Source organism: Lepisosteus oculatus, chromosome 12 (assembly GCF_040954835.1).
Source record: "Lepisosteus oculatus isolate fLepOcu1 chromosome 12, fLepOcu1.hap2, whole genome shotgun sequence".
Classification (NCBI taxonomy): Eukaryota; Metazoa; Chordata; class Actinopteri; order Semionotiformes; family Lepisosteidae; genus Lepisosteus; species Lepisosteus oculatus.
The window spans coordinates 23035474-23530617 of NC_090707.1; the positions used below are offsets into that span (position 1 = coordinate 23035474).

The following is a 495144-nucleotide window of genomic DNA, read 5'->3' on the forward strand; positions in this document are numbered from 1 at the left end:
GTGGCAAAAATAAATTCACACTCCTTAGAGATTTATCTTTACCTCACTGAAACTGCATATTTTTTCTGCAGAGAAATCTTCAAAAACAACTCCTTTTTTCTCCAAACTGTAACCTTCCTTCTTATTTATCTGTATAATTTTGGAACCACATAACCTTAACTCTAGGCCTTTTGCCCCCAAGTGGTTGATAGATTCAGCCTACAATGTTTACCCAACTTTCTCAGAAACTTGGCTAGCCAGATTTTAGAGAATGCCATTGGTTTCATGCCATCAGAGCCTTCTGACATTATGACAACTCTAATTTTGCATCTTCTACTCTTCTCATTTAATTTTAATCTTCAATGTTAAATCATTTGTGTCTGAAATACTTTACTAAGTGTGCTAGAGTCTAGTTTCAATCATTTGTAGACATTCAGAAACACCTGCAACAGATTCTTAAATTTGTTGTTGAAGTGCAGTAACATTGGAAAATAAATATACTGTATATACGTAAGCAGTAGACCTGAGGAGCACATGCATTGAACCCCCCTAAATATCTATTAAATATCTATTCAATTTTTAACACTTTTAATAGCTATAGCAATCCAATGGCTATTTAGAGAATTAAGCAGTTCTGAGCTAATTTGTTGTACATATTCATGAAGTTCAGAATTAGCTTTTATTACCTGGGAAAATTGTTTCTGTAGGAATACAAAGTAATTTTGCCTATTATTTCCTGTTTTGTGGTACACAATGTCAGAAAGGAAATGATTTTATGTGACCATACTGTGTCCCATACTCCACATACTGTTCCTTCGGGCAAACATTCAAAACTCAACTCAGTCACATGAATGCTCTGCAAGCAAACAAGCTGACTGAAGAATAAAGCAGCAAGAATATTCCATAAAGCTTCTACTGTATGTGCTGTCAATGTTTTACAAAAGGCAGTGCTTAAAAAAATCAAGCAAATGTTCCATCTCGAAATCAATCATTACAACCTTTGAGCTGAAACATATTTGTTTCAATGTTTTTATCACTGTTTTAATTGTGCGGTAAATAATTTAATTTAACTGATATGATGGTTTTGCTTCTCTCCTCTCTTCCTTGAATGCTTCTTGGATATCAATGCCCATAAACTTCAATGGGCTTCAATGCAGGCTAGATCTTTTGCCCAAGAGAAAAATTGTTTTGGCTGTAAATTTTTTCCAAGCCAAATACTGGCTATCGGCTATTATTGCCCTGTAGAACACAGCAGCAGTCATTTCCAACAATCTTTTGTACATTTTGCACAATACAGACAAGGAGTTTTTGATAGTCAAAATGAGAAATATTTTTTTTTACATTTTTTAATATTTGTATTCTGCTATTTGGTTTATCCTTTTTATGTGAAACTTTTTGGATAATGTTTCTGGCACTAACTACTTCATTGGCTACACTGGTGTACACTAACAATATGCATTTTTCGTTTCCCAGTACACTGCTCGAAAGAGTAAAACCTTAATACAGTCTGGCTTCAAGGGGAACCATTTAGACGGAGACATGGGAAAGGAAGTCGATGTTATGATGTAATGAGCTTGCTTTAGGTTTGATATTTGTATAAAGTATGTGAACTGCTTGTAGGGAGGCTGAGTACACAGATAACAGTTAAATCATAAGAGACAGACTACACCAACAGTACTGCTCTTCTGCTTTGTGTAGTACAGTGAACCTGATTGCAAGGAAGAAATATTCTACAAAAAATGCCAGTTCAAAAGGAATAACCACCCATTTTTTATTCTCAGGGTGAGTTTAATTTTTTTTCTAAAGCTATGGTTTAATGCAAATGTATGTAAAGTACTGAGAAGGGTCTAATGTTTAAAGAACGTATATTTTTCCCAATGAAGATAATTTTGGACACCTTTGTAGAAAGAGATGAATAGCTCTTTATCATTATGTTTTATTATTACTAGTACTCATGAAGGATGAGAAAAAACTATCTGTGTCATTACAGTGGTAAATATGAAGACTATAAACCAAACATTTTTCCTTAGTAATTAAAGAAATACACACATTTACATGATAAAGAAAAATACATGATCAAAGACTCATTTACAAGTTATTCTACTTTTTGTATATTTCCTGCAATGTGATCCAATCATAGTAGAAGCTTCATTTATATTTTAGCCACTTCTTTGACATCACTGTCTTAACATTTTATTTCATGCAGAAAGATAGCATTTCACATCTACACCAATATTTTTGCTATCCTGTACCATTTAACATGGTTTTTACATTTTCTCTTCATCATGGCAAGATAGTGTTTAATTTTCTGACTTGTTGTCAGAAGTTAGCAATTTTGAAAACACTGAAAAGTTGAGGACATTTCTTCCAGAAAAATAATGACAAAATTTAGGAGAGAGAGAAAAGCAACAACAAAATTGTGTAAGTATTTTATTCCATCTTAGACATTTCAAGTATACATGTAGTATACTGGTTTATTGTAGTTATACAATAAAAAGCAATGCACTGTACACAGAAGGACAAAAATATAGCATTTTTCAAGCACTCAAAATACATGTTGAGTCACAAATAATATGAATCTCAAAGGAAAAGTAATTAGGCTACTGGAAATATTATGATGTGAGACAGGAAATATAACTGTCAAGCAAGCATTATTGAAATATCAATGCGTATATTTTTTCACTGTTTCATTATGTTAAAATAATTCTATGAGTCCTGTTCATCTGATCATTCCTGCCTTATTATGTTACTCTTTCCAACATTTTAAATGCCTTTGAAAAGTACTAGAAAATGTCATATTTCCTCAGATAGAAAATGTCTTTAGTTTTCTTATTACACCTGGTCCTTAATGATCTTTTCAGAATCTCTAAAGATACATCAAACAATAAATAACTAGAAATAAAATGGAAACATTGCTATTTTCCATAATACTTTTATGAAACCGGTTACAGTATGTTAACATGACTTAATTCCCAATCCATTGCATCAGTTCTTCATAGCTTGTATGTATTTAACAGTTTTGGAACCTAGATGCCAAGACAGAAGAATGGAAAAGCAATGGACTTGGAACTTTCTACTCTATTTGATAGTGTGCCCAGGTAGGTACTAAAAGAAACTGATTCATGTGTTCTGCTTTTGCTGAATGATTGCATTTGCCATTAGAAAACAACAGAATGAAATGTATAAAAAAACTCAAGACAGAGTGCCATTTGTTATAGTCATTGCTAATCAGTTCAGCGCCTTTATTTCTTTTCACTTTAAAATATTTTTTTTTAAAAAAGTGCCAGAGGAAACGAATTGTAAATGAAAAAAAATGAAGGCACTCCAAAATACACAAGAGCAAATTTCACATTGAATGCAGTTGTTTTGATGCTATTTATAATCTGTTTATAATATATGTATATATCTCAGAGGAGTACCCATCTCAAGAGATTAATTTTGTGAAAATGCACATCTGGTCTCTCTCAGACATACTGTACTTTAAACTGTGGATGCCTATCTATATTTATCCTGATTTAATTTTTTACAAACTTCAGACTTGAATCAGATGTATGTCAAGTAAGAAATATTAAATTATATTTATTAAGGAGTTAACAAGATTTGTTTTTGTTCAGGAGAAGCCGACTCAAGTTTATTGTTAAGAGGAAGTGGAAAATGTATATCGACCAGCACTTACATGAGTAAGGGAATTATACCAAGAATCTGGCTGCCACCATCAATTCATTATTCTGCTTCTAACATACATTATTTCAAACACTAAAGGCAAACACAATGGTTTGTTATTTTTCCATACTTCACGGAAATCAAATCAAATCAAATCAAATAAAAACTCAAAAATAAAAAATAAAAAGTAATAATTTAAGTGGGCATCACAAAATCCTTTCCATGGATTCCAAATTGACTATTAATAGCCTATAATGATGGCTGTGCTACAATATCCACTCATCTTAAGTGCCTGTTGATATTCCTAGTGAATTAACTAACTTAATAGGCATGGTAAAGTACTTTTTTTTAATTCTAAAAGCGCTAAGACGTTCCATTAATGTACAATAAATATCACTGTCAAACTAGTGAATAACATTTGTTCTTTTCAGGTCTGGACATTTTAGCAAAAGATTTCCAAATATGCAACCAGGCTGCCTTTGACAGTGTTGTCAATAAGTTCTGTATTCCTCAATTTGTTAAAACTATGGAGTCCTTGAATTTCAAACAGGAATGTCCCTGGCCAGCCTCAAAAATGTAAGTGTGGATTTTATATTTAATCCAAATACCGAGAGTGAGGAGAAGGGTTTTTTTGTTTTTTAATGGCCTGAACACACAAACATTTATTTTGTATGGAATTAGTAATTACAGGAAACACAATAGTTAATTTGTATACGACTTAAATATACCTTTGATCTTAAAAAATCTGGAATATCAACATGATAAAAGATTATATTGCTATAATTTCATGAATCAAGACTCAGAAATAACTGAAAAGGAAGAAAAACAAATTATTTTTTGATAAATTATCATTTATGATCTCTATATTCTTATGCATCCACATTCTGGCAGTCTGTTCTCAATAGTTGTCACCTTTAACATCTTGTGACCATTTTCCAGTCTCACAAATATGGAAATTTACAATACAATATGTAAAATATGACCTTTGTTATGTTTTACCACTTACTTTTCTCTCTCATGTCTCACAGCTCTTACAATACTCTCATAAAATGTGTGGAAAAGACTGCAATCAACACAAAGTGCATCAACCCCAGTCTGAAAGATGAAATATTCCTGGAACTTCATCATCTGTTTTTCCCCCTCTGTCCTTCCTCCATGAAACCAAAAGACCCTGGCCTCCACATCATACTACTTCTGGTGTTGCCCTGTGTTCTCAGCCCTTTTCTCCTGTCATACTTTTGTACTTATATTACAATCAGAACTGCTAACCCACAGGTTCCTGTTTCCCCATAACTCAGTGGTTAAGACAAGACTTGGTATGAGGAGATTCAGCTGCAGATCCTGCAAAATCTTTAAAAAGTTCAGGCTCCTTGCGCCACGGTGCAGTCGAGCATGTTTGTCGGTCCGCATATACAGTATACAAAGAACACGTGTACCGATGATTGTGCTATTTCCACCATTTTGCTTTGGTGTGAGAAAGTAAACTCTTCCTCTCAGGACAAAATTCTTCTGTACACATTCTGCATATGGATGGAAGGATCCTGCTGCCCTTCTAGTAGATTATGGCATCAAGCCCAGCTCTACAATTAATTATTTGTGTAATACATTAAACATTCTTACAGGATGCCCTTGTTGTCCATCTTTTGTGTGAGTTGTATAACAAAGGGCATCATTAGAAGAGAGGTCTTATGTTTTAGAGTGCCACTCTATCAATGAGGTAAATGGGTGTTTTTCTAAAATAAAATCAGTTAATTTTAACAGCACTTCATATTGTAGTTCTGTATTATTCTTGCCCTTTTTAATAGATGTTTTAAGGGACGTACTTAGACATTGCTCCCTTTTTTGCAAAATGGACCTCCCCCTTTAGAATGACAAATTATTGTAACATCTCCTGCCACCCACCACCTTCATGCCACACAACAATGACTCTTCCAAATACCCCCCATAATCATGCAAAAACATTCAAATTTTCAACAACATCCTGAATTTGGTCCCTTTGCTTTTGTTATACAGTACATTTTGCGATCTCCACAAAACACATTTAAAAAGCAGTTGAATTGCACTTTTCTTGCTTGTTTGCTAACTAAAACTGATCCCAATTCATCACCTACAGTAATTGTGCAGCACAACGATACCCTTTCTTGCTAGAAATAAGTGTTATAAGCGTGGTTCCTCCTTTAAATAAGTGAGTAAAACTCAAAACAATATAAAATGCATACATTGAATTATATGGAAAAAGTCAAGATAAATTAGATTAGAATGTCATTGACTATTTAGCATCTTAACATACTTCTCCAGAGAAGCAAGGACACAGTGAAGCACATCACATTTGCACATCTTTTATGGTCTTTCTTGAGGAAAGTTTTTCAAGCACCATTTGTTTTAATGATACAAATGATGCCTTAGTATTCTTCAACTACAATTTTAACCTTTTCTTCTTTAAAATCCCAAAATGGAACAAAAACTGTTTAATTGATTTAAAAATACAGTGCCTTCACAGTGTACTAAGCGCCTCTCTTTCAGACTTTGTGTTCATACTGTGGTGAATTCTTCAGACATGGTAAATACACACTTTGCTAATGAGTTTTGCTAATGCATCAACATTTCAAAAATGAATATTGTAAATCCAATGAACAAACATATGTGTTTATGGAATAATTTGTTTATATTTAAGTTTTAATAGTATTTCTGAATTGATTCCACATTCAATATAGCGATTCATATCAGTCATTTATAAACATGCCTTTATAATTCAGATCATGTACAGTAATTAAGAACATAAGTATTACTGCATATACTGTACCCAAGGTTTAAATCTGTAATATGGTACAAACCGTATACAGTATTTGAAATGATCTCGCAACAGAAACAGATGAAACACAATAAATATTTATTTTCAGACAAAAAAATAACTTTTTTTTACAATAGCTTGTAAACTTTTAGTCTTTAGAGTAACAGCAAATTATAACTGCTATTAAAAATACCCATTGGATAATATCATACTATTGTATGTATTGCTAATTCTAAAATAATACATCATTTTTGACCCATACAAGACTGCTTATATTTTTTTTCTTATAAAGAAAGCACAAAAACAATTTATTTAATACAGCCTTGCGTAGGTTTCAGTTAATAACAACAACTCTATATGTGTCACTTAGGTTTTAAAATGCCTCATCTGACATAAATTAATCTAACATATTACATACTGTATATACACTATTAAATATATGTAAAATGCAAAACAATCAAGATTTAAATTTAAATTTTGTTTTAAAATCAGAAAAAAATAATGTGCTATCTCAGGGCTGTTCAGATCCAATGCATTAGCTGTTTAAAACCTTTAAAATGAATTTAATTGCAACAATTCAGAAATAAACAGTAAATTGAAGTAACTGTGACATCAGCTTAAACTAAAATAAGTAGATACTCTGGCTCCTGGAATTAACACAACCCTGGAATAACTGATGCTTTTCTAGAAAGATTAAAGATTGTCAGCACTTGGGCCATTAAAAGCCCACAGCAAAAATTCTAGATTGTATTGTCACAAAAATACAGCACATTAGAACAAAGAAAAACTGAACATCATATTTAAGTCTAAACCATATACTTCTGAATGGTTATCTTTTAAGTATCAGGCATTATAATGACTGTGATAAGGGTTTTGGGACTGTTAATTCTACTTTTACTATCAGCATTCATTTCTGTTTATTTTGCTATGGCATACCAAAGTCTGGAAGCATAGGGCGCAAGGGTGTACTGAATGTACACTGTTGCTCTCTGCCTAGATGGGTTGCTAGTCCATCACAGTGCTCCACAGAAAAAAAAAAACAATTTAGAATATTGAACCCAACCCAGCCAGCATGTCTTTGTAAGGTAGGAAGAAACTAGAACACCCTGAAAAAACCCACACAAACACAAGGGGCGCATGCAGACTCCACAGAGACTCCACATTACAGCAGGATTGCTGGAATTGAAACCAGGACCCATGAGCTATGAGACAGGAGTGCTAATCATTACAGCATTGTGCTGTCCCTTTAGATCTGCAAGAATTTTAATTATTTTGAAAGTATTCATAGACTTTATAAATGGGTATCTGAAGACAAAGAAAAATCCCGACATTTAAATGACAGCAATCTTGTCACAGTTATTTTTCATGTAAAGTTTGAGAAACCAAACAGCAGAAGTGGGTATCAGTTTTCTACCATTATTGCCAAGAGAAGCTTGAGAAAAACTCTCTAAGCTGATGCAAATTCAGATTTCCTGTTTAAGAAAATAGACTTGTTTGTCTATGCAGTATATTAGTTTCATTTGTATTTGGCTATTTGGCAGGACCATCACACATGGATCTGTTCTTGCTCACTACACAAGCACAAGTTTATTCTTAAAAAGAAAGATCTTTTGACTCCCACAGCAAGCAAGAACTTTGCCTTTGCAATTTCCAGTTTGGGGGTAGCAACATGTCTGCTGCCATGGCAACTACCAGCACTGTTCTAGACAGGGCCGGATGGTTCCATAGCCAGGAGCTGCTGTTCAGACAGGAGAAGCCCACTTGAACGTTTCCATTGTCAAGTCTCAAGTTCATTTTGACCTGAGTCCTTGTAAAGATGAAACAAAACATCACATATATGTGTGCACAGTCAAATTTAGTACTATTTCATTCATTCAGTAAAACATATAAGGTGCCATGCATAAGTATTCACCCCCTACCAATTATGTCACTTTTTTTTCAATAATAAACAATGTATTTTTATAACATTTTTTCAAATACAAATTTCAAATACAAAATGGAATGTTATATTTGAAGGAATGTGATTGTCAAAAGCTGCAATGAAAATATACAAATTAAAACTTATTGATTGCATGTATTCAGCCACTCAAATCGGTATTTCTCGGCTTGACTAGGACACTTCAGGACATTTACACTCTTCTTGCTGAACCATTTTAGAATGGCTTTCATCTTCTGTTTCATACCATTGCCCTGCTGCAAAGTGACATTTTGATCTACTTTTAGATTCATCAGTGACTTAGTCAAGTTTTCTTTTCTAGAAAGATTAAAGATTGTCAGCACTCTAAGGTTTGAAGAACAGATAAGGTTTATCTGTTCTTCAAACAATACATTTTCCCTGACAGACTTCCCAGTCTCTGCCAATGAAAAACATTCCTATACAATGATGCTACTAGCACCATGCTTGACAGTTGAAATGACGTTTAATTTGTGATATACTGTATGCTGTAAAAGACAGCGCCAGAAGTAACATTTTAGAAAGTAAAATTAAGTTTTAAAAATCTGCATTTCATCTGTTATGTTTGTGGTGCAATCTTTCAATATTGGCCTTTTTCTTGCTAATCTTCCATACAGGCCAGCTTTGCATAGTGACTGGGATGTCGACAATGTATGAACACTGTCTCTTATCTTGGACATAACCAGTTTTCTGCTTGCTTATGTTCTCTGTAAAAGAAGCCTGATGTGGTATTATGATTCACATTCCACTCATAATGATGATTAGCAACTTTAAAAGTTCTTGTAAGCTTCTACCTCTGACTTGTTTTGAAAGCTCCTTGATTTTCATTGGTTGATTTGTTGCATCACTATGTGAATTGTGCCTTGAAATTCAAGATCTAGCTCAAGACACTTAGACGATAAACAAGATACAGTAGATAATGATAATCATGTTAAGCCACATTGAGTACACACAGAATCCTTGATTTCTCTGATTTTTACACCTTTCAATTGTTTTTTGCTCTTTAATCTCTGAACTGATTTAATTTTGTCATAGCTATAGCAAATTACAATATTCTATTTTTTTTTCCAAAATAAAACTTGGAGTAAATTGCGTAGATTCTGAATATAACATTTTATTTGAAACTATAATCATAGTTACAAGCACATAATTCAACAAATGAGAAAACTTTGTAGGGTGGTGAATACTTTTGCAAAGTAAAGAAAGCAGCTCTAAATGTCATTAACCATAAAACAAATGTAACATTTTAAGATACGATTCACTGAAATCATACATCCAATATGCCACAAAATGTAATGTAAGTGAAGAGGCGCTGAATTGATTTTTACATTTAACATTCAATAATTTTTACAGCCTTATTTAGTCATATTGATTTAACTTTACTAAAGGTTGTGGATGAGCATTTTTTTCCAGTTTGCAATTTTCTCCCAGTTTGTGATTTTTCATACTAATATTTTTTTTAGTAAAGTATTTATTCATTGTGTATAACGGCTGCCACCTTTATTTTGCACAGAAAAGGTGAGGTAAATAAAAATGTGAAATCGAGCAAAGTATTTTTTAGTTTACAGTCATTTCTTGAGGAGTAGCATATTGTAATCCTGAACACAGGTTTATATTGCTTCAGCCATGGCTGAAAAAAATAATTAAAAATACACCAACATTTAATACCCATGGTGCACTCCTTACATTAGCAAATGTTAACCCATCTGGATTACTTGTGGTATTGTGGTATTTTTTATTATCAACTAACAATTCTTTATCTGAATTCAGATGTTTTAATTCAGTTTCAGTTTAGTGCCTTGGTGACATAATCTTTCAAATACTAAGGTACACCTTTTTCACACACACACAAAAATAAAACACTTAGGAATTTCCTGCCTCCAATAATTATCGATGAGGCATGATTGTAAATCCTCTTAGGACATTCCAACATTTATAAATACATTAATCTGTTGAAAATATTTTAATTGCTACTGGTGTGAATCATCAGCAGAGAGAATCACATTTTACACATGAGATAATGGTCCCTTATCACAAAGCAGTGCTCTGGTTAAAATAAACCAGAAATGTAAATTCATTGGTACTGTAAATGTAAAGTCACTGCTTAAGGACATTAGAATTACAAAAAAATTATATTCAACATGAATTCATATGAATCTGTATTAACGGTATATAAATCCACAATACAAACACTTGCAGCACAAAGTTAATGCAATGTAATAAAATGTAATGTTCATTATACAATATTTTATTAAATGGTGAGAGTGGTTTTCCTGTAAGCTGATGATAAAAAAAACTGATAATAAAATTACATTTCAGTACATGTACTCATTGTACATGAGGAAGATTGTATAAAGTATAGTTTGTACCAAAAAAAGCCTTGAAACCCTATTATACTGGATATTACCATATTTTCCACAAAATCATTAAAGGTACATAATGAAGCTAAAGTGAAGTTTTAATTCAGAGGTTCACAACATTAGTTGTTGTACGCTTTATCACAGTTGCATAATGACTTATTCCTTAAAGTTCATTCTTTTTTCAAAAAATGTTTGTTTGATTACAGCAATTTAAAAACCTAATTTTTTCAGTTAAATTTCCCAATGAAAGATTTTTTAAGAACACACATTCAGACAAGTTAAAAATATATGAAAGATAATGACACCATCACAATGCACTGAAACTAATTTCAGAATCTGTTTCTCAATTAAAAAGTTACCTGCAATGCTTTGACACTGAACAATGGCTTTTCCTTCAACAGCTGGCTTCCCTTACAACAGTGAAAAACAGACTGCAAGATTCAACTTTGATAACTTACAGATCATGCTGCCTTTTATGAAAATTACTTAACTCATTTATATATAAACCTATAGGTTCCAATTCTACAGGCATCACAGTTAAACTGTTTCAAAATGTAAAACATTGCTGATAATTAAATCTAATCTAAATATTTGTAAGAATTAAAATGCTGCTTGTAATTTTATCTCTGTTGTTCCACTAGTTGTCTTTTAGATATTGCGTGACTTTAGAACTGAACTGTTTACAGAGACAATAGCATTGTCTGTCACAACTAAAAATGAATAATGATAAATTACATTGAATGATTAATTAAATTGTAACAATTAAAACAGTGGTAATACTTCATTCAAGTGGTCACAAATTCAAAATTATAATAGCAAATCAATCCTTTTTATCAAATTCTTTGATGTCTATATCGATACCAAACAGGTTTAAGAGAAACGCAGATAGCAAAATCACTCAGAAAGATTTTACTAGAAAACTGCTTGTTTTGTAGATTTTGAATGTTTTATGTATGGAAAACGTAAATGTAACTGACTTTGAATGCAAAAATAAGCCTTCTGCTGAATGATAACCAATAACTGCAAGTGAACCACAGTCAAAGTGCTAAATTAAATCCTAAGAGTTACAGTTAGAGCACAACTAACTCAATCTCCTTATAATATATATTATAATATAATTGTACAAAAATACAGAACTGGCTGTGTCTTAGTGATTACATTTCTAATTGGTAACAACATTATTATGGCCACTGAAATGGAATATTACCAGAACATTCTTAATAAGCTGGCAACATATACAGTACAAAATGAACTGTATACAGATAATAGCTTTGTTTTTTAAATGGGTCCTCACTACCTCATCAGTCCTAAGACATTTTCTGAGGACATACCAGCATGCTTGTATTATCTTCATTGCACATGTTCCCAATACACGTATGGAGTTCCCCTGTATCTGACAATAGGAGATCAGACCAATTTTTTTTATCTTCTTAAAAAAATAAGAAGCAGTCTGAGTTGTGCAGCTAAGGAGTGTTCCGTGGTCAATCAGAGTTTCAGCAAAGTTTAAAGTGATTGTGACTTCCTTGGAAAAAAAATTAGAGCGAATAGAAGCATTCTCCTGTTTAGGTCCTATGCAAACAGGATTTCATGCTCTCTCTCACAGACATAAAAGCTACAGTATATAGACATACAACTGAAGGGTCCTTTGGAGAGTGTTCTTTTCTCTGTAATCTTCTTACACGCACATGATCTGCTTTGTTGGTTAACTACCCCATCCTCACCAGAACAATGCAAATATTCCTACCCAAATTCCAGCAAATCTTGTTTTCTGCTCTTGCTCCGGGTATCTTCTTAACTTGCCTGGTTTTACAGTGTTCAGGACACAAACTAAGCTTCTATGGTCCTCATCTGTCTATACAGGCATGTGCAGCTCATTGTACTCATCCTGCCCATCCTCATCAAAATTTGGAGATCCTTCATCAGAATCCAGCTGTAAAGGAAGTAGATTAAGTTACTTTAGGTTTGCCAGTTATCTATAACCTGCTGTAATTTAATTTCCATCGGGTTTTTTTTGTACAAATGATCAGTATGCTAAGAGAGGAATGCTTGCCTTTTTCTGTCATGTTGTGGATTATGGTAACCTACTTCTTTTTAGGTCTGCCACCTTTTTTGTTTTATACATAACTATGCCTTACTTTAATCCATGTTAAGTGGTTTCTAAACAGAAGGTCAACTTGATCAATTGTATGGGTTTATAGATGCACCGTATTAATCTCAATATTAATTTCAAGTGTGCCTGTCCTGTTTATAAAAGCAGTGACACCACCGTGATGTATAAGTACTTATCTGACAGGCAAAGAATAAGCCTGTCCAGAAAATATTCAAAGATGTACAGTATTAGTACTTGCCTGACAGGCAAAGAGTAAGTGATCAGATGATACAAATTGGGCACTGCAGACAATAGACTAATCGAAGCCAATGAAAGGAAGAGGGCTAAGTATGAAGACCTTGTGGAGAAGTACCATTCAAGGAGTTGGAGGACAAGGTGCATGCCCATTGAAGTGGGCTGCAGGTGCTTTGCAGGGTAATCCCTGAATAGTAGTTCAGGTGGGTAGCAGCGACAGCATGTGTAGGCTGCAAAGGAACAAGTAATAGGTTTATTCCATGCTGAAAAAAAGAAGAAAGAGAACACAAAATTTCGGCCGTGGAGCCTTCTGACACACCTGAAGAAGGCTCCACGGCCGAAATGCTGTGTTCTCTTTCTTCTTTTTTTTCAGCACGGAATAAACCTATTACTTGTTCCTTCGAATCCCTGAATAGGGCCTACAGAATGCTGGGTGTCACAGGTGGTAAAAGGACAGAGGCTTTCAGTGCTATAACTGAGGCTGTAGAAAAAGTATCAAGATGGCTGTGGATAAGGAGAAATTATCATTGGGTTCAGAGTAGTGTTATGTGAACAAGCTTTGTTAGGTCACCTGAGAGATGACGTTTAATGACCTGGTGTCGGATGTTGAAACCAAATGACCTCAGGATACAGTGCATCACTGATACATGAGCACAAAAGACATTTCTTAACAAAATCACTTACTGTTATGTGACAGTGTGATAAAATGCCATTTCATCTTTATCTTTGGTCGTTGTCAATATCTCATAATGGAAATGATTCATGTTGGTATCTTAAAACTAAGTTTTGTTCTCATTTTTCAACATCAAATTTTTCAACTACTGTATCTTATCATGACCCTTGTACAGGTCTGATAGTAGCTCAGATAGACTTTGTGGGATATACTGTACAAATCAAAATAGCTTTGAGCATTGCAATAAAAAAGATACAGTGGAGACAAAAATTGCAGTAGGATAATTTCTACAGGGAAAAGAGTAAAGTACAAAGAACCAAACCCACAGCCTTAAGCTCTCTGTCTTCAAAGATTCTGCTGAGGACAAAGCGTCGGAGAGGTACGGTCAGTATGAGAATGAAGGGAAAGGCCAGAGAAGCCACTGTGGATTTCACCACCCACAGTGCAATGATGCACACCAGCTGGATGCAGGTGAACATGTTCATCCGCCATGTCTTCACCTAAAGGTCACAAAACACCAAACACCATTGAGCCAGGTTGATGAGCTTCAACATTACAATAACAGTGTTAGTAAACGTTTCATTATGCTCCTTTTCTGTGTTCACCAGAAACATTCTGCTATTTGAGGTCTTTGAATGCCACCCCCTACACCCCCACAAAAAAGATGCAATTTGCACCACCTAGTGGATATTCCCAAGAATACAGTAGCTTCTAACATGTTTGAACAATAAGAATTGATCCCCCTGGCTTTTTAAAATGTGAACAAAGTAATTATTTTCAGTGGTATAGTATAACTAATTTTAAATAGTAATATAAAAATAAAAAGACGAAAAAATCCTAAAAAAAACCTTAAATAAAAGGCTTATTATAATGTACAACGTGCCTGCCTGAAATAAATAGTTACAGGGTACACCTGAGATTATTTGTACATTATAATATAATTGTAACATCAAATCCTTTTTTAATCATAACATTCAAAATTTTTTATCTTTCTCTTGCATTTCATTATAATTATCTGTGCTTAATTTTGGCTGGAGTCCATCTCCTGTCCGTACTCTGGAAGCACAGCTTCGACACCTCATGTACATTTTATGTACAGATAAAATCATTTTAAAGATTTACTGTTTCATCTCATTGACCTCTCAATTAGACTTCCACTGAAATATGCTTATTTGTTCACTGTGCATAAATACCTCATAATAAAGTTAACATGTAAAAACAAAATAAGAGGATAAACTACATTATACCTTACTGTGCATGCTGCTAGTGTAGTTTGTATTCCAAATCTGCATGTTCAAACATTGAACAAATCCTTTCTCCAGAAAATGAGAAAATTGTTTTAGAAGATAACACGGTACTCATCTACTGCTACAGTAGGTGCGACTTAATAGTTTCAACCAAAAAGTGCCCTGATTGGTTAACACGCCTATTTGTAGCTTTTTTCAACCAATTAAGTTTAAATTGTAATTTTATAAAAATAATGAAAAAAGACAACAACTTTATCCTTAAAATAAGGATAAGGATAAGGTTTTTTTTTTCTAATACAGTTACCCATGGGCTATACAGTAAATTATATATTAGTGGGAGATCATAAAGTCAGATTCTGAAATCCTACAGACCAGGAGATAGTTCCATCAGAATGGAGAATGTAGACTTAATAATTATGGTATTTAAAATTGCTAATTAAAAGTGTTTCAATAAGCTTGTTAGCATGTTAACGACAATGATGTATTAAAAATGCTTTAAAAGTGCATTACACTGTTAAGCATAACGAGGTTGTCCAAATTCAGCACCTCTGTTGTCTCTTGTGCATATGTGTCCCCTATTACATTGAACTCCTGCACCTCACAATTTACAAACTAGGCGCTGGTAAATATACTAGTTATCCCCTCAAACCCAGGCACTTGCCCAAGGTGAAAGCTATACCTTGGTGACGTAGATGTGGTCAGGGTGATGCTTGGATGGCGTGACCATGAGCATTATGCGTTCATACAACTGGATCCCAGTGAGAGAGGTGATTCCCATGTAGAGGAAAATTCCAAACAAGACAGCCAAAGGAATCAGCCGAAGGACATCTCTCATGACTATAGAAAGGCCTAGATGAAATTCAACACATTAATTTAGCACACGGGCTTGATATATACTTTAATCTCTCTTTCGGTGAAAAGATAGCTGAGTTTAAAGCATTAAGCATTTATACAGCCTTCATAATAAGCCATAGTTTTTAAAATCCTTTTTGGATATTGACATCCTGTTCACTTTAGTTCCAAATTTAAATATTATCATTCCTCAATCTCGTTGCCTTCTTTTAGAAATTTAACAATGTGCATTTACTGATCAGTCTGTTAAACTTTTAATATGAAGTCTGTTGCATTTATTTTGAGGAAAAGCAGATTCTTTTTCTTTAAATCTCAAGAGAAAAACTCCCATTGCTGTGGAAGTAGATAATTACCAATTTCACACTGGAGAAAATAAAACTCTGCCTGTTGGTAAAACCTGGAATCATTTACTGATGCAAAGATTTGATTAATGAGACCACAAATCAATTTGGAGTTGTAGACACAGAAACACCATTGACAAGGGTCTTACCTACAAGTACAGAAACTACCATGCCAGTCACTCGCTGCTCTTTGACCTCCCGAATTCTGGGCTTCTCCCCAGGAGCAGTTGCTTTGCTCATCACGGTCAGTGCATTGACATGAGTGACAGAGCGGACAGTGGCAGCTGTCAGCCAGGGCAACCCGAAGAGGGGGCAGAGTGCACCCAGTGTCACAATCAGCAGAAGATCCAGATGGAATCCAGATCCCTTTACCAGACGGCGCTCCTTCTTACTCACGATCAGCCTAAACGGAGAACACAAACACACCTCCAAAGATTAAAAACATACACAAAAACCTGTGTCAACCAGGATTCATCCAGCTCCAGTGAACTGAAAAGAAATCTCATACACAGATTAATTTGAAATGACAAAAATCAGCACACAATGCAGCTGTAAAATACCTTCAATTTCAATGTTAAGCAATAAAGCTCTGTGAAAGAAAAGAAGGTGGAAAGGAAAGTCCCATGATATTGCCTGACTAAGTATACATACTAACAGCAAGCACCCCAGTGTTCAATGCTTTACATAACCTCCTCCTCCCAATCAGACCTCCTCCAGCAGGTCATTGGCTCATTCTATATAATAATAATAATAATAATAATAATAATAGCTTATATTTATATTGCACTTTTCTGGACACTCCACTCAAAGCGCTTTACAGGTAATGGGGACTCCCCTCCACCACCACTAATGTGCAGCATCCACCTGGATGATGCGACGGCAGCCATAGTGCGCCAGAACGCTCACCACACATCAGCTATTAGTGGGGAGGAGATAATGTTGGGATAGAAGGGGGTTCATTCCCTTATCCAAAACAACATTAAATCTTTCTCTCAGATGCTTATTTACCAAATTACTTAATGCTATGGAGTATTATCAAATGTAAGTCTTTTTCATTTAAAGCAGGAAATTATTATTACTTTAGCTATAAACAAGATAGCTAAACAAATAAAAAGTATAGCGCATTTAAAAAAACAAAAACAAATGTGCTAAACTAGATCTGTGCTATTTTGTATTTATATGCCCCAGAGTGTCTTGATGTTTTCCTAAAGATATGGTGACCAGTCGTTTGGAGCTTTGGTTAAGACAAATACACTAATAAGACTATACAGTACAATTTTACTGTCAGTGAGGAGACACTCTTTGAAATTGGTTAGGTCTTACACACTCACGTTGTAATTTGTGTTTCCATGAAGATAAGAATGAACACTAATAGGGCTGGGATTGCAGCTGCAAACATCATCCAAATTGGAAAAGGTTGTTTGTCCCCAAAAGGATGAATGAACCACTGTCTTTTTTCTGGAGAGGTAACTGAGAAACCAGAGGGTACATTCAGCTTCTGTAACAAGAGAATTTAAAAAGCACATCAAACATATTCAATAAGTTTGAATTACATTTTGGCAAACTACAACAAGCTACTGTATTTAACCATGATGAATTTAATTCAAGAGATATTGTAGAATATGTCACTTATGTGATCTAACAGTGGCTTTGTATATTTACCTTGTATTTCATCTTTTATTTGCTGAACATCAAAAGAAACATCACTCTGTATATGAACAATTTTGGTTTGAGAAAAATAAAGTGGACAGGTTTTGTATATTGGTTAATTGTTTTTGGAATAATTTTGATTCATTGATCATTCATGACTGACTTTGATACACAGAAATGATTTTAACTCGCATAAACATTAAATTGCTTTCTTAGTATGCCTCAGTTCACTTTACAGGTGATTTAAAATGTGATTTTTAACATGGAGAAAAACAGAAAGGAAAACAGAGAAGAAACATATATATTTTCCTATTTATCAAAATAACACATTCACACTATCAGTATATTATTGACAAAGCTAAAACTGAATTGAGATTACTCCCGACACATGTCCATATGGCTTGGATAGTGTGTTTTATACAGCTAGTGATCTACAGTATACTGTGTTTCATCAGCAATGTTTGGACTGTTCTACTGCCTGTTCCAGAGTAACATGAGTTCCTCAACTTTTAATCGTTTTATTTGTATTTTGGTATCACTATAGCACAGACAATATTTATAATATTAAATATGTTCAATAACTATACAAAAGATGAAAGAATTTAATTGATACAATTAATATTAATCTATAAAATGAATATCTTAGTGCCATTATGTTTAAACACAATACTCATGCTGTGCACAAATGGAAGTTGAAACGCTATTTCAGACAATATCACTTTCTTTTTTGCAAGAAGGACGACAGTGGCCATAGAGCTCACTGCACTCCTCAACCTCAAGTTTTACCTCTTTACCTACAACAACTAAAATGGGCTTTACATACAACAACTAAAATGGGCACTTAACAGACGCAACAGACATACAATACATAAAGACTTTTGAACTGCTCCTAATGATTAGCTTTAAGTCAAGAAACTGTCAGTTCACTGTGTTTACAGCCAACAAGTTCTAACCAGGGAAGATATTACAACCAAATGCAGTCATGGATGACAGACCATGATCTGGGATATCTTTAGTCATGATAGCTCATCATGAGGTACAACAAAGATGCATCATCAAGCCCCATCACCATTACTATTTCTGCAATACCAGTTTATGGAAATTTGACTGCACAGCACTACATTGATCAAGTCATGGACCTCCCTTGCCGCCCTTTTCATAGATTCAACCTGATGGGACAAAATTACAGCGAGGCATTTCTTATTAAGTTTCTAATGTGAAAAGCTTTCTTCTGAGGCGAGAATGGAACAGTTGAGTTATGGTTATCCTACAGACCAGACTTGATCCCCATTGATGATTTGTATGATGTTGTAAGGCTTAGATACAAGTGAAGAAGCAGATGCTTGGTCATGAACTATGACAGAAGTTGGACAGAATCCCACAAGACAGCATCTGCAACCTGGTGCAAAGCATACATTGTAGATGTATAGCTTGTATCACTTCCAATAGCCGTCACATACAGTATGCTACAATCCTGGGATTTTCACAGTAGACCCTCTGTTGATTAACCCAGTTGATGATAAATATACCAATTATGTTAAGTCTGTTCAATAAAATATCAGTGAACCATCAACAAAGAGATATCTCATTTTATGTGAGTTTATTATAGGTTAAAATGATATGTTTCTTTGATGTTCAGTTTACATAACACGCTAAGTGCAGAAATTTTCCATACATTTCATCATTTAAAACCTGGCAACTTTTTAACCTTAAGTTCTAAAGAGATATTATATCTTCTCGTCCTTACTAGGTAAATAACTTCAAAAACATACCATTCCAGTAAGATTTTTTAATTTGTAATTTTGAGCAAAGATTAAGAGCAAATGAATAGTTCTGACATTAAAAAGGTAAAAAGTGTTTTTAAGAAACAATTTTGGGGTATAATGGTGTATGAAAATGTAAATGGAACCATATATAGTTTCAGATTCTTAAAGATAACACTCCCCAAGTTTGGGGATGCTTGGGGTGTGTTAAAATATTTTCATTCTATTTTGAATTGTCTCATTTATTCATTTTGTTCTTCTTCCAATATTACCTGTGTGTAAGTGTCTGTGATGGAGTAGTCCACACACACCGTCAGAAGAATTGAAATCGGTATTCCAAAGTCTCCAATTATTCTTCTAGCCTTAAAAATACATTAAGGTTTAGTTATGCCACAAAATAATATTATTGCAACAATAAAAGGCAAAATTCAGTTCCTGAAATAGTGAAAAAGATATGGGAAAAATGTATACACATTTCGTTGATAGATCGCAGTACAAAAAGTGAACTGTACTGATTTGAAAATGAATACCAAAACAGCACTGTAAACCCAGTACACATTCAATCCCATTGGAAAGCATTGGACACAGTATCTGACTAACACATTTCTCTTTTAGGCACTGCGAAAGAAAATATTTCATACCTTTCCTCCCAGGAACCTGCTGTTTCTGAACTTCCTGAGGAAAAAGGCAATGAAGAATGTACCCAGCATGAGTATCAAGGACAGCAGGGCTGTGTTTGGCTGCATGACTACTGGGGACTCTGTGGTCCCTGCCACTTGAGACAGGTCGATGGACCCTAGGGCAGGCTGAGAGTTTGGAGGGTAGGTCTTCAACAAGGGATGCTCGCTGAACACCTGAAATCAAAACCCTTTAACAGTACATTCAACATACTGGGTCGATTACAGTAGGTTCTCCTTACATTCAGACAAATAACACTCTAAAGACTTCACACAAAAAGTGTTAGCTTTAGTAATTAATAATTAGGACAGATGCAGCCTAATGTGTACAGTAAATAAAGTACTTCTGGAGTCACCAATAAGCTGGAATCTAATTAAACTGCCCTTGGGGTTAACTAAAGTAGTTTCAATTTCTAAATATTCCAAATAAATACGTATTCAATTTCTTAAGATCAAATTTAAAAATAATTTCTAAACATTTGCAATGGGAATGCACAGTGTTCAGCAAATTGATTAGGATTTACACAAATTTTACTAGAATGTTTAGAAATACATGAAAATTTCACCCCCCGGTAATTTTAAAATAATGTTCACCCAAAAACATTTACATAAAATCCTATAAACTACAATGACAAGGTTCCCACTGAAGAATGGATTAGACACTGTGGTTATTCTTCATCTCTCTAGCTTTATTATGAAAGGTACAATTTAATTTCTTAAATGTTCAGCTGACATGAAGTGAATACCAGATGGAATGACTGCAGAAACTAACAGTCTACTGAGGTTTACAGGAGAAAATTGTATAAACATCCATTGTTCCAGAAGATTTACCTTAAAAAGCTTGTAGAAAGTCTCATAAATGAAAATGAGGGAGATGAGGAAGGCAAAGATCTCCTGAGTGAAAGGGGAGATGTACCGCACCAGGAAACTGCCCTCTGCTGCCACAATGACAAACACAATGAAGACCAACCAGAAGCCGATCCACACCCGGCCCGTCAAGTACTCAAAATTCTGGGCCTGACAGAACTGAGACACAGAGGAGCAGGAGCCAGAGTAAGGGTAGAGAGTCATCACAGTGTATTTGTACATAAGGCTGTATTTTACCAGGTTTTTATAGCAGTACATGATATTGTATGTTGATTTTTAGTCTACATCCGCCGAGAGTTCACCGCCACTGCCTAAAGGATTTGGGCTACAAATGTAGCTATGGTTCCCCTTTTTCATTTTTTTCATTTTTTTCATTCTTAATTTCTGAATCAGATTGTATTAACTTTTAATTCTATGGGATGTCAATACAATAAGAAGAAAAACAAAAACTTGAAAAAAAGTAAAACCCAAATTATTTGCCAGCTGTACTTTATAACTTTACTCACAAAACAAATCTTCCACTTTGACACAGATCAGACCAGTAATTTAATTTCTAAACAAATTCCATTTTTATCAGTTGAGGTCTTTAATAATCTGGGCACTGATAGAGCACTTTACCAAGAAAAAGACATGGAGTATCCATATGCACAGAAAAGTATTTTAGCTCCAGTTTAATATAAAAAACAGAATACCAACTGCTGTAATTTTCACAGTTATATCCCTTAAGTCTTTTAGTTTGAGACAAATACAAGTTTTTTAACCTTCATTTTTTTTGCTAATTTAATCAATCATAGAGAACTGATTGTCTACATAATTGGTAAATACAGGAGATGATATTATAAGAATTAACTAAAAAGAAGAAACAGAAGTACTGAAGTAATTCATAACATCTTTCTTAAACGTTCACATTGAGCGTCACTGTAATACAGATAAAAATCTAGCTCTGCCTTACCTTATAGAAAGCCTCCTCAAATACCAAAAGTGGTCCTGAGAAGCCAATAATAAGAAGAGGCTGTCCAGCCAAAAGCGAGAACACGACACCAAGAGCAGAGGTGGAGATAATCAGTTCAGAAACTCCCATCAATCCATCAGTTTTCTCTCCTAGGCAACATAAAAAAACATGGGGTAAACCTACAACCAACAGTGTTGAAGATTATCATTGAAGCACTGCACTGAAACAGACACAGTCACTGCAAGAATTCAGAAAGTGCTAGCATCAGAGACCATACTTCCCAATATATTAATTTGATCAAAGACAGCCAATGTATTCAAGGTTTCATATAATAAAGCAAAATGGTTGTCTAATTTTTAATACTCTTATGTTTTAGGCATGATGACGGTGTTCACAGTTTTCTAACATTGCTGACCAATGTAACCTCAATGATCTTGGGAGTACTCTTGCATTTGACTACAATGTGAAGATCAACAGAGGGAACAAGCTGGGATTTCAAAGGCACGTCTTTGCATGAAAGCAATGGGAAAAAAATGGCCACCACAAGACCTGTGCATGTCCTTCAAACTTCTCCTCCAAATTCTGAATAAAAAGTTCAGCCATTGAGCCACCTTTGGGGTCACTGGAATTGTACCTAGTGGTACAAAGCTGTCTTGCAAAAGAAGTTATGTCTATTTCTTCATAGAGCTGATATAGTTGATGCGAAGCAGAGGTAGTAAGTAGCCATGCCCAGAAATGATGTCAGTTGGCACAGTGACTGAAGTGCAGGATAGGTCTGCATGGCATCAACGTGGGAGAGAATAGGGGCATAGAAATTATGCTGTAGTTTGGTTTGGTATGACCTTGTAATTTGAATAATTGGTCAGTGGAAAGAGATTTAAAAATAATATAGCCATTATTAACAAAATTTGAAAATCTATCCACTTCACAACAAATCTGCAATACTTGAGTTACATGTGTGAATGGTTTGAGAAGGTAAGATTTTCATGTGTCCATTTTGTGATTACAAATCCTGTTTTGACATAAAGTTGACCAGCCCAAAAAGTAAGTAATCAGTATCACCAGCACTTCAGCATTTTCGTATTAACACCAACTCAAGATTGCAATGGCAGTTTTTTTTAATGTCCAAGTCACAGTACAGGAGTTCTCGTTTTACAAGTAGGTTGAGGTCTAAAAAGGTCTCATATGACTAAAATATATAAATTAAAAACTAATTATCCAAATAGGAGAAACTGAGGGTTAGACTGTTGTTAGTGATAGAGGTTGCATAGTATGGGTGGCGACGTTTTATTTACAAATAAAACATTTCCATTGAATTATAGCCTGATTTTTCTTTTTTAAAGTCTGTAGTATGACAGCAATCTTTTCTAACGTTTGTTTGTACAAAATATTTTTGTTTAACTTCAAGATGATTTTGTTGCTTCATTTGGAAAATTATTTTTTTTACAATGTTTTTCTTGGTCTTTGATGTGGGTGTTGGGGGTTGTATTCAATCTATCCATTTTAGAACTGTTTCTTCCAATTCAGGGTTGGGGGGGAAGCCAGAGTCTATGTTGGGAAGCAACAGATGCAAGACAGGGTACACCCTGGACTGGATGCCGGTCCATCGCATTGCAGACACACAAACACAAAGGCTGACGTGCACACACTCTCACCTAGAAGCAATTTTCCCAGAAGCCAATTAACCTACTAATATGTTTTTGGACTGTGGGAGGAAACCAGGGCACTTTGGAAGCAAGGGGAGAACATACAGTACAAACTTCACACAGACAGCACCTTAGGTACTGATGTGAACTTTGGGCCCCAGCTTTGCAAGACAGCAATGCAAACCACTGCGCCACCATGCTGCTTGGGAGTTGTGTTAATCTGGCTCATTGTGACATTTGTATCTTGCTATTTTGTACATAAACTAGACGTAAACTGTGGTTTGTTTACATTCCTAATGCAAATTTGTTCCTCATTATACAATACTTTCATTGTGTAACACACAGGGTAAAATGTTGATTTAAGATTATTGAATTTTGCTCACTCCCTCCTATTCCTCTCATTAGACTACTTCTTTTTAATTACATTATGATACTTACAGTATTTATTTTTTTAGCTTCTAGTAATGTTCTCTTTTACTTTTGTAATGATGGGGAGTAATGTGAGATTTTGCCAGGCACATAGGTTCTTGAGTGAAATCTCAGCAAAAAGACTCAAACATGACTTTGCCTCCAGTTTACATGGTATGTTTTATGTGTGAGAAAGTGTTTGACCCTGTCGTTTAGCCACACAGTCTAAATGCAGCCCGAATCCTTTAGCAGGAGGAGAGTGAGTGCTATATGTAAGTCCATATTGTGGAGGAGATTTTCAAGTGCACTTAAACTTGAGGATGACTCACCAAGCAGCCCTCCAAAAGTTATGGTTGGAGACAGGGCAGCAAAGTAGATGAAAACAATAGCAGCCAAACACTGCGTGTGCATGGCATCTCGGATGTCACTCAGATAGCGGGGATATCGCCTGCGGATGTCATGGACCAGCCCCCCAAATGGGATGCCAGAGCGCTTCAGAGGGTCATCGTCAATCTCTTCCGGTCGCTCTTCCACACTCACCTCTGAAATACAAAAACACTCTTTCATACTTTAGACTCTCCCTAAAAGTCCTGACACACACACCAGTACATTCCCTTAAGTTAAGCCACTCAGCCTCAGAAAAACTATCATTTCCTGACTCCTCCAATTGCCAGTCATGTACTTTTTAAAATGAAGTTCACATTTAGAGAAAATATCCCCATTTCCCACACAACATTAATTCAGTCAATTTCAACAAATAACTTGCACACACCTGAATTTCTCCCCATATTATCCATATTAGATTGAAAAAAAACAAAGTAATGAAAGTGCTTTTGGAAGGGGAATTAATGAACGGAAATGTAAGGTGTAGCTAGATGATGCAGTTATGGGAAAGGAAAATGTGTAGAATTTATTTAAAAAATCATGAACCTGTACAGTGTCTTTAACCACATTGTACTAGTTGCTTTCAAAAATAGGAAAAACAAACATAAAATGTAAGTGTCCTCCTACCAAAATCCCCCTCCACACCTGTATTTCCCATCATTGTTCCTAGTTAAAATAAAATTAGACAGGTATGATAGAAGAATTGTGCAATTTGATGTGTCCAGTATTTGTGAGAATGGAAGTTAGCCTTGATTTGTGTCCAAACCTTTTTCATGCCCACAAAAGTCCCTTTTGGCTGCTTAGAGAAACCTTAAAAGATGCATAGAATCAGGAAAAAAAATGTTTCCAACATATCTGAAGCACATGGTGAGTTGCTAGCTTACCTTTCGTCTCAGGGACAATCCCAGCCCCCATGTTCATAGACTTCTTCCTTTCTCTCTCCTTCCTCTTTCTCAGCATTTCTTTCTGGAAGGATGCCACAGACTTGAGCAGGTCTTTCCCCTCCACCTCAGATGGAGGAATCACTATGCTACAATCCAAGAATTCATTGATGCCATTTAAAAGATCCTGGCGGTCATCTGCACAGTAAGCAGCCTCATGAAAATGCTGTGAAAGGAAATAGGCAAGCAGTCAAAGACTCAAGGCGACCATTTACAAAGACGAGGTTTTTCCCCCCAGTAGTGTATTTTAAAATTCAAAACAAATATTTCACAAAACCACAATTTGCAAAAATTGGTGAGAACAATGTACCAAGACAAAGGTTATTAACTAGATATTATTATTCAGATTTTTGAATATTCAATTAAATACACTTAAAGCTTTTATTACTAATATATATATATCAATTGTAATTACTGTGTCTACTTATTAGACATACATGTTCTAGATAATGTCATAAACTTATGGATTACAACAAAGGAAAACTAGTTTTCTGTTTTAGCTTTTTTGATGGTACATCTAAGATGAGGTAAGAATCTGGAATTTGGCAAAAATCTTTTTACTTTTATTTTATAAAGGAAGAAGGGAAAAGAAGAGTACCTTGTCTGACATAAGAGTAGAGATGGAGCGCCCAATTTCATGGTAGTCTATGTTAGATTGACTTGGTCCCAGCAGCACGAAGATAAAACGGACAGGAACAGGTACCTCCAGGACAGACTCAAGAAAAACTGCCTCATTCAGCCGCACAAATGCCATAGCTGGTTGCTCTAAAAACTCAACACAACCTGCAACAAAATTCAATACAAGCTTCAGTCTCACCTAAGGCTGCCTATCTCAAATCAATCTCTAAATGAGGGCTATACAGTGTTTCTTGCTGATGAACATACTGTAAGTATACGGTAACAACCATGACCCCCCTAGCAGCAGGAGATGGGACTATAGCCTGAGGCTCCTCCTAAACTGTGGAGTTAATTACCAGAAAAGCATGAGGGAGCCTAATATGTAATATGTCCTTGATTCATGTTCAGTTCTGCTCCTGCTGCATTTTCTGTGAAGGATGTTAATGCTCCTTCTGTGCAGTTTTTTTAGACACTGTGTGAAGTGTGTATTTGAAGATAAGCCCTCTCGCTAGGTCACTTTGGGTCCTATGAAGTGTGAAAGGACACAGTCTGAGAGAGGACTATAGGCAGCCTGGTAGCTTAATGTTCATGATATCATGATGTTATCATTAAATTCTTATTCAGTCTTTGCAGCCTGATCACATGAAAATGTCATGTGAGCTTCCACAATACAATTTAACATTTAGGAAGCTCAAGAGTATTCTAAGTTTCAGTGAGTTAATTTAAGGTATGAAAATGTGTTTTTTTTTGTCATGTTTAGGTTTCACTTGATTTTTCAGTGAATACCCTTAGGTATATATTCCTAAATGGTAAATGTAAAAATGATTTAAAAAGAATCAAGATACAAATGTAATTCTAAAATTAAATTCACAAAGTTCTTAATCAAAATTTTGTCACAGACTGTAAAGAATATGATTTGTACTTGGATATAAAAGGTTTTGTGTTATTAGTCTGTGTAAAAATGAATTACGTTTAATGGAGGAAGTAATTGCATTACACATACAGTATGTACACAATAATTTATGACTGTTTAGTATTTCAAGTGATGTAATTAAAACAAGCTACATTGTGGTGGAGCATACAAATAAACTACAATGAATATACATGGTATTCAGGCGGGTAAAGATTTTAGAAACAGATTTTTAATATTATTATAAAATCAACAAGGGTTATTAGGGAATGTGATTAGCTAGTTTAATGGTAGTTGGACACATTTTATATTTTAGTTTATGTAATTTAGTCTTAAGTATCTGAAATAACATTTTCTGAAATTAATGTTTTTCAAGTCAACTTTAAAAAAATAAAACAAGTATTATACAGTAGCTTGCAATATTACATATGCAATACTGTACATATTCTAGCTAATGCATTAGTGATCAACTGTCTTTCAGACACCTGGGTCAATGCCTATTTCCAACTGTAAGTAATATTGCTGCAGCTTTTAATCTTTATTTAATTTGCACCTGAATGCTTTAGAAAAGAGTTAATAGATTATGGACAAACTAATATTGTGTGTACATTACAGTAGGTTTAGATTAAAATGTACATTTAAGTATCTGGATCTAATATTGAATGAACTGTAAACAATTTTCAGCCTGGAAAAGGAAAAACAAAGAGAAATAGATACCAAAGAACCACTGTTTTGCCAGGATTACAAGACAAGACTGACAGAGGCAGAAAAGGAGAACTAACACAAAGAAAGAGGATAAGAAATCTGACCATTAACCATCTATAAGAAGGGACCATTGTCAATGCAGACAAAGGAATTGGGCCTAGACAACAATACAATAATCTTCAGCATTCATCTTATAAAATAAAGAAATAATGATAATTAACCATTCATCTTATAAAATAAAGAAATAATGATAATTAACAACTTGCTTGTGTTTTAACTTAAACCTACGGAATATTCCCATTGCGCAAACAGTGTAACTATTTAACTAAGTTTAAATAGTATTCAAATAAAAAGAACTCTACTTCTTGCACTGTTGTGACCTCTCTTTTTTGATTCAAGTACAGTACACATGGACAATTTTGATTAAACTAGATGTGGACAGTTAGAAATTATTTTAATATTTATTAATTGAATTCCTAAAGGAAAGCCTAAACCTTGCAAAGGAAATAGCATTCCGTTCCCATCCTGGAAAATGTATTGTTTTGGTATTTTATAATATTTTTTTAACACATTTATAATTGTAAACTTTGCAAAGACCAATAATATGATTATGGGTAAGGAAAACTTTACTGTCTCTAAAGATGTCATGAGACATTGTACATGCAAGAGTGAGACAAGAGTGCCACTGAGACATAAGACCCACCCTGCAGAAAGTTATTCGACATTTGTAGTATAGGTAACCACCAGGTGGAGCTGTAAAGCTGGGATTTGGTTTTTGCAAAAAAAAAGTGAGGTGAGCATAAATGTGTACCTCCTTTTCCTTCTGAACCCATATAAGCACTTTTACAGTAAGTGATACAATAAACAGTTATTGTATTCAAGCCCACAGAAAAGCAACCAGATGTATTCTAGGGGTTAAGGAAATGTCCTACAGTGACAGGCTGAAGAACTCAACAAATTTTAGTCATGAACAGAGATCATTTCAGTGGGACCTCATACAAGTACTGAAAATCCTCAAAGGGTTTATAGTCTATACACTATAAGGAATTCTTCAGACTGAACAGTGCAACATGAACCAGAAGGGACTAGTGGAAACTATGTGAAAGTGTATTTACAAATGTGAACAGAAGGTACTTCTATATCCAAAGGTTTGTGGGAGTATGGAACAAGTACCCAGCCACAAGGTTGAAGCTGGTACCTGGATTTCCTTCGTGAAATGGCTGGATGAGATCCTTGCGTCAATATGGGACTAACTGCCGCCAATGGCCCAGAAGGGTCAAATTACCTCCATTCATTTTTAACCTTATAAGATCACTTAATCAGCCATATACAATTTATTGTATTAGGAATTTGTGCTTTCACACACCCCAACTTGCTCTCCATGAGACACACAGACAAGGAGAGAAGCTTGGGATCAGAGCACAGGGACAGCCATTTATACGGTGCCCCTGGGGTCAAGAGCCTTGCTCAGGGGCCCAACGGAGTAGGATTATTCTGCTGTCCGCGGATACGAAACGGCAACCTTCCAGCCACAGCCACAGAGCCACCGCACCGCATACAGTTAAAATGTATTGTGTACATGTGTACTGCAGAAATTGGTTGAGTAAGAGCAGCAATGGGAACAGATTAAGAATTAATTTTGTTTAAAGAGACAGTCTTTTCTACAGTTAGGGATAACAGGATAGTCAGAGTACTGAAGATGTCTACTGTATGATACAACAGGTTTTTTTACTTTAAAACGTAAGTCCAGAGCAAGGGTGAGGTAGAGGGGCCCTCACTCTAGAAATACCATGTATGTGGTGATGGAAAGAGTCTATCTATCAAATTATACAAAAACATCTTTCATCATGCTCTCATATACTTAAGAAAAAAGAAAAATATACAAAGTACAGTCATTTAATATGACCAAGAGCCATTATTGAAATTTCATCCATTTTAATTTAGTTGCTTCTGTTATGGAAAGTTGCAGCTTACCTACTAAAACCACAGTAGCTTCAGCATCCTCTGGTATCTTTTCCAGAAGCTTTATGCATTTGTTCCGATGTAAATCAGAGCCATGATGATGAAGTGATTTCTTTGATGTAAAAAAAAACAACAAAAACAATCCAATAAAACATGAGTTTCCAATTCTGCAATGTCTGAGTGAAAGGAAAATGTGAATAATTATTTTACCAAAACAGCTTTTGTTTTTGAGGTCCTATTGAATTTAGCAGCTCAATCTTTAGCGAGCCGCATATCAAATGAAGCCATTGAAAGAGAGAGATGCTTCAGTTCAGCAAAATAGAGCACACAGTGAATTAAAAACTAAAAATGATTTAGAAAAGAGGGTGTTATAGACAACATTACACACCTCCGAAAACAATAAGAATTACAAAAAGTCTGATTTATTGTTAAATCTTATTTAACTTTTAAGAAATTAAGTTTCTCATGCCTGTTCCAGTTGTCTTTAATCTGAATTGGGAACAAAATGACTAAAATAACTAAAATTACGTTCATTATTCAAGTAAATATTAACTACATTAATGAACTACATGTTTTCTTATTCAAAGTATTGACAACATTTTTTAAGTTAATTATATGTAACCAAGCTATGAAGATACCATGTACCTCAACAAGATCAAAAGCATCCTAATTTTACAAAGACTTAGTTTTTTTAGCTATCTGAATTAGGAACCCACTGTAAATGCTAATTTAAAAAATAATTTAGTTCATGCAGCAAGACAGCAAGTGATTCAGTTCTTTCTCAAACATTTTACCTCTTTTAGATTTTCAGAAAGAAAATTCATTAAACTAGCGAACACATAAAGGGGTACCTCTTTTTCAGATTCTTGAGATTTGGCATCATGTAGTTCAATTCTGTCCTCCCCCACCAGGGGCTGACAGGTTTCAGGAGTGTGGTTGTGGTTGTGATGAAAGCTGGCTTGAGCAGAGGTCATGCTGGTGCTTGAGTGATTCCTTGGGAAGAACCCATCCTTATCATCATTGGGGTGACTGAAACATTTAAACATTGGTTGATGACAGAAGTAGTTTATCCACCCACCAAATCATTTACTACTAAATTAAGATGATAATAAAGATGTAAAGCTGCCCAAACAGTGAAATGCAAAAAAAAAAAATCATTGACCTCCAATATGTCATAAAGCAACAGAACACCAGTGTCTAAAATTACACTGATAAAAATAGGATCCCATTTATTTTGTTGCATTTGGGGTGCAGAGAGAGAGAGATTTAACTGCAGGTTGTATCACATTTATGTAGAAGGCAGCTTATCTATTTTTTGGTCTCTGTAGGCACTATTTAAGAGTTTCATACTTAGAAGACGTCTGGGGGGTTTTCTGGGTGATTAGATATATACTTTATTGATCCCGTGAGGGAAATTGCAGTGCAACAGCAGCTTAACACAGACAACACAGCCACAATGTAACAAATTATACAATAGATACAATATAATCAGTACAGTGAGGGGTGCACTAAAAGAGTTACTCACAGTCCAGAACACACAAAGAACAAACTAGAACTGAATTTCTACAAGCTTGTCATAGAGGGGATGGGAGACGTTGTCCATGATGGCCTCTAGTTTGGACACCAATCTCCTCTCAGCCACTACCTCCAAGGGGTCCAGGTCAGACCCAATGACAGAGCTTGCTCTCCTGAGGAGCTTGTTCAGCCTTTTTAGAATCCACTGCTCTAATCACAGAGCCCCAGCATACCACAACGTAGAAAATGGTGCTCGCCACCACCAACTGATAGAACATACTGTATGTAGCATCTTACTACATACATTGAAGGACCTGAGCCTCCTCAAGAAGTAGAGTCGGCTCTGTCCCTTCTTATAGATGGCCTCGATGTCCTTAGACCATTCCAGTCTATCATCGATGTGCACTCCCAGGTACTTGTGCGAGTCCACCATCTCCACGCCATTCCCATGGATGTAGACAGGAGTAGGTTTGACCTTTTTCCTCCTGAAATCTACCACCAGTTCCTTTGTCTTTGTTACATTCAGTTTCAAGTGGTTCTCCCCACTTTAGAATGTTAGGCCTCTGAAATGTGTTGTTTGTAAATACTGTATGTGTAACTTGTGTGTTGTATGCTTTGTTTGTATCTTGTCATTATAATAAATATTTGTTTAACCAAGTGTGCCTGCATTATTACTCTTTTCACCAAAGCTGTGCCAGAAAACCAAGAATTCACATGCTTCTAATTATACCAACTGCTCGGGTACAGTACATTCTGTAGGAATCATACACAAGTTGGAGGTTATGAATAATTATTTTACTTACTGATTTAACACTCGATCAATCCCTGATTTTCACCAGTTTCGTAACTCCCATTGTAAAACTATTGAATAAGTACATTTATTTCTATGAAAACCATGGTGAACTATATACTTACTTTAATGTAAGGAAGATTTTATGAAAAAAAGCAAATCATTCATATAATTTATCAATAATTTATGTAATTGTAAAAGCAACAACAGAATTATTCAGTTTTAGCAGCTTCTCTGTTTATTTGTATGGTAATCACTTTTCCCCAGGTTGAAAACAAAATATCTGTATTTTGTGCTACCCCTTTTCATTCCTGCTGACAGTTTTTCCACTCTCTTCTCTTTTTCTCATGCAATGTTATCTCTTTCCAGAAAACAGAAAAAAATTAGCTGATTTTTTTTTTAAAGACAGGCCTGAAATTTGGTATTATACTGGCAAAAACTGCATGATCACCTGAGTAAAAACACATCAGTTTGAAACAAGAAGCTGTTGATCATACAAACCTTGCCATCTGCTCTGTCATATTGATGTAAAAATATCACTGCCAATACATGACAGTCAATCTGCCTTTATCTGTCTGGATACTGCATTATAGTGACTCAATAACGGTATTTAACTGTTGAATAATTTAACAGTATAACAAATGAAGTACATATCATCTGTTTTTTCATCACTTTTTTAATTACAATATTTTCCAGGTGATTCGCCATTTCTGTAAGCCATTTTATTAATGAAAACAGCTTCAGAGTTGATTATTTTGGAGATACAAAGGAAAATCACATTTACAGTGCTTTTTGTGTTTCTTGAAAAAAACAGATATACTTGTCAATTTATCATCTTGAAAAGTTAGGTAATTAAGAAAAAATCTAAGAAACCTATTAAATGCGTATTAAAAATAAAATTACAAGTGAAAATCAGGAAGATGTACAGGTAGAAGGAAAAAAGTATTCCTTCGAATGCTTGACACTGTCACTCTCATGTCAAGATAAGTCAAGTGACCACTCTTATTTTCAGCAACAAGAATGCGATGAAAGACAAAGTCTTTAGACCAGAATTCTTTTGAACATAAAAAACATTGGCAAATTTATAATATAAAAATTAGCTGATCAGTGTACTGTACTATCAGTTTTAGTAAACATCAAACTGTAATCTTATCATAGCCGATAACTTACAAGCTTGGACATTTTAGTTATTATTAACTGGTTGTGTGGCTGTGGTGTAGTAAAGTTCTTAGGAGGTCAATGTAAATGCATGTGTCTGTACATAACAAATGTTTATTTATTGAGAATGGCATTAAATGACTTAATAGAACAAAGCTAAATGTTTTCTCAAAAAAGCAAAGCAGTACATATCAAAATTCACTATTCAAAAGACCCACAGAAGCAAGTATTATGATGAGGTCCCGAATTGAACCCAGGGCACTTGTCTTCCTCCTGAAAGTTTATCAACTGCAGTAAAAAAATAGCCTTCACAAAGAACTCCAGTACTGACAAATGTGTCCAATAATGTCCTGACTTTCTAAGAACAGGACTTATTTTCTTTTCATTTTTCTCATCGAACAAAAAAAACTGGTATCAAAAACAATTTTATGTTCTGCCATACTGTATTTAATATCCATTTTGAAAACTGCTTCAGCAATTAAGCATTATGTTTCTTTTATTACTGATTACTGGTTAGAGTGTGGAGAAATAGCTAACGTTATTCCTAAAGAAGAGTTTGTGCTTTCAAGTTCCAAATGGGGACACTACTACTGCAAGACTGAACAAGTTATAATCCAAAAAAGTGATCCAGCAAACCCAGTTTTTATAAATTAGTCTCTAAGTTCATACAGTATGTACAAAAAAAAGTTAATTGTAACAAATTGGCAGTTAGATATCTGCAATATCAGATTAGTGCAAATCACTACTTTTGGACTGACAAACCCAAACAGAAACATGGTAATGGTTCATGATTATTTCCATTCAAGTGATTTGTGGGCCAAAACAATCCAAGTACAAATAGAATAGAATCTATTTAATTTTGTTTCTAATATTGATCTACATAAATCAATAACAGACTACACTGTATAAAGTATAGTATACTTTGGATGTCACTTAAACAGCAACAGAGGAACTGCAAAAAGACACTGATTATTGCAAAGTGTCCATGTACTGTAGGTAGAAGGAATTTGTTCATAATGTATAAGTCATTGTGAACTACAAGAAGCTACACATGAAAGAGAATAGTTTGTTGATTCTTCAATGTCCACCATGATGCCGGGAAGCAATAAATAGCTTTTGTTCTTTAAAAAAGTGAACCAAATGATTGGGTATACGGAATAAAAGTGAGAAATGAGAAAAGGGTAGGCATGGTCAAGCTTTATAATATCAGAAAAGGGATACTGCAGCCTAGAAAGAGATCAAAGCAGAACAAAATGAATGTTTCAAGGTCTCAGAAGATTGTCATATACTGCACAGTACAGATGGGGCAAAGAATTTAACTATCTTCAATTTAGAACAAAGGAGATTGGGAGAAGATTTGATCAAAGTATAATGCCAAATGATCAAGATTGGTCTGTGTTCTTTACCTGTGTTTAAGAAGTAGAGCCCTCAGGACATTGGCTCTGTCCTCTGCTTTGATCTGATCGGAGATGATCATTGTTTCCACTACAAGATGAGCAATACCCGGCAATGTTGTCTGTTCAAGGTCAAGCAGGACAGCCCCTGGATAAATGAAACAAAAAAACAAACACATTTATAGGTCATGAAAGTAACTTTCATTCTTTTGTTATGGTTTTTGTAAGTGAATATTAAAATGTCTTTAAAAATATACAGTATATACAATGATTAATATCTGGCTAGGATAAATGTTTGAAATTCTAGAACCTTCAGAGCAACTATGATGTTTACTTAGTTGTGCTGGGTGCGAGACCCTGGATCAACGGAATCATCTGATTTACCTTGGTTAATTAAGTTGTGGGCACTGTAAATGATTAACTGTCAGTCCAGGAACATTACATAAAACAGGTAGCTTTAGGACAGCTCCAGGAGACAAGAGGAGAAGAGAAAAGGGGAGAGAGGAGAGGAAGACAGAAGTGGAGAGGTCCTTGTCAAGATCATCCTTAAACACCAGATTCGATTTAAGAGGCTTGCCATTCAGTTGTTTTTAGATACTCAGATTTTCTGCATTAAGAATCCCTTGGTTAAAAACAGCCTCTCCTGATTATTGGATGTATTTTATAATAGGGAGATATATTTCCTATTCATTTTGTAACATCCAGATTTACAGAGAGAGATTTAACTGTAGGCCGTACTCTGTTGGTTTAGAAGGCAGCTTTAATCTCTTTCTGGCCTTTGTAGGTGTTATACAAGAGTTCAATGTTGGGGTTTTCAAGGATGCCTTATTTGTAAGTTTGCATGTAGCATAACTTGTATGCTGTACAGTATGTTGTTAAGTGTGCATTATTAATAAATACTTTAACCCAGTATGTCTGAATTATTATTGAGATCCTGATGTGACATCCCACCCTGGGTATGCCACAACATATAATTTTATTTTGGACTTATCCAAAAACAAAGCTAATGCTACTATTTCCCCCCCACACCAATCTGTTCTCCTCTGTTACTGATACATCAGCACCGACCTGGGTTTTAAATCCTTGTTCTGACTGAGATGATTCCAAATAGGTACAGTATTTGGTTAATGAAAGATAATTCATCTAACACTAAAATATTTATCAAAAGGATTGTTCTAAGAAAAACAAAACTCCTAGTCAAATATGAAAACTCAAAAATCATTCTTGGGTCTCACGAGGAAACATTCTTTCTGGGAAAAAACACTTTTTAAAAATCACATGATAAGAACAGGATGTGCAGCATCCGAGGAAATGCAGTGTCTTACAAATAGATTGATTATTGCACATTTTTTAAGGTATGCAGTTATGACACTTATTACAGTATATGTACCACCTACTCCACACAATGCAAAATCTTAAAAGAAAGAAGTAAATGGATAATTAATATGAAAGAAATGTTTTCTTAAGTTAAAACACTTCAAACCCTGCACTGTGTTACTGTACATGCATCGTTTTGTAATTTCATAGCTTAGGAAGGGTCTGAATACTTTTGCAAGGCACTGTAAATATTTGAGATACACACTTGTGTATTTCACAGCACCTCAGCAGAAAAGCATAACCAGTGCAATAAAACTGGTCATGCTCAATCAAGGTTTACTCCTCACCATGGGCAATGGTTCTCCTGAGCTCCAGAAGGCTTCGGAAAGTGAGGGAAGCTACATGAGGTTTGCCCCAGCGTTCCGTCTCCTCTTCCACGTCTTCTTCAAATTTGATCCAACGGGCTGTCTCCTTCCAGCGCATGTCCTGGTTCTTATCCACTATCAGCTCATTCAGTTCAACAAACACCTGACAACACAACCAAAGAACAGACTTTGTTTATGGACATTAAAATACAAATGTTCTATGCACTTAAAATGGTCACCTATTTCCTTCTTAAATTATATAATTAATTAAGGATAATAAAAAATTCTGATTATGCTCTTCATGGGTAACACTTAAAATTAAACATAAATAATGGAAAGCAATACAAAGGGAACTACTAAGAAAGATATCTATTATAAGGGCTGTGCAGATCTAATCACTGTAATGAATAAAGACATCCATCCATTTTCTAACTGCATTATTCAAGACATGGCTGTGGAGAATCTGTAGCCTATCCTGACAAGCAATGGATGCAAGGCAGGATACATCCTGAATGGAACACCAGTCGTTTACAGGGCACACACAAACACAAACACTCACACATTCACAGCAGGGCCAGTTTTGCCAGAAGCCAACATAACCTACCAGTATATCTTTGGACAATGGAAGGAAACTGGAGAACATGGTGGAAACCCACACAAACACAGGGAGAACAAACTCAATGTAGATAGCACCCCAGGCATAGAATTTAACTCAGGGCCCCAATGCTGCAAGGAAGCAATACTAATCACTGCACCACTGTGCCATCATGATTAAAGACAATATTATGTAAAGCTAAACTGAATCAAAAAACTGTTTGATCAACAAGGGCCAGTTTAGATTAATAGGATGCTATTGTTCGCAAAATGTACTGAATTCTTATGCATTTATTAGCAAGACTTAAAAAAAATACATTATTTTTGGCAAGACAACCTGAGAAACCTGGATCTGTCTGAATTTAAAACTTTGTCCTACCTACTGCATGCAATCATATTTGTCATTTAAGACTTTGTGGCTTCACACATGTTTTGTATGTATGTAATTAAAGGCTGAAATCAAGCTTATGGTTTGAAATTTGCAAATGGCAGGTGTGTATTTGAACTTGATGCCAGCCACAGTCTTGATCACATTCACAGCATGAGTGTGTTAGAAATACTGTATATCTAGATTTGATTATTTTAGTTCTAGAAATTACTGTAAAACATTACTATAATAAAAACATTTTTAAGTTTTTCATTCAAACCATTTCTCTTTCCTATCAGATTTCTAAATCTCTTTTCTACTTTTGAACTGACAGAGATATATTATACAAAATGCAACTGTGGTATATTTAGAAAATGCAAGTTTAATAACATCTAATCATCTCTATTTTGCAGTAACAAACCACAGGAAATCAAAACGTTATGAATTTATATATGAAGATATATTGATAACCCCCCCTTTTAGTGCTTAATTTATCAGGCTTAAGCAATGACTTCTTTTAAATCAAACTTGTTAAGGCTTAAATCAAGGTGATATTATTTTATATTTATCGTAACTAATTGCCTATAGTACAGTAGATAATAGTACTGTACATTTACAACCAGATATTATAAAATGATATCATATAAAATGCATCCAAACTGAAAGCAACCAGAGAACAAATGTCTGAATACAGTCTCACTCCTGTTTCGATTTCACTCGAATACATTCACTCTAACATCCAATGGAAAAGCTGCTGAGCTCTAATTAGCCCAATAAGTAGAAAATGAATGACCAACAATAGCTCATCCCAGAGATGCCAACATGCTGTTTGAACCATTTGAGTAAACTGAATAAAGTAATGCTAAGAATGGAAAAAATAATAATTCTTCCAAAACAATACTTTCATAACTGAAACATCACATCAGGAGGAGTCTAGACTATGAACTGCCATACTTGAAGGTGACAGATATAAGGCTCGTCACGCACCAACACAAATTAAGCACTTGCCCTGCTTAATTAACCATTGTTACAGTAATTCCCATGCTTCTATGAAATTCATGTTGAAAAATTGCAAATCTAAATATTTGCTATTCAGTCATTAGGTATGATGAACCTGAAGTTATCACAAGCATTTTAACAACCAATGAAACACAGAGCCTCTCTCTCACCTCATGTGGTTTCCGGTCTGTTTTTTTCTTTTTCTTGAGGCTAGAGGTCGGAGGCGAGTTTTTGCTGGTGCGAGTGATTTGGTTGCGAGATGGTTTCTTCACCAGGTGACGCCTGACTCCAGGGTTATCTTCAAACCGGTGACCTTACATAGCACACATGAATTATAAAGAGGTAAATATGAATAATGAAGAGGCAAACAGAAATGCCGGTAAAAGAAAAGCAAGGAGGAAAAAAAAGATTTGACCATATTTATGGATCAAATGGATCACCATTTTGAATGTATTCAGAAGTATAAACTCAGCCCCTTAACATTCTAAGTTAATTTGAGAATTGAAAATTAAATAAAGCAAAACCAAGAATCAGAAAATTATGTTTGTGTTAACTAGCAAAATAAAAGTATCTAATGGACTCCAATGTTATAGATTCTGTTTTAGTTTCAAGGCTATTTCAGGACTATTGAGAGCACATTTCACCTAATCCGACTAGACTATTTTGAAATTAGACACAAATGGTGATTAAGACAATGTCTCCATTAATCTCACTATACAGTATTAAACAAGGAGCTGTATTGGCAAGTGTCCAGAAATAAAGCGGTTATAAAGCTCACAGGTGCCAGTTCTGTTGTCTCAGATTTTGCAATCAGCTGTTGTTTGCTTGATGGTGTGTGTTTATTATAAAGGCACACAAAACCATCTACTGTACATAGAAAGTGGGAAGTTACTCAGTACGATTTTAAGTTGAAACTTGAGATCTTGAAAGAAGTGGCTAAACTTTCTGCTTGCTCCAGGTAATATGGTCATCCAGATGTTGTCCCTAAACACTTTCCTTTGTCCTGCTTTATCTCTACAGTTTTAAGTGTATTAGAGGACTGTACTGTATTGTTACTATGCTTTTTTCTAAAAGTCAAAAATAAAATGTATGGCTTTACAACAGACATTTTTAAGTCTCAGATCACTGCTATTCTACTGTAGTAACAACTACCTTTGTAGTTTATATAGATATAAACTATATCTATATAATAAATAATATAAATAATCTATAAATATAGATTTATAACAGACATTGAGAGCTCTGATTATTATGATTAATATTGTGTTTTATTCAGTGTCAGACTTGGCACCATTATTTTTCAATTTCGTTCAATACTTTTAGTCAATTTAGTGTTATCACCTTGTTGTCTAATCTTGTCGGATCTCAGAAGCTAAGTAAATGTGGTCCTGGTCGGTACTGGGAGGGGAGACTTCCAAGAAAAATCACTAAATGGTGTTGGCTACCCAGCAAGAATAGGTCTTTTGGTCCAAACAAACTCTTAAAACCAATGCCTGTTTTGAGTGTGACAATATCCTAAAAGAGGTGCCATCCCTAAAATGAGATGTTCAGCTAAGGTACAGATTATGTGGTCATAAACTTCCCATGGCAAGCTGAACCCATGTGTAAATTCCACCCTGGACTTGTACACCGTAATTTGGTGCATAATGGCTGCCGCACCTCACAGACAAGGCCACTGCATTTCAGTGTACTTGCATTCCCAAATACTGTATATTTAAAAACACCTTCAGATGTTTTGGGATCAAGATGAAATACTATGTACATAAGCACTGGATAAAAGACTGATAATTAAAGAGTAAGGGAAGTCCAAAGGTATACAAAATTGAAAGTGCACAGAAAGAAATGATAAAAAAAGAGCAGGTAGTCCAGGAAACAGTCTAAAACTAGTATAGATTAATGACAATACAAGAACACACTGCATGTTTCTACTGTATTGTTGCAGAGACATTGCTGGGAAGAAGGGCCAGCTATGAATTAGGTCAATGAAAAGTCATAATTCAAAGAATCAAAGATGCTTTGCAGAAAATGGACTATTTTGTGAAACAACAAAACATAATTATTCAATATAATGAAAGCAAGACACTCTTGTAATGCATAATAGACATATGTTGTTAATTTTTAGTATTATGTAATTGTGGCCTACAAAGTACTCATTTCATTGAATTCCTTAAATTAAATCTTCTTTCTGAGTCTGCAGCTGCCACCTGTCTATAGCCATATGCTGTATTTCTCAGCAAAAAGCTGCACCATACTTGTTTCTGCTCCAGATGTTTTTCTGTTGTCACAGGAAATTATGCTTCACTAAAATGAGCAAACAAAGTCCAGAAATAATTTGCTTTTGCAATTCTTGCCAATTCTCTTGCCATTTTGACCTTGGGGCAAAATTAAGTGTATAATAAATGAAAGCATCAGTTCATATTTTTTATTGTTCCCACAAAGATTGAGAGTAAATTAATAATATACAAAGTTTGTTTTTTTTTCATTTGAAGTCATACTCAAACAGATTAAATTAATTATGAGGAACGCAGAAAAGTACTTTAATTTCTCTGACAAGTAAATATCAAATGATATAAAACAAAGTCCCACACAACCTAATTAACTGGAATTGTCTCCTCTGTTTTTATGGAATCATGGGGTAGGTTGGCAAAAAATCTTAAATGGTAAATATAATGCCCCACATTAGCAACATCTACTGGGATTGAACATAAGTGATTCAATTATACAGATTTTTATAAGACAGCACACTATAACAAAACAATTCTGTATCAGATGGAGCACCAGTGCTATAACACTGACACTTTGTTCTAAGCACAGAACAATAAGATTCCCTAATAAAATGTGCTCAAGGACACATGGCTGTCAGTTCATGAAAAATATTTACCTTTTGTTTTTAGCTACGGTAGTTCATGTATGTATTAAATTAATATTGCAAAATAATTTGCAGGAAGTTTAACTTTTGTCTTACTGGAGTACAGCTGTGTCATACACTGTTGTCTTTTGAAAAACTAGCAATATAGTTCAATATGCAAGTGAAATATTACACAGCATAATTCTTATTCTGTTTTTCATCATTTAGAAACACGTTTCTGATAAAATCTTGTTATGGGTCAGTATGTTATGGGTCACATTGCATTCAGGTACGAAAGGTTAAATAATCAATACCAGGTATTTTCACCAGTAAGGGAATATTGCATGGAAATAGTGTGGCATAGGCTGCATAGCAAGTCTAAGGTGCACCAGAGGGACATTCCTCCACTTTTTAAAATTACTAACACAGCAATGCTATCTAACCTTGATGGACAGTGGCATATGCATCTGAGCTACTAATCCCATAACTGTCCAAATGGGTTAAGATCCATTGAAACAGAATACCAGCATATAACCATTTTATATCAAAAAGTCTTCGGTAATCCTTGTCAGGTGGGGATAGGCAATATCATATTGAAATATTGATTTACAGTATTACCATGACTTGGGTGTTACCACATAAATGTCAGAAAATTACCAAGAAAACGAGTGCCTTATAATTTCCACCAACAACAGAAAAAAGTCCCTCAGACAACTACACTACCCATCCACCAAACATTGGACTCTTACAGACAAAATGGATATACTGTATTTGCCAGTATCTAAGGTATTATCTAGGTGTGCAAATGGGAGTCTTGCAAACCAGTGCTATTAATTAGGTAAGGGGTGTCTGCATTAGATATCAAAACTTCTGCACCATCTCTTGACTGTAATCAGGTACAAATGTGTCCAATGTATCTAATTGTGTTAGCAGCTGTAAATATCCATCTGCTTAAGTTCACTGCTCTGTAATATCAAGCTGATATTTTTTCCTGCTTACATCCCTTCACACACATTCGCTTTAACGTATTCTTTATGTGTGCCCACTGTTTTTTTCACACTCTATGGGCAAAAAGGCTTTTTGTACTTACATCCCAAAGCTCTGGAACAAAACCCAACTTCCAAAATAAATCGGGGACCAAGTCTTTCCTGAAACGTTACTAGTTAGAAAGGTTTTCTCTTCTAGGCTTGCTTTGTTTTGTTTTCATATGCAGTTTTGTACCTACAACTAAATTACAGTATAAACTACTAATAGTTCAATTCTACTTTTATCAAAATATGTCTCGTGCACGTGTAAAACATTGTAAAACACTTTGATATAATTGTTTTTAGAGGCAGAATGTAAAATAGATTTTATTATTACTGCTCCCTCCAGGATTGCCATTTCGAACAGACCAGGTCTTAGTCAATCATGGGTGTTTTCAATCAGATGAAAATACACACAAAAAATAAATATATTTCTGTTTATATAAAATATTGCATTTATATAAAATATAAATATAACAGTTGAACAGTTTTCGGTCAGTCATCGCTTGCCAAGTATGTCTTATCCAAACCTTATTTAAGCATGGTATCTGAAAATACCTACATTGTCTCTGAATAGTTTATATATGACATCAGTTGCCTTTTTGTTTATTATAGACATTGAAGTGCAATGCCTACAGATCAGTCTGCAATGAAACACCAGCAGTTGGTTTCCTTTTCAGTTAGTTATCATTAGTCTGCCTAGGTGAGTGCTTGCTTAAAATTAACACACTCTTACTCTTAATACTGCAGGCACACAATAAAAGGAAGAGCGGGAAGGTTAGGCATTAATCTTTATTTTGCCTCTTCATAGACAGAAATACCATTAAAGTTGAGAAAATGTGAAATTCTAGGTTGGTGAGGATTTTAGATGGTGTAGAACACAGGATAATTTTATTGCAAAACTGAAAAATATAATAGGCTGAATGTAATTCAAATGCCAGTTTTTTTACTGGATCAAAGGAAGAAACTACAGAAAATAGATAATAGTGTCCATTAGGACTTGCAATGTTATCTTTCTCAAGGCCAGTTTGTATAGAAACGTATCAGGCCACAGTTATGACAGAACCTTTTGAACCATGGTGATTATTCATAACGTTGTATAAACTTCAATGTTTAATTTAGCGATTAAACAGCCCTACGGTAGTAAACAGAAATATTACTAGAAATTATTATTTCCTATAATAAGTATTATATCTATAAAATGTTATATATATTAAATACATCTATATTTGCAAAAGCTTCACAATCAATGGAACCCATTATTCCATTTGGCAAAGTGACTACAGTAGGGAAAACCCAGGGCTAACCAGTGACGCCCAATCTTTAGGAATATATAGAGCAACGCCAACTTGCCCAGGGCTATGGAAGTATTCGATTACTATACCACCAATGGAGGGACTAGTTTTAATATTAATTAGTCTGTGAATTTTCACACAATCAATGGCACAGTGTGATTCACAAATCCCAAATCAATCCACAATGTCAAGCTTCCCTTTAGAGGGTAAACTATTTTAAGTACTGTATCACATTGTAAGTACAGTAGATTTATTTCCACCATACAGACTTTCAGTAAGACAAATGACATTGCTTTTAACATGGAATAATATAACATTTCTCGCCATTATGTATTGAAAAAATGTAAATGTAGCTTTACCCAAAGATAGCCATAAATATGTTACTTTCAAAAAATAAAAACACTACAACCAAAAAAAGTTGAATCAAATTTATCTGATTTATAAAGAAACCTCAAAACATTGATTATAATTCTACAACTTACAAGCATTCTTTGACAGAACAAAGTCAAACATTTTAAAGATAATATCAACAAACACTCAAAAGGATGACATTACTGATTTGTAAACATTTTTTGGTCAGTAGGTCTTTTATTTCTTATGGTTTTAAACTGCTGCTTTTTCCACTGTTTCCAGAGATCATCAGACCTTTTATTTTATTTTATTGATTTTTAAATCAACGAAATCCAAATGGAATTTCTCAAAAGGCAACGCTTTAAGACTGATGAAAAGTCCCAGGGGATTACTGTATAGGGCCTAAAAAGTTCTGAACATCATAAAAGCACTTTTATCATTGCAGGAGCATAAACATTGTCTTGTTTGTAAGGAATTTTAAAAATAATGTCTTTTAGACCAAGGTAAACAGTTGTTCAATATCCACCGTATAACTACCTTATGATATAGAATTTCATCTGTAATGATTCTATATCTCTGAACTCAATTGAGGAGGACTGAAATTGAATTCTGAAAAAATAAAATCAACTTTATTTTCTACTAAATCATTCTATTAAAATGTTCTGTACTTTTTAAAGGAAAAAGGTTCTGATAGCCATAATAAATTGTCTGTCACATGTGCACCACAAATGCCCAGACTCACTAAAAATATTTTTAAAAACTTACGAGTTGGTAAGCCAGTGCAACCCATGTGTGTCCGAATAGATTCCAAAAGGTCATAGTCTTCAAAATCAAGAACAAACTCTTCAAAGTCTTCAAAACTGTCTAGGCTGAAGCAGCCCAACTCTTTCTCTTCTTTTTCCTCATCTTCATCTCTATTCTCAGCTACAAGGTTCTCTTGTTCTTCATTAATCACCATCATCTTGTCATCCCGCACTTTCACAGAGGCACCTTCAGGCTGAGAGCAAGGACCATCCGGCATTTCTGCTCTGGACAGTCTCTCGATCCTAGCAATGCCCACCTCTGAAGCCGGTGTCAGCAAACAAAAAAGCCTTTAGATCCCATGTAGGATCCTTTGTTATTTAATTAATGGAAAAAAAAGAAATGGAAGATGATACCATATCCCAAAAGGCTGCTCTTCTGTTGAATGTCCATGAAAATCAATCCTGTAACTCCAGTACCACAATTGTCCTTTCACTCAGCTTTTTGGATGCCTAATGTACTGTAAAATCTCTGTGCTCAGATCTGATGTTTTCTATTCCTGCCTAATTTCACTAACTTATTTGAGTGAAAGATGAGACTGTCTCAAAAGAAAGGTTCTTACATAAGTACAAGACAAAAAGAATCACTAAGGCTCTTTTTTGGTTTCAGCTTAGGTACTTCTGTTTAGGCAAATAATCCATAAAAAGTCTAGACAACTACAACAAACATTGGCTGAAAACAGATCCAGGTGGGAGAACTGTAGCAAGAGACATCACAATCTGAATGGCAGCTTTCTCTGTAGTTAAGACAGATCATAAATAAAAGTTGCGGCATGCAGTTATGTTTGTAGCACTGCACAAGAATATTTCTTTCTCTGCTGTCTGGACTAGGCTGTTGCTAAACCAACTGTGACAGTGAAGTCACTTGCTTGAGCTGAATAGGCTGTTGATAAAACCAATGTTTTTTTGTTCAGCAGATCTATTGGTTTACTGGACACATCTTTGTCCAGAGGGCTAACAATTATTTCCATGATGTTACTCATAGATCCATTTAACCAGCTAATGTATTGAGTTTATAAAGTAAAAGAAGGATTTTGTGTCGGCTACACTGATAGTTTTAAATGTTATTTTTATTTAGCTGGTGTTGTAGATGTGGTTTGAGATCTGTGGAGGAAAATCTAAAAAAAAGTTACTTCTAGCATTTCACTGGGTGACACTCTAACTGATTTATTGTGGTGCTAAGTGTATATTTAAAAACTATATGGAACATGCTTATACATTACCAGGAAATATGTGTATACCATTACTAGAATTCTCATATCAATCTCTATTTTTGTCAGAAATGCTGCAGATCAAAATCAAGCTGCAATTTGAGAAATATTAAAATATAAAAAACATATTCAAGAACAAAAGAAGATATTTGTAAACTAGAACTAATTCAGCTCTTTTAGCTCATTTGATGTTTAGTAGCTAAGAGATTCACATACTCTATCTCCCCCTATCCTTTCTTTCTTGACAGAAGCGATGGTATTGTTCCAACAACATGGATGGGTAGCTTATCTATGACCTCAAAGCGCTCTGAGTAAAGAAGTGCCTCCTGTTCTTAGTTTTAAATGCGATTCGCCTTAGTTTCCATTTCTGTCCTCTGACTTGTATATTATTGTATATTCTGAAAACATCCATAGTTAACTTTGTCAGTGACTTTGAGGATTCTGAATAGTTTAATTATGGAGGAGATGCAAGTCGATGGCTCCATGATCTCGTGGATCACTGACTACCTGACAGGCAGACCACAGTCTTTGAGACTTCTGAACTGTGCGTCTGGACAGGTATCAAGTAACACAGGGGTTCCTCAGGGGACGGTTCTTCCTCCGTTCCTGTTCACCCTCTATACCTTGGATTTTAAATACAACTCAAAGTCATGCCACCTCAGATGACTCTGCAATTGTGGGATGTATCAAGGGTGGGCAGGAGGAAGAGTACAGAGGACTGGTCAGCAGCTTTGTGGAGTGGTGTGAGGAGAACCACCTGCAATTGAATGTAGCAAAGACTAAGGAGTTGGTGATAGACTTCAGGAGAAAGAGGGTCCAACCTACTCCTGTCTACATCCATGGGAGTGGCGTGGAGATGATGGACTCGTACAAGTACCTGGGAGTGCACATCGACGATAGACTGGAATGGTCTAAGAACATCGAGGCCATTTACAAGAAGGGTCAGAGCTGACTAATTCTTGAGGAGGCTCAGGTCCTTCAATGTGTGTAGTAAAATGCTACATCTGTTCTATCAGTCGGTGGTGGTGAGCGCCATTTTCTACGCGGTGGTATGCTGGAGCTCTGGGATTAGAGCAGTGGATTCTAACAGGCTGAACAAGCTCATCAGAAGAGCAAGCTCTGTCATTGGGTCTGGCCTGGACCCCCTGGCGGTAGTAGCAGAGAGGAAAATGGTGTCCAAACTAGAAGCCATCATGGACAACGTCTCCCATCCCCTCTATGACATGCTTGCAGAAATGAAGAGCACGTTCAGCAATAGAATGATTCATCCACAGTGCGACAGGGAGCGCTACAGGAGGTCATTCTTGCCTTCTGCCATAAGACTGTACAACGCATCCACCTTGCGTCTGGGCAGAGGCAACATTGACCTGTTTCTGAACCGAACAGTAAACTGATACATCTGTTCTTTTTCTTTTCCCAGTTTTAAAACCCTTTTTGTGCAAAATATGTCAGAGACCTGTGCAATACATTTATATTTATTTATAGTCATATTGTGCAATACGACTTTTTTGTGTATTGTTCTGTTCTGGTTTGTTCTGTTCTTTGTGTGTTCTGGACTGGACCCTTCTACTGATTGTATTGTATGTATTGTATTATTATTATTGTATCATTCGTTACACTGTGTCTGTGTTGTCTGTGTTAAGCTGCTGTTGCACTGCAATTTCCCTCATGGGATCAATAAAGTATTTATCTATCTATGCCTGCTTAAAATCTTCTTTGTTTGCGACTTAAACGATTAAGCTCATTGACTCTGGGAATATAGCTAACCACATTTCTCTGAAATGATTCCAAAGCAGCAATATCTTTTTTGTAATATGGTGACCAAATTTGTGCTCTATTAACACTTACCACTTTTGTCATTCACCTATAAGTTTTTGATCCATTACAAAATTTTTAATAATAATACATACATTTCTTTGTGACTGTAACTTCAGATATCATCTTTTATTAGAAACATTAAGAAAAGCCTTCTGAAAATCTAAACATATCATATCAATGTAGAAAATGTTTGTATCCATTTGTTCTGTTGCTTGTCCAAATAACTCCATCAAATTAATTAAGCAAGACCCACATTTTCTAAACCTTTGCAGGCAATCTCTGTGAATCCTATTTAAATACAGTTAGTTTACGATTTTGTTTTTTACTATAGTGACTTTGTAAGCAGTGCAGAAATCCCAACTCTCAGGATTGCTGGCTTTTGGGAAGTTGAAATAGACGATTTCATAACAAAATCTTTTAATGTGCCGGTTTTTATGTGCCGGTTTATGAATGAGGAAAAATATTACAAAAGTTGGTGCACGCCATTTGGAAGGCAAAAAAGACTTCAAATAGAATATGATCAGTATAAAATTAGCTATCTCTGTGACTAACAAAAATCCAATTTCTCGATCCAGCTAGAGACCGGTTTCTAATTCAGTGAAGCCCAGTGGTCAATGATTTCCATTTTTTAAAAGCAGAAAAGGCCACAGGCAGAGCTGCTGGGAAAGAAAATCAATCCGTGGACATGTTAATTACATCAGGAAAGAAACCAATTGGGTTACTATCACCTCAGCTAAACCTTTCTCTCCTAGCTTTCATAAAATAACAATTCAATAGTTTACTTACAATCCTAACACAAATCTAGCTAATTTCTTTCAGTAAAGGTGGCTTTAAGAAGAAATGTGTGCCTTTGTTGCTGACGTGTGTGTTAAATACAGTATATTATTGCTGTGCATTGCAAAGAAAAACCTTCTAAATCTCAACTGCATATGCTCTATTTTAGCTAAGAGCTTTGAAAATTGTCAACATGTTTTGTGATAAATATTCTGGGACATTACATTACAGATATATTTTCTTGTACTGTACATAGCAATTATAGGATGAGCATGAAAAGAAATGTAGCACTATTTAGGCATGTGTGTTTTTAGAAAAAAAATATGTTTGTATATTGCTTAAATGTTTTTGGTATAACTCTGATTAATGATTAATAAGCAATCATGATACATTCAAGTCATTTTTACTGTTGCTTAAATACAGTACTAAAAACCACTGTGGTGAGAAGGTAAGGCATAGATCATGACATGAAAATATCAAGAAAAATCAACACATTTTTGTTTGAATGAATTCAAGAAAGTAGGTATGAGTTTGCCAACTTATGGTTAAGTGCTTAGCATTTTGAGTGGCTGTACATGTTTGTACTTCAATTACATGGACCCTGTCCCCATTGCAAACCACCTCGTTTAAGGATATGTGGTAATATAGGAAACTGTCAAAGAGCAGCCAACAAATTGCATACCTCAAGTTAAAAATAGGATCTCACAATATACAGTATATAAACAGGTAAGACTTCATTGACCCCTGGGCTTCACTAATAAAAAAAAACAGACTTTTGTTGGAATTCATAAATTTTTGGTAGTCATAGAGATTAAAACATTTCTGCAGGTAATTTTTTATTTAATGTCTTTTTTCCATCCAAATGGGTGGCATCTACATTAGCATTATTTTTCTTCATTAATAAACTGACACACTAAATTGTAATTTAATTGTCATTCAAATTCTTATTAAGAACTGACAGCTATTTTCAGCTTTTCAAGAGGTCAGCAATTCTAGGGGTTGGTTTTCTGTAGTAGCTACCAGGTCACTATAGATGAGCACTAAATAAGTTTTAAACTGCCACAAAAAATCTTCAATCAAAATAGTAAACTACATTCACTGCTTTCACTGCAATGTCAACTTAGCTGGATATTACTTTCCTGGTTCTTAGAATGTTAATATAGGAAACTGCACTTTATCTACAGTAATGTGGAGCCAACTTAAAAAAAGTAAATATAGTAAATCAGTCCAAAAAATAGAATCTCAATATTCTGTATATAGGTCAGACTTATAAATATCATACTGAAAAAAAAACATTCAGTTGTTATTATTAGGAGTATTCTGCAGATTACCAAATGCAGATACCATAATGCAGTATACTGTCATTGACTGATCTGAATTATATTTTCCTTACAATAAAATGTAATTGACCTCATCACATTTTGGATTTTCTATCACATACAGCCAATTTACTAAGTAAATGGTTAGTTAAGTCATATACAAATAGCGGCTTTCACAATATAACTAGTGGACACTAACTTATTTTAAATTTAAAAAGTAATGACACCACAAAAATGCTTCTGATTTAAAAAATCAGTGGTGCAGCGGCTCTGTGGCTAAGGATCTGCGCCTGTGGCTGGAAGGTTGCCGGTTCGTATCCCACAGCCAGCAGAGGAATCCTACTCTGTTGGGCACCTGAACAAGGCCCTTAACCCCAACTGCTCCAGGGGCGCCATATAAATGGCTGATCCTGCACTCTGACCCCAAGCTTCTCTCCCTGTCTGTGAGTCTCATGGAATGCAAGTTGGGGTATGCAAAAAGACAAATTCCTAATACAAGAAATTGTATATGGCTAATAAGGTGATCTTAAAAAAATATTACATGGTGTTTGGTTTAATGACTCAAGTTTACACAAACTAATGCATTGAACACAGAATAGTTCTTCAAATGGTAGCTTCCACAAAGGAAATGTTCTCTTGCATATTATACATATGAACCTCATCCTCTTTTCCCTCGGTCTTAGTTTCTGAAACCCTAATTAAATTGACATGCAAATATACAAATTAAGAGAACAAATTCAAATAAAACTCAAACATGTCATGTAAATCATTCAAATCATTTCCAGAAAGGTTGAAAGAACAAGTAAGTACACATTACCAAGTGTGGCTACAAATGTTTGAGTAATAGCTCAGCAAATTTCACATAATTCATATATGAATGTATATTTAAACTTATAAGATGTTGTTTGGACTCACTTTCAAAATGTAAGCTTGCTTTTAAGTGGGGCATAAGAAAGTTTTATAAGCATTATATGATAAGGGATAACACTATTTTGTGAAACCCTGATGCTTGTTCCTTAAAAGTATCAAAAACTGGAAAAGAAATGGGCTTACGGTTTATAACAAATATCCTTATAAATACGTAGCAATTGACTATTGTCTATATTTATATATTAACGAGGTAGAACCATGTGTCTTCTTGGAAATATTTATTACCAATAATACTAAAAAAGGAAAATTAACAGTTAATGTCATGGGTAAAAGAATAAATAAATAAACAGCTTAAACAATAAACAATATAAAAAAGAAACTGTTACAATGTTCTCTAGATTTCTGACCCTACAGAACAGCTGGGAGATGAACTGGAGCATGCCATCACATTTAAAAGCTCTCCCTATGTACGTCAAGCGGAAAGGATGCCGGGTGAATCATTCTGGTGTGAGACCTCTGAAAAGCCGGGGCATTCTAGGGACATCCTGACAAAGATGATTGGAAATACAATAACTGCACTCCACAAAGAAAATGCTGCAAGAAATACATATATACAACATACATTTTTTCTTTCATGCCAATTTAATTTTTTTTGGCTTTCTCTTATAGAACTTACTTTTGTCTTTATACTGTAAGTCTAAGAGATAAAGTATATGCTGTACATGTTGATAAGAGATCAACATGTACAGTATATACTTTAAGTATCATGCTATTCATGCTAATCTATGCTATTTATTTCACAAAAGCACTGCTATGGCATGTGATGCACACTGTATATTGAGATGCATCACATGTTATATCTACGGAGATACATTTTGTAGTATTTATAGAAAACGATTTCCATGACCAACCTTTCATTAAATTCCAGTGGCTTCACAGATGCAATTTATCTTGACAAGTACACCATGTATTCCCATTACAGACACAGGACTACCCATAAAATGTATTTTTAAGACTCCAAAAATAGTGAGACCTTTTCTGTAAAGGTTCTTATCCAATAATCTATTTTAGGTTGATAAAATATAAACACTCCAAACATTTTTATATACCTAGGCTTCAGTGTAAATTACATCTCACTCCTTTTATGGTTTATTTGTGAAGAGAGCACAGGATAACAGTTCTAAGATGAAAAATATGTACAGTGTCTTAAGGCAAAAGTATTCTGTTAAACAAGTTACCTTCTTGAAAAAAAGTTCTACCTCATCTGAGAAAGCACATGTGAAAGACATCCTGCAGTCTCTGCCAAATGTAATATTTGGATATGATATCACATCTTTGATGATATGTGACCTGCTTCTCTAAAACCAGGCTCCAAAACCAGGTTAATTCTCCATTAAGCTTTGCAAAAACAAAATATTGAAAATCATGAAAATGTGATAATCACTTTTAAAATACAAGGATTTGAAGAAATTAATGCAAAAGCTGTAATTCAGCATTGTTGATACCCATGCCACCTTTTATGAGAATTGTTCTCCACTTTGGAGGAATTTAATTAGCTGTGAAAAATGTTTGGTTTTAAGATTTTTAAACCTCATATTAATTTAGCAAAAAATGGGCATACTGGACATAAGATAATGAAAACAATTGTCGTGCTTATTGATAAATGTTGTTCATGCAAAATTAATCTTCACTGAAACTTCACTGCAAGAAATTATTTTTGTTCCATTAATAGAGTGCATAAGTCATCACCACTGTAAAGAGGGGAGGAGAGCAGAGTAATTAAGCCAATTCATAGATTATAGGGATTAATAAGAGGCCATGATAGGTAAGGGCCAATGGGAAATTTGGCCAGGACGCCGGGGTTACACCCCTACTCTTTTTGAGAAACCACCTGGTATTTTTTGTAGTGTAAAACTGTGATGTATATAAATTAAACTATAGTTTCGATTTTCTTAATAATAGTAATGACATTTTCATTACTAAATGAAAAAAATGTAAATGAAAAAAATCTCAAAACATAGGACAAACATTAAACTAAAAAACACTAGAGTTATTAAATTTTACCTAAATCTCTAAGATTCTTTAAAAGCCCTAAAGAAGCCTTTAGTAACGCTGTTCACATGGAACTCACATCTAGAATGACTCAGGGCTATATCATTAGCTGACTGCGGACGGATTCAGTAGAAAACTGGTTAAGTGCCCCATTGTGACCTGATGAGCTTGTCGGTACATTGTTGCAGTGTCATCGGTAAAAGCTGAATCACTCATGTAAGTAATGCAAATACTGCTCTGCACACAATGAAGCTTGAAGCGTGAAAAAAAATGAAAGATTAATCCAACAATATACTTTTTAGAGGATATTGTCCCTTTCACTCTAATTCTGGTACAAGAATCATAGCAATAGCCAATTTGATTAATTGGAAGTAGAGACGCAAAACAAAAAATAACTGCACATTTTAAAAAGTACAGTAACTGTTTATTTCAAAACATACCATGTATCAGCAGCCATATCACCCTGCAACTCACAACTGGCAACCCACTGAAGCTAAGCAGGTGTGAGCCTGGTCAGTACCTGGATGGGAGACCTCCTGGGAAAAACTAAGGTTGCTGCTGGAAGAGGTGTTAGTGGGGCCAGCAGGGGGCGCTCACCCTGTGGTCCATGTGGGTCCTAATGCCCCAGTATAGTGATGGGGACACTATACTGTAAACAGGCGCCGTCCTTCGGATGAGACGTAAAACCGAGGTCCTGACTCTCTGTGGTCATTAAAAATCCCAGGGCTCTTCTCGAAAAGAGTAGGGGTGTACCCCGGTGTCCTGGCCAAATTTCCAATTGGCCCTTACTAATCATGGCCTCCTAATAATCCCCCTCTATGAATTGGCTACATTACTCTGCTCTCCTCCCCACTGATAGCTGATGTGTGGTGAGCGTTCTGGCGCACTATGGCTGCCGTCGCATCATCCAGGTGGATGCTGCATATTGGTGGTGGTGGAGGGGAGTCCCCATTACCTGTAAAGCGCTTTGAGTGGAGTGTCCAGAAAAGCGCTATATAAGTGTAAGCAATTATAATTATTATTATCACATTAAACTTCACTATGCGGGTATGTTTTCAGGAAATTAAAGTTTACAGAAGTGGATATTGAATAAATGGTTTTGTGTCATTTTGATGAATTCCTGACACATGCATGGCTGTGATATATATATAAAATGACTCATAAGCACAAAATCACCTTATTAGTCAGATAATTGTTTGTGCACAGTTGATGAGGTGATTTAAAGTGTTGATTGCCTTTCTGTGTTTTCATTTCTTGATTTTCTTGGCAACCAACACTAAAATGATGGGGAAGTCCAAGTGTGATGGTCTCCTGTAGTGTGTTTAGTCACTATAGAACTCTGGCAGAACACTGTAATGATTGATAACCTCACTGCATATCCCTTGTGTATACAGATCATGTCCTGGGACCTCACCCGTTAGCTTTCCCGTTGTCTCATTCTGACATACCAACATTCCAGTGATACATGCTGTTTGTGTAATGACAGCCTTCTTGTGAGATGAAAAGTCACCACACTTGAGCCCTGTTGAACATTTTAGGGATGAGCTAAGGTTGGTGCATGGAATCTAGGGCTCAGAGACCACTAAACAGGTAAATGTTTGTCCAGGCTCTTTGAGAAAGTGTATTTGCAGATGCTGTGTTGAGACAAAATTACATATATTGTTTAAACAGTTGCCACAGGTTACTAACCCGTGACTTTCTCAGTTGACTCGCACTGATCCAATCTGTTGGTGGCAAATGTCAATTACCATAATAACCTACAGGGGGTGAATAATATAATGGAAACACCAACCAAAAATGGAAACATATTTACAACAATACAACTAAATCACAATTAAAAAGAATTCTACACTTTCCATATTAATTTCAATACTAATTACCCACATGTTTTCACTATAAATACGTCTTAAAATCAACACTTTAACATGCAAGTTTCTAAAGCAATGTGAGTGATCTAACAGATTTTGAAAAAGGTCAAATAGTTGGTGCCCGTATTGCAAATGCATCAGTCACATAAAGAGAGAAATTGTTTCATTTTGAGGCTAAAATAATTCTAGCATAGCCAAACAAGGGAAAACATAATCAGGAAAGAGGAACAGGGGTAGCAAGTACTCACCGACAGAGAAAGAAGGACACTAAACAGAACAGATGCTGAAAACCACAAAACAACAGCATCAAGATTTACCACAGAACTTTATCTACAACTCTATGACCAAATAGATCTCTCAAAGAAATTGAGGTTTTCCTTTTTCAGATTGATCCCACTAGAAACTGTTCAAATTTTAATATAATACTATTCCAAGAAGCACTGAAGCTGTTCTAAAGCCAAAGGATGTTCCAACCCCTTATTAGTTACTAAATATTCATATATTGTTTGGTGTTCAATGTTCAAAACAATTTAAATGCCCCTACTACAAAAAACATATAATTTTCTAAATAGTAACCTTTTGATTTTTTTGTAGTGATAAGGAGCAAGTTTTTTATGTCTAGAATGTTGTCAACAGTTGAACCAGATGAGCATTGTTTTAGAAAAGCAATATTTTGTTTATGGTCTACTGTAAATTACCTTTTAAATTAGAAAAGGTTCTTACTTTTCATGTCATCCAGGTCAGCACTAGCAAGCATCTGGGCCTCAGCCTCATCTGTGGGGACTTTCTGGTACACAGCAGTCTCCATTGCTGTCATACTCCCAATACAGATTCTCTCCCGAAGGTCGTAGTTCGCTCTTTGGCCCCCTGTGAGTCGGTGAAAAGGCTTCCTCCTAAACCAACCTCTTGTGGTCACTTCAGTGGTATCTGGGGGTCTTGAGAACCTAGAGAAAATGCCAAAGTCCCTGAATCAGTTATTACAGTTTAAAACAAGACATCACTAGTATTGCATGGATTGCTCACTGTATTCTGTGTGGTACAAACATGTTAAACTATTATAAAGAGAAACAGAAACTCTCAGGATATTGTTTGTGGACATGTAAGAGAGAAAAACCTAGTCTTGAGGTGCAGGAAATGACACAAAAACTAGACAAAACCAGAGAATTATAGAAATAACAAGAAGAGGCTAATAAATAGATTTGAGTACTAACAATAGTTTGTACTGTAAAAAATTCTGGATATGACAAGAAGAATGGATCATTTGTGGAGCAAAAAAATACTGAACCAATGTTCAAGGGACAAATAGAGAAAGACAAGGAATCTTGTATGATTAGATTAGATAACCTTAAAAACTTTGTAAATTGGTTGAGGATAGCTGAAAACAGATACTGGTGGAAAATCTTAGCATTTCACCTTGTAGTAGATTGATGAAGACTGAAGATGGTGATTATGATGAAACATGCTGCTTGGTTAATGATGATATATTTAAGAGCAGATCACATGACTTAATATACTGTTAGTGCTCTTATTATAATGTATATAATATATATTTATAAGTAAACATACCTTCTTAATTACATACAAAATCGTTTTCAGCCATTTTTAAATATGAAATATGCATGACATTGTCATGTGTGCATTTTTACATCAGGGAATAAATCAATTTCATGTATAGTTTTAGACTTGTTCTTTCATGTTTACTCCCCAAGATTATTTAATATGCAATACTGTATTACAGATTTGGAATAAATAGTAAGGATTGTGAATCCTTGCTTGTTCCAAATCATCTTGTCGTCTGAAAGGCCAAATTCGTATGTTTCATTCTTGTGCTGATTAAAGATGTAAATACATATACATTACATTAAATTAATTTTAAGAATATTCTTCTTAAAATTTTAATGAGTTCACATATACTGTAGTTGCAAAACTCTGAACATTTTTACAACACTGTAGATCTTTTCTATACCACACATGCCCTATTAATGTTCTGGTTCCCTTCTCCCCAACTTCTCTCTTCTTGACTCAGCATCCCTCAATAAACTAGTTACACACATCACATGAAACCCACCATATCCATTTTAGATCCCATTCCCACCACTTTATTTCAGTCCTGTTTCAATTCTTTCTGTCCCATTGTCCTCAATATTATAAATGAATCCTTGAGCACTGGCGCTGTACCAACGGTCCTCAAAACTGCTGCCATTACCCCCATGCCAAAAAAGCCTAACATGGCTCTCAACAATCTAAACAATTTTTGCCCCATCTCCAACTTACCCTTTCTTGCAAAAATTCTAGAACGTGCTGTCACATTTCAGGTACATAACCACCTCATGGAAAATAACCTTCTCAAACCCCTCCAATTTGGCTTTCGTCAGCTTCACAGCACAAAAACTGCCCTGGTCAAAGTCACTAACGATCTTCTAATAGCTTGTGATTCTGGTTCTCTTTCTTTACTCATCCTTCTTGATCTCAGTGCTGTGTTTGGAGTTTCTGACACTGCTCTCAAATGGTTCAAATCTTACCTCATTGATCGCTGTCATTTTGTCTCTCTTAATGGGTATACTGTAGGTCTGAAATTGGTCTTGTTAAGTCTGGTGTTCCTCAGGGCTCAATACTGGGCCCCTTGCTCTTCAGTGTTTACATGTTTCCATTTGGTCAGCTTTTAAGATCACATGGCTTCAGCTATCATTTCTATGCTGATGATTCTGAAATATACATCCATACCAAACCTGACACTGATTTGGCTGTCTCTATTCTATCTAATTGCATCTCTGACATAAAAACTTGGATGACTCAAAATTTCCTTCATCTTAACTGTGACAAGACTGAAGTCATGCTTATTGGCACCCCCCATTAACTTTGTAAAGCCAGTCCTGTAACTCAATCTGTAGATGGTTCTGTACTTGACCTTCAGGCTAAATTGAAAAACCTTGGGGTGATATTCGATTCTGGTTTAACATTCAACCCACATGTGCAGCATATTATCAAAATGTCTTCTTTTCACCTCAGAAATATCGCTAGACTACGCCCTATGCTATCACTAACTGTGGTCGAAAAGCTGATCAACACATTTGTGTTCTCTCGAATTGACTACTGTATTGCTCTACTTGCTGGGGTATCTAAATCTACATTGAACAAACTGCAGTATGTCCAAAATTTGGCAGCAAGAATCCTGACCAGATCCAGTGCAAGTGTATACATTACTATCCTGGAGTACTTGTACTGGCTTCCTGTCAAATAACTTTAAAATCCTCATGCTCACCTATAAGGCTCTGCATGGCTTGGGACCTCAGTACCTGTCTGAACTATTATCACCCTACTCCCCACCTCACAACCTTCGCTCTTCTAATTCTGGTCTCATTTTATGGGTGACAGGGCCTTCTCCTGTTATGCCCCCAAGCTCTGGAACTCTCTCCCCAAGGATATCAGAGTCACCTTCTCTAAACTCCTTCAAATCCAGACTCAAAACCTTCTTCTTTACTTAACCGTTGCATTCTTTACCCCTATGTTCCTACTATAATTAGTATCAACATCCACAATCTCCTCTGTGTATTGTAATTTTGTTTTATATTGAGTATTCTTTTTATTTATTGTTGTTGTCATTCTATAAAGTGCTTTGAGAAGCCACATTTAAAGGTGCTATATAAAATAAAGTTTATTAGTATTATTATTATTGAAGCAGGCAATGCAAACATTGGATAATGGCACACGATGTAATGGCCAGCAGGTGGAGCTATGTTCAACAGAAATACAGCTTGCTTCATCTAAGCATCTGAAGGCTTACAACCAGCTCAATGTTTTAATAAAGAGGCATTATAAAGAAAATATATCAATATAATTTCAGATCACTTGTCCAAAGTTGGCTATATAAATATCTAAATTGATACTGGGTATTTAGAATTTAATTATCATGTGTGTGTGAAGAACAAACTTTAGTTGAACCAAAATGACACGAATGATCATTAGTCATTATTATTTAAATCTGGATTTCAGAGCAGAGAATAATGCAAATGAAGCATTTTCATGCCAGAACAAATCTATACTGTTAACAGGATTCTTTAAAATAGTTATTTCACCATTTCTTGATTGGATTTGTTTGAACAGAAATATGATACAATGGACTTCAGGATTAATCCCACCTAGAAAAGACATTAAGTTTAAAGGTTATAAACCATTACTGTTACAGAACAAAAGAGCTATAATAAAAAAGGAAATCAGAAGGGGAATATGAGGTCATATGCTCATTATTTAATTTTATGAATAGCTTTATAATGAAAATGTAGTGATTCTGTTACCAGTACAGCATACAATTTGGCTGTAAGTTTGTAAAACAATGTACATTTTGGCCATGACACATACAGCATTCATATAAATACCCAAGTACATATATTCTTGGAAATGAATCACCTAAATTAGCATATAGTTTTTCTGTTTGTCAAATGTTCATATCTAATTTGCAATATACCAACCTGTTCAAAACCTCCTCCCTTCTTCCTGTGTCTTTGGCCTCAGACTCTGCACTGGCACAGGTCTCTTCCACATAGGTAGGGGGACACTCCCTTTCTATGTGAAAACTTGTGAAGGCCAGAGGTGGTGCAAGATCTCCTTCATTTCCAAGACTGAACTAGAAGGATTATACACATACATTGTTTTACTGTTTGTTTTGGGTTCCTCTCAAAATGGACACACACAAACAGTCTGTCAAAGTACAATTCTAATCCAAATTACTATACACGATTGCCTGAACATTAAACAGAGGAATATATTGTGACACCAAAAGGTGTAAAATGCAAAAGATCACTGTTCATCAATCAAATCATTTAGCAAGGTTCAGTCCATCTTCCATGAGAATGGCGTATCACACCATAGGTTTAAGAAGAAAAGTTTCAGCAAATGTTGTTTTCAGTTTAGGCAAAGAGAGTTAAGGTTACTTCCCAAAACTCATTTCCTTATGCTGCAATTTTCTCAGGCACAGCAGATTCATAGAGGACTTGTCAATATTCCATACAGGGTCTTGGAAAATCAGCTTTACTGTGCTCTTTAAGATGTGGGAGTTTCTTTCTGGATTTTACAGAGATCTTGAAAAAATGTGGATGACCCATTTTTTGAATGGAGAACACATTTCTGACACGTAAATCTCAGGTTAATGCACTAACATTGTATGGATGATGTAAGGCAAACTTTTTGTGGTACATAAAAGCAACACGTGAAAATAAAAAAAATACACGATTTATGTTAACAAGAGACAAATGTTTTGATTTGCAACAAAATAGAATCTAATAATACAGGTAACTGTTAAAAAAAATGTAAATTATTTCACTTCCACACTAAACATTTCATCTTATTTTATTGAGGAATTAATAAATTATTCCATGCTGAAAAGTAAAAACAAAATAAAAATCAGCTGTGGAGCATTCTTAATGTGTATGTTGGGAATTAGTGAGGGATCAGGAATATGAGGCAAATGGGTGGAAGAAGAACAAAAGAAATGTAGAAGAATGGTTAGGAGGTAAAGCAAAAAGAGCCCAATGAGACAGAAATCTGGATTGTGAAATTCAGGGGAAGTGTCAAAGGCAGCAGCCTATAAATTGCTGAGGGAAAGTGCAAAGCTAGTTTACACATACTTTTGGCTTCTGGTGACTTTAAGGTTTTGTAATAACATACAGGTACTCAGTGTACTCATGGTCGGGGTACACTGAAATGGGAACGATTGACCTGAAAAGACCACTAGTCTGATGTGGTTTCTAAATTTTGGACATTAACTCCTATTCCACCTACAGTATATAAATTGTAGGGCACTTTCTGCAAGTGATTAAATAAATGAAATGCTGGACACCTATGATGGCTTCTGGGTGATCTTGAAATAACCAGAGTCGTCATGGATATGTGTGCTTGTGGATGTGTACTTGTAGGTGACACAGTGACTTCTATTGCAACAAAAAGTTCTTGTTACGTTGGCAACTGTGGATGCTTAAGGGTGCTGTGAACATGAAGGCTGTGTAGATTAGGTGGTTGGTGTGTTTACAAAAAAGGTTCCAGCTGAAGGACCATAAAATATAGAAGCTTTGCTCAATAAATGTAGGAATATAAAGGATATTAAGGTAGAAATAAATGAAATATGGTTCTGGGTAGGGACCTTTCTTGCGGACTGTTTTTTGCTCAGATAAAGTCTGTGAAACTGTAAGAATGGAAAAGAGAAAAGAGTGTGAATTTGTATATTTATAATATACAGAGGTTTTCAATCCTGGATACTTAAGAGACACATAGGTTTCCAAAATGAAGAGTGGAGAACAACATTAATAGTAGACGTGAGACATGAACTGAAGATGGTGAAGTGATATAAAAATTGGTATACTTAAAACTAGTCAGTCCAACACAGTTATCAATATTTGCACATCAACAATGTCACTTGCAGAGGTCGCTCTAAGAAGTAGAGTTCCATTTTCTTTTTTTACTCCTCTTTTCCAGAATGGAATTAACGTCTACTTGTCCCTTTGCTGCTCATATGGTGACGACAGAGCAATCTAAACTACTTGATTGAGAACATGCATCTGTTGCACATGTCTATTAACTCTCAATAAATACTGCTTCTTACCGTTATGTGTACAGTATATGTACAGTATTTCTGCTGATGTATGTCAAACATAGGATTAGATCCCCTGTGTAATATCACATAAAGCAAATTGCATATCCATGAAAGCCTGATAGATATCAAATATCAAATGTCAGCCCCTTTTGATCAGCAGTCATTCTGCCCCATTTACCGCATAACCCCATGAGGTTACCTTTGGTTTGCCTTCCGTCTGTTCAGTGGGTGTGACTACCTGGCCATGGCCTTCTGTCTCAGACTCCACTTCCTCTTCGTCTACTTCCTGGATGGTTGGCGTGACATCTGAGGGTGGGATGGAGGTTTTCTTTTTCTTGCGTTTCTTTTTCTTGCGTCGGTCAATGCAAAACACTCTCTTGCGGAACCGCAGTGGCGGGGGGAGGTGGGTGGAGAGGGGGTGGTGAGTGTGATGAAAGGTATGACGGTGATCTAAGCAAGAACATAACACAAACAGAATAACCCTCTGGTACTCTGATACTTTATTCACTGATTACATTTGTTTATATCACTTTATCTTAAAAGGCTTAAACTAAGCTCTAATATTATGTCAGTGGTATTTCCAATACTAGCTCATAAACCTACTAAATAAAGCGGTCTTGAAGCAAACACTCCTTCTGAAGTCTGTCAATATAATTGCACCATCATTACAGCTGTGAAACCAACACTTTCCATTGGCATTTTAACATCTGATTACTGGATAATGTTTATACGATTTGTCTTAAGCTGTCAACCATTCATCCGATTTAAAAAATGGTACAAATCGCTCAATTTCATCCACTGGATTAATTAGACCTAGAGTGAGGTTTCATCATTATAGGAGCAGTTTTTTTTTTCTGACATCACTGAAAAGCTGCAGTTTGAATTTCATTATATTTGAGAAGAATGTTTCTACCTTCCATTAGCATTGAAAAGGGGCCACATGTTGGCCTCTCCTCTTCTCAATTCTACATTGAACCTTGCCTGTAAATATCTCCAGTCACAGGAGGTTCATTAATTTGCAAGCAGACTGTTGTGTAGAAAATGTACGTTTTTCATTAGTACAACCGATCTATTACTAGTTACAGTTCCAGTGATTAAATTAAATTGTAAGAATTGGGTTAATGGAAACTAAATTATATGTTTCATGGTGCCATAGAAGAAGCATGGCAAAAAGTATATGGCAAAAAGACTGTTCAGTGAAGTTCAATGTGCACAATTTCAGTTTTCAAAACTTTAAATCTACAGCTAAATCTACAAATCTTGATGAGTACTGGTATTATTAAAATTATAATAACTCCTTTTTTCTTATAGAAATATAATCTAGATGCAAGGCACATTTCCATGTTTTTGTGAAATTCAAATATTATTTACACCAAAGAATGTGGTTATGTATTATTCATTGTTCATTGATGGATAAAGATAAAGCATTCCCATTAATATTTGTACCTTGAAAAGTTTACCTTAGTGTACCTAAGACATTTTGATGTGTAAATGTATTTGCCAGTATTTTAAGCATCACAAATCAGTGTCATGTAATGCAACAGTGGTACATACACTCAAAGTCCCTCTCATTGTAGCTGCGGCCCATTTTCTCGGCATTTCGGGAGGAGGATTCGGAAATTATATCTCCAAATCTCTCCACTGACAGGGCCTTCTCCCAGTTCTCTTCCTCCTGTCCATTTGAAGAGCTTTTCTCAACATCAGCCAGAACCTGAAGGACACCAATCAATCAAACTGAATGATTCTGCCAGTGTAAGAATAATAAATATGCTACAGTTGGACACTAATTGGACATTGGACATTTCTTCAACAGTATTATCCAGAAATATTATCACTAGCAGTTCATCTGCAAACCAGTCTCTGTTCAGAGTGTAGGATGGGACTATAGCCTAGATGCTGCTGCATCACATATAACTACAGTATAGTAATCAACTCCAAAGGAAGTACAAATACAAAAAACATATATATATATAAAATAACAAGATAATGTAAATACCTTAGGCTTTTTTAACTCTTAAAGATATATCTTGTTAAAAAATTCTAAAATGTTGGCAGGATGTTTAGTTTGCAAGCATTCACAATTATGCTTAAGTGTCACGAATATGCAGCACAAGCTACTGTATATAATCTCATCAAATACCTCTCATTCCTTTCTGCTTTAGTACCTAACCAATCTTACTCCTTTTCCTTCTCCCTTCCAGTTGTTTTTGAGGTAATGATTATTCAGTGCAGCTTTGTGTTCTTTATCCTGAAACCAGTAGGAGGGTCTGCCATATGGTTCAGTGCTCTCCATGGTGCCCTGATAACCCCTTGGTTTGCTACTTGTTTGGAGCTGTGGCCTCTTTTATGTTAGCTTTGAAGAGAGCAACATCCATGACCTGTGCAGTGCCAGCATTGGCCAGGCAGCTCAGTGACGGCAGAAAAACCAATGGAGGCTTGTGGATAAGACATTGAAAATGTCACTCTCTCAGCTGGAAAGCACAATCAGGTACGTTTTGAAAAGCCACGTAAAAACTATCCCCACAAGCATTTGCATCTAGTCAGCCATATTAACAGTACATTATACTAAGACACTCAGTAGAAAAGTTAAAAAATGACAGTATAATAAATTACCAAAGCATCATTTAGTTTTACCATCTACCCTCTTTGGAAGTGCCCTACATTTTTTTCTACATGTTGTAATGTAGGGATTGTTAGACTTTTATTCATATTAAAGGTAATGCAAAATAAGCAGTTTTCTGCATGTTTTTCATCTGCTTTGGATCCCCAATACAACTGCCTGGTAAAAATTCAAAAGCTAAATGGTTGGAAAGCTTACATTCAACAATGCAAAAACATCTTTCTTGAATAATATCATTTTCATTCCTGTACGATTAAGGGGATTAATAGATTCAGGTGTTTAAATAATTGGTTAACAAGTAAACAAGAACTGATCTTGGGTAGCCCTTTCCAATATATTGGTAAGAAACTGCAAGTCTGATCTTCACCATACAGGTTAATAGAAACACATCATTCTACAGTCACAAGATTTCAGGGGACCTCAGAAAACACTAGGTGATCCTCATGGAGAAGAATACAAAAAAGTTCTAAACATCTGAGGTCACATCCATTTACCATTGGACTGATACTGACAGAATGCTCTGTCCCTTGCTGACTGCAACACTCTTATATGCAATTTACAGCTAGGTCACCATTTAAATATTCAAATATCTAACTTTTTTTTTTATTTTGTTAACTCTTTTAGTGCTTTCTATTGATTTTATTTCATGTGTACATTCTGGTAAATTAGAAATAAACTGTAGTGAACTGCAAAAATAAAGGAAAAACCAATATAAAATTACTTAATAGGGTTACTACAAGCCACTGAAACAGCATCAGTGCACCTTTGCATAGATTTTACAAGTGTCTGGAGAGCTACTGGAACACCACCAAATGTCATCATTTGGTACTTTGTTGATGGTGGTGGAAGACGCTGTCTCAGGCACCACTCCAGAATCTCCCATAAGTGTTCAGTGTTCCAGTGACTGGGAAGGCCATGACATAAGGTTTACATTGTTTTTATCCTCATTAAACCATTCAGTGACCACTTGTGCCCTGTGGATGGAGGCATTGTCATCCTTGAAGATTCTACTCCCATCAGGACAGAAATGCTTCAGCATAGAAAGAACATGATCACTTAGAATGCCTTTTGTATTCATTGGCATTTACCTTGCCCTCTAGGAGGTTGAAAGGACTTAAAACGCACACCAGACAAATGCACCACACACCAAAACAAAGGTGCCAGAACCCTTCATCGTGGGAAACAAGCACTTGAGCCTGTAGACTTCTTTTTGCACGCGCCACACATGTACTAATTGGCTTGTTGAGAACAGGATGAAAGATTACCCATCTGACCAAATGACTTTTTTCCACTGCTCAATAGACCACCTGCATGTGTTCTTGGTTCCATTTTACTTGCAAAATTGCATTTTAGGTGTAATAAGAGGTTTATCCAATACAACCCAACCATAGTATTCCTCTGTGTGAAGTTCTAGACAGAATATACTTGATGAAAATGCCTACTAACGCCTTAGCAGTCAACTGATTCAGAGTTGCTCATCTGTTTTGCCGTGCATCTCGAACAAATGCACGGACACCGTGAACCCATGCATGGATACAAATATGCACTTTTGTCCACTATTGTCCCTAGTTTGTGATCTACTGTATTTCCCACAGACTCCCATGCCAACATCACCTAAGCCTCTGTTCTTCATGAAACAGCAGCATGTTGAGCACTCTTCATCACTGACCGTCCCGATTAACATGCCTGAACAATTGCTCTTCTCTCAAAGTCACTGAAATCTCTTCTAGCCATGGCAGCCAAAATAACAGTCAACTAGGCCAGCAAAGAATTTCTATACATGACTCTAAGCATGATGGAATGTTAATCTTTTACTGCCCAGATAATACATAGCACCTATACAAGGTGTGCTCTCTCATGAGTGAGGCTTAGTATAGAGATGCCACCACAGTGTCAGTAATTACAGTAGTGTTACAGTGAAGTTTATAGTCAGAGTTCAGCATGGTCACCCATGTCATTACCATGGAGGTTTATTAGTGACCATTCCACTTATGGCCCGGTGGCTATTCTCGAAAATTGTATCCACACCTTTTAACTATTTCCAAAATATCATGTACTGTACAACAGGAGGTATCTTTTTAAAATTTACTCAAGCCAGGTCAGGAGTAATGACCCCAGGCCAGAATCAGATTTCCACTCCACGGTCGGATGTGATATTTAGTTTTAGAAGTGGGATGGTAAGCAGCAGGGTTCTCTGTTCCTACAGAGGTCAACTAGGCTGTAGGGGCTAACTGTCAAGAAGAACGAGTGAAGCACAGATATGGGACACAGTGGACTCAGACATACCAACTGGTGATCTATCAGAGGAGCTGGGTGTATCTGCAAAGACTGTAAGTTATGGCCAAGGGCCCAGCCAGAGCAGCTTGAGTTGGTGGTGATGTTGCAAAACACATAAGTTCTCATAACCCAAGAGGGGAGAGAAAGGGGTCTCATGGGGGAAATCCAGGAACTGAAGGAGGATATGATGATGACGCATATATCAGGAGCATCTCTAAGCTTCTGGAAAGAAGAAAGTTCCAGATAGCCTCTCCCCACACCAGCTCCACGACAGGACCATTGCCAGTACCTGCAGCATTTGAGCCACCTCTCAGAAGGGAACCAAAGATCACTGAGGTCCAACCTGAGGATGTTACTGAAAACTACCTGCTGTATAGGTGCGTAGCCTGCATCCTGAGGTTGGCCAAAGTGGGCTGCACACAGGAAAAGCATTGGAGGCAGATGCTAGCATGCATTAAGAAATCTACAATTGTTTTTTGTTACTGTACATCAAAAAAGAGCTACTAGCTATTTCTGACATTTCGCCAGACACATACCAGTTACAAGTTCAGACAAATAACCACCTCACTAGCAAAGACATAAAACCTACTAAAGTGAATGTATTGCAGGTGCATCAATCCAGGACAGGGGAACTAAGGAACGGTGTGACATGCATGCATGAATGCAAGAAGGACAAACCCCAGGCATTACAAACCAACAGGCAGAGGTGTATTGAAGGGATAGTGGAGGTTACACTGGAGCTGGGCAATTAGGGAAGGGAGAAAATAAGGACAAAATAGACATTCACTCTGTAAAATTCATTGGCCATTGTTGTCATCAGACAGGACAAAAAACAGTTGTATGTGCATTATTAGATAAGATCACTTTATTGGCCACATAAAATTTCATGTATTAGGAATTTTTATTTTCCGCATACCCCAACTTGCTCTCCATGAGACACACAGACAGGGAGAGAAGCTTGGAGTCAGAGCGCAGGGTCAGCCATTTATATGGCACCCCTGGAGCAGTTGGGGTTAAGGGCCTTGCTCAGGGGCCCAACACAGTCAGATTCCTCTGCCGGCTGTGGGATACGAACCAGCAACCTTCCAGCCACAGGCGCAGACCCTTAGCCACAGACCAACCACACCACCCCCTAATTAAACCTAAGTTATCTAATTTCTGTTATGTACTGTACCTAAGAGAGAGTGATTAATCAAGGGCATTACAATGTGGGTATAATGGTGTATTAAGATCTTTTAATGGCAATGGTTTGCCAGTCACAGCCCTACTTGACACAGGGAGTGCAGTCTCATTATGAAACATTTTGTTCCAGAATATAATTACAGTATGACTGCTCCAAAGAAATTCAATGTATACTTGACAACAAGATATCATATCCAATGTCAGAAATAATACTGTCTGTTGATAATCATGCTTATGTGTTAAATGTTGGGTTGTGAAAAATCTGCCCTGTGACCATACACTGGGACAGGATTTATCAGTGCTGCATGATTGACTGCATGACCTACAGCTTGGTCACAATCTATGGTTGGACTGGAACCCTTGCCTAAATGTACCAATCTAAATGAGAGTGGAACAAATGGGCCAAGAAACTCCGGGTAACAGCATTGTCATGAAGAGAAAATGGGGACGATACCAGTTCCAGGTGTTTCAGGGAAAACTTCTGCAAATTAAGAAAACATTTGTAATTTGCAACAATTAGTTCCATTACTAAAGGCTTTATTCCAAAAAGCAAGAGATGATAACAGCAGTACTGATTTCATAAATTAAAAATACATTATCAAAGATGGTATTTTGTATTGTGTAGGCACCGGTGAAGATCAGGTAGCTGTTCCATCTTGTCACCGTCCACTTATTTTATACCTAGCACATACTGTACCATTCCTTTAGCAGGACACCTGGGCCGACAGAAAACATACATACAGGCATGCAGAAAGATGTACAAATGCACCCAAGTGCCAGAAAACAAGTGCTGCTTGGAAAGCAAACAGAGCTCCCTTTACTCTTTGCCAATTGTCACAACTCCCTTTCATTGTAGGTCTACTGGAAAGGACCTGGTTATCTGTGACTCTAGGTTTCCTCTCCGAAACATCACCCTACTGAAAATGTTTAAAGGCTCTGATCCAACTTTTCTCCTCTTCAGGAATCCAGGATTCACTAAGGTTCTGTATTGATTTCCACAAAGCCAAAGCCTTTTCCACATTTGACACATATCTCATGCGCTTAATTGATGACTTCCAGGCAAAGATTGTGCATGACAAGTTTATCACCACCTTGGATTTGTGCAAAGGCAAATGGCAAGTGCTCTTGGAGAAAATGTCAAGGCAGTATACAGTCTTTATAACCCCATGAGGTCTATTTCTTTTTACCATCATGTCATTTGGACTGCATTAAGCAGCTGGAGGGATTCACCTGAAGCATCTGCACGAAGTCATTGGTAAGAACAGCAGCACTGGACTAGTCTTGAATTTGCAAAAATCTTTTAGGAGATGGCAAGATAATTCCACAAGTGCACAAAATCATAGCCATTAAGAACAGCCCAAGACTGCTCACTTAATGCCAAATACATTCTTTTTTGGAACTTCTGGGAAGTACTGAAGTGGGTACAGAAGGTTCACACACAGCATAGTAAGAGAACCCTTGATGGGCAGCTTACTACTGGTTCAATCAGTAATTCTGTGAAGTGGACAGATGATTGTGAGAAAGCATTTGTGACACTCAAAGAGTGCCTGTCTTCTTATCCTGTCCTAAAGAGTCCTGACTTTTCAGAGAACTTCCTGGTCCTAGTAGATGCTTTGGAAGTTACTCCATAGTTGAGGAGGAGTACCTGGTTATTAAAAGGGCATTTAAGGTCTGTGATATTATCTGCTGGGGAGAGAAATTTGATCTGGAAATAGAGTACCAAACGCTTACCGGGTTACAATCTATGAAAGACCACAACTCCTTTATCACCTGTTGTCCCCTGCTGATGTATAGCAACTGTACATACTGTACTACTGACTATGTACTATATAGCGACAAGACCTATTATTCTGCTTAGAATTAAGTGCAATGAAAGATTTAAAAAAATCTTTGCCCTGACCAAGCAGAGGATGCCTCTCTCAAAACACAGAGGAATGTAGCTGAAGAGGTCCCTCTGATAAGATACATCGTAAAGCTGTATCAATGCGGTACATTTAACGATACTGTATAGTATAGCAAATGGACTCCAGTAAGTGTCCAGGCTGGATTCTTCAGGGTGGATCCAGAAATGAATCTGATGGCATCTCAGGCAATCACCAACTTGTGATTGCTGTCTTCTAATCCCTCTAAGTCAGTGGTTCTCAAACTTTTTGGACCAAGTACCACCCCTAATCCAACCAAAGCATCCAAGTACCACCTACAAGTCATCATCTCATAGGAACCCCAGAAATTCTCAATGACCAACATGAGCGCGTGTGCACAAACACTCACACATACATATAATAAATATTATAATAATAAACTTGATTTGATATAGGGCCTTTAAAGGTGGCTTCTCAAAGTGTTTTACAGAAAAAAAAAACATTCACAACAACTAATAAAAAAGCACCATTTCAGTGAGAGAGGTGAGCTTGTTTAGTTGAGCAAAGCAGATGTGAATTAATTTTTCGAGCCTTGATACAATTCACAACAGAGTCTAACAGATATTAAATCGTGAGGCATTTTCTTGACGGCAAAGGTCTCGCGGTGGATGTTGTTATGCGTACATTAATTTCTGGAGCAACCTCTCTAATTCGTGCAACTACACCGCTATGTCGGCTTGTCATTGCTCTAGCACCGTCTGTACAAACTCAGACGCATTTTATCCAGTCGAGGCCATTTTCTTCAATAAATTCATTCAGAAGCTGAAATATGTGTTCTCCTGTAGTTCCTGTAGGTAGCAGCTTACAGAACAGAAAGTCTTCATGGGACATGCCCTCAAAGTCGTATCTAACGTAAACGAGCAAATTGGCCAAATCGACTACAGACTAATCTAATTGCAGTGAAAAACATCTGCTCATCTTAACGCGCTCTATAAGTGTACTTTTGATATAATCCTTCATTTCAATAATTCTATGAATGACTGTGTCTTTCAGGGGGAGGGGGGCAGGAGGTCGAGCTGTTTAGCAGCTTTTTCTCTACACATAATACGTGTCAGGTCTTTTGCCAATGGTAAATAAGGTTCTTCAAAAATAGTGTAGCATACCTGCTTTAGCAATACGCAAGCTTGCATTTTTCTGCGTTTCCGTTTTTATTTCCGTATTTATTTAAAGTTTTTATTTCATGCGCATGGGAGCGAAACACAGAGACGCTCAGTGTATTTTTCTCAAATTAGAACAGTTCTTAAATATTTTTCTGTTATCAAGCTTTCGTGTGCTCACAAGATTACCTGCGTTCGTAGCACGTATTTCTATGCATTCCTGTGTTTACAACGTTGGCATAGTTCCAAAATCACGCACATTCTCCTTTCTCCCTATTTGCTGGAGATACAGTAGCTTTTTTTAAATACAATTGGTCACTTGCATCCATAGCACGCATTCCCTATAGAGTGGTATAGAATTACAGAGTATATCTTGTGTCCACTGAAGTATTAGCGTGCACTGTATCGTAGTACGTAGGCTGCGTATTCGACACGTATTAAAACACAAAATATGAAAACCCATCCCGATTTTTCAGCGCACACGACACAGTTCCAGGGTCATTACACGTACCACAGTTTGAGAACCGCTGCTCTAAGTGAACTGGCAATCTGAATTTTCCAACCAACCACATGACTGATGGCAGTCCAAGTCAATACTTAAACTTTTCTCTAAGAAGCCAAGCCAAAGGAGTAAGTCAGCAAAGTACAGAATTATTCCCAAGATATTGTTCCTGAAACAGAAGGAATCTTGTGTTCATGAACCCACTGTTATTTTCACAAGATCAACATAATTAGACAGTTGGACTGTTTCTTTTTGGCAACATCCAGAATATCTGAGCATATTCTGAGTGAAGCTATAGCTGGGACAAACTGAGTTCCCATTTTGTCTAACTTGCAGGAGGACCTCAAGAAGACAAACTGTGCACAGACTGTTTTTAAAGTCAGCAAGATGGTACTTTGGCAGAGCTGCCTGAACCCCAGCACAAGCAAAAGCTCTTTCTCTCCTCTGGTGGCACAGACAAACCTAGCCAATCTCTTTACCAGCACAAAGTTTAAACTCATTAAGGATGTTTGGCCAACAGATTGTTGAGTTTAAGTTCATTAATCAAAGAAGAACTATTTTAACTCTGAAGTTATTAACTCTGATCTTTGTTCCTTAAGTGAGCAATCAGTTTTTGTATCACAGCAGATCTTATTTGAGACTAAATTCTTATGTAGTTCAGGTGGTATCTGTGTCAGCATGCGTTGGTCACAAAGGAATAAGTAATAGGTTTATTCAATGCTGAAAAGAGAAGAAAAAAAAACACATTTTGGCTGTGGAGCCTTCTTTGGGTGTAAGCCGACACCTGGAACTTACACTACTCAGCTGAAATGCTGTGTTTTCTTTCTTCTCTTTTCAGCATGGAATAAACCTATTACTTGTTCCTATAACTTCTTATGTCCGATTGTTCCTAAATGTTGTCAAGTACTCTCACAATTTGCCGTTACAATTTCTGATTGTTACAGCGATTTCAAACCTCCAATCTCCTACAACTGTGACTATTGACTATTTAGCAACATGCACTTTATAGCAAGGCCATTATTCAAATATTGAAATATCTCATTTATTCCACTAATTCTTATTGTTTTATATCTAGAATTTTAGTTTGTGGTTGCACACAAGTAAATTAATTATACTCTAGATACATTGCTTTGTTAAATACAACCAGTACTGTATACTTTCATGGCCAACAAACAGCATTAACATTTTGCATTTCCTTGTTTTTGTCCTAGGGAAACAAAGCCTCTAGACTAGACTGTTCCTAGTTGCCAGCACAGATAAAGAAGCTCTCTCATGAGAGTGGCTTCGTGTAGAAAATGGCCTATTCTCTTGCTACGAGAGCAGGCCACAGAATATAATCGTTTGGTTTACCTTGCATTAAAGGTATTTCTCATTATTTGTATATTTGCATTCAGGACTATACATATTTTATCACCTGTTGTTCTCTGCATATTTGCTATTTTTTACTCTGCCAGTCTACAAATGAAAATACTCAAGACCACAGTGTCTCTTCCCTGACCCAATCATCTGACTTAAGGCGGTTCGGTAGGGAAGAAAAGGCCAAAATTCCAAAAAGCCAATTAAAGGTACTGATAATCATTTTAAGGTATTGTCCAGTAGAAGGTTCCTGCTACTCAAAGAGGTGCCACTAGTTAGTGATTCTAAAGGTTTACATACAAATTTACACAAGATATTTACAGCTGGATCATTTTATTAATTAGATCATTCTGATATACTGTATATATATATGTTATACTACAAATCAAATATATCTTTCTATCATACATGGAACCAGGTTAAAACGTTCATGAAGATATACACTTTAGGTCTTGTTTTATGTTTGAAATAAATGAGAATATAAACCAACACGACTGATTCACAACTTTTTTTTTTGCCACGGATATTACAATGTGCTCCTATAACTGTGCCTTAGTTTTTACTAAAATACTGGTATTCATAAAAACTCTTGTACAAAATAAAACTGTACAATAAGCTGTACCATGGGAATCTATGCAAAAAGCAGTGTTTCATTTGAAACTTAGTACCTGGTAGCCTGGTCATGAGATCTCAAACGTTATTGAAGCTCTGTTTACTACAGGGATAAGAGATCTCCAAGGAAAACTGAGGTGTTGTTGGAAGTGGTTTTGGTAGCCCAGTATTTGGTAGTTTCTGCTCTGGGCCACAATTTCTGAACCCCAGTATGATGTTTGGATTTGCTGTGCTAAAGGAGGTCCTTTAGATAGGACATTAAACCCAAGTCCCTGACTTATTTGCTTCATAAAAGTTTAAGAAAGATCCTGTAAAACTTTTTGAAAGAATAGTTCTATTAAACCAGGTATGATGGCTAATTTCCAATCCGGCATACCTGGATTAATTACATTTCAGTGGGGAATGAAATGTGTCCCTTCCAGTATGTGAAATGCTCTGAGATTCTTTGAAGAACATACTGTATATAGATACAAGGAATTATTAATAATCATGCTTGTAAATCTAGCTAAAATTGTTAGATGCAGCCAAGTCTTATTTTTCCATTCCATATACAGTATATTCATGAAGAATATAAAACATGACCCTCTTTAAAACCCTAAGAAACAAACTTTGTGTAACAGAGATTTGCAGTTGTTCTAGAGTCAAAGATGGCTGGTTTCATCAATAATAAGGATAACATACTGATCTTACAGAAAGTGATATAAAGATCTACAATACACCATGCATTGATCTGTTGATTCTATAGCCGCCTAAGAAATCAGATAATTAACTACAAAATATATTTACCTATATTTACCTATATAAATATATATGTAAAAAAGAATGCTTTTAGCCTTCAACCAGAACTGAGCGGCCACTTAAATGCTTAAATGAGTCTCAGATAATTTTGAGAAAGCAGGAAAGTGAAACAGTTGTTATTTATTCAATGTTAATTATTACATATATGGGTCACCTACAGTTTATATTATTGAGAGATAAAAAACGCACATACCAAATCACAGAGTAGCGCATACTTACTCATATTGTTGTTGTGACTGGGGGAACAGCTGAATTTCAGATTGGGTCAATAATGTTTTCATTTTCTAGCTTGTTTGCCTTACTCAGAAAGTTTGGAACAATGTATTCTTTGGCTGTATTTCCGTAGCTGTCCTTGGGCCAGGAGGCAAGTAAACATGGAAGATACTAAGTGAGTCCTAATAATTTGCTTTCCTCTGGTAAATTAAATTCACTGTAAATTATGAATAATTTTTAAAAATCCAACAGTGACCAGGTCACTCATAGTGAGATCGTTAACCTAGCCACAGTAGGAATGGATTTATAGAATAAATACAGGAACATAGTTACAGAGGTAAAAATAGAGAGAAAAAGTGAAGAAAAAAGAGATGAAGAGAGGAAGAGAAGAATTTCAGAGAAGAAAGAAGAGAGGGATCAATCATCATCCTCTAAGGTTTATGCCATGCCTGCTTAAAATTCGATTTGAAACCAGATTCTGACCAGGAAATCTTAACTCTTAGTACCAGACAGTAAGCTTTATTAGAGAAGTGACCTTGATGTTCTATCTGTTTGGAAATTATAATTTTAGTGATGTCTTATAGAAAAAAGGAAAATTTATTTTTGAGCAAGTATTTGTCTTAGGTGTAGGCCTGATAATTACTGTATTGTATTTTCAAGCTGTAGTGAGAATAAATGACACATGGTCTAATGTTCCTTAATCCCTGATTTTAAGGTGTGAAATTAAGTATTAATTGCCTGCATAGCAAGATGGTGTCAGAATCTTATGAAGACAAGATAACATGTACCAGTGTGCCTGGCTATGCAAAAATGGACATTTTCAGAAAGGTCAGAAAGGACAGCTTCTAGCCTTTTAAAAGAGATAGAACATTACTGAAACCCTATTAAAATAGGCAATTTTGATTTCATAATCATGTGTGGAAAGAACAAGAAATTAATAAAACAATATATGGCCTGTTTCTCTCCAGTTTCAATTAAGCAGCAAGGCAGGTGCTTGTTCGCAGTTGAAGCAGCACCTTGCATCTTTGTTTGGAAAAGTAGCTTGAAAAATAACCATCTATAAACTACAACACTAAAACTGATTTAGCAATAAATTAGTGTTATTGATGTATCCAAACAAATGGATCTAAACAAATTATAACATTGCTTCATGGCTGCAATCACCAGGGGCAGTAAGTAACTACAGACACCCCATGGTACTGTGATTAGAATGCTTATACTGCACAATAATATACCAAGTCTAGTTACGTATTAGTAGTTGATATGTTGATAAGACCATGAAAACTTCCTGCAAAACAAATGTGCATAATACATAAAAAAGATCTTTTCACGTGCAGCATTTCTTTATATGCTTATTGTTGTGTTCTCAAAAATGTTGATCTGCAATATTCAAACATGAAATAGGGTGAGTGCACAATGCAGTTTTCTTTTATTTTTGCAAACACACCGAGCAAACAAGAACTCAACTTAAATCTTTTTTCCTCAAAGTCCCTTTAGTAGAGTACAGCAAATCACCAAGGACATGCTGTATATAAAAGTTCTCAGACAGACTGTGTAAAAACTTTAATCTCATTGGCTCGCTACCCATTGAATAAATAGGTAGTAGAACAGATTAGCATCACATTTAAATGTAACATGTATACCTGACTATATATAAAAGCAGTTACTGTAGGTGACACCAGAAATATCCATTTAAAAACAAACACCTAAATGTCATCATAGACAAACTACTTTAAATTACATGATTTAAAGCCACTAAAAACACCAGTCGATTTGTGCTGCGGGAACCCAACAATTTACTTTAAACAAAAACAACAAAACCATGGAAAATCCCCAGAAATGAAGCAATGAGAATTTCCTGTCATAATATCAACCAGATATTAGCCTTTTCCACTTTAAAAGCTGGTCACGCAAGTGGGCTGCTCCCCATTAGTGAAAGCAGCAACTTGTGGATAGGGGTATAAAAAAGAGAAACTGTGCTGCACTGTTTGTTGAGTCATTAGCTGGTTAATGTAAGCTGATTCAGAGAGTACCATTAAGAGATGATACTTAGAGTAAACAGGACAGAAGGAATTAAGGATCCAAGCCTGAAAGATGCATTTTCTTTTTCATGAAGACATACAGTAAAAGATGGTGCTCCTGCACATGGATATTACTTTTCATGGAAAGGGCTTACATTAGTCATAATTAAACAGAATGTTATAAAGCATACATTGTTATCTCTTAAAAATTTGAGAAAGGCTTAATAAATATATAAATATACAGCCAAGCTCATGTATTACACTGTTCTAAATGTAAAAATTAAAATCTAACATTCTAAACAGAGAAAAAAATAATAAAATAATATTCTTACTGCAAAGAGTATTTTATGGCTCATGAGCACAAAAAAATGCAGAACACTTAAAAGTTTCTATAATCAGGAGAATTTCTTGTTCTGTAAAACATACGAAAAGTGCATAAATGGAAACACAAGTGGGGTTTATGTTCTAATAAACATTTCCACTGTACTTAATACCATTAAGAATAATTATTTCTATAAAAGCATCCCATAGCTCCAGAATTTGTGGTGTACTGTAGGGTTTATGAGTCCACTAGACTCCCTTTAAGGGTCTAATCCAGGTGTGTCCACAGCGACTGCCACACCTGTCACAGGTTTCCCTACAAGGCTTTTATACATTTTTCTCCTCTGAGAGTGGTCTTCATGCCTTAATCAGAGTGACTTTATTGTTTTCTCATGCTCACTCTTTCTGAGCTTGTTCATTTATTTATGAGGCTTTGGCTTATGAACTCTCAGGCTCAGAATCCCATAATCATTGCACATCACCCTCTGTGTCATCACATACCTCATTCATGCTTTTATAACCTCCTCTGAAATCTCCTGTTGGTTCTGTCACATGGTTGTGCCATTCGCTCATGGATACCCGAGCTCAGCAAACCTCACACCTCTGGTTAGTTCATACACTTAGTCCCTTGTGGGAATTAGGACTGGAATCTCCCTCTACTTGATTGCTCCCATTTGGCTGAGCTGGTTCTACCAGCTCCTTACTCTTGGGCTGACATGGAAATGACAGAACCTGCTACTTTCCGGGAGCCTTCCCCTATACCTCAATGTATCTTTGATTCTAGGAGTTTCCCTGCTCCTAGACATCACACATGGAACTTCCTGCTCCCGATGGCACACATGGACGGTCAGGCACCTGTCTCTCATGGACATCCTCTCCTGAAGCTTCCTGCTCCCTGCTCTCTTCTATTACTAACTCAAGTTGGTTGCTGGCTCACTATATACCAGTCAGCCCTCAAACCACGTCCTTCTCCAACGGCTCTACGCTACCTGGCTTGGTCTCACACTCTCAACACATTCAAGAGTCCCCAGCACTTCAATCTTACTGCCCAGTCTCACACAAGAAACAACAACCTACAACCTCCAGTGCTTCAACCTCCTGGGCCATGCACTTGCGGCTGCCGGTGCTCATCTTTCATGTACCCAGACACCACTGCCTTTATTCACATTACTTATAGCTTCTGGAGCAACTCCCTCATGCCCAGACCTTGCTGTGCTTACACACATATCAGTACCTCAGACCTCTGTTTTAGGCACATGCCTACAACCAGAGATCAGCAGCTAGATAAGCTGTTTCCATCACCACAAACATGGTATTTCTAGAGTGAGGGCCCTTCTACCACACCCTTGCTCTGGATCTAAGTTTTAAAATTAAAAACCTACTGTATCATACAGCAGACATCTTCACTACTCCGACTACCCTATTATCTCTAACTGTATGCTGTCTCTTTAAACAAAATTGATTCGTATTCTGTTGACATTGCTGCTCTCACTCTTTCTGTACTACTTTCTGCAGTACACATGTACACAATACATTTTAACTTCTTTTCCAATCTCCTCCAAGATTGCTATTCTCAGCACTTTACCCTTGCAGGTTACACTTCACACAGAAAGACGCAGCTTAACTATGTGCTTACACATACTGTAGCTGGCTTACTTGCACCACATAGATTGCAGCTTGGAATGTGGGCAATGCGGTGGCTCTGCGGCTAAGGATCTGCGCCTGTGGATGGAAGGTTGCCTGTTCATATCCCGCAGCCGGCACGGGAATCCTACTCCGTTGGGCCCCTGAGCAAGGCCCTTAACCCCAACTTTTCCAGGGGTGCCGTATAAATGGTGGATGACCCTGTGCTCTGACCCCAAGCTTCTCTCCCTGTTTGTGTCTCTCATGGAGAGTAATTTGGGGTATGCGAAAAGACAAATTCCTAATACAAGAAATTGTACAGTATATCGCCAATAAAGTTTTCTTATCTTATCTTAGCTTAAGCCTGGCCACTTTCACTGCTGTTTATCAGCCTGCTATGTGGGCACAAACACACACACACACTGACACCTCACTCGCTTTACTCAGCTAGATCTTTTACCTTGCCTGGATGTGCGAGGTGGATTAAGCATTAACACTATATCTAACATGGGAACTACAGCCTTGCACTTTCTCCAGTCTGAGTCAAGCTCACGTTGATACTTACAAAAGAGCAAACCTTCATTTTAAATGATTTAATCTAACAAATGATATTACATTAATTCATTTAAGCACAAAGACATTAAAAATTAAAAGTATACCTTTTATTAGACAACACAGGTCAGCCCAATGTTTATAGAACAACTATTTTCTTTTTATTATTTTAGCACTAAAGAAATGCAATATATCACAGCTATTACTATGTTATTTCTGGGAAATAAATTGAAGAAGAAAATGTACTTTCACTTGAGCCACAGGCCTTTTTTGCTTTATTATACCACATTGTATAGAATATTTACATGCTGTTAAATAGTCAAGAAAAGTCTGTGAAAGAAAAATGTCTTCCTTATTCAAAACTGCACAGGGGCAAGACTACAATAGCAAAAGGAGAAAAAAAACGGATACATTTTATCTAAAGAGAACAAAAGATAATTCAAAACAATATATGCATTTACAATCAAATACCATATGAAAAAGAAATCAACACAGCATCCACATAATATTCAGTATTTTTTTAAATATTCTGAGATGACCTATAAAATAGAAGAATCATACTCTGTACTGTCAACTTCAATTACTCTCTGAAACGCAATAACATTTGCCAGACAACAGGTCTGAGAACCACATCAATACATCTCTCATGTCATGATATTTCATTAAACAAACAGACCTTCTCTCTACCTTAGTCTTTTTTTCTTAAAATGTAAATCAGTTAGTTTCCAAAGGCATTAGTATGTACACAAGATGAAGTCTATTGCTTGTGATATCTGATATGTGGTATCTTTGCCATAACAAAAAGACTCAAAACTGTGGTATTAAACAATACTAAATACAAAGAAGAAATGTTGTACATGGGACAACCCCCTCTCATTTTAATTATTCCATTAAAGAATTAAACTTGAGTAGATTCTAGAGCACCCATTACTTTTCCTTTAATTCAATGCCATTTGATTGCTTCCTTCCTGCTTTCTTATCTTTGCTTTACTGTACATCTAAATAAAACATTTAACCTTGCTGTCACTTTAGCAGATTCATTTGAATGTTGTTTGAATATCATTTACCCATATATTTACACTGACATGGAAACCTTCCACTTCATTCTCCATTGCAGGGTGTAATGTGTAAATTTAGCTCTCAGGGAATAAACTAATCACTGCACACCTGTTTCTGTTCTACAAGTGACTAAAGCACATCTCACTCCCCAGTGTAACACATCCCTAACTGGCTACAGATGTAAGATTAGACGCTTGTACACTGAGATAAGACTTTGTTCATTGCTTGCAGTAAGTTCTACTATTTACCACATTTGTGACTATAGTCAAATTTAATGTAGTAAATAAGTAACTCAAAAGGAAACAGATGTAGAACATAATACCATGGAAAGTTAATATTGAAAATAAATTATCTATATTCAACGTACAATTTTATGATTATTATTATGTGATGTTTTATGATATTATAGTAATCTGGCAAATGTGTAAGGGTTTCTGTTTATTTTAAGTACTAAGGAATACAGAAGGATAATGTACTACCTGAAATTGATAATGAGATCAATGCTGTCATTATTAGTCAATAGAGGTTTTCTTAGTTGTAGAATATTAATATTTTCAGTACATTAAAAGCAGCACATCTTTGTATAAAAGTGATAAAACTGATCACTCCAAGCGTTAAAAGCATAAAAGAAAATGGTTTGCTTCACATAATGTTAAAAAAATAAATAGCAAATAATCAGGAATCACTTCTTTACATAAGGTGTAATGAAAGTCTGGAATAAACTACCCATCCATTGTTCTTGTAGATTGCCTGGAAACCTTGTTTTTGGATCAATAAGACAGTGTATCATTCCATTTAATCTCAATGAAAATCTGTTATTCTGTAAAAAAAACTAGTAGCTTCATCAATGTTTCTGTGCAGTAGATGATCTGTAGAATTAATGCAATATAAGTACTACAGCTTTTCTCTGTAGTGGCAGGCAGTAAAAAAAAAATTATTGAGTCAAATATTCTTGAGTGAATCTGAAATACCTGATCTTTTTAAAGATGAAGAGTTCACACAACATTGCAGAAAACCTGTATCTCAGTGATTGATCTTATTAAATGTAAAGAATACTATGTAATACTCTTGTTTAATTGATATTAATCTTTTTTAAAACAAAAATTAATAACCAATTCAATGTTTTTTTAGATGCAATGGTATATGAGATATTTATTTTTGAGTATGAATCAGTGTATGTGAAAGAGTAAATGAACCAATAATTTACTTAAGTAATTGGGTGACAAGTAAACAAGAACTAGCTTGAGATGCCCTGTCCTATAAAAATATCCAGAAACAGAAGCTTAATCTTCACTATACAGGTAAGTGGAAATTCATCATGCCTTGATCAAAAGAGATTTCAGGGAACCTCAGAAAAATGAGTTGATGCTCAGCTTAGAAAGTGCTAAAAAACACTTCTAAATGTTGGGGTTCGTTTGGGGTTCAATTCTTCAATTTGGGGTTCAATTACCCAGAGTATCATTTAAGCATATGCAGGCATTTTCTACTGCAGCTAATGTCAGTGCCCATTCCTCAACCATCAAGAAAATACTGCATTAGAATGGTTTTCATGCCAAAAAATATAAATAACATTGCTGCCCATCCAAGGTTCCCCAGACAGCACCCAGATGATCCACATGGTTATTAGAAGTTACTCTCTGGATTCAAAAGTCAACATTTAATCTTTTGGTTACAGTAAGACGCACTTTGTGAGATAAAAACCAAACACTGCCTTCCAACAGAACAATCTAATCCTGGTCATCAAATTTGAGACTGCTTTGCTACCTCAGGACTTGGAAGGCTTGTCATCATTAATGGAACAACGAATGTTAGGCCACCCATTCATCAGATAAAGCTGAACTGATAGTAGGTAATGCAGTAAGACAATAAACTAACATTAATCTTACTAAACATTCATGCAGATCTACAACAAAATGGCTAAAGAAGAAATTTTCCATTTTGGATTGGCCAAGACATGGTCTGGACCTACTGTATACCCCATTGAAATGTTACTACAGTATCTGAAGTAAGATGTTCATGCAAGGAAATCCTCAAATATCACTGACTAAAGAAGTTCCGAAAGGTGAAAGGCCCAACATTACTAAAAGGTAATGCAAGATATTGATAAGCAGTTACAGAAATTGTTTCACTTACATCATTCTTGCTCCTGAAGGTACCACCACTTACTGAATCTAATAGTTCTCATAGTTATTTACATAAGGATACTTACCATTCGATCATTTTGTTAATTAAATAATCCAAATATATATTTGCATTATTTAATTAAGCAGGTTATCTTAATTTTGTATTACAACTTTCATGAAGATCTAATTTTATTTTAGGTTTAAAACATACACAAATACACACCAACCTAAGTGGTACAGAAAGTTTTTCTCAACACTGGGAAATTAAATCTGATTTGTTCTTCTCAAATAAAAACACCACGTGGAAACACCACACAACTACAGCTGTGTTATCACACCTGATATTTTAAGTTGCTTAAAAATTATCTATCCTGAAACACATTTTCATAATGATTACAAGATCTAAAAGGTCCCTTTGGTCATATGCAAATTTTTCTTTCAGTACCTACAAATTTGTTTGGAATAGTGGGAGAATATTTAAAACTAATCATAGAGGAACTAGGCAAAATTTTGTTGTGTTTGTATAAGACTATTTTGTTGTATTTGAGACATTTTCTATACAGTATGTATAGTATATATTGCACAATTACGATAATTATGATTAAAGCTAATAACCTGCTTTGGATTATTTTTTTCTCCACAATATGCCACAGCAGGTATGAAAGCTATATCCTGCTAAATTTAGTTTTCATAGTCCTGGCTTGTACACTGAATTAATGCACTGAAATTAACTAAAAATAATATTTTATACCAATGAAATATGGATTGCCAAAGATCCTAACTCTTACTGTGGCATGGCTCTGGATCCCTTAAATTAATTTGAAGACATGAAATACCCATCCCCTGGAATATTATTGCGTGCCCAAGTTCCTCTGATATTTTAAAAAATATATTTCTTTCCCAATAGAGCCATTGGACAAGCACAATTTCTCTTTCCCTTTTTAAAAATTACACCCTTAACCACGATATCTGTTATTTTCTTTCTGCCTTAACTGTGAATAAACTGATGAAAAAAATTAAAAGGCTACTCTTAAAGCCTGGCCAAATAATATCCACAGCACTTAATTTGAACCCTGTGCTTGCCCTGGGATGGCTCTGGGTTGCCACCACCCTCACCAAGACAATTTTTATATTGTATTTTTCTTGCAATGATTTATAACTCCCATGCATGCTGGTCATGTTTACACATTTATTAAACAGTAATGTCAAGTAAATTTACCACAAGCCCTCCAAATCTTCATCCAGAAATAAAACAAAAGCTGGAATACAAACATGACCCATAGGGGTGCTGAGTTCTTAAAATGTTTTCCCATTTTCAGTATTTTCATCCCGAACCATTGTGGGGTCATTATACAAGACAGTATCGTACGCAAGAACGCAGGAATGCTCATAAATGAGAGGAGACTGATCTAGCATTTATTTCAGTTGCCAATTTATCCATGGATGCCACTAAATTAAGGTAGTTGAATAGTTGCATACAAAAAGCCATTTTGAATAGTTGCATACGGAAAGCCATTTAAAATATGAACATAACTATTTCAAAGTAACGTTCTATTTTAGAAAAAAAAATAGATTTATATTTAAATCTCTCTCAGTACTTTGACAAAAAGATAGCGTGTCAATTTTAATGTTCCTGGAAACAAGTGGTACAGAAGTATTCATAATTGTAATATTCTAAAGTATCTCTGTTAGGTCATCATAATTTCTCCAAAATTGAAAATTGAACATTTTAAATGTTAATCTCTCCTACAAAAAGTAGAGTATCTCAATGAATATTCAAAATTGGAAAAAAATAACTGATTTTATACATGACGTATTTTTCACTACACAAACAATAAGGAAATTAAAAACCTAGTTGCAGTGAGCGCTGATTCAGTTGACATGGAATGACCCTACTAATAGCAACAGAAGCAGTACAATGGGCAAAAATGGCCATTTGTTATTTGTAAGGTTTCATTTGTTCTTAACAATAGCAAGAAATCAGTGAAAAAATGCTATTGAAGTCTAGACATAAATATTCAGTATATGATTTTCTGTACAAATGTAAATGTCTCATTTAATACATTATATAATGTTCCACATATTATATTCAGAGGAGTTGGTTGTCAACTACTTGCAGTTTTAAATAGAAACAGATATTTTTTGACATCTGTCAACAGACAACAGGGTAAATCAAATGAAGTTCTGTCTTTAACTTTCCTGCCAGGCACGTAAAAGGAATTTAATGTGTAAATATCATCCATGAGCCCCTTCTCAGTTTGTGATTCTTTTTCTATTGACCATAGTCTAGATGCAATTTGATTTGTTTACAAACCAATATATTTTATTACACCATTTTTTAATCAACATTATTTAACACTTACAATTAGCTTTTTTCTGCCTTCCAAATATCCCTTATTTTTCCAGACTTGAGAACTTTAAATTTGTTTTATCCCAATATTTCACTGCCCAACATTACTTTTTTCTAGCAAACCACAATGAGGATTAAACTGTTACAACTTAGAAAAATTATGTTGAGGTTTAGTCGTAATTCTTAAAATCCTAATGAAAGGCCTACTGACAAAATTCTGTAATGAAATCTATGAATACAAGCCCAGTATTAACTTGTCCTGAGGGCCAAATTTTGGTGCTCATAGGCCCTAGGTACTTCCACTCTGAAATGTGAAAAAAGAAGGGTAAACGCCAATTGAATTGCGTCTATTGACATGATGCACTTTAAACTATTGTATTGACCAGGGGATTCACACAGAACGAAGCTCGCACACCCCTGATGTGCCGGCAACAACAATTTAGGGGGGCATAGCTAAGGGGAGGTATAGCCACTAAAGTGATCGGAGCGAGCACTACACTATTCCAATGCTAAACCACGGGACTGACGGAGCAAGTTGAGCAACCATCACTTCGATACTTTCTAGAATAGCCACCAGATAGCGTATGATTATTGATTTGGAGCACCTAAATCGCAAGCATGTTGTTTCAGTTTGTTTTTCGTTAGTCACTTGTGCTTCCCTCCTTCATAGGCCGTAAAACTTTTGTAGGCCCTAGGCCCTACAGTGCCTAATGGGAAATCTTGTCCTTGTCCTTCTCCTTCACAGGGGGAACAGGAGCTTACTTTTTGTTTTTATCTTAAATCACTGTTTCAAACTTAACTCTTAAATTGGCTTAATGTAGAACCCAACAGAGATGTTGATACACATTGCATATGCATGGGCAGAACAATTATCCACTTTCCATTATGACTTACACTCTTATTGCTTCAATTGCTCTCAATCTACAGTATAACTATATCATTCCTGCATGATAATTGAATGCTCTCTTTGATATGGATTAAGCACTGCTTGTTTAAGCAAGATAAAAGAAAATGAAAGCTTGAGCAAAAATCAGAATCTCTTTTTGTTGTACTGAAATATTTCTTCTGTAAAGGTCAACAGGAGCAACATCAGGAGCCTCTTGTAATCACATGATCTGCCTGAAGAGGGTTTTGAACTAAAGACAAGTCATAGAGTGTTCCCTGCTCATTTCTGTACCTCAATAGCCTTAAACTACGACTGTATTCATATAATGCAGAGGTGAGATTAGGAGCTATTTTATTGTTTTACACATTTTCTTTGCTTACAGTACTTGTTTCTTAACATGTTAACAAATACACGTGCTTTAGATCAAACCTTAGTAAAACACCTGACCTTACTTCTTAAACCTAGAATGCTAACTATAAAGACAGACAAAGAACATTAAACTCTTCACTGAACAATATCTTACAGGGTGATATGAACGCTTATAATTTAAAGGGATAACTAAAGCAGATTCCAATTGCCATTTCAACTCAGGTTCAGCATGAATAATACAAGGATACCAATGGTAACTGATAAAAGCGACTGACACTTCATTGACATAAAATGCTGTTTCTTTATTTTACAGAGATTTATGATGCCATGGAATGAATTGCCAAGTAAATAAGGCAAGCTATGTAGGATCTTTAGAATTCAGTTTGAGGCTTTCAAAAAAGCACCAAGTGTAAATGAAGATGGAAAACTGACGGACTGGACAGCTTATTCTTGTCAGAATTTCTTATGTTCTTAAGAGTGTAAGACTCTTACACTATGTGAAAATCATTTTGAGTGTGGTTTAAAATGAGTGCTGAGCTACAAGTTAAAATTTACCAGAAATAGATTAGGCTAGCCTAAGGATGCACTTCAAAATGAAAAGAAAAACTATTGGTGGCTGTCAGCAGAAAGGCTGCCAAGAAATTGGAAACAATATGAATTAATCAACAGCATCTGCAAGAGACAATTGAAGCCTATGCTGTTTATTCTAATGTTATGTGAAGTAAATTGCCCTAAAAAATGTTTAAAGTGGGTTTCTAATCCATACATCATAGTGCATTTTGCAGTTTAATATCATTGCCAGTTTCTCTGTGGTAAACCTTGTTTAGTGATGTTTTGAGGCAAAATAACATCTTCTAAAAAGCAAATTTCTATATTTCTGCTTTTCACAAAATACAATGCAATGTGCGATATACAGTATAAGAATGTCCTTTTTGCTTCAAAGCTCCAAAAACAGAAGCACATCATCCTGTATAGTCCAGTGATTTTTAAACGTGGTCCTGGAGTACAGCAGTGTCTACTGTTTTTTTTTTGTTCCAATAGGCTCCTTGATCACAAATACTAATTTCTTTCACTTTTTAAAATATTTTTAAATATTTGCTAAGCTGTTAAAAAGCTAAAAGATCGCAATTAATGAACCTGGTAATAATTAGTGAATTTTAGACACTCCCTCATTCAGGTGCTAACTGAACATAACAAAAATTGGACTTCAGAAGAAAGCAAAATCACAGACTCACTGTTTTCAAGTGTCATTCCCACCTGTGTCCATTCATCATCAATTGATCAGCTGTTAACTGTTGTTTTTCCAGGGAGAAGGGAGCAAATCCTGAAGTTGAGGAGAGACTGCATAATTTACTTTGTGATTAAGCTTTTTAAAGCAATGTACTTTTGTGTGTTTTTGAAACCACAGTCAGTGCAGAAAAAGTCCAAACCAGCAAGCACCAATCAGCATTGGTGATTAAGAGCTTAGATGGAAAAAAGAGCAGATACAAGGGTAGTCCAGGACCAGAATTAAGAACCACTGATTTACGAAGAAGTTGCTATGATAAACGTCAGCAGCCATATACAGTACATACACCTTTAAGTCACTCCTAATAATTTAGTCAGTGACTGGTACCCTATGGATTGTACTTTTGGTCAAATATGAAACACTGTTTGAAAAGCTAACACTATTCCACAAGTTAAAGAAGATGATCTAATGATTATTTCAACAAACTCAATCCACTACAGTTGGCAGAATGAATCTGAAAAGAACAAAATTCAGATCAGCCCATTAAATTTTAAGCTTAGATTGACAAATACAGCATGTGTTCACAAATATGTTTGTGTGCTTTGAAGCTGTCAAATACCTAAATATTTTTTTTTAATTCAAAGAGGGTTAATCCTTTTTAATTGCACAATTAGGTGTAAGAGTGTGTCATTTCCTGACCACTTTCAACTCTATGTTAAATCTTAACAGGAAACTTTCACTATAATCAGTTTTAAGCATAGCTTTGCAATCCTACAGTATAACCACCAGATTGATCATAGTAGCGTTCAGTGGAAATCTGTGGAGTGTATTGCTAATTAAACATTCATAATTCAATGCTACTCGAAATGACAGATATTTAGTGTTACTATGTGTGTTACTATGATAAAAGAATCAGTAAATAAAAACCCTTACTCATCAAAAACCACCACAGAAAATCCCCAAACAAACTCCTAATGATGCAAAAATGTAGACATGTTATACCATCTAAAGGGCTGGTGAAAAGGGCTCCAATTTGGGCCTCCAGGAAGAAAGATTTATGTGACACTTCATGTGACTTCATTGTATATTCCTAGAGAACAGCTTGGATGACAGTGTATGGCATGAGAACATGAGAAAATTTAAGATAAAAAAATACAAATCAAAGTATGCTTGAGTGACTAATCTGCCTCATTTCGCAATCACATGCTGCCTGCCATGTCCCATCAAATTTTTTTTAAAATTGTTGCAAGAAACACTAGGTAGGCAACCACAAGATATACAGTAAACAGTCACAGTGGTGTTTATTAGAGACGAATGCAGATGACCTTATTAACATTTTAGCTTAATTTTGTTCAAGTTCCTCCAGGCAGGAAATGCAGACGGTAACCAGACGGCCCAGGGGAAGGCCTCTTACCTGATGCAGGTTGATAAACACGTCAGTCCCAGGAGCAGCACCTCCAGCCGCCATGCTCACACAGAACACCACAGGAAGCACGGGGTTGGGGGATCAGCCCTTTTCTTTCACTGTTGGAATTCCAGTAAAGCTGTGCGGTGGCATAACCTGTAGACAGGGACAGAGGGAATGAAACCAAAGCACTTAATTTTTCTGCATCTCTGATGCAGCGCCAGTGCAGAGTGAAATAACATCAACATTCCCTCAGTCTTACCTGATGAGATTTCTTTTGAAACTGAGCAAGCATCAGTTTTTCCCCAATGGCGGTAAACAACTGATCTCAGTCTCTCAACCTTACCATAACTGCTCATGCTGATAAATTAAATGGAATTATAAGAAACTAAATAACTCAGTCAAACGTCCTATCCATTAGACCCTTGTTACTTTCCTTATTTTGTAATTTTGTCATTTTTATTTTATTCTTGGTTATTCTCGAGAGTAATCTCAAGCAACTTCTTAGTTGAGGCATAACTGGACAACATCAATATTTGAAAATCACTTCAGTCTCTGATTCTCTGTAATCTTTATTTTAACTTACATTCCAGATTGTGGCTTATGTTTACTGACATGCCTTAAATGAATCTTCTAAGCTTTCCCATTTACTTAACTTTCAACAGATGTCATAATGAGGCTAACTGTACAACATTGTTTTCAACAGCTGCTGTCACCATGCAACTGTAGCAAATGAGCCTAAATCAGACACTGACACTAAGGATTATACTGCCTCTCTAGATGTACAATAAATATCATGGATGTTAATGAAAAAACAAACACTAGTGGAGTAGTTGTTAGGGCTACGGACTTGTAAATGGAAGGAAATTCAAATCCTGGGTGGAGCACTGCTGTTGTACCATTAAGGTACACATAAAAGGTCCAATAAAATGACCCGCAGTAAAAATGAGTGCAAATCTAAGTCAGCCTGGAGCAAAGCGTTAGTCAACGAATAACTTACTGTACATCTTTAGTTTACCCATGCCCTTTCCAGATCTTTTCATATACAGCACATTTTAGAGACACTAATGAATAGAATTTACTGGATTTAAAGCAGTGACTGATACAGGTACAGTACATAATTGACCACATTAAACATTTTCTGTTTTGTATTGAAGATGCATTTTGGGATATTTGAATATGCAAAATATTATCCTGCACAAGAAATTGTAGGCATCTACACAGTAGAAACAAAATGTAACTTTTTTTTTTAACCAACATATCTTTTTTGTGAAAGTATAATGAAGGTTGCTCATTTCATTCAACAAACTTAATATTTCCTAAATCATTTTAAAGCCAGATTTTGATTTAAATTAGATTTATATTAAACCAAGTTAAGTTAGTATTTTAGTTAAGTTAATATGACAGAATTACTTATTTAGTCATCTGGCTATTGTAAATTTACTATTTGAATAAGTATGTTTGAACATATCTCTTTCCAGTGCATGAGTAAGAAAAGTAATTTTACTGTACAATCTAAGCATAAGTCTTTTTAAATTAGTGTATTTATTGCAAGTACAATGCTACACAAGACTAAACAACCTAAAACTTCTGAAATGTTGTCCTGAGGGTTCCGGGAAATTTCTTATCTGGTGTATTAACAAAGTGGCAATAATACAAACATTCAAAAGAGGTTCAAAAAGGTTCTGGCTTTACAAATTCAACATGTGTTATTCATTCTTTTAACCATAAATGCTATAAAGTACATAAATGAAGAAAGAAGGGAAAAATGCCACCTAAAAACACCTTCAGAAAGCAATTCTCTGCATTATGCTGGATATCTTCCAGATTGTAGGCAATAGCTTGGTTATTGTATTCTGTTTAGGCACCTTGAAGCTCACAGCACTTCCTTCAACTAATGAGGTACTGAATGCCATCCGAATGAAGACTTTGTTGTTTAACAATATAGTACCCACCAACTAAAAGAACAGATGACAGCTGTTTCTCCATTTGCTTACTCAAACTTGTTGCTGCCAGAGCCTGAAGTTACATGTCTCACTGAGCCATTATAGTGATATGTGCATGATTTACAACTGTTGCCAAAAAAGTTGTGGTAAAGAATTAGTTTTCAATATTTTTTCTAACTTACTGCTATTACTTGGGTCACAAAATGAAAATCAATAAAGCATATTGACTCAATGAAACTTTAAGCACAATAAAAACTTCATTAAGGTTTTGAAGACAAATGTTTTGTGAAAGCCAAGCTCAAACATTATTGAAGTGCTTGATATCTACTGAAGTGCTACACTGTTCTCCCTTTTCAAGGTTGGAATGTCTGTCAGTAATGTAATGATACACAGAATCTGCTGTTTTTATTCTCCTGGAAACATTTTGACTTGTACCATTAAATAAACAGAAGGCTAATAAGCCATTTGACTTTCTTTACTGTTAATGCAATACAAAATTCAGCCTGCCACAACATTTTCTTATTTGTAAAACCTATATTAGATTTTTTTCCAAAGAGGAAAAAAAAGATGTGTTATTATCATATATTATCTGTAGCCTTCCTTTGTTATTCCACAGATCTCTTTCCTTATCCAAAGTCACGGGCATACCAAAGAGTCTTTCCATATTCATAAATCTCATTGTTATTGAGAAATCAAATAAAACAATGTTATTGTAAAAACATATTTGACATACATATTATGGTAAATTAACCTATTAAACTTGACCTCTGGTTTTCAAATCCCACAGTCGATCCCTGTTAAAGGCTATTTCAGATTTACTTTCTACCATTTCATATTTTTAAACACTTATGTCCATTTACAATAAAGACTGTGTAATATTCTGTGAATCACACACAGTAAAGCACTTGACTCAAAGGCCTTCAGATGTTTTCTTTTATTTTGGAACTAGAACACTTTAAGGTCTCCACTAACACAAGGTCAAAACATTTGCTTCAGAAATACACTGCCACTTTATTTTAGTTCTCTATTTATTTTATTAAGTTAAAGTACTTCTTTTTAAAATATTTAATATAATCACAATTATTTTGATATAGAAGAATCCCTTTATCAACAATGGCAGCCACAGGTACTTGTCATTTCTACTTGATCTTAATCGATATTTGCATATTTCTGGCATATAGCAATATTATATTCATTGAGTGCATTTTCAAGTGTTCCTAAACACACTGATCAATTGTCCTACCTTTTTCAAGTACAGTACAAGCTGCTTCCCCGTTGTCTCGCTATTTCAATACTGAATCACATTCCTCACAATATATCCCCTCCCACCACAATGTGACAGATCCTGCCCTCAAAATCCTAGCCCAACCAGAAACTAGAGAATCTTTCGTCTCCAAAAAGAAGAGGCTAAAAGACTGTTGTCCCTCAAGCTCTCTGCACATGCTTAGTGGCAGCTGTGGAATGTGAACCTCCACACGAACAAGATAAAATGCACTTTGGCATAGTGTCACTCTAAAATGACTCGCATGTCAAGGATGCCAATCAGTGGTGGAGTTAAAAAGACTGAAGGGAGTTCCAGGACCATTTCATTCAGATAAATGTCATTAGTTGGATTAATCTGGCAGAGAAACCAATTGAAGGAATACAGTTTTACTGCTTGTCACGGGTTTCTTAATTAAATATCCTTGTTTAATTATCGTGAAACATCTTCTTAAAATGTATTTAAGTGTACCCTAATTCTAATAGGCAGTATTCAGTTTTAAAATGTTGAATTAATCGTTACCCTTATACCCTACTACAATCAAACCGTTGATTATTGATCTGTTTGGTATGACGTATTCTCCTGATCCTGTGACATGCCCACCTTTCAGGCAATAGTCATCCGACAACCTGCAAGCTTAACAATGCATGACAGGAGACATCACACTGATTGGAGGGTGATGTGTCTATCATGAACACCACCGCAAGCTCACAGGCATGAAAGCCTGAAAGTCAATATACAACAAGCTAAGAATATCCTCTTTGCCCCAAAGCCACACAGCCTTGATAAATCCTGGTTAATTGTACACCACCAACCCATAGTTGGTGTACAGACTGTAAGGCTTAACCTGTATATCCATCCTGGATTAATTTGCTCATATTCATTTTTTAATAAAGTTTTAATACAGTCTACAACTGAAAATAAGTCCAAAACTTCACTCTCTATCATCTATCTAGTTGTGGACTACATAATGACACACAATTGGATTTTCAGTAAATTGAGCACTGGTTCATCCATATGATAGCATCCATTGACCTCACTACTTCTGATTTTAATGAAAATGTCCATAAATGTTTTCCCTTGGGAGATATGGGAAAACTGAGATTTCTGGACCTAAATGATTGTAGGAAGTGGCATTTTTCTCAATTCTTTTTTTTCTTTCATTTTTTACATGTCTTAGTTCAGACTCTTTACATCTTCTGAAGTTCTTCTGCTGTGCCTGCTATTGATTTAGGTACAACATCCACACAAATACAGGTTGTCTCTTGGTAATACATTGATTTTTTTAATTTTCAGCAGTATACAGTAGAACACTCAGTTATTACTTCAGTTTCGACATCTCCTTAATTAGCATATCACAATACTGCAGAAAATACATTTTAAAATCGTACCCTAAGCATACTACCAAAGACAACCCTAGACAAAAGTGTGTAACTGCTCTCACTTCAAATTTAAGAGCTATAACAACTAAGCATACTACCAATTTGAAGGAGATTTGACTGACCTGTTTCTAAAAAACATATTTATTTTAGTACAATGAGACACTGAAGACGAGACCAATACAAGCATAAATTACATTCAAATAGCAACTTTATTAAGTGCTACAGATTTCAGGGCTGTGTGATGTGTGACCCATTTGGAGGACACGTCAGACAGCAGCACACATTAACAAGTAAGCTGATTGAGAAACACAAACCACTCGGCTCTGTGCTCAGGCAGATTTACTGTGCTTGTTGTATATCCCAGGGACTAGTGGCTTAGTTGTGTTTCTGGATCTGAGGCAACATGAGTAAGGTTAAATTTCTGAACTCAAAGGGACCTTTGAAATAATGTCCTTTCCCTAGTCATTCTGATCAAATCATTGCAGATCTGGGAGATGTGCTGACATCAGAGGAGCCAGATACAACAATGAATAGAACATACACGCCAAGTCCAGAACCGATGAGCAAAGCTTCCAAAGCTCAAGAACTGTGGCTACAAAGCAAATGGACAAGTTAAAAAGTAAGGCCAAATTGAAGTATGGCTTAATTCGACTTGACATCCTGCATTAAAAAACATGCTGTTCCACAGTCAATGGTGGGCAAAATGATTTCATAAGGAATAACCCCACAAGAAACAACCAATAATCTGTTCACATCAAGAGCAAGTATACCCTATAGCACTTGGCAAATAAACTATATGAACTGCTTTAAGCACTAATATAAAAGCATTACATTCTTTAAAGCATGTCCCTTCAGCCTCTGTACATAATTGGCTGTGGACAAGCTGTTTTGTTACTCTGACTATGGAAATGTGATTAGAATATTGTGACAGACAAAACTGTGAAGGGGTTAACAGATCTTATCAGGGGGTATAATGAAGGTAAAGTGGGAAAATGTCAGATGAACTAGCTGTGTCCCTTTGCACATATTCCATGACAGTATTTTGTATGGTTTGACTAACACTGAGTCACTTAAGATTAGATCTCTACTAGGAGCAACAGTCACCATTTTCCAAAAATACAATACTGAACGAATTTAAATTTAGGGACCATGAAGGACATACTAAAATTTGGAAAATACTCACTGAAACCCAAGACTTTTTACTCATAATCCCCTAAGAAAAACATTACTTCCTAAACTCAATCAGTTGTTCTTTGAGGGAGTGAAACCTTCTCAATGTTAATTGTTAAAAAATTATAGTTTGTAAGACCTTCCAAATGGCACCACAGCAAAGGACTGTCATTTTGCATAAATAAAAATAGCCATCTCTTGCAAACTCATAATTTTATAAATTTTTCACTTTTTGGTAAACCAACTTCATTCAACACTCTTGGAAAGGAAGGGAACCTATTCTGTATGCTCTAGGTTTATAAGAGCTAAAAATAAGTGCTTGACCAACTATATACAAATAATATCAAATATAAAATGTTTCATCTACATACCTCTTGGTTATTTTGATCTATATAATTCCTTTTAAAGAGCTGTGGATTTGTGTTAATTATATTAAATGGACTATAGGTCTGTTATGAACCAAGGATCAGAGGTATCAAGTAGAAAGAGTAGCTTCTTGTACCACTGAAAAGAAGAAACATTTTATAAACAGCCATGCCGCCTTGAACAAACAACCCAGTCTGTAATTGAAACTAATTGGGGCATCCCTTAAAAAATGGTTGGATAAAATTCTGAAATGGAACACAGTTGTTACATGAAAAATGTGCAACTCAGGCAAAATTAACAAAATCACTCGCATTAACTTGTAGATATTACCAAAATTAATAAAATTTGTAATTAGTTTAACTTTAAACATAATAAGGCATGATCTCCAATTGGCTTATGAAGAGAACAAGAGAACAGAGCCTGGAGATTACAGGTGCCAATTCAAGTCATAACACACTGCAGCTTACGTCTACACTGGGTTTAGGGCAGGTTTAGAGCAGTTTTACTTAAGCTATACTCTTCCCCAAACCCAGTCTTGCAGGTCTCATGCATAAAGTCATATTTTCCCCATTCCTTTTATGCTTCTGACAACTCCACCTCTCTGTTGAGGCTCAAGTAACTAAATACCGACTACTTAAATTATAGCTCACATCTACTTCATTAGGGATCATAAAGATTACTGCATTTAATCACTGCAAATAATTTCTAATCTAACCAACATGATTACATCAAAACTTTCCATGTATTGATCCTGAATTAAAAACAGAAGTCCCTCTAAAGAAGATTAAGCCAAACCACTGGAGCTCAAAAAGGCTAGCCTATACACAAAACTTGTTCTACACTCAATTTGCATGTGGTTCTTTTTAATCTGTGCACAGCTCTTGCATGTGTTGTTTTGAGTGATTCCATACTATATATCCATCTATCAATTTTCTAACCATTTTATCCAAAATAGGTTTGCATGGGAGCTGGAGTCTATCGCAGCAAGCAATGGATGCATGGCAGGATACACCCTGGATGGGACAACATTACATTTTGCCATTACATGCCCTGCCATTACACTGCCATGCCCTGTTTGCCATTACAGGCCAACCACAAATACAAACACACTCACACCAAGGAAAGTTCTTCCAGAAGCTAATTAACCTAACTATGAATTTGGGGTGTAGGAGAAAACCAGAGCACCCAGAGAAAACGCACACAAACACAGGGAGAACATACAAACTCTACACAGACAGCACTCCAGTTCTGGAATCAAACTCAGGGCCCCAGCACTGCAAGACAGCAATGCTAAGCAATGTGCTACCATGCTGTGCCTAATAATAATAATTGCTTACACTTATATAGCACTTTTCTGGACACTCCACTCAAAGCACTTTACAGGTAATGGGGACTCCCCTCCACCACCACCAATGTGCAGCATTCACCTGGATGATGCAACGGCAGCCATAGTGCACCAGAACGATCACCACAAATCAGCTATCAGTGGGGAGGAGAGCAGAGTAATGAAGCCAATTCATATAGGGGGATTGTTAGGAGGCCATGATTGATAAAGGCCAATGGGAAATTTGGCCAGTACACCCCTACTCTTTTCGAGAAACACCCTGGGATTTTAATGACCACAGAGAGTCAAGACCTCGGTTTTACGTCTCATCCGAAGGACGGCGCCTGTTGTCCCCGTCACTACACTGGGGCATTAGGACCCACATGGACCGTAGGGTGAGCGCCCCCTGCTGGCCCCACTAACACCTCTTCCAGCAGCAACCTTAGTTTTTCCCAGGAGGTCTCCATCCAGGTACTGACCAGGCTCACACCTGCTTAGCTTTAGTGGGTTGCCAGTTGTGAGTTGCAGGGTGATATGGCTGCTGGCCTATACAGTATACAGTGTATTGTTCAGTATGTGTGAGCAAAATGGCTCATCAGCAAAGTTTGCAGAGTTGGATACATACTGTACATTCATATTTTGGAAAATGCTGGAGACAAACACAAACATCCATATGCCAAATTGGTTTTTTTTATTTCACATCTACAGTCAGATCTTTGTAGATTTTTTCTGGAGAAAACAGAATTGTGTAAAATGTGCAGCTACTGTACATGAAACCCACATGCCCCACAGGATTGTTGGCAAGGATAGTGATACATTCGGTATCAGGAACAAGTAATAGGTTTATTCCATGCTGAAATAAAGAAGAAAGAGAACACAACGTTTCGGCCGTGGAGCCTTCTTCAGGTGAAGAAGGCTCCACGGCCGAAACGTTGTGTTCTCTTTCTTCTTTTTTTCAGCATGGAATAAACCTATTACTTGTTCCTTTGCAGCCTACGCATGCTGACGCAGCTACCCACCTGAACTACATTCGGTATCAGTACTTGATAAGAATCTTCTGAGGATTTGTGTGACACATCGAGGAGTACCAAAGTGCTCAAAAATTAACATATAAAATGTCTTGAAAGGAATTATTACTTTTTCATTACAGAAACCAGTTGAGCATAACCATCCTTGTAGTGTATTATTTCATGAAGAGTCCAAATAAAGTCCTATATTAGAAGCCCATGGGGTTAAATTTTGCTCAGTTTAGTAACAATATTATTATTTTTTTAATTTAAAATGTAAATATGTTGTTTCAAACTACAGGATTGTAAAAAAAAACTTATAATACGTAGGAGAGATTGAGCCAGCAAGGCCGTTCCTCCATTTGACTATTTTGCAAACATCTGTGAACGGAGGCAATACCTGGTCAGGTACACATTAAGTGCTTTCATCGAAATAATTACTTCGCTGGAGCACATCAAAACCTAATCAAAGAAAATGTGTAATTAAGGAAATTAGCATCGTGTGTATATGAACTGTTAAGAATAAGGCTTTGCATTCTTAAACTGCGTTAACGCAAGACCATGTATTTCGTATGACTGTTTCCAGTCATATTTTCTCGTAATAAACGGACACTGCGAAAATAAAAGTCTTTCCTTGTTATCTCTATGAAGTTACTCCGTATAGTTAAGAAATCTTAGGAATCAGTTCCAGTCTTTCTTTTCATTATACATTTAAACCCTTGTGCGCTTCTAACCTAGTTTCAATCCATTAACTCATTCAACTTAACCCTATCCGCGAAGGCAACGAGATGCGTTTTCATTGAACATTTTCTTCCCTTTGTTCAGCAGAACAAAAAATATCGTAATCTCTGTTGCACACTTTAATTGCTTTTTTGATATTTTGTATTTTCCCTCAATACGTGGAAGATAATATACAGGTTAAGATGTAATTGTCTACGCTTCCCGGTGTACAAAATAAAGCATCTAATGCAACGCCGCCCCCGCTGAAAATGCATCACCTGCTTACAATTCCACAGGCATCTTACACACGGTCCTCCAGTAATAGTGGTGAAAATCAGTTGCAGTTTAGTTTTCTTCTTGTTATCTGTCTTTCGTTCACTGAAATAAAACGCTAAAATACGTTTAATTTAATGCATCATTGATTTATTATTTTCATATTCATTTTTTTTTTAACAGAAGCAGTGCATCTCAAGAAATTATTCGGTTAGGATCAACATACCCCACTTTTAGCAAACGGGAGAGTATTCGCCTATTTTGGGGGCTCTTCTGACCTTTTGGTTCTGTACTTTTCAGCAGCTTCTGCGCGGTTCGCATCGATTCAGCCGTACTGACTCGCCTACCTGTGCGTTTGGAGAGTTGTCCCTATGGAATGTGTCTGAACACCGCTCAGTCAGAAAGCGCTGCAAACGCGATGCTCCATAGTGAAGGCTTGCCACCTCCCAGCTGCTTCTCAACTAGTGATGCTGGCCCTATCCACGTGATGCAAAGGATCAACCTCCACAGCCATGCAAGATTGAGTCACACAGTATGCAAGCCTGATGGTCATGCTGGTTGTTAATATAGAGGGAAATTATACTAAAGGAAAAGATTGCCCTCCATAGCACAGATATACTCTTTTCTCTCATGTTCCTTGGTTTAGAATGAAAGGGTTACTCATTATTTCATTCACAGTCAAGAAAAAATCAATGAACAGGAACACAGAAAGTATTTGAAAAACTGATATTCTTTTTAATATATATGTCTAAATATTTCAGGAAGAGCAAGGCAGACAGAATCAGAGAAGAATGAAAAGAGTGGCTTCCAAAACACGTGATAAGCTATACAAGAGCAGTGAGGTCAATTGTTGTATTTTTAACATTTGGTAAATGTTTTTAATTGCATGTGAATGACGCTGAACAGATTCCCATGGAAACTCAAGGCCCGTGTTTATCCACAGAGCAGGTGGCATAAGGACAGGGTGTATGTCCTGGTGTTTTCATGGAGGAGCCAAAATATAGGGCACGGCTGTTTTCAGTATGTTTAATAAGCAACAAAAATGCTTCCAAAAAAGCAAAAAGGACATTTGGGTGGTACAGTATCATAAAAAATGGGACCTAAAGAACAGAACAAAAAAATAATGAATGATGAAGCCAGAGATGAATAAACAAAAAAAAAGTTATTTTTTCTTGTAAATGAGATGTAAACTGTGCATACTGTGTATTTTAAAATACACAACTTAATTATAAGCATGACATACTGGTCAAATTACAGAAAGCACTTACTGTACTTAAAAATATTAACTAGACTAGACAATGTATAGTTTATAATACTGTATAGTCTGTGTTTGATTGCATAGATGTTTTTTTTCTCAGAAATGTATTTTCATTTCAGACTATAAAGGCATATTGTTTAATATTTCCACAGTAAAATAATTGTTGGGTAATTTTCCCCACAGCAAAAATCATACCTATTGTGTATAGCATGTGAATACACTCTCGGAATTAGTGCCCTCATGTCTATTGGCTATCAATAATCATAATAATAAACTGTATTTTATACAATAGATTTAAAAGCTATTATCGCGAAGAGCTTTAGAATACACCAAAAGTGTACTTCACAATAAAATTAAAATCTAGAAAAATGCAAAGCAGATACGAAAGATAAAATAATCACAAATAAGCTTACTTTAAAAAAAGTAAGCCTTTATGCTAGATGTGGATGTAAAAGCCCCTAGTGGGTTGAGTCTCTTGGGTTTTTTTTTTCAGGTGGTGTCTAGACCTTTCATGCACAACAACAAAAGGATTCTATCACCCAAAGAGTGAAGATGAACAGTAGGAACATGTAATAATCCAGAATCAGCTGAGCAAAGGTCACAGGAAGTGAAGTTAACAAATGTATTCGGTATTAGGCATCTATACCATATACCATACAGAGCCTTGAATATCAAGAGAAAGATTTCCAAATCAACTCAGAATCTGACTCCAAGACAGGAATAATGCAATCACTTGAACAAAACCTAGCCAGGATCATTGTAGTTAAATTTTAACCTGCTAAATGTAGTATTAGAGACACTTGCAAGAAAGACATTGAAATATTTATTGAAAATTATCCTTGTCAAAAAAGCATGAAGCATTGTTTTCTGCTATAGACAACACAGTATGGTGATATCTTTACAATCTCTTGCACATTTAGTTCAAAAGTCAATCTAGTATCAAAAAGCAGTTCAAATAATGACTATTGTATCCTGCTGGATACAGACATTTTGACCAGCTGTGGGAGGGGCTACGAACATGTGTTTTTTTTATCCAATGAATACATACGAAGGAGTCATGTGTTAAGGACTTAGGTCATGTGATTTCATCTGAGCATCTGTCATGATGGAAGATGGAGAAGGCTTCACTAACCATAAAACAGTCATTACTAGCACTATGGGTGCCTGTTCTTTAAAGGCCATAATTATTAGATATTAAATAACAACAACAAATGAAATGCTATTTTTTCATTATTAAATCACATAAAGGTGCATTATTGATTAACCTTAATATAATTTACTAACTATTTCAGGGAATTTCCACAAAGATATTTTATAGTAGGCCTAGGAGAGGGATTCAGCCAGTAGTCTTGCCACCTGATGGCTCTTCAGATTCAGAGCAAGGGATAAGTGAGGAAGATGATGAAGCCTATGTATATGCAGAAGGCCTAAGAGAAGATAGTAGCAGCAGTGAGGACAGCAGTAGTGACAGTAGCTGTAGTGATGAGGCAGCAGAAGGAGGACACCCGTCCAGACAAATTAACAAATTTAGGTGATGTAAACCAATAAATAGGATACTGTTGATAAAGTTACACTATATAGTGTGTGTGCACTTACATGAATGTATGCAAAACCATCAGAAACCTTCCTGACTGTGTGGTCTACTTTGACAACTTCTTCACATCTCTCAGCTTGCTAACCTATTTGAAGGATTCCGTGGTCCTCAGACGTTTGGGAACCATTCGAAAGAATCGCTTTATGGGCTGCAAACTGGAAGATGATCGAGAACTACTGAAGAGGTAGTTTTGACTACCGAGTTGACAATGATGCATAGCTTGCAATAGTCAAATGGGCTGACAACAAAACAGTCACCTTGATGAGCACATGTGCTTCTGTGATGCCTGTGGGTGAAGTGAAGCACTTCTCAAAGAAGAAGGGAAGACAGATATCTGTCCCATGTCCACAGATTGTGGCAGAATACATACATCACATGGGAGGTGTGGACTTGGCTGACATGATGATTGCATTATATTGCACTCCAGCCAAGACCCATTGGTGGTACCTTTGCATATTCTGGCAACTGATAGACATTGCTGTCAATAATGCATGGTTGCTCTATCGGCATGATGCAACAGCAATTGGTCCAGTAAAGCTGAAGAAACTAAAGGATTTCAGGCTAGATGTTGCCAAAGGTCTCATCTATCCAGAAAAGCAAAAAAGAGGCCAGCCATCCCTAGGAAATGAGAATGATGCACCAGTGAGGGTTGTCAAGCAGCAAAAAGGTCCCACGGCCTATAGATGAAATGTGCTATGATGGAAACAGCCACTACCCATCGTGTCTGTGAAAGGGAGATGGACAGACCTCCATCATGTGTGAGAAGTGTAATGTGAGGCTTTGCATTGTCACTGGACAAAATGCACGCAACTGCTTCCGGAGCTTCCATCTTCGATGAGATACTGTTGAACATAAGGACGGGTCCATAGTACCGATATTTAACAAACAATGAACTGTTGCAATTTTGGGCCCAAATGAATTGGGGTTTTTATATGATAAATATTTTAACACTTGAGTAACTTGTAAGTTTTAAGTTTTAACACCAGTTGTAATTTTTTAAACACCAAAGCAAGTCGGGACAAGGGTGTATTTCATGTTTGGTAAGATTTTATATTTTTTAATGAAATACAGAAAAATAAGTGAGTTTTAATGGTTTTATGGTTTTTTTGACTATGTGAGCAGTTGCCAAAAACAGTTCGGATGTATACCCCAAATGGGCACCATATCCTGTGGGATACAGTTTGTAAAATGGAAAATAAACACACAGTTTTGAAAAAAGTTATGTAATTGTGTTATTTGAGACAAAATACCCTAGAAAAAAAAACAATTAAAAAAATTTCAGTTACGTTTTTTAGTACTTGCCCATTAAAGGGCATTGGATTGGAATTCAAGCACAGTGCTGTCAACTGGCAAGATTACAACTTGGATTTGAAGTAACTAATGAGAGAAACCGTATCGGTGCTTTTAAGGTGGTGGGTGGAACAATATTTCGCAATTACACTCAGAAAGCCCTGTGTTTCCAAGGGTCCAGAAGTGGCTCTGAAATATCAAGCATCAATTCTGGTGTTGAGTGTTGCAGTCCAGAATTGTAGAGAGATTTGTTCAATGTTCAACTTTTTATATATTTCTGTTTAAAGAACCAGAATTTTCTGTTCTCTTAAGAAGGTACATGGGTACTTAGAGGAGCCTCTTTATGATTAGTTTGAATCTCATTCAAAAGGTACAGGAATTAAATTACTACTGTTGTTTTATTTTGTTATTTAGATTCTTCTTACAGTGGTTTCAAGAAGTCTTTCTGTTCTAGCTCTGTGAATACACACAGATCAATTTGAATGTCTGTTGCAGAAGTCTTCTGAGATATCTCTTTGTAGTGTTGTACCATGAAGAAACCTTTTTAGCCGATTAATGGAGAAACTAAGAGACAAAACAATCATCAAAATCAAACTCATAGTCTACCTATAATAAGACACCCTTCTTACAGTTCTTAAAGAGCAGAATGTTAAAACTATGTAATTCACTAGTTAGATGTCATTTATAATGTTTACACTTTTGGTCGCCATGTTGCAATAAAACATTGCTGCTCTGGAATCACTTGGGAGAAGAACAACCAGATGAATTCAAGGAAGCAAGGAACATTGTACACCGACAGGCTGAAAGAACTGAAACTTTTTATTCTTGAACAGAGAAGATTATAAAGGGGAACTGATACATATTCCTCAAAGGCATCGACAAAATCAATGCAGTGGGCTTCTTTAAAATGAACAGTGAAACACTGACCAGGGAACAAAAGTGGAGACTACTGCACACTGAAATGCATTTAAAACTGAGAATATGTGGTATGTTCTTAGGAACAAGATAAGATCACTTCACTGGCCATATACAATTTCTTGTATTAGGAATTTGTCTTTTCACATACCCCAACTTGCTCTCCATGAGACACACAGACAGGGAGAGAAGCTTGAGATCAGACTGCAGGGTCAGCCATTTATATGCCGCCCCTGGAGCAGTTGGGTTAAGGGCCTTGCTCAGGGGTCCCACGGAGTAGGATTCTTCTTCCAGCTGTGGGATACAAACCGGCAATCTTCCAGCCACAAGCGCAGATCCGTAGCCAAAGAGCCCCAAACTACCCAGTCAAGTGGTTGAAGTTAGTATTTTGGCATTCTTCATGTGTCTTCCTCTTGATTGTAATCTTTCTTATGGGCTTATGTTCTTAAGTGGTAGTTACCACCATCTCAAACCTCCTACACTGACTGTGACCAAATTTAACTTTTTGGGGAGGTATATTGTGTCTCTTGTGTCTTCACCTTAGTGATAATTACTAGCATACTTTCAAAGTTATGTTTCTGGATCCATTAGCTTTCTATGCATGCTCTTTATAAAAGCTTATATCAATGTATCTTGTACATTTTAAGGCATATTCTGTTGGTCAATAGAAACTGGGTGAATCCTGATCAAACTTAACCTGCATGTCTTTGGAAGGTGGGAGGAAACCACAGTGCCTGGAGAGAAGCCAAGCAGACAAAGGACAGACATGCAAATTCTACGCATAACATGTCTCAACCCAGGATTGAACCCAGAATCCAAGTACTGGGAGGCAGTTGTGTTAACCATCAGACCATTGTGCCATCCCAGGGTCATAAAATATAACATTTAATATTTCTGAGTCCTGAGAAATGATGCCTTGCAAAAAGTATGCTAAAAAAGTCCAGAGTTTCTCTCGAACCAGTACCATCCTTGTACTGCTGATGACATCCATTAATGAGAAATGTTGAGAATGATTCCATTTTAAAATCTCAAGTTCTGTTTTAATTTATATTGTCATTTCTAATAAAGAAGACAAATTCTTCCCACTGCTCCAGAATAATACACGTTTCTGGGATTGACTCCAGATCACAGTGACTCTTACCATAACTGTTTTTATTAATATGGATGCACATGTCATGATGGGATATCTCTTTCTGAAATGTATTTATGAACTGTAATCATTCATGGCAGCGCAAGAGCATAAGATAAATCTTTCGATCTTTTAGTTATTATACACACTTGAGATGATGGTACATAATTTGTAGTCCCTTAAATCCTGTTTTACGTTCTCTTACAAAATGTATTGAGGAAATCTCTGAATACACATACATTCAAGTTAAAGAAACCTCTTTGCACTGAAATCTCGAGAGCAAACTACCTGTTTATACTGAGTTATTGAATATTAAATTATAATATAATTAAATAGTTTGCCGGTTGTATTCATTCTATGGTAATTCAAACAATATTACCTGAAATCTAAACACTCTTTGTGTGTTTTAATATTTGTATCTACGTAATTGATCCGTACGGTACCCGAATTCATCACATCATCAAATTTGAAAGACAAAACTTTACCCACTTACCACATCTCAGTTTATAATTTCCCCTCCGTACCACGAGAGGGCGTCATTAATCTTTCGACTAAAAACAATACAATTTGTTGGTGTTTTAAAATAAAACAACATTATAATGCCAAATGCTACGGTGCTAAATACATGGTTAGTATATCAGAGAATTAATTAGTAAATCTAGTACAATTAATTTGTTTTTTATTACTGTTTTGCGTTTTATTTCTTCTACACATATTGTCCGAATACCTCTTGAAGGGTTAAGGAGGAAATGTTAGATGCTGATTCAGGAAGTGAAGACTCATGTGATTTTCAAGATGTCAACAATTCAGAGGTTACCGTGAGCAGTCTTGCTTAACGAGGAACGATTCATGCATAGAAGTTGAACTGTGTGTTTTAGCTAGAACGTAAGTAGCCTATCATCAAATTTTGTATTAGTAAATGTGACGACTATAAAGGGGCATTCATTTCACGAGAATTTTACTGGCGTAAATGAAGACGAATGCGATGCGGGACTGATGTGATAAAGACGTGTGATATGACGTGGTACTGTATCTTCATAGTCAGTGCAAGTAAATATCCGATTGGAATTTTGTGCATAAAACAAATAACATGATCAGCGATAGGTGATTAATCAATTTGAGTAGGTGACAATGCCTTGCATAGTATGTTGATTGTTTCATGGCAGTGCTTGTGAGCTTCCGTAAATACGGAATACTGAAGCATTTTGTCTCACAGATGATGGAAGAATGTAATTAAACGAAAACTCTCTGGTGAAACTTTTGCATTTTTTTGTCCAGTTCAATAACCTTTCTAGTCCCCAGTACAGTTTTACTATTCTTGCACACAACGCAATAGCCTGAGCACATGCGTGCATAAGTTTAGATGTACCTATACCGATTATATATTATGCAGTAGCCGGCATATGCTGATTTTATTTGGTACTTTAAATGTCTGCATGGTAGACTAACCCATATTAAGACTAATCAATAAAAGGATATATTGGGTTTAAAGGATCGCCATTCACAAATCTGGACAAAGCACGTGATTTTTTAAACTTTTTAAAATAAGAGGGATGCAACAAAATAAAGTAAAATAAATTCAGAAGGCCTGTAGCCCTTGTGCAACTACAGTATAGTTCAACTGTACTTCTATTGTTAATTTGTTGTGAAGTTAATATTGGAAGTTTATTTTACTTGTTTTTCTTGTGTCTGAAAGTCTGCTCTTGACGGAACAGGCATTCATCTCATTCAAGATTAGTGAACAGTGAAAGAATGACACCAGTAGGAGTACAACTGAAACCAGAACAATGAAGACTTTGAATTACAGGTAGTGGGTAAAAAGGAAACACCTGGGTAAACAAGGGACAAGTACTGTATATTGAAAGCAAGGGCTTCTGTCCATGTATGGCTGATGTACTCCATACATGATGTACTCCAATTAAGCCAGCATCCTCTCAGCATGCGTAGGGCCATGTAGAAAAGCCCTGGTGCAATTAAAGCTAGAATGATGGCAAGAGAGTCTAAGTGACTTGAAAAAGGTGTTGAAACACTTTTGGCAGGAACTTCAATGTCCAAGACAGCTCAACCTCTTTCATGAGCAATGTTGTCTGTGGTGTACTGTATGTCAGCATGAAACTCCAAGGGGGAGAGATTATCAATCAAAATGCATGGTAAAACAGGCAAACAGCAGCAGGTCATGTGACTGCAAATTGCTGTGCAGGCAGTTAGTTAAAACCAATCTGCTTCAAACTCCACAGTGCAGAATATAAATGTCAGGTTGCTGTGTGCAGACCACTTTAAAACACCTGGTAATAAAAGTGTCTAGTGGTGTAAAGAGCACAGGTGACTAGCAGCCAGTGCAGATGAATGTGACAGATGATTTTTCACTATATTCTTCACAAATCGACCAATATGAATATATGCCTGGCATTAACCTAAAAAACTCTACAGTCCTCAGTGCCTGATTCCAATAGTGGAGGTTTCTGGTGTTTCCATAATGTTGTGGGCTGCGTTTTCATGGTTTGAGTGCCCTGTGTACCTCAAAACATAAAGTCAGTGCTATTCACTACCTAATGGTACTGAGTGATAATCTTCACTCCATGTTTCAGCATTTCTTTTCTTCTTGAAACTGTCTTTGAAAATAAAGACATCACAGGTGTGGTCACTCATTGGTCTAATGAACATGACACCATTATCTATATGTTAATGCCATATCTTATGGGATATTCTGAAATTATGCCTAATGGAAAAATTCCATTCCTGCAGAATTCCAAACATTGGTAGACTCTATGCCATGAGACAGACAAGGATGTCCAGCACCCTTTTAAATGACTTTATACAGATATTTCCATTTTTTGTCCACTACGTGCAAGTAATGTCAGAGCTGGAAGAAATGCAGGCTGATTGTACATATCAATCTTGATGGTCCTGTGTTGTTCGTAATAAAATGCAAAATGTAGTGTTCCCACGGCATACATGGAAGCAAAATAAAAACATTACACTACTATTGAGAAATTACAAGAAATATTGATTTTGTTTTTAACTACTCAACTGACATTTGAACTGGTAGTAGGCACACCTGCTTGTTTCACTGTTTTGCCAATTTGTTGTTGTTGTGACAGTTTGAGGAAAGACAAAGCCCTTAATAAAAATGCCATTTTTAATGTCCTTACTATCTGTAAATAGAGTTTTTCTTTATTTGTGTCTTGTTATAAAGTCAACCTGAAAAATTGCATTTTTGATTAAGAAAGATTTCTCAATTGTATCCTTGCAGTTTTCTATAAGCGAGTCTATATGTCAGACAGATGTTCTAGCAATTAATTGCTTTTAAATCCAGCCTGATTTATTTATCTTCTATAAAGTAGTAACAGATTGAAGTCTCACCACAGGGTAAGTATACTTAAGCATTACAGTACAATGATGTGCACTGGGAAGCAGAGTCTGTACTGAAAGAGCTTGTTTTAGAAAAATGGTCCTGTGAGATTATTTTGTTGCCCACTGTTGCCATTAATAGAACAATAGAATCCTCTTAAATGAGATTATGAAGTAAAATGTGTTCATCTTTGATAAAAGGCATCCAGTTTCACTAATGTTGCCTTTGATGCAGAGCAGTTAATTAAATCAGCATTTTCAGGGGAAACAAGATTATTTAATTTTAGAGGATTGACTAGCTGTAGGTAATGCAGTCCAATGTTTGTCTGTTCTTGGATTTCAGGATAGCTCATCATATTTCAGTTTTTTATTTTTCTTAAGAATATTTTCTAACATAAAAAACAATGTCACCTTAAAATAATTTTGAGTTTCAGTGCTTAGGGGTAAAAATATCACAGAGAACTACATTTCAATGTAAGATTTGTAATTCAGTAAAATGAGAGAATTGGTCAAGGATCTAAATACTTTTGCAAGGCACTATATAAGAAAATATGAAATAAATAATAAATAAAAAAATTCCAGTTGAAGGTTTTTGGGAGTCTTTCTATCTGTTTAAAGGTTGCATAGATATGTTTGGAACTTGCATTTCTGAATTGGTTATTATGCTGCAGAAGTAGGTAACTGTGTCAGCATGCGTAGGCTGCAAAGTAACAAGTAAAGGTTTATTCCACGCTGAAAAGAAAAAGGGCACAACTTTTCCACTCTGGAGCCTTCTTCAAGAAGAAGAAAGTATTATACTGCAGGTATCCTGAAATAGCCCCTGGTACAAAATGGTTCTTTGTGTGCACCAGGTCAAATCAATTTGCCTTATTGCATTTACTTTAAAGTGAAACTGAATGGTTGGACAGTTTTAATTTTAAGTTAACTAAAGGGGTCAAAGGAGCTTCTCTTGAATTAACTTCTTTTTTTTTATCTGCTATATTTGTTGGATGGATGGATGTTTGCCCATTATGCATAACCGTAACATTAGTTTTTTAAAGGAAAGGGTTGTAAGCCTTGTGCCCAACCTCCAACATGGAGGATCTGGCACCCAGCATGGGACACAAACCCACTACCCTGAGATTATGAGTCTCATGCCCCACCAACAGAGCTAGCTGGGGCTAGCCATATTTGTTATGAAATGCAAATTTGCCTCACTGCTCAAACCGCATGCTGTAGGCTGTAAGCAGTGGAAGTCTCATTCTAATCAGTTGCCTGCATCTTCTCTCTTATTCCCAGTACTTTTATTTCAGGGCTACGTGAGCAGGTTTACTTTTTCTAATCTAATTAACATTGACAGAAAGAAATAGACCATATGAACGCGAAACCTTGTGACTGTTCTTACAGTTTGTATTGCTTAAAAAGTATTGTAACGTTGACAGCATTAACTTTATCGTGTACCATTTTGGTGTCTCTTCCACAGCATGGCGGCTCCCGAGTCTGGTGGATCAACATTAGTACATAGTCTGGCCAGCCTGTTGCGAAACAATGGTACTTTTAACTTCACTTCATATTTGTCATGGAATCGCTATTTTAGTCTGTTGAAATAGTGCTAATAAAGTACTGTGCTTTATTAAATATAGAGTAGAGTACTCCTCATTTGTAATAGGCTTTTTTTGAAAGTTCCAAGCTAAAAGGGTGAAGACTGAGCTAGTAGTTTTGGTGCTGTGTGACTTCTGTATGTTTCATATGAAGGGGATTCTGTCCTGGATGGCACCAGTACTCTATCTCTGATGGCCAGCAGCCTCCAGCACCTCACTTGCCTGTTTGAACAATACCTGCTCTCCCGGACCCATCAACATGGCTTCCTAGCTCTGCCCTCCCACCCAGCAGACACAGCATCCCTCCTGCAGGTCCAGTTCCTCTTTGACATGCTGCAGAAGACCATCTCCCTCAAGGTAATGTGCTGGCTTTCTGAACTCTTCACTCTTTTCAGTTGTGAGCTTGCATGATATCCTTGAGTTGGCTCTGTTTGAGTATTCTGCTAGCCTCATCTTTGTAGTTAAATTCAGTTTTCATCCTACTTGAACTGTGTGTATATTAATATTTATAAGTAAAGAATACAGAATACATTTTACAAGTGAATTGCCTGCTTATTCTAGCAGAATCCCAAGTTATACCTATGGGAGGTAAGAGATGTGCTGTCAAAATTCTGGTCTCCCTGATATCTAAACATTTATTGCATAACACAAACTATGAGAAAACCTGTTAGTGCTGTCAAAAGTCCCAAAATATCCAAAGATTAGATAGATAGATACTTTATTGATCCCGTGAGGGAAATTGCAGTGCAACAGCAGCTTAACACACACAACACAGCCACAGTGTAATGAATTATATAATAATAGTACAATACATACAATACAATACAAGAGTTACTCACAGTCCGAACACACAAAGAACAAACTAGAACAGAACAGTACACAGTACAGTAAATATAGATGTAAATATAGATATAAATATAAATGTATTGCACAGGTCCCTGGCATATATTGCACAAAAAATGGTTGTAAATGGGGAAAAAGAAAAAGAAAGAGAACAGATGTAGCAGTAGATGTGTAGATGCGTTTAGTCCAGAAACAGGTCACTGTCGATGTTGCCTCTGCCAAAACGCAAGGTGGATGCGTTGTACAGTCTTATGGCAGAAGGCAAGAATGACCTCCTGTAGCGCTCTCTGTCGCACCGTGGATGAATCAGTCTATTGCTGAACGTGCTCTTCATTCCTGCAAGCCTGTCATAGAGGGGATGGGAGAAGTTGTCCATGATGGCCTCATTCTCCTCTCAGCCACTACCTCCAAGGGGTCCAGGTCAGACCCAATGACAGAGCTTGCTCTCCTGATGAGCTTGTTCAGCCTTTTAGAATCCACTGCTCTAATCCCAGAGCCCCAGCACACCATTGCGTAGAAAATGGCACTTACTACCACCGACTGATAGAACATGTGTAGCATCTTACTACACACATTGAAGAGCCTGAGCCTCCTCAAGAAGTAAAGTCGGCTCTGTCCCTTCTTATAGATGGCCTCGATATTCTTAGACCATTCCAGTCTATCGTCGATGTGCACTACCAGGTACTTGTACGAGTCCACCATCTCCACGCCACTCCCATGGCGTGAGAAAGAACTGTCCCTTGAGGTGCACCTGTGTTACTCACTACCTGTTCAGACACACAGTTCTGGAGTCTCACAGACTGTGGTCTGCCTGTCAGGTAGTCAGTGATCCACGAGGTCGTGGAGGCATCAACTTGCATCTCCTCCAGCTTCCTCCTTAGAAGTAAGGGCTGGATGGTATTGAAGGCACTGGAGAAGTCGAAAAACATGATCCTTACAGTGTTGCCAGCCCTGTCCAGGTGTGAGTAGGCCCTTTGCAGCATGTAGATGATCGCATCCTCCACACCAACACTGGGCTGGTAGGCAAACTGTAGGGGGTCCAGTGATGAGCTGACCAGGAGTCTCAGGTGGGATAAGACCAGCCTCTCCAGTGTCTTCATGACGTGAGAAGTCAGTGCAACTGGTCTGTAGTCGTTAAGGACAGAGGGGCGCCCTTTCTTTGGTACCGGGACCAGGCATGATGTCTTCCAGAGCACCGGGACTCTCTCCAAGCGCAGGCTCAGGTTGAACAGTCGCTGGAGCACTCCGCTCAGCTGATCAGCACAGGCCCTCAGAACTCTGGGACAGATGTTATCTGGTCCTGTGGCCTTACCCTGGTGCAGCCTCTTCAGCTCCTTCTTCACCTGGTCAGCTGTGATGGTCAGCCTGGCCTGGGGGATGGTGCTCATAGTGCTTTCAGTGCTGCAGGTGTTAATGGTGGAGGTGTTGGAGAGTGGCAGCTGTGGGGGATGGGTGGGTGAGTAGCTGTCGGGGGTTGTAGCTGTTTGTGGGGGGAAGGAGGAGGTGTTGGGCAGTCGCAGCTGTGAAGGGTTAGGGAGCGTGTGGCTGTGGGGGGATGGGTGTTGAGCCACAGAGGACCCAGAATAAAACCTGTTAAAGAACTGGTTCAACTCGTTGGCCATCTCCAGGTTCCCTTCTGTTGCACCCCCAGCCTGTTTGAAGCCAGAGATCTCTCTCATGCAGCTCCATACATCCCTCACCCTATTCCTTTGCAGCTTGTCCTCTACCTTCCTCCTGTAGGCGTCCTGGCTCTCTCTTAACTTCTGCTTTAGCTCCCTCTGTATACGCTTGACCTCTTCCTTATCCCCCCTCCTAAAAGCTCTCTTCTTGTCATTCAGAAGAGATTATATAAAATTGTATATATATTTGATGTGTAAAATGTTTTATTAAATATTCCCAACCATTTTGTGTAAAATATTATAACCAGATATACTTGCAAACAGAGCACATTCTTTGATATACAGTAGATGCCTGATGTATGATGAGTCAATGTCACACTTCTTTAGTCTGTGAGAAGAAGTGGTTCTTGAGCTGCCTCTTTCTATCTGCCTCATTGACAACTTATATTCCTGACACAGTAATGACATAACTCTATACAGGAACAAGTAATAGGTTTATTCCATGCTGAAAAAAAGAAGAAAGAGAACACAACGTTTTGGCCGTGGAGCCTTCTTCAGGTGTGAGAAAGACAGGGCAGTAGGCAAAGGTAAAGTAGCGGGAGAACAAAGGTTGGGAGGGAGGAGGAGTCACACCTCTTGATTGGCCTCTCTTTCTGTCCCCTGCTCCCGCCTTTCACTCCTTCTCCCTCCCAACCTTTGTTCTCCTGCTACTTTACCTTTGCCTACTACCCTGTCTCTCTCACACCTGAAGAAGGCTCCATGGCCGAAACATTGTGTTCTCTTTCTTCTTTTTTTCAGCATGGAATAAACCTATTACTTGTTCCTTTGCAGCCTACGCATGCTGACGCAGCTACCCACCTGAACTAACTCTATACAGTACTGGGCAGTTACATTTACTAAAGGAATGCAACTTTTAAGTATAAAACGTTTATTTGCAAAGGAAGTCATGACCTTAGTGCAGAAGTGATAGCATGATCTGTTTTGAGGTATGGCTCAGAAAACTATCTGCCAATTCTGTGCATGACTGTAAAAGGAACTAATAGCAGGTGTGTGGGAAATTTCAAAGACACTGGCAAAGATAGATATAAAATTGGAATAATTTTAATAAGCTTTTGTTTCAAATCCGGGTTTATTCTTTAAATATAAAGTTTGGATAAGGTCAGAAGATTATTTGATGAAATAATATGCATTATGAGTTTTTTTTCCTTTGGGAACTTGAGACCATCTTTTTGACATACATTAAGCAGCTTAACACCTACTGTACTTTACATTTGGCAATGAATTTTGTAAATAATGCTGTAGCTTTTGCATTGTAAAATCATATATTGTCATGTGTTATGATAATATGTTTAAAAATTTGAATAGTAAATTTGAGACAATTTAAAGAAAATATCATTATCACCTCTTCCAAGACTTGTGCCTTTTATCCAAATAAAATGTCTTGGACTTCATCACATAGAAGATACATGTTCATCACTGGGCTACCTCAATTTTGTTTCACATTAACAAAACAAAAGATTCTTTTCACATTAGTAAATTTTATACTCTTTCACTTGACTTTCCACCCGAGAGAGTATGAAAATGTATTATGACAGATATGATGGATTCCCACGTGTCAGGAACACTAATTTCCAGTTGATTCACACAGCTGTGCAGAAGGGCTCATATGTGGCCAGCAGAGGGGGCAGTTGGTTTGGAAGACAAATCTATAAAGCTTAAAGTATTTTTTAAATACAACAAATATCTACTGTTATGATTTATCCTACATATATTTTTACAATGGGGTCTTGTAGAGAATCAAATCTTGTAAGTCCTACTTACAGAACACAAAAGGAAGGGGAGAAAGCTCAAAATTAAACATTAGATAAAGAAAAAATATATATCATTGTCTCTTATGATAATATAATTTAATGTTTTCAGGTATGTATTGTTAATTTGGAGATTTTCAGTGTTTGTACTGAAAGCAATACATGTAGGAGTGCATCCTATATAGGGCTTTTTTATTTAAAAAATATATTTGACTATAAGTTGTTGTATTAAGAAACCGTTTATTGACTTTGTGAGATAGATTGAACTGAGTGTCCGATTTTAATTTGCAAGTGCTTTGGAAGGTGTTTGCAGTTAGATGAAATAATGTAATTTTAAAGTTAAATGTTCTTTTAATTTGTCAGTTGAGTTTTAGATGGCTTCAAAATGTTACAATACTGACTCAAGACAGACTTCTAGGGGAAATTTGTAGGAATGATTTGATTATTAAACTTAATTAGAATCAGTTATTGAATTTTGGATTTGAGTGTTAGTGCTACAGTTTCTGCTTACTGGATTTACTTCATGTACCATGCACAGTTCAACAGTTTGTTGTTTGTTTGTGAATGGAGGTTGTGCCTGGCATCAATGTTTTTTATCTTTTAAATTTGAGAGTTTTCTGTTCTTATTATTTCTGTATAGTTATTAAATGTTTTCTACATCTTTTTTTTCCAATGCAGCTGTTTAACCCTCCTGGTTCAAGGCTGCAGTCAGCTGTGAAAATCTTCCCTTTCAAGTCTCTCAGATACCTAGAGGTAAAGTATCTAAACTTGGTTGAACTCCCAGATAATTCTAAAGTAGGACTTGTAATATAATACATCTAAATGAATGTGTATAATCCATATATAGACCAGATTTATATATTAATGCTTTCATTATACAATGTGGGTTATTCATAAAAACTACTGTGGTGATAAAGGCTCATGCTTTCTTATTGTGTTTTTTTTCTGATACATAAACGGGTTTACTGGAATGGTAGCGAACTTGCCTTGATGGAATTTAAGTATACTGAATATAATTAATAGGAAAATGAAAATGGTAAATGTCTTTTGCCAGCATGGAAAATACATACTCAAGTGCTTGAGGTAACAGTATAGGCTTGTCTGGGGGAAATTTGTATTATCTGTATATCCATCCGTGCGTTGTCCATTGAAACCACTTCTTTCACTTCAAGGTCACGGGGGGATCTGAGCCTGTCCCGGCAAGCAACAGGCTCAAAGCAGGTTATACCCTGCAATGTGTTTGTGTCTGTGTGTTTGCCCTGCCAGACACACAGGCACACACACATTAACACCTTTGGCTAATTTTTCCAGAGGCCACTTGACCTATCGGAATGTATTTGGACTTTGACTTTGTGAGAAAACTGGAACACCAGAAAGGAACTTACACAAACGCGGGAAGAACATACAAACTCCACATAGATAGCACCCCAGGTTAGGAACCCGAGACCTCAGAGTTGTGAGACAGCAGTTCTAACCACTGCTCCATCGTGCTACCATATTACATGTGTATGTAAACAAACAAATGTATGGTCGCTGAAATTTCTTCTTTCCAAACATTGACAAAGGATAAATATGGAGTCTTGATTATAATTAAATTTAACAAGTTAAATGGAGAGTAGTGACCACCTCAGCAATGATCATGCCAAATGTGTTTTCTCTTTTATTTTTCTATTAATATCTTGGCCACTTCCATTAATTATATTAATAATTATGAATACAGCCCATATTCAAGGCATTTCACAAAATATGCAATACTTTGTGAACAACATAAAAAAAGATACAAATGAAAAGCTAAATTAAAAAGAGAAGCAGGAATACATAAGAAGCACAGTGCCTGTTCAGAGTACAGTGAGAACGATACATTTAGTGATGTATAGTGTGTGTAGGTGAGGATTTGTTGATCCAGTAAAGAAATGATGTAATTGAGCAGAGCTGTAAATAGCAGTGTTGAAGAAATCAGAGGTGCGGTATCAGCCTATCTTGAAGAAACACGGTAAGGTGACGAGGGACTGAACTGTTCTGATCTCGGTGGATTGTTCATTTCACCACTGCAGAGACAGGGACAAGAATGAAGTGACCCTGGAGGCAGGGAAACAAAAAAGATCACTCTGGTAGAGAAGGATGAGCAAAAAAGTGAAGTAGGAGTATATGGAAAGACTAAAAATACAGTGTGACTGATCTTCCCAACCACCAGGCCAGTTTAAGGCAATTCAACAGTTTCTACTTCTATCATGAGCGGGCAGCGTGGAGATAATGTAATTAAAGCCATGCCAATTCCTGACTGTCACTATAGACGGACGATTGCTTTGGCAGCTGCTGGTATACTTCCATCACGTGCCCATAGATGCATACATCTGATCTGCATAGTTATGCATCTTTGCATTTTTACTGCATTTGTAGTTTAGGGTTTTTAGGTGATTATGAATTATAGATTGTTGTGTTTAATTGTTCTATTGGATGTAACGTTTTTTTAATTGCTTGAAAATAATGGTTTTATTTATATATTTATTCTTTATTTTATATATTTATATATATTTATAGATTTATATTTTTTATACTGTAGTCTACCTTTATAGTTTTACAATAAAAGACAATAAAGACATTTTATTGATTTAATTTCTAAGCATGAGACAAAGAGAGTTAAATTATGACTGGAAGAACACGTAGACAAAGTCTAGCTGTTTGTTACCCAAGCAATACTGTTTATTCTTGGGTGAAAATGGTATGCACAGCATATATTGTCTCAAACACTTCATCAAGTTGCATATTGCTGGCCACATTAGATGTGTTCAAGTTAGAACACATTTGTCCTAAATTGAATAGTAGTATATGTTCTTGAGGCATGTTAAACTAAACACATTTTAGAGTGTGGAAACAGAATTATCATCACTTTTATTTTAATGAAGAACCCTCATTATTTTCTGTTAAGGTGATCAAGAATTTAAAGTGTCTGTTCTCTTGGTAGATTGAAGTCACATGTTTTAGATGTACGCTATTAATTGCATATTATTTTACGCAACAAAGTATAGCCTTATCTTTCTGTGTTGGTACATATGCAGTGAAATGCATATACTGTAAGTAAAGTCAGCAAATAATAAGATAATAAATAACTGTTATTTATGTCCCAGTTGAAGCGTATCCCACCGCACTGCCTCGAGGGGCTGAGGGCTGTCTACTCTCAACTTGAGGTGTTCATCTGCTCTAAAAGTCTGCATTCTGTGGAGGTAAGAACCCTTTCTTCTAGCAATTCAAATTACACTAGCAAATGTTTTTCAAAGCATAACATTTTTTGAAAATTACACCTAGATATTAAAAACTGTGACGAATGTTAATGTACAAGAACATTGTTATTCTTAAGTAACTGTCAAAAGCTATTTCATACTCTTTGGTCACAGGTTAGTTTTCAATCAATATAAGTAACATGAAAAATATTATTTGGCAAGAAAAAAGTTCATGGAATTGAATTTTGCCAAAATATTTTTAAAGAAATTAACTATTTTAGTTACATTCTCAAACTGCAGTAAGTTGAAGATTTCATTAAAAAATGAAACCAAGGTCTGAAATAAAAATTCTAGAGGGCGTATATAGATAGTTTTGAGGAATTCTTTTCTTTGTACAGTGCTGTGAAAAAGTAAGTACATGAAAAGGTGTGTGTTTTTCAACATCTTTGCATTTATGGATATTTGATCTTCATTTCAACAATATTGATAGATAAATGTGATCTAATTTAACAAATAACAATAAAAATTATTCCTTGCAATCATTTATTCAACAAAAAAAGTCAGAAATGCAATTTCTGCTGTGGAAAAAAGTACACTCCCTTGCTTCAATAGCTGGTGTTGCCCCCTTTGGCAGAAATTACTTCTTGTAGGCATTTCTTGTAATTGTCTTGTAATGATCAGTCTCCTACATCGACTTGGAGAGCTTTTTGACCACTCCTCCTTACAGAACTCCTTCAACTGTGTGGTGTTTGAGGGCTTTCTTCAATGTACTGCCTACTTCAAGCCCCCCCAAGCATTTCTGTGGGGTTAAGATCTTGGCTTTGACTTGACCATTCCATAACCCTCCATTTCTTCTTTTTGAGACATTCTTCTTTTTGAGGCAAGACTTGCCTGTAAATCCCTTGATGTTATCCTGGGGTTCTTGGAGACTTCCTGCAGCATCTTTTGGTCAGCTCTTGGGCTGAATTTCGTGGGACTACCTGGTCTGCATAGATTGTCAGTGGTTTGAAATTTTCTCCATTTGTAGATGATCTTTCAGACAGTGGAGTGATTCACTACAAATTGCTTGGAAATGGCTTTAAAACCCTTCCAAACTCATAGACATCAACAGTCTTTCTTATGAGGGTTTATGTTGATTTACAAAGTAAAAATGAGTGCAAAATGTGATTCGATGCTATTTTAAAAAATTAGATCACCTTTATCTATCAGTTTTGTTGAAATGACAATCAAAACAGTAAAAAAGACAAACCTTTTCATAGGTTGTACTTACTTTTTCACACAACTGTATTAACTAATTCATAAGACATGAGTTTGGAAGAGCACTATAGAACATTTTCTATTTCTCTTGTAGAGTGCTTTAAAATATTCTGTAATAGTCTGAGAATCTGCCTTGCTGAGCATATCTGTGAGAGAAGTGAGGTTATAGGTTTGATGATGGCTACTCTGTTTGCTAAAAAAGTAGGAACAATATGCTTCTCATCTCTTAAACTGTCCTGTAATCTCTCTTAAATCTATCTTGATCCATTTAAATATTATAAATTATATTCAGCTCCTAGTGCCATCAGATGTAAAACTGAATTTCTGGACAGCCCTCAGTCAAACTAAAATTGTGAAAGTTGCTAATTTTTCTTTATCTTAACATATGCAGCCTACTTTCTAAATGCAGTCACCTTAAAGTATGGATTTTTAGCTCCTATCCAAGATTGCTAGTTATTTGTAGACGAGCAATGAAAGAATGGAATGAAATACAGAAAGGAATGTAAGTGCCAATTTTGTTGCATACCTCTAAGGATCTGCTTACTGTCAGGCAGATTAGAAATGAATGCCATTACACAAGCAATCAAAAAACCCCAAAATGAACTATTAAACCCATCAATTCTCTAACCTCAGTTATATTTATAGAGAACAAATCATTTCCTTCTCATTTGCCAGTTCCAATAACTTAGGAGAAAGAATGATGATACCAAAGTCCAATACTGAATAATAAATGCTAGTCAGGCATTATAAAACTAACAGTAATGAGTCTGCTGGTCAAGACAGTGTTGAACCATTATTTATAAGACTTTGCTCCACCTTTAATATTTGCTCCCCTGACCCACTTATTAAGTTCTTTAAAACAGCTGATTCTTCTACTTCCAAGGTCAGACACTTAATAATAATAATACACTTTATTTTATATAGCACCTTTAAAGGTGGCTTCTCAAAGCGCTTTACAGGATGACAACAACAATAAATAAGAAGAATACACAAGATAAAACAATTACAATATATAGAGGAGACTGTGGATGTGGTACTAAGAAAAGCAGAGGGGTGAAGAATGGAACCAGTTAAGTAAAGGCTTTTCTGAAGAAGAGGGTTTTGAGTCTGGATTTGAAGGAGTTTAGAAAAGGTGAGTCTCTGATATCCTTGGGGAGAGAGTTCCAGAGCTTGGGGGCATAACAGGAGAAGTCCCTGTCACCAATACAATGTAGATGGGGTTGGGGGACAGTAAGGAGAGCAGAATTAGAAGAGTGAAGGTTGATTTTTAAACTGCTTCTGTTATTTTTTCACCACAGTTTGAAAAGTACAGTGCAGCTTAGTTTGATGCTGAGTACCATGTAAAGAACTTAGCCCACCTTTCTTAACCTGTTCTTTTCCTTTTTTGACAGGAACTGATATCCTTGTGTGGAGGGGATCTTAGTACAGCATTATCTTGGCTTGAACTGCACACATTGAACTTCAGTTATAATTCCATAACATCTCTTGATGACTCCTTGGTAAGACCTTGAATTAAATATAGAATTTGTGTGGAACACAAATGTAGAATATAGTGTAAGTATATTCAGCACATTAGCACACAATAACATTCAGGTTTTGGTTTGGCAAGGATGAACCTAGTAATATACACTGGTCTGTAACTTTCTCTTGTCTCTCTTTCAGTTTTTCGCTTCTATCTTTTTAAATTTTGGATCTCCCCTTTTTAAGTACACCTCCTGGTGTACATGAGCCAGTGGCCATCTACTGAAAATTACAACCTAATAAATTGAGGTGCCAACATTTGTGGTCTCCTTAACAGACTAACCCTTGCAAACACGTCAGCATTCCCTTTATTTAATGTATTAAACTCTGCTGTTTTTTCTCAGAAAACAAATAAATTCTTGCGACTGAATGCACATGTGATGTATTTTTAGAGTGCAGAGTGTAGTCCTCCCTTGTGCCCAGTGCCATTTACAATGTAGTGTACCCCTAATAAATATTTGAATTATAACAGTTACAATAATATCAAACTGTTGAAACTTTCCTTTTTTTTTCAAAATACATTGAGTAGGGACGATTAGAATTTGAAATGAGGTTAGTTGGACATATGAAAACTGTACATTCTAATCTCAGAGTTTGTGAAAGTGCAGAACTTAATTCCATAAGCATAATTTTGACTTATTTGTGGTTTCTTAATTTACAGACTTTGTTGAATGTTCTGAAGTCGCTTGACCTGAGCCATAATAAAATCCAGGACTGTGCTAAATATCTAATGGTAAGTATGAATACAGGTAGTACTAAGCTGAATGTTACTAAAACACAAACTAACATTTAAATTCACCTGCTCAGACATTAAGGTACCGAACAGTACAGTGATCCATTCAGATGCTAACCTTTTCTACCACTTGGTTCACTGATTGAATTGCTTTGTATTGAAATTAGCTGCCATTGCAGAGTGTGCTGTGTGTGTTTGTTTTTCACTTTTTGACTGTGAACCTTCATTGATTCAAAAAAATGTTTTATTTGGCGAGTGTTGAACATCATTATTGGCTTTACTCCTGAAACATTTTCCTCTGTATTTTTTTAAGGAACAAAGTCAGTTATAAAACTTTCAACTTTTAACAATGTCTTCATTGTAAGACCTTACACACTTTAAGCATTCATAGTTATCTTTCTTCTTCAATACTGCCAATAACTTGTACAATAATTGTACAAGTAACTTGTACTTGTACAATAACTGCCTGGGTGTTTGGTCTCATAGTGTAATTATGTAGTACAGTATATACAGTAACTGTGGGTCAGTATAGCAAAGCTTACTCTATTATGGAAAATTATATGAAACCTTCTCACATGACATTTCTTCTTATGACCAAAATTGGAATTCTATTCTATTCTATTTTAGCAAAATCAGAATTGTATTAAATTTAGTTAAAAAGCAAATGCAAATACAAAATGTATTTTTGCCCCAGCTTCGTATTCCAGTCATTATTAATTGCAATAGTAATAATAATAATAATGGCAATAAGCAAATCTTATTCTGAGTTGGATAAGGAACCTATGAATGTAAGACTTTATTTTCCTTACTTTCTCTTCTTCTCGAGTTACTGGCAACAGCAAAATTCCTCCAGAGCATGCAGCTGCTTTACTGAAGAATTAGAGAAGTTGTCTCCAAAAGGCTTGAGTTTAAATTGGAGTACAAAGAACACCCTTCTTCTAGCATTCTCGCTGGTTTTTGTGTTACGAAGCCAGATCTATTTTCATTTGCTTACTTGTTTGAGTTTTGTTAAAAGTTGTGTTACCTTTTAGATAGTATTATAAACATTCTTACTGAAGCAAATTTGCTGTTGATTTTCCTTTTTCTTGTGCAGCCTCTTAGTGAGCTCGAACACTTGAATTTGGGCTATAACTTTCTCCAAAAAGTGCCAACACTTGGTCAGAGCTGGAGGGCCAAGCTTGTCACTCTCGTACTCAGGAACAATGAACTGGAGACCATCGATGGTAAGAGTGTATCAGAAAGTCTCTAAAAATGTGAAGGTGTCTTTTTTACCAGAGAACATTACTATTGTAATCCTTTGTCTTATGTGATTTAAGTTTGTGTTCTTGTGTACCGTTTCTGAAGCTGACCTTTTGATTTATTAATGTGCCAGTGTCATTCTAACTGGGTGCGCACATCACTGTGTACACTGAACCACTGACTCCTTACTTACAGCTGTATCTAGTTATTTGTTCCCTATACCAATGAAGTACATTATAGTATAGTAAATACATTTATAGTGGAATATAGTCATTAAATAAAGCAGGTGCATTTCTGAAATACTCATGATAAGAGAAAGGAACAAGTTAAAGGTTTATTCCATGCTGACAAGAGAAGAAGGGAAACACAACGTTTCGGCTTTGGAGCCTTCTTCAGGTGTCACAAGCTGAAACATTGTTTCCTTTCTTCTCTTTTCCAGAATGGAATAAACCTTTACGTTGTTCCTTTGCATGCTGACGCAGCTACCTATTTGAACTACATCATGATAATACTTGCACAATTATGAATCCTCCAAAGCTGAAGTTAGAGCACTTTCACGTGTAGTTCATTGGCATGTTATTTGAATGGTGGTTCATCTGCCTCTTTTTCACTTTAGGTTGAGTTCATTTCACACCAATTCAATTCCACAGAACATGAGTTTAAAGAGAATTCACAATTATGTATTTAGATCACTTGCATCTTTGTGCATACTATTCTACTGAGTTCACTCTGCACTTTTCCATCCTACTCTCTTCTTGTATACCACTAAAAATGTGTTGAATGTGAAAATACCAAGATATAAACCTGTTCACTGTTAGCAGAAAGTAAAAATGATTTAATAAAAAGTATCAAAGGCGGCACAATGGTGTCTCTTCGTGGAGTCAGTTCATGAGCAATATATTACATATAGAAGAAGCCTAGGTCCAAACCTAGGGAGGCATTGCAGTGCACTGTACTTTACTAATCACTAATCTTTTAACCATAGGGAGGCATCTCTTTGACAGCCACATTATCACACCAGGGTGAATATCAAACCCATCAAACCAAGATCACTTGCAGAGGTGCTCTACATTCATTTGAAAGGGGGATTAAAATGTTTGTAGCTTTGCTTCAAAACTTTACAACTTAAAACCAAAGTGCACTCTAGGTCACATGGAAACTATCTGCGCACACTGTGGAAATGATGTACTTGAGTTTCAAGGACATGGCTTTGCAGCTTACATTCAGCACAGATCTTGTGAAACAAGGTATAAAATTTAGACTTTTTAACTTTAACAAAGTTTTTAAGTGGTCAATATAACATTTACAACAACATTTATTTAACAATAGTTACAGCTTAATTAGTCTGTTAAATACATAAAATGTATATTGTTCTCACAACCACAGCAAGGTTTCATTTATTCTGGGCCAATCGAAAGTCTACACCCCCTTTACATCCCATTTTGTTGAATTACAAATGTATGCACACGTTTTAAGGTGTATTGTATATTCTAATCAAAACTTGAATGCTTAAACTTAACATTTTTATGAGTGGAACAATCAAATGTTTCAAAAAATAAAATGATTGTTTAAATATTCTCCCCCTTATCAGTACTTGATTGATACGGTAATTTCAGCTGAGTGTTTTTGGACAGGTGCAATTTTTATCTATTTCTTTGCAAACTTCCTTAAGCTCTTAAAAATTGTGTGAGGATCTTTGATGGACAGCAATTGTCAAGTCTTGCCACAGTTTTTTTGTCTGATTTTAATTAGGACTTTCACTGGACCACTCAAAGACATTCCCTTTCTTCTTGTTAAGATACTCCAGTATACTTGGGTGGTATACTTGTATACTTAGGATACTTTTACATTTTCAGCACCCATATCACTCTGCAACTCACAACTGGCAACCCACTGAAGCTAAGCAGGTGTGAGCCTGGTCAGTACCTGCATGGGAGACATCCTGGGAAAAACTAAGGTTGCCGCTGGAAGAGGTGTTAGTAGGGCCAGCAGGGGGTGCTCAGCCTGCGGTCCATGTGGGTCCTAATGCCCCAGTATAGTGACGGGGACACAATACTGTAAACAGGCACCGTCCTTCGGATGAGACATAAAACCGAGGTCCTGACTCTCTGTGGTCATTAAAAATCCCAGGGCATTTCACGAAAAGAGTAGGGGTGTAACCCCGGCTTCCTGGCCAAATTTCCTTTTGGCCCTTACCAATCATGGCTTCCTAATAATCCCCATCTATGAATAGGCTTCATTACTTTGCTCTTCTCCCCACTGATAGCCTCTGTGTGGTGAGCATTCTGGCGCACTATGGCTGCCGTCGCATCATCCAGGTGGATGCTGCACATTGGTGGAGGTAGAGGGGAGTCCTCATTACCTGTAAAGCGCTTTGAGTGGAGTGTCCAGAAAAGCACTATAATTGTAATTATATTTAATTATAAAGCAATGTAATGCCATAGGCCAAGTGTCACTTCTATTTACATCAAACAACCAAGCACAGTGTGAAAGTGTCGTTAAATTGTCTGATGAAGATTTCTTTATTAATAACTGTATAGTTATTATTGTATTAATATTTATCCATCCATCAATTTTCTAATTGCTGTATCCAGTACAGGGAAGTAGGGTAGTCAGAGCCTATCCTGGCATGAACAGGTGCAAGGCAGGAAACACCCTGGACAGGATGCCAGTCCACCTCTGGGCAGACACAGGCACATACACAAACGCACTTGCAGCAAGTTTTCCCAGAAGCCAGTTTACCTACCAGTATGTCTTTGGATTGCGGGAGGAAACCCATATGAATAGGGGGATAATATACAAACTTCACGCGGCTAGAACCCCAGGAACTGAACCCAGGGGCCCAGCACTGCAAAGCACCAGTGCTAACAATTGTGCCACCGTGCTGTCCTGTATTAATATTTAGAACATTTATAATATAGTAATTCAATTACCTTAGCTTGCACTCGGCCAGGAAGGTCTCATGCTTCCAGTCTCCTACTTTGCCTCTAATTCAAACAAATCTTTCAAATCTGTATCAAACCTCTGTTTCTTTTGGATAGACCTCAGGAAGGTATTTGTCAGTCACACTCCTTTTTTTGGGATCAGCCATCAGATAACAAAATGACTGACACAACTTGTTTATTTTGGACAACCAAGAAATTAACCCGGCTGCTGGCAGTACTTTATTTGAACTTAAGGATGAAACATTGTAAAATAGGTTAGAGTTACCTTTTTGGCACTGTAAATATAGTGTTTTAAATTATTAAATTAAATAGAGCTTTTTTATGTTTTTCTTTTAATATCTTAGTTCTCTGTGTGATGTACTTCTCTCCATGAAGCTTTCATCTTAACTTGCTCATGCATTTGTTTTAATTTAAACAGAAGTTAAAAAAACAACAACTTCTTTTTATATTTCTGAGGTAATTTTCATGTCTTCATCAAGGATAATTTAGACTGAGTGGCAAACTAAAATATGCATTATAGAATATTTTCCTAAATATTCAATGGGGGAAATCAAGAGATTTCATTCGTGTGAAAATGAAATATTTTCTGTGTTCTCTTCTGTTGAAAATGAACAGAACGTTCATTGAAGGTTGACCTGACACTCTGTATTCAAGTGAATGGTGTAACTTGACCAATGGCAGGAATAACACAAAAACGATAGAAGATTAAACTAAGGTCTACTATACAATTGTATATGTAAAAAAAAACATGAGTATACAAGTTTTGAGATGGGTGAGGTCAAAATGTTGGAGAATTGTTTTTTTTTACTTGCAGGTTATGTGTTACAGTGTGTAAATAAAGTTAAAAATGTTATTTAATGTGTCTTGATTTCAGACTGGCCATAGACCACCAAATGTGTTACTTTGGAAAGGGTGTGTAGACTTTCTATAGGCACTGTATGTATGGAGAATTATGGTAGGGTGGGGGTCCAAAACAGGTGTATTTTGAACACATCTTTGTCCAGAATAGTTGGTCATTTATCCCAGAAATCACAGACTAACCATTTGTCCCATAGGAAATTGTATACTGAAATTTTATAAGTTAACAGGAGATTGTTTTCATGTGGAATAACTCTATACTTATGGGTTATCTTGGGTGCTGGATTTCTGACTTTAATGTACTGTGACTAAGGTATTTGAGCCAAAAATGTGTTTTTTTTTTATTTGTACAGTAAAAATCTTCCATGTTTCCTATGAGAAGTGTATTGTTCGTTTTCCTGTTCTTAAAAATGACAGTGAAAGTTAAATACCTTATAGTCTGTATATATAAACATTGTCACATTGACATAAAATACATAATGTTTGTTTAGGAGTGGAGCATCTTTCCTCTCTTCAGCACCTTGACCTGGCTTACAACCTCCTTATGGAACATTCCCAACTTGCTCCTCTGTCCCAGCTCCACTGCCTCAGCACGGTGAGCAGAATTACTGTTTTCTAGGGACAATTAGGCCCATACCTGCTTGTTTTTGTGCTGTTTTTTTGTCTAAATGTGTGGAAGTAGAAGCAGAAATTAATTACACATCTTTGCATGCAATGTTATATAAAAATTTAAGATACATTTGTATTTCTTCCCCCTCATGCTTAAGATAAACAGCTCTGGAAATTTGTTGACAGCATCTTGGGGCTACCTTTGAGTTCCAGTAACAAAGCATGTTTTTTTTTTGTGCTATGCACTTCACTTTGCTTATTTAAGAAACAAAACCACATAATGCATGACAGATGTTCTGTCATCTCTCATATATCCAAGTTTGAAAAAATACTTACGTTATTCTAAAACAAAGACAAAAGCTTTCTGCTTCTAGTCAGATTCCTGAGTGGTGGAAACTGTGTAGAAGTGCATTTAACACTGAGAACAGAAGGTACTTCTTTACCCAAAGGGTGATGGGGATATGGAGCAAACTGCCCAGCCATGTTGTTGAAGCCAATAAATACCCTGGCTTCTTTCACAAAACAGCTGGATGAGATCCTTGGATCAATTATCTGCTAACTACCAAATAGATTAGTTGGACTAAATGGTCTACTCTCATTTGTAACTATTCTTATGTTTTAAATTAAAATTAACTCCTTTAAGTGGCCTTTGTATACTTAATGCTCTGACAAATGTCACAGTATAGTCTGCAAATGACTAAAAAATATCCACGTCTTTCGAAGACTAACGAATATAACAAAAGAAAAGATGTGTTAAAAAGTACATGCCTATTAAATATGCTAATATTTAGAGCTAAAGTTATGCTTACTTGACTGCAAACAATTTCCTATGTTTCTAAGCCAAAGGTATTTTTTATATTTTCTACTGTGGTGTTAATTAAACATTTCAGCGCTTTTACAGCAGAAGAAAGCCTTGCTGTTCTATTGTGCAAAATATACCAAATAATTGTGTTCTTTTGACACCTTAGCTCAAGCTGGAGGGTAACCCATTATACTTTCAGCGAGCTCACCGTTTTTCTGTAATCAAGCATATTTCTCCAAAAGCTGCCTGTCTTAAAGTGAGTATATGATACCTCTGCATTCCAAGTGATTTCAGTCAAGCTTTTTTTCCATTATATCTGTTTTCAGTTCTTCTACCATCTGGCTGGCATCCAGACTAATGTTCTGAAATTTAGTAAGAATAAAATGGCTCTGTAATAACTGGGCTGTATTCAGTAGTTGCTAAGGACTGTGATTTAAACAAATTGCATGTCGTATGGATTTATCATCTGACTTACACTAGCCTTTTAGTCTTAAAACATTTGTAATGTTGTAATGTTTCAGTGTTATCTTATGTTTATTTTAACAGTCAGTGATTCCCCTTCCCTCACCACTATCACGGCACTCACTTAAGCTAAAAGTGCCTTTCAGTAGCCAGATATTATAGTAGGTATTATTTCAGGGGGTTGGGTAACTAGGTAAGTGTACATCCATTGATCTGAATTACAATGAATTGCTTGTAATATTTTGAATTTCATTTTTCAGCTCAAGCTAGATGGTTTCCTTCTGTCAGCCAGTGAATTAGCAGTGAGTATTTTTTTTTTGACTAAACTGAATTAATTGTTGACTAGTGTATGTCATTATGCTACTGTAGTGAAATTGTAGATAAATAATATTTCTATTATTTCAGTTGCTTTACTATTTGCACTATTTACTGTATATTTCACTCTTTAACTGGTGGAATTGATCTTTTCAAAGGTCCTGCCAAAACCAGGCCAGTTGATTGGACAGATTGTGCAAAACACCCCTCAGGAAGTGATCTTATCAGAGCGTGGTACCCAGGATGTGTCCAGTGGAGGGGGAGAGTTGAGTGACAGTCTGTCCTTAAGTGAATCTGGAGCAGCACGACTTTGTCGAAAGAAATCAAAGGTAGGGGTGATGGTGATGTCGCTTCTTTGGTCATTCAGTTAATTTTAAAATGTTTTTTTTTAATAAACAAAAACAGTGTTTCCAATTTTTTATGTTGTTGTTGGTGTTATGTTTTTTCTTAAATCAGCTTTAAGTGACTGTTGGCTAAAATCTTCATTGTGATTACGTTTTCAGTATTTGTTCTGTAAAATACGTTTTACGTTCTACATTTCTTTCTACATTTTTTTTTGACCAAAAGCAATTTAGAAGAAAGTGTTCTCTGTCATTTTTCTTGCTTTTTAATACATGTCACAAAGGATTGACCTAATGTTTTGATAGAGCATTCAAGAAAGCAGTCTAATTCTATAACAGTTAAGTGTTCAGATGGCATTGGTGGTTTTTTTCATATTTCACATTTTCTTTCAGAGTAAGATCAAAGTGAGAAGAGCCAGCATTTCTGAGCCCAGTGACACAGACTATGAATCTAGGGCCCAGAATGCCTCACTTGGTAAGATTTATCGTTAGCTCTTCATAATACTCCAGCAATCAAATAGTTCATGTAACTTGGTGGTTAAAACGTTCATGAAAGATAACTATGAAAAAGGTGACTAGAATATTACTGATGCTAGTAAGAACATTTTACACTGTATTATCACAGTGAATGTCTTAGCAGTGAACCCACAAGGTGAATAACTAACCACTACATGGTGAAATATGAAGGATAGGTTCAACTTTGCTTTTTTATTTAGTTTGATTATAGATTTGAGGCAAGATTGCAGATTTTCTAATACATTTCTTTTGAACAAATGCAGTGTATGAATAAATTGGAAAACATAAGAAATTATGATGCTACAAAATAATTGCTCCTGTCTATGACATCTGGAATGGTGAAATGTAAATTTTTGTTCCACAGACATTGTGTTACCTCATCAGAAGGCGATAGAAAGAATGGACAGCTTCCGGCACCAGCTGGGTGAAGACTGGCTGCAGTACAAACACCACCTGGAAGGCACACAAGTGATACAAGCAAATACGGGATCAGTTCCCAAGCAAAGTTCACTAGCTAACATGACAGTGGATCAAAATCCAAGAGCTCCACACCAGATAGTGGTCAACCACAAAACAGGATCACAGGGCCCACAAGTGAAGAGTCTGATTGGCCCTCTCTTAACGTCTGAGCCTAAAGAAGAAATGTCTGAAGTAGAAGATACAGAATCTACCCTTCAGTATACTGGACACAGCCAGGAAGGCACTGAATCAGTTTTGGAATGGAGTGAGCCTACTCTTGAGGTATCTGCCCAAGAGTTGGAGAGTGAGGGCCCAGAGGAAGAAGGGAAAGAACAGCTGGAGGAAGAGGAAGATGATTTTGAAGGTAAGCAGAATCATATTTGTAATTGAATAAGCCACTATAATCTCCCAAGCAAAAAGTCTATTTTAAAAAGTAATATCCTATAAGATTATTTCTGAGATTAAAATAATTGGATAATCCAGCTGCAAGGTCTCTGAAATGTAATTGTTCTTTATAGTCCACAGCATTAAAACACTTCAATTTTACCATCTTGCAGTTTGTCTGCTAAACATTTAAACTTCCCAACTCACAGTGCCTGCCACTACCTTTGAGAAAGTGCAATTTTTATTATTCTGTAATGTATCTAAAATAAATATTCCCAGAGCAACAAAGCAACAGAAGGCGCCTGCACACCTCTTGTACATTTTGCTTGTTTGGATAGTTATTTTTTGTACTGCCTGATTCACAGGATTTTTTGTCCTTTCCAAGTTTTTGGAGTACAGCAGAATCATGCAGCTGTGTATATAGAGGGTGAAGCACTGTAAACTGATAGTCACTTTTTGTGTTTTTGTGTCTTCTGCCAAGTATAAAGCTGTTCTGTTTCAGATTTCATCTCTTCTCATCTCTTTCTCTCCTTCCCTGTTGTCTAGTGGATCTTTGTGTGCCCCTAGTGGTGGGTGTGTTACCAGTGGACATGTGTCCCAAGGAAACAGTCTCACGACTCTTCCTACGGGTGAAACCAGGCCATGTGTTGGAAGTGGACATGAAGAGTGGTAGAATTTTGGCCAAATTAGAGCTGGACAGCCTCAGAGAGGTCACTGCCTCCCAGGCCACCTGGACAGAAAAGGTCAGTCTTTGTTAGATGGAGAACAAATGCATTTTGGTTAACGTTTTCAGCACAAAGCTGTACCACTTAATGATTACTTATACTTAATGTATAAGTACATCTTTAAGATTTAATGGGTATGTTAATGTGGTGAACTTTTTGATAAACTCTAAAACCATCAAAGATCTTTTAATAGAGTAAAATCAGTTGATTTTAAAAGAATTCAGAGTGTCATTGACTGATTTTCTAAAGATTATCAATTCTAAAGTCCCCCTTATGCTTTAAAAAAACAACGATAAAATGTATCTAAACACAATCGCAGATGTGTTTATGGAATAAGAGAATTTGATGATGTTTGAGAGAGATGACATCTGCTGTATATTTTCCCTTTAAGGAGGAAAATATATCTACAGGGCTGAGAAAAAGTTTGTAAACTCCCAGTGTAATTATTGGAATTTCAGTTTCTTGCTATTATACCTTGTTTAGACAAAAATAGTCTTTTCTTAAATAGCCAAATGGGTTCAGATTTTCCAGTTTAATATTTTTTGAGATGCAGTTGTTTACAGAGTAAAACATAATAATAATTAAGATTCAGTGTGTGTGTGAAATAAATCACATAAATGAACCCGTGGTTACCTTATCACAATTAAGAGGGTAATTAAGATTAAATAATTGGGTAACAAGTAAGAAAAACATCATGCTACAGTCCAAAGAGATTTTGGGAGGAAATCAAAATAGAGTAGTTGATGCTTATCAGTCTGGAGAGAATTACAAAAAACTTAAAGCTTGATTATTTTTTTTACCCACCTGTCACAGGGAGAGGAAATATCCCTTCCAGTACTGGAACTGCACTTCAGTTACATTAGTCGAGCACGACAGAGGCGGCAGTATGTAATGTTGGATGAGGATCCACAGCAAGCCTTGCAGGTAAACATGAAGAGATTTTGGAAGAAGACCAACAAAACCTGATCACTGCAATTTGCCACTTATCTTTTATCACTGTTTGTAAGACGTGGTTTGATTTTAAAGATGTGGTTTACTCCTGTGATCAACATATGGAATTTTTTTTAAAAGACTGTAGCCTTGAGTCATGAAATTGTGGAATTGACATAATATATTGTGTTTGGGATTAGTTTGAACAACACACACAAAGGACTCTGGGAGATTGGTAATTACAACAGTGAAAAGGTTTATGATTTAAAGTGTGTTCAAGTGTAGAATAATCTTTGGTTTGTTCCATTAGTAGTGGAACATGTTTCATCTTGTTTCTGCCAAAAGCCTTAATTCAGTTCCATGCTCTCAAGCTTCAAAGCTAGGTGACTGTAGCTAGGAGGACTATAATTATTGTGGCTGACTCTGTATTTTGTGAACATATTGTACAGTGTGGTTTTAGCCCTAAACGATCAAGATATTTCCTAAAGACAAGTTTTACTTTGCGTAATACATTTTTTATGTAATCTACATCATCACTAGTAAACTAAATTGGCTAGATGCAAAGTTTTAAATATCACCTTCAGGAAGCATTTTGACCTCCCTTATAGTGGTCAATTGTATGTTTTCTCTTTAACGAGGATGAGTTATATCAATAGTACATATTGCTTATGCAACCGATTCCTGGAAGTTTTTTTTCATCCATGATAACCCCTTTCAAGTGTTTCCAATTTATTTTTATTGGGTGTTCCAGTCGTTAGCGGAAGTCCTTACTCGAATCGCCGAGGAGAATGTGCACAAGGTCTCCCAGGGACAGCCCGAGTGTGAGCGTCTACAGTGCCTGAAGTGTAAGCTGGAGTTCACACAGCGGGTGGAGGAGGAGCGGTGTGTGCTTCTTCCCCCTCATGTTGGGAGCATGAAACCGGCCGAGGCAGGACAGGACACAGCTGGTAAGAAATCTGCACTGTTGAGGGTTTAATATTTTTCCACTATGTAGAGGTTCTTGACTGACCCAGGCTGACATGTGTTACAAAACAAATGGAAGAATATGTGATAGACTGATCATATAAACTTAATATAGAAGAAGCAAACATAAACAATGATGCTTTCTAGCATTATGAAATCATGTTGGCTAAGTAGTATTTATATATCCCATCACAGACTGGTTTTCCAGTTTTAACTAAAGGACAGTGTATTTAGAACAGCACGTCACTATTATACAAAGGGCTGTGGGCATCTGGAAGAAGTTACCAAGTCATGCTGATACTCTAGCATCTTCTAAGAAATAGCTGGAGATTGTAAGATCAGTTAGATGCTACCTAACAAACAAGAAGAGGACATTTCGCCCAGCTAGCTTGTCACCTTGTTTTCATTTGTAAAAGTCAGAAAGTCAGGTTTTACATGACATTTTCCATTCCTCCAATATGATTCTGCTTTAAACTAGATTTTTAGGCACACATCTGTAAAAAAACAAAACTTCATAAGAATCCTCCTAGGACAGAATCTATTTAGGTTCTGGTTTTCATTTTGAGTTGCTTAATTGACACCTTAGTTGAAGTATTCACTTGCAAGAGAGCTGTTAAATTGTTTTCAACTTAAAGTTAATTATAAAAAGGCCTGCTAAAACCAATCATGGTGTCACATAATTTATTGAGAGTTGAGCTGGAACAAAAGCATGGTAAGAATAATGGAAACCCACACAGGAGGCTGGCCAAGTCTGGATTTGAACCCTGAACACAAGAGCTGTGAGGCAATACCACTAACTGCTGAATTCTGAAACCTCCAGTTTTGTATTAAAGTATCACAGTTTACAATACCAAAATCTATCTCTCTTGTCAATAAATCTAGTCTGATATAAGTGTGTGTGCTTTAGGAAATTATAAATAATGTGAAATGTAGTTAAGTACAAAACAAATTTTATATATACAAATAAATACTACAGTAGCTTGATTTTTCAGCAACAATCATAGCCAGCAGAGGGCTTTATGAGCTCTCAGTGGTTACTGACTAAATCAATCAGTCACTCTTTCCATGTGCAGTAGAATTGTCTCATTTCATTATTAATCATACAGTAATGTAGTCATATCACCTACCATTTATTTTCTTCACTTTTCAGCATGGAATATACCTTTAGTTGTTCCTTTGTAGCCTATGCATGCTGATGCAGCTACTGTACCTATTTGAACTGTGGTCAGTTAGTCTGAAGTCTTATGTTTTTTTGCAGTACCATATAATTCAGTACTACAGTAATGAGTTTGATATCATTTGGTCTTCTCCATATACCTTTTGTTTCTATACCTATTGTTTTATTTACATTGTTTAAGCATCAAAGAAGCCTATCACTTATAACTGTAGCAATTTCACTACGTTTCCAGGTAAATGACAATTGTTATGTAGCAGGTGCAGTAACATTTTATTGAACCAGTATGTCATAGGTTAATTCATTACACTGATTAGCATTTAGTTTCAATAGAGTTGATCAACAGTGAAATTCACAGGCTAGTAGTAGCCTGTTTGTTTTGGCCACTGTTTGAAGTTGTACAAGTAGTACATCTGCCATGCATACCTCACGCTAGGTTACAGATCTCTTGTGGGATTTTGTCCCGTTCCTCTTTTAAAGAGTGCCTGGATAAGCCTGACAAGTTGTGCCATGATGCCCAACTGTCACATTCTCATCTTGGAAGATAGCTGGCATGTGTTGTCCTTTAGGGCTCTTTCTTCTCACAGAAAGAGCCCACTGGAATGGCAGAAAGTGAGATCCTAGGACTTGATTCATGTTGTGCAATCAGATTGCTATTAATCCCTAGAAGTATACATAAACCAGTTAATGTATTGCTCGGTGCCACGCTCATTAACGTCCAATAGTGTGTTGTATCTACTAGTGATAATTGCTATACCAGTAACTTTAAAATCCATTGCTTTGAAGTCACTGTAGTATCGCAGACAGTCAAGACAAGAAAACACTTTCTGTTTTTTTACAGATTAAGTTCAAGAGCAGATGTCAGTCTTGTCCTATACTCATCAAAGAATCAGATCCATTAAACTTGAAAAAAACTATGGTGATGGTTAACAGCCAAAAGCATCTTTCTCTCTCCTCCTATATCTAGTGTATTGTTGAATTAATAGTGCTCTAGCTTATTCTGTAGCAACATTTTATTTGCTCAGGTGGCATACAGTCCCTTTTTTAAAGTTAACCGTAGCTTTTTTGATCATTTTAATTTTTGGCAAAGAATGTGTCATTTTTATTTTCTGTTATGCAGTCCAAAAACATTGGTTTCTTTTGTAATTTTTCCCCTTTTAGCAAGTGCACCCTTAAAATGTTAACAAATTACCTTCTCATTACTGTTCTGTATAAAAAAAAAATAATAATAATAATAATTAATAATAATTGCTTACACTTATATAGCGCTTTTCTGGACACTCCACTCAAAGCGCTTTACAGGTAATGGGGACTCCCCTCCACCACCACCAATGTGCAGCATCCACCTGGATGATGCGACGGCAGCCATAGTGCGCCAGAACGCTCACCACACACCAGCTATCAGTGGGGAGGAGAGCAGAGTAATGAAGCCAATTCATAGATGGGGATTATTAGGAGGCCATGATGGGGTAAAGGCCAGGGGGGAAATTTGGCCAGGACACCGGGGTTACACCCCTACTCTTTTCGAGAAGCGCCCTGGGATTTTTAATGACCACAGAGAGTCAGGACCTCGGTTTTACATCTCATCCGAAGGACGGCGCCTGTTTACAGTATAGTGTCCCCGTCACTATACTGGGGCATTAGGACCCACATGGACCGCAGGGTGAGCGCCCCCTGCTGGCCCCACTAACACCTCTTCCAGCAGCAACCTTAGTTTTTCCCAGGAGGTCTCCCATCCAGGTACTGACCAGGCTCACACCTGCTTAGCTTCAGTGGGTTGCCAGTTGTGAGTTGCAGGGTGATATGGCTGCTGGCTAAATAGTTTTCTAAATAGTTTTAATTATTGTGAGAATATGATTATTTAAGATGTAATCTTAAAGTATTAAATGTTTCTGCTTTCCTTGAGCTAAAAGTGTTCTTGAAGAACGATTTCTAATTTGACACCGCCATATGAGAATAAACATACAAAGCTCACAATAACACTTTCCTCTGATTTTGTTCTTATGCTCTTGGATATGGTCTGCTATTTTTGTTTGTGTATTTGGTTAGAATAGCTACATGCTACAAAGGATCATTACTGTTGTACTTAGCCTCCATTACTACCTTGGCCACTCGGAACATAAAACACTGTACAGTACATTAATGCACAGTATATCTCTTCAAGGAGTGTATGTAATCTGTTTTGTTCAGTAGGTGCTTCTGCATTTCCTCTTTGGCTTTGGGGTTTAAATAGATAATTAAATAATTTTCAAAAGTTTGTTTAACCATTAATACTGTTATAAGTGATTCATGACTAAGTGGATTTCAATATCAGTTTTGTGATTGTTTTAAATTAGTATGAAGATGCTTTGTACCAAAAATAGCAATTAAGATGGATTTTGCATGATGAAAATCCAGACAAGTGCATCTTAAAGATGTTCAGGTTCCTAGCTGCATTAGCATGTGGTGTCTGCAAAGGAAGAGGTAATGGTTTATTCCATGCTGAAAAGAGACGAGAGAAAACACAATATTTCAGCTGTGAAGCCTTCTTCAGATTGTTTTTATTGAGAAAGAAGTCAAACTGACTAGCATTTGACACTGCTACATGTTCTGTCAAAACTGAAATTAGTTTCCATTTTAAGTTTTTTCAAAATTAAAATAATTTGGTTATTGTTCTGAAACATCAAAATCATTGTGATGGTCTGAACATGCATTTAATTTCATTTCATGTAATTTCATCTTCAGTGACTCAATCTGGAATGTTTATGAGACAGTTCATTTTGTAAACACTTACTATTTATATCATTGAAATCATTAAACATTTCAGCATATTTAGCTGAGTCATATGTTTGTAAATGGAAAAGGTTACCAGTACGTTGGTGAATGAGCAGGGTTGATTACTTTTTTTCCATTAATTTCCTCTTCCTTCTCTCAGTATGTGATGCTACGGTACGTCTTATCTACAATTCAGCTTTATGCTTGTTTTTTATTCATCTGTCCTATCTGAATATTCACCATGGAAGTAAGTTTTATTCTCTTGTTTTCCATCACAGATGCTGTTGCAAATGCTCTTATCTGCCCAGAATGCAACAGTGACCATGTGGTGCAGCTTCCTGGCCAGTCAGATCAATATACAAGCACACCTGTCCAATCTCAATCTGAGCAGAATTTCAGCATTCTGCAGATCACCTTTGTTGATAGCAGTGCTCACATAGATATAGAGGTCAGTCCTTTCCATCGCTGGGTTTGGGGTATCAGTCTGATATTGTAATCTTTGTGAGTTTATAAAGTTCAAAACATATCAAATGACCACAAGATTATGTATGGGTCAGCAGTTTTTAGGGAGTCATATTCTCCATCCAGCATTCAAGAAGGAAAATGTTTCATGTTTAAAGAGGTTTTGCTAAATATATATATATATTCCCTGAATCATAAATTACTTTTATATTGTTTACATTACTAATTAAAAATTTCTGATTCCTATTTGTTCTAGGGTTATAATTCTTTTTTTTTGGTTGATTGCCAAACTTTTGTCTTTGATTAGCAGTCTGTTCCAGATATTTGTGTTCTGCTTTGTTGTGTGTAAATTTCACACAGTGCTTTTACAGTACTGTAATATGTAATAACTAGAAAACCTCTAAAAATAACAAATGGAAGCTTCTACACAACTTCGTTACCTTCTAACTATTTTCATGTTTGTTTCTCAGAATAGCTTGACCCCATGAGAAGCTAGATATACACCATAAAATTGTGTATTTTATTATTATAAATTATGTTATTAAAATGAGGTGCTTATTAATGAAATTACTTATGAATAACAAAGTACATCTTAGCAGTGGTATAATTTCTGTTATGACTGTGAAAACTAAACGTTATTCATATACCATAATGACCGTTTAATCTAGTAAGTACTGAGTATTAGAAAATATTAAATACATAAATATTTGAGTTTTATGAGTATATTTAATAAGTGTAAAAAAGAGTTGTGATCAATGTTGAATCAGACAATGAGGCTTGACATTGCATTCAGGCTGCACACCATATTGTAAATTAACCTGCTGCTCATCTCCCTTTTTAGGAGTCACAAATGCATACAAACTGTCCCATTGGCTATAGTAGTGTCTGCAGTACAGTAGCATCAGATAAAGCAAGGACTGAAAATGGAAAGTTACAAGTAAAGGAGCAATCTGCACAGTTAGATTCTGCAGTGGACAGCTTTTACAGTGCTAAAAGTGGAACATTTTATATTGGAGAGGAGACCGAAGGAGAAGGAGAGAGCTGGGGAGACATGAAATGCCAACAACCAGCCAGTTTCCACAGCACAGATGGGAACACCGTGACGTGCAAGGACAGCTCTTTTTCCAATGGGCTAGCAGGAAAAGTCATTGCTAATGTCGAGGATCTGACTGGGAGCTTTTGCTACAGCCCACCAAAGGAACTTCAGTCTCAGGCAGAACACACAGAGCAGTCAAGTCCTGGTAAGCTCTGGGGTGGTTGGCTTGAAGCAGCAGGGTGCAGTAGTGCTTAAGTCTTTAAACTAAGTAAAGGGTTGTGGGTGTAAGTCTCTGCTGTTATACTGTACCATTGAGCAAGGTACTTCACTCTGAATGGCCCATTAATCTTATATACTGTACACTGCTGTACACTATTATAAATATAAGTCACTTTGGTTAGAAGTGATAGACAAATAAATTAATAATACTATGAGAACTGGTGGATTGATTATTTAAAAATTTAACAAACAAAGGAATTAATTAATAATTTATAGATTTATTAAATAAACAAAAGGAGCTAGGCACCAGAAGAGTGTTATTTAAAATTAGCCTTAATTCCCGAAAGATTGATCGTAGAATCAAGATGATGATGTCAATAATTTTTTTCTGCTTCATCATAAACACAGGGAGAAAGAAATAACAAGTAGCCACAAGGACCTAGAAAACTTTCACCATCTTTTTTCAGTATGATGATGCTTGCAAGTTTAGTCGCTGAAAGCAGTATTTGGCAAACTTTAAAATGTATAAAAATATCAACAGAGATTAGATTTACAATTCTTTTGTTACAAATATGCCAGAATGTGCACAAGGATTGAAAACATTCTTGTAAGAAAGCCAGCCCATTAGGATCAAGAAATTAGTCTTAAAAAGTCCCACTACAAAAAGTCAAGATTATAGTTACAAGCAACAGAAAAAGCCAGAAAGCTGAGCCGAGCAGTTTGAAGATCCCAATCACTTTCAGTGTACAGACTTAGTATAATAATAGGTAATTTACAGACAGCTCAGCAAAGTGTTCTGAAGTTCTGAAGACTCTCTTTTTTCATTTTGTGTTCTTTCTTTATTCACTGCAAATGGTTAAGATATTGTATTTGCATGTGAATCATTAACATTATGTGCATTTTTCTGTCAGTTAAATAGTAAGTGCAATTTTGTGGTTGACTCTTACAGAAAGCCTGATCTGAGGTGTGGTTCTGGCTACTGAATGCCCTTTGTCTGATGACATATGACACTAGAATGGTTGTATTCAGTAGGGGATAAGTAAAGATTCGTCATTTGGCACTCCAGCAGCCTTCTTCTGTTCAGGGTTTCCTGCAAAAAAAACAAACAAGTTTAGGCCAGGTGGTAACCACCCCCTATTATAGCAATCTAACAGCTAGATTACTGTACTAGCTTTTGAACTAACTAGATATCTTATTATTATAACTGGACTAAACTACAGTATTTGCATGTGACCTGATGACTCAGCTGCAAGGAAATATTTTTTTTCTACTCGATTACTCGAAAACTCTTATGTGTGATTTTCTGTCAAAAATTGTACATTACTATTTGTAATGATGGTTTCTTTTTGTCACATACAGAAACACATTGGTTAATTAACAGAATTGTGGGTCTCTACAACAATTTCAAAATTTTACATTAGTTTTTTTTAGTCAACGTAGACTTGGTGGACATGCATGAAATTTTCTGACTATGGCATAAGACTGTGAGTAAGCCTTGCTTGCAATGTAATTATGTACCATTGCAGCTGCTGAGTTGCAAATGACATTGAGCTGTATTGCAACAAAACAGTATTTCAGTTTGGATTCTTGTGTACATTTTGTCACATTTGTTTGGCCAGGTAATGCTAATTTTTGGCTAGGCAGCTCACCTGGCCTGTTTACAACTGTGGGAAACAATACTATTAACCATGCTATTGACTTTTCTAAATTTTCACAAAACCAGTTTGCTATTAAAAATAATCATGGCAATGAGGTGGCATTATCGGTGAACGATAAAGTATTAACCCACAGCCGATAAAAATATTTGTATTTAAGATACAATACATCTAGAAATGCAGACAAATGTGAGTGTTGAATGCATCTGAAAATGAAAACGTATTTTCTCATTCTATATGTATTGCAATTTACAGACTATAAATCTATCCTTTTTTGGTGACATTATTTCTGACATTTTAAATATATAATTTAGAAATATGACTGTGTTTTGGGGGTGGCAGGCGTGCTCTGGTTTCTGAATGAGATTGATGATGGTTATGATGTCATCTTTGTGTTTCCAAGGGAGCATTGACTAATACATTGACTAATTTGTGAATACACCCAGGATCACATGATGTGCCAATAGAAAACACAGTTGTTTGGCATGGATTCTTACAGTTCTTGAGCTTTGATGCCCACTGGAACAGAATGTATACTGTGTATCCTAAATAGGGGTGCTTTTCAAAACAATAACAGATCTGAATTAGAATGCATTGGCATTATACTAAGGAGTCTGTAGTGTCTCTTTAAATCTGTTCAGGAATAAGCGATAACTGCCAATTTGTATTAAATATAAGCTGTAAAGTGATATGGGGCAGCTACAGTAACTTCACAGTGTTGTTCTTCAGCTTTTTAGAAATTTTGATTAATCACATTCATTCTGCCATTACTTAAATCACACTTTGCTAAGGTATTTATTCTGTTAAGATTCATTAAGTAATGGCCGTTGTGCTGCTAATCACAAGCAGTGTGTGTTTTTCAGCCCAGTACAACCTGCTCGTTGCAGACTTCCAGACTGTGGATCACCGACTCAAGCTTTTCTTTGATGTTGAGGTGTTTGAGGAGAACTCTGAGGAGCTCCAGTGTTTTCTCAAGGTTAGACAACATCTTCCGGCCACACACACTATAAATTCAATTGTCTGAGTTTTTAAAGAGTTTGACAAGAAGTTTGTTCCCCAGCTTTGATCAAGGCTTGACAGAAAAGCCTGTACTGCTGCTGGATAATACTCTTTTTCATTGACACAAAACTTTCCTCAAATCAGAATATAGTAATATTTTTGCAAATTACTTGTCACCAGATTTAATTTTTGTACTGTACCCTATGGACCAGGGTGTGATTGTATGCATAAAGAGGAGATCTGTTATTGATCTGTACTGTTACAGAAGTATGCTTATGACATACTTCTGTAACTTCTGTAATGACATACAGCTAAAGCTGACAGTTTTGGATGATTTATAAAGTGCCTAGAATTTGGATTGAAGTACAGTAAGTTACACTGACCAGATAATGGTTAAAAATCTATGAATGCACTAAGAATAACTTGGAAAAATAAGAAATTTCAGGATAGGATAGCAGACATTGTATAGCAAGTGGAAAGAGATATAAATACTGAAAATATTGAGTAGTGGTTAGATAGCAGTTAATTTGAACCTGTTTTCTGTGGAACACATTGTAAAACTTGCCCTTGGACAGACCACTGAGCCAAGAGAAAGTGAAATGGAGAAAGAGGGAGAAGATTTAATCGTACAGTACAACGTGATCACAGTACAACCTTTATGCCAGCAGCCATATCACCCTGCAATTCACAACTGGCAACCCACTGAAGCTAAGCAGGTGTGAGCCTGGTCAGTACCCCTGGATGAGAGACCTCCTGGGAATAACTAAGGCTGCTGCTGGAAGAGGTGTTAGTGGAGCCAGCAGGGGGTGCTCACCCTACGGCTCATGTGGGTCCTAATGCCCCAGTGTAGTGACGGGGACACTAAACTGTAAACAGGCGCCATCCTTTTGATGAGACGTAAAACCGAGGTCCTGAATCTCTGTGGTCATTAAAATTCCCAAGGCGTTTCTCGAAAAGACTAGGGGTGTAACCCTGGCGCCCTGGCCAAATTTCCCATTGGCCTTTATCAATCATGGCCTCCTTACAATCCCCCTCTATGAATTGGCTTCATTACTCTGCTCTCCTCCGCACTGATAGCTGATGTGTGGTGAGCGTTCTGGCACACTATGCCTGCCGTCGCATCATCCAGGTGGATGCTGCACATTGGTGGTGGTGGAGGGGAGTCCCCATTACCTGTAAAGCGCTTTGAGTGGAGTGTCCAGAAAAGCGCTATATAAGTGTAAGCAATTATTATTATTAATTATTTACCTGTGTTGAAAAATTGTTTATATAGAGCTGCAAGATAGAATCCCTTTAAATGCTAACCTATTTCTAAGACTGCTACAGACAAAAAATAGAAAAGGGAAAACTAGTTCATTAAACAAACCTGACTGGCTACTTCAAATTATATTTTAATTGTCCATTATAACAGATAATAGAGAGTTGACTATAGAGACAGTTTATTTTGGATTGAAATTTCTGCATTTCTAACTTTTCAAACATTTGTTATAAATTACAGTACCGTGGTTTTTGTAGTTGTAAAACTTTAATAAAAATCCAAAATGAATAAAAACATGCTAATTCAGTATGTGACTTCTTCAAATAATGCAATCTTACTTTTATGTACTGACATTGCCAATGGTTTTTGGACATGTTAGCCTAAGCTTATTTCTGTTTGTAATGTATTTCTCACAGTAACATCTGATCAAGTCTTGTCTGTGCTTTTAAGATGTCAACAGTGAAATATGGAGACCCAGGAGAGTTTTCTTCACTCTTAGTGGTGTCAGACCGTTGGATTTACATTTTGGAAATCGTATCAGAAACACTGTAAGTAAGCGACCTTCCTGTATTGAATATCACCTTGGGTTTTTAAAATATAGACCAATAAACCACTTTTTTCAGGATTCATGTATTTGTTATTGATTGGAAATAACACTTATGTTATATAGAAAAGCTTTTATTGCATTCACACTATATTTTGTAAAACTCTTTCCATCTAAAAAAAATCAAATATCAAGTATGATCATTTCTGTATGTGCTAATGTGATTTCATTACTTGAAAATGTAGGTTTGCAGATCTGTGTGATGTGTGGGAGTTCTAATATAAAATACATAACTAAAAATTATGTTTAATTACTTTTGTCTACTCTTTTGTCTTTGTCATAAACACTAGAGAATGTCTCATAATGAACATATGACGTTCTTCTTGTTTTTTCTTAGTTCTTTTTTTTTCAGAAAATATTTTTTCTTATGGCTTCTTAGAATAAAAATTCTGATGATTGAGGAAGTAGCTTAATGTCATGCTGTAATATTCAAAGGTGTCTTTATCAGTATAGTATTATCATTTTAACTTTTCCTCATAGAAAATTACACAAGGCACCTGTGTACTAAACCCTCTTTTCCTCTTTTAGATTTCTCCTTTTTCTTATAATATTAATTTTCTTAAAATTATTTTGATACCAGTCGGCAAGTCTGTGTAGGAGTTTAAAGTCCCACTTTATAAAAATATAAAGTTTTACAGTTAAAGGTAGAGGTTTACATTTTATGACATCAGTTAACCTCCATACTAACTACATGATACCTCAAATACATCATATTTTGTAATGGTTCAATTAATTTGTGCTGTAGTTATTTGGTTGCCCTAGCATTGAGACATTGTACTGGACTGTGATGTGTTAGGGTAATTATCATCAGAGAACCAATCAAAAATGAAGGTATTCTGTTTTCAATTATAATTATTAATATATAATTATTTTTTTAAGATTAACTGTTTCCCATTTAAGGATAACTAATTTGTAATTCAAATTATTCTTCGAAATATAACTCTAACTGAACAGTTTGACTGTGAAATAAAGCTCACAGCCTGTTATCCATTACAGTTGTGTGACTTGTTGATTTTAAAGAAATGTTGTATATAATATTCTCAGTTAATATAATACATGCATGCTCAATGTCAGAATTAATTTACAAATTAACATTGTACTAATACATTAAAGTGTTTTTTTTTTTATTAGGTTTACTATAAAAACACATCCGAGCAGTTGAAAAGTAATAGTACATAATTGCAGGTTATACTCCTGTTCCAGCATATGTTTTTGTTTTCTTGGCAGAGGTCAACCGTCTGAATGGCTTCGGAAGCGCGAGAGCCATAAGCTCTCAGAATTGTCCTACCTGGAAGTAGGCCTGGGCTCCCAGAGTATTCACATGGAGTTTGAGGACAGCGGGACAGCCTACACCATGCTCATTCGGGACAGCAATCGCTGCAAGCACTTCTTCAGCCTTCTCACTGGTGAGTTATTGCCATTTCCAAAACCACAAACCCAGTATTCAAACAGGTTTGTTTTACTTGGTGCAACAGTATCTTGGTGAAAGTCATCACTTGGGGTTTGAGGCTGTAGTTTTGAAATGTCATTAAAAGCATTTTGATATTAATCCATTCCCTTAGAAAAGTATGATCCATAATCAACATTCTGTATTGTCCTAACTGGTCACTCCGTTTTGAGAACTTTTAGAACTTTTTCTCACAGTGTTTGACAAACTGTAAATTAACAAGTAGAGGTTAATTCCAGGCTACCCCAGCTTGCTCTCCATGAGGCACACAGACACATAGAGGTCAGAGCGCAGGGTCTGCCATTGTACGGCGCCCCTGGAGCAGTTGGGGTTAAGGGCCATGCTCAGGAGCCCAACGGAGTAGGATTCCTCTGCCGGCTGCGGGATGTGGACCGGCAACCTTCTAGCCGCAGGCGCAGATCCTTAGCCACAGAGCCACCGCTCCGCCACAGGTTTGCCTGTGTTGCTAGAGCTAGAGGTGTTAGACTTCCTTTAAAAGGACATTCGTCTTTCTCAACCAGGAAAAAAATGTTCTTTTATTCACACAGATTGACATAACTGTACAATGTTGATGACAAGTGAGGTAAAGTAAATGATTGAAACACTTTCTCCTTTTGTAAATGAGCACTAAATGTACCAAGTTCATTTTTAAGAAAGATGCTTGTTTGCTGAAGACTTATGAGAAGGTATTCTTTAAAAGGTATTTTAACAATATAATTTGTCTTAAAACAAGGAGATTTAAAGGGATCTGTTTGGCATTAGTATATTTTCTGTATATTTCTCTAATGAATGTAAACAGTTTAGATAAATAGCAGAAAAATTCCATGGAGACCTGTAAGAGCAGTTTGCTGTAGAGAGTAAAATATGAATATTACATTCTGAATGGCATCTGAAGAACCTAAATAGTTAAGTGCTTTAACAGAGCTTTCCTGCTTCAGTGTGCAGCTTTGGCACTGTATAGTTAATTTTGCCCCCCCCAGGAAATGAAAGCTATGTATTACATGAAAAAAAATATTTACCAAGTTTTGTGTTGCAATAAAACAGCTGTTATAATATTTGTCTCTGGGAAGCACCAAAGGATAACTTTACCATAGCAAAACAATTTTTCAGACCATACTGGCTTTACGCGATATTTAACAGATGTTTCTCAACGCTTAAGTATTACTTGATAGTTGTGCAGGCAAGAAGGATTTACACAGGATGAGATTTAGGCTGTGGTTTTAAACCAGATAGGTTTTTAAAAGTCAACATTTAGTAATTTCAGCATCTCATTGCCAAGAGTTAACAACATAAAGGCAACAGTTGAGCCTAGTTGGTGTAACAGTTCATAAAAAGATTGCAAGGGCATGAGAGAAGTAAAACCACACAGGCCTTCTTTTGAATGATAGCTAATACTCTGCATCTATAGCATTGACTTGGCAGTATGTTCCCAACACCTACAAGAATTTCAATTTATTTTAAGAGTAGCTTGATTCTTAATAATGTCCATTATTAATTAACATTAATAATAATGTTAATAATGCGGCATAATTCCAGGTTATGCCGCATTTTACATAATTTTCCTAAAAATAGTACTAATTTATTTTGGCCGTGTTCTATTTCGGGGAAAAAAGGTAAATGCAGGTATGAAGTTTCCTGTAATTAGAGTTCTAGGGACACAAGACTTGAATAGGAAAGATTTTTATCCAAGCTCTAAATTCCTGAATGGTAATAGACTCCAGTACTGTGGTCACCTAATCCCTGTATATACACATCTCTTCAGGGTATGGAAACTACTTACTGTACAAAGAAAGGCTCATTTCTGTTTTCTGCCTGTAACATCTATTGTCATCCATTTTCATGAGGTGAATTTGCAGCAAATACAAACATGGCGCAGTGCTATTGATATATATCCAAGAAAGCCTTGCCATGTTTTTGCCTCAGATAAAATAGACAATGTGTGTTTAAATATGTGCTTTTGTAACACAGATACACTTTTTAGTCCAAAGTTCAGTAAGTGGATCTTTGTTTATGCTCAGAAATAACCTTGGTACAAAGAAATTGCATGGGTACATAGTTGTTTATTTTTACAATTAAATCAAATAAAAGTGCACTTTTCGAATATTTTATGATTATGATTATAACTGGAATAGTTCTAATACGAAATCCTTAGTCTACATCAGTGTAATATTGTTGTTTATGGAGTGTTTTTGGGACTACAACTATTAGTTGTCCTTCCTTGTTTCATCACAGCTTATTTGGCTATATTGCACCATGATTCCAGTTAAGGTAACATTGGTAGTTACTGTATCCATATTAATGCAGACAAAAGATTTACTGTAAATTGGTTTAATTTAAAAATATATTTGTACAGACTAATTCTATCCCATTCCAAGATTCTCATATATCCATGACATAAATGTTGTAGTTAAACAGTTTGCAGTGTGGTTTCAAGCCCTTTATCGGAAATATATGGGTTAGCAGAGGCTTAGTGATCTTATTTGTAACAGAAAGAGTGGAATGGTGTTGGTGAAAAGAACAAATCTTGAAGGATTAAGAAGGGACCCACAAAAGAAACCCACTGTTAGCATAAACCCACTTTTAAAGTTTGAAGCCTGACCATCTCTTTCATATGGAGGTTCTTTCACTGGAGAGGTGTCAGTTATAATTGATCATGAAAACAATGCTAGAAATGACAGAATGAGTTCATAGTGTTGCATGACTATGTTAGTGTTTGTTCTGTAACTAAGAACTTTGAATGTAAACTTAGAAGTATACTGACTGACAATGACATACAATGATTTCAATCTGATAAACTTTATTAAAAAGGGCGTCAGATTAAATTGTATAACATTCTATTCATTGTAAATATCACCTCAGGGTAACTAAAGATATCTTATCATCTCGTCTTTCTTCTGTCACATCTCTGAGGGAAAAACTACATTTCAGTGGTTTTGTAAGGTACCTACTGTAGCTCAGTTCACATTTATATGTCTCACTTTCTTCTGCATGTTGTGCTATAAGGTTGAAATCTAAAACCAGAATCTAAAGTTTCACATCATGTTAATATGTTTCTTAGAAAACAATGAAAAATTGAGAATGTTTTTTAAAGCATTCTAGGTGCCTTCTCTGCTTTCAATAAACTGTTTATTCTTGCATACTCCTATCAGATGAGGTTAGATGTATTGTTATTTTTGTCTCACTGACTGTTAATGCAACCACAGTATCATTAGCACTCCACTACTAGGGTTTTGAAGAATATTTCCAATGTTCCATTGTTAAAATAAAAGATGATTATTTGAATAGCTAAGTAAACCATTGTGTGAGTAATAAAAAGTCATGTAGCAGAACTGTTTTAAGAATGCTTTGGTATGCTAACATGGGACACAATACTATAGGTAGGAGGCTCTATCCTTTGGGTGAAACATTAAACCAAGTTCCTGTATAGTCATCTTTAGAGATCCCATGGCATTGTTTAGATGGGATAGCCTTACTGTCTTGGCTAAATTTCCCTGTATTTATGTTTAACATAAGATGTTTAATATATGATGGAAAGACATTAATACTATACTCCGTACCTGAGCTAATGTAAATAAGTCTTAAATTGAGAGGTTGATTTATAACACAATTTCTCATTTTTGTAGTATCAAAGTATCATCACTATCATTGTCCCTTGATTAGCAGAAAACCACATTTTATGCCCATATTGTTATAATTGTTAAATCCTATTTAAGATTAAAAGGTTGTGAACTTTAACTCTACTGTCTATTTATTTCATGAGTCATTCAGATGATAAAAGTTCAGAACATTAAAATCCTGAAGAAGATGAGCAAATTGCCTCCAAGCCAATTTTTTATTGGCATCTTAAAGTTCCTGGGTTATTTGTGAGTTTTTCTTAATGTTTAGCACAAACAGTTCCTTAAGAACAGAAAAGGTAAGATCAGGAAACTGAAAGGAATGTCTGGATAGAGAGGCGGCAGAGGAGGAGTCCTAACATCATACGGACCTCTGTCTATATCTGTTAAGCCTCCTGAGTTGTGGAACTTGGATATTTTATACTGCATTTATACAGTATAAGTAGTTCAGGTGGGTTGCTGTGTCAGCATGCGTAGGCTGCAAAGGAACAATAATAGATTTATTTTGTGCTGAAAAGAGAAGAAAGAAAACACGTTTCGGCCGTGGAGCCTTCTTCAGGTGTGAAGAAGGCTGAAGAAGGCTCCACGATGGGAATGTTGTGTTTTCTTTCTTCTCTTTTCAGCATGGAATAAACCTATTACTTGTTCCTTTACTGTATATGATTCTGTTGAGTTACTTATTAATTAGCTCTTACTGCCTCCTAACGTTTAAATTATTAAAACAGAACAAAAAATTAGTTAGAGGTTTCAGATGTCTTTGGAAAAGAGGAAGTTGGAGAGCACTATAAGTAGTAAATCTTTTCCAGATGAATTTCAAAGCATAAAATGATCAATTGGGTAAAAGAAGCGTATAGAGAAAATGGCATAAAAATAGCTAGCTGGGAAGCTGAAATGTCCAGCCTGTCACCATTACGACATGCATCCATCAATCCATCAGTCCATCCATCCATCAATCCATCCATCAGTGCATCCATCGATCCAAGTTTATTTATCAAATGCAAAACAATCACAAAATTAAAGTTACAAATTAAGGTTACATAATAATAGTGCAATATAAATTAAATAAGAATTCAGACAAAACTCAGTATAAATAGAGCTGCTAAGTGTCCAGGGTGTATGCAATACTTTATGTCCAAGTAGTGCAATATGTCAAATACAATGAAAACTGTAGTCCACGTAGCCATGTGATTTGCTAAAGGAACTGCAGCTTCGCTATTTAGCATGGAGGTAGAAGCTGTTCCGTAATCTTAGTTTATTTTCATTTATTTTCAATGGGAGTCCCATTATTCCTCACCCCTTCAGATTTTTTTAATATGGTTTTCTCTGCCCAGGAATCGTGCGTGATCTTGCCCCGAAGTCTGACAGCAAGCTTAAATCAATTTCAACTGCTAGACTTAATCCACAGCACCACCTCTGGTAAGTAGTCTTATTTTGTCATTGTGAACTGGTTGACTTCCAACTGCTTTATGTTCCATTTGTTATGTTAAAGACTTCTTTGTGCCTTATCTGACAGGAGACGTGTTTAATTTGGGCAGTAGACTTAAAGTAAATTGTTAAATGCATTTTTAGTTGTGGTATGGTTTGGTACCAGAGTATCTCTGCCTCTAGCACAAGGTTTGATTTCTGTTATTTTGTACTTGATTGATTAGGCTAGCCTGAACAGTCTCAAAACTTCCCATTACATTGGTGCTAACATCTCGTTTATTGCACACGTAAACAAAATGTTCTTGCGAGAATCATTTCTGTAATGTCTAATGTGGCCAGACTGTTTGTTCTGGAGTTACATCTGCATGTTACTCAATCAGGTTGTCATGCCAGTTGGTTTTAATTGCTTCCCAGTGACTCACTTTTTTGAGAGCAAAAAAGACAATATTGCTGAGAGTCATGTGATAATGTGTCACTTAGATCAAAAAGAACACATTTAGATTATTATGTTTTGTTACTCTTATCATTAAGAAAACTTCTGTTCAAAAAAGAAACGGGAAGGATACACCCTGGAAGGGATACCGATCCATCACAGCACATACAGATAGATGCAAACACACACATTTACACCATAGCCAGTTTTCCCAGAAGCTAAGACTTACCAGTATGTCTTTGGATTGTGGGAGGGAACCCAAAAGAACACGGGGAGAATATACAAATTCACACAGCTAGAACCCAGGGTCTGGAATTGAACACAAGGCCCCAGCACTACAATGCCACCTGTCATCAACATACATCAACAATGTTGAGCTTATTACCTTTATGCTGTATCTACTAGCATAAAATTGGTAATAGCCTAAAAAAAGATAATTACCAAAGACATATTTTTTGTATTCACCTCTCACCAACATAATTGTAACTCTTAACAGCTCCCAGTCCCTCAAAAAAAGCTTAATCTAATTGCTTAAAAGCATCACGACACCAGAACCTCATTATGTAAACATTTAGAGAGCTTTTAGGACTGTTTGCTTACATTTTCACAATAACTAGATTCTTTCAGTATCATACTTACCAAAAAAACATTTTTTGCAATATCTGTTTTTTATTTACTAAACATGACTGTTCAGAATAGTTTTTTTTATGTAGTGAAATGCCTGAAATTAAACACTACTTTAATGTGTGTTATGTAAACAGGAATAATAATATGTGTTAACAAAGGGTTTTGATGTGCTTGTAAAACATTTTTGAGTTGATGTCTCCTTTTTGCAAGCCTCATTATCTCCTGAAGATGAAATGGCAAAATATCTGACAACACTTGTAATAAGAAATGTGGATTTATTAATAGGAAAAGGATGTGTGCATGCACAAAAGGCACAAGAACACCCAAACGTTTAAACCAGTAAGTGTACATTAGCATTGCACTTTGATACGATTACATATACCTATACCAGTAATCCAAGTCTCACTTTACTTCTGATCAAGTCCAGTCTTTGATATTAGCTAAAGGTGACATTCAGCTGCCTAAGGACAGCCAGGGTTGGGTAAGCTTGCTTAAACCATGGTTGCCTCATTTTATTGCAGAACCAGTGTTACCAGTGAACAACAGATTAATCCTGTAGTCATCTTTTTATGCACGTGATAAAAGGCGGACAGAATGGCTCATTTTGCCAGAAAGTATTCAGGTAAATTCCAGTCAACTGGATTTACAGAAACCACTATCAAATAATGTTGATGATCTGGCAGTTGATTTACAGATTTAATGGAAGAACGTACCTTATAAGAACATAACAAAGGTTACAGACAAGAGCAGGCCCTTCTACCCCACTTGGTAGTGTGACACTTTTGTTGGGTATGCTGTAATGGGATCTATAAAAAGCCCAGGACATCAGAAACACAAATACAGCCATAAGGTACATACTAGTTCTCCCTTATTTACAGTGTGGGAAAACAAAATCCAATCAAAATACCAAAACAAAAGGCAACCTCCTTTTTTTAAGCTGCTAACTAATGTCTTAAAGTCCCTCTCGGTCAATATTGCCAGGCAGCTAAGCAGCTTACTGGCATCAAAAACAAACAACTTACAAATTAAAGTCTTTTCCTGAAGTCTTCACATTATCCCAGTTTCTTAAGGAAATTTCTGTACAGACTTTTCCAGAATCTCAAAACTCATCGATTCCTTCATCTTTCAGTTGGTTACTTTCCTTCTTTCTTCTCTCTGGTGATTTTGCATCACAGAGGATCTGCCTGTCGTCCTCCAGAGAGTAGATACTGTATAGGCTCTGGAAGCACTTGCTTCCTGCATTTTGTCTTCCGGCAACAAGTCAGGTAATTGTGGACAACAACTCAGTCTCTACAGGTTTCTGCAGAATGTGGTCCAGACAAGGGCTGCCATCTTATCAAAACCTGCTGCCCTTTTTCAGTAGTTAGTAATTGATTGATCAAAAGATCTTATCCAACTGCTTCCTAAAATAAATCAAGGTATCGGCTTCAAGAATATGACTTGTAACTTGTTCCACAATCCTCTGGGGCAAGAAATGCCTCCTGTTCTACATTTTAAATTCACTTCCACATAGTTTCCTTGTGCCTTCTTGTTCATGTTTTACTGTTTATTCTAAGGAAAGTCATTTAGTTTGTGTATGTCAAATCAGATTTGCTATTTGATCAGGGTTGTGACTCAAAATTGTATCTTCTAACTTTATGAAGATCTAGATTTAGTTTCACGAATACAGTCTGACATTTAATCAGAATTAATTGTTGCAGTCATGTTTTTTTAGAATAAAAAAGTGTTAACCAAGTTTACTCTGTTCAAAACTATCAGAGCCACTCAGATACTACTCAGAAGGCAAATTAAACGTGTTAAAAAATAATTTTGATGATTTGAATTTCAGTAGAAACACTGTCAACACACACGTTAAACTGAATCTGATTCTAAACAGAGGTACATTTCTTAAATGTTTCAGAATAAATAAATGCACAAAATCAATATAATTATTTTTAGAATTTATAGAAAGAAGCCCATCAGCCCATCCCATCCAGGGTTTATCCTGCCTTTTGCCCATTTATCTGCTTCGTCTGCTCTGGGTTAGGCTCTGGCTCACTGTGAACTTGTATCACTCTAAGCCATTATTGAAAATGGGAGGAATGTAAGAATTCAAAGTCATCATCCTTGTTTGTGTGTTGTTTAGGCCCCTGCTTTGTGAGAATGTCGAAGCAGATGCTCCCGAAGACTGTCAGCTTCAATTCTTTTATCTCCTGGCATTTTTACTGAAAGGTACAGTTGCCTTTTCTAAGGGGGATTGGGATGTGTGAGCAGATTTTCAAATAAAAAGCCGAGCTTAGGGTTGTGGAACATCACATTTGCTTTATGTTGTTATGATTTTACTGTGTGCTTTCTCAGCATTGACATTTTATTTTATGCTAAAACAATATTATAAAACTTTAAATTATCTTGTGAAACACAAATTTGTGCCATATTTTTCTTAGAGAATTCAACAAACTACTGTAAGAAGCAGAAAATTTAATTTATCAAGGCATCACAGTTATTCAAAAGACACCAAAAACATTCAGTTAGATCTCACACGCATTAGCCACAAATAAAACTTATAAATAAATAATTATCATCAATAATGTAGTTTTAGTTATCAGAAAAAAGCTATTACCACTAGCTTATGATATACCCTTGTGTATGGTACATTAAAATTACTGGTGTCAATCCTGCAAAGCCTAACACAAGGACAGAAAATTATATTAGTATGTCTGCAAAAATAAAAGGAATTCCAAGTAATTAAACTTTGGCATCTCCCAGAGCTAATGCATTGAAAACTTAGAGATACTCTTCACAATATATATAATGTATCAAGCATCATAATACAAAGTATTGTGCCTTTTCTAACAAAGGGAAAAATGTAGGTGTCACAGAAATACTGTATGTAGTCAAATACATAGTGATAGGTTTATTCCGTTATAAGGTTTCTTTCTCACAGCATCTTTGATCACTCCTAAACATTTTGCTTAAGTTAGTTAAGTATAGTAATATCACATTAAAAAGAATATTATTTAGTATGTCGCACAAGCTTCAAAACAAGAATTCAATTCCAGTGAATTCAGTGTTTTGTTATGATCTGTTCAATTGAAAATTATTTGACTTGTAACCCTCAAACTAGTAAGGTAATACACTCAGCCAGGAAATGCAAAGCAGGGCATTCTTTCTTTAATTACAAATAAACAATGGCTATAATTTCCATGTGCTTTTTGATGTTAATGATGATAGTTATTTGACAACAGGCATGTGGCTTAAAGCTGCAAGCTCAAGCTCTTCACAAAGGATATTATATTTACTGTAGCTAATTTAAGAAAACAAAAGCTGAAGACCCCCTACACTGTCTTCAGCAAAATACCTCTTACATGTGCTAAAACATTATATCAAGCCTCCTAGATCCACAGCTTCCTGGAGTTTTGGTAAACAAATCCTAAACTACAAAAAAAGCCTTTGGTCCCCAGGAGCATGACCTGAAAGATTGAAATAAAATAAATAAAACTCCCTGTGTTGGTTGTGAATCTTTGGCACATTTTCGACAAACAAGATGAGAGAAGCTATGAGAGAAGTATATATTCAAAAATCAGTTGTTTTGCTCAAATCTTGCATTCTTTGTTGTACAACCAGAATTTGTGATAATATAAGCAAAACTGTGTTGTTGGTTACTGGAAGAGGAAAACTTTAGAATGCAAATGTGTCTATTTTTAGTTGATGTTGTGGCTCCAGTAACTCTGCTAGTGACTCAAGACACCCTATACCTGCTCAATGAAGACCACCAATGGAGCAAGACCTTGCCCAGCCAGGCATCCAGTGGGAACACTGAGTCCCTTGGTGAGAAAATTCAAGTCCAAGAGACACAGCCGATAAGCTGTGTGAGCTCCATTCATCTGTTTTCATCAGACCAATGCAGAGTGAGCATAAAACTTTACGATGAGGTAAGAGAAATAATACAAATGCCACAGATGTTAAGGTGTTGCCTAGTTAAATTAAAGTGTGAATGAGCTCTTAGGTCATTTAAAATGAAGTTGGGCATTCCCCAGGACAAAGTTTTATTCTGGCATGCAGTAAACTTACAACATACACAGATTGGTGCATTTAAGTTTTCAGAAAATAAATCATTTAAAAAAACTTCAAGCAAAGTAGATGCTAAATCTATTTCTGAAATAAGTCATTTATGTTAAGGAAAATAATTATCATAATTTATAAACTAAACGTTCTCTTCAGTGATGCTTAACAAATCCCGGCAAAGTCCGCTATATCGGTGATGTAAACCATCATGAAAAAAAAATAAAACTAATCCTAAATCCTATATGCAAAATGCTTTTGGATCTCTTGAGGTGAAAAGTGCTATGAAATTGAGTCAATAAACAGTGGTAATATACCTGAAAGAAAACAATTTCATTATCACAGCCACTTGCACATATTTTTTTCATTTGTGATCTTCATTATAAATTATTTCTTTTTGTGCTAGATTGCAAAGGATGAGAAAACATGGCAGCTGCGGACAGAGAGCCCTGAGCTACAGAAAGGCCTGGTGGAATGGATCAGAATACAGTGGGAGGCTATGTTTGGAGTCAAACTGACAATATGCCTTCAAGAATAAAGCACCTGGCGGACTTCAGGATGAAATCTTACATTGGCTTTTTGATATGTTAAATCCTCTTTTCTTTCAAATGCATTACTGTAGGGGTGGTATTTTTTCAAGACCACCATCTTAAAAGCATTGAAATGTAAGTGTCACTGTAGCTCTCATAAAGCAGAGGGAAACAAAAATTAGAAAATGTTTCTGTTGCAGTAGATTTTTTTTTTCAATAAAGGGAATTTGTAGGCATCATCAGAGTGTAATCAGAGGAAGAGACAGGAAGCACTGAGCTTTTTCAGTTAAAAGAGAATTAGGATGTAAACACAATAATAGGATAATAGAATAATGTGCCAGGAACACAAAACTGCTCTGCCATCATTCTTTGAGTTGGTCTCTGTTATAGTGAAACATTTTGTCCATTTGTTTGCTTTTATTTATTGGTATGTTTTGGTATCTTCATGTTATAACTACCCAAATGAACAAAGATTCACAGTTATTGCTCACACATTTCTTCTAGGTTTCTAGGTTTATAAACACAAACAGGTGATTTTCTCCTTCGCTTGTAAAGATCAACCTTGTATTTAAGTCCCTCCAAATGTTCTTCTTGGTACACTGTTCTATTTAAAAAATTGAATTAGATTGGTGTATCTTTTGCATTAATATGTAACATAAAGATAGCATATTTAATTACGACTATGAGTGTCACTGTATGCTTTAAAAGTAATGTAAGAAAATTGTATTTTTTTATTTTCCTTAATAAAAATGAAGGTAATTCATTCATATTATTGATTTTGTTTTGGATGAGAATAGTTGGAAATTATAATTGACTGCATATTTCCTTTTCAGCTGTTTTCTCATTTTTAAATATATTAGCTTAAATATGTAGCTTACAAGTTACAATAGGATGGTTGTGTTTTAAAATAATTTATGTTGTTCATATCTTTAAGGTTTTTGCCTATAATTGTAAAAGTTATTTTTGCAATCGACCAATACTTGTGTACATTTATACTTTCTAGAATCTAGAGCATTTCATAACTGGATCGCAGGGCTCACATATCAGAACAGCCGAGAGTACTCTTCCCAGAAGATAGAATAAGAATCTGATGCAGCTGTTGTACTTTAAAAAATGCTAGCTTTATACTGTATGAGATATGAGATATGCTGACACTGTGGTCTCTTTGTACTAAATTGAAAAGGTTAAGAAAACGTCCCCCTAATTTAGGATAAATATTATATCTCCAGCCAGCCATATCACCCTGCAGCTCTCAACTGGCTATCCACTGAAGCCGAGCAGGGTTGAGCTTGGTCAGTACCTGGATAGGAGTCCTCTTGGGAAGCTCTCGTTGCTGCTGGAAGTGGTATTAGTGGGACCACTGGGTGGCGCACACCCTGCGGTCTGTGTGGGTCCTTATAATAATAATAATGTTTCTTTATTACCCCTATATAATTTCTTGCATTAGGAATTTGTCTTTTTGCATACCCCAGCTTTTCTCCATGGAGACACAGACAGGGAGAGAAGCTTGGGGTCAGAGCGCAGGGTCTGCCATTGTACAGCACCCCTGGAGCAGTTATGGTTAAGGGCCTTGCTCAGGGGCCCAACGGGGTAGGATTCCTCTGCCAGCTGCAGGATTTGAACCAGCAATCTTCCAGTCACAGGCACAGATCCTTAGCCACAGAGCCACCGCTCCTAATGCCCTGGTATAGTGGCGGGCACACTATACTGTAGTGGGCGCTGTCTTTAGGATGAGACGTTGAACCGAGGTCCGGACTCTCAGTGGTCATTAAAGATCCCCGGGCATTTCTTGACAAGAGTAGGGAGTTATCCCTTTGTCCAGGCCAAATTTCCCCCCTCGGTCTTTACCGTGGTCTCCAAATTGTCCCCTGGTATGACTGGCTTGCACTTGCCCTGTGATGGACTGGTGCCCTGTCCAGGGTGTACCCCGCATTGTGCTCGTTGCTTCCCGGGTAGGCTCCAGCTTCCCGCATCACTGTATGGTATAAAGCTGTTTGGCAAATGACATGACATGACATTATATCTCCACAAAGTAGAATAATTATATCAGTATACAAAAGTTTGATTTAAAAAAATGTTTTACATAATTCTGTTGGCACTTCATAAATTTTTCTTCTTCTTGTTCTTATAACTAAGAAGTTAGAATGAAATATGGGAAAGCAGCAATGTGATTACATTGCTATTTGGCGTGAAGACCCTTCTAGAAATGTTTTTGGAGCTTATTTGCATTTCATGGATAGCATTTAAATAATTTTTTTAACCCAGAGGGTTTTAAAATGTCTACGCATAGAACAGAACACATTCCTCACAGAGGTTCAGAACCCAACTGGGTTGGCCTCACTACATTGTAGATCATGCACTGTATAAAAATGAGAAATGGTTGAATTAAAGTGGATCTTCAGGAACTCTAGATTGTATAAACCCAGAGTGGACCAAGTAGTCAGAACCTTGTTTTAAAGTGTCATCTGAAGGACAGAACTATCTACCCCATAGTGCCACAGAGTCACCATACTCCGGCTTTGTTTTTTCACAAAAAAAATCTGCAGTGGTAATTCTGGTCCAGAAGGTGCCACATACTCATCCGCAAGCATCAATTGCATCAGCAGCCTGGTTTCATCTTAGGAGGACACACATCTAAATACTGACCAGACCCAACCTTGCTTTGATTCTGAGTTCTTAACATATAATGCCAAAGATGGAAAAAACTTTTGCTTACACTAGTTGCAACACTAGCTATGAGAGAACAAGATTTTTAATTACACAGTGCTTCTCAACATGCTTTTGTCTTCTTGCTTCTGAGTAATTTTTGTTATTGTTCACACAGCTAATATTTATGATGATTTCCCTTTACGTCTGTCATGGGTCATGCATGGATTGTGAAGTGTTTTGTATTTTTTTCAGTAGGAGTTACAGTACAAGATTGCTTCAATGAATAGACACTTCCATCCATCCATTTTCTAACCCCTACATTCAATTCAGGGTCGAAGGGAGCAAGCAAATGATGCAAGGCAGGATACAGCCTGGATGTAATGCCAGTCTATCGCGAGGCACACACACAATTAAGGCCATTTTTTCTCATTTTCATTTCTGATAGCAAATTAAACTATCAGAATCTGTTTAATCTGTGAGAGGAACCCAGGAAGAACACAGAGCAATACCAAACTAATCTACTAATTGACCCCTTGTTCAATTTTCCTCTCTCATGTATCTATAAAGTTAAAAGAATACTTTTGGTTTAACAAAATACAGATCCATCATGAACTTTTCTTAAATAAAATAGCTAAAATACTAATAGAAGGTTGCTATAAAATAATTTTTAAACAAGGAAGTACATTGAATTAAAAAGTAAATCAATGCAAAATGTTTAAAGTCTTGTCCCAATAATATGCATAAAACTCTACACTACTACCCTCAATAGGTAAAAGGAGGCATATTAAAACATGACTAAACTAAACCTGTGACTTATAGTATGTTCCATAAAATCATTCAGTTACCTAAAAACCACTGCATATAGCATGAATAGAAATTAGTCATTATCTTTGTAATATATCATTTTCTACCTTTGTTTTTTCTTAGACTTGTTGTAAAGCAGTAATGTGTTGATAATCCCACACTCAAAGTGGGCCACCGCCTTCAGGAATGAGGTATTTTCAGCATCCTGTTGTATGGAAACCAAACAAAGGAGTGGTCATCTAAGACTCTCCACAAATCAGTGACCTCTCACCCTGACATCGTGTTAAAGCAAAACCAGGATATTTATTTTAGAAACTAGTATTTGTGTTTTATACTTGGCCTCTGAGTGGCACATAGTGTGACATAGTATGGAAATTTGAAAGGATTCCTTGTATTGAGCCATTGGATAAACTCTGACATGACTTGAACTACTGACATTTTGAATGAAATTTTAATCTGATGTGCTCACCCTGATGGTATGAAATGTACTCCTTTAAGCCTGAAGCAGCTGCAGCACCGAGAAATAAATAAGATGAATAAAGTCTGACCTGATGTTTTGATATCTGATACTGTTTGCCTCTACTCATTTTGCTCATGCTGGCTCAGAAGGCCAGAATACCTGCCCCTGTTATTATTCAACTGAGATTCTGTCAACTGAGATTATTTCCCCAAGAAACAGTTGGTTTGAAGTGTGTCTATGCTATGTTGCTGACATATTTACGACATGCCGTTACAGAGGGGATGTTGAAATCCCCAACCCATTTATAATTTGTGTCTCTTATCGATGGGAATATGTTAAGTACCAAAGACTAAACCATTGCAACATATTTATTATGCCTAATGTTTTTATTCCACTTTGGACCTGAAGTTCAACTAGTAGTATGTATACTTCTATATGCCAATCTTCATTCAATTGAAGGGATCATATATATTCCCTGTATTTTAATGTACTCTTCTTTAACCCTTAGCATATATCCCCTCATTAACTGCTTCAGCATTGGTCTGCTGAAGTATTATGGAAAACAACGTGTTTGTACGCTATTAAGTTTGAATTAAATAAACTGAAACCTTAAACTTTTTAAGATGAATAGAGTTATTTTAACGCATCACTCTTTCTATTCATTCCTTTTCAAAATTGAATTGTGATGTGAGTACATGAAATAATGTCTGCATCCAGATATTGCTTTGGTGTATGAGCAAGTTCTAATTTAAAGAAAGTGGCTCTGGTAATGTGTAAAACATTATTAACATGTCTTGTCCTGTGCTTTGTTTGGCCTGAACCTGCAGCAGTGCTCAGTATCCCAGATGGAGGCATTAGGAATTTAGGATCTGGCACAAGAACAAAGTCTCTTCAAAAAGCATCTCACAGAGGGCAAGAGTCATGCAGCAGTGAAAATAATCAGATTCACAGCAGCCCTTTAAACAAGCTGGATAGAGGTAGGTGCCATATTCCTCAGCCACTTAAGAAAATGTCTCTTTGAAAGCATTTACAACATCACTCTTTCCTAATTTCTCAGAAAAGACCTCTATTTAAGTGTCTGCTTTCTGTACACCCTTGCTTATCTTTCAGTCACAGAAGGCGATTAAAGGCTCCCTTCTGTTTTCCCTAGACTTGTGCTATGTGCATGTCTATTCAACGAGAATGTGATTGCAGGAAAAAGACACTAAGAACTTTTATATTAGTAATGACACAAGTCTTCTGTCAGTACATCTTCTGACTGTACAGGTGAATTTCATAAAAATATCTCACACCCTTCTCTACTTCCCTAAATGAACCTTACATGTTATTTTGTTCTTGTGGGCTTGAGACAGACTTGACCCATGGTCAACTTGCAATTTTTTTTTTCACTTATCCAATGTACGAAGTCTTTTCTTTCCAATTTTTTTGTATATTAACCAGAATGATAACAGAGAAAATATTAATATATATTTTTTTTGTTTGTTAAACAGAATCTAAATGGTATTTAAATAAGGTTGCTGCTGGTGTTAGTGGGGCCAGTAGGGGGCGCTCACCCTGCAGTCTGTGTGGATCCTTATGCCCCAGTATAGTGACAGGAACACTTTACTGTCAAAAGGTGTCATCCTTTGCATATGATGTAAAGCTGAGGTCCTAACTCTCTGTAGTCATTAAAAATTGTGTTTTTCAAAAAGAGTAGGGGCCTTACCCTGGTGTTCTGGCCAAATTTTGCATTGGCCTTTACCAATCTTGGTCTCCTAAACATTCCTGTCTATGAACTGGCTTCATAACACTGTTCTGCTCCCCACTGGTAGCTGGTATGTGGCGAGTGTAATGATAAATGGCCCTCCAACACCGTCCCCAGCAGCAGCCTGTTTTTTTTTCAAGGTCAACAATCCCAGTACAGACTAGGCCCAGCCTTGCTTGCTAAAATCACGCTGCAGGGATCAGATTTGTTCATCCAGGTTTCTGTACAATACAGAACCTTTTTTTACATTCTTTTTAAATGGACAGGACTGTACCATTTATCTTGCAAATGCAAGATATCAGCCTCACTGTGTTGTTTTATTATGCAAAGGCTAGTCCCTAGGGAGTTAACAGAGAGGTACCAGGAACAATAGAAATGTCATGGAGAAACATCTACAGCAACTACAATAGCTTGTTCATGGAAATAAAAAATGATACAAAAGGATTTCCTTGTCTATGAAGGAACAAGTAATAGTTTTTTTCCATGCTGAAAAGAGAAGAAAGAAAACACAACCTTTCGGCCGTGGAGCCTTCTTAACGTTATGTTTTGTTTCTTCTCTTTTCAGCATGGAATAAACCTATTACTTGTTTCTTTGTAGCCTACGCACGCTGACGCATCTACCCACCTGAACTACTTTTCCCTGTCTATGACCTACAGTACGTAAGCCATTGTGGATCTCACAGTCTTTTAAAGTACATTTATTTATTAATTTAACTATGAAGAAGGAAAGTAATCCTCCCCTTTTCAGAATTGAACTGAAAGACCATCAAAGGTGTTTTATAATTCTTTGGAAACTGTTTTTTTTAACCAAGGACAAAATGTTTCTTGAAAGTAGCCTTTTTACCTCTCCTCACTCTCCAGTGTCCTCATGAGCTCCATACTTAGTGTCCACACACCATCTGTTTCCCTGCTGTTAACAAAACATGTCTAAGGCTGTCTGTTTCCATGGCAACACCCGGCAATTTGGGGGTTATTAGCCCTTGTGTCCCTCCATACCTCTTATTATGTATCCTGACCGTACATGCATAAAGGCAGTTGGGAGCAGGGGTTTCTTCCTGTGAAATTTGAGACCCACCCCTCACCCACAAGGTAGACTTGGTAAATAGCTTCCCTGGAAGGGTCCTCAGATCCCTTTAACCCTCCTGTAACACCAGAATGCCATTCTTAGCAGGAATCTTACCAGTGCTTTTGTGAACACATAGCAATGTCTTCAGTAATCTTTAGGTACTTGTGTGTAAGAGAATTGCCTCTACTTGGATAGTGTAAGTGATTTGACATGACACAAAAATGGAATGCACCTGATGACTTTGTGTAAATTTATAGTAAACCTACAAAACAATGGCAGATTTGTATTTCCATTAGAATTACTATTCAAAATTAACACTTGCTTGATTCATTCAAATATTTATGTAATTAATTATGTTAATGTTTCATTACGAATAATACTAAAATTTGTTTTATAAACCAACACACTACACGAAGAGCCACAATGCCTCTTTGTTTTATAAAGCGCCTTTAAAAGTAGCATCTCAAAGTGCTTTACAGTAGGTATAAAAACAGTTAAAGGAATAGCAAATTACAGCATAAGCATATAAGAAAGACAATCAGGAAAAGGTGCAGCAAAAGATACATTGTCATTAGAAAATGGATCAGACACTAAATAAAAGCCTTTCTGAAAAGAACAGTTTTGAGTCTAGATTGAAATTAACTCAGGATAGGTGACTCTCTTACAACCTTAGGGATAGAATTTCAGAGCGTTGGAGCAAAGCAAGAGAAAGCCCTGTCACTCATAATATACAGACGAGGTTAGGGGACATATAGAAGACTAGAGTCAAGACTAGTCTAGACTACAGATGAACAAATCTTGCGAGGTGGGGAATCAGCAGATAATAAATCAATAAGATAGGACAGATAAGAATCAAGGACTGGAGTAATGTGCTTACTTGCAAACAACCTGATCAGGATTCAGGCTGCTGAGTTCTGAACGTATTGGATTTTGTTCAGTGTGAATTACCCCAGCGTGTAGGGCATTGCAGTAATCAATTTTAGGAAATCCAAATGTGTTGACCAGCTTTTCTACAGCAGGACATAGTCTGGCAATATTTCTGAGATGGAAGAATTATGTTTTTACAATATTATTCACCTGAGGATCAAAACTCAAGCCAGAATCAGATATCATCCCTAAATTCTTCAATTTTTAATTGAAATTCAAGCACAGTGCCATCCACAGATAGGTGCATTTGCTTTACATTACATTAATGATGGAAGGGCGTGGAGTAGAAGGACTTCAATCTTGTTGGAATTTAAGTGAAGGACATTTTGAGTAATACAGGTTTTTAAATCAGAGATGCAGCTAGGGAGTGAATAAATAACTGGTTCTGTGTCAGCTTTAGCATGGACATTTGGAGACTGGATGGAGATTTGAGTATCATCAGCATAGAAATTATAACTCAGACAAATTCTACCTCTGACTCAAAGTGTGTCTTTGTTTCTTGATTGTTAATAACTTTAACAAGGGCAGTTTCTGTGCTGTGTAATTGTCTGAAACCAGAGCAGTAAGATAAGAGTTAAATCATTTAATGTCAGGAATGTCAAAAGATGGGAGAGTAAAGTGTCACAATTAACAGTGTCAAAAGCAGCACTTACTGTAAGTCTAGGAGAATTAGTATAGAGAACCAGAATCAGCTGCTATAGGAAGATTGTTAATGACTTTAACATGGGCAGTTTATGTGCTGTGTAATTGGAAGGGTTCAAATAAGTATAATGAATAAAGAAGAAATCTACCATCTCAAAAGACAATATGTACAAGATGTTTCTGAAAGAAAGAAAGACATACACAGTTTGTGAGAGACCTAGAATTCTATAGTATGTGAGTCATAATGAAGGTGACGTACAGTACATCAGTCTAGACTTTCACTTCCTCAGTGAAATGTACCACACAAAGCAGCAGCACTGAATAAATACTGAGTGAGGAAAAGCCAAGCACACGTGACTTAAAAAGAAGTTTCGCCTTGTGTTGCGTATTAATGAACGTATAGGAAAGGGTTTCTTCATTTGATGTTATGTGAATTGCAGGGTAACTTAAAAAGAAGTCAAGAACCTAGGTCAGTTAGGGAAAGGGTTGAGACAACTGGAAGACTATTTTGAAAGATAGTCTGTTGAAAGCTTGGTGGTGGTATTAACAAACATGAAGCAAAAGTAGCTTTAAGGGGCTCTACATGCAACACATTACCATCACATTATATGTAAATAATATTTATTTGTATTTAATTAATATTTATTTATTAATTCATTTTATTTCTGTTGAACTTTTTTAGTTAATGGCCTATGAACAAACTACCAGTAAGTGTGGCCCACACCAGCAGACCTTTTAAAAACAGTACTGAATCTATAGTAACTAGCTGCATCACTGTTTAACTAAACTGCCTTTTTTCCCATACAAAGGAGTGATCAGATGTATTGCTTAAAAATCAGGTACTATAAAAATACTTACTTGAAAGCCAGTTGGCAGGTTTAACAGATTAGTTAAGGACAAGAACTTAATTGAACCCCAAAACTTTCCCAAACTTTATGCACTTAGAAAATCCACAATAAAGAAATCTAAAATGATGCTATAACTAAGCACTATGTAGAAAATCTAAATTCTCACATTTTTGTAGACCCTGAATTCAATAATGTTGGCATGGGGATTACTTAAAGTATGTGACTGGAAAACAATATTCAATACATCTAGAAAAATTGGCAGACAGGACTTTATTTCAATAACAGCCCAGCATGAAGTATTTTGGAAGAAATGCCAAACGCAGAGCACTTTAATGTGTGTTTCAACTCAGTTGTCAGGACAGTTTATTTCATATTTTTCAATATATGCCTCTGTTGCTTAGATACATAGTTAGCTCCACGGCCCTTGTGTGAGATTTTTCCCAATGTTTTTGGTGTCTAAAAACAAGAACTGCAATATAAGCACTTTTTTCCCAGCTTTGGACTTGAAAATGTTAAAAAAGTTAAAATTATAAAACAATTTATGATGTTTGCTCTACTGTATTTTAATATATTTTTATTGCTTCATTTTGAAATAAAGTGACTAATGGGGAAATATCAACATACACGTCAAACTATAAATGATAATAAATGATAATGCTTATTATTTTAATTTCAAACATATCCCAAACACATAGAAAGCTTTAAGTGAACCATTTTTATAATTATTATTCACATTTTGTACATATACCTGTATCATGGACATTTTTCTTAAAAGTACAATTTTCAGATGATGGAAAAAGATAAAACAAGGAATACAGAAACAGAGACAGAAAAGTTCATTCTTCATCAGAAATATTGTTAGAATTTTATAAGTTCACAGATCTTATGATTTCAAAATAATACATAAAAACAAACAAGGTGATTCAGAAATACAGTATCCATTTTTGGGAAATGCAAGAGCAATAATTATAGGAATAAGAAGAACATTTTCTGTGATTTTCTGTGGACTCTATGGTTCTGTGGTCTATGTGGGTCCTAATGCCCCAGTATAATGGCAGGGACACCATACTGTCTTCAGATGAGATGTAAAACCGAGGTCCTTACTCTCTGTGCTCATTAGAAATCCCAGGGCATTTCATGAAAAGAGTAGGGGTGAAATTTGGCCAGTGTCCTGGCCAAAATTCCCATTGGCCCTTACCAATCATGGCCTCCTAATAATCCCCATATATTAATTGGCTTCATTACTCTGCTCTCCTCCCCACTGATCGCTGATGTGTAGTGAGCATACTGGTGCACTATGGCTGCAGTCGCATCATCCAGGTGGATGCTGCACATTGATGGAGGGTAGTCCCCATTACCTGTAAAGCGCTTTGAGTGGAGTGTCCAGAAAAGTGTAAGCAATTATTATTATGAAAAACCCTTTATTCCCATTTTTGAACACTTCAAAGACGAAATTGTTACTTTCAAAACAACTGGAAAAGAATATTTAATATTTTTCAGGTTTGTTAACCTAAAAGGTGCTGATGTCTGTTGTAATACCTCCCTACTGATAGCTGATGTGTGGTGAGCGTTCTGGCGCACTATGGCTGCCGTCGCATCATCCAGGTGGGGCTGCACATTGGTGGTGGTGGAGGGGAGTCCCTATTACCTGTAAAGCGCTTTGAGTGGAGTGTCCAGAAAAGCGCTATATAAGTGTAAGCAATTAATTAATTAATGTTAGAAAGCAGTCTAAAAAAATGCAAAGAATTGCAGAACAGTTTTAAGGAATCTGTAATACAATACACTGTCAACCACAAACAAAGCATACAATCATAACCAAAAACAAAGAACATTTTTTATTTGTATTGGTATGTGTTTTTGAATAGTTGTTTAATTAAGATGAGGTATTCAATTCTTTTTTGAAGTTATCTCATTTACATGGGGTTCAGTAAAGTTTTTGTTGCTCATCATCTTATTTACCAAACTGGAGTATTAACAAGAAAACTCTTTTATCACCATGACAAAGAAAATAAATCCTGTAAGGAAACATTCTTTTTACACAATACAAATGTTATCCATTGTTTGAAAACAGCTATAACCAGCTTTTGGAAAAGGAAAAGATGAAACACTAAATTTTAAATCACACTGAGGACTTACACAAACATTAATTAGTCTCATGAAATTAGTATATTGGCCAGTGGGGTAACAGTGTCTTTGTTATATTAGAGATTTACAGTTTCCCCTTGTGTACATCAAGACATGCTGCTTCATTGTCCTTAAATGCAGCTTCTTTTACTCCATATCTCTAATTAATCAAAATAGTTTTAAGTCCCATTTTTATGCTTGCTAGATTTCTATTTTCAGTAACATATATTCATAATGAACCTTGGGTAACACTTTATTATATACCCACAAATCGAAAGTATTTATGATAGAAGATCCTATTTCAAATGGATCTGAATGTAAGCATCTGTTCCATATTTCAAATGTCATTCGCACATTTCCATGGGGTACAAAATTCTAGCTGAATAGCAGGAGAATCTGAAATCTTCCAAGTTTTCTTCAGAATGACCTGAACCCTTAAACATGTGATCAAATTCAGAAAATAATTCATACAAAAGAATATAGTTTATGATATTTATGGCAAAAAGTCTGTTATATTGGGTCTCACCTTTTCATGTGAACTGAATGGTCATAGAATCAATGTCATGTTATAACATAGCTCTTTCAAGTGCATTGATACAACACTTCACAAACCTGATGAACACGGATGAACATTGACTTAATTGTAGAGTATAACCATAGTTACATGCCTTGTCTGACTCATTACACCCCCCATCACAGATTTATAACTTCTTTGATGACATACATTACTTATTAGTAATGTATAATCAGTGCTAATTCACCCCACTGCCATTGAACAGGCGTACATCAACTGTTTGATGACAAAAACAAAATAGGAAAATAACAGTGATGTAAAAGAAAGCCTTAAGGGACACTCTCCCCTGCAGTGAAAACACAGCAGAGGAAAAGTCTCTTAATAGTAATGACTTCCGAGTTGTCACGCAGACAGGAAAAGCATACATTTTGGGCCTCTTTATGAACTGAAATGCTGCAGTCAATTTCCCTTACACTTTAAAACCAACCAGTATGACGTTATATTTTGATGGATAACTCGTGTTTGATTCTATTTTTATTTGAGTCCTATTGCACAAAATAATAGTGCTAAATATCAATGGAGCCTACCAATTTAGAAAGGAAATTCCTAATCCCTTTTTTATAATGCAAAGCAGTGTATTGCATGGTCTGCTACTTTTCTTATTCACAAAGATAGTTCCACTCGATCAGTGATTGTGAAACTGTGAAAATAAATGTATGCACAAGTTAGAGACTGTTGTTTCCTTTAGTATCAAAGGTGTTATTTTTCAGGTTTTACTATTTGTGTTGCTCCTTTAAGTAAGATAAACAGAATAATTTTGAAAGACTTTTAAACACTTCTAAAAAATACTTTTTACATCACTTCATGTATTTGTAGACATCACTAGAAAGCATGCCTACAGATGCTGTATGGAAGAGTCTTTTGTTACTCTAATGGACATGTAAAATGCCAGTGATTTTGTGCCTGGAGTACGAACGTCACTATAGGGAAGAATAAGTGTGGTTTGAATCTCATCTTTCTGCCTTCCATTCTCCCACCCCCAACACACTCAGCACTTTCCCAGCTGGTTTGATATGCTGAAGCTGTTATTTGTCAGGCAGACTCTTCCAGGATAAGCAGTTCCCAAGGAATTTAGGTTCTAGGAACTCCAAGTTCCTGACACTGCCCCCATACTACATTGACACCATACTTCATTGGCATGGTAGCCGAAACATAAACAGTAAAAATCACCTAGGTAAAAACTTTGATAAAATATTTTCAATATCTGGCACTGGAGGAGAGTGTGAAAGATCAAATAGTATGCATTGACTAATCAACTGCACGATATTAATGTCCAGAAATAGGCATGATACTTTTTACTTCAGATGAAGCTAGATTTGTTCATCCAGGTTTCTGTAATCTAAACCCAATTCAATGAAGTTCCCACTACCACCTAAGCAGAGGAAATGGAAAATTGTTTACTTCTGATGTATAATGTATTTTATGTATTTTGTCTCTTATGGTGCAGAATGTTTGTTTTGCAATCTAAGAAAAAAGTTGCTTGTGTGGTTTTAACCCTATGTTAACATAGAATTACCTATGCAGATTTTAGTTATTGGTATTTCTATTGTGTAACACCTCACAAAAAGCCACATTTACAGCAAAAAAGGCATTGCTATCCTTAACCACTTGATAACTCTACACTAAATACTGATCCAAATAAAAACCAACCATTCAGCTATTCTTGATTTGACCTAATTTAAAAGGTATGATTTAAATTCCTTGATATTTACATTTAAACTATATAGAAATGGATAGTGTAGAGGGTTTTCTTAGAGTTCCAGATGTATGAATTGGAAAATGTTGTAATTCAGTAGAGTATACCAAGGCCTTGTGATGCAGCAGTTTGCTGGGGATACTGTATATACATTTTTTTTTCCTGTGTGCCTACAATGAATACATCCATCGACAAGCAAATTGAGTTTAGTGGACTGTGACACCTTGGGAATGCTGCTCGTCTAGCTGGGCTCTTTTTAAAAGCCCACGAGCAAGCGGAAAAGAGCACATGTCAGTTGTTAAAATGTAAATTGAGTTTTTTTAGCAAGTTGCCAGGGATCCCAGGCTTTAACACTTCTGACACAAAACAAACAAAAGAGAAAACATCTACCACAGTTCCATTTGCCCACCTTTTCAGAATTTAACTAGCGCAAAGTTCTAGAAGGTTAAGACTGTGCCATATCCTGCACCGATAATAAATACCCTTGTCCTATATTTTGTCAATGGAAAATACAGTATATGCCCTGACTGTCAGGCATTTAATACCACAATTGCACTATTCATATGATAAATGCAGACGGCCTTTGCTGGTCTGTGGACATAGTTTATAGTAACCTTTTCTAAGCAGATTTTAAACAAAGGAAGACTGAATTAAATGGAAATTTTTATCTTATGTCTCTTTTGCTCAAGTTTCAAATCTCCCATATTTACAATTCTACTTTTTTATGTAAATATTTACTAAAAGCTTATCCACAGCATCTGTTTCTTTCCAATAAAAAGCAACAATGTTCTATATCTTCGATTGTCTTGCACAAGGCTCTTCACAGTTGGGAGTGAGTGACTCTTCGCTTGGCTAGCACTGTCCCCTTTTTCTAAGTGCTTGATCTGCAAATGAAATTAGAAAGTATAACAGCATGCAGCACTACATTAAAAACTACATGAAAAGAGATCAATCATAATTGAACGATGTTAATATCACAATAAAATGAAAATAATGGTGTTCTATGATTTTCCTTCTTTAACAGCCATTAAAATTTGTGAACGGACTGTACATTAAGGAATGAAATACAGTCTTTCTTATGGAGGTACCATATATGTACTGTAGGTACATTGGGGTGTTGATAACAACATCCAGAGCTTTCTAACACAAATGAAAAACTCAGAAGCAAGTTCCATAAAATGCCATTTGAAACCACAGATATAATCGTGCAGTGGCAATAAAACAGTATTTAAGCACCTTTGCTTGACAAGTTTGAAAATATATATTACATAAAGTAACTTATTTATATTAGCAGTTCAAGAGGCTTTCAATATTTTAAAACCTAGCTGAGGTTTTAGCCCACATATCTGCCTGGAAAATGTGATGGATCATAGTCTCAGGACTCCCCCCCGAGACTCCAAACTTTACATGTCTAAAACTCATTCAATTCTGTGTGGTGAATTAAACACTCAGTCAGACACTTCCTTTACATTTTGTTGATTTTTATCCTTCTGATAAAAGTATAAGAAAGTTAATTGTATTTTTATGAACGTGTAGTAGGTTCAGAAAACAAAATGCTTCCAGTCAGTTTTGAAAACAATTATTGTATTAATTTAGGCTTGGTTTCAACAACTTTGTAAAAGATAAATTGTTCCCTATTAAAGGAACAAGTAAAACATAAATGATTACCAATTCTAAACAAAGTTTATTCAGAGACAGCCTTATTAATGAGAGTCTCTCAGGCATGAATTAATACTGAACTGAATAGGTATGAGGCAGCAGCACTAACATTGGCAACACTTTCTATAGTGAATGGTGCAAATTTCAATAAGTAAAAAGCTATGATAAAAAAGAATTGTGTGTGTGCCATGAGGACTTTGAGACATGAGATCTATATATTATCTATGGTCTCATTGGAAAGGAGGCATGTGGCCAGTGCTGAATCAAGTAGTAGAGTAAGTACACAACAGAAAAAGTGTAAAAACCTCACTCGCCTGCCGCTTTCAGTTCTGCAACATGCAGGACAGTGACCTAATAGGCAACCCACATTCCAGTGATTTTATTAGGATGAGTAATTCCAAGATTGATTTTCAGTGGAGCACATAACATATTAACTGTAGGATTCAGAGGAATGTGGTGTATTTTGGGAGGACAAGTAACAGTGTTCCAAGCTGTGATGATCTCAGTAGGAAGAACCATACAATAGCTAGAGTTGTGTAGGCTATTCGAAGTTTAGGACTGGATATTCTATAGAAACGTATATAATAACTACAGAAAACAACCCCACATAGAAGCTACAAGCTTGCTTGAATTATGGACACTTCCGTTCTTATGACTGAGAGAAAATCTGATCACAGGGGGTTATAATACTGTTTTAATACCAGTTCTGAATGCTGAGAAAATTGAATTTAATAAATTAACACAAATATTTGATGTGAAAGCTGGTCCCACAAAAGAAACACCAAGACAATAAAACAATCAGAGCATTTTCAAATAAAACAAAAGACTCAGCTTTACCAAAGCGATAATCAAATTGTGAAAAACAAAATACGAAAATATGCCAAGCCTTAATTGGAAATGTGTGTCTGTCAGTTTTAAAAATATTATGGACTCGGAAATTATAACTGTACCTAACTATTTAGCTCCTTACCTAAGTCAACAGACGATTCCAGACTCTTAATATTGAAAAAGCAGTCCAGTCTCCTTCCTGAAATAATTGTATTGAGTGGCCTAATGGCACACTGCCAACATTTTATGCAGCTGCAAGACAAACAGCAAGGAATCTACTGTTTTATTACTTTTTCTCTCCTACCTGTATCTCCAAAGTAATAATGAAGTAGCTGTATCAGGTTTTACCACACACAAATAACTCTTGAATGGTGTTTGGGTTAAGTATATCAATAGTTGAAGTATAATAGAACTACAGATCTGTCCGTTTTCTTCTTAACAGGTTTCTGAAGTTATATTCTAATCTTCAGAGCATTGCACAGAGCAAAGTCATATTTGACTTAATTAAGTCCGGAATACACAAGGCTCATGTTTAGTCACTCCACTCGAGTTAGTATTACGTAAATCTTCCTCTGGCATGGATTACTGTATATTGACCAGGTGCGACCTGTAGGGCTCTATAAAATGCCGAGGTGGGATTGTTGACTATTTCTATAGGAAAAACTGCTCTAGGTCTTTTGGACCCTTTTGTTTCAATTTGTGTACCGACTTCTTGAGTTTGAGTCACAAATGTTCAACTTGTTCAATTTGAGGGTTTAAGAGTTGACCAGTCAAGAACAGTTCAAGTAGGTAGCTGCATCAGCATGCAATATGCTGCAAAAGAACAAGTAAAGGGGTTTATTCAATGCTTGAAAGAGAATTTAGTTTTTTTGTTGATTATTTTATAGTCCTCTCCCAGTTTATGGAGGTAGAGTAAATGACAATCTGCCTGCAATCTTCAGAAAGCTTTTTGATCTTAACCATGATGATGCATGATACCACTGGATGTCTTCAGCGTGCTACCCCCTGTTATACCCTAGGGAAACGGGAAGACTTTTGAGACCTCATAATTTCGTAATCTTCCATTACACTTCCAAAGAGTAGAATGTTGTTGAATGTTTTCTTTTGCATTTTATTTAAAGGCATAATTAGAGTGGTGAATTCATGGGACCAAAACTGTATTACAGTATAACATTATTATTTTTAAAATTCAGACACATTCAAGTCCTTAACTCATTCTGTTATATGATGTTTTTTGTTCCTGTTTCATCAGCTGTATGAATAAATCTGGAGAACCCTGTATTTGCCATTATATTTATTGATGGAGGATTATTTGCATTTGGTTTGTTCTGCATTAAGACACAAAAGCATAGTATGATAAAAAAATATGATGACCAAAACCACAGGGGATGATTATGAAGTTTACAGTGCCTTGCGAAAGTATTCGGCCCCCTTGAACTTTTCAACCTTTTGCCACATTTCAGGCTTCAAACATAAAGATATAAATTTTTTATTTTATGTGAAGAATCACCAACAAGTGGGACACAATTGTGAAGTGGAACGAAATCTATTGGATTTTTGAAACTTTTTTAACTAATAAAAAAATGAAAAGTGGGGCGTGCAAAATTATTCGGCCCCTTTACTTTCAGTGCAGCAAACTCACTCCAGAAGTTCAGCGAGGATCTCTGAATGATCCAGTGTTGTCCTAAATGACTGATGGTGATAAATAGAATCCACCTGTGTGTAATCAAGTCTCTGTATAAATGCACCTGCTCTGTGATAGTCTCAAGGTTCTGTTGAAAGCGCAGAGAGCATCATGAAGACCAAGGAACACACCAGGCAGGTCCGTAATACTGTTGTGGAGAAGTTTAAAGCCGGATTTGGATACAAAAAGATTTCTCAAGCTTCAAACATCCCAAGGAGCACTGTGCAAGCGATCATCTTGAAATGGAAGGAGTATCAGACCACTGCAAATCTACCAAGACCTGGCCGTCCCTCTAAACTTTCAGCTCAGACAAGGAGAAGACTGATCAGAGATGCAGCCAAGAGGCCCATGATCACTCTGGATGAACTGCAGAGAACTACAGCTGAGGTGGGAGAGTCTGTCCATAGGACAACAATCAGTCTTACACTGCACAAATCTGGCCTTTATGGAAGAGTGGCAAGAAGAAAGCCATTTCTCAAAGATATCCATAAAAAGTCTCGTCTAAAGTTTGCCACAAGCCACCTGGGAGACACCCCAAACATGTGGAAGAAGGTGCTCTGGTCAGATGAAACCAAAATCGAACTTTTTGGCCACAATGCAAAACGATATGTTTGGTGTAAAAGCAACACAGCTCATCACCCTCAACACACCATCCCCACTGTCAAACATGGTGGTGGCAGCATCATGGTTTGGGCCTGCTTTTCTTCAGCAGGGACAGGGAAGATGGTTAAAATTGAGGGGAAGATGGATGCAGCTAAATACAGGACCATTCTGGATGAAAACCTGTTGGAGTCTGCAAAAGACCTGAAACTGGGACGGAGATTTATCTTCCAACAAGACAATGATCCCAAACATACAGCAAAATCTACAAAGGAATGGTTCACAAATAAACGTATCCAGGTGTTTGAATGGCCAAGTCAAAGTCCAGACCTGAATCCAATCAAGAATCTGTGGAAAGAGCTGAAAACTGCTGTTCACAAACGCTCTCCATCCAACCTCACTGAGCTCGAGCTGTTTTGCAAGGAAGAATGGGCAAGAATTTCAGTCTCTCGATGTGCAAAACTGATAGAGACATACCCCAAGCGACTTGCAGCTGTAATCGCAGCAAAAGGTGGCTCTACAAAGTATTAACGCAAGGGGGCCGAATAATTTTGCACGCCCCACTTTTCATTTTTTTATTAGTTAAAAAAGTTTCAAAAATCCAATAGATTTCGTTCCACTTCACAATTGTGTCCCACTTGTTGGTGATTCTTCACATAAAATAAAAAATTTATATCTTTATGTTTGAAGCCTGAAATGTGGCAAAAGGTTGAAAAGCTCAAGGGGGCCGAATACTTTCGCAAGGCACTGTATGTATACAATATATTTAGGTGTGTATTTGTCATTTTTATCCAGTCCTGATCTTCAAAGAAAATGCGTAGTTACTTTAGGATGTGCAATTCACGCTGTACTGTAGTTATCTTATCGTGAATGACGTACAGTATGTGTTCCCTTTACTGAAATCTACAAATCAACGGCAAGACTGCGTTTTGACTTTTCTAGTGATCAACAGATATAACATGTCTGTCTGAACTGGTTTTTGTTTTAGAATTTAAGTCACAATGCGTGCTTTACTGACAAATTAGAATATAATGCAATAATAAAATAATGTGTTTTAGGGGAATGTATTTTTTAGTTAACATAATCACATAAAATTCTATACAGCTATTTAAAATCAATAAAATATTGTATTGAATTGTTTTACATGTGGGACGTAACCTATTCCTTATCTTAAACTACTGGATTTAAAAACAAATGCGATAATGAATATACAGTCTCTCGTGCCATAGATGTATTTTCTTACTACATTCAGAAGTCTGCAATTTTTATTTACTGTATGTATAAAACCTGTATTTTGTGTTTCAAAAAAACTGACCCACGATCTGGAGTATGATTTTACAGTAGGTGACTTTGTGGATATCTCAAAAATGACAGCTATGCATAAAGCAAACCCGATTTGGGATCACATCAGGAAATCTTGTTGAGAACGGGAGCGCGGAAAAGAGATTACAATCTCAGGTTTCAATTTGTGGGCCCCTTTAACGGGGGGTGGGGTGCGTAGTGATAGGGGGAGGAGGAAAGGGGATTTTGGGAGATTTCTTTGTCTTTCTCTGGATTTAGAACCCCGACATGGACTGGAAGGTCACATGGCTTTATAGCAATCTAACGGGTTAAAGGGGAGACCCTTTGTTTTACGAAAAGAGCGAGGGAAAACAAATTTTTGTGCCATCGCCATCCAGTCCAAAGCACAGAACGCAAGTTTTTAATGGTAAGAGCGCATGCTTCTTTCTGCGTTGAGTAGGATGGTTCATTTTAACCCAGTTTATTTGGGAATTTTAAGACTGTTTCTTTCCGAGCTTTCATATAGGTTAGTTGAAAGGAAACGTTTGAAGAAAGCTTCGTTTGCAAGCCTTTATGAGATGTTTTTTTTACGTTGTCTTTACATCTGTGGTTTCATTACCGAAATTATTTTAACACGTTTTGTTAAGACAGGTTAGTTGTCTTGAAGGTGCTTGTATTTTGTATTTATAAAAGCAACCGGAACGATCACTTCCAGATATAATTTATAAAGAATTATTACTTTACCTCTGTTCTGGTAAGCGAAAAACTTATTGGAGTTTTTTAAGGAGTTCGGGGATAATTTATAAAAATGTGGTAACTTAAGAGAATCGAAGTTTTAACTAAGGTGAAGTTGTATTCGGGGGAAAAAAATGTAATCTCTGTGGTGTAGACGTTACTAGATGAGTTTTTTTTTTCGGGATAATTCAGGTGGGCAAGTTGCTTCCAACGCGGCAAATTGAGGGGGAGATGGTCTAGTTGGAAGTATAACGATTTTGCATAATATAAAAAAATAAGTAAATTGATCTCTTCAGTTGAATTTTTATGAAGTATCCGAAAATTGACCCTTTATATTTTTATTGACTATTAAGCATTACACATTCTTGGTTATCTGGATTTAAGTAGGTACCGAATTTGTAGGCGGTAGATGTATGTGTACTTTTGTTTTTGCCTTGTTACTTAGAGGTTAGGAAACTTTTGAATAATCAACAAACTGCCTCGTTTCCTTTCAAAATTAAACTAGGTTAACGATAATGTGTTTGGTATTTAATAGTGTAATCTAAGTGTAGGGACCTGTTAGACAACTGTCCAACTGCAGCTAATTGACTACCAAATTGGGTACAACTAATTATTTTTATTTCTAAAAGTAAACCGTAAAATCGGTCGCTGCGGTTTCCTGATATTTGCTGCGAACAGCAGGGTTCAAATTACTTTTTTTCTTTCCAGAATGACTCATTATATTCCCCCTGACGTTTTTCCCTTTTCAAGTAGTTTACTAAACCCTTTTCGGATACACGATTTTCTCATTTTTTTGTGGTTAGGTTGATACTGTTGGATAGCTGACGTATTGGTGTGTAATAGTTCATGGCATCGAGGTGCATCATGTGGACCATCGGATTTGTAGCTCAAAGCACCCCTTTCTTATTAGTCAAGGGTAAAATAAGGTGTTCTGACGGCAACATCAGGGTTGTAGCACGACATTCCATCTAACTCTGAAGGATTAAATACCCGAGCGTCTCTCGGGAAATCCTTCTCGAGTTGGTTAAAGTCTAATATGTGAATCAGACCAATTTCTTTGCATACCGAGTTGTTTTTAGAGCTCGCTTGGGCCTTAAGTAGCTGAACCGCACACTTTAGTTTTTGAAAAGATGTCCTTGGTTTTTAGGTGTCTAATAAGTTTTAAACTTGTTTGTGTCCACCACTCTTCAAAATACATCAACCGACGTATTCACTTGTCGCCTTGTCATCTCTCCAGTGATTTATACATCTTTAGCTAAAGTGTAGGGGAAAACGCAGACATCTAAGGACACGTATGAACTCTGAGAACCGACCCAACGGGCCTAATTTTTGTGTCTACAAAGGAAATGATTTTGCGTGTGATTAATTCCTTATTCGTTAGCACAACACAGTGCCTTTGTTGAATTAGCGCTGATCTGCATGTTTAACTTCCTTTTAAAAATATTCATAAATGCTTTACTTGCAAGTAGTTGTGACTCTTAATTTGATTATAAAATAATCAATAGTTAAGGCTTAATCTATTATTAAAAAATAATCATGGTTAACTATAAATTTGACTAGCACCTGTATTTTTTTGTACATTGCTCTGGATAAAGACTTATGATAAATTAAAGTAAATATAATGCTGGAGGTCATGAATAATTTTCTTGAATGTTTACTGCTTGCTCTCTTTTATGAAAATATTCTATGCGTCTGAGATTACTGTATCGCCTTGCTGCCAAAATTCCAAATGCAGCTATTTTCCTGAAGAAGGTTTGAGTTTAAGTTGCTGTACTGACCACATGATGTTTTGTTGAGTGTGGCACAGGGGTTAGAATTGTTGCCTCAGGACTTAGGTTCGGTTCCTCAGGTGCCATCTGCATGGGGTTTGTATGTTCTTCCTGTGTCCCTGGGGGTTTCCTCTGGGTGCTTCAGTTTGCTCCCGGAGGCCAAAGACATACTGGTAGGTTAATTGGCTTCTGGGAAAATTGGACCAACTATGAGAGTATATATGCTTGTCTGTGTGTGTGCCCTGCGGTAGGCTGGTGTCCCCCCCCAGGGTATATCCTGCCTTGAAAGAAGGATAGGCTCTTGCTCCGTTGCGACCCAGTGTTGGATAAAGTGGTTAGAAAATGGACATTTTATAGATGTGCTTTTGAACATTAGAGTTTGGTAACTAAGGTACAGTACAACTTGTAAAATACTTTTCTGTTCTTCGCGAATTAGGAGAAAGGTTTTGTCCCTTTTCACCCTTGATTATTTCCTTTATTTAGACTGTAATTCTCAATTGGTATGTACGAAGTGGTCACATTTAATGGCACACTTTTTCAACAAGTGAACCTGTCTTTTTGTGTCTGAACTTGTTTTCCACATAAATGTTGCCTGTCTGTAGAAGGAACAGAGCGGTATGTAGAGCTCTGACATTCTCATCCCATCTTCCTTAGTTCTTTCTTACATCATGATTATTTTATTTGATTTCTTCAGGAGGAGGTTCCTGCCTCTTTTACCCTAGACATTTTGTCCATCCAGAAGGTGCTAACCCTCCCCCACCACCTTTCTCCTTCACTATTTTGTGTTCACTGATCAAAACCATCTCCTGCTTCCTGTCTGATTTCAGTGACACTTAAAATGCTTGCCACTTTTTTCCCCTTCTCTTCTTTGGTCTTCCTCCTTTGTCCTCTGCCTGCCATCCTGTGATAAGCCTCTTTCATGAGTTAACTACATTTTTCACCCAATTTCCTCCCATTGGGGGGGAAAGTCATTTTGTAATCCATTACTATTACTGGATACATTATTTTAACTTTGAGTTCTAAATTGGTGGTGACAATAGTTGCTGTGCAAGTTTGTATTTCACAGTAACATGAGAAAAATATTAAGTGTCCGGAAGTTTTTGAACTTTGCAAACTGCATGAAGTCAATCACTGCCAGAAGCCTGGATCATTGCCCAGTTAGCATAAAGAATGTGGGGGATTAAACATTTTCATTACCATAAAAATGTTTCTTTAGCTACTCTTATCTGAAGAATAATTCAGGTAGGTGATAAATGCAGTTTGAGGAGGTGCCCTTTAAGGATAAAAAGGGTATACGTAACAGAAACAAACTGTTACAAACAGAATTATTTATCTCCCCCACCCACTTCTAATCCCTTATAGACATCTTGGGAGTTGACGCAGATTGTACATTGATTACAGTTAAATAATGTTGACTCAGACGTATATTGAATGAGCACAAATGGTTTTTCTCTGCAGCTACTAGAGCTTTGTTTTAGAAATGCAGTGAAATGGAATTTTCCTATTTTAACACTTAGGTTTATTGGAATTGGTGGTATGTCCTTTGGTTTTTGGTTTCCCGTAGTTTCTTGGTTGATGTTGGAGTGTTTCATTATCATAGCCTGAAGCGAGAGTGGAAGGAATGAACATGTTAAGCTCTTAAATTTATCTTAAACAAACTTTGATTCCATTTCATTTGCTGCCAGTTTCTTTGCTTGGAAGTTAATAAAGAATAACAGCTGTCTGATTTTTTGGGGGGCATTTATTCAAATAACTTTTTAGTCCTTCTGAGTAGATAAATTACTCTTATTAACACTTATTCAAGGACCTTTAATATAAAGTCAAACTTTAAAAACCTTTTCAGTTTTACATTGCGTTACTTCGACTAATGACTCTTTTGTCAAATACAATGGTGCTTAAATCAGCATTGCTTTTGTAAAAAGAAGGGAAAAGAGCATACATTTGAAGCTCTCTTTATAACACTATTTACTTCCTGAAGCTGTTGAGTGGGGTCAGCATCCTTTGATGTGCCATTCGTTTTCACTCTAGGTCAAATCCAATGGGGAAGATCAATGTGTGAATTGCAGTGTCTTTGCATCTGTTAAGGACTTGAAAGGTTTTTATAGGGAAGCTTTCACATCACCTGGTTAGTTCTGTTGAAACTCTGACATCTTTGCCACTTTACAATTTACTCATTTCACGTTCAGTATATGATGTGATGTGATCCTGTTCTATGATTGGAGTGACTTTCACTCCCTTAAACTTCTTCCCTTACTTCTGATAAGTAGTATTAGCATTTTTTATAGGTGAATGTAAAGTAAAACCCATACAAGCCTTGCTTCACAAGTAGGGGCTCTGCTTAATCTATGATGTCTTTGTTACAAGTCATGCAGTGTTCTGGCATCATCTTGTAGGTCATTATTGCTCTGAATTTTCCAGAAACATTTAAATGTTAGTGAGTCCTTGGGAGTTATGAGAGTTTTCACAAAGTGATTCAACTTGGAGTGTATACACCGTTTTCTTCAGCATGTAGCCGTATTGATTAAACAAGTAGGTAGCTGCGTCAGCACGCATAGGCTGTAAAGAAACAAGTAAAGGTTTATTCCATTATGAAAAGAGAAGAAAAAAAGTTTCTGCTGTGGAGCCTTCTTTTGGTGCGAGAGAGGAAAATTGCATGCATCATAAAGTAAAGAAAGTCTTTGGTTTTGTAGATTTTTTTTCCCCACAAAGTCCATTTGTGTCCAAGTTTCAGTGTTTTGTATAATGCATTAATTTGGTTTAAATATTGTAGTTTCAGAGTTCATGTAATGTCACAAAGTAGCCAAAAGAAAACTAAATTTACATGGTCCTTTTTTAGTTGAATGTCTAGGTTCTTAAACTTGGTGGGTTCTCGAGTGAAACAGCCCAAGCAAAATAGATTGCCTTTACACAGAAGTGTAAGCTTAGCGTTAAAGGAAAAATCCATATGAATGTGTGACCTTTTTGAGGCCTTGTTGGTGTTGGTGCTCACACCTGAAGAAGGCTCCACGGCTGAAACTTTGTTTTCTTTCTTCTTTTTTCAGCATAGAATAAACCTATAGCTTGATCATATACATATGTCAAGCAGAGAAACTACAAGACAGAGTGCGGGTTAAAGAGGCTCTAGGTTTAAGTCATAAATCAATTGTAAATTAAGAAATTGATGAGCTTTAGCACTCGGGAAGTCTGAAGCAGCTCACCTTGTTGGATCATAAATAAATGGAATCTGTCAAAGGAAGGTTTAAAGGGATGTTATGTGACAAATTAACACTTATCATGACTAGCCTTGATGCACTCGTGTGACTGTTGCATAAGCACTAAATAGCTTTGTTAGTGAGCTGATTGGACACGGATGATATTTGCCATGTTGAATGTCAAGCCTGTTGAAGGCTGAACTATTGTTTCCTTGTGGGGTTTTCACAGCCAGCATTTTTCGGGAAGGATATACCAGTTCTGTTAGCAAACAGGTAGCAAACCTCGATGCATCATCATCATACGTGATATTTGCCATTTGCAAGCAACAAAATGAGGTGGTGTAAGCGTGGTACCGACATACTGAACTGCACATTAATTGCAGTGGATAGCAGGCCAGTTCAATTATAATAGTCTGGACAGGAGTGTCTAGTTGTTATGGCACCTCAGTTGTCGTGATTGATGGCACTCCCATGGGAGTGTACCCCAGTGATCAGGTCATTGGACCTCCTTTGCTGCTCTTCCTGATGTGCAGTGAATGCTGTCCCATCCTCATGCAGTTCATCTAATAATAGCTTTCTTGTCAAATGCGAATGTGGCAGTTATACTGTGAATGGCCTGCTTGAAAGACTTTTAGCCCCATTGACCATTTGTGCGATGATGTGACATCTAAGGCTTAAAGACTAGTGGATAGGCAAGAGTTTGTGTCAAAAGTCTACAACTACAACCTGGAGCAAGGCATGTGTTGGAAGATGTATAGATTTTGCTTTCAGAGGTGCCATATGATTTTCACAGCCCCCTTATTGGTCAACCGCGCAGATGGCAGATGATAATCAGTGAAGTGTATAAACTCAAGTCATGTATATTTTTTCCATAAAAAGTTAAGAAATAACAGTCCCAGCCACACGGGTATCAAATTGAGATCAGTATTCCTTTTTTTTAAGTTTGCTAAGTTTGGTGAATTAAATCAATGACATTTTGTTGCTACAGCAAAAAATAAGGCATATAGTTCACTTACAGAATAGCTATTTTTTCTACTGCAAAACTGCAGTGATCGTAATTCAAAGAATAAAGAGACCTCTGTGTAACAGTTTGTAGATTCACAGCTGTAGAGTGACAGGAATGGTATGGTGCTGAAATACAAATTGAATTTTACAGCCTTCTGTAGAATTTGTTGGAATACTCTTATTTTTGGAAACATTTCCTTGATGAAAAGAAAAGGCCTAACATGTGGGTTGACATATTACTAATACATTTTATGGGAGCATTATTATTCATCTGTATATTTGAGAAATAGATTTATTTTCAGTGGCAGGCTTGAAGTCCTACATTTCTGAATGTAACAATTATTCTCTAATGACCTTCCTCTAAATCCCAGTTTGTTTTTAGAGGGAAGGTAAATTTAAAAACTGAAATTCACAGAACCTAAATTTATTTATAAATAAACAATGGCTTCTATGGTACAAATGCAAATTTCAAGCCAGATCTTTGCCTTTACTTGGTTTGAACGTTTTTATTAAAGAAAATAGTATTGTCTTTAAAGAGATCTTTTTGCTGTATGGCACTGTGACATGTTAACTTATTTGCAGCCAGAAGCAATACATTTTGTCTTGCTTATATTGGATGGAAATCCTTATCCCCCAACAAGGCAGTCATGTGGACATAGACCTCTTGCAGTTTGAAGTCAGTGCCAGTTTTGTTTTATTCTGTAGGACGGAATATAGCCAGCGTCTCTGTAACACTATCTTTTTGTGTGCTTCTCAGTGTGAGTGCATTCCTGGCATCCCTGCAAGAACAGGATCAGTACAGTGTGGTACAGTGTTTTCTAGCTCTCTTGACATGCTGAAGCAGGTTTTTTTGAAAGGAGGAATGTTTAAACACTGCGCATCAAGACTACTGGCAGATGTCCTGCATTCTCTCAAAGCTGAGCACTGAGGGTGAATGTTTGCTGTTTGTGTTCCTAACTGCTTCAGTTTCAGGATATGCAACACACAGAACATAATGCAAGAAGGCACAGGAATAAATAAGAGGTCATCTGAACCATCTAGCTTGTTTGCTTGCTAGTAGGTGATTAGCTGGCCCATCCACAAAGTGACTGGGAATCTTATTCCAGATTCCTACAGAGCTTTGTCTCCCGTTTTCGGTCTTAAAAGCAACTCCTGAGCTGCCACCTGTGTCCTGTGGCTGTTATGCTGTTTTTATTGTTCTACCTATTATTTTCATTTTTCAGACTAATCTATAGAACGTTTCTGTAAATTAGAGAGCAGTGAGTCTATAATGAATTATTGAGGTACTCGACTCACTAGCTGAGCACAGTGAGGCTTTTCTCCTTATTATAACTACTTATCCATCAGCTAGCTATACACATGCATCACCTGCAGTCTTTAGGTTGAGACTTCATATAGAACCGTATCAAAGGCCTTACTTTTACTTACATTTCTACTTAAGATGATTCAGAGTTATTTGCCAGTTTTATTAAAGACCTACTCTATCTAAATCTATGCTGAATATTCCTAGTTTGGGTTTTCACTCAGCTCATAATCTTTACGTTACATGAAATGGATGCAAGAATGATTGGCCTATAATTCCCCACTTTACTTTTGTACTAGCCTGTAAAAAAGGGGTAACTTTTGCAGTTTTCCACGTGGTAAGGAGACTTTTCTTGAGCCGTCGGAAATATCCTTCTAAAGGGAACACGTCACAGGGAAAATGGCTTTGGGCTCAGTTGACTAGTTAATTCTACAAGCTCCTAATTCCTACACCACTAAAGCCTTTGAGCTACAACTTGCTTGGTTTAAGTAGGTCTTTCCTCCAGTGGCAGGGTAAAAAGCATCCCAGTATGTCCCCAGATGAGCATCTCTAGTTCCTTTCCCCATTGCTCATACTGTGCAATGCTCTATGGCACATTAGGCCAAACCCCCCCCTGGAGGAAGGGAGTCTCTGTGGGTTGTTTTTATCCAGCTTAGCTATTAATGAGAAATCATTGGCTTAAATTGACCAGTTTCCCAACATCTTCTGGCTGTTCAGGTGTTGCAGAATTAGAGATGTAGCAATCCTGATGACACATTGGCTTTTAAGGACTGGAGTTGTACCAACCTGCTTGAAGGATGTGCTATATATTTGCTGTGAAAGTTAGGTCTTGGGATTTCAATGGCACAGCTATCTCTGGAAGACATGTTAAAATGAGACACGCTAGTGAAAGTATTAAGTTCATATATAGAATACAGAAGGACTTGAGCATGTTTTTATATAGGTTATATAGGTTATTTTATAAAGCTTTTTCCTGAGAACTGGTGCCTCAAATGCAAGTCTGTTTTTCAATTTGGTTTTTTTTTTCTTTGGAATTCGAACTTCAACTCCTCATACAGCTATTCCAGAATATGATCCAAGAGTTAAGTATTCTAAAACGAGTGAAGATTGAAACCTGTATATATTGTACACGGTATGTTAGATCACCAGGTACTTCTCATCTTTCCCATGTGTTTCCACATATGTCTGTAACCTGCTCAGTCTGATGTATTTCTCTCCGTCTGTGTTCAGGCTACACCAAGGTATTCCTTAAAAAAGGACTTTTCATGGGTCTGAATGACATTGCCTGACACTACTAAAGGGGCCATTAAATTTAAACTTTTTGTTTTCAAAGTTCCAGTGTTTGACTCATTGTTTCTTCAGTTAAAAGCCTCCAGCATCACTTAAGGTGCCGTCAGGCCTGTCTGAACATGTAGAAGGTCCACTGGTAGTAACAGTTTTGAAATGCTGAAGACGATTTGGTACAATAAGTCCTAACGTGTGTAAAATGGCTGGCATAGAATGTGCCTGTGGAGTATTAAGGAAGTTTTGCATTTTAAATTTCACCTAGTATTCGTATAGCTGGAAACGTGCAGTTTGTTTCGAGTTTGCCATTATGGTAGATGCATGTGCTCTGCTTCTCTGTAGAACTTTCATTTTTATTATCATACCTTTGTATGGAATAGAATAGCCCATGGGCTCAATTTGCTTACCCACTGTAGAAGAAAATCAGGTTTTAAAGGGGAGAAGCTGTGCTAAAGATTATTTTTATAATTATTCAGTCATCTGATTGCTTTTTGTTATAAGATATCGCACAACAATCGGCATATTTGTTTCTTTGTCATACAGTATATATAAAGTTAAACGCTGACATCTTAATGGGTGGGTGTGGAGATAGTTATGTATTTTATATTTCAATAAAGTTCACAAGTTTGCAATTTAACTGGGTATGAAAATAAGGTATTTTTTGTTCAGGAAAAAAGTTAAGTTTATGGGTGTTTCATAGAGTATTTCAGATTTAAGCCGGAATGTAGGTCCTATGTTGTTTATCCAACAATTGTGGTGTAAAATCACTTTTTGGTATCCAGAGTAATTTACATTTGATCATGTTAAGCATATTGTTAAATTAAAAAAACAAGGACTATTTCAAGACAATACTATTTTTTTACAATTGCCATGTGATTTGTATGAAGCGCAAAACTGATCATCTTGATTGAACGATGAGGAGAATTCAGTGTTTTCAAACTAAAATGGTAGGGCTGCCAAAAACATATGTTTGGATAAGGACTGATTTGTGATCCAAGAGGTATTATTTAAAAAATGTAGTCATGTTTAACTTTCTGGTGTGTAGTGGAGGTTATTAATGTTTTTGTTGTGTTAAGTTGCATGTATGGTTTGGTGTCTTTCAGAATATGCATTTATTATATTTTTGTGAATGCACTGCCATCTTGTGGCTCTGAGTTTTTAGTTAAGGTACTGCATTTGTACTCTTGAATTCTATCATCTTCTATACATTTCTATAATCTTCTCTTCTTTTAAATGTATATCACCTTTATTTGAGCTTAGCTGAGGTATACTAAAAGTAAGGTATTTGATTATGGATAGTTAAAAGGTAATTAAAATTTATAATATAGTAGTAATGTAATTTTTTGCCTCTATAGGTATGCTTAGCTTTCCATGGTGCTTCCGTTTACATATACTATACAGATAATGAACATATTTTTGAGGAGAGAAAATCAATGTGTATTTTATTGATGTATAATATCTTATAGGCTCTGTGCACTTGTGCTTTAAGAAAACCTTTATTAAAAGCTATTTTCTACCATATGAAGTTACAGGGGATGAAAACTGAGAATTAGGGCCTGTTTTGGGTTTAGTCTGGATGGTAAAAGCTAACTTGTTCCGTGTGGGTGGGGAAGAGAATTGTGGATAATGTCAGGGTAGGATTATATCAGCCTTTTTCTCTCCCCTGTTCTGCCTGTCTTGATACAATAGCAGTATTTGTGTGGAGGTCCTGGCCCATGGTTGTTCCAACTCAATACTCTGTTAAGGTCAAGAGTCAGGCGTGTGAATGAAAAGCCTTATTGAGGGCACAGGAACTCTTGCCTGAGGTCTGTTTTCCAGCTTTAAAGACTTTTTCTCTCACTTCCTGTTGAATAATAAAAACCCTTCAGTAGTGCAAAACTTTGAAAAATGGTTAAGTTACAGTCCTAAATGCCCGAATTTCTTAGGTATTAATCAAAACCAAAACAAATCAGGATAGTTTTTTATGATAATGCCAGTTTAAAGAAAAACATTAAAGCATGATGTGGGTGTTGAAGAATTATATATGTTAAAGATGTGAAATATCTTTTTGGTTGATTTATTAGAGGCTTGTAACTAAAGTTAAGCCCATGGCTTATAACCTTAAGATGTTTCAGAACCAATAAATTTCTGCAATGAAGTGTTTTATTCTGCTTTTCTTATACTAACAAATTTAAACTTACGGTTTCTCTAATAGCCTTCAATGGGCTGTAAAGCTGTTCTTTAGCCTAATAAATTTTTTTAATTTATTGTGCTGTTTTGTTCTTGTTTTAAATTTCTCAGAACCTGTATCTTCCTCTCTTCTAGAGCTAAGACCCCCACTGTGGCATCATGAGCTGGAGCTTCTTGACCCGTCTGTTGGAGGAGATCCATAATCACTCCACCTTTGTGGGAAAGGTGTGGCTTACCATTCTTGTCGTCTTCCGTATTGTACTGACAGCTGTGGGAGGGGAGTCCATCTATTATGATGAACAAAGCAAGTTTGTGTGTAACACGCAGCAACCTGGATGTGAGAATGTTTGCTATGATGCCTTTGCACCCCTCTCACATGTGAGATTCTGGGTCTTCCAGATTATTATGGTATCTACTCCTTCCATCATGTACCTTGGCTTTGCTGTACATAAGATCACCAGGATGAGTGATCAGGAGTACAGGCCCAAGAATAGGAAACGGGTGCCTGTGGTCCAACGTGGGGCCAGCAGAGACTACGAAGAAGCTGAAGACAATGGTGAAGAGGATCCAATGATCTTTGAGGAAATTGAACCGGAGAAAGACAAAAAGGACGAGAAGTCGACGGAGAAGAAACACGATGGGAGGCGGAGAATCAAGAAAGATGGCCTGATGAAAATCTATGTCCTACAGTTGTTGACGCGTTCCATCTTCGAAGTGGCCTTCCTCTTTGGCCAGTACATTCTGTATGGCTTTGAGGTTGTCCCCTCATATGTCTGCAGCCGGAGCCCATGCCCTCATACTGTGGACTGCTTTGTCTCCAGGCCTACTGAGAAAACCATCTTCCTTCTGATTATGTATGTGGTGAGTGGGCTTTGCTTGCTGATGGACATCTTTGAAATGTTTCACTTGGGTTTTGGTGGCATTAGAGATGCACTGAGAAATAGGTCCAGGCGGCCTCCTGTGGTTGTGAATCCCAGGGCTTCCATCTGTAGGCAGATGCCCTCTGCGCCTCCTGGTTACCACTCAGTCCTCAAGAAGGATCCAAAGGGAAAGATTGCCAATGGCCACAAGCTAGAATTCAGGGACAACCTCGGGGATTCAGGCCGGGAATCATTTGGGGATGAATCTACATCTAGGGAGCTGGACAAACTGCGCAGACACCTGAAGATGGCTCAAGAGCAACTGGATCTGGCATACCAGATTGAAACTGGCAGCCCCTCACGAAGCAGCAGCCCCGAGTCTAATGGGACAGCAGCTGAGCAGAACCGGCTGAACTTTGCACAGGAGAAGCAGGGGGAAACCTGTGAGAAAGAAGGTGAGTTGGATTTTGGAATTGCCTTCTTTTTTGCACATTGTTTTATGCTCAGTTGAATATTTTCAAATTGAGGGTGCCCAAAAGGCTCAAACATTAAGCACTCACTCAAGCACAGGTTGAGCTTCATGGTTCAGATGTCCCAAAATAGAGCCTGGGTTATGTTACTAACCGACTATGACTGGGATTCCTAAAATTACAAGGCACAAACAACTGATTGCCATGAAGAAATAATTCTTTCCAGGGCTTTCTTACCTCCAGCTTTCTTATCTCTTTACCCACCTGGGTGCTTGCAGTGTTGTCAGTCAGGGATGCACCCCATTAGTAGGCACCAAGTCCTGCTAAGAGCTCTGTAGCCTGTGTGGTGTTAAAAGCCAAGTGCCAAGAAGGTGGGCAGGTTGGAGGAATCTGCTTGCACTTTCCAATTTTTCCTTATGGAAGATTGCAGGTGCACCCAGACATGGTAAACATAACTAGCTATTCCATATTCAGTAGTTTAGCAAATGTAGTGTTTTTTTAACTAATTTTAAATTTCCGTTGAGCTGGAAGCTTTGTAATAACTGCTCACAATTCCTCTTTTTTATGTGCTTGATTTGCAGTGCGATGTAAATAATAAATTTATACTGTTAAAAGTATTTTAAAATTTGATGTGCACTAGAGTGCATTGAAACTAACTGCATGCATCAGTATTTCATTTCATTTTACCAGAAAACTTAAAAATGTTGCTTTTTAGTCTAAGAATAGGGATAATCCTGGAATAGGTTTAGTTACTGGGGTCTGGTGGCTGATTTGTATAAATGACACCTTAGAATGTTTTAGTAATGGGTCAGATGTATATTCAGCGTCTCTTGTACGTATGTTGGGATCTCTTAAAAATGCAAATATTTCAAAATGTCCTCCATATGTCCTTAAGTTATTTTTTCCACCTCTTTTAGGAATGCGAGCCTGAACCTTTTCAAGCTGAATTCTGCATATGTAAAAGCTTTTCCATCTCAAGATCAAAGTCTTCCAAAGGATGGTGAAAAATGTCAGAGAATCAAGGACGGAAAACATAGAGGACTAAGATACTTGTTCATGTATGTATTGGTGGAGGGGTATTATGAGCCTAACAGTATTAAGGCTGGAGGTTTTGAGGACAAGTGCACAAATTGGTGTTGACATTACCAGAGATCCATGGGAGCATACTCTGGAGTTTCATCTAGAGCACAGACACCCTTATCTGCCTGTACTTTAAACTGGAATACTGTCATTCATGACAGATTTGACACTTCTGCAAAACGTGCCACGTTTTTTTCTGAAGTTAGCTGTCGTATACTGGAACGATGAGTGGCACTTCAATACTATTTTCTTTTGTCAAATTTGTACTATGCCTTAAAATTTCTGGTGTTTACATTTCAAAGTCATTCCAAAAAAGAGGCACTCCTTTGATTTAATGTAGCTTTTTTTTTTTTTTTTTTCTTGTCTACAGCTTTGAATATATATGTATATGTGATTAAATGATCTGAAAGTGAACCACCGTGACCAACCATTTTAATAGCTGTGAATACTGGCACTTGTCCAAGGCTTCTCACAACCTAAACCACAATCTCCAGTTGTTCTTTGAAATAAAAGTTGCAGCTGAAGCAAATGAATTAAGATCATTTGAACCACAAACACCATGATGCAGCAGTTACTTGTGCATACTGCTACTGCATGAGAAAGCAGACTGTTCCGTCGAAAGAGCAGACTGTTTCTTCTGTGCCCAATGCCAGCCTGTTGCCTGTTAGCCATCAAGAGTTCTGGAGTGTTGAAGCCTTAACTGTGCCCTTTTCAAAATTATAAATGCAGAATAGAAAACCTGGGATATGCTTGAATTGTTGTCATCTCATGAATCATATTGCAGATGTTGCAGACTAACGGTTTGAAACGTCACAGTGGACTTCCTTGGTTATTTTCTTATGAAAACATTCTAGATTAAGCCTTAGGATACCAGTTTTATTGCCTTTTTGTTTTTCTTTTTGAAGTACTTTTGAAGAGTAGTAGTTTTGCAAGTGTTTTCTTCCATCTAGCTGCTTTTAGTATCCATAAAGTGGGAAAACCTACATTCAAGAGTATTTTCATGCATTTCAAATGCTGGAGTATGTCTTGAGGTTGAGCATGAGGTTTTTTTACATTTCAACCTTTCAACCGTCACCATTCTTTATAATCACTAATGTGTGAATGACTGTGGTGTTTGCTGCTAAGTGCTTTCATCAGGACCTCTCTGGCTGTGTGTGGAATGTGTAGATGAATATCTGTTATCAACACAAGTGGTGTTTAAGCTGAGGTGGTAATGGATTTCTCTCAAAGTGCTGGATATTAAAGAAATGTTATGAGTTTAAAATACAGATTTTGTTAGAAATAAAAGCCTGAGAATGTCACCTAGCAATCACTGCTGTGGTATTTTTTTATACTTGCAATTATGGCTTTTAAAGAGCCTGTGTAATTGGCTTAATGCAAATTGTAATTTCTTAAACCTTATTATTTCTATTGAAAATCTGTCCAATATAACTTCATTGATAGTGCATTAGATCTTCCCCATAAGTAACAGCTATAAATAGAAATGTTTGCTTGTTGAAGATTGCTGTTCTTATTTATGCCAGCTGTCATTTTGTTTACTGCAGGATATTTGAAAAGGGAATTTGTTCAAATTTCTGATCTAACTAAAATGTCCAGACCAAGAAATTGTGATAATTATAGAACTGTATCTTAACCATTTTTTAGTCATTGACATTATGTATTGGGGCATTTCTCTAGTTTGGAGGGTTTTTTTTTCCAACTTGTCATATAACAGGCCACGAGGCCTCTAGCTATATGTTATCTATTTGGATACTCTGGAGTTTTCTTTAGAAATAAAGAGAAAAGGGTGGACCTAATCTGGCACCTGCTTTTCTTGTAGTGATCACCAGCAATAAAACAGTTTTCACAACCATGGGTTTACAAACAAAGGGAAAAATACTGAAATAAAACCAAATGGATTGTGAATTTATACTTGGGACCAAGCTAAAACTGCAATGAATTGTTTACAGATTGGTGTTTACATCCGATAAGTGACTGAACGAATAAGGATTCTACAGCAAATAATTTCTGAAACCTAAATGTCTTATGTTATGGTCATTACTCCATTTAATCTTTTATAGTTATACATTGCAGTCATTTTTATGCCACTGAAAGTTTGTGGATAGAAGCATTATTCGGAGTGTCCAAAATGGTTTTCTCTCATGCAAAGTCTGAAATATGATCTTCCAAGCTGTTTTCTCTATTTTTAAAGGTACTATGTATACATTTGAATATTTTTATGTTTTCTGTACTTTTTTGTACCGATAGTATTTTTCCTATTCAAAGTTTCTTAGAAAAGAATAATAAAGTTTACATCTATGTGAACTGGATGATGTTTACTGTATTTCTTTGATTTGTGTTGATATTTAATGGGTACTACATAATGTATAATGGGACTGGGTTGAATTTGTATAAAGATTGACAATACTTGTTCATTGAATATGGAACTGGGGTTCAAAACTAGGAGACTACATTTTTGTATAGTACAATATTAGCATTTTTATTTTTGAAGCAATTTACCCTACCTCTAGGACTAATACCTAATAGTCAGAGGTAAAGTGCCTATGCTTGCACTGCTATATTTGAGAGAGATTCCTTCTTGAGGTCTCTATAGAACCCAAGCAAATAAAAGTCCAATTTGTTGTCTTTAGTGTTCTATTCTCTGGCTTCCGAGTCAACTGCTATAAAATATCTATTTAATGCAGCTCAAATGTGGACCCAGCTAAGTTTTCGAAAAAATGCTGCTGATTTCACCTTTCCCCTATTTGCGTCACCTAGTTCAGAGAGACTTTTGGTTTCTACGGTCTGTTGTGCTTCATTTATCTTGATGCGTATCTGGAACACACCAGTCAGATTTGGAGAAATGGGAGTAGAATATTAGTATGCAAATTTATAATAAACATCCTTTAGTGTTTAGTATACCTTTATACATTGTTTACTTTTAATATTTTACTACATTGGTAGTAAAATATACATACAATGTACATTACTACATTGTATACGGTTCCAGGAAAACGTATTCTCTCACTTTCAGGTTTTCTGATTTTTCCAAATCCTAATCTCCCATTTCCTTGTGCACAACTGCTCCCTGTCTGCACACAGTGCTATGTGCATTTTTTCTAGCACTGGGAGTTTTGCTTCACTTGCAGATGGACATGTTTTGCAATCAGAGGTGCTCAGAGGGACCATACCTGCATATTGCATTCATCTCCTACAAATGAGTACCAGATTCTTTCTTGCCTCTTATGTCTTTTCAGCATCAGCCCCTCACTGAATAAAAGCAGCTCTGCTTGCCATCTGCACTTTTCTTTCATTTCTCCCAATTTTGTGAAGCCTTCTAAAACCTCCAAACGGTGGCAATTTTTTTTTCCTTTCCTTTTTTATTTCTGGTTGAATGTCTAACCCATCACACCTATGGCCCCAGGCAATATATCTTTTGTCTGCTCTCTGCCCGGTCCTTCTCTTCTAGGTCTCTATGGGAGCTGCCGGTCGCTGACTCCCTCTCTGCCCCACGGGTGCAAGCGCATGGCATCAGTCTGCATCGCATCTGGACATCCTCGTACACCCCCACATTGTCCCTAGTGCTGGCGGCCTAGGATGCTAATCGATGGATCACCCCCCCCAAGACTTATACCTCCTTTGGTTGACCCTTCCTCCAACAGAAGCTTCCTGCCATATAAAAAGCTGATATTCCTTCTCTTTTAGGGGTCAGCTCAGCGTATGTTCTCCATCTCCAGCATATCCATTCCATCTAGTAAACTTCAGCAAGAGGCTCTCTTGTGGTTTCCATGTCTGGTCTGGCTATTCCAGGCCCATTGCAATGTTTTCCACATTTTCCACTCCCCCTCCACAGAGTTCTAATCTCTAGAACAACTAGAACAAATTTCTCATTTCAAGCTAGCCCTGCTAGGTTCTACTTGTGCCACTTTCTGCTCACCTCCTCACATTCTGTATCTTAACGAGCTTGTCATTCATTCCACGCTTCTTGCCCATTCTGCTGCATTCCAGCGAAACTGCAGCCGAACCAACACATTACTTCAGATAAGTAACGTGCTCTTACCTCAGTGTTCGATATCTGCATCAATGTTTTGGGGGTGGTGTGACAGCTACTATCCTCTCACCCAAGTGAGTTAAAGCCAAAGAATTAAGCAGTCTATCCCTTTAGATTCATCAACTTGTTTATTTGAATGTGACTGACCAACTGAAATCGTGCCTTGCAATCAGACAATCTTATGGTGACTAATCTTGTGAAATTACAAACTTGTACAGAATTGTTCAATTAAATATTTTATTCTAAACCTGAATTCTCAAAATAAAGACTTCTAATGGTAATGGATTATGGTAAAAGCCACCAAAAACGAAAATATGAATGCACTTAATATGTGGATTCAATATTTGGTGGAAGCAGCTTTTACAGCAGTTACACCGTCTTTTTCAGTATGTGTCTGCCAGCATTGCACATGATCTTGGTGTAATTTTTGCCGATTCTTCTATGTGGATTAGCTCAGGCTCTCTCAAGGCGCTTGGGGATCATTTAGATTGCAGTTTTTAAGTCCTCTAAAAGATCAGAATCAACAGATTCAAGGGATATGTTTGACCCAAGGACATTGTCTACCATCCCAGCCCCTGAACTCCTGTAACTCGCCTTTGGCCTCATGGTGGCATCCCTAACCAGTTTTCTCTTTGGCTACTCAGTGTGGAGGAGTAGCATGATCTAGGAAGTGTCTGGGTGCTTTCCACTTAATAATCCACTTCACCTTGCTCAATGAGATATACATTACCCTTGAAATGTTTTTATACCCTGCTCTTGATTTGAAAGCAAAAAATGAATCTCCTAGTTGTTTTGAAAGCTCCTTGGTCTTTATGGTCGAATCTTCTTTTCCTGAAATTCACTAAATTAAGGACCTAACATAGACTGCTGTATTTATTGTAACATTATGTGAACATCATGTGAAGCACTATTATCGCACATGAAGATAGGGCAGTCAAATAATTGTGTGGCTCATTAAGGTAGTTTTGTCCACCTAAATATTAATCACTGCTTTAAAGTGACATAATTGCAAGCTGTAAAGCAACAAAATGTGAAAATAATGCGAGGGTCTGGGTACTGTTGCAAGGCACTGTAGTTACTGTGGACTCTGAAGAAAAGAACTGTATCTAAACACTACACTTTGCATTCTTATTTAATAATTTATTTTTCTGCCAGAATGGTTTTTGCAACAAACGTATAGTTAAAATAGCAAAGTATTCTTGGCCTTTTTACCAATACATTCTCTACAGTTACTAAGTAAGTAAATATATGTGTATTTTGTCAAATCTCTTAATTATATGTATTTTATTGTATTTCGTATTTGTATTGTATTGTAAAAAAACTTTGGTTTAATTAAGGTAAGTGTAGCCATTGTCGTTTGCAATCTAGGATGATGAAATGAGACTACAGCTTTAAGTGTTAATATGCTGTTATACACTGGTGACTGGTAAGGGAGGACAGATTGTTCTCTGATTATTCTCTGAGTAAGTGAAATTGCTTAAAACCTTGGTTTAACCACAGAAACATTATAATAAGTATAGCAGACTTACAATACAAATGTTAATTCCAGAATTTGGTTCCTTGCCTTGTACTCATTTCAAGATGGGTTTTGCTCCAGGTCACTATGTGTAGTTTTGGACTAAGCAGTTAGTAAAAAATGAAAGCCTAATGCTTAATTTTAATCTAAATTAGAGAGATTTCAAATACAATAAAATAAAATGTAAAAGCTTCTAATCGATTTGGTATATTTAACCTATTTGATCAAGTTATGTGGTTGTTAGGCAAACTAAATCATAGTTAATTTGTGGTCCCATGTGAAGCAGCTGCTACTTGTTTATAGTTAAGTTCATTGGTGAAACTTGCTTCATCTTTGGACGTTAAGATATTGTTGCATGAAGCTAATCTCAATGTTTGTGATTTAATGGTAAGCACCCTTGCAGCATTCCTTTGAATAAACACATTTAACTAATAAGTAGGGATATGATCCTGTAAAATGTGTAAAGATATTTAACTATCTAAATTCTAAATTCAAAAAGAATATGTAGTTTAAAAGAGAAGGTAGACAAGGACAATCTGTTATGCAATTAACAGACTTTAAGCATGTTTTATCCTGTTTCAAATGTTATTTGACAGCTAAAAATATGTCAGGGGAAATATTTTTAAAAATCCTTTTAGCTTCCACCATTTGTCCTCCTTCACCTGCCTACAATGATATTATTGCAAAGCATGTGCAAGGTATTTTAAGATTTACTTTCAGAGTATATTTTCACAGACAGATAATTAGCGTTAACATTTCACAGAAGACCATGCTAAATACAAGTGCAATCCTCAGCAATGATATTGGGCAGAGTTTCATATTTGAAGGAATAGCCACTGTCTGAGGTGGTCCGGAATCGGAGAGATCTCATGGTTCCTGGCACAGGTGCACAGCATTGTTTCATCCCCAAAATGGTGGTCATGCGATCCCAGCTGGAACAGTTGCCATGGCAGTAGTAAAACGTGAATACTTTGGGGTGGACAATCCAGTTGTCCCAGCCCAGTTCCTCAAAGGATATATTCAATTCTGCCCGGTGACAGTCATTGTAGTTGGGTTTCTCTTGAGATGGCCTTTGTAGAAGGTGAATAGCCAAGGGTGACCAGGGCAGGGATGACCTTCGTGAGCGGTCAGGACCCCTGAAGTGTGTGTGGAGGTGTAGGAAGGGGATCTTGTCAGACTCGGAGTGACAGCCACAAGTTGGGCATCGGACCTGTAGAACAAAAGGCCCTTCAGCCAAAAGTGGGTGGAATTGCTTGGCAATATGATATGTGACCCACCCATCATCTGACGTCTTTAGAGGGTTCTCTGCAACTTGTGCCAGCTGCTGGTGGGTTGTCAGGATAAAGAGAGGGGCTGAAGAGTTGCCTGCTTCATCCACCTGTCCGCTGAAGAACCAGAAGTGGGCAGATGTGACAACAGACTCCAGGGTGTTTGTAGAAGGCTGGAAATAATAAGTGAAATGCCCGGTTCTCTTTGGTGAGGGCAGGTCTAGGCTGTGTGCACAGGTGGAATCTGGGGAAACAGGATAGAGATGTTGAAATTGTATTGAGTTAATAAGTCTGGTCATGATGTTAAAATGGAAATCTAATGTTAAAAATTCATTTACATTTTTAATACATAAGAGTATTCCTTTTAAATAGTGTCTTTAAATATTTATCCTAATATATTTCCAGATACCGTGCCAGAGAGAGCATTATGAAAAGGGAGTCCTCAAAAATGTTACCAACCATGCCAAATGTGTATTGGAAATATTTAATTGATTCATGCCAATGTTAAGTAATAGTATCTGTAGTAGTTTTGCGATTAATTACTGGAAGGCATTAAAATAACCTAAATGTTATCCTGAATTTGAATCTTGGAAAGCTGGTGTTTCTCAAGGATGTCAGGATGTGATCTGAAGAGATAACAATATTAATCTAGTCCCGGGAGTCTAGTGTGATGTTGATATTGCACCACTTGTTTCCTCTGACAATATTATGAAATGACTGTAACACTTCAGGGATTTCTACCTGAACAGCACTCATGCAAAAAAAACACTCATCTCTTCTTAAAATTGTATGTTTTTTTCAGTTGTTCAACTGTTACAGGGCTTGACAATTATATCAAAGGTGTTCTGCATAATCCACTTGAGTTTTATGAGCAGAGAGGCATGCTGTTATTATTCTTACAGTGCAACAAATGTGCACTTCAATGACAAGGCACCCTGTAAATCTCTGTATGGCAGGTTTACAATTGCTGAGTATTTCAACTGTCAAGCACTGTAACCTACTTTCTGAGTAAGCACTGAACACTCCATTTCAAGCTCTCCAGCTCATTTAGTATTACATCTAGAATCAAGACCTAAAACACTACAATCTCAGTCTTTCTAGTACTGTCTCTCATTTCACTGGCATAAGCCATCAAATGAACATGCAAGCTCAGAATTTTCTGACCACTAATATTGTCAAGCAGGAAGGTTAGACATGTTAGATTCTCATCAATAAGATGAGATGGTACATGTACCTTGAGACTTTATGTCAGCTTAAATAATTATATTCCCTATAGTCTAATGTTGCCTGACACAGCACTCCGATTCACCTCTGTTTATTTTGTATATCCTGTGGGGTACTCTGCATTGGTATAATGAATGATATATCACAGCAACAAGCTGTTTCATTAAATTAATTTAACCTTCAAGCCATTTGTTTTCAGTATGCATTCTTAAAAGACATTGTCCCATACTTATGATGAATTAAAGCACCTGTCCCAGTAACAGATACAACAAACAAAAGACTTAACAGCACTGTTATAATTTTAAAAGTACACATTATAATTTCTAAATTGTGTTTGTGAAGATAGTTGAACTTGGTTACTACTCAGTTTAGCATGAATCACTTAGGGTGTAGACACAGCAAGTTTGCATGATGAGGTTTACGGAAACTACTTTCCACGATCCACCACTGTCAAAAGAGACCTGAAAGTAAGGGTGAATGGTAATGCCGCCACATTGTAAAATTATTTGTTTATAGGAGAGCCATGGCAAAATATGGAGAATGTGTGTCAGGCTGAAATAAATGCAAAAAATTCATGAATGCTGTCATGGGGCTGACATTAGGACAGCAAGAGCAAGAGAATGAAGGAAGCTCACACCAGTGATGGAGCACTAAAGTGCACTCAGAAAAAAAAAGCAAAAAGAACATGAAAGAGTTTTATCAGTGAAAAACTGACTTATAGAAAGGGTTGGCATTTAAAGGGGACCTGCAATAATAAGTGCATTTTAAAGCACAATGAAACTACCAAGTACACAGTAATGTGTACAACCAGTCATTTACATCACAACGGAGATGAAGTTTCAATGTGTGCGTATGTATAGCACCATATTGCTGTCATTGTCTGCTATTCAGAAAGAGATAACAAAACTTTCGGTGATGAGAAAACAGTCCTATGACATTGTAAACATCTTTAGAACAAGTTAATTTTGCTACTATATTAATTTTAAATCTTTTCATTAAACACATACAAGGCAACATCTTTTACTTTATCTAAAAGTAAAAAAGGGCAACCTGCCAATCATCTAAAATACACTCCTATTCATCCTTCTACACAACCCATAAATCTTAAAAAAACAGTTGCTAACAGTGGAATTGTTTTCTCACTGTTGTTGTATAAATGACAGTTTTCTGTAGGAGCATGTGTCAGTCCCTTATAATGCATAACAGAAGAAAACTGGTAAAAACAGTTTAATTATTACAAATATCTTAATGAGCTAAGAATTAAAGTGGAAGTTTTAGAGACCTGTAAAAACTCTTTCAACCATACTTTCTTAAAGAACAAAAAGAAACATTCCAAAATGTTTTTTCAAGTATGATCAATACCAGTTGTAACTTTCAGCTGTAATGACTGAAAAGTTTCATTCTTAACTGGTTATTTAAAGTTCCTAGTTAAACTTTCTACACAGCCCAACTATCTTAAAAAAGCAATCGCTAACAGTGAAATTGTTGTGTTCCCACTATTCTTGTGGTATAAATAACATGACAGTTTTCTGTATGAACATCTGTGTCTTTCCCTGTATGATGCATAACAGAAGAAAACTTGTAAAAATAGTTTATGACAAGGATCTTATTAAAATGAACTAAGAATAAAAGTGGAAGTTTTAGAGACCGAGCATACTTTCTTAAAGAAGAAAAAAAACAAAAATATTTTTCAAAGTATGATCAATACCAGTTGATTCATTATTAACTGGTTATTTGAAGTTCCTAATTAAACTTTTTATGCAGCCCAACTATCTTAAAAAAAGAAATCACTAACAGTGAAATTGGTATTTTCCTACTGTTCTTGTGCCATTTTTCTGGTAGAAATGACGGTTTTCTGTATGAACATTTGCATAACAGAGGAAAACAGATAAAAAAACTGTTTAATTATTACAAGTTAACTTAATAAACTTAATAAAATGAACTAGGAATAAAAGCAAAAGTTTTAGAGATCTGTTAAATCTCTTTCAAGCATACTTTCTTAAAGTATTCAGAATTCAATAATGTTTTTTCCAAGTATGATCAGTACCAGTTGTAACTGTCAGATGTAATGATTTAAAAACTTTATTATTAACAGGTTATCTAAAGTTCCTATTGAAACGTTTTACACAGTGAAATTGTTGTTTTCCCACTGTTCTTATAGTATAAATAACAGTTTTTTGTTTTGTGTTTGTCCCCATATGATGTGTATAACCAGTCTGCCAGATACTGTTGTATTTGTGTCCCTGTTTTGGGATTGTGTTATTATTTTTGTGTCAAGGCTGTGCGTTATTGCTGTAATGTGCTGCATGGAAACTGAGACTAACCAGTGCTAGGGAAGAGAATGATTTGTGATGTCTCTTGGTGAATTCTTCTTCTCTCTGTCCATGCTGCCCTTCCCACTCTTGCAGAGACAGGGTGTTGGGCCAGATCTCCTCTTTCACTGGCTGAGTGACTCGCACTTGTGATTGGGGGTTCCTTCAATCCCAATGCATCCAGCACTCGCTGCTTGAACCAGTCCAGTATAATATTCTTAGGCAAGTCCTCCCTGGTGCATACTTCAGCGCAGACAGAAACAGAGAGAGCCAAGCAGATAAGAGGAATCAGAAACCACATTCGGCATCTGTTCAACATACTTCTCCCTCTTTTATAATTTCTTCTGATGAAAAAAGTAAATTTCAAACAGGGAAGACGATTTCTGTTTTTCTGAAAATAAATGTAGACCGTCCAGTATGTTCTGTATTTCCAACTCAAGCAGCAGTATTTGCTGGTTCTCCCCGTTGGTGCTTGTTTCGGCCTCTTCAGCTTCTGAATGGTTAGGAAACTGCTCTTGATCCAGCCTTTTCTTCAGCTCAAGATGTCCAGGTGAACACTTTAGTCCCTAGCATTTCTGATGAAATGGAAGGTTTCAGTCCTCAGTAGTGTCAAGGCTCTTTTACTGATATCTTCTGCAAAACACTCTTTGTCTTTGCAATATGTGACTGAGAGGCCCCCCTAATATGCAGATGCCACAACTGGGCTCTGCCCACACCACTTCTGTGACGCAGCCGCCTGTGTCCTATGAAAGGTATCTGTAGCAATGTAATAAAGAGGAACTGAAATTGAACCAGAATGTAGCCGTTTAGTTTGAGGGAATTTAGCCATCTTGGCTAATGATACCTGCTGTGGTCTGCCCTTGCTGTCTTTTCAAGTAACAATGCAGGGATCAAGATGTTCCCAAACTGCTACAGTGATTACAAAACAAAAATATTCATCCTTTTACAAAAACAATACAATATTACCTATATTTATAAAGTAGTACAGTATTCATAACCTTGAACTGTAACTAAAAGTTGACTTAACATGAAAGTGCATTTATACAATCATTATTTCTCAATACACATAAAACTAAAATCATGTAAGAAATTAAATATGTAAAAATTGAACATCTGACAGAAATAGTTACATAGTTCCCACTGTTACTGTGGTTTAAATGACAGTTTTTCTGATTATACATTTTATTGTATAATCAATATTTTAAGAACCCCCTTTGGCTTTATTAAACCCAAGGAGACTAGTTATATCATTTTAATAGCTTTTTTATTTTTCTGTGAGGGATATTCAACCGCTCTTGTACGTAATAACTCTTCAATGACAGGTTGTGCAGCCTGTAGTTGGGATTTTGCAGCTCATACCATCGATTTTCTAATAGAGAATGTGATGACCAATCAAGAATGCTGATTTTTACCCCATTCTTCTTGGGGTCAAAAATTAGCCTCATCACAGAAACAAACTGTGGTTTTGGCTAAAATACCCTGGAAACGTATAGGATCTGTCTGTCCCACAGTTGTTGCTGGAACACAAATACCAGGGGATGCAAAAGCATAACAGGTAATTTTCTATTCTTAACAGAAATGATTACATACTTTCTCTTCCTCTGATAACAATATGACTGGTGAGACCGTCCAAAAGCTTAATCTGTTTCAGCCAATTAGGTGCTAGTTGGCAAATTAATGTATTTTCATTTTATTTTACCTAATGATTAAAAACAACACGTTTAGATTATATTAATATATACAGTATGTGAACATACAGCATTACAAATATAAGTAATGATTTTGTAGGTACACTGTTGATATATTCAGCCTTTATCATATATAAATTATCAGAAACTGCTTAGTTTCATGAGTGTCATGGCAAGACAGTCCCAGAAGTGTAAAGCACACAGTGGGACTGGGAGCACATGATATCCCTAAATTAAGATGTTATTCATCATAGGGCCACTGTGAAAGAGACAATTTATAGTAGTCAACACACCTAGTCAGTCAGTATGAAGCTGATGGGACTTGCAGAAAACCCACATGGCATGAACATTATGTGGATTGATTTACAGCTGATAGACACATATGAATTCAGTCAATACTGTGATCGGAAATAGGCCTTGGCACTTTGCTGTTCTTGCATTTCCTTGCATTTCCCAGCTCATAAAGAGTTAAAAGAGAGTCAAAGATCAGTGATCCTACAACAGTGCTTGATAATAGGTCTGACTGGCTTTGGTCAAACTACAGGATTTTGTCAAATGAAGTATCAGACTTTAACATATTTTTTTATATTGTGATTAGTCTGGAATTCAATTAATTATTTATGACAAATATGGCTTTTCTCTATCCAATACTATTATGATTACAGCATAACATCAGAATGTTTTATGTGAGACACATTACCCAATATGTAACTAATTCTGCTATATGATGTTATTTTCCTATTTTATGGGGGGTAGTGAGTAAATTTGGAGGTTTCTGCGTATATCTGCTAATTACAAGTGAATATTTAATTTTGTTGGTGATCAAGTTTCCATCATTGAAGTACCATACGCTTCATTCACATTTGTAATTAATTAGAGAAATATAGTCTGTGATCAAAAGCTAAAGTGATTTATTGTTGCCAATAATATGATCAAATACTGCATAGCCAAAAACAAACAACATTCACACCTCTTAGATAGAGTTTGTGTTGTGAGGAAAATGTAATATAATGAGAACAACTGGGAAATAGTTAAGTCATTTTAAAATACACTTTAAACACTTTGTATTTATCTGAATATATTAAATATACTATACTAACTGAATAAAATGTGTTTTGTGTTCATTATAGTTTCCCAGATGTGTTCACCTTAGTGATGGCATTTTTCTTTCAAAAGAGTGGGTAAAGTATTGTAGGAAAGTTTATCAGAAACCCACATAAACAGACAAAACATAGGAAGAGAGATAAGACAGTTTATAAAATAAAATGTATCAGCTTCAATGCTTAACTCTCTGCAGTCCTTACCCTATGAATATCTGTGTAGAAAATGCAAATTGCAATATATTTACATACTGTATAATTATGCTTTATAATTTTGTGCATTGTGTGATCTGTAGCTATAGAAATACTGAATACACAAGAGATATGTAATATATTCTGCATTTTAAAAAATAGAGACTCAATTAAGAAGTCAATACTTCTGAAGTTTAAATATACAGTCAGTACCAAATCAAATGTTTATATGGTGAATGAATTGGGGATTATTTAGCTGATTAAAAGATTCCATTTATTGCATTTTATGGCCTATATTTTCGAATAACACAGTATAATTTCACGTAAGTTTCCCTTCATTAAGTTTTCTTTCCACACATACTTCATGAATGCATGTTTTAGGGTCTTGAGGCAACAAAAATACAGATCAATAAATAACTGCATTAATATCTGTAGATGTCTGTAGGTAGTGCTTGATTAACCTTATAGATCAATTCTTTGACATACAAGATTGACCGTTATTTATTTTCACAATAAATACCAATAATGAGTCTTCTATATTACAACTGCATCATATAGTCAGATTGTTTTTTCATTAAGTGTGGTGATATTTTATTGTACATGTAGACATAGAGTGAAGACAACAGTGCTGACTGCGGTTCTGTTTCACACTTTGTACAAAGTTCCCATCCAGAACAGAGATTCACATGATAAAGTTTAAATACTTAGATTGTACCTGAATAGTACCATCATAAATATGTAGCATCATTTTTTATCTTAATATTAATTGACATTAAATATAAACGTGTAGCTCTTTGATGACTTAATGTTAATCATTCCTTTTTTCTAAAACAATCCATGTTTGCTCTAGAAAACACATTTAGAAAAACATTTGTGCAAGAGTGTGTTAAAAGAGATAATATAAGCAAAAAAAGTAAGAACTTTATTATTATTAAAAATAATCAGACACCAGAACAACCACGGCTTTAGTCCTATTTACTGTAGTCTAAATACAGTGCCTTGCGAAAGTATTCGGCCCCCTTGAACTTTTCAACCTTTTGCCACATTTCAGGCTTCAAACATAAAGATATAAATTTTTTATTTTATGTGAAGAATCACCAACAAGTGGGACACAATTGTGAAGTGGAACGAAATCTATTGGATTTTTGAAACTTTTTTAACTAATAAAAAAATGAAAAGTGGGGCGTGCAAAATTATTCGGCCCCTTTACTTTCAGTGCAGCAAACTCACTCCAGAAGTTCAGCGAGGATCTCTGAATGATCCAATGTTGTCCTAAATGACTGATGGTGATAAATAGAATCCACCTGTGTGTAATCAAGTCTCTGTATAAATGCACCTGCTCTGTGATAGTCTCAAGGTTCTGTTGAAAGCGCAGAGAGCATCATGAAGACCAAGGAACACACCAGGCAGGTCCGTAATACTGTTGTGGAGAAGTTTAAAGCCGGATTTGGATACAAAAAGATTTCCCAAGCTTCAAACATCCCAAGGAGCACTGTGCAAGCGATCATCTTGAAATGGAAGGAGTATCAGACCACTGCAAATCTACCAAGACCTGGCCGTCCCTCTAAACTTTCAGCTCAGACAAGGAGAAGACTGATCAGAGATGCAGCCAAGAGGCCCATGATCACTCTGGATGAACTGCAGAGAACTACAGTTGAGGTGGGAGAGTCTGTCCATAGGACAACAATCAGTCTTACACTGCACAAATCTGGCTTTTATGGAAGAGTGGCAAGAAGAAAGCCATTTCTCAAAGATGTCCATAAAAAGTCTCGTCTAAAGTTTGCCACAAGCCACCTGGGAGACACCCCAAACATGTGGAAGAAGGTGCTCTGGTCAGATGAAACCAAAATCGAACTTTTTGGCCACAATGCAAAACGATATGTTTGGCGTAAAAGCAACACAGCTCATCACCCTCAACACACCATCCCCACTGTCAAACATGGTGGTGGCAGCATCATGGTTTGGGCCTGCTTTTCTTCAGCAGGGACAGGGAAGATGGTTAAAATTGAGGGGAAGATGGATGCAGCCAAATACAGGACCATTCTGGATGAAAACCTGTTGGAGTCTGCAAAAGACCTGAAACTGGGACGGAGATTTATCTTCCAACAAGACAATGATCCCAAACATACAGCAAAATCTACAAAGGAATGGTTCACAAATAAACGTATCCAGGTGTTTGAATGGCCAAGTCAAAGTCCAGACCTGAATCCAATCGAGAATCTGTGGAAAGAGCTGAAAACTGCTGTTCACAAACGCTCTCCATCCAACCTCACTGAGCTCGAGCTGTTTTGCAAGGAAGAATGGGCAAGAATTTCAGTCTCTCGATGTGCAAAACTGATATAGACATACCCCAAGCGACTTGCAGCTGTAATCGCAGCAAAAGGTGGCTCTACAAAGTATTAACGCAAGGGGGCCGAATAATTTTGCACGCCCCACTTTTCATTTTTTTATTAGTTAAAAAAGTTTCAAAAATCCAATAGATTTCGTTCCACTTCACAATTGTGTCCCACTTGTTGGTGATTCTTCACATAAAATAAAAAATTTATATCTTTATGTTTGAAGCCTGAAATGTGGCAAAAGGTTGAAAAGTTCAAGGGGGCCGAATACTTTTGCAAGGCACTGTATATATGGCATAGCAAGTGAGAATACAGTATAAATGTACAAATTAATGTTGTAGAGAGAGAGATTTTTGAAAATACAGAAAAGTCTAGAAAAATTGTCAATTTTCACAGCAGTAAAATGTGCCTTTATAGGAACCCTTACTTTTATTACAATTATAGTTTTATGTTAAAATAAAAATATAACATTTTTTTGACATAGGTAAAGTTAGTGCTCTAAATTGTTATGTTCAGTAAAAGGAAATGAAATATGCATTTTAACAATAGAAAAACACTGAGCAAAATATGATAGAAAAAGTAGTGTTCTTCATTCTAATAGTAGGAAAACACCTAACATGTCCAGTTTCTTTTTATTTAGCTTTTTTTATCTGCACCTTTGTTATTATTGAATAATGCTCCATGTATTCTTTAGAAATCAAGGAATTAATAACTACAAATACCTAAAAATATAAAGCACAGAACTGGCCAGCACCTGAATCAGCTGCTGAAATGGATTAAATACACAATTTTAGATTAGGTTACTGTTTTTTCCTTTTTTTTGTCTTAGATTCAAAATTAAAGTCAGTTTAGTATATGTACTATTGAAAAAAGTTTGTCAGCAAGCAAACTATTAGCTGAGCAGTTTTTAAAGGACGATATCTATCTATTCTGTAGCTTTGAGTAGCTACATTTGAACGTTTTGCTTGTGCAGTTGAGCCTTCTATTTTTAATTTAAGCACCTGTCTTTTTCTATTTAAGTGCCTAATACAGTAATAGCTAGAAGTATTTATAGGGAATTAATACACTATGTGACTGAAATTTTAGTGACAGCAGGAAACAGGTGTGTAAGCCAAAGACTAAAAGGAACTCAGTTGGAATTCTTTTATTAATACCTTTTATTCATTAAGAAATACAGACTTCAAATACTAGAAGAGTTGCTTTTGATTTTTGCACCTGGTCTCGCATGAAACCCTGAGCCTTTTTGAAGGTGGTTAGAAAATATGTGTCTTCTTTTTTTTTATTTACAAAACAATGGGGCCTGCTTTATCTGAGTCTTGGCCTAGAGAAGTAATCAGCCAGTCAGTTTCCATCTGTTTTAGCTAGGCTAGACTCCAAAATGAGGTTGAGAAACACTGCAGGGGAGTCACAGCCTTGGTTTTTTTAGGAATTGTAGGAAACGTAGAATGGTTAATAAATGATAATACCTTAAAATTAATAATATTAATATTTTAAACTAGTAATTGTGTATATATAATTAGTAAATATATGTCAGCAATGCTAATATAAACTGTGATAAAATGTGCAGATGTACTGTTGACACATTGTAATTCAATTCTTGCATCTACATATATCTACATATAAAAGGTTAAGGGTAATTTAAGTTTCAGCTTATGCTGTTTAACCTTGAAGTTGAGAGTGTTACAGAGACAGTAGGTCTGCTCTGTCATAAACAAAATGTTTGGTAGATTATAATGAAAGCTGCTGTTCCTAATTCTTTAATGTGGTTTTAATCACAATCTCACTGAGATACAGTATGAAATAGACTGATATCTTTCAACCTTCAACAGTCGATCTTTAGCTTTAATTCAGTATCTGGCCCTCTGGGGTCATAGCCCAGGAGGAAGTAAACCTTGTTTTAAATACCTAGCTGAAAAGGAAGATGTTGTACTCTGTACGCATTTGGAGCCTTGATTTCAACTGTTGGCACAAACTGACCTATGAACATCTCATGCACACACACCTGACAATCTTTAAACTCACCCTGCCAAAAGTGCCTTTAGCATAGTGCTTATATGGGCTGTGTGTATTGGGCACTTGGTAGTGTGGTTTATATTGTAGTTAGCAATAGGCTCTCAGAGTCATTCCTACGAAGACAGGCTGAATTGGAGACCTGACATCTTTTTCTACATACAAATAGAACAAAAACTCACAATAGCTTCCTAATGCATCAATACTTTGACCACTCCAATGCTTAACCTAATTATTACTCCTTCATCCTTTGAGAGCATGAACTGGAATCTGAAAAATATGACATTACATATCACCATGTGTTTCTAAACCTTCTTGGTAACCGGACCATAATGTTTATATATAACCCAGCAATACATTTCTTTGCACAAAATATTATATTGAACACAGCATAGTAAAGGAACAGTCCCAGATATGTTCAGTTTACAGATTTTGTTCTACAATGTTTGCTTATTTTGAATGATTTTGCCTGCTGTGACATTTTCTAAATGAGCATTTATTCAGATCATAAGACTTTCCATGGCAAATGAACATTAAGATGTTGTGTAGTTTTTGTTATGCTTCATTGAGTTAATGACATAAGAGGGTTTAATGAGCAGCAGGATTCTTGGTAAAATGAAACTTCCCATTTTCCTTAACCTAAAAATCTCTATGGGGAGCAACTGTGACAACAGGGATTTCCATTAGATGGTTAAGACATAGCCTAATGCCAAAAAGAAAGTGTTTCTGTGATTGGGCACGATGGTAGTAATGGTGCTTTCAGGCAGGCTTTCATTATCCAAAACTATTACAAACTATTACATGTGCTAAGTGTCAAAACAAAGATTTTAAACTCCCACTCCAGGCCAGTAGTCTATTCGTTTGATACCCACTAGCCAGAACACATTGGAAAAGAAAGAATTTTCCAGATTGATCTGAAATCTTAATATTTTTTTAAAACATCAGGAATAAAGTGTGACCTGAAAAGTAAGTGTTGTTTGGCGATTTCTGTTAACAAATACAATTAGACTGATATATTTATTTTAAATGCTTTAATCTCTGAAGTATACTCACCACAGTTGTCACATTGAACAAGGTGAATTATCCTTTAAATACTCTATTAGCATTGGAAAGACTATGAATAGTGTGTGACTGAATCAACACATTAAATGTTTTCTACAATGTAGACCCTAATTATGTTCACTGTTGCTGAAGACATTTTGAAGTGGTCTGATGCTTCTGAAAATCAGAAGATTGCAGAAATGTGCAGTGTTATTAACTGCAAAGTAAAAAGAACCCTACTATAGATTTCTGAGTAATATTAATTAATGTCTGTTAAATTTGCACCCGTAACAAGACATCATTTCTGGTTCTTTCTTTCATGTTTCTGCTGAACCATGGATAAAACATTAAGCTCATTATATTATTTATATTTCACAAAATCTTCTCTTGAATAAAAAAGCAACCAAAAATCTTGGATTCATTTTAATATTACCTTCTCACTTCCAGTCCACCTCGGGACCCACACACTAGTCATAAGTAAGACAGAATACTGGATGTGTAGCCCTCATGCATTATTGTGAGGTTGTTTCCAAGGCAACCAGACACTGAGGAAGCAACTCAGGCAGGTTTTACTTTAAGAATAGTGTAAAGGAGGTAGGCACACAGAGGGCAAAAATGCACAGAGCAGTTCAGCTGAGTAAATTAATAGAGACTAGATGAAAAAGAGGTTTATTGCTACTGTGATGTGCTTCAGATAACACAGATCTTTGCAGATCTGTGTCTTCACCGAATAGCATATTAAGAGTTGAACTGAACTACCAGTGGAAAAGTGTTTAAAAGGAATTTGTTGAAAAAAGTTTGAGCCTGCTGGATGGCAAAAAATTACTCCACTAATCATAAGCAGACAATGTCTTCAATATGATCTTTTTTAGTATTGCTATGAAAATATTTTCCTCATTTTTTAAATCAGTTTTCAATTGTGTTATTATGTTGTGCAAATAACAGAAAATAAGATTTGATGGATTTCAAGGTCCCAAAATACAGATAATATTCAAGATTATGTTATCATTTGTGTGTTGTAGATTTCCAATTTAACACTCTTTTTATTCACTGGAAAGAAGGCACTTCTTCAGCAAAGTGAGTTTAAATGACTCCTGACTTTTCTGTGTTGCACTGAATGAAAAAGACAAAAATAATTTTCAGCAATTTCATTTTTGCTGATATGCTGTAGACTGATCCACAATGCCCCCAAATGTTATTCATTTTTGTTTCCAATAATCTCCAGGGTTATGCTTGTAAATTTAAAACTACAGATTGCATCATGAAAAACAAAGTAAATACAATCATATTATATAGTCTTCATCTTAAAATAAATTTTCAGTTGTCTTTGTGCTTCATATACTGTATAAGGAACAGGTTTCTTTAAAAAAACAATATTAATGTCTATGTGTTTGAAAAAAGAAAAAAAACTGCACAGTAGGGATGAAGTGGCCAGCAGGTGGAGATGTCTGGTTCATCTTTTGCAGTTATCAGAATTCATATCATACATTTCATATACTTCAGAAAAACCTTAAATATCACAGTGTGGACACTCACTTTATCAGACTACAAATAGAACGAAACTTTAGAGAATTTAATTCAATTTTTACATGTAACAAAGGTGATGATTTCTGTCTATAAAACACATTTCTAGAAGTTAAACTGAAACTGGCAGTGCAAAATCACAGTAACTAAAGTAAGCAGTGTTTTTTGGGAAAATCAGAGAATTGAGAACCTTTATTTTCAACTGCATCTTCAGTAATCATCTAATTGAACACAAGATGACTTGTTGAGACTGTTCTTTTATAAACATGTATTTAGTTATATTGATATTTGCCCATTATACATCTATTCTGATATAAAAAAACAAATCTAATTCTACTCCTATTCACCAGTATTTGAGGTTTTCCATAATTTGGTATAAGATCACAGTAGAGGTTACAAAAGAGAAGATCTTTCATCATTGATGACGGATAGTGAATAGGTATGTCCATGTTTCATTTTTGCTATAGTTTTGTATGTATCTGAGGGATCTGAGGGATGTGCTTTCTGTTTTGAAGCTCCATATAAGCATTGTTTTACATTTTTAGAACTACAGAGAAGTTTACAATTTGTATTATTATTTATTTTGTTTTTTTTATTTCTGAGTCTGTTTCTGTTTAAGGATATTCAAAGGCTGGGTTACAACAACTATGAACTATGTCAAAATGATTCTGCTCAAAAAACAACCATCAGATCATCTGTCATGTAAACCAGCTGAATTTCATCATGTCTGAAGGTTGGTGGTAATTTTATTTTAATCCTTCTTAAAACTTATATTATCGTGGAACATCCTATCATGAGCTCCTTTGCAAGTGAAATTAACGATCATATCACCTAATTTATCCCAAGATAAAAAAAAGGGTGGGGCAGTGGCTCTGTGGCTAAGGATCTGCGCCTGTTGCTGGAAGGTTGCCGGTTCGTATCCTGCAGCCAGCAGAGGAATTCTACTCCATTGGGCCCCTGAGCAAGGCCCTTAACCACAACTGCTCCAGGGGTACTGTATAAATGGCTGACACTGCGCTCTGACCCCAAGCTTCTCTCCCTCTCTGTGTGTCTCAAGGAGAGAAAGTTGGGGTATGTGAAAAGACAAATTCCTAATACAATAAATTGTATATGGCCAATAAAGTGCTTTCAAATTATAAGTTTAAGTTAAGACTGATGACCTTCATAATAATTAAAATATCGAGCCTTTGAAGAGCATGTTATTGATAGGGCCCTCACCCGGGCCAAAAACAGCCCTCACATCATCAACTCCACCACGAACTCTTGGTCTTACAACAGCATTCCTTTCTATCCCCAGGACCATCATTAACAACTACTCCATTTTACAGGGCAATCCCTCCATCGGTACCCTTTTTTTCTAACTGCTCAATCATCTCATACTGCCGACCACCCAATCTACATAAACTTCTGGTTCACAGCTCCCTTGAACACACTCGGCAATCATCCCCACCAGGCACCTTCCCCTGCAACAGAACTTGCAATGCATACACCTGCAAATTATTTACTGTATCTCTTGTAAACAATGCCCAGCTATCTACGCTGGGGAAACCGGAAAGAGACTAGGAGACCTTCAGAGAACATGTTAGGTCTGTGAAGATTAAAGATTTCTCCAAGCCCATAGTTTTTCATTTCACCTCAGATGGCCATGATTACACTGATCTCTGTCTCTGTTCTCAAAGAAGAGTTTCTCAACTCCCATAGCAGAAAAACAACAGAAAAGAAACTCATCCTGAAACTAGGTTCACACCATCCCCCTTCTATCAATGACCGAGTTATTTTTCATGTAATCTTCTTTATTCTCATGCAGGTTTTGACTTCACACCTTTCTTCACCCCTGTCCACTTTGCACTTCCTGAGTGGGGTCTCTGCCTCTCTGTCCCTCCTGCCTCCTCCCCTCCCCCAGCTTCTGTTCTTCTGTGCTATTTAATTTTTGCTGTCTGCCCTGTCTTTCTCATACCTTAAGAAGTCTTCACAGCCGAAACGTTGTGTTTTCTCTCTTCTCTTTTCAGCATGGAATAAACCTATTACTTGTTCCTTAGCATAATTTAAATATATCAGTATATCAGATAGCACATGACAAACAGACAGCTTAACTGCTTCTTATAAAGATGAATGGTTAAAAGTTATTTTAACAATAATATCAATTTTAGGATCAAGCATGAATGTAAACATTGGAATGTATTCAAAATTTAATGCACACATATTAGACACTTATTCAAAACCTGAATCTTTGAACTGAACACTTCTATGGATAAGATACTATAAATGTCAGAAAAAACCTAAAGAGAAAAAAAACCTGAATATTGAAAAAAGACTGAATACTTTTCTTATGCAATCATGACTTTTTCACTTCTTTTGTATTATCTATGTACTTTTTTTCTCTCTGATTTTTTTTTACTTTGTTTGGAGTAAATATATGAAACAAATAATAATAATGGCTACTTCAATGAGATTACTTCATGACTGGAAGCTTTAAAGTAACAAAATAAAAAAACTGTGCCTAGTTCTGAATACTTGTAAAAGTCACTGTACATACAATTACATTTAAAACAATCAAAATTGTTCTTACATTTTCTAAATCAATGCTTCCTTCATTTTCCCTAATCCTTGTGTCCTCATCTCCAGTATGATATACACAGCGATTAGGACAGATACTACTAGATTATAGCTGGAAGGACTGATCTGCACTAAGATCCAGGGGAGATTGGAGGCTGCCCTCTGCTTACACCTGATGCATTTGAAGTTATGTTTGCAGGTTCCTGGTTGGCTTCTATCTTTGACAAATGAATCAGAACTTAATCTCCTCTCCCTCCTTTTGCAGTCTCACATGCACACTGTGGGTTGTTTGGTTGGCTAGATGTCCGAGGGGGTGGTAGGAGGAAGAAGAATTTTACTGTCCAAAGAATGTGACTGATCAGTGAGCAGCTGTCACTTCAAGGCTTAGGGGACTCAACAATCACCTCCCCAGGGACTCAACTAGATAGGGAGAGAGAGTGTGACTGCAAGAGCTATACTCAAAGAAAGTGTGGACACCGTAGGCACAATAGAACTAGATGCCTACAGAGACAGAAACATGTATGAAAGGCAAATTAATTTGGTAATACCGGAAGCATAAGAAGTTGCAACCAAGAAGCTATAAGACTCCCCAGGTCCCTTAAGACCTTGAAGATCCACACAGAAGGGTGTAAAGCAGACCTCAGCAGTTCCAAAAGGCAATACAAGGAGGTTGCTAATGCAATATGATCCAGTGGGACTTGCACTAAAAATACCATCAACTTTGCTTCACTAGGAGAAACTGGACGGGCTGTATCTTTTTTAATTGGCTAAAGATTAAACCTTTAGTTTTTCTTTCTAATCACTTTATCTGAACTGTTCTAGGAGGTGAAGAGTATTCCAAAGCTTTTTGGCTGTAGTAACATTAAGGTAATACATTTATTTATTACTCATATGTTCTAAGGTTCTAAGGCTTGATCTAATAAGGCATTATTTTGGAGACATAAACGTAATGCAGAGGTTCAAGTTTGCAATTCTGGAAGCATGACTGTTAGGCTAGGATTTAATATGAAGAAAACAACCAGAATTTATGAAGGAGTTAATTTTTTTAAGTTATGTTGAAGAGATACATCTGTATGTTATTTGTAAATCTTCATAAATTGTAGAAAAAATGTTTAAAACTATGAATTTTTAAAAGCTACTTTGCATCTAAATTGTAGTTTACTCACACAAAAAGTTTTGGAATACTTGAATTCAAATATAAAATTATTCTCAAAGCCACCATTAATTAGAGGATTTGCCTGCTGATGAACGCTTTTGCTTGCCAAGACAATCCAGGCTAAGAAATAATTGTAAACTAAAAAGAATGGCAAAAGTTCAAGGGCCAAAATAATAAAGAGTTTAAAAGATTTTGGAAAAAAGTTGTAAAAGGAATAGTGAGAAAATAAAAGTAAAATAATTGATTTTGGGGCACTTACAAGAGCTTAAAGAAGAAGATTCCAACAATGAGAAAGGCTGAAGTCCAGATGACCCTGAAGAAGCCTGGGGAGGAGGGAGCCCGGGGGCGGATAGGAGTGGCGCCCCCTAGTCCTGGCATCCCATCGAAACGTGCCAAAGTGGTTCCGGATCAGGTGGTACCAGAGCTAGGAGGCTCAGATGAGTATTCTTACCGAACACCACCGGTTTTCCTCCGCAAGATGAAAAATGCAGCTGTGGGAACGGGGTGCGACATCCGTCTGAAAGTAACAGTGGCAGGTGATCCGCAACCTAACTTGCACTGGTACCGCAACGACATGCTGCTTCCTATGGATAACCAGGAATATGGAGGGCTGTGGATCAGGGACTGCAAGCTCAGTGATGCTGGGCTCTACACCTGTATAGCGACCAACCCGCTGGGAGAGGCAAGAACCAGCGCTGTCCTTGCTGTCATGGACCTGGAAGGTAATTCAAAAAGACAACATTTATCTCTAATCAGTATTGGTTATTAACTATTTTTCTCTTAGAGTGCTCACTGTTTTTTAATATGTTTTTTAACAGTTTTTTAAAAAATGTTGTTGTTTTTTCCATTTTCAGAGGTTATTAAAAATAAGGCCTACAGTGTGTAAGGTGCAGACAAAAACTTGTTTGGAATGGTTCACTGCACTATGGCTCTAGCTTTTACCTTCAGAAGACTATGTTTTGTTTCTGCATTGAGTTTACAGAGTCTTAATTCTGTTTGAAAGATAAGGCAAACTTAACAAAGCTATGATTTAATTCACAGTAAAGATTTTATTTCTGTGTAGTACTGTACTTTAAAATTAAGTATCAGCATCTACTACTAAATACTAATTAGTTTCATTCTGTATTATGCATTAATAATGGATGGATAAAGTACTGTAAAGCAATATTGATTTAAATAACTGGTAACCACCGCTGGTTGTGTCTCTTAAAATGGTGGGTCATTGGGAGGCACAGTAAGATGGAGTAGCTGTATCATCTTCTGCCACTTTGTTAAACGTGTCTTTATGACAGTTAACCACAGTGCTAATCTGGGTAGGACAGTATGGAATGATGGTGTCAACTGTAATCCTGAATCAAGATGTGTATTTCCACCTAAAATCCAACTGTTGAATGCAAATTCAGTTCAGTTAGAGTTCATATGGATAAAGCACGTGGATACCAGAGTAGGGCCCAGATAACTTTGAGGTTTTTATGGAACCAAGTGTTACAAATTGATGGTTTCTGAGGTTTGCTATATACATCTTTGGGAATTCAGAAAGAGTTACACCTAAGTAAGAAGTATATACAGTATCTGCACATGGATTGAATCATGTTATCAACAAAAACTCCCAAGAAATTACAGAATCCCTTGATTCATAAATACATAAATGAAGGAAATTGTACGGTGGTAAATGGTAAATCAAAAATTCTTTATAGTTGATAATGAGCAAAGTAAACATCTTACATTTTAAAATGTATTTTCCCTAACTCTGCCCAAGTCTAATTTTAACTTCCTTCTTTTTGTTATCTTTCTGATATCAACTCTGAAATTTAAGTAAAAGTGTAATAATTATCTTATTCCCAATTCTTCTGTTCTTTGTTGAGTCTTCTTTTCCCACAGAAATTAGTTTAGTGACTGGAAAAGATTTTGGCACTTTGTTGTATTTTTTAACACTACAGTGTAGTATGCCATATAATTTGTCTCATCACACATTCAAATATCCCCTTATCATCTTTGCATTCTGGAAACTTCCTAGACAGCAATTTTCAGATTATGATGCAATTCTGTTATGAAATGAAAAATGTCAAGATCCGACCATATTATACATTTATATCAATATGACTAGTTCCAATGTTTTTTCTTTATATTTCTTTTGACCTATTTATGTTTTTGTGTTGAATGAAGACATTGAAGTAAAACCCAGTAAATGTTAAGAGAGGCAGATTTCTTTGTTAGGATTTAGGTTTGTAATACGATTTGTATTTTGTTAGTAGAGTGTAAGAAGTACATTTACACTTGAAATGATTTAATGTTTAATGTCATAAAATAGGAAGGATCCCTTAAAGATTACTAATGCCATTCACAGATTTTCATTTGACAATTTTTCACTTAATAGTTGGTATGATGTTTTTAAAAAGTAATTAAAAAGAAAGGACTCCATAACCATCTTCACAGTAACATACATATCCAAATAACGCATCTAAAACTAAAAGACAGCCTTTTGCAAATATTGTTCCTCTCATTTTTTTATTATAACTATTATATGTTGGCATTTAAGTTCTCATTTTGAATGTCAGTCTTCGATCTGTATTATGCTACCATGTGATCAGCTTTCGAAATGAAATAGAAATGTTATGAATGTATTTGCTTCTAATAGAGATTATATTTCCAATTATTTATTTTAATAAAAAAAAAATATACAAGGATATTTAAATATACTGAAAGCAACTTTATCTTCTCCTTTTATTCCCAACAGCATTAAGGCCCAGTTCTTACTCCCCCACATCTACATTGATCTTTCCTTTCCTACATATATTGTTATGAATTCCACTGCATTTATATATATTTTTAATTTCACACTTTGAGAAAAATTTAGAACTTTTACCCTTTTACCCTAATATCCCAATTTGGAACAGAAAGGGGAGATCTGACTGACAACTGACAAAAAAGACTCGATTCAACTCTAACCGTTTTTAGAAACTATAAGCAGAGCAGAACCATATTAATAACAACATTGCATTTTTATTTAGAAACATTTTGAAACAACTCAGTGCAATTTATTAATAATCTCAATGCAATACTGCATGCACAATACCCTTACTGTTGAATTAAATGTACCCTATGGCTGATTAAATTTGATCCTTCTAATATGTTTGCAATACGTAAGTAACAGATGTTTATGATAATAGACAGACATGTCCAACTCAGTGGAAGGGAAAGGATATAGTTCCAGGTGTGGAGAATGAATAGAGACATTTATCTATATTTTACAATAATTCTTGTTATATTAAAATACTATTTTTAGGAAATAAGCATAAGCACAGAGGGGTTTTCAATAAAAAATGAAATCAGTATAATTAAATTACAGACAATCCTTCTAGTTATCATACTGGCTACCATTAACAAACACTCTAAAACTAATGTTTTAAGATGAAAAAAGCTCTTTACATAGTCTCTGTTGTCTTATAGCTTATACAGTAGTTTTAAAATGTGTGAGATAACAGTTGTATTTAATGAAATGTTTGACAGAAAAATGCATTTTTTAGGTTTTACATTAGTGTTTTAGGTATGTTACCACAGTTCTTAAACTTTTTGCAATACTTTATGCACTTAAAATAATCACCAATGTGCACTCCCCATCCCCCTACTATACTGTAGCTTTTATTTTGCCCTCTTACGGCCTGTCCCTTCAGTTTCTCCTCTTGTGAAAGGTAATTCCCCATGTTTCAATTCCCTGCATTGACTACACAGGGAGCAGCTGTTCTGTCACTCACGGTGATTGCCTTTACCCTCTCAGTCTCTCTCTTCTAACGCTGATTGCCTTCTCTCTCTGGTTATTTATACACAGGAATGTGCCAGGCCTCAGATTTTTGTCATGTTAATAGGCCACAGGCGCTCCTGTTACCGTGAAAGACATCACTGCTAAATATAGGTTAACTTTTGTAGAGAGACAAGGACTGTGCTAGTAAAGACCTGGACAAGGGTGGAACCACTTCTTTTTATTTTGGTGGCTTTTCATCCTCACCTCCTTTTGATATTTTGACTGCGTTTAGGGGAATTTAAAATAAATTTACACTTGTACTAATTATTTGCATTTAACAATTTAATAATTACCTGCTTTCACATAACCCTTTTCATCCCAAAGCACTGGAGGGAACCCATGTCATCCAACACTGAAGTACAGTACAGCACCCATCTGGGTGATATGCTGTAGCTTTTACAGTATATGCCAGTAACCCCAGTATGCTGCAGATAAAGTAGGGAGAATTTGCTTGAATTGAGGAATAACTTTAGGAAGGTCAGGCTCTAAAGGCTCAGAAAGAATTAAGCCATTTGAATTTATCTAAATATTTAAAGGAGGAAATGCACATAGAGATGTGGGTTTTTGGATAAAAATATACACATATGCTGTTGAAGTTGACTCTGCAGTCCTTTCAGAGATGGTAGGATGAGATTCTTGGATAAATAAATTACAACCAATAATGTGTCAGATAGCTTCATCTCACTTGAAACTTAATTGTTATTTTACCTTGCTCATTGTTTACTGAAAATGAGCTATACTACACACAGACTTGAATGATGATAGCTTCAGATATGCTTGCATATCATCACTCTAAAATGTATAGAACTATGACAATGAGACTGAATTATGATTAACTGTGACAGATTCTATTCATGTCTATTCATGCCAGTTTTAAGATGAATTAATGTCCAGGCACACCTCAATATTTGCATAAGTAAATGTACCTGAATACATTTAAAGAATGATTTCTTGGCATTTTCAAATGTATTTCGGAATATGTTATTCTTTCATTTTGTAATTTTGTAAAACAGAATAAGAATATATTACATTTAAATAGCATTTGAAATTTGAAATTTCTTTTCATTACACTGCGCACAGTGTATTTCTTTAAGCCTGCAGATTATGCTGAGCAGGTTTATTGTCACCTCGTTTTTTTTTTTCAGTTGCATATTGCTCTGTACTGCTTTATTTTCAAGCAAATGCAATGGCAAATCCTCTGAGACCAGTAAAACTGTTTTACTGGTACACAACCAACAACATCCTCCTCAGAACAATAGCTTAACTGCTTCTTTCTGTAACACAGCCTGATCAACCATATTTTTCTAAGGCACATTTCTTTTTCTCTCAAGTAAAATGTGTTTCATTCTAACTAGACAAGGATTTGTATTTTTATTTAAAAATAAACAAGGCACCTGGAATTCTGAAAGGATTTACTGTGAACTTTTTACTTATGTGGAAAGTCCACACAGTAGTAAAACCTTTGAGGTTTACTTAACAATTTAATATAATGGCATATATATTGATTATGTACAATATCTTATGTTAATGGGTGCATTATGTTAAAAAAGAACATTGATTATTTAGTTCCCTTGCCTCCTGACATATCAGAATTGCAATAGTGGGCAATCCTTTTCTAAATTATAAACCGACAGACATAAAACTGCAGTGGTGCCTATCACTTGTAATTTCAATATATGGGTCTCCAACAATGTTGTTCGATAGCAAAACCTCACTCGTGTATTGTCAAAACAATATTTTGAGAATGTTCCTATAGTGAGATGTTCCTGTCTGACTAGTTTGGTATTGATTAGGTTTAGACATCATGGTTACATAAAATTCTGAATTGAGTACCCTGGAGTATTCTATCAGCATTAAGCATTTTAGAGCTTTGATGATAGAAGTAGTTGCTTGTCATGTGTACAGCTCTACCTAGAAAAAATGCTTCTTTTTGGAGAGATGCCCAAACTGAGTTTCCACTGCCTTCACATTTAAAGGAGGAATTTAAGAAATGTATTCCTGCTTGCATAAAAACTTTCTCTAGTCAAGCTTTTTCTGAAATAATTTCTTATGAACACCTGGATGCTGTGCAGAGTCTCATACAGGTTACCATTAGCTTCTTATACAGTATAGTCATAAATGAAGTCTTAGAATGTTGGTTTAGTACAGTGTAAACCTTTACATTCAATAAGTGTTACAGATTTCTACTGTCTTCCGTTTTAAAAGTATCTCATTACATATCATAGTTTATATACTTTGTAGGGGTTTTGTGCATTTACTGGGATAATTATTAATTGTAGCAGTAAGTCACAAAATGATTCTTTGATGGCTATTAGAAACCTGACCTTGCGGGATAATTCAGCAACGCACACACACGGATACTAATACACAACAATACATCTATTAATACTTAAAATGTGCATATAAACATAACAGATCTTAAGAATGAGGTTTAGCAGAATACAAAAGGTATATATTCAATCACGAAGAGTTACAAACCAAGAGTGATATACATTCAGTATACCGTTCATTTATACCATTTCGTAAATGAACTTTGATTACAACTTCTACACTAGATACTCAAAGGCAAGTACATCACTCATAGGAATTAAATTGATATCAACTCCAGTTGAGGTAACAGTTGAATTCTCAAGCTGTAATGCAGAAGGTTGAATACTCATCCAACCTGTGTGGATTCAGATCTCCTGCGGACACAAAGGTACAGCAGCAGGCTGTTGCTGCGTCCAATTGGCGTCCTCTGGCTCGGTGCCAGGCAGTCCTGGTTCCGCGTGAGGTGGGGTAGAAGGAGGGAGAGATTCCTGCTGCGACAGCTAGTGAGTCCAGGCTGAACTAGCGAGAGTTTGTGCACATGGAAAGTGACTGCGGGTTCAAGCAAGTCACACTCTTTAGACGGGAAGAAGACTGGTTTGTTCCCAATTTAGCGCTAGTCCTGAATCCTGAGATTCGGCTGTTGACAGTTCCGACTGTAGTTCACTTGTCGATCAGGCGATCGTTCACGCTGGGGTACTGGTGGTTAACGAGGCTTGCTGCTGGGCTAACCTTGGGCGGATCCTTTGGTTACGTGAGGGCGACTTCCAGTCTTGACTCTTAGAACAAACTAAAGTCCTGGCACTCGGACACACTGGCCGTTAAATGATTGTCCGAGATGAGTCTGAGAATGTCCTGGAGGAGCCCCCCTCTGGGCCTTGTGCTGCCTGTTTTATCTGGAGGAACTACGGTCGTTCATTGGTTGAATGTTCCGCGGGCATTCGAGACACACGTGGGGTTACCCTGCCCTACCAGTTCCTGATTGGCTGATTGAGGTGGAGGATGAGTAACCATGCTCTCTGACATTAGGATTGTAAACAACCTGGGATGCAACTCTCCCAAGGAATCTCCCAGACAGTAAGGCGCCAGAGATGAACATTTATTAGGGTGGCTGGAGAATCTCAGCCTTGGGAGCTAGAAAAACACCTTAAATGTGAACCAAATGGAATGGCCTCTCTGTATCCAGCACCACTGAGATGAGGGAGAGAGGGACTGGCAAAGGAGCAGCAAACCTAATTCCTGTATTTTTAATAAGCCTTGCCACTACAACTTTCTAAGGATTTCATGGAAATAAATAATATTTCACTTTTCTCTTAAGAGACTATAAGAATCTAGATTTTTTTTATTCTTCCTTAGAGTCCAATATTATTGATTCTGGTACCACTAGAACTGTGTAACATGTTCCTGTAAATGAATGTAGTGTAGTGAGTGCTGTAGTGTATATCCTCTTTCATACAGTACGTGTTGCTATCATTTTGCCTAATCTTTTGTAGCGTAACAAATACACACTCAATTCAACTGAGGTGAGAAGGTCATAAAAATGTGCTGAAACACAAAAAAGAAAAGTCTGCACTCAACATCTAAACATTTTCTTCTCACTACTGATGAAAATGAGAAAGTGAATGTTTATTCCCAGACTTCAGCATTCATACTTGTGTTCACATTAAAGGCAAGATGTTTTTGAGTGCAGACTTTCATTTTTTCTAAATTATTATTTAACAAATATTTAAATTACTTGATTCAAAATATCATAATAAAATTATGTGTTTTTGAATTATAAGACTTTTTCTGGTATTGTTTCTGGTATTGTTTAATTTTGTCTGTAAGGATGCAGTGCACCAATATCATGAATACTATCTACCTGTTAGTAAATGTAAGACTTGGATTTCATGCACATGAACAGTAAGCTTTCATGCACATGATTTCATATTCTTATGTACTCTGTTTCCAGTTACAGTGCTCAGGTTCAGCTGTACTTTTACAAAAGTCCTTGAAATTCTATGAAAAGAAAGCTCTATGGCAACAAGTTTTTACTTAGGTCAGAAATCCTTATTCTAGGGAGATAAAATTAAATAATTGGTCAGTCAGAGCTAGTAATGGAGCAAGAATTTGTCACAAAAATTAATCTGATATTCAGACACACTACAACCATAGTGTTATTTATTATTAATGTTACATCTGAATATTTTAAAAGGATATCAGTCATTTTAAAATGTTTTAAGAAAAACATCAATATAATTTATTGTATTGCTTTTGCTAGGTCATCATTTAAAGCTTGATTTAAGAATTTGTGTTTTTGAACTCTTATCATATATTTGTAAACAATTGATAGCATTGGTAATAATTTTTTAATAATTTAAAAAAGAGGCAGTTGCAAATATGTGATGGAATTCCATTTATTAAATGAGTTGGGGCAACAGCAGTGAGGTGTGGACTTCACTAATGCTTGAATTTTCTAGACCAAATAATGCTCACAGTAGAGCTCATAAGGCAGGGAGGGAAATTTGAACAGTCCTATTGAAGGTATGTTCAATTAACTTACTGTATAATGACATTTTAGTGATCTAGTCAATTAATATTTATTCTCAGAGTTCATGCTCATGTCCACACAAAGTAATTTGAAATTACTATTATATACATATACTCTATATGGACTAGGAGTTTACAAGTGGCATTGTCAGACATTTTTAGTTTCTTTTTATCAGAATCTCTTATTGTTTTTGTATTGTTTATATGATTTAGTTTTATGATGTTGCTGCATATGGAGACTCTGCAAGGTGTTCATAAGAAATAAAAAAAATAATAATATTTAAGCTAAGGGAAAGAAAAGGAAGAGGTTGAATCCATGCTGTTAAGTAGTACAAAAGAAAAATACAATGTTCAGCTGCTGAGCTTTCTTTAGGTATATGCCTTCTCCAGACATTTAAATTAATTGTTACAGCAATCCCTAGTCCTTTGAAAGATAATATAACCAACTCATATACCACATTACCCCTTTCTCCAGTCCACCAGGGGGTTACAAATTACAAAGATTTAATTTAAATAATAGAATATACACGGGTATCATGATTGTAGATCAAAGTATCGATGTGGTAGCTCCTACTATGTGGATTTTATATTATTTAATAAACTTTATTTTTCTGGAAAACCTCAGAATGAATTCTCCATGCACCTTCTAGAATTACACAATGAATTAGCCTAGTAAGGGGCTTTTTATATATTTTTTTTTTCATTTCTGGCTTTGATAAGTTACTAATACTTTGTAAAAAGAGGTTATCAAAATAATAATTAGACACTGTCAGATTCTATTGGGCAACCTGTTATGAGCAGGTTTAATTTAGAAATGATAATCATTCAGTTGCTGAAACATGAATGTTATGTCAAGACACAGTAGGAGGTGCTGAAACAGACACTCTGGTTCGGCTTTGTAACCACCTCTAGGGTTTAATTAAATGTGATAAAACAATAATAATGTGCCATTTTACAAATTAGAGAGACTTATCTTTGCAAAAAAATATTATTTGAATTATTTTCTAAAATTATCCCAGAATCATAAGGTTATAAAGAGGTCACAAATAAGAGGGAATCTTGTTAATTTGGTTGCTAGCTGCTTATTGATTCAAGGTTGTCATCTAGCTGCTTCTTAAGGATCTGTGGGAATTAATTTCAACAACATGGCTAGACAGCTGGTAACATACCTTCACATTACTGAAGGAGTCCTGCAAGGTGACTTTACTAATACCTTTATGTACAATACCTACTGTAATACATAATTCTATTAAGGGTTTTAAAAACGTATATGGATTGAAAATATTTTTAACCATGTTTTAATCAATTTCTTTCACTATCAGCTTGATGTCTCCGTATGGTCTTTTATAGTCAGTTCATTCACAGGTCACCGAAAATCAGTTCCAATAACATATTAGTTGAGTGCTTCAGCTGTTTAGATGTTTAGAAAAGATTTCAATAGCACGTTCACAGCAAATACTGTATTTTAGTCTTGTGTAATTGGCTTTCTGCAAATGTTGTACTGTGTATTACACTTCTACTTGCTTAAAATATAATAGATTATAACAGATATTCACCATCATACAATAATATATAGTACTACCTTTATGAATCTTCCAGACTATTTTTGCAAAATGCTGATTCATAGGCTCTGTTTTATCCTTTTTTGCTATCCATACAAATAAAGGTAGCGGCAGTCTTGCATGTAATCTGGCATTATTATTTAAAGGCAGGACAACTGAGTGGTAGTGAAGAGGGTGTATAATGTGCCACCAGAAATAGACCATTTGACACATCGGCTATCAGCCGAGAAACAAGGATAAAGGGGCCTTAGGGGCACAGATTCTATGGCACTGGAATGAGTAAAGAAACTCAAAGACTTAGGAGTCAAAAATAGTACTTGATATTGATTTTTTTTCTAAATTCATCAGCATCTTCTTATTTCATGAGAAAAATCACCCAAACAAAACTTTTATCTAAGGAACCATTACTTGATTCAAAAGGTGATGTTTTTATAAGAATGATTTATAGTAGAAACAACAGAAAGAACTGCAACAAAATAAATCAAAGGTAAGTTGAAATGTGTATTTTCATGCTGTGTTATTGTTTTATTCTAACTTGATCATTTTGAAGGCCAAAGGGAGAACGCTGTGATGACGTATATATATAATGACTCTGCTGCTCCAGCTTCACAAGAGAATTTGTGATCCTTGCAGTAAGGTTAAAGAATGTGGTCATTAATCATGAGTACCTGGCTTGCTTTATCACTGATAAATGATTTGACCTGTAAAGTACAGAGAACAGGTGAAAACAGTATGCTTGTGTCCCTTTGATATGGCTAAATAATATTTCTCAGAGACAGTTCATTTGAAACTAACAAATGAGGAATTTGTTGGTATCGACGCAAGAGTTTATTACATTAATCTCTTTGAAAGACAAATTTTAAAACCAGAAATAATTTATGCAAAAATGTCTCTACTTTCTACTGTGAAATTAAATATCATTATTTTCTATATTAATCACTTTAGCTATGAAATATTGTGTTGTACATAAAACTGAAGACAACATTTCAGTGCACTGATAAAAAATAAAGTCTATTTCTGGAGACTTCATTTTTAATAACAGGACAGGTGCAATCATTTTTAAAGATGTTGTTTCCAAATACATTATCAAAATACTACTGGAATGAAATGAGTTTTATTTCTGTACGTCTCCCTAGAGGTTTAAGTATTCCATTTTACATATTTGAAATAGTGATTGCCATATTTGTGCCACAGATATCAAGGAAATTAAGCAGTTTGAAAAAATGTGTCAGATTCAGCATCATTATTGAGTATGTTATTTCATCAGAAACAAATGGGAGATTTTACATAGGATTAATCTCTTCTTGTCTTCTAACTTTCAAGTCGAGAGGAACCATGTACTTTGTTATTACAGTGACATATTTGTGAAACATGCTGAAAACTAAAATAACGAATAAACTAACCAATATGCAGAATTCAATATTCTAATACTGAGTTAAGTCCAAATAATTGGAATAGATCGTTTACTTTAGTGTTCTTATGATGAGGAAATTGTTATGTGAACAGTCTTAATAGTCTAAATTTTTCATTGCTGAAGTCACAGCAATAATAAAGAAAGAAATAAGTGTTATTATCCTCGAATCTGAGGACATGAAACGTGAACATTTTCCTTTTTTGTTTTCTGAAATTATAGGTTACTTCGAATTTACCTCTGTATAAGGTCTATATATAAGTTGCAGACAATGTATTAATTAACAACACATTAATTATTATACTGTATTTAGCATTTATTAAATAATCGACATGTTGCTCAAGTGAAGACTGGTAATGCATGTATGTAATGAAATGTAATGTATTTCAATAATGCAATATTTCAGACTGTATTATTTTCTTTCTGGTGGGCCCATGTCTGGCATCTATTGAAAAGGTGTCTACATCACTGATACCGTCAGTGTAACTAATCCTAATTGGAAAAGCTACATCTGAGACGAAATAAAAGTTGTATTCTGGAGTAATTTTATTCATAGGACATGCAAGATAACAAGACTTCTCTGGATCCAATTTTCCTTCAGCCCTGATAAAGTTAGAAATCTGACCTTTATAATTGTTAAAACAAAACATAATGTGCACCAGAAAGCCGCTTTAATAAATGTCATTTTTTAGCAAAACATCATTTTTATGGTAGTCTTGTAGACAATAAAGTAGGAACATGTGAGTTTTCTTTTTTAAAACAGATTTCCACAATACAGTTGATGATTTCAGTTATGCTACACAAGTTATGTGAGCTGTTTTAATTAACTGTGCAACAAAACCATAGAATCCTCCTGTAAATGTCTAACATTCAATTTAATTCCAATACATTACACGTGGGCTATATGCAACTGCAGCAATGTTTTACAATATTCTACAAATACAATGACTGCATTTTTCAGATTGTGTTGGCCAAGTAGACTTTGACTGAACAGAAAGTACTGTAGTCCTACAGGGCAGCCTCAAAATGGCTCCATTGTAAGCTTTATGTATTTTTGTTCAGTACCATTGTTGGAATCTCTCTCATAGAAATAGTTTTATTGAAATGCTTTCCTGTTGCAGATTCTGTTCATTGCAGGGCACACGACAGAAAAAAATAAATTAGCCTTAATGTGTCACTTTAGTTGCATCCGAGGTAATTATTTGGTTTACAGTTTTAATGACTTTTTTTCTTTCTTTTAAATGAACAACGAAGGGGTTGATCCTCCTACCCTGTCCCCAAACTGTTACTTTTAACCACAGGAGTTGTGTAGGTATTCTGTTCAGAAGTGTTTTCTGCAAATACAGATTTGCGGGAAACAGTGATGAACAAGAATTATTTTACAGTAAATGGGGTATGTTAAACATAATACCCTTAGTAAAATGATAGCATTTTGTTAATAAAAAAATGTATAGCTACATTAACATAACAATAACATTAACCTTCCATTCGAATCATTTAGCCGAGAAGCAATTGCTTAGAGAAGCAATTTGAGTCGCCCCCTGCTCCCACACAGTCATCACACTGAAAATGAAGTAAAACTACTGAAGCTATTTCAGAAATGCTGCAATTTCGCAGGTGATTTTTAAACTTGAAATCACAATGATAACAATCAATTTTTCAAGTGCTGAGTTGACCCTGTTTCTTGATTAGTCTGCAAAGCTTGGGGTACTTTTTAAGGAGTTTTATGGACGTTTGCAGACAGGAATTCTGCAAATGTGGAACCAGAACATCTGGAATTCAGAAATGCAGGCACTGACATTGTCAGTGCATCTACTACAGAGACAGTAGCTGTGATTTTTCATTTTGAGCTATGGTCAGAGCAACAACACAATATTTAGAGGTCACCTTATTTAATCATATTAGGTGATCTGATGTTGGATCGATTTTAAAAGTCTCTTATGTAAAGAATTAGTAGACGTCAACAACGACGACAACAATAATAATAATAATAATAATAATAATAATAATAATAATAATAATAATAATAATAATAATAATTGCGTCTTGTTGTCCTTTGGGGACTCGACCTTTCTTCTTTCTGCATTAATTGTGCAATCAACCTTGTTCAATTAAATCACTTATGCTGCATAGCTGTTCAGTGTAAGTAGGCTCTAAGCCTTTACTACGCTAAAGACAACAATCTTTCATGAGTACAAACATTTTTATCTAGAACTTTTTCCTTGAGCCCTCTGAATCCTAGGATTAAAGCTATGGGAGATTTAAAGAATGTGAAAAATGGATGAACAAACGAAAAATTAAATGTATTTCGTAAATGCAAGAGGTAAAACTTTCAAACTTGAAAATTACCAAAAAGCTAGCTGTTTAGAGGTTAATTGTCCAGATTAAGATTAAATTTTAGCTCCTGGCAAATTGTGTTTTGCAAGCATTCTGATTTTACATGGTGAAATTAATAAAGACAAACATGTTGGCTACAACCCTTTTGAAACTCACTTTCAAGAGCTGTTCAGTAAGATTAATATGGCTGTTAACCTTAAAGAGCCTAGTTTGGGGAGAGCTGGCAACATAAAATGATTTCTGCTGCTGTGGTTAATCATGCCCAGGGCTGGTCTCTTCTTATTATTTCAAAGTTGTTTAATTACTTATTATAATTTTAAATCAGTAGAGAGTCTATAAAACAGTTTAATTTAATTATAATCATAATTGCTTAAAGTGGTATAGCTCTTTTTACCACAAAGGGTCCCAAAGCACTTTAATTATAAGAGGGGGCCCAACATCTACTATAGTGCTGCACCCTTTGGCTGGTGTACTCCAGCTACCCTGCTACACAGCAAATTATCTGATTAAGGGTATAATGTATGGATGCCATATTGTGCAAAGCCAGCATACTGGGGTTAAAACCCTTAGTCTTATGAACTATGCCTATAGGATCTTTAATGACTAAGTAGTTAGAACATCATTTTAAATCTGAAGGATGGATGCTTAAACTGTGTTTAAGAATCAAGTTGGTGTTCACTTCTCATGTTACTCTTGGTTGGGAAGAGTGTTTGGCATTATTTTTGTTATTGTCACACACTATAATGTGTATTTTGGTTCCAGTTTATATCCTGCTTTTATATAATCCTACCTTTGAACCTTAAGACTCTTTGCCTTAGCATTTAAATGTCGTGTTTCTTTTTGTAATTCTAACTAACATAGAAGAGAGATTATCTTCATGAAGTGTCTTTGGACACTTATCCTTCCCAGCACAGGCTTAAAGGCCAATGTCACTCCTGGGTCACAGCAAATGAACTGCTGGGGATTTCCCCAGTGAACGAGGTGTGCAGTTGTTGCCGTTCCTCAGTGTGGGTAAACAGCTAGGCAGCCCATTGCATGCTCCTGACTCGCCTCTGACGCAGATTGTCTGCTAGGTCATGCGCCCTGGATAATTCCTAATTTTAGTTTGCATGGTGTAACACTGGCACAAGCTAAGACACACTGGCCACTGCTTCAACCTTTTGGTAAACTGTAAAATGTATGCTTCTTACGATTCACTCTAATAGCTAGTACAATGATGAGCTTTAATAAAAAATGCAACTACTGACAATATGCATAAGCTACAACAATTACACATTTATCACAGACTGATGTTTAATAATGAAAATTTGACTGAAGTTAATTGGTTTTGAAAAACATGAATATACATACTTAAGTAAAGTAACAGGAAATAGTTAATTCCACAGTGAGAAGTTGAAAGAAAACAATGTTCTTTGTGTATAAAGGAGAGAGATGAAAGGTGTTTAAAACAAAGAGAATGTAAGAAAAGACACAACAGGTGAGATGATGCCCAGACAAAGGAAAATCTGGGGGATAAGTATAAATAAACTGAAATCTGAATGAAGTAGGTATAAAATAAATCATCGAAACCTGTTGGAAGGTATAATCTTCGTTTAAGGATGATCTTGGCTTTTGGTGCATTTCTGGATTAAGAGTCATGGAAACTGTGTAAAAGGATGCAGAGTTAGTGTAATCATGGCCTGAAGTGAACTTGGCTTGGAGAAATCTTTGATGCATGCTGCTCAAATGTGTTCCCTGAACGGTTATCCTGAAATGGATAAGTAGCTTTCTTCCTGCGTAACCTATGTATTTTACATTAAATACATGGAATCAATTTAAAAGGTCCTTTAGTCGTGTACTTTTATTGCCCATGGGAATGTGGTCTGTATGACTTCTTTAATGCAGTACTGTACCAAACTCTACAATGTGTGCCAAATGTTGTGATTTATCTTTGTTGTGTCAGTGGGAGCACAGGTGACAATGAACAGTTTCTACCTTAGAATTAAACCCAAATGTTCCTTTGTGTTATTAAAATAAATATAATTCTATTACTTCCAACGTTCCATATTTGTAACTTTAGCTGCCTCACTGGCTGCCTTAAATACGTTTCATTTTACACCCTTGGAGGCAAATGTTCAAGAAACATTTGTGTTTTATTTTAAGAATGGTACAAAGTAACGCATGGTTTCTCTAAGGGCTATTTTGCTGGATGAGTAGCAAAAGGGAGGCATTTCAGTGTTATAAAGCATAAGCGGCTTGGATAGAATTATTTTCATTCTGTTTTTGACCGAAAAAGCATGTGCTTGTTAATTTGTAAATACATTGTCTCTAATGGAGATCCATGCCTGTTATATTCTTTATTATTGTCTTTAAGCATGTACTTGATGTTCCACTATCTACTGTATCTTAGCTGTTGTATTTATTAACCACCTTCCCATAGATTGTGATGTTACATTGTATAGAAAGCTGTCCTTACCTTGGAATCATAATTTTGCTGTTTAGTAAATAAGATATTAGATTAATAGATGGATTGTGTGTATTTTTGTTTAAGTATAATATTGAATTCACAATAACAAATAGAGATGTTAGAAATATATATTATCAGCAGGTTGAGAACCAGGAATTAAGCAATTCAATTTTTAATCCTACTGTATACCCGACTGGGAATAGACTAATGCGTTCAAATGAATTTGTAATGAAAAGAGCCTGTGCTAGTTGTAACAATTTCAAATTAATTTTCTTGCAATTGCTGGGCTTGTTAGTGTTAGGTCTCAAAATCATTTCAGCAAAGCAGTACGGTGTCCCAGCCTCAAAGTTCCATTTACTACTTTTCTTCAGAGAACTTGCATTTTTTTGCATAGCTTATTAGATTCCCCACATTTGTATCAAAGCCTTTTTGGTTATTCTGCCTTACGTGTATAACATAAGATTACTTACAGATTTAACATAAAAGATAAATGCTTAAAAATCAAATCAATTAACATTAATTTTACTTATTTGTTTTTTATTAGTTGTAATACGCATTAAAGTAGTAGGATCAAGATATATCTAGCAATGTGTTCCATGTTTACCTAAGATGAAATATAGAATATAGAATATTTATTTTTTTAATATTTCATGGGTATATTCACATTTAGATTAAAATTAATATTATCCCTCTAATTGTATTGTTAAACATTTTTATTATCAGATTATCAAAAAATGAAATTAATCAAATACATTTATGGTTTAATTTTAATTAGTTCTATTTATTATTAAATTAAATTAATTAAGATTTTTAACAATACAACTTTAACATACAATATTTAATATTTTAATAAAAATGATTAACATATTTTGAGACACTTCCATGTAAACAAAAATATTTCTCTTTTTGATTTGTCTATAGAAAGGTGTGTCTAAGTCCAAAGTAACTACTGCTAAGAAACAGGTTATATCTGAATAATTGACATGTCGTTGCTTCTTGACCTTTGAAACAATTGTATTTATAAGGGGAAAATTCTTAGATGCTGTTTCTTTATTCACTAGGTCCACTACCTATATCCTGGATAATTAGAGAAAAGGCTATACTGTACGTTTCTAGAAATAAAAGTTTAGTTTAGTTTAGTTTAGTTGCTTAGTTTCATAGATTTTGGCAGCAAATGTTTATGTGCAAACAATGATTTCTGTTATATAGTATATTGGTAAATGAGTCAAATGAGAATTATGTTTTAAGAGAGTAAATTGTTCAAATATTAAAAATTACAAAGTAGTTCAGAGTTTTGAGGAAATACAGAAGAGGCAAATACAAACTAAGGGCATAGTATTAATACAGATGATCCAGATAAACTTATATAGAATTGAAATGAAGTCTCATTTGTAATGAATGATTCACTGCATGCACTTTAAACTTTTGTTTGTTATTTCATGTGACTCTTGCCAACATCCACATTTTTTTGATTGAGTGTCATCAGATCTCTGATTCAGCCATCTGTTCTACACCAGCTTTTATTCTGATGCATACTTTTTGGTTTCAGATTTTTAAGTTGTTTTGTTTTTATTTTTTAAATTATTTCACATTAATCTGTGTGCATTCCAATGCAAGAGAAAACCTTTGACCAATCAGAAGTCCGGAAACGGGTAGAACTAATTTATTGGACAGGGCTAATAAAGTAGATGACTCAGGTAACAAAGATTTCACTGATAACTCTGTGCATTAGCTATAACTATTAGAGGGAGAGACACAAATGACTTTCAGGCCATGCCCTGAGGGACCATTCAAATTAAAATGGGAAAATTCTTTTAAGATTTACTGTGAATATATCCCGCTATGAGAAAGCTGACATCTGAGCCACAAACTGTAGCCCTGTGCCTGCATGCCATCAGATTACACATATTGTATGTGTTTGGGAGGTCTGTCACCCTTGGCTTGCAGAACCCTTCCTGGCTTCAATGATCTACCATTGGTCCCCCATCAGAGAAGCTTACTCAGCCCCAAAAACTGAGTTCATCACAGAGGTGTTAATCAGCAAAAGATATTCAGTTCCTCTCCTCCTGTAGAACATCTCTACAGACCTCTATTCCACTGGAGGAGCCAAAACGGATTCCTGAGAAACTCCATTTCTCTTCCTGGCTAAATATAAACACTTCTACTCTAGCATTTAGAAAAATAGTGCAGTATGCAAAATTCATTCCATGCATCAGAGATGCATTTACAGATGCGGATTGTTAAGATATATTCCCTCTGTACCAGTGTCTTGATTAAATTATAGGGGTCAAATAATCACCTGGGAATCAGTCTCAGAAGACTTCTTTGTAAATGACAAATTCTTTGTGACTGGTAGATGTCACACAGCTCTAAAAGGAAAATAGCTGTGCCAGGAGCGCAGGGGGTAGGATTTCCAGCCATAATGCTTCAGGAGGCTAAGAGTGGAAGAGAGGGAGGGAGTAAAGGCAAAAGGAAGATGATTGAGAGAAGAAGAGGCACAAAATGGAAAAGAGAGAGAGCCGAGGGACGCAGCTGGAGTTGTCAGTTAGATCTACATTTCCCATTATGTCAGCGTGGGGCTGTTTTATTTTTAATGTTGGTAAAAGAATTCCTATGAGGAGAGCTTCTATGTTGCAAAGCTTGGGGCTCTGTCTTTCCAGTCTGCATGGATAAAAACACCATTGCTTTCTACTCATTAATATACCTATAGATGATCCACATAAAAATTATGTGTTTTTTTATCCAGATTATATATACTGTATATATCTTATTTTTTATCTCTCTAATGACTTAGATGTTCACTACAGCATATTAGAATGAATTTAGACTACTAAATGGACATTTGACAGTCTTCTTATTGACTTATAGAAATCTGTATAATATAAAAATAAGAAGAGAAATTTAAATATTTTTGCCTTTACTGTATACTTGCAGGTGTCAGAGCATTGTTTCAGTGCCTTGCTCCCCAAAATATTATTTTCTTTGTGTAAATACAGTATATTTATTCCCCAACAAGATATAATTTTTTATATGATTTTCATCAGTAATTTAAGACAAGATCATGTGAAGAAAAAATCACATGCAATTCTCTGTATTGTTAAATGCAGAGTAATCTAACATTCTAATATTGAGTTTAGTTCCCAATACTAACCATTGGGAAGTCTGTGTTTGAAAGAGAAACATGATCTAATCTAGAAGAGCCAGGAGGAAAGGCAACCATTCTCAATGAAAAGACAGTCTTCAGGATTATGTCATTCTCACACTGAGTTTAATTTCCAGTAAAGAATAGCTATTTCCAATATACAGCTGCTTGGTTTGTAAAAGCTCCTTTGAGTTTATCACATTAGTTCAAAGTCCTAGTTTATGTAAGGCATAACCTTGAACACTAACAAACTAGTGTTTAATCTCTAAAGTTTCATACGGTGATCATTATTTTAAACTAACATGGAGCACATACTGTAATTTGACTGTTTGCTCATTATTTATTCAGTATTCTTCTCAAAGACCTTTAAAATGCCTCTCTAGCAACAACGGCATATTTTATTGTATAATTTATTTTTAATCTATGTTCTGTCTGGCTAATTTTCTATAGATAATTGAAACCTGTACTGTTTTTGTATTCAGTGCAACCTAAAATGTATTGGAGCCTTTTCATTCAAACTGCACAAATGCATAAGACAAAGCTTGAGATTTCATTTTATGTAGTTAAAAATAAAATAAATTAAGACTGATAAATAGATATCTTTTGTAATTGTTTTTCCAGGAGATAGCACCTCTCTAGTGCTTCTTCTATTATTTCTGAAACACCTGAAAAAAGATACATTCTTCACAACTTTCCCCTTTCCCTTTGATCTGACAGAAAACAAATTACTTATGATTCTGTTTCCTGTAGTACTATTTATTGAATTACTATCTGCAGGGCTTTGGGGTTAATGGATAATTGCAGTGACTGTATAGTAATGCCATCACAGCACCAAATCCCTGACAGCGGCGCAGTTCCTGTAAAGGCTAGTATGATAGCTCATTCCTGTGTAAGCATGGACATGGTGATGTAACTCTTGTACACAGTGCCTGCCAGCAAGTGCCAGCATCCCTGATTTACTTCTCCAGTGCCTGCTAAATGGAGCTGTTTTGTGTTATTACACCATGCTTGTAGCAGTCTACAGATTGTTCCACATTTCATTAGTAGGCTCCTCTGGGAGAACACCTGTAGTCTGCAGGTCCCATGGTAACTAACTGGAACTGAATATACTTTCATTGACAAAGTGAATGATTCTATAGCCCTAAATAGAATTTGTCATTCTAGAGTGCAGCATTGTTTTTTGTGGTTAGTGTGATTGTTTCAAAGCTTCAAGTCACTGCTAAAGGCTAGGTCCACTTAATAACCAGGACTATTAATTTCACGGTTTCCTGTTGAGACTACATTTATTAGTATTTTCCAAATTAAGAAAACTATTTAAAACTTACAACGGAAGTGCCTGTAGGACCATCTAAAGGAACAGTCACAGATTTATAAAGAAGCATATATTCCTTGATTCTCTGTCTCATTTTCATCCTGCGCCACAAAGAAGAATGACTCATCTACAAAATAATAACTGTAGACTTATTTTCAGGATATTTATGGGCATGTATTATCTCATCAGTGATATGCTGGAATAGAATAACTACTTTGTTCCACCTAACTCCTACCTCCAATAATTATCAATTGGGGTATGGGGCATCAACAAGCAGAGCTAAAAAATCAATGCAGTGCAAAATTTAAAATTATTTGCTTTAGTTTAAATTAAAATACTGAAGTATATTTAAAATTATGGACCGTATATACTGGGTGGCATGGTTGTCCAATGGTTAGCTCTGGAGAACTGGGATCAATTCCTGGGGTGCTCTCTTAGTATGTTTTCCCTTTGTTCATGTGAGTTTCCTCCCACAGTCCAAAGAAATACTGGAAGGGTTAATTGGTATTTGGGAAAAACTGGCCCTGGTGTGAGTGTCTGTCCTCTGTGATGGATTGGCACCCCTTCCAATGTACTGTATATCCTGCCTTGCACCCGTGGTTTGCCAAGATAAGTTCTGTGACCCTATAAATAAGGCAGTTAAAAAATGGTTTCAATATAATGGTTATTTTGTTAATTTATGTTTCACATATGATACAAAAAATGTTTAATTAAACTACTGTATGTGAATATATGTATACAGTATAAAACAAATTATGAAATTAAAGATTATTTTATATAGTACTTTTAATAATGAGATCTCTCAAAGCTCTTTACAGTCAGGTTATATGGGGTCTTGTAGGTATAGGTTTTGGCTCTTGATGTGAAAATTATCTTAGTTTAAGGATATTTTAGATCAACCTTCCTCTTTGAGCACATTGGATATTAACAAAAAGAATGAGGAATCCTTAACAGATGTGCTCATTACAAGATGAAAGCTTTTTCCTTCCTTTTCAATTAATATTTTTCAGCACTCTTTGAAAAAGCATTCTCTGACGGTCTGAGTCATATAACACAACATAGCACTTCTAGAAGTAATTTTTTTCTGTTTTTCACAGGCCTCCTTTATCCAGTAAAATAGAGACATACTGTAACTGCATCTGAAAGTACCATGTTGATTGAAAGTGAATAAAAATGCACAGACCCTCATCTTGTAATTAACAAGTCTCCAGAAGATTCCTCCCCATTTTAGTGAAGCTGGACAAGCTAAACCATGTTAGCTTACAGTATATGAGCTACAATATACTTCACTGTAAGAGCCACCTTTATTAATAATAATAATTAATAATTGCTTACACTTACATAGGGCTTTTTTGGACACTCGACTTAAAGCGCTTTACAGGTAATGGGGACTCCCCTCCACCACTACCAATGTGCAGCATCCACCTGGATGATGCGATGGCAGCAATAGTGCACCAGAACACTCACCACAGTGTGGGGAGGAGAGCAGAGTAATGAAGCCAGTTCATAAATGGGGATTATTAGGAGGACATGATTGGTAAGGGCCAATTAGAAATCTGGCCAGGATGCCGGGCCAAATTATTACACCCCTATTCTTTTAGAGAAATGCCCTGGGATTTGTTAATGACCACAGAGGGTCAGGACCTCAGTTTTACATCTCGTCCAAAGGAATAGCGCCTTTTTTACAGTATAGTGTCCCGTCACTATACTGGGGCATTAGGACCCACACAGACTGCTTCCAGTCTATTGCCTGCTGATTGGGTGCTTGTGTGGATAAAAGAGGAAGGTACATAAATCAGTTACATATCCAAGAACACGTACATTACGTGCATTCTAACACAAATATATTCCCATGCAATGTTTTGTCTTACCAGCAAAATCCTGAACAGGAGTTTGCAAGTCTTGTGTTGTAAGATTTATAGATCTCTGCATCTTTTAAATAGTAACTAGCAACATTGTGATTAGTTGGACATTAACAAGTGGGAGCTGTCAAGCCCCACATTCTCCCTCGCAAACACTGTTACATTGCCAAACCCACTGTTTCACAATCTCATTCCTAATTGAACCCATCACATTCCCACATGCACCAGATTCCACAAATTCTCACTCCAGACCAATTTTCCATCCATATCCCTTTTCCTTCAGTATTTAAAGTTCCCTCACACACCAACCTATGTTCATTATTGAGAAGCCTCCCAAAGTATCCTCTTGTATGTGTTTCTAACCTTCCTAATCTTTGCTACTGCCTTTTTGACCATGCTCTTTGGATTTTGTTTTTTGGATTATCTTTCTTGGATTTCCTTGGTTATGAGACTCATTGCTTCTCCAATTGACCAGGACCCTGGATTATGTGTTTTGGATTGTCCCTGTGGTACTTTACATTCTGCAGGATTTGTGGTCCTCCTATTCTACCGATTGGTTCCCTGATAGGGGTGACATTGTGATTAGGTGTGTTTCTATGTCTTGTTAGTTTGTTGTGGTAGTAGGAGTTGCTGGAGTAGCTTCAGGAAAAATTAGAGTGGGTTAATGGTTAGTGGATGTGCATAGGAGCAAAGGTGGATAAGAACTGCTACTGTTTGGTTTTGACATGCTACCTAATCATAATGCATAAATAGTTTTTCACCATGTACAGTACATACATGATAGCTTCCATCTGAATGAGATTGGCTCCAGTCAGTTTAGAGTAAGAAGTTTAAAAAAAAAGCTAAATAAGAATGGAAATAGGGCAGAATCTGTAAGGGTGATACAGTCAAAAGAAGACAAGTAATTTGTAGGGGCCAGAAATTAAATGTTTATGTCTTAATGCTAATAGAAATATCAGACTAATAATTTTTTTTAAAAAAATGGCAGTAAATGCTTTACTGTGGGAAATATGAAGCTAGAATCACTGAGACATTGTTCAGTGAGTTGTGGTGCTGATTTAACATGTGGATACACAGCATTCTGAAGATTATGAAAGAAAGGAAAGGGAAGAGTAGCTCTAGACATCAAAAAAGAGCATTCGGATTCGAGAACTTGTCCTAGATAAATCAAGTGTCTCAGAGTTGATCTGTGCCAAACTCAAAAGTATTCAAAGAGCATAGTGTTAGGAGCAGGCTATACCCTATACAATACAAATGTGAGTTATAATGCATTCTTATGTTATGAAATTAGGGATGTGAACATAAAGGAAAAAGTAGTTTTCATTGGAGATTTTAACTTTTCTCCCATAGATTATGGGGGAAAAAAAGCAATAGGAATAGCAGTTGAAATTGAAATGGTAGATATTAGTAATGACTGCATTCTTAGTCACTGTGTCAGAACACCTTCTATAGGGAATGTTTGAATTGATCTAGTCTTTTCAAACAATCAAGACAGAGTGAGGAAAACAGATGAGGGAACCATTTTGGAACTGCCTTAATGAAAGAGGAATATGAAACAATGAAAGAATAACACAGAATCATATAGGAGCCTTTTAAATCTGTGTGATTAGACACAGGCAATGAGAGTAGTTCCAAGGTAGCTTCATATGCAATCGATCAGTGTCTGGCTGTAAGAAAAAGACTTGTGACTACTGTCTTCTGCTTTTCTCATGTTCTTAAGAAGGAATCGGACCTGTAAAGTCTGAATATGTTGAAAAAAGGAGTATGATACTGTTTTTGAATTACTGTGCCTCTTCTCCCCTGGTGGACCACTCAGCTAAATGGCTGCGTAATGGAGGTCAGACAATAATAACACCATCTGTCTCGCACTGCAGCTTTGACAGCTTGTTCACCTGGGAGAAGTAGTGCTTTGTCTCTGTCATTTTATTCCTAAGGATGTAATACATATAGAACATGTGTACAACCAAATGGGGTTGCAGGTTTCAGCTGGTGACTGCATTTCAATGAAAGGAGATGTGCAGGACTGATTGAACCACAACACAGAGACACACCACCTTTAGTCTTCAATCCATTCTAATCCAGTCCAAGGTAAGGAATTGCCTTGTATCCACATTATGTTGAGTGAAAGCTGCAAACAACCCTATTCATCAAACACTTTTATTCCCAACCAAAAGGGATTTGTTTCATTGACATTTTTTGTCAAACTAATGTGCTGACACATTTGTGATTCATCTTCACAACAACCCTTATTTTAGAAGTTTTTAAGTTATTGAAACTGAAACTAAAATTAAACATGTATTCTGTAGTATGAATTCTATATATCAGCAAAACCAAGTGTTACGATTCAATCCTTTACTCTATTGCAGCTCTATATATTATGACCTCTGTTGCCTTTTTATGAAATAGCCCATATCTTATTTCCTTTGAAAGGATATAGGTATAGGATATAGGATCAGATCATATTGATGGTCAAATTAAACAATTTAAAACAATGGAAACTGTAATAATTGTCTGTTTTGAGTAAGATGCCACATACTGTTGTGAAATAAATTACAGAAAAGTGTTCCCCCTTTTCAGGAAATAAAATGACAGTAACAATAACAACTGTAACTTGCATCTTATTGATTTGGCATTAGCAGTACCAAATTTACTATATGCACAGTGTTGCAAATATTTAAACAAACATCCAACTTCCATTACATAAAAAGTCAGTTGGCAAGAAGTTGGGTGGGTCTTTCTAAACAAAACATTTGTCAAATGCTTTCTTTCTGTAAAAATGATATGATTTGCTGTGTTTTGTAGAGTTTTCATCTTTACTTGGACTACATTATGTCAGCAATATGGTATTTCATTTTTGTGTACACAAACATATGTAAAACATACAAATATGTTAAGTAAAATCAAAGTTCCTAGTATTCCTAACAATGATAAATCAGTAGATCTAAAAATGCACTTACCACCACTGTTACTCCTACTCATAAGTCATTGATTTATACACATAAAACTTAAAATTCAAACTACATCAGCAAATAAATTCTCTTCATCCAAGAAAACAGAAGCACACAGAGGACCAAGGTTAAAAAATGCTCAAATATGACAGAAATACTGAAATTGTATGAAGCCTACTGTATGTGTCAATAATCTAAATCGGAATATTTTTCTGTAACTTCATTTCTAATTAAGAAATGCATACATACAGATATTAAATTAATATATTATTGTAACAATAACAAATTGGTAAACTTGTAAGTATTTATCCTACACGAGTTCTACATTTTCAAAAGAAAGGATTTCAAGTAGATGATATGCATTGACATACTGTACCATATTTATACCAAGAATAACACTGGCCTAGTGACCTAAATTTCAAAAGTCTACATCTCTGAGTAACAACATAAAAAAACATACAACAAATGACTCACTGAGGTTGCCAGCTGAAAAACCAAAGAGCCAAACCAAAGAACTCACATCACTTAGTGTAAATTACCAGTAGATTACACTATCTGACAGAGGACAAGTGACAGGAAGCTGTGAAGGGGAATGAGGAAAATAAACAACAACCAAAGCTCTTGCTGCTGAAATTTTTAATCATTCTTCTACGTAAACAGTGACGCAGATAAGTAGTACTGATGTCTGAACTTATACTGTAGTTATAAAAGCATTTGCCTGATGTGTGGGGATTTTAAGAAGTCAGATGTGCTTAATGATGCATGAAGGCAAAAATGTGAGAAGAGCAGTAATTAGATTAAATTAGTTTTAGACGGGCAGGTGAGCAAAAAATAAATGAAGGTTGTTAAATTGTCCTGCCTTTGCTTAGTTTTGATTCAGTGAGCAGTCAGTGCTCCCTACAAGTTTATATGCAGTAAATATAGTTTTATCTCAAAGAAAAGATGCTGAAATACTGCAACCGTTTCTGACAACAAAGAGATTCTGTATTATATTTGAGATTCAGAAGATGCAAGGGAACATGTTTATCTAAATAGATTGCGGTGGACCTGATATTAAAGCTTAGTTTTTTAAACTAGCCTCTGCTCACAGTCTCTCCCAAATATGTTTTTTTGTGAAAGGTAAAAAAAAAAGATGTGAGAGAGTTCATTGTTTTAAAAATATGTTGTATTTATACATGTTTTGTCCTTTAAAAATATATGTGTTTAAATTTTTATGTCCAGTTGAATACTGCACTCTGTAGATTCTGTGGATTGTGACTGAAATGTCTTCAGACACCATCATGATTTTGCTGTTGGTCTGATTTATGCTGGGATGTGATGAGACAGATGTTCACATGTTCCTTCATCTGCTGTGTAACCATTTTGTGTTTGCATTTGTTTTTTTTTAATTAGCAACCAAATTTTTTCCAACAAAATAGGTCAAAGATAATGTAAAACCTTAAACTAAATGAAATCTAGCAGAATCATGGATGAAGATGTAAACAAAGTGCAAAAACAGAGTGAGATAGATGGAGAAAAAGACAATAAAAGACAGCGGGGAGACAGAGGGAGAGGGGGTGGGAGAGAAAGGGAAGAGGAGGATAAAGGCAGGGCAGAGGAAAGAGAAGAAAATAAAGCAGTGTTTATCTGTGTAATGGCTAGTCACTACTTATCACAACAGCAGCATCGATCCAAGGCAAGCTTGACGTCACAGCAATTGATCTAGAATTCATAATTGATGGCTTGAGGGTGAAGAGGCTTCTTTGCTGAAACTGCATTCATACTCTGGTCGCTGTGAGGAAAACACAGACTCTCGATGAAGAGAATAAAAAACGGGAAAGCCAGCCTGCTTCTTCCACCACAGATCACAGGGGGGCTGACTCATTCCTTCTCTCTAGAGAAAAAGGCTGTTAAAATGCTCTGTCTTACACCAGCTGGCATTGTGTGACACTTTCAGGTTATCTTCTCTCATTTATGAAGCATAGCTATTTTTTTATTTTTTGTTGTTTTTCCTTGCCTTAACTGATATTGAGCTTTTTTGTTGTTGAGTACCTAATGGTACCGTTCTCTGGAATCTGTTTAGGCTAGTAATGTGTATGCTTGGCGATTCAGTCACCTGCTGAAGCTTGTTTTTTCTTTGCCAGCACAGGCACGGAAAGGATGCACTTTGTATTCTAGCAGACTAATATAAACATAAACAGAGATAGATCAATTCTATTCATTTTTGTTTCATTTTGAACACCAGGACTGGATTTCTACAATTGGTATTTACATTGCATTGAACTGGAGGATTTATTGGATAAGAGAGACATTTAAAAACCTGGATTCACTTTGTTCTATAGCGTCCGCAAAGTGCAAATTAAAATAAAATTGATTTGTTAATTACTAGGAATTTGTCTTTGAGCTTCAGCTTTCCAAAGTTGAGGGTCAGATTTTAAACATGATTTTGTGAGGAAAGAAATAAAGAAAGCTACCAGGTGTGACAGAGATCCTCCCACTCTGTAAAAGTGTGCCAGTGTGATCGTGTCTATTGCATCCAGTAAAGAGGAATCTGGACGAGTCTCCAGTATGAAGAAAATCTGGGCAAAGAAGAGATTTCAGGTAAGGCCAAATGTCTTTTTATTTCTTCTATTTTTAAAATGTGATTTTCACAATCTTTGTATACTTATGCAGCACGCTTCTCTTACAATCACAGAATTGTTGCTGTTTTCTATTTGTTATTTTCTATCTGTGGAAAAAGATTTTTCATTCTACAACTGAGATATTACATTTGCCAAAAATGTGCTCTAAATTTCCAGTGGTTAGGATGCACCGACATGCCCCACCCTTGCCAGTAAAATTATACTGCTTTTGTTCTCTACGTAGGCTTTGTCAGTAATGAGGTTCTGTGTTTGTTGTGCAGTATAGAGCTATCAATTAAATAAATATCAGAGTCTCCCCACTCATGCATTTCAAAGTATCCCTTGAATACCTCAGAGCAATAGGAAATAGGAATAATTCCCTTCTGAATGCCACAGTGACAAAGAAAAAGCATACTAGTGAATAGTCTGGACAGGTGTCTGAAGGGTAAGTACAGCAAGTCCACTGTGTTTGGAAGACTGTTTATGAAGTGTTCCCCACTGTGCATTCCAGTTTCATCTGTTCCATCATTTTTACAAATATATTAATACCTGTTTTTTGTCTTCCTTATGAAACAAATCCCTTATTTCTCAATTACATTATTCCAAATATTAAGCAGAAATCTTACATTTGCTGAGCTCATTCTATTTTAGAATTTTTTAGGGAGAATGCTAATGGGCATTAAAAATGTGTTCCTTTATAGGAAACTGATGTTGTAGTGGCATGAATTTGTAGCTACAGATGTAAACAAACACAAGATTGCACTGTGGTTCAAGACATAGTCAAAGTATGCATAAAATTGTTTAGAGAAAGTTTTATATGTATATTTAATTTGTGATTTTTATTAAGCAACCCAAATCGCATAAAAGGTGCTTACTGCTTGTGACGACGTTTTAATGGACAGCTTGTTTGCCACTTTTAATTGCTACTTCATGTTTCACTCTCAGCAAAATAAAAAAAGGCTTCTATTTGAGCAAGTGCATACAGTAAATATGTATGTATTTATTTTGTACAACCTTACCACCACATAACTGAACTTTCATTGTCCACGCCATCCAATTTACAATAACTGCTAATCCGTCCTTCAAAGTTGTACAGTAACCTAATAGAGAATTTTAAACAATGGTTATCCTTAAATGCTGCATATTCGAGAGCTTCTTTTCCTCTGTCCAAGTGCTTTTAACACTTCTTGACTACAACTGTTTGCAATCAGAATTCCTGCCCAAAGAGGCTATGCAAAAAGCTGGGGGAAAAAAATTAAAAAGTTTTTTCTTTGGATGAATTTAGAACGACAACAACTGTGCCGATCTGTGTCGATTTAAAGACACATTCAATACTGACATTTCAATATTTGGTTTCTGTCTGAATGAGTGGTGAAGTCGACAAACAATGAAGTCAGTATACTTTATGAACAGACACGGCTTCTGTTTGTTCCAATTATTTAGAAAACGCTCTTGAAACTTCTTTATTCTGTGAAGAAAAGACACATTTGTAAATGTGATGCCCCTCAGGCAATAGTGTGTGACAGAAAGGTAATAGTCACAGAACTTTAAATGATTGAAGCCAGTCTAAAGATACAAGACACAAAATGAGTGCATGTGTGTGACAGAGTAATGTGAAAGAAAAAGAGATAATTGGATTTCAATAGCCGGAAAGAGATCGACACATGGAAAGGGCAGACAACCAGACAGATGTATGGATTAGAGGATAGCCAGCTAATTAGGTTTATGGAAGGATGGGACTAAGAAGGCTAGCCAGGTTAAATCATTTGTAAGACAAATTACAAATAAAGGATTCAAAAACCACCACAAAGAAAAGGGAGATATAAAGTATTTATAAGTCAATTTCTTCTTGATGTGCTTTAACAGTCAGTTAAGATTATTATTATTATTATTATTATTATTATTATTATTATTATTATTATTATATTTGTATTGCCATACTACATGTACAGTAAATCCCTAGATTAATGAAAATCCAGACAGTTTGTAAAGGATTGGTAAAATGTTAGTATTAAGTAAAGTAAGTGAATCGATGTAATTAGTCAGTACAGCAAACTCTAGCTTCATATATATTCCAGTTTGGAAAAATTACAGCAACCCATATTGATAATGGAATGTTGGTTTATATTAGTCAAAATACTTATATTAGTATATGATAAATGAACATTTTCATGCAAATGTCTTTGAAATAGTACACAGGTATACATTTTTTACTCAATGTGTTTTCTTCTTTATACAGAACACAATGTATTTTACGTAAATCCCCTACTGAAGTTGTGTGCATTTTGTTTTCAGTTAATCTTGGTTGATTTGTATATTGTAATACAAAACGTATATTTTATCTTTATGGGTGTGTGGAGAAGAACAGAAACTGAGAAACTCCTCTAAAGAGTGAATTATATTTGATTGGTAAATGGATAAGCAGCTGATCAATATGAATTAAATTATCTATAAATGACAAACTTGTATTTTTCTCACTCAAATTAAAGTGTATTAATAACAGTCTAAGTTGTAATAATAGAAAACAGTAGAGGTGATATTGTGTTAATTATTGATGATAAAATACATATAATGTAGCTCTTGATTGTATCTAAATTGTTAGGTTTTAGCATAGCACTGTATTTTCATAATGTTAAGAATGTGTTTTTAGCTTTACAAGACTGACGCATGAACTGACACATGAATCGGTTGTATTATAATAATAATAATAATAATAATAATAATAATAATTGCTTACACTTATATAGCGCTTTTCTGGACACTCCACTCAAAGTGCTTTACAGGTAATGGGGATTCCCCTCCACCACCACCAACGTGCAGCATCTACCTGGATGATGCGACGGCAGCCATAGTGCGCCAGAATGCTCACCACACATCAGCTATTAGTTGGGAGGAGAGCAGAGAGTAATGAACCCAATTCATAGATGGGGATTATTTGGAGGCCATGATTGGTAAGGGCCAAAGGGAAATGTGGCCAGGACACCGGGGTTACACCTCTACTTATATTTAATCCAATTCATTGCATTGCAATGGTTGGCTTAAATCAATCTATTTTTGTTTCAGAATTTGCATTGCATTTGTGGAGAATGATTCCATAGAACTTTTTAATGTGTCATGATACAATAATACCTAAAACAACCAATTTATATCAAGAAACCTTGATAAGTGGGGCAGCATTTGGAACATAAGTTAGCACTGCTGCCTTGCCCTGGATTCAATACTGGACCTGGGTTGCTATCCGCGTATAGTATAAAGACATACTAATAGGTTAATTGGCTTCTGGAAAAAACAGGCCCTGGTATTAGTGTGTGCATGTCTCTGTTTGTGTCTGTGTGTACCCTGAGATGGTCTGGTGTCTCGTCCAGGGTGTATCCTTTTGTTTTCCAGGACAGGCTCCGGCTCTCCTGCAACTCTGAATTGGATTAAATGGTTAGAAAAGATTGATAACTAAATAAGTTTTGATGAAACTAATTACCCGTATATAACTCAATACAAAGTATTTTTATCAGCCAAATACAATAAATTTTATAATGTTACAAGAAGTTAAACATCTAGTATTTCATTATAAAAAAACACAAGGTAGCTTACAATGTACAGAGATTGATAATAATCAGAAATAACAGTCACTGTACATAAAAATATTAAATAGTAAAAGGAATGACATCCACATAGTAAACACTGAGAGATTTATTTTAAAAAATGACATAGTAAGGAGTCTTCCAGTAGAATATTACAATAATACTAAGATACAGTTAAAGGAGTGTCCTCAAACCATAATGCGCTTAGACATCTTCTGTCACCGTTGAACAGAAGGACACTATTTTATTGTAAAGTTATTGTGATTTTTCAATGCTGTGGTGCTCATGGACAGTGAGGAGATTATATTTCACAGCATGCTGTATAAAGTAGCTGGTAATTCTTTTTTTAAAGAATCTTAGAAAGATTAAAATTACAAATGCTTCAAAAAGTGACAGTGTCAAATGCAGACCTTTCCAGGGTTGTAGCTACAGCAGCTCATTTGAGGATAAGGGAAAATTAGTCTGAATGAGAAAGAATATTTTTAAGAGGTTATGGAACAATTTAATCTCCACTTTTACAAGCAACACTGGTGGGTCAAAGTTTAAGAGGATTTTAAAGTCTTGATTTTTCTTAAATTCAAGGACAGCATCGGATGTTACAGCTGGAAAGGCTGATAAGCTGAAGAATTGTTCTGCAATTACAAAAAAGTAATACTTCCCATTTGTACTAAAGGAAAAGAGGTTATTTTTTTACAAACCATCAACAAAACTCTTTTAATAGTCATTCCAGATAGAGGTTATATCCATTGACTGGAAATTTGCAGTATGCAAAATTGAACAAAGTAAATGTAAATTAAAACATTTTACTTCTTCTGCATGTATAATATGGGAGACAGTATTAGATAATTAAACTAGAAGATTGTTTGTATGATAATAGGACTGTAAAGCCAACATGGATTTAGGAAATATATAAATATATATAGCTTAACAAACGTTTTAGAGTTCTTTGAATATGTGACAGGACTAATGGATAGAAACAACATATAATTTTGTAACGCATATAGCCGACATTACTGGTTGATCGAGCCGGCTTACGCCCTTCCCTGTGAATAGCAGAGACCTCAGCTGATGTGAGATCGCCCTTTAGCTCAGTTGGCTGGGTCCCTGTTGAGTGATGCAGAGGCCTGGGTTTGAGCCCCCAGTGGTTGGTGGCTGACCTGAGGTGGCAACAGTGAGGGCACATACCCACGTAAACATTAGAGCACTACAATATGCTATATTTAGATTTTCAGCAGATTTTTAATAATGTTCCCCATAAAAGCTCTTAAAAGTTCTTAAATTCTACAATTGAATGTTTCAGAATGGATTGATGAACAGAAAACAAAGATTTAGATAAGCAGTGAAATTGAAGGATTGGCAAACACCATATAAAGAAAAAATTATGTTGACAAAATCCAAAACTAGGCAAACAGCTTCATGTAGACAAGTGCAGGGTTTTGCATTCAGGAAGTTTTTAAACTATAAGTACAACATGTGAAGTGCTGAGCTATAAGAGGCTGCTTACAAAGAGGACTTTGGTGTTTCTGTTAAGACTCCAAATGATATAATCTAGACAATGTGAAGATACAATAATAAAGGTTAATCTAATCTAAAACTAATATATTAGTAAGGCCCCATTAAGAATATTGTGTACAATTATGTCGCCACTTTGATTCCAGTGAAGATATAGCTGTCTTCCCTACACTAGCAGGCTGAGTGAACTGAATCTTTTTGGTTTAAACAGGAATGCTGAAGGGGGCATGATCCAAATATTCAAATTCCGAAAAGGCAGACAAAGGCAACCCAACAGACTTCATCAGAAGGAACTAATCATGAACAACTGGAAACTATATAAAAGTACATTTAAAAGGCATTCTTTACTTAAAGGCTTAAGGGAGTATAGAACAAGTCAACCAGCCAAGTTGTTGAAACATATACCCTCGTTTCTTTCAGGAAAGATCGGGAAATCCTTGGATGAGTTAGCTACTATCTAACTGCCAACTGGGCAAGATGGGCTGAATGACACCCTATCATTTGGAACTGTTTTGGTGTTCTTATCAAAGCTCAGCTGGGGTGATGTACGTAATTGATGGGGTACCACAAGTACAGTATCTGTATGAGAACCGGTGCCCTTCCTTATTTATTTTGGTTATATGGTTCTATGGATGATAAGAACATAAGAAAAGTTGCAAATCAGATGGGCCATTCAGCACACCTACAGTTGCTCATTTAGTTGCTAGAAGCTAACTGATATGAGGATTTCAGCCAACAATTTCTAGAAAGAGGTGAAGGTATCAGTTTTGACAACATACTGTAGCTGATAATGTCTTCTATATTCCCATAAACCTTTGTGTAGAAACCTAGTATATCTTATATTATTGATCTGGGTTAACTTGTCTGTGTCTTTGAGTATTTTGTATGCTGGAATGAAATACACTCATACCTCTTTTTATGAATATAATCCATTCTCAGAAACATTTTGCGAAAATGTGTAAAATGAAAAACGTATTTTCATTATTTCTTATGGGGAAAAATATGATCTATTACTTTTAAATGACAAAAAAATGACAAATGAAACAACAGTAATACATAACTGAAACAACAGTAATACATAACTCAAGTAGGTAGCTGCATCAGCATGCCTAGGCTGCAAAGGAACAAGTAAAAAGAGAAGAAAAGAGAAAGAAAAAAAACACAAGTGTTTCAGCTGTGGAGCCTTCTTCGGGTGTGATAATAATAAATAGCATTCATACTGTGGTTTGTGTTTTTAGTGATAAAAACACTGCTTACCTACTGTAGTTAAAACCATACTTAAATAACAGTGACCACTTAATTAGTTTTTATTTATTTTTTGGATTTTCTTTAGGATCCATGATAATGTCTAAGCCATGCATGAACAATGCATGAAGCATGACACCGTAAACTATCACGCATACCTCATATGCATACGCATAGGTAGGCTCTGTGCTACTGTAGCTTTAACCCGTACTAGTTAGTGCTATGCGATGTGTACACTCCATATGAAATGAGCTGTATGACGCCTTCCTTTTCACTCTCTACATTTGGAGAAGATTTCAAAATTTGTCTTTGTATCAGTTTAGCAGTTTCGAAATTGTCTTTCATTATTCGAAATGTGGATAACAATTCACATGCTTCATGGTATTGGATTTTCATTAAAAAGTAATAAAAAGAGGTACTGGTGTATATACTTTTTTTGTAGTTTTCTCTGCTAAAATGATTGACTTCTTCTAAGTTGTCAGAGAAGGAAATTCCTTTAAACCTGGCAATATATCTTTTCACTCTTCTTTATACTGATTCCAGGGCAATGATATCTTTTTTGTAACATGATGAAGTGAGTTATACTACTACATTGTATCATTTATGCCTTCTTTATGTACCTTAGGATGTATATTGAACTATACTGTACAGCCCAACATTTGGGTTAGCATTACTGTATATTGCTTCTCTACATTGTCAAAAAGATGAAAATAATGTGTTAACATAAACACCCAAGTTGTCATTAGAGGTAGCTTCTTCAGGTTTATTTTTTCCCACAGACTATGTACTGAATAGTTTTTTGTATAGTTTATATTTATTTTTTCCCTTTTCTGTAGGTAACACTTTGCATTTGTCTAAATTAAATGTAATCAGACAAGACTTTATGTCTGCTCTTGAATTTAAGTTTTCTTAAATTCTTCCACTGCCTTTACAATAATGGCTCATTAACATATTTTGGCTATTACTATCAGGGAGATGATACAGGGCAGCTGAGAGTTAACTTTGTACTAAATAGTTACTTGGCATACAGCAAATCTATTGTAGTCATTGACTTACCAAACTTTCAAAGAGTTTAAGACTGAAGATGCACTGTTTGGAGACACAAAACATAAAACATAATTTTTTCTTCATAAAAACGGGGTATTGACTTCTAAGGATCTATACATTTCTATACATAAACAAATTTCTATAAAACATCCAACCAAATGGAGAACATTCACAATAAATAAGCAGCAGAAATTAAGGTCTGTTGTCCATTTGTTTGATTTTATTAATACCTTTTAGGAGTGCATTTTACAGATTCCAACCTACCTAGTCTTTCTAAATGAAAATCACACTGCTTTATTTAGTAAATATATTTGGTCCTTTCTAAAGTAATTAATGATTCTATGAAGGGTCAGAATTAGCAATACTAAAACGTTCATATTACTTCATTGTCAAAAGCCCAAACCAACTGGCAAAGCCTTTAATACAATATGATACTGATCTTTGCGTGCTAATTTATATCTTATCCGGTTATGAATTCCGAGCTTTTGTCTTTAGATTTCCTAAATTATGTTTATTTTTAACAGTTTGTTTTTAAAAAGTATTGAATTTGGGAGATATACTGTAACTTATTTTGGCAATCTTAAATCTTCAATAAAGATTAATTAATTAATTAATAGATTTTCAATTATTTTTTTCTTTGTAATTTAAGCTAATCATTTTGTCCTTGGCATATATATTTTAGACAGGCTTGTTTTGGTCTATGTGAAATTAATTCAGTTGAAAGTTACATGATAAAAGACATGATTTTCCTAAATTGAAATACCTGGAGGCTTGCACTGTCAAGTACTGTAAACAGAATTAGCTGAGTGTGGCATAGTCAGCAGACTTCTGTGTGATTAGCTTATTGAAGACAGTGCCCATGAGACCCGTTTCATCTTCTGTCTGAACTCAGATAAAAAATAAATGTAAACCTAAAGGTGGACAAAAGTAATAAACATTTTCCCATGGCAGAGTAGTTCTTGAGAGGCATCATTATCTTGTCCTCTAAAGCTTGTATGCCTGTTACTTTAAAATGCCGACGGTTAACATTGCTTTCGGAAATTAAGCCCATTATTTAATCTTTTTGTTGGAAAACAATTAAAGAAAACTAAAAAAAAATCTTATGAAGGAAATCAGATTTATTGGTGATGAGCATGTACTATACTGTATATCCTTTGTTAATAATAGAGTTGAAAAATAGTGTTTTGTTTAAAAGGACAATTTTATGTATACGTCACAAATACAATTGTTTATTAACTATTATCATTACTGGAACTTGTCAATAATAACATTATGAATCATTCTTTAACTGTATTTAGATTATGAAATAAGAGCTCTGACCTTTTGAGTTATGTTTTTGAGTTATATAACTTCATAGCCATGAAATAGTTCAACAAATACGGCCAATAACATTTGTTAACAAAAAATAGAACATAGAGAGATACAGTATATGTGTTGCATGGAATGACTTCAATGGGTAATGTATGTTTTAAAAGCAAGCAGTCACCATGAATTATGGGTTTGGTATTTACTTAACTCTCACAAATTCACAATCCTGAAAACAAGAAGTTTCTAAATAGACTTATAATTTCACTTTGCATACAGTATATAAAATCAAGTGTTAGCAGTAATAGTGATCTAACTTACTAGATATTTTTTTAATTCAATTTAGAGTCCATTCATGCCATTCAATTTTTCTGAGAAAGACAATTTGCATGAATAAAATGTTTGATTTTGTATCTTTTTTTCTGATTTCATACAATTTACAGCACATTCTAGTGATCTTCTGTGGTACAGAACTGACCCGTGCCATACTGTAGCTGTAAAAAATCTGCAATGTCCATCACTAAGTGAATATAATTGAATTAATTTGTCTCATACCATTTGAGCAAAAAGGAAGACATACAATTTTACTGCAAGCTTAGTACTGATTGATCTTGCAACAAGTTGCAACAGGTTTGTCAGTCAACACAGGGCTTTACAATTCTGGTGCTGGAGAATCACACACCTGCAGGTGTTTGTTCCAGCAAAGATCTGCTGTAAGTTACACAATTGAACCTTTAACTGACTAAAAATATTGGATTTTTTGTGTTAGGAATCAATTACTTGAAATAAATCTATTTATTTGAATAGGAATTGGTATTGTCTGCTATGAAGGTGAATATTTTGTGGGGTTTTTTGTCACACTGTGTGTGTATGTCAATGAAGAATGTATCACAACAGAGTATGTCAACATAATGTATATTCATATATGGAAGACAAAATTTGTCCACCCTTTTTTAAATGCAATGAGAATCAATTCTTCACATATCTTTATTGAGCCGGTGCTGTCTCAAAACTCAAAACTTGGCAAATTTAGAAATTTAATTTTTGAACAGATGGTTTACTTTGATTGCCAATATACTGTAAGTGACAAAGTGAAGTCACTATAGCTACCAGTATGATTTCTTTAGTGTGACATTTTCATTTGAAGTGATATGGGTTTTTATAAACTGTTTCTTTTTGAAGCCAAATTAATGTAAATTGCTTGTACTAACAATTCATTTTTAATGGTAATTCCTTCTACTGTATTATGATCATAAGAAAGGGCTTGTACAGCCTGCATATATTGGGAAGATTAATGTGTGTGTGTCTACTTGTAGCTTTTTTTCTGGTTTATGTTTTAAAACTTTGAGGTGTTTTGGATTGGAGAAATTTTAGCAATTTTTTTCTTAGAAATTTTGCCAATGCTATAGAACTAGTCGGAAAGGTTTTAAAATGTAATGTGACACTGTAGACAGGCAAATACTGTAATCTACAGGGTGATTTATTAGTGATTGTGTGATATGTAAGGAGAAGCCCTATACAAACTGCCTTGGAGTTATTTCCATGTAAAGTTCTTTTTAACTAAAGTTCAGTCCGCTAATGATTATAATGAAACAGTAATTGGGACGCCTTAGGATTTTTGGCAATATGGAAATTAAGTTCAGTTTTACTATATTAATTTAACTATCTCTTACAAGGTGTTTGCTTTTCAGAGATTATAAATAGAATACATACTATTTCTTAACATTTATAAATGTAAGTGTTATGAATGTGGTCATTCATTTACATTGTTTATTTGATGTTAAAAGTTTATTTAGTGACAATTACAAAATTATCTACTTAAAAAGCACCTAGAGTTGTAAATTGACTAGATAGAAGTAAATCTGTTGAATCAGCAATAGAATAACTGACCTAATAAATGTCATTTTAGAAGAATCTACTGTACCATCTCTTGGCCTTATTTTCTGAAAGCTAAATTCTTGGAGGCATTGCTAGCCTCTGAAATTTGACAGACATTAGTCATTGATAATTGCATTAGGGAACATTTTCATGGAGTAATGTGAAATCACTCAACAGTGCTGCAACCATTAGGATTGCATTTCGCTATGTAACAAATGGATTAGAATGCTGCCTGGCAGCTTCAGCTTCTCTCCTGCATCAGCTTCAAATTTGCTTCCCTGATTATATGAGTTGGAGATGCACAGAGCCACACAGACAGACTCAGTACCTCCCACGCACCCTCTTGCCATAGCACTCTGGCAGATGCCAAAAAAAAAGAAACAAAATGAAAGAACTGAGATTCAATTTGTAATTAATGAGTATATGAGCAAAGATAGGTTATTGACAAGATGTTGTTTGTCTGAAACATGTCTGGTACTTTGAATAAATCTCGATCTCCTTATCTCTAGTCTTTGTGCAGACTTTAACATTTCTAAAAGCTTGGAGTGACAGGGGACATATCCCAGGAATGATCTGAACTGTGACATCTGAGATCTTGAATGGTGTTCCAAGATTGTATCGTATGATATCATTTAAAACATTTTCCTTCTTGAATTCAGTGCACAGACCAAAAAACATATTTTACTTTGGTCGATCTCTGTTCTGACATATGAAACCATCTGCTATTTCTTGATTAAGTCGAATTTGTATTTACTTAAATCATTAAATCATTAAGTGTTTGTCGTCATATGACTGGCTGTAGTAATAATAATTAGAGATATATCGGTCCGCAGAAATGGTGCCAAATTGTTTTCGCTTCATTCAGATTTGTTTTGAAATTCCAGATTTGAGATTATGTATTGATACACTTGCATGTATCAGGTGTAACAGGTCACAAAATGTCTACAAATTGATGTCATAATTTCAAGGCAAATGTAAATCAAACACATTACTTTAATAAAACTCAAAAGGTGTATAAAAGTAAATATTACGCCAGAAAACTAAATATAATCTTATTTTTCTTTGATTTGGGTGTAAAATTGTTTAATTGGTAAGAAAAGGAAAATGTAAAGATTGTAAAATAATTAATGATTTGTTACATTAAAGATTTTGTTGTTCTCACACAAACATGTTAGGTTAAAAAATACTGTACGTTCTCTTTTCAGCAAATCTCTTTTAAATTCCTGTTGAGATGGTTGAGAAGAGGTATAAGTCCTTGTAGGTCTTCTTGTTTGATACTCATGGGTTCATGAAGAGCACAATAAGCATTCGTGGAAACATTTTCTTTGAGTGTATATTACTAACCTTTATTTTTTGTCTTTCTTTCAGAAAACGGGACATTCTAGTCGAACATTTGGACGGTTTACCCATGGTGTGTTTGGGTTTATAGATAACAGGTTATTAGAACAGAGCTTTTATGAAATCAAACTTTATTTCAGCTAAAGACGTGCTTGGCAACTATTACGTTTAAGGACATATTTGAAATAATGAAATATTTATTTTTCCACGTAGGGTAAAATATTATAAGAAATACAACTGGAAAGCATAAAAAGTAGTACAGTAAACATTTACAAAAGCTTTTGGTGAATAAAGTGCCTTATAAATGGGATTCTATAGCTTTAACTGAAAAATTCAATACATTTAAGAGAGCTCAGTCAAGATAAAACTACATTCCTCTTTAAAATTAAATTATTACATACATTCCGCTAATGTACTAGGTCTGAGTCACAGACATATCATTTGTAATGTTTATAGTATAGCATCACATAGGCTATAAAAAATGGATGCTGGTCTCTTGAGGACATTTTGTTCATGAATGAATGTGAGAAACCACCTTGCAGATGCTATGCAAGCACAATAACCAACCATTATTATACCAACCCTGCACTAACAGTCCTGTGCTGGAATGGTATCAAAGATTCCCTTTGCATAGAATGCTCTGTGCTTGATATATGCCTTGACAGAATTTTGCAAGTTTCAGTGTATCATTTTTGACCAAGATATCCTATAATTCACTTGTTAACACTTATTTTTACAAAATCCTAGTTAACAAACTAAGATTGTGTTGCTCTATGGTTGATAACAGCTACATAATGAAAAGAAAGCATTGACCAGTTATTATTACAACATAAATTTATATATTTATAATGCAATGTCCTTAAATTTAGTTGTGGTCAAACACTTCTTTTCGTTTGCTGTATTGTTTCATATTCTGTGTTTCATTTCATTTTAAATTGCAATAAAACATGACATTTCTTTGAAACATGCTGAGTGTTTTTGTTCTTTTTTAATACAGTTTATTATTCCAGCATCCATGAATTTGGTAATTGCAATTATATTTAATGTATTTCGGGTTAAGGGAGACCTTTTCTGTATCATGTGTTTTTTGTAATTAAAATGTATTTGGTAGTATATCATTATTGCTTGCAAATTTTGTAGGTGATTGCTCTTCAATGTGTTTAGAAAGTGGACATGATGATTGCTGATCTTAATGCACTGAATAATTCATTGATTTTGTGTTGTGTTCCAGACATCATCTTTTCATAAAATTGATTTAGAAACCTTAAAGTATTTTACTGAAGACTACATTGTGAAAAACACATAATGACATGAAATGATCACTGTAGGTGCTGTGCAATACAGAGTTTAAGATAATATATCTGATAGGTTAATGAGCACATCTCAACAAAAATAGGTCTTGTACAACTGTACTTCAAATACAGCAATATCTAGAAAATAGCAATATATTTTTGCATTTAATAGAGCAAGGGTACAGCTTTTTTGTGAAACAGTTTTGGAGCTTTATCATCTGGTAACTTTAAAGAAGGGAAAGCTAATTCTTTAGAAAAATGGATTACATATATACAGTACAGGATGCTAAAAGCATAATAAATTGTAACTGTAATTCTGTCTTTGTTTCATGCATGTATTGTTATAGGTCAGTAACAATTGGTTACATACTGGCTTAGCCTAGTTCTATAGAACTACTAGTCTTCTGTTAGGCATTTTCGAGCTAACACTATACTGCTGTGTTGTTTAACTCTTAGTATAACTGTGGACCAGAATTCCTTCCAGAATCTACTGAATGAAACTCCTAGTTCAAATATTGTTATATAAAATGTTTCATTTCTTAATTTGAATAAATTTGTGTTTTTATTTCTACTCAGTCAAAAATGTGCTTTTTGATACAGGCTTGAGAAATTATAACATTTCCTATATTTAACACATATTTTGAACCCATTGTGTATGACACGAAATAATTTATGTAGTGCTCCATTGCTAATAAATGTGTCTGCAGTGGAATGCAAAAAAACACCCTTAACAGGCTTGAACTATTCAAGTGGATCTTTTGAAATACAACACATGCAAAGATGCTTGTAAATTTTGAAAACATTTGATGCAGTTAAAAAATCAGTTGCATTCTAATATGGTTTGAAAAAATAATGTAGTTCTGTAATAGTACCTTTAATGAGTTAGTAGTGATTTTGCTCCAAAATATTAATGTGTGCTTCTCAGATGTAGCATATACCATATATCACATATGTATGATTTAATGAAAGGAGTAAGCAAAACATTTTTGATATACTAAAACACGTTTTTACAGAAGACTCAAAATGGATGCAAGATATATTATGGAAGTCCCTGTTAATAAAATAAAACCTGAGATATGTTATTTCTGTGTCCTATAGATGAAACTTATAACTCAGCCACATCAATGTAAAATACCAGCCTTGAAATCACAATAACAGATGAAATTATCCTAAAGTTAGTTACCTTTTTATTCTTTTTAGCAGTAACTAAAAAGATGGATGGTGAACATACAGTACACAGCCCTACTGTAAATTGTCCTATCAAGAAAATAAGTTAAATGTATTTCAGACATCTATTTTAGATAAAGTTATGTCTAGAGCCACATGTATTTTGAAGACAGAGTGTGCAATAAATACATAAAGGCAGCAGTGTTAGCACACAGTACAGCACAGAGCATGCACCCATTAAATCAGTGTTAAAGCAGAAATACCTTAGCATAAGGGCTGGCTGTAAAGAACAGTCATCCCTTATCAAAGATGCCGGGCCAGCAGTTTTCTAATGAGGGTCGGGTGTGCAACTGATTTACCATGTGTGTCAGGAACATTGGTTACTATAGTAACAGTGCTCTTCTGTCTGCTTTTTCTTGCTGCCACTATGGAAGCGAAGTTTTCCGCTCCTGCAGGAAGCAAAGTTATGGTAATGGATCTCTTTGCTATCCGTAATAACGGACCATGCATTCTCATCTTCATTCCTCCTTATTTTTCCCTGATCCCCAAATCAGTCAGCTTGTTCTGCTGTGGTATAGAATATTATGTATCCAGTAAGATATGGGATTTGTAACCTTTCATATACCATTCTTCTTGTTTTTCTTTTGTTTTCTTTCTACTCTGGAAAATTAATTTGAGGTTGATTTCTCAGTTTGGAAGGACGGGACGTTGTCTATGTCATTTTTGCAGAAAATGTCAACATGAACACTTGCTTACTTTGGAACAGTCACTGCTGACTGCATTTAAGATGAGCTATAACACAGATCACTAAATGTAAAACGTTATCGCAGTGCTTTCCATACCTGGAAGCTCCTACAATTGAATTTGATGTAATTATGACTGTTTTTTGGTCACTGCACAATATGTTTATGGTATTGTTTTGGTCTTGTGTATTCTGAAACGTTTATCACATGTCACTCTAGTTTAATGAACATTTAATTTTAATATGACTGCCTATTCCATTCTGTAGACTCAGAGACCACAGAAGATGAGGCAGCAGAGCCTCAGATACCTATGGAAACAAAAGAAGGACCCAGAAGTCTTCAGGACCAGGCTCTTCACAGAATGCCTGCAGGTAATGATACTTTCCCTTAATTATACTTTTATGTAATTTGGCTCTTATTAGATAGTATGTACTATGACTATATAATAACACAATTAAATAACATACAGTACATAGAGTATAAAGCATTCGTTTATTTAAACATATCATTAGTACAGTATTGATTTAGCTGATGATGATGATTTAACAGATTTAACTGTGAAAATGTATCAGTGCAAAATACATTATGTAGAGTTGGATTAACAATAAGAAGTTTTTATTTTTACTATAAAGTTAGTAAAAGTACTTTAAAAGTCCAGTTAATAGCAATTGAAACTAACACAATAAAGAATACACAAATGATAAAAATCAATCATTTAGTCTAAGGAACTCTAAAAAGCTTGATCTTGAGTGTAGTGTGCTCTCACGAGGCACCAGTTCTGTAGGGTTTGGGCATTTACTGGGACAATTATTAATTGTAGCAGTAAATCACAAAATGATTCTTTTAATGGCTTTAGAATCCAACCATGCGATATAACTCAAACAATGCACACACACAGGTACTAATACACGAGTATACATTTATTAATACATAGAATATGCATGTAAACCTAACAGATCTTATCGAGAGGGCTATCAGAATACAAAAGGTATATATTCATTCAGTCACGAAGAGTTACATATATCAAGATGGCATACGTTCAGTATATCATTCATTTAGACCGTTTCATAATTGAACTTGGTTACAACTTCTACATTAGATACTTAAAACAAGTACATAACTCTTAGGAATTAAATTGATATCAACTGGTCGGGATAACAATTGAATTCTCGAGCAGTAATGCAGTGAAGTTGAATACTCATCCAATCTCTGGGGATTCAGATCTCCTGCAGGCACAAAGAAGCAGTTGCAGGCTTGTTGCTGTCCAATCCGCGCTGTCTGGCTAGGTGCCAGGCTGTGCTGTGTGGCTTGCGACGGTGCGCTGCTGATGCTCACTGACCGGCTAGTTAGTGTTGGCTTTAACTAGCAAAGTTTGTGCACAGGAGAAAAGATGACTGTGGGTCCCAGCAGGTCAGGAAGGGGACCGGTTCGTTCCTGATGAAGCACTAGTTCTGAATAGTGATTCAGCTGTCCACAGTTCTGACTTGTTCACGAGGTTTGCTGCTGATGCTAACCTCGGGTGGATCCTCTGGTTACTCTCTGGCAACCTCTGTTCTATACTCTTAGAACAGGGGAAAGTTCTGGCACTCGGACACACTGGCCGTTCCGTTGTTGTCCGGGCTGAGTCTCAGGATTGTCAGGAGGTGCGCTGCGAGAATGTCCTGCCCTTGGGAGCCTTTCTGTTCCTGGGCCATCCTGCCCTGGAATTGTCTCGCACCCCTGGAATTCTCCTTTGAATTCTCCTACTGGAATAGTCTGAATAGTTCTCCTTCTCCAGTCTCTCTGTTGCCTGTTTTCACCTGGAGGAACTTCAGCTTGTTCATTGGCTGAAAGTTTAATGGGCATCAGAGACCCAAGTGGGTTACTCGGCCCTACCAGTCCCTGATTGGTTGATCAAGGTGAGATATGAGTCACTTACTCCTGACACTTAGGAATGCAGTCCAGATGTCCATCTGGCACTCCCTAGACAGATAGGCGCCAATGGATGACCATCAATCATGATAGCCAGGCTTAGCTAAGTGCATCCCCATTTGGGAGCTGTCCCTTATCAAAAGTAAAACATCTTTAAATCAGCCTGCATGAATAGCTTCTCTGTGGCTGCACCACAGAGATGAAGAGAGAGATGGGGCCTCATTTGGAAAAGCACAGCAACACTTAATTCTGTCTTATTAACAAGCATTGCCGCTACATGAGGAAGGGTCAGAAATAGTTAAACTTATTACATTTTGCATTAGGGCTAAGGTTTTTGAACTCCTACAAACAGGTGATTCATTTCAGAGTGATTCTTGCAATGGAAAAAATATTATTCATACACATTTTGTCATATTTGAGACTTGTTTCTATGACAAGGTTAATAATTTTGTTATCAAATTTAAATTGAATTGTTTTTGGATTTTCACTTACTGTAGGGTTAGGATACAATCCTGTTATCTCCAGGACAGCCATGAACCTGACTTTTAAACCTAACATTAAACAGCAACAAATCCAAATTTGTGGAACTTTTAAATCTGTTTTTTTTTCAGTTAATGAACAAAAAATTGTTGTAATTGTCAGTAACTCTCCTTCCTGATCAAAACAATAATGCTAATCTGATGTTCATCCAGTATCATCAATGTGAGCATTAGTGAACTGCTGATCGGTGTTACTTGTTTTAAGTGTACAGTAATTAAGCAAGAAATTTGTTTTTGCACAATGTAACCTTCTTTTGGCTAGATGAACTGAATGGTCTCCTCTCATTTGTAATAATCATATGTTCATATATTTGATTTGTGTGATAATCTACTTTAAGATAATTTTTAATATCTTGTATCAAATCTACAGATTAGTAGGTATGAGGTGATATAGTCACCTGATGACACAGTTAATTGACTATTATGTTCATGTATTGTTTTTTGTGAAGTTGTACAGATTTAAACTCCAACATAATCAGAACAAATGATGATTATTTAAACACGTTTGGGACTCGGAAGGAAGTGAAATTCATTCATCCACTTATTTACACAAAAAAGCTCAATTACAACTTTTCACACTTAGGATCCCTGAAACATACTTTATTGTGTTTATCTGCTATAAGCCAAAACTAAAGTTGCTCTCTCACCTATTAATCTCAAATTCTCCACTGAAAAATAAGTGGCTATGCTGCTGCCACACTATCACTGTCATACTTTTCTTTCAGTTCTTCTAATATCACTTGTGTACTAATATTTTATCTCCACCTACCTTTTCCATCTCTCTTTTCTAATCTCGCTTTCTCCACTCTCCTTCCTTCCATCTTTTGTCCCTTTTCTGGTCAAGTGTCTAACCTACCTTGCCTGTTGCCCCTATCCGTATTTGTTCTTTTATAATTAATTATAAGAATAACTCCTTACACTTATATTGCGCTTTTCTGGATACTCCACTCAAAGTGCTTTACAGGTAATGGGGATTCCCCTCCACCACCACCAATGTGCAGCATCCACCTGGATGATGCGATGGGAGCCATAGTGCGCCACAACGCTCAACACACATCAGCTATTAGTGGGGAGGACAACAGAGTAATGAAGTCAGTTCAGAGATGGGGATTATTAGGAGGCCATGATTGGTAAGGGCCCATTGGAAATTTGGCCAGGATGCCGGGGTTACACCCCTACTCTTTTTGAGAAATGCCCTGGGATTTTTAGTGACCACAGAGAGAACCTCGGTTTTACGTCTTATCCGAAGGACAGCGCCTTTTTACAATATAGTGTCCCTGTCACTATACTGGGGCATTAGGACCCACATAGACAGCAGGGTGAGTGCCCCTGAGTTTTGCTTTTATCTTTTCCCTTTCCCCTTTCCCCAATCCTTCATTTTGCTGTCCATAATGGAGCTCACCAGTAGTAAGCACCCACTCTTTCCTAAGGGTGAAGCAAATGGTGTGAGTCGGTACCGGATCTGGGTCTCCTCATTCGCAAGCCCCTCCTGTTCCTGGAACCCACAGCCCAGGCAGCTACAGGGGGTCCTCCCTCCCTCTTGTTGTGGCCAACCAGAGAAGTGTTGGCCCTTGACTCCTCCCCCTCTCAAAGCTTCCAGAGCGAACATACAGTATATGCTCCTCGTTTACAATAAGCTGATACTTTCTCATTGACTGCATTTCCGAATCATATCTGCACCATACATGCTTATCATTCATTACATGCAACATACACATTATGCTCAGTTCCTGCAAAACTGCATTAATCTGAGTTGCTCTTAGGTCTGTTGTGCTTGAAATCTGTATTGAGGTTTAGGGGAATCTTTTAGTAGGAGAAGATAGTGCTGTTCTCCGACCATTACTATCAGTTCCTTATCCATGCAAGCCAATGCCAGGGTATTATATATACAACCCCTTTATATTTGCTGGCTTGTTTTGCCATTATTCGAGTTTGACCAAACAGTTAAAATGCTGTTTTTATTGTCTGTTTGCATGAAGCAAACTTTGCCATCAGAACTGGAGCTGACAAGTTATAAAAAAACAGTAATATTGTTAATATCGTCTTGTAAGTGAAACTTTACTGAGCCTCGTTTACCAAAAAATAGAATTGCTAAGAAAAAGATAATAGTTTATTTAGACATTATCAAAATATTTTTTATACAGTATAAATACAAAATGGGAAATGTTGAACTAATGAAGCTGCTTATGAAAAAGACTTACTGTAGGTGCTTATGTTCACATAATCATTTGCTTCTTCTAGACAATGTGGAGAAACAAAAAAAATCAATCAAAATGTATATATACATATATAAGTTTTAGTTGAGAAAGAAAAAAAATAAAAATCCGATCGATTAGAGAATCGATGCAAAGGGTCAAGGTCCAGGTATCAATATTATGATACAAATGAAAGTCACAAAAAGTGCAAACTAATGTGAATTTTTCTGTCTTTTAGAAGTGCTGAACACTGGTAGATTGTGCTATTTTCTGTCCTGTGTATGCCTCTGGAGTCCATCCAAATAAAGACTGTTCAAATTAGCTGTTACTCCAAGCAATCAAAACGTACTGAAAGCAATTCCATAAAATGAACAGTGGTTAATTTAGTAGAGGACACCCATTAACAAGAATGCTGTAGGGATTGCCTTATTCATGCATATTTATATTACACTGAAAGACTATAGTTCTCAAATAAAGTTAAACATAGTGCTTTTTACTGCTGTGTGTTGCAATCCTACAATTTTAAGCATGTCTTATACCAAAGGGGAGTGCAAAAATTGCAGTTGACTTCAAATTATAATGTGTGTAGCTTGGGATATTTAACAATATTTTAACTTAGACTTCTCTTATTGTGTTAATTGCTATTTGAATTTCTTATAAAATCCAGAGAAAAAAACAGCAAAAAAGTTATTCATACTGGCTCAGGAATTAGTGAATGATGTTGGGTTAAAAAAGGAGAAGACTTCAAACAAATCAAAATCTACTGCAAACCTACATTAGAATGAATAAGCAGTAGGGATTATGCAGGCTATTATAGAGTTTAGCAAGTATCTTTGCCATTTTAAAATAGATCACAATTTTGTTTTACACGTTCTTGTGACTTGGCATCATCTATATTTATGTACAGTATGTTATAAAAAGAAGAATTCTGCCCAATTCTGGAGTCATATATGTGTTTTAATTATAGATGGACATAACTGGATGTAAAATTATTTTCCTCTCATGAACTCATTATTGAGTCATAAAAATACAATTTCTGTGTTGTATTCGATATTCATATAAATTTGTTGAATCCTCGACAGTGAGCACCTAATAGTAATCTACAGCTAATCAGCTGTAACTGATCCATAAATATTTTTAAAGCTATGTGAAATCAATGGAAAAGAGAATTGATGCTTCATGGTTTTATGAGGCCTTTTCTCTCAATTATGTATTCATATTCAGTCAACTTAATATCATTCCAATAGAATATGCGAAAGGCCCATATCAGAGCTCTTTTGATGGAGGTTCCTATGTGTTTTTTTTAAATTGTATTTGGACTCTTTTTCCCTAGAACATTGAACAGCTTGTGAATTGCCCATCCCCTACAGAGAGGAGTTAGGCACAAAACATGACGCACTGTTTTTCCTCTTTATGGTACCTTTAAATATGTTTTTAGTTAATCATTTGATTCCAGCTAAGTGGAGTTTCATACGAGATGTGCTTCTGGCTTGCTAAATTGATGGTTTATCACTCAACAATTAGTTTCATTGTTGCATACTGTAGAATTGAGCATGTGTAACAGAGATGAAGCAAGGAAGCAAATACTCAAACTTACTAGTTCTATATATATTCTACACTCATATGATACTAAACCAGTCCAGTGGAGCACAGCATAATACTACTTATACCAGTTGTTCTTTAGATGTAAGTTAAATGCCTTATAGCAGCCTGCCGTACAGTACCAGATGCTCTGCAACAGTTTTGAAAACAAAACTAATTATCATTTATACAACTTCTTGTGTGTGACATTCTAAATCTGCTATAATACTCTTAATCCAGTAAGAGCATAATTATTAAAGAAAAAAGAAAACTTATTCACCCAACCAAGGGCCGAATTTAGAGCAGAGGGATCTTAAAATGCTAACAAAGTACCAAATCTAGATGAATATGAAAGATCAACTAATTACACTAAATCTTCCCCTTCAACAAACAAGTAAAACTATACTCTTTATATAGGTATGTACAGTTTGAGTGTTTTAAAACACACCCTTTAAAAGTTTTATTTTCATTATTAAATAAAAGGCAGGTGAAGAACTGGAGAAGCATTTTATTGATTTTTAATGATAATAATCACAACCAACTAAATAAAATTGTAATCTTATTATTGTCGGCTAAGCTCAGCTGGTTTGTCATCTTTCTTGAAGGTGATGCAGACAAGATGATGGATGTCACACCTGAAACAACGCCCTCTTCTGGCAGAAGTGGGTCACGGGTTGGAAGCTGGTCTGGCAGTCAGAACACAGTGGTAGAGAAGGAGGCTCTGGCCTTGGGTTCCAGAGGCCCTGGTCCTACGCAACAGGATGCTCTCTCCAAGCCTTCCAGGCAAGCTAACGGGCGGGAGCCAGCAGGCACCCAGATCAGGCATCTAGGGGTCGAGCCTCTGATTCGGGCGTCCCGCGCCAATCTGAACCGGCCAGTCTGGGGGTCGGAGGAAAGTCTGTCTTTAGCTAGTGATTACTACGGTAGCACTTTCAGTCTCTATAGAGGAAGAACTTTTTCTATACCCCTGTAAGTAAAATTTTAAACACAAAGAAACAGCAAAAACTTAACAAAAGTGAACTGTGCCCCTGCAGTTGACCCTTGCTATAACACTTTTTCATCAAAAATGGATGGCACTGTTTTTTCTGTTAAAATGGTGACTTGACAAATATTGGCACTCAAGAGTAGAGGAGTGTGGCTTCTAAGTGAATAATAGCAGATGGAGGAGCCTCAAATGTAAAACAAAGTGGCCCCACAAATGACCTGAAGCTACAGAAAGATGCAAATCATATATCACGTTTTCTGAAAACTGACAACATGCCCTTCACTTCATTAGTGAGTTCTGCTGAATGTATTTTGATTCCCATTAAATTTTTAATTCTCTTTCAATCTCTAGGAACAATTTTGTGAAACTGTAATCAAATGTTGCTTTGACTACTTAATCGCAGCATTCAATTATGTGACGTTAAACATGAGTCAAGATGCATTGTTTAACTCATATTTTAAGAGAGCTAGAAGAAAATGCTTCCCTGCTGAATGATTTTATGGATTAAAATGAATCAGCACAATCCCTTCATAGGTACTGAGAGGTACATTTCTTGAATACTTTTGACGTACAGTAAATGTAGTTTTATGTTTACTGGCTTCTGTAAAGACAGACGCTCACAATTCTGAGAAATAACTGTGTTTTCTTTATTTTATATATTTTTAACCAGATACATTAAATGAATACAGGTTTTAATTTACAATGACAACTTGGAGCGTACCCATTTATACAGCAAGGCACTTACTGGAGCATTTTGATTAAAGTATTGTTTCATGGGTACAATACCTGTCAAGAGTATAGAGTCCTAAGCATTGTGTAATTTTTATTTTGCATTTCTTTAATGCAAAATCTAGAAACAATTTATAGAAGTTACAGAACAACAATATTAGTTGTGGATATAATTTTTTACAGTAATTAGTGGATCAACAAACTCTTTTACTCACTTTAAAAACATTCTCACATCAATTTAGATTCTAAAAACAAACATTTTCTAAGGCATGCAGTAATCTGCCATGCCTTCATTGAAGTCAAATGTTACATATTATAGCATTACAGAGGGACTAGGTTCCCATGGGACCTAAAGTAACTGCAGTGGGTGCAGACATTATTGCAGGCAAGACTTCACAGACAAAAATACCCAAGTGCAGTAGCTTGTGGAAATCTATTAACATAAATCTATCCTTTATCAGTAATAATAAGTATGTGGCAGAGTTTGTGGAAACATCTGTACTTATTAGGTGTTAAACATCCATGTTCAGATACATACCATTTTACTTGGCAAAAACAAAAGCATTTTGTATTGTGGTACCTTTGGTCTTCAAACCCTAATTCTGCATTGTCAGTTTAGGATATTGAGAGTATTTTGTTTAAATTGTTAAACAACTATTTTAATGTTGAAAGAGTATACAATGATGTGGGTATTGAAGTTAAATGGTTTCATTATATTTGTAAATGGTAGTGACACTTTCAGGATACTTGCATTTGGTCTGAAACATTATTTGGAAACAAATGTAAGAGCCGCAGGAAAGAGATCCCAATCAGACATATATTATAATAAGTATAGAAATATACTTCTACAGTATGGGTACTGTACTATAAGTTAAACATTTTATCACTATAAAATATACCTTGAAAATAATCACTTATTTTCCAGTAAAGCCTGAAGAATTCTGTTCTGAAATGAAGTTGGCAGAAGAAAGTTTCCTTCCTGTATCTTCTGTTTCATTATCAGTTCATTTCCACCATTAAAGCACAACTGTCTCCTAAAGTGATAAAGCAATGGTCAACTGCAGATAGCTTCTTATATATTTTATCCAAAATCCCATTCCTCATTTGCCTCTCTCCCTAAGCCCACCCCTTTTTGCTTGTTTAAAAATCACTTTTTAAAATTTATAATTCCTATTATTTACTTCAAATACCTGTATATATTATTTTATCCATTTAAATTTTAGTTTAGAAGCTGAAAATTAAAATTTGAAGTTCACTTTCCTCTTTTAAAATACAATGTGACAATAATGTTTTGTTCTATATCTTTTGTATGACTTCTTGGGAATTTGTTACCGTACTTGGTGTCTTTGTCTGACTTTTTAAATATTTTGCAGTAGTTAATTCCTGTATTTGGATTCTACAGTTATGCCCTTAAACGTTATTAACTGTACATTGAGCACGATATATCTATTAACAACAGAAAACTTCAGAAAATTTTCATTTAAAATAGGGAAACAAGGAGCCTGTTCCAGAGAAGAACAGTAAGGTTAAGTTTCTAGGACAAATTTTAATGTTATTTGTGACCCTGCCTTTTAGGGCATTTTAATTGACATTATAATTACAATATTGATTCTACATGCATTTCTGGCAGCGCTAAATATTGCTGAATGTTAAGAGTTGTTACTCCGAAGTTAAGTTTGATTACTAAGTGAACGGAGGCCTCTAAGGAAAACAAGGGAGTAACCATAAGTGTAGACTGTCCAGAAGGTGGCACCTTAGACTCTGGACCAGAATTTCAAACTCTAAAACTCCAGTATTGTGATAGGTGATACTGCGCTGTAAGGTGCTGTCCCTCAGATGAGACATTAAACTGAGGTCCTGACTAGTTTATTAAAGATCCCTTGGCACTGTTGTTAAGAATAGGGCTGTTGACTCTGGTGTCCTGATTACATTCCACTCTGGGCATGCATAGTCTGAACAGAGTATTTATTGCTTAATTTAATGGTAGATCAATTGTAGATTTTTCTCTACCTAATCTGCTTTATTATTTCAATCATCTGTTGGTTCATTCCCCCAGATAAACTTTCAGCTAGTGTATTTATATGGCTTGAAAGAAATTACTGTCTTTGTCCTCTTCGTGAAGCAAAGGAAGCCTTGTCCTGGCTCTGTATATTACATACCATATTGTATCCTTGTTGTAAAAGTTTAGCAGTGCAAATGTTTTCTTATGCTTTCTGAAATACAACATAATCTCTAAGTGTTGTATAGTCTTCCCAAACAGTAGCATTCTGACAGTAGTGAACAGACAAATAACAATGACAACTCTCATTATTCAGCACTGGATGTCAGCAATTATTTTTTTTTTCATCATCAGTTGTGTATATGACAGGTCATATCTACAAATCTAGTGCCCAATAGAAAATAGAATCATGTCAAAAGTAAAAACAAAAATCTACATGCTTGGAGGTATCTTGTAAAATATTCAAAAATAAAGGCAAAAGACACAATGCAGAACAAGGCTAAATGTAATCAAATATTCTAAATGTCTCTGTACACTTTTCACAGAAAAAATGTTTCATGATACTGGCATACATCACAAAAATAAAATGGTTAGGAGGCTGTACTGAACTATATTTAAACTCTGCAATGAAACTGTGCATAGGATGCAATAAGGACATGTAAATCATAAAAAACAATACTTTAATCTGGTAATGCACTTCACACTCCATCAAACATATGTTGCTTGATTTTGCTCAGTTTAGAGTTTTAGTTTTAATAAATGTTGATTTATTTTATAAAATACTTAAAAAGCTTAGCTTTTCAGATGGTATGACACATTTGTGTAATGTGATAGGAACTAACCAACACGTCAGTAGCAGGACAGGTCTCAAAGATTAATGGATGAGAAATTCTGGAGTCAACCCAAGTATTAAAATTAATAGTATTTTAAAAATGTTTTGCAGCAGACACTGGAACACAAAACAGCTGTTAAGTGCCATGTGATACTTAGAGTGACATACAGCCCACTTGGTTTTTACTATGGAATAGGACTTTTTAACAATTGCACAGAGTTTGCTTTTAACAAAATGGTAATGTCTTCATGTACTGTTGCTACTGTTTGTCTTCTCTGCCTATGGAAGCACTGTAGTAATAATATATTTACAGTATATACAGTAATCATCTCCATTTATCACATCCTGTTGCCCAGATTAGAAGCCCATTATGGGTTTCTTTAGATCCTACAGAAATATATAATTTTAGACCTAGCTAATCATGTTTCAGCACTAGTCAGGAGAAAATATGCACTTTTTTGACATAATCTGACATATCTTTTTATACAAAGAAGTATGTGCATCCAATCAATGTATCTTTTTATACATTGAGTGTGAAGGTTTGAGAGAATATAGTATGTGCTGTTATGGTGTCATCTGGTCATCCTGGTTTGAGATGTTATGATAGCATTAGTGCTAGATATCTATCTTATATAGTTCAAGGGTGGTTGGATGCACATACTTCTTGGTTTCAGTCAAGACTGAAATGAAGAAGCTTTAGCTGGTGTTTGGATTCTAGAGTTCTGCACCATTATTCAAAGGGATCGCTTTATAACTTTTCAATCCTTGCAATGTACTGTTGCTCTTTGATACATATTTTGTTGTACTGAATAGTAGAACATATCCTCACAGGACCAGACTGGTTTGTCACCTGATCTCACCCTCATTTAAAATGCAGGTGGTGGCCTTCAACAGCAATGTTATGTCTTCCATTTACAAAGTACACTTACAGAACAGAATGACAAAATCCCACAATATTTGTTTTTATCCAAAAATACCACACAGAGGCTTATTGCATTTTCCTATGCTCAGATTACCTTTTATTTTACTGATGTATGCATTATGTTTTTATGACTGTATGACAGATCTGATAAAAGAAGACTTCGCTAAATAGTATATCTTCTTGTCTAATCTAATTATAGATATATAATCGAAGGCCTCATAAATGTTATTGCAGTTGTGATATTTTCTTACCATTAATTATCACTCACTGTGTTTACCATTAAATGTCATGGTATACCAATTATAATTAAAGGGTTCCATTAAATGGTATTACCATTAACAATTCATGAATGGTAAACAATATATTCTGCAGTATTAAAAATCCACCCATCATCTTATCATTGAATATATAATTAATTATCTCAGCTAGACATTCACAACTGAAAAAAAACAATTGTCTTTACTATCATTAATATCATAGTAAAAATAATTTGAAAACATGACAAGAACAGAATCTACTGTAAAGCATCACTCCTAGATTAATATGCATTATAGTTTTATGGTTTATTCCCTGTGAATAAATGTTGTGTTTACAGGAGTCTGAGGGGTATTATTTTTAACAGGGCAAAGATTTATCATTCTCCAAATATTCATTTCATGTCCTCATTTTTTAGTTTAGTTACTTTCCTTTGACCTCCTTCCTTCATCATACATTCCCAGATTTTTTGGGCTCTGACCTGCACACCAATATATGCAAATGAAAAGAAAATTGAAGTGTTAGGGGAAAAGGGAAATTACATCAAATGATGAATTCTTTCTCAGACTGTAGTACTGTGTTCTCATATCAGAGAATAATCAGTTTAAACCATAGGAAGCATTCAAGACAATGCCTTTGCATTTCATTGGCTGTGTCAGGTGTCATCGACCCCTTCGTTTTTCCACTGGTTGTTCTGCATGTCATAATGTAGGAGAATGGTAAACATTTTGCATGTTCAACCCCTATAACTGTTTGCATGCAGTAAAGAAAGACTTTTGAATGTTTATCTGCCCAAGTGTCCCATCCGTTCTTCAGGCATATCTGGTAAAAAAAACAGAAGATAAATACAACTTTTTTTGTGAATCATATTTATGGGAAGCACATTGAAACCATGAACGTCACAAAAACAAATAGAAGTTTCCCATAATAAAATAAAGTACATATATTTTATATTATGTTACAGTCTTTTCATATGAGAGTCTTAATTGTAGTGTGAAATATATTATGGGAAAAATAAAATGAAAGCCAAAATATATTTCAATTCAATTAAGAACCTTGTGCCTATTTCAAAGTTGTGATAAACAGCAATTTATTTACCTGTCCATCTCCTGGAGAGGAAACCTCTTCTAAATTACTAAAATACTCAAAGATTAGAAATTATGTCAGGATTTCATAAAGATAATTGGCTGTTTATCCCATTTCCAGAAGAGCTTTCCCCAGGCTTCAGGAAATGGGATCATAATTATCTTCAGTTCTTAACTTGCAAATTTTAGGTAATGTGATATTATGACATGACCTCTATCACACTTTCATTTGATTGGAAAACGTTGTTTTAAACGTTTTATACTGAAAACTGACATTAATTATTTTAAAGAATTTTGAAAATCAAACACTAAATTTAACTGAAAATCCAGCCATGAACAAATGTTTTTCAAGGAAAATAAAATTGCGGATGTGAGATTTTATTGTACACATTAATGCCTAAGGAATTCTGCATTACTGAACAAATTAGATATTTACAATACCACCACATATTCCCTGAAATTTATTATTAGGAAAATTCTAATACTGCATGTTCGTATTTTCTTGCATGCTTTCAGCACTGCCTTGATTGTACTGTTCATGCAGTAATACACTGGATATGAAACAGATATCTGGTGGAATTGGGGCCCACTTATGGGTCCAGTCCAGTTCTGTTGGAAGGAATAGGCTGATTTTATGACTACAGTGCGATAGCACATGATCTGGCTATTAGTTTCCCCTGTCACTTTGCCACTGCTATCTCCATCACCAAAACAGAGATTGACAAGAGATTTCATGAACCAATGCCAGTTTTAACTGTTGCTGCCAAAAGAGATTCCATTTTCAGAATCATTACGTAATATGGCTCATACATACAGATTTATGAGTGTGTCCACATTTCAAAGTTGGTTTATTTAACCAGAGATAGAACTCATATCAACAAGTTGTGTTACTGCCCTTTTTTGGCAGTTTTAAACAAAGGATTTTTAATCCTTTGCTCATATTTCTAGACTGGCCTGCTTTAAACCCCCCAGCTCCTCTTAATATTTCTTTTAGCTATTCAGCACCCCCAACCCAAGTTATGTCCTAATTTCAACAACAATTTTATTCTTACTCTTAAATAAAAACTCTTACAGTCACTTGAGAATACAAGAATTATCCACTCTACCCATGCAATCTTCCATACTCCCTGTACTTATTTTGAGTAAATCCTTTCACTGCCCTGGTCTCTACAAATCCTGCCATGAAGGGGCATTAAAAAGCCTGCTTCCTTCTCAGCACCAAGCAACAAAATCCACTCTGGCTTCCTGTCCTCCTCCTAACAGCTGGGCTCCACCAACAACCAGACCTTTACTCTAACAGAAAATTTCCCTTAATCACCTTCTTTCAGGAGCCTATCTGAAGACGTTTTGAGGGAAGACTATGGCTGCCAGGCCGCTGAGCTGGAGCAGAGACGGGACCTTGGGTCCCTCAGATACCCCTCTTCCCGTCCCCAAGTTCTCCCACCTCCCTCTCCCAAAATTGGCCAGCGTCCCACCTCAACACCCTTACCCAGCCGTTCAGGGTCAACCCCTGTCACCCCCCTTACACCCCGCAAAAAAGTTGTCATCCCCCTTGACTACCAAGACACTGTGCCAGATGAATTTGAGGAGAAAATCAAACAGCCTAAATCCTCAGCTCTCTCTCAAACCAGCACCCAGGATTCTCGCCCTCAGACACCTCTGAGTGAGTATTCAAGGAAGGATTTAACGCTCCGTCCATCACCAAAGTTGACTCGTGCAAGCTCTAAGATTTTTGAAAAAGTACGGTACTTTGAGGAGCGCAGGAGGAGTATTGACCACCCTGAGGGATCCATCTCTGGACGATCATGGGCGGGTTTCAATCGAGCACGATCCTTTGAACAATCAGATGATGAGAGGAGCCGGACAGGAATCTCCAGAGAGAGCTCAAGAGAGGATCTGCGGGAGGCACTAAAAGCTGATGCAGCCCAGAGGAGGTCCTTGTTCAAGCAGAAGGCTTCCTCCTTTGAGGACAGACCTCGTTACACGCAGAAGATTCAGGACATTGAGAACAAGTTCACAGAAGAGCTCCAGCGAATTAAAAAGGTTGTGGGCAAGCCCCAACTGGGAAAATCCTTCTCCACAGAACAGATTGCTCACAGAAGTGGGAGGCAAACCCTACGAAAGTTGGAGCCCATTCCCCCTCAGGTTCTCCAGAAGTTGCAAGACAGGGAGCGGATGCAACAACAGCAAATATTACAACAGCAAAAACAGCTGCAACAGCAACAATTACAACAACAACAACAATATGAACTGCAACAAAAACAGAAGCAGCAACAGCAGCTACTGCAACAGCAACAACTACAGCAACAGCAACAACTTGAACTGCAACAAAAACAGATGCAACAGCAGCAGTTACTGCAACAACTTGAAATGCAACAAAAACAGAAGCAGCAACAACTGCAGCAGCAACAGCTGCAATTACAACAAAAAGAGCAGCAACAGCAGCAACTCCCACAGCAGCACTTAAGTGCAAGGAAACCTTTAATGAGGAGCTGTGCAACAGTGAACAGATCACGAGAAGAGATTGATAGCTTAGAACCTATGTTACTCACAGAATTAAATAATAGGTTTTCAACTAGAGAGAAAACAGACAGAGAAAGACATTGTGGCTCTTTGCCATTGGAAGTGCTACAAAAAGCTGAAGAACAGCCACTCACCACACAACTTCCATTAGAATCGTTACCAACCAGGAAAGAGGAGCCCACAATAAGGAAGTTTGAACAAAAACCTGTAAGCCCATTGGTGAAGAAAGAATTCGCCCAATTTCAGGAATCCCCAGCCCAAGCCCCACTCGGGCTTGTGAAAGCAAGTCTTACTCGTATCCCCTCCCCTTTTCCCTTGCCAGAAGAAGAGAAGATGGAGATTGATGATATACCTGCTCCTCCAGCCTACAGGCTACTCATCCCCAAAATTGTTGTGCCAGAGGAGACCTTAGATAGGGAGCCTACTCTGGAGGATGACAAGAAGAAGAAAGTCAGCGTAATAAAAGAGGGGAGAACCCAGAGAATCCGAGGGAAAGGCCAAAGAGCTCGTCCAATGTCTCCTGAACTAGGTAAGGCTTGTTGGTATATACTGAGTAGACAATAATGCCTGAAAAGACGTTTTCACATTAATGGGGAATACACTGACTTAATAAAGTAATACAGTACAATACAACAACAGAATTTAAACAATTCCTTTCTTAGTGTTTGAAATATGAAATATGTATGTCCATGTGACAGGTTGCTTATTGTGACTGTATATACTTCCTTAAAAATAACTTTTCAGTGACAGCTGGAAGTTGTTTTATTTATAGTTGTTTCTGAGTTCATAAGCTGACTTACATTTTTAACGTAGATGTGTTTACTTTCTAATAAGTTATCAATTATCTGTATTTTATTTTCAGAGACTGCAGGTCTCTGTATGTGCATAACTACAGTGTTCTTATGAAGTGGAGCTATGCAAAAAGCCCCACCATAAAACTCCACTGCATCATAAAACAGTCAGTCAAATTTGTAATGGAACCAAAAGGAACTCCCTGCCATAGACAAAAACAGTGCACTTAAGAGGGTACTATTATCACTGCTTTTCACCAGAGCATGCATTTTCATCACAGGAAAATAATGGTCTTGTTAAATCAATATTGTGGTGCATACTTTCGTTATCAATAGAAATGTTTACCCCATTTGTATTTCATTTCATTTGTATTTGCATCTGTTTGAATAAGATAACTAACCTTCTAAACACCTATGTTATTTGCTTTTCATTTATTAATATAATTAATTGCTTTAATCAGGGAATGTTTGAACCAGAAGTCAGAACGAATGATAATGCAAATATTTTTTCCACTGCACACTTCGTGTTGTTTTCATCTGCACTAACCATAGTGCTTTGCTTCATTATGTTGGCAGAATCTTCTGATGACTCATATGTGTCTGCTGGAGAGGACCCCCTGGAACCTCCTGTGTTTGAGGTTCCTCTTCGGGACACAGCGATCACGGCAGGCACCGAGGTTCTGCTGAAGTGCATTATTGCTGGGAACCCTCTCCCAGAAGGTAAGCTTTTCCTATTCCCTCTACTGTTCTCTTCACCTTCAACTTTTCATCAGATTTACTGTGTTACAGTCTGGAGAATTTACGGGTTGTAAGAATTCGATAATACTATGTTTTACAAAAAACAAGCAGCAGGATTCTGCAGAGCATAGGGTTAGGGGTTCTACATCCCCAAATTATTCTATAACTCTTTATGTAGTAAATATTTACCAGTAACCATTATTTCCGTTGATAAAACTATAACAACTTTGTTTTGCAGAAAAGGATAGATGTCTTTGTCTGATTCTTTTTTCAAGATGTGTTTTCTCATGCTGTGTGTTTGCGATACAGTAGTTTGCACTGTACAGTGTGATTAAAAAAAGAAGTTCTTTAATGCACAGGATCCTAAACATACCATAAGCCTCAGAGCTACAGGATTGAGTTCTTCACTCTTAATGATCCTTATATAAACCACTGTCAGCACTATCTTGTATAGTATAACTTCTAATAGTATAACTTCTGATAGATGACTCTTTTGGGATACAGTGTGGTATATTTGACCATCTGTTGATCCATTTAACTTCATTTCCCTACTGCACATGATGTGGGAGTGTTGAGATGTGGCAGAACAGAATTACTTTTCTATAACATGATGACCAAAACTGTACTCAGCATTCTAAATTAGGCAATATAGTCCACTGTACAATTTTAACAAACCATCCATTGATTTAAATTCTCTGTTTCAAAATGTTTATGTGTCTAGAAGATGTAAAACATGTGCCAAGATAAACCCCCAAGCCTTTTTCATGTGTAGCCTCTACTGTCTCAGCATCTCCCATGTAATATTTAGTTTTACATTACCTGCATATAAAAACCTATACTTGTCCACATTAAACAGCATCTGCCAAGTGCACGCCAAGTCTTTTTTTTCTATATTTTTTTGTTGCATTTTTTAGCAGTGTTTTTTATTCTTTTCATCTGGGCCCACTTCATCCACTACTGAAGTGGAAGGCCCAGCAGGCACCCATTATCACCTACTGTACAGTCCCAATGCACAAGAAGAAGTGATGAATTCACAAGAGAACTGATAAATTGATTCACTAATTACCTAGCAGCTCAGTACTAAGTCTGAATGGATTATGTTTCTGTTTCATTCTATTACTCTGTTTTCCACAATAAAAATAAAAATAATCTAAAATGCCCTGTATAACTGATCTATTAATACACAACTGTAATGTAAATTTATTTTACAAAAATAAATGAGAATATAGCATGTTTCAAGCACACTGCTGTTGTGCTGCAGGTGTTGCAGTTCAGTTGACTGCATATTAAAGTTAATAGCTTTTTTATTTTAATATAGTATCAGGAAATTAAGTATTGTAATAATAATAATAATTAATAATAATAATAATTGCTTACACTTATATAACGCTTTTCTGGCCACTCCACTCAAAGTGCTTTACAGGTAATGGGGACTCCCCTCCACCACAACCAATGCACAGCATCCACCAGAACGCTCACCACACATCAGCTATCAGTGGGGAGGAGAGTAATGAAGCCAATTCATAGATGGGGATTATTAGGAGGCCATAATACATTTTTCTTTCTCTTTTAGCATCCTGGAAGAAGGACAATGTCCTTATAAAGAATAGCTCAACCCACATAATCAAAGCGGAAGGTGAGAGACACACCCTGCTGATCAAATGGGCAAGACCAAGCGATGCTGGGACATACAATGTAATGGCTACGAACGAAATTGGCAATGCCTCCAGCAGTGCCACTCTCACTATCAAATCCGGTGAGTCATACAAGCATTTTATAGAAAAAACACAGAAATTAAACTTTGAATTTTAACTAAAGACAGTTCAAAAGAACTGAAGATTTTTCAAGAAGGTAGAATCCTTTATTTCAGTGTCACACTAAAATGAGTCATAAGAGGATTCTGAATTAAATACAATTTGACACTAACCCAGAGTGAAGTAATTCATCCCCATAAATATCCTTTTACTTGACATTAATCTTCATTGGGTATTCATAGTCACAACCTTTCTACCCTCATATTTACAGTAATTCTGGTCCTCAGTAGTACTTAACTTGTTTTTAAATGCACACAATAAAAATAAATGACAACTTACTGGTCTTACTGTATATAGATCTGAACCTGTCTGATGTAAAACAGTCCACTGTGTTTACTTAAGGCAAAGTTTTAAAAAAGATTGACGTGTCCATATCTCATTAAAATCAAATACATAAGTAATTCTGAGTACTGCAGATCTCCAGTTTAGAAAACTGAGGATCTTGCCAATGCTGACTGAGAAGAAGTAGTCAGGAAAATAATGTCTAATGTCAAGATCAACTAGGACTTGCTGGTTTTGTAATTGAAAGATATTCCTCAAAAAGAAAGAGAATTTTAAATGCTACTCTATATGTTAAATATCAATGTTTCCATTTGTATTAAAATTCCTTCCTGCTTTTACAAAATCTAGCATTCTAATTTCTACGTATTTGCAAATACATCTGTCTCAGCCACAATGATCTGCTGATCACAGTCTGTCATTTCCAACAAGAAACACAGTTACACAAAATGTATTTTTTAACTTGTTTTTGTTCATTCCTGAACAAATTGTTTAAGTTCATCCTTGAACAGACGTCACATTACATAGCAGTAATTACAGTACAGAGACACAGTCTGTGAAAGTGCCAATTAATGGATGTTATTAACTGAAGTTCGGGAGGGATAACAATGACAAGTCAATCACACGCAGCTGTTCTTAATTACCAACATTACGAAATTAGCTATGTTTATATTGAACACAAACAGCTCCCTTCACATTCGTCTCAAGCATCCCTCCTTCACCCTGGCTTCAGCTTGTGGCTGCCCTTGGATCTCTTCCCATTAACCAAGCAGGTTAACCCAAACCTATTTCACCAAGTATCCCAAACTTTCACAGAGCACTCAACTCTTGGATTTTGTTGTCCCTAGTGAATTTCTATTATTGCCATCATCATTATCATTATCATTGTGAAAGCAATACAACGTTTAATTAGGGTCTGATGTGGGATGGCTGAAGAAAAGGATCATGAAAGTAATGTCATTTAGTCTTAAAGGAAAAAGTATCCATAGGATATGTTATAGTTTTGAATTTAATATTGTATTTCTTTTGAATTGAATGCATGGATCATTAGATCATTGGTTATACCACAGTTGTGTATTAATGTTCTTTGGTATGTGTAGTGGCATTCAGTAACAACGTGATCTGCCTTGTATTTTATGTTTTGTAAACTATCCATGTCACAATTTCATATCTGGTGGATAATTTGGGGAATTCATATACTTACACACTAGTAGTTAATTGCTTACTATTCTGCAACCAGTGAAAAGCAATTTTAAGGTAACATTGTTTTTTCCCAGCATATCGAGCCTTTATTAAAAAAAAAAACAGCCTCCTTTTAGTAAGTTTTTCTACATGACGTCTCCCCCAGCTCTTTTTTTACAAACCAACAGACTACAAGATACCTTAACACAGTATTCCAGCTCAGTCTTACCACTGGTAGTTACCATAGCAACCAAAGGACTAAATTCAGACTATAAATTGTTAAAGGCCTTACGATTAATTTTAAAATAAATAGAAAACCTATATGATGTAGGCAATGTGCATCAATGTATTTTCAATCAGCTTGATTTTCAAAATAAGAAGCAACATGATACCTTACCAAGGAACTTATCAATGATATGAGAAAATAGCTTTATATAATATCTGGACCGTAATCGCCAAACACTGCAGCATACTGCATACAGTATATATATACAGTATATTCAGTATCTTTTGAGTAAGGGGAGCTGAAAATCATAGCTCTGAAGTGTCGGTACATCATAGAAATATATTGCATTGTGAGAGGTATTGGGATTTATACTTGGGAGTATTACTAAGTACTGTAGGTGTCAGGAACTACAGTTCTTATTAAAACAAAACACTAAAAACAAGAGTTTATTTTTGTTTTGTATTCTCAATGACTGCATACTGTACATAGCTGATTGCTTAGTGGTAGAATATTCTCCCCCATAGAAATCCATGTCTTAAACCTTAATTGTAATACTGTGTACACACATTCCAAAGATTTCATGTCTTATGGCTGACTCCTATAACAATACTTTTACTGCAGGATAACAAAAAAAAATTGTCATTTTTCCTTATAAAAAAGAATAACTGTGCTTTGAATTTCATTTTTATGTGGGTGTGCTAACTGTTATTAAAAGACAACTCAGCCTACAGTATATATTTATCAGTTCATCCAGTAAAGGACATAAAACTAACTATGTAAATAATTATTGTTTTACAAATGTATTTACAAACTCATAGCTAAGAATAAAAAATATTAAAAATTAACTGAATGCTTTTAAAACTGAACTAAACCCCTCTCAGGTAAAAACATATACTGTTAATGGTATTTCACATATGTAGATGTACAATGAAATGAAGGTATTTAGACTCTAGACTCTCAAACATTTTAATTTCTAATCATATGAAACTAACTTTGATGCTGAAATATTTAATTTGGACTAATTGAGTTATAAAAGAGATTTTGATTAGCTGGCACAATGGATAGGCTACCATTTGAATCAGAAATGCTGGAACTTCTTAAATTAATTGCCTCAAGGACATTTCCTTGCATGAAATTCAAGATTTAGAGTCTGTTAAGTAAAAAAGAGAGACGGTTTTACAGTACATTAAGTGATTATTTTAAAAGATTTGTTTGTTTTATAGAAATTGAAATTGCCGTTAATTCGAAAATAGGTATTGTTTTTTGGTCAGGAGCTATTATAATGATCAATTGATTTTTGTAATGGTAATGCTGGACTGTCTAACTCTGTCTTACTGTATATTCTATTACCACTGTATATAATATTATTTAAATTGAAAAGGCAATAATATAAAGTTCATACAGTACTATTGTCAAATAAGACTACAGTTCACCAAGGAATTCTAGGACAATCCCAGCCTTAATATTCTTAACTTTTTTACAGGCTCTGTTTTATTAATAGTGTTACCAAATGTTGATATTCTCAGATCTTTAGAAAATGTTGAAAATGCTGTCTGTTGTAACTTGATGTGAAAATGCTTAGTTCAGTTTAGTTCTGTACTTTAATGTTTCTAGTCTTCTTAAAGTCTTTAAGACTTATGTTGACAGCCAAAGAGAAAGGGATAGTTTACCTTATTAGGGCACAGGACATCTAGTATAGTGTATTTATAGCAGTCCTTGTTCTGTGTAATAATTGCAGTCTGTTTTATTTCTGAGTGTGAGATTAATGTAGGGGCACATGGTTCTAAAGACTATTGGATATAACAGATTTTTACAGAGTTGCAGCAACTACTGCCTGCTGTTACCAGGCACCAGGGTTCTGTAAGTGTTTAATAATCCTTATTACAGTTTTTAGCTTTCATATTTACATACAGTAGATAAATGTAGCAAAAAAAATGGCTTTACATAATTTTCAGACATCTCCTTAAAACTATACTTTACTATGGATATTTTTGAATATTCAGAAAAACAACTACTTGCTTCTTTTCAGATGTGACTGAAGAGTTTAAAGTAGCATTCCTTGTATAACATACCTATCTCATAATGTTTTTCTCTTGTAAGAAGTTTTGTTATACCAATATATATATATATTTAGACACACAAAATGCCTTGTATATGATGTGCATCAGATGTGCAGTTTAGCTACAGTGGTTTTAAACTTCTCAGTGAATTGGATGAATCCTATAATCCAGAGATTGTTGTTTGAACCTTGATTCTAGAAGTTCCATAAAGGTTAAGCTCTCCAAAGGCCGTATGGGTTTATAGTTGACAAGGGTTTCCTCTGCTTGCCAGGTATCTGTGAAGTTGTGGTATTATCAGTGAGGATTGCATCAAGTACTCCAGAATGGTTAATTCTCCTATTTGTAAAAGGAAGCAGATTATGAAATGTTATTTCTATTTAGATATACTTTATATTTGCAACACCAATATTGAACTTGCATTGGTTTTCTTACATCCACATATATATTATAGATAATATTAAAGATGTTTTGGTTTGCACCAGCGGTTTTGTTGTGTTGAAATCTTATGTAAACACAGAATACTTTAATACCATGTTATTACTTTCATATCCTGAAATAAATCTGAGATGGGTAGATCAGGAAAAATTCAACAGCTTTCTAAAACATGTGAGTCTATGAATGTTGCACAGTAATAGTAAGTTATTAATCTCATTCATGATTTTCAAAAGGAGAGCTTTAAAGGAGCCATAATCACAATGCGTATTATTACTACTTAAATTCAGGATGTATGAAAGAACAGTTGTTGTGCCAGAATCAAAAGACCAAGAATTAATCTTGTCAGAGCAGATCACAAATGATCACTGTATTGCAAACGCCTACATGACCTATGCAATAAATGGAGAGCTGGGGTACTGAAAAAAAAGTACAAGGAGCAGATGTAAAGAGAGTGAGTCAGCACAAAAGAATCCAGGGTCTATAATGCCAGCATCAGCCCAGACACTTACAGGAATCTGGGAAATAAAAAACTTAATGGCGTGATTCTACAAGCAGTTAAGTCCTGCCCTTTCATTGCAGAAATTCTCCCTCATTCAACTCCCATACACAGAGGTACTGTATCAGAGCTGGGTAAGTTTTTTGCTGTAGCCTGGCAGTGGACCATTTACTGGAAACACATTGTTTTATTTTATGTCTTATAAAGAAAAATTTGAAAGTTGTATCCAGAAAAATAAAAACATTAGACATAAAGTGGTGGTAGCACCAACTATTTAATTAACTAAACTAAACAATTAAAAAAAATTCAAAACAAGAAAGAAAACTTAATTTCTTTAAGTTTAACAGCTTTCTATCTTTCAATTAGTCCAGTTACTAAAAAGTTGGGCAAGATGAATGTTTTATTTCTGGAATTGTAATTGTGCTAGATTCCACTAATCTTCATAAAATTCCCTTAAAAATTATATGGAATTCCCTAAGAAAAAAGCCTCAATTTTTTAATGAATATGACCTAAATTAGTGGGAAATATTGTTGTGATCTGACAATAAGTGAAATAAAACTTAATTACTGAAGGCAATATAAGAACACAGACCCACAGGCCCTAAGGCTCATGGCTTTACATGCTGAGCCACCAGGCAAAAAGTCTGATTTTGATAGGAAGTGAGGGATTTACTTGTGTCTGTCCTCACTGTCTTGGCCTATAACCAGTTTTATCTACTTAAAAGCCCCTTTCAGCTGTTTGCACAGTTACCCAGGAGTCTCTTTAATACTCACAGCTCCTACTATGAACAATTACATTGTAAAAATTAATTTATCAGAGTGAAATCTACACTTGGTAGTCCAACTCCTAAATCCCCATGGTACGGCATATGGTATTATAGGATTTCTTACATTATCCACTTTTATCTTGGAGTACTTCAAAATCCATTGAATGCATAGATATTTCTGCCACTCTCCAGTGTTCGAGATGAGGTTTTGATAAAACTATTTTTTTCACTTTTAAATAATGAGATATCTGGGTGTTGTCAAAGGGTAAATTTAAAAAAAACTGATTATAACTATAGATGATTATAATGGAATTTAACCATATGCAGTATCTTGCAAAAGCATTTAAGACTGTTGCATAGTTTTCATGTTCTGTTGCTTTAAAGCATGTAGTATTGACACTGAAGCAGTATATAAATCAATATTTATTATATTATTATAATACACTACACACAGTCAAAACAAAAACAAAAGAAGTACATTGATAAGTAATTAAGATGGAAAACAAATGATTGCATAAGTCTTCAAAGCATTCAAATGCCATGGCAAACCTAACATAGGTGTACAATGTAACTATAACAGGCTCATTACCTTAACAAGTTTGTGTGTATGAATAGTGATTCTCATTAATTAAAAAAAAAAACTGTCTATACAGTCCCTCAGTGAGGTAGTGAATTTTAAGAAAATATTCAACCATGAAGACCAAGAAACTTTCAAAGCAACTCAGGGATAAAGTTGTTTACTTTCAGATCAGAAAGGAATAAAACATTTTAAAAGATGCTTCATTTCTCTTTGACAATGGTGACATTGATCATTATGAAGTCAAAGGCACACAGACACTGCCTAGATGAGGCTCTCCCTCCGAACAGAACAGTTGGGAAAGGAGGCAATTGGTTAGGGATTGTCACGGGAGGCTCAGCGTTTGGGAATGGAGAACTTTGTGTCAAATATGAAGGAACGCATAGCAACGAGGGATTTAATTGGTTTACCAGTATCACAGCTGCTAGAGGAGAGTGAATGTGTTTTTTTAATTACCTGAAAAATCAGAAACTGAAAAACAAATGCTGAAATTTACAACTTCTGGACTGGAGACAGTGATACAGCTGGTGGTAGTCTCTGCAATCCAAACAATGGAGGTGAATCTGTGGTAGAGAGTGAGACAGTGGGTTCTTCATCAGTTTAACTGGAGAAATGAGAACATCATGAGGGAAAATGAATTCCATCCATACCTGAAGTTGTCACTAACCTGTAATGCTGTAGGAGGGATACTCTTTGCAAACCATTTCCCACAGTTTTATCCAAGGGATAAAGGGACACTACTCTGTGGAGAGTAGAGGTTTCTTTGAAACAGAAGATGCCATTTTCTGGAATAAATGAAGAATTGGTAAGCAGGAAGTCATGCAGGTCCCTAGGGTACCTCACTGGCTCTTTGAAATAATCTGGGAGCTCAGGTTAAGCACTTCATATGGCAGATAAGTGTGTTATTAAAGAGTCACACCAACCTCCTGGTGGTGGCAAGAGAACTCTACTCAACAGTAAAAGTCAACTACCCAGAAATGTATGACAGCAATCTCTGTCAATGGTGCACAAAAGATTTCTCAAAGGGATCCTTCCCAGACCTTAGCCTAGAATAAGAAGTGAGCTATAGTGAATCATGAACCACAAGATATAATTAAAAACTATGTAGAAGTCTAAAATCAATTTTAAAATCAAGAACAGGAGGTATTTCTTTACTGTATGTATGGACCAAGCTACCCAGTCATTTTCTTGAAGATGATACCAAGGCGTCTTTCAAGACTGTCAAGAAACAGTTGGATGAGCTTTGAGTTTGGGTAAAGTCACAAGTCAGCTGTGGCTTGGTATCCCAAGTACAGTACCACTGATCAGTACTCTGTCGGCTTTCAGTAAAGTGGGAATCTGCTACAATGTTGCAGATTCCTGCAGACATGTGAAGCATGTCAAAAAGTGATTTGTTTTTTAGCTGGTCAAGTCAGAGCAACATGTCTGCCCATCCTCATTCTACTGTTATTACAGGAGTTATTGCTGTGAACTGAAACATAAAGAACATACTGATGATTCCACATTGAGCGGGTACAAAATGTAAATACAAAAAAATAATGCATAAAAAGTTCAGCTTGATTTTTATCCAGCTGCATTGCTTGCGTTATTGAAAAACCCCAGAGCCAGGGAACAATAACATACTGTAAATACATTTGTTGCTAAGGTTACAAAATAATAGAATGATCAAAACATACAGTAAAAGCTAATAATGGAATTATTGTGTGATGTAGTTTGTAATGATGATGCAAAAGAAAACCAGATCTAAAAAAGCATGCTAGTCAGCTTTTATTTTGTTTTCTTTATCTGTAACAAAATTATCTGCTTGACTTCAGGATACAATAAAATAAATTGAGTTTTACTGTTGCTTGGCAAAGAGGTCAAATTAGTTGGTTTCCTCTTCGTCACTTTTCTTCCTGGTCCATTAAAGTCAAGACATGTCATTATTTTATTTTTGAATGTTACTAAACTTAGTCCTTGTCTCACACAAATTTAAATTAATGTTGTGGTTCTAATTATATCATAATGTTTAAGATGTGGAAAAACACCACAGAGGCTTACAAAAGACTTATACCACTACCTTCATTACAATACAGTGTCAAGAAGAGACAGGGAGGTATGGTAATCTTTCAGAATTCGAGAAATGAATAGGATACTGTTTGTGATAAGCTATGTTGTTTATATTGTAATTGTGACTGGCTAAAACTTTATTAAATTTGCAGGACATTTCCATTAAAACACAACTTTTCACCTCAGTCTGGGTTATTGTGTTTTCAAACTGAGAAAGATAAAAGAATCGGATTTCCACAATTCCAGGAAGCTCACAAGTAGCATGAGGACAAGGAAGGAATTCTGTTGCAAAAAATACGTATTAAATAAAGAAACAACGTTATAAGACGTGTTTGTTTGTGTACAGTTAACGCTGTACTTTTATCAATTTATAGCTAGTAATGAATACATATTTACTTCATGGAATTTATATAATAAGTTATAATAGTAACTCAGGAGGAATGTTAGATCCCAATGTCTCACACATCTGCTCACCTATGCATATAAGTCTCACACCCAGGACTTTCTTTGGCATATCTCTCCTCTCGCATCCCATCACCCTCTCCCATCTACATGCTTGTGACAAACTTCCTTGTTCAGTCCTTGCAATTGTGGGCAGCCTAGCCAAGGCTGGATTCATTCCAAATATGGATTATTAAAGATGGTAATTAATTATTATCATTTATTCTCATGATATTGAAAGCATGGGCTTGCCTAGATAAAAAATAAAACGCTTTTACTATCTTGCCTGAAACCTTTTACTTTCTGTGTCCCATTAGAGCCCATTCAAGAACCACGAGCCTCTCTCAGTGTACCTGTGGATATCAGCAGCCCCATCACATCAGACGAGGAGTATCTCAGCCCACTGGAGGAAGGGGTAGAATTTGGGGTGTCATCTTTTCGGGGGTTAGAGACCATGCGTATACCAGAGGCCGCAGAGCCCAAGAGCATCATTGAGACACATTTCAAGGAACCGCCTTCCTTTGAGGTGAAATAATCCACTGTTTGGTCTTGTCTTTTGCATCTATTTATTTTTTATAGACCATTTAGAACCCTACTGAAGTGCTTTTTGAATTTCAGATTGCCTAATACTTAACATTGTTATACTCTATGACATAGCTTTTTTAGAAACATGAGTTATGTAAATAAAAAAACCATTATCATTGTATCAAAACCAACTGAGGCTTTCCAGAATATCTGTAGTGCATACTCCTATTGTTGGAATCTGTTTGTTTACATACAGTACATGTTACACATAACATAAAGAAAGATCTGAATCACACAACTTTGATATTACTGCAGTCGATTAAAACAACAGCTGTTTTGCAAATACAATGATCTGGGAAAACAGGTATTAATTATGTTTCTATTTTTCATCACTGTGAAAATGTCATAAAGAAAAAAGTATAAAATGGTGTCATAGTGGTTTGTGTTTAAGGAACCAGTGTTGTATTGTAATAGTATATGTTTAAATGCAAGGTTAAACATTTAAGAATTATTGTTGCAACCTTATTTGCTTAGTTAGTAACTATCATCAGTGTAGTAGGACTCATTCAGTTATGATATAAGAGATAAACAGTAATGGAAACATTTTGCTATTATTGTACACATTCATTCATGGAATATTATTTTAAAAGATATTACATTTTTTCTTTACATTGTTTGAATTTATTAAACTACCTCTATGTAGTCTATTTAATTCTGATTTACTGTTTTATAATAAAAACACAGCTCTTCAAATTTATTACCAAAAGCCACAGGAAGCATCCAGAATCTGTTGTGCATGATAAAGAACATAAATAATTGTAGTATAGTGAATTATTTTATTCTGTAATTATTTTTAAATAGATGGGCTTTCATGCGGTGTCATATGATTAGTATAACAGGCTTGTGTGCATTGTCTGTGTTGAAGTGTACAGTAAATACGTGGTATTGTGTACAGCCATAATTTATGTCCCAAGGAGGGACGAACGAAAAAAAAGGAAGACATGAAAATGCTTCAGTTGAATAATGAAAGAGTGATTGATTGTTGTTAGTGTGATTAAATACAACCTGTATGTGAGAGAATTTGCTTGTGAAAAGAAAACTATTAGAGGAAAAATTTTTGAAGGTGGGTCAGGTACAGTACATGAAGTGAAGAGACTGGTAGGGTATTTTCTAGGTGAATGTTGTTATGCTCTTGAAAGAGCTTATTGGAAGACAGGTCCCAGAAACATTCACAAGCAGTTTTGTTAATTAAATACATTTTTGGGTTGGTGAAAATGTAATACAGTTATTGAAGAATTACAGAATTAATATACACATAGATACTGATGTATTACTGTTTTCATTCTAATAGTATATTTTTGTTTATGGAAAACAAGTTAACATAATAACATAATAAGCATGTCTTACATGCTGTGTGAAATTTCACTAGTTGTTTGAATATACTTGATAAACTTATACATTCAATTATTATACAGTAGATGAACAAGTAATAGGTTTATTCCATGCTGAAAAAAGAAAATACACAAGAAAATACACAATGAAAAAATAACACTTTTAAAAATCATCAAGGTGCATGAAGAATAAAAGACAATTAATTAATATCTTGGCAGCGCTGAGGAGATGATTATTATTAAAGCCAGTAAGAAAGCAATCAATTAAAATTGTAACTAGTGAAACTATGATAAAACAAACAAGTCAATAAATCAATTCAAATCATTTAGCCATCATGCTGACACATGACAAAAGCAAGAGCATAAAAGTAAATGATGCGTATGTGTATCATTAAACAGACAAGCATTACAATTCATACATCACTAGGTATGGCATGGTGGTACTATGATTAGCTTTGCTGCCACTCTGGGATCCTGGGTTCAATTCTTTGGGTGCTATTTGCTTGGAGTTCTTCCTCTGGTTTGTGTGGGTTTCCACTTGGTGCTCCAGATTCTCCACAATCCAAAGGCAGGCTGGTAGGATGATCGTCATCTGTAAAATTGGCCCGGGTGTGAGCACGTGTTTGTGTGATCCCACTTTTTTATAACAGTGCACTTACAGTACCCCGCACAATGTCCTTTGAATAACAAAACTTAAATGGAATATTTCCATATATTTGTCAAGCTGTTTGATATATTCTTTCAGATGTATGTTTCTTATCTCACTTTAAAAACAACATTTAAATTGAAAAAAAAATTACCCAAGCCTGATTATAAGCAGGGATACTGTATGTTCATTTTGACAGGTATCTCTGAGTGACCAGGTAGTAACAGAAGGACAGGATGCCATCCTTTCTGTCTGTACTCACGGCGCACCCAAGCCCATGATTTATTGGTAGGTATCTCTTTAGGATTTAGTTTCCATTAATTATTTTGTTTTCAGTCAGTGCATTAATATTTGTCATTACGTTCTGTGAGAGGTACAGTAATTTTCCTAGTGGGTCCATAAACAGTTTGCTTCCAAATTAAATGGAATTAGTTCCATTTAGAAAATAATTTTAAAATAAATTGTTTTTAACTTGTTGTTTCATTATGCTGTAGGAGCTACAACATAATTAACCAAATGCTCTGGCAATCTGTTTTTAATATATTAATGCATTTTCATTTTCAGTTACGTTTTTCAATAGCTGAGCTTCTGTACTCTTTTGACCTTTACTAACAAAGATTAAGGAGGTTTCAAAGGTTCTTCCCTCTTCATATAGCATCACCAGTATTGATGTTTATTTTGTTTGCTTTTGGATCCCCCTTCCTAAGTTAATTGAAAAGTAAAATTAAATTGTATGTTTAAATCCTTTGAGCTTGAAACTTTGATTGGTTAGCTTTGGAGCATCCTGTTATGCGAATACAGTTTTCTTATTTACTTTTAGTGATTGCTCTTTCCTTTCTGTCACTGGTTTGTGTTCTGTGTAACAGTGCTTTAAGCATCTTTATGCATCTACAATAGTTTGTTATTTTAAATAAGAATATGTTCTCAACTGAGAATAGTTGGTTAAACTATATAATCCAATTTTTTAAACTGGCCTAGGCTGATCAATGTCTGCAACGATGTTTATGTATGGTTCGATTATTTACTTTTCACTGATTGTTCTTTTCTTTCTTTCGCTTTGTCTTCTGTGTAATATCGGCGTCATACGGACTTTTGTTAGCTTTTTTTAGAAAAGAGTGATCGGCTTTTGTTAGTATTTAGTGTTGTGAAGTGTATGATGCCGAATCCTAATAATGAGTTTCTTTGCTCCAGGCTGAGGAACAGAGTGACAATAAAGACTGACAGCCGACGGTGTGTATCTGAGGCAGAGGATGGCCGCTTTGAGCTGAAAATTGCAAAAGTAGAAAATTCAGATGCTGGGGTTTACACTTGTAAAGCCATCAATGAATACGGAATAAAGCAATGTGAATGCAAACTTGAGGTCAGAGGTAAGGGCAGCCATCCTTGGACACAAACCTTATTTTTTATTTTATTTTTTAAAATCTTTTTGCACTATGAGATGAGTTTCACAATGGTTTGTATGAAAAAGACTGAACGCTTATGTGTTGGTAACTCATAAAACTGAGGGGTGGAAAATATTAACCTGAAAGTCATAAACATATCCATGAAAGAAATTTCAGAATTAAATATGGTTTTATCACAAAAAGGAAACGTCAAGTCTTAAGGCACCTGAAAATTTTACTGTTCTAGGTTAAATATTTAACAAAAAAATATAGAAGAGGCTTACAAATATGTAATAACTTATTATTTAATAAATTAAATGTTTTTTGTATATAGATTTAAAATATTTTTGGTTAACGTCTGCTGTGTTTGCACAGTTATGGGTGCTACTAGGTTGTTAAATTTAAACATATATCCAAAATACATTTGCCATATTCAGACTCCAAATGCACAATTTCATTTCTTAGTGGAAAGTGCTACTTTAAGTGAGAAATTACATTTCCATATTGTGTGTGACTAAAGAAAACTTGTTTTAATATACGCTTTAAATTAAAAAGGCCTGTAAAAAGGCCTCTTTTAACTCTCTTTTAACAGAGTTAACAAGCCTCTATTTCATGTTGAAAGCATTACCCTTTGTACTGCAATTCAACGTACTACATCAGAACAAGTACCAGCAGCACAATTCAGAAATTGCTAATGGTTTGTTGATGAGGTATGGCAATTGACATCTTCATCTAGTGGAGAATTACAAATTATGTATAGAGCCATATACATTTAAAACACTTTAAAAGAAGTATACAAATACATACAAATAGTATGAAAATAAACAAAATGCGAGGAGAGTGATTCTGAAAGCCCAAAAGAAAGGCATCAAGAACAGCTACATACATACTGTGCATTGCAAAAGTATTCAAACCCTTGCAGAGTTTTCACATTTTGTAACTTTAAATCCTGTAGTCATGGCACTTTGAAATAGAAATATTATACACAACCCATTTTGCACAGTAAACATTTGAAAATTGTTCTTTAAAAATCAAAAACCTTTGATTGCATAATTATTCAAACCCTTTGCTGTGGAGAAGCTAAATTAATGTAGGTTCACAAAATTACCTTAATGAGACACAACTTGTAGTGTGGCCTCTGTCTATGTTCAGTAATTGAGGTTTAATTTAATCAATACTAAACTAAAAATAATACTAATAAATACATCTATATCTGTAAGGTAATTCAGTCAGTGAATTTCAAGCCAAGATTCAACGTTGAAGACTAATGAATTTTCAAAATGACGCAGGGATAAAGTTGAAGACTAAGACGATAGTGTAAAAATCATCCATGAACATCCATGTGAGCACTGTAAATTAGACCGTTGAGAAGTGGAAGGTGCACGTTTAACCCTGACATAGTCTAAACCAGGCTATCCCTCCAAACAGCAGCTGAGCAAGGGATGTCACTGTGAGATCAAAAATGACTTTGATAAATCTACAGAGTGGAATAGCTGAAGTGAGGAAATGAATATGGTCAAAGCTTGCCTGTACAGAAGAATGGCAAGAAGCACGACATTACTGAAAAAAATATCAAATCCTGCATGGAGTTTGCAAAAAAAGCATTTTAGTGATAATGTAAATGTGGCAAGATATGTTTAGTGGTTAGAGACCACAAAATCGGAGCATTTTGGGCTGAATGCAAAATGTTACATCTAGTGCAAACAACACAATCAACACCATTCCTACTGTCAAGCATGATATTGCCAGCATTATGTTATGGGGCTGCTTCTCACCAGCAGAGGCTGAGGAGCTTGTGAAGATCATTGCAAACATAGATGGAGGAAAGTATGGCACATTTGAGAGGAAAACCTGCTTCAGTCAGCTACAGATCTAAATTCGGGATGTAAATTCAATTTTTTAGCAGGACAAATATCCAAAGCACATGGACAAAACTGTACTTTATGGGCTTAAGAATAGGACAGTGAATGAATGTCCTTGTGTCCTGTCATGACTTTAAGTGGAAGGACTAGAAAACTGCTGTAAAAGAGTGATCCTCAAGAGAGCTTGAACAAATCTGCATAAAGGAGTTCACAGGTCTGAATACTAATGCAATCAGCATTGAGGTTTTTTCTGTACAGTTTATTTTGATATCTACTGTGACTTATTTTTGAATAAAATATTAAGTGTCACTGAAAGAATATAGTGCTAGTAAAGAATGGGAAATGGGTGCCTGACCACATTGGGAACCCTGAATAGAGACAGGACCAGTCATTGGCCTTATGGGTTGGCTGACTCAGCAGTCTCCAGGGCCTGAAAACAGACAACATTGAATCGCTGAGAATTACTTTGAGAGGCGCTGCCTCATGACTGGGACTGAGACAGGATGAGATGGAAAGATGGAAAGCAAAGGAGCTGCTGAGGATAGTGTGGCTGGAGGACTTCTCTGATAATGCTGTGAGAACCTCCCCAAGAGGGGTCGAAGTAGCACTATCAGCCCAAAGGAAGAGAGCTTCAATTACCTCTAAAGATGGACAAAACCAAAGGGCATGAATGCTACGTAAAGGTCTGACTGTTCAGTGGAGAGCAAAAATCACCTTAAGTGCTAATTAGTAGCAGGTATGCTCACAATGGACAAACGGTGAGCTGAAATATCTGTCAGAGCAGAGTGAATGTAAAAATTTACTGCAAGGAGACAATCAGAGCTAAGGTGTTGATGAGATGGAAGTCCAGATGGGCTTGAACTGCAGGGGTGGCTGCTCCAATTCTGAGGGACTGTAGAGCCACGGGTTGAAACTGAACTTATTGAATAAGACAGATGTGTGGAGAACCAGCATATACAGTAGATACTACTGAGGGAGAAATGAACAATAGGTTGACTGCAGGAGAGGACTACTTGTTCAAAGCTTCAGTATGTCAAGTTAAGTAAAGCTGCAGATGCAGTGGCTCCTGCCTGCCTAAAGGAGTGGGGAGTAATAGTAGTGGCTAAGATAAACTCTAGTAGTTCAGGTGGGTAGCTGCGTCAGCATGTGTAGGCTGCAAAGGAACAAGTAATAGGTTTATTCCATGCTGAAAAAAAGAAGAAAGAGAACACAACGTTTCGGCCGTGGAGCCTTCTTCAGGTGTGAGACAGGGCAGTAGGAAAAGGTAAAGTAGCGGGAGAACAAAGGTTGCGGGAGAACAAAGGTTGGGAAAACAAAGGTAAAGTAGCGGGAGAACAAAGGTTGGGGTCCCAACCTTTGTTCTCCCGCTACTTTACCTTTGCCTACTGCCCTGTCTCTCTCACACCTGAAGAAGGCTCCACGGCCGAAACGTTGTGTTCTCTTTCTTCTTTTTTTCAGCATGGAATAAACCTATTACTTGTTCCTAAGATAAACTCTGTTGGCTCAGATATGCAGTTGAGAAGAAATTGATCAAGAGTGCTGGCTATAATTAAATCAATGGAGATTGCGGTGCTGTGGGCTGAGACGTCCACACAGACCAGTTCAGACGACACCAGGCAAGCAGTGTGCACAAATGGCTTGATAAAGAGATGCACATTTGCTCTGGAGAAGATGGAATTCTGGAATTTGAACAGAGGAGAGAGCATTGGATGAGTGAAACAAGAAAAGAGCATTAACAGCTGGAATACAGATTCTTGGAACATATCGAGACAAAATAAGGAAGTAGTGTTACACCACGCCACCGGAGGACTCGTCATTCCACCTCGCATTCCAACACAGTTCCCAATTAGCCCATTTACCCCAGCCTATTTAATGCTGCTTCACGCTCTCCCCTGTGCTCAGTATTAGGTTTTTCCTGGTTAGAGCTACCTCGACTTCTCACAATTAATGACTTCTTGGTTTTTGGCTTCCTGACCCTGATTCGTTCTCTGACTACGTCTCCTGGTTTTGTTTTGGTACTTTGGTTATCATTCTGGCTTTGACTCTTGGCTTCCTCACGGCTTACGGCTCTGCTTCTGATTTTGTTCTTTTGCATCGGTTTGCTTACCTTCGGCTTTTGGACCTTGGACTGTTTAATCGACTACGCCTCTGGAGTTCGTCCTAGTTTTTCTGCAAAGGGTCCTCATTAATATTCCCTGAAAAGTCATTGAGAACCGAAATCAAAGCAGGGAGTCATAGACTTCAGAAAAGATGTCCTTAATACAAGATCTGTGTTAGCAAAAGATAAAAGCAGAAACAGTTTGGAGAGTTGAAAACTCAGAGATCTGTTGGGGGAAAGCTTGATGTAGCACGGATAACAGATTATGCAGATCTTGTAAATCTGAGAATAAAAGCAATTGAATTTGTTTCATTGATGATTGCCTAAGAGATGGCACCATGCTGTCTTGGGATAGGAATGCTGATAGAGAATATCGCCCAGCATAAGCTTTCTTGAAGGTTCTGATTTTATTGGATTCTGTGGAATGATAGCAGAACTATAGGATATAAAATGCAGGATAGGATGGTCAATCAGATTCAGACTTCAAACAAGTTCAAGATGTGCACATTAATAGAGCTTGGGAGAGAGAGTTCATGGGAATCTAAAAAGGAAAATCAGTTAATCGAATTGTGTCTGTGATCCTGTCCATAAGGGTGTTCATTGTTTCAGGATAGGAATCAAGGATCGGAGGTACAGATTTCTGGATTCCAGGAAGTGATGCAGGAATAGAAAGCAGGTTAGGACAGTTTATTGGCTAAAACTTGCAATAAAATTGGATTTTGGAGAGATGAGAGTGTCGTGCAAGTGATGAGGCCAATGCATAGGGAATTGAGGTAGTCTGATTAAGGTGCTGAAGATAAAATATGCTGTCAAAGCAGAAAAGAGTAGTGGGTAGATGTTACATGGGCTGCTGAACGTTTTGTGTAGAGCAGGCCAGAGAGAGAAATTTTAGTCTAAAACCAGATGTTAGGCAGAAGTCAGGGGCCTGAGGAGAAGAAATGCCGAGGGCATTGGGTTACAGAAGTTGAAGTTTGAGATCTAGAAGTAGCAACAAAGTAGCCATAAAATCAGATGGGAGGATAATGTTTCCTTTGTAGATGATTAAAGGTGTGCACATGTAATTGCAGATAGACTGGATTTTCTGACAAGTGCTGGCCTAAAAAATTAGGGGAACCAGCCACACTAGGATAAAGCTATCTGAGAGAAAAAAAAAGGCCTGGATGATAGCAATATGGAAAGATGAGTTTTAAGCTTGGTGAAAGCCATGTCATTGAAGTAAAGTTGAGTTGGTGTTTCTGGGGAGATGTGACAAAACTTGGAGCAGTTGTGGGAGGTTGATGCAGTGCAGCCCAAATAGAGCAGGAGGGAATGATTTTGGCATGTGGTAGGGTATCTGTGTGTTTGGAAGACAGAAGAGAATTTGGAAGATGAGCCATAATAGTTTTACACTGGAACTCAAAACTTCAGATGAGAGTATTTGAGTGCTTGAGGTTTAAACAGAGAGTGGTTATCCCAAGTGGTTATCATTGAAAATGTGCATGAATAATTTTATAATTTTATAAAATGGAATACAATAGGAAGGGTCTGAATACTTTTGCACAAATCCACAAAGCTGCAATGGTTCTATAATTATGTTGTGCAGATAAAATAATACCACTATAAATGAAAAGCCTATCAATATAGGTGCATTTAAAATTCCCCATATTAAATTAATTGAAATCAGCAAGACAGGAAGAATGCATAACTACAAATTAAGAAATGTATTGAACTGTTTAAGTGTTGGATATAGATAAATCCTTCACAAAATGCAGTATTTTTTATTTTTTTTTATTTTTTAATATTTATTCATGCTTAACAAAAGAACAAACATTACAATACAAACAAGAGTACATATAACAACTCAAAACAAAAATATCGTCAGGGGTACATACTACTACATCAATTCAAGTTATGAAAAAAGATTAAACAAATTAAATAAAAATAATGTCTGCACCGCTTTCATATTTTTGCATTTCGAAATAGTCTGCAAATACCCCTTTACTTCCATTTTAAAATGCTCAAACACAGGGTACCTCCCAGATCACTTCATTTTATGTATGTGATAACGTGCCAATATAATAATTAAATTTATTACAAAATAATTTTTTATATTGTTTTCACTGGGGACAAAATGCAGTAGACAGAACCATGACTAGACATAATAGTAACAGTATTTTAGATAACTATGCTTTATGTTTAGGAAGAACTTAGAGAATGGCAAGACAAACTATTATTTTGTAGGATGTAATATCTGTAAATATACTTTAATGTGTTAAACTATGTTATAGTTAGGAAATATTTTAATGTAAGATTAGCATAACGGACTAATAAGCAGATTACAGATATTACACCTTTTCTTTGAGTCTTCAGGACAAATACATTTCCACATAACTACACATGCTTTAGAGAGAACCATCTGTGTCATCTTTTACCTCCTATTGCTTTAAGCATTGTAAATGAAATGTCTGGAATTAAAATAGAAACAAAACAATTATTCCCACAGGAAACAGAAGGTCACAACAGATAGGTCATTAACGTTTCAGAGCACACTTCACATTAATTGATGCTGAAAAAGATGTTAATGTAAGACTATGAAATATTCTAAGTCTTAGTTTGCTGTCATTTGTGCCGTAGATACTCTGTCAAACCCATTCTTCCTGCTACTGGGTGGCACTTGTGTGTAAACATCCATATGTCAGCTTGACAGTTGCTTAAAAACATCTGCTCTTAAATTGGCTTATGCTTGTTTTTCTGGTCTGCTATTTGTGTGCATGTCTCAAACAGTGGTGGATGTTTTTTTCCACAAGGCACAGTGCATCACATTGCTTGATAACAGAAACTAAGAAGACAACTTAAATAACAGCACTGTCTTATGATTTACTTTATATGTTCTAAATAGCCATTTCAGAAAGGAAGGAAAGGAAATGAACATACTGTAGATGTCTATAATATTCATTTAAACAACACTCCAAACAGAATATAGCTTTGACTGAAGCCAGTTACTGTATCAATCTCCTGTTTCCTTAATTACTACTAAAGTACCCTTGTCTTTATAATTGTATTCTTGAATACTGAAAAATATGAAAAGACAGCAAGCTTGTATATTTAAATACCTGTTATATACATTGCTCAAATTCTGTGAGCTTCTGTAAATAAAGATCTTACAGGTGGAAATACTACTGCTGCTTATAATAATATTTTGATATTATAATAATACAAAAAAATATTTATGATAACCATGAAGGAGCCAATCTGTTGGAATAAGATTTTTAAAACCCCTGTATGAATATACATGCTCCATAAAATATGGAGTTAATATATATGTCAATTTTTTTTTCAAAGGGGTTTAGTAACTGTAATTTGGAATTGCCTTCATTAAAAAAAACAGAAGAGAGATTTCTCAGTCAAAGCTTCATTGGTTAATTTAAATGAAACGTTACTGTGCTGTTAGCATAAGTCCTTTGGGAAACTCATAGAGTCTGTCTGCCTGAGCAGAACACCTCTTTCTCAATCCACCCCTGTGCATGAATGTGTCTCTGTGCTGCACTAACTCAGAGCTTGCTGACTGCGTTTTCTGTTTTCTGTATGCAGGAGGAGTAAGATAATGTAGACGGCATGAACTTCATCCTATGATGGCTGTCAGTCTGTCACTCTTTCTCTATCTATCTGTTATATTTGCGCTAAGCTGGACAGATAGGTATATGCCTTTTTGTGAAGACTCTGCTAGCTGTAGCCTTTCTAGACCACAGCAGGACACGAACTGAAATATCATGATGTCCTATACAAAAGGCTTTGCTCTACCGCTGGACCCAAAAGCTTCAACCAGAACCTCATCACTTTTCTTCTTAGGAGAACAAGACCTTGGATCTCCACTTCATAATTTAGATTCAACAAGCTTATGCAAGCCGAGCTATAGTACACATGAAAAAAAATAGCATTCACTCTGTTTTGCATTTGTGCCTAAGGCTTTATATGGAAATCCAAGAACTTATCATTTATTTACTATTTGTTTGAGGACCACTGATGAAGATTTAAATCTTTTGTGCATCCAATAAATGGGTTCTTGAAGGAAACAGTGTCTGGACATCCTTACATCAAAGGGTCTCTTTCTTGGAATCTATAATATGGAATTTGACTGCATCAAAGAATAAAACCTGTCATTTAGGTATTGGAGAAGATGAAAAAAAAAAAGTGTAATTGTTTTGAACTAATTCTCTCTACTATTTTTTTCTTGCCTAAAAATGTATAGTGATCTACAGATATACCTAATGATCAAACATGGTATATTGTTTTCGATTTCCTGCTTTTGGTCTAGAGACAAGCAATAGTAATCATCTGCTGCTTGACTTAAATTAGCCAGCAAGATGCAAAACAAAAGTGCTTCACGTCAGAATTCTACAGTAACTCACATATAGTTTGGAATTATAAATCTAAGCAACTATAAATCTTGTTTAGTGTGACTGTAAGGATAAGCTATTATGCAGTGTATATTGTACATGCATCTGAGTGAACTGCAGATTACATTTTATTGGGGTAGTAATTAAAATGTGTGACTAACATTCTCAATTGCCTCTGTTGCCCGTGATACTGATTTTGACCTAACTTTTATTTTTGACCTATTTTGACCTAACTCTTTATTTTGTGGGAAGGGCAGGGGGCTATCATTCAAATGCTTTTCATTTATTTTGATCATGTATGACTTGAGCTACTGAATTTTGATCTTAAAACAGAAGTGATTTTGAATTGTGCTATATTAATATTGAGATCAATTTGTACACAGTACCTACGTACAGTACTTACACTATGGGTGCTGTCTGCTTTCTAGATATATTCAATAAAAGTAAATGAGCAAGCAAGAATCAAAGTAAGTAGAATCCATCATTAATGAATGTAGATAGATCACCAAATGTATCTGTGAAGATTCAGTATTTTTCTGTCTGGGAAATTGCATATAGTTGAATAGTGATCTCTAACTATCATTATAGCATTCACTTTTAATGGAAATATTCCTATGCTACAGTATGTACCATCATCTGTCTGTCTACAGTATGTCCTTCTACTTATGTGTATCCATGCTAATTTTAGCTAAATGAAAAGATTGTAATACAGTTTAACAGTAGTACCACTGTAAAAATAAAGCTACTCAATTCAAAATTACTAATAAAGGTTGCCATACAGTATTTCAAAGAAAACAATTCCACCCTTTTACACCATTTTCACTCTTGATTTTTAACAGGCATATTTGTGTATTATTTTACACAATGAAACAGGGTACAGTATATTTAATGCCACACAAACGTGTACCTAAAAAGAAGAATTGTGATGATTGAAGTGTTGTTGTGATGGTGTTTTTTAAGTGGAATGAACATAGCAATCACATGTGTTTGGTAATACAAACATGTTTCTATTTCAGTATTGAATGTCTGGTAGATTATATTTAGAGAACCTTTAGTGTGAAATTATCTAAAAAATGTTATACCTGCAATAGACCTAATTTGCAAAAATATCAATGACCAACCATTTTATACTGTAAATTTTACAGATATACAAATAAGCAAAACTTCAAATAAAAAAAAAACACTTAGTAAGTCAGCAGATTCTGTGCAGAATAATTTTACAACAGAATTGTATTGATACTTGATTGTTGATTAGACTGTAACTGTCTTTTACTGTTTATTACCAAGTTCAGTCATAAATATTATGCATTGGTTCATTCCATAGAATATTCCACTATTTTTATTGTCTGTGGAATTCAATACAGTTTCACAGTACAGATTGCATTAAGATTGTGCCTTATCTACCAAGGAACCTCTAAACTGTTAACAAAAAAAAATGTTTGTCCCATTTCTACAGAAGCAAATAATAAAAAATAAAGATCTTTGGATACAATTTAATTTGGTCAATGGAGTCTTTCAGCAGTTTGATAAGCAGAAATTATTGTAAAAATAATAAACTATTGAACTATTAATAAACTATTTAAGTACATTAATATGCTTAATCTGATGCATGGATATTAGCATTTCTGTCTATTTTTAATATAAATATGCATTCATCACTGTGCTTTACAATATTCATTATAATAACTACAGCATTTAAACAGAGCTATCTGGAAGTCTGAATTTATTGAGTGTTCCAAATTCTTTTAAGTACAGTAGGTACAGTATTCATGAGGAACATAATAGTGTGATGAAAAATGAAAGCTAGTAAAATCCCATGACAGAAAAAACATTTTTAATAATGAAAATGACAGGAGTAATGAGTAATTTTCTACTTCCACAGAATCAAAATTCCAAAATATTATTAATTTTGTCAACTGGCATTGTTATTTGGTTATTACATGATGTATCAACTGTGTGCTAGATGTCTGGCAGAGCAAAGCTGATGTGTATTTCTGTAATCCATCTATGGAATGATTATGGTTTGTATATTTATATACACATACTCTAATAAAGTGTTTTAGAAAATCAGTACTCATTATTTTCAATTTGGTAAGTACATTTGTAAGTAGTTTGTAGAAATAAAATTAAACTTCTGCATTCTATCACACATACTGTAACTATATACATGTTCTATTCCTCAAGCTATCAATTAAAAAACATTATGTATTTTGTTTGTACAATAAGGGATAGCTGTTGTTAATATTTGTTTGTTGCTCAGTATTATATTAAATACTTGTATGTTTCACTGTTATGCAAAAGTCTAGCCATTTTATAGTATATGAACTGTGAGCTTCAGAAAGCGGTTTAAAGTTTCCATTACTGTTTTCTGCCATTAAAAGGTGAGACAAAGCCAAGCTTCTTATTTAGCAGTTCTTAATTCACAGTGATCAAAAGCTTCAACTCTTTGGTCACAACAAATCAAGGTAAACTGTTGATAAGTAGCCAATATTAAGTACTGTAAGAGTTAATTTGTCACATTAACAATATTTAATTCGCTCAGTGTTAGAACTTCCTAATAATTAATATAATAATTAATTTGTTCCTCTGTACACATCAATGAAGCTACTTTTTGTGCAACAAAATATTTATCTCTCCGAATTAACACAATAAAAATAGTAAAATGTACGTACTGTAAAGTACCATCCTTTAAAGAAAGAAATACATTGAGACTGAGTTGAACATTGCAATATATGTGACTTTTGTAGAGCAATGCATATAACTAATTGAAATACCCAGTAAATTTGTTCAATGTTGCATTCTGTATTTGCTTTTGCAAATGTATTTTAACAATATTAACATCACTCCACAAATGATTACCTTTATGGCAGAGTGGCAAATTCATCACAAATCACGCATGAAGTTTATAAGTATAGTATATAAGAGATATTGCAAACATGTAGCAAAACGCTTAGCAGTCACATGAGAGAAAATTGTAATGTAAACCAAAACTTTTTTCTCTTTAACTTCTTTCACCCATGAATGTTTACAACATGAAGTTTTTATTAAATAGTTCATTTTAAACAAGTTTGTGCATATTATTTTTATTTCAACAAAATAGGACATCATCTGAAGGCAGTAAACACATACAGTATGCGAGGCACTGTATTCTCTCTAAGACTAGTCGTGACAAGGCAAAGCCATGCTGATGTACTAAAAAAAACAGATTAAGGGGGATAAAACACTGTTAATCTCTTGTGTTGTTTTTGCTTTTAATTATATTTATTCCAATAGATATCTTACCCTTTTGATGGGTCTACGAGTTTTCCAAGATCTTGCTACTCAATCTCCAGCTCCCATGCAATACAATAATTATCTCAAGCTATCATTCATGTTTTGGGAATGGAAATTATTGTGAAATCTTTTTAAGAAACAACACAAAGTTTTCTACATTGATGCATTATTACATTTTAGAGAATGGGAGAAAATGTGGCATTTTGTCACTGAACCTGTACAGAATCAAATTCAGCAGCAATGAAGCTGGATTTGATATTTTTTCAGTTTAATGTATAGTGTTAATCACACAATGATCGGTAATCCCAATAAAGTATGAGGTTTCTCATTCACATGCAAGGTGGAATTTAAACTGGACCAAAAGGAAAGCAGCTGGAGGCTCTCAGGAAGGAGACTGTTTCTTTATGTTTCTTGTGCCCCTCCTCATCTTTTCAGCTCCCCCAGCTGAGCCAGGCCTGGTGATAACACGACAAGTGAAAGATGTCACGGTGAAAGCAGGGGAGACGGCTGTGTTCGAGTGCCAGATCACAGGGCCCCCAGATGTTGATGTGGACTGGCTGTCCAATGGGAAGCTGGTTCAGCCTGCACTGCTAAACTGCAAGATGCACTTTGATGGGAAGAGATGCAAACTACTCCTGAATTCTGTACATGAGGATGACAGTGGAACGTACACATGCAAATTGAGCACTGCCAAAGGTTAGCATAGCTTGATTCATGGTGTTTACTTGTATTATTCATTCATTTTAAATAGATTTTTTTAAATTTCTCCCTCAGCTCAGAAATGTAGCATGCACATTACATTTAAGAAACTATAGTAAGTAAAAAGGCAGTCACAGAGGTAATCATTATTACATCATTATTACAGTATGTCCCTCTACGTTTTAAGAACCTCTGTCTGAAATGTTCTCTTGTGCTGATGTGAATAATATCTCCATTTAGGAGTTAGTTTATAACATTCATTTTTTTACATTGTAGAAGAATCATAAAATCAAAAGTGAAGGTGCTTTTTTTTTAACTTAACATAGTTTAAACTATGCTGGAACTCCGAAAAATAAAAATGCTCTCTACAAACGTGTAATCAAAACTTCGTGTCATACAGTACCTCACCTTAACTACCACACTTATGTTTTTTTTTCAACATTGGAAATGCTGTATATCCTATGTTTTCATTGAGCAACAGGAACATGCAACAAAGACAGGAGGCTCTTGTGTTAGATTGCCATCAAGCTGTTCATGATGTTAATTATTTTGGCACCTCAAGTTTTAAGACTGATAACAGGTTAATTAGATTTGAAAGACAAGACAAGCACAATATGAATTGTATTCTAAAAGCATACTATACTTTGGTTAAATTATTCATTAATGACTTCAAATGTGCGCTGCTTTCTGCACTGAAATATTTAAAGGTATATGTGATGGTCAGGAAGGAATAAAGATTTTAATAATTTTGTGATCTGAGGCATGACAAATCGATTTGTAAGATCTTGCCAACAGTGGGTTTCATTTTTAAAACTGAAGAATTGCAGATTGTAAATAGTTTCAATCCATATTTCCTATGGAATTCTGTGTCTGACAGCTATGGAAATCAACAATTTTTAAAAGCTTCTCCGAATATACTATAAGGGTGGACAATCTCAATAATGAAACAACATTGAAAGAGTAGAAATCAGACATTATTTTGTTACATTGAGGTTTGTAATCAAGTAGAGGCCCTAATATACATTTTATATTAATGATTGTTATATAATTTTCACATCTGCTCTCATTGAAAAAAATGCAGATGAAAGAAGATCAATCAGCTCATCTAAGCTTTTCTTCCTGAGTGGTCAGTTTTTTTAGTGCTTCTAGAAGTGTTTCCCGGGTTCATATGTTGACCAGGGCTTAGACCAGCACTTTCATTAGTTTGAACTACTGATCAGCTTCAGTGTGCAATAAGGGTGAAATGGATTTTGACTCCTGTATCTGTTATTGTTTCAGAGGAGCTTACCTCCAGTGCAAATCTCAAAGTCATTCCCTCAATAGAGCCCCTTTTCACGATGAAGATAGACATCCTGGAAGTTATTGAGGGACGCACAGCTCGATTTGACTGTAAGGTCAGCGGAACTCCCCCTCCCAGAGTCACTTGGAGCCATTTTGGTGAGGCTTCATCCTTTTTTTCCTCTGTCCTTCTTTACTTTGACATATTCATGTCTAAACTGTTCTGCAGACTAACACAGGTGGCATATTCCGTCTCTAACAAGCCAAAGCTACACATACAACTGGAAGAATACACAATTTTGGGAAAAATGGAATTACATTTCATTGATATTCCTCACTTATATTGAACTGACAGGATTTTTAATTAGTAGTGCTCTTCCCTTTCAACTAGAATCCCCAAAACAAGGCTCTATAATGATGTCTGGGGACACTGTAACTTAAATTTATGTACTATAGTTGGTTCCCTAGTTTACATGAAATGTTAAACTAATCTCTTAAGTACTTGATAGTAAAAGGCCCCATGACTCTATTTATTTGAATAAAGGTGTTGACCCCAGTGTCCTGGCTAGATCACAATCTAGTACCTAAAGTTCCCATTTAATTCAAAAGGTAAAACAATACAGTAGCTCACTTACCTGATCTGGTGTGTAGTGCTGATATGAGTTTTTAGTGGTAAATGAGGTGGGTTTACTTCTCTATGTAATACTGTATGTATTGAAATCTAAAAAGGGTGCTTTGAGATTCTATATACTGTATAATGTGCTTTGGGTGTAATCGTGCATAGGATAATAATCACATGAAAAAAAGTATTACTATAATAATTATAAGCTGAAAAAGATAAATGGCTTTACCAAAAAGATAAAAAATCACTGTTATAAGAATGCTTGTGTGCAATTTGAAAACTTTATGTATTTTCTTAACAGTTCTTATGACTCCCATGGGTTTATTGTAACATGTTAAATAATACAGAATAATGGTTACATTTATTTTGTGAGTAATAACGCCATTTAAGAATCACCTGCTTTCCAAATATTTGAGTATTTAAGTTTTGGCTTAAACCACTTGGTTAAGGGGAAGCCTCCTGGCCATAGAACGAGAAGGTTCAACCCTCCAAGAATAAATGAAACCTAAAAAACACTATAGGAGGTTGGGGGCTTTAATTTACTGTAACAATCAGACAAATGACTTTTAGGAACCAACCAAACATAATAATTTACAGTCTCCACACAGGGATTTTAAATATACAGTACAATATACAATTCATGGATGGAATCAAAACATGCATAACAACAACATAAAAGAATGTACAGGTTCACCTGTATCTGTGAACCTATCACTTGTGAACACCAATGCTGATCATTCACTCAGAGATCAGAATTAATAACTTCAGAGTCAGTATATGCATCACCTATAATGTGTTACAGTCCAGCTCTATCTCATACTGTATGTTCTGTCAGTTTCATATAACTAAATCATATTTACTGTATATTTTCAGACACAAGTAAATATGCATTTACTATCATGAACTAAACATCAAACATGCATTTGTGATAGTAAAAGTTCCATTGTTGACAAGTATGATGTGATCATTATTATTGATGGTGATGATGAAGACAATAATAATAATAATAATTCCGTAATTAATTGGTAGCTGGCAACAGTGGAAATTAAAAAAGTAATACTTAACATCCTGTTAGCCAAACGTCCTTGATACGACTGTCCAATTTCATTGATTGGGCAAAAATAACAGTGGATTCATGAACACAAGACTTCTTCTGTTCCAGGAAGAATATCTTGGACAGAATTCTGTACTTTACTGATTCACCTGGCCTGGTTTCTTGGAGAAAAATGACTTGGACTGCTTGTAGTCACGTGATCCTAAAAGTCAGTTGGCCAGTTTAGAGAGAGATCTTCAAGTAAGTGAGTGAGAGAAAAAGGACTAGTTTTATATAACCAGTTTGTGATTGGACAAGATGCTATCTGGTTTGGTTCTGGTACCCACCCTTCAGGTTGCTTATTGAGGGACCTCTTTAACAAACTTCCTGTGGATTTAGGGAGAGACACTAGACTGTTAGTTATGGGACACAAAGATTATGAGAAATGCTTGATACACTTAATTCTTAAGTTAAATAATAGGCTTTGTCCCTACACCACCAATACAGAAAAAGGGATGGAAGGAACACTGTATGGAAATACAGCCATTATGATAAAAAGAGAAGGCAGAAATTAAAGCTGTAGGACACCTACAGATTGAGCTGGAGATTGAGCAGGGGGCAAGGAAGAAACCCTACAAGGGCTGGTCTGAAAAAAGTGAACCCCAAAACCACCCATGTATAAAGAAAGGAATATAGAAATACAAACATAATGTTAAAAGAGAAGGCAGAAAGGCGAAAGTCTCAGGATGCCCACTGACTGAGCCAGAGGCAGGATGTCTGACAGACCCACGACCGTGGATATACTGTAGTGTCAGGAGCATCAAGGGTCGAGGAGCTGGACTGGACACCGGAGAACAGAAGCAGAAGAGAGCACAGAACAGCCAGAGTACAGGCACCACATATTAAAGTGTAAAAACTTAAAAAATTCAGGCAAACACAAAACAAACAGCATGTTTTTTTTGTTGTTTTATTTGGTTTTCTCTGTACGCTCTGCTGTTTGAAGCACATATAGAATGCGAAATATGAAACAGAAAAGCGAGAGGAAAGTGAAAGCATTTTTTAGCAAAAACTGTGTACTCAATCGTTTTGTGTAGTATCCCCTTTCCTGCTCATTGTGTGAAGCACAATCAATGTAAGGGATGCAAAACAAATGTGTGGTGATTGCGAAACACGAAGCATATTTTTCTTTTTATTTCTTTCCTTCTTGTTTTCACTCTCCTATCTGTTGTTTGAACCACAGTCCACATAATGAATGAGAAAAAAAGTGAGAAGAGGTGTGTGGAAGACATGCTGTATATACTGTATATATGAAAGTTGGTAAAGATTGCAATATAAAACATCTAAATGAGATTGCCTTGTCTGTTGTTATCAATCCTAACATTAGAAACTTCCATTTAATGGTTGTAAATTAATTAACTATTAATATTAATAACTATTCTTGTTTAAATTTTTAATAGGAAATTTAATATAAATATAATATATAGTATTGCTCTTTGAATTCCAAATCAGACTGATAGTCTGCTATTAAGTTGGTGCATGATACCTGACAATCTTGATTATTCTTATGATGAAAGGTTAGTAAAACTAACTCACTTTTCCTACTACGGTAGGTTCTGTAAACATAAGCATAAGTATTGATACATACTGTATATATCGGTTCCCGACGAGTCTTGCAGTGCACTTAAATTGGATACCTTAATCTTAAATGTTCTGCATTCACTTTAAATCTGCTTTATAGCACTTTTATATCTGATTTATATCTGTTTTATTGCTTCTAATCTGGGCAAAATTGTTTCCTTCCCAGATCAAGCGCTGGAGGAAAGTGAGAATATCCGAATTCTGAAGGATCGTGGTTTTCACTCCTTAATCATCTCTCATGTCAGCAACGAGAACGAGGGCTTCTACACGGTCATTGCCAAGAACACACATGGCGAAGCTGAGTGCTCTGCGGAGTTATATGTGCAGGAGCCTCGCCCAGCAGTCGCCTCACAGATGTATGCTCAATACCTTTTAGTAAATGAAAACAAATTATACCCCTGTTGCATGCACATTTGAATCATGGGAGGTTTTACGCGCTGCAAACCATTGCACCAATGTGATCTTTGAAGTAGAAAAGCAGCTCACTCTCTTGACAAATCTAAGCATAATACACTGAAAGTGACTTGTACCTGAAATTATCCAACCTTACATGCAGTGGTAACTTCTCTTCCTAAAAGTGAATTTTCATATCATGTCATATAACCAACACCTCTAAGATTGTTTAAATCACGTCTTTGCCAGGTTTAATTTTTCTTCAAAGTTCTTCGCTTTGTTTTATGCTTTTTTGTTTGATAGTTTTGCAGACAGACAATGACTGACAACTGTTTTTAGATGGAGCGTGCATTTTTATTTACTCAGAAAACACACACAGGGATATTTGTGCAAGCATTTGATTAGGTGTAGTGATTTAAAATGAGCCTAGAAGAAATTATATCGCAAAACGAAGGATTAAATAAACCAGGTTATTAATAAAGTAATCAAGGTTTTATGTATTTTCATAATTAAATTTAATTGATTATTTAACAGACTACTTCACTCTTTATAAGAAAGAGACTGATAAACAAAAAAGAAGACCGTGGTACAGCTTTATTTTAGAAAATATATCTCAATACAGAAGGATTAAATAAAGTAAACGATTTTATATATTTTCAAAATTAAAATTAATTGATGATTTAGCAGACTACTTAACCCATTATAGGAAAGGGACTGCTAAACAGAAAGAAGAATGTGGTACAGCTTTATTTTAAGAATCACTTCTTAGCCATATGTTACTTCTGAATGAATGACATAATAGTACTTATAAAATACTGCATAGTTCATGTACAAAGCCTAGCTAGTTGCCTATTACTTGTAGTAATTAATATTTACTAATAAGTCATTTATACATGTTTTATGTATTATGCATGTGTTAGTAATTTGCTAACACTCAAAAAGATCTACAGTATTTCAGAAATATATTATTAAAATCCGCTGTAACCAGCATTGCACAATTAATCCTAACTCAATCAATCCAGTCTCACCCTGATCAGTATCACTAGGTTACCCCTAGTGATCAGATTATTTAAATGAAGAAACAATTTAAGACAAATTATCTTTAGACTGACCAGCTGCAATGATGCACTTGTTGATTTTGAGGGTGGTAAAGTTAACAAAGACACAACCTGAACATGCAATGAACTGTAACTGTACAGTATGTGAACATGTGTAGTATTAACTTTACTGAAGGAGGACATTTTAATATGCTTAGTTATAATAAACAAGTACATTTTTTCTTTTCTTGGACATTTATTAAAAACAAAACCTCATAAAGCTTTTGCGTTTCTGAGAAGAGCACCTAGTGTGGCCAAAGGACAAAAACACCAGAGAGCTGCTCTCACTACTTGCATGCCTATTTAAATCAGGGCCTTAGATTGTGCTATTCTGCAAAAAGTAATAGGAAAACAGTATATCTCTATGGTAACAATCAGAAATCTCCTTGTGCTAATCACAAATTACAGCCCAAGTTCTGTACTTGGTAATGGGTTTCCATTTAACAGACGCAAGAAAAGTCTGGCAAAGAAAAAGCTGCAATCAAGTTATTTTCAATGATTTGTCACTGCAGATTGTAGGTGGGTTGAATATGTTATTAAATCAAGGCCAAAATCCCATTCCTTACAAAATTGAATGCAAATTAGTAGTTATTCCCAACTGGTCTGGGTCTAAGGCAACTTTTCTACCTTCTTTGTAATCTTCTTACTCTGCAGTGCAAAGCTGGAAAAGATGCCCTCAATTCCTGAAGAACCAGAGGTGCCCGAGAGTGAGGTGGAGCGGTTCACCATGCCTGACTTTGTTAAACCTCTGCATGACCTGGATGTGGTGGAGGGCAAGGAAGCTGTTCTAAAGTGCAAAGTGGCTGGTCTGCCATACCCCACCATCACATGGTTCCACAATGGGGAGAAGATCGACAGCACAGAAGACAGGAAGATGACACAGTGTAAGGGCACTTTCCATTCTGACTGATTTCTTGATCCCTGCGTTTGCTTGCACACGATACAGGTCAGCTCACTACTTCAGGGACCTTGCAGAGATAAGCGTATTTATTCTGAAAGCCTGTGAACAACTGTTGTTGTACACAGACTGAGGCAATTCAACAAATTATGCCTTTATTTTGTATTTTTGTGTACCTCTTGTGTACCTAAACTAATTAAGGTTTGTCATAGAAGAGGAAGTGAATACTTATATACAATATATACAATAAACCTATTTTAGTTTTTGATTTTTCTTTGTAGTTTTTACTGATATTTAATTCATAAAAGGGTTCAATTTGAGCATTCACGTTTTGATTAAAATACTCACTTTAAACATATGTATACATACAGTACATACATTTTTATACAATTCATAAAAAGAGGACATTATTGGAAGGGTTGAGTAGTTTTATAAATCACTGTACTGTATAAACAATGATCTCAATAGTTAATTGAACACTATGTTCACTAGAAATGCTGTATGTCCAATGTTCCATAAATGTTTGCCAAAATTAATTATCTCTGAATTGATCTGCATTGTCTAATGACTTAGAACTGTAGATTCTAATTTATATTCTGTACCTCTGTACTCCTTAATCTTTTAGAACACATCAAATATCAATATATAATTTATTGCATTGCAATCTTATCAAATTAAACAGAAATGATTAGCTCCTTTGATGTTTCTTGACATTTTGATTCACTCATTCATGCCCAGCAACCAGCATGCTTTTATGTTTTTGGAAACAAAATTAAGATTAAGAAACTCAGCAAGTGAAATAAGTCATCAAAAGCATATCATTCCAGCCAAGCACACCCAAGGCTTTCTTAGACAAAAAAACAGTTTCTGTTGATGGCATTTACTGGCCTTAATAATACAGACGTGTAAATATAGTTAACTCATTAAGTTAAGGAAATGTGCTGCCTTTTTATGTCAGGAGAATATGGATGTACCTTCATACAGATTTGTACATTTATACAGATACTATAGCTCATTGAATTGTGACTTACTGTAGATGTATTGACTGTATAAATTACAAGTAGGCTAAAACCACTGAAAGTATTATAAAACTACTGTACTTTTCCACCACAGTTCTTGATGTTTGTGCTGTAAAAGTTGGATTTAAATAATATAACAGCACTTGTTCTTCATAATGTACAGTATTTAGCCACTCCTGTTGTCGATCTTCTCCCTGATGCTAATATTCTCCATGTACGACACTTTCTTCAATACAGACAGAGACATCCACAGCTTGGTTATCCGCTCAGTCACCCATTCTCATGGCGGTGTCTATAAAAGTGTCATTTCAAACAAGGTGGGGAAGGCCACGTGCTATGCCCATTTATATGTGACAGGTAAGTGAAACCAGACTGCTCAGTTTATTAAACTCACTTGCCTCCAGCCATTTCTGATATAGAATGTTGATGCGATTACCAGTTTTGAGTCTGTAGAAGGGTAATGAGGCCTAGAAATTTCTTAATTTAGTACAATCTAATGTACTGTATGTTTTACTCCTGAATTGTTGAAGAGAAGTTATTGTTTTGCTTTTTAACCCCCTAATAATCAGCAACAGAGTCATAAAGACTATGCCGTTACAATGCCTGTCGTAAAAATTATATTTTTCATTGTTTCATAAAGTATTGCACATGCAAGTGAGCTTCAGAGTCCACTGAGCCTAACCATTAAATTATTCACAAGGATGAAACTCTTTTTTGAGAAAAGGGAAAAAAATGACGCTACCCTTCAGAAACAACAAACACAATAACAACTTTTAGCAGCAAAATCAAAACAAAACACCATAACTATATATCAAAAGCACTAAAACAACCTCTCCTGCAAAACAGTGTATTTAAAATCTCAATTCAGCAACCCATTCGAAAGACCATTTTCCAGATGATGCAATATAAAATAGATATGCTATTTTCAGACAGTGTGGTGCTAATTTGCCATTTTTACAATAAAAATCTAACATCCCAAAGGCCAAATAGAAAAAAACTTATTGGGAAACTATGAAGAAATTTTCTGAATTGCTGAAGCTAAATCCTAATTGAAACAAATAATTGTTTATGTGAAATTAAAGAATATGAAGGATATAGAAAAAATATATATTTTTATAAATGTGTTTTCTATTCTGTGAAGCAACAAAAATGCAACAAATCAATATTAAAAGCAGTAGCACTTTCAATGGCTCTCAGTATACATGTTGTAGTTTGTGAGAATTCATGAATTTAATTAATGAATGAGAATTTAATTAGACTTATAAAGTCCTTATGAAATCTAAAAAAATAAACCTTGTCTTTTAATCCTCTCGTAGCACATTCCAAACCAATATGTTCCTTACTTTGATATTGATAATTCCCTATTCCTCAGTTCAGTGTGCATTCAAAATTCCTCCAGATTGTCATTAAACAACTGAATAATGAATAATGAATCCTCATGGGCTTTTTAGCTTTGTGATGGATAAACAGGGAGTGTATGTATGCTTGCCTGTGTGAGAGGAAGAATTATTATCTACATTAGCTCAGCAGTGTAGATTTGGTACATACTGTAGTCTAACTTGTTTCTGGATGTTTGCAGATGTCCTTCCTGATCCCCCAGATGGGGCTCCTGTTGTTGAAGCAATCACTGGCAAGACCATCTCCTTGAAGTGGAAGAAACCCAAGAAGCTGGATCCTTCGATAGGTACAGCTCTATACACATTCATTAACATCTCTACTTACAGTAACTACATTTAAAGAATAAAACCCTCTGTCTATGAACTTTAATTCCCCTGCACGGTATTCTAACAGTTATTTTGTTGGGGGAAAGTCTCTGATGCAATAATATATTGGCACTTTTCTTAGGAGGAAGGCCTTTTGATTCCCTTTCAGTTATCTTTTAATTCTATTTTTAGTCCGTCATTTCTTTTGAGCTGTCACCTAACGTTCTCTTCATTTTAACATTAAAGGTTAATATTTATCATAAAGCTGATATTATGTTTTTCATATTTGGAAAAACTGGAAAATCAGAACAAAACTCTAAAGTTACAAAAATACAATTAACACAAACAGATCACAGCAGAAAATCCTAATATTTTCATTCATTTTATTTTTAATGTATTAGGTAAAAAAAAGTTCAAAATATGGAAAATGGAACACAGAATGCTTTACAATAAGATAAATCAGCAGTCTGAAGGTGCCTAATGATGTAGGGGAAATAAGTGGAATAAATATAAATACAACAGATGAAAATGTGTTCCTGAGCTTCTAAACTTGTAGAATTTTTGCCAAATATCTAGTCTAGCCAAATATCACTACACAATGAAAATGGAGATATTCTAAAGTGCAATAATATCCTATAATTTATGTAAAATGTAAGTTAATAATTTTGTAAAAATATACATTTTTTCTCACATTTGTAGTTAAGAAAAAATGTATTGTCCAGTGTTGCACATTGAGTTATGGCAGGTTTACTTGTAGGTGGAACTTCATCAGAAATGACACAGTTTGGAAATCACTGATACTGTATACAAAAGTCAAATCCCTAATAATACCAACAAGAAAAAGACCATAATGTGTGGAATTAGTTTATCAGTTGACATAAGAGAACCAAACCTGCTGACATAGCAATAGTTTCCTAGTGTTGCACCCATTTTAAAGGAAAATTACAATAGTACAAGATTTTGCAATAGTTTTTAAACAATAATCATCACACACATATTTAATTATTGAATGTACTGTATGTTTCATAACAGAAAATACGGAATATGAAAAACAGAACAAAATGATTCGGAATAATCCTGTATTGAGGATAAGATTGACAAAGCTTTGACATTTTATCTCCTACTGATTAAACATTTGCATTTTGACAATTTTGACAAACAAATTTACAATTGTTACCCCAAGATCAATATTTAATTCCTAAAAAATGTATAATTTATAAAATTCCTTTCTTGGTTTCAGATCCCAGCTCTTTGACATATGCTATTCAACAACAAGCAATGGGGACAAACCAGTGGACCATTGTGGCCTCCAATGTAAAAGATACATCATACACGGTCCACTCACTCTCCAAAGGGGTACTCTATGCCTTCAGGGTCCTATCAGCCACCAGCAAATCCTATAGCAAGCCTTCTCCACCAACTGAGGCTTTGCAGCTTGTGGACAGAGGTAGGGGAAGCACACAACAGCATTTAGAGACAAGATCCAAGACAAACGTCTGCCTTACTGTACCTGCTATATATTGTCTTGAGGATACTAATGGGGTCAAAGTAGGATTGATTCTTCCTTACTTTAATGCTTGAGAGCATAAAGTAAAGTAAATGAATGTGCACCTACTGATGCTTGAATAGTAGATACCCCTCTCTGCTTTAAATTGTTATATACTTTTTTAGCAAAGAAAACTGAAATCCTAAATTGTATACCTTGAAACCTTAAATTACATAATGGCTAAAATATAGAACAGGCAGACGTACAGTATAGCAGAGACAATGAATTAATGACTGTACATGATTTCACAATTATTAAAAGTAATATCTATTGATTATTTCAAGACTAAATCCATAAGAAAATACCACTTCTGAGTTTTATTCTCGCTGTTTGCTGAAACGCTTTGAGTGACAGATCTTGATTTGACTTATGCTCGTTCGTCTTGCTATACTTACCTATAGGCCCATATTTTGAGGAAGCTCCAGTTATCATTGATAAACCTGATGTGGTGTATGTGGTGGAGAATCAATCAGCCTACATTACTGTCACCCTCAACCATGTTCACGCCGGTGTCACCTGGAAAAGGCAAGTGAAGTTTCTTCATAGTTTATCTTGTCTACCAGTAGAAATTTGTCTTTATTTACTTCTTTTTTCTACAACCATGAAAGCATAACAGAATAATAATTTTATTTTGATTCTTCAAGTACAGTATGTACAGTACTTCATGAATAAAAGTATGGATGATACTGCTGTTGTTTTCTTGGCAAACACTGCACATTTTTTCCAATATATAGAGAAATATTATGAGGAATAATATCATCTGAAAGTCCAATTGAATCAATGATTCATCCCACTACCAATAACAGATTCAAAATGTTTCACTTCCTGAACATTTACTGTTTGTCAGAGTTTTCCTGTGCCTAACTGAACGGATTAAGAATTTCTGTTTTGGCGAGTGGGTAGAATTTTTGTGTTCAAAACATTTGGACAATTATGATCAATTTTCCATACATGGCTGGAATGTCAAATATCGTTTTGTTTTCCTTTTACTTCTTCAGTACATAAGCCAGAATAAATACATTATCATCTGTTTATTGATGGTCTCTCATTATTACAGGAATGGCTGTGTGCTGGTGAACAAACCAGGGCTGTTTGAAATGAGCATGCCTGATGACGACCAGCACACTTTGAGGATACTACGTGTGAGGAGCACCGATGTAGGAGAACTCATCTGTACAGCCAGTAACCAGTATGGTAGTGACAGCTGCTCAATGAGTCTGGAAATGGCTGGTGAGGCCCTCATATTGTCATATCGTGTAGTGTCCTTCACATGGGTAGCTTAAGTGACACTGTCAATGTGTCACGAACAGTTCTTTCCGGGCCCTATGCAGACGACGCAATCCGGAATTGTGAAGATACACTAGGGAGAAAGTCATGCAGGAAAGAGTCTGGATACAGGGGGGCATGTCCGAGGTGAGCAGGTTTCCTGGGAAAGTGAGTCCGGGCGAACAAACAAAGCCAAAGTCCAAACGGGGAATCCAAACGGAAGAGTCGAGTCCAAGGCCAGGAGATTCATCCAAGGGTTAAAAGCATGAGCCGGGTCGGGACCGACGGGGCAGGAAATCAGGAACAGAAGTTTACAAACCATAATGGAGCCAGACGCAGCAGGACCCTGGGCTCTCATGAAACGAGCAGGAATAGGGAACAGGTGCAGACAATAGGAGAAAACAAGGAAGGGCTGGAGAGCCCTTAAGAGGAGGGGTTAGCGATCGTGACACAATTTCAAAATTAGGGTGGGTCTATTCTGTATAGTGGATTAAACATTACCTTGTGAAAATGTGTTATTTGGAAGGTGAAGTTGTATTCTTCACTCAAGGACTCTTACAGTACATGTACATTCTGAATAATACTTTATCTTTTTTTTAAGTCCATTAAAACAGTGCTGGAAGTTCTAATATTTAAATCTTATTCCACATTTTTAAATCAAACACAAATTCTGGGAGGTATTGGACTGATAAAAATGTAAATTGTCAAAATATTTCAGAATATGTCTAAACTACCAATTTGTACATAGTGACATTTTGTATTATACTGTATACGGATTTAGGAGCACAACCTTTTTTTCTTATCCAGCTAAAAAAAAAAGAAGGAAAATGGTCTCTGATTTTCACATAATTCTGACCTGAATCCATGTGATTTCTAGTTGTATTGCTGCTTGTATATCTGAAAGTTTTGATATTCCATATAAACTGAACATTAAGTTTTTATTTTGTTTTATTTTGCGTGTCACCCTTCACTTTAAATTGTTCATGTGGACTCTTTCAAATGTTTGAGGAATGTAATTACTGTAAATGCAGAGGAGGACATATGGGACATTTTTTCTAATAAATTATAAATAAATTATGAATTATATATTTAAGGTTAATTCATTTTCTGATTTGGTGCATTTTCCTAAAATTATTAAATTATCAATGAATACATGTATTAATAAAAAATAACACAAAGAAGAATTGAAAACTGTACACATAAAATGTATTATTATATTTATGCATGCCAGTTCAGTATGGTTAATAGTTTCTAAGCAATGCGAGATACTGGTAGTTGGGATTAATGGATTAATTAAAATTACATTAAATGAACCTGTCAGTTAAAATCCCTTCATCCATTTTCTAACTGCTTTATCTAATTCCGGCTGTGGGGGGGAGCTGGAGCCTATCTGAGAAAGCAATGGGCCCAAGGCAGGATACATCTTGGAGGCCAGTCCATTGCAGGGCACACACAGACACAAGCACACACATACATTCACACCAGGGCCAGTTTTCCCAGGAGCCAATTAACCAACTAGTATGTCTTTGGACTGTAGGAGTAAACCAGAGCACCCAGAGGAAACCTTCAGGAACATGGGGAGAACATTCAAACTCCACACATCCCCTAGTCTGGAACTGAACCAAAGGCCCCAGCACAGCAAGGCAACAATACTGACTGTGCCACCATGCCACTCTATATGTTTTCAAATTATATCAATTTGGTCAATTTTAACTTTGTTCTAATCAAACTCTGTTAGACAATGTCAAACGTTCTAGCATTTCAATAATACAAACAACACGAGTGAAGAGGTGTGTAAACCCCGAATAAAACTAGCAAATGTTTTTGAGCAACCCAATGAAAAGAAAAAAAATATAATAAAATCAGAATGTGTTAGTCTTCCCCTCATTCTTTCTTCATCCTTTCCTAGAAGATGTTGTCTTAATTTCTGATACATCAAACTGATCACAATACAACTTGCAATTTAATTTCAGTGGCCCCAAGCTTTGAATCCATCATGGAGGATGTGGATGTGAATGTAGGAGAGACACCGCGATTTGCTGTAGTAGTTGAAGGAAAGCCCATTCCAGACATCTTGTGGTATAAGGTAATTTTTGTTACCTATATTTACCTATATTTTTGTCTTGGTTTCTAGTTTTTGCAGAGCAAGTCAATGAAATACATCTGAATTTCATGGGTATTTAGATTTAGGTCTTGAAAGCGTGTTAAATTTGTAATTTGCATGAATGTTTTCAATGTATACAGTATAAGGCTTTTGAATTTCCAAAGTATTCACAGTACGCAGACTAGAAAAAAATGAGTATAGTAATAACTCCTTGCAAAGAGTTGCAGACATGTAGGATTATACTGTACCTCCTGTTGCATCTTTGAAAACCAGTCAATCAAAAGAGAAAATAAAATCCATATCCAGCTCCTAAAAATGTTGTTAACAACATAAAGACAAAATAGAACTTTATCTTTACTCCATGCTCACATACTTAACACAAAAGTACAAGGCAATAATGTCCAGCTTTTTTTCCCTCAAACTACACCAACAAAAGCTTGCATTAGTGAAACTCTATTGGGAACACAACTTTTGTGGGAAAGTAAATAGCTGCCAACAAGAACAGAGCTTGCGATTTCTGACCAGTAAGTGAACGAGTGGTCGAATTGATAAAGTACAAGGTCAGTATATTTTTATACACCTCAAAAAGTCTCAATTCTTATCTTGGAATACGGTCCTTGCCAAAATAAATCAGACACAGACAAAACAATCCAGATTTAACCCCCACCATTCAGAAACACCTGCCAGATAATGTGTCTCTGAAATTGTCATGCAACACGGTGATTAGAGAGAAGAAAACACAATCTTGGTTGATGCTTGCAGTAAGGGTTCCTTCATTCACATTCAGAGAACTCCCACACTTTTCAAGGCTCTCTTTCTGCACTCCCTTTTATCTGTGTTAGTTGCAGATTGAAGCCATATATCTTTTCAGCACAGCCCGACCACTAATTTTCTTTAGGGATTGCACCATTTTTTACAGGGATTGCACAGTACATTCTGTACAGTACATGTGCCCTTCCCTCAGTTCCCTTCTCCAAAACCACCTCCTTACACCTCGGCCTCCCAGCTCCAAGGCTTTTACAACTTCCCAACAAGCTTTGGGTTTATTCCAGAAAATGTCCCAGCAATTCTGCTGATCTTGTATTAATTTTATTCTGTTTACTCTTGAGTGAGAGCACTGGTTATGGGTTGTGCGTCACTCTAGCGACTTTCATTAGAATTCTGTTTTGCTCTGCTGTCCAGCCACGAGCTGTTTCAGTCTGCAGTAATTGAAGTATTGCCATTTTACTGTATACAGAAAAAGATGAACTCATTATACACCCAACAGAATCATAGGCAATACAAGCTGTTCTAACTTCCAGTGGACAGCTGACTATTTCTTTAAGAAAATAAAATGGTTTACCTTAGTTTCCTTGGTCATGTTTGACCCTCTTTTATCTTATTCAATTTAGTATTGCTGGCAAAGCTTATATAATTAAATCAATATAATTTTAAACACCAACAAAATATAACACATTCTTTTTTCCACTACATTTTGTTATTACTTTTGCTTATCCTAGCCATCCAGACTTAAAAAGGAAAGTACAATTTCATATAAATTCAAGACAGATTTTAATTAAATTGCTTTCAGTCTCCTTTTGTCTGGAAAATGCTGACATTTGGTTTACAGACCTTGGTTGTTTGCATATTGATTACATCGCTAAAAGGAAAGCACATTAGTCCTTTGAAGTATTTTTTAGGTAAGAAGATTTATGTCTTCTTTAGACATATTGATTGACTCCATTTTATATAGTAGTCATTTCTCCAAAGTACCAAATAAAAAAAATCATTAGAAACAATGATGAAACACAATGACTTATATAGATACTGTTCACATAATAAAATAATATTAGATTACCACCTTTCTTGAAAGTGATTTTTAATGGCATCAACAATATGGCCTTCACGTGTGACTGTCCTCCATAAAATACCAAATCTAATGATCATCATTGACACAAGTAGTTGCATTAACAAAACACCATTTTCTCCTGCAAGATTATTAATTAACTACCTAATTAGTAAAACAGGGTCTGGAAACAGTGGATGGTGACAGATAACTTAGTATGATATTTTTGTTTCAGAATGACATCCTCCTGGCAGAGAGCAGTCACTTCACCTTTGTGTATGATGACAATGAGTGTTCCCTGGTCATCCTCAGCACGAGAGAGGAGGACTCAGCTGTGTATACCTGCACTGCCAAGAACCTGGCAGGCTCTGTGTCTTGCAAGGCAGAGCTCACTGTTCACGCAGGTAAGGGGCCTAGCTGCAGGAAACAGTGTGTGTCGACTGAATGTTTAAATTGGGCATTCACATTATTGACCAAAAGCCTGATCTTGAAATATATTTTCTAATGAGAAAGAAGGATGTTGCATACATTTTTGTTTTTTTATTAATTACTGATAGAAAAGATGGCATGCATGTATTGTGGAAGGTCCCCAGTTCAGGATGGCTGTTCGAGATCATAAAACATAAAGCTCTATCTCAGGTGTAAAACTAACATAGGTCCCTAGCTCTATTGAGATTAAAACAAATAATTCCAAACAGACTACAGAAAACAAAAAAAACCTCTTTTAACTCCTATCTATAACCTCGAATAGCTACTCAACCACATGTAACGATTCCAGCATTATTATGCAGGTTCTATCTTAAGTCACCCTACCACTAGCATCTGAACCATTTGTGTGTGTTATTCTGTGATAATATTATATATTTTTGCATGATTATGTGTGTTAGCTTATATGCATACTTTTTTCTAAAAGTCCCCATTCATTTTTCTTACAGAAAAGTTAGATTTCTCCTTTCCCACTTTCATATCCTGTAGATTCCATTTAAAATGGGACTATACTGTAAGTTTTAAGATGCTGTTATGCAATGTTTAGTTCTGCTCAATCTATTTATATATCTACTCTGTAAAATGTTAATAAGAATTGCCAATTCCCCAGTTTATATAGTGGTTTCTGAGCTCTCTAGGTGGTAGCCCACATTGACTCACCTTTTCTGTAAATTATATCAGTGAGTCAGTTGCTGAATCTATCAGGGCTTACTCAGTGTTGCTTTCCCTACCATGCTAATTAGCCAAGAATAAAACGTGCAGTGTTGTCTAAGATGTGAAACCTAATCTTGAACTCTGGTGCAGTACTGAGAGTTTTTAATTCGAGTCATGGCACTGGCTAAAGTCTCAATACTTCAAGTCAGCATCGCCTTTCTGAGTGAAAATAAGATAGCCGTTCTGTTCTATTGTCTAGATGGACCTGAGGCTAGCTCTATGTTTTATTTTTTTACTTTGCACCATGTACTGCAAGAACAGTGTGGCACAAGATGTCTACTAATCAGCACACTAAAGTTATATTTTATTTACCTGGCTATTTGGGTGTGTTTTATAGAGAAAGTCTGACTATACAGTACCTTACACTTTATAGCATCTGAAGATACTTAAAAAATCTTTTAATTTTAATCTGTGTTCTCACCCTTTAAGGAGAATAGTGATGATCAGGAGCTCCCAAACAAATTAAATTAATTCTATGGTAGATTTGAGGTACAGCACTGCCTTCAAAAATTAGTTAACTCACCTCTAGAACTCTCTTCTCCTTCCTTTATTATTGGTGAACATGAGGTTAGATATCTGCTTAGCAAACAAAATAGCTGGAGAGCTGGGGGCCCAGATCATAATTTACAATCAGCTGCCATCCATTCTCACTACCTGAGGTGAGATACACATTGAGGTATTAGATGTGCAACTGCAAGTGTCTAGGGGTTCCCCATGTTTTAAGTCTGATGTTATGAATCTGGTGCCAAAGAATTTGAATGTCACATGTTTAAAAGATTACTGGCTGGTGGCTCTCAAATCAGCCAGTATAAAAGTATTCGAACAGCTAGTATGTAAATATCTGTCCAACACTCAGCTAGACATGCAACAATTTGTTTACAGAGCTAACAGGTCTGTGCCTCCCTTCCATTTACGGCACCTTGATGACCCTAGCACATACACATGGGACTTGTGTGTAGACTACATCTCGACCTTTAATACAATAATACTGGAGAGCCTCTTTCATAAGCTAATTGACATGGGTGTATATAAATCAATGTGTTTCTGGATCCAATTTTTTTTTTATCAGGCAGGAGGCAAAGCACACCAGAAGTACTCACTGCCACTGGTTTAAAAAAACAGGTGTCCCCCTGCTGTCACCACATCTGTACTTCTTGTATACTAATGACTGTGTATCTACTACCAAACCTGAGAAATTAATCAAGTTTGCAGATTATGCTACTCTGGAAAGGCTTATAACAAAAAGAATGAAGAATCACTGTACAGGAAGGAGGTCACTGAGCTAGTGCAGTCAAAACAATCTTCAGCTCAATGTTGATAAAATCAAAAAGTTCATCTTTGATTTCAGAAGTGACACTAATGAATTACGACAATGAGCATCTCAGGAAGTCATGGTCTGTATTTATACGACAACAATTGAGAGTGTGTTACCTTTTTCTGTGATAGTCTGGTTTGGGTACTTAGTCACTGAGGAGAGGAAACAGCTAGATAGAGCTTCTAAAACAATAAGCTGAGACTTACTGTACCATCTGTTGCTTCCAAATACACAACACATTTAAAATTGAAAAACTCTAAAGATTATCAGTGACCATTCTGACCCAGCTTTTCCTGTTCATGTTTGAACTCCTTCCATGGAAGAAGTTCTAAACTTCAGGAAGAAGGCAAAAAGGCTAAAGGAGTATCAAATCTAGAACAGAGTGGTTCCAGAAGAGCACCCACCTATTTCACATTGTATTTTATGTATGAGATGTACTGTAAAAGTTATTTATAAGTTTTCTTTCTCTACTTGTATTTTTTAGTCTTTTTTGTACCTCTGTTATTTTGAGCACATTTCAGATATAATTTTTCCCCTCATTGAATTGCAATATACAGTATACAGTATATACATATTAATATATTAATATTTAAACATTACAGCAATCTTCACAGTAACTAATACAATGTATACATTCTGGACCAAACTTGCTTCTATTCTGAATTCACATTCTTTTGTTGTCTATTTTCAGTGTTAAAGATTTTTTTCAATCTTACTAAAGGTAATAAGCAAGCTTTGAAGGAGCAAAGTAGTCCTTCCTCTATCAGATATGGCTTTATAGCATCTGGTAATTTTCACTAACCATTTGGTATTCAAACCCAGAGATTATCCAGGACCTGTACTGGAGTATTTATGAAACCAAAATCCGAGTGCAAAAAATCAAGTACAGTAGCTGATCAATTACTGGCAGCAATTAACACTGGTGAATAAGGCTCCAGTTAGAACAGAAATCAGACATAGATATACTCCAAGACCAGGACTGAGAACTGCTGAGATGGATGATTAACCTTTAAGAGCCTGGTTCTGGAAAATAGGACACATTGACATTGTGTATATACTGTAGTTTATAGAGTGTAGTAATTAACTTTTTTCTGTAATACACAGAATATATTTAAATTATGTTTATTTAAAAATGAGAAAATGGTTTTATCTAGGCCTTTATCTTAAATCTATTCTTAAAAATGCCTTGAACATAAACAGAAATATGGAATAAATGTTCTTTCTTCTTTGTAGATGAAAACAGTAACACCCAGAAACTTAATTGTACAGTAGATCTTCTGAATTGCACTTTAAGAAAGGCTTGACTATAATTAATCATACTAAGGCACAAGCTAATGTGCCTTAGCATTTTAAGAATTTGGAAAGACAGTTACCTTTTGTTGCAGCTAAGTTAAAAAATATATTTTCAGTGAAGCTGGTGAAAAACTGCCTTATTTAACCCCCCCCTAAAAGCAATTTCTAACTTTTCAATTTGTGACCACGCAGCTAAAATGGAAAAGGAGGAGGAGATGGAGGACGAGGAGACTATTCTGAGGAAGATGCGCAGACTGACTGATTATTATGACGTGCACAAAGAGATTGGAAGGTGAGTCATCATTGAATGAAGGCGGAGATCAACAAGGGCAATTTATTTTTAATGATCTTCCAAGCAACTGTTTGAAACATCTAAGGAATGATTCTTAGCCAATTCTTCTCATTCTTTTATGAAACATTTCAAGAGCATAACAACAACTAACTTGAAAAATACCTTGAGAATACACAAGCATGTAGAAAACAAAAAATGAAAAAAAACCCTGCTCTGAAATCTGTAAAAATTAATAAAGTAAAATACTAAGGAAATGTTGCAGTCTAAGAGTGTGTCAGAACATTCAACCTGATAATTTCTAATCCAATCTGCCACTAGCAGCCATTTTAATTTGTCTGTACTACAATGTGTTGGAAGGTATTTGTGCTAATCTTAGACAATTTACACACAAATAAGATCATGTTAGTTTAACAGATAAAGTAGAGTAAACAATTTGTGTTCAGTGTTTCGCCAGTTAATGTTGAATCTCCTTGTTCAATCAAGTATCTAGCATTACAAAAGCATCATATGAGACGTTTAGTGGGTTATATAGTATCTCAGAAATTATATGTGGAGAAAGATATAAAGACAAAAGAAACACAATATGATTATTATTAACTGCCTTGTAAAAGTATCCAGACCCTTCCTATAGTGTCCCATTTTGTGAAATTACAGTTATGTTTAATTCAAAACCTGAAAGCTCAAATTTCAGCTTTCTTAGAATCAGATAGGTTAGTAAATGTCAGGGAAAACCAAAGAGAAATCAGTTATGCTGATTGCATAAATATTCAGACATATACTGTATACTCAATATTTGATGGAAGCACCATTGAGAGCGATTACAGCTGCAAGTCTTTTTGGATAAATCTCTACAAACTTTGCACACAAGCCTTTTTGTCCATTCTTCGTGGTAGATTTGCTGGTGCAAATTGTTGGTGGATCACTTGTACAGCAGTTTTCAAGTTTTCTTCCATCGATTCTTTATAGAATTCAAGTCAAGACTCCAGTGTAGCTTTGGCTTTGTGCATTGGATCATTGTCCAAACATTTAATTGTGCAGCAAAATTGTCCTGATTTGTCCTAAAAACATTTTGTCCTAAAAGTGTTACATTAGGCACAAGGTCAACACAGTGCAACACACTCAACAAACACCATTCCTGCTGTCAACCATGGCGGTGGTTGCTTTGTGTTATCGGGCTCTTTCTCATCACTGGGAACTGGGAAGCTGTGAAGCTTCAGGGGAAAATGGATGAGCAAAGTACAGGGACATCTGTACTTTGTACTTATAAGGAAAACCTGCTTCAGTCAGCTAAAGACCTAAAACAGATATGAAAATTGACCTTTCCGCAGGACAATGACCCAAAGAACAAAGCCAAAGCTACATTGTACTGGCTTAACAAAAAAAAACCTTGACAGAGCTTGAGGTCAAAGGTCTGCAAAGATTTGCAAAAAAATTGGTTGATGGGTTAAAAGGATTTCAGGATTTCATTAAAAAATATTGATTTAAAAATGATATAAATCCTTTGTAATTCAATAAAATAGAATATCACTGGAATGGGGTGACTTCCTACATTAGTTGGTTCTTGCTCTGTTTTTGTCCTGGTCACCTAATTATTTTTGTATTTATTACTTGCCCAATGTCTATTGAGAGATTTTATAAAAATAGCCTAATAACTAACATGATATTGTTCTCTGTTTCTGGTTTCAGAGGGGCCTTCTCCTATGTGAAGCGGGTAACAGAAAAAGATGGAAAGGTAGATTATGCGGCGAAGTTCATTTCCACACGAGCGAAAAGAAAGGTTTCTGCCCTGAGGGAGATGAATATTCTGTCACAGCTGGATCATGAGAGGGTCCTCTACTTCCACGATGCTTTCGAAAAGACCACCGGAGTCATCATCATTACAGAGTTGTGTCCTTTTTTGTTGATAGAGGGATGTTTTGATTAATTGAAAAAGTAAGAGAAATAGAAAGATTTGTCTTTCAAAATGAGAACCAGAAAGCACTCATTTCACAGGTCCGCGTGGTAAAAAAAAAAAAGTGCAAAACACATTTGAACACAATCAGCACAGCAAAGATTGAAAACAAACAAACTAAGAGTGAGAATTTCAGTAGATAAACCATGACGAGAGTGTTTGTTAGTGAAATTCATTTATTAAATCTGAAATTCAGTTTCACATTTTAGGGGACTACTTTAAACATACTGTGCTTAATTCCTGGTTTCCATCTGCCTACAATTGGAGTCAATTCAAACTGTTTTGCTTTGCTCCTCTACCTTGACTTTCAGATTTTTTCCAGGAGCCTTCTCTCACTAGATCATTACCTGCTTCTTTATTCCTCTCAAGGTTAACCCATACATACTGTATTCTTTATTAGTTCATTGAAAATAAAAAACAGCAGGTTCATTTCAGTGAGTGCTCTCAGTTGTACACTACTGTACGTTATGGCATTTTTCTGCATATATATGCTTACATTATATGTCAGTTACATGAATTTTCTGGGACATCTCTGTTTTTCCATTTTGGAAGTATTTTTTTTTCCTTAACTAAGATGTAAAGGTGCCAGGAGGAGCTCCTAGAAAGAGTTACAAAAAAGTCATTTGTGCTGGAGTCTGAGGTAAGTGTGTGGGATTATCTTTAGAGGAATTCAACAGTTGGAGCTGACAAATTAGTCTTGCTTTCTTTCCAACTTGTAGTAATATTTAATTTGAGAAGGTCTGTAGATTCATTAACTCATTGCATTGAGTTGTGATTGATTCTATGATTATTGATTTGTATCTTATTTATACTTTTCTTATTATTAAACTATATTGAAACATTGAACTAAATACCAGTTGGCAATGTTGAACTACAATTGCCTGGAATTTGTACATTCCTGCTGCTTATGCAAAGGTAATAGTATGCACTGCTTCAGAACATCTATGAAACTGCAGGTTATGTATTTGGTACCCATTAAATGAAATTAATTCACGCTCATAATTTACTGTTACATGCTAGTATGTGGTGTTTAGGCATCATTAAAAATGCATCACAAATAATACAATTTAATTAAAGAAAATGTTTGTAGAATTAAATAATAACACTATTTAATAATAATTAATTACATTTATCTAAAAATAAAGTGCACATATCTAAAAATAAAGTGTATATATTGTTTATGTTTTTTTGAGAAAAAAACAATTACAGTATAATAATATATACACTGTATATAGCGCTCTAACCTCACATGAGCTATCAGTGGGGAAGAGATATTCATTATTACAGATAGGTTTAGTTAAATTTGAAAATAAATATGAATGTATCATCTATTGTGATTTTATAGATCCGTTCATATATGAGACAGCTGTTGGAGGGAATTGGCTATCTTCACCAGAACAACATTTTGCATCTGGATATTAAGGTAGGTTCACTACAAAACAGCATGTACCTTCATTGTGTTTCATAGAATACAGATTCACCTGTAGCCCAAAACAACCTCACTCCCGGCACTCTATTTTTTTTAAACTAATCATCGCATTTCTTTAAATAAACATACTGTAGGTGTATTACTGTATATACTTAAATCATGTTTTTTTATATAATGTTTTTTTTTACTTTAATAAAATCAAATTCTAAAGTAACATTAAAATTGTATCTGCATTTGTGCTATTAAACATATGTCACTCTTGTTACATTTTCTCTATAGAAAATGAATATATATACTATATAAATATCTCTGTTCTTTAACTACAAAGGCAGAAAATGTTATTACTACATAAACTGAAATAAGTGATTGTGGAATTTTTTTACAGCCTGGGAATATCTTGATGGCTGATTCCAGCAGTGAGCAGATCAGGATTTGTGATTTTGGGAATGCAATGGAGCTTGTGCCAGATGAGGCCCAGTACTGCAAATATGGCACTCCGGAATTTGTTGCACCAGAAATTGTTAACCAAACTCCTGTTTCCAAGGCAACAGATATCTGGTTTGTAGACATTATTGTTGATTTTGTTTTTAAAAAAATCTATCTGAAAATAAAAGACATTAGTTCTGTGATTTACATAGTCACATTATTACTTGAGTGGGTAATTTTTCAAATAAAAGGTCAATTAAATCAAAATACTGTTTTGTGGATACAAAATAGTAATTGAAATCACATACTAAAACACATTTATTAAATTGCATATGGTTAGTATAAAATTATTATATTTTCTTTATTGTTTTAATAGCTAAAACTTGTACATCTTACATGCTGAATAAATCATTGATGCCAACTTATCCAGTTCATATTTGATAAAGTGCTTTCACTGTTAAAAAACAGATAACTCCAAATACTTAAAGCTAAATTTTAAAGTTATAACTTTCTGCTTCTATTTGCTTTCTATTTACTTCTGCATTCTTTCTTTTTAGGCCTGTTGGGGTTATAACATATCTATGGTAAGTATACTGCATATTCAAGCTATAATCTTTGTTTTTAACTTTTATATAAAGTATACATGAAATATCACTTTAAAAATGAACAGCTGGCTTTATTAACTGCATACCAATTAATACTCAGTGGCAGTCAATGTGATTTCCAGTAACTTCTAGAAAATCTAGGAGACTTTGTGAAACTACCAGATAATTACAAAACATTAGATCATATTTATATGGTGTAAATACATTTTAATATTATAAACATATCCAATTATTTTGGACAGATATGTGTTTGTTTCAACCAATACTGATAATTTTATGTTCAGGTGGGTAGCTGCGTCAGCATGCGTAGGCTGAAAAGGAACAAGTAATAGGTTTATTCCATGCTGAAAAAAAGAAGAAAGAGAACACAACGTTTCGGCCGTGGAGCCTTCTTCAGGTGTGAGCGTCTGAAGAAGGCTCACACCTGAAGAAGGCTCCACGGCCGAAACGTTGTGTTCTCTTTCTTCTTTTTTTCAGCATGGAATAAACCTATTACTTGTTCCTGATAATTGTATTATTTTTTGTCATGTGTACATTCCTTAATGCAACAATAAAGATTGTGCTAAGGATACAGTATGTTTGGGTAGGTCATATTGCAGTCTAGTTCTTTCTTGCATAAATATCCAACTCCTGTGCACCCTTTATGCACATCGTTTCTCACACCCCTCTCTCCACCCTTGCAGCAGCCTCCCAGGTTCATTCCGCACAAGTGAGTGGGAGTTTGTCAGCCTTGACCTTATGACCAGTGCTGTCATTTCCTCAGACAGGCAAAAAGGCTTTTAAACACTCAGTTCAAATATCAAACTCTTCCCCATTAATTAGTGTGTTAAAATGCAACTGTTTATCAGCATTTAGTGTGAAAACTGTCACTTTCAAAAAGCTAATTTTCAGATCGTTTCATAACAATTTTTAACACTTTAAAACATGTTTACTGGATTAAAAGATCTTCAAAAACTGTTGATTTCCCAAAGGATAGTTAAGCAAAAAGACAATAAGAAAACAAATATTGTCACAATATAATATAATATTGTTAATGAGCATTATAAGAAAACACACAATAAGGAAACAAAAAGGGAGACAATAATGCCCTGATTAGCATTTAGTAGAGATATTTGTGCCCTGTGTATGGGTAATTTGGTTGTGTCCTTTCCAGCCTCACCGGAGTATCTCCATTTGTGGGGGAGAATGACCGGGCAACTGTGCTGAACATCAGGAATTACAATGTGGCTTTTGAAGAGAGCATGTTTGCTGACCTCTGCCGTGAAGCCAAGGGATTTGTCATTAAGCTGCTAGTGGCAGATAGACTGTAAGTAAAACATGCACAGTTTTTCGTATACAGCCAGGATCACTCAAGCCCTTTATTAATCTGAAATAATCTCTGAGAAGGAGTCAAACTTTATGTTGACTTAATTTCTATACAAAACAAATGGAAATATACCACTTTTTTGTGCTTTATCATTTTCATTGTTTAGTTTTTTGTACTGTAATTCTAGGCCTAGTATTTACATTATTTATTTTTAATTATATATTTGTCTGTATTATTTTTTAGCCTTTTACTTTAACAATCTTATTTTCTCTTCAGGAGACCAGATACAAATGAATGTCTCCGTCACCCCTGGTTTAAGGTAGGTCAGAAACACATTCTGTATGTGGGACAATGTTTTCCCCTCTCATAATATAATAATATTATTTCTATTTATGCTTTATCATTCCTTTTTTCAGATTTCATTGTTTGAATTGTTACTCTTAAAAGTGGTTCATTCTGATTTTATCACTTAGTGAACAATATTTATTTTAGTTTTTTCCAAGGGTGGTATTGTTTTTAAATTCAAATTGGTGAATACAAACATAAACTAAATAACCATTTATGTCACTTTAATGTACCAAGCTTCTCAATTGAAAAGATATTGCTTGCACAATGTATAAAAAACATATCAAGAAAAGAAAATCTCTTTTGATTTTGTGCAAATATTGCTGATAAAACAAAGTAATTTAAGGAAATTTTCTCCAGAAGATATTTATGTCTTTTGTAAATCATTCGATTGATGAGGAGGAACATGCATGCTTGTACTTTTTTATGATGCCTGAAAGCTGAAATCTGTAGAAAAAATTGCATTGTAGTACTGCTTTAAAATCTTATGACCTAAATTTCTATTTTTAAAATTCACCTTGGGAGACTCATGGTCCATCATCATAACCATTGCTGTCTTTGTAGCTTAAATTTCCACATTTTCACCTGTAAAAACTAATTTATCTTGTGCATATAAATCTTAAATTGTTAGCCTTTCTTACTGTGCCTTTATATTTTTAAATCCAAATATGTGGCATAATGAAATAATGCTGTAGCACTTCATCATAAATGAAATCAAATTTTATTACAGAGCCCTCATTCTTTCAAATAATGAGTTTTCTTCTTTCTTAGATTTTGGCAAAGGGGAAGAGCATTAGCACAGAACCACTAAAGCTCTTCTTGTCCCGAAGAAAGTGGCAGGTAAGGAAGCCAAATGTGAGGTGGCAAAACTGAGCCTTTATGGTTGTTTTTTTTTAAATTGTTTTATTTCTCATCCAATTTAGATTATTCATACTACTTTAAATGCTTGTCTCAACTTTATTACTTTAGCTTAAGCACAGTTACAGTAACTGCACTTTGTGTCGGAGAAAAGCTCAGACCTACACTATACTGTATATGCAGTAAAACATTCAGAAAAGAAGAAGACATTCTGTTGGCAAATAACAAAATATTCGTATTGCATTGTTTTATTTAACCTTTTATTTTTGGTTGTGTGGATTTTCAGAAATGGTTCTCACAAAAAGATGCAAGTACTATGGAGGCAGAAAAAGTTTTAATCTTTTGGAGTATTCAATGATTTTCTTTTTGCATGACCACTTGTCTTTCATGCTTATTAAATTTCAATAAGTAAATAAGTAAAGTCACTAATATATTTTGCAGAGATCACTTATCAACTATAAATCAAAGATGGTGATGCGGTCCATTCCGGAGCTACTAGATGACTCTTCCAGCCACATCTCTATCGCTGTTCCCAGGCACCTCAAAGAAGGATCCCCTCCACCCTCATCATCCTCAGATTCAGATGATATTGATGAGCTTCCTTTCATTCCCATGCCTCTTGCCTTGGAGTTCTCAGGCTCCAGGATGTCACTCAATGAGATTCCGACAGATGAAGAAATGCTGAGCAGGCCAAATGGCACCTTGGAAGGGGTAGGGCTAGACACCAACGAAGCAGTTCCTATGGAGTGTGAATCAGCAGGCAGTGGGAAGGAAGGGGGAGAATCTGCAGGAAGAGGCCGGAGTAGAAAGAGAACTACAACACAAGAAGAAGACCAGAGATCTTCTGATGAGGAAAGTTCAGAGGTGACTAAGAGGCCAGAGCAGCCAAAGAGACCCTTGCGCAAGGGTTCAAGTGTGGAGTCAGACAAAGCAAAAGGAGCCTCCAAAAGAGGAGAACTGCGGAGAGGTAGTTCAGCTGACAGTGCATTACTACTCCATATTAAACCAGAAGATGGCTCTTCAGAGGAACAAGCTAATGAATCCAAGAAAAGGCTCAAAAAGGCTGTATCAATGGAGTTGCCCAGGAGAAGTCCTAGTCCAGGGACTCTGGATGAACGTCGTAAATTGAGCCAAGAAGATTATGCTTTGAAATTAGAACTCATGAGGCAGAGACTTCTAAGAGGAGGGTCTGTGGACAGCAAGATGAGTGGCCTAAGGGGTCCTTTATTGGAGACACTGGGAATTGGTGGGGATGATACCCAAAAGCGCTCTGCTTCTCTAGAGCGCTACGCTCGCCCTCCCCGTGCAGGCCCAGTTCCCCCACTTGCAAGAGCTGCATCGAGTGACACACCAAGAGAGGAATCATCAGATGCCAAGGTGCTACGCAAAAGTGCATCTTTCAGCCAGGGGGATAGTGAACCCATTCCCCTCCATAGGCGATCTGGAGCTCCTTTAGAGATACCCTTGGCTCAGATAGAAGGACGGAGATTACAGGAGTGCATATCTATGTCAGCACTAACTGAGCAAGTAAAGTTGGATTCTCGCCCAGCCACACCTAAGGAGATCTCCTCAAAACCACCAACCCCAGATTTAGAAAAACATGAGGAGGTGAGGTCTGGTGGGGGTGAGAAGGAGTGCACAGAGAAGAAGGAAGATGGGCCCTTAGACATTAAAACTGAGTCCATAGTCAGTACAAATGACTCAGCTGAGAAAGTTTGCAAACTTGAGGAAGTTAATGCAGATGAGGAAAAAACAGTGAGTGTGTCAGAAGAGGGTAACATTGATGAGAGAAAGAAAGAAGCCACTTTCCCAGAGAAGGAAATGAGCATGTCAGAAGAAGAGATGAAGGAGCCTGAGAAGGTGGGGGAGAGTAAGGTTCAATCTATTACAAAGCCTCCTGAGATAAAAGTTGAAGTGAAAAGTCAAAAACCAGAAGAAGAAAAAGTTTCTGCTTTTGAGCCAGATACAAAGAAGTCCAAAGAGGAGAAAGTAAAAACAGAAGAGAAACAGAAACCACCAGAGATAACTATTACCAGTTCCATTACAGTAACACCTGTAGTCATACCCACAAAGTCAACAGAAAATGGTATTCAGGCATCATCCTCTCCGACCACTCATGTTTCTTTTGCACTCCCAAGCCCCCGACCTTCTGCCTATGCTGACACTATACAGACTATTGTAGTTCCCGTTCGAGAGACTGTTACCCTTGAAACTAAGCCAGAATCTTCATCAGCTGCACATCCAGCTGTCTTTTCTAGAGTAGCATCTACTGAACAACCTGGCAAAGAGCCTAGCCCACCCAAAGTTCTGAAAAAGCCTTCTCCACCACGAGAACCATCACCTAGGCATATCATTGAAGACATTGCCTCTGAAGAAGTCTTTGAGGCAAAATTCAAGAAGCGTGAATCATCTCTGACTCGTGGGCTACGGCTTCTCACAAGGTCAAAGTCTGAAGAGAAGTCGCTTGTCCTGCCTCCTACATCAGGAGAGGAAGTTTATCGGCCAGGACCCAGCGGCGCACCCTTGGAATTTATTAAGCCTGAGGAACCAAAGAAGCTAGAAGAGAGGGCGAGATCTGTGCAAGATCTCAGGGAAGCAGAGAAAGACAGCAGCTTCATGAGGAGACTCTCTTTACGCCTGAAGAGGACTCCATCAACTGAGAGAAAGGAAATTAAACCAAAAGAAGAAAGTCCTGCACCTGAGCCTTCAGCTCCAAGAAGAAGGCTCTCTTGGACTCTGACACGCAGCAGCTCTAGGGAGAAAAAGGAGGTCGAGATGGTGAGATTGGATGCAGGAGCAGACAATGAGGCTCCCCGGGAACAAGAAATAAAAGAGCAAAAGAAGCCTAATGAGTCACCTGTCCTGACCATGCGTAGGAAGATTGAGTCCACAGTTGCTGGTATATCAATGAGAATCCGCAGTCAATCTGAGGAAAGAAAGGATGAGAAGAAGCAAGAGGGGAAGGAAGCCAAACAGGAGAAGAGGACACCCTTGCTCTCTCTGTTGCGTAGATCAAGCTCAGAAGGGACTAACCTGAGGAGGCTGGGGGTTCCACAGAACCAGTTGGCAACTCAGTCTCCGTCTGCTCCTTCCACTGAGTCATTGGAATCTAATGCAAGCATCCAGTCAGAAGCAGCCATCAAAAGTAAGGCACTCCTTTAGTTTTATCTATACTGTATATCACCAATATAATAATAGTTTAATCTATGAACACTTTTCAACAAGCCCATGCCTTTTACTTTGCACTTAGAAGATACTAAGGTATCTTATAAATAAAAATGATTATACTACTTACAAATGTTCAATTGCAGATAAAAATTGTGTTTATCATAAACCTTTCTCTCCTTATACAAACATAAAAGGATTATATGTGTTTACCTTTTGTTTACTTCATTGTTTATTATTCCATTTGATATTTTGAGTCAGTTGTTGAAATGCACTATCTTCCTAAGGTTCTGAGAGTGATCGCAAGTCACGCTGGGACAGGTGGGGCTTGTCGAGAGGCAGGAGAGACAAAGTGGCTTCTCAGCCTGACATCCCTTCAGCCATTGCCAGAGAGAATGGTTCTCTTCATCTACGGCAGTATTCACGCCTTGCCTCTGGTATAGTTAAAATTGACTGATTCTCCTGAAAGTTATTTATTTTCATGACTTTTGTGCATAGATCTTTATTGGAACTTTTATTTACACTAACTTGTAACTTTTTTTGTAATGAAAAAAATTCTGAAATTACAGCCATATTATATAGTATTCTCAGTTAGTTTGCTTTGGAATCTTTTAAGTTAATGAGACATAATTTAATGGGATCATGAATGCTTATTGAAGGTTGGTTCTACATAACACAACAGCCAAGCAGGCATGAAAAGACAACAGAAGATCATTATGACAGTTACATAATGTGTATAACTGTTATAAGTAAAGTTTATCTTACTTTTTGTGTTACAATAATAAATATAACTAGCATATTTAAATTAAAACCCAAAAGAAAAGAACTTAAAAAGTGTAAAATTCTTTCTAATCTTCCTGTTAGCAGAAATGTTATTGTTTTGATCTTGTGCCATTAGCAGTCCAAAAGTCCAGATCAAATTATAATGAACCCACCCTTCATGCTTTAAATTAAGGATAAGACTTTTTTCAATAAAAGAATATGGACACCACAGTTTTCTCCTAATTTTGATACTTTGTGGAAGAGATTTTTCTTTTTAATCTGACCAAAGAATGTTCTTGTCTTTTTGAAGAATTCTACTTCTGACATTAAGCCTTTAAGATTATTTTCCTTAGTCTTGTATTACTTTATATATTTTTTAATTAATACTTAACTGAATCCTCATTGTCTCTTAATGTTGAAAGATATATTTATCTGCCTGTAGAACCTAATAATTTTGTTTTCACTATGAAGTATATAGACATATATTCTCCTTTTGGTAATTATTTCATGAAGTGAATAATACCGTTTCATAATTAGTTACAATTACATGAATATTAAGTTGAAAATTTTAAATTTAAATTGCCAATTCATGTTGAAGATTCTTTTAGCATTTTACTGAAACATAATTTCATTGCCATAGTTTCTGATTTCTAAGAGCCTTTTGGGGTTTTTATATTTAAAAAATGCATTGGTGAACATCATGTTCTATATTTCTAATGAAAACTATTTTTCTCAGTTCTATTTAACTAACATCTCATTTACATAGGGTATGAATACCAAAACTTTACAACGACATTGTAAATCCTTGAACTCAACTGGGAAAATATTGCATTGTGTAGTTTTCACTGTGTCATATTCATATGGATATTTCCCCACGGTTGTATGTTCCCTTTCTTTCTGCACTTCCACAACTCTTGCTGTTCCTCTGCCCTCCTCAGATTTCCCCCCTGTGTTTCACATCAAACTGCGGGACCATGTGCTTCTGGAGGGAGATCCCATCACACTCTGCTGTCTCCCAGCTGGGAGTCCCAGTCCACATATCATGTGGATGAAAGGTGAGGTTTGGCTCAGCCCTACTTCCTCAAAGCCTTATCTTTACAGTGTAAATCGGGTCTTATGAAATCATCCTTATAACTTTTACATTTTAAAACACAATATTTGAGTGATGAAAAATATTTAATGAGTGAACAATGGCTTATATCTGATTGCAACTGTGCTTTGATTTTAAAGTCATTAGTGTCATCTTTGTATTAACGTTTGTCCCTTGTAGCTCAGACTGGTGAATACATTTTGATGAAATTATTTTACAAAACACATTTTTGCTTAAACAATTGTAAATATAACTTAAGATTTTTTTTTAGTTGATAAAGTTTGAAGAAAAAATACAATTTGCCATAAAGCAGAGCTCCCTTTTTAATATGATTAGATTACAATGACATTACACCAATTGTATAATCAAATCATACATAAAATCATACATAAATAAGAGCAAGATAAATGCAATATAAAGTAGCTTTTCTTTCAACTTGTAAACTATTACAAGTATCAAATATTTTAATAATAATCTTATCTTGTATTGTACCTATACTGAGTTTAATCATAACCATTAGTTTATTTCTGATCCACTGTCTTGTGGATAGAGAAGAGATCCTCAAAGGCTAAGGGAGACAACAGAAAACAAGCTTGTGCACACACTTTAAGGAGGCAGCCAATCCATCGCACTTGGGCATGGGGCTAACTACCCCATACTGTAAAAAGTAACAGTCACAAAACCAAAACCAAGCCTCCGAAACTGACCGGATACTAGGAATCAACCAAAGCAAGGAAAAGGATATGATCTTTGGATAGGGACCTGGAATGTTCTCAGTCTATATAGAGCGGGGGCTCTTAGGAGCTTAGTAAATGAGCTAGACAAGTACAACGTAGGAATAACGGCACTACAGGAGATTAGATGGAGAGGTACCGATATAGTACAATGCAAAGACTTTACACTTTCCTATAGCAGTAGTAAGACCCATATGCTTGGTACTAGCTTTGCGGTCTGCAAAGAGTACAGTTATCGCCTATAGAGCCAGCAATGAATGCCTCTCCACTTTACGTCTCAAGACCAGGATGTTTAATGTAACATTGATACAGTATGCGTGCATGCCCCTACAGAAGAAGCAGAAGATGAAGTAAAAGAGAGCTTCAATAATGACCCCAAGGCAGCATATGATGAAGCTCCATGCTCCACATCATGATGTTAAGACCATCCTTGGAAATATGAACTCCAAAGTCAGTGTATGGACCCACCATAGGGAAAGAGAGCTTGCATGAAGAGACCAATGATAATGGATTTGGGCTCATCAGTTTTGCAATGAGCAAAGGAATGACCATAAGTAGCACATAGTTCCTACATAAGTGCATCCACAAGGTGATGTGGAGGTCACCTGATGGAGCTACACAGAACCAGATTGACCATGTGCTGATCGACACAAGGCATGGATATGACACACTGGACATCCGAAGCTATTGTGGGACCGACATCTATTCGGACCACTTTTTGGTTAAGGTCAAATACCTACAACGAATGTCCATCTTAAAGACGAAAAGAGGAAACAAGAACCAAAAGTACAATGGGCAAATACTGGCAAGAGATCTGACAAGAGCTGAAGAATATAAGAAAAGGGTGAAAGACCATCTTAATGAAGAATGACAAAAGATACAAAACTCTAGTATCAAAGAGGAATGGGGTGTAATTAAGAGAACGGTCCTGTGCGCATCTGAGGAGGTAATAGGGCTTCAAGTATTCAATAGGAGAGACACCTGGTTTGATGACGAGTGTAGGGTGGCAATCGCAATAAAAAAAAACAAGAAAGAAAATGCTACAAAGACCTATGAGAACAAGCACGGCTGAGTTCTCCAGAAAATGCACATTAGCCAAGAGGTTATGCAGACAAAATCGAAAGTTACAGGAAATTGAGGAGTTATACCATAACAAAGAGACGAGACAAGTGTACCAGAAGATAAAGGAAAATAAAAATGGTTTCCAACCAAGACCAGCCATTTGTGTGGACAAAGAATGAAACTTGAACAGTGATGAAAGATACTAGAGCGATAGGCAGAGTACTTTGAAGAACTGTTGAATGACACCGCCGAGATGGATGAAACAGGAGAAGAGGACGCAGATGAAGATACCATTGAGAGAGAATCCGAAGCTGGACCCCCACCTATTTTCTTTGAAGTCAAGGAAACATAACGTGCATGAAGAATAATAAAGCACCAGTGGAAGATGAAAAAATGGCTGAGATGCTGAAGTACGGCGGAGAAGAACTGTCAGACACCCTATATGGGTGGAAGAAAATATTCCGGACAAATGGAGCATTACCCTTGTTTGCCCCATTCACAAAAAGGGGTCAAAACTAGTCTGCTCGAACTACCGCGGGATCTCCCTGCTGAACATTGCATAAAAGGTTTTTTTCAAAAGTACTAGCCAGTCGCTTAGAAGCCCAAGCTGAACAAGGCCTTGGAGACTACCAGTGTGGATTTCATGTATCCAGTCAACAACAGATCATAAATTCACTATCAGATGCATCTTAGAGAAGTGCTATGAATATAACATTGAAGTCCATCAACTATTTGTAGATTACAAGCAAGTGTATGATAGTGTTGATAGAGCATACTTGTACCAGACGCTAGGACACCTAGGAGTAGTGCAGAAGTTGATCAGGCTAGTAAAGATGACCATGACCAAAACAAGTGGTAAGGTGAAGGTGCAGATTTGTTGGGTAGGAGCGTCCAAACACTTAAAGAAAACTTTATTCAGCTGGAAGAAACATCGACAAGGCCTTGAAACTATGCAGTGTTCAACTACACATCACTCTGACCTCCAGAACAACTGAAGGACAACAGACCTATTTTTATACCTCTGATTTCCTTACTATCCTTATTATCTTCAGTGTTGATTCAGATTTCAGATGATGAAGGTATTATGCAGAACTACAGTATGATTAACTCTTAGGAAGGCAGCTCTGCTGGGGCTCTGCTGACTTCAAATATCAGTGAAGGTTTTGTTTTTTTGTTAATGTTTGAGGGCTTTTTAATACTTTTAAAAACACTTATATTTAATGGATACAGCCTCCAGCATTTTTATAACTTTTTTAAGTTCAATCCAATGTCACAGGGACATCCAATGTACAGTGGTTCTCTTTCTGGTTCCCAGACAAGAAGCCAGTGGTGCCAGACTCCAGAATGAACATTGTCTCATGTCCCGATGGCCGACAACTCCTCATGATCCTCAAAGCTAACAAGAAGGATGCAGGCCTCTATGAATGTGTAGCTACCAACCCACTTGCCTCAGCCACGAGCTCCTGCACTCTCTCCTTGGCTAGTGAGTAAATTCAATAAGTTGGGGACATTCCTTTGTGAAAAAAAAGTATGTTAGTCTGTTTGTTCTCAATACAAAATGAGTCATCTAGTGATCATACCTGTGGGATGCAGTGATGGTGGTGGGGAGGTTGTTGGCCTTGAAAACAGATTTGCTTAAATTATTGACCATAGTATTTGTCTAGGCATTTTTTTCTGACAGTGCACACCATGAGTATTAATTTGAAAGACAGTGATCATATCCAGGACAGTGAATTACAGCTGCAACAAGTTCCCGTAGCAGACAAGGTGATTTGTAAATTGCAATATCAATAACTTGTCTAGTGAAGCTAGACCTCTGGATTACTCAGGATATTCCTAAGTGACATAATATTAATGCATATTAAAGAGCCTTTCAAATACTTTCAAATCATATCTTGCATGCTTACAATGCTACTCTTTATTGAAGCTTTATTTGTTACTCAAAGCCACTTTTTATTGAATATTTAAAGGACTATGAGCCATGATGCATTTCATATGACATTATTTTTTGTAATCAGGAATGCTTGAGATGTTTTGGTGTGTTAGAATTTCAAATACATTATTAAACAAAATATAGAATTTAGAAGCATGGATTTTGTTTGTGCGTCCCTTAACCCTGAAATCAGCTAGTCTGCAGGCTAGTGTTCTAACACCTATTAGGATATCATATAATGAGGCCTGGGAAGAGGCAGAATGGCAAGAGCTAATTTCTGATTGACAGTATACTGCCTTTTCTCGTGGGCCTGGGTTAAATTCCTAGGGTACTATTTGCATGGAGTTTGTATGTTCTCTCCTGTGTTCACATGGATTTCCTTCTGGTGCTCTGGTTTCCACCAGCAGCCCAGAGACATACTGGCAGGTTAATTCATTTCTGGGAAAACTGTCCCCGGTGTGAGTGTGTTTGAGATTGTCCCTGTGTGAACCCTGCGATGAACTGCCGTCCTTTGGAGGGTCTATGCTGTTTTGCACCCTTTGCTTTCTGGGAAAGGCTGCAGCTCCTCCACAATCTTGTATTAGAGAAAGCAGTTAGAAAATGGATGGATAGATGTTCATCTAAACTTAAGGTATATATAAACCCAGTATTTTCATTTGCTTCTTGAAGTGTTTTTAATTTAAGATTATTTAAAATAACAATTAAAAATGGAAAAATAAAGCAGGGCTTTTCATTAGAAACCCTTTTATCTGTATAAAAGGCACTTCCAAGTAGTTTTACAATTGTGTCCTCTGATTTGTGTTTCATTACACTTTTAACTTGACACTTTTTTATCATGAACTTTATACATCATGCAAGTTTCATTGCTATTGCTATGTTCTTTCATCTCTTCAGAGATACTATGGTCTAAGGGTTTTTGAAAATTGTTGTCTAATCAACTATGTGTGACCTGCTGCTCTTTTTGCTTAGGACTTCCTAATCGTCCTGGGACTCCTGAGATTCCCCAGCGATACAAGAACACAGCATTGGTGCTTTGGAAGCCTTCAGACACATATGCACCATGCACTTACACACTGGAAAGAAAGACTGAAGGTAGCTGTAATAAAAACCTTACATACAGTACCTTTAACTAAAGCAGGGATGTCATACCCATTTGTAGGAAAGCCTAATGTCATCTGTTTTTTTTCACACAAACTCTGAGTTCCATAGTGGAACTAATGTTTCAGTTGTCAGCTGTAAAAGAAACAATCCACACATGTCTACATCAGAAAATAATAATGTTATTCATTGTTTAATTGTCAACTCAAACTGGAACAAAAGCTACAAGGCCTTCTAGGAATTGAATTTGACACCCCTGAACTAAAGCCTGGGACAAAATATAGATTTCATTTAAAAACAAAATAAGATAAAAAGCTTTGTTTCCTTGATGATTATAACTGGATAAGCATTCAAATACTATCTATCTATTGAATTGTCAAGGTAAATGTACTGTACCTTGTGCAGCTATTTAATTAACCCACATAACGTAATGCGTAATTTCAGATCTCCTGTAGAAGGCACTTATGGTCTAAACTCATGAAGAAACAATGATAATAATAATAATGTCCTCCGGTTTAATACATGTACTAATTTGTAAGCTTGTTGATGGATCTAGTCAGTATAAAGATACTGTTGTGCCCACACAGTGTTGGAGAATTCTATTCTTAAGTACAGACAAAAGCCAGGGCTGTTTATTACTGTAAGTAATAAATGTACCCATCAACCCCACCTCGTGGTTATAAGGCAGTATAGCAAATCTGGTTAAGCTACAAGATGGAGTTAGTTTCCCTCTTTAACAAAATTCAAAACCAGGAACTTAGCAATTTTGATAAGGTCAAACTAGAAATGGGTCAAAACATATGTAGAAAGTATATATTTAGGGGAAGGCATAGAACAATCAACAAGAAAACACTAAACCTGACTAAATATTCTTTATCCATGAGGGCTACATTTTCTCCCTTTTAATATCTGCATTAAAACTTCTCCTCCTATTATTTTTTTATATTTAAAGTACATCCAAAAAAAGAAATGTACAAATGTTGTGCTAGAGGTGTTCTGTTGTGTTACTGTATATAATGAAAGAAGTCATCTGTAGACAACATCTAACATAATTTAATGCTGTCCTCCTTCCATTTTGATCAGGTGAATCGGACTGGCTCATTGTTGCCTCTGGGATACCTGACTGTTACTACAATGTTACAGACTTGCCAACAGGTGGCACATTTAAGTTCAGAGTGGCCTGTGTCAATAAGGCAGGACAAGGACCTTACAGTAACTTCTCTGAGAAAGTATCCCTCGACAGTCAAGGTAAATAAATAATATAAAACAACTTAAACAATGAAGAAATTAAGTGAATTTCAATTATCTGATTAATCTGCTACTCATTTTTTACATTTTTAGTTTAGGATATTTCTTCATAAAAGTAAAAAACATCTCAGAAATTGAGACTTATTAAATCTAAAATACCTCCAGATTGTTAAAACCTGCTGACAAATTGGAATGTTAAAATGATTTTATTTTCAGTTACAGAATAAGTTGCTCTAAACCTGATCAGAAAGATCTGCATTTAAGTTAGTCTGGATGCATTTTTCTGCATTAAGGTTGATTATATCAGACCAGCTTAATTCCGATCTTTAACTAAGCAAAGCAGGGCTCTAGTGCGTTGTTTTAAATTTATTCCAAAACAAAGCATTCATAATGCAGACAGGCCTCCTTTTCAACTTCATTATTTACTTTCTATTTAAAAGTATTGAAATGTACTGTCAGATGTGTCAGATAAATCCAATGGAAAAGATCAACTTATTTTTTCACACCTTATAAATCTTACTCCAGAATAAATGCTGTTTTGTCAAATGTATGGGATGCAAAGATTCATAGTATGATATATAACACTCACTCTCCTTTTAGTTTATCATTTGTTCTATCATTGCACAATATTTGCTCATTCATATGGAGATTTAATATTTCTGTAATTCAGGTTGGATTGACTGCATTTGTAGTGAACCTGAAATTATTTTGAAACTACTGTACTACGTACAGTACTCAGTAGGCATCTTTCCAATAGTCTGGGAAGGTACAAAACCACCTTTGTAAAAAGACACACAAATTGAACAGCAGTCAAAAGATTTAATGTACCTATGTAATGTAAACAAGAATAAAAACAATCAGATTACCCTCAAGTGCATAAAACACAACTGTTATTTTAAAACACATTAAAAAACAGAATTTAATTCTGAAATATTAATATTTTGAAAACAACAATAAAACTGGAAATGTATTAGCCCATAGATTGTGTAGTGTGAAATAGTGTCTCATTTTAGCAGTATTATATTTAAAGGATTGCCAGATATTGAAAAGAAATAATAGTTTTTAAAAAATGATTAATCTCTCTACACATCAACCCATATATCAACCCATAAGCAACAACTATTCTAAGGTTTTACACTTGTCAATTAGACCTACTCTTTCCAAAACTAATGTGCAAAGAATAACCTGCATTTCTTAAGTACAAGTAAATTTTAGATAGCATTGGGAAACATATTATTCATTATGCTAAGAAGTCTCCCTTTCTCACCACTGCAATTCTATTGGATGCAAAGAAGGCATTTGAGCAGTCAGAATGGTCATACTTATTTAAAGTATCATATAAATTTGGTAGGATCTGAACTTACCACTGTACATTAATATATAACACATTAATAACTAGAGATGCATAATACATAAGGGGTTTTCTCCTTTCACTATTGTTGTTTGATTTGGAGTCATTGCATGATTAATTGGGGATAATCTATGTACTGTACCATTGGAAAAGCAGCCCAATGTAGCAGAATATTTTGGTAGTTTCTCTGGCTTAAAGTTCCAAGGGGAAAATCTAAAAAAATAACTTTAAATTGTCAATGTAATGAAGCGGCTTTTGCTGATATACTGTATCGCCTTTCAATATGACCAAACTTTACAAAAACATAAACAATAAAAAGTGGGGCTCTGAAGTGCTCTCTGTGGTAGAACAGACATCCTCAAGATGAATAGTTTACCTAGAATCTCCTTTGGCTTTCTTCCATTTCACTGCCTTTCCATTGTAGCTTTTTTAAAGTACTTACTAAATACGTTTTTATGGATCAGAAAGCAAATGAATATAAGCTATCTTTTAAAATAAGCATATTTACTGTATAAAGTAGTTCAGGTGGGTAGCTGCGTCAGCATGCATAGTCTGCATAGGAACAAGTTACAGGTTTATTCCATGCTGAAAAGAGAAGAGATAAAACAAGACGTTTTGGCTGTGAAGCCTTCTTCAGGTGTGAAGAAGTTCTTCACACCTGAAGAAGGCTTCACAGCCAAAACGTCTTGTTTTATCTCTTCTCTTTTCAGCATGGAATAAACCTGTAACTTGTTCCTATACTGTATAAATACTACATTGCAATATTACATTATATGTAATTCTAGATACTCGAAACTGTGTCATGGAATGATTCATAAAAGATGCTGGTGGAAGGTTATGGAATTGGAAGCCCTTAATGAGATTAACTGAGAACTCTCATGGGAAGGTTTATGATTCTTTTCAAAATGTAGAAATTAGAATTAGCATTTGAAAATCAGTGCAATCTTAACACACAGTACCTTTGTGGAACAGCTACAAGAATACATTTTTTATAGATTTAAAAGGTAGGCTTTTAAAGCATATGCACTAAATTGGGAATCAAAAGGCATTCATCAATTAAAATGTTTTTTTTTTTTATTACGACAAAAGCTTACCATTTCAATGCTTAAAGTCGAAATAAAGTTGGGAAAAAGATTTCCTCATATCTTCAGACAAAATTGCAGTTACCAAGGTACAGGACAAAAAGGGAGTCTGGATTATCAAACACAGAAATGGAATTCATGGACTTTGTTCGGGAAACTAATGAAATAACAGGAATAGTCTGACATTTGTGAGGGGAACCTTGACCAGCAACTTAATTTATTTGATTGAAAATGTGGAATTATGAAACCAATGAAAAACAAATGAATGCATTACAAATTGTTTTTGCAGCGTTGACTCTAATATGAGTCCAATTTGCTATCACAGGAGTTTCACTTTAACCTTAATGAATTCAGTTGTTATTTAATGTTATTACTTAACTTACTGTATGTTTTGTTTTGTTTTTTATCTGTAATTCATATTGCACTTTTAAATGATGTAACTGTGCCTAAACCACCTGTCAGTAAGTCCAGTCATAACAAAACTGTGTGATGCTGTTGTTTGTGTGAGTTGTGTCGTAATATCCTAAAATGAAGAAAAATGCACATTAAAAAAGAAAGGAGTCGGGTTCCCAATTTATAAAATTAAACAATTTATAAGAAATGTACTATTTTTTTTCACAGAATCACCTAAAGTTCCTGCACCCACTGCCATCAAACCTGTTCCTTCCACTCCTCCTCCTGCTGTGACACTGCCCCCCATTGTGCCTGCTCCAGTTGAAATTCCCAGAAAAACACCATCTCCTCTTCCCACCAAGCCTCCATCTCCTCTCCCTGCGAAGCTGATAGTCACACAAATAACTTCCTCTGTCACCCCCACCCTCAGCACAGCTAAAACCTCTCTGACAATCGCTGTCACTTCACCATCAACTATGGCTCAACCTATTCCTCAGCCCCCTCAAGCAACACCACATGCTGTAACATCCAAGCCGCCAACCCCAGTAAACCTGACACCATCCGTCACTCCCACCCCTCCTGTCTCACCACCCCCTTTAGTTTCTCCTCCCCCTGTCATTGGCAAACCCATCTCGCCAGTCCCTATGTATGTTCCAGTCATGCCCACCCACATCCCTCCCTCCCCTGTGTCTTCTCTCTCACCCCCCATGGTGCTTGTGACCAGCCTGAGCCCTGTAGGGGAGGGGCCCGCCACTCCCACACGTATGACCCCCACGGGCCGAATGACACCTTCCACCAAACCTGCAGAGGGTGGTACTACCGCGCTTCGTCAAGGAGTGCCACAGAAACCTTACACATTCATGGATGAAAAAGCCAGGTAACTAGCAAGATACAATTGTGTTACCACAACATTTATCAAAGATGAAACCTGTGTTTTTGTTGTCTTGTTTACATTGTTTGTTATTTCTTTCTCCTATTTGCTCTAAATTACCTTCATGACTTAAAACAAAACTTTAAAAAAATTGATCCTACTGTACGTAAGCTTCTAGAGGGTGGTCCGGTGTTGCAGTGGTTAGCATTGCTGCCGCACTGGGGCCCTGGGTCCAATTTCTGGGGTGCTGTCTGAGTGGAGTTTGTGTGTTCTCCCTGTGTTTGCATGGGTTTCCTCCTGCAGTCTAAAGTCATATAGGTAGGATGATTGGCTTCTGGAAACATTGGCCCTGGTGTGAGTGAGTGCGTATTTGTGTCTGTGTGGGTGGGCCACCTGAAGCTCACCTGCAACCCTGCATTAAAGCAGTTAAAAAGTTGAAGGATGGATAGATAAGCTTCCATGCCAAATCTATTAATTGAAAACTGTTTTGATAAACTCCACATGTTAAATTTTATTTGAAAAATAATATAATGTATCAGTTTTTTAAAAAACAGCTTCTCATATCATTTAAAAAGGATTGTAATAATTTCTGCTTTGTTGACTTTGAGTAGTGCTTTGATTAATTGGTACAATTGTCATTTTCAATGTCTACAACGCAAAGGAAAAAGCCACAAAACAAATAAAAGAGACTAATGTGATTTTTAATATGACACGTTTGTCTTTTTTGTGTCTGTCAGGGGCAGATATGGAGTTATTAGAGAATGTAGAGAGAATGCAACAGGCAAACTTTTCATGGCCAAAATTGTTCCGTATGAACCGGAGAGCAAGCAGGCAGTGCTGCAGGAGTATGAGATTCTCAAGTCTTTGCACCATGAGAAGATTATGGCACTGCATGAAGCCTATGTCACTCCAAGATACCTAGTTCTTATCTCTGAGTCCTGCATTGGCAAAGAACTACTCTACAGTCTCATTGACAGGTGAGTCAGACTCTGTGTGCTCAGGTAGATATTTATACATAACAGCTTGTTACAAGGAAGCTATTTGCGTAAAGGAGTATTGATTGTGGTATAAGATATGATATTTGGCATGTGGGAGTTCATTTAAGAGAATGTATGTTTTCTTTCTTTATGCTATGTTAAACTGTAGTCTCTTTGCCTGTACACAAACACATGCTTTTTCAAACCCCTTGAAGTCCTGTATAATGAAGATATTGCTTTTGATCACAGCCTTTCTGCTTAAAGTGTTTTTCATACATTTCAAGTAGTATCTGTTGTGTAGAACTTATTAGCAAAAATATTCACGTATTTGTAGGATTCACTGTATGTGTGCTATTTAAATATGAAATTAAAATTTACTCAGATGAATTATATCTTTGTACTGTTACAAAGCATACTGTCTGATCTATTTCATTATCTGCAAAATAACTGTTACAGTTATCTAAATCTCTGTTAACTTATAATGTGGCTAGAATTCACTTTATTTTTAATTCATTTTTAATATTATTTTTAATATTTTGTCATCTTTATCCCAGATGTGAGTGTGTATTTTAATTGTTACATTGATTTGAACATGCATCCTATTGACCTCACAACACACAAGATACACAAGACTTTTACATTTGTGAGAAAGGAACAAATAATAGGTTTATTCCATGCTGAAAAAAAGAAGAAAGAGAACACAACGTTTTGGCCGTGGAGCCTTCTTCAGGTGCGAGAACCTTCTTCAGGTGTTTTGCGGCCTACGCATGCTGACACAGCTACCCACCTGAACTACATTTGTGATAAAGTCTTGCTTATGTGAAAAAATATCATACTGTAGGAAAATTATCTTGGATTAAAAGAAAGGAACAGTTTACCTGATTTTTATGTAATATTTACAGACTTTAACAATAAAAAAATGTGATGCATCCTGTTTCAGCTTTAATTTGTAGACCCATGTGAATCAGATTTAGGATAAGATTTTTCTCAGTGGTGTTTTACATTGTTGTCCCCAAGGTTTCGTTACTCAGAGGATGATGTGGTGGGCTACATTGTTCAGATCCTCCAGGGTCTGGAGTACCTGCACAATCGTCGTATCCTGCACTTGGACATCAAGCCAGATAACATCATTATCACGTACATGAATGTGGTCAAGATCATTGACTTTGGCTGTGCGCAGACCTTTAACCCTCTCTTCCTCAAACAGCTCAGTCAACGCCATGGAACACTGGAGTATATGTGTGAGTCACTCCTCAATTTTTGAGTTTTACTTGGTGCCACGGTTTTGTCAGCTAAACTACAGTGCTGCATTTTGTACTCCGTTTCTTTTCAATTCAGTTTTCTGTTCTGGGGCTGTCAGCTTGAATAACTTTTCTGAAAAGCATTGTACTGACGTCCGACGTTTGTTAAAGGCTCTCACACGTTCCTTTAAAAGTTTGTATGTTTATACAGTTTTAACATTTCTAATTTTAAACTTCAAATTTGTATCGAAATGTTTATAAAATCAAAAGATATAAGCATTCTTTAATCTTTCTTTATGTGCTCCCATCAACACTCTTCATAAAGTTTTTGCATTTGTTTTCTATGTAGTGATCTGTGGCAGAATAAAAATATATGCATGAGTATCTCTCAGAAGGAGTGCAACATTATGAGCATGTACTGTATATTTCATATCAGTGTTTATCAATGCTACTCCTGGAGTACCCCTTGTCTTCATTTTTATTTCACTGGAGCTTTTTCTTAATTAAGTTTATCAAAATTTTAATTTAATTCTTTAATGGATTAATAAATACCGATCTTAAATAAGACATGATTTGACATTGGATGCTAGGTTTCCCAACTCCCATCATTTAGGGTAATTGTTTAAATGACCAGGTGAAATTAAACTTATCAGTGAATATATTGCTAAGAATGATTATTATTAGAGTAGTTTGTACAGTGTCATTCCCACCTAATGTTTCTTTATATCATTAGTTGTTTATGAGTTATGAGTCCTTTAGAAGACAAAAAATTGTTCACTACATTTCTTGGGTATGATCCACATAAATTGTTTATGAAACCAGCATCTGAGTGCAGAAAACAGTTACAGTAAATCAAGCAATTAGCTACAGTAAACTAAAGCTTCAATTATCTTAACTGATAAAGAGCTACGTTGGAAGAGAAACAAGATAATATAGGACAATTCCAAGATCAATCTTGGAATATGCTCTTTAACCTGCAAATCTTTGAGGAATGCATACAACCAATATAAAATTACCTACAGCAGCCTGTTATATTGGCTGTTACATTGTAGAATCCTTACAATTATGAATTTGTGTGCTGCTGTAACCTACTCTCACCTAATTTTTTCTTTATCTAATCAGAATGATTAATCTTTTCCACCTATATAACTTTCTCTGACACTAGTCAAAATGTATCAGCCTTCATATACAGTACCTGCATTCCACCAATGGTCTGATATTTTGTCCTCAATGTTTTGTCCTATTGTCGTTTTTTCTCTCCTCTTGTTTTTCCTCTTTTTGTTTGTTGCCTTCCACATGCTCAACCCCTCCTTTCTCCTTCTGTCCTCTTTCCTCTGTTCTTCCCTCTGTAAGCTCCGGAAATGATTAAAGGGGATGTAGTTGGCCCTCCAGCAGATATCTGGAGTCTAGGAGTCCTGACTTATGTCATGTAAGTATCCCTTGACCACTTATCCATTTTTATAAAAAGAGACAAAAAAACAATGATTTCTCCTTGAATAAAAGATACTTTATCACACGTATCAGAGAACATGCAATGAACACATATGAAATTGAAAAAATAACAGTGCCACAAAATTCTACAGTAACAAGACCTGAGGCTGTGCTTTACAGAAATGGCATTATTAAAACAATTCAGTTTTGATTGTAAAAATAATTTATCCTGGTTGATAAAAGATATTGATGTTGTGTTTGAAAAAGGATATGTAACATTTTTTTTAAAAGCTAAAAAGTTAAGAATTTAAATAATTACAAATGAGAGGAGACTTAGCTCACTTGCTTTGAAAAAATAGCTTAGAAAATAACTTTGAAAATATATTATATTGAAGTACTGAATTAAACATAAGCAGCCTTTTTTATATCTTAAAGTGGTAAAGATTCAAGAAATCAAGAATCAAAAGAAAATTATTCTCTTGTTTTTGCATTGATCACATTATTTTCCCATTCTTTGTCAGGCTCAGTGGCAGATTGCCATTCCTTGAAGTTAACCCATTGGAGATGGAGACCAAAATCCAGGCAGCAAAATTTGACCTAACGAAACTGTACCCAAATGTGTCCCAAAGTGCCTCCCTTTTCCTTAAGAAGATCCTGTGTAGTTATCCCTGGTGAGTCAATATTTTTTATTTAAACTCTCTTGATTGGTAAGTTATAGTAGATTTAATGTCAATCAAACTTGAAGTGTTTCCATCCTTCCATTTTCTAACTGATTCATAATCTACTCACCTAGCAACGGGTGCAATACAGACCATCGCAGGGCAGACAGACACAAACAGAGACACGCAAACAATTTACTTAACCTACCCCAATGTTTTTGGACTTTGGGAAGAAACAGGAGAACCCGGACAAAACCCACTCAAACATGGATAGAACATACAAACTCCATACAGATAGAACCCAAGGTCGAGAATTGAACCCAGAACTGCGAGGCACCAATGCTAACCACTGCACTATCGTGTTGCCACTGGAAATGTTTCTTTTAAATAAATTCAATATGCATGTGTAGTTGCTGACTATGACTATTTGTATATCTTTTCATATAAACTAGTACAGTCAAACAAATCCACAGTGCTGCTTGTACCGGGTCAAATTCAAAAGCTAATTTCATGCAGATGTGTCGGAGGAAAAGAAAGCTCGGTTTGGTTTGACCCAGAATTTTTTAAAGTGATTTATAAACTGACATCTATGACTTCAACAGAAAATGGAGACTAAAAAAAGCACTGTGAAATAAGTATTCTTAAAAAAGTATTCTTATTTTCATCACAAAGAAACAAGCAAAGATCAGAGACATTGCATCATAAACTTGTGGTGTTTGACTATTAATTTCCCATCATTATACTGTATGTCTCACAGTCTTATATGCACATAATGATATACCATTTAGGGCTCGACCAACCATCAAGGACTGTTTTGCCAACTCCTGGCTGCAAGATGCCTATTTGATGAAGCTACGCCGACAGACTCTCACCTTCACCACAACACGGCTCAAGGAGTTCCTGGTGGAGCACCAGCGCAAGAGGTCAGAGGTCGCCACCAAGCACAAGGTCCTCCTGCGTTCATATCAGAGCACCCAACAGCCAGCAGCTCCTGTGACCCAGTGAAAGCAGCCATGCCATCAGCGCCAGAAAGGGGTCAAGTGAGAAGAACAGTCCAGGTTCTACAGAAGGCACAAGTGGCACACACCAGCCTGATGCCCAGATCTAAATGTCTGGTATAATCATCCCAATCTAGCAGGCTGGAAATGACATGTATTCTCGAGTCTGGCTTTTATCATGCAAAAACCAGCCACAATGACAATAAAACAGGAAAAAACTGAAACATGAAAATGGAATTCAAAACATATACCTCATGGACTGTCCAAAAGGGAGTGTTGAGTGGTTTGGTGTAAATTGGGAAGACAATGCAACATTGTACAAAACCCTCTCTCTTTTCTGTAATATTATTCCCAATATTTTAACAGAGCTTTACTGTTTTTTTTGCATAATAGGACACTTATTTGGGGTATTGAAAAATGAAAAAACAGAGACCTTCCTCTTTATGTTTAGGAATTTTTATCTCTGGTAAGGCTCACATATCTAGAATTTTTTTAAAAACAAATTCTAGATTTAATACTTTTTCCTGAAATGTTCATATCAATATATAATTATTTAATTTTTTTCCTAGAAGAATCCTAGGAACTTTCTGGAGAATGATGATGCACCTTTTACTGCTGGTCTTTTAAATATCTAAGTAGCATTCTTGTGTTATTGGTACATTTTTAAAGCGGTATTTGATAATTCTGGTAGGTGCTTAAGTGTGATAAACTTTACAATGAGCAGTTGGAAGAAAGTTGTCAGTAAAAGAGAATATCTTTGTAGTGGAAATTGGAGTCATTGGAAATATTTTAATTTTCTGCTTATTTTAAAGTTTTGCCAGTGGAGACAGTTAATTGGAATGTCACAAAACTACCCATCCTGTATCTCTATTGAAGATGTGGGAAAGTGACCATTGTGTAACCTGATGTTAGCTTTCTTATTTCCTGTCTTTGACAGTGTACATATGACAAAGCAACATTGTCCGAATCCTATTAAACCACATTTTCTCTTGTACTGTATATAATGGATTCTACCATCAATCGCCACAAGAGAAGAGTCTTGAAAATCTCAAGGGAAGAAAACAACTATTTAAAAATTTATTTGACACTGAAGTACATCACAGTTATGTCACAAGGACAATATCAAGAAATCCACTATATTTCATAGTCAGCAGCTGAGTCACAATGTACAGTTAGCGGAAACATTGTTTCTGTGACTTTGTTTAACTGAGGGCTGATTTTTTGCCTTGTGACATTAATTTTAAATTATTTTTTTCTTTAATTGCTGCTTTTACCGTTAACTTCTCTGTACATTAGGTAGGCCTGAAAAGATATGTTTATCTGCCCAAATCACTATCAAATCTTTATAAATGTTAGTGGAAACTGTTATATCAGAAAGTGGAAACTTTCTGTTGACTAGTTTGTTTACATGGTTTGCAAACATACATTTAAATCTCAAAGGCGTAAATATTGAACCCAGATAAATGGATGATTGAAATGAAATGACTTGCCTTGTAATTACATCTTACAATGATACAAATTATATGTATATATACCTGTAGGTCTGTAGAAAAGGCAGCTTTAACTAGTGTGGACCTTTTAAGTTTGTGGTGAGGGGCTGGTCCAACCCATTTTGTACACAAGGCACAAGGAGGCTAATTGACTCAGCCCCTCCACATTTTATATCCACACTGTAGGCTGTGAGTTGGGATTGGAAATTTAAATACCAAACTCTCACCTAGTCATTTCTCAGCTTTTAACGCTAGGTCACTCTGCCGTGGCTAAGAGTTTAATCTGTCATGTGATAACCTAGTTTCTGTGTACTGCAAAACAAACAATTCCTGCACTGAAAATGTTAGTATAATGGATGCTGCTAAATCCTTTCCTTGAAGTGCATACTTCCAAAGGCTATGATAATCCAATGCTATATAATGCCTAAGGCACCAAGGCTGAATTGTTCAGTATAACACTGTTTACGGTAGCTTCACACAGAAAAAAACTTTATCATGTAAAACCTGAATATTTTTTTTCTGAGTGCAAACAACAGAGATGCTTACAGTTTCTCTGGCATTCATATTCTTCATCTGGAGTTCTTGCTGACACTTCTCTGTCAGTAAGCAAAATACAAGAAGATATCTAATTAGGATCGTTGTTCACACACCATGAGATATCATGAGAATCCCAAACAATTAAACGTGTTCGTTTACAGCAGTGTATCTAACAAAGAAGGTTTTTTCATCATCATGTGGCTGCCTGTTTTCCAGTTTGCTTATTGTTAGAAATATTTTGTCTGTTTCAAAAGGGAGAATAGCAATGTTGTAACAGACATGACTTTGAAGTAGCAGTACTATTAGTCTACAATGCATACTACCAAAGACTGTAAGATACTGTGTCTGTTTCTGGCATTGACAAACCTTGCAGTTTTTACAATTTACCATTACTGGTAGATTAGACGTTTTGCCTGTTAAAGAATTTTTTATTTATAGTGCGTGAAAATCCATTAAAGCATTTCAAGTATCATTAATGTACCTGACCCTTTTCATAAATTTTACTATTTATAAAGGCTGTTATTACATAAGCACAGGTTCAAAGAGAAAACTTTCTTTAATAACAATTAACTTAAGTACAACAACTTGGTGATAAATACTGTAAATATGAGTAGTACTACACTGCTTCTGCGTAACATTATCAGGACAAATGCAGGATTTTAATCTAGTCAATGTCATAAACAGCTGGTGGATGATTCAACAGTAGCATTTGATATTTGTTTTTAGTTACAAAATGGCAATCTGAATCTCATTTTACAACAGAACCAAACTTCAGCAACATTTGTACAGGAAAATACAATTAACTAAACCTCATAGGAACTACAATTTGTATAATCATTGAAGAGCAATATGGCTCTTATATACAGGAGAAGAACTCTGTTATGGTTTCAGAATTGTTTATCTTGTAAAGGTCTGATACTATTCCATTGCCACTATCAGCCACTCCCCTTTTTAATGTTACCTTAACACTGAAAATTAAAATAGTTTATACAGTATTGTCCAAACAAATCCAACAGTAAAGCTCTTCCATGGGCAAATAATAATACTGTTAGGTAAGGCTAACTCACATGTTTGCACTGAAATGCCCTACTAACATAAAAATCTTAAATTCAGATCTAGTGTTCTGAAATCAGATCTAATTGTATGACTCTAGAACTTTTATGATTTTGTGGAATTACTAATTTATCTCTGTATGAGTTATTATTATTGTCATCCTTTTATTAGCAAATTTGGTAACCTATTTATTTGCTTTTTGAGAGGGGTGTAAAGATAATTTAGTAATATTAGCATTTACATTTTATACAATTCACATTACAAAGTTTACTTACTTGCACAGAGCTACTTTACTTTCACTAATGTGTACAGAATCACCAAGATGTGAATGATCACACTAGTACAGTATATATTCAATGAATGTCAGGCATTGGATTTGTGTTTTCCCTTTCATTTTCCTTTAACATGAAGTGTGAATGGGTTTATTGAACATTTTGTAGGAATTGTTTTGAATTGCATTTTAAGATGTGAAACATAATATCGGGGACAAATGCAAATCTCTTCTGTGTGGCACTTGTTGTATCTGATTTGTCAGGGAAGCTGTTACTGATCACCCTGTTGTCTGAAATTGCTTGTTTTGATTCTTTTTCAAAAAGCAGTATTGCTTAGCTGTAACAAGTTAATTTGAGAAGTAAATACATTCACCATCAACAACTTTTGCTTCCATCTAACATTACCTGCGAGGCTGATTAATGTGAAACTGATATTTCTAAACAAATTTCCCAAATTACAATTAATTGGTAATATAAAGTGGAATATATATATATAGTATTAAACAATAAAACACAGGAACATATAAAGATTATATAGGATGTTTTGTTGTTATTTTTCCGCTTCTATTTGACTCTTTTCCCATATGTGTGTATTTATATACAGATACTATATATGTATATAAAAGATCTAAAACTGAAATTAGATAAATGTTGAAAAATATGTAACTATAAAGTGCTTGGTTGCAGGGGATTCTAGTACAGCTTAAAATCATCTTTTTGAAGAAAATATTGATTTGTGAATGATGTAATTGGACCTGAATGAGTAATGCCCTTTGTTGTTCAAAGTTCAATAAACCTGGCAGGACTTATCATTAGCAACTGAAGCTGTTTGCCCAATTACACATCCAATACTGAAAGATCAGAGACTTTTTGATGGAAGACACATATCTATGTAACGAAATGTATTCACGGATGCTATATTGTGTACATTTTGTATCATTTCAAGAAAACAAACACTGTCCTTTAAGCCTCCTTTGGTTGGGAGCAAATAAGAAATTCTATGCTACTGCACTCTAATCTGACTCTTTTATATCAAGTGCAGCCGTTACCTTGGCAATTTGCGTGTTCACAGCATGCACCTGGGTAATGAGGTAGTAAGGGCTCGTTCCCAGGAAAGGCAATATATTTTTGTAAAAAGATGACAAAGAAAATCACTCAAAACAGCCTGGAAAGTGATGAATGAAGAGTCAGCTCTATGGCAAATTTAAACAGCAAGCACACTAATATGCCACACATCCAAAAAAAGAAAGTCAGAGGAAACTCAATATATTTTTTATTTGTTGCTTATCTACTGCAAACATATTTTCTAGGTTAGCATATTCCATATGTTTTGAAGGTCTGATGATCACTGGGCCAGAAGTATTGGACATCCAATGATATGGTTAAGCTTCAATACCTGGGAACGGGCCTTAGCTTATGTTTTAAAACTACTATGAACAAGAGCGTTTCTTTTTGTAAATTCACAGCAGTGACAATCTATTTATCGTAGTTTGTAGATGTTGTTTCTAGTGGTTTGTTAATTTATTTTTCAGGCTCAGTATGACTCTGAAACCTTTACGATTTTGTGGAATTACTAATTTAACTCTGGTGTGGAACCACGGCATGAAAGCTGAGAAAATAAAAATAAAGAGAATATGAATCAATCGTGGTATTTTGTGGATGTACAAAATGTGTGAGTTATGCCTTTATTTTGCTGATTCTTTTGATGATACTAGCAAATTATAAATTGCCATTAGTGTTGGAAACTCATTGTAGTCATCTGCAATAATCTGAAATGCACACAATGACAAGACCACTAAAGTTGCTGCAGAAAGGTAGATTCAGCAAAATATATTGATATTACATATACTTAACATTATTTGTTAAAATACTCATCATTTACAACAGATTCATTAATTTAATTTATTTCATTAAAGGTGTATATAGTGTACTATAATATTATAAGTGCTTTTCTATTTGAATAGTGATTTTTGTCATTAAGATCATACTTTGTTCATAGTTTAGTTTACATTCAGAATATTTTTCCCACTTTTTTCATATATAAAGACAAAATGATCTGTAGAACACATTTAACAGGTAATTTAAGTGACGTAATGATTAAACCACGATCAAAAATGAAATGACTTTACAGTAATTTAGAGTGAATCTTCTTTCGGGCACGTGAACAATCTTATTAGCAGTTAATAGAACTGGTAAGTAAGCCTTTGAAGAGCAGGCTAGACGCCCATTAAATCAAAACCTGTAGGTTAGTTATTGTGTTTCTTGTCATTTTTCACATTTCACTTCTTGTTGATTTCCATAATGGTAGAGGTATTTTCAGCTGAAGTTATATAATGGTCCAAGGGGCAGATCATCCACAAAGTACAAGTCACCATGCATAATGGATAAACATGCAATAAATTAAATAATAATAATAATAATAATAATAATAATAATAATAATAATAATAATAAAGGAACAGTATATCACTCTCTTAACTTTGATAGATTACGCATTCAAGTGATGATTTAATCACTATTATATTTAATATTTAATTAAATGCTGTTTATTTTGGTTGAGAATCCATGAACCCTAAAGGCTACAACAAAATGTTTGATTTACTGGGTATATCAGAGAATTTAACGCAGCTGTTTAGTTTGTTCAGACAAAACAATACCCTTTAATTACTACAACATTGCTCATCTTTTGATTTGAAATTGTAATCAAAACAAGTGTACATTCATATCTGTGCAATCACTTACATATAAAGGCATGTAAACAAATTAAATGTGCGTCCCGGGTGAGCACTTCAAGAGCATGAAAGACTTCAGCACTGGAAAACACAGACAGGTTAGCCCTGAAAACGGGGTGGATATACAGTATGGATGGCATAAAACAGGTGGATGCTGCACATTGGTGGTGGTGAAGGGGAGTCCCCATTACCTGTAAAGCACTTTGAGTGGACTGTCCAGATAAGCGCTATATAAGTGTAAGCAATTATTATTAATTATTATTATTTTATTCAGTACCAGTTGAACTGATTGGCAAAGCAAATGAACTGAAGGAAAAATAATAAAGGGAAAGGGAAAATACAGTAATGTAACATTACAGAACTAATCAATGCACCTCTATTACGTCATGATCCTTAGCCCAAACCAGGCAGTCCTTTTATAAGCCCCACTAGAGCGCACCTGCTTGCTAGTTCACTGGGGAGCACTCACGTTTCACACCATTCCTCCACCCTGAAAGATTAAGTATTTGATTGCACAGCACTGAACTTGCTATTAGTGACCCCCAAAAACCCTCTGGGGTATTTATCTGACGGCTATATATGGCCTGTCTGCCTGCTCGGCAAGGGTAAAACAGTCTGGCTGTTGGCCATCTTTTATTAATTTCACTGAGCTGCAGCTTCCGAAGATGGTCCGAAGAAGGGCAGGCTCAGCCTTGGAATGTGGATTCCTCTTCCCAGTCAACTTTGGACTTGGATAAACCCCTCTGGAGCCCTGTTTATAAAGCCCCATCCAGAGGGGTGGACACCCTCACAGCTTTATCGTGCGGAGTGAGTGGAGCACTGGTCAAGGCTGGTGAATAAGCTGCACCAGGGTAAGTCATGACATTTATTTAATTACAGAATTATGAAAACCCCTCTTAGGAAAACTGGCTTATGTGTTGCTCTTGTTATCAAGTGTCACAGTATCCAGAGGTAGCACAACAAAATCTCCGTAGAAACAAACAACATGGTGATGAAAAGAGTTGTGGGGTACCACATTGGCACCATTGTATAATCAAAAACCAGTTTAACAATCATCACATAGTACAAATATAAATAAATCATAGATACTGCATGCCATTGTATATTTTCATGGATTATTGAAACATATTTGGTTGGTCTTTATTTTCTGTTTAGAAAAGTTTTGTTCTAACAATATGTACATGTTCATGGCAAAAGCTTTCAGGCATCTCTGATTATGGGGGAATATTAGTTTTAATTAATTTGATTTTCATAATTTTAGACACTGTGATTAGAGAAATTGTATGTGTTTTGCATACATATAAAACAACGTGAATTTGTTTGGTGTGCACTTTCTCTAATACAGGACTGTATAGCAACTTCATATCATAATATGTTATAGTATCATAATAGTATCATATCATCATATTGTTAATCAAGGTTCTAGCTATATCTTTATTAATTGTATGAATTGATGTGGGTTACTATTGATTGGTGTTTATTGTTGATTCCAGTACATCAGAACTATTCTCATTAAGTAGCCATTATTCACTTAAATGTTATTTTCCAACATGGAACAAGAAGGGTACTCTGTGTTATGTCTACTGTATTGTTTGCAAAAGATTACAAATTACAAATGTGAGAAGGTCGTTTAGTCTAACTTGCTCACTTGGTTAGCAGTAGCTAATGGATCTACGCATCTCAATCATTCACTTCTCAAGAGGTCTGAAAGCATCAGTTTCAACAACACAGCTGTGTGGCACTTTTTCAAGACACCCATGACTTTTTCATGTACTACCTTTCAATCCATGTAGCCTAGTCTTTGTGTCATTGTTGATTAATGTTAACAGATGTCATCAGATAAATATAATGTTACATATTTTGGTCAGATGTCCAAACCAGCTCCAGCACCTGCCAAAAAGGTGGCCCCTCCCCCACCAGGATGCACCATTGATATCAATGACCCCCAAATTCAAGAGGCAGCTATCCGCATCCAGGCTTCCTACAGAGGTCACAGGTATTGCAATAGAATGTAATAATAATAAATAATAAAGAGGTTACAGGCCTGAGGATTTTTTTTTAAGATGGTCTTAAAAAAAGGTGGGACTTTCTTTAAGAATCTTATGTCAAATTCAACAGCAGTGTTCAAAGACTAGATGTTGGGCAGTTTGTTACAGACATTCATAATGCTTTCCTTAAAGATGTGTCTCTTTTGGTTGATAATGTACCTGCTCTGTTGACCAAAAATGATAGGAAAGAAGAAAACCCTTAGCCATGGATGTGTATCATACTTTTCCCCTGCTTCTTGTTAATCAAGAAACATTGTAATAGATCTCTGACGTGTGCTGTGGAAGTGCAGAGTGTGCCAAGCTGTTGAGCATTTACATTTTCCTTACCACACTTCCTAATGCATCTCTGCTTAGGTCTCGCAAGGAGATGAGAGAAAAGGGTCCCCCCAAGATCCTACAGGAGCTGAAAGATGTGATCTTGATTGAGGGCAGTGCAGCCAAGCTGGAGTGCAGAGTGAGCGCCTTCCCTGACCCCTTCATTGTCTGGTCCAAGGATGGCAAGGAACTGAAGGATGGTCCCAAGTACCGCTATGTGTTTGAAGACCCAGATGTAGTGGCACTTGTCGTGCGGGATGGAGTGCTGAATGACCTAGGCCGCTACACCGTCTCGGTCAAAAACACTTTTGGAGAGGCCTATGATTCAGCCCGCATAATAGTGGAAGGTACGCACACAGCATTCCAGCCGCTCCCACACCATCAAAACTACACAGGGGTCTACTACTGCTTTTCAGAAATCAAAGACATGTAGATTTTATTCTGATTATATCTATTCCACATATTTTCTACAATCAGTGAATACTAGTTGAAATTGAACACACATTGTTAATATAACAATATTAGTATTTATTATACAAATATTTGTTTCTCCGAGGATGATAATTTAATGACTTATGTAGCTACATAGGGGCAAGCGATGTAGCTTGCTCTAATTCCTTCCAGACGGCTCCCAGGTCCACTCATCCTGCTTTCCCAATGATTACCGGGGATAAGTCCTTCTGGGGGTAATAGGCCAGCCAGAGTGTGATGCTGACCACATCATCTCCACTTCCAACTGAGACCTTGTCCCCCAGTTCCCATAGGCCTTTATGGGCTGAAAAGGGGACTTTACCTACCTATGTACTGTAGCTACATAGCACATTCTAATCCATTATTTAAAGAAGATAAGTTGATTGAGAACAAATTCCCATTCACAATAATAATCTGAGAAGTATCCGTTTATACAGGATGATTTACTGGAGCGATCTACCTTTCTCAAAGGTATAACAACAGCATCCTACATGGAATTTTAATGTATTATCCACCCATTGGAAACTCAGTGTACTAGCCATTATTCCATACTGCAGCTCCAAATTTGTAGTATGCATTTTGCCAGTTGCAACAAATATAATTTTCTGTTTCTTCTCTTTAGATAACTTAAAATGTAATATTTGCTTTAATATTGTAGGGTTTCTTTTAGGTAGATATATATGAATAGATTAATGTACTTACATAATACTAAATACCAATAAATACCAATCCAAAATGCCACAATGGAATCACCATGAGAGACAAGCTCAGATGACACTGTTAATAATTTTTAAAAGAACATACATGATTGGGTTAATACTCCAAGTAGAGGAATTCCAAATAAGGAAACATTTGCATCCATAAGATACCATTAGAGCATAACAAAGGTAAGTAACAATTAAGCAATAATAAGCAGAGTTTAATAAATATAATTAGGACCACTCATGAGTTCGAAATGATTTGTCTTCAAAGCTGCAATGAGGTACTTACAAAAGTGACATATCCACAAAAAAGAACAAAGTCCCCCATAAACTGCAAACTTTAAAACTAAGTTTACTATTAAATTCCTTTAATGGTTCCTTTTTATTCAGGGTCCTTTTGCCTGTTTTTTTTAAATCAAAAGGTGGTTTGGCTACACATCCGAAAGAGAAAAAAAAAATCAGAAAACAACTATCTAATCTAAACAACTAATCAATATAGTAGCAGGAGTAGTATCTAAATTTACTGTAAAGTATCTACTTGTGTCCACAGTTCCTGCCAAGATTGCCAAGGGTCCAGACAGCGTGAAGGTGAAGAAGGGATCAACAGTAGTGTTGAAAGCAGAGATCAGTGGGGACCCAGCTCCAGATGTGGGCTGGGCAAAAGATGGAGAGGACATTGAGGAAGATAACAGGTAGAAAGCAATACTAGTCAAATCTGAGAACTGTCGCTACTGTCAGCTGTACCTTCTCTGGCCTTCAAAGATAACTGGCAGACTGGTCATATACAGTGTACAATGTACACAAGTTATCCAATTGCATTTGCTGTACTTTTGTTTTAAAAAAAAAACATTATAGTCTGTCCAAAATCACCTTTAATATCCAATGCACAATTTGTTTTTTGGCACAAGGCAACAAATTTCAAGGGTCATGTAAAATCATTCTCTCAAACATATGAAGCATAAGATTTATTGAGTATCTGTGTGTGGGGGTAAAGAGTGAAAGAATTTAAGTCAAATTTATTTTTCAGTTTGTTGATAGTTTTACAATCCACAATTACTCCACTCAAAGAACTCAAAGCTCTTTTTATCACAATGACTCATGGACAGAGCATTTTTGAATAAGTACTCAGGGTAATAACCCTTATTTGTGAGAAACAGTACACTAAGCTCCTCTGTAATTTCATTGTTACAAAATACTCATTTTACCATTATTGATGCTAACAACCTTCTGAAATACCATTGAAGGTATTTAAGTTTACCAGTACTGAAGAGCTCAGCGGTTATTGATCTGTCATGATTTAGTTGGGTCTGGGGCAATTTCACAGTCTTGAAATTTCCTTTAGATATTGTCTTCATACTGCTTGAACCTTTTTTTTTTTAATTAATACCTACTGAGGGTCTCAGAATAAAATGCTTTGTATAATGCCTCTTCTCCTTCGGTTGTTTTACAGAGTATTCTACGAAATAGAGGACACCTCCACAACCCTGACAATCAAAGATGCACAGCCATCAGATGCAGGGAAATACGAAATATTTGTTGAGAACAATCTGGGTGTAGATCAGTCCTTTGCCCGTGTGGACATCATCTGAGGAGGCTATTTTCCTTGCCCTCTCTCTCCACACAGCAGCACTCCATCTTACCTTCTGCCTGTATCTTTTCCAGCTCCCTCTCAGGCTCAGTTTACCCCTCATTTGACTTTCTTTATGGGCACGTATGTGCTCTTGTCTATGGCATAATAACAAAGAAGATCTTTCCATACAGTGCACAAGTAACTAAAAGAAATTACTATATATTAAATCACATGACATGGTGTTGTCTTCAGAAACTGTGTTTGATTGATTTCTCCCCAAATAAGACAGTATCTCCCTAGTGTTATTGATTGATTGCTTGAAACTGTAGTTTGAATTCGTCCTTTCTCCCACAGGAGTTTCTTCTGATGTGCATTTCACTAAGACAATTTCATTTTAGTTCTCCATTTTAGACTGCCATTTCCCTTAGTTTCCGACACTTAAAAGTTTAGAAATGCACATAAATAATCTTTTAACAACCTACCTGAAGACAGAGTTTAATAAGTACCATCAATGCAACACTTTCTCTCTTGTCATCAGATTAATTCACCTGTTTTATTTAATAAAATATTGAATACTTTGCTCCTTCTCAATTTCTTATTTGCCTTTGCAATTCTAGCACATCTTTAGCATGTGTTATCATAAGAACTGAAACATCTTGAAAGCAAAGTGGACAAAGCAGTCTGAATGGGACACCAGTCCATTGCAGGGTACACATATACAGTATACACACATGCATGCATACCACAATCTGACAATGTGTACAAGACAGATGTACACAAAGACAAAACCAGTGACTCCAAAGTTTTGAAACACCAAAATCTTCATATAATACTTTCAGATATTGGTCCAGCCTTTTCTTAGGACCTCCTGAATTCAATATTTTAAGTAAAAAACATGCTTATTTGGATTTAAATCTGGAGATTGACTTGGTCTATCCAAGATTTTCCACTTTTTTCTTCACAATGATCTCAGATCCTATCCGACAGGGTCCTGATAGAGTCCTAAATATGCCCATTGTAAAATAACAAACAAGGCCAAATTTGAATTGAGTAAAATAAACTGATTATGAAATTATGAAACATCCCTTTTAGTGGCAAATCTGCTTCTGGGAACTGGAAGGGCTGATGGCTTTGCAGATAGAGGTACAGTAGCAGATACTGTCCTTAGGATGAGATGTTACACTGAAGTCCTGAAAACTTGGTCATTTAAGATCTCCAGATGTTCTGCGCCTCAGCCAGATTTTTAAGTAGAGGTATTAGTGTAATGGTTGAGGCACTTTTTAATTCTTTTCTTTTTAATTCAGTTAATGAATAAACAGTTTATTGGTATAGCTGGCACATAATTGCTGCTACAAGTAACTGAAGTGGATGCGGTACTTCAGTGATGGATGAAGTGTCTCCCATCCAAAGATGTAAAGTGCTTTGAGATTCTCTGAGGAAAAAGGCTAAATTATTTTTGTTATTAATTACTATATGGTAATACAACGCAAATCACACGGGAATACAACGAACGCACTTTGTTGACTCTCCCTAACCTCCTTTCTCCTTTCTGACGGTTTCAAGGCTCCCCTCTATGTACTGCTTGCCAAAAAAAAAGTTTGCAAAAACTTTTACCAAACCTTAAACAGTAGTTTGAAGCAACAAGCTCACTGTAAGAAACTTATCGGAGCTGAACTATTGTTTTTAAAAGACTTGCGTCGGTTAATTTCCTTTCGGGCTTGTTGCAAAGAGAAAAAGCAAGCCGAAACGAATCAAGTAAAGGCCTTTCAAAAGTTGTTTGCGTGCTCATTTTAAAACACCTTAAACGGGCAACACATTACGTATTTTTTGTTCGCTTTTTTAAAGCACCGAGCAGTGACAAAAATGTGGTTATGAATATTCGCATTGTTATTTTTATTGTATAAATCTATAGAAACTGTAGATAAGATAAACTGGAAATTAAAAGTACGAGGTGTGGGCCCCACCATTGGCAAAATGAAAGCTAAAACAGAGCGCATCAAGGAAATAGCCTCCACGGTAGGTTGCTTGTTCATAAGGAAAGTTACAGTTAAACTGTGTACTGCTCTGTACACACCAGTGCACGAAGGAAGTTCTGAGTACGCACGTTTCCAGTGGCGTTCACTGGGGGACTAGTTACAAAAAACAGTTTAAATTCTGCGTAGAAAGTATCCCAGGTGCATGTAAGGAATTTCTAGTATCGCTGGCACAGTGGCATATACTGTATACCTGTTTTTTCCTCTATTAGTGTTCTTAATAAAATTCATTAAGCATAGGCTATTAAATATGGTTTGTGAAAACCACTTATTTGACACATACTGTACATGATAACTCACATGGTATACGTTTTTTTTTAACTCATTGAACTTTTCAAATTGTAGTTGTTGTCAGTGAAATAACTTTTTATGCATACCTTGAATACTCATTACTTGTAACTTATTTATTGGATTAGAAAGGTTGCTAGAAAGTGGTAATTTGCTAAATTTTGTCTAAACGTTTTTTTTTGTGTGTGCCTGTGATTAGAGATAGCAGTGGTTCTCCACCTTGGGGCTGGGGCTAGAAGAACTACAGTACTTGCTGTTTCATAAGATGACCTCTATATCACCACTGCTAATTGATCAGTTAATTGATCTGCTTGTTTAGACTTTTTTTTTACCGTGTTGCTCTGTCAGTCCTGAGTGTCAAAAATACTGCATAAGGGTACGTTTCCAATGACTTCAACTTTACACAGCCTCTCCTCAATGTTTTGTGCTGTTATTTCTGACTAAACTTCTCTTAGTAGTTCATCAATTGAGGATGAACATTCATAGGTGTGAATAACAATTTGTTACATTTCAGGAAGCACATCTTGAATGAAGGAAATTCTGATTCTGAAACAGTTACCATCCATCCATCAAATTCTTAACCACTTCATCCAATTCAGGGACACGGGGGAGCCATAGCCTATCTTGGCAAGCAACAGGCGCAAGGCTGGGTACACCATGGAAGGGACACCAGTCAATTGCAGGGGAGACACAGACATTGACACCAACACACTCACACCAGGGCCAGTTTTCCCAGAAGCCAGTTATCCTACCAGTCTTTGCACTGTAGGAGGAAACCTGTGTGAACATACAAACTCCACACAGATAGCATCCCAGGTCCGGAATTGAACCCAGGACCCCAGCACTGCAAGACAGCGATGTGAACCACTGTGGCACTGTGCCAACCAATGGATAACATGATTTTCTGAACTTCAAAAATTGGCATAGAGCTGATGTCAATTACAAACTCTATTTCACATTTTAAGATCAGAGAGTAAATTTACACATATACCTCAGAAAGAAAACTGAAACCAATTAGCCAGTGATTAGAGTCTATTTTCTTCAGTTTGGTTTTAAACACATACAATTATTTTATTTTAAGAGTTGAAAATTGCTGTCTTTTGTCATCATGACTGTTTGTCTCAAAGGTAACGGATAGTTGAACGCCAGTTGAAAAAATAAAACATCGAAGTGCCAGGGAAGTCAGTTATGAAAATAAAACTGCATCCCGACTTCAAATTTTGTTTGGACTATACCAGAATTTGAGAAGTGTGTGTTTTTTTTTTTGTTTAGGCTGGCGTGTTTACGCAATTTTTTGAGTGGAGTGATCCAGCGGTTAACATGCATTACGAACTAAATAAACGTGCAAGAGTCTGGTAGAGATGTATGAAGCTAAACGAATTGGTTACGGTCCCTGATATTGTAGCGTGGCTCCAGGAATGTGCTTGGCTCTGAGGTGCCCGGTTTCTTCAATGGGGCGCCACGTCACTGTCATTGGTTCCGAGCTGACTTTGAATGGCAGCATTGTCTGCAATTTCCTGTCTCGGTCAGCTTCGGACTGTGCTTGCTTTCTGTATAGATTCTCTCCACTATGAAACCAAGAGAAACCAGGCTGCTGAAGTTGCAATACTGCCAGACAAGATTTAGACCTCAGTTTAGACCTTGAGTGCAATGTCTATAGAAGCGGTTCAAAAGGTCGCTACATTCCTTTGGTGCTGAATAAATAGTTGGGAGTACAGAAAACAATTCATACACATTGTGTACCGCAATACATCTACTGGACACAGATACTGTGTGTACTACCCTACGGAAAATCAGAAACACACATACTGTACGCACACCAGATCTGACAAAATTAACGATCTTTTAATTTCACTTCGGTTTAAGTGGGAACAATCCCCCAACAATAATGGTTTAAAGGATGGGCTCATTGTAAAGCAAGTAATATAAATAAAAAAAGTCCGAGATCTACTGCAATTGCAATGTGCACTTCTTTGATTACATCATGTGGTGTGTATGGAGTAATATGACTTAATGAAAAAAAAACATGCAATGGGTATATTAAAATTAATAATTTAGTAGAATAGTTTCCATTCCTGTTTTAAGTTATTTTTTTGGTTTAAGTTTGCAAATATCTTGTAGTATGATTTCCTGCATCTACGTCAGACAATCCACTATTATTATTATTATCATAATCTAAAAGTTATTGAAATTAATCTATCTGTACATGGTATAGCTCTGTCTATCTTTCCATGCGTTGTGCCTCTGTCCATCTACCCATCATCTTATGCATCTTATTAAACCAGTTTTCTTCTTGTACGGTCCCATACAGTGGCGCGATCTAGCGAAGCTTTTGTTTCCTGCGGTTTGCAGCTACTCTTTCATAGCCACTTTAAGAGGGAGGGGAGGCCTTGAAACAGCCAAGTTCCATGTTTGTGTCTTGAAATTGAAGAGCAGAGCTACAGAACTCCATGTTGTAACAAAGTTATCAACAAGAAACTCCCTTTTGTATTTTTACTTTTTCTTTTATTTTTTATATCTTTTAAACTTTTAGTTGTATATATTTATGCCAGAAATTAAATGTATATAACGGAAAACTGGGGGGGTTATTTTAACTTGTTGTAAATATATCAATATATATTAGGTAGAAAAACGGTAACAACTTTTAAACTGCAGCTATATTGGAATTACGGATCTAATGGACCACCAGTCCACGTCTATAATTACGCAAGTTAGCAGAGATGAAGAGGTGAATACTCCTCTACGAGAAAAAGGTAAGCTTAAAATGTTATGGAGACTCGCACCGGAGTTGTTTGTGCACTGCACATGTCAAACTTATTTTTGTACTGTCGGGGCGGTGTTTTTCCGAAAATCACAGCCGGGTTTACTTAAAGTTCGAACTCTGTTAACGCAAATTGTAAATCTCCTGTTTTAACTCGCGTATTGTGCTTTTACTGTGCATTGCAAACTCGAAATGAAGGAAGTTTGCAAGTCTCTTGACAAGTTTGCTTGAGTTGTTGCCGCGGTGGGCACAGTCACAGACAGGTGATTAAAAGTTAATTTATGAAGCTTGATATTGAACTTCTTTACTAATAAATTGTTGAGACTACATTTCTAACCGATTTAATTTAAAAAAGTTAACTTTTTGTAAGTTTTTAATGCATGATAGGTTATTTAGATTCCAGTCAGGGGGCGGGGCCCATTTGAGCAGTACAGTAAAAGCGTTATTTTCCGTGAGTAGCTGCTCTGAGGCCTTGATACTTTATTAAAAACTTAAATTATTATTATTTTGGCTATAAGTACATTTACTTTAACTAAGTATAAACAATGAAGATTATGTGTAAATATACCGTTCTTTAGTATTAAAATACGTTTTGCAAAGTTATTGTTAAAAGTGACTCGAAAGCCACAATAATCATTCAACTGGGCTCTCTTATGACGTTGATACACAGTAAATAAAGCAGAATAATAACAGTTCAGTGAACGTTGCAGCAAAAAAACAACACCTCGTGCACTACACTACGTAATTGTAGGTATGGGCTCTATTGGTCTGCAGTATGCTGTAGTATTTTTTAAAATACTACAGGGTTACTAATAGCACGTTGTAGCACACGTCTAGGTTTCTCTGCAAACTGTTAAGAAAATACACTTACAGGGTTTAAGCGCTTGTAGAACATTCTTACTATATTAATAATAGAGCAATAAGATTATAACTAGGCTGTGCTGTGTAGTGTTTTTGGTGTGGTGCTGTCGAAAGAAAGAGTAAAAGAAAGCTTTCAGGAGAATGGAGGGGATTTGTCCAACCTTGCTTGTCCAGTTCTAAACAACTTTTTGATTAGAGATCTTCACCAACATGTATGACACAGGACTCCTCAGAATCCATATCCAAGACATAGTTTAGTCATTAGATTCAGTCTCAAACTCTATGTGCAGCAACGTCCTTCTGTTTGTGTTGTTGACTCTACTAGTATGTTGTATTTCTGTCCTCTTTGAAAACTATGTATTGTGCATGAAGTTCTCATTTCAGTAGCTTCTTTGAATCCTGTGAATGAGGTGGATATACTTTTCACTTTGGTGAATAATAACCAAAAACTCCAATTACAAACCTAATGTTCACTAAATATCATTAGATGTGAAGAATAATGTAATTCATATATAGTTCCAACTGTTCTTTCTTTTTTGAAGCAAGTGAAATTTCTAGGAGTTGATGCTGTTCTTATGTGTATTATGGGAGACATTGTATAGCAGTTTGTGTAATTCCTTCAACAAAATGCCCAGTGCGATTGGGGTTTTGACTTTGTGTCCTAAGTAAACCTTGTTTTTTTTACCTGTTTTGAAAGGAAGACGATGACCTGTTGGGCAGTGTTTCTCAACCCTTTTCTTTTAACTGCGCACTTGCATAAATATTAATATTTTATGTCATTCCAGCTCCCTCTTCACAAATGAATTTTACTTGAAGTGCATAGTCCCCTTATCCTGGAAGGAATTGATGACGGTGAAACACAGAACCCATGCTGAGCTATTCTTAGATATTGTTTTTTTTTTCCATCAAACTTGAAAAAGTTAACTTGCATCACAAGCACTTTCCACATGAATAGACTTAGAATGTGGCCGCTGTCTCATGTATACACCAAATGTGCAACACAACACTTTGTTTTCTTCACAGAACTAATATATATTACAATTTTATTTTTCTTATATCTGGCTTTTCCATAAAACAGACTACTTCACATCGTGTGGCACACCTGCTGATAAATTCTGTGTCCTATTAGTACTGGCTTATATTGACAACATTGCCACATGTAGTATCAGTGCCCACTTGCCCTTATTGTTATATTTAGAATATATCTTAATTGTGCTATATCAGAATGTACTATAAACATTGCTGGATGTTTGAGTTGCTACAAAAACCTGTTGTATACCCAGCCAGTAAGATGTAGGAAAGACTCAACTCATGGCTACAACTGTGGTATTGCATAGGAAGAATGAAAACCTGTAGAGGACCTCCTCTGACTTGCTCGCGTCTGAGAGCTTGAGTGGCTCTGCAAGCATCTAAGTGCCTTTCTGGAGAGTCAGCAGCAAATTAAAGGAGCAAGCATGGCTCTTACTGACTCACTTCACGTCTACCAGCTTTTAAGACATTTTAAGTTGCTGTTTTGCTAAAGCCAAGTGGACCCTGTCTGACTGCTGCCCAGGCTACCACGGTTTTGCCAGTTGTGTACTGCCCCTTAGGAATTCTGGTCACAGTCCATTTGGGTAGTCAAATGATCCTGGCTTGGAACTGGTTACATCTAGACTTCTAGAGCATAGGGCTCAACCTGTGGGTTCAATGAAGGCGGGTGTTAATCTTTGAAATTATAGATGTAACATAGTATGGTGTAACTGTGGCTCAAGCTTAGAATTGCTGTGTCAGAGCACTGGGGCCCAATTCTAGACCTGCATTGCTATTTACATGGAGTTTGTATGTTCTCCCCTTGCTCGTGAAGCTTTCCACTGTGTGCTCCAGTTTCCTGCCACAGTTTAAAGACATACTGGTAAGTTAATTGGGAAAATTGGCCCTGGTGTGAGTATGAGTACATGGAAGGTTCCCCTGCTGCCCCATGACGCTGAATTGGATAAATCAGTTAGAGAATGTATGGATGAATTTAACATACTGTTTACCTAGGCTTTTAAAAGAAAGCCAGTAGTGTTTTACAACCTGTTCCATTTTATAGTGCATTTCAAAGTAAATATATATATATATTGGTTATGTAGTAATAATTTAGTTCTCATAACAAAAAAAAAAACACCCTCTGCTATGTGGCTGATCAAGGCCAAATGTTTGTGGGTGTGTACCATGATATGTAACATCTGTCAACAGGGGGGGTGGAAGCTGTGTGAGTTTCCCTGAGAAGGAGGAAACATCAAAGCCATTTTGAAATTGCAGGTAGATCTACAAGGAGGTAACATGGATTCTTGAACCCATATGCACTTGTTGGCTTGTGTCCTCTGTTAATAATTCTCTAAAGAGTGTGTTGTTGTAGTTGAACTGCTTTATGAGATTTGTTTTTACTTTTAAGTGTTTTTTGTCTACATTTTTTTACTGACTGCCATACTGTGGCTTGGTCTCTACAATGTTTTCTGTATAACAGATGTGTGGATTTTTGTTCCTGCTACTTTAGTTAAATGTTTATAAAGGCTTTTATGTTCTAAGTTCATGGTGGAAATACTTTAAATGCATATGAAACAGTTTGAGACCTTTTTTTAAACTTAGCAAGTAGAAATAAACCTAAAATCTATGTTAAAGTCTTATACCTTTACTTAAGCTGATGAATTCTGATCTCTAATAAAGTAACAAACAAAATGGGCAATAGCTCTTATTTTTATAGCATACTGAGATAAAATGTTTTCCTTCTGGGCACTAGAAGCATTCACATTCCCAAGAATTTGGTTCTAGAATTGTATAATTGAGATGGCTTATCAAGATTACAGTAAAACTTGAATGTACATGCTTTTAGGAATGTAATGACATTAATTTCATGCTATTTGTGTTAAAGTTACCCAGTATGTCTGTTCCAACTACATTTTGAGTACCAACATAATGCACAAAAAAGTTAAATCTTTTACAAATCTGAATCTGTCCTTAGAAGAGACAATTTAATCTCCACCTGTAGTATATTTACTAGCTTTTGTTTAGTACTACAGAAATCTGATGTGATTGATATATCAGCAACAAAAGCAGTGAATACTGGATCTTTAATCTCAAAAGGCAAAGGAAAGGCATCTTCCTTAGTGAAGGCATTAGAGCAAGAATACAAGTATACTAATTACAGTGTCATTGAAAGTGGTACTTAAACTGCCCAAATGTTGTGCAAACCCAAGCTGCCAGTTCCCTTTTCAGTTTAAATGTTTTGAAAGCAATTGCAACATGCTGCTGAAAGTATTCTACAAGTGTGTAGTGTACCTAAAGGTTACATATGTTTTCTACTGATGGGGAAAAAGAAATCTCACTTCTTTACCTGATCTGTTGTTTAGTGAACTAGCTTGCCAAATCATTAATTGATAGACCCCAGTGGTAAATCAGTTTTTAGTCTGATCTCCTCATCTCAGAAACTACATATGGCTTAGGCTTGGTCAATACTGGGATGAGATCCCTCCCATAAAGCCATATTGCTTCTGTAAGTGGTGCTGGTGGCCCTGTATCTTACATTTTACACTTTGGATGATATTTTCCAAACCAATCCCCTAATACACTGTTGTTCTTTGGATGAGATGTTAAACTGAGTTCCTTACTACTTGGTCATTAAAGATCCCATGACACTGTAAGAGTGTTAACCCTAGTGTCCTAGCTGAATTTCACTCTGAAATTGTTTGCACTGTCTAACCTACCCGATGTTCACTCTTAGTGTTATCTGGTTAATCGGTTTCTCATTTCTCTTCCTCTTTTACTGTATAGTGGGCCTGCTGGCATATTATATCTGTTGTCTGTCATTCAGGTGGATGCTACACTTAGGTCCATCCTTTATTTAAAGCTCTTTTAGGTCCTTTGAAATGAATATTCAGTATTATATATTACATAGCTTTATAATATGCAGTTGCTATATAAGTGCAACTGCTTTTTGACTATAATGATTTTATATGTATCTACAGCATTGCATAGTGGGTAAGTCTCTGGTTTGACTGGTAACTGTGGGTTCTAGTCCCCACTGTAGAAACTATGCAGAAAAAAGGATGAACTCTAGACTGATATATCATTGTGACTAGAATGTAAAACTACCTACTTACATCTAATGTGTTGCGTTTCATGTTGCTTGTATAGGTTTAACATTATTTATTGTTTGGTGGTATTAGAGACCTTATCGATACATTTGAATGAAACTAATATTGCAACATTTACCTCTGTAGACTTAAGGTTCTGTTCTTTTCATGTTTTAGCATTCCAAACTCTTGATTTTGGACCCCTTTTAAATCCATAAACATGCATTTAACTCATAAACCTTGGGCTTCTTCAGACAACAGCATTCAAATGAAGCAGATGCCAGTCTGCTTGTCCTTATTCTTGAGCTCAATAAGTCCTGCGGACACGTATGTGAAGTCCATTCCTCCTTTATTTCCAGTGTGAGTCAGCAGTTTGAAACTAGAGTTAATGTAAAATATAAAAAATATACAGTCACTATATACAAAAAGATAATAATCTCAGAGAGGTCATTAGAGTCTTATATAAAGTCTTTTCCAGCTGTGTTTGTAAGCCCTTTACAGTATCCAGCTACATTTTTATTATTAGGAGCTAAAGTAAATGGCTGTCTGAAAGGCTTCAAATCAAATACTTTCTGGTCTTTTTTGTGACCGCTTGCAACTTTTTCGATATTTTTTTATATCTTCATGGTATCACTTATTGAAAAGTTGTGGCACTGGTCAGTTCTGCGTTTTCATGCAACTGTGAAAACAGAACAATAGCATAGCCTGTACAGTGGATATAAAAAGTCTACACACCTTTATTGAAATTGCAGGTTTTTGTGATGTAAAGCCAGAAATCAAGATTAATCATGTCAGACATTTTCTCCATCTTTAATGTGACCTTGCAACCAACATAATTCAAGAGAAAAACAAATAGATAATTATTAGGAAAAATAGTTTAAATTAAAAAACCTACAACACCCTGGTTGCATAAGTGTGCACACCCCCTCCCCCCCCAACTAATACTTTGTGAAAGAATCTTTTGCATTTATTACAGCAGTACTGTTGTAAGTCTGTGAATAAGTCTCTATCAACTTTACACACCTGGACTTTGCAATTTTATCCCACTCTTCCTTGCAAAAAAGTTCAAGATCCTTCATATTGCCAGAGGATCTCCTCTACTCAGTTCTCTTTAGGTCATTCCACAGGTTTTCTATGGGATTGAGGTCTGGGCTCTGACTGGGTCATTAAAAGACTTTGATCTTCCTTTTCTGAAGCCATTCCATGGTTGACTTGGATGTGTACTTTGGGTCGTTATCATGTTGGAAGGTGAAATTCCTCTTCATCTTCAGCAGGTTTTGTGCAAAAATATCTTGATTTTTGGAGCTAGTCATTATCCCATCTATCTTGACTAGAGCCCCTGTCCCAGCTGAAGAGAAGCAGCCCCAAAGCATGATGCTTCCACCACCATGGTTCACAGTAGGTATGGTCTTCTTTGGATGAAGAGCTGTGTTATCTTTGCACCAAAGCTGTCTTTAAGGACTAAGGCCAAAAAGTTCACCCTTTGCCCTTATTTTTTTTGCAAAATTTAGACAGGTTTGGATTTTCTTTTTTGTGAGAAATGGCTTCCGTCTTGCCACTCTACCCCATAGCCCAGACATGTGGTGAAAATGGGAGATTGTTGTCACATGCAAGGAGTGACCAATACCTGCCAGAAACTCCTGCAGCTCCTTTAATGTTGCTGTAGGCCTCTTGGTAGCCTCCCTCATAAGTTTTATCCTTGTCCTGCCATCAACTTTGGAGGGTCGTCCTGATCTTGTCAATGTCCCTGTGGTGACACATTTTTTCCACTTATTGATGATAGTCTTCACAGGGCTCCAAGGTACATCCAATGCCTTTGATATTCTTTTATACCCCCTCTCCTGATCGGTACCTTTCAACAATAAGATCCTGTAGATGTTTTGTTAGCTCCTTGCGGACCATGGCTATCCCAGTAGGATCCAACCATGAATGTTTCAAGGAAATCCTACAAGAACAGCTGATTTTTTTTTTTGGGGGGGGGGTTAATCAGAACCACTTTCATTGATGACAGGTGTATGCTACTTACCTTTGGACATGATTTTGAATGGGATTGGTTAACTCTGAACACAGCTACAGCCCCCATTATAAAAGGGTGTGCATACTTATGCAACCAGGGTGTTTAATTTCAATTATGTTCCCTAATAATGATCTATTTGTTTTTCTCTTGAATTTTGTTGGTTGCAAGGTCACGATAAAGATGGAAAAATGTCTGACATGTTTTATCTTGATTTATGGCTTTACATCACAAATACCTGCAATTTCATTAAGGGTGTGCAGACTATTTATATCCACTGTACATTTTAGAGATACCTAAGAATGACAGGCCATGCTCAAAACAAATTGAATGGTGCATGGCCTAAACAACTTTATAAAACAAGAACGATGTTTTATAGCCTAACCTTAACATTTGGAATCTCTAATTCTTAATCAGTTTGGCTCACAATATGTTGAAAGCTAACAATGCAGAGTTTAGTGATAGATGGAGTCATGAAACATTGCTCATGGATAATACTGGAAGGTGAAAAACACTTACTGTAGCATGCCAAAGGGGTCAGTGTTGCACAAACAACTAAGGAAACCCAAACCAGACAGTCGTCTGCCAGTTGTATGCCAGCACAATCTCCTAGTCTAGCCTCCATGTTCGCAGCAGTTTCTGAACTGTTTGAGGAAAAATATATAGTCTGTACCCAAGCTTTCATTGGATAAACAGGTTAGAAACTGTCAAGATCATTGTTAATACAATATTGGTTTTAGTTTTTTTTCTTAAAGTATGCTCATTAATATACTTATTTTTCCTAAATCACCGTATCACAAAATGACAAGCAAAGCTAATTATAAAAGTATTAAATATTGCTGTGATCTTTTCAGTTTGCATATGTGTTGCGAGGAGTAAGAACCATTTAAATGGTTCAAGGTCATTTTCTGTTATTTATAATCAAACCAGTATTTCTGAGTTGCATATAATGATATTAAGCAGCTATATCACCCTGCAACTTACAACTAGCAACCCACTGAACATCAGCATGTGTGAGCCTGGTCAGTACCTGGATGAGAGAGCTCCTGGGAAAAACTAAGGTTGCTGCTGGAAGAGGTGTTAGTGGGGTCAGTAGGGGGCGCTCATTCTGCAATCTGTGTGGGTCCTAATGCCCCTGAATAGTGATGGGAACACTATACTGTAAAAATGGCACCATCTTTTGGATGAGATGTAAAACTGAGGTTCTGGCTCCTTAAAAATCCCAGGACATTTCTCAAGAAGAGTAGGGGTGTTACCCTGGTGTCCTGGCCAAATTGCCCCCTTGCTGTTACCCCCTAATCATGGCCCTCTAATAATCCCCATTTATGAATTGGATTTTTTACTCTGTTCTCCTCCCCACTAATAGCTGATGTGTAGTGGGCATACTGCGTGCACTTTGGCTGCTGTTGCATCATCCAGGTGGGTGCTTCATATTGGTGGTGATGTAACTACATTGTAAGGAAGTCCCCATTACCTGTAAAGCACTTGTGAGTGGAGTGTCTTGAAAAGAGTTATGTAAGAATAAGGAATTGTTTTATTATTGTTGAATTATAATGATGAAAGAAAGTTTCATGGTTTGACATAGAAAGGCATTATTTTGATGCACACTTAAAGAGATTAGGTTTGCCAAATGTACCAACCAGTCTGAAAGAAAGCTGCATATGTAGAAAACGTAAAGGCTACAAACAAGAAGAGGTCATTCAGTTCGTCGGTTTCGGTTGTTAGTCGGTGATTGGTCAGATGATCACATCTAGCCCTTTCCTGAATGAAGCCAAGGTATCATCTTCAACAGTATGGTTGGGTAGCCTAAGACTCCAGCAGCCCTTTATGTGGAGAAGTATTCTCTGTCTTAGAGATATTTGCCTTTACTTTCTACTTGTGCCTCCTTGTTCATGTTTCTGCCTTGATCTTGAAGTAGTCCATTGAGCTGAGATGCTTTGAGGATTATGCATGCTTGAATAGCATCCCTTTGCAGGCTCCTTTATTCAAATTTAAGTTCTGATGCAGGTCTTTCAATATGTCAGTATAGAACACCCCTTTAAGGGAAGGAATTAACCTTGTTGCCCTTCTTTGAACTTATTCCATTGCAGCTATGTTCGTCTTGAAGTCCTACAAGCAGAATAGTACCCATTATTCTGAATGAGGTCTAACTAATGCTTGGATAATATTCACAGAAGTTCAATTAATTTGAATTCTACACTTTTGGCTTTTATATTTTGTCATATTGGATAATGAGGTGTCCACAAAATCACCTAAATTAAAATAGTTAAAGCTCAGTTTCACCAAATGTATAGATATATGTTGTTGCTATTTGCATGTAATACTGCCCTGGTCCATATTACATTTCTTTACCAGGTTTCTGTCTAGCATTTTATGGTACATAAGTCTTACATATCACCTTGAGCACATGTATCGCCTTAGGGTTTTGCAGTTTTCAATCTGAAATTAATCTTTGATATGGACCTTTATCAAGTTCTTTCTGGAAAGCTAAATATATGATATTGAAGGCTTTATTAGTATCCATTGCTATTTTAACCTATCCAAAGAAATCTATAATTTTTGCTTAACAGGCTGCAATTAACTATCAGCTCCAGTTGAATGGTTAATTCTGAGGGCCTGTAATACTTAACATACTGTAACTCTTTTATGTTGAGACTTCTCAAAATTTACAATATTCTTTTCTATCTTAACTTTTCCGATGTCCCTTTTTACTACTGCTTGTTGCTTACTGCACTCTACATAACTTTGTGTCTTAATGCCTTTTACATGTTTTAAGAAGCGCTTTCTTCTGTAGCTTTTCTTCAGTGACTTATGAAACTGCTAGGCTATGCTTTCTGAGCTTTGAGGTCTTAAACATTGAGAGGAATTTAGTTTGCATTACTTTTTGATGTATAACACCTATTACCTACTGATACTCTTGTCAGACTCCACTCAATTTTTCTGGCTGGAAAATGTCTCATTTTTTTCCTAGCCTGTACTTGCATAAAATACACATCTCTCTACCTTTGTAGATTTTCATCCTTCAGAACATACTGCGTTGTGGCTTCCCAAGCTGTTCTCTCACCTTTTTCCACATACTGTGTCCTCATTGAGAAAACTAGACCAATACCAGTACCTCTGCTTGTGGGTACTGTAACATACAGTGTAAAAAACAAGGATTAACCAGTTCTGTCGTCACAATGCCTACTTCAGAACTCCCAGCATAAATGTCAGTCTGTGTAGAGTAAATTTAAGTCCTGATTTGTTATACACAGGCATTCCTAATCCTATTTGGTGGTTCATATAAACACCTGTAATTCGTGGTGTATAACAACATTTTATTGTTATAATCTTAATTTTGTATTTAAGAGTTTTACCAGTATGGATTACAAATTGCTTCTGCCATTATTTCCTGTGCTTGCATCTTATTTTTGTACAGTGGTGCTAGATCTGCACATATATGCACCTATTTGACATTTAATTCATCACCAACAGTTTCTGTTAAACAGGCCTGTGTCTTTCCAATCATATCACAGCTACCTTGTAATGTAATAGCCTCTGTGTCTAGTATTCTATTTGTAACACTTTTAGCATTAACATTAATTATTCCATAATAATGGTGTAAGACTTAAAAGGGGGTTATTTTTGTTTTCAGTTTTCAGTTAAGCCGTTCTTTAGTTGTTTTTTTTAGGTTTTTCCCCGTTTGTTCCGTCCTTACACATTTCTGATACAAGGTGGTTGGACACCTTTTCATTTAAGTACATGTTCTGTTCTGAAGAGCACTCGGAAAGCCAGACTGTGTTTGCTTTTTTTTACTTTGGCTTTCACCTTTCTTTCCCGTTGCCATAATGCACATAGTAAGGAAGCTGAATGACTGGAACATTTTGTTTAGATCATGTAAATGATCTATTTTCTGCTAGCAATGCTACAATTCTGATATATGATCCAGGAAGAGACCAAATCTGTTTGTTTGCGTTTTGTTTGAAAATGTGCTGTAACAGGAACAGATTTTTTTAAATTGTCGTGCTGTAGATTACCAGTACTTTAATATGTTCTCAGTTAATTTTAGCTTTTTGTTCTTTGTAGTTATTACTGCATTTTTAGTGGTGGTAGGTTGGACTACCGTACCTTCTTCTGATAACCATTTTACTCTTTGAAACTCTGTTATTGTTGGTTTGGAGCACAACACAAGTCCAGACATTGCTGGATCACAAAGCTGTAGCGTTATAGAGTAGCTGTTATTCGCTATAAATGGAGGTCCAATGAGGGGGAGCACTGTGTATCTTGCTGAGGTAAATCAATGCAACAGTGATGTATTGGATTATCATACACCTGTGCTCCTTTAGTGTAGCTGGTGTCTTGTACTTAATTCTAACTGTGGAACTTGTAATGCACAAGACATTTTGTGAAAATATGCAGTGTCTTCTTTCCCACCCTGGGGGTATGAGGATTGTAAAAAGCTAAATTGATTAACAATTGACTATTTCAGATTGGGAGGGTTCAAAAATAAAGATCAGTCCTGCCTTTGCTTATAGCAGTTTACTTGTATGTGTAGGTTTATGCTCTGCAGCACTTAAGAAGAGATGTTCCTGTTTTCATTTTGCCAGACAAAAAGGAAGATTTGTTTCTAATTTGAAGCAGAATCCCTTCCATTGAGCTGCAGGGTTTAATTCTGAATATCCACAAATATCCACGTTTCTAAGAAGCCTTTTAAAGTAAACTGTCTTATTTCTTCTTTAGAAAATAATTTTATTGTAATACAGTTGTGTAGTAATTTTAAAAGTTCAATTTATTTGATGGTTTGTCAGAAAAATGAACCTGCAAAAGAAATCAAGGAATACATATTATATTCTGGAACAAGTAATTGGTTTATTCCATGCTGGAAAGAGAAGAAAGAAAAGCCTTCTTCGGGTGTGAGCATAAATTATACATATACTATATTATAATTGATCAAATTCTTAAAACATCTTATAGCTTACAGTTCAGAAAGTCAAAGTTAATATGAAGAATTACCCACCAACAGTCAATTGTTTTGATGGTGTTAAGATAACAAATCTTAGTGAAATGATGCAATAATTCATGGAAATGAAATTAAATATATATATATATTGATTAGATGTCCTTAAAAAAATTACACTATAGTATATTTTCAAATCTACAACCTGTGGTGTTAAACTATACAGATCCAGCATGATTTGGGGTATTTAAAAAAAGAGATCGATAATACCAGAACCTCATTTAAATGTTCTAATGAGTAATTCAACAAGAAGTAACATTACTTCTCTCCATTCCTGTAGATCAGTGGAGAAATAAGTATTTGCGAATCTGTTCTTTTTAGCTTCCTTGCAGTTGGAAGCAATAATATTTGTTGAGCAAAGTTTCAGATTATAGGAAATTTAAAGGACAATGGTTAGATTAGGATATATGTCTGTTGTTTTCATAGACAGCTATAGAATTGCACACGAGAAAATCAGTATCCTGTATCTTAAACTAGCTAATTACTTAAAAACCAGGTAGAACATAACAAGAACAAAAATATAAAGTGTACAGACATCTTGCTCGATTGGTTACTAAAAGCTTAATAATTCACAATTTTCAGTAAGACATTTTCTGAAGAATTGCCACAGTGGGCTTCAACATGACTAGGAACCAATCTGGTTCGAGATCTCTACAATTCTTGGTGTGAAACACTGCCTCCAGGTTTATTTTACTTTAATCCCCATGTCCTGATATTGTTGCTGATCTTAAAGTCCACTGATTCATCTTGATCTATGCCTTTCAGACCTTTGAATTCCTAAAACAAGTCCTCAGTTAATATTTAGTTTCAAGCCAAAATGATTCTGTTCACTTAATTAGTTTAAAATTATAATATTGTTTTTATATTATAATATTCCTTATGCTTTATTAAACTTAATACTTTAGTGAAAAGCCATGTTTCAGATACAAAGTCAATGCATATGTCTGGAAATCCCCTTAAGTTAATATGACACTTTTGATGATCTGTTCAGCAAGTGCCATAAATTCTGATCGTTGATGTAATTTTTGAGTTTTAAAGATTTCTTTAATAAGGGTTTTAATGTCACTGTAAACTAAAACATAAAACCACAATACACCTTTGGCCATGCTTTATTGTTTTTGTTGTATTTGTGTAGTTTTGACTTGTACAGAGATGTATACCTTATATAGGATGATAAAAACTTTAAAAATAATAATGATACAGTACTTGTGCAAATGATACTGAGTGGCTTTACTCAAAGTCTGGCTAAACATTTGAGGTTTTCTAATGTTTTTTTATGAATATGTTATCATTAATAAAATAGTTTCCAATTGCATGGTTGCACATTTTTAAGGATTCATTCAGTAACTCTTTTTCTCCTGGGGGGGGGGAGATTCAGGTAGTACAATTACAAATTCACATTAAATGCATCACATACTGTATTTTGAAGTTTGATCAGTATTAGGGTCCTCCTTTTTCATCTAAGCCCTTAAGCCGAATTATAGTTTAGTTTCAAATTCTTTTATTTAAAAGGACAATGTTGGATTCAAGTATTTCCTTGGAGTTTTTTTTTAGATGTTAAACAGACATGAAGGACTCTAAAGCTTTACTTGATAATCTGTGGGGTGCTCTTTAAACCATGCCTTCAATGCAGCACAGGTGTCATGTTCTTGTCATGCCACCAGTGATGCCATTCTTGTTTATTTGTCCTGGCCTTTTCTGCTGGCAGCAGTGTAATGACTTCAGGATCATGGGAATGACTTAATTTGCCTCGTGCAAGCCAATGTAAACATGGTGTATTTAACATATGCCAAAGGAGTAAGCAAAAACAAATCTGAAATGAGGTTATGCTTTCTTGCAGGTTTAAAGCCTTGCTTGCATTTTAACAAGTGTTAAAAATGGCCTGACCTTTACATATGAAACTGAATTCAATGAAGTACTGTACTATCCAGCAAAATGCTAATATGTAGACCTGACATTTGTTGTATACTACAAATATTTAGTACTAATATAATCTTTTAGATGCTCTTTTTGTTGACATCTGCTTAAGTAGAAGAACAGATTGTAAATACTGACTTTCTGCCTATATTTTTATAGAGGGTTGTGTTTTAGTACTGGCTGATAGCCTAAAGGCAAGCAAAACATTTCTGCTCATTTTAATATCTGCATTCCTAATTGCTCCATGCTTTATGAAGCTTAGGTGGTGGAAAGCTTTGTTTTGGACAAAAACTGTCATCTTTTCATTTTAAAGCATTTTTGCTGAATAGTTTTGCTAAAGCTTTGGTGTAAGGTTTTGTTAAACACCTGCAGGTGATTTTGTAAAAAAAAGTGGCAGAAGTGACTAAACTGCTATGACACTTCCTTTCTGTGCATCTCTTGTTCAACATGCCGGTGCTTGCCATAGCACACTTTAAAGATTCCATGCATTTTCGTGTCAGTTGGGTTAACATCTGGACAAGTACAGTGCTGAAAGTGTCGACTTTTGAAAGATCAACATAGAGAAGGTGTGACTTATTTATATTTAAAACTGGTGAAGAGGAAGCACTATGCAAAATGTATTCAACAAGAATGTTACAATTTTAACAAAGTGCTTTGAGAAGCCACCTTTAAAGTTGCTGTATAAAATAAAGTTTATAATTATTATGTATTGATTAAAAAAAAAAAGAAACTGCCTTGGTATAGTTTTGTTGATCTGTTCAAAGTAAGTGCTTTGGTGTTCCTGCACTGGTAATTCTGTGACTCTTGGTGGGCTGTACCTAGCGTTAAGGATGTTTAAGCAAAGAGTTCACAGATAACTGCAATACTGGAATTGTTCAAATGTGAACTGTTCAGCAATCGATCTCAAAATTGGACTTAATTGTGGGTGGTGAAAGAACCCAGATACTGAGCAGATACTGAATATTGTTCAGTACTTTAGATAATGAACAATAGATCAAAGGTACTGAGTACTCTTGCAGCAAGACTGGATAGTCTGAAAAGAAAAGGTTACCAAGCTAGGGGACTGCTTGTATTGCAATGACATCAGAGCAGAGCATAAAGAATACATAGGAATAGCTCCACTGGAGACCATGGCAGAGTGCAGTTGTTTCTTTTCACCATTGATAGATTGCACCTTGATAGACATCTACTTTTGAAAGCAAATAGGAAATCTGATTCTGTTCGCTGCTTAGGGATCAGTGCCCTAATTTTTGGCCCAGATTATACTATAACTTCCCAGTTTAGATGCACCTTTAAAGGGGAGAGGAGATCACTGAGGAAAGCTGGTGTCAAATCATATTGTACCCCACTATGTTCGAATTCCTCTATGCAGTTTTACAGTAATTCTTTACCTTACTGTAGCTCAGTATGCAGGGGCGTTCATCGCCTGAAAGGCTCGCCAAATCAGAGGGAGTGAGTTTTCATTTATATTTTTTACATTACTTTAATGTAATTTAAAAAAGTACCTCCAAAACGCCATTAGAAATGCACTTAACCCAAGTTTCCGCTTCTGCCTGATGAAAAATTCACTGTTCTGAAGAAGCCTGATATTAATATCCTTAAAATATTTTGATTTCTTGAATCGTGTCCCCTCATAGGTCATTTCTTTTAGTCTAAGTATTTATCTGTTTGCTCTTCTCTGGATTGATTTCAAACCAAAAATATTTTTTTTGGTAACTTGTTGACCAAAACTATACAAAATATTTTATGAGTCTGAGGTTTCACTGTTACAAGGGAATTTTTGAATGTATTGGGGTTAGACGGGGTGAACGTGGAAGAAATATGTTTTCAAGTATGCCTAATTTAGGTATAAAGAACAGTTGTTTTTTTTAATTTCATACCATTACAATATTTGAACCCTGCTGAATTAACCACTTGGTCAGATCCCTCAGTGAATTTGATAGTATTCTGGGTCCAGTATTTGCATGCCATCATGAATCACTAATATAATCAAGAAGTTGGTATTTATTTTTATAGTTTGCCAATACATTTCAGCTGGTATTGATTGTCCCCATTATAATTATAAACAATTTAGTAACATTTTAAACAGGTAATCATAGACTTGAGAGCAGATTAATATATTTTCTCCGTTCTCTTCAAGCTTGTATCCCTGTAGTAAAAAAATGAATGTGCTTTCTCATTTTAACTTGTTCAGATTTATGATATTTCTTTTTCCTCCTTTAATTTATTGGGATAGATTGCGTGTTTGGTTTTCAAATTAATGTCGAAAGGGAAGCAGCTGTCCAGTGAATTGTCCAATCTGCTAGGTCAAAGATCTGTGAGAAGTCTAGCTCTGTCATTCATAAAACTTTATTTTTATGCCTTAGTACTTTGCAATCACTGTGTGTTTGGTTCAGTCATCACATTCCTGTCTCTTGATGTCCACTTGAAGAACATCTAGGCTCTCTTCATAGACTTAAAGGTTTAATTTATTCTATTGTTGTCAGTAGACATTCTTAAACGACAATTGTTGTTTTGTTGTTTTGTGCCACCATAATTACTCAAATAATTGGTACCTTGGCATTTGATGGACTTCCAGAAAGCATGGCATTCTATTCTCTCCTATTTTTCTAATAGATCATAAATGTTTTGCATTTATTTTCTTTTGTTTGAAGCTGCAATGGAAATGAACTTTGGAGTTCATTCTTTTTTGCTTGTCTCTCTGTTCTGTAATGTAGCCCTGGGGAGAGAGGTTATCTTCAGACACTATACATAATCTGCTGGCCTTGGTGTTTTTCCTTTTAGAGGATTTATATAATCCCTTAGCAGCTGTTATTACTTGGAATAAGGAGTTGAATGTTACAGATGAAAACATTTCCTAGGAAGACATTTGGGACCATAGAAATTCATCTTCCATAAATCATAACCAGGGAGTGAATATGAATGATTCACCTAAATTGTCTTCATGGAGCATACTTGGGGTCAGTTAAGACACTATCATATGAATCTAGTCCCTTGTTATACGTTTTGTATGGGGAACATTGAGACACCTTTAAACGCACAATGTTCACTATATACATGAATATAAATGGTCATTACGTGATTGCATTTCTTATACAGAGTTTTCTTCTTTCTCCACTATTCTGAACAAGAATATATCTTTCTCTCGCCAAGTGCTTTTGTTAAATTATAACTCCAGTCTTGGAGTGCCAGGGACAGATTTGGTTGACTGCTCTTACCTCAGCTGAAAAATGTTGATACTGCACTGAGGGCCTCTACTTTCCATCCTCTGTCATCAGTGGATCCTGTCTATTCTAGACAGAATATATGTAGAGCTTCTACTGTTCAGAGCTGGGCAGAGAGGCAGGTGGAGTTTTAGGTTGCTTTATTGCACAATGAGTCTGTAATAAGTCTTATTCTTGCTTAAGGGTTCATTAGGCGAAACCTTTAAAGTGGTATCACGGCTGATAGTGTGGTAGTGGGGTGTGGTTCTTTTCCTGTTTTGATTCACTTGTAAACTAAAAACAAACATAAAAAATGATTCAAACAGAAACATAAAATTGCCATCATGCAGTGGGGATTAGGTGTGGGGCCTAGATGAAAGTGTACAACATAACAGTCCCCTTGTTGCCTATCAGTACCTGCAAGTGGTAAGTAGATCTGTGCCTTTTATTTTATAGAACCACAGTAAGGGAAGAATTGTGGCTTCATTGTGCACATCGCTGAGGGTTTCAAGTCTCACATGTCAAATAAAGGTTGTATTGAGAGGTAAAAGGCGGGCCTAAAATGGAAAAAAAAGCAACTGATGTCTGATATAAATAAAAAATAATTTGAGATACTATATAGTAACCCATGATTTTGTTTCTGTTCTGTCAATGAATATCAGTATGAAAACTGATATTCAACTGATATTCAGGCAAGTTGATTAAAAACTGGTGTTTTCAGCTCCTTTGGATTTTGTCATGCCCATCCTTAATTCCCTGTTTCATGATCTTCTTTGATGCCTTGAAATAGTATTTTGTGATTAATATCTTATTTGGCACCCTGGATATAAAAAATATACAGTTAAAATATTTTGTTGGACAGAACAACATGAAAAGTTATTATCCTAAACATTATGCATTTTCACAACCATCAGTTTCATCCAGAAATTACATTTTATTTTAAAAAGTTTGAATACTAAAGAACATTTGCTTTTGTATTATTTCAAAACCAAATCAGTAATGGGTTTTAAGGCCTTAGGGTGACTTCATAGAGGGTAACCAAGTCACTGAACTATGAGGAAGGAGTGCTTTGAAAGGTTTTGAAAAAGCTTTAAACTAGTTTGAGCTCCTTCTTACTGCCTGATCTGTTTGGTGCCTTTGCTTTATCTCAGGCGTTAATCTACTGTAACCCTTAATGCTGTTTCAGAGGTAAATAGGCAGTGCCAGGAGCCTTAAATGCGCTGTCAAGTTAAAATCTAACTTCCGATATAAATTAATAGAGGAAGTTCTGAATGTGGGTGGAGATGTGATGCATGCTCTGTTTTATAGGCAATGTTTGTGATTGTTTGAACTGCTAAACATATGAACATACCAGATAATTGTCTTCCTTGCTCTTGAAAATGTTTTTAGGCTTTTTTTATTTTAGCCATTACTCCCTAAAATCTTTTGCCATGAAAAAAATAAATCTACGGTGTTAAAAATCTACATGTGCTAATTAGCTGAATGTATGTTAATACAACTATGTTTTCTGGCAAAAAACTGGGCATAATGGTTAAGTTACATCAACATTTTACCCTAACAGACCTATAATCATAATTAATCAAACTTGGGGGAAATGTATGCATGTGTAGTGCTTGTGAATAACTTGATTTGATTTACAATGAGAAGAATACAATCACTACTGTTATTAGAATACACACTACTATGGCTACTAAAAAGAAAATAGAACAGAAAAGGTGTATAATGACCTGAAATTGGGGTTTAATGCACCTTGCAACCTGTGCTTTTGGGTAAGGCTTTGGGTTTCCATGACCATTAGGAGTTAGGAATAATATATCTTTATAAGCAGATGTAAAAAAAATGACACGTTACATAATATGTAATTATTATGTGAAATTGAAAGAATATTCATAGTGACGTGAGACAGGAAATATCCAATAATATTTCTTCATAACTTCAGCAGTGTACAAAAAGAAGATTTCTCCTTGCACACTAATTTTACAGACTCTTCCTACGAGAACATCCAAATAAGGGGCATCGGGCAGTGTTTTTTTAAATAAATGTTTTGCACAGCTTGAAGTCTTGGAGTTCTTCTGTTTGAGCAAGCTTGAACAAAGTCTGACAAAGCTGTGTTGAAATTAAGTTAGCTCTATGTTTTATTGTATTACTTGTTCATGCTATTAGCTGTGAACGTGAATGCCTATCAGAGCTGGTTAAAAGGTACTTTTTTAATTCATTTGATAGATTAATGCACTTTTATTAAATCTCCTTTGAATTGCTTATTATTCCGAATGCAGAAAGAACAATAACTGTATTTAACTGTATAGACTATATGCAGAACAGCTGCTGAACTTTGAATGCTGGGAACTGTTTAGCTCTTTCTTGGCAGTTACTTGGAGTGGTCACAGTTGCAAAAAATATTTACAGTCCTAAATTCCCCAATATTTAAGAACGTGATGCTTTTGATTTTCTTTTAATTGTCTGCATGTAAGGATGCACATATACATTTACATTATATTACATTTTGGGTCGAAAGACAGTTATGAGTCCAAAACCATGAAGCGCAAATGGTTTTGCTTCATGGAATAAAAAAATAAATGCAGTATTATCTTTTGGGGTGGCACCATGGAGCAGTGGCTAACATCACTGCGCCACAGCACCGGGGACCTGGACTTTTCAGTTCTAGACTTTGGGATGTTATCTGTGTAGAGTTTGTGTTCTCACAGTCCAAAAACTGGTAGGTTAATTGACTTCTGGGAAAACTGATCCTGGTGTGAGGGTGTGCCCTGCAATGGGTGTACTCTGCCTTGTACCCGTTGCTTTTTGGGATAGGCTGAGGCACTCCTACTACCCTATATTAAAGCAGTTAGAAAATTGCTTTAGTAGTAAAATAAAATAGTTAGATTTTATCCATTGACTTATAAATACAACATTTGACATGCTGCATTATATTGAAAGTTCTGTAAATTTATTTTTAGGGCAAGAGTTGATTATAATTTCATGCAATTCCCAACCAGTTCAGTTTTGAACCCCTCACTGAGAAGTTTCATACAGTGCTAATTACTGTACATTAACCTTTGACCCCTGTTGCCTCCCATGCAGTGCTGTGAGGAACATGCCTGTCAATTGGTAAGGGGGTGTGTTGGCTCTAATGTGTTAAAAGATGAGTTACTGAAGACGGATGAGACAGAAGACTTTGCGTGTGGCCATAGGGATCATAGTTGCAAGCCTAGATGTGAATTATGTGTGATTGACTGTTCCAGATCAGGATAACTGGCAATTTTAAAATTATTTTAGAAAATGTTTTATTGAGCTGCAGCAAAGATTTTTCAATTGCTTTTATATAATGAATCATAATGTAAGTAAATCTTTTAAGTAAAACTCAAAAGATCACACTAAACACTTTTATTGATTTTATAGACTTGTATTGACCCTTGAAGATGAGAGTTAATCAGCAACAGCTTGTTACTGATGGGTGTCCAAAATATTTTAATGCTTATGGCCGACAGGTACTGTGTAAGAGCCGGCGTACCAGAGCAGGTGACGTCACCGCCCTTCCCAGTAATAGCAGGACCACAGCCCCTGGGCTGTGGAGAGATCTCTCTTTGGCTCACTGGGCTGGGTCCCTGTTGAGTGACGCGGGAGTCCCGGGTTCGAGCCCCCGACGGTGGGGGGCCGACCTAATGTGGCAAGGGCACCCGCCTGAGCCCCTGTTGCGTTACAATACTATATAATATAAAGCTGTACCTCCTTTTCACCACTAAAATGTTTCCTTTCAGGTTATATCTTTGAAATAAACAAGTTCTCAAAAGTATTGAGTATTAAAATGTGTTTATTTATACTGTAAGTGGACCAGCTTAAGATTCCCAGGCCTTCTCCTGTACCTTCTCCATTCTTTTGCTAGAGGTCTTCCAATAGCAGTCCTATACAAGAAAGCTCCACTCCGACTCTGCTGTTATTTCACTCCCTTGCATTTCCTGTTCTTATTTTGGTTTGGCCAGTCACTCATCAGCAAAGGGTTGTGGATCTGTGACATGGCAGCATTCCAGGAGAGAGAGAGAAAAACTGAGGCTGAAATTGGGCCCATGTTTCTCTGGTTTAGGGCAGTTTGGCAGAAAACTTTTAAAACTTGTTTTCCAGGACATTCTGTGTCTGGCGATGTTATACAGTATTTTCTCCATCTTTTTTGCAGTTCATAGTAATAAGAGTTCCTTAAATGTATTTCACACCACTAGAATTGGTTGCTTTTGTCTGGGCCAATTTTACATCTGGTTAACATTAGCAAAGAAAGTATGAACACTTTAAATGTTTCTAACCTTAAACATTAGGAAAATGTTTCATCCAGTAGACCGTTGATTTAGGACTTCAAAATATTTTATCAAGACTGATCATTAGATTAGGTCTATCATTAATTTCAGTAGTCTTCTTGTGTATTAGTACTAGATCATAGGGACTTCTGTTTTGAATCATTCCTATGCATTTTTAACAATAAAAAAATTGATTTCATGGTTGACAACATTCATAACAGTACTGTCTTTTTATATAACCAGCACTACTTCTGACATTGCACAGCACTCTGCTGTGTGCTTGAAAAGTTAAATTAGTGGTTAGCTTGATACAAAAATCCATCGGCGTCACCTGCACACCTGTACCATACATATGCATATTTACCGACTCCAAAGCATCTTCCTCTTAGTCATTGCTGTGTTGTTGCTTGATTGCCTTAATAGAGACATTCTTAAGTTTCCCATTTCCCGCAAAAGGTGTGAAAGATATTATCAAGACGTGAAGCAGATCAAATGACAAAAGATGAGTCCAGACATGCGACTGCTGTTATTCATCACGACCGGAATAGAACTGGAGTCACTCACAGGGCGCTGGGGCCCAAAAAAACATAAGAAAAGCTACTTTTAGCTTCCACTGATCCTAAACCTGCTGACCTGCAGAATAAGAGGAGAAAGATTAAACGGTGTTAAGTGCTGCTGAAAGGGAATGTCATCATGAAAACGATAAATACATCAAACCAAGTAAACCTTAGAACCATGTGTTCACTTACAGCAACCCTGGGGTTTTGAGAAGTGAGCATTTGTTTTAGGTACAGCATTGGATGACCTTGTCAAATTGTTCCCTTAATTCTCCAGGTATTAAGTTGTGAAGATGGGAAAGGCAATAACATTAATTTGTCTGTCATTTGTTTTAATGCCACAGGTGTTCAAGCTCAAGCCACCTCCTCAAAGAAGCCTCGAAGTCGAGGAATTTTCCACAGTCTGTTCTGCTGCTTCTGTCATGACGAGACTGATCAAGTTCCTGTCAACAACAATGCTCCCCTCTTAGTGGAGGAAAATGGAACAGTCTCAAAAGTAAGTTTCTTACAAAGGCCACTGGCAGTCTGTTTAAATGATGAATTATATTTGCCTAATCAAAAATGAAACGGGAAGTGTATTTAATTTCTCTTCTGTATTTTGTTCTTAAATGATCAATTTATTATGATTTTTTGGGACATCAAAAATGTCGTTTTCTAGTTTAGTTTTGTGCCATAAAGTAAAATAATCTGGATTCCTTTTTTATATGAAATGCACTGTCATGTGCAGAGGATAAGTAACAACTTAGTTGTTAGTACTGTAAATGTTGTTAGTAGCAACTAACAACAAAGTCCCCTTTTCCAACACGTTTTCTATCGATAGTCAGAACTGCACACAGTTTTTATTTCTGTATAATTAATGGAAAAGTTTGAGACTACAAGAAAGCTTACAAACGAGAGAAGGACACTTGTTTCATCCTGCTAATTTGGGTACTTGTTGCATGTTGATCCAATGTGTCAGCTGACAAAAGATTAAATGTTTGGTTATTCCAGTTCCAGGTGTGCGGTTCTTAGCCCTTTGAAAGTTGATTCTGGTTGTCTGTCACTTAACATTTGTCTGTCATGTTGTAAATGAAAATTATCAATGCCATTGTTTGGAATTTTAAAACTCATTGAACATAGAGATGATAGCTTGCAACTTTGGCAAAGGTGGTGTTTTCCTAGAAGCGCCTTCAATGAAATACATTGCAAAATTATTCACTCCCCTCCAATGATGCTCCATTTTGTTGTTGTTGGTTACATAATTTGAAACTTTGTAAATACTTGTTACAATCAATGCTTTTTATTTTTTGGTATCCCTTTGCAGTTTTGGTTGCTATTTATTTTTTTATCCATGCAAGTCCTCAGTTTAAGCAATCAGATTTTGATTTATAATGTTCACTATAAAAAAAGAGAAATGTGTGTAAATCATTGAATGGGGTTGCATACTTTCTCAAGACACTGTATATATTAAACTCAAAACATAAAGGTACTATTACGATGTCTGAACTACCAGACACTTCATGGTGTCAAATTCAGATTCACAGCTTACTACGGCTTTTAATAGTGATTTGATATTTTAGGAGTTATTTACAACATCTGATACACAAAAATAAATAAGCTTGGTCTCCTTAAGGAGAAGAGCTTAAACTCTTTCAAACTCTACTCTAGTTATTTTGCTATAGCCATGGCATTGTGTTCTCTTCTTGATATTGTTTCTGCATGCCATGGGAATGGGATTCCTCTAGAGCAGCAACAGGTATTTACCTATTTTTCAAAGGAAATGCGGCTGTAAAAGTATTTGGTTATACAATTTACGAAAATAGTAAAATGAGGTATTTGCTTTATGGGCTAATTGCATGTGGTGGTGTAGATGAAGTTTGCAAAACTGAAAATGGACTATAGCTCTTTTTTCATTTGTTTTTGGCACATTTTTAATTTAATCATTTTTGTTTTCCATTTTACACCATTTAACTTCAAGAGAAATAAATGTTCTTTAGCTGTAGAAGAGTTATACTGTATTTAAGTCCTGAAGCTATTTTTAATTTTTTCAGCTGGTTGTAACAAAATCTTTAGAATTGGGGTCTCTGCGGGACGTCTACGTGAAATTAACATTTTATCCTGAGCAGTGAACTATTTCTTTTTTGTTGAGATTGTCGAATAAGAGCATGCACGTTTTATAAGATGCACACTACATCTTTTACGGTTCTTGTGTTTGAGTAGTAGGTGTTGGGGAAAAGATTGGCCTCTTCTGCAAAGAAATATAATCCCAGCCTGCATTTTGTGGTCACATGTTCTCGTCATAACTCTGGAATGCTAGCACTGTGAACAGGAGCTCCTTCCTGCCCTCTTGTGGTTAAAAAGATTTCTGCAAAAAGCTTTTAAATTCAAATTGAGAATTTTAACCCTTTTTCTGCATGGTGACCTTAGACGTAAGAAGTACCTTGCATAAACATTAATATATATTGTTTGCTAATAACACTATTGTTATACTCTTTTTACAGCAACCTGCACAGAACTTAAATTAAAACTTTGTAATGAATTTGAGCATTTTTCCAATGGTACTACTAATTTTAAATGCAGCTACAATAGTACCTTATATAACAGGAAATGATTTTAATTTGTTTCCAAAGAAGAATAGAATTATCAAACCTATTTTACCACTTTTACATTTAAAATGATCTTACAAAGACTCTTTACTTATTTGCTTTATTATTGTGCAGTTCAGTTAGACTGTTTGTATTCCATTTTTATTATCTATAAATTCATGACCCAGAGTAGAAAATCAAAATTTTAATTGATAAATGTAAACATTTGTAACTTAATGGTCTGAGGTCAGTATAGTATATTCTTTTTAAAATAAACATTTCTAAGCATTCATTGAAACACCCTGCAATCTTCACATATCCATCATTTTAATCATTCTAATGTTATTGAATTTAAACATTAAATATTTGTCCTTGCTTTTATTTGTGTGACTAAGACTTATACATATGTTTTTTGTGTAATATTTGAACAAGTAGTTTATCCATAAGTCAGGAGGGGAGTAAATTATTTGTTTCTTTTTTTCTTTTCTGCTTGTTTAACTTATCTTTGCAGGTCCCAGTAAAGCCTCTACTTCCACAAATAAAGTCTAAAGATGTTGGAAAGATCTGTGTGGTAATTGACCTGGATGAAACACTAGTGCACAGTTCATTCAAGGTAAGAAATGAGTGAAACTACTTTCTCTTAATATTTTTTTCTTTTAACTCTTTGATTTTTCTTAATTTTCAAAATGTCTTTATTTTAAGAAGAAACAAACACATCTAATGTAATCTTAAGCCTTCATGCTATAAACCTATTCTTTAGTTTTGGACAAGTTCCCAGGTTATGGAAAGCTCAGGGATGCTTGTTAGGATTTTAATGCCAGACCTTGAGTTGCTCAGGGAGTGCCCTTATTCTGAAGCCATATGCATTTAGAGGTTGTCACACGTCTTTAAACCTGCTTCCCCAGATCACCTGTCTTCTCGAAAGCAATTTTGAAATAGTTCAAATCTTACTACATAATATGAGTATAAGCTACATAAAGTAAACCCATAGCAAACAATTAACAAATAATTGTGTGGTGGTGGAGGGGAGTTCCCATTACCTGTAAAGGGCTTTGAGTGGAGTGTCCAGAAAAGCTCTATATAAGTGTAAGCAATTATTATTATTATTATTATTATTATTATTATTATTATTATTAAATAAGGAAAACATTCTCTTAAATGCTGTGTGTTTAGCAGCAAAATTCAAGAATGTGTAGATATGGAAGCTGCACAATTAAATTAATACGTTTTACAGCCTGGGATTATATAACTACCATTTCAAGTAAAGTATCATGCTAAGCAATATTTGATTAATGTGTTTATTCCAAATGGTTACAGTTTCATTAGTGTTCATTACCACTTTCTAAACAAGGCATTCTTACTTAGGTATTATACAGTATGTGAGTAGTGGATCAGTAAGGGTGTTTTAAATGGTCCGTCCCCAGATGGACTTTAAACTGGTTAAATAGTTCATTCCATGGTTGTTCCATAGTTGCTTTAACAACTGCCAGCAAATAACCTATTATTGAACTAATTTGTTCTGCTTAGTTGCATAGGTTTTTAGATATATTTTACACATTGTTAACTTGTCACACAATGTGCACTGTGCTTTTTATGGTGATCTAGCCTTTAATTGCTGCAGCTTTGTCCTGAAGTCCAGTGCCTTGCAAAAGTATTCACCCTTTTCAGTGATGTCATATTTTGCCTATATACAAAAGATGTATACAGTATACATTTCATGAACATTGTAATCAAAACTTAAAGGGGAACTGCAATGCTATTTTTATATTTCAAGGTTAGGAATAATCAGAATTAATGAATGAAATACATTTCAAACCACAATGAAACTAAAATGTACACAGTAAAGTGTAAAACCTCCAGTTTACATCACAAAATTGTTGCAATTTCCATACATGCCCAGGGTCATATTGCTGCCCTTGTCTGCAATTCAGAAAGAGGCAACAAAACGTTGGATGAGGTGAAGAGGCCCCATTACTTTGTAAACAAGCAGGCTTGTGATTACATCTCTTTTGATCCAGATATTGCTTTCAACCTCCAGACGGTTTTGTCAACAAATACTGCTTACTTGTTAACTCTGCAGATCCCGTAGCAACATTTCTGCGATGAAATGTCTGCTGCACAACCTGTACTTATTCTCTCGTACTTCACACTCCGTTAGTCATTACAGTAATTCGTGAGCAGTAAGGGCCGCATCAAATCGAAGTTTGCGCAAACTTGCGCTCTTGTCCATTTCAGGACCAATTTTGAGCTTAATTCGGAATTTGTAAAGTTTTTGTATTTCTCCAATGAATTTATTTTGTATTCGAGATTAAATAACTAGTCAGAGAAATTGACTGCAGTTCCCCTTTAAATGCTAAGCCTTTTATATTGTTCTCCTGAGGTGTGCCTTGCTGTGCCTTTATCCTAATGTTTTTCAGTCTTCTGGTTGAATCTTAGCTTGACATTCACTAATTGACCTTATTGCAACTTTTGAGCCTGTATTGAGACATGGAGACTTCTCAAATTCTGAAATCTTGCGAACCGCTATTGTTGCTCACATAGGTCAATCATCTAATTGGGAGAGTTGTCGAAGTGGGTGAATAATTACAATCAGAACATTTTTGATTGCTTTGCTGTTTTCCTTAAAATTTAAACGCTTTCAACAATAAAATAATTCAGTCTGAGCCATCAAGTTCTGATTCAAAATATTCACTGTAAAAATCTGTATCACTTGCAATTAATTAAAATTAGATCTTTAAAAGGGGGTGAATACTTTCTTAAGACTTTGCATATGATTATATCATGAAACTGCATTCTGTGACATTTTCAGCAAATAAGAGCTTTAGATTTCTCAGGAGGTCTCTATAATTATACTGTTATAGAACAGAGGGAGGTTACGAAATGGAGAATGGAAAACAAATCAAAATAATACCTGAGCGGCAGATATAATTTGAAGTGTGAGTTCTTTATTATTTGGCACTGTAATAAAAACAGTCAAACTTGTCAAGACAAGTATTTACTTGCAAAACACAATAACAAAACTAGACAACACTGAGCAAAAACACTAAGGATCTGCGCCTGTGGCTGGAAGGTTGCCGGTTCATATCCCGTGGCCGGCAGAGGAATCCTGCACTGTTGGGCCCCCGAGCAAGGCCCTTATCCCCAACTGCTCCAGGGGCGCCGTATAAATGGCTGACCTTGTGCTCTGACCCCAAGCTTCTCTCCCTGTTTTTGTGTCTGTGTGTCTCATGGAGAGCAAGTTGGGGTATGCAAAAAGACATTTCTAATACAAGAAATTGTATATGGCCAATAAAGTGATCTTATACCATTAATACAGGTATATACTAACTACTCAACATTGCATCTTAGATGCCTATGTTCTGCCGACTCAGAAACCCAAGATGTTAGCCCTGTTTTCTGAAACGCTTTACAACACCTTGACAGGTCAACAAGACCTTGCATCCTAAATAAAATAATAGTACTGAGGGCTACATCTCCCTTCCTACACTATCCTTTATTACGATTAACCAAAGTAGTTCACCAATAAAACCCTTTGATCATTTGTGTTTACCCCTTTGTAAGCTCTTCTGTAGCTAAGCAAAAACCTCAGATTCTATCCTTTATTCCCAGGCTCTCTGTTTAGGCCTTGACCGATGAATTAAGAACTGCAAACTAGATTTTATGACCACTAGCTCATAGAACTGTTGTACCACTGTACATTCTCTAGTTATCTTGTTTATTAAGGAGTTTTTTTGTTTTTTTCATGGATAACAGATCTTAAACTGATAGAACAAAAGTATTGATTCAGTACAATGTTATACAAATATTAATGAAATGAATAAAGGTATTATGGTAGAGTCCACATGAACTCCTTTTGCAAGACATCTACTGATGCAGACACAAGAATGCACAATACTTCTTCCAGATGCTTTACCTTGGCACGGTGTATTACTGTATGTAATTCACTGACCAAAGACGATTGATAGGTGGCAATAGATGTTAGTGCTTTCTTTAATGTTTTTCTACTGTGCATATTTAAGTCCATGTAACAGGTAATTTTACAACTAAAGGGAAATTTTGGTATAACATATTATATAACTGAAGAACATACAGTACAGTAGATGGTAGTGGTAACTGAATATAAAAAACAAACAACAGTATCCCACCTTCTTCATAAATATTTTGTGCATCAGAGTTTAACTCGGAAACTTACAGTGGTTATTTTGAAAATGTTCAGTTTTGCCTGTTCCAACTATATAAAGTTTACACTTAAAAATGTTTTGTCCTTTTTAAGAATAAGAGATAGTACTGTACTTGCTATTGTAATTTTTTGAAAAAAACGTTGTTTATTGATTTAATACCACTTGATAGAGAATATTGGCATATTATTGAAATATTGGCAGCTAAAAATATTACTTGTGGATATTATGGAAACATTTTTGACATTTTTTAATGACTTTTGCTGTGCTTATAGTTATTATAGACAATGAAAGGCTCAGAGACTGTAATGTAGTATATTGCACCCAAGCGACAGTTCAGCCCAGTGGTTTAGACGGCCACCTGCTCCTCAGAAAGTGAAAGTTTCCCAGAAAATCCATTGCTTTGTTTTTTTTTAATAGCCAGATACATAAAAATGTTTTATTATTTCCAACATACTGTACTGTAGTGATTTAAAAATCATATGGTATCATATTGTATATACGTTATATTTATATGGTATATGATCACACTGCAGTTCAGTGACATGTAAGCTACTGTTTCAGTATGACCTCCTGTGATTCGCATGTGTGGAACATTTGGAGACGAGAAATTGCTGCTTAAAAAATCCTAATTGGGAGAAAAGACCTGTGTATGATTTTTTTCCTCATTGCAGTATATAGTGTAACCGTGCCGGTGTGATTTGTTGTAACCCCAACAACCGCATCACCAGTACAACATACATGTATAATAATATTAGGCAATAAACAGTAGAATTTATATTAATTATATTAATACAGTTGTATTAACAGCAACAACAGATACAAATCTTAACACAAATCTGAAACCTTTTAAAACGGACGTTATTAACCCTACTTCCCACCTGCATGTCAAGATCACAAAGGTGTTTTGATTATACTATGAATTAGTCCCTGTGGCATACCATCAAAGTTTTGAAATTGTAAAATAAAAATATCTTTGTTGCGTTTGCTGATTATGCTCGAAGAATCTGTACATTTTAATTTTTGGTTGTGTTTTGAAGTGTGGTTTCATTGTGGTTTGAAATGCACTTATCAGTGCTGATCTTTATAACCCAGAAATATAAAAATAGCATTACAATTACATGTAAATTATTCAGTCATTAAATCTCTGGTGCTTCATAATGCTTTCCCCCTATTTCTATCCTAAATCCACAGTATATGTGCTTCTTGAGCTTGGCAGAAAAGTGAGTTATGATTATTTGGTGTGCTGATTTTCTGAATAAATACCCAGCTGATGAAACCTTGTATATGGTACGTCCTGTAAAGTTACTTCAAAGCCTATGACAGACATATGCAAAAAGCAACCCAAGTTGGAGTCTGTAGAAAGAATAAAAAGTAAATGTGCTGGTTCAGTAAAGGGTTTGAGGCTCACTGGGGCTGTCTATGAAGGTGTTCAGTTTGGAAGTGCCAGAGAGTACATTTGATTAAGATCAGACTAATCAATCCATCTTTTTCTAGCTCCATGGTCCAAGAACACATTACATGCACTGTTTCTTTAAGATTTCATTTTTTTGTATTGATACCATTAAATGCCATTCAGTTACTTCCTGGCAGCGTGGTACATCATATTTGTAACATATTAAGAAGAAACATGATGTACTAAGAAGGAATGTTCTACTTTAAGTGAATTTTAAAAGTCGGCACCTATTCCCTGTTTCAGTGACAAAACAAATTAAGGGAATGAATGACTTAGTACATTTATAAATACTTTTCAGCCAGCCTTTGTAATATTACATACAGTGCAATGTGTCATTGGATGGTTTGTAATTATTTTTATTGTGTTATCGGAAGTCGATAGCCATATTTACATATAGTATATATTTGGAAGACTAGTGATTTTTTTTCCCCTCAATTCCTATCTTTCCTGGGTTATCTGTCATGTGTTAAGTGAGATGCTGGTTTCATAGCCACAGTCAGAAATCTTCTTCTTTGAAACCTCTGCACCAGTTCAATTGAAACTTGACAGATTTTGCCCACACCCAATCATGTTTCAGTCCTGCATCTCATGGTTTCAGTAATTTGTTTTGTACCTGATCATTATCTCCCTGGCAAAATGTGGCCCGTAATCCAATCTAGTGTTGTGCAAAAATTGGGCTACCACTTAACTAGTGGCAGTAAAATTACAGTGTTGTGCAGTGGGATTTCTCCAAAAACCCAGATGTCATCCTGACTGCCTTTTTAAGTTTTCAGTATGCATCTTGTACTATAAACTACTTTGTGTTGAAAATCTATTTGCCCAAAAATTCCAACTACTTTAATCCAAATTCGACAAGTTTCATAACCCTAATTCTAATACTACAATAGAATATAATTTTTTAACAATTCTTTTTCTGCATAATAAAATAGTGGCATCAAAACTGTTCTAATCACAATATAAATTTCAGGTTGCTACTTTTGAAAAATGGCTTAGCCTGTTAAATCCGCATCACCCTGGTGAAAATTCAATTCCAGTATTATACCATGCTTGTTCCTGTATGGCCACCTGAACACTATTGGTCATTTGTATTCAGAATGTTCAAAATACATTGACAGAAATCCTACAACCTCAAAAATGTACAGATGATGTACCATCCTCATTAAACCGATTTTAGAAATATGCCAAAGGAACTTATTTAGAAGGGGTTGATTTTATCACAATAAAGTGATCGTGATGCTTAAACCAAGCATTATACAAAACACTTACAGGTATTTATGTATGTCAGAAAAAAGTTCTGCAAAAATGTGGAGAATAACTATTTTTAAGTGTTTTGCTGAAGTCGTTATACTTTTGTCAAAGTTAAATCCGTACCATACGATACTTTTAATTCAACTCACACCAACAAATACATTTTGCACATAAACTACCTTGTTTATTTTTGTTTTGACAGCCAGTGAACAATGCAGATTTTATCATTCCAGTTGAAATAGATGGGACTGTTCATCAGGTAAGACATTTATTTTACACATTCTCTTTTTTAAAACTAATTTTGTAATAATCTGTGTGTTAGAAAGGTGACTTCTTTTTTTATTTGTATTTTGAGAGGGGTTATTAATCTTTTTGGCATGAGTGGCTTATTTTGTTTATTTGTGTTTGACTCTCCTGCTTACAGAAGCAAGTTACCTGACAGAGTGGTGACTGGGAATGGTGATGGGTTACAGCAGCAGGTTACTATTTTGGTCTCATGACAAAATCATTGCTTGGTTCTTGGAAGTCTCTGCCCATTAATCTCAGTCTTTAGCAGGTCTCCACTTCAAAGGTTGTTGCAGTATACTTTATGACCCCTTTTAAGGGAACCTACAATCCCTGTTCTGATGGATCAGAAGACAGAAGACACCTTGTAGTCTTAGGCCTGTGCCTGTTTCAAGTAATCCAGGATAGGCTTGTTCAAGCTTGGAAGGCCTATTCTGGATGACTTGGTTCAGGAGCAAGGCCAATAGCTACAAGTTCATGGGAGGAGTGAAGTGAATTGAACTTGAGCTTGTGAGTCTGTGCATGTGTGTGTTTCCATTCTTTTGTATGACAGGATTTTTCTTTTTCTGTTTAACCTTGTCTGTGTGTGCATTTATTTTTTTATTAAAAATACAAATTTTTGTAAGTAGTACTATAAAGTCTTGCACTCTAAGTTGTGAGATAATGCTGGTGTATCTTTCTGTACACCTCTTCTTAAAATTGATTTTAGCCAGTTTTACTGAATAAAGCTATCCTCATGACTGTGCCTTTACCTCATGTTAAGAACTCAGGCCTCAGGCCATAAATTCTTAAGAATTGTTGATGTTAGAGTAGTCCTAAGAAACACATGTTTCAGACTCATTGCTGCCTTGCCTATGGTTACGATAATGGAGTTTTAATGGTAGTAGGATGTGAGTGTCACATGCAGTATTTGAACTTTTTTGATCTCTTACTATTTACAGCTTGCTCAGGAATCCCATATGAGATACAAGTTGACCTATATTTAGAAAATGTGAATGCGTTTGTGGACTACAATTACAAAAAAGGTAGCAAGGATAACATAAGGTTTGAATTTCTTTAAACTCAAAATATTATTGCAGTTATCTAACGTCCACTAATATTCAGATGCTTGAATGCATTTGCATGGCAGAATATCTATTCTCTTGTACATAAGAATTATCTGGGATATTCTTCAAATCTATAAGCTCTTAGGCAATTTTTGAAAATGTATTTTATCACACAGGTGTATGTATTGAAGCGGCCCCATGTGGATGAATTTCTCAAACGAATGGGAGAGCTGTTTGAGTGTGTGCTGTTCACTGCAAGTTTAGCCAAGGTAAGCAACATATTTAGGAAAGGGAGTCTTTATAGTTAATCTCTGAGAATCGGAGTGAATACAGAATTATTTGGATTATTTAATTATTCATTACTTAATTAGTGCAAAAACTAAAGTATGCCATATATCAATTTTTCTTTTTAATTAATTGTATTTCATCAAATGGGCTAATAAGAAGAAAGTACACACAGTATGGGATATCATTGCATTAGCAGTGTATTTGAAAGGTTCAGTATATTTTTTACTCCTTTATCTGGACTGCTAGAATTATTTTTACTGTATAAAATAGAAAATGTTCATACATAAATAAGGTGACTGCACTGCAAATATAAAAATGTTCTACAGGTGTACATTTAATGAAAGATGAAGTTTGCAGGATATAAATAACAAATGTGAAATATATATATATCTATAAAAAAAGATATATCTTTAAAAAAGCAGTATAGTTGCAAAGCCTTTTCCTCACCAGACATTTGACATGGTGACACACTGAGACTGGAGTGACTGAACCCAGAATTGGACGTTGCTGTTCTTTCCGGAGGCAACTTGTGAAAGAAATGGTCATTTCTCAGTAGTTAACAAAGGAGAGCTTATGCCAGACTTCATCTGGACACTAAATATTTTGAACCTGTACTTGAGTTTCGCTAGGCTATCCCTCTCGGCAAATTAAGGGCATTAAAGTTATCTTCTCTGCCCACTGGTGTGTTTGTGTTTTTCAATAACTTCATGGTACAGCCTATTAAAACCATCTTATTCTTTTGCGTTTTCTCTATTGTGGCTTTCTCGATTGCTGTTGTCCTAGTATGCAGATCCAGTAGCAGATTTGCTGGATAAGTGGGGTGCATTCCGGAGCCGGCTCTTCCGGGAGTCCTGTGTGTTCCACCGTGGCAACTATGTTAAAGACCTTAGCCGACTGGGCAGGGACCTCAACAAGATAATCATAGTGGACAACTCTCCTGCCTCCTACATCTTCCACCCAGACAATGCTGTGTGTAACCTCTCCCCATTGTCTCTTTAATTTCCCTCCTTTTCCTTCCAGTCCAGTTTTCCCAGCATTCTTCACTTTAATGTTTTTTTCTGAAGATAGCATTAACTTTGTTTTTTTTATTTTACTTATTTTACTTTTTATTTTGTTTATTTTTATCCTATTCACTCTTTTTTTCTGAATTTCTTCAGTTATAATCATGTATTTCAGACTTTCCCTTGGATTTTATAAGAGAACCTTAATACTTACTGTACCTATTATGACATCTTGCCCAAATTTTATTTAGAATGTAGAGCAAGTTAACCTTCAAAAACAGAACAGTTGAATTATAAATACAGTATAAGAAGTATTGTTTTGAAGTACTGACTTACTCTTCCTTCATAACAAGATTATAGTTATTTTCACTTCATTGTGAAGAAGTGCACTTCAGTACTTTAAAGTGATGTCTTTACCATTGCAAATTGCTCTCTAATTTTCTGATATAGCAACTACTTCCGTTTATGTGAAACATTTCATTTCAGCTAGGAATCTTAAGGTGTATCTTAAAGTATTTCGCCTCATGAACACTTTATCAACTGTATACTTGTTTTATTCCTCATGTTTTGTATCTGTGGTCTTCTGCAGGTGCCTGTAGCCTCCTGGTTCGATGACATGTCTGATACAGAGCTGCTTGATCTCATTCCTTTCTTTGAGAGACTGAGTAAGGTGGAGGATGTCTACACAGTACTCAAGCAACAGAGGACTATAAGCTAATGGAATCGCAAGGCTTCACAAGACAGGGCCAGTGGCTGGTGGGCACAGGCTCTACAGTGCTGCTGACAAGCTGAGTGGTTACTGCCCTTTTCTTCATGACCTACCCACAATTCCATTCACAGGAACACATGGCAGAAATGAGCTGGTAGCAGCAAAGCAGTTGCCCTTTTGGAAGAAGAATGGAGCTGCAAAGCACTTCTTAAAAATGTATAGAACATTTTAACACTTGAATATGTGTTATTCTTTTATTTTTGTTTGCAATTTTGAGACAAGGTTGAGGGATGGGTCCCTGTCATGTTTGTTAAAGGACCAGTGGTGATCCCTTTGAAACAATGAAAAGTAGGTCCCTTTTTTATATTTTATGATTAAAATATTTTTTACATGGAGAAATGTATATTATGTTCCCAGGCCCTGTATTGTGGGATATGTCCCATTTATCATTCCCAGTCTTCATTGAATAATTTCTGTATACACATAAAAGCATGTATGGTGCAGTATTTGGGGTAAGGGTAAAAGACCCTTAAAAAGGCAATCGTGCAGATGTAGCTCTAGGTGTTTTTCTTTTTACCCCTTGTGGTGTAATAAAAAAAGAGAGGCAATATCACAGTATTGAAATGCCGTAATATAATCACATCAAGCATACACTATATACAGTAGAATTATATGCCAAAGCATCCTAGTATTTTCACACTATTTTGACTGCCTTTTCTACAGTGAACCAAGTTTAAGTAAAGATAGTCCTTAACTTAAAAGCATTGTGACATCATTGCATTTAATGGTAGGGATTCTGATAATGCTAAAGTATTATAAGTGGAAGCTTATCCATGATGTATTGTAGCATATTTTAAAAAAATGTCTACTTGCCTTAACCACGTTTTTCAGTTCTATGGAATTACTAAATCACCACAATGCCTAATTACAGTATGTTCCCTTTTTAACACATTGTCTTTAAGATCTTTAATATGTGATTAGGTAATGTCTCATATTGGCAGCACTGGAGAATAGTAACCTTGATCCAAAGAGGAGAGATGCATATTGCAGAACCTCAACCTCAAGCTTTCTCTGGGAGGAGCATCACTGGATGCAGAGGAGATTCCAGCTTATGTTCTTTCCCCTTAAGTTCTGTCTAACAGAGAAGCTAGAAAGTGCCAATGTGGGTATTGTGAATTTTGTTTTCTACAGACTGCAATATTAAAGCTGGACATGCTGTCCAGCTGGTTGTTGTTTTCTTCATCTGTTTAATTTTTCTTTTTTTTTTAACAGAAAAAACATTAAAAACTGCCTTCACATTCTGTTTCTTATTATCTTAGTACTGTGGTCCAGAAAAAATACCAGACAAACTTAAAAAGCAGTGTGTATGAAAATGACATTTGGTTTTTATAAGCACAATATTTTCTAATTTTCTCCAGAACTTGAATTTGTCTGCAACATTTTGGTAAGCTTGTCATTAGTGTCATTTATGTCAGTTCCATAGTAGATTATACAAGGAAAAAACCCCTAGAAATGTACGTTTTTCTTTCTGTTGTAGGCAATTAATATGATCATGGAAGTATTTTTGAAACTTTGAAATGAATTGGAGCAGTGATCTCTGGATACTTAACCATCCACCCGTTTTATAACCATTTCCCCCAGTCAGGGTCAAATGTTGCTCTCCTAGCAAGCAGTGGGCACAAGGCAGGGTACACCAGGCCATAACAGGGCACACATACTGTACACACATACGCATATAAATTTTTTTAGGGCCAATTTTCCCTAAAGCCAATTACGTTACCAGTATTTTTTTGGATTGGGAAAGAAACCACACGAATAAGCTCCATGCCAATTGCACCCCGGGAATTGAACCTGTTGCCCTCAGCTCTGCGAGGCACCAGTACTAACCACTGCACCACTATGCGGCCCACCTACTTAACCATGTTTTAAAAAGTCATACCTACATGCTAGTGTTAACAGTAACAGTTGTTATTGGAGCATTATATGTATAAAGAAACCCAGTAACTTCACTTGTTTAAGATCTAGAATTATGCAGTCTCAGTTTAAACCAGATCACACCTTTCATTCTCAAGAATTGCATCATTACCACTTAAGTGAAGTCAGAGTTCAATTTCACCTTCCCTCTTTCTCTGTCCTGGCCAGCTTTAATTGTGAACCTCTTTTATTTTCTTATAGAATTTTTAAAAGTAAGTGATATTTCCAAACAGGTATTTGCAATACAGGAAAGGGCAGCATATAGATGCATTCCATTTAAAGAATGTTCTACAGTCTGTGTATGCAGATGTTTTACATGAGCTTCCATTTGTAATGTTTTTATGGATGTGAGAACAGCCTTCTGCGCAGTATACAGTATCTTGTTCAGGAATTGAACAGGATAAAGCAGACACTTCACTAAAAATCCCAGTAAATCAGAAAGAAGGCTAATGTTGGGCACAAAAGATGGTACATTTTGTTGGAAACTACACCTTGTACTGTACATTTAAGACAATCCTAATTAAGGTGAGGTATGGTGCATTAGCTTTTAGTGATACGATTTTGAGTTTTTTTTATGAGAAATTGTAGTCTTTATAACCAGTCAGTACAGCTTCATGACTGTCAGAAACAAGATGTTTTTGAAGCTAGTAAATTTGTGTCTTTTTATTTGTGTAAATGTCTACATATACTGTAGATGGACTTTCAAACCTAAGCCCAAATTTTATTTTTTTCAGTTCATATATTAAAAAATAACTTTAAATAATGTGTTTGTGTTACTCTTGTCATGCCATTTAACTAATATACAAGCATAACTATGTAGTGTATGTTTGTGAAACTAAAAATGACTATATATGGTAAGGCTGCCCATAGTATATGTAACTGTTATTTTCAATATTATACTCTTTTTGTACAAACAACAAGCATACCTACCATACACTCTGGTTAATCATTCCCAAAAAGTCATTTTTATATATGTTGGGAATGCAATGTCATTTTCATCTCTATTGCTCTTTAAGGAACAGTACTGGGATCTTAATCATAAAGAGTAATTGAGAAAACCTTGTACCAGGGGGATGTTCTACCACAAAAATAGATTGGCAACAAAGAAGAAATAAACTGTCAGTATTAATTCCCACATTCAGTACTCTAACTTAAATCTCTGCAGATTACTTTTTTCTGAAACATTCTTTCTCTTAAGCAGTTTTATAAACGTGGTTTCTTAATAACAGGTTGATGAGTGATAGTGCCCAAGACATATTGGAAATGAATCCTTAAAAATATGCATCTTGACAGAAAGTTCATTTGTGTAAAGTGGAAACTATTTTTTTAAAATAGTGGTTCAGAATAAGGACTCCCCGTTGTACTTGGTCACCAAAGGAGAAACAGATACTGTGGTTGAGTTTAATTATGTGGCTTACTGCCTTTTACTGTATTTTCATTGTAATGAAACATGCAGATACAGGTGCAGTATATGAACATCTTTGGTAATTACACAGTAATACAGCAGACAATTGGCATTAATATATGGTATAATATACTTGTGATCTGGGAACACTGAGTTTAAATTAAAACAATTGTAACCTAGTTGTGAAAGTATTTTTATTAAAATTATTAAATGTATTTTACTGTATGGAACATGAATTATCTCATAAATGATATCATACAATCTTAACATCTTGAATGAGTGGTGTGCGTGCTTATTGTGTCTAATAGTTACCTTTAGATATTGCATATACTGTAGTTGTTACCATTGACAGATAACGATCAAGCTGTTTAAAGGTTAGGACTATATTTTTAAAAGATGTTTGTTACTTTTGGGCCCAAATGTCAATTCAATAATAGTTGCAGTCTTTTTCAACAAAAATAGGCTGAGCCTAACCCATACATTGTTTGCTTTGACATACAACACCTTCCAAGCATGTGAAAAGTTCTTGTTTTTAATATCTTTTTTTACTGGCTTATTCACTAAAAGCTACTTTGTATTTAATTGTAAATAAATATTTTGCTTTTAGACTCATAATGAAGCTGAGCTGTTATTCAGCTTGGGATTCTTCTAGTGAACTTTTAATACCAGCCAAGAACCACTAGAGCTAAGTGAATCAGATTAGGCAGACCATCCACTGTGGCAGGCAGTTATGAGCTTAGTGCCTTATCACACTTCTCTAATTAACGCTGACTCTCTGGTTAAGGACTAAAGGACATACAAGGTCTAAGAAATGCACAGTTTTGACTTACACGCATTGGAGAAAGGGTGATTGGTAATCATTTCAGTAAAGCTTCAGATGATGAATCATTTGCAGTTCCAGACGGGGGACTTTTAGAAGAACAACAAAATATGATAATAAGAAAATAAGAATGAAAAAACCCTATATATTTAACATCAATTGAAATATTTTCTTTTTAATCAATTTAAGCTAAAACCGTGTCAAATATGAGTTTCATAAGGAAGTATTGAAGTGAGACCTTCTCATAATGTCATAGTGGTATTTTCTGCCAAATGAAAATTTCAAAGGACCCTCTGAAAATTAACCAGAATACATTGTTACAGCTGAGACGGAGTAGATGGTGGTTATTTCAAGTGGTCTCCTACCCCATCCGGTATTTATACATTCAATATATTTTATATTGAAAAAGACTGCAACATTATAGGAATTAATGAGATCAGATGAGCCTAATAACCATACCCTTAAAGTTTCACAATGAACACATAATTTAACATCTTGAGCTTTATACATAGTTTGGTGTCTGGGAAAAACAAAACAGAAACAACTGTAATAATACTCCTGTCTAAAGTCAAAGTTCGAGATCCTCTGAGTCAAAAAAAAACTCAACCAGTTTGCTTTTCCTATCAAGCAGGTTTTATTTTAAGAATTCAGAATCTGGAAACAACAACAAAAATGTGCTGACACTAACTCAGAAATTCAGGAAAGATTGTGAGGTGAAAGGGGGGATGTGGGAAGTTTTTTTACAGGAAATTGGGGGGGCATCACTTCCTCTGACAGAAAAGGTTTTCTTTTAATTACATTGCATTATATTTGAAAACTGATTGCAATAACAACAGTGATCTTTCTTGCAGATAACGTTTAATACCAAATTAATTCTGAAGTAAATGTTAATGAATCTATTCTTAGTCAACATCATCTTAAACATTAACCAATTTTGGCCCAACACACTCAAATCTTAAAACACATTAAAGTAGGACATATCATTCATTTTCAATCATACTAAAGTTACAGTATCCTATAATAGAAATAATATTTTTTATTATATTTCTATTATATTAATAAGATTAAAAAGTCATACAAATGCTAAGTTATGAAAAAAATCAAGAGTAGATGAATATTATGGGTTCTACACCATGTACAAATTCATTTATTATTATGAGTACTCATTGCAAAGTTATAAAATAGGTTTTCCTTTAACCCGTCTTTTGAGCTGTAAAACGATTCATACTCAACTAATATTGATTTCTCTTTTACAATTTAGAATTGCATTGATATTTGAATGGCATTATTATTCAGGATATAATCAGTGTGGTGACTGACTTGAAGACTAAGCAAGCAGACTTCAGATTTCATACCTCATCAGATTTTTTTATTTTTAAGTTTTATTTTACTGACTTACTGTATTACTATCACATAACTCTTGCTATTCATTTAACCGACTCCTAGAATATTTCTAGTGAATGTCAAACACTACAACATAAAAGATGAGCTTTCAATGCACATAAAATGGTGTTTTGTTGAGGAAGGGATTTGAACGATTTAAAGTTAGTATCATGTTTTGTTTAAAAGTAACTCCTTATGGTTTAATCAAGCTAAGCTAGATATTTTTTAAAGCTACGGTTTTCAAAGCAGATATTGTCAAAATATTTTGAAGGTTATACCTGCCATCCAGTTTCTTCTTAGATTTTAATTGGTTTGTGACATAGAATAAACTGGTCCTATATGAAAAAGCATGCCCCTTTACATTCTGTTTATATCACAATGCTGTTTTGAATGAACCCAAAGTCACAATTCAGCAACTCCTAATTTATGTTTAAACAATGTTTTTCTCCTTTCAAATAACACATAAATGGAATTGTGATAAATCAGGTGCATAGTACCTTAATTAAAGCAGAGCAGAACAAACCAGTGGCACTACGTTTCAAAACCATTCCACTGCCCAGTATCCTATTATTTTGGAATATGCATGAAGCATCTTATAAAATATTTTTCTTCCCCTATCTTCTCTATCTCCCAATTAAATATATAAATATACATAAATAAATCTGTTTTTGACAATACTGTTAGAATCTTCCAGGTCGCAGACAATTCTTTGTCCTGTTTTCTGGAATTAGTCTGTGTGAAATAAAAAAAGATACATGTAAGTGAACATTCTTTAGAATTCATTTGCAGAATTTTTGAACTACAGAAAAATCTACATATTGTAAACTACTCTAAAAACTGTTCAGAATTATTTTAGTTGAAATAATATATACACCAGAAATACTCTTTAAAAATATGAATTAAAAATAGTAAATAAAATGAGTTGGCAAAAGGTGCAAGAGAGAGGTGATTTCTTGTTCTAGGCTGTTTCTTTTTGTTCTTGTTTTTGGAATATCTATGTTTACAATGTACTTAAAACAGATAGATGAGGTGTAAGATATATTTTAAAGTCACTAACCCCAACAAAGATGCTAAACAAAACATCTTGGGCATGTGGCTCACATTATGAGCCTGGAAGGTGCAAGTTTTAACAAGGCAAATACTATAATTTGGAACTCTAAAATTTTACTTCTTAAAGCAGAATTAGACTCTTTTTTTTAACTTTGATGATGAATACTTTTTGAATTGAGGGAAAGGACTGGTTTTCCACTGGCATCTTGGCAGTTTCAAACTAAAACTAAGTTGAATACCAATACAAAAGAGAAAATCCACATTCCAATCATTTCCTGAATCACAGTATTGATAGAAATAACTTCCTGCTTTCTGTCTTTGTTTATAAATGCCGAAACCAATGACATGGATTTTGTTAAATACACCAAAAACTCTATACAAGGCCTCAAAATACAGAATAATTCTACAGATATGTCTGTGTTGTCTCATCGTTTCATCTAATTGTGAACTTTTTCAAATTAATCCAGCTATGTCAGGAGATAGTGGTAGTTTTGGTAATTTGCAAAATCTTGTTACTGGTGAGTGTCGAGAGCGTCCTCACCAACGGGATCACCGTGTGGTATGGCAACACCTCTTCGCGAGAAAGAAAGGCATTGCAGAGAATGGTCAATATGGCCCAGAAGATCATCGGCTGCGGTCTCACCAAGATTAAACAGCTCTATGAGGACCGCTGCCATTGTAGAATTCTGGCCATCACAGAGGACAGTCACCATCCCGGGCATGAGCTCTTCACCCCACTGCCCTCAGGCAAGAGATATAAGAGCATACGGACACTTACCACTAGATTCTTCAATAGCTTCTATCCACAAGCAGTGAGACTGGCAAACACATTTACCCATCCCCCTCGGACCACACCTACACCATCACCATCTACCTTTTTATGATTTCTTATCTATTGCACATCTCCAGTCATTGTTTACACGTCTGTATTGTTTACATTCAAACTGTCTACATGTTTACTTGCACATTGTCTATTGTTTGTTTGTACATTGTCTTGATGCCCTGTTTGCACTTTGTTTTGTTTTTTACACTTGTTTTACAATCGAGAGACTTTCTGTAAGTAAGAATTCCATTGTACCAGTACCGGTTACATATGGAAATAAAGTTCAAGTTCTGGTGAGTGAGATACTTAAATTCCATGATTTAATTGTTAGTGACAAGAAAATCCTACTCACCCTTGACTTTTAACCTGGCACTGCTTCGTGCTTTGCCAGTGGTGAATTTGACAAGGCCAGTCATTTCTGTTGTGGTCTTTCTGAGGGTGAGTCTGTGAACAGTGCCCATGCTCTCCAGTCGAACATCGCCGCCATGCTGAAGGGTCTCCCCATTCAGAGTCCAGACAGGTGGTTTGATGACTGGGACAGAGATCTCACACTCAAAACATGCCTCTTCTGGAGCTCTCACCTCCACGTCTTCTAGAACCCGGACAATCAAGATGGCCTGTTCTAGATGGGCAGTGCGAAAGGAGAATGTATGTCAGGATTAAAAGAAAACTTGAAAACTTAAGGGTGCTTGCTGAGCCATATTATGTGAAACACATACTGTATGATGCCGACAGCCAAACAAATATGAATTAATGTTTTAGGACAAAAAAAATTAGAAATTAGAAAATGTCACCTGCGTAGTGTGAGAAAAAAGACCTCTCAAGTAACTAAAAGGAAACTTGATGAAAATAGAAACATTCAGGAAAGAATTCACATGAGAACACGAAAATTCCAAGAGTTCTCCTATTTCTTCACACACAGGCTCTTTCTCATCTGTACTCCATAGGAGGGAAGTGTGAGGGGACAATGTGGCTCACCTTCCACCATCAGCTTTGCCGATGATTTGTGCTCTCCAACCTCAACGCTGTAGACACCCTCATCTGAAAGTGCAACCTGGTGGATGACCAGTTTGCGGTAGCAGCCCTCACTGCATATCTCAAAGTGTTCAGAGGGCAGGATCAATTTATCACCCTGGTACCAACGGATGCTTGATCGGGGATTGGACACTGTACACTCCAGGATCACACGATGCTTTTCCAGGGCTGTCTTGTCCCTGAGGGGCTTTACTATTGTTACTGGGAGTTCTGTGAGGATAGGCAGGAGAATTAGGAAGCTTCTTAAAGGCTTGATATCATTATACTGTAGATACCAAGGCATTAATGGATTCCAGGTTGAATGGATTCCAGGTTGAATACAGTCCTGGATCTCAGGACTACAGTCTTTTTGTAAGATCAGACATTTCTTTATGTATAAAGTAACTTTTTAAATATTTCAGAAAATAGTAATGTACTTATCCACAGTAGTTCAATGAATGAAAAGTAAATAAAATGCAGAAAAAAAGAGTGACAGAGAAAGAGAACAAACAAATGTTTCTAACCGGGAAAGAGGTGGTCACAGAAGACTACAATACTGAAATATGGATGTTTACAAATTAATGAGTGAAGTCTTGAGAACCGAAAAGAAGCGCTGGTTCTAATAGTATCAAATACAGTATATTGAACATATATGATTAAAAAGATTTATTAAGTTAATTTTATTTGCTGAATGAAGATATGCAACTTGGAAGGAGGAGCTAAAAAGTGGCGTAATACATTAAGCAGAAAAAGGATGATCAAGTATCAAGTGGAGGCTCTACCACTTGACTGTGGTGTGAGGAAGCAGTGAAAATGTGAAGGCTGGCACTGTATATCAGCAGCTGATTCTAGTTTAAGAACTTTTTTTGTACTACAGTTGACACCACTGTTGCAATGCCTCATTCTTTTTAACGGTTTCTAGGCTCAGTCATTAAATGAGTTTGTGTAGAGCTTATATTTGATACTTTCATGCTATTCTATGGTTCAGATTTGTGACTTTTGAGTACGAGTTACTCATTAGCTGATTGTGATTACCCAAAAGGCACATAACAACCAGCCAAGCATCACCACATCTGGGTTGGCTTTAGTCTGCTACAGTAGTACAGCAAACTACTGTAGCTTCATCTGCTTAGCTTCAGATCTCAGTAAATTCTCAGTATGGTAATGGTATAGTTTTGTAGGCTTTGTTGTCCATCAGAGATGTTAAACCAAGGTCCCAACTACTCGGTCATTAAGATCCCATGGCATTGTTTGAAAGTGTAGGGGTATAAATCCCATGCGTCCTTAAGTTTCCCCCTTATTCAGCGAATGAAGCAGTTTTTTACTTTTCTGTGATCTGTGTAGTTATGGTGGGGCTGCTGGTGTAAAATGACACCCAGTGGTGGATAGAGACCCCTCCTATATGTAAAGTGCTTTGTGATACTTTGTATTGAAAAAAATATATACAGTAAGTGCAATTAAAAAGAAATTGAAAGTATTTTTATTGGAAAACAAACTTAATTATCCAGAAAAATGTACACATGAAAACACTGAATGTTTACCTTCTACTTCTAAGTAAGCAGTAGACTCGGCCTGTTTTGCAACAAACTTGATCTCTCCAGAGTCTTCTGCCCTTACATTACACATCAGAAGAAAATGCTTGGTCCCTAAAGTGAAAGGAATAAAGAAAGCAAGGGTTCCGTTGCATTTTATTGTCCTCTATACTGGAGGGACGGTGTGTGTGCAGGAATTGTAGGCCTCTTTTAAACAACAGCATATGAAGATCAGGAAAACCGGTCCAATTAAGTCAATAATGAGCTGATTTAGGATGCTTTGAGTCCAGCTGGACTGATAACCTATAAACAGGACCAGGATTGTATCAAAAGTAACAAAATGTCAATAAAATTGTAGTAGAGTTATAGAAGTCATACAAGTGAGTAAAAAATATTTTATATAGTTTCTATAATGCAGGGTTTATGTCAAGATTATTAATCTATATTATGACTTTTTTTTACTTATATAGTAGGCAGGCTGAAACAAATGAGGTCATTTGTTTAAAAGAGTCTATGGAATATTTAAAATATGACTGGTTGAGATCTTTGGATCAATTAAATCACTGTAATCAGCTTAGCAAGTGAAATTGCTTCCTCTGTTGAATCCTGTCATATTTTTTATGAAGCATTGCTTGTGTGATTTATAATGCTGGTTAGTATCTTAGCAATGATGAAATAAACAGTGCTCACCTTCCTGACGGATTTTGATGGTGCTGGTGGGTTTGATTTTCTCCCCATTTTTAAACCACTCCCCTGGCACATCCTCCACTGACACTTCACACAAAAACACCGCATTTTGGTCTTCCTCAATGTCCAAATCCTCCAGGCCCTGCACTATCTCGACTTTCCTCTCTGGAAAGAATGAAATAGGAGTAACCATGAGAGTAAGCAGACTTTCACCTCCATTGGCATCAGTCTCCCACATGAACGAAAAAGATAAGCTATTATAGTGACAGAATGATTTACAGAGATTTTTCACAAAAGGTTTATTAGGACATTTACTGTACATGTCATTTCAATAATGAGTCTGATTACATCTCTTCAAGAGCCTTCATTTTAAAATTAACTCTTACAGTATGTGACATTTATAAAAGGATACATTTATCTTTTTGCCAGAGCTAGTTATTTAGCCAGTTTTGTTAAATAATTAGTCTGTAGGTAATTTATCCTTGTTTTGAAAGTTCAGTAAAATCTTCTCCATTGTGCTCTTGAGATTAGAACAGATTTGTTGACTTTATCTGATTTTCTAGTATCCATTTTTATCATTTTGTAGCTGTCTACTCAGTATTCTAAAATCATGATGCAAAATTAGGGTGAATATGGAATTGCAGCTATATATTTCCACAAGCATCTTAATAAGTTTGGTTTAGGAGTTCTTAGTTTAGTTTATTGTAGTAGATGCAGGTAAACCCTGTTTCGTTTCGTTTAAAATAAAGCTAAATGTTTTGCAAGGTTAGTAATTTTGATTTCTAGTTCAGCTGCAATTACGTGCTCTGAGCAGATGGTGGCAGTGCTAGAGTGTGAGTTAAATCTGTCGATTTGAAATGCATCTGGGGATAAATGAAAAATGAGACGGGTTTTCCACAGCATGCTATTATAATACAGTAATTTAATCATATTAAATTGTAATTTATTTTTTAAATGTTTAAATATAAAATTATTTTACAATAATTATTTTAATTTGAATAATAATTATTTTTAGTTTTAGTTTTCCTGGTGAACATTTGTGTCCATGTCACTTAAAATCTACTTCTAGTATATCTAAAGATCTGTCTAAACTAGTTGCAATAAAGTAATGACTAGGTTATTTGAAATTATTATTTCAATCTGTAAACGTGAAATGAATCAGGCTGTTGGACTGATGAGATTATTTTTAGTTGTAATGTGCAACATATTTCCAGATCATCAAATTATCATGCACACAATTAAGTTGTTCAAACTGGGTAATTTTTGTGACCTCAAGCCAGATCTGAAATTCCCTCTCTGTGTGGACAGGACTGAAGATAAAATAAAATTCTCTGCATAAGTGACAAAAATCTTTAATTAGTGACTTAGTGTTTGTCCTTTTGAATTCCACTTGTTGTCCTGTGGTATATGTGAATGTCTGTGTGTGTGAAATGCAAAAGACATAATAATACAAGTTCTGTGATGTGTGACATGCATTTTTAAAAGTCAATAATACCATAGATGTCCAGAGTACAGGACACTGTGCTGTCCCCAGCATCACAGGTATATATCCCCGAATCCATGGTCCCACACTTTGTGATCTGGAGGAACCTCTTTCTCCCCATAGAGTAGATGCGGTAGCTCTTCCCTGGTTTCAGTTCTTGTCCATTCTATAGCCAAGGTGAAGAATGTCTTTGTTATAGGGAAAACATGAGAGCAGGCTTTTTCCTTTTACCATATTTCTCTCAGCCATACTGTATACATGCAGTCAAGGTAATTAGTATTCATAGTCTCTACAACCAGACAAATCTAATTATGTGATAATTGAGAATGAATTCAATCACATATTGAAATCAATGAATGCTATTCTAAATTTAGCATTTACCAGAAATAAAGTTGTGAATCAAAAACCGTATTTGAACCTCATTCTAGACAGAAAAACGCAACTCACACATAGCCTTGAATATTTTATCTTGGTCTTGCATCTAGTGCTAGCAATTGATTGCAGTGTTTTTTTAACAGTTCTTGTAATTGTCTATGTAGATTTTGTGCTGGATTCCCCGTTCTAGACTGTTTCAATGGTGCTTTATTCCTGCAAAGGAACAAGTAAAGGTTTATTCCATGCTGAAAATCTTCACACTTGAAGAAGACTGCACAGCAGAAATGTTACAGTATGTTTCTTTTCTTCTCTTTTCAGCATGGAATTTACTTGTTCCTTTGCAGCCTAAACATGCTGACGCAGCTACCAACTTGAGCTTAATGTCTGTCTGTTCACAGCATCTCCATAGAAAGTCCAGTGCATGAACAGACTTGACAATAGAAGTTATTTTGGCTTTTAATGTTTTTAAGGTTGTCATGAGTATAGTTCTGTATTTCTCTGAATTTAAATCTTCTGTAGGAGAAGCATCCCAAAGGCTTGAATCGCTAAACAAAAATAATTATGGACCTATCTCCAAGTTTGAAAGCAGGAAGAAAATGTTTTTTTAAAGGCTGTGCAAACATTTGGTAAGCATATTGTGTTCCTTTGTTTTTTGTTTATATTGTGTTTTTCTTGTTTTTAATTACCTAAATCATGTACTCAAATTCACTGGGATCGTTAAAATAGTTTCGGTAAAGTTTAAAGACCTTAGGGGAGTCAGAAGCTGGGCAGGTAGCCCCTCAACTCCACTACGCCAGAGCTGGGAGAATACAGGCTGCGATTCCTGCTCTCTGGTCTGTGGTCTACGCTCATGTATAAACCTTTTTACCACACCACTAACTTCACTCCCAAATACTTCCTCAGTAAAACTCACATTTCCACCCACTGCCTTTCTCTATTTTCTTCCCACATGCAAACCACACGCAAACACTTGATGCACTCTCTTACAAACCCACTGTTTTTGCAGCTTACAGACAGTCCGCTGTCCGACCTTCTCACTAGGCTTTCTCCTGGAGCATTTTGTCGACTATCCCTTTTCATTGTTAAAAAAATGTACATTCATTCGTTTTCCAAGAAATATTTTTTGCTTAAATACTTGTTATCACTTTCTCTCACCTTTAACCACTTAACTTCCACATTCTGCCTGGACAGCTCACACTCAAGCAAAGCTGCTGTGTTTTCAGGAATATGTAGGTCCTCCAGCTTTTTCAGAAAGGTCACAGGAGGCTCTGAAACAGAGCAGTGAGTTCTTACAAAAACAGCTACAAGTAAGATTAGACTGAGATGGTTTAACTCTGGTTAAAATATATATACATTCCAGCATATCTGAAATACCAAAATTCAAATGCAAGGAAAAGTCATTAAAATTTTAATAAATTAGCAGCTTTCCAAAACAGTAATATATCCTATATTGAAATATAAATGTTGTAGTACCTAAAATAATACCACCCAGTAACATATGTGTTATATTTAAATTTTATTCAAAATCCAAAATGTTTGACATTGTTTCACTGAGCCTATAGGTGGAAATCTGGCTTTATTATTTTCCCCTGCTTTGTAGAACATGTCATTTCCGCAGAATGTCCTGGAATCCTCTGAAAAACTGGAAATCATGGGTGATTTTCCAGAGGAAGTTACATGCGCCATATCATATGCAATTCTCTTTAGAAACCAAAATCCCCCAGTTCAGCGGTAAAGTCTGTTTCCTGTACCACCCTCTGTCCAGCTGTTCTCATTATCCAGCTGTTGTGTAATGTGTTGGTAAGAGCAACTGCACCCTTCCAAACCAGATGCAGAGGCACTTCTGCATAAAACTGTTAGTTCAGCTCTGGCTCAACTGTGAAACCTGCATTCTGTTTTTCGTATGCCAGTCTTATTGTTGTCATTGTTGTAGGAATTTTCACTTATTACATTGAATCTTATCAGTGAGGCATAATGACTTTAATAAGAGATAACCATACAGATACAATGAGATAATGCCACTGAATACTGTTTTGCATTTTCTAAATTTGATTTATAACAGACACATTAACCCCAGTAATGTGAACCCACGGCATGCATAATATGTAGCCGATTCTTCAATTACAGTAATACAGTATGTTTTGCCAGCTTTTGCAAATAATGGTGTGAAACTTTTTAATTTTGGTGTTTCGGAAAGAAATTAAGAAATAAAGGTAAAAAAATACAATGTATTATTTTTACTTTTCTCTACAAACATGTATCAATAATAAATTGCATGTTAACCACCAGTCTTAATTTCATATAAAGCAATGCTATATTCACAATTCCAAAAATTTACGACTAAATTAGCATTGTAGATGGTAGAAGGGAGGGGATTGTTTTGTTGACTAGTTTTTGTTATAGTCATACTTTATTTTTGTGAGCATTAGCAGTAACTTCCATGGAATTACCCTGTTATACTTTCCAAGAAAAAAGAACCTGAGAACAATTATAACCTACAGCTGACCCTTTGGCCAAACTAGGCCAGTTGGTTTTATAGTAAGCTGGTCTCCTGTGCTGTAGGCACTGAGTTACTTTGCCAACAGAACTGGACATCTAAATTTTGGGGATACCCTGAGATTCTCAATGTTTTTGTGTGAGGTCTGCTGTATGAGATTAAGGAAGTTGTACTTCCAGGATGCTAAACTGTTACTTTGTTTTACACACACACTTCATGCATCTTTTACAATAGCTGCCTCTCTCATACAGTAGATTGCCTTATACTTTAGATCCACCTTATTAAGCTATTAAGCCAATTAAGCTACACTGAAGTGCCAACAAGTCATCTGCTTTACACTTTCAAACATTCCTTTTCTTTGGCAGACCCCTTCTCTAGGTTTTGATATGCCCCAAAACCTTGACACTATTTCACTTCAGCACTGGAAAGAGAGCAGTGGTTTTATTGTTTTATTCCAACACACACTCTTTCAGGGAAGAGTTTGGGAGTTTGGGGGAGAGGGAAAAGAATCCATCTATATATCAATTACTGCAAACGCATGTTATTTTGTAGATGGCTTTCTTCTCCCTCTTCTCCTTAAAAATTATAATTTCAGTGCAAGTCTTTGCTATGATCACACAGCTATGATCTCTGTGAGCTTTTCTCTTTTTACGCCCAAGACTTAGCCCACCACAACCCTGCCTCGGAGCAGCACTTTCTCTCCTAAATTGTTCTTCACTGGCACAGAGATTTTATAACTAAGGACATGTCCTGGCTGAGGCTTGGCTTAGTTTTTCCTGGGAAAAACTAAGGTTGCTTCTGTAAGAGGTGTTAGTGGGGCCAGCAGGGAGCGCTCACCCTGCGGTCCATGTGTGTCCTAATGCCCCAGTATAGTGACGGGGACACTATACTGTAAACAGGCGCCTTCCTTCTGATGAGACGTAAAACCGGGGTCCTGACTCTCTGTGGTCATTTAAAATCCCAGAGCGTTTCTCGCAAAGAGTAGTGGTGTAACCCCGGCGTCCTGGCCAAATTTCTCATTGGCCCTTACCAATCATGGCCTCCTAATAATCCCCATCTATGAATTGGTTTCATTACTCTGCTCTCCTCCCCACTGATGGCTGATGTGTGGTGAGCGTTCTGGCGCACTTTGGCTGCCGTTGCATCATCCAGGTGGATGCTGCACATTGGTGGTGGTGGAGGGGAGTCCCCATTACCTGTAAAGCGCTTTGAGTGGAGTGTCCAGAAAAGCGCTATATAAATGTAAGCAATTATTATTATTATTATTATTGGCGTACACTTTCATTCTCTTCTCCAGGCACTCCTCTATGCATCTTACAAGTTCTCACATGAAACGCCATGGTGCTTCTTGAGTGTCCTGCACCTTCAGGGCCATGTAGTTGCTGAAATATGGTCCCTCCCTGAACCACTGCTCTCTTTCCAGGGCTATGCTGTCACAGCTATTGATCCAAGTATCTCATCCAGCCATTTCCTAAATCAGGCGAGGGTATCAGTTTTGATAATATGGTTGCATAGTTTTTTTCAGACTCCTACAACTCTTTATTCAAAATACTGCCTCTAGTTCTCTGTTTTAAAAGTACTTCACCTTTATTTTCATGTTTCACTGTGGATTTTAAAGTCCACTGGTTTGACTATGTTTGTGCCTTTAAGGATTTTGACTGATTTAATCAGATCCCCTCTGTTCATAACTAAGATAATTCAGGTCATTCCTTTCCATTCCTCAGCACTATGCTTACCTTTTTAAATGTCTCTCCACATTGGCTAGAAGAAGTAAACACCTAAGTATTTTTTCATATGTAATATCATCAAGTTCAGCATTAACAAGCTTGTATTTATTGTTTGTGTACTTTATATTTTTCCTACCTCCTGTGTTATAACAATCTGCATTCTAATAAGTCTTGAATTTTAGCTACATCATTGTGTTTTTTGCAAGTTCTGTAGTGTTTGCTAAATCTCCTATTTCAGTATCCTTTACAAACTTGACTAGTTATACTTATAAGAGAGTCTAAAACATTGACGTAAATAAGGAAGAGCAGTGGTTTTAATAGAGATCTTTGTGGTACTCCATTAATACCAGCAACCCAGTTTGACCAGTGCAATTGCAATTTGAGATTTAAATTTTATTAAAAATGTTACAAATGCCTCCTAAAAATCTAAATACATGATAACATATGCATGCTGGTGCTTATTCCAAGAAAGTTTCTTGAATGACTTGTGGAAGAGTTTTGTTAATGGCCTATGCATAATACGCATATTATTTCCTTAATTGAAATTGTCAAAATATTATCAAGCCCTGAAGATTTGGAATCTAAAATTAACAGGCTAAAAACAGGCTTCATTACATTTATGGAAGTACTGTAAAGAATAAAAGCAATAAAGTTGTTTACAGTGGCACTGTGCACTAAACCCACATAAAACAATTATATATAGCATGCACAGTAATCCACTTAATTTTCTTTTAGATTTAGTTTTAGGGAACATTTTAGAAGCATTTTTGCTTCTGCAATTGCAAGTGGTCAAAACAATAAAAAAAACAAGAGAATGACTGTAATTGTAAGCAAAAGTTTCTAAAGAAGCTTGTTTTGCATATGAAGTGCATTCACATGAAGTCTTTTATTAAAATGATCTTTCCACAGCTGTGAATATGACTCACCTTTCACAGTCAGCCTTGCTGATGTTCTCACACTTTCTGCACAGAAGGTAACTGTGCCACTGTCCTCAAGAGTGAGGTTTGAAAAGGTGAGGCTGTGCACTCGTCCATGATTGCTGACTCGCCAGTGATTATTTGGTTTCAGTCGGATGCCATCTTTTTGCCACACTCCCTCCACATCCGTGTGAGAAAGCTCTACCTCAAAAGAGGCAGTCTCACGCTCGTATGTTTCAATGTCACTTAGTCCTTTGCGGATTGAAATATTCCTGGCTGTGAGGAAGAAATGATAAGGTCATTAATGTTGTATCACTTGGATGTGTAAGACTGAATTATTTAATTAGATTGCTACTTCAACCAGTACAGCCTTGAAAAACAGGTTTTTATCAAAAAGCAGGCATTCAGAATTCTGAAAGCGGAAGGTTGAATTACAGCAGTTTAACATAAGGGCTTTTGTACTCCACCTTTACTGCAAAGCAAATTTTCTATTACTTTGAGCCAAAAGAATTGGACAGAAGGCTTATGAAGCACCTTTTATGCAACCCTACTATATTAGCTGAAAGGGAATATTTGTAGTTGTTGCAGCACTGTTAGAAATTATTGGATCGCTATAAAAAAGATTGAGAAGGCTGAATATTATGATGTATGGCATTAGAATTAGAGTTCACAATCCAAGCAGGACCATTGTTTATGAGGGAGATTGAATTGGCACCTTTTTAGATATTGGTAGAACATTACACTGAAGGGTATTATTATCTATTGTAACTGGCATACCAGCATTTTCAACTCATTCTCACATAGACAGACGCTCACGATGGAACAAGTCTGGTTTATTTTTGATACTTGATGACACCACCATAGATTCTGAAGGCCAGTGCATAAATTTAGCTGCAATGAAAAGAGATCCAAATTCACTTGAGATGCCAATAACAGTCAGAGAAGAGACATCCGCCCTCACTTTAAAAAAAATGGTCACGCTATCTAAAAAATACTACTAACTCATTCGTAATCACCTAGAAACAGTTATTAATTTCGAAGGAGGCTATTTTTTAATTACTATGGAAAAATATAACACAGGTCTTAAGAATACAATAGGGAAGTATGGTGGTTACAGATACTGTTTGATTTAAAAGGGACCTCTGAGCAGAGATTATAACATACAAGTAAATGCTTTAAGAACCCAGTTTATCCGTAAGACAAGTGTGGTCTCTCAGTTAAAGAACAGAATTAGTGATGAAAGTATTTTAAAGGTATTAGTGAATATTTCCAAGTTACATTAAGGAAGAACATATGCATTTGTTTGATTTTTTCAAGTATGATTTCTGTGCATGCTCTTTCATTTTAGAATTTGTTCGTCAGACCACTATACATATTGAGTGCTTCTCATAACAGAAAGAATGAAAGACATACAGGTGACTGTGATCGATAGCCAGCTTAATTATTGGCTGAATGGCAGCAGCTGTTGATCCTTGCATTTCTGATACCTGCCAGCTGTACTCCTACAATATTTAAACATGTGCTTCCTCTTAGCAGGTGTGTGAGGTACTGTAGCTGGCAACAGAGTAAGAACTACACAGCAAGGAGCACCAGAGGGAAAGCTGACAAATAAACCAACGGTCCTAGCTGCTGAGACAAAGGACTAGGGGGCTTATAGCAAGATATCAGCTTAGAGAGAAAGAACAAATGAACTGAAGATAAGTTGATGTGGACAGACAGAGACCAGACAATGAACCACAAAGGGCTGAGAGGAAGACAGCCAGGGAGCAGCTAGTGGCTGAAGAAATATCTGTTTTGTTCAATGAGTGAATTTAACCAGACTTTTCTTTTCTCTTTTTCATACAGAGTGCTGTGGTGGTTACACTGTGCACTGTATTTTGACCATCCTGTAACAGTGACCTTAAAAGAATAACCAATGTAACAGATGTCACTGTTTATCTGCATGTTCCATTTTGCCAATATGTCTTTGTTATGTCACAGTTCTGAATGATCTATAAATATGAAAACTTATCTTCATCCATGCATCAGATAATTATGTTGTGTGCTGGATTCTTGTATGAGTATGCAGGCTAGTTATTTTTATTTCCACTCTAGATTCTGAAAGGGAGTACATCTGTTAAAGTGTGTATGGACACTAAGGAATTTGATTGGATAAGCAGCCCACAAACTCTAATGAGATGAGATATCTAATGAGATGCACTTCCAAATAGGCTGGATTTTTTTCCTTAAAGTCAGCCAGTCAGCCAACATCACCAGCGCTGTCTTTAAGAAAACAGACTACAAGAAACAGAAATGAAAATACAGGAGGAGAGACAAGAGGAATTGAGTTACAGTATTACAGCCCATGTTCACAACTAGTTTCTTCCTTGATGAACAAAAACATATCAGGCAAGGAAAAGAGTTGTATTTTTCCTGCTTATGAAATTTAGGTTTCCATTTTAAATCCTCCAAATACTTGTTGTTTTGAGGATGCATGTTTCTTAGGTATTAACTCTCTGTTATAGCATCAGTTAAGAGGGTTGGCTTAGCAATGGAAGATGTTATTTTATGAAAGCAGTCTTATGTTCCCTTTATAAAGGTTTATGTCCACAGTACAGGATTGTCAGTTTTAGGGGTCTTATGGAGAAGGTCTGTAGCAAAGATATTTATAAGGCATTGTATAGATTTTGACTGCATACATCTTTGAAAAGCAAAATCAGATTTCTAAGCTTACAATTTGAGTTTATAACATGTATGCAATAATAGATCACGGGAGGAAGTGAAGATGTTCCACTCACAATCCACAATTAGCTTGCCCTGGGTTCGGTCATGTAGAGTCTCACAGCGGTAGGTGCCACGGTCGGAAAAGGAGAGGTTGTGCACAGTCAGGCTACGTTTCTTGCCATTCTGCGTCAGGGTAAATTTGGGTCCAGGCTGGATCACCACACCCTGTCTCATCCACTGGACCTCTCCAGAATCCAGACTCACTTCCACCTCCAGAGTGGCCTCACCATGTTCCTCAGCAATAACAGCTTCCATTTTCTTCGTGAACACCACCTGTGCCTCTAAGATAACACAGAAAGTATGAAAAATCCTTAAGGACAATTTAGATTTAGATCAACAATGAAACCCAATGACAAAAATCTAAAAGGGGTGTGATTTTGACAACTATTCTGACAACAGGAAGTCCTTATTTACAGTGTTGTTGGACTCTAAAATAAGCTACTCAAAATAACTCTTGCTGGTCACTGTTGGTCACTTTGTCTAGGTTCCTCTGAACGAGTCTCCCATACTTATAAATCATGACAAGTGTTCTTAGGACACTACCACTTGTGACCGTCATCTTCCTGTGGTATCTATCATGGACAACGTTTAAAGAATTTAAACATTTCTAGATGGACTATTTTATCTCTCTTCAATGTAAGAACAAATTGTGTTTCTGTAAGAACAAACTAATAATCTAAGAACAAAAAGTGTCATGATACATAGTCCATAAGCCATCGGAAATAAAACCTTATTATATGCAATCTCTGGCATTCAAAACTAACAACATGTTAAATAAAACAGGTCTGTAATTGTCTGAGACTTCTATAAATAATCTGCAAACAGATTTAATCTCTGAAGTGTATTGTAAAGTATTGTAAGATCAGATGTACTTTCCTCCTGCTTTCCTGCCCAACAATGTCACTCTAGAAGAAACGCACCTTGCACCTTCAAGTTTGCTTTTGAAACTACTCCCTCGGCCTCAGCTGTCACCTTGCAACTGTCTGACAGCTGGCAGCTGAGGATGTGCAGTGTGTGGCACACTCCGTTGTTCGACACAACGTATTTATCATCTGGAATGATGGGCTCGCCGTTTCTGTGCCACACCAGCTCTGCATCCTCAGGTGACACAACACACTTAAACATGGCATCTTCTCCTTCCAGCACAGTGACACTGTGCACCTCTGCAATGAACTCCACTACACGTGGCACTGAAAGGGATTGGAAGAGAGAAAGGAACTCAATATAGCATTTCATTCAATTAAAGGTGACATTTGCAGAATGTATAAACCTCAGTGACAAGGCAAAGACAAGGCAGCAGTTGTAATATAGACATTAAGTGAACAGCTGAAACAAATAAAATGATTAAGAGTCCAGGATGAAATGAAAACCAGATGACATAGCAGCCCTACAGGTCCAGGAGTGAATATCAGTTAACAATATCTGCAGTTCCTTTCTTTCTCTACAGTTTAAACTTTCAACCATTTTAATACTCATTTTTCCTCAGCTCAGAAGGAATATATCCTGAATGCAATTTCATTCTGCTGCAGGGAATACAAATGGAGTGACAATGTAGAGAGAACCTTGCCAGTATGAGTCTGGAAATTAAGGGAAAAGTGGAACCCGTGGTTAAAATGGGGAAAACATGCAAACTCCACATAGAAGGGACTCTAGAATCGAACCCAGGACTTAAAATTAAGATATGTGAGACAGCACAGTCATTGGAGCTAGTCATTATTCTTGATTATGTTTTTTTCCCTTTTGTCTAAATAGGAATACCTATGCCTCCTTTTCTCCCTACCCTGAGATGTGGTTTCCTATTTGAAAACCTGTGGTGGTAATTCATTAATTTTCATTTTATTAGACTTTGTACAGAAATCTCTTTCTGTCTCAGATGCAGGCCATCCAATATATATTTCACTCTGAGTAATGGTGAGCTCAAGTCTACTTACTCTCTACCATGACTTTGGCACATGTTCTATCATCCTTGGATTCACAGACATATTCTCCAGAGTCATTTCCAGTGGCCCGGTAAATGGTCAGAGAGCGTTCACGGCCCTCTGCTTTAATGACTAGCCGGCGGCTAGGAATGATTTCCTGCCCATCTTTCAGCCACTGTACATCTCCCTTTGGCTTGCAGAGTTCACATCGCAGTGTGATTGTGTCATCCTTGTGAGCACAGACATCCTCCAGCATTCTTACAAAATTCAACTTCATCTCTGCACCACAGATTTAAAAAAAAGAAGAGTACATCAATGACTGCAAACTGTGTTACATACATAATCTTGGTTTTAAATGCATTGTACTGCACATGATTTCAAATTGCTCACTGTATACTAGTGCATTTTTCTCTGATAAAAAGGTTGCTTTGAAAAATGATGGCTTTTGGAATACTAACATTGTATAATTGTATCTCAGAAGTTTATATTTTCACCACACTTTTACTCTGCCAGTGGCCTTCTTGTTCATTCATCCAGCCATTCATTTTCAGTCTGCTTTTCCTGCAAAGGGTCACAGTGACTTTCTATTCAAGTTTACAACATTCTGAGAGACTAAATATATCTTTCTGAACACAAATGGAAGATACCTGAAGAGTGTTTGGACAGATCCACCACTTTTCATCTGAATACAAACCCAAGGGGTTATTCACTAGGAATAACAAAACTCAAGAATTAAGCATATTGAAGAGGTTAATTGAGTGTTTTAGTCAAGCGAAATTGGTTGAACCCTCTTGGCTGAGGACTAACCACCTGGCCACAGGACAAGGAGGCTAGGACCCCTGTATGGAGTAAGAAATGACCAAGGGTTAGCTGCAAAGCTGGAGATGGGATGGTGGAGGGATACAAAAGGCAAATGTAAGGCAGTGAAGGAGAAAAGGGGACATATGTATAGTATTTATAATTTAAAGTGAGGAAATTATGTCAGGAATTATAATGAATTACTGATAGCTGAAGTTAATTGAACTTAGCTGTTGTCGTCCCTTCCAAACTTTCATTATAAAAAATAATTTGACAATTTCTAAAACATTTTAAAAACTTATTTGCATTATGGTTAGTAGTCTATGCTCTGGTGACAGACTTTGAGATTTAATCATTGATTGGTGCTCTTGCTTTTGACATATTTGTAACTAGACTCATTTTGCTTCATTCGTTATGTCTTTTTAAGAGAAACAGGGAAAAATCCACAGTATGCGCCCGTACGAACCTTTCACACTGACAACGAATACCATCTCGTCATCATTTGAGACGCAGGTATACAGGCCACAGTCCTCCTTGCAAGTGTTCTTCACAATGAGGCTGTGAACTCGGCCTTCCACTCTGGCCTCGTACTTCTCAGCTTCGAAGATCTGGCAGCGGTGGCGGAACCACTTTACCTCGCTTTTCCCACTCGCCACTACTGCAGACATCACGGTATTCTGACCTTCCATGGAAAACACTTCCTCTGCCTTTTCCTGCTTGCGTTCAAACTTAACTGGAGCAGCTGAAGGGAAACAAGGTAGTGACGTGTGCCTGCTTGTTTTTTGTTTTCACTTTTGTTACTGGTCATTTGAACTTTTTTATGTATATGTAATAAAATTAATGTAGAGAAAGGTTTCATGTATATAAACATACGGAGATAAGCCTAGCAAATAACCCCCGTATTTGTTCATAATAACATGAGACAAAGATCTCATCTGTAGTTGGATCTATGCAGACACATTTGATACACTCAAATACATTCTGACTTTATTTTTAAAACTATGTTATCTGGAAAAGAAACAGTAAAATAGTTTTATAATACAAATGTGAATCCATTTTTGAGTTTTATTTTGTATTGTCTTTCATTTTAACTCCACGTGCTGTTAAAAAAGGTATTCCTGAATGTCTATTTTAAATTATGTTGTCACCCACTGGTACAATATGACCTCATGTTTACTAGGACTCTGAGACAGGATGGGATTTTAAAACAGCCCTCAAATGTTTAAATACTGTAAATTCAGCGTAATGCCTTTTCTGACATGCAAAAACTGCTGTTTAATCAACAATCAACAATTTATCAAATGTATATGGTACTTTCTCACAATCAATCAAAAGGTAAAACGTTTAAGGACTGATTACCCTGTAGATGCATAATATCAATGTTCATATGCAGTATTATCATGTGATTGTAATATTCATATTTATTATTGATGCATTTTGTTTGGATAGATAGATACTTTATTGATCCCGTGAGGGAAATTGCAGAAATTTCCTACATTTTCCTACAATTTCCTTTCCTTTAATACAGTAACAAAATACAGCTATTTAGCTTTTGTTAATATAAAACATTACAAACAAACCTGTAACAGCTCTCAGCTCTTCACATGGTCTGATCTTTCTCAGCACCAGTGAATAGATTATGAGTACAGTAAAATGCAATTTAATGAAACCAACAAACTTAGGAAACTTCTGACAAAATCTGTGTTTGCCCAATGTCCAGCAAGCTTCCTTTTAAGGACTGCTCGGTAACAAGGGATTCAAGTCCATTGAGTTCTCTGTTACAGCCTATCCCCCTGGATGTCATCTAGATGCATCTTGGCTTCTTTCCTACGAAGGTCCAAGGTTCAATCTTGTCTTGTAAGGGTAGTGAGAGTGTTAATTTGAGCTTAACTCAGAAAGTAAAACTTGTAAGAGAGCTTGAATCTGGTGGATCCATTCAATGCACTTGAGAGCACTATGGTATGTACAGTATAAAGAAACTGTGTCTACTACAAATAGCAAAGTAAAGCTTTTTTCTTAATTGATGTGGGTGGATCTTTTGTTGATGCTAGAAAGCATATGAAAGTGGCAAGTGATAAACAATTGGAAGAGATAGTGCTTCCAATGCACATGTAATCACTTTTACTGCTATTTCATTACTGTTTTACAGTACTTTATATCTTTTGTAAAACTGAGTTATTATTTCTACATTACATGTTATTCATATTGTTTTACCATATCTTGTATATCTTATTCCATGTGTTGCATTGCATTTTTAATGCAGTTTCCCTTCAGTATTGATTTCTTTTTATCATTGATACGATACATTTCTATGTTCAATGAAGGACACATATACATGTGTATGTATATACAGTATATGCAGTATGCTGTGATTTAACAGACACTTGCTATGAATGGACTGCATTGCTTCTCCTATTATTTTGTTAAATCAAGGGGTTACTGTATTGCATTTTACTGCTTATGAGTATTTACCTCCAATTTTCATTTTTAACAAAGGCAAAATTCTGAATTTACAAATTACAGCTTCACAAACTAAATGGCATTTTTAAAATCCTACCCTGTCCTGCTGAACACACCGTCATATTGTCAGCACAGACATTCTATTGGGCAGATTCAGAGGTGCAAAACCAAAAATGTTCAACAAACCCTTTAAGTAGGGACACCTGGTCCTTGTGCCCACCCTTAGTATATGATTTCTAAAACAGCTCTGTAAATATTCATAAATGTATTCCAAAAGCTAAATAAATATACTTAAATAAAACATTTTAAAATATTTTAAATCAAAAGCTACAGATATTTAAACTCTGTTTCATTTCGAAGTGTAATATTTAGAATGTCTTCATCAATAGGCAACTTTTTCTTTCCCTTAACACGTGGCTTCTCAGTGTTGTCTGATTTTAGAGTTCTGTCCACCACATTCAGTACTCACACGCTATAATTAAGTCCCACACACTTCACCATTTCCAAAAATTATCTGCAATGGAAAAATGATTTTGGCTGGCTTTTTTCAATTTTGCAACTGCACTTCGATGGATTACATTTCTTGTATTTTTGAGATTACTGGTAAATCTTCCAAAAGAACACATCTAGCCTTACATTTTAATTACAAACATCAGTTTTCCTACCAGTTTTGACACCCTACCACCACAACCAGAACAATGATGCAATACTTCTGCAGACATGCTTTTGTCTTCTTTGCTCTCACCTTTGACCTGAAGAGTAAAGTGCATTTCATCAGTAAAGGCATCACAGGTATACACCCCACTGTCTGATATCTGTGCATGATGGATACTGAAAAGACGGCATTTCCCATCACTGCTGGTATTGTAACGCTCCCCACTAATGTCTCTCCAGTTTTTCAACCACTGCACGACTGCATTCTCCAGTGACACTTTGGCACACAGTGTTATACTTTCGTTCTCCACAACTTCTATCGAATCCTTGGCATCCTCTTTGTTCACAAATTTAATGGGTGGTTCTTTAAAGAAATACAAACATGCATGCATTATAATATAACACAATAACATAGAATGGTTTGTCCTAAGATCCTGTACTTAATCTCTACATGTTATTCATTATGCAATTTAGTGTACAAATATCCAGATGAAAATAATTATTTATTAATACAGTATGTCTTTGTTTTAATGTCATCCACATTATGAGCATATTGTTATGAAGTGAGGAATGGTGTTTTAGTGAATTCTACATATTGTCAATTTGGCCTTTATCTGACTGGATATTTTACCTTTAACCTTAATACCTTTTACCTACTGTAAATAGTAAAGTAAAATAGTATTATTGTGTCCAGTAGTAATATGCATTATGTCACATTGTAGATCATTAGTTCTTTTCAAATGTTGGGTTGAAATTTTAAGATATTACTTTAGACAATTTTAGAGATGAAAGGCACACCAGTGTGCAGATGACACAAAAACTTATTTTGGGGAAACTTTGAATTCTTCAGAAATGTTGTATTTAGTTTTAGGCTCATGTGGTTCAAATACTCTGCCTTGGGAAACTTAATAAATAATAAAAAAGGTTTTAAATTCATAGTTAATTTGTTCAATATATTTGAAATTATTGTGTAACCTTACAGTATGTCTTCCTTTGAAAGTTGGAATCTGTACAAGGATGACCAGATCTCGAGTAATAACTAAGATGGATATGACGTATGATATCATGTTATCATATGATCCCTTAAATTATATTGATAATTAAGTATTGTTCACATATCACCGTCATCTACTGTGCTGTATATACAGTATGTTAAGAATAAATAAGAATAAATCTTGCAATCTCCTGAAATTATTTACAACTTGCCACAAATTGTTCTAGACAACGTGAGGAAGTAATTACAGTAGGTGTTAAAATTTTGGGATATACAATTAACAGCGTAGAATTCAAATCAATGGATGTTATTCTAAACTTGTATAATGCACTAAATAAGGCCTCATTTTTAATATTTGGGCATTACATTACAGAAAAGATATTGCTACTCTGGAATCCATCCAGAGAAGAGCAACCAGATACCTCCCAGGGCTTAAAGGAATGCTCTACACTGACAGGCTGAAGGAACCAAACCCTTTCATCCTTGAACAAAGAAGACTATTAGGGAGTTCATATGATATTTAAAATCCTCAAGGGCATTGAGGGCATATTGTCAAACCACTACATTTAAAACTGAGAACATGGATGTACTTAATAATACATAAGGACGTACTTATTTTCCCAAAGAGTTTTTGGAGTATGGAAAAAGGCTAATCGACAATATAGTATTACAGTATATATAAAAACAAAAAATGATAGTGGGGTTTCCTTCAAGAAATATCTTGGTAAGATCATTGGATCAACTACCTACTAACTACTATATTGGCTATAAAAGGCAAATGGCCTATTCTCATTCACAGTTGCTCTTATGTTCATTTACCTTGAACTGTTACCATGGTCACCATTTTGTCATCAGTAGCATCACAGATATATTTCCCAGTGTCTGATATCTGGAGGTCTGAAATAACAAGCTGTCTCTTTGTGCCCTGGCTGTCAATCCGAGTCCGATAGTCAGCACTCAGGAGCTTCCCATTGCAGTACCACAGAACTACGGCATTGGGCCGGGACACTTCACACATTAAAACCAGGTCATCTCCTGCTATTAGACTGTGGTGCTCCGGGTTATCAGAGTTGCCCACAATGGATACTGGTGGCTCTAGAGAAGGAGATATTATAATACAGTATGCCACAGATTTTCACATTGTTTACATAATAGTCTTAGAGTATCATAACTATAGCCATTCTCTGAAGGCTTACTTTGAAAAAATGGCTATAAGAAGACAAGAAATGTAAGTTTTAATGTTAGAGAATGCTGAATATTTCCTACCAACTGCATAGGTACATTATGTTTGAAGTGAAAAAAAGTTATTATTGGCCATTCTGCCTTCAGTAATGTCTGACACAGCACATTTTGATGCTGACACAGCAGACAGCTGTGGTAGTATTTCAACGTTGAAATTCTAACTCAGAAAATTACTCCTACAAGTAGTTGCTTCTACTGTTATTGGAGGAGATTAAGGACTTTTTTTAAGCATGTAATTATGTTAAAATGTTTTCCAAATACCAAAGAATATATAATAAATTAAGCTTGAAACTCTGAAGAAGACCTAGGTTATAACAAGGTAAAAATACTTCACCCTTTTTTTTACCTTTCACAATGACATGGAAGACAACATTGTCATCTCGGGCATCACAAAAGTATTCTCCTGAATCTGAAATCTCTGCATTCAGGATGACCAGTGAACGAAAAGCTCCCTCTTCTTCCATGCAGAGTCGGTCATTGTCTGCTATTTTTTCTCCGTCTTTATACCACTTTACACTCCCATTGGCTCGAGAGAGCTCGCACTCTAGAACAATATCATCTGACACCAGGAACTCCTGCTGCATTTTCAGTTCTCCTTTCCTTAATATTTTCACTGATGGCTCTGAATAAGAAATGAAGAAAATTAAATTTCTGGAAAAAATATCAATACTATATATTTCAACGTCTCTAATTTCAAATAAAGAATCAATGTGTTTTTAATTAATCTTTCTGGGATTAACAAAATACATATATTCAAGAGTTTTAACCTTGGTTTCAATTCCTAACAAATCACCAACAAACTGATAAAAGTAGTTTGGAAGCAATTGGTAATTTGCTTCTGATTATTACAATTTTACTTTAAGAATTCATTTGAAATCTGATTCAGACTCTTCATCACTGTAGCAACAAGACTTATTTATGAAATACAGTAGATTAAATGCATAGGGCTTTGAAAACTAAAATTGTAAAATCATCCAAGGCTAACTTTAATTTACAACTGCAAATGAAATTACTGGTAAATGAGAGTGTATATACAGTATCACAAATAGTGGCTACACTTAAATTAAACTCAATATTTTGCAGTCTCACAAGTTTTGATGTTCTGCTTATAAATGAAGCATACTCTTTGGCCAATTGTAACAGAAATAGCTGCTTTATGCTTCATGAAGAACGAAAAAAATAGAAGAAAACCTTGAATGCCTCCACTTCTATCATTAATTGCACATAGACTGCTACTTAATCATTTAAAACAAAATCTGTTTCAGTTGTTAATGTGTGTGGCCAAGAGAACATCAATGTGAATTTCAGAATTCAGGACTGGCTTCTCACAGCATAAGTAATATCTAACAGAACACCTCTTCAGGGAATCACATGATTCCCCCTAAAGTTTACCTTCCAAGATCCTTCATCCAGCTAGCTTAACCTCTCCACTTTGATTAGAGTTGAATTTAGAGAATAAATGTAATTACTGCTTGAAATTGAAAACATTTAAATTTCCAGATATCCCAGGATTTATTAGGGTATTTCTGGTTTTAAAATACATCCAATAAGTACTTATTTGAATTGTACTCTTAAGTAACTTCTCTAAGCAACTTTTAGTTGTTTGCTGCATGTGATTGTTCTTTTTTGTGTAATGGTTAACATGAGAACAGCGCTTCTTTTTCAGTGAATTGTACTAAATAAAATATCTGAAATATCACAAATATATAATTTAATTAGCCTACTTTAATCAATGCTTTACAATAGTGGAACATAAGTTCACTGAGACTGCTATGCAGGTAGCTATGCTATTTACAATGGCATTGGACATTCAACCCCAATGCTTCACAGGCGTATAAAGATATATAATATAATGTCACACATCCTACTCGATGTGTACAAGGTTTTGCTTTCTTTGGGTTGACAACTTCAAAAGGACAAAGAAGTGTTTTCACTAAATTACCAAAGTACATGATTAATCATCTTTTGGTGAACGCAATTTTATCATGTATATAATGTTGCACATCCCACCAGATTTCAAACCTCTACAACATGCACTTTCAGAGAATAATAATTTTCATAATTTCTTATTTACATTTTAACACAACAGTGTATAGAGTTTTTAAGATAAATTGCAGTCTAACATAATTGGCTTTGAAATGCTGCTAAATTTCATGACTTTTCATACAAGAGTTTGGATTTCATGCACATTTCAGAAAGAAGGTAGAAGAAAAAAGAAAAGTCTAAATGATTAAAATGGAGTTTCAGCAACTTTTGTGCTGGGTCCCCTAATAAGAATGGTGGCAATTCAAAATGAAAGCATGAGATTTTAAGAAACTGTTTGCAATTTAGAAAAAGTACTGTATGTGACTATGCTATGGTATTTTGTTCTTTTAACACTTTTGGGCACCGATGAGAGCTGAGAAAATACATTCTATAAACGAATCCATTAATTAATCCATTAATCTTTGTCTCACTACACTTATGAAGGTCTGTCGTAAACTTTTTCCATGCAACATAGACATTTATACATAGATTTTAGATGTATGTCCCTATATTATTATAATACACTGCTCCAGGAAACAACACCCCAGTACTTCGTCATGCTTAGCAGAATGTTTTTCCTCGGACCCTCTTTTAGTTTGTAGCCGCTCTACAATTACACCATGATACCATAGAGCTTTCAAAAACAAAATTTCCCCTTCGTGATGCCCACAGCTCATTACACCTGATTTTTTCATATTGTTAAATACAGTTACATTCTTAATGTTGTTGGGACTAATTTAGCATTTCTGTAAAACGTTTAGTAAATGTATGAAGCACTTTGGCATTTCAGAAAATTTGAATTTTTTGTTAAAACAATTAACGTTAGATTAATACATCAATTATTATTCATTCATTTTAATACTGCAAAGAATTAAAAAAAGTTGTTTAAATGCTAAACTTACCTTTTCATAAATCAAGATGTAATGAAATGTAAGTATTCTCAATTGCAGTTAATGTACAGTATTTTAAAAAATGTTTATGTTTCCTGCTTCTCTGAGTTAAGCTTTTAGCAAAGCAGGGAGTTAAAGTTAAACTGTAGGAAGGGTTGATAAAATCTAATCAAATGATCTGATGAGCTGAAAGCATGTTCTGGTAGATACTACTTTGTGCTGCTCCATATCTCACCATTGATTTTAACTTTGAAGTTCATCACATCTTCCTTGGCATCACAGATATAATTTCCTGCGTCCTCTAGACTGGCAGAGTGTATAATTATTTGACGGAGGACACCATCCTCAATGATACTGATGCCTCTGCTTTCTTCGATCTCCACTCCTTCCTTCTTCCAGCACACCACAGCATTTGAGCGGGAAACCTCACACTCAAGTGTCACTGGCTCCCCAACAAAGCCTTTCATGGTGCCAGCAGCTTTTTGTGGATGCACAAACTTCACAGGAGGTTCTACACATAAAAAGTCACAATTATTAGCTGAATCACAAACTTTAAAACACTCCACAGTTAACTTTAAAATTCTATGACACTAAAAAAACATAAATAAAACACATCTTAAGTTAATGCAAAGTACAGCACATTATTCCTTCATGTACAGTACTTATCACATATTGTAGAATTTATCTCAATAAAAACTCATCATAAGTCCATGTGTATCACAAAGTTGTAAATATATGTATAGTATATGTTGTTTTAGCTTTCACTCAAAAGACAAAAAGGGAAACTTTTATTGAAAGAGGCTGTACATAAAATTCCATCTTATTTTAAAACCCTAGGTGAGCTTTCCCCATTAACTCACATAACTTTATTAGGTATTGGAAAAATACTGGAAATAGAAGGTCAAAATAAAGTACCTGCGATCTTCACAAGAAAAGTTATTGAATCATCAACAGCATCACAAACATATTCAGCAGAGTCTAGGATAGTAGTCTTGGGGATGATGAGTCTCCTGTGGACTCCCTCAGTTTCTATAATCAGGTTGTCGTTCTCTTCTACCTCGAGTCCATCTCGGTACCAGCGTACTATTGCATTAGGTCTGGAAACCTCACAGCTCAACACCAGTCTCTCACATGTGCGATGATTTAATTCCAGGGGAGACTGGCTCGGAGACACTATATGGACCGCAGGTTCTAAAAGGGAGATGCATTTAATAAGTCATCGAGGAGTCAATCCAAATTTTCAGAACACAAATTTAAAAGGTAACTTTTGTAGAAATGTCAATAATGAGATGATCAGAAGTGGCAGAGAAGGTTAATTTAACTACAAAATACTCATTTTTTAATGAAAGAATATAGCAACACTTTGGAAACATCAATTATCTTATCAGTATGATTCAATTCAATTAAATCTTGATGTGAACCAGAGTCTTGTTCAAGGAGATCGAAATGAATATGAGTCAATAACAGGCTGACACTAAAATATGCCAGCTAAAATCAATGAATAGTTTAGCTTTGATTAAGCTACTTTCAATATGAAACATTCTACACATGGAACACATTTTCAGCCAGCAAACCACTTTTTTTAAAATGTCAAGAATAATAAGTTCAAACTTAATCTCATTTTAAATCCACAGACACGTGAAACTAAACAATATTTGGAAATCACAAAGAGTCCATTATCAAGAACATGATATTTATCTCTACAGGCCATTACATACCTGTTACAGTGACCTGAAAGAAAATGGAATCATCTGCAGTATCACAGACATATTCTCCTGTATCCTCAGTGGAACTATTAAGGATAACTAATCTTCTATAAGGCCCTTCAGACTTAAATTTGATATTCTGTGTCTCCTGGAGTTCCTGACCATCTTTGTACCAATGCACTGTGCTATTGGAGCGTGAAAGCTCACAACTTAGGACTATTTCTTCTGAAACATGTCGCTCGAGATGCACATCCTCCCTTGGATGAACTATAGTCACTGGTGGTTCTACAACAGGAATAACATGTGATTAGGAAAAATATATCACAATCAAAAAAAATGTTTGACATGGTATCAAATGCTAAGCCTAAAATAATTGATTTCAAGAAGATAAGAAAACAGATGCAAGGAGTAAGAGTCTTTTGATAATAATTTAAATCAAAATACATTTCACAAAACTTTATGCATTATTTAGATTTTCTCTGAGAGTTACATTTTACTTTTCTTTATTCTAGTAACTAGGTATTGCACTTGTTTTCTGTAAGACTTATGAAAAATAAAGTTTCTGAAACAAGATAAACATACCTCGTACATTAACCTTGAAAATTAGTGCACTGTCTCCTGCACGGCAAGTGTACATGCCAGAGTCTGATAGGTTGGTTGACTGGATTATAAGACGCCTCATGGTTCCATCAGATTGCACAGAAATGTTGTCACTTGGTTTGATTTCAACTCCATCCTTATACCAATGTACATCAACATCAGGTCTTGAGAGTTCACAGTACAGAACAACAGGTTCGGATTCAGCAACACTTTTGTGAAGATCTTCCTCATGGACTTCTATGAACTTGACAGGAGGGGCTGGAGATAAACAGACATAGCTCTACAGTTATTTGTCTAGAAATACTTTGAAGTGCAATCTTTGCTCTATCTAAATGGCGTAAATCATTTTTAATGCATTCATAAACTAGAAGCTGTAAACTAATAAGAATGATTGCTTAAAACACTGTCACCACTGTAGAAGCAAAGGTACATTTTGGTTAATAAAAGCTATGAAATGATTAAATGCTGTTAGCCTAGAAGAAGAGGAGGAAGAGTAAGAGGAAGAGTAAGAAGAAAAGCATGCTTTTTTCTGAAGAGGTTTCCTGTGTTTATCTGTTTTTAGCCTGTGAAAAGTATTAAGATATCTGATGAATGGAATATTGTCAACACGTACTTAGGCAAAAGGTACACACAAGACAAAGAGACATTACGAGCTAGCCTTAGCAAAAAGAAACACATACAGTAATACAGAAACACATCTGTACATACAGAGACAGATATTAGGATAAGGGTTAAATAGCTCAGAAAAGCACAACTGAAGGAATCCATCCTTTGTCCATTTTAAGAGCAGGAGTATTTTGATCAAACAAATGAAATTAGAAATTTGATGAATTTGTTAGCTGTCCTTTGAAGGGAATTAGCGGAAAACAAGGTTCTTCTCGGACGTTTTGCATGTCACCTTTAACATCCACATAAAATTCTCTGACATCATCAGCAGTTTTACAGCTGTACACCCCACAGCGGGAGAACTGAGCTGATTGGATGACCAGTCTCCTCAAGTTGCCCTCTGATTGGATGTCTATGCCACTGTGTGGGAGAAGCTTTGTTCCATCTTTGTACCAGCTGACTTGGGCAGTAGGGTCTGAGAGCTCGCAGTGCAGCACAATTGGACAGCCTGCTTCAATGGACTTGTGCATCTCAGCTTCAGGAAGAGCTGTGAACTTCACTGGTGGAGCTTTGGGTATTTTCATTTGTTTAAAGAAAAAAGATTTAAGAAATGGTTTCACATCATCATCTGTATATCATTTACAGAATACAAACAATATAAATTTGTTTTCTTTAGGGCAATATAATTTGATCGTATTTAAGTTAAAACCAACAATTGTGAAGATGGATTAGAATATTGCATTTGAGGTTTGTGTTGGTGAGTTGCAGACATAGACACTAAAAGACATACTCTAACAGAGTGAAGGTTTTCAATTTTTTGTTAATTTCTCAGTTTATACAGTATATATAGCATTCATCGTGCTTACTTCATTTTAAAAGATTGCTTTGTGAATGGTAATGCATTATTTGGTTACCCAAGAGACTGCTGCCCTAGGGATGTTTAAGATATGCATTTCCTGTTACAAATTACACAATTTTAAAAACACAATTTTATCATAATTTAATTCTTAATATGTGTGCTGATGCCTTCAATACTGATCCTTCTCATAATTATTTCATTCAAATGTAAAGAGCTGTTTTTGCCATGCATTTTCAAGGGCTTTAGGGACTGCAAGTTCAAACAATAAGAATATTTGAGTCTGTAGTGATAATGGAAGAGATTATTATTATGATGCTTCTTCTAAATTATCTCACAAAGCATATTTCATTATTTGTTACAATTCAAGGTTGATGGAAAAATAAGGTGTTTTAGTGGATGAAGCAATACCCAATAACTCACAGAAGTATTTAGTAGTTTGGATGGAAATTATCTTTAAAATCACCTTCAACATCCACCTTGAATTTGATAACATCTTCAACAGCATCACAGCTGTAAACCCCAGAGTGGGCCAGATCTGCTGATTGGATAATCATTCTCCTTGTGGTGCCCTCTGATTGGATGTTTATGCCACTCTGTGGGAGTAGCTTTGTTCCATCCTTGTACCAGCAAACCTGGGCAGTGGGGTCTGACACCTCACAGTGCAGCACAATGGGGCAGCCTGCTTCAGTGGACTTATCCCTCTCAGACTCAGGAAGAGTTGTAAACCTCACTGGTGGAGCTACAGGTGTTTATTTTTTAAAAAGAAAAACATTTCAATGTGTTTAATCTCTTGGATTTTAAACTATTTCAAGTTTAAACCTTTGTAGATAGCACTTAGTGCATTTTTTGTAGCTGATTTAATTACTAAAAGCAAAAACATATACTTTAAAAGCATTATGTGTTTCATACTTAAAAGTTTGTATTATATATATGTATATTGTTAGTGCAAACTGTATCAACCTAAAGCAAAGTAACTCAGCATAGAAATATTATAAACAGTTATTTTTTAAAAAAGAATGTAACTAAGTATAAAGAAGGTTCTTGTATCTTACTATTTTTTTAAATATCAAACAAAGAGATAGTGAAATATAATTCTTCCTACAGTAAGCAGTTATACTGACTTTTTACAGTTGGTAAAAATCTCAGTATATTTTAACATATGAAATAACCCACACCTTAATCAATTTAGTCATTAATCCTACATTACAGGATTAAATAACTTAATGTTCATTTATATTATTGGTGGAGCGTAAAAGAATACCTATCCAAAATGATTTCCTGTGTAGAATACAATATTGTTTTTGAGACTGGCTTCTTTTCGTTTTTTATTTAGTTTTTGAAGGAGGTGACAAGAAATGCAAGAGCTATTCATGTTCTAAGTTTGTTTGTTACAGCTGAAAATGCCTCCTTTAACAATTGAAATAGGATGAATGGAGTTTTATGCGTATATTGTATAATTAGCTCAACTATTGGTGCCCTTTGGAACAAGCATCCACTTTCACACATCTTCTGGAGTTCTGAGGAGTTATGATGCAATTTATAATCAAGAGTTGTTTCTATTTAGAGATTCACCATCTCTAATGGGAAGAGACTGGTGTTATGTTTAAGGTGTTAGTATTTTTGCACCTATGCAGTTTTCACTGATCAAATGTTACTATTCAAGACTGAACAGTATCTGGATAATGTATTTAGTATCACACAGAATTTGTTAGTGGCTAAGATTTTAAAAAGTATTTTGAAAATCACCTTTAACATCCACATTAAAATGTATGACATCATCAATGGAATTACAGCTGTACACCCCAGAGTGGGCCATCTCTGCTGACTGAACGATCAATTTCCTCATGCAGCCCTCTGATTGGATGTCTATGCCATCCTGTGGGTGAAGCTCTGATCCATCCTTGTACCAGCAGACCTGGGCAGTAGGGTCTGAGATTTCACAATACAATGTAACAGGGCAGCCTGCTTCAATGGACTTGTTCCTCTCAACTCCATCAAGATCTCTGAACCTCACTGGTGGAGCTATGGGTATAGTAAAAGAAATATGTTGCAGGGCAATTAATGGTAAGCTACCGTATATCAATTTGAAGAAAACATTTACTGTATATCGCAAGAGCTTATTTTAAAATAAAGTAAGCAAAATACTATTAGTATGGTGTAATAAAGTTTTTTAGGTTCATTTACATAAAATGAAACTTGTTTCACATTACTATCTGTTATTTAGGAAAGCATTGCAAACTTCCTTTAAAACATGAGATCTTAAGGAGGATTAATCATTTGAATAGAATTCTATACTTAATGTCTATATACAGTAAAAGACTTAAAATGCTGTACATATCTCTGGCCATATTGTACTGTATATTACATTTAATGACTAACATTAAGCAGAACTATGTTAAAGAACATTACAATTTCATATTAGAAAATCTTGTTAGTAATTTGGACATACATTATAGTATGCTACAAATCACCTTTAACATCCACTGTGAATTTCATGACATCATCAACAGTGCTGCAGCTGTACACCCCAGAATGTGATAGGCTTGCTGATTGGATGACCAGTCTCCTCACACTGCTCTCTGATTGGATTTCTATGCCACTCTGTGGGAGGAGCTTTGTTCCATCTTTGTACCAGCAGACCTGGGCAGTGAGGTCTGAAACCTCACAGTGCAGCACAATGGGGCAGCCTGCTTCAGTGGACTTATTCCTCTCAGACTCAGGAAGAGCTGTGAACCTCACTGGTGGAGCTACAGAAGTTGTAATTAATTTGAAGAAAAACAATATCAATTTATTGCCTTGGAAACAGCTATGGATTTTTCTAACATCTATAGCAAAATTTGATAAAGCCAGTAATTAATTTACAAAATGGCAAATTGATCTGAATTGTAAAGAAACATTGTATCTGGAAAAAATATAATTTTGCAGCAGATTAAGGTTTTGTGATTTCATTTCTGAAACCAAGTATCAGGATTTTAAAACTGTAAATCTGATGCTAAGCCTTAAAGATGAAGTGATGCCGACTTAAAAGTCCTTAAACTATTTTAGATATGTTCATGTTTCAATGAGCACAGTCTATCTCTAGGTTAAATTACTTATGTTTTTTAATTAAAAATATGCGTTAAATCACCTTTAACTTTCACCGTGAATTTTATGACATCATCAACAGAGTCACAGCTGTACACCCCGGAGTGGGCCAGCTCTGCTGATTGGATAATCATTCTCCTTGTGGTGCCCTCTGATTGGATGTCTATGCCACTCTGTGGGAGGAGCTTTGTTCCATCCTTGTACCAGCAGACCTGGGCAGTGGGGTCTGAAACCTCACAGCGCAGCACAATGGGGCAGCCTGCTTCAGTGGACGTATTCCTCTCAGATTCTGGAAGAGCTGTGAACCTTACTGGTGGAGCTAAGGGTGTTTAAATTCATATTCAAGAAAAAATATATAAATGACTATCTTGGAAATAGATGAAGATATTATATTTACAGCAGTTGTTTTGTGCAACATGTAAAATTTGTATTTCTTTCTTTTTAGTCTTTTCTGTGCAATTAGCCTTTGCATGTTTCCTTTCAGCCCTCACACTGATGAAGGTTTTCATATAGTCAGGGCTTAATTTATGATGAAAAATTTAATATCAAGTGCCTAAAAAGGGGGTTCCCAATACTGGTCCTTGGGGGCCTCTTTTTCTATAGGTTTTTTGGATCTCTTTAAAGCACCAGCAGCAGGAGAACTGGGAGAAGCTGTTGAACTGGTTAAATTAAGCCAATGATGAGCTGATTCAGGTTAAAGCCCACCTGGACTGGAGGCCTGTAGAGATACTGGCCCACCAGGATTATGGCTAAGGAACACTGTCCTAAAATATTCAAATTTCCTTCTGGCAACACTTCAAAATAGCTAAGTTCTTAACTTTATTACAAATAAAATGCTCATACTAGTAAAATATAGAGCTGGGTTCTGGCCCATGCTACATTTCTAGTAACCCTCCCATTTGATCACAACATCTGATATACAGTATGGGTGTACACAGTACTATTCTGTTCTTGCTCCTGTTTCTCTTTCAGTTTTTTGTAATCCTTTACTGTCTATCAATGTACTTCATATATTTGTCTTGAAATTATGGCTTAACAGCACATCACAAGATTTGGATTAAAGAACAAAATATTTCATATTTGTGATCTTGCGATTTTTGTGTTGGATTAGGATATAGTGATTTCTGGTTTTGTAATTACCAAACAACATTATTTTAAGATAATAATGAAATTTAATTGTTAGTGTATGAAAATGCATTATCTATAATTTACAATAACTTAATAAATTATATAACCATAATAAACTTGATTTTATATATGTTATATACTTCATTCATACAGTATATATGGTGCATTATCCCAAGGATTTGTACAATACCACATTCCAACAAAAGAGATAGGTTCACCCTAAAGAAGTGAGATAATCATCTTTGGACTGTCCTGTCTTATTTTTTCCACCATATTATATAACATTTAATAATAAATTAAACATATAAAATAAAATTCAAATCACCTTTAACATCCACCTTGAATTTCATGACATCATCAACAGCGTCACAGCTGTACACCCCAGAGTGGGCCAGCTCTGCTGATTGGATTATCATTCGTCTTGTGGTGCCCTCTGATTGGATGTCTATGCTACTCTGTGGAAGGAGCTTTGTTCCATCCTTGTACCAGCAGACCTGGGCAGTGGGGTCTGAAACCTCACAATGCAGCACAATGGGGCAGCCTGCTTCAATGGACTTACTCCTCTCAGAATCTGGAAGAGCTGTGAATCTCACTGGTGGAGCTAAAGGTGTTTCAGTTCATTAAAAAAAAAGCAAAATCAATTATCTTCCTGGGAAATAAAAATTCTTACAGCATTTATAGCAAAACCTGATACAGCCCATACTTGAGTTAAAAATGAGAAACTTAATACAATATGTCTGAAAGATTCATATTCTGGGATTGCTCAGAAATTTCTAAGTTCTGCTCTTCATACAGTGTATCTGCCGTACAATTTTAGATTTTATCTCTGGATATACTACTTCAACCAAATTGATTTCTTATCAGTAATGACTCTTTTCCCCCTCTTATGTTGTTACAAAGGAAAATACTGCAGCAATCAAAATGTACTAAAATTCTGGGTATCTGTAAATACAGTATTGCAACAGGACAGAAATTAGCCAAATGTGACAGTTACAGCTATGCTAAATCATGCTCTTGATACCTCAGAAAAGGCTTGGAATCACACCCATTCTACCCATTTGTAATTTTACACTGAAATGACCATCCTGTCTTTTCTCTATTATAAATACAAAAGCACTGATATACCATTGTACATAGCCTTAGCTTTTTGTTGTTTTTTTAAGAATGAGTGATTTCTTCTTCTGATGAAACCAAGTAACACTGGTTAAAGGAAGTCCATACAGTATGTGTAGACATGGTTAGATTCAGTTAGATCCTAATAAATGTGAGATAGAGAAGAGATATGTGAAGTGTACTAGGCGTAGCTTGCCCGGCTGACAGCAGGTGAGGGCAGACCCTCCCTCTGTATTGTGAGGGTTGAGCCAGGGAGTTGCTGCATGGGTGCAGATGGGTAGGGGGAGGGGTATAAGAGAGATCCCACATACCCAGGTGCAAGACTTATATAGGCATGTGAGCAGAAGTGTGCGTGATTAGGATCTTCCTTTTCTCTGAAAGCCACGAGTCAGCAAACAGGTGGCAGCACTAGCGTCTAGCAGCAATAGCAGGACTAGCAAGCTTGGTAAACATGGGGAACCATCTGCTAGGAGACATGAATTCCTGCAGGCTCTGAATTGCGACGGAAAGCATTGTGGAAGAGAGTGGTACAGAGTGGTACACAACATAGCAATAGGACACCATGTTCAAACTACTGTATGTGATACAGAAGCGGAATAGGAATCACTTGCTGATGCAAGTAAGTGAGGAAGATGTTGTTTTCTCGGTCTCTCATTTTCCAGCCGTGTTGTATGAGCACGTTAATGACATTGTCATCATTGTGTTTGTAATGGTTGCCATGATGAGTTGCTGAGCATGGAGGGAGGTAAGAACAAAGCCACCAGGTATCAGTTACAGTAGCTGCACTAGACAGTTTGAGATCCAAAATCTATGGGTGTAATAGAAAACACTGGTGACTGGAAGAGAAGTGTGGCATAGAAGAAGGAAAGTGCTACTGGTTAGCATGTTGCTGTGCAACCTAGTTTGAGATTGGAACTCTGTTGTGGTAGTGGAAAGCGATAGTGACCGGAAGAGCTGCTATTCCAGAAAAGTATCCTGATGCAAAATCTGGCTACCCCAGAAGAGTAGCCTGATGCAGAATGTAATACGGAACAAGAACCTGAAACAACACAGAGCTGTTGTATGCTGTGTTTAGCTAGATACAAATTAATTTAATCCTGAATCCCCAAAATGTAAGAATAGAGCTATATATGTGACTAGAGGCATAAGGGGAAAAAGAGCTGAAGGCCCACACTGACCAGTTGGACACCAGCAAAAAGGAATGGAGAAATTGCCTAGCTAGGGACAGTATGGGCATGAACGTGGAAGCCCCAGTCTGATGCACACTGGCTCCATGCACACTTGCTCGCGGGGCAGAGTAGGAGTCAGTGACCAGGGGCTCCTGCAGTGGACAGTGAAAAGAAGGACTGGGGAGAGTGGAAGAAACAAAATGGCATACATATGCTGGAGCCATAGGTTTGGTGAGTTGGATATTTGACCAGAACCGGAGAAAGAAGTGGGGAGGGAGGAGAATGGAACAGGCAAATAAGAAAGAGAAAAAGGGAGGAAATTGTTGTGCAGGTAGCTGCTGCAGCTCCTCTAAGATTCTGGAGGCTTGCTGAAATCAGGGGACCTGAAAGAATAATGCAGACACTATGATCAGTGTAGAGGTACTGTCTTTGTGGTGAAGCACTGGAGCTGAAGAGGCGATAGCGACTCCAGTTCTGAATGAGTGCAATGAAAGTAATTTTGCCAAATGCAAAACACATCTATCTGCAACAGAGTGAGACACAGAGTGTTGTGTGGATGTGCACTACTGTATATGAGAGATGTGCTACAGGAAGGCCTGGATGCAAGACTTACTGTATATATGCAGGCGAGCAGAAGTGTGTGGGATTAGGATCTAGCCTTCCTCCTGAATTTATTATAACTTGGTAATAATTTCATAAATGGAATTTATGGAATGCAAATTGAAAGCATATAACCTGCCTTACTGTAATATATTTTTATATAGTACATCTATAGACTATTTTAAGGTTATTATAAATATTATTTTGTATTTAAGATAATTAAATTATGGACTAGGATTTTCCATAATTCTGTATATTATAGAGATCAGGTTTTATCACTCTAATAAGAAAACATTAATATTCTCTTGAAAGATCCCAAAACAAATAGCAATGGATTGTTCATTTAATTTTTTTTTCAGGAGATTACTTTCAAGACTTTCTTTTTTCTCATATGAGATCTACATAGGGGAAAGATTAAAGTGCTCTTCAGTATCAAGGTTTTGAAAGCATAATCAATTACCACAATATGTAACAAAGTTTAGGGATCATTTCTCACCAGTTACATTTCATGTGAAAAACTAATATTGAGTAGAACAGTTCAGGCATTTTGATAAAAATAATAGCACTTAAATTGTGTATTGTACTATTTAACAAATTATAATTTAAATCACCTTTGACATCCACCTTGAATTTCATGACATCATCAACAGAGTCACAGCTGTACACCCCAGAGTGGGCGAGCTCTGCTGATTGGATAATCATTCTCCTTGTGGTGCCCTCTGATTGGATGTCTATGCCACTCTGTGGGAGGAGCTTTGTTCCATCTTTGTACCAGCAGACCTGGGCAGTGAGGTCTGAAACCTCACAGTGCAGCACAATGGGGCAGCCTGCTTCAGTGGACTTATTCCTCTCAGACTCAGGAAGAGCTGTGAACCTCACTGGTGGAGCTACAGAAGTTGTAATTAATTTGAAGAAAAACAATATCAATTCATTGCCTTGGAAACAGCTATGGATTTTTCTAACATCTTTAGCAAAATTTGATAAAGCCAGAAATTAATTTACAAAATGGCAAATTGATCTGAATTGTAAAGAAACATTGTACAGTATCTGGAAAAAATAATTTTACAGTGGATTTAGGTTTTGTGATTTCATTTCTGAAACCAAGTATCAGGATTTTAATAAAACTATAAATCTGATGCCAAGCCTTAAAGATGAAGTGTTGCCGACTTAAAGCCCGTAAACTATTTTAGATATGTTCATGTTTCAATGAGCACAGTCTATCTCTCGGTTAAATTACTAATGTTTTTTATTTAAAAATCTGCGTTAAATCACCTTTAACTTTCACCGTGAATTTTATGACATCATCAACAGCGTCACAGCTGTACACCCCAGAGTGGGCAAGCTCTGCTGATTGGATAATCATTCTCCTTGTGGTGCCCTCTGATTGGATGTCTATGCCACTCTGTGGGAGGAGCTTTGTTCCATCCTTGTACCAGCAGACCTGGGCAGTGGGGTCTGATACCTCACAGTGCAGCACAATGGGGCAGCCTGCTTCAGTGGACCTATTCCTCTCAGACTCTGGAAGAGCTGTGAATCTCACTGGTGGAGCTACGGGTGTTTAAATTCATTTGATAAAAAACAAAGTGAGTGCATTGTCTTGGAAATTACTGATGATATTACAGCATTTATACCAAACTTTGATCCAAACAAATTATTAATAAAGTTAAATGATTTCAGGTGTAAATATTGCTACCTGTACATGTATATTCTAGGACAGGCTGGTCCAATCCAGGTGCTACAGAGCTGTTCTGATCACACCTTTTCTAGTTTTCATAAATGAACCAATTCCAGAAGTTGACAAATTAGTAAAATTAAGACAAAACGGGATGATTTAGTTTGTTAAGAACTGAGATGGAATTAATCCAGCAGAGACACTTGCCCTTCTATACAAGGTTTAGAAACCTCTATTCTACATGATTGTATGTCATAATTTCTCAGCTTTTTCAAGGTTGAATATGATTTTTGAGATGAAAACAATTCACAGTGCTTTAAATAAATTGTATATATTTAATATATAATTACATATTTCATATTGATATTTGTTATATATAAAACCTTAAAGAAGACGTCTAACTGACTGAATTCTCTGATGTTGATGTGTTATTGTTAAGGTGATAGTATTTATCATACATATGTGATGTTAAATTAATTGGTAATTATATTTAAATCACCTTTAACATCCACCATGTATTGTATGACATCATCAACAGCGTCACAGCTGTACAACCCAGAGTGGGCAAGCTCTGCTGATTGGATAATTATTCTCCTTGTGGTGTCCTCTGATTGGATGTCTATGCCACTCTGTGGGAGAAGCTTTGTTCCATCCTTGTACCAGCAGACCTGGGCAGTGGGGTCTGAAACCTCACAGTGCAGCACAATGGGGCAGCCTGCTTCAGTGGACCTATTCCTCTCAGACTCAGGAAGAGCTGTGATCATTGGTGGAGCTACAGGTGTTTTAATTAATTTAAAGAAAGAATGATATTATCACTTTAAATGGTATTGCTGTATTGGAGCACATCACCAGCACCCATTTTTCCATCTCACAACAAAGAGGTAAAGAAATCATTGCAAAATCTAGCTTAGTGTAAACCACTATCTTTGTCCACCCAAAGGCTCACTGTCAACTGGGCTGGATAACATTACTATCCAACTATGTAGAGACCAAATGAAATATACAGTATACTGTATGTTCATTCAGAATGTCAAAATCCCTTCATGATCAATAGAATATCCTTCTCTCAAATAATACTCTATACTTCAACATCCTTTCTCTTTTTTACTCCAGTATATTCCCAATTACTTGTCATTAAAAGCAGCTTTTTCACAGTACAAGTTTTAGCATATTCACTAGATTTACAGTAGATTGCATGAAAGACACACAGCACTAATATAAAATCCAATATTACTAAAAATAAACATAAGTCACCTTTAATGTCCATTTTGAAATGGATGGCATCATTATCTGTTTCACATCTGTATACCCCAGAGTGGTGCAAATCAGCTGATTGGATGACCAGTCTCCTCACGTTGCCCTCTGATTGGATGTCTATGCCACTGTGTGGGAGTTTTACTCCATCTTTGTACCAGCAGACCTGGGCATTGGGGTCTGAGAGCTCGCACTGCAGTGCAATAGGGCAGCCTGCTTCAATGGATTTGATCCTCTCAGCCTCAGGTAGAGCTCTGAATCTCACTGGTGGAGCTACAGGTGTTTTGATTTGTTAGTTTAAGATACCAGCACCTTATACAACTTGTATTTTTTCTGACATGTGTCACTGGATCATAGTTTCATTATCTTCATTTTAACTTTAAGGGTAACAAAGATATCTATTAAGAAAGAGTGAACAAATCACTATCATAAGAGATTTTCTTACAGCGTGATGAAATTCGAATGCCTTGTCTGAGAGATAGCTGTCTATTCTTTTAATTTATCATAAACATTTATACATCTTTATAATTAAGAGCTCATATCCATCATTAAGTTAGTAATCCTGATGGGAATCAAATCATTGCAGTCTGGGTTCAACTCACCTTTAACTTCCACATGAAATCTCATGACATCATCAATGGCATCACAACTATAAACTCCAGAATGGGTGAACTCCGCTGATTGGATCACAAGCCGCCTCATGGTTCCTTCTGATTGTATGTGCAGACCTTCTATTGTGTGTAGTTCTACTCCATCTTTGTACCAGTGAACCATAGCAGTAGGGTCTGAAAGCTCACAGTAAAGCACAAGTGGGCTGCCTGCTTCAACAGTTTTTTTGCAATCCATCTCTGGGAGGGGTAAAAATTTCACCTGTGGAGCTGAAATATCAAAAATATAATTTATTTTCTAACATACATATCTGTGGCAAAACAAATCTGAGATGTTTATACAGTTCATTGTACTCTAGCACTTTTCCTAATTATTTTTTCTCAAGATATTACTTTCCTGTTTCTTTTGCATGTAAAAAAATAAAATGGAATAGTAAGTAAAATAAAATCTTTTTAGTGTGCTATTGGTGTTTTACACACCCACTTCTGGTCTAAAGCCAATGCAGAAAAAACCTACTGTACCTTGAATGTAGAGTGCTGCTGAATCTCTCACGCCATAGGCAATGAAAGTGATCTCAGTCCGGTTGTCAGTGTTCTGAGCACACCTGATGCACAGGGAATGGTGTGTGCGAGACTGATGCATGGAGAACCTTTCACCCTCTTGGATTTGAGTGCCATTCAAAAACCAGGTCCCAACCACACAGGCTGAAAGCTCAATGGAAAACTCTGCATCCTGGCCCTCCATTACTAATGCATCCTGTAGTGGGGTTTGTATTCGAGCCACAGGGACTGTGGGTAGATCATTCATTAGAAACTTCATTAATTACCATATTCGTTCAGCTACTGGAAAATTATGGAAAACATAAATATATTCAGCAGATCTACCCTGTCGTCTGATCTCAGACTTTTCTTCATTCTTCATCTATTGCATGTTTTTTTAATTGCACATCTACAACAAATCTATATTGTTTTCTGTATTTTTAGTTGTACTTCATTGCAAGAACATAACATTTACTGTATAAGTGAGATAAGGTTAATCTTTGGGTGTCTTATGGTGTATTTTCCAGTACATGAAAGATAACAAAGAAAAACATTTTACAGCATTTTAGATTCCAGATGCAGGGACACTGCTCATCAGTTTGTCTGCAGGAGTTACCTATAACATATCAGACAAATGTTCTTCAATACTACAGCTATGTAGGAGGTACAGAGGTTTACTTTCATGGAATGTTGGATAGGAATAGTATGCTTAGTGCTACTAAAGGTTTGTAAATAGGGTTAGTCAGTGCTTGTTGCACTTCAAGCTCTGATACTCAGCAAGTCTTTATGAATATTTTTCTACAGATTTCACTTATTAGACCCACAAGTCCAGAGTCAAATTTCATCAAAGGGCTTACCAAGATGGACAGATCCTGGGAACTCCACATGGCCACTCCTACCGTATTTGTTGACGCTGCAAATACGGAATCGATAGTCTGCCTCACAGGGTACACTGTCCCCCAGGATCTCTACTGCAGTGGCTGAATCTGTGGTGAGACACTGCAGCCATTCTGGAGAGCTCAGCTCCTGCCTCTCCAGCACATAGCCAGAGGGGGGGTTCTTGCGCGAGTCATGAGCTGAAACCCAGGAGAGGAGTGCTGCGTTGGCACGCTCTGTATTCATCTGTACACCCACAGGGGAGCTGGGAGGGCTGTGTCGGGCAGCTGAAGGAAGGAAGAACTTGTGTGTATTACGCACAAAACATTCTTTACATATTATATTGAACACTCTTGTTCTATAAATTAAAATACTGAATCATGGTGAAATCAATTTTTTTTCTGGTATTATCAAATACTGATTATGTTCAACAACCTCAATTATCTTCATTTTCTTTTAAATTTAAATCACAGGGACTTTTCATTTGATTTCGATTTTCAGCAGATACACATATTTCACATATATTTCAGGCAGATACAGTACACATTTAGACCAAAAAGTGATATCTGTAGTTATTGTATGTAACTTTAATTTCTGCTATATGAATTACATTGTTTTCTTAAGCACAACTTAATGTGAAGTCATTTGAAGACTAATATTTGTATCTTATTGTGATAAAAACTCCATTTTTCATATCAAACCTCGGTTACAGACAAATAAAAAATAAAAACATCAGTGTTTTTCTTTATTTTTCTGTAACAAATCTGATGGGTTGTTGCTGCCATGCAAATAATTGGACTCATAAACACCCATCAGACCGCCTGCTACTATTGAGAATGAAATTATTATTAATTACTAACCTCTGACCCTAAGTTGTGATGACGTCTTGGATCTCCCAACTAAAAAAGTGACAACTCCAGAATCTTCGGGAGATGCATTAACAAAGACAAGTATGTGAGTTTTGCCAAAAGACTTTATGATGGTCTTGTGGGTTTCTCGGAGCTCTATGCCATCTTTGTACCAGTGAATGTCCATTTCTTCCTCTTCAACCTCTACACAGAATGCAGCATTCTCTTCTTCCAATACATCCACTTTTCGGGGTAGTTTACGTACAATGGTGCCTGTAGAAAGCAAGGAACATTTTGAAGAAAGAATGCAATGGTTGATCTTAAGCTTGAATTGAGTTTTTCACAATAACTAATTTTGGTCTATCTCAGACTGAAAATAATATAATATTGTTTAAGTTTAAGGTGACCGATGATCATCTGTTGGATTTTAGTTTGTGACACTTGGCAGAGTAAACACTTCTAGCTTCAAAGCTGAAAGGATGTTTGCTAAGGTCTGGGGGGTCCTTTCAGCAAAAACAATTGAAAACTGTACTTGAGTATACCTAGGTAAGTTGTGGGTTAATGATTTTCAAGCAGCAGTATAGAAATACACAATATAAAATCACATTAAGATCACAGAGACAAGGAAGAAGAGGAAGAAAGAAGAAGCAGGGAACAAGGAGAGGAGAGACAAGATTCAGGAGGAGTTGTAGTTTGTGTCAGATGAGAGCCCCTACTTGGTAATCATCCAAACCCAACCTGACTGGAGCTAAGGATCTGAACCTTGCTAGAGAGAGCATACTATTCTGTTTATTTAGGAAACTTGGGTAAAACTGGGTAAAATATACAGTACCTCAATTTGAAATGTCTTTCCTGCTTTGGGTTCACTTTTATGGATAGGGATATAGGCTCCCATTTATTTTGTGGCATCCAGGGTGCAGAGAGAGATTTAACTGCAGGTTGCACTGTATTTAGTTAGAAAGCAGCTTTAATGCGTAGTAGCAATCTGGGGTTTTTCTGGGTGACCTGAATGTTAGGCCTCTGAAATGCCTTGTTTGTAAATACTGTACATAGAGTAACTTCTGTGTTGTATGTTTTGTTGTGTGTGATGAAGCTTGTGTCTTGTCATTGTAATAAATATTCATTTTTTTAAGTGTGCTGGGATTATTACTCATTTTAACAAAGCTTCTCCAGAGAACAAAGAATCCACATGCCTTTAATTATACCAACTACTCACGTATATTCTAAAGAAATTACTTACAAGTTGTGGTTTCTTAATAATTATTTCAAGTATTGACACTTATTGACTAAGTCGGTCAGATAATAATAATAATTGCTTACACTTATATAGCGCTTTTCTGGACACTCCACTCAAAGCGCTTTACAGGTAATGGGGACTCCCCTCCACCACCACCAATGTGCAGCATCCACCTGGATGATGCGACGACAGCCATAGTGCGCCAGAATGCTCACCACACATCAGTTATCAGTCGGGAGGAGAGCAGAGTAATGTAGCCAATTCATAGATAGGGATTATTAGGAGGCCATGATTGGTAAAGGCCAATGGGGAAATTTGGCCAGGACGCCAGGGTTACACCCCTACTCTTTTCGAGAAACGCCCCGGGAATTTATAATGACCACAGACCTCGGTTTTACGTCTCATCAGAAGGAAGGCGTCTGTTTACAGTATAGTGTCCCCGTCACTATACTGGGGCATTAGGACCCACATGGACCACAGGGTGTGCACCCCCTGCTGGCCCCACTAACACCTCTTCCAGCAGCAACCTTAGTTTTTCCCAGGAGGTCTCCCATCCAGGTACTGACCAGGATCACACCTGCTTAGCTTCAGTGGGTTGCCAGTTGTGAGTTGCAGGGTTATATGGCTGCAGATCCCAATTTTTACCATTTTGGTATCCCCCAATTTCTAACAATATAATAAACTTTATTTTATATAGGGCCTTTAAAGGTAGCTTCTCAAAGCGCTTTACAGATTGACAACAACAATAAAAAATACACAAGATATGCAAATTACACAATAAGTGGACATAGAAGATGGAGAAACTGCATACAGTAGGAGAGAGGGGTAAAGAACAGAACCAAATAAGTAAAGCGTTTTCGAAAGAAGAAGTTTTGAGTGTGGATCTGAAGGAGTTAAGAGAAGGCGACTCTCTGATATCCTTGGGGATAGAGTTCCAGAATTGTTACAGTGTTGTTACAGTCCCAGTGCAGGGTTTTCTGATCCGCTCCAGGTTCATTAACAACCTTGGTGATGAAATGCCTGGAGAAGCTGGTGTTGTCACACACCAACTCCTCCATCACAGAGTCCCTGGACCCCTTGCAGTTCACCTACCAGAACAACAGATCAGTGGATGATGCTGTCTTCCTAGCTGTCCATACAGCCTTGGAACACCTGGACACTAAGAACTCATATGTGATAATGCTGTTTGTGGACTACAGTTCAGCATTCAATTCCACCATACCCAGCCAATTGGTGACAAAGCTCAGGGGACTAGGACTGTGCAACTCTGTCTGCAACTGGTTGCTGGACTTCCTAATTGAGAGACCACAGGTGGTGCAGATAGGTGATAAAACATCAACACCACTCACCCTGAGCACTGGCACCCCACAAGGCAGCTGTCTGAATCCAAAGTTGTACTCTATTCACTCATGACTGCACAGCAAGACACAGCAACCACCACATCATTAAATTTGCAGATGACACCACTATTATAGGCCTTATCAGTGATGATGACGAGTCCACTTACTGGGATGAAGTTGTACAGCTGCGGAGGTGGCGTCATAGCACTAACATGGACTTCAAAGTGAATAAAAAAGAGCTAATTGTGGAATTTTTGAGACACAGGCCGCACACTCACAGCCCACTCAGTATTGATGGAATGGAAGTGGAAACAGTCATCAGCTTTAGGATTTTGGGAATTAACATTTCTAATGATCTAACCTGGACAGTGAACATGGACTCTATCTTGAAGTCCAGCCCTATCCAAGTCCTAAACTCGCCAGCTGATCCTGTTTGGCCAGGAACAAATATTAGACCAGTGATATTTAATGGCCCTGACACAGTGCCAATCAGTAACTAGTTCTCTCCTTATAAAACCTTGGCAGTCTTCCAGTCTTTTACTCAAGAGTGCAGTTTAACTGATGTGTTTTCTCACCTTGAGACTTAACCCCCTACTACTGATTCAGAGTTGAAAACCTTTGCCAATTGTAGACTTCTTTTAAAGAGAAATAACAGCTTGCCTACAGCTGATGTTGCTTTTTTTAACAACCTCGTAAGAAGTATAAAACATTTCTCTTGGTCCTGGAGTTGGCTAATCCACTGTTAATCCTCCAGATCCTGCTGCTCTGTTTCATACAATGATACCATTTTTTCTGGATAGTCAGTGTCTTTTTTATTTTATACCTTCCCTTTTTGAAATAATCTGTTAATCATTTTATATGCACCAGTGCATATTCTCCCACTCTTGTGACATACCCATTTGTCAGAACAATTAACATTTTTAAGTATGCAACCTATGCTGTGCCTTACTGCAAGGTTACTATCAATTGCTAGAGCAATGAATATCTCTCCAAAAGCTTGCAGGAGCCCAGCAGGTTTCAGGGGTCATTGTTGTTCAAACTGCAGGTGTCCTTGGTGCCACCAAACTACCAAGACCGAGCAGCACCCGTTCAGTTGTGCATCATCATTTGGGGGGTCTTGGAAAAAGTCAGCTACTGTAATTCAGGCAAGTGTTGAGCTGTTTGGGGGGTTGGGGGTTATTTAATTTTTGAATCACTGGTGATACTAGCATTTCCTCCCACTTGTTCTTTTACCAAAAAATTTAAATATTTAACTAATCACAATATATTCTGTGGAGTAAGGCTAATGATAAAGTCAGATTTGCCTCTCTTTCACCTGTTGTCTGTTGAAGTATAAAATGTCCTTAGAAATGGCTATTCTGCACCATCAGCAGTTATACTGCATTTAAGTAAGACCTCACAAGAGTTGTGTGTGTGCAGCAGTCTTCTTACCTCGGACGGACACCTCAGCAATGCTCCTTCCTCCATCTGCCATCTCACAGAGATAGATGCCATCATCATCAGCACCAACATCACGGATAGTGAGGCGGCGCATTGTTCCCCATTCCTCCATGCCATACTTGGCCCCTGGCTGCAGGCGTCGGTCCTCTAGGTACCAAGTTGTTGGTACTGAGTCCTCAGGCACTTCACATTCTAGCACAGCTAGATCTCTCTCCCACACCTCCAAATCACTGAGAGGCTGCTTGAACCGTACAGGTGGCTCTAACAGTGGGAAAAAAAATAGGTCAAGAAGGAGAATTAAATGAGGATCCCCAAACACCATCCCAAGTTAACCACATTAAGCCTACTGTCACAATTTTTGAAGTATTCAGTACAAAAGAACAGAAGAAACATATTTCCTTGTTTGAATTAAACAGTGTTTGTTTAACTGTGAATTCACAGTTCTATTACTGATTGAAGTCTTTGTTAGCTTTTGCAGTTATGATGCAATTGTCATGGTAAGAAAACAAACTCCCAAACATCTCAAGTCTCATTCTACTTTTTTACTACACATAACTGTTGTATAAAACTACTGTTCTTACTTACGATTTACTTAATATTAGTTTTGAAAGTGTTTCATTCACTTTTTGAGTTGATGGTCACATAATATTTTTTTAATGAAGGGACAAAAGTCAAGGATTAGTTCATGAAGGCAAGCTCTCTAGACAGTATTACAGTCAACCCCCAATCTACAAACCACAAAGACTAAATTTAACCCACACAGTCTTTCCTCAATATACTGTACATTAAACATCAAACGCAACACAAATCACCACAAAATACTACAGAAAAGTGTAGATGTCTTACTTTCCAAGTGAAAGTAGAGAAAGAGAACTTTTAATTGTCATATATAATATTACTTAATAATATTAATTTAATAATCACACTGTCCATGTCCAAAACCCTGATGCAATCCAGCATCTGATTCACCCACTCAAAATGTAGAGCCTCTAACCCCTCTGGCAGCCAGCAACTGCATTAACTAGAAGGGTCTCTATATGAAAACCACAGGGAAATGAAAAGTGGGTCAACTAAATGAAAGATTTAGTAAATTATATGTATAGTAGTTAGATAACGACAGAAATTCCCTAATAAAATCTTTGCTACAAAGGTTTGGAATAGATCAATTAGTATTGCAGTGCAGTGATTAATAACATTTTGTAGGGACAAAAATTGGCAGACTTTTTCATGATGAGAACATTTTTTCTCATCGATGTCTGATAATGAAAACAACATACTGTAGGCAATCCCAAAGTAAAGACATTTAGTTAATTTAGTTAATATCTTTCAGGTTAAAACATATTTAAAGGTAGTACTTTAAATTTCTTTTAAAAGTACCCTGTGCTTGCTGTCCACCACTGAAGTCAAGCACACAGCACCTGTATTGTCCTAAAAATATATTCCATTAAAAAACTTACAATAGCTATAGACTTTCTATAGATATCTTTACATGTTCAATGAGATTCAATGAAATTTTTAATCCTGAATATCTACAGATTGCAAGTAAATACATTTTCTATTTTATATAGAAATACATTTTAAAATACTTTAAAGGAGGTTTGCTCTCAATCTTAGCAATTATATAAGTTTGAAGATGCAAAGATGAAGATGCAACTAAAATATATAATGTATGTATACATTTTTACTTTAAATTTAATTTAAAATTTGTGTTAAAGTGCATAGTAGAAAGTTAATGTGCGGCAATTTTTGGAAAGGAAATGTGGGCCCTGGAGCACAAAATAATGATATCAAGAACAGCTGCAGATTTTAACATCAGTAATTCACTGGCTACATACAACATATGACTTTGGTAATGCAAGAACAGCAAAAGAAACTGTATTAAATAAAGAATGTCACCAAGTGAGGATTAATTTTCCATAAATCTTCATTATACTTTTTCATGACACATTACAGACATTTTAGGCATATTAATGTGGTAGCTTCATCAAAGAAAAAATGTTTGCTACTGATACTCATTTTTGATTTATTAATAATTTTATTGTAAGGGCTATATGGATTATATCGATATAAAATAACCATTTGCATTCAGGAGCATATAGTCAATCCCGGACAGTAAACAATGTGAATGACTGAAAAAGCAAGACTAGATAAGATTATTGACTCAAGTAAATTACAGATGCAGCCATTCAAAATGCGCGGTAAAATCCCATATTGTGCAAAATTATCTGCAGATCAGCGCGTTATACCGCAGTACGTGATTGGCTGGCCAAAATGACCGACAGGCGGCACTCGTGGCGCATTGGTTGTTAGTGAAACAATTGCTTCATTTGATCTCTTTACTGTGCGTGTTAAAATCTGCTTAATATTGAAAATTAATATGGAATTTTACAACTAAAAGTAAATTTTGGTAGCCGAGCACAAAAATAACAGGAGCATAATGTCTCTGAACATCATAAATGATATTAATTTAGGAATATAAACATATTATGTAAGCTGTATATGGCTGGTATTGGTAGTTTAAATAAAAAATACACACCAGTATTCCACTTTCTTCATAAACCTTTTAAGCATCAAAGTCTTTCATTCGGTTACTTACTGTGGTTATTTTGGGAAAGGTTTTACGTGTTCATTTTCACTATATTAAGTTTATATACTTTATAAAAAGTTATAATGTTTTAACCTTTTCTATGAATACTTGTGCTCCTTATCGCAGTAAAAAAAGCATTCTTTTTAGAATTTCATTAATAGGGAATATAATATGGAATTGCATATCTAAAGGAATTAATAATGATATTTAGGGATTTATTTATTTTCATATAGCTGAAATTATTACCGTAGTTCACTTTCTTTGTAAACATCTACATCAATTTGATTCATTCACCCGCAATTACTTGGAAACTTTTTGCCTGCCCCTTTCAGTTATAGTTTAACTTGTCAAGCACCGCGGTGGTATAATGGCTTTGGCATGTGACGTGCATGCTGGAGGAAACATTTTCTTTGAAAAACTAAAAAAGTAAATATTATGGAAACTGTATTGAATTTATGGGTATTTATAAATATTACAACATGTTCGAAGTTAAGTGATTTATTAATAACAACTAATAATTTAAAACTACTTGTATTTTAAAATTGTATTTTCTTCGGGGTGATTTGTCACTGTTTTCACAACCTTCAATTTATTAAATGTCTATTTTCGAGACAGGGTGTTCCAGACCATTGTTTAATTTCTGAAACTCCCAGTGTATTTCCTGTTTTCACACAGATAAGAATAAACTACATATGCAAATCTTTTCACAGGCAGAAAGATGTTCTGTGCTCTTACCACTGTACGCATTGTTACATTTTTAAGCATCAGTTGAAGCATTCTGAAGTCTGTCAAAATCTTAAAAATCTTACCAAATAGTATTGGTGAAACTGTTACTTGTCCTGGATAAAGCAGTTAGAAAATAGGTGGATTTTCACATGTAAAAAATGTTCCAATTTTACTGCAATACGGAAGATATTAATAATAAATGACTTAGACGATTTATAGAGGGGACATTATGAGACTTTTCTTTCCAGCTTGGAATTAACTTTTACCTACTAGTATATTCCATTGCAGCCACTTTATGTAACGCAGCTCCATACTTCTCACAAAGGCTAGGAGTGTTAACACCCCGCTGTGTAATGTTATGTAGAATAGACAGTTCTGCCAGTTCTGGGTGATGGGAAGGAATTTTCAGGAGCATGCACTGTTGTCATTGTTACTGTTTAACATAAGGCAACCAGCAATCAAATGTCCCATTTTTTCTTAACACTTGTTTTTCCATACTGTAGTTTTAAAACTTGAACAAAGACGTGCCACATGCAAACAGCGCGATGTTGTATAGTTTTAAAGCCACTACAGTATAGCTGTATACTGCATCAAAGCTTAACTCATTCAGAGCGCCCAACATAACAAACTCAGAATGTTTCATTGTCTATTGCAACAGTACCGACAGCAATGTGGCTAAAAGGAACGTGTCAAAATATTTCCAAAATAATCACAAATGAACGAGTTAAGGGATTCGATAATAATAGAGAATATACATAACAATAATCCCGAGTTGTTTCATGCTAATCATGCAATCCAACTGAAAAAAGGACACTTAAATTAACACAAAAAGACTTTATATATATAAATCAATTAAAACACTTTTTATGCACGAAAAACAGGTGGGTTTTCTTCCACACGATCAGCTTAGAGTCTTTGTGTAAATTGAAAGTTATTTTTACTTCTTAATTAAAAATTTTAAACACATTTTGCAATGTAATCATTTGTTGCACTTCTTCCACATCTTGTAAATACATTAATTTACAAGAAGTTGTTCAAATATATGTTGAATCTGACTATCAGAAAATAAGTAAAATACAAATTTATAAAGTACACAAAATGAAGGTGAAATATAATTTGAAATGAAGACAGGATACACATTTTCTGTGTCTCTTCCTACTCTCTCTCACCCGCTTTGATTCAGACACAAAATGATTAAAAATGGGGGGGGGGGGGTGTTTCATGCCAGTCAGCGCATTATCATCTCGCACCAGAGGGAAGGGAAAAACCTCGAAGTGCTTGTCATTTATTTCACTCTCCATCACTCTGCCCAGTGATACTGTATAACTTTTATATAAACAAGATCTAGTAGCTGGTTCAATTTTAAAAAAAAACTTATTTTGAATGAATCCCAGGTGTGAGTTCATAAAGCCAGAATTACGTACCCCTATATCTGCGACCATCTACTGTAAAGCTTTTAGTGTTTTGTTTGTGTATAATCCAATCGCAGGGGGCAGGGTGTGTGGGGAAACGTTTAGGCTGCAATTGAATTGGGGCTCTGTATTCCTCACACCTGAAACATTGTTTTCACTGAAAGTGTTTTCCTTCCTCTTTAGCTGATCTTTCCAGCCTACGCATGCTTACACAGCTCCCTACGTGAATTCTCATTCTTGACTGAAAGAGCTTTAGAGAACTTTACAACCATTTTTATTTTCAACAAATTGTAAATATGACGTTTACATTGGCGTTTTTGTTAATTTTTAACTTAAGTGTCAGCCATCAAGGAGAGCTCCTCCCTCCCCCACATGGACAGACTGACAAAGCAATTGGAAAGTGTTAACTATCCAGCCATTGCAAAGGATTCAACTGCAGGAGCCACAAATAAATAAAAATAAACTTTTTTTTCTCCTGATGGTAACTGTAACAAATTGTCAAATTTCGCATTCTTGCGAAACAATCATTCTCATCCAATCAAAGGTTTGATTTTTTTAAAACTGATCTTGACATGCATGTGTGAAGTAGAGTTAACAGCTTGAGATTTAAAAGGTTATTAATATCTTCCGTATCGCATTAACATTGGAATGTTCTTACAAGTGTAAAAAGGGGTGATACACAACGTGTTTCCTCTATAACTCTTCAGTTTACAGAGAAATTCTGCCAGTAATCTGTACAGAACCTTGACGTCTCGTCAATGTTTGGTACCAATAAACAGAGGGGCTTCACAGACTTCCTTCTTTCAACTCAACTGCACTCCAGTAAATATTGTACAGTTTATCACCTTCTGCAATGCTTCTAGTTTAGCAGGATTTGCGAGATAAGCACATTGTTTAATGTGGATGACATTAACCATGTTTGTATCACTGTACAACATAGGTCTGAGTCGGAGTGTCTGTTGATAAAACAGAGCTTCTTCCAATACATATAACTACTGCATGATTTCTTTATCCATTTCAGCTTAATAAGGGGAATCAAATCAGTCAGAATCTCGGAGTGGCAATTGTAAAACTAAACCTTCTTCCCTCCTTTGTTCAACTTAATTTCTCAAAGAAATCCTTAATCACAAAACCATCACTTAAATTACCCAGATACACAAATTCATGCCAGAGCCAACAACAAGCTATAATAGTGGACTATTTTTATATATTCACTATATAAGAAACAAACCAAAAGTAATTCTCTGATCTCGCTTTGAACCATTGGGGGCAGTGCTTTGTCTATTACCACTACAAGGACAATAAAAGTTTTTTAAAAAAAAACAGATGTCAAAATGTTTCCGAACTGTCCACCTGTGATATTTTAGCTGCTTAGTTACATGATTCCATATTCATATAACTATCAAGTGATGTTAAATCACTATAACATTTTTCTTTTTACAATAACAGCAAGTGGTGTTATTATTACATATTGTTAGAAAAGGATATAATAGTATCACTTTTTAGGAAAGTACACAATAAAAGCTTTATAATGTTAGAACAAACATGTTCAAACCAGAACCAACTCTAAGTTACCAAGTTAAAGACTTTGATGCATAAAATATTTATGCATAATTAAATTGTTTATGATGGAGGTGGAAGGTTGTGTACTTTTGTTCAACTGAGCAGTCTTGCTTATATAAAATATACTGACTTTTTAATGTTTAATGTTTAACATGCTGTAATACACATTTTAAAATGATTAAAAGTCTAAACAGTATGCAACTTAAATTCTTAATTGGAAAAAGATTGTCCCTTGGAAGTGACCGGGATTCGAAACTGGACGTTTTCTGGCGACAGCTCAAATGCTGTACATGAGACGTTAAGCTTTATTAGCTCCACCTGGTGGTTTTACAAGGTACTATTATCCTATTAAAATAAACATGCGGTATTTTGCAGCATGAGATGGTATGTTGCGCAACGTCCACCTCATTTTAACACAGCATACCTTCCTCATTTTGAATGGCTGGATTTATAATTCACTCTCTCATGCTCCAGTGGAAAAAGCAGCAGGGCAGTGTGAATGGGGTCTGCCATACAGATCCAGTGCATCAGCAATTCTGAGTACTTTTTGTAAAATGGAATGTAGCAGCTATCTCTGATCACTAGCATTACAGCTGTCTCTGAGGGCTGTATTTATCTGAGGAAATAATTATTTCCTTTTATTACCTGCCAAAAAGAAAGGGCTGCATTAGAACTCTGGGATGCATTAACTGATTTTGAGAAAAATATCATAATTAGGGTTTAAATGACCATGAGGACTGTGAGGAGATGGTCTCAGGAAGCTATGGAGGATCTACGTGGTGCTTTGGAGGCCACCGACTGGGATGTGCTGTGCGAACCACATGGGGACGACATAGACAGCATGGTGGACTGTGTCACTGACTACATTAACTTCTGCGTAGACAACACCATCCCCACCAAAGACGTACACTGCTCCAAACCCTGGATCACCAGCGACTTGAAGGCTCTTCTGAATGACAAGAAGAGAGCCTTTAGGAGGGGAGACAAGGAAGAGGTCAAGCGTATACAGATGGAGCTAAAGCAGAAGTTAAGAGAGAGCAAGGACGCCTACAGGAGGAAGGTAGAGGACAAGCTGCAAAGGAATAGGGTGAGAGATGTATGGAGCAGCATGAGAGAGATTACTGGCTTCAAACAGGCTGGGGGTGCAACAGAGGGGAACCTGGAGATGGCCAACGAGTTGAACCAGTTCTTTAACAGGTTTGATTCTGGGTCCTCTGTGGCGCAACACCCATCCCCCCACAGCCACACGCTCCCTAACCCTTCACAGCTGCGACTGTCCAACACCTCCGCCATTAACACCTGCAGCAATGAAAGCACTATGAGCACCATCCCCCAGGCCAGGCTGACCATCACAGCTGACCAGGTGAAGAAGGAGCTGAAGAGGCTGCACCAGGGTAAAGCCACAGGACCAGATAACATCTGTCCCAGAGTTCTGAGGGCCTATGCTGATCAGCTGAGCGGAGTGCTCCAGCGACTGTTCAACCTGAGCCTGCGCTTAGAGAGAGTCCCGGTACTCTGGAAGACATCATGCCTGGTCCCGGTACCAAAGAAAGGGCGCCCCTCTGTCCTCAATGACTACAGACAAGTTGTACTGACTTCTCACATCATGAAGACACTGGAGAGGCTGGTCTTATCCCACCTGAGACCCCTGGTCAGCTCATCACTGGACACCCTACAGTTTGCCTACCAGCCCAGTGTTGGTGTGGAGGATGCGATCATCTACATGCTGCAAAGGGCCTAATCACACCTGGACAGGGCTGGCAACACTGTAAGGATCATGTTTTTCGACTTCTCCAGTGCCTTCAATACCATCCAGCCCTTATTTCTAAGGAGAAGCTGGAGGAGATGCAAGTCTATGCCTCCACGACCTCATGGATCACTGACTACCTGACAGGCAGACCACAGTCTGTGAGACTTCAGGACTGTGTGTCTGAACAGATAGTGAGTAACACAGGGGCACCTCAAGGGACAGTTCTTTCTCCATTCCTCTTCACCCTCTATACTTCGGACTTTAAGTACAACTCAAAGTCATGCCACCTGCAGAAGTTCTCAGATGACTCTGCAATTGTGGGATGTATCAAGGGTGAGCAGGAGGAGGAGTACAGAGGACTGGTCAGCAGCTTTGTGGAGTGGTGTGAGGTGAACCACTTGGAACTGAATGTTACAAAGACAAAGGAACTGGTGGTAGATTTCAGGAGGAAAAAGGTCAAACCTACTCCTGTCTACATCCATGGGAGTGGCGTGGAGATGGTGGACTCATACAAGTACCTGGGAGTGCACATCGACGATAGACTGGAATGGTTTAAGAACATCGAGGCCATCTATAAGAAGGGACAGAGCCGACTTTACTTCTTGAGGAGGCTCAGGTCCTTCAATGTGTGTAGTAAGATGCTACACATGTTCTATCAGTCGGTGGTAGCGAGTGCCATTTTCTACGCAGTGGTGTGCTGGGGCTCTGGGATTAGAGCAGTAGATTCCAAAAGGCTGAACAAGCTCATCAGGAGAGCAAGCTCTGTCATTGGGTTTGACCTGGACCCCTTGGAGGTAGTGGCTGAGAGGAGAATGATGTCCAAACTAGAGGCCATCATGGACAACTTCTCCCATCCCCTCTATGACAGGCTTGCAGGAATGAAGAGCAAGTTCAGCAATAGACTGATTCATCCATGGTGTGACAGGGAGCGCTACAGGGGGTCATTCTTGCCGTATGCCATAAGACTGTACAACGCATCCAACTTGCGTCTTGGCAGAGGCAACATCGACAGTGACCTGTTTCTGGACTAAACGCATATACACATCTACTGCTACATCTGTTCTCTTTCTTTTTCTTTTTCCCGTTTACAACCACTTTTGTGCAATATATGCCAGGGACCTGTGCAATACATTTATATTTATATCTATAGTTACATCTATATTTATATTCATATGTGTGATACGATTTTCTGTGTACTGTTCTGTTCTAGCTTGTTCTTGTGTGTCCGGACTCTTGTATTGTATTGTATGTATTGTACTATTATTATATAATTCGTTACACTGTGGCTGTGTTGTGTGTGTTAAGCTGCTGTTGCACTGCAATTTCCCTCACAGGATCAATAAAGCGAGGAAAATATTATTTAATGACCAATGCAATGTGTGCCAGTCACACACAATTGGTGAAGATCTTATGTCAATTACTCATTGCTAGAAAAGCAGCTAGTTATGGTGCTTCTCTATAAAAACTCAGGTTAAATGCAGAATTAATAAACTGGAAGATAAAGGCTAGAACACTCATATATTGTGTGTAAAAAAGAAATTAGATGAAACTACAGTTGCTGACTAAGACAATCTGCTTGTATAAAGTAGATAAAAATATGAAGGAACAGCACACAAAGACTTATTGTTCGGTCAGCCACTGCATACTAGAACTACCACAGGGCACTACCTTTCAGTGACTGAAAGGGTTCATTCAAGAAATTGGTATTGACTGGCAACATTGTGTTGTAGTTTATACAGTGTCTAAATAATGCCAGGGCAACATAGCAGTATGGTAGTTTGATGCCACAAGGTTGCTCCCAACATGAAATGGATTCACTGTAGCATAAGTGGAGAGGCAATGGCTGTGAAGAAAATGCCGGAGGTCATGAAGACTGTTTCAGACTCTTCTATGAAAGTAGTGAATGTAATTAAAACAAGACAATGTATGAATCTGCAACTTTGTAGTTGTGTAATGAAATGGGTAGTATACATACATAGCTTCTGTTTTACACAAAGGTAAGGTGGTTATCAAGTGCTTAGATGGTTATTTAAACTGCATTTTCAAGTTTGCATGTTTGTACAAGACCATTTATTCTAAAAATTGAACTACATTTTGGATGCAAAGATGATTATCCAGAACTTGCACATGAGGTGACACAAGTTCTCATAGATATGCAGACCGCTTATCCGTTTAAGAAGGGGTTCTCATTCCTTGCTGCAAAAATGACAAAGTACTGCAGTTTAAAGCCGGCGTCACACTACAGGACTCGACACAACTTAGTCGGAGAGAATGTCAAATTTTACTGCAGTTGCTGAATCTCGCTGCCTTTTCTGTCCTAGAGAGTGTCAAATTATACAACTAGGAATCGCAGGGGGTGACTAATTACATGATTCCCTCACGACTTTTCATCATGGTTCCAAACCTTGCATTGTGCCGTGAAAGTACCACAATTTCACCTAATTTTATCCGCCATTTTGGTATTTTGTGGAGCACACCAGAAAAAGAGGAGGAGCACCACACGAAAATTAACAAACAAGCACGAAATGACAAACACGAAACATCGAACAGACATCTGTGTGTCTCCAAAGTTCGATGATCCTCTCCTCCCCACAATCCAAAACACTCACTTTCCTTCTTTCCTTGCAGCCGCATTGTATGCATTGTACTTCAGGTTGAGCGCACATTGGCTGTTGACTGTCACAGACACAAGAGTCTACCCCTACGACTTGTGACTCGCTATGAGAAAATCAAACGTTTAATTTTATCGTAGCGAGTCGCAGAGAGTCGTAGGGGCTGTTAAGAGCGCTATGACTGAGTCACTGGAGGTGTCACAATACACAACTGACGGTAGCGGGTGCACGCTGCGACTCTCTACAACTCACTGTGATTTTCTTACGATTATGTAAATGAAGGCTACGACTGAAAATCCTAGAAAAAGTCATGTAGTGTGATGCTGGCATAAGCCCAACCTATGAAGGATGCAGACTTTAACAGCCCCTGATACAGTAAAGCTCCATTTAGGCAAACAGGTACACCTATACCATTGGCGACTAAATGTAACCGACTAAAAGTATATTATGCATTTAATTTCTATCATATTTTACACACTATGTTTTTTGTATTATTTTGTAAATGTTTTAAACTACCTTCAACAATTTTTAAGTCATCCAAAGGAAAAAAATAAGTTTTGGAACTAGTACTATAGTATAGTAAGGCATTGTCACCCATGAGGGTTACATTCCTAAAACCCTCATGGCAGGTAAATTCCTGGTTGGTAAATTTAAGTATTTAGGGGAAAAAATCAGAGTTAGGGGTACTGAAGTCAGGATTCAGCCTATTAAAATCCTATTAAATTGATTTTGAATCAATAATCATATAACATCAGAAGAAAGAGAAACATCAATAACATCAGAATAAAGAGGAACAACATTTTCGAAATAATTTTGTAAATTTCTAAATGAGCTTCTTCGCTTATCGCAGATTTAGATCACTTACATACACTGGTGTAAGCTTAGGAGCTATTTTAAATAATGTATTATTATTTGAATAATGAGTTTTATTGCATAATCAAATATTAATAACCATAAAAGCCCAATGCAATAATATACAATGATGTATGCAGAACAATTAAGAATCTTAGAGAAACTGTGGGCATGTCTATTTGGAAAGGAAGCAGACTGAGCAAACACAAGTTCAGACTGTGTGGTTGTTCTCTTTCTCCTCTCTCTTGAACAGAACTCTCGAGCCAGCATGCTTCACATCTCACAGATGCTTCTCGAACTCAGGAATATTCAACACTGGGAGTTGCACAAGGTAAAATACAGAAAATTCCCCATGGATACTCAGAATTAAATTTGCGTATAGAAAGTTACCGTCTTAACTTTCTGTCACTGCGTGTGCAAGAAATTCTTAAAATTAAGAGTAGACAACCACTTTGCATGTGTAAGAATGCATTCTTAATGATGAGCTTGCAATTAATTTGAAAGACAAGCTTAGTCTTAAAACCATGAACTGCAACTTATGCCACCTATGAATTATATGATATGGGAGTTCTATAAACAAGATTAAGTCATGGGTAGGAAATAAACTGTTTGCAGCTGACACCATGATACAGTACCAGACAGTTGTAAACTAGAGAACGTGAAATCAATATAGCAGAAATATATGTACTATGGCTTAAGTAATTATGCTTAAACAAGCCTTTTCCTGTTGGTTTCAGCAAAATGTTATGGCCATTTCATAATTTAATATGAAAAAATCATATTGATTTTACTTTATAAGAGTATGAATAAGGTAAAAGTGGATTTGTGCAATGTGTGCTGTGTATGTGTACAGTACATGTAATACAGTATTAGTTGTTTTTGTACTTTTTATTTGGGCTGCAATGGAGCAAATTCCAATCAACTTTGGGATAATGTCTGAAATGACTTTCTGTCATAATAATATAGATTAATTAATGTGATTTATATAACACTTTTCAGGACAAAGACCTGAAACTGCTTTACATCTAAGAAAAAATGCACTTTATGAATCACATTGAAAAAAATAATTATTTTTCATATTATAAATTAAAAAATGCCCTATATATTGCAGAATTAGGAAATATACTGTATATGTTACTTAAAGGCAGAGAGCCCATCTGGCCAAACAATCCTTGGGGCATTTATGTTTCTCTGAATTTTAATGTCATTACACATTACAGCTTTGCTGAATTGAACGTTCTTGCTTTATTACCATCATAATTGTCATTAGCCTTTTTAATAAAACACAGAAATGATTAGAGGACTAAAATAGTTAAGAAAAATGTTGGAAAAAATGTTCCAAAATATATTTGCGTTAAGTTGCACTTTAAAACATGTAGGTTGCTGTACATTCGAAGGATATCTGAGACATATCATTTGAAATACAACACATACGGTACATGAAACACACCATCTTCAGCATTTGCCTATATTCTCGTACAAGACATTTTATGGTTTGAGGTTCTGACAAGACAGAGCTTCTTCTCTGAACTACATTCCACAGTAGGTAATTGAGGATTACCTGCTGTTCACAGGTTAATAATCAATCAGTATGAGACCAAGAAACTGAGCCTTCCAAAGGGCTGTCAAATTTTGCGGTCTTAAAAGCTAGGAAAGCTTCTGTTGTGCACCAGAGGGTTAAAAGACTGGAGTAGGAGGTGACTGATCGATGAGCCTGTGGACTCATGTTTTGGAGCTGGTAAGCAGATTAGCTGCCCAGTTGTATTTATAGAGCAGGATCTCAAGAAGTCTAGTTAGAGCTCAGACAGATCTATGCATTTCTTTCTTTTCTCTTATTGTAAGGGTTTGAATAAATCCTGAATCCTTTTTACATCTGTGTTGAGTTGAAGTGTTCTGTGTAAAAGTCTCTGAAGTCACCAGAAATCAGAATCTACCACACTGAGCTGATAAAAGTCTGTTCATTACAAAATCTGTTGTTTTTAAGCAAATTCTGGTCTGATCTTGTTCTGTCTCCAATTTTTCTATGAATTCAGCAATAGAGCATATTACCACTGATAACTTATTCCTTAAACAGAGGCTGAAAAGATGTTACTTCATTAACTTAACAAGGTTTTTTTATTAACTGAAAGAAAAATTCCTAGAAGACCTTCCTAGGTGAGCCACAAATTTAATTTAATAACAAATAAAATTTTGAACTGAAGGTGAACTTTCAACAGTGAAGTGTTCTACAACCCATTTATACGGTTCAAGTTTAACTAGTTTAACATTATCTTAATTCCTATTTTTATGCCTTGATTCCTTAATTTATCTTAATTCATTTTGAATTCCTTTAATCTCCCGATTTTTGCAAAATGTTAAAATCTTTGTTATGGCCTTTATCAGAACATTACACAAAGTGCATCAGCACTGATTCTTTAATCTGATCCCAACCTCAAGACACTGACACATACAGTATATAGCTTTGGAAACTAAACTACTTCACAGATCTGTCTGTTGGGAATTTATGGTACGTCAATGGTACTGGCCCACTCAGGTACATTTAAAACTCCCAGTGTGCATTTTAGACAATTAAGATGTCTCATTATTGCTGCAGTCTATAGGAGATTTAAATGCCTTAATGCAGCAGGTGCCAAATATCAGACAGATTACAAGAACAGCTGGCCTTATTGATGTATTTGTTCCCTTCAAGCTTATACTCTATGTGGTTGGGGATGGATTTTCTTTTAACATTTTATAAGCGATGCACATGCCGCAAAGAAATATTTATAAATGTTTAGTGTATTTTAAATAAAATATACATTTACTAATATAATTCAGGAAATTTCCCTTTTCACAGAATTTTGAATACATTTTGAGCTGTATGTCAGATCCTGCTTATTGAAAAACAAATAGCCCTTGACTTTCATCAGGAGAATCTCTCACACTAATGTATTAAAATAGGTTATAGATATACTGTCGATTGCTAATTTTTTTTTTCTCTGAACCTTCAAGATGACAGTCAATTACTATATAAATTACACTGGCTTCCTGTATAAATCTAGGCTGGACTTAATAGTTTCCCTCCTCATATACTGTATTAGTCACTTAATACTCTCCAATATTAACTCCAGGTTATTTTAAGGATTTATTGAGTGAGTGCAGTCACTTAATATGACAAGTGTCTATTTTGTCTCGATTTACCAATATGTACCCTACCAATACATAATGCGAATCAGGCCTTCATGTGAGCAGCTCTAATTTCTCTAATTCATTAGAGACTCTGATCTTATTTAAAGACTCATTTTTTAATCTTTTAATGTAGAGTATAGTTCCACTATTAATTGTATTTTCTCAGTTTACTGTCTCTTTATTTCTACATCTGTTACATGTATGTATATTACACATACACTGTTGTGCAATAAGTAAACATGTAATACTGACCAGTTACATTCACTTCTAAAGCTTCCGTGTTGTTTATATTGGCATCTGCTAAGTTCAAATATGTTTAAATGAGAGAATAATTATTAATAATTTAAATTAGCTTCAGCCTCCCTTCAAATGTAGAAAAGCAAGAAAAAGAGCAAGTAGTACCAATGAAATGCTTGGATGTAGTGTAGAATTTATAACAAGGAAATTAGAAAGAAAAATAAAGTTTTGGTTACCACACTATTTTAAACATAAGAACTATGCTATTTCTTACACTATTTTCAGCATTACAGCATAAGCACAGTTAAAAACAAAAGTAAACCATTTGTCCCATCCATCTCACTTGATTTTGAAACATGTCTAAGTGTCTTGTTCTAAACTCTGTTTAAACTGTATTTTACATCCCCATAGTTTCTATTTTGTTTTAGTATTGACGTCCATTGGGTTGACTTTGTCAGTTCCATTTTTGGGATTTGAAATACTGTATGGGAATAAGGTCACATTATAGACTTCTTTGATTGAGACTTTCTTTCACATGTCGGTATACAATATTGACATTTAGCTCTGAAATGTATCTGGGTGCTCTTCTCTGGAATCATTCCAGAGTAACAATTTAGTTTTTGTAACATAATGACCAAAACCGTACCCAGTATTCTAACTGAGATCTTACTAGTGTAGTCTACAACTTTAATATAACTTGATTTAAATCATATGTAAATAATTTATTAACATAAACATCTAAGTATTAAGTAGTTTCTTAAAGATTTGTTTTTGATCAAATATCTACAATTTATTCTTTTGCTGCCTGTATGTAACATTCTTAATGCATTTGTCTGCATGAAATCCTCAATTTCTTGTGTAATCTATAAAAGTGACAGGTTTAGATTACTTTCTTATAGTAATCTAAATTACTATAATAATCTAAATTACCATGATTTACTACTAATTACTACTAGTCTAAGTAACTAGTTATCTAAATTACTACTATAATATAAATGATTAATTGTAACCTGGCAATGATAGTTGTGAGGACTGCAAAAAATAAAATCTGGCATAGATTCAATGAAAGAGAAGGAGGAAATCTGAGATCTTTGAGGGTTAAGATCAGAATCACAGAGAACCTGAGAGGGACAGGGAAACCCCAACGATAACTCCAGTCGGGACATAGCCAGTAGCCAGTTGTCCTTAGTTGACTAAGGGAGTAACAGCTTGTGTCTCAGTAAGAATAGACTTGTTTCAAGGTACGCAACTCAGTGAGTTGTCTATTCAGATCTGAATAGAAGTGGTGGTCAAATATGGGTAGAGTGGGAAATTGGTTCACTATAGCTGAGCTCAATCAGATTCGGAGTTCAGGTCTCGTAGGGTTAAACACACATCAGCACTCAGTGGAAGACTGTTCTAGCTTCCCACTAAGCACTGAAGTTGGGTTAGGCACTATAGTTATTGGAAGACCTTTTATTGGAGAATAAAAGTAGTTGCAGAGTTGGCTGTTGTGATTTCAGGTTCCAACAGTAAGGTAACGATTGTGTTCGAGTGGACCTGGCCAAGAGGGATCGACTGGGCGAGGATTTAAAACTGCTACTACCAGAGTAATGGAAAACAGACTAGTGTTCTTTCTTCTCATATGTACCTAAAAGGGGGCTACAGTTAACATCAGCTGACTACAAAACTTGGAGCGGATTTAAATTATCCTGAAAAGCATGTAGTAACAGTAATTGCTTAAAAATCCTAGAGGGGAATCCGGAAAGGAATAAATAATTAGGTTTGATTAACAGGTTAAAATCATCTGGTTATAAATCCTGCGAGGGGGGTGAAGAGCAGTGTTTAGTCTATGTCTATGCGCAGAGGGCTATGAGTGAAGGGCTAGGGATGCTGATGTAGGTAAATCCATTGACAAAAGAGAGGTGGATGGAAAAGGAATAAAAGAACCCACCAGCAAGGGAAGAATCTTCCCTGGTAGGACATATTGTGTCTCCTGATCCTCGTGTCAGCAGTAGATGATAGTTTCCTCAAGATGATAGTTTCCTCAAGAACGGGAACCAATAACACTAAACTACACTTGAAGTAGAGGACATTCAATGACATCAGACAGGTTCTCGCCTTTAATTACAGTATATTAGGTTAGGGAAAACTGAGTGTACAGTTCTGGTGTGTGCATGTTCTGGGAAAGGGTTAGAGACATTAAGTCACACCAGAGTTACTTTATGACAGGACCATTGAAAAGAAAGCTGGTCACAGGCCACAGAAATGCCACAGCCCTCACAAATTAGTATTAGAGGGCACCAAATCTCTGAGGTCCCAAAGCTAATGTGCATTACGCAAATGTGCTGCACTTCAGTGGTGGATGTATTGGGTCCCCTGCTATACTGTATGTAAACCATTTTAGGATCCTTTAAAATGAAATGCACTATATAAATAAAAATAATTCAATTTTTGATTGAATACTCTATTCCAAATGCTCTATTTTTACAGCAGCAAAATCATAGTACGAGAAGCAGAGCAAGACCTTAAGGACCTAATCTTAGCAAAGCAAGAGTCTGATGTTAGTTATCATCTAAAAGCCTATTACCATATACTTTTGATGATTTTCTAATTTTGTTTTAATTATTATTTCCAAAAACAATTGGTCAATAATTAGTTTAGTTTCATCACCATGTTTATAGAAGACTTGCTAATTGCATAAGCAATTTTCCTGTCAAATGGGCCTTACCCCTCTCTTGAATTACTGAAATAATTTTGTTAAAGAAAATATAGTTTTCTTGTTTGCTATCTCTTTGTTACTCAGTTGAAATTTGAAGAATACTATCTGGTCCCAAACATTTGCTGTAGTGTAGGCAGTATAAAGTAAAACAACCAGATTAATTGCTGATCTAATAGTCATTTCATGTCTAATACATGATGATTCCATGTCTGATACAGGTTAAGGTAATTGAATATTTTTAGCCTAGAGCAGTGTAGGAACTTCAGGTATTGAAAATCCTAAGAAGTAGTGAGTACGTCAATCCAGGGAATGTATTCAGGAACATTATAGATACACATACTTTGGAACTGACATTAAGAACATGGGACGTTGCTGGACTCAGGACAGAATCAAGAGTAATTTATTTTAAAATAGTGTATGGGTTCACAAATCCCTTTGCCATCTTGGTGAATTTGATTGAGTAAACAAAAGCACTGTTTGGATTATTGAATAATTAATCTAAAACCAACCAAACAAGCTACTGTAAATGAATGGCCCTGTTGGCTACCTTTCACCTATCATTCTTTTGTTCTCTTGCTTTAAAACGTTTTTAATTGTTTTATTTATTTTATTAAAATGCCTTTTTTATTATTTTCATTTTGAAAAGGATCCCTGAATTTAAATCAAAGGGATTATTAGAAAATATGTGTAATAGCGTTCTACTATCTTACATCTTCTAACTTCATTTCAATGAAGAACACCTGACTTTCTTTCCCTCTGATGTTCTCTGTCTTGCTCCTAATACAAGTGACAAAAAATGTATATGCTGTTTGGGGGGTCATTACAACTTAAGAAAATATATACAGTATTCTAGCAAAATCATTGCATACGATAGTTATATTTTTATTACAAAAGTTAAATCCTGCGTGAAACATTACAAGACATGAAGAAACATAACTCAAATAATAGTGATTTTAAAATATTTTGTCTATTCTTGTAGACAATCAATTTGTAGTTTTAAATTTTAGTTCCTAACCCCTGCATTTTAGTTCATTCTTTGTTAGTTAGATGAGTTAGTTCACCTAACTAGCCTTGTTCATGTCAGTAAAGACTACAAGTACTGCTTGAAATAATACATACCTTTAACAGTGAGATGCACAGCACTAAGAGTCTGGCCTGCAGTGTTGGAGGCTGCACAAACATAAAGCCCATTGTCCTCTTGCTTGCAATAGAGCACTTTCAGCGTAAAGTAACCCTCCCGGTCTTCATACAAGAGGTAACGTCGCCCAGACAATATTAACCTTCCGTCTTTCCTCCATACTATTTCTGGTTTGGGCTTTCCTGTGACATAGCAGCGGAACTTGGCATGCTTGCCTTCTGTCACTGCAAACATTTTCACTTTTGCGGAGTTAGGTACAGGGTCCTCTTTTTGTCGTATGGCGATTTGACGTCCTCCTCTTTGCTTGCCTTGGTGGGGCTTCCAGTGGCCATTTGCGTACCCATTGCGAGTTGCCTCCTCTTCATGGCCTGGTCCGGCATCCACAAGTAGGACAGCCCCAGCCAATTCCTCTCCATACTCATTCCTAGCCCGACAGGTATAAACTCCTCCGTCTGGCGCACGGGTCTTGAAGAGTTTCAGCTGGAACCAGCCCCCATCTTGGTAGCTCACACTATAATGTGTGCTTTCAAAAATGTCATTCAGTTTTTTGCCATCTTTCTCCCAGATTACCTCTGGTCGGGGCTTACCCCACAGCTTGCAAGAGAAGACAGCATCCTCTCCTCGGCCTACACGAGTTGAGAGGGGCTTGATAAGGAAGCGTGGCTTATTCTCCTCTTGCAGTTCTCTCTGCTGCGCCTCTCCCTCCACTTTCAGAGTTGCTGCTGCGTAGGTCTCCCCAATGCTGTTTTTGGCCTTGCAAATGTATTGTCCACTGTCCTCAGCATCCACCCTTGAGATGATAAGGTTGTAGACATTGCCGTCCTCAAAGAGACGGTACCGGCCCTCAGGCTGAATCTGCTCATTGTTCCGTTCCCATATGACAGCTGGCCGCGGATCCCCTCCAATCTGGCACTTCAGCACTGCATCGGTACCACACTGAACCACCACGGGGCGGGGATACGCTAGGAAACGTGGAGCACCTCCAAAGACATCCATCTCTGCTTGTTTGCCAGCTTCGTCTCACACTGGAATCCACAGGCATGCAGTCTCTTTTTCTCTGAGCCACAAATGTAAGGCCAGACTGCAAGCCTCTCGTCCTCACTCTTGTTTCACACCTTGCAGGCCCACTGAGCTGTGAAAATAAGACAGGGCAAATTGTATGTTGCCATCCTCACTGTAGGCTATCGAGACATTTTTTTCATTACTGGATGTCATGTACAGTATAAATTAACATCTCATAGGATAAAAAAAAGTTCAATTAGGTACCTGGAATCAGTCCAGCAGGTTTCACAAGTCCTTCTTAAATTATCAGTTTCTAAAAACTGGAAGCATATGTTTGTCGGCAGTTTAAATTCAGGAGTGCTCAGCTCTTTTGTAAGGATATGTGGGTTTATTAATTGATCAAAATACCTCCTTATCTGGCCAGTCTGAATTTTCAACATCTTCAGAATATAGTTTTTTAATAAATAACTTTAATAACTGTTAATGTTTGTTCTTTGAAACACCTTTTATATATTCTACATGCATATACATTAACAAGCTGCACAGTAGTACATTTTTGATTGCATCTGCAGGGGGGTGTAGCATTTAATGTTTCAATATTTACAGTTCCTGTTAATAAGAAATCAATGGGAAAATATTTATAAAACATAAGGATAACCTATATTATAAATCCAATAAATAATTACTGAAAACCTCAATAGGTAAAACTTTAAAACTTAAAAAAATATATATTTTTTTAACTCAACATATTCACTGCACATTAAGACACCTTTCTTTACTCTGAGTAGTTACCATGTGCTGCTGGGTTAGGCAGTGTGAGTTGGTAGGAGGGCTTTCGGCTCCAAAGTTGTGGGTTGTATTTCATCAGAACTTTTACTCCCCAGCACTTTTCAAATTACGGTTACTCTCCATGTCAGTGGAATCTAAACCAGCATGTCTAGAGGTGAATGGCCTCTCATCCTGTTGCAACAGAAGCTACAGCATATCCTAAACAGCTGGTCCTGTATTTCAGTGAGAAAGCACTTAAAATAGTATGCCTAAATAAAGACCTGTGCAGGGGCTTGTGTCAGGTATCACAAAGCACACTCCAAACATGCACAAATGCAGTCTTATTTCTGGAGTATTTCTACCAGCAATGTGGAGTCAAAATATTTTCAGCACCCCGCCTTCCATTCCCTATTGGTTACATAACGATGAAGATTTGAACTACAGTCTAAAATCCACTATCAAAAGAAAGTGTTCTTGCCTTTTACTTAAAATGAAAGGAACAAACCTCAGCTCCTCCAGGTAAAGGTTTATTCCATGCTGAAAGGAAAAGAAAAGACACACAGCATTTTAGCTTTGGAGCCTTCTTCAGGTGTCTCTTTTCTTTTCCTTTCAGCATGGAATAAACCTTTACCTGTTCGTTTGCAGCCTACATCAGCTACCTAGTGTACTTGAACTTTTTCTGAATAAGGTCACCTAGTATGGCTTTTATCTCGCTGTTGTGTGTGGAGTAGAAAGGACCTCTCAGTCTATCCCCTTCTCATCTCAGTTTATAGTTGTCTTCTCAAGTTTGCCTGAAGCAGCTGTGGGTAAGCTCTCATGCTGCTACCTGCCAGAAGTCACTCCTGAGTCAATGCTAGTTTATCCCCTTTTAGAAAGCTCACGTTGTGATTCCCTTCTCTTCAGGACAGCTGCCCTCTCAAGGAAAATGATCCCCACACCGGAGTCCTAGGGGTTCCTAATCTCCAGCATGTTAATCATACTGTATGTCTGAGTTTCCCGCTGGGTCACAGAGCAAAACTGCAGAGCAAAGAATAGCTCTGTAGTATATGGAATCCCCCACAACCAAGCTAGAATATTCTAATCATACAAATCTTAAGTGCAGTTATTTCCAAGTGGTCAGATTGTCCAAATCAAAACCAATTGCTACTGTATATTAAATGATGCAGAAAAATCTAAATTATTTCATTTTTTAGGATTAAAATTATCAATGTAATTTGCAGCATGTTACTCACACAAATTATTTGTACCACTCATCTACAGTTATTCAAGACACAGGATGGGTTAAGAAGATTATAAACTTACATAAGAGAGCTCCTTTCAGTTATCCTCAAGTGGTTGTGTCTTCAGTCATTTGCCAAGGAAACACAGCAGGCTTTGAAAGACGCTCCAGCATTTAATGTTTGATTAGCCTCTCTATCTGTCACTCTGACAACAAAAATGTATCTAATTAGAATGACGTACAATCCTGGTACGTCTGTTCTCCCTCTCTTTAACAATCTACATCTGTAATCAGATTTACTCACACATATTCTTCTATTTTCAGTTCCCTTATCCTGCTCACCTGTTGCTTTTGCCTACTGTATGTTTCTTGTCCTGTTTATCTATTACTTCCTCTTTTTATTTTGAAGAAATTACAATCCTTTAAAAAATCCTTTTCCCATTTGCTTCAGTTTTCCTTCATTCGTATCGATTCCATTCAATGAGACCTGGCATGACCATCTTGCATTCTTTTTCTGTAGACCACAGTATGCTGTGTACGGCAGTCCCTTGCTCCCTTGGTCTCCTATATCGATAAGTCCTGAGACACCCTGAGTGTCATTGTTCATGGAAGACCGTTAAATGCTTTTGCAGCTGCTGCTGTCCCCTAAAAATACCAGTAGCCTTGATGACAGCAGTGGAGATAAGTCAGGCCCTTCCATTCACCCACTACCCGTGTCTAAAGATAGAACAAATGTCTGGATGGGAGCACATTGCTTAGCTTACTTGAGACCTTGCAATAAAATCTAAGGAGAACAGCAGCCTAAAGCCCCTAAGGACATTTAGCACCAATCAAACTAACATCCTATATCTTTTGTTATGATAAAACCAATTACAGACTTGCCACTATGTGAGTCAGTAATAATTATTCCATTATTGTTTTGTTTTTTTTTGTTATCCATTAACACAGTTGTCTAGTGCTTTGTTGCATAACCTCTAAAATTGAAATATGGGCATTACAGGGTATTTACAGAACTCCAACATTAATTGGAGTATATAAATCTAGGACATAAAACATATTACTAGATGTACAATAGCATTTACCGATACTTTGTTTTCTTAACCAGGAACAAGTCTCAAAATTGTTGAACTGCTTTGTAAATTGCCAAAGAATTCAAGGGACACTGAAGTTGAAAACATAAGGGATATGTTTACATGCACCTCAGTAATAATGGGTTTTGCTTCTTATGCTACTTTGGAGCTTCATGGTTTTTCCATAATGTCAGTTTTGTTTGATTTACAGTTATTTGTTTTTTTATAAACCTGGCAGTCTGGTAACATAGCAGAGACAGTGTGATTTTGTTTTGTGTTGTTTACAATAACTACAAAATGTAGTAATTCTTTTTAAGCATATTTCATATAAATGGCTTGATATTTCAGGGGGAAAAATAATTGTTTTCAACTAAAACAAGGTTCTGTTGTTTTTATTTAACCATATTTCACTAAGTGAATCTTCTTCAGAAGCTTTAAAATATTTTACTGGAGGTAATGTTATTTAGATGATTATTTATAAAATGCACAACAAGCAATCTTTCTAAATTTCTCTGTGATCTTTATTTTATGAATTAAAAATAGTCTAGTAAACATTCATTTAAAAAGGATTTAGAAGAAATTTGTGTAAATGTCAGAATCTTTATAGTCTGGATAGTTTGAGTGAAACCAAACTGGTATAATGAATTATTAACCCCTCCAGTTGTAGTATTTGTCAGTTCCCTGGTTTCATCTGTGCTGAGAAAAAAAATAGACATTTGTTCAAATGTGGAGGGCATCTCTGCTCTCAAGTATAGTGTTAGCAATTACAGTATAGTTAACTGACAGCACCATCTTTTACCACTTTCCATTGATAAGAACAGAAAAAAAGTCTTTTTTTTTAAATGATGTCACATTACAGTATGTTAATTTTAACCAGTTTGAGGCTGACAGCACCTTGAGCAAGACATTCTTTAATCAATTTGAAGAATAAGATTCTGATTTTTAATACTACTGTGCCAAATAAATCTAATCTACTTTAGTACATAACTCTTGTGCTCTATAAATAGCACTGGATCACAACAAAATCTATAGTGAACTACGTTAAGCACCTGCTCATGTATAGAATGGTATATGTTCAGATTGTATTAGGAATATATTGCCTGAATACAGTCCAGCTTTTAACCTTAGATCTGATCATACCCTCCTTTGTACTCTTCTGATGACCTTGCTTTATGCAATGGACAATACAATCTTCTCTTTTGAGCTGATCTCTCAGCTGCCATGGCTTTATGGAAGGAGTCACTTTTTCCATCTTTAATGCCAAGATCCCCACACAAACACTCTGAAGTTTCGGGGAGAGTCTCTGCAGCCATCCAAGTCTTGTGGTCAGTCTCCTCAACACCCAAAGTTTATTATGAGCTGTCCAACAACACATCCCAGCTTAAAAGGTACTGCTTTATCCAGATTTCTTAGCAGAAATCCTTTAATCTTGTTAGCCACCAGCATCAGCGACAGTAGTCACCCATGTAGACACTTTTAGGTGTCTTTGTAGAGTTTAAATCTTTAGAGTTTTAAGGTCCCAGCATTTTGGCCATCACTAAGATTCATGTGTGTCTGTGACAATGATGTGAAATTCTGGGCTCAGACTAGTGGTGTTTTGTGTGTGTCTGTTTTGTTGGTTTGTAATGTTCTTCAGTGGTCTTGCCCACCTCTGTCAATAAATGTGATGTTGAGAATTTAAAAATATCACATGTCCCAAAAATGAAATCCCAAAGGACAGTTTATTTACAAGGGAAACAGAAACTTACAAGAAAATACAAACTTGTAAGACACCCCTAAAAGTGAGATGGAAAACAAAGTTTCAGTGAAGAAATGTTACAAAACAAAGTGAAATAAGATAATACTTTCTCTTAGCTGTCACCATAGACATGAGGTACTAGGCTTAAGAAACATACTGGCTTAAAAATGCGAAATGCTTCAGCCCTCTCACATTATACTCCCAACTGCTGCAGTTGACTCACATTTAAAGACAGTTCTCTTCTCTCTTCTTCAGGCCTTGTCATTGGCATACAACTGTAATGCTGACAACAAAAAGTAAGAATTTGCATGTATTCTTAACTACTGGCTTCAAAATAATTTGTTTATATGAAATTGAGATCAGCTTTGAGGTGTTTGATGCTAATTGTGTTCCTTCTCCTTTACCCAGTGTCTCCTTCAGTACCTTGAATGCCAAAAATGATTAATGTAATCATGTCAGATTCTGGATTTGTGCGTGTCTGTTTAGTTGGTAATGTTTCTCTATCATCTTAGTAACTCACATTGTTTAAACGAATAGTGCTGCAAATAGTGCTTCCCAAAAAACCTATATCTGTCACCGTAGACCACTTTGCTACTTTAATTTTAAAACATTATATAATTCACTTACCTAAACTAAGAGTTCAGGAATGAAAACCAGAGGTCTTTGGAGTTGAGGAATACATGGTCGAAACTGTTGCTCACCAAAAAGATTCCACAAGAAAGAAACTCATTTTCTACATAGTGCATAGAATCAACCCACATACATTATGATAGTATCCATGTATCAGTTGAAAATATGCAAATATATGGTGTGAGTGAGAGACTTTTGCATGCATATGTTAAAGAACCTCAGCTGTTTAGAAACTCAAGTATCTCAGACCTTCTTTCTGACCTCTCTCATTTCAGCCAATAGAAGTAATCTGATCTTATTTTAAAGTGAATCTAAGTTCCTGGCAATGAAGAGGTCAGCACTAGACATTTAGCAAAAAAGCATTAAGATTTACAGACCCTTTTTTAAAACTGTATTGCCCACTGAAAAAGAAGACATTAGTAAACACTGTCTATTAATTAAACTCTATTTTAACCTAGATGTCTAAACAAACCCTCTACTGTGCTCTTTTCTTGTGCATTTAGAACCTGAGTTAGTGCAGTTTGCTTAAAAATTAATACCAAAACAAATCTGATGAGTAACATAATCTCAAATGTAGTAAGACATGTGAAGGAACGAAGTACCCTAAGATACAGCTGTGTTGTTTTCAAAATAAAATGCTATGTGGTTGTCAGAACCCACTAGCTGCATTGCAGGTTAAGTAAATATTAAACTCATTTAGTTCACTTTGGAAGTGATATATAAATAGCACCTTACAACAGTTGATAGGAATCTGGTTTACAAGTGTGCAATTACATTCTCAGACTTCAGTTAAGGTTTATCAGCAAATTAAGTGGTTGTGTCCGCATGTGCTGTCGCAAAATAACAGAAACACTATTTCTTACATGCCATGCAACCAACCATACATCATCTAACCTTGAGACACTCAGATGCCTCTGTGGAGTAAATATGCCATATCTCACAACTCAATAGATCTGCTTGATACGTACCTTGAATTTTTCCCCAAAGTGTACTTATTTAAGGCTCAGCAATTTTCTTCCAAAACTAAACTTGGCCCAGTAGTGCATCTCTGTTCTGTAACGAACAGTTCTTTCCGGACCCTATGCGGACGACACAGTCCGACGGAGTGGGGAAACACTGGGGAAACGTCATGCAGGAAAACGGGGCTGAAGACAGGGGGGCGTGTCCAAGGTGCGCTGGTGCACGGGGGAGGTGTGGCCGAGGCAAACAATCCAAAAGAGAAGTCCTTAGAGTATCCAAAAACACATGAGTAAGTCCAAAACCAGGAGATCCATCAGAACAAAGAATTAAAAACCACGAAGGCCGGGTCGGAACCGGCGGACGGGGAACAGGAACGGGAACAAAGGTTAAAACCTTAACGGGACCAGGCGCTTCCAGGTCCCGGTCTCGCACGATATGGAAATCAGCTGCAGAGCCTGGATGAGCGTCAGCGCCTGGCTTTTAAGGTGGGCTGGGAATAGGGAACAGGTGCAGAGAATAAAGTCTTAGTGAAAGGGCTGGAGCACCCTTAAGGAGGGGGGACTATAATCGTGACATGTTCAGTGTGTTCATATCATCAACTTGTATTGATAGGTAAAACAGTAATTACCTTAATATTTACATGGTTTCTAAAATTTTAATAATTGTGTTATTCTTATCCATAATTACTGTTTTTCTTATTTAATTTTTCTCCCATAGTTTAATTTGAAAAGTTATGTCTGGGGTTTCCAAGTTGTTTAATGAGTAAAAGTAGCACTTGTTGAACAACTTAGACCTTGTATCATCAGCATGAATCATTTGTCAGCTGAAACCTGGAAAGAACCAAGGAAGAGGTCTTAGAAAATGTCCCTGGACATTTATGAGAATGCTGGTTGGTGGAATAATTGGTCTGATATACTGGCAGACAGATACACTGCTCTTCTCCCCAGGAGGGGTATCACTGAGTAAAGATGGAGAGGGACCTCAGGTCCTGCTAGCAGCTATCTTACTGCAATATGTAGGTGTGGGACACCTGGAGTGCGTTTAAGGGAAATAAATTCAATTACAGTCCTGACAACACCTGTCAAATAGTGTGTATGCTGTAAAAGGATGGGACTTGGTTTATTCACATTGAATCTTCAAGAAAATTAAGAACTGTCAGAAACAGCCCACGACAAGGAATGATTCTCTATTACAGACGTGAGAAGGCAGAACAGGGTTGCCGAAGGTCTAACACTCGAAATCATATTTAGGAGGAAAGGCCAGCAGAAAGGAAGAAGCTGCCATGTCCAGTACTGGTTCACTGCGATTGAGGGAACATACTGTACTACTGCACCTTGAAGCAGCACGGCTACTGAGCCAGAGAGGGGAACGATAAAAATTTACTTCTGTCCTGGCATAAACCTCCAGGGAGGGAGGCTGATAGCTGCTGTCCTAGCTAATGTCTCTAGATATAGAGGATGACTCATTTACCAGAGTTTGAACCAGTGTCTGGAGAAGGGGTCCCAAATGTTTCCATGTCTGTGTGCCAAGGAGGAGGGCATACAGCCCTGGAAGATTTGCAGAGGTCCCCAGGATTTTCCTACCAAGAAGGGGGAAAGTGCAGAAGTTCCTAGCTAGTGATGCGCGGATCGGCTTTTTTTTACCCGCACCCGCCTGCAGTTGTGAAAAATGAACCTGCACCTGCCCAACCCGATCTAAAATATATTTTTTAACCCAAGCCTCCCAAATGTGTGATTTGCCAGGCCTGGACCAACCAAGGATCATGCCTGTGGACCAGAGGGAAGGCCAGAGATGGGATGAGGTTACCAGGTTAATTTTGTGCCACCAAATAGTCTCCTGAAAAACTGGAAACCACGTAAAGAGAAAAAAGATATTTGATCTAGGAGGGGTGGACATCCTGATGGACATTACTCTTTTCTTACTCTATTCTGGGTGAGAATAATTGTAGGATGCCACCTGCCCAGAAGGTAGCTTCAGACTAAATTCATTAGAAATAGGTCACATCTGCTCAGGAGTGTTGGAATTCACGCACAGATAAATTAACGGGGTTATAAATATAAGGGTGCGTCTATCAAGAGAGAGAAAGATGGAGAAATGGATAGCTGGTATTTGTGGTGAAAATTAAACAAAATTGGCAAACAAAGAAAATTCTCTGTCTCTGGCTAGTTAAGGGACTGTGACACAAGGGTCTGTCTCAATGATAAAAAAAACAACATCCAGTTAAAGAAATGCACATAAAAAAGGATATGAGGTTGAGAAAGAAAGGAACATCAGAATTCCATTTAAAATAAAATAAATGTTCAAAATAACATTTGCTAATGAAAGGGAAATAGTTTAGGTATTAAATATTTCACTTAGTGATTACCAAGAAAGCAATCAACCTTAGCATGAGAAAAGAAAGCTTAACAATATTAGTGCAGAAGTGTTACTTCTGTATAAGAAGCAATTACCAGGAGTATTATAGTATTTACTAATTGTAATCTACTAACTGTATTTAAGGAAACATGTCGTTAACAAAATACTTCCAAATGTCAGTCAAGACAGACATAATACCCATTGACTGGCAATTTGCTAATAAATTGTATATTGTGCACATCCATTAAAAGGGTGACAATGTCCAAGTTATTAAGGAAAAATAAATCTTAGTGCTATCACACAAGATTTTGGAAATGATAATTAGAACAAAATTAGAAGATCATTTATATGACACTAAGATTGTAGATGATAACCAATATGGATCTACAAACTCTTGCTGTATTAAGATTTAAGGTCTTGCTCTACTACTGACAGATGACATTTAATGTAGACAATTACAAAGTCCTCTAAACAGGCAGCAAAAACATAAAATAGGAAACATCTCTTGAAGAAACCACCTATTAAAAAGTTAACATCATTGTTGACATCATTTTCATATTCTTGACAATATGAAGAAACAGTACATATGCAAATAAAATGTTAAGATATATACTTAAAAGAATATAATTTAAATAATAGAATAGTAAGGTAATATTTTATAATGCTCTAGGAAGACCTCTATTAGAAGACAATGAGGACAATTTCCATCACCGCATTCCAAAAAAGATATAACTGCTTTGGAACCTGTCCAGGGAATAGCAACCAGATGCATTCCTCATCTTAAAGGAATGTTCTACATTGGTACAGACTAAAAGAGCAGAATGTTTTTAGTCTTGAACTGAGAAAACTACAAGTGGGCTTATTAAGGTATTCAAAAACCTCAAAGGCATTGACAAAGTCCATCCAATGAACACAAGTTCTTTTAAAATTTAAAACAGTATTTTTTTAAACAAAGGGCTTTGGGTGTACAAAGCAAGGTATTGTACAGTATATAACCACGTTCTTGAAGCTGATACCCTGGTTTCTTTCAAGAAATGAGTAGATGAGATCGATACAACCAAACTAAAAAAAAACTTTATTATGTTATGTGTAAGAGTTTTAGCCGTGAGATGAGGTCATTAATAATGAGTTTCCAAATTTATGTTAATTGCCAATATAAAAACGATATGATGCATCTGTGTTTTGGATTTGTAAGCTCTGTCCTCTTACTTATTTATACAGAAATATAAGTGAAAACTAAAGATTTGGGGTGGTATGCTGGCATAATTGTTAGCATTGCAACCTTGAAGCATTAGGGCCCAGGTTCAATTCTGGACCTAGGGCACTATCTGGGTGTAGTTTTTATATTTTTATGTGCTCCCTGTGTTCGTGTGGGTTTCCTCCACTGGAAGGTTAATTGGCTTCTGGAAAAACTGGCCCTACTTGTAGGTGTGAGTGTGTGTGTGTTAGTGTCTGCACTGTGATGGACTGGCATCCTTACCATGCTGTATGCTTCCTTGCTCCCGTTGGTTGCTGGGATAGGCTCCAGTTCCCCTGTGACCCTAAATTGGAAGAAGTGGTTAGAAAATGATTGGATGGATTAAAGATTTCTCTGTCCATTTATTTTTTAATTATTGGGCTTAGTCAAGCCCTGGGACAGTACACAGTACGGTACAACACCTCACCACATTCCTTTGTGTTACACCACAGAAAACCAGGGACTGACGCGGAAAGGTTTCGCCGATGTCTTTATTGTTCATAACTCCTAACCGACACAGAACAGCAAAAACCTGCCAAGGCACCTAAGTGCCGTAAAGGAGTAACTCCCAAACCAAAAGCGCAACAGTGTTGTAAACCCCAAACAGACAATGTGTGCAACATAACAGTCTGGTTTTGTGAATTGTGGTAATAGTAATAATTGCTTACACTTATATAGCTCTTTTCTGGACACTCCACTCAAAACGCCTTACAAGTAATGCGGACTCCACTCCACCACCACCAATGTGCAGCATCCACCTGGATGATGCGACAGTAGCCATAGTGCGCCAGAACGCTCACCACACATTAGCTATTAGTGGGGAGGAGAACAGAATGATGAAGCCAATTCATAGATGGGGAATATTAGGAGGCCATGACTGGTAAGGGCCAATGGGAAATTTGGCCAGGACACCGGGGTTACCCCCCTACTCTTTTCGAGAAATGCCCTGGGATTTTTATTGACCACAGAGAGTCCCTGCTACAGGGTGCTGGCTAATGCATTGAAATGTGCCCTTTCAAACATCATGGAAGTATGTGTTTATGCACCCATAGCAAACAAGTGTTTTACATTGATAACAAGTCCTTTTAATGCACACTGCAGAAAAATGAGTATTTGAACCAATAACACTTGTAGCATTTTAATGTCTCTCTGTATATATGTCAAAGTCATTCTTTTCACTGTATTTAACATAAGAAGGCTTTGTAATGCTAACCTGTAGGTAGGCACTGTCAGACTTCTTCAATATAACCTGAATGATCAAAACACATGAGCACCTGTACACAAACCACTCAATAACAGTACATACCTGCGACTGTAAGATTATTAACATTTTAAAAACAGTAATACATTGTTTTAAAATAAAATCAGACTTTTTAAACTCATTCAGTCTAAATTACATTCAACCAGGCCAATAGCAGATACTTTCAGAGGAATTTCACTACAAATCATTTGTTATTTGGCAGTGTTATTTATCTTCCATAGTATAGTAATGTTAAAATTACTTAACAGATAGACTGCCCTCTAGTGCTAAAAGCTATGGAGAGTACTCCAATATCACCAGAGGACAAAAAACTTTTTTCTTTTTCACGATATCAAACAACCATTCATCTTATGTGCAGTATGCTTTGAATAGAGTTTAGTGTAACATAATTAAATGTTCATCCTTACCTGACAGACCTCTTAGTTTCTTTATTAACCACAAATAATCACCTCATGAACAAAAAGCACAAACACTGGTACAGAAATACAAACCAGACTTGGAATCTGATGTGATTGAAAGGGCAATTGTAATTAACCTTTTAAGCACCCTATGCATTTTCTAAAAATAAATGCTTTGGATAGTCTCTGTATCTAAATAATTTGTGACCTATGATAACCTCATGCTTGACCTTTTGTACAGCAGTAATGGAGATAATTTATCTGCTCTGCTGAAGTGGGAAAGCAAATCCTTAAATAATCTTTCATTTATGATAGATAATTATTTGAACTGATGGTAATGAAAATTTTGTATTTTAGTTAGATTTTGCTGCCTAGAGGTGAAGATATGAAGAGCAACTTTCCTTCTCCTGAATCTACAAAATACAAAAACTTAACAGATCCTAACATCTGCACACTCATTCTATTTTAAACACATTGTCTTGGTCCTGGTGTCCTGATGCAGCTCTCACTATAGTATTTACCATTACTTCTTATTAAGGGAGTATTTTACAGTTGGAGAGTGACCTTTCCCAAGGCAATAGTAATAGCTGTGGCAATAACAAGAAACTTAGACTATGCTTGGGAAGATAAGTGTTGTACCAGTTCAACAGTGCTGATGTGCTCTGTGGAGAAACAGTGTCGGCCAGCTGAATCAGGAATGCAGGACCAGTTGGTGTAGATTGAAATGAAGAGTAAGTAGATGTTTTGTGAATAGCATGTTTTTGGTGAAGACTGAGTGAAGAATTGAAATAGCAGAGTTGATTAGTTAAAGTAATTACAGAAGGAAATAAGGGCACATGATTGGGTGACACAGAATGACTCAGAACATTGATTTTCTGATAACAATACTCCAGTGCCTCATTAGATTAGTGATTAGTGAAGATATGGAAGATATATTGAAAGATGTGAGGGAGTGAAACCCTAAGAGAAGATCCACAAAATATAAGACCATTCAGACTTCTTTAAGGAGGACCAATGAAAGACTTGGAACCTGGCAGGATTCTGTCCATGAGACAATATGACAGTCCAGCAAAAATACAGCAAATTAAGGTGACATGCTGGCAGAGCTATGCTTATCTTTTGAAATATGCCAGTGTTGCCACAATACATACAGTATCTAGTCAACAGGGAATCTGTCAGTCTTCTGTTCAGTGATTATGAATCAAAATGTTTGATGAATTGAAACATGGCAAACAGGTTCTTAATCATTTTCATGTATTTTAAAGTAATGTTGGATGCTTTCCCTTAAATTCATGGTGTACTATAGTTCACATATTGGATTTCACTTGACTATAGTTATTTTACCTTCTGTTTTTACCCTTTCTTTTCGTTTTTATAATCCTTGTTATTTTGTTCCCACTGCTGGTCATTTATGTTTTTATATTTAAACTTTAGATTGACAGCATTAACTCTGTCGTGTTTTATGGTAATAGCATTTTAATCTTATGAACAAGTCGTCAAGAGTTTGTTATGGTGAGCACACAGTGAGTAATCAGCTGCAACCATATCAATCTGCTGCCACTTTATTTATGCCTTTGAAAGCACTGCCATTTCACTTGTTTGACAACAGATACAGGCATGTGTGATCAACAAAACACTGTAGCTTTGAATTCTGATTCCTTGTTATTTTTTAATTGAGGGTGTCTGGCTGTAAAAATTGTTAGAAACACACAAGAAGGACACTACAATCATATAACAAAATATTTCATTAGCTTCTGAGATCTAATAAGATAAGGCTAGAATGTGGCAATTAACATGATTTAATATTGTCAATTTATTTTTCTATGATGAGCCCTACAGAATTGCATCAATGCATTCTGCTCCTACTTTAGTTGTACTTGCTTTTTACAGGTAAACAAGTGCTTAACATTGGTAAAAGACCACCCATGTTTGACCACCCAGATTTTTGAAAATATAGTTGTAAAAATGTTTTCAAAAACGAAAATGTTGACACAAATGTTTTGATTTTGTATGACCTATCCATGGAATGAACTGAAAGTAATTTAATTGAATGAGAATCAATAAACTTTGTATCTCATGGTGATAAAGATAGTTATAGGATTTGCCCCATGTGAACCTTATACAGTAATAAACTATGCTTTGACTTAAACTCCTGAAGCAAGAGTCAGTCTTTTCAGAATTAATTTTCCACTCTGTTTGCCAGACTTTTAACAAGTAAAAACATGACCATGTTATTCTAAAGCTCCGTCACATGATTCATTTTATAATCTACTCCCAGTTCAAGGATAAATAAATGGAAAATCTAATGCCAAAGGTGAATCACTGGCCATAGTTTATGCAGGATGACATGTAATTATCCTAGTTCTAAACAACAGAGGTTGTACACACGAAGAATGATTAAATCAAGAAAAATGGTCACTCATTATGTCAGAGCTTTGTTAAAGTAGTTTAGTCATGTCATACTTAACTCTGGACCCCAGGCAGCAATGCTAACCACTGTGACACCATGCCACCCGACAAATATCCTTACAAAATAATGACTTTAAGTGGGCATCAGCGAAAAATGAGTGAGGAGTTTAAAAAGATGGTAAAGTTATATAAACTCCCCAATTGGTTTTCCATTAGGTCTATTTTGTAAAAGTTTTTAAACATGGCATACAAAGAACAAGACCACTATGAGCTTTTGAGCTTTTGAAATTGGTACAGGATGTACTGTGGTTTTTCTTTTCTGTTTTCTGCTAGAAAATGTTTTCCTTATTATTGATGCCAACAGGCGTCACACAGCATTTTTATGTGCATGGAGTACAGTATGTCTTAAATTGTTCCACAAATAATTTAAAAAATATATGTATACGGTATTTAACAACCACAAAGTCCCTAGGACAGAGATGCTGCAAATTAACATGCTTCCTTGTTTATCTATGAAGATGTGGCTAAAAAAAACCAAAAGCATCCAGCCCTTTTGTAAAATTGTTTTTCTATTTGGATGGCTATTTTCTAAACAAATGAAGTGGAGTGATTTTTAAAGTATCCTGCACATCACAAACCGAGTCACTCTTTATAGATTAGATAAACAGTTGCATGAGATAATGGGTGCATTATACCTTTTTTGTTGTCAGAAAGCATCAGGAAACCTTTTCCCCCCAAAAGGGATCAGTTAGTGCTTTGAATTCCTAACTGAAACTTGTCAACAATATAGCATCTTTGGAAAGGCCTACAGTATAATTGCTGCAGTCTACTGAGCACATTGATGGGGTGCCAGTATTGGAACCTTGAAATGGACAAGTTTCCCAGAAGAGTCATATTCTTTCAGTCCACCTACCACTATAGTCAGATAAATAATAATCTAATAAACCACAATAAAATAAGTAAATCTTGCAACTGATACCAACTTTCTTTATTGTGTTCTGAATTAGTAGATGAAGTTTGATTGACATTAATATCATATCACTATGAGGTCAGTAATTGAGGCCAAAACATACCTGTTTGTACTATACATTTACTGTGCCTCTGAAATCATTCACATTCACGTGTTCTGAAGTTTAGAAAAAAATAGAATATTAGAAGCTTTGTAGTATAAAGTATTATATATAATATATTATATAATATTAATAGCTTTTTATAAAGGGAGACACAAGCTGTGCTAAAAGGTCGAGTGGTTGAAATGTGCATTCACCCTTGCGAAAGCAGGTGAAGAATTCTCTTTTTCCAAACTTCCTTTTGCAGCATCATGGAAGGATTTTCTCAAGCAATGGATAAGCAACTTGTATATCTGGTACCACATTTAAAGGCAATTTCAACATCTTAATAAAGTGTTTTCTTTGTGTGTCAAATTGGTATTGTAATTGTAATCTAAAGTATTTGGTATATTTATTTTACATATAGTACAAGTACATGATGCCCAAACTCAACTGAAATCATCCGAAGTGTACATAAATAATAGAGTTTATTTGAAGAATCCCAAGTCCTTGGTGCTTTTTCTTCATGGGAATCTGTGGGATCTTCAGCATTTGCAAAACAGACATAATCTTGCTGTGAGGCCACTTGTAACATAACATCACTTTATTAGCCCTATACAATTTCTTGCATTAGGAATTCATCTTTTCGCATACCCCAGCTTGCTCTTCATGAGACACACAGATAAGCAGACAGGGAGAGAGCCTGGGGTCAGAGCGCAGGGTCAGCCATTGTACAGCATCCCTGAAGCAGTTGGGGTTGAGGGCCTTGCTCAGGGGCCCAACAGAGTAGGATTCCTCTGCCAGCTGCAGGATTTGAACCGGCAACCTTCCATTCACAGGTGCAGATCCTTAGCCACGGATGATGATGTTGGGAATGTTTATTTAGAACTGTTGGGGTGAAAGTGACTTGGTTGTCATCATCCTTCCCAAACTTCACAAACTTTGCGTAAAAAAAAAATGTCTGGCTGTTTGTATCAAACCTAATTTAATCAGTGTTATGGATGCTGATTCTTAATAATATTTTAACGAACAGTGCAATAAGGTTCTTGCACATAATAGCTGGGTAGAACCAGGGAGGCTGTTAAACTCCTTTACATTCCACACAAAAAAAATCAAGTCAAATATCCACACAGCTCTCCATCAGGCATTGCTAAAGAAAGGTCCAGAAGGATTTATTTCTCAGGGAAAATAAATGCACAGTTTCCTGCTGGAAGCTCACAGGAATCCAGTATGTTTTTTTTTTTCTGCCAGTTCTGCCATTCTATAGCTATTCTTGTGTCCTTGTAATCTGTTGTGGTTTCTTGCAACAGTGTTTCCCTATACAGAACCACTGACTGATTTTGTTTAATTTTTCAAAATTATACTTCTGCAGGCAGCACTTAAAAAACACCAACCACAGAGACAGAAATGCTGCTAGAAAGATCTCAGATACAGTATATTTTATTCTTAACAACAGGTTCATCTGAAATAATATCATAACTACTGTACATGTGTATGAATACAGCATTGGAACTTTAAAGATTTATGTTAAGAAAAATGCATAGAAATACAATATTCATTAACAACATTGTATATGTATAAAAATAAAAAAAACAACAGGGCCTTACTATGTCTACATAATGTCTTCAAACCAGTGATGGGTAAGCATGAAAGATGACCTTCTGCTGGAATATACACTAGATGCTTTGAAACTCATTTTTAGAGGAAAATTTAACTTTTTAACACTTCCTAAGTCTCATAGAGCTTCCAGTTATTTCACTTGCCCCAAGGGCACCATATAGCTGTAAATGGGATAATTGCTAACCCCTGAAAGTCTTCATTAAAAACCTTATACACGATGTTGCTATTTCATTTAAGCACTTTTCTTCTCATCCGGTCCAGACAAGTCTCAGACATGCAGCCCTGGCTGCATTCCTGTGGCTACGTTGACTTTTGGAAGCAAAAATAATCTTCCTGTTAGGCCATTTGTTTACTTGAGGTATCTCACTTTGCCAAAAGCCACAGCTTATGTGCTTGCATCCTCCTGATAAGCTATACAGAACTGTTGATAACCAGGCAGTGGAAAGATTGGTAAATGTAAGCAATATACTGTATCTCTGTTGAAGCTTTTAAGTGTTCAAAGGGACATGATATGAAAGCTTATCTTGAATTCATGATTTTTGGGGGAATTGTTTTCAATCTTTTGAAAGAGATAGAGAGAATCTCAAAAAAAAGGTTTTACAGTCACTGATGAGACTTTTGAAACAGTATTCTGATTTAATTTTATTATAGGCCATTTTAAGTAACACCTCAACATTTGCCAGTAAACATTTCGAATTAATTACAAGAAAACTTTAAGGCATGAACAATATTTTTGTAAGTGTAAATGACTTGTTTTTAGAAATTGTCCATCCATCGTGCAGAGATATTTCTGGACAGTGTGCTAGGGTTGTTACAGTAGGTAGAAATCATATCCTAAGATCATGATTGGAAAGTTCCTGAAATGTATAAATCCAATTATTTTAACAGAGAAGACCAGTATCAAATCTATATGAAAGGTTTTTAATAAGAATGTTTCTAAGAATTTCTTCTTTCAGGGAAATGTCATGTTTTTTTTTTCATGTAATTATCTTATTAATATAGAATTGTCAATGGAGTTTGTCAATATGGAAATGAGTATTTTCTCAATTTCCCACAGTCTCTGCTGAGGCTGCTATTGTGAAGTCCACCTTAAGCTAATTTGTGAGCAATTTCATTTTTTTGTGAAACAGAAACATAAATTAGCTTGTTCCAGATTCTACAAGCACTGTAAACAGTATACTTATAATGCTTTACTAAATATTTTCTCATTTTCTCAAACTTTTTTTTAACCTTTCATTAACAGACAAAAACATTGAGAAAAGGTGACTGGGTTTATAATTAATGAAACGCAGGAAAATCAGGAAAAGCTGTTCTAAATGTTTTTAGCACATGTGATCATGATTATAAACACAGTGATTTACTGTAAATGTGGTGTCTTTACTCAGTGAACACCTCATGATAGGTAACTGCCTTCTTAATCTTGGTTCCATTTTGTCATGAGCTTCCTGTCTGAGCTCTCTGTCTCAACACCTGGTCTGATTTGTCAAACAGAAAAGATGAAAAATCTAGGCTTTGTAAGTCACAAAGCAATGGCCACCAGGGTTCAATGAAAAATGGTTTACATTTCCTTAAAATGAGAAACATTAATCAAACTACAAACGAGGCAATTCGTATTCTACAAATTGAAGCTGTTCATAACTCAGGTAAACTGATCCATTCCACACTATAAAAGATGACCTAAAATAAGGATGCAATTTCACTTAATCTGATTCTTTGCCGAGTTTAGTTTAGTTCAGTGATTTATTTGTTGATTACTTAAAGTGACATGAAAATTTGACCCAAAGTTCTTTAGGTCCACTGTTTTTATAGGAAAGCACATAAAGGATGTCTGTCATTACAGAAATTGGTCTAGGTCAATTTGTTACATTCAACTACTGTAAATCAAAGTAATTTATTTTCTCTGTTTAAAAAAAGATTATATTGCTTCTTTTAACAGCATTGATGGTGAACCTGCTTAAAACCATTTACATAAAATATAGCTACTGACACATCTATAAACAATTATAAATAAATCTGTTAACAACACGCATGGACGCAAGCCTGCATCCAGTATGTTAACAACAGTGTAACAGAATTACTTCTGTAAAGTTAGGATGTTATTTCTCAACTTGTGTAAAAAGAAAGCAATCAAACATTTGGAAGTTTATGAATCCATGACACAAATACCAACACACAAAAGTTAACAGAAGTAGGCATGAATACCAATCAGTGAAATCTTTGAAATTCACTGAGGAGGAAGAGTCGTAAGAATCTGGATATTTTCTTTATTTACTCCTACATCTATAGCTTTGTGAAACCAAAAGAAATTTAATTACATGGTGGTGTTATTTCAGACACATTTCAAGATGATTCATGATCAATTTTGATTTTCTTTACCAGAAATAACATTCTCTGTATTGTCATATTGATCATTATCATGGTGACTATTTGACAGATAAGGGTTAGGACTCAGTTACTTCTAAATCTAAACATCTTGTTTTTAACAACAAGAATTGTTATTGGATAGTTAGTCATATTATACATGTAACCAGTGTCTGCATGCAGATGAAGAGCATGTGACTTGAGCTAGTGTTCCTAATCCTAAAAATGTTTGTTATTTAGTGGTAGTATACAATTTGTATTCACTGCGGTGCTGTTGATGGCCACACAGTGGTAGTAAAGTTACAGACACATTCTACAGGAGTTGAGGAAATTAGAATGTTTTTTTTCACGTGGTTGCAGTGTGAAGAACTGTATCTATGAGGATGGCACTAAGTGCATATAATATATGTGTATTTACATTAGATAATTATATATAAACAATGCATGTAATCTAAAATATTATCATTTTGTTTGTCTTTTTTTGAAAGCTGAAACCATTAGCTGTAAGAACTACTGAAGCTAATCTAGGACTGAGTTTGAGACATTAAACAGAGGCTTTAGGTACAGTTACTTAAAGTAGTATTATTAAACAAGACTATCAATACCTTTGATTTAAGGACAATTGATTAATCATCTGATACAGTTCCTGAAAGTTATGCATGCTGTGCTAAAGCTGCCGGACATTAAAACATTTTTAAAATAAAACATAATACCACACTATCATACCATATCATAATACCATACTATACTGTTTATTAAGGGTTGAAATGGGGAGTGGTACATTCAACAATAAAATAAGCTATAAAAACCACAACAAGGAAACTGAGTCAAACAACTAGGTAATCAGAAAATGTTTATTGGCATGCCTAAAAGGACCAATACATTGCTGACTGAATTAGCAGAATGGAAAGGTAGGTGTTAATTTCAGCTTAGTTGGTTAGGCCCTGCTAAGTGGCTTTTTGCAAGAAATGCACCTCTTCAAACCTTGAAATTATAGCTGTCAGAAGTAACAATAGTGATAATATTTGAGGAAAACTAAAGGTAAATAACAGGAGATGGAAGGTGTCTGAAACTTAAATAGACATATATAGACCCTGGGATCTATAACCTGTTGCCCCTCAGGTAAATTGCTAAAGCTCTGGGCGATTCCAATGGAAAAAAATGTCAGAGAGCTTCAGCTTCATGTCTCACTACATGTAAGAACAAGATGGGCAACAGAAGAACTGCCTGAAACCAGATAAAGCAAATTCCTCTCAGGGGCTCATAGGAAGGTTTGACTGAACAAAATGTTTTAGGGGTATTTTTTGTTTCCCTTTCTGTGAGATTGCTATCATTCTCAGTTGCCATTTGCTGTTTTTTAAAAAATGATACTTTTCAAATTCCTTTCATAAATAGAGAGCTAATTTTTTTTTATAGGCATTTCCATTACCTCTTCTTTGAGAAAGGGCAGCTGTTTTATTTTATTTAAATGTATTGACAGTACACTTAATATACTACTATACATACAATTTTAATTTTAATTGTATTTTAATGTCTTTTCCCTCAGAATGTTTTAAAACTAAACTAGTTTCAGTCATGATTTTATCACTTAATTGTAGAAACTAAAACAATTTAAACCTGACAGAAAAGTCAGATGCTGCCAAATACTGATCTCCATTTTAACTGATTGTTTACATAATACATACTTGAGTAATCTGAAACCAAAACATAGTAGTTATGTGGTTTTTATAATTCACAGATATACGAACATAAATACCCTTGTGGACATATGTTTGTCAGTATTTAAAGCAACATGATAAAAAATGAGACTCACTTGTCTTCTGATTTTAATACGTTGGAACTAACACATAGGCTGCTTCAAATTAGCTAGTGCCTGGACACTCCAGCTAAAGTCCCATTTGTACAGAACTTTCCAAACCTAGCTGAAACGTTTTTTTCTAACTGCTTCTGGAAGGGTGTGGTACAGTAGTACAGACAGTACAGTTTCTTCAGCATCTATCCAATAAGATGTGGGCACGAATAAAGTGATATCAATTTCACTGAGAATTTGGCTCCTGCCGTTTGTAGTCATGCAGTCTGTGAAGTGTGCAGGCATTTTGCCAAGGGACTGACACTGGCATCTACCCATAATATATATAGAATGCCTTAACCTTTGCCTGCTGAACTTAGTAGTTGATACATCTACTATAGAGTGTATTTTTATGGAAAAAAATCTTAATTTTTCCAGCTTTTGTTCAATGAAATGTCGGTTGAAGCAGTCTACATTTATTAGACGAAAGTGACAGTTAACCCATTCATATCAATAAGTCTAGCAAAAATAATTTTAAAAATTTGCCCCATCTTGAGTACTCAGGTACTATAATAGCCTACACATCTGGAATGTTGTGGACAGCACTCAGACAGCACTCAAACAAAAGATATATTTAAAAAAAAGCAGAGTCTGTCACAACAATTTGTTTCAACACGTCTCCCTAGACAGTCATTCTGATGTAAGTTTTTTAGGGTTGCTGGCCATTTCAGACAATGAGTGAGTGGATTACATTCATAGAAAAAGGGAAAATTCAGGTGCTTTAAAAAAATGAATCAGTCAATTGCAGCACTTGGTTGGTATTCACAAACAGCTGGGTATTAAACACAATCAGGAGGTGTTTCCAATTATTGCTACATGAAACAATTAAAATTCATTAAATTAAAATTAAAACAATTAAAATGTTAATTTGTGGTTTTTGTGTGCATGAATTCAATCTGTTCCTTCCCTTTTTCTTGTCTACTTTAGACACACTTTTCTGGGTTGTGCTGATGTTCTGTGAAATGGTACAGCCCTGAATTAAACTGTATTTCAGATGCACTGTGCCTGTAAAGATACTTCTTTAAGGTGTTACTATATTGCAGTCTTTTTTTTTAATTCGGAAGAAAAGTGTTAGCTCTTTGTATCTGAATTAAAATCACATTTTCTTATTTTCCTGTAGAGTCCCAGTAATGTGATGTAATGTGGGATTCAAAACCGTGTAAGGGTTCACAAAGTATTTTTTCTTTTTTGTAATGTATTTATAATCAGGATGATACAGTACATTGCCTCTAAAGGTTAAAGGTGAACTACAGTATGTAACTACAGTATTATACTACAGGTATTGAGTATTTCATAACCAGGTATATCTATGTCATTTTAAAATAAAAACATCTTTTTTTGTCATTTACAAATAATTGATTGTTTAGTTTTGGATTTTGTGGCATCAATATACAGTAAAGTAGCTTTGAGGGCTAACTAACTGCAGTGCATTTCTTAATAGTAACAATGAAATAAAAAATGAAAGCATACTTCTTTCTGGTTGTCTAGACTGAGCTTACTGTTCCTATTGCAACATCCATCAAATTCTGTAGAGAAAGGTGTCTGATTTTGCATGAAAGCATATATTTTTAATAATAAAATATAGCACCTTTTAAGGTTTATTTTAAAGAGCTATACAGGAAGATTAAGCAAACATAGTTAAAGCAAAAGAAAACAGTAACAAAGATAGGTGATAAAATTAGCAAAAAGAAATACAAGGGATTAAAAATTCAGTAGAAGATGCAAAAAAAAATATACAGATAAAAAAAATAGAAAACTGAAACTGGTGAGAGGCACAGCAGCCTCTCACAGCTGGAACCTGACAACCTAATACATTTGTGTGCCTGTGCTGGAAGCTACTGTGGCCCAGGACAGCCATCTCTAGAAGGGAGATTCATTCAAGAATTCATGCCACTTGAAAAGTTTACACTTTCACATACACATATACACACAATCACATATCAAAAATTGATGAAGAAATCTTTGAAGACTTGCTAGTTAGTTCCAGTCCCAGTTTTGAGTTAATTGGACATCCACCCTGTGTATTGTGTATTTTGACTGGCAAAGCTGGTGGTGATCACAATCAGCATGTATACTGTATGTGCCCACAGATTCTTGATAAAAAAAGCACAGAACTCAATTTACACAGATATTCACACAACTTCCCTAATAATGCGCAAAATAAAATATTGAACAACATCATGTCATACCACAGATAAAAGCACTAGCACAACTGTGGCCTTACGCCACTACAGTATGTCAACTATGTCAAACCTAACACGATAAAGATTCATGAAAAATTAAATCTGAAGAAGCTACAGATTCCTATTTGTGTATGCATGGAATCAATCTTGCCATTTACAATTTTTGTTGTTATGACACCATCTGCACAAGTGTGAACCAGATTTCACTCTGGCATGCAATTAAATCCATTTCCATTTACAGTACAATGGAACTAAGGTAAAATAGTTTTAACATACAAATAAAAAAAACATAATCTAGTTAAACATAGGTGTATTATCTTTCACATGACCCTTATGTTGTACGTCACCCAACTTTTTTTATCTTATCTGTCTTCTGACAGCCAGCATGAAGTAACTAGATAAAAAGTAATTAAAAAATCAGCGACTGAACTCAATTCGTATACTAATAACCATGAACAAGCAGCCTAGGCAAGCAGCGCCTTCTGCTGGCACTGCAATATTTACATTCTGTATCTAGTTATCTATTAAAGGGTCAAATGCATTTATCCTACATAAATTATAATGGCAAGAAAGAGAATGTGAACTTAGTCAAATGGAAGTGTTTTCATTACATTTACATTTTGATCCAACTTTAGAAGTCCACTTATCAATAGCTAAAACAAAAATGATAAAATGTGGCATACCTGTAGCCTATGGCAAAACCAGGGATTAGATGATGCTGAGAAAAAATTCAGATGATCATTAAATGTTTATGTATGTAAAAGCTAAACAAAAAAAAACGGCAGATTGTTATTAATACTGGTTTAAAATCTAATGATAGCTATTTTAATCCCTTTCCCCCTTAGAAAAATGTGTATTCTTTTTAGGGAACATTTATCATAACCTTGCAGCATATCTTGCATATAACCATGCTCTCAGTCTATTCTTACGATAAGATTTTATTTGGACTTTCACTATGCTTTACTTACTTGTTATATAACAAAAGGTAGAAATTGGGCTATTTGCCATACAGCATATACTGTATATAGATTATTTATAAACTGGGGATATTCAATCCCCTGCTATGATTTAAAATGTGTATAAATGTAAAATGCATATTAAATGTGGGAAAATAGAAGACATATTCCATCGCACTGCTTTCCTGGAGATTTAATTTCTTGATGTGAATAACTGTAGATGGATTCAGGGTGTCATCACGTTGGCCACATTTGACACTGACTTTAATTAAAACATTTAGGTGGTGGTACAGTATGTGTATTACTTTTACCAAATGTCAAACACACAAAAGACATTATTCTTTGCAACACATTAATTGCAACAGCCAGTTGTTTCAACACTCTGTGTCTGCGAAATTTAAAAGGAAACTGCAGTTCCAGTTTCTTAGACCAGTTATTAAATCTTTGTAACAAAATAAATTAATTGACATTATAGAAAAAATGACAAATTTCGAATTTGTAACAAGTAATTGGTCATTTTGTAATGCTATTGTTACGATAGGTTACTGATAGGGCAGCAGCTCACAAACCTTCAGTTTCCCAAGGAAATCAAGACATTTCCACGAGGGATCATGGATCCCCCATGGAGCTGAAGACTCTTGCCTGACACCTCTTGGTTCAGCCTTTCACCTAACGGGCACAAACCAAGTCGTCAAATTTACCAGTTCCCTGTTTTTATCCCAAAACACCACTCTGGATGTGCTCTGACACTGAGCCCTCTCTGAGGATCAGCTGGCTGCACGTCCATTTGACCACAGTCATCCTAACATTTTACCTATGACAGCCTCCTGGTCCTGATGAAGACTTCTATTCCTGTACCTCGGGGCGCTTCCAGGCACTCATGGGATTTTTCATTGCCAGCCTTAGAAGCTGACTCAGGTCTTTTAGAAGTTTTTTGGGTCTCAGCCTTCACTCCGCTCTGCTGTACCTTCGGCTGCCTACGAGGAGCTGCAACTATTCAATACCGGTTTGAAATGAACTGAAAGCTATTTAAACCCCCTTAGGAAAATCAGTATTCTTTTAGAAAACCTCACTTTAATTCCTGAAACTTCCTGAAGCCCCACAAGCTCACTCACTTCAGTTCTAGTCACTAACCCTCTGCAGCTGCCTGCCACACCCATCTGCATTACAGCCCCGGATCTCAACGTTCAGCCTATACTCCTCCACCGCTGTCTGCTGTGCCTTACTGCATTGTAACAGCCATTCAGTAGTCTGGTTATATTCGAATAAATGTCTAATAAATGTGAGAAATATTCTATACAGAATGTGTTTGGCCTAGCTTGCCTGGCTAAGGAAATTAGCAGCGTCACTGTAAGGACAAGCCTGCCCAATTCTTCCCTTAGAATATGAGGATTGAGCCAGGGAGTTATTATAGGGCTGTAGATAAGGTAGCAGGAGGGTATGAGAGAAATACGCTCTGTGAAGTCTCAGTTGTGAGTGAATGTGTGAAGTGTGCAAGATTGAGAACCAACCTTCCTCCTGAACTATAAGAATTTTGTTATACTGTAATTCCATTTCAGTGATTTGGTTCGATTCTACTAAATGTAAGAGACAACATGTGCACAGTATATTTGGAGTAGCCCACCTGGTTCAGAGAATCGCTAACCTCACTGTAAGGACAAAGCTGCCCCCCCCATAAGAATTCCTCAAAACACTGATGTGAATGAGTGAATGAGTTCTGCTGTGTTTTCACTGGAACTGAGACTGTTTTTACCCAAATTCATGTATATAACCCATGTCAGAACAAATAAGGAGAAGCCTTGCTCTTGTATGAGCAAATAGGTTTGGATGCAGTGCTTAAGAAGCATGGATGCTGTGGGTGTCAAAATGCTGGTTGCAAACAGGTGGAATGGTAAGCACTTGCTCATGCATACGGGTGAGCGTGAAATTTTTTTCCTGGTTTTCTGGTTTTCAGCTTTGCCATATGAGCAAGTCATGACAATGTCATCATTGTGTGTGCGCCAGTTGCAATTGTGACCTGGAGCGACTCATGCAGAAAAAGGTGATGTAGAAGTGGTGAGCGGCAGAGGGCGTAGGGTGACCGAAAGAGTAGCTTGAGGGAAAACAGGAGGAGGGCTGCCAGTTAGCAAGTAGCTGTACTGGTTAGTTTCGGATTGGAATTCTGTGGTTGCAGCGGAACAGCCATGGGAATAGATCCCGAGAGGTGCTGGCAGCTTGATCACAGCCGGAGACCAGAAAGAAAAACGCAGACAGTCTGAAGGGCAGCTGTCTTTTCAGTGAAGCATTGAGATGGAAGAACCGACCCCAGTCCTGGATAAACAAGATGAAGGCAAGGTCTCAGGAAGGATGAATGCAAGACACACCTGTATGCAATGGTTCAAAACGCAGAATGCCCGTACAAGCTGAGTACTAGATTTATATAGACAGGTGAGAGAAACTGAGCGAGATTAGGATTAGTTATAATTTCTATTTTAGCTTTGTTCAAATTCCATTAATCACATGCTGCTAGGCATACTTTATTTTTGAAACACAATTTGTTTTGTTTAAAGTAGTAGACTTATCTAGCACTAGTCAGATTTTGGGAGCACCTTGTACTATCTTATTCAGTATTTTTTTTACTCCTTTCTGAAGATATGTGTAATCCCTCCTATATCAATCCCACTCCATTCCTGAAACCTCAACATTTTAAGTGGGTTTCTGATGTTTAGTATCTTTGTAAATTGTGTAGAAAACTCTGGTTATAGTGCGCATTTGTTCATATTGATCATTGACAGTGGTTTGTACTGAGGTGTCTCCTTTAGAGTTTTCCAAAATTCTAGATACAGCTAACTGGAATTTGTTTCAGTCATGTTCCATTGCTATTTCCTTTCATTATTTTTTACATATGGAGCAGAGGAGGTCACAGTGCATCTCAACTATTCTTTGATCAGTTTCAAACAAATGTTTTCTCTGGACCCAGGGAGTCTAACTTTTGAAATGTCATGAAGCTGAGAATAGTTTTCTCCATAATTAACCATGGATGATATGATCAAATTCAAACTGTTCAGAAGTGTAGATGGTAAGAAGCATCTATGTTACTAAGCTTTATATCCTTTTCACTTCATGGTGGTAGCCATCCTCATATTCCATATTTTGGAGTATGATCATTAACCACAACTACTGTACATCACACCTGCCTTTGTATCAGCAGATTTAGATTAATGAGATTTATTTCTGTTAGTTTTACTGGAAGAAAAAACGTTTTACTGGAAATCCACAATTAAAATTGTTAATGTACAGCAGAATGATGTGTAAAAAACGTTAGAAGTTATTTGTGTGTCTGATATTTGTCAGTTAACTCCAATACATAATCCTCCTCTAACATCTT

The 495144-nt window shown here is 36.0% G+C and overlaps 9 protein-coding genes across 21 annotated transcripts; 6 read left to right on the forward strand and 3 right to left on the reverse strand.

Annotated features, from left to right (window-relative positions):
* The first annotated feature begins 1549 nt into the window (after positions 1-1549).
* On the forward strand, positions 1550-5405 carry LOC107078816 (receptor activity-modifying protein 1). The gene is made up of 4 exons (XM_069196332.1): positions 1550-1761; positions 2997-3077; positions 4074-4218; positions 4671-5405. The coding sequence occupies exons 2-4, from the start codon at positions 3026-3028 to the stop codon at positions 4933-4935; spliced, it is 462 nt and encodes a 153-aa protein (XP_069052433.1). The 5' UTR covers positions 1550-1761; positions 2997-3025; the 3' UTR covers positions 4936-5405.
* On the reverse strand, positions 5400-97416 carry slc4a3 (solute carrier family 4 member 3). 3 transcript variants are annotated; one of them, XM_015359277.2, is made up of 23 exons: positions 97316-97416; positions 87529-87675; positions 62558-62714; positions 61203-61453; positions 58887-59041; positions 55141-55361; positions 38357-38499; positions 36209-36389; positions 34557-34692; positions 30539-30716; positions 29700-29799; positions 26091-26275; positions 25436-25658; positions 24497-24709; positions 22114-22262; positions 21126-21320; positions 20259-20471; positions 19890-19979; positions 17536-17702; positions 16354-16607; positions 15691-15860; positions 14091-14264; positions 5400-12677 (listed from the first exon to the last, which is right to left on the reverse strand). In XM_015359277.2, exons 2-23 carry the CDS (start codon positions 87580-87582, stop codon positions 12600-12602), a joined length of 3687 nt encoding a protein of 1228 aa, XP_015214763.2. In that variant the 5' UTR covers positions 87583-87675; positions 97316-97416; the 3' UTR covers positions 5400-12599. The 3 variants fall into 3 exon arrangements, with proteins under 3 accessions (XP_015214763.2, XP_015214764.2, XP_015214765.2); XM_015359278.2 differs by lacking the exon at positions 97316-97416 and adding an exon at positions 90709-90792; XM_015359279.2 differs by lacking the exons at positions 55141-55361; positions 58887-59041; positions 61203-61453; ... (1 more) ...; positions 87529-87675; positions 97316-97416 and adding an exon at positions 44471-45449.
* A 6492-nt stretch (positions 97417-103908) lies between these two features.
* On the forward strand, positions 103909-153682 carry stk11ip (serine/threonine kinase 11 interacting protein). The gene is made up of 26 exons (XM_069196450.1): positions 103909-104039; positions 107968-108035; positions 108240-108442; positions 113034-113108; positions 115484-115579; positions 118225-118332; positions 119016-119087; positions 120181-120310; positions 124621-124724; positions 125707-125796; positions 126263-126304; positions 126476-126646; positions 127052-127133; positions 127539-127997; positions 128564-128760; positions 129556-129666; positions 130424-130619; positions 134842-135011; positions 135867-136266; positions 138799-138911; positions 140643-140740; positions 142024-142202; positions 147189-147273; positions 150468-150553; positions 152027-152253; positions 152790-153682. Exons 2-26 carry the CDS (start codon positions 107969-107971, stop codon positions 152919-152921), a joined length of 3693 nt encoding a protein of 1230 aa, XP_069052551.1. The 5' UTR covers positions 103909-104039; position 107968; the 3' UTR covers positions 152922-153682.
* Positions 153683-172762: 19080 nt separating this feature from the next.
* On the forward strand, positions 172763-188674 carry LOC102693312 (gap junction gamma-1 protein-like). Its single transcript, XM_015359328.2, has 3 exons — positions 172763-172926; positions 184091-185270; positions 186203-188674. The coding sequence occupies exons 2-3, from the start codon at positions 184115-184117 to the stop codon at positions 186214-186216; spliced, it is 1170 nt and encodes a 389-aa protein (XP_015214814.1). The 5' UTR covers positions 172763-172926; positions 184091-184114; the 3' UTR covers positions 186217-188674.
* Positions 188675-190527: 1853 nt separating this feature from the next.
* Positions 190528-197482, reverse strand: inha (inhibin subunit alpha). Its single transcript, XM_015359161.2, has 2 exons — positions 196728-197482; positions 190528-193423 (listed from the first exon to the last, which is right to left on the reverse strand). Exons 1-2 carry the CDS (start codon positions 197032-197034, stop codon positions 192684-192686), a joined length of 1047 nt encoding a protein of 348 aa, XP_015214647.1. The 5' UTR covers positions 197035-197482; the 3' UTR covers positions 190528-192683.
* A 12030-nt stretch (positions 197483-209512) lies between these two features.
* spega (striated muscle enriched protein kinase a) lies at positions 209513-349876 on the forward strand. 4 transcript variants are annotated; one of them, XM_015359159.2, is made up of 43 exons: positions 237619-238556; positions 250510-250552; positions 253378-253407; positions 253948-254052; positions 260513-260690; positions 268043-269766; positions 270605-270748; positions 272340-272522; positions 281410-281618; positions 283854-283942; positions 284846-285021; positions 297081-297341; positions 298623-298781; positions 302082-302271; positions 304060-304289; positions 305560-305679; positions 306902-307006; positions 308266-308472; positions 308973-309096; positions 309629-309801; positions 311811-311923; positions 314002-314170; positions 317767-317866; positions 319553-319753; positions 320400-320457; positions 321163-321240; positions 321632-321804; positions 322230-322256; positions 323431-323583; positions 323860-323902; positions 324700-324768; positions 325228-327931; positions 328239-328388; positions 329652-329768; positions 332915-333082; positions 334502-334624; positions 335714-335878; positions 338933-339581; positions 340313-340552; positions 341570-341793; positions 343147-343222; positions 343746-343895; positions 344672-349876. In XM_015359159.2, the coding sequence occupies exons 1-43, from the start codon at positions 238524-238526 to the stop codon at positions 344886-344888; spliced, it is 10650 nt and encodes a 3549-aa protein (XP_015214645.2). In that variant the 5' UTR covers positions 237619-238523; the 3' UTR covers positions 344889-349876. The 4 variants fall into 4 exon arrangements, with proteins under 4 accessions (XP_015214644.2, XP_069053249.1, XP_015214645.2 ...); XM_015359160.2 differs by lacking the exon at positions 237619-238556 and having other exon boundaries at positions 250504-250552; positions 253373-253407; XM_015359158.2 differs by lacking the exons at positions 237619-238556; positions 250510-250552; positions 253378-253407 and adding an exon at positions 209513-211040.
* Positions 349877-351726: 1850 nt separating this feature from the next.
* Positions 351727-356644, forward strand: spegnb (SPEG neighbor). The gene is made up of 5 exons (XM_006636702.3): positions 351727-351815; positions 352833-352960; positions 353367-353674; positions 355050-355191; positions 355950-356644. The coding sequence occupies exons 2-5, from the start codon at positions 352833-352835 to the stop codon at positions 356086-356088; spliced, it is 717 nt and encodes a 238-aa protein (XP_006636765.1). The 5' UTR covers positions 351727-351815; the 3' UTR covers positions 356089-356644.
* Positions 356645-360805: 4161 nt separating this feature from the next.
* Positions 360806-399509, forward strand: ctdsp1 (CTD (carboxy-terminal domain, RNA polymerase II, polypeptide A) small phosphatase 1). The gene is made up of 7 exons (XM_006636703.3): positions 360806-361143; positions 383424-383575; positions 386155-386256; positions 392728-392784; positions 394033-394125; positions 394928-395113; positions 395735-399509. Exons 1-7 carry the CDS (start codon positions 361068-361070, stop codon positions 395861-395863), a joined length of 795 nt encoding a protein of 264 aa, XP_006636766.1. The 5' UTR covers positions 360806-361067; the 3' UTR covers positions 395864-399509.
* Positions 399510-400663: 1154 nt separating this feature from the next.
* obsl1a (obscurin like cytoskeletal adaptor 1a) lies at positions 400664-474503 on the reverse strand. Of its 8 annotated transcripts, XM_069197140.1 has the most exons (37): positions 469785-470338; positions 468988-469019; positions 466694-467844; positions 447958-448227; positions 443962-444222; positions 443083-443388; positions 442208-442474; positions 441680-441955; positions 441078-441350; positions 440323-440595; positions 439424-439699; positions 438763-439038; positions 435595-435870; positions 434185-434460; positions 433529-433804; positions 432804-433079; positions 431521-431796; positions 430491-430766; positions 429575-429850; positions 429005-429277; positions 428202-428477; positions 427522-427797; positions 424718-424993; positions 423949-424224; positions 422227-422499; positions 419488-419763; positions 418236-418502; positions 417225-417494; positions 416319-416585; positions 413551-413817; positions 409556-409668; positions 408038-408191; positions 406546-406707; positions 405865-405969; positions 404288-404554; positions 403662-403931; positions 400664-402168 (listed from the first exon to the last, which is right to left on the reverse strand). In XM_069197140.1, exons 3-37 carry the CDS (start codon positions 467706-467708, stop codon positions 402164-402166), a joined length of 9498 nt encoding a protein of 3165 aa, XP_069053241.1. In that variant the 5' UTR covers positions 467709-467844; positions 468988-469019; positions 469785-470338; the 3' UTR covers positions 400664-402163. The 8 variants fall into 8 exon arrangements, with proteins under 8 accessions (XP_069053241.1, XP_069053242.1, XP_069053240.1 ...); XM_069197141.1 differs by lacking the exons at positions 468988-469019; positions 469785-470338 and adding an exon at positions 474108-474503; XM_069197139.1 differs by lacking the exon at positions 468988-469019.
* Between the last annotated feature and the right edge of the window lie 20641 nt (positions 474504-495144).

What these genes read in the sequence shown, in the direction of transcription:
- LOC107078816 (XM_069196332.1), top strand. Translation starts at nt 3,026, where the DNA reads ATGGAAAAGCAATGGACTTGGAACTTTCTACTCTATTTGATAGTGTGC. An exon ending in CTATTTGATAGTGTGCCCAG is followed by an intron (nt 3,078 to 4,073) that starts GTAGGTACTAAA and finishes TGTTCTTTTCAG; the next exon opens with GTCTGGACATTTTAGCAAAA. An exon ending in CCCTGGCCAGCCTCAAAAAT is followed by an intron (nt 4,219 to 4,670) that starts GTAAGTGTGGAT and finishes CATGTCTCACAG; the next exon opens with CTCTTACAATACTCTCATAA.
- slc4a3 (XM_015359277.2), bottom strand. Translation starts at nt 87,582, where the DNA reads ATGGCGGCTGGAGGTGCTGCTCCTGGGACTGACGTGTTTATCAACCTG. An exon ending in TGTTTATCAACCTGCATCAG is followed by an intron (nt 62,715 to 87,528) that starts GTAAGAGGCCTT and finishes GGTGTCCTTCAG; the next exon opens with GTTCTGGCTGATGTTGAGAA. An exon ending in GGTAGTTTCTGTACTTGTAG is followed by an intron (nt 15,861 to 16,353) that starts GTAAGACCCTTG and finishes AATTTCATCTAG; the next exon opens with GCCTTTCTATAGTCATGAGA.
- stk11ip (XM_069196450.1), top strand. Translation starts at nt 107,969, where the DNA reads ATGGCGGCTCCCGAGTCTGGTGGATCAACATTAGTACATAGTCTGGCC. An exon ending in AGTCTCTCAGATACCTAGAG is followed by an intron (nt 113,109 to 115,483) that starts GTAAAGTATCTA and finishes TTTATGTCCCAG; the next exon opens with TTGAAGCGTATCCCACCGCA. An exon ending in ACTGTGCTAAATATCTAATG is followed by an intron (nt 119,088 to 120,180) that starts GTAAGTATGAAT and finishes TTTCTTGTGCAG; the next exon opens with CCTCTTAGTGAGCTCGAACA.
- LOC102693312 (XM_015359328.2), top strand. Translation starts at nt 184,115, where the DNA reads ATGAGCTGGAGCTTCTTGACCCGTCTGTTGGAGGAGATCCATAATCAC.
- inha (XM_015359161.2), bottom strand. Translation starts at nt 197,034, where the DNA reads ATGTTGAACAGATGCCGAATGTGGTTTCTGATTCCTCTTATCTGCTTG. An exon ending in CATTCTCTTCCCTAGCACTG is followed by an intron (nt 193,424 to 196,727) that starts GTTAGTCTCAGT and finishes CTGTTTCCCCAG; the next exon opens with ATTCCACCTGTGCACACAGC.
- spega (XM_015359158.2), top strand. Translation starts at nt 210,605, where the DNA reads ATGAGAAAGGCTGAAGTCCAGATGACCCTGAAGAAGCCTGGGGAGGAG. An exon ending in GAAGCTGGATCCTTCGATAG is followed by an intron (nt 307,007 to 308,265) that starts GTACAGCTCTAT and finishes TCTTGGTTTCAG; the next exon opens with ATCCCAGCTCTTTGACATAT. An exon ending in ACATATCATGTGGATGAAAG is followed by an intron (nt 329,769 to 332,914) that starts GTGAGGTTTGGC and finishes TCTGGTTCCCAG; the next exon opens with ACAAGAAGCCAGTGGTGCCA.
- spegnb (XM_006636702.3), top strand. Translation starts at nt 352,833, where the DNA reads ATGTCCAAACCAGCTCCAGCACCTGCCAAAAAGGTGGCCCCTCCCCCA. An exon ending in AGCCCGCATAATAGTGGAAG is followed by an intron (nt 353,675 to 355,049) that starts GTACGCACACAG and finishes TTGTGTCCACAG; the next exon opens with TTCCTGCCAAGATTGCCAAG. An exon ending in GACATTGAGGAAGATAACAG is followed by an intron (nt 355,192 to 355,949) that starts GTAGAAAGCAAT and finishes GTTGTTTTACAG; the next exon opens with AGTATTCTACGAAATAGAGG.
- ctdsp1 (XM_006636703.3), top strand. Translation starts at nt 361,068, where the DNA reads ATGGACCACCAGTCCACGTCTATAATTACGCAAGTTAGCAGAGATGAA. An exon ending in TACTCCTCTACGAGAAAAAG is followed by an intron (nt 361,144 to 383,423) that starts GTAAGCTTAAAA and finishes TTAATGCCACAG; the next exon opens with GTGTTCAAGCTCAAGCCACC. An exon ending in AAAATGGAACAGTCTCAAAA is followed by an intron (nt 383,576 to 386,154) that starts GTAAGTTTCTTA and finishes TTATCTTTGCAG; the next exon opens with GTCCCAGTAAAGCCTCTACT.
- obsl1a (XM_069197141.1), bottom strand. Translation starts at nt 467,708, where the DNA reads ATGGATGTCTTTGGAGGTGCTCCACGTTTCCTAGCGTATCCCCGCCCC. An exon ending in CCCAGGATCTGTCCATCTTG is followed by an intron (nt 442,475 to 443,082) that starts GTAAGCCCTTTG and finishes ATCTACCCACAG; the next exon opens with TCCCTGTGGCTCGAATACAA. An exon ending in AGCAAGGCTGACTGTGAAAG is followed by an intron (nt 409,669 to 413,550) that starts GTGAGTCATATT and finishes GCTCTGTTTCAG; the next exon opens with AGCCTCCTGTGACCTTTCTG.